The sequence below is a fragment of the Colletotrichum fructicola genome (assembly GCF_000319635.2).
Source record: "Colletotrichum fructicola Nara gc5 chromosome Unknown KSG_Nara_v1_contig07, whole genome shotgun sequence".
NCBI classification, from domain to species: domain Eukaryota; kingdom Fungi; phylum Ascomycota; class Sordariomycetes; order Glomerellales; family Glomerellaceae; genus Colletotrichum; species Colletotrichum fructicola.
The window spans coordinates 79,826-526,098 of NW_027094057.1; the positions used below are offsets into that span (position 1 = coordinate 79,826).

Genomic DNA, 446,273 nt, shown 5'->3' on the forward strand with positions numbered 1-446,273 from the left:
GGCTGTCTTTCTATCCCGCTTTGGGGTTTGAAATCTTTTCGTCTGCTGCTCTGATATCGCGGAAGCTTTGGTTTTGCCACGCTCGTTTGGTTGTGCGAATGACATCCGGCTTCTGGAAAGCGAGAGATAGATAATTGCACACACTGGGCCGAGAGTTCCCTGTCGTCCGCAAGCAACGTGCATCGTAGCGATGTGCTGCAACTTGCGATCTGGGTTAACCAGGCCATCCAGATGTATAGAATGCAGACCGACAGTGGGGAGAAGCAGAAGCAATGAAAGTACATCCGTTTGGTGAGAAAGCTCGATACTGTATTGTTTGCTTATGGGAGACGCATTGAGAGTTCGTTGAAGAACGGAAATCTTTACAGTAGTGAGGATGAAGTTGAAAACTTGATCCTGGATGTCCACAGTGTCTCCAAACATACAGTCTCAAAATCGAACGCTGGCCTCCACCGCAGAATCAGCTGCAGATTGGGCTTGACATGGGAAGTCCAGGCAGATTAGCGGATTCCAGCATTTTCGCAAACGCTGTGTCGGTTTAAATATAGTTACTTGGTATTTTGAGCCTTCCGCCTGGATGCACAACTTCGCGAATTTCTCTTACTCTTCATTAAGTTTGGATAGCTTCTCTGGATCGTAATCGGGCGTCAGGGGTTGCGGCACCAAACAAATTTTCCAACGCTGCTGGACCCAGGTAGTTCTTAGAGGTATCACCGGCGCTGTGACTCAATCCCATGCCCCTTTCGCCGGCGGGTCCGCCGTCGATGACGCTTCCATCTCTGGAGCGATACTATACCTCCATAGTTATAAGTGAAAGTGACAGAGAATCGTCCGCCCCTGGCTACTGTCCTGAGTCTGCTCAAGCTTTTCGAACTTCTCCTCCACCCAGTGGTCTTCTGAGAGTACCCGGAACCAAACAAGTGATTACGGTAATAGAAACTTGCGTTGCGCTACCACGGGCTCAAAGCCGCGAGGCACGAAGCAGCTGAAGACTCTTTCGAAATATTCCTTCCACATTCCGGATACGCTCTCAACTGTCGAAGATTTCCCCGTGGGAGTCATACAGCAGTCAAAACGGTGCGCCTCCAGGCGGCAGACTGCGAAAGAAAAGCTAGAATGGAAGAAGGATTGCGTGGTACTAAGAAGGCAGTGACAATCACGCGGCTCTCCTCCACGTCAGGGGTCACGGCCGGAGTGACGTGTCGAATATGAGGAGTCGTGACGTGGCGCTCGCTGACGAAGAGGAGGCATTGTCCAAGGCCATCTCTATCATCGCTGAGCTGGACTGAAAATAAACTTATGAGTCGTCAATGCCTTCTGCAGGGCCCCGCAGGAAGCCTGCGGAGGCAGGAGAAGACTGGAAGTTCTTCAAGGCTTCCGTGTTGGTCCAGCCCGTTCAATGTCACGATACAATCGGTAGATTATAGATGCCATGTATTCCCTACATAGATGGAAATCGCTGATAATGCACGCAGCCTGTTCAGGGTTGTCGACCATTCCTCCCATCGATGCCATCAAGCACTGTTGAGCGGGTCATAACAGCCACCAGCGTGGTCTGCGGACCACATCGGCCACTCTGGCTCCCGCGGCAGACGAAACCGTTTTGGCTTGTCTTAGCCATTGTGCGAGGACATTGGAGAGGCAAGTATGGCGAACCCTAGGCTAACGATGGCTTCGACTAGTGTACATGTCTGGAGGGCAGGTGTCTGTGGTCCAGGAGGTGGCTGGCTGGTTACATTCACACCGGAGAGTGAGGCGTGCAGAGCCGTTGGCTAGCGGTGTTCCATGTGGCATTGTAGCCATTCCCCCGGGACGAAGGCAAGTGTTCTGGAGAGGTAGACCATCTGCGTAGTACCTCTTCATCGTCTGTAAAAGTATCAAAGCCAGCCACTGACGGACCAGAGGTATTCTGGACCAGGTTACACCAGCGCTGCCCAATGCGATTGTGCCTCCGATCGCTCAGACAGGTTCTCGGGGCGTCAAAGTTGTTTAATTTTGTTCTCAACCGGCGGCATCTCTCCATCCGGACAAAGCACCTTTTTGTCTCAATTTGGAATGGCGGAAGGACTTGCCGTTGAATCGATACTTGATGCTGGCCCCGACAAAGTTTTGCTCATTTACCCTTCTAGCCTTCTAGAACATACCCGGAGGGCAGCCCCGCAGTGCGGTCTCGGGTGGAGCCCACGCAAGACCCTGGCGATCCTGCGAAAACAACCTTGCCTCTTTGGGGCAACGGATTTGATGATACATATACTCTGGCCTTGGGCTACGGTCAACTTTACTCAATGACTGCATTGCACTGCGTAAGTCGTCTTTGTAAAATTATCGGAGGTTTGATTACGGCCATGACACATGTGAACTTGTCACGCAAGCTTGGAGCATCAGAGGCAGTCATTCCAGCCGCCGTGACTCTTCGTGAGAAACTGCCACAAAGTGTTTTCTCCACGGCGAATACGATGCAGAACGTTATCGAATGTCTCTGAATAACCTATTCTTCAAAGACAAACCAGCGATTTGATCACGATAGGAGTCCTTCGGCATGGGGATGCTTCAAGGCCATTTCAAAGTGAGACTGGCGCGTACAAGGCATCCAGAATATCTTATTTTCTAGCTAACAATGTTACTTTCTCCATCGAAAGCTGTCAAAACGCATACTTCTTAGATCCTGTCGTACATTTTGACGATGCATGGACCCGCGCCCCTGAGTTCTCCAGCCGAGTTTCTGGAATCGATTCAGCCTCTCATTCTCAGATGCCGAATACATGTTGGCCTCGTGTGCTACCACTGATACTATTGATACGACAGAACCCGACCCAATCATTTGGATTAGAGTAATCAGAGCGTTGTTCAGGACCTCTTGACGAGGGCCTGGCGCGATGTTCTTCAAGATGCCTTCGATCTCGCTCCTTTGTTGTATCATCTGCGCTTGGCAAAACTCTGAACCCGGGGCAACAGGTTGTTGGCGAAAAACTGGTATTTTTGGGTCGTTCTGCTTCACTTCGGCCGCGGGAACTGCTTGGGTTGGGATTTCACTCGGCCTTTCCTCGACTCTTGAAGACTTTCCTTGCGTCTCGTCTACAGAGTCATCCAGCCGTGTGCGCTTCCGAGATTCGGGCAGAGGACTTCGGTCTGTTGAAAACATGGAACATTAGCTGGCGGGGATTTGAAAGGTCGGGTCTGGACAGGGTGTTTGAATGCTTATCTTCTGCGACAGCGAAGTTCAAGCCACGGACCTTCTGAAATTCTGGGAGACTGAATGCCGGGCGCCATTGTGCGTTTCTGCACTCAAAAGCGGAGGTGATATGGTCGATGTACGAGACGCTATGTGCCGAGGTCTTCTGAGGGCTCTCTATCAGTCCGGCTCGAAGCAAACTTGATGTCGGAAGATGTATGATAATTCACAAGGTTGAAGCAATAGTTTAAATACAAGGCCAATCCACCTTTTGAGATAAAGATTAAGCACACAAATCCTTTATTTTCGAGCCGCCTTGTCACCGCCGTCGAGAACCTGGAGAGCTATCCATAATCGATTGGTGGACCTCCCGCCAAATCCTAAAGGGTGGCCGATTTCCCTAGACAGTCGGCTGACACTATAGATGTAAGTAGGCAAGATATAACGAACGGTGTCACACTGAGTTCACTGGTGATGAAACGACAGGTTTGCAGGATCGGGTGGGCCTAAACGCTGTCCCTCGGCTGCCTCTGACCGCCCTGATCCTTCGAGACTGGGCGGTTCCAAGGCTTAAATAAGTACAGAATGAGCAGACCGTGTGTTCCTTTTTCTTTAGGTTATGTCATTGACCGTGAGCTCCAACCCAGTGGCGAGGGCTAGCGCCACGCGCTCCATGAAGATGAGTAATCATAAGTGTCAACGGCCCCCCAGCCAATGAGGTGTTCTTGAACGGGGACAAATTCTTTGAATCTGGTGAATCAATACAGGAGACCATTTCCGTCGAATACTTGTAATCGCGATAGTCCATCGTTCATCACAAGCGGACCATATGCCAGAGCCAGAGGTGGTGCTAATGCTGTCGCCATACACCCCTCAGCCATCATTTTGATTAATTAACACGCATAAACACGCTCAGTCACTCAACATACTGAGAAGCATGACCCTAACACATTATCTTTTCGTGTAACACCATAAATCTATGTTTGAATCGTAGACATCGATGGTGACAGTATCCCACCGGACTTTCTAAAACCAATATGACAGAAGTCACATGTCTCTACTGTACACTATTCCAGTCATTGTCACCAGACGAGCGATAGGTGCACTGTTTCGAACCCTAGCATCTGCTGGATTCGAACAGTCGCAACGAGCACTGAGGAAGCCTTCGGCGTCACATCCTCGAAATTTTAGTCATGGCGCTGTAAAAAAGATAACCGTACAGTTAAATATCGTCCTATCGTTCACTTCAGCTTTGTTTGGAAAGACTCGCTAGCTAGCTATTTACATTTCTTTGCTTTTATAACTTTATTTTGCGTTAGGTCTTGCCATAATAGCAGGTATTTATGAAGTATTACTTCTAAGAAGAATCTTCAAGCATCGGTTGCTCAAGGACGATGTTCTGTTTGTGAGCAAATCAACACTGCAGCGCCAAGCGGACCAGAGGGCTAAGCCTCTCCCAGCTTGTAGAGTCAGTCGTCCCGCTGATATAACAACCTTTATAGAACAGCATCTTGTCCGTGCGTCGCCGCGCCATCATGACACGCCGTAGAGGTTTGATCCACGCACTACTATGTGTGCCTCTGGAGAGAAAGTTCTCCAAAGACCCTTAGGAGATTATGAAGCTTCTACAAAGTTCCATCATTGGACGCTGGAATGAGAAGCTCTTCAGGATTCAAGCTGGTGCATCATGAGATGCAATTAAACAGTGAGTAGAAGGCTGGGCGCGAATAGTCGACGTTTCGTGTGGGTATGGAAAAGCATTTAATTATTGCCGTAGGTGCGGGCGCAGACGCATGCTTGCATGCACTGGTGGGCCATTCAAAGTAGCCACAACAGCGATGCCTCACAAGTGTGCTACCATAATGTATGCAGATTGATGAGATAGATGACATGTGACTGCGTTGAAAAACAGCAGAAGAAGTCGTCAATGAACGGGGGTTTTGCTTCCCTTATATACCTCAAGGCAAGCATTAGGCCTATGTGCTGACTGCTGCCGATTCAAGACGTTGATGTATTCATGCTCGGAGAAAGAGAACTTATGCATATCATCATTTGTGCACGAACAAACAATGCACATTATCTACCCAACTATCAATTTTTCAACAGTCATTCTTAGCCTAGATACCCAGTGACACAGCAAATACGAACAACCTAAGATTCCCATTATCATGCAGACTAAAGTGCCACGTAAACCGATTTCAGTTCCGTCCAGTAGTCGGTAGCATATTTGGAACCCTCCTTGCCTTCACCACTCTCCTTCCACCCCCCAAACGGCATGTCGGCCGTCATGGTCGGGCTGGTGCAGTTGATGCCGACGTTTCCGGCCTCGAACCTCTTCGCAATTCTAAGCGCGCGTGAAATATCCTTGGTGTATACTGAGGCGTAGAGACCGTAACTGGTATCGTTGGCTGTCCCCAGCACCGCCTCTTCATCATCAAAAGAATTGATGCACATCACCGGGCCAAATATCTCCTCCTTCATCACCCTGGAGTCGGCTGGTGCGTTTTTAATGATCGTCGGCTGAACAAAGTATCCACGGTCTCCGACTCGCCCTCCTCCCGTGACGAACTCCAAGCCCGTAGTTCTCGCCTCTTCCAAGAACCCCATGACTCTGTCGAACTGTAGCTTATCTGCCTGAGGACCGCGCTGGTTGCCACAGCCCAACGGGTCCCCAGCTGCGCCGACCCGATCCATCTCGATCTTGAGAGCATCTATGAATCTGTCGGCAATGGCTGTGTGGACAAAGACTCGCGAGCTTGCGACACAAGCCTGGCCTGAGTTCACAAGGATTGAGAAGGCTGTAGCAGGGACGGCCTTTTCAAGATCAGCGTCTTCAAATATGATTAGTGGGCTCTTTCCACCAAGCTCCAAGGTGACCTTCTTTAAGTTTGATTCAGCGGCAGCCTTCTTGATGGCGCGACCGGTGGATGTAGATCCCGTGAAGGAAACCTTCCGGATGTCCATGTGTCGCGCAATAGCCTCTCCGCATGGCCGTCCAAAGCCATTGAGAATATTCAAAACGCCTTTCGGCAACCCGATTTCTTGGCAGCATTTGGCTAAGACCAAGGGGCTCAGAGGGGCCTTCTCAGATGACTTGAGGACCAGCGTGTTGCCTGCAATCAGCGCAGGACCGAGCTTTTGAACAACCATGGTAATTGGGGCGTTCCATGGAGTAATAGCACCGCATACGCCGAACGGCTGCCGCAAAACAATGTTCAGCATGCCGGGTGTGTTCAGAGAGCTGTCTCCTTGAATGTCCGAAGCCTTTCCAGCGTAATATCGTAGTTGACTCATCGCGACCGCTGTCGCAACTGTGCTTATGCGTTAATACCAAGTCCTTGAGTGGTTATGGGATCTTGACCAACAATCAGAATCCACTGGCTTTCCCATGCTGATAGCGTCAAGGTAGGACATTTCTGCAAAGTGCTTCTCCATGGAATCTGCCAGCTTGAACAGAAATGCTCCTCGCTCGGTCGCTGCAAGGTCGGACCATGCAGGAAACGCTGCTTTGGCAGCCGCTACAGCGTCATTAACATCTTCGACGTCCGCCTCGAAAACAGATGCTGTCTTCTGCTCAGTAGCAGGGTTGTAGACGTCAAATGTCTTCCCACTGCGAGAGGGGACGAACTCCCCGTTGATGAACAGACGGGTCTCGACTGGCATCTCTTTGAGTGCCTCAACCGCGCCAGAGATGACAGGTATCTTTGGGAGTGACATTGTCGGGGAGTGTCGTGACAGTGATGTCGTAGTAACCAACTAAACTCTCAATTGAGTCGAGCAGCTTGGGAAGACTTCTTGCGTCAAGTAACTAAATACTCTGCCGGCCTTGAAACGACAAGGCATTTGTTTTCTACAGTGATTGTGCTCAATATATTACCAGCATTAGTCAACATCATCAGAATATGGGCAACCTTTGTCTGCTTTGCTTTCGCAGAAGACGCTTGCTATCTCCGAAGTCCGTCTCGGCATGCATGAAGCGTTTCACTGAATTTCGCCAAGTCTTGGCCAAGGTGGAATAATCCTACCGTGGTTGACGTGCATTGCTGATGCAGTGATGCTTCGATACGTTACGGACCACATTAAGCAGTGATTTCACCCCACGCAAAGGCCATATGGCATGGTCATCGTACGATTCTTCTACATCCGTTGTTGTAATTGTTGTTGTTGTAAATATATTAGACACAACGATTTGGTAATCGGCAGCATCCAATAGCGGGTATTAAACGTTGGAGAAAATTGTCACCAAGTCTTAGGAATCAAGAGAAAGTTAAGCTTTGCTGTAGCGCATAATTCATAATTCAACTTAGGTTCGAGGTCATCACAAATGAACACTCCATTCAATCTGACCTGCTGGTGTTGATTGCATTCTACCTTTGTGGAGTATTCGTACCCTGTTTTGAACCCGTTCAAGTTCTGCAACCAACTCCTTGTGTGGCGCTAAGGCAGGTGGCCGTTAGTTCGTTGTTGATCCTGTCGTAAACAGAAAGTTCTCTTGTCGATCACCAAGTCAGAACGTGCGGGGTCCGCCTTGATGCCGGTTCACGGTGCGGACCTTGCCCGGACGCCTAACGCCGAGATGCGGAGACAAAGGCTGCGGTTTCCAACCATGTTGTATTCGCTTATGGGACCAGTAGCAATATTGGGTCATGAAGCCAGCGCCTGCTAACATTTCGCAGCCCTCGTCCTGGGTGACCGAACCGACCGAAAATTTCATCCTGTCAGTTAAGTTTTAATCTGACCGACGTCACTAAGAAGACCACTACGCCAACGACCTCAAAACGTGACGCTGGTAGGATTCGAACCGAACTGACAGTATGAAGTTCTGATTTGCTACACAACCATGACCATGACTCCCGTCTGCTAAATCAGCCCCACCTGCCGGCTCCACCTCGCGCTTGTGCCTACTGTAACCGAGCGATGCAATCTGGCTTCAGAAAGATTTTCCCCACTCCTAGATGAACGAGTTGAAGACTCTGGAACAATCTTCACATGTCGCTCGCTCTCAACCATGGCGAAATGCCAAAACAGCAGGAAGTATTAGAGAATAATCGACACGTACGAACAAGTATTTGTCTGCATGACGAAGATGGCCACTGGGGAGCGCTTGCATACATTTAATTTGTCCATAGACGATTTCACGACGAGATTGAAGGTACAAACAATGGGCGTTAGGTACAAAGTCCTCGTATTCTCACTGCGGCAAAGTAGCCAGTCACTGTAAGTAACTCAATACCCCTGGAGTTTGCGCAACCAAGCAAGGTTTCTTATTCAATTGGGAGCCTGATAATTCAGGGCTGCAATCGAGACACGAATTCTCCAAGCAACCTGGAATGTAACCTATGGCTCAGAGAAGTTCCAGTTCATCTGAAAAGCTGCGCACCGTAGTGCTTGGATGTCCATACCCCGCATTTTCCAACATGCGAGGTTTGAAGAAGAGGCACCGGGTGCGGGGTATTAGGCCTGGTCTATGCCTCCCCACGAAACCACCGACCTTGTAACCATTCTCTTAGTCAATTATTGCATCATTTTAGCAGCCTGAGGTGCCTCCTGTGCGAGCAAGCCGCGGCAGCAGTTAACCGAGCTTCACTGGCTATATTTTGCCGAATGGCTGCTTGCATCATTCACTGCATCTGGCGGGATGATGCGTTTCAGCCACATTGTTTATGAGAACGAGCAAAACTCATCTGCAAAAAATCAACTGATCATCCAATTCATAGTAGTGAATCGGTCAAAAGCATTCGCCATGTCCACCCTCGAGATCAACAGCAAAGATTTTGTCAAGCTCAAGGACAAAGTCATACTGATCACAGGTATTGTGACCTCTTTCAAGCCGCTTCCCAGTTTGCGTTTGCGTTGGTCAGTCTTGTTCTGGCTTCAACACATCACATAAACTCCTTATCCTCGGTTTTGACGTAGGACCCTTTGCAGTCACATCACATCAATAGCCGGGTAATGATTATGTATGTCGACAAAATACTGACTGTTTTCGGCAGGAGGCTCCTCCGGCATCGGACTAGGGGTCGTCAAGCTTCTGCTATCCATCGGTGCTCGTGTGACAAATGTCGATCTGACTGCCCCACCGGCCTCTGAAGATTTTACTTCACAATCGCCTACATTCACGTTCGAAAAATGCAATGTCTGTGACTGGAAAGCCCTTCGAAGTGTGTTTTCACGAGTAGTGGAGCGGGAAGGGCGGCTTGATGCAGTTTTTGCAAATGCCGGTAATAATCCAAACATATCCCGGGGAGCTGTTCGTTCGCGGCTAATGATGAGGCTGCGAATCTTGGAGCTTGCAGGCGTAAATCCTCGCACGCGATTCATAGATGATGAGATCGATCCTACCGACGGCCAATTGAAAGAACCGGATTTGTCATGTCTCGAGACAAATCTTTATGGCGTAATTTCTACGGTTAAGCTCGCCGTGCATCACATGCGGGCTCGTGAGATTCAGGGCAGCATTGTCATCACAGCATCTGTGTCGTCTTGGACGAGATTCGGAGCAGTGGATTACAGTATGTTGAAACCATTCTCCATGCATTCTTTGAAAGCTTTGCCCCTTTTCGAATGATTGTTTCCGGGATGAGAGCCTTTGCCGATACGAACCAGCTTTGCTCAAACTTTCCAATGATTTGACACAGTTCTAACCGCATAACTTAGCGACATCAAAGCACGCTGTGTTAGGCTTCATGCGAGGATTGCTTCCGCATACCTCCAGGTTGCCCGTCCCCATTAGGATCAACTGCATTGCTCCAAACTGGACAAAGTCCGGTCTGGTCACTGAAGAAATAGTTGCTCCCACAGGCTTTGACCTGAGCACTCCTGAAGAGGTCGCGCGGTCAGTTGGGCTTCTGATGACAGACAAAGCCCGAAACGGGGAAGTAATCTTCGTCGATGGCGGAAGGTATTGGGAGATCGGGAAAACACTTGAGGGGGATGGAGTTGGGAGATTTGTTGGCCCGACAATGCCGCCCGGGACTTCCGACTGCACACACTGGGAACAGTATGCCGAGTTTTGTCGCAGGATGAACATGGCACTTGGAATAATGTAGCAGTGCTGTTGTGCTCGAACAGAACTGTTTTGGGGGTGTTGCGGCTGAGGTTGGTCTTGCTTGTAAAAGGTTGTACCATTGTATGTCAATCTTGACAGGTCTTTGCAATACTTTTCTAGGGATCAATAGTTCCACTGTTCTCCCTAGACACGTTGACGACTTTGGGGCATCAAGCCACATGAACTGTTGAACATCAAAATACATGATTATTGGCGAATGCGCCACTCGACGGCAACGATCGCGCCTCATTATGCTTCTGTCAGATGGAATAGAAATACTTCGGTTTGACTAGGGGAAGGTGTGATGAATGTGCTCAAGACTCCCCCCCCATTGGCTTCCATAATATTCGACTGAGAGTGGCCTGTCAAAAGATTCTTGTCCCTCGCAACACTTTATAAAAGCCTTGCGATACAGATCCCGCAACGCAGAGCTGGGACCGTCAAACCGGGAATACTTTTCTCTTACCATCTCATAAAATGAAAGAATCCAGTTTGGTTGAGGCTGGAGGTCTAGATGTCCAGGAGACTTTCCCGTTGTTCGGGGGGTTGATTGGCCGGAAAGCCATTCGTTGCGCGCTCAACCGACTGGAGACTTTCTATAGCTCCCTGGAAGAAGGTATAATGTAAGAGGTTTCACTAGGCGATTCCCAACCAGGTCTTTGGGACTACGAAAGTCTCTAAGCTTATAATAGGTAGTCAACTTTAAGCCCCATTCCGTTCGGATTCCGCCCCTGTCGCAAAAATGGAACCATGATTTCGGGAGCGTAATCATAGCTTTTATTACTACATACCCCCCTAGACTGTAGAGTACGTCTATAGGGCTACCTATAAGCTGAAAATAACGCTACGCGCCCGCTTAGAGGGCACTACCCTATGAGAAAAGGAAAAATAGCTAACCTAAGTAGGAATTAAACCTGCGACTAATATGCGAACGTCCTACAATAGCGCCTACTTTTGCTATTACAGCATTGAAGTAGCTGGGTAAAATAGGCTCATAACTGTTGCAAAAGTGGAACCACAATTATGGGAGCGTAATCATAGCTTTTGTTACTACAGCCCCGTTCTATGTCAATTTTATAGTCGGTGAAGCAAAAAATGCAAGATCCAACTGCGTTGTCAGGGAAAATATCGAAGTCAGGCTCCGCAACGGATACTCTCAAGCCTAGCAGTTCAGGGTACAGGATTCGCCAGGTACCCAGAAACGCAAACTCGGCATTCTGCTCGAGCCGAGAATGTGTCGACACACGGGTAGCTCTAAGCTGTCGACAGTTTTGACGAAGTCAACTTGGGAGCAAGGTGGACCCCTAATGTGGTGATGACGGTAGATGAAGAGCTCGTCGTCGATTATTCTTGCGGATGTTTGATGCTTGAAAACCCACCGTGTGGCAGCTTGCGAACTCGCCGGGCACAACGGCAGCAAGTTGTACCCTGTACTGCGCCAACAATCTAGTGGGAAATGCGTTGTTGGTGTCTTTTCATCGTCCAGAGTGATGAATCTGTCAAATTCAAATGCATTCTCCAAGTACTGTAAGGGCAAGCCGAACATTGGCCCAAAGAAATGCCGGTTCATTATCAGGCGCCCTTCAGAAAAGCTGATCTCAGGAGTGCTGCGCCTCACTGCCAAAGTCCCTGGCCTCCAAGCCACAAGGCTTATGTCTTCTATCCAAAGCTGGAATGTTCCTGGTCTGCGGCGGCTACCGAGCTGACGCTTTGGTATGGGCGGATTGTTGAACTCCCGAACGATCCGGAACACAGGGTCACAGCCAGGATGAAGCTGTATTGCCGTGCGACTATCATGAGAACTCCCCAGGGGCCGAAGTCGTGTGCATCCGAAGCATAAGAACCAGTCCGGCGCGTCTCTTTCTAGTAGGACAAGAGTGGCGAGGCAACCGTCCTGCTTTTGTTTCAAATACCGACGGGTCGGACACAAAGCCGAGAAGAACCATCTTGAGACCAGGGCAAGGGCTATCCGTGATGATATGGGCAGCGCGTCGGCAATCATAAAGAGGACCTCGACTGGCACAGAAGGCAGTCTGAATGGATTCTTTTGCGTCTGAGTCGTTTCTGTACAGCGCTTCGCCATGCGTATTTATTCAAATGAAAAGGAAAATGGAAAAGAAATCGGGAGAGAAAATTTGAACGGTTAATGGGTACCAGCGAATTCGCATGCAAATCTTTCAAGAAAGCGAAGCTTAAATAGCCTTTTTGTCATAAAATCAATGTGAATCGTTTAGGTACATGGTTTTGTGGACCTCGTCTATTGACGAACGGTGGAAATGGAACCTTGATACGTATCTTCTGGCGCCTACTGGCAGGCCACAGGAGTGGCAGCCGGCTCAACGCCTGTCCATGTTCAACGGAATGGTTGGAAGATGCGATATGTGCTTTCCAGTCAAGTAATGGTGACATTATGACTCAAGACATATTGACATCTGAAATCAACTGACCGTTTCACCTCGCAAATCGCGGCCCACATATTCTCGCCAATTTGCAACCTCAACCTCAGATCATGCGCTGTGACCTTCAACTCAGCATCATCCATGTTTTTTCAATGTTTTAAATACTCTCTGCTATTGGGATTTAGTCTCAAGAGCAGAGTAGCTAGAGCGCCACGTCGGGTTCAGCTGGGCTCTACTATGTGCTAGCTCAAACCACGCCTGAATCTGAGTTGGGATAAACCAGCTAGAACGAGAATGGCTCATACCATGGTTGACTCATCTGCAGAAGAGTATCAGACTGTCGACGAAAAGGTACATGATACCTAATATGTAGTAGTGGGCAACCCTCAGCAGATCGATGTAGGGAAGCGCACAGATTTTGACAACTTGACCTCTGTGAATACCCACTCGTGACACGGATTGCAGCACACTCCGAGGGAAACCCTTTCGTACGAGTGGCTTCGATATTTGCGCCATCACGCAGAACATCGATAGTAATACTCGTTCAGAACTGGTGCAGAGCAGCAGCATCAGTGTCAACGAAACCGAAATTATGGGCCTCGATGGCAGTTCCGGAACACGCGAAAGTCTGGGGTGCATGTACGAGAGAATTTGGAGCTTCAAAGCTCTGCTTTGATGGGCGCGACACTTCATCCCAGTTGCCGCTCTCCTTGGCGTTACCGTTGCCCTTCTAGCCATCATCTACGCAGATAGTGGAGCAGCGGGGGTTCGGCTTCTGGGGCTCTCCGTCTGGCTCGAAGTCGTCTGGGGAAATCTGTGGATTTCCAAACTCATCGCAATTCTGATGGCAACTGCGCACGTCTTTCTCTGCGGCATTGTCAGCACCTGGAAATATCACACCGTCCTCCGAGGTACGGAGACTTCCATCTCGCTGGTGTTCTGGACAATCGATGCCTATGCCACCGTCGTACCTGTATGCATAGCATTTGACTCCGATAAACCTACTCCCAACTGGGTATCGATCTTACAGAAGGTCATGTTGGCTTCCATCGCTGTCGCCGCCATGGTCCTCGTCCAAAGCTTCGTCATTCAGCTCATCAACATCACATACTCGGCAAAACAATTCACCACGCGTACTTCAGAGTCCAAGCGCCAAATCGCCATGCTATACACTCTCTAAGGTACGCATCTTCAACGCGCATATATCCGCTTTTTGCGATCGTTTCGCCCAAGAGCACTACACCATCATCACCGGCGAAGTCAAATAGAAGGACAGCTCACCAAGCAAGCTTCTCGCCAATATGCGACTGGCAGGGCGAGAGGTTGCGCAGGCCTTTGGCCAGATGACAGCAGATATCTCCGGCAACAAGTCGCTGTTCAACACCCAAGCCGCTCACACCATAGTCACAGAAGCGCTTGAAGCCGATACATCGTCTGATTCTCTTGATCGACGTATCTGGAGGTCGTTGATCCCTTTGACTGGAGATGCTATGACACAAAAAGACCTCGAAAAGGCATTTACTGCTGATCGTATTCGTGACGTTCAAGAGCTGTTTGCTCCACTCGACCTGGACCAGAACGGCGATGTCAGCTCGGAGGAGATGATCTCGACAGTCATACGCATCGACCAAGAGCGCATCGCAATCTGGAAGAGTACCCACGACATACAGTCTGCCGTGCGAGTCCTAGACCATTTCTTCCAGGTTTTCATCCTCATAGGTACCGGTTTCACACACGCCGCCTTTTCAGCAACTCATTCGCGATACATCTTACCACCATCGGCACCTAGCTTGCCGCCGTTTCTTTCGCTATTTCAGGGACTGTACAGGAGTTTCTAGGCTCGTGCATTTTCATCATTTTTGTGAAGCACCCATTCGACGTGGGCGACCGTGTGATAATCGACGGCCACGAGCTGGCCGTGGAGAAGATTTCGCTGCTGTGTTTCGTTTTCCAGAAGGTAGGCTCAAACAAACAGACACAGGTTCCCAACATCAATCTCAACAGCATGTGAGTGGACAATGTGTCCCGAAGCAGGGGTCTACGAAAGCGCATTAGAGTGCAAATTGCAGACGACACCAGCTTAGATGACACTGAGAATTTGGGAAGACGGATACGGGACGAGATCGGTGCTCCTGAGAATCGTCGGGACTTTCGTGGGGATGTAGATGTTGAACTTGTCTCCATTGGTGGTACGAGCAAGCTTGAGGTCTGTGTCGAGGCTGAGCACAAGGTTAGTTCTACTCCCTTTGCTCATACATCTGTTTGCTGACTCAGAAACAAGTCGAATTGGAATAATGAGCAGACGCGTCGCATACGTCGCAATAAGCTCATGACTTCTGTGGTGGGGTTCCTTCGTGCGTGTTGTTTCCATTCATGGACCAGGCGAAGGTAGCGCTACTCTGGGCGATCCGGCCGGACCAACTTATCGGGTCGTTGTGAGTGAAGAGGTAGCCGCGGCGGCAGCTAGAGATTTCCAACATAAGAAGGGCGCGCTCAACCGTGTTTCTCCGGTATCATCTTCCAAAAATGATGATCAGGGGTCGTTCACAGGCATGAAACGGCGCAGGTAAAGGTTACTACTGAACTGAGTGAAGCTACCTAGTGAGCATGGTACTCCAATGGCTTCGTGTTCTATGGGAGTCTCAGCGCATTTGTAGTAAGGCCAAATGTTCTGCGTCGGAATATGCAATTAATCGGGAGCCGAGTCTGACGGAAAGGAGACAGAGGAAAGCGAAGTGTGCTTGATTGGCCGCCTCGAGGGTTGGCCCCTTGGCAAAGTATCTTTCTTCGATAGGAAGATATAGAATGTTGGATATCAATTTGTCATTATTACAAGTAGAAAAGTCGAAAGTGGAGAGCGGCAGTGATGCGTAGGCGGTAGAAATATAGCAAAGCTATGATGTGGAAGGCGCCTTCTCATTCAGCCACCTACATTTATAACTCTTCCCTTTGTTGCATTCCCTTTAGGTGACGTTCTAGTTTCTATTCTGTAGCTGTTATCGCAGCTTTCGTACCATCTTCTCCGTCTAACGCCAGCTGTCGTCGATGACTATATTATATATCCTTCTCCATCTCTCACCATCTGCTTTAGTTCCCCGTCAAACATATTGCTCATCCGTTCAACTCCCTCTCCATCGAACTACCTTCTATTTCGACCCAAGATCATCACCAACAAAGCTCTCGCTAGCTGATTTTAAGATCTAATTCTATACAATCTAAACTAATTGCAAGTTATCAGAGCCTCTTACGATTTACCTCCCAAAATGAACTCAGGCCGTTATACGAGTGAAAGTTGTCCGTGACGGAACGTCACCCGCATATTCACCGTCTACAATAGGACCGGATCTAAAATTATCCCTTCTCTAGATCGAAGTCTCTTTCGATAAACTTTCTCATGAGAACATCTTGAAGACCTTTTCCTGATTTGAAGACTAAAATGTTGTCCTCCTCATTTCCAGGGCGTTTTTCACTTTGGATTTCTTTCTAATACTACCATGCAGAAAGTCTATTGATGGAAGTTTGGGAGGAGCAACGAACTCATATGAAACGATGGATTGATGGTCTTGGTTTGTCTGCAACTCAGAGCCAAGGTTCCAGGGTATTTCGGCAACAAAAGCCCCTCAGAAACCTTGAAATTGATCGGCTGTGGATTTACCGGCTGTCGAGGACGTTTAGATCTTGAATTCAAGCTTCGTCCGCATGGATCGAGGAAGCATGAAAGCATCTAGTAAACAGAGTCTGAGCCATGATTATCATTCCGGCTTCACTCAAACATATGTATTTGAAGTACCATATCGATCTTCTCGGTATTAAAGTATAGTACACATTAGCGCTGTGCAGGTAAGAATCTTATGTGAGAATCTTATGGTTCAACCCCCTTGTTCCTGGCCGACTACGCGATGCCTGTTAGTTTCTTCAATTGACTTTGACCATGCGTTCCGTTGGCACTCGGACATGCTTCTTCCTCAGAACCCCGCCCCGAACCCAAGGGTGTCCAGTATTTCAGAAAGCTGTCGTTCAACCTTAACCCATTAGGGCGTTGGACGACTACTTCTGAACAACCCGACTCTGCTCTGGCAACCTTTATGTGCATCGAATTGTATACACAAAGACTGGAACCAAATCCATGATGATGTTCACATACTCAATTGTGCTCGGCTCAGCGATGAGTTTGCTGTCTGGCACGACTGCGAATTCTGTATCGCCGCCAGACGGTCGAGGCCAGCTCAGCCATCGAGTCGACGGTCCCCTCCTCGATCCAAAACGTACGACAGATGCAGTGCGCGCACCAAAAACGAACGTTTGGCGTGACCTTAGCGAAGAAGAAGTCCACAACGTGACTCAGTGGCTTCTCGGTCAGCGAGACCTCAATCTGACCGACCCTCAGTCAGCAGGACCGTGGTCTGATACAATGTAAGACACTAAGGGAAAACCACTCGAACATGGATTTGACGAAAGTAATGACAGTCTCTTTGCTGAGCTCAACATTCCCAACAAAACGGCTGTTCTTCCGTACTTGGACAGCAATTCCAAAGAAAGTCCTCCTCAGAGATACGCACGTGTTGTCACCACACGCCGAGCAACTGCAGAAGCCTACTGGCAAGAGCTTGTCGTTGGTCCTTTGCCTATAAGTGCCCAAACGACTGTACAGCCTCTCCAATACCTCTTAACCCGCAAAACAGATGGCATGATTCGTTGGCTTGACCCGGATGCTCACGGTGCCTTGGAAAAGGAGTTCCTGTACAAGGTGTCTGCTTCTGTTGCAGATATTACTCAGGATCTTTGCGGAGGCGTCGCGCTTGGTCAGGATAATGACTCGCTGGCCCTTGTTGGACTCACGACTCCTTACCAGGAAGATACCGACGGAGTTATAGTTCGATGGGACGAGTTCAAAAGAAAGCCATCGGATCAATTTGATGCCCAGACGCTCCTCCCTCTGGGCCTATTCCTCAAGACCGACGTGACTGGGCGTGATTCGAGCAAGTGGCGCGTCATGGGATGGTACTACAACGACATTTTCTATGCTGACACCAACGCATTTCGAGCTGCATACCAAAGCCCAAATTTTCAACGGTTGGAGCCAAATGTGGAAGGTGACTGGGCTCGAACGGATCGTCAAGGGCCACCATTACGGCACGACCTATTGCAACCGCCCAATATGCTGCATCCTAATGGGCAGACACGTTTCTCGGTGGACAATGAACAGCAGTATGTGGAGTGGATGGACTTCAGCTTTTACATCGGATTCTCGCATGATACTGGTATGTCGCTGTACGACATTCGGTACCGAGGTGAACGGGTGCTGTATGAGCTGGGCTTGCAGGAGATCCTAGTACACTACGCAGGTGAGTCAAACCAGAGTGAAATCATTCTGACATCAATTGTTCCCTTTCCCTTTCACTGCCTGATCATATTTTCAGGATCCGGCCCATACGAATCAGGCCATGTTTCTCATGACTCGCATGTTGGCATTGGTCGATATGCCCTTCGTCTGGTACCTGGCTATGACTGTCCTTCATACGCAACATTCATGGACACGCGAAGCCATTCCGGAGGTGGAACCAACGGCCGACGCAATTCCATCTGCATCTTTGAGTACATGGCGGACTCGCCAATCCAGCGACATACGGCCTTCACTTACTTGTCTATCACGAACAACGTTTATCTAACTGTTAGAACGGTCAGCACCATAGCCGATTATGACTATGTTATCAGTTACAAATTCTACATGGACGGATCCATTGGGGTGGAAACGGAGGCTTCAGGATATATCATCGCAGCCCATCGAGCTCACAACCAGGACTACGGATATAACATTCACGATCATCTGTCAGGTTCCATGCACGAACATGTCATCAACTTTAAAGCAGACTTTGATATCTTAGGGACTCGAAATACGGTTCGAATTGTGCGGAACGTCCCGGTCAAGCAAGTATATCCCTGGTCCAACGGGAAAATGCGGAGCACGATGCAGCTCCAGCGGTCATTCATCATCAATGAGGATGAAAGCCGCTTGAATTGGGATGACAGCACGGCTCAGAAGCAATTGGTGATTGTTAACCAAGACGCTGTTAACGAGTATGGTGAAATGCGCGGCTACCAGCTCGTCCCGGGGCAGCCAGCAGCGGCACTTCACTCCCGGCTTACGGCCGTGAACAGTACGTCACTTGGCCGAACAGCTGGCTGGAGCTCGCATGATGTGCATATCACAGCCCAGCATGACACGGAGCCAAGATCAGCGTACCCTTTCAACGCCCATGACCTCTTCAATCCCCCAATCGACTTCGACCGGTTCTTCGATGGTGAGGACCTCAATCAGACAGACCTCGTCGTATGGTTCAACTTGGGCATGTATCATCTACCGCACTCTGGCGATCTTCCCAACACTCTTACCACCACAGCCCATGCGGGTGTGAAGATTGTACCAGTCAACTTTTTCTCATTGGATCAGACCCGCCGCACGGTGAACCAGGTCCGGATGGATTTTGGAAAAGGGAAAGTGTCCCATGTGGAGACGTTCGGACGGTCGATGAACCTTACTGAATCAATGGGAGGGAATGGGTGCTGTTGGATGAACGACCAGGTTTCGTTGGCCGAACTGTACAACTATGACGGCCCGGTAGATAATTAGGTAGATCAGAGCGGATATTGTCGTGATGGGTGGTCCGACTATGAGGCTAGATGCAGGGTGCGAGACTTGGCTCAGGTTTCTTGACCGACGCTTTTGACAATCAACTACAACTACTTCAAGTCAAGCCCTTTCTCTCTTCCATTGATTTGCGTCTCATACAATTTTGCGGCACCAGTTTCGATTTGAAGAGGCTGACAATGTCGCTCTGTGATAAGAGAAAAAGGTTTAGCGGCCGCTGTCCCACTCTAGGTACAGAGACATATTCGGGCAAAAGGGGTGTGCTTCTTTAGCGAAGCTGAGAAGTTAGTTTAAACGCCGTGCGGCTCCGCTGGGCGACGCGCGTCTCTGTCTAGAAACAGCCACGGAACTCAGATGAGCGCGCGAGTTGCGAAACTGATGGGAACCAGTGGGGCTTCTATGTTCAAAGTTATCTCGTTTCAAAGTATACATCCCATAAATCCTCCAATCGCGCCGACTCGCGGATCACGGCATATATTTCGTTTGATGCCTTGGGTAGTGAATTAGCCGTTATCAGGTGCACAATGCTTGTGATCGGGTAATTTGATTGAGGCGGTATTTACTCGCTAGCTCATAATGGACCAGTCACTTGACACAGATTTACTTCATAGCTGCCACGTGTCCTTAATGGATGCCCTTTTAACATCGGTCTAAAACTTCTTGGACAGCTTCACAGGCGGGTCCTTCAGCCGTGACGTAGTCCTTGGTTCGCACTTGTTCTGCGTTCTGCGCAACCATGAGTCTAACATTCCATCATAATTGACCCCATTGGACGTCACGTCTGCTTTTAGCTTCCTGAATGAAGGTAAGCTGTAGACGCAGTTTGGCGAGCTGTGTCACCAGCAGCTGGCTTCTTGCCCCGCACTCAGCAGAGACCAGAGCTGGACCTTGCCATGCTTGTTCCTGGACCCTAGATACCCATTAACGACATTCGGATCAAAAGCTTTCTGCACACCCCCATAACCTCAATTAGGTGACTTTGCACTACCGTCTGAACTGTTCAGCCTTGGCTTAGATCACAACTTTGACGGCAACGAAGTGTCAAATTAAAAGCTGTTGTTGCGACCGAAACTACCGCGGTTTATGAATTCAATTGCTGCAATAGCCGCAAGCCCAGTCTGACCAGCGCGTAAGCGTTGAAGGCTATTGTCTCATCGACACCATTGCAAGGGTACTGTTTCGAGAAAAACGGATTAGACTCAATGGAATAAGCAGGAGTTACATTCTGCGTCAGCACGTGGCACTTGGAGCTGCCATGCCTTCGACCGGACTGCCTTGACTAATTGCTAGACCCCTAAATTTGCCAGAGCTTTCTCAGCGCTCTCGCCCCATGACTCATGTTCTTACGTAGCCTGCCAAGCCTATGGTTCTTGGATTCTCATGCCATCCACTTGCAGATCAGGGTCCGTCCAATCTCCGTCGTACGTCATCTGCGCAATGGCCCTCTTGACCGCCCATTCCCGAATCTTGTCAAAGTTTCGACAGCTGTGTGGCAAATTAGCCCGGTGTCGACTCTTTTGCAAGTTGTCATCCCATTGAAGAACCAATGGGGTGATGTCTGAATGACACATGATCGACTGCCGAATGGAGTCGATGCAATGGGCTAAATGGTCCTTCTCGAGGATGGCGGCATAGTACGAATCGGAATAGTACTCCGGCCATACTGACATGCGGAGAGCATTCTACGTAGCAAAGGGGTCGGAGGTTAGCCTTGTGAGCTTGCACCCTAGTGTGAGACGTTGGTAGACTTACAAGGCAGTGCAGCTGATGGAATACGTCCAACTTTATCCAGTAAAGACCTGGATGTCTGGGACCAAGAGTGGAGGTTGTGTTAGAAAGACGCTGCGCTTCATCCCGCGTAATGGCTTCTCCTACGCTGACTTTCGAGAGAATGAGCCAAATTCCTTTGAGAGTCGAAGAACACAATCCACTCACAGTGCCATAGCTCAGCCCAACGCTGGTCCATCTCTTTTGACGGGGCTCCCCAATATTCAGTGACACCGTCACCAAACCCTTGGGTAAAGGTCTGCAATTGATATTCAATTACGTCTTGTGCTGGACCTGAAATGACGTTAGGCAAAGGGAAAAGCCCCATTCATATCATCTCTCCCATCAAACAACAGCAAATGTAACTTACTATAGAGAAGCTGGCCACATAAATGCTTGGCTCGGGTGATCCGGTACTGGGCATAGGTGTAACTGACACCGACAGTCCCCAAGAACCACCAGCACACGATCAATACAATACTGAGCTGCTTACATGCCGTCCTATGGAAGTTGGGTCGACGTGGACAAGACTCGGTACCATTTTCGGAATCGCAAGGAACGAGCCACTCGGTCGAAGAACCTTTCAAAGTAGCCATTGGAATTCGGGTGTTCAAGAATCAAGATTCATAAGAAAGGTCCTACGTCGTGTAATCTACTATCTTCTGCACCATGTGGGCTTGAGAATAACGATTCTATAAGACTGCAGCCGTCTTTATTATGAATACATGCCGGGACGAACAACATGACAGGCAAATAACGTCGGCACATAAACATATCCAAAAATGGGTGTGCACATGAGGGGTTTTGCCACCGGCTTTGAAGGCTACTCCACCCGTCATTCCAGATGAAATTTAGCCAGGAGGGGCCAAATTGCCCAAAACCCTAAACCACCAGACTATACCGTTCTAGAAAACAGTTTATGATGATCACATTGACCAGACTACGAGTTAGTCACCGTCCACGGGTAGCTCCGGGAAGAAACGAAAAGCCAAGTTGCTATCTGGCGGCTGGCATCCTTTTCTCCAAGGCTCATTGTGTATTCCACCATGAACTCTAGGAACAACTTCATACCTATTGAGGAAAGGTTTTCCCGAGCTTCGTAGCTTAGTAATTCCGAGTGATTCCAAGTAAAGGATCATTCGTGTCCACAATAACATGGATGGCAAAAGAACACCCTCAAACGCATGAAGTCACTTCAATATTCCAGGGAACTCCTGCTCATGTGGGATGATAATCATGAAGCCCCTAGCAGACATATATATGAATCAGTTTCTTGACTTTACTGGGGCTGACTCTTGATCTAACTTTGTTCACGCGGAAATGGTAGCCTCGTAGGATATGTCTGAGTCTCGTTGCTTAGGTAGTTATGTGTATAATCTCGGCCGGTTAGGGATCGCTTGACATATGTCCAGAGTTCAGCTTTCTTCTGCATACTGAAGGTTATCGTGAAAACTTTCTTTAAGTGTGAAAGAACAAGTGCAGTACTCTGTCCCCTGCTGTAAACTCCTAGGCTCTGACAGCATTATTGAGTTAGGGTTATGTCAAGTATGTCCAGTATCTTCAAATAATATCGAAGGTCACTTTTTTCCGTCGAATCAGCCCACCTTCAGTTCGATGCCCCCTCACTATGAAACGATCTTACCTCCATGATATTGACCAAAACAGATGGGTTGAGGGGCGGAAATGGGCCACACCCCAGCAATGGCACCGTGTAATCAAAGGCAATTCCATCGATCATAGCAAAATTCCAACCCCCTCAGAAAATAGACTTGCTCTCTTTGCTCTCAAAGTACCCGCTGGTCTTGGCTCGAACAACTTTGAGACTCGTTTGTCGTTCGATAGACTTCTTCAAATTGCCGAAGCTAGCGAACGGCTACGCCTCATCGACATCACATGTTGTTCTCAATACCGAGGCCAGCAGTCATTTCGGCACATGAAAGGTTTAGGAGTCGTTATGAGAAGCTCTCACTCATTGTTCAAGAAGCACATAAAGTATATATCTTCACCATCAGCATCAGCATCAGCATCTTACTCCGATTTGTATCATCAGTCCGTCTCCGCACATTCTACACCACTTGAGCTTTACTATCAAATAAACCAGGATCAAGAGATCATATCCGTCATCATGCAGTCAGCCATTATCATTCTCAGCCTCGCTGTCTTGGCTGCTGGCGCTCCCAAATCTGTAAGCGAATCTTCAACTCTGTCTGCCTTAGTGGAGAGAGAGCCTTCTGGCATAGTTTCTTACTTTGCTTCCAAGGGTAATGGGGTTGTTGTCCGATCTCTTGATGACCTTGCTCATGTCGGCGACGGCGAAGTCGTGAGGGTAAGTCGTCCTATACACCGCAGAAAAAAGAGGTTCCCCTACTGATCGTTCAATTTACATATAGCTCAAGCGTGTCAAGCGTTGCGAGTTTGCTGCTGCTGCTCCTGAGAATGCAATTGTTAATAAGAGGGGTAACACTTCTACTGATTGTGAGGATGTCCCTACGTTTATTACCAACTGGTAATTCGTGGTACACAGTATTGAAGAAACATCAAATTTGGATTGGAATATGGTATTTAGTTCATAGTCTGTAAGATTCAACATCTTGCTGACTTTCTTGATCAAATAAACTTTCGGTTTCCTCTAACAACTGATACGACTTTCCCCTGGAGCAGGGGAAGAATCAAGTCTGAAGTGGGGCCGGTCACTGATCTCTGCCACAGAAGCTGTAAATTTCAGATCAAGTGGCATCTACTCTTCTTTAATTGCCTCGGCTTGTTTCTCAAAAGCATGGTGTGAATGTTTCTGACTCAAGTCAGCCTCACTAAGCGTCTGCCCAAGTCAAACAGATATTACCAAAGAGCTACATAATTCGTAGTGTATGGAAACACCCCAGTCACCACCAGCTATGGACTCCTTTTACCGCATTCGCGTCTCGTAAATATAGCTTCTTTCACAAGAAAAATAAAGCGATGAAGGAAATCAAGTGCGTAGTCTGGAGCAGGCTCCTGACGCGCAGGTGCTTGCTTTGATGCGAAAGGAGCAATCTTCTTCCGAATGGAATTCTCTGCTAGCGTGCAAATCCGTGGCCTGAAGTACCCTTTGAGCCACGGGATCGGTGGAGTAGAGGTTAAGAATATTATCCAGGTACCAGCTAAAATAACGCAGCAGCAGGAAGGCGCGAGCAGCAGCGGCTGCGACGACCCGGCCTTCGGGCTTTCGCCGCGGCAGTCTTCCGTACAACTCCAGTAACTTTATGAGAGTACCCGCAGATCAGAGAAGAGAATGAATGACGTGGAGGATGTGAATTGGTCTCATGGAGTCTCAAATTTGTCTTTAACTTGGCACTGTTGACTTAAGTTATTTCAGCTTGGGCTCGTTGGATGTGAAGCAATCGTAGTGTCTGACCTTACGGCAGGGTAAATTCAACCCCGCGGTAATGAGTCAAATGACAAGTACTGATGGTATAAAGCTACGGCATTCCATTCCGGGGGGAAGCTTTACATCGGGCGATGCCTTGCAATGCGAGACAGCTTGTTCTTTCTGTACTAGAGCGACTCTTTCTCATGTGGATGTATACTCTACCTTGCCCTCGTCGCTATCTTCGTCGCTATTATCGTCGTCGTCGTCGTCGCTACTATCGTCGTCTTCAATGGGAGTGGCCAAGTTCGTAGAAAATACGATCGTAGATACACATAGACTAGGTGGTCCCTTCGGAAGATATGTTTCCCTGGGCGCAAGTCCATGCTGCAGCAGGAGCCGTGATATTTATCTCCCCTCGCCGGTGTTGCTCGGCTGGCCCTCAACAAGCATTCTCCTAACATATTGCGGAGCCTGCCAAGCTGATGTCTCCGTGCCTGCAAGCCCAGTGTAGGAGGTCGTGATCTAACACAATGAGACCTTACTAGCGAAGAGGTGCCAATTGGTATTGGACGAAGAGGGACTTGACGCAAGTGAGGTCCATAGCATCCCAGCCGGCGAGATTGTCGCAAACAAGGTTGATCGTCTCCCCCGGGGTTCGAAGTAGGCTGGGCATGAAAATGTTCAAGTGCTGCCTACCGTCGCCATCACTGTCGTACTTGTTGTTGCCGGTATCACTGCCGCTTCCCTTTTTCTTAGAAACCAAGACTCGTTTCTGCTCTTGTTACCTCCGCCTCTTAGGTGTTGGTATCAGCCCATGAAATCCCGACATGCGTATCATTGGGTACTTACGTACTTCAGTGGGGAGCACAGACCATTGATCAGGAATTATGAGCTAATTGATAAGTTTAAACTATTGTCAGATTAGAGGTAGTAAAAGAATAGTGAGGTATTGTCTTGTTCTTGTGTGTGTTCAATAATAAAAGATCTTCTACTATTTATGTCCAGAGTGAGGGCTTTTACCCTTATCCATAGAGTTTGGCATAACCATAGAAAACTCTTCTCAGCTCCTCTCAAGGTCGCATAGTGGCGGACACCTTTCATAGTGACTGACACCTCTCAAGGTTATCATGGCCAATTTGACAACTATAGGCAAACCCCTTCTCCAAGCTTCTAGTACACTCCGTTGCGTTAACAGCATCCACCCCCCCTTTTTTTTCCCCGCTTATACAAAAACATAAAAAAAAGCTCATTTTACGCTATAACGCGCATCTCTCCGCATCGCACGCAAAACGTATAGAATTCATTACTAATACTTTAATTAACGTATATGCATAGCGAGTCGCCCATCATAGCGAGCCGCCCACCTTTCACTACCCTCCAGCCATTTGTGTAAGTCAATTAAGCCACATCGTACGAAATCAATTGAAACTACTCATCAGCCTCTTCTTCAGAGGTCTCCCAAACTACCTGACATGTTCGTACATTATGTCCAGTCTTTCCGCAGTTACCACATCGCCGCCCGCGCGATTCACCCCCCTCCGTACGAGCACCCTCTTGACGCATGTTTTCGCCTCCAGCATCAACAACCCCCTTTTCTACCCGTATTGCCTCAGCTTCAGCTGTATTAAGTGACCCTCCAAGACGTAGTTGGGTTTTCTTAGCTCTCCGGCGCTTACTTAGTATCTCATTTGCCGTACGAAGCCCGCGGCACTCGGCTTCAACAAGAGCTAGTTTGTGTGCTAACTTGCTAATACCTTTAGCTTGCAAATCAACAACCTCGTACAAATGAGTTGGTGAGCTATCTTGATGACTAGTGATTCTTTTCTTAAGTGAAGCAGAGCTTCGTACGGCGTCATGTGCTGTGGTTGGTGTCTTTGGGTCCCAGGAGCCCTGGCTGCTTGGGCATGAGTTGGATGGTGTTGGCGTCTTTGGCTTGAAATCCAGGCGGGAAAGAACTGCTTCTGGGTCGAATGGTACAAGGCCAGCCTGTCTAAAACCAGCTTGTACGTTTTCTTTGCTTATTGAAGTAAAAAAGGCTGCCTTGAAGGCAGGAAAGAAATCATCCTTAGTAATGTGCGTAATCTGCATCCGCATCATCTTCTCGATTTCCTTGCCATATGAAGCCTTCAGCGGACTAAAACAGCCAACATCAAGAGGCTGAAGCTCGTGCGATGAATGCGGAGGCATGCAAAGAGCAATAATGCCATGTTCCTTGCAGTAATCGTCAAACTTGGTGGATTTGTGGCTGTTGTGGCCATCAAGGATTAGGAGCCGTTTAACACCCTTCGTGCGAGACTTTGTGCACTTTTCAAAATGTTTTAGCCAATCTAGGCCAATCTCATTTGTAGTCCATCCATTTTCGCTAGGGTGGACGCGCCATTCGGGTGGGAATTGGCCATTGGTATACCATGAGAGTAGGTGATATTTGCCCTTAACAATGACGTATGGAGGCAGCGCCCAGCCATCTGCACATACGCCCTGAATGACAGAAACCCATTCGCGATTGCCAGGCTGCTTCGTACGAGGCCTTCCACGGCGGTCAGAGGTTGTAATAACCTTTGCGTGCGACAGCATTCCCATCAAGAAGCCCGTCTCATCAAAATTGTAGACATCGTCATCGTGTATTCCGTACTTCGCGATTGTGTTTCGTACGAGGGCAAACCAGGCCTGCACAATTGCAGGATCTTCAGCCAATGCCCTCTGATAGTCGATTCTACGTCGAAAACGCGTCTTTAGTTGTGGTTGGCGTCGTACGAAGTTCTCTGCCCATCGCGGTCCGACACGCGTCGCGTCACGTTCGTCAAGGAGACAATCGGCCATATCTCGTACGTCGTCAAGTCGCGGTGGAAATCCTCGATCGATCAGGTCAATAACTCGTTCAAGAATCACAGTTTCTTCCACCTGAGTCATCTTCATTGAATTCGTACGAGTTTCGCGTCGTGGTAGAAGTCCAGCGCGTCGGTCGCGAAGTGTAGTTCTCGGGACCTTATAGATAGAAGCTGCTTTTCGAACGGATAGTTTTGGGTCCTTTTTAATAGCTTCAATTGCAAGGATAATGCGACTTTCATTTGAAGAAGAACTCATGGTCGTACGTAGAGGAAGGTTGTTGTGAAGGTGAAGAGTGTAGAATTAAGGAAAAGTGGGCGGCTCGCTATGATGGGCGACTCGCTATGCATATACGTTACTATTAATTATTATAATCTTAAAAATATTTAAATATATCTCTATATAATAGAGATAAAAAGTATATACTTCATACCTCTATAGTATTTAATCTATTTATTAAGGTATTACTAATCTAAGTAGTTACTTTATTTTTATATTATTTAACTAGTAAAAAGTATATTTTTATTATAAGAGATTAAGATAATATATTTACTAAAGAATAAAAAAAGAGATTTACTATATAACTTTACATATTTATTTGGTGTATAGTTTATATAGCTTTAAGTAATATAAAAGTATATTAAGGAGCTGAATATAATTCTTTAGAGTAAATAAGGTTTAATAGTTAATAAAAGTAATAATTATTTAGAAAACTTAACTTATTTATAATAGTAATAAGAGTTTACTAGTTACTATATAAATAATATTTAGTTACTTATAGTTTACTACTAGTTAATATATATCTATAGTTTATTATATTAGGTATATTAAGAAGAATACTAAGTAATAATAATAATATAATAGTACTGAGGATTCTAAATGTATAACTATTAATAATTATAATAATACTACTATTTAAAAACTAAAAGACTTATAAGTTAATAAGTATTATTAGCTATACTAAATAAATAATTTAATAATATAGATTGAAATATAATATTACTGGGAGAGTATAAAGATACAAGAAGTACTATTAGAGTTAATAAAAAATAGAAATATAATATTATATAAAGCTTCTTAAACTAACGTGGTTGATAAGCGAGTCGATCAGACAAGCGAGTCGATCACCTTAGCAAAATTATAGTAGGCTGCACGCGAAAATTTGGTAAGAAATTGTTAGTACGTCCTAACAATTTCTTACCAAATTTTCGCGTGCAGCCTACTATAATTTTGCTAAGGTGATCGACTCGCTTGTCTGATCGACTCGCTTATCAACCACGTTACTATAAGATTATAATAATCTAATTCTTAAAGAGATATAAGATTTCCTATGTAAAGCTTTTAAGATTTAGATTAGTTATTCTATAATCAATTAATAGTAAAACTTAGCTAGCTAGATAAATAAGAAGTCTAAGAGTATTACTACCTAGTAAAGTAATAAACTATAATATAAGTATCTATACTATATATAATAATATTATTTTAACTAGCTAGTATTTATTAATAAATCTAATATTAATAAAGATATTAAGATATAGAAAACTAAATAAGTATTAAAAAAGCTTATTATATTTTAAACTATAAAGATTAATTAACTTTAGAACTTTCATAACTATTACTTTTAAGTATTAAACTATAAGTAACTTAGATTTATAATAAAGTTAGTTAATAGAAGAGCTATACATATATATCTTTTTTATAATATAAACTTAAGAGCTATTAAATTATTAGTCTTAAGTTTAGTATTAATAATAATAACTTTATTAGTAGCTATTTTAGTAGGTCTTTTAGTAATAATAGCTTAATAAGCCTTCTTCATAAGTATAATAATCCTAACTAATAGTAAAATAAAATATTAAAGAGGATCTCTAATAATATCTTATACTAACTATTATATATATTATTAATAATAAGTAATAAATAATACTCAAATAAGTTATTATCTACTTATTAAGGTATATAGTAACGTTTAAGAAGTATTATAATACCTTTAGATAGTGAGATTTAATAGAAATAGATTAATTAAAGCTATTAAAACAGGTTAATTACTATACTATAAATATCTATATAGCGTTAAGTAAATTTTTATATATATATAGGGATTATACGTGCGTAATTTCGGCAAAAAGGAGGGGCGGACGCTATCAACGCAACGGAGTGAATGTGCGTCTGTCACAGCTGCAACCCCCACAACCCCCTCAACCACGCACATCCATTGCAACGACAGTTCAGTCACAACAACAACAACAACAACACGTGGACGCATCATCACCACACCACAAATGGCCTACGTGACGACCCCTTCGCAGGCCGAGGAACGGCTAACTAGCTTTGCAGACACATGGCGCTTCCCCGAGTTCGAGAAGCTCGACTCGGACCAGGACGTTGCCGGCACTCCCTTCTACGATGAACCCGGCGACCGCTGGTGTCTGCTCGCGGAAATCACCGACGTCTCCCTATGCTTCGCGTCCGCCTCGTTGCCCGCGACCGCGAGGGTGAGAGTTTCGTCATCGCTTTCTACCCGGACAACGATGCCACTGAGGTCTTGGATACAAGCAAGCTCAAAATTGGCCACACCATTGCCCTACTCTATCCCCACCAGCATGACTTCCTCGACGGAACACAAGGCGTTCGCGTCGAGGACGTCATTACCTGTCGCGTGAGTCTACTCTGCAGTTTTTGATTTGGTCGATCTCATGAATTACCAATACCGTGCAGGTCTTCCCCGTCAAGCTGGCCGGGCTATTTCGCATCAATTCGGATCTTTGCGCATACACTGGACCCCTTGGCACACTCAAGAAGTGCCATTCCTGTGGAAAGGAAGATCCAAGTGTCGTCAAATGCGGCCGATGCGGACTGTACTACTATTGCAATAAGGTGAGCGTGCATGTCTTCTTCTTGCGTAAGTCGCCGGGATTGACACCATCGGACACAGGATTGCCAGACGCTTGAATGGAATCAAAAGGGGCACAAGGAGGCTTGTCGTGCGCTCAAGGACCCAAATTTGAGAGCTCTGTTCAAGATTACCGTTGGTGAAGGCGAGCACCGGTTCCAATTTCCGAGATGAACAAGTGATGAATCGTTCACGGCGGCGGAGGGGCAGTCACAGCCGGCATATTTTGTGAGGCGTCCTAGGGGCGGGAACGTAATGAAATCTGTGCCGAGGACCAGAAATTCACCACAGGTTCTGGGTTGGCTCCAAACATCGGATTCAGAAAGCGCGGCATATCTGCAAGACGATGAATGCGATGAAATCATCCAAACACTCTGATGCAGTAGACCCAGAATTGACAAGCCATTCATGATGCTCCCTGCCAACCGACATTAATCCTTTCTCGATAAACCTTGTCTTGAATACCCTGGCACAGACCCCTGATGGTACGCATAGGTGGCGGTTGAAAGCTCAGATCAGAGATCGATGATGAATTTGCAAGTGAAACTTCAAGTCCATATGGCGCATCAGCTTCTACGAACATATACAACGACTTTATTGGCTCTAATGTTCATTTTATCTTGACGCATGACACGTCGTATGAACCAGCTGCCGATGCGCACCTCTATGCCGGGCTCATCGTCAGTCCCAGGCTGTAATTTTCATCACACAACACCCAGCCGCGAAACCATGTACAGTTGATGCTCTCGTTTGTAACTTATTAACATTGTTTTGTCGCCGAACTAAATCTACTTCTCAAATATGCTAGAAACCTCTTCGATAGTTTGCCCCTTCGTCTCAGGGAACATGAAGTAAGTAAACCCGACTTCAAATACCAGAACCACAATGTAGACTAGATAGTACCTCCAACCCAGGTTTTGCAGGGCCACCGGGTTGGCATATTGCCCAGCGGCACTAAAGGCGTACATAAGAAAGTAATGCAGCGCCATGGCTTTCGCTCGCAGATGATAGGGGCATATCTCCGCAGTGTACATCGGAGTGAGAGGTGTGTATCCGACATCCGACCCAAATTGGAAAAAAAACACCATCGCTACGAGAGCTTTACTTGCCGCCGACTGCCCTTCTCTGGTAAACTGTTCCGTGGCCACGGTAAACCCGATCATGGCTAAAAGCATAATTACGCTCGAAGATATGAATAGGATACGGCGACCGAGTTTTTCAACTAGGCTTGCAGCGGCAAGTGCGACACAGAGATTGAAAATTTGTAATCCGCCATTGATTCCGGCCTGCTGTGCTGGTTCGGTGATGCCGACTTGTTCCAGCGCCACGGAGAGGTAGAATGTGATGATGCCGCCCCCGCTCCATGACCCAAAAATGGTGGAGAACACAACTAGAAGCAACCGTCGGCGATTTCCAGGCCCTCGAAACCATGAGATCCAAGTTGTCTCCTGGGTCTGTTGGTCTAGCTCAATGGCTTGACATATTTCTGCAAACTGAACGGTCAACACCTCGTCATTCATTCTGCCGTTCGCATGGAAGTGAGCGAGAATATCTTTGGCTTCAGTATGACGGCCACGAGAGACAAGCCATCTTGGAGACTCTGGGACAAGAAATAAAAGCGGTAATTGGAGGGCTGGTGGGAGAAGCTGTAGCATTGTTGGAATGCGCCAGCTCCATTGTGATGAGATGTGCAGGCTTCCGAAAGAGACCCAGGCTACAACTAAGTGGGATGAGCAAAGTGTCAAAGCGCTAACCCTTTCAACTTACCAACAGATCCAACGAAGAATAGGGATGCATACCCGCCTACCAGAAAGCTTCTTTGCCGCGGATGGGCCAGTTCTGTGAGCAGGACGGGGCAGCTGGCGATCACGAACATGGAGCCTATACCCAGCTTGGTACTTCGGTAAGCAGTTTTGCGATGACGTATCTTCATGAGATTACTTACTATGAACCGAGTAAGCACGTAAAGTCGAGCGTTGTAACAGAAGACTTGGCCAAGTACTGTGGCACTGATGTCAGTCGCTTGTGCCCCGTAGAATGAAGATATTACGGAAGATATCAAAGCCTTACCAGCTCCAATGATAATCACATCTCCAATCATGATCATCAACCTTCTACCCATGGTGTCTGCTATCCAGCTCGAGACAGGAAAGGCAATCATGGCTCCAAAAGAGTACCCAGCGCCCATCAGCCCGACGAGAGTGCTGTCTCTCGGGCTAAGGCCGAGATCTGGGTGCTTAATGTCAACGTCTGCCAGTTCCTCTGATCTCATTGTTCATCTGCCTGATTCCCCTACCTTTGAACCCTGAATATGATCAACACTGCGCATTTTGTGCAAGTAATTTGGGTATCGTAACTTACAGTGAGGCATTGTTAGAAGTGAGGCTATGAGGGTTCCATCGTACCCAATCATCAACGGGCTGATGAAAACAGCAAGAAGTCGCAAGTTTAGACTCCGAATTCCATGATCCCTCCACCAAACTGTATCTGATTTGCTGAGGAAATCATTCCCTTTCAGGCGTTGACCAGGCTCAGGGGAATCATGTTCTAGGCACTCGCCGATGCCATGGTGAGATGTTGCCTTTTCCATCTTGAGAGCTCCCTTCAAATCGGTGGCCTTCATTCTTGTAGAATTCTCCATCGCCGGCCATCTCTTCGTAGTAGCTATCCTGAGCATACGAAAGAATACTGACGGTCAAGCTGGTGACATATGTTTGAACACACTCGCCCTTTTGCAGATTTGTCTCTGTAGTCGAGCATTGTCGGTCCGGATATTGAAGTGATAGAGTTCGATTCGTCGGCGCCTTCCCTTCACGTTTTCGGGTACCGAAACCAGCCAGTGCACAAACCATTCCGAAGCCCGTCAGCTCCGCAATGCCGAGTTTGCAACGCTCAATCGAATAGACAGACTTGCGCGCCAATCGCTTGGAGTTGCGTGTAGCTCTCTAACCAAGATGGGGTTCGGTTAGTTAGCAATGTATTTTGCAGGCAGAATGATTGCTGAGGGTTTCGGGGACTATGTTTGTTCTAAGTTCTCGAAGATCGGGCTTTTCTAATTACAGTTTTATGGTCAAACAGCCGCGAACCTTCCTAGCGATTGGCGGCGCTTGATTTACAAATAAGAGGACTTTGGAAAAGTCAAATCTCCAATAAATTTAAGTTCAAGCAAGAAAGCGATACTGTGCTTTTGTGAGCTTTCTGCTGTGCATCATTGACTCGTCTACAAGGCGTGGGATTAGATTCTCAACGAATAGCACTGGGATAACAATACTGCTAGCATTTCAATCACCTGAGTGACTACCTACCGAGCTGGATTGCGGTAACGGGCTGGAAGGCTCAACTACATTGCATAGTGGAAGTATTTGATGATGGAGATCCTGGAGTATTCGTCCAATCCCGATATCATTCAACGAGAATCCCTGTTGCTTCGGTAATACTTACTCGCCATGTGCAAAGTATGGAATCAATGGAATTCGTCCCGTGCACAAAGTCGTTTGTCTCTGATGAAGGTCATCGCGATCAGGAAACTCGGGCCCGAACTCAACGCTGGTTAGCCTACTGTGGCAATTGGTTTTTTGACTGTAGACATGATGTTATGCAGCTCATGAGACCTTTGCAGGGCTTATTTTAGTGTTTTGGTGGATGACTTCGTAGTACCACTGACGTGTACGCGCAAAGCGACCATAAGATGCTGGCGTCAAGAAGCTTCAATTACTTATGTCGAAGAGACCAATTGTCACAGATAATAAGTCCGCAACATGGGATTGTGCATTTCAAATATCACTGCTGAGGGGATGAGATTCCGCATGGACGTCGGGGGTTTCAGGCATTTCGGGCATTTCGGGAGTTTTGCACGAGCCATGAGCGTGATCCCAACGTTAGATCATTGAAGGGAAAGCCTGTACTAGCAGGTTAGATGATCAAAGATGTCTTGCCAAGACGGACCTCTGTTTGACTGGATACGTGAAATTTGTGTTATGGCTGAATTACGCTTCCTCCTATTTGGCCTGTAGACTGTTTTGTTCTTTGGACCGACATCGAGGGGCTATACATACATTCAGATTGAATGATTCTAAATCTTGCCATCACTGTGAGCACCGGAAAGCAATCTTTGCCTTATTTTCCGGCAGAATACCTCTGCTGCAATGATTTTGAACACCTACCGAGGTTTTACCAAAAATACAGAAGCACACTATGCCCCGTTGGACAAAGAATGCGGCGAAGATGATGGCATAGAACTTGCGCCACTCGAGCGACATAGTCATACATGGACTACCAAACAAGTGATCAAAATATTCACAGTCACTCATCTTATCCTCTTTTCAACGGCCGCTGGTTTCTGGTTTTTGTGGCGCGAACAGCCAATCAACAAGTCATTGAAAGATATTTCATTTTACTGTAAGTACGTCTGTCACACGATGCTACGCACGTCTCTAACTTTTCCAATTATGCAGCTCCGCTCTTAGACCGCATCGATATTCCTTATGTTCTTCGATTTGATCAGCCACAGACGATCAAGGGTGGCGACGGCGACATGACCTGGGGCTCTCAGCCGAATCCTGACATTGACAAGATGTGGGAGGGAATTACGACGGAAGCTACCATCCCAGTGACCGCCGCAGAGATACTGTCCATGAGGAAGGATCCTTCAGTGGCCGTAATGCTGCCCGAAGAGTACCACCTCGATAACGAACAGACCTACCTTGCGCACGCACTTGTTTTCCATAGGCTTCATTGTCTTGACTACATCCGGAAAGCATTGTACAAAGATTATTACTACCCAAACGGCACAGAACAAGTTCCGATGCATGGACATCACATCGCGCACTGCTTGGCAATGATTTTGGACCATATCACCTGCGCAGGTGACCCTGGACTTTATGGTAAGTCACAGTTTCATCAAAGACGCGAGATACTGATAATTTGCTGCCAAGTATACCAGTGGTATGAGCACACGGAGATACCACTGCCTGATGCCAATACCTGGGGCAAATGCTGGGATTTTAGTGCATTCCGCAACAAATTCGACAAAATAGCATTGGAAAACTTCAGTCCTTTTGATCTACGAAAGCCGGATGGAGCGAAATTTGTCACGGAGCAGAATAATTTGCAAGAAATCATTTATCAGACGCGAGATCCGAAGCCCAATCCTCACTTATGAAGTTCTAGCAGCAATGCGACGTGTTTTTCTCAGGTTCTGTTTCATACAGGTCGTCGAATAGTCGTACATAGTATTTTTGCATTTGACAAATCGCACATGTCTTCGGCTTGAAGCAAGTGAGAGGCACTTGATGTAAGGCAGATTTGTGTGTCTGGGTCATAGAGCTTCTCTGAACTCTACTTCTTATCTTCTTGTTTCGAAGGAGGATTGACCAAATACCACGTCATAACCCCAAGTCCCACTGCCAGAGAAACTCCAGCTGCAAGCACTCCACCCCTGGCAGTTGTCAGGGAAGAATACCAACTCTGGGAATTCTCCGTCTGCTCTGGCAAAGCCTCGCAATCTTCGGCAAGACGAAGTTGTCGCTCCTCCGGCTCAGGCCGCCCCTTTGGCTGTGACACTGGCTCCGGGTCTGGGTCGGGAAACCAAACTTGGCCAGAGGCCACACAGGCTGCGCGCCTGGCACGGTAGTCCTTGAGGAGGCATTAGAAACCCATCTGAGAGATGGCAATAACATAAGGTACGGCGTCATACCTCTAAACATTCCATCACATCTCCGACGATATGGTGGGCGGTCTGCGGGGCAATCCCCTGGGAGATAAGAGATCCGAATATGTGGTTTGGATGCAGCGAGTGAAGCTCGGAGCCATTCCACAAACAGACGAATGCTTCCGGCCCATTGACCAGGTCGACATGGCGGTTCTCGAGGTGTTGGAAAAGCCACTGTCGGACCCTGCCTGAAGTGGCATACTCGCTTGGAACGTTGGTCTTCAGGGTCTTGAGGTGGAGACTGGACCCGTTTTCGACGTTCGTCATGATTGCGGTTTTTGGGTTATATGGTCGGATGGAGTTGACTCTCTGTTTTCGTGGCTGTTTGGCTTGGAGATGTTGACTTTCTGCCCTGTGGTGTTCTTGTTCTGCACCTGAAGCTTATGTTCTGGAGGTGTCATTTTCTTTGGGCGGGAAATGGCAGATGCCGGTGTGCCCAAATGCCAACAAACAAAGTGGATATTCCAGGCCGCTGACGAGATGGATTGTCGCGCAATTAGCGTGATGCAGATGCGTTCGGTGAGTACTTGTTCCTATTGGTACGTCAATGGCGAGAGTTGCCTCACCGCCACGCAATCAGAGCCTCTCAGAATCGTTCTCGCGGTGTCAACTCCACTCATCCGCATTCAACCCTAACAATACCCCGGCCCATGTCAACCCACTTTGCATCCGCTGGAGGCGACAGCCAAGAACTTAACTGAATCCGGATGATGGGCCTTTTGCGTCGCCCCATGGCCTCAATTCAATACCTATTGAAACACCAAAGACAGCATCGACCATGGGTCGTGTTTCAGCCATACTTTACCGACTCACCGTGGAATTCTCAAGTCGACAGCATTTAGCTCTGGGTTAAGTCACTCACTGCCTTGAACCGAAGCGAATTGATATGCGCGGCGTTCAGATCAGACCTCGCTGGAGGTTCCACACATTCATGGAGCAGCGATTATCCGCTCCCCGGCACAAGATTTTCTTTTAAAATGGATCGATGCGAACGGCGTGTCGGCGGAGATACTCGTCATGAGCAAGAAGTCGAGGGCTTCGCGTCAATATAGACAGTTAAACTAGTGTCCGCTGTCGCGTGCGCCAGAAGAAGTGGTGGCGACATCGACCGGGATGTAAACATCGTCTGCAGCATACCTTATGTGCAAGCAACATCAAGTCCTGTCCAAACCTCTACCCCTCCCCGAGCTTTCATCTTCGGGCTTCTTACTCGATGACGAGCAACATTGGAAAAGGAGTAGCAATCAAAAACCTCTCTGCCTTGGTCCCAAAGCGAGCTTTACAGGAGGCTCTAACCGAGCGGAAGGGGCAAATAGACATTTCGGGCATTGTGGGTTCAAGGTCGGGCATTTCAAGACGCTAAAAGTACGGGAAGACATTATCAAATTGCTGTTTACTATACAAGAGGATGCGTAATTAGTTGGTGGCCCCAACAAATAATCTTGCGCCAAGTGAGACAACGACTTGAACTAGGGGTAAAGAAGGCAATGCCTTAAGTTACAAACTACTTCCGTGGACCTTTGACCTGGGCGGGTGCGAATAGAGACAGGATGCATGATCCAATTGTTGAAGTTATTGCTAGCCATCTCCAATTGGTTTCATAGGCACTGGAAGAGCGTCAATCATCCGCGGTCCAAAGTTGTAGGCTGAGTCCGTAAAAAAGCGGGAATGCAGGTATAACAGAGAGGGCCAGCTTCGAAGGACGCTGCATTTAACGATATCCTGCAGGTCCACCAGCTCAGCCATTGTTCACTCCTGCGTTCCTCAAGCCATTGAACTTTATACATGCAATATTGACGCCATCGGTTGTTTGGACACCTTGATAGCCACGAGAATATTTACGTACATAAAGTCCCAGGAAATTGGCAGGCGACAGTCGGACCATCATGGGGCCCGAACTCTGGAATCCATCCTCACCCTTTAGGAGAAGCAATTCCCTTCATATCCATTGCTCTGCGTCGAACTTGATTCATGACACTGAGCACAATCGTTGGTCGCACGCAAGCTCAATTTGAGACCGTTGCCGATTTCACACGAGCATTTGAAGTGTCCAAAAATGGCTGGCCTGGGCAGAATCTCTGACGATGATGAACGATTCCAAATGTTAGCTTCTCCCCCGTCTCTCCCTGTTTCTGGGTGTCGTCACTAAGCTTTGGAGCGTTCTAGCCAAGATGACTCTACGTGTAGACTCGCAGATCTTGGCGAAAGCACAAGCGATACACTGGGCACCTTGTGCAGAGATCAAGCAGTGACTCTGAAAGGTTTTGCGAAGGTTAAGGTCGTCGACTACCATGAACCCTCCGACAACTTCATCACAATAGCTCCAAAATCCAATGAGAACATGGGTTTCCATTATAGTGCAACTTACTCCCCGATTGGCCAAGATGGAAACATTCAGATTCTGTTCAGCGCCCAAGCACTCGATCAGAGCATAAATATTCCTCTTCACGACGACGACGATGTGGATGAAAACGCTGTCTTCTCGTCGGCTTCTCAAAAGCCCTCATCACCATGCGATTACTATCTCGGAGATTGGGAGTCGGTGCAGCATTCGAATCAAATGCAGACATACCTTACCTGTGGACCACATCTAGAGCATCTGCTTGAGCCTAAACGCCATTACCCTGGAATTACGGCTCCCTACTTTTACTTCGCCAAAGATGGAGGTACCTGTACACCAATGCACATCGAAGATGCGGGGCTTCCCTCTGTCAACATGGTCCGCTGGGGCTCCCCAAAGACATGGTTGATCATTGAGCCTGGTTCATCAAGGAGGCTCGAAGAGTTTGCTGCTTCCGGGACGTTAGGCGGGAAAACGAGCGGTGGCCGACGACGTTCATATGGGCGCAAGACGTGTTCGCAGTTCATCCGGCATGCAAACATACTATTCTCACAGGAGACACTAGACGGCTGGGGCATCAAGTACAGCATTGTCGTCTGCAAACCTGGGGAGTTGATTGTCACCCTGCCGTACACCTATCATCAGGTGGTAAACCTCGGTATGAATTTAGCAGAGTCGACCAACGTATTGTGGCCGGGTACAGACCTTCGGTTGGGAAGCTACTCGTTCTGCAGTAAACGACGATGCGGCAACAGAGAATCATCAATAAAAGAGACGGATTTTGCGGTCCCGATTCAAGACGATCAGACCGATCTGTCAGGGACCGATGCACAAACAACTGCTAGAGCAAACCAAATCCAATAGAAGCATAGTAATAAGTGCGGAGACGGCAAAGACGAAGATGACAACAACGACGATGATGAAGACAACGGGAGTAGCATCAGCGGTAGTAATAATAGGGATAAGAGTATAGTAGAAAGAATCGTTTTTGATATTACCAATAGGGAGTGGTCCGCCCGGTTAGCTGAACATACTAAATCTCACCACCGACCTTTGCAATGCCTGTCATCTCCTGAAGCCTTTAGAATGAGGATACTAGCGGCACTTGACGATCCTGACAAGATTAATGCCGGCGGTTAAATCCATTGAATTTGGTGTTCATCTCCCTCCCAGACCAATTATGCGTGGTGTTCTTCACTGCAAAAAAGGCAAACCACAAGTCGTCTTTTCATTGGAAATTGTTCCCGTGACTCGCAGAAAGGGAAGAGACTATGTTTGTCAGACTTTAGCCGAAAGTCTTCTGAGAGCGAGTCTGCCTTGCACATGTTGCGTGATGAATGCCCCGTACGCCGCAGTGTGGGTACTCCCCAAGTATTCCCACCACTGAGAGGTGCGCGCATGTCCCCGTTATGGTGTACGCCCTAGGTACAAAATAACGAGACAGGGATCTCGCGCAAGTGACGTCTGTCAGGCCTATCAAGTCAAGCTTACATTCATCAGGCATCCAAAGTGTCCGTCGCACAGCATTAGAACGGTGGCTGGTAGCGCGTCGTGCCGCACCGCGTTGTGTTTGGAACTCTCGCAAACTTCTTTGAAGATTGCTGGCTCAAACTTGCGCGGGATTATTCTTTGGAAAATCCCGCACGCTAGTTAATATCATCATGGCGCAAACGCACTACCGTTACCGCCGAAGTGCGATCGGCTCAGACGCATTTCCTCGTCGCGGGGGCAAGCGAGAAGAATCGCCGCCCAAAAGGCGGGGTTCCGCCAAGATTGGCACCACAACAAAGCAGATCTCAAAGAAAAGACGTGTCAAAACCGCCACCATCAGCTCAAGCCCAACCGAGCCCAAGGACGAAGGTATGATCATCAACCCAAGCGCCAGTCCTTACAGGTTGTAACCGTGAATTCTCATAGAGTACGACGATGACGACAGGATAATCGGTCATACGTCAACCGGCAACGGCCATTCTGTGAGCCTCATCACAGAACGAGCTACCGATCAATCGCGCAGAAATGTGCCCGAAGTGATCGTTCAACAAGCGACACCCTCAAAAGTATATGCGTATTGGGGCGCTTTGGGGAAGTCCCGCGAGGAGACGATTGGGACTGATCACTTCAATGTGTTTGCAATTCTTGACCACGACTCTCAAAGCAAGCGCCTGAGAGTGCAATGGGTAGGATACTCGGACTCGGTTCAGGACACAAGTTGGGAAACAGTCCCTAAGATACGACGTCTTGATCCAGCTCTTTTCAAGGACTATCTCGTCGCTCGGGGACTGACAGGCAGTCTCCAGCAGAGACGCAAAACGATAGGGAGGCCTCAGGCCCCGAAGCCCAGGGCCCAAAAAGGAGGAGAGGAGCATCCGATCAACCGAACAGGTATCCGCGACGATGCAAGATATAAGGTGGCGTTGGAGCTAATTGGAATATCTGGCCGAGATTTGCGTCGTCTGACCAAGGTCATCCTCGATTTTGACATGGACGAGCGCATTACGCATCGATCCCTCATGCCCAAGGATGGCAGCCGAGGCAGAGGTTTACTTATCTAGCAAGAATAAAACGAGGAATTGAGCTGAAAACGTCAACGCAGCGATCAGGTTAAGGGCTAGGCTCCCATGATCGAAGTCAAACAGTTTGGAGTCCGCGCGTGAAAGAAGACTGTCGACGATTCATAGATCTTTGCCACAATGCCGAATAATGTTGCTCATAGAGCGGGTTTGGGAGAAAATGTATTTTCACTCAACACGTCTGTTGTCACCATCATGTGTTCAAATTTTCGCCTCTCGGTAGTGGAATGAATGTGGGAACATGGTTGTCATACCGAACACCTTGGTTTGCGAGATTGCAAAGTTCGAGGCAAGGAAGCATTTGCCTCGGCGTGAATTGCTTGCTTCAGGCCTCAAACATCGGTTCAGGTTCGTCAATGTCATCTTGTCAATCGGTGTTCAGACGAGCTTCTCATGTTTCCGCGTTATTTCCGCAACGAAAAATGCGAGCCTGATTGTGGTCCTGACCCTAGTGGTTGTTTGTTGTTTGTTGCATGTTTGTCGACTGGGGTTGAAATCAGACGACATGGGCAGTTTCCCGAGGCACTGCACCCCAGTCCTCCAAGCACGGTCGGCATATACACACTGTGACACTACGCTGCTTGGTTCATCTCTCGTGTCATCATCTGGTGCAATGATACCGATAGGTCTGAGTTCGTGTTGGTGCTCTAGTTATCCTTGTCCGATACGCCGCTAACCAACTCGTGTTGTTAGACTGGGGCGAGTCACCCGCAAGCGGAGGAGGCTCGACTTTCCACGTTAGTCTCCCCACACAATGCCCTTGTCTTGTCTGTCTGGCTCTGATCTACAATTGGCTGCCGTACGGTGTGGCCCAGAAGGAGGCCGTCTTGGCTCATCCCGGAGACCAGCCATCCCTTCTCAGTTCCGATCCAACGCCGACCGCTTGCTTTCATACAGCGTTGGTTACCCCTTGCGGCTGTCGTCTAAATCTGTTGGCGCCAAAAGACCCTGCACCCAAGCAAGGTTAGGAGGGCGGCAAATAAACACCTTGCCGGGGAGGCTTTGAGAGCCTCGGCAGCTTCATTACAAAACATTGGGAGCGACTCCAACGATAAGTGGGAGGACCTCCAACTTTTATTTGGCATTGCCTTCATTCCCGCTGTCGGGCTCATAAGCGCGCAAACATAGTCTTCGATGTTTCCTCTTACTCAAGTCTAGGTACGACATTCCAACGTATACATGCGACTCTTTCACTCACAGGAATCACACAGTCCTTTCGGGTGGCGGCACGGAGCCTGCGTTTGCACCGGCCAACAATTACTTGGGTTGACGATGGTTCCAAACTTATCGAGCAGCCCACGGCTTTCGGCAATTACACCTGAAGATGGTGTTCAAAGGGAGGAATTACAAACTCCACTGTCAGACGTGCCCGACAATGAGCCATCCAATAGCTCTCCTGCCCATCTCACAACGTGTTTTTCTCAAACACCAACCATACCCACTTGCTGGGAAGTTTCAACTGTTGTGATCAAAGGACCCCCACGAGACCCCCGACTAAGACGGAAGAAGCTGTCTGCGTTTGGAAGATCCGATTACCGATACGCCCGCACACTCGTGAAAGCCTTGGAACGTCGACGAGCAAAAGGGTTCGCATTCGAGGAAGACGATTTGAGATTTCCGAGAGAGGTCAGGTCCAGAATTGAGCGAGACTTGAAGTTTGAAAGGATGGTTCAACAGACCAAGAGAGAGATGAGGCAAGCAATGCGAAAGGCAAAGCTGGAGAAGGAAGCCTCGGCTCAGACAAATTCGACTGCGTTGACACGATAGCACGGAGTGTAGTACTTTGGACTTCAGTGACAGGGTCTCTGTAGGATTGTAGGGCTAGGCTTCCAAGGCAGGATGATAGTCCCGAGTGGGGAATGAGCATTATCGTGACAACCTCGTCTACCTTCAAGGAAGTCACAACACAGAAGAGGTTCGCCAAGCCAAGTCTATAGTTGCAATCGTCGGGTCTTGTTTCATCGTGAAATTCAACACTTCTATGACTGGTAGGCCTTTTCCATTCGGATTTACTGGAACATCTGGCTCGTGCCTCACGAAGGGTATCATTACGCCCCTTCCCAAACGTGCAGTCCCCCTTTGTATTGCCCGCCTGAGGGCACTTAAGTACTTGCGATTCCACACAAGGCAACCGCAGCCACAGCCTATCCCTCAAGATCCTCTCACTGTCTACCGTTTGCCAACAGCAGCAACTGGTCTGGTGGTGTAGTGGTTATCACGTCAGTCTCACACACTGAAGGTCCCCGGTTCAATCCCGGGTCAGATCAACTTTTTGTTTTGTGGGCTATCCTTCCGTTTGACTGTAATTGATTTCTGGGTCCTATCACTTACTAAGGCTTTGCAGTACTTTTGGATAGATTTTGAGAGGCCAAACAAACATCGCTTTTGAGACATTGGCTGCACTTTATTGCTGATGAATGCGCTCCCTGCTGCACCGCCATCTAGCCGTTGAATGTTCTTGCCGATGGATAGCAGTTTCTCCTTTCTTCCCGTCGCCATCACCGGCGCAGTCCCGGCAGACGGTCACGCTGAGTCCGAGAACATTGTTCTCGATGAACAGACAATTGGGGCGATCCTAGACTTGATTTCATTAAGTCAGCCGGACCGGTTGAGATTTTCTGTCCTTATCGAGAGCAAGTCTGGGTTAGAAGACATCGCCTGCGAATTTCGGCAAAGTCAGCTGCGAGAGGATTACGGAGTGGTTGGTATGCAAATGATTGCTTGTCTTTGTGATTCACTAACTATAGGGGGTTACCCCAAGGAAATGCAGCCCCGAGGGCTTTGGCCAGACAGCGATGAAACTGCATAATGGATCACGTCACATCGGGATCCTTGACTGGCACGTCATCTTCATCAGGTAAGGCATGCAGAGACCGTTGGGGAGGGGTGGAACAGATTACTTTCTTGTGATATATTCGACGTCTTGTACGGGTGGCTAAATCCCATCCGTGTTTCACGTCAATACTCTGAAAGCCGCTCGTCGCGCCCAGAAGCAATGCTTGTTAACCCATCCCTCATTATCCTTGTTGTATATCCTCGGTCTTGCCAAATTCCAGGCCCTTTATGCCCATGACGGTGCTTGCTTGTCTCCGTCGCCCTTCGCCCCGCACAATCTGATGGAAGCCAGCGGGAGCCGTCGCACCTTTACTCGACAAGAATTGGCAGCTCGGTGGTCGACGTAGAAATGGAGTAGCCCATGAAAAGGTCCTTCATGATCTCGAACGCCGTGGCATACTTGTCGCTGTCGATGAAACCGCCTTGAATGTCGATGACGGTATGTGCAGTGTCGCCGTGCCAGACAGTCTCAACGGTGACGGAAGAGTTGGGAAAGAGGTGCCGAAGGTCTTGGACAGCGATTCTGGATTGTCTCTTGACGTCGCCGTCGGTGTTGAGGACGTGGAAACCGGCGGTGTGGTAGATGATTCTTGGCTGCAGTCTGGCTGTCTGTCGTGTCAGTCGACTGCAAAGAATGGGAAATTTGTGGGGGGAGAGCATACTGTAAGGCATCATGATGGTGATGCTAATCCTACGATTGCTTGCAGTGACGTATTTTCCAGGGCCGAATGGCGAGATTTATTCGTGATGGACCGGGAGATTGGAGGTGTTGTTGGCGGGGAGCATGTTTCTGCGTCGCCCGCCGACTGCCACGGATGGAACGCAGGTGCACCTTCTAGGTGAGTGACTGTTTTGCATGCTCATCGATCGCGGTGCAGTCGCGTCCAAATTCACCAGGCAGGCACAGCTGAAATGCTGCACTCATGGCGCCTTCCTCCGATTTGTTGCCCCACCGCCGTGGCCGACCCGCACTGGCGTCCCGGCTCGGCCGCCGCAGATGTGGGCCCTGCATCGGGACGCCACCCGGAAGGCAGCCTAGGATTTCACGAAGGGTATGGACTCATCTGGGAATGCGATGCTTGTCAATGGCCAGGCACCGGAGGGCACAAGTCGGATTAATGGTCAAAGTGATGACTTCTACATTGCTTGAAGTGAGCAACTAAGGACTCCCCCCTCAAAAGTTGTCATCAGTTGTAGTGTTGTGTCCGGTCTGAGAATTCGGGGTTCTGCGGGACCACCGGTCGGCATGGAATTTTACATTTGACCAGGACTAGTGACTCTGGGTGCAACATTGCCAAATACGGCTGTGGAGCGAAAGAACAGCTTAATGTGAATCAAACACGATATCACGTGATGTCGAGCTCTAAAAAGGCAATGCACTTCCCTTGTTTTCAATCTGCGGTGGCTCATTCGGGAGGGATCCCCAACCAACAAACAAACAAATAGTCACCTCCACTCCATCCCGTCAACCGCTAATCTCGGAACAACCCCCGTAGATGAGTTAATCCGACGGCCTGTTCCCGGACGGGCTCCCGTCTTCCCCGGGGCACCGCTTGGGCACCTCCAGTGCTGTGCCTTAGACCACCACCACTGAACCGTCCCCACTGCAGTGTGATGGGCTCCAGTGTCCATCCCGCCCTTGCCTCGTCGCGGTGTGCCAGCTCAATCCACCCTCACTGAGCCACCCACTCACTCACTCACTCCACGTCACTCGCTCGCTCACCCGCCCACCCGTCCACCGCCCTCGACGTCGCATCTCATCAATCGCCGCCGCCGCACAACTCCATCGACAACCTTAATTGAGTTCGCGCGCGTGCGCGCACTATTGCGTCGCGATGAACCTCACCGAGGCGCAGGCCGAAAAAGTCCTATCAACGTGGCGCATCTCCCGCCTCGAGGACATCCTCGGCCCCGAGCTGTCGCCGCGCTCGTGGAGCAACAACCTGCGCAAACACCTGTGCATGCTCTGCCGCCTCGTCAACCTCGAGCAAGCCCGCATCCTGCTGTCAAACGAAGTCACAGCCCGTCTGGCCAATCGCACCCGCAATAGGGGCATCCGTCGCGATCACTTGAGTGATGTTGATGTCATGCGCGTTCTTGATAGACAGGTCCGTTCCGAAGACACGCCCAACTCTCACTGCTCCGCTTCAACTTCTCCCGTTTCCGAGTGAACTGTCCAACGACAACCGTCATTGACATGCTGCACAGGAAGCGCAAATACGAGGGCATTCCGACGTCTACAGCCAGTACTCACCCTCGCCGGCGGCGAACCAGGCAATGAGGCGTCTGGACAGGGTGTCGGAAACCCCCGACTACACCCGCCCCTATCCACCCGGACCGAGTCCGGACCTCTCCGCCGATGCCTCATCTTACCACCCAAGTACGGCATCATCCCCCGCCTCAACCTCCGCCTCGACCTCCATCACTACCGCCCCGTCTTCCAACCCACGCACAGGGCCTTCATTACAATGGTCCTCCACCGCCCTCCAACTCCTGGCGCGCAACGCCGCGGTCGGCAGCCGGAGTGACTACTATGACGCCGGCCCGTCAACATTCGACGATGGAGATCGTCGGATGAGTCTAGGGGTGCGTCGCCGGGACCAAACATCTCAGAATCACCGCTGACACTTTTCCAGCCAAGGGATGAAGATGGTACTCCCGCCCGCTCATCGCCAATACACGGCCTGCCATCACGAACGCCGGCCTGGGCCTTGCCCCAACACTCCCGTCAATCACAAAATCCACATCAACCGCAACCATCACGGCAGTCCCAGCTTTCACATCAACGGGAATACTCGCGTCAACCGCAATACTCACAGCAACCGTCATCATCTGCCGGTCAACGTCACGGCAGCCCGGCAAGCGAGATTGTAGTCCAGATTCCAGAAACGAAAACTGGCACACCGGTCAGAGCGACCAACCATCGAGAGACGAACCGTCGAGACACCAACCTCATGGCCGCGCCGCCGCCAAGAGCCCGGTCTCCCACGACAGCAAGGACCTCTGGCAACTCGGTCGCCCACGCCAGAGCAGAGGAATCGCCACGGTCTAGGCCCACCAGGACCACCGACGACCCAGAACCAAACACCAGGGCCGGGGCATCACCACGGCAAAGGCCACTCCCAACACCGTCACTCAAGACCGATACCTCGGGAATCCGCGCCATGACCGAACCGCCCCAAAGAACGCAGACCACCGCTACTACTACCACCACCACCACATCATCCTCATCATCCTGGAACAATTTCCGCCCCGAATCCCACGTTCCCGCGTCGGCCCCGCAAAGGCCATGGCCGGGGACTACATCAAGAACAAACAACCCACCAGAACACCGCACCAGGCCCCCGGACCCGCCGCGGAGGAGCGAGAGCAGCACGACCCCCATGACCGACGACACAGAAGGCATCACGGTAGTAGAGCGCCACAAGAGGAAACGGGAGAGCATGATGGCCGACCTCGAGGGCGACATCGAGAAGCTGGGCTATAGGGTCGACATACAGCGGACAACAGTCAAGCTCCGCCAGCACGAGTACGCTCAGGAGCAACGACACCTGGAGGCCGCCCGCGTCAAACTCGAGAGTCTTTCATCGGGGGACGCCGTCGCCGCCCAGGTGGAGCAGTTTCAGGGTTTCCTCGCAGGCCTTGACGATCTCGTTGCCAGATACCCCGCCGTACTTCACGCGCACGACGACCACAGCGCCAACGACATGGGTCGAACCCTGGCATCGCCGTCTCAGCCGCCGGAGGAGACAGACATGGGTCTTCAACCCGGCATGCTCTTCGACGCCCTGAAGAGGGCCGTCAGGGTCAAGATGGGCTCGGCAGCACATCAAACAGAACGACTACAGGATACGAGAAGGGTGGGTGAAAGAGAGCTCAGGGTGGCCCAGGCCGCCGTGGACGAGACGTTGGCAACACTGGAGCGTGCAAGGGAGGACCTTTCCAAGCTCGAAGATGACCTCCACTTCTTGTCGATTGAAAAGGAGCGCTTGAGTGACAGGTTTGGTTCTTAGCACACGAACCAACAGATGAAAATTTTTATGAGGCATCATGTCACAAGTAATGAAGTTCCGCAATGGATACCGTTTGTTCATCAGTTTTAGGTTAAGCGGTCACTTCCCGTGTTTAGGGACGGTCATATTGGGGGTGTAGCACGACAGGGCCAGATGCCAAAGTAAATGCTGCTTTTGAAGATCTCGTTTTTCAGGCAATCACCAGCGGCAGCAAGGACAAGAAGGCGTACGGACACCAAACGCTTCATTTGAAATATACCAATAGACAATGACGCAAGGAGTCGCTGAGACCAAACATTCATCCAACCCCGAGCATCGTTACCGTCGCTGTTTTTGATGCATTCAACGAGCACCAGCAGTAGCGCAGGATCAACACATCGCCGCAGAGATGAAGACTCTCATCTGTAGATGAACTCATAATCGTCCTGCAACTGGACTTATACTCATTCCTTCCGTCTTTTGAACAGCCTTCGCTGACTTTTCCCTCCTTTTGTGGCGCGTGTCTCATCCCTATCATCGTCCTGGGCTGATTGGGGATTGCTGCCGGTTTCTCTTGGCATTAGGAGGTTCTCGGTTGGGATCGGTTCTTTTGTTTTGCTGGATAGTTTGAGAAAGGTCTTGAGTTTGGATGGTTTGGGGTCAACGCTCGGTACTTTCGCAGAAATAAAGTTGGAAGGGATGGAAGCTTCTGCAGAAATATTGTCAGAAACGCTGGCTGTAAGTCAAAGGTGAGAAACAAACTGACCATCAGCCTCTTTCACGTGTCCTTTCAGGACCGCCAAGATTCTGCGCTACAGATTCTTGCGCTTCTCGACATCCGCGGGTTCGTTTGGGGGATGTACATCATTGGTAGTTTCCACCTTAGGCTGTGTGGCACCCGAAGTGTTGGTGTTGCCAGGCTTCTGCTTCTTTTCACTGTCGCTCGCATCTTTCGGTAAAGAAGACTCGGGAAGAGAAGGCTTCTTGCTTGCATTGGGGTCAGTAATCTTCGTCTCGCTGGATGATGCGTCTGAACCCTGGGAATGCGAAAGGGGTGAGGCTGGAGTAATGGCATCGACGTCATCACCCGCAAAAGGCAGACGGGGAGGAGCTGGGATGATGGCATCGACGTCGTCATCCATAGACGGTGGATGGGGAGTTATGGTCCTGATCCAGTTGTCAATCCGGGTGCCCCAGGCGTAAAGGTCGCGGAGTAGGGGGTCCTCTTGCACATTGAGACGGCGAATACATTGGGTGCCGGGAACGTTGGCTATTGTCGGCTCAAGAGAGCCTGACTGTGGGGGTCTGTTGGTGTCAGGTACAGACCTCATTGACCTTTGAGAGCCCGACCTAGAATGGATATCATTGAGAACTTTGGGCCTCGTCGACTTCCGAGAGCCCAATCTGGAAGCACTGTTGTCAGTAGGTGCGGATCTCGTCGACTTCTGAGAACCCGAGGTGGGATATTTGCTGTTGGACAGTTCGAGTGCTGTCGGCTCCCCAGAGCTCGAGCTGGGAGCTCCGTTGTCGGAAGAAACGCAGCGCATATTGGGAGAAATGGGGTGGTATGGATGGAGTGGTTGTGTCGAGGAAGTAATCCGACCGGAGTTCGGTCTCAGTGAAGTACGAATGGAGTTGCGAAAACGGCTTTGATACGTATGCAATGCGGAATGGGATGGATTATGTTTGCGTCCGATGTTGATATTGCAGTGATGATGTCGGAGGAAAAAGGCCGGAGGAGGGGGGGAGAGTCGAGACAGGGACGTGTCATGGGAAATGTGGCAGACTCGTCGGGTCAGTTGGTTGAGGTAGGCGCAGTTGTTTCGTGCTTGCTGTTGATGTGAAGGAGGCAAGTTTGAGGCTGGGCTGCTTCCAAACTGACTTGAGAAAGAACGACAGGCTGGAGCATGCAGTGGCAGTGACGCCTGCGCGTAAAGCTCGAGAGAGCGTTTAAATTTCCAATAAGGCAGGCAAGGTTAACTAAGGCAAGGAAGGTATCGTGGCCACCGCAAGTGCTCCTCGAGAGCCAAGGCCCCTTTAGCCCTTCCTGAAGCTGGCTTGGCACCACCCTTCTTCCTTTCCAATTCTAGCAAACAGGAAACCCCGGTTGGCAAACCTTCCAGCCGTCTGCGGAGTTCTGCGAACGTGACAACTCAAGAGCCATGCTCATTCAGGGCCATGATTTCGCGCTCGACCTTCGTCACTGGCTGTTTCGGAAGAAGCCTGAACACCCAAGGAGCCGCGATGGCAAGCAAGGCCCCCAGTCCGCAGGTGGCAGTCAAAGTCGAGAACCCGACCAAGTGCTGTGGCGGACCCGTGCTGGGCCACAGATAGCTCCCGTAGATGATGGCAAGGTGTCCAAACGAGTTGACCATCGCGATCGCCACCGACCTCTTCTGGTCCGGAAACGGAATCGACTCGCTCGTCCAGTTGAGCATCAGCGGCAGACCCGTGTACAGCCCCGCCACGAGTAGACACATCATGATGTACTTGGCGATTGCGGATTTGACGACTGCCGAAACGAGGCAAGCGACGGCCGCGAGTCCAAACAGGCCGACACTGTGCCATCGACGGTCCTGGGTTTTGTCTGAGGTCCACGACAACGCTAGCTGGCACACCGCACCCGTGACCCAGATCGGAACCGTCATCCACTGAGCCGTTACATTGGTGTAGCCCATCGCCTTGAGGATGGTCGGGACAAAGTACGAGATGGACATGCCGAGGATGATGATGCTGTATGACACGAGGAAGAACCACGTCTTGCCATCGCATACCACCGACTTGAACGCTTCCCATGAGGTCATCCGGCGAGTCGTGGCGTGGACGCTCAGTTGCCGGTCGACTAGAATCCGGACCCTGGCGAGGCGACGCTCTTCCGACGAGAAGTATCGCGCATTTTGAGGATAGTCGGGGAGAATAAAATAGAGCCCGAACCCGCAAGCGACGGTGAGAACTCCTTCGATGATGAGAAGCCAGCGCCATCCAGGGATTCCGCGCGTTCCTTCGAGACCTTTGATGATGGCGCCAGCCATGATACCACCAAGCGCTGGGGCAATGCAGCCAGACGTGTAGAAGATACAGAACCGTTTGCCTGTGGTCTTGTAAGCAATGGCTTCCAATTTGTCTCGGAGAACGCACCGATTTCTTTCTTTGTGTACCAGCAGGTCAGGAGGAAGATGGCACCTGGGAACAGACCAGCCTCAATGCAACCCAAGAAGAAACGACCGGCTAAAAAGCCGTTGTAACTCTTTGTCTGCGATAGACCAATAACGACACAACCCCAGACCCAGACAATGGTGGGAAGGTAGAGAGAAGGCCGACATTTGTTCATGATCATGTTTGAAGGGACCTCGCACAGAAAGTATCCTACAAAGAAAAGGTAGACCAGCAGGGAGTAGTCTGCAACGAAGCGTCAGTTTGCCGCAAGATTCTCAAGCATGCAAATAACCCACCATTATCGGCCATTTGAAGGTCATCGCTCATACCGGCAGCATTCGCATTGGCCTCAAAATCATGTCAGCATCTCTCCATGATGAACCATGACTGCACGGGATGCCTTCTTACAATGTTCCCCCGATCGAGGTAGGCTAGCACGTACATCCACCAAAGGCATGGAAGCAGCACGAAGTCTATCTTCCGGACGAGACGCTTCTCCTCTGCGGTATCAGGCACGTGATTCTGTAGCGCCACGGCCAGTTCCTCATCTTCGTCGAGTTCGTCATCGGGCTTGATTACATCTCCGGCCGTAAACCCTTTGGGCGGATCTGCCCGCGGAGATGGCGGCATCGTATCCTTGACATCGGGGGCCTTGGTGCTGTCGGTCATACTCAGGCTCAAAGATGACACGTAGAAGGCTTTTGTATCCTAATACCGAGCAAATGTTGTTGGGAAATTTCCAGCAGCTAGGAACTTGCCGGGCTACATTGGAGGGTTCGTTCATCTAAAGAGGTTCACAGCCGGCAACAACAACCTCAATTCACTCAAGTCATTCGGGTTTCCTTAACCGGCGATTTCATGAAGACCTGGTCGCTTGGCGACTTGGCAAGATAAGTCGATTGGGCTAGATGGTTTAGATTCCCTGGGATTGGGGACAAAAGTGGATTTGCCAAGGCGATGGATGAATGTCTTCCTTGGGGATGTCCAGAATGCGGGGATTTTGCTGCCCCGCGTGTGACCTCCACCAAGGGTTGTATGGTTCAGATAGTCTAGGCTGGGCAAAGATATCGGCGTTGGTTGCCGAAGGAAGAGCTGAAAATTTCCTCCTATGGCATTGCAATGGATATGGGAGCACAAACCATCTGCGGTTTTCTTAATTTGAAACGAGGCATTAACCCAACGTCACGCGAGATGAATCTTTGCCATAAACCTGTTCACATGGCCGTCATTGCTGTGCATTGAAGTCGCTGAGTCCGATCTCCCTTTCGATGCATATTACGCTAGTCTTTTCCTAAGACCGTCTCCTTGGTTGCGAAGCTGCATACCGTCCTGTAACCGCTGGTGTAGACCACCATTTCCCCAATCTTTTGGGCGTAAATTACACAGGCGAGAAGGTATGCCTACCGCCAGGGGTTTCCAAGTGTTTCCGTGATTCTCGAGATCAGACTCAGGCCTCTCGTGACCAAGCAGAGCCCTACAAATATCCGCCAGACAAGACCATCCTTCGTGTTTGCAAGCCTAAACCCAGAGCAGTCCACTGTCATGCTAGCTGTTGAAAATTGTAGTCAAAGGCTTCACCAGTGTTCTATGGAGCCTTCCGCCTCCACTTCGAAAACCTTGAGTGATGGGAACAAAGTCTTGACTGTTCGAGCAGCCACCTCCGTCGCCTCGTGGTCAGGAAGATATGTGTCGAACAGCGTATTTCGTACACGAAGGACCCGGAGACTTTTCTGAGTTTTCATCGTAACGTCTTTAAGCTCGAAAACATCAGGAATGTGCACGGCGAAACCGAGATAAGTCTTCTGCAAATTCGTCTGAAGGCGCGCAATCCCCTCGATAAGTCCATGGGTGTCGACAACACTTTCGAGATTCCAGCTGAAGTAATCCAGCTTGCCGAGGTGACGAATCAAGTCAAGAATATCAGATTGCTCAACTTCCCGGTCGAAAAGAGGGTGTAGGTTGGGTTGTCTCGTGCTGGTTAGAGAAAGACTCGCCAAGTCCCGAAGCTTCGCGAGTTGGGAGAAACTGGTGGGAGGGAAATTAACAGTGTCGCCTAAATCTATTTTCAGGCTAGTCAGGTCAGTGAGCCGTGAGATTTCCTGAATGACAGTGTGGTGGCTGATGCGAATGTCAAGGTGCCGAAGTGCTTCAAAACCGGCCGCGCCGCTAGCAACCGACGGCCCGAGAAGCATCAATCTAGGAAGCTGCTCCGTTTTGAGTTCGAATTTCTCAAGGGAGGGGCATCTTCGGAAATCCTGAACCAGGCTATCAGGAGGCCTGCCGCTGCCAAATCGCACCAAAGCGTGCTCCAAGTTTGGCCATGAGATGGCGTTTTTGGGCTTGAGGTCGAGAGAGGAACCCAAGGCGAAGTCGATATCAAGCCGTTTCAGATGGCTGAAGTTGCGAACCTGCCCGATGAAAGTTTCAGGGACCCGCTGGGAGGATAACATCTCCAAGTCGAGAATTCTGTAGAGCTGGGCGAAGTGGCGAAGGAGATCCAAAGCAGCTGCGTCGCACCGAGTGACATTAACATTTTTCAGGGATCGAAGCTTGGGGAAGCTAAGAGCCAACACTCTTGGCAAAGTCTCTGAGGATATCTGTCTAACGCGGAGAGTTCTAACGTGGTTGGCATACGTTTGTCTTCTGCCGTTGCTAGACGGCACCCGCATGAGTGCAGACAGCTCGGCTTCTTTCCATCTCACTTCAATAGCGAGATCGAAACATCTGTTGTTGAGCTGGGCTAAGAGAACCAGTCTCCTCTTTGGTAGGTGTTGCAGGATTGCAATTTGCATTTCGGTTGGCATGCCCGAGAAAGCATCCCATAAGTTGCGGTTGGGGGCTTGCGACGACATTGCGATTTCGGATAAATGGGATCGGTGAGGATGGATGGAGAGATACTTGGTGACCTGTTGTGATGGGTTGCGTCGAGAGAGATGTTTTGGGAGTGAAGTTCGAATGGCGAGAGAACATTGACGTGAGGTGAGGGTAGGTCAGTGGAGGTGAGGCTGGTGGTTGACTTCACATGCTGGCTGAGGCAGGACGAGTGCAAGAGGATGCCCCAAAGCTGAGCAGCTCCTTCCATACATATCGGGCTATCTCCCTGGGTAACGACACTTGTGGCTCCAGCTGCAGCAGCGACTTCGTGCTCCGTCATCTGAACTTTCCATTCCAAACAAAAGCTCGTTTGTTCGTTTGAGGTGTCGTCAGCAAAGTCAGGACTGCGGATCAGGCAGGAAGGGGGGTGATGGGCAGCCCATCCACACCAGCTTTTACGGAAGCCGCCCGCCTGCCCTTCTGGCGGACTGGCTAGTGATAACACCACGATTTGGAAGGTCAGACTCCCTGCCTTCGTCCTGACGCAGTGCTGGCCATCCCATTGATGGCTTCCATCTTCCGCGGCACTCATCAACCAGAACAAAGGGCGAATAGTTCAGTGGTAGAATGTCCGCTTCGCATGATACATCTACCTTGCTTGCGGAGGGTCCTGGGTTCAAACCCCAGTTCGTCCATTATTTTTATGCTTTTTGTTTCCAACCCCCGCCTTCTTTTTTCTTTTTGGCTCCTTTCGTTTTATGTAGCATACCAGACCTCACACCTGATTTTCTACCTTGGGATAATCGCCCTGTATCTGTATCTCAGCCCTACTAAGTTGAATGCAATGGGACCATCGTCTTCTGGGCTTGCTGCACAGCCTCAAATTCTCATTGCCTTCGATTACGAACTATCTTACAAACTCCGGCTCAGCTTCCACAGCCTGTCACGATAGTCATCCTAGCACCCTGGACAATGGCTTCTTGGTTCCAATTTTTTTTCGTGCAGTGTCATTTTCATTCCCATCCCAAAGTGTGCGATAACCAGATCAGGATGTACACGTGACGGAACATCTGTCGTCCTTCGTTGTACACTCATGCGTCTCGCTGAGCCTTTTCGAGTCGGTATCCAGCTCCTTCCAGATGCTGTTATCAGAAACAGACAGGTTCGACCCCGAAGAGAGTCCGCAATCCCCCGCCAACAACCCCGACTGCTTCCACATAGACCACCCCGAGTTAGGCCCACAGGCTCAGACTTGAACAAACCACTCTGGTTGTCGTAGACGTGGGTATAAAGTGGATTCTTCATTGAGCCCAGCCCTTTCTCCATGTCTGAAAACACGACATGAACTGAACTGATCATACCCGTCCTCGGTAAATCTGCTAGACTCAAAGTTCCTGGGTGTGTTATTTTGGCCTGCGGATAGGCGTGTACATCTAGCCTGACGTTCTGAAGGATTTCTCCTTTCAAGTTCCGTGAGTGACTCAAGGGTTTGGCTCGACTGGCAACGATCTCCGTTGCAAATTCGCTGGCCTGTTTGAAAAGTTCAGGGATGCAGCCCTCAGGAAACTAGAGATCGCGAAGCCGGCAAATGATTGGTGTGTCTTGGAGCTTCTGCTTTCCAGTGACTGAGTCCACGTACACGGGCGTTTGGCTGAATCGGAGCCGCCATAGATTCCCTAGTGGCCGGAGGACAGAGTCAGGAACACGTTGTAAGTTCCGTGCGGCTTCGTCGTAGACCATCAAATGCGACTTGGTTGAATAACAAAGTCGCGGGCCGGGATTATCGGCGGTAGAGCGACCATGGAGACCCCGCTGATTCGGAGCTTGAGATCCGCTGCGATTTCCTGGGCATGTTGACATAAATTTCATCCACTTTGAGAAACGGTCTGAAACTGGGTATCCGTCTAATCGGATTGACTCAGGAAAGTAAAACTTCATCTTGCCAAGAATCTCAATTCCTTCCAACAGTCCCTCATCAACCAATTAATTATGGAAGAATGTGAGCATCTTGGGCTCCGGGATGGATTCCCAGATGATCATGCCTGTACAAAACGCCATATTCAGACCTTCGATCAAGCTGTTACCGCAAAGCCAAGGTGAGTGCTGCAAAAGGCCTCTGCAATCAGTGGTGGAAACTTGCGAGGCGAGGTCACAGGCTTCTGTGAGCTTGTTGGGGTAAGCCACTGGGAGAGCTCTGATTCCAGATCTTTGATCATTTCATTCGTGAAATTGTAATCGTCGAACCCCTGGCTAGCTTGATGCTTTTTCCGAAGAAGCTGCTTCAGCGCACCTGCCCCTTGTAATTATGTATCTTGGACGATGGCTAGCTTTGTCGCCATACACAAACGCTCTGATTTCCTCGGTTCAATTGTAGAAGAACGCGGGGGCTCCAACACATGGCCTTTGAGATGGTGCATAGACCAACCACAAGAGACTGTGAAGGAGTCGACAATGCATTGCAGCTGGAACACATGGTGTGGAAGAATCTTCCTCTCATGCGGGGTCCCCGACTTATTCATGACGAGGCCAGTGAGAAAGCTTGCAAAGTTTAGTCTAATAAGACTTTTCTGCTTTCCATAAACACCGCTAGGAGACCAATCAAGATCTTCCAAAGCCAGCTGGCCGTCTATGGACACTCGAATCACCAAGGCTGGAAGCGCATAGAAGTTTACTAGATCATACAGCTACTCGATCGTGTGTTGACGGCGCCACGCTAATCTTTGGGCTTTTGTGGCTTGTTGTAGATCCAATCTCGGTTCCCAATCACGTATCCCCATTTGCATAGCCTTGGTGGGCTTCCCGTTCCGATTTTTGCGGTAGTCGGCGATGAAATCTAACAAGTCATAGAATGCATGAACCATAGACTGCTCGGCCATGTCCATCCAGCCTGACACTCTTCCCCAATACGCTTTGTCGGGACCATAGAGAGTGACCACCAGAAAGACTGCATACCAGTTGCATCCTCAAGAGCGGGTGTTCTCCTTCGGTTCAGCCCGGAAAGTGCGGAGTAAATTTGCTTACCCGTCACGGTTGGGGAACTCGGCGAAAATAGCCAGTTGGGCTTGCTGGATCATGGAAACCGCCATGTTCGATTGCGCTGCTGCGACGACGCTATTGAACCCCTCGTAGGCGACCTCTTGCCAGATGTCCTGTATGTACGTTCTCAGTGAAGACCACTCCTGAGCCAGAGCGTGTGTAGCCATGGAGCAGCTTCCGAAGGAATCAATATCGCAGTCAGTAAGGGACACGCGGTTGAAAGGGCCAGTCTTGAGGGCTCTCAAGACGTTGTGTTTCTTTCCCTTCTTTCCCTTCGCCGGCTTTCTCACCCTTTTGCATTTCTTCCGAGCCTGCCTCTGGGCAGGGACATGCATTGACGACCCCTCTTGTGGCTCATGGTCTGATGCCGAACCATTTGAATGAGACGATAGAGCTGAGAACATATTGCCGAACATGGTCTCGAGGTTTTGGACTCCTTCGAGAGGCTCGTCGTCCTCGAGGCTTTGACAGCGCTCCCATTTTTGGCCTCTCAGAACATTGCAAACTATGGAAAGGGCATAGATGAAAATCTTGTGGCACGCGTTGCTTCTCTCGAGGACAGGATCCAGCTGAGACGTCTGAAGAGAATGGTACTGTTCGTAGAATGAAGTCCTGATTCGGATGACGGACTTCAGTAACCCAAAGATGATGCTTGGAGTAGGCTGCCCGAAGTGCGCGATGCGACGCGCCATTGCCAACCTCGTTGAGATTGTGACGTGCCCGGTCGTCGTCGGCTGGAGCGGGTTTCGATCATTGTCTGCGACAGAGGGATCACGCCATTCGACGCGCTGATCACCCAGTACACAAGGAATCGAGTGTCTCATTGGTATCTGATATGCGCGTTCTCATTCATCATGGTCATGAACGGGCGCTAACTTGGTCATCGGAAGCGTTGAATGGCACCGAGTTCGCGTCGAGTAGATCCTGGGCACCAGAAGAAATCAGTCTCTAAGCGAAGACTGAATGTTGGCAGGATGGAAAACAACTCACTGGTAGCTGAGAATTGCTGTAGTAAACCGAGGTCAGCAAACAGTCAGCTGGCCAGTTTTCGAGAAGTTAAATGCTGCGATTTTGACTGTGTACAGGATATCCAAGACGTTTTCCGTGTGGAGTGGAGTGGGAGATTCCGAAACTCAACAAACGGTGACCAAGGCGTTTGTTCCGAGGCTGGAAGCTGACTGGGTATTGTGGCAAAAAGACAAAATGTCAGAGAACTGGCGACAATGACGGCAAGTTTGGGCGCAAACAGGACTGAAATGGCTAGGCTGGCGACTTTGATTTCTTTTCATTGTTGGCTGGGTGCAAAAGGATGTGCCTGGGGTCTCAGTTCAATGGTCAGCAAAACCATAGACATTTCGGTCTACCGCTGGCACCATGAAGAGCAAGAAGAACCGAGCAAGAAGAACCTCAAACCTCAATTTTGTTGTCCTTCAGATTCAATTCAGACTCTGAGCAAAACGGAATGTTGCAAGAACCATTGGTTGCAGCAATTAAATTTGTCTTTCATAATAACTCTTCGTTCCAATTTGCATTCGTCCAATTTATATTTACTAGGTGTTTAAATGCTGTAAATAACTACTATGTACATCTAGCTGTCTTTTTTACAGCTTCATTTGAAATAGAATAAGCACTACATCTCGGCAAGACCTCCAATATCATCCAGCTATTCCCAGGTCTCTGGTCTGGCCATTCTCGCCGTAGCGTGCATGGATGATCCACAAGTCCACAAGTGGACACTCACAATAGAGTTGATCATCTCATACGGTCGATTGGCCCAGTGGTTTAAGGCATCTGCTTTACAAGCGTATTCCGCAGAGGATCGCAGGTTCGATCCCTGCATCGATCACGTTTTGATTTTTGCACCTTTCCTTAACTTCAGAGAGCATAAGTCAAATGTCAATAACCTCACATTTTGCAGTGTGCATGGCCATTAGCTGTTTTACACGGGCGATTAAGTGGCAGTTGAGTAGCATGCTCTGCTATGTTAGGACTTTGAATTATGGATTGCATGGTCTTAGCTAGGCTGCCAGGCGACTCACGAAAAGTGCGGCCAACTGGAAGGCACCAGCAGCCTTTCACCAGTGAGAAGTTGGTCTGGAAACAGCAGGTACGGCCTAGGCTGCGCAAATCTCGTGCCTTCCCTTTCATTCACGTTTGCCCTCGAGCTGCCACACAGCCCACCAACCTCTCGACCGCCCATCAACAACCGAGTGAACCCACAACAAAATTCGTCTTCACCTCCACATCTCAACCGACACCAACGAGCTCTGCCAACTACAACACCACCAAATCCAAGTGTCGACGTCCGGTATTACCCAAAACCTCCGACAACTATCGAGATGGAACCCAAGCAGGAGAGCGCCCGTGATGGCAACGAGCAGCCGCCTCCTCCCGGCCCGTCTGGCGCCAACGGTCTGTCGGCCTCTTTTACCTCCTTTCTTCCAAGCACCCCACGACATAGACCTACCTTGATTGCCCTCTGTCAGTAACAGTTGCTAATTCAACTCCCGTCCCACAGACGTTCCTCCCCACGCTCCCGCTCCCCAGGCCCCTGCCCCCGAGGATGCGGCTCCTCATGGTGCTGCTGAGACTCCCAACAACGCGGCCATAAACGTAAAGATTGTCGACACTACTGGTCACACTATCGTGTTCAAGATTAAACGGGACACTCGGATGCAGAAAGTCATGGTAGCGTTCTGTGAGAGACAAGGAAAGGACCCCAAGTCCGTTAGATTCATCTTCGACGGCACTCGACTGGTGGAGGACGACACCCCCCGCAGCCTTGACCTTGAGGAGGACGATGTCATCGAGGCCCAGCAAGAGAAGATTGGAGGCGCCATGTACTGACCGAGCCTAAGAACACCTCCGGGATCGCGGTTGGATGCAGAGCCGGGACTGCCGGGAAAGTTTGAGATGGTATTCAACCGCGCCTTCCTAGCTTGGGGACTGGAGATGGATAGGGTCGACCTGATAGAGATGTTATGTTGAAGGGTCTTTTCTACCAGACTGCTTTACGTACTTGCACTTCTCGTAGCTGGAAGAAAATCAAGAACGGCATAATCTCATCAATGAAAACGAAAACGGTGCGTCCCTTCCTTTTCTACGTACAAAGCCTTGCTGCCTGTTTTCATTTACCTTTCACTGGCATGGTCCGTCATCGAAGTTTTGAATGCTTTGTCCCCGCATTTTGAATTCATGTCCTCCAAATTCTGTGATGTGCCCTCCGCTGTCTTGTCATTTTCGCCCGGCAACACCGCCCGAAGTCAATCATCGCCAGCACTTTCTTCGCGACGGTGAGTAGACACGCGTCAACGTCGGATACATATTCACTTTTGCAGTCCCTTTTCAATGCTCATGATACCCACAGGCGAGGACTACCGTCTCCTCGTCGAGCGAGGGTCTCAAGAAGACGCCTCGCTCTCCCATCATCCGCACCCAGCCATTAACCTCTCTTCGTCATGCTCTGCCTTCCACGCAACGATATCTGACTCTTCGATCATGACCTAACACAGATAAAAGATCCCAAAATAATAAGAAGACGACCGCAGGCCCCTCGATCACTCCAGTGTATTCAACAACAAGCGCAGGTTGTCACCGACAAAGTGACGGAGAGCCACTTGCCTCCCACACACTGCTATCATGCAGACCTTTTCCCCGATATCATGGCATGTCCGTGATCATTCCTTTCAGGACAGACACAATGAATGCGGCCGAAAGATATGGGGTTTATGGAAACCGAGCCGAAAATACAGAATCAACTTGGGCAACGACTACAACACGAGCCCGCCGGGGAGAATTGAACCCAGGAGACCATCAAAATGAACAAGTCAATATCAAGAAAGTGGCGCCCCCGGACAACGCCACTATGCGACAAGCATCATTGCAATATGCTTGTTCGTTGCACTATCCAAGCCAGCGATGACTGTGCATACTACGCCTCTAGTAATGGCCATTTTAGACTTAGCTGGGCGGCAATGGCAGAATGCCGACTGGCAAGCGAACCAATTCTGGGAACAGCCCTTTGAAGAGCCGCGCATGGATGTCACAGACATTGAAAGAAGGCGCGTCAACGTTCGCCCGTCGCCACTTTACATGCACCCCAAGTCTGGAAGGAACCGTTTTCAAGGCATACTGCGGCAGATCCCTGCGCGAAGGGCCATCACTCAACTTTCACCTCAGACGTTTGATGCCGATGATTTTGTGGATTTGAAAGATCCTTAAATCTACAGACGGACACGACTTCCCGCATATTTGCGCGTATGATGATGGTGCTTCACTCAGCTTTATCCGATTTGCAGTGAAGGGGTTTCCAACGTCGCTGACCGAGAGCTGGGCAGACGGAAAAGCGGCCAGATCGACAGTCACTCGAGAGTTCCCAGATTTTACAACGGCGCGAAGACAAAAAACAATCGTTGTCGGAGTAGACTTCAATTTCAATGACTACACTGAGTGACGAATACATGTGACAAAAACACCCGTTCAAGCTGACGAATCTTGAGGATTATCAATGCCCAAGGAATAAGTCCAAGTGCTTCGCGTACAGCTCTGGGACCTGGAACAGGTGACCATGACCAGCATCGGGGTAAATGATGAGCTGCGCGTTTGGAAGGTTCTGCTGGAGAGAAAAGCTGTTTGGCGTAGGTGACATAATGTCATTGTGGCCATTGGTGACTAGAGTAGGCGCTTTGATGTCCTTGAGACGGTCGAAGTTGCTCGAGTTGAGACTGAACGAGAAGATCGCCGTCAGCTGGGATCGAGCGCCAGGGCCAACAAGAAACCCTTTTCGCTCTTCTCCTGTTACTTGACGCTCGTGAATACGGTTCCACCACTGACGACCGATCGCCAAGCTGGAATCCGATGGGAAGAAGAAGAGGCGCAGCATGTCCTCCAACGTAGGAGGCTCGTCATTGTTTGCTCCCGCGCTTTCCAGTACCTCTTTGGGAGGCAGTACTACGCCCTCGCCAATGGCAGATTGGGTGCCGGCTAGAACCAACTTTCGCACCAGGTGAGGATAGTCCCAAGCCAGGATCTGGGCTACGCCGCCTCCCATCGAAAACCCAATTACGTCGGCCTTCTCGACGCCAATGGCAACCACGAAGCCGGCCGCAATCGCAGCCATGGCAGCTGTAGACTCGGGGACTTGTCCATCACTATGGCCGATACCGAAGCTGTCGTAGACGATGACCTCTCGGTTCTTCGCAATGGCGTTGAACAGTAGGGCGTCAAGTGTGTCCATCGACCCGCGAAGGTGGTTGATGTACAATAATGGAACCTGGGACTGCTTTCCGAAGCGTCTGAAAGCAACTCTTATTCCGTTGACGGTAACAAACTGTGTCTCGGCGATCTGAAGAGTGGACATTGCGGATGATGGAAAAAAGAATTGGAGTTTTGACTCAATGGGTTGATTGTTGGTGGGGGAAATATATTTCTGGCCTGTCAACTCGGGATGCAGATTAGGAGAATAATTTGCTGTTCAAGGAAATTCTGACCTTATTATATACGCAATTACGATGGGAGGCGCAACTTAATCTTGGCCCAGAAACAACATCTGGGCCTTTCAGTTGTCCCGACGGCATGACTTCAGCCCACTCCAGCTCCAGCTCAATTCGACCGAAGCCGTCCTGTATGCTACCAGATGTCAGACTGAACATCGTCGATGATTCGGGGTCTGATCTCTCAAGCCATGATGACAAAGCCTGATTATGATGCTTTTGGCTTCAGGGGTGGCCGCACCTCGGCAATGCGTGCGGCAGAGGTGTAATCAGTAATCATTTGGCAACCACCACGAATGAAAATAAACATTAGGTGCGCAATCTCTACCTCATTTAATTCAAATATCTCAACCTTCATGAAAGTTTAGGTTTGAGTCGAAAATTAGAGGCGGGACGATGATTTACCCGGTGGCGATCAAATGCCTTGGATTGACAAACTTCTTCTAACCCGGGCTTAGTCGATGAAATTCCCAATAGAAGTGAGTTCCGAAAGGTTGGTGTCTTTGCCTTGAGTGATTCCTATTTTTCTATTTAATTACGAGTGAATTCTCCTCAATTCTTAGTCTTGTTTCATCATACTTCCTTCATCGGTCACACTGAAATCGAAGACATTGACTGGGCCACGATAGCCTTTGCTCAAGAATTACCCATCTACAAAACCCCTAAAATCATGAAGGCTTACCATTTCTCAACCCCTTCAAAGGGTCTCGAACGTTGCGACGTTCCTGTGCCGACTCCACAGAACGACCAAGTCTTGGTCCAAGTGAAGGCATGCGGCATATGCCACACCGACTGCAATATCGTTTCCGGTATCGATACCACGTTTTTCTGGAAACGCCCCATCATTCTCGGACACGAGATCGCTGGAGTTGTCGTGTCTTGCGGAGCTGATATCACCAAGTTCAAAGTTGGTGACGCTGTCGTTTCAGTCATCACACCAAAACATCCTGTTGAACTTGGAGATGTAGTCGACAGCCCCGGAATAGGTCGGGACGGTGGGTTCGCCGAGTACGTGGTGCTCTCTGAAGACCGAACCTTGCCGATCCCGGATGGCGTATCGTTTGCCCAAGCAGCAGTGGCTACCGATGCTGTAGCGACGGCATACCATGCAGTCGTTGCTGAGGGCCAGATTTGCCCAGAATCCAAGGTTGCCGTCATAGGCTTGGGCGGTCTGGGCCTCTCGGCGGTCCAGATTGCGGCTGGCTTGGGAGCTCGTGTTTTCTGCGTCGACCTAGACCGCCGCAAGTTTCCAGCGGCAGCACTTGCGGGGGCTTATTCTTCGGGAACGACCTTTGACAGCTTCCCCGGAGTTCGATTTGATGTTGTGCTTGACTTCGCTGGTGCGGGGTCTTCCACTTCTGCGGCGGCCAAAGCAGTCAAACTTGGAGGGAAAGTGATCCTTGTTGGCCTTGCTTCGAAGCAAGCAGTGATCGACACGCACTTGTTCGTTGCCTTGGGCGTCAAGCTCATTGGATCTGCCGGGTCTTCGCTGAAAGAGGTGAAGAAATCTCTCGAACTTGTTGCTAATAATAAAGTTCAGCCAGCTCTCGAAGAGGTTCCATTTGAAAGGCTAGCGGAGGGGGTGGATCGGCTGCTGGAAGGCAACGTCGTCGGACGGCTTTATGCCGATCCCTCACAGAACTCTTGACATTGTAATATTGCTTCATCTTGGAACTCAGCTAGCACATAAACAAGATATTCAATCCCTGAAAGTAAACCTCAGACTATTGCCAGTCCGCTGAGCTTCACAACGAATGCATTTAGTCATATGGGGATAACATATTAGTCAACGAACAGTTACTTTAGAATCCTAAGATAAACATGCAATCAGGCTTAGCCTTCAAGGCCCAGAGCATATACCGATCCTTTCTGTCGCCGTTGGTGGTCGACGAAGTCGACGCCGTAGGTTTGGTAAATGCTCCCGTGCATCAGGTCGATGGCGCCACGCTTAGCTTTACCACAATATCTCAACGTCGCTTCCAGTGCCATCCATCTCGCCCAAGGTAGCGTCAATTGCAGATATGGCACGACCGAAGAATACGCAAGCCCCTGCTCTCTTGTTGATGAACTCCGAGCACCGCTCGATTGATGCATTCAGTCGTCGTATGAGGCATGGATCAAATTGTATGCAAACTTTCAAGGCTTCTCGCGCCGTTCTGTGGGCATAGAACTCGTTCGCCAATTGGTCGCTCCTGATGCCGGGCAGAGCGGTCGTCTGCTCGCATAGAGCTTTCAGAAGCGACTTCACCTGTATCAGCTCCATCTTGATAGTGTCAACGCTTGCATGGGATTGAATCCAATCGTCCATTGATATCCTCTTTGCAGTCGGATCCAGCACCGGGCATAGCACCTTTCGCTAAAGGGTGTAGTTCTTGTTGCTGTCGACTCCAAGACGACCGTTTCCAGTCATGATGTTCAACGCATTGACAATCACCGCTATTCCGCTGTCTTCTTCGGCGGCCTGCAGGGGGCAATGACAGCTGTGAATCGTGGGGACGGGATCGTGCATCGCCAGCGTAGTGATGAGCAGAAGGATGAAGGCTCGAACTTGGCCATCAATACCGGTCGGGGATAGGGAGTCGTAAACGTGGACAACGTCGTTGCTTCGATCGAACCTTGATAGCACCCAGTGCTGTTTGTCGGCAAGATGGATAGGAGCAATGATGGAGCATCTTCCAGAAGATGCCATCTGTTCTTGTACGTCTCTTGGAATCGGCTTGTGGTTCTGGATTCCGCTAGAGACTGCGGGATCTAAGATGACATACTGAAATAGTTGTAGGCCAGGCGGCTAAGAGCTATACGATATAGCAGCGCGCATACGCCTAAAGGCGTGTAAAGCTACTATAACTATATAACTTTATAGTTTTTAAGTTTATAGTCCTTAAAGAAAAGAGAAAAGACTCTTTATATTCTTTTTGGATCTAAAATAAAAAGAATAAGATTGTAAGGGTCTAGGACAAGGTCGATGCCATTGGTCTAGCCTACTACTACGAGTACAATAAATCTTCTTGAAGAACAGGAAACAGAACCGTATCCTCCCTATTTCCTGGGCATTCTTATAACCTTGGCATTGACCTTGTCGATATTCCTGGAACCTTCTAGCGAATGCGCCATTGGATTTGGTGGGTCCAATGAGTCGTGGCTGAGGGTCTTGCCGAAGGCCGAACACCGGTCCATAGACCGTGACAATTACCCCCTCTCTCCCTCTGTAGGGCTCGGAAGAGAGTTTTTGAGTTCTTCATGTTTTGATAAGTATGTTTGCAGGGCGTCCGTCTCCATCAGTTCCGTGACCGGTTCCCATGTTGGCTTTTCGTATCCCGACCATTTTACTAGCACAGAAACCTTTCCCGTAGACTTATTGTGCTTGTGGCGAAGAATTTTGTCGACATAGTAAACCTCTTGTCCATTATCATCGACAATGGCTGGTAACTGTGGCTCGTGAACGATTTGTGATGGCAAGGGATCATTCGCTGACCTCCGAATGTTCAACACATGGAATACGTTATGAGGACCAGGAGGTGTATTCAACCGTACAGCGTGTGATCCGATTAACTCGGTTACCGTGTATTTGGCATTTTTCCAATCCATCTTTTTCGACGGCCTGTCGGTTTTCATGTTTCGAAGACTGAGCCAGACTTTGTCTCCAACTTTGTATTGTTCTGCGGGTTGCCTCGATCGATTGGCATATCGTTCGTAGTGTTCTTGGGCGTCAGCTATTAGAGCTTGCGCTACTTCAGAGGCTTGTCGGATCTTGGCAATAAAAGCCTCCCCTTTTGCAATAGGCGAGTCGGAGGTGGTACGAAGAGGCTCGTGTACTTCGATTGGGTCGATGTGGTAACCATGTGTGGCGAAGAAGGGACTCATTCCCGTTGCTCGTGAAGTTCGATTGTTTATGGCAATCATTGCAATAGCTAACAATTCTGGCCAATTGTCTTGGAAGTAGGTTGTATAGCATCGTAAGTAGCCTTCAAGCTCTTGGTTCATCCGTTCTGTGGCTCCGTCGGTCTCAGGGTGGTAGGCAGTTGAAAGCCGTCTTTGGATCTTCATCAACGCACAAATTCGTTGCCACATAAGTGAGGTAAACTGCGGACCTCTATCAGAAACGATGGCTCTGGGGAAACCATGATGCCGTATGAAACAGTCTCGCATTGCCTTGGCAACCGCTTCAGTGGTGATCTCTTTCATCGGTTCGAATATCGTGCTTTTGAACAGCCTATCAGTGACTACCATTATAGATGAATAGCCGTTGACGGTAGGTAGGTCTGTAATAAAGTCGACGGAGATTTCGGTCCACTGACGGTCTGGAATCGGTAGGGGTTTGAGTAGCCCTTGTCGTCGTTCTCTCCAAACTGCTTTGCTTCCGCAAATGTCGCAATTTCTTGTAAATTGGCGGACATCGTTAGACATCCCTGGCCAAGTGAATCGTCGGCTAATAATGGCTTTGAGGAGATCTCGTCCCGGGTGACCGGTAGCAGTCGAATCGTGAGATTGTTGGATAATTCGAGTACGCAGGGGCTCAAAATATGGAATCCAGATACGGTCCCTCCAACAAAGCCGTTTTCCATTATCGATAGAACACTCGGAGATTGATATCGGGAGCCCCCATTTGCTCGGGAACTGCCTGTCTGATCGTAAAACTGCCTGGCGGATAAGCCAGTACCGATTGTTGTTCTGGAGTGCTTGATCCCAGAGGTTACGTAGTTCTTCATCCATGAAAGGGCTTTCGGGTGGCTCTGACATGTCCGCGTTTTCGTCGGTAGTATAGTCTTTGTCGCCGCCAGACACCCATCCACTTGATATTTGCGTCTGGGGTTGTAGCGAGGTAATTGTTCTTGGAATCTGTACGGATCCGTCTTCTGCTACTTCGAGGAGCTGTTGGTAGCGTGCCCGTAGCCTCTCATCGTCGGCATCCTTCGGAAGGTCCTGGTCTCTGCGGGATAACGCGTCCGGAACTACTGCCTCTTTACCAGGCCTGTGAACGATTCTGAAGTTGTATCGTGATAGCTCTAATGCCCATCTGACTTGTCGCTCGGATAGTTGTTGTTTTTTCATAAAGTATTCGAGGTTCTTGTGATCCGATAGTACGGTGAATTCCCCAACGCTTCGTAGCATTCCAGACCATTGCTTTAGACATTCCACCACTGCCAAGAGTTCTTTGTCATGGATGAGGTAGTTTGACTCGGCGGAGGTATATCGTCTCGAATGGTAGGCTACTGGATGCCACTCATTAGTCTCGTTCAGTTGTGATAACTCTCCGCCCATAGCGTATCCGGATGAGTCTGGCTGCACGCGAGTTGGGCGTTCAGGGTCAAACTTCGCCAGGACGGGGGCCATTATTAATGCTGTCTTGAGCTTTTCGAATGCTTGTTGGCAATTATCGGTCCAGTGGTAGGGGACATCCTTTTTAGTGAGGTATGTTAATGGCGCAGCTGTTGTGGAAAAATCCGGAATGAAGTCTCGATAGTAGTTGGCGAATCCAAGGAATCCTCGTACGCCTCGAATAGTTGTTGGTGTTTCCCAGTGCTCAATAGCTTCGATTTTGTCTGGATCAACACTGATACCCGAGTCCACATCGACAATGTAGCCAAGGTACTTGACTCGTTTTTGTTCAAACTCGCACTTGTCGACATCCAGTTGCAGTCCGGCTTCTTGGAGCTTTTGTAACACCTTCAGGACTTTTTGTCGGTGATCATGTAGTGTCCCGTCCGTAAAAATTAAAATGTCGTCGATATAGGCAGAAACAAAGTCGTCTAGGTATTCTCTCAGAACATGGTTGATGTACCTCTGGAAGGTCGCTGGGGCACCAGTGAGGCCGAACGGAGTAACCAGCCATTCAAAAAGGCCATACCTAGTGCGGAACGCCGTCTTCCATTCATCCCCTTCGCGCATCCTGATTTTCCAAAATGCAGATGAGACATCCAGCTTGGTGAACCATTTTGCCTTTGAAAGCTGACGGAGAGTGTCTGCGATAAGGGGTATTGGGTATCGGTCTTTGCGGGTAATGGAATTTAGCTTACGGTAGTCCACACAGAACCGTAAACCACCTCCTGGCTTTCGTACGAAGAGTATAGGGGCAGCAGCAGGGGAGTTGCTGGCTCTGATGAAACCTTTATCCAGCAGATCCGTCAGGGTTTTCCGGAGAACTAGTAGCTCCTCCTTGGACATGCTGTAAATGGGCCCCCATGGTGGTTGCTTCTCGTTTCCGTGGTCGTCTTTCTCGAGCTGAATAGCGTGGTCAACACCAGGTCGGTGTGGTGGCAACCGGTCGGCTACTTCCTTCTTGAATAGATCGATCATATGGCGATAATGCGCTGGTAGTTTGGTTGCTGGATCGGTCGATTTTTTTTGGAACCTAGCAAGCGCTTTTTCGATATCTTTCATGGTAACCGAGAAGATCTGGATCGGTTTGTGGGATCGCCGAGAAGAACGTATTATCGTCGTGAGTGTGCTTGCAGCGACTGATCGGATCGTAGGGTCTGAGTCCCAGGTGGGGGAGTGCCGGATTGTAATGTACGTTCCGGTCGTTCCAACGTAAAGCTCGTTGTATCGGGGCCTGACTTGAACGTCTTGCTGGCGGGCCCAAGGGATACCGAGAATGACGTCTTCCGTTTGGTCTGGGATGACATAAGCAAAAACTCTCTGCTGCTTGTGTCCGTCGATATCGATATCAAAGTAGGCCACCTGTGTGATGGCTCGTTTTTGAACATGTGAGACTTGCAGAAGGTCTCTAGGGGTGATGTCGATAGTTGGGAGTCGAAGCTTTCTGGCCAGTTTCAAAGAAATAGACATGTAGCAGTGGCAACCATCGTCGTATAGGGCTCTGGTAAAATATGTTGTGTTGATTCCGATGTTCACATATAACCCTTCTTGGTCCATGCCGCCTTGATTCTGAAACTGATTCCATTCAGCTGTGACTCCCGCGCGTCCCTATTGATCTTCTTCGTTGTCTTCTTCGACTGCGGCTTCGGTAACTCTGTCTCTGTCCTTGGCGATGCTTCTGTAGTCAGATGTCTTCTGACCAGATGGGGGTACTGCTGCTGCCAACGGACAATAATCTATCCTGCAACCGTCTCTTCCACAACGGAGACACCTCCTCTCGATCCTTCGTTTCTCAAGCTCCGATTTATCGACCCACTTTGCTCGTTTTCCGAGAAGGGATTGGTCCTCTGGCCGCTGAGAGGGGTATCCGGTAATGTTCCTCTTTGGGTTGAATGTTCTAACTTGAACAGTATTCGTGGGCTCCCACTCCATCATGTCTCTCGTGGGAGCGGCATTGGGTTGCGAACGAGGCCACGTGGGCTTTTGCGGGGCGTTCGTTTTCTTCTCATAAGTCCATTCTCCAAACAACTCCATTTGATTGCTGATCTCCTCGCATTTCGTTGCGAATGCTTCATATAAGTCAAGTTGCGACTGGGAGCAGCCGATGAGGTGGGCTTTTAGCTTTGGGTGAAGAGCGTTTCGAAGGTAAGATATCTTGGCTGAGTCTTCCCATCCTTCGGCCTCCGCGTTGGCAATCTCTTTTTCGAACCGGGGGTAGAATGTGGTGAACGATTCGGTGTCCTTCTGCCGGATTGTGTGGAGAGCTTGAATAGCCTTGTCCTTTCGGTTCCTCTCGCCGTACAAAAGATCTAGTCGTCGAATCAAAGCCTGAGGCCTGGGGTATTCTTTTCCGAGTTCGAGTTCGTAGAAGGTGGTGATATTCGTTTTGGCTGATCCTTCTAAACGGGTGTATATATATCGCAACTGTGACTTCATGTTCCCAATCGCATCTGCGTCCTCCTCGATCTTGCCCTCCATCTCTAGCTTCCAACCGCGCCATTGCGACTTCAACCCATTGAACATCGGTGGGTGGGGAAGGCTATGGCGAGGTTTGCTGCTTTGTGTCTTCAGAACGTTGACAGGTGTTGGGCTGATGCCTTCGTTGGTCGCCATCTTGTCGATTCGTTGATGTGTTGAGATCTTCCGTAATAGTGTAACTCGTTCTGATTCCTACTGATTGGATAGTCGACGAGGTGCCCTGCGAAGCAGTGACCTTCTACCTGACGACTGAATGACTGTTGAACTGTCGACGAGGTGCCCTGCAAAGCAGTGACCTTCTACCTGACGACTGAATGACTGCTGAACTGTCGACGAGGTGCCCTGCAAAGCAGTGACCTTCTACCTGACGACTGAATGACTGCTGAACTGTCGACGAGGTGCCCTGCGAAGCAGTGACCTTCTACCTGACGACTGAATGACTGCTGAACTGTCGACGAGGTGCCCTGCGAAGCAGTGACCTTCTACCTGACGACTGACTAATTGTTGTCTGCGTCGACTACGGTGTCGCGTGGGCGTTCCGAAGTCTAAAGAAAAAGAATGGAAGAAGATTTATTGTAATGTAAGGGTCTAGGACAAGGTCGATGCCATTGGTCTAGCCTACTACTACGAGTACAATAAATCTTCTTGAAGAACAGGAAACAGAACCGTATCCTCCCTATTTCCTGGGCATTCTTATAACCTTGGCATTGACCTTGTCGATATTCCTGGAACCTTCTAGCGAATGCGCCATTGGATTTGGTGGGTCCAATGAGTCGTGGCTGAGGGTCTTGCCGAAGGCCGAACACCGGTCCATAGACCGTGACAAAGATAAAAAGCTTAAAAATCTGCTAAGAAATAAGTAAATTATACTTTTAATTTATAAGGTCTAATAATAATATCTGAGCTAACTTCTCACTTTTAAGAGGGCCTAGTAATCTGACCTCTAAACGCTAAAAACGCTAAAAAAATCCAGAGGGCCCACTAAACCCCATTCTAATACTAGAAAGGGTTGAGATGCGCAGCGTGTCGGATGATGCTTGAGATGAGGTTGCCATGAAGTCTCTTTCCAGTTTTGAGCTGTCACTGTCACGGTCTATGGACCGATATGAAGCTTCGGCTAGACCCTCAGCTATGGAATACTTTGGAAGGTTACAGAATATCGTGGAAGGTTATGAGAACCTTGTCGGCCCTTACTCAATGGAAGCTTCTGGAAGAAGACTCACATGTATTTAAAGATGAGAAGGGCACCACTCTTTCCCAGAATGGTTCTTCTTTCCTCCAGCTTGGAATGCTCGTAGTAGTAGGCTAGACCAATGGCACCGACCTTGTCCTAGACCCTTACAGTCACGGTCTATGGACCGGTGTTCGGCCTTCGGCAAGACCCTCAGCCACGACTCATTGGACCCACCAAAATCCAATGGCGCATTTGCTAGAAGGTTCCAGGAATATCGACAAGGTCAATGGCAAGGTTATAAGAATGCCCAGGAAATAGGGAGGATACGGTTCTGTTTCCTGTTCTTCAAGAAGATTTATTGTACTCGTAGTAGTAGGCTAGACCAATGGCATCGACCTTGTCCTAGACCCTTACATGAGCAGTCCAGTGTCGTTAATATATGTAAAGACCACGCTGCGGCTACACTGAGATGTTTGCGCTTGGTCTGAAGGGCTGTCGACTGTGCATTGAGTCATGATGTTCTCAGTGTCGGACTTGGAGGGTTGCTGGTTATTGGCCTGCTCTTGATGTGAGCCAGGAGGAGCGATTGACGACTCAGTGATTGATGATGGGGACGGCATGGAAGACCGAGAACCCGTGTCGCCTGCGACGGACTGATTTCGCCGACTGTACCTTGCAGCTTTAGCTGACTGGGTACCTTGAACGTCTCTCGGTACAATATCGCGCATGGAGGTCGCGGGCGTAAGAGCGACGGCTGTCTGCTTTCGCGCTGAGGTCTCCCAGATAGATCTGATGACAGGCCGACGATAGTGGATGCCATGGAGAGGTCCTCCAACATCCCACAACGATTCCGGGGGTTTGTCATGCGCATTCTTGATTATTCTAACCAGGGTGTGGCAGACTTCACGCTGCAGGTTTTCGATGTCCTTGCCATCCGGCGTTGTGCTGCTGCCGAGGAGAGACTGCAGTTCGTCGCGCCAGCGTTGGGTTTCTCGCCGGTGGAGTTCCTGTGCCTCCTTTGTCATTCTTGCGGCACGTATTGAACGACCTGCAATGGCTAGTCGAAGGCTTTTCACAACAAGATACGACTGGCGTTTGGGGAAGGTGCGTTTTCTGGAGTGACTGCAGTTCGGACTTGTCAGTCAGTGAGATGGCTATCTTGAAATGACGTAAGATATGGGCAAAAGAGTTACCAGGAAGAAATCAGGTTGGTAGTGGTTGATTTTCGGTGCCGAATGATCGGAAATCTTCAGATTGTCGCTCGTCGCGAGAGACCGAAAGTGATGTTGAGGAAGGGTTCTGGCTCGCTTCGAGGTTGCCTCAGATGCGCTTGATCGGATGTGTGCGCAGGCTGCCGGTCTTGTTTCTCTCGTGGCGAGGTGAGTTTTCCAGGCAGCGAAGTCGCGTTCAGCAGGAGATGCGGAAGGAGCTGACAACAAAGAGCAAAGAAGGTTGCTCAGTTAGACTTCCAGTTCGTCGCGGTTGCGCCGGCGAAGTTGACTAGTCATTATTTTCCATCACTTGCTAACAGTCTCTTGGATCTCCAGACTTTCTCACGGCGGGTACTTTTGCGCGACGCTCTTGATTTCCTTTCTCCCAGCCATCTGGAAGACTTTGGCCATCTGATACCATTGGCATTTCAACGTCTCGTACAAGGGCTTCCATCGACAAAAAGCCGCCAAGAAGCTGCCCAATGTCTCCTATAGCGTGGCAAACGTCTATTTAAAATATTGACGGTCGTTGAGAACCGCGTGATACGCTAAATCATCAGACCGAGCAGTCGGCTAGCTGTGGCTGCAAGAGTCGTAAGTCAATCTGATGGTTCTTATTTCTGGTATTTATGAGGAATGGTCAATATGGATCGAACGCGTCCTCCTCCGCGACCTGCGGGAGCAGAGTCGAAATAAGGAGGTGGAAACCCCTTGCAGTAGTACCGTCACACTGCAAGAGGGGCAGGGATCCCTCCATGTCAGTTGTTCGTCCAAAGATGGCGAACATTAGGCTTTGTGGGGGTGATGCGAGCAAACATCCGAGCCGCAAGACGCTTAACCCCGTTGATGATCTGAACACGGGCCGCGTTGAAAGTGGCTCTCTTGCTGAGAATACTTGCATTGTACCTGCTTCCTAGGTTGCCGTCCAGATCTGTCCCTGCCTTCAGGCTTCTCTGGCTAGTATCTGCCGTCATTTAGTGCCCATCTCCACAGCGATACAGCCTGGGAGCAGGCATCAGGGGTGCCCGGTGAATCGCTAGACAAAGGTAACTCCGAGATGATTTCGACATGAACTCATCACAAAGTGACCAACAACGTCGGCAATCACGCAACCCGTCCAGCGAGACCCGAGGATCCACTCACCATCAGTCCATAAGGTATTAAAGCATAAGTGCAGTCGCAATTCGAACGATTGACCTTCGCTTGCAGACTCATCTAAGAAAGCCACCGCCATCATGTTACCTTCCGCCTTTCTGGGAGTTGTAGCCGCAGTTAGCTCTGCATCTGCCGCCTCGGTGGTGTCGCAATTATGGAACTTCACCGAGTATGCTGTGACTATCGAAAACAGCGCTCTCCGGTCTAACGGCCAGCTTCTTCTCACCACCTTCGACAACGGCAGCCTCTACACCTTGGACACTCTGACAAATGGATCCGGAGCCGAGCTCGTCACCAAGCTCCCGGGAGCCACGGCTATCGGTGGCATCGCAGCAACCAGCGCAGACAAGTTCGCTATCTTGGGCGGCGTTCGCGGCAACAACTACTCCTACACCAACGAAAGCGTCTATATAGTTGACTTCAGCGACGGAGAGAGCTCCAAGCCCACTGTCAACGTCGTCGCCAGACTTCCCAATGCCGTCATGCTCAACGGGCTCGCCTCTCTGCCGTCTAAGCCTTATGTTGTCTTGGCTACCGACTCGCGCCTTGGTAGCATCTTCCGCATCGATACCCAGACTGGAGCGACTGAGATGGCAATTACCGACGACCTCTTTGCTGCCCCCGCAAATGCCACCATTCCCATTGGTATCAACGGGATCAAGATTGCAGATGGGTATGCTTACTTCACGAACACCGCACGAACCAGTTTTGGCCGCGTTCCTATCACTGAAGACGGCTACAAAGCTGGCGATGTTGAGACATTGGCGGTTGCGTCCGGGGGCTATGCTTGGGATGACTTTGTTATTGATGCGTCGGGCAACATCTTTGCCGCCCAGACCCAGAACGCACTGGGCCAGATTTTCGTGAACGGAACGTATGTCACGGTCGCTGGCGGTGGCGATACCACCTTCATTCATCGTCCGACCTCTGTTGCCGTTTCCGAGGATAACAAGACGTTGTTCGTGACCACTGGTGGAAATACAGTAGACGGTGTGACATACAGTGGTCAGGTTCTGGCAGTGGAGCTGTGAAGCCAGCTGCCGGCCATGGGGACTGATGATGGAGGATATCTTTGCTGCTCAAGATCTTAACACATCGCATCAGCGTTAGGTCTGCATGAGCTCTAGGCTCTAAATAGGCTCTCTCGTTTCTCCAAAATAGGTTACTTCACCGGCCAGCTTCTTTCATCAAAGTACGAATTATGAACCGGGCATACTGAAAAGGCGATTCGGTACGTAGATGGGGCCGACAACAATAACATGAGATTGACGACGAAATATAAATATGTGATGTTCAAATATACAAATCAGAAATGAAGTGGTGTAAGCCTAAGGCAATGCCGAATCAAATCGGAGCCCAACGATGCATCGTCAGATGCAAAGACCAAACAATGAGTACGGCCTCCACAGATGACGGTTCCAATGCCAATTAGTAGTGGCCCTTCTTGTCGTCCTTCTTGTCATCCTTCTTGTCGTCCTTCTTGTCATTGTCGGAGTCATAGCAGTCGCCCTTCTTGTTACGCTTGCACTGCTTCTGCTTCTTGCCCTTCTTGTCGTCCTCCGAATCAGAGCAGTCGCCCTTCTTGTTGCGCTTGCACTGCTTCTTCTTCTTATCCTTCTTATCGTCGTCGGAGTCGGTGCAGTATCCCTTGTTGTTGGTACGCTTGCACTTCTTCTTGTTGCGCTGCTCAAGGTCGCCGCGGGCAGCGAGCTCAACGCCAGCGAAGGCCTAGTCGAAAGCCATTAGCGATTGTGGTCCACTGCTTGGAATAGTATTTCACATCGGTACTTACGGAGATACCATCACCGCGAGCCTAATGAAATGATAAGTCAGTCTATTTTTTCCCCCAAAGCGCAACGAAGACATATGAAAGAGGGGATTTCAGAAGCTTTCAGGTGGCAACACTCACGACAATCTCGGCAGAGCGCTGTAGGAGGTCAGTAAATTTCTCGTTGCCATTAGTTTTGGAACTCACCTCGACCACGTCAGCCTCAAGCGGCTGAGCAACAGGGGCAGCGATAGCTGCAGCGGCGAAAAGCGCCATGCCAATAGTGGCAACCTGACCGAAGGTGGGCATATGCATCTTGAATAAAGTTGGTGTTTTGGAGTTGAGATTGGGAACAGATTGAATGTGGGTGAGTTTCAAAGAATGTACTGTGATGAAGGCTGGAGTTGAGTGAGCGTGATGAGGAGAGATAGACTTGACAACACTGGGACATCTAGAGGGTTCTTATACAAATTCTCTCCAGTATCAAGCGTATTCTTTTATTATGATGATCAAAAGTATGTTCCATGATCATCGCGACAACATCCAAGACCTGAAGAACAATGGCCAGACTTCGCGAATGACGGGAGAGTCCGTGGTTGTGGCGTTTGTTCGCACCTCAACTGCTGCCAAGACGTGGACCCTGCGATGGTCGCTTGCACTAGAACCTTAACCAGATAAATGCTACCGTACTTTAAGATCAAAATAAGCATGTTTTAACAAGATCCAAAGTGTATGTCAACCTAAAAAGAGCACTCTTTTCACTGGGACCCGTACCACCGGAGCCAAGCGTCCTTCAGCTGAACCATGGCCCCATCTGTGCAACATGGTCTGAGTTACTGAGGCGAAGACTAGCCGGTACTATCGTGGCGTTGGCGGTTCCTTAGCTAGATCTCGCGCTGGGAAGCCAAATCAGCTAGTTTGTGTCCGGCGTCGCAAGAACATGGTAATCTCTGGCCGTGTCATGTTTAATTCCGCAACAGCTTGACCTCAACATTATCAAAGATCTTCTGATTAGGCTGCGCTTCTTCGTGATACCGCTTGGCACACGTCAAGAATACTACCGCAGCGAGCTTCGTGGCCAGATTCGACAACGCCCAGAAGTGCCACAGGCCTCGCCAAGAAGGAATGCAGTATTTAGCTGAGTCTGAGGTCAGTTGTGGAACAAACAACGACGTTTTCTTTTTCGTTGTTTTGAAAACAGTATTGGCTTGCCTACCTATGGAGCCAAGATTACTAGATTACAAGGATTTTGGACACCGGCATATCAAGTATTCGCCTTTCTGCGCGCACTTATTAGCGAATGTTTCGGCTGTTCACTGGGGATTTCTGATCTTGGTTTCTTCTAAAATGAATAAGATTGGTACTCTCCTTGTCGCCGCTGGCCTGTTGAAGCCAATGACATCGTGTTTACTCCGTTTGTTCACTGCAGTCTAATACATGGGTATATCATTCGTCACTTTTGCGTCAAGCGCAAGGTAAGGGAAAAGGGGGGAGAGAAGCAGCATCTTCAGCCACACAGCCCGTAGCTTAATGAGGTTTCCCGAGCACCCAAAACAGACCACCAGCGGTACGAAGTCGATGAGGCTGTTCTTTATCCGTCCGGGGAATCTCGAGCCTAGGCGGAAGCGCTTGCCCATTCCTGCTCCTATGCTTCTGTTTTGAATGACTCTTCATAGATGCTCATTAGATCTTCTTAGCGAATTGACGTTCATGCAACATTTGTACCATTTGCGCCTCCGGCTCTCCAAAAAAAAGCTTGTGTTGGCCACGCTTCGTGGAGCCAACCAAGTTGCCACCCGAACGAATGATAAGACGCAAATAGATTTTCGACTACGTACACGAAAAGACAAACAAGACTTCGGTCAACCTGTGCGAACGTTTCTCGGATTTCATTGACTTGTGGAGAATTGTGCAGTACAAGGACAACAACGACGTGATGTTTGAGATGAAGGATGAAGGAATCGATGATTTAATCTACACAAGTGCATTTAGAACGATGACGAGGTCGTGGCAGGAATCTTCGATGGGCCTTGCCGTTGGATGAAGGTATCTGCAACATAATCAGATGCAGGATTCGTGAGGAGGGGCAATACTTAGATGACTACCCTGGCTGCCAGCAGCCAACATCAGACATACCTGGTTCCCGGGTGCATCTGGTCCTGGAGCGTGCATTATGCACAATGTTCGCCATATATCGAGTTGCCCAGGACCCGTCAAGTGCTGTTGTGCTTGCTGGGGTCGATGCGTCGAGGTTCTTCTTAATCCAGCGCGGACCAGTCGCTGCAGCGCGATTTGTGCCTTGCCTTATGTAATTGTGCAGCACCTTGCGCGCGTGAGCTATGTGCATTAAGTCGCACGTGCCATGCATAAATCGTTATGAGGACCATTTTGTGCTTCTTGTCCCATGATGGCGCGCAGCGCCAGTGGACCCAGCAGCAATCTCAGAGCTGTTGCGACGCTGAGGACTTCCTTGGTGCACTACAGCTACGTAATCAGGCCCCTCTGTTCCAGCGCGTCGCGTCGCGGCGCATCGCATCGCATCGCATTCCTCCAACGACATCCTTTCAAGATGCTGTCCAGATTATTCGCAGGAATGAGTCCCCGCCCATCGGCCAGCAAGATGGCTCTCAACAAGAGTGGTTCCATCGGCGACAACAGAGCCGATGCTGAGTCGAGGTAATTGGATTCCGCGGCCTCTGGGAACTCGTATGCTGACATGCCGTCCTCGCAGTGCGCCGCACAAGCTAGATGCTTCCAATGGAATCCCTTCGAACTGGACCGACGCTTCTTCGAGGCTTTCAAGCCCCCTATCGAATCTAGACAGCCCGCTCTCAGATGGCTCGCGACCGGCGTCTCCTGACCTGTCTGCCAACCCTCTCGAATCCCTCGAAACCGCTGACGATGCGCCCGGCCCCGAGCCAACGGACCTCCCCAGCCCGGAGGAGCCAGCAGCGGCTGAGCAACCGTCGATCGACGTCCACCCATCAACAGAGCATGGCGAACCCGAAGATCCTGCCCCCGAGGTGACCGACGATGGGAATAGCAGGGGAGGACGAGGCAAGCGGAAGAGAGCGACGACGCAGTCGGGTCCCAAGGCCACGACCCCCCGGAAGAGGAAAGCCGTAAAATCTGACGACGCTTCCGAGCCCGCGGTCAAAGACGCTGGGGAGCCCTCAGTGTCCGGCCCAAACTCGGACAACAAGCAATACCCGGTCCACAAGATCCTGGACTTCCGACGCGAGGGCGACGACGTCGAACTGCTGGTTCAATGGGGAGGCAAATGGCTACATGACGAACCCACATGGGAACCCGAGGAAGAGCTGTGGCACAGCTGCCGGAAGGTGGTCTCCAAGTTTTGGAGCCCGAGCGGGTGGAACAGGAGAAACCGCGTGCTGGGGTTGGACCCCGTCACAGGGCCGTTTATCGTCAGCAGGATCCTCGGCGAGAGGAAGATGAACAAGGTCCAAGGTAGGGAACAGGGATGCGTTGCATATTTGGTGGAATTCGTGGGGTACGACAAGGCTGAGTGGACGCCGGAAAACTGCCTCCCCAGCGATGCTATCAAGGAATGGAAGGCCGAGGGTAAGAAGGGAAAAAGGTAGCGGGTGGGACCACACATCAACATTGGAGGTGTGGTATCTCCTCGGGTTTGTTTACGTATGGTGCTATTCTGGCGTTTGGTCTTCGGGAAATATGGCATGCTTCTGATACCCGATCTCGATGTCAGATCTTTGCGGCGGTATCAATGATAGTGTGCCGGGACTCCTCTGTCGATTGGGAGATATCTTTTTGTATCGCTCCGTGTCCTTCAGTTGCCTTCTGCAACGTTGCTGGCGTCTTTGAGGGAGCTGTTTCAATTGAGGACTCTGTTAAGGATCCCCTGTCAACCCTTTTCCGTTCGGACTGACTCGAAGGCTTTCGACAACGCTGCTGCCGTCGTTCAACCTCGTCGAAGGTCGAAGGAAAGACAACGAAAACACGAACAGGTCAGGATTCTCTTTGATTCGCGTCGTTTTGGTTGTCGATGCAGTAGTAACCAACCTGAAAAGGAACGCCAATCGCGCGGAGACCATCTGCACCGGCCATGGGTTTCGCAGGAACCAACAAGTAGCTTTGAAGCACCGTAATTACTTGCTCGCGAGATAATAAACGCGGAAAGATGCAATCATGCCCTTCAATTTCCCCATCTCTCAAATGTGCACTTGATCGTAAAGTGTCTGCTTCAACCTGGCCATCTGAGTCCTCAGTTCGTCCAAATTGGAAGCGAGCTCCTTTCCATTACTCTGTCCACCAAGATTTTGACGGCAGTCATTTCGAGAATCTTCTGCGTGGGATGCTGAATTATTTTGCTCCGTTTCTTTCACTCGAGTGAAAGAATTCCTGGCTGGGCGGGAGCCTCCCGGACTATTGCTTTGCAAAAAAAGGAAACCAAGGAGGCGCAGCTGGCGCAGCTTCTCTGGCAATGCATCCAAGCCTGATCTCATGGCATGACCGGACCATGTAGCCCTTGCTGCCTTGACCCCCGTACTGTCCCAGGCGTGCCTTGCGGAGGTTGGAAAGTGCATGCCGTAGATGTGCTCGCCCCAGTCCGCAGAACGTGTTAAGGAGGCATTCATGATGAGGTGGGCCCGATATGCAATGAAGGTACGCTGGATGAGTTGAGGAACATGCGAGGCTTGTGGCGCCTTCCGAGACCGGCTAATTTCCTGTGTCTGGGCGACTTCGTTTACCAGGTGGCTTTGATGAGGACGACGGCAATAAACGACGACAACAGACGACGGCAATGGACGACGACAGCGACAGATGACGACAGTGACAGATGACGACGACGGACGACGGTAGTAGCAACGACAGCAACAACAATAGCAGCAATGATAGAAGCGAGCACACAGGAAAAGTAGTTGCTTTAACACATGAAAATCAGGAGCCGTACCTTCCGACCTGAGCAGTCCCCATCCCCATCCGCCACTGTGTGCACTTTCGATAATTAAGGCACGAAGTGCTCGTTGCCCCCTTCCCGATGCTACTGGCGGGCGTGCCTCAGCCATCACTCAGCACGGCAAACAGCCACCAAGAGCAGGACCAATGTGCCCCGTCCTTCTGTGTCTCTACGTGACTCTGCACGGAGCTTCCTTGAGCGCACTGAAATATGGATTGACGCCTTCCCCGATTAACTCTTGGTGGTGGGCGAGGTAGGTAGGTAGGTACCCTGCCCTGGTGAGATGCTCTTGTTTTTGAAGCGGTCCCACGAAATACTTGCAATCCTCCACCATCCAACTTCACTCGTCAATCCAGCACAGCCTACCACTACCTTTCCATCTTCACGACTTTATTCAAAGCCAACTTTTTGGTAAACTTCCAATCGGGCTCACAGACAATACGCACTTCCGGAGAGCCTTGCATTTGTTCAAAGTCACTCTACATCTTTCAGCTTGCACAGGAAGTCGACCACGATGGTTCAACAAGACACTCAGTCGGAGAAGCTCGCAAGCAACACTTCGCCTGAGGACATTGAGCTAGTTGCCGCGGAAATTGGGCGGCAAGCAAACTTGAACGCCGTTCTTGCAAGGCGCATATGCCAAGAGCTCCAAAGTGACGAGCCACTGACCGAGGCGACCATGAACTTGAATTCATGGGCCGTCAGACGAGACTCAGCCAACGAAGCCCGACAAAGGTATATCATCGCAGACGCGGGATGGTTTGGCCCCAAATCTGATACCTCCGTGGGACGTTACCCCTCGAGGCTTCCTGAAGGATACTCGAAAGGCAGCGGACAAATCCTTCTGGTGCCGATCAATTTTGACGTCTCGAACAACGGTCATTGGTCGCTTGTGATCGTGCACGATGGTTTCACAGGGTTCGGAAAGTTACCCTCGATCAAACACCTCGATCCTTTCAGAAATACGAATACGGGTTCAGAACGCGGCAATACATTCAGTATCGATGCCCACCTGGCTTTGGAAAGTCTATTCATAGAAACGTTAAGACTCGGCCAATGGGTGAGCCAAAAGCTTTTCCAGTCTATGTTAGTAGTTGTGCAAGGCAGCAGGCTAACCTCATTCACAACGATCAGGATGTCCCTCAGAGTCCTAATGCTGCTAGTTGCGGAGTGTAGGTCGCACACGCAATCAGAAAGATTTGCCACAAAGGACTCGAAAACAGATATCCAAAGGAAAGATTCGACTCAAACATGTTTCGGGAGGAAATCTTCCGCGAGGCGGTTAGCAAGGTCTCTGATGTGAGCATTGGACCGCATGATCCAGAGGCTTCGCTTGCCATGGTTTCCACTGTCGAATACTGGAAGTCTGGAATCGGGGAGTTTGATCCCAATAGCCTAGCTTTTCCAAACGCTCCACAGCCCACACAGCTCACACAGCCCGGGGGTCATTGATGATATCTTACGCCTCTGGTATTTGGTCTGCATTGTGGTATCCTGGGGTGGCCTGCAAATATCACGTAGAAATGGGGTCGGCATGCAGTACATTCTTATCCGCTTATGCGTCGTCATGATCAATGGTAGCATCATGTAAAGGGTTAGTAGGAGCAATGTTGCAACTCGTACTTCCTTTCTCAAATGAGAATCCTCAGATGAGGAAGGAAGGTTTCTTGTTCATCTCAGCTGCATCTACATGTCCTTTTATCTTCGACCCTGATATCCTATCCCTTGATATCCTATCCCTTGATATCCTATCCCTTGATATCCTATCCCTTGATATCCTATCCCTTGATGTCTTACTCCAGTGCCGAACATAGCCGAGAGCATCCCATGTGACAGGCCTAGCCTGTTACACATCAGAATATAACCACGACTAGACCTCGTGCTATTCGCGTCACTACTCGTATTTCCTAACGCTGCCATTTCAGAATCTCCCCAAGATTACACAAACTCGGAACAGACCAATGACGAATCTTCCATCCCCCCTAAGAGATGCCTGGGTCGCACGCTTGCTGCCATCCTGAGTCGAGTCTCGTGGTCAATATGTCGAATGGCGCAGCGACTGGACTACACATTGTCGTACGCTCTCAGACGCTCGTAAATAGCACTCTCAGTGGTGCGTCATGGCAGGGAACCACTCTTGAAGATCATCCTCGTTCTCTTCGTGCTTCCCGCCAGTCCGCTTCTTGCGGTTCGGTCTGGCTGATCCCTTGTCTTCCAGCGACTTGCAGTTCTTCTCAAGCCCAAGAGAATCAACCGCACTTTTCGATAGCTTGCGGCCTTCTAGCCAATCTTCCTGAGAGCGGCCACTGTGCGCCTTGTACGACTTCCAAAACTCGGCAATCAACACTCTGCCCACTTTGGTGGCGGCAACCCAGGCTGCCTCGGTGCGTCCCACAAACCGCGTCTCGTACTGTACAACAAATGTGCCTCTCTTGTCGGTGCCCTTCCGCGCGGCAAGTATTTTCAGAGGCACCCAGCGGTCGGGATGAGCCATGTGACGCTGGCGGCCGCCGGCGCACTTTTCCTAAAAGTAGCAGACGGCTTCGGGGTCGATGAGCTGGGCTTTGGACTCGCTGATCCAGAAGGCGGGGCACGGCGGATTGGCGGGGAGGACACGGAGGTCGAAGGTGTCGACGTAGCTGGAGGGTTTGGTTGTCGATTTGTAGGAGAGGATGACGCCGAGCTTGGACGAGCGAGCCGCTGGGGGTAGGCGGTCAGATCTTGAGACAGCAACGCAGGGAACGGGTGCGAAGAGGTCTCTTGGGGAGGGCTTACCTGTCTCCGTCTTTCGTTTAGCCATCTCTCGATTGTCAAGGGTACTGCGCGTTGCCTTTGGTGAACGGTGAGCTGGGAGTTCTGGTCAAGAGCACCTCGCGATGCTGGGTGCAGGCTTCCCTCGAACCAGGCAGACGACGACCGAGAGCTCTGCGGTGGACAAAATGCAATGGAGGTAAACGACTTTCTGCCTGGGAGCCGACGAGTACGGGTGCCGGTTGAGACTGGCTTTCGGTGGTAGCTTGTGGGCGAAGAAGGCAACGTCGTGGTGAAGGCAGCTGCGCGGAAGTGTGGGTCCCTGGCCGCAACGCTGAGCTATGGCACACCTCGACGACCTCAACTTCGTCCATTGCCAGGCCTAGAGCGAGTTACCCTGGGTCTTTCAAAAGCGGACATGGACCAGTTGAAATATAAACCGAAATCCATCGAGTACACAGGATGTGCAGCCGCGCAAACGCAGGAAACGTGGGCGGTCTCGGTTGAAAACAATCCTTCCGTTAGAGACAAGGGACTCCAACAAAAGTCTCAAAGTATCTTCTTTCAATCCTAATACTGGAAACACTAGAAGCCACTCGCAAGATCTCAAGCCTTGAGGAGCTATCTGGATGTCGGCAGTGGAATGTCGGCGTAGTGGATTGGTTCCAGATCCGAAGGGGGGGGAGGGGGGCTGTTGACCGTGTTCTCCCGGAGAATGGCTGTCCAAGGCCAGCGTGTCTCTCTCGAGAGACCAAAGAATATTCAAAGATCATGCAGAATTCTATGTGAAGATTCATGAAAATGAAGACAACTATCAATGTGACGTGGATCAACGCTGCACAAGACTTGTTTGGTCTAGACTACTACACCTCAGCCCGAGCAAAGTGCCTGGAACCAAACGACTTACCCCCCCAAAGAGCGATTCCTGATTCTCGAACCTCCCACGGATCTCTCACAAATTCCTTCACCCTAGTCTCTGAATTTGTCTCTCGGCCGTTTGTTCCCTTGTATTGCGTTCTTCTCAGACCGCCTACGAATAGGTCTCGCCTCTTCCCATTCTCGCCCCGAGTCTCCTCCGACACCCAACCCTCGCCAAGAACCTTGCAGCAACTCGACCTAACGAAACATTCTCCCCATCGATTCCGCGAAGATATTCTGGTTGTTGAAACTTGGCAACCTGCCAGCTTTAGCTTTGAGCCGAGCGACTCGTCGGACCTGTCCTCCCTTCGTGGTTCCAACCCCTGCGTCCAAGTAAGTCTTGCAACCACAAGCTTTGAAACCTGCTGACAGGGCATCCCAAGTCAGACGCGTACAGATTCTCGAGGCATTCGATCGGCTCATTGACCAACTTTCCATCGCCTGCCAAGCGCCAGACCCGAAGATGCGCGGCGAAATCGGCCCATGTCGCATTCAACCCTCCTTGGTGGTTCAAGACGAGGAAAATCGCCCGCGCATGAACTCAGCCTCCCGTAATGGTGACTCAGAGACTGCCTCGACATTCCAAGAGGCAGAGCCATGTGTCGAAGTGCTTGATAAGATATCAAAGCATACCACCTCGCCCACTTCCAAGCCCTCGGCTCCGTCCACATCCCCAGTTATCCCAGCCCGTCATACGCACGCATCGATGGAATCGCCAAGACAGACGCCATACCCCGTTGAACAATCGTTCATTCTCTAGTGCTCAATGGCAGACGGTTCATACGAGGGCGACAGTGCGGTTTTCAACCCCAACTTCAGTCCGTATGCGACCGTCACGTTCGACTCGGATGACACGCAGCCCGATGCCGCGCCATGGCTGCCGGCCTCACATGAGGAGGCGAGCTATCTCTGCGACCTTTTTCCTAGTCTTGTTCGCGTCGCGAATGGCAAAATGAGCGTTGCCCAGACCTTTCTTGTCGCCTCGGCAGGAGTTCATCACTGCGGCTCGCAGAGATCTACCATTATGACCTGGGATCGTGTCGAGGAACATCTCCGCGCAAATGATCTTCACCGACATCTCAAACTCAGTCATCGCTGTCGTCTTGTGGTGATCCTGTTGGACACGGGCTTCCCATTTCGAGACATCATCCTGGGCCGCTACAACGACGTCGAAGGCTACATCAGCAGGAATCCAGATGCCGGGGTTTTGACGGTATATCCGACCCGCGAAGAAGCTCAGGCAGACGGGTACAAACTTCCAGACATTCGGATTCTCGACGCGGTCGCTGCGAAAAGACGAGACTGGCGCCCTGTGACTTGCTTCGGAAACGGTACATGTGCCCTATCAGGGGTTCGAACCTTCAACAAGCGCTCGTGGAGTGGCTGCTCATTGCATGCAGGAACGAACGTACGTCCGCGCTTGACTTGCTTCGATCCTGTGCGTGGTCCTGGGCCTGTCGATGAAGCGTCCAAGGAGTCATGGTTCCACCAAGAATTCGTCGACTTTCTTTCGCTTGAGGAGTTTCGCGTCTTCATCGTCACGAAACCTGACCCTGAGGGCGTTCGCGGCCTCAAAGGCGAGGTGCACAAAATCTGCCTCACGAAAACCTTTCCTGACAGCCAGATCGGTGCCAGCAGGCCGCCAGAGGCATCTTTCAAGCGGAGAGGATTCACGGGAAAACAAGTCATGGAATATGCGCTTGGCGTGTTTGAATCCCTCCGAGAGCTCAACAGTCCCCAGCTTGGCTCGTTGGATATCGGATGCCGTCTCGACGTCGCTGCAAGGCACCACGGAGGACCGCTGTTCATCAACGAGATTACTCGGTGGTACGGCGCCCATGATTTCACCGATTACTGCGACGTTCCAGGACGCATGACGTGCGAGCAGTACGCCATGGCATTCTCCGCGGCTGTCAAAAGGGGCGAGCGTGGACCGGACGGAGAAGGGAGGTTGCTAGGAGTCCAGCGGTCATAGGGTTACGGCGTGGGTGGTAGATTCGGTTCGCTGGCTTTTCTGTTTGCAGTAGAGCTCCGAGGCACCTATTCGATATAATTGAAAAAAGGACGTTGGGAAACTCCCTCGGTGGTCGATCATCAAACGATATCCATGTCAATCGAAAGGGACGCTACTGCAGCGACATCAACCAATTAAAACAGCCCCGCCCCTTCTGGTCGCTGTTGGTCGGGGGGAACAACGATGACCCCTGCCCCTTCTGGCCGGTGGAGGTCGGGTTTGCCAGGGACCTTTCCGCAAGCTGGAACAGCTGCTGCAAAGCTCGCAAACATCCTGGTTGCGGGGAGCAACCTACCTATCCGTACCTGTACGGCAAACACGCCCACCGAAGGTCTGCCTGCCTGCCTGGGTCTCGTCTTCGCATATCGCGACCGGGACCGAATCTTGTCTCGACACCATCATGGTCACGCAAAGCCCGCCAACGGTACCATGCCGTCTACTCGCCAGTCTCTAGGCACTGCGCAGCCTGGCGATACTGCCACCAAGCCGTCCCTCAAGGACATCCCCTCGGAGCGGAACCGCAGGGAGGTCGAATCGCTGTGCAAGAAGTGGGAGGTTTCCCTCGCCAACTTCCTCGCCTTCTTCGGCACCGAGACCCTCACTGCCAAATTCCTCTCCGCGCTACGCGATCTTCGCGCACGAGTGCCATGGAACACGGCAAAGCATTCCCTGGACGAGGCGATAACTAGCCGCCTGGAAAAAGCTGGCCTCGGGCCGTTGTCATCCCCACCTCCTTGGGTCGCGGACGATGTCAAAGCTGCAATTGCCCAGATAGATACATCGCGTCGCACATCCAACGGCACAGTAGGGACCAGATCATCTCGTTTTTCGGCTGTGATGGTATGTTCCTCGAAACGGCGAGCGACCCTCGTCAACTACATCCCCCTCCCGACCGGCATCATGCTAACGATTGGTTTTTTTTCATGCAGCCGCCAGCTAGCCCCAGCTCCAGCTCCAGCTCCAGCGATGTCGATTCAAACCTCGAACAGGCCAACGAAGCCAACCCAACCGCGACAACACCCGCACCCCCGCGGAAGACAGCTACCACCAGGGGAGCATTACGGGTATATGGATCCGCCTCGTCTCGTCGCGATGCAAAGGCAGTCCGGATTTTTGAGCACACGTCTCAGACAACCACGACTGAACTCTCCACGTCGGCCAGCAAATCCAGCAACCAACCGTCGCTGTCATCGACCCGGAAGCGGTCGTCTGGGACCGCCGACCTCGAGCTTCCTCCTGCGAAACGATCCGATCCCTCTGCTGGAAAGCCCACGAGATCCTCCCGCCGATCCCTCAACAAGGAAGCGAGCCCTGTCGCAAACTCCTCCCCTCTTTCTTCAGTCTCGTCCACGAACGTCGGCCTGGAAGGCACGCCAGATACAGGCCAAAATGGCCGCCCAACCCCATCCAAAGCGAGCGGTGCAACGGCAGAGGTAGAGAACGAGCCCACGAAAAGTTCCAACTGGCTTGCCGATGGCCTGGCACCCGATAAGCAGCAGGACGAGGATATAATGTATCGCCTCATCTCTGCGCTTGCGACGTGTTCCACCAGGCGAGACGGTCTCACTGTGGTCATCCACCCTCTGATCCTGGTCGCGTCGAACACGCCTACCGTTCGCGAGCTCAAGACCATGCTGTCTGAAAAGCACCCTGACATCCTGCTCCTACCAATGCATCTTCGTGGCCACTGGGTGCTTGTCAAGGTACATCCCGAGACACACCGTGTGGACCTTCTAGATTCCATGCCCTCCCTAGATAACCGGACGAAAGCTGGCGAGATCTTTTCCCGTTTTGCTCGCAACTATCTTGGCCGCTCTTCAAGCTCTTGGCAGATTGCAGAAGTTCCTTGCGCCGAACAAGACGACGAGCGTAACAGCAGCGTATTCGTCGCTGCCAACGCCATTTATATACTCGCGGGACAGACACCGCCCGGTACCCTCGCGGCCGACCCGTGGCGCAAGGCTTTCTTGCTCTTTGCTGATGAGCAGCCTGCCGAAAAGGGCGCGTTTGCCGAGTTTCTGAATCTCCCGGTTTTTGACGACGTGCCGACTACCCAGCCAATAGCCGGGGATGACATTGCCACGTTCCACGAACTGCGCAAGACATGGTCGACACATTTCGAAGGCAGAATCGCCACCCTGTCTGCCAGCATAGCCCAAATGAAGCAACTCGAAGAGATGGAGACTGTTTTTTCAGCACTCATGCACGAGCCCGACGATATGGTAGGCGATCCTGCGATCAAGGCCAATGCGGAGTTGGAGAGGTTGGAGCAAGACCTCAACAATCATGAACGGCAGCTAGAGCTCCGTCTCGAACTCAGCCAACTTCCTGGCTGCGAGTCGGAGACGCAAAATCTCTCCCCTCTGCGAGAAAAGGTTGCTGGCCTCAGGACTAGGTTAGAGGAAGGGAAAGCCCGCAAAGAGGCACGCCTCCGTCTAGGTTCCATCATCGAGATATTGCGGGAACAGAACGAGCATGTCAAGCTCGCTTTGACAAACCTTGGGGGGAAACTGGCGCAGTATAGAGATCTCTACATCGGCACGGCTGCTACGGACATCTGACTAGCCCGGTGAAGGACTTGCTTCTGGATATGCCATTATGCAAATAGGTCTTTTGTGTGCCTAATGAGAAAATATTCTATTCAAGATCCTGCCCCCGTTCTTTGCATGGAGGGACTCATTTTTGCTTCAATTCTGCATTGTTGATCGCGATGAAGATCTTTTTGACACAACGTCGCCAATTGTATTCCCGTGACCGAAAGACCTACAACTTTCAAACTTCCAAAGCCATCGAAGAAGGCGAATTGACCGCCCAAAAAACGCGACAGGCTCCCAGGCACCAATCACCCGACCGACTTCGTCAATCTAGCCAAACGAAAAAGACCGCGCCGCCGCCTGATTTCATGGGACTGTTCTCTGGTCATGGGCGTGATGACCGTAGCTGGGATGAGCCTGCAATCCGTCCATGTCCTCTCCATCTCGTGCCTGCTCTTGATGAGTGTTTTTCTCACGAAAATGAAAGGCGCCGAAGATTTTTACAACCCAGCTACACCATTTGAACCTGGCCCCTCTTTGCAAACCACAAAGCACGCCAAAGCACCGAGGAAAGGTCTGAATAGATCCCGTCATCCCACTTCTTGCACACCAACTTCGCACGACGCACCACCTTCCTGATCCTCATCACATCCTGTGGATTCTGCGCAACCTGCAGCCAAAAGGCGCGAAGCTCGTCAAATTTCACCTGCTCGACGTCGCTATACATGCGGCGTTGGTATTCGCGGTCCATGACCTCCAAACACACCGCAGGCGTGACGATCTGGGCCGAGTACCTGTGTGCGAGGTTCAATTCCGAATAAGGTGTACGCCTTGGCATTTTTACAAGAAGGAATACTTGCTCGCTGACGTCTTTGAGCGCCTCCTGAATTGCAGCGTGCAGTTTCTGCCGGTCCAAAACTGCAAGGGTATTGTCGTTGTTCCGAGCATCGAAGGAAGCTGGCAGGTTGTGGAAAATTGAGTGATAACATCGCTGGCAATGTTCAACGTCGAGTTTGAAGTCGTCAAGTTCAGCGTCGTCGGCAACCTTCTTTTCTTTCACGCGCCGCAAGATGAGCTTCCGGGCCTTCTCCATGACTCTGGCCAGGAACAATGCTTTCATGTTCTCATTCAGGCTCAAGTCAGGTTCCACCATCAACCCAGCCATTGAGGAAGCTAGATCGAAGGCTGGTGTCTGAGTGTCAGGCTGGAGACCCCATCCCAGTGATCCATCAGGCGGGCTCGGTGGCCTTGGCTCGATCGCCGGGCCGTATCGTAGGGTGAAATGATCCATGTATGCAGCTTTCGAAGACTGTTACGGAGATGGCTGACTTGGAAAGAGGGCGTGTAGAACTGAAGCTGTCTCAATGAATTACAGGTTTCTTCAAGAACGGCTATGTATGTCTGAGATGAGAAGACTTCAACTCTTTGTGGTCGCGTTGGAAGGGGACGAGGAAGCTGTATTTGACACAACTTGAATGCCAAGATGTGATGGGGCTCTCCATCGGAGGCGGCCCAGCAGCCCGGTTGCCGTCAGCTCAATCACATCTTGCCCCTGCATGAGTTGCAAATGCCTTCCAACCGCCCTCAGTTATCGGTATGTGCCCCGATGGCAGGCTGGCTTGATCTTGTTGGTACCCTGACCGAGAACCGCAAACAAATAAAGCGAGATTGCCATCTTCTGTTCCACCAACATATTGGGATGGTGCAGGTCTGTGCCGATCGATCGCGATTCAATGTCAACGAAGAACGCCAAGAGAGCTTCGCTGCATTTGCGACTATTTTTTTTTCTTTTTCTTTTTTCTTTTTTTTTTTTTTGTGATCGGGGAGAAACGGTCAACCGGCTTGTAAAACGATGGTCGCCAAACATGGGTTGGCGTGTTTGTCTTGGACATCCGATCTTCGATAAAGGGGATATGCGGTGGTGTCGGTCCAACCCCAGAGGATTCAAGCGGCACTGACTGAAATTCGAAGATCACCAACGGGTGATAAGACCAACAGGCGTGAACAACCCCGGTTCCAACAACTCCACAATCGTCATGCAGCCTCATCCACAAGTGGAAGCAGGCAAACAGCCCAGTCTTATTCGCCGTACGGCCTGGCGATTCATTCGGCTTCGACGGACGTTGTATGTGAGCGAGTGACGATTAATTTGGTGAAACTAATGGCTTACAGAAGCATCAGAACTCAACCAGTATGTCGTGTACATCCATCCTTAACAAGGGCCGCTTAGGGTGACAAGAGTATGCAGAAGCAGTCAGTCAGCGAACCAACAGATTCCACTATTAGCCCCTGTCATTGTGCCCCATGATGTTGGCGCCAACACTGCGGACAAGGCCCAACCCCTACAGCATGTTGGTGGTTCGGCAGGACATAACGCCGGAACTCAGGAGGTCCAACAGAACTAGCACCAGGAAAAAGCAATGATCGTTCCGCGAAGAGGAAATGCAAGGTTCGAGAGAGGCTGTGATGTAACCCCCCTCTACTAGCACCCCGGCCAAGGCCCCCGCTTTGGTAAGAGTCGTGAGTTGGAACTTCGCCCATCACCAACGAGTCCGATGAGCTGCCCAGAACGGGCATCGTCTCCGACGGGACCAAAGATCACAGAAGATAGGCACTGGAACAGCACAAGGACTCTTGGAGCCAGGACCGATTCCCGTCTCAGCCACGGTCCACGGAGCTGACAAAAGGTGGCACTCGGTGAATGGCGACCGCTTTTGAGACCCATGTGGCTTTGCCGTCGCGCACGCGCTGGTATTGGTCCATCCGAATCAAATAGGCGCATGCCAATACTGCGATTGAGATGCACATATTTTGACAAATGTCCCGCTTTGGTATCCAAGCGGGATTCACTCATTCAGGCACAGGTAAAACAACCTTGTGAATGGTCGTCGGGAGCATTCAATCATGTCAAATTCAAGACATCAATCGGTGGTAGTAAGTCTTTTAAAAGTGTTTAGTTTTCTCATCGAATGTATCGCGTGTGGTCAGGTATGAGACAGCGTCCTCGGAAGCTCACCTCAATGTTCAGTAATTCAAGATATGGCCGATCGGCCGGAGCTATCTTTCCTTCCAGCGATTGAAACAACCGTATCTAGGCACCGACGATGGACGACTTACGTCTTAACGGAGTCCGTGTTAGCCGCGCGCACACATCGGCGACCGGGACGTCGCAAAGCTGTCCAAGCGACTACCTATGCTTGAAGGATTTTCTATGAAAGGTACGCCGAATACATGCTGAATGGGTTTGAACTAACCAAATTTGGTGTTTTCGCCTCGGCTTACTAGTTCTCACGAAATGTCAATTAGCATTGAGGACCTCGGCACCGTTCAACGCCATGAAGTCTACATCAGACGTCTGCGGTATTTCGGATTACTAAAGTCTGAGATGCAGTGGATGCTCCATTGCTGCTCGAGATATCTGTTACACGGTTAGCCCTTAGATCCTTTGGCTAAGAGGCGCAGATGAAGCTATACGAAGGTTGCATGTCTACACGAAACGTGCATACTTGTCTACACGAAGCTTGCATATGGAGTCAGCCGCTAGCTGACAGTCATCATCGGTACTTCAGATGCTAATGAAGGTAATTGTATATGAATGGAACCATGATCTGGGTTATTCTGAGATTCGACTGCCCCTTTTCTTCAAACACAGGCTCTTGCAACTTGGTCTCTGAAATCTATTTCCTCCATACCTACTAAACATTCCAACAACGTAACTTCATCAAAATGTCCAAAAACGGCGAAGAGTACAAGGTTGTCTCCTCAAAGGGGATGATGGCGTACGCTGCTCCGTCTCTCTTCCAGCCTCACAAAGCTCGTCAAGCCATCCGAGATGCCCACGATAAGAAGATTCCACCCATTATCTGCTATTATGCAGGACTCAGTTCCGTCCCAATTACGCGTTATGTCGCGCCCATGGGATTCGACGCTTGCTGGATTGACTGGGAGCATACATCTTGTAACGTGGAGACCATGACTACTGTAAATCAAGTGTCTACATACCTACCGTAAGGAGTTCAACTGACATGGCTAGATGGTTCATGAGACCGTTTTTATGAGTGGCGGTCGGACAATTCCATTCGTTCGGTAAGTCCAACGCCCTAACATCGACGGTACTGCCTCTCATCCGTATTTTGTAGTGTCCCTGGTCATGATCACGGCGCCATTGGTCATGCACTTGATTGTGGTGCGAGTCTCGTAATCCCACAAGTCGAAAACGTCGAGCAGGCAAAACACGTCATTTCGGCTGCAAAGTTTGGAACGAACCAGAACGGGACTCGGTCCTTGCCTCCCTTTCGTCTTGTTCCTGGGTTCACTGATGCCCCGTATGACACTTCGCGCGACCTGCACAAGTGCCTCAACGACCAGGCTGCCATCATGATCCAAATTGAATCAGCTGAGGGGGTTCGCAATCTCGACGCGATTCTCACAGAATGTCCCGATATTGATATCGTATGGTTTGGGACACTTGATGCGCGGGTCAGCATGAATCTTGAAGCCAAGTGGGGTGGCATCGGTGCCACAGAGCCCGAATGGCTGGAGATATCCCAACTGTTCTTCAACACGATTGACAGGCATGACAAACCGTACGCCGGCTTTGCGTTTGGCTCTGCTCCTCTCGGCAGCTCCGAAAAGCTGAAGGCGGCTGGGGAGCGTATGAGCCTCATCATGGTTGCTGCCGACGTGGTCCATCTAGGTGGTCTTGCACAAGATCTCCAGCAGGCAAGGATCCTGGTTGGATATGAAGGCAAGATGGGAGAAAGCAAGAATGTCAATGGATGGAGGGACAGTAAACTTTAGGCGTCTGGTGCAAAGGTTGGCTGGGTGAGGTTCGCTGTCACGCCGGTGCGTTTACCACAATTTGAACATGTTTTCGAAAGGTGCTATCTGGCCAAGAAAGCTCAATCTCTTCCCAGCAGAAAACGTTGACATGACTTGTAAGGCACCCTGCAACTAGTCAAATTGCCCCGTTTCATTGCCACATATTTAATTTACGTGGAGCAGCTGAATATGCGGTCAAGACATAGTCTGCGGCGCATGAGGCACGACTGAGTCTCGGCTGGGGTAGTAATGTGAGGCTTTCTGCAACAACTCAAATTGTATCGCATAGTTCAATGTTATCAGGCACCGACCTTGAGTCTCGTGCTGATAAAAAATCGCGTGTGATGACGACCATTAGAAACGCAATACCGACTTCATTGCAGGTGAGCATCAACAAATGCGCCGTCGCTGAGTACCTCACTTACAGCGCCGCCGATCATCCGACCGTCCGCGACAAGATTCTGTAAGCCCTGCTAAGCCACGAAGGAATAGTGCCGCCAGGGGTTATCCAGGCTGCGCCCAATGGCGTTGTCGCTCGAGTCGGGTTCGGGCAGACTTATGGCAGTGAAAACCAACCAACACCTTTTTTGGGACTTTGGTAAACGCGACCGCGAGAAGCGAGGGCGGCGACCGGATGAACACTGATGAACACACTGGGGTCGGAAAGTGCTCAACACGCGCTTTCGAAGAGATATAAATGCGCAGTAATTCCTAGCCTTTGACTTCACTTTGGTTTCATTGCCTTCTTCATCTTGAGAACCCAGAAAAATATTTGATTTTCAGAACCACTTTAACCGCTACCAATACTTGAACGCCGCACAAACCACCACCATGGTTCGCCTCTTCACTGCCATCATCATCGGATCTCAGCTTCTCGGCCATGTCATCGGCCACGCTCTGCCTCAATTTCAAGCCCGATCGACAAACGGGACGATCCAATACCCTTATCCGGAACTCGGGACTGATGATCCCGCGGACTACGCTACGACTGGCTATTTCATCAACCACCTTTGCATCAACGTCAAAAACCTCACCGCCAGCGTCGACTTCTACTCAAACGTCTTCGGTCTTCGCAAGATCTTCACCTTGCACGTTACCGAGCATTACTCTATCACGTACATGGGACATAGCCACGGCGGAAAGAACGGAACCGGTTATCAGACTACTCTGGAGCTAAACCGCGAGAAGAACAACGCCGAAGGCTTGATTGAGTTGATCTATGTCGACGTCCCTGTCAACAACATCGAGGCCGGTATCGAGCGACCCAACACATTTGCGCATATCGGTATGGTCGTTCCAGACATTAAGGCTATGCAAAGCCGATTGGATGACCTCCCCGATGTGAATGTCATGAAGAAATACGGAGAATCGCTCCCTATGGGGGGCAAGGTGTCTGGTGCCACTGGTCTGCCTGCTGAAGTTCTTGACCAGCTGAGCTCCGCCGAGAAGAAGCAGATCGAGGCAGCTTTGGCTCCGAACACTGAGCCTCTGATTTTTGTGGCTGATCCCGATGGCAATCTCATTGAAATCCAGCCCCAAGAAGGTGCTTCTCTGGCTTGAGTAATATCTGTGCCTTTTCTTGCGTGGTTATTTGGCCTAACTATGAACGCAAGTTGGCACAGCGTGACAGAGGGAGGGGGATGTTTTCCCTTTTGCATTGGATGGACATAGGCTTAGAGATAGACATGTACTTACTTATACATGCCATTTCAAAGGATATGCTTCGTAGTCGCATTCGGTTATTTTCTCCAGAACGCGTTTGTGATCTCACGTGTTCTTCAGAATATTTGAATCACTGGGACGATTTAATTTGCCCGCTTCATAAGGTATCATGCAAACGTTTGCCAAGCAGGACTAAATTCTCTGGGCCTGACCTTCGTGACAGCATGACTGTGTACTTTTAAGCACGCGCGGGAGGCTTGCGGTAGCGCCTTCGGCAAATACATAGCCTGGTGTGGTGCAGGAACGAAACGTAATTAGTGAGGATGATGCGCGCTTCTGACACACCCCCACGCTTCACAGGTCATTGCAAAAGCCTACCCCGGCGACGTTTTGGCTATTACGCCTTTTCGACATTGATGAACCCTGAAATCTCATAAACACAGAGGCCTGCTTGTCATACTTCGACCCGACCGACATGTGTAATTACCGAATCTTTCTGTCGAGAGTCAGATAGACGGATGATATCTAGCCAATGCATGGATGATATCTACGATTCCTATCAGATTTTTCACTAAATAGCGCAATGTCCAGATTTAATTCTCGTGATTAGCCGTCGAGGCGCGGGGACGCACGCTTTTAGTTGTCAGCAACACGACACCCTCACGGAGTGCACGCGACATACCAGTCAGACACTATCTCAGCCGCCAATAGCACAACCCAATGCGGCCAACTTTTAATGTCCTGTGACTCAATTCAATTGGAATCAACCTGTCTTAGAACATAGATCTTACGATACCACATCGTTGTCATAAATTAGGCAGGTTGACGAACGTTCGTCAATTCGGTGCTGTTAATTGCGCTAGAAAACGCTCTCGCAAAGTTGTTATATAATTGTCGTGGGCAGCGCATCCCATGCTGCGTTTGTTTCCCCAAGACCTGGTATTTCGTTCAACCCTACGACGCATGCCAAGTGAGGGACCTCCTTCCTGTGGTCACTCAACGGAACTTAGTTCAGGCTGAAGTAAGACTTCACACACGCATCATCTTTTGTCTTTTTCTTACTTCGCGCATGAAATTACACAATTGGCTGACACAGAGAAACAGGAATCTGTATTGACGAGACGAACACTGCCTTACCTTCTCTCCAGGTGTAATCCAGGTGATACAAAACTGCGGCCTCCGTGGACCGGTTTACAAAGGTCTTTGTCAGTATACCCAAAGTGATCGATTTCTCATTCTTTTCATCTCCTGACCTGTGAAGGTCCGGTTTCATACCGTCTTGAGGATTCCTTCTATCCCTCATGGCGCCCCCAACCGCTTGGGACTGTACGGTCAACGATCGACTTCAGTTTATCGTCGACAGCTTAGACCAGTCCATCAAGTTCAGTGCCAAGGATGTACCTGGTCTGAAAGATCTGCTTGCTGATTACGTCAATCCGGATGTTGAGGTCGATCATGTGCACTTCATCCGAAGACTATTGAGAGTCTTCAAAGACTCGGAGACCGACGGTACCTACTCATCTATTTTACACAAGCATACTGATGATGAACAAAACCTCATCGAAAGGTTCTTAGAAGGCGGGGAGTCGGGTGACCCGAAGAACCTGGGCAAGCAATACAATATGGGCCCAAGCCTAGGATGTCGAGAAGAGCTAGAGCAATTCTACCAAGCGGCTTGCATTTTTCAAATTGGGGCACAAGGCATAACAAAGCTCAAAGAGCAGCATATAGAACACTTGGCCGACTTTCCTGTTGCCCAAATCCTACAATCTCTGCTTGCCGACATGAGAGCCTTCACCCAACTTCATCAGGATGAGCTTGAAGGAGCAGGCATTCTGGTGCGTAAATGGTTTGCCGGAGGCTAGGGAAGAGGTCAACTGGCTAACCAATAGGCAGGTGTACTATGACACAAAGTTTCAGAACTGGGGACTGACAGTAGAGAACACTCCGTACCTAACTTGTGTTCCCAAGTCTGTCAAGGAGGTTCAATTGATCGTTAAGTTCGCAAAAGAGCAGAACATGGGCGTGCGTTGTGCAGGATTTCGTCAGTTCCAATCTTATTGCAAAGGGTTGTATTTTGTACTAACTGGAAAATTTAGGTCATTCCTGGTCCCCTGTATTCGGCAGAGACGGGCCTGGAAAGAACATCCTGATTTCTCTCCTTGGCCTAAAGGAAGCTACGAAGCTCCCCAATACCACTGCTCTCCCGTTCTGGCCCTTCAGACAGGACGAGCCGACGGAATTGGAAGATATTGAGTTGATTTCCGCCAAGCCGAACGAGGAAGGGAACTACCTGGTCAAGGTCGGTGCAGCTTGCACCAATGAGAGGCTTCGCCAGTGGTGCATTGAGAACAGACGAGTCACCCTGCCGATGAACGTTATTATGGTAGAGATCACCATGGGCGGATCCAATGCCCCAATTTGCCACGGTGCCGGTCGACGACACAAAACATTGAGCGACATTGTCCGGCGCATCGACTATGTGGATGCCAACGGCGAGGCAAGGTCTGTCACTAAGCCTGAACATCTTCGTGCTGCCAGTGGTGCATTCGGGCTGATGGGGGTTGTCACGCACATCACATTCGAGATGCCCCCAATGACCTACGCCCAGTTGAATCCCAAGACAGTGCCTGTGACCCATGCCATCCCTCCTCCTCCCGACTTGGACGAGAGGTTCATCCCACCAGTGCTTTTGTTGCCTTGGAAGGCGTTGAGCACAAAGGAGAAACGAGAGCGCCAACTTGAGTTTGAACGCCAGGCTACGAATGATTACTATTCCGAATGGTTCTGGTTTCCATATTCTCAAAAAGTATGGGTCAACTGCTGGAATGACACCGCGGACAGCAGCGATGTCGTCGAGTTCCCAGACAACGGGCAGATATTTCTCTCTTTCGTACAATCTGTTACGATGAACATTCTACAGAATGCGGACTTCCTGAAGAAGTTGATTGATCTGACTGGCATTCGGGAGTCTGTCGTAACACTCATTTCTCTGGCGGGAACCAACGCTCTTCCGACCAAAAGGGTCACTACCTACGTCCCAGACGCCTTGCACTTCCAAAGAGCTATACAGAATGTCCGCGTCAGAGACATGGAGGTTGAGATCCCTCTCGTTTCAAAGAAGCACACTGGATCGACCAGAGAGGGTCGTGTTGAAATTGACTATGCTACGGTCCAGCGTGCTTGGTGGGACGCAATCCTCCTGGCATATGCCAATATCAAGGATTGCCCTATGAGCATGCCTCTGGAAATGAGAATCATGGGAGGCAGTGATATCATCATGGCTCCTCAGCGACACAATCAGCTGGGAACATGTGCCATCGAAATACTTACTTTGCAAGCGACACCCGTTGACAAGTGGGTTGGCTTCGCGCAACAAGTGCTCGACAAGTGGATGAGCTTGAAGGACCCACGAAGTCAAAAGCCGCTGCGTGTTCGTCCTCACTGGGCCAAAGAATGGGAAAAATTCCAAGTCAATGGCAAACCCTGGTTGGAGAAGCTAATGAAAGAAGACTACAAGGCAGAGATTGAAGAGTTCCGTAAAATTCTTGTCGAGATTGGGAGCGAGGCTGGTTGGGGTCTGAAAGATCTGCAAGGTCGATTTTCGAACGAACTCTTCGACACTCTCATTTTCGACAAGGTCCAAGCAAAGAGATCCAATCGACTTGCCAAGATCTTGGCGGGCTTACATCTCAACCGATACATTTCGTTGCTCCAGAGGTTGCTAGAAATATCATCTAAATAGAGCCTCGAGCTGACAATTTTGTCTGGGGAACTAACTGAGTGCTCATAGAAGCGGGAGCCTCCAAGATTACTTCGTACACACTGTTCGGTTCACCTCAATCATTACATAGTTTAGACTTCATCAATTACACTACATTCGCTTTTGGTCTCTTTAAGGCAGAATTTCTGGCTTTGGGCATTGGGATGGTTTCACTCTCAGTAACAAATATTTGGAGGCGGATGACGACATCGACGCTTAAACAAAGCCTTCTGAGACGGCCCATCCGTCATGGCCGGCACGATCAACTGAAAGATATCAATACTGCCGAGTTGTGATGATAGTTTATCCAGAGGGCGACAGGTGATGTCTTGCAGGTGGCATTTGCCATCATCCCCGCATTAAACAAGCTATAATGCAACCCCGCATTGGAGAATCCGGGGTCTGGGGGAAAAGTCGACGTTGATGACCATCTCGTAGACCCAATGTAGCTACGAATGCGGGGAACGTAATCAAAAGATGATTCTTGACATGGGTTTCTCTTAAATATTCTGCCGGTTTGGTTGCTTCTTGCCCAGATGGATTGGAAATCGTCCCAGTACCATTGCACAACCTAGTAATCCTCCTGTTGCCATCCCTCGGCCGGACCAGCATAAGTGGGCTTGTCTGGGTTGATAAATGGCACAAATGCTTCGCACTCAGATGGGACGGTCTCTTGCCCTTTTCCCTCTCAGGTTCCGCTTGTCAGACACGAGAACTCCTGTTTCCGGGAATTTTCTTCACCATGCAGTGTGTCGTTCTATTGGCCTACGGGGTCCTTTCTCTGGCCGTGGGCGCCAGGGGGGTCCCGAACCAATCTCAACAGCGAAAGCCGAGCTCCCTGACGATCCACACCACTGCTGGGAGCGTAACAGGGCTCATCAATGAAACAACTCCAGACGTTCGGCAGTGGCTCGGCGTTCCTTACGCTGAGCCGCCGGTTGGATCTCTTCGGTTCCTGCCGCCTCAACCCAAGACACCGTTTGGAAACTTGACAACAACTTCGTACCAGCCATCCTGCATGCAGCAGCTCAGCAACGCCAGCTCAGCTTACACCGACTATGTCCCGGAGTTTCTCATCAAGGGCGGACAATCCGAAGACTGCCTTTATATCAACATATACGCCCCGCTAAACCCGATAGCCGAAAGGCTCCCGGTATTTATCTACATTCCAGGTGGTGGCTTCACCGGCGGAGGGGCCGACTCGCTGTACAAGATCCCAGATCAATGGATCCAGAAAACCCAAGGCCATATCTTTGTCATCATGAACTATCGCGTCAACATTTTCGGCTTTCCGAACGCAAAATCTGCTCCTCAGAATGCTGGACTCCTTGACCAAAGACTCGTTGTCGAGTGGGCAAGGGATAACATCGCCGCTTTTGGCGGCGACCCAGACAAGATTACTCTGTGGGGCCAGTCAGCCGGCGGCATGTCAGTAGGCATGTATGGATATGCCTGGTTCGAAGACCCCATTGTCTCGGGATTGATTGCAGACTCCGGCGCCGCGTCAACTTTGACTGTTAGCGATCCTGAGCACACGACCTTCACGAAATTTGCTGGATCTTTCGGATGCTCGAACTTGACCGCAGACATGGAGCTTCAATGCATGCAGAATCTCGACGCGAAAGTGATCCAGGACACCCTCAGCTTTAGTGGCACAGGTCTAGGGTTTCGTCCAGTGATTGATAACATGACAGCCTTTGCCAACTCATCACAGCGCCTCTTCGAAGGAAGGTTCGCAGACGTGGTATGATATCCCCTTGCCATAACTAGTACTATGTGACTCATAATTCAAAGCCATACATGACCGGATCGAACGCCAACGAAGGGGCGTCCCTGGGATCGTACGACCCTAACGGCATGCTCCCGGGCCAGTATGAGAATGGCCTGAAGTCTATCAACTGTCCAGTATCCCAAGAAGTCGCGTATGGCTCTCCATAGACTGTACATGGGCATTTCGCTAATCCCAAGCTCAGCAACCGCGACCTAGCCGGTCTCACAACTTACTACTACGAATACGCTGGAAACTTTAGCAACATCTCCCCTGTACCTTGGCTGGGAGCAATGCACAGTGGTAAGCTCTCTTTCCAATCGACTATTCGCCCGGAAGCCAGCTAACTATATGCCCATCTAGCTGAATTGCCCATTATCTTTGGAACCCACTTCTTGTATCGCGGAAATTCGACGGAGTTTGAGTGGCAAGTCGCGGGGGCAATGCAAGGTTAGTCGATTAAATGCGGTGCTCAGAATTGGCCCACTAACCTGTCATCAAGATTTGTGGCTTTCCTTCGCAACGGATCCTTCGAAAGACCCAACGGATGGGAACGGCTTCAAGTGGCCAAAGTACATGGCAACAGAGGAAAGCATGGTGCTGTTTGCAGAAGACGATACGGTGGCTCAGCTGCAGTCCGGATCCATACTCGCGAACCAATGCTCAGCCCTCTCCTGAGAGAGGTCTGACCCTGCTTCCACGCTCCGTTCTTGACAAGGTTCCCAGCATGGCTCGATTGAAAGCGTAAATAGCTACTTGATCAATCAATATGAGATGTCTGCATGCATTACGATGAGTGTGAAATCATATTTGTAGGAAATCCCCTCCGTGAAGTTGCCTAGAAAGCCACCTCAAATCTGAAATCTTCTCGAATTCACGTTTTTTTCTCCCCCCAATGCTACATTGCCTCTGCAATCGCAATCACGGGTTTTCCGATTCTTAAACCAGTACGGCATGGTGAGGCCCATAACCAACACCATTGTCCCCGAGTACAGACCGATGATGCCTAAGAAACCACGTGTATACCTCGGTGCATCGTCGTCTCGAAAGAGTTGTTGTCCGGCGAGACCACCCAAATTAGCTGCCATAACAATGAGAGCTTGGCCAACTGCAAGATCCTTCGGGTTCTTGACATTAGAAGCTAGCCATGCACTATTTACTCCCTGGAATGTCGCGTTACCCGCCATGAACATGACGAAAACAGCATATTTGCCCCATTTGTCCGTGCTTAGAACCATGGAATATTGCACGCCGGCAAATACAAGTGCGTAAACCGTGCAGGCCCCACACACCGGACCTCGAAGCTGCGACCAATCTGATATTCGCGCTGCGAAGACCGAGAGTAAGATGAGAGCGTAGTTTGATACCGAAGCAAGCAAGTTAGCGGTGATCTTGTCGAAGCCGAGGTTCTTGATTATTGTAGGTGCATAGAGTAGGAGTCCACCTTTGGGAACAAGGGAGATCAAAGCCACGAGCGAGTGTAGCCATATGTAATAGTTGGTGCAGAGTGCTCGGAGAGCATCTCGCGGGTTGATGGGGGATAGTTCGGCTGATCGACTCGTGTCTTCGAGTGCGATGCGACGAGTCATGATGTCCCGTTCGCGTTGGGTGAAGATATCAAAGGCGGCAATGCCAACCACGGGCCGCGTCTATCTTGGGCTTTTCGGTAGGAGAAACATAAAAAGTAGAGCGACGATCATCGTAAAACCTCCGTCGATGATGAACAGCCACTTGTTAGGTTAGTTCGAATCCTGTCATCTCAAACGAACTGGTTGACCTTACCTGCCAATCGTGGAAGCCACCCAGACGGTCCATCTTAAACACGCCCGCCGCAATGAGAGTACTTGTTCCAGCAGCAAGATAATTGGCGGTGTATAGCACAGTCATTCTCATTGCCACCTCCGTCTTGGTATAAAACATACCGATGACGACTAGAGATCCGGCCAAATACCCAGCTTCGAAGGTTCCGAGCAGAAATCGGGTAGCGAAAAAGGATGCTTTGTTCGTTATGAAAGCTTGGAAGGTAGCGACTAGGCCCCACGCAAGACATTCGATAGTCAACCACAAAGGAGCACCAAGCCTGGACAATATCATGTTGGATGGAATTTCGAAAATAACGATGGCGGCAAGTGAAAGCTGGTTCCCGCTGTTGACGATGTTATTTGTGATTTCGATATCATGAATGAAGTCGGTCGTTATAGCGCTGCTGATGTTGGTTTTGTCGAGTTGAAGAGCAAAGAACCCGAGCATGAGTGTGGTGATGAGCACGATGTCCAACCTGTCAACCAAGATGTCAATGCGAGCCGTCAATAGAATCAGTGAATGTGCCGTACTTCAACTTCACCTTGCGTTCTTCTGCACTCGACCAATCCCTGGATATTTGTTCCTCTTCCATACCGTTGTGTCCCGTAGTGTCAATGTGTTGACTCAAAGTGACCAAATTTCCCCGAGAAAGTGACGGACTCGGGCGACGAGGTTCCATTAGGGGCAGGTGGAGTAATAAACAATCAAATAATGGCCAAAAGTCTTGGTTGAACTCTGAGTCCAACTATGTAAACATTATCTCACACTGCTCATCGCTCTCCTGGTGAGACGCCATGGCTTTACATACTCATGCATGTCGCTCACGCTGATCCTCCTGATTGGGAAGTGGCAGCCCATCCGGCCTGGCTCGCTTGACAACATCCGGGGGAGGTATTGCGTGCGTGTGAAGTATGGTTAAGAGACCAATCATATCAAGGGATGTGGTCATGCTGGGCCTAGGTAGAATAACTACGTAGACGGCAGGATTCGAGAGGGTCCTCTACAAGGTGGGCCAATTTGGGTCAACTCCATGAAGCATTTTGGCCACAGACCTTCCTCCAAAGCTTAGCCTGGACATGAACTTGACTTTGACAGTTTAGCGGCGATACAGATAGACACATCACTACAAAACTCAACGACATCAGGTTTCGGTGACATTGGATGCCTCAACTTGATCGCAACACCGCCAAAAACAAGATAATGGTACTATGCACGTGTTGAGTATCGATAAATGAAGGAGGTCCCACCGAGTCATATTAGGATGGCGATGTCCCACAGTCCGAGGCGGTTCAGCGTGCTTCTATGCCGAAGGAGGCAGATCCCGGCGCCGGCGGGCCGAGTACAGCCGGGTACAGCCGGACCCGCAAGAGATGGCCCCACAACGGCCCGTGACAGGATGCTCGTCCGGTGCAAGTATTATGGACTACCTTTGAACCTACATACATCTTTCTTGACACTTCAGAATTCATGTGGTATTCAGATTTTTCCCCTCATGATCTCTTCACTCCAGTAACAAGGCTCGACGTTTACGAGGCAAAATCGGGATGAGGTTAGCACAATGGCTGGCACTGGCCACTCTAGTGCAGGCCAAGCGGCCCAATATCCTCTTCATTTTGACCGATGACCAAGACCTGCACATGGAAAGTGTTCAGTACATGCGATACTTGAAGGTACGATTGAACACTGCTGCTGCTGCCAAGCGTGGAATCATGCAAGCTGACAAGGTATCGCCAGTCTGATATCGTGGAAAAGGGCATGGCATTTACTCAACACTACTGTACCGTTGCTCTCTGCTGTCCTTCTCGTGCCACTCTCTGGACGGGGAAAGCTGCGCACAACCACAACATCACAAACGTTTCCCCTCCGCATGGTGGCTACCCTAAGGTCGCGGAAACAGGTCTCAACGACAATTACTTGTTTCTGTGGATGCAGGAAGCAGGGTACAATACCTACTACTCAGGAAAGCTCTGGAACTTCCACGGCGTGTCGAATTATGACCGGCCATTCGCGAGAGGCTTCAATGCGTCCGACTTTCTACTCGACCCCTACACTTATCGATATTGGGATACGAAAATGACACATAATGGTGAACCGCCCGTCAGCTACGCCGGGAAGTACAATACGGATGTTGTAGCTGACAAAGCCTATGCTCTGTTGGAACAAGCACTCAACCGCGATGAGCCTTGGTTTCTTACAGTTGCGCCCATTGCACCACATTCCAATTGGGTGTTCGACGAGAGAACGAACACAACCTACTTGTCGACGCCGCAAAGCGCATATCGACATGAGCACTTATTCCATGATTACAAGATTCCCCGCGGAAAGTCCTTCAATCGGCAAATAAGCGGTGCGGCGAGCTGGCCCGGCCGTCTTGAAGCGCTCAATGAGAGCGTTCTCGCATACAACGACCATTACCAGCGCCAACGTCTGCGGGCCCTACAAGCTGTTGACGAGATGGTTCATGAGCTCGTCGAAAGACTCGAAGTTGCCGGCGAGATTGAGAATACCTACATTTTCTACTCAACGGATAATGGATATCACATTAGTCAACATCGAATGCATCCTGGAAAAGAATGCGGTTACGACACTGACATTCACATACCCATGTTCGTTCGTGGACCTGGCCTTGTGGCTGGTGGTGAAGTCGACTCTGCAACCTCGCACACCGACATCGCTCCAACAATTCTCAAGATCGCGGGAGCAGAACGACAGCTTGATGGAGAAGCTATGCCCTGGGCAGGTGAAGTGGCCCAAACCAGGAATGAACATGCCGCCATTGAGTTCTGGGGCTGGGGAGCTCCCGAAGGCCACTATGGATTGCGCAGTGATGAGCACTTTGAGTCTGGCAAGCTAGAAGGTTTGTACCTCAACAACACGTATAAAGGTCTCCGTCTGGTTGGGAAAAGCTTCAATCTTTACTATTCGGTGTGGTGTACGGGAGAGCGGGAACTTTTCAATCTGAAGGTAAGTCATCGTCCCACCAATCTTAGACATCCATTTGCTGAACAGGGACACAGGATGACCCCGAGCAAACCGTCAACCTGCTTTCCGACACATCTCAGGCTTTGATCCTGGTTGAAAACTTTGAATTTTCTGGCAGAGGAGCTTCCGAGGTCGTTCATCGCCTTGATGCTGTCATCATGGCTCTCAAAGATTGTGAGGGCCGGCGTTGTTCCCGGCCTTGGTCAGCTTTGCACCCCGACGGAGACATCGTATCTCTCGAGCAAGCTTTGGATACTAAGTACGACGGCTTTTACAAGGCGCAACCTAAAATGTATTTCGAAAGTTGCGAGGCAGCCTTCATCAAGGAGAGAGAAAGCAATGAGCCTGTCAACCAATACGGCGGCGACGCTCGGCCTGAGTATGATTATGGCGATGAGTGGATCCTAGCCATTTAAAATGAGGGTTACCCTATTTTGTACTGATATGAAATCGGTTACGATTTGATAATTCATATCAAGTACTACACTAGACGTCCTCAACGCCAGAATTCATACCAAAGTGCCACGAGGCTTTCGAAAACTCTGTTCATTCTTCATTGAGTGTCGTCTTGAAACCATGATGCTTCCAGATTTGTTGTCGCCGGTATCAAGGCGTCATCCATAGATAGTTGGGTATTCGCATCTTCAATCCATCCGAGGTTCAGGCATTGCCAGGGATTCAGGTCATTAAACTCGACCTGTCCAAATGCGTCTTTGGGCGAAAGTGGCGGGCCGAGTAATGTCCCATGATATGTTGACCCCATTGATGCTTCCGCGCCGTAGTCCGCGGAGAAGTCCCAGGTATCAAATTGTTCAAATTGGTTCATAGCATCTTCAAGGCCAGCAAAGCCTAGATCTGTGGCTTTCGACGTTACGCTTGTATCCCACGATTTCCCCGAGTGGCTTCCGAGAATCATTCGCATATCGCTTCGGTCTCGTTCGTTGAGCTGAAAGACCGCTCGTACCGAGATAGCTGACTCCATCTGTGCCTTCTGGAGAACTACATCCAGATATGCAAGGGTGACCTCTGTTGCAGGATAGAGATCCCTCAGCTTGTCTAGGACTCTCATACAGACCCGAAAGCCTGACACAGCGGCATGCCTCGAGCCTTGGTTTCGGTTCTTCATGTTGATGAGGTGCGTAGATATTGCGGGACATAGTATCGTGATTGCCCCAATAGGGAGATACGGATCCATTTGCCCTTGGTGAAGATCGGCTGCAAGCCGAGTGATGTTGTCTGCACATTCGGACACGATGCGCTTTGATGTCTCCAAAGACTCAACCGGTCTTTGGAAATGAGGTTCTTTCCGCTGCGCGTTGCGTTCATGGTGTAATGTATGTCGAGCAAAATTGTAAGCCATGTGCAAAAGATGCCGCCGCGATCGAATGGAGGTCTGAATGCTGGTGGTCCGCAACCTCATAGGTAGTGGCTGAATCTGACAAGAAACTGGTAATTCTCTGACCCAAGCTGAGAGGTCTGCCTCAATTGCCTCCACTGTGTCTTCCAGCGATGAATTCTGCCGACTCTCGGGGCTTTGTTGAAGCTGCAGCGTTCGATGCATGAGCATCGACAGTCTGGTCTTCTCGACACACAACTCAGCAGATTCCGTCATTTCGACATGATCGTACGGCCCTAATTGGATACGCCCGAATATTGTTCTTTCGGTCTTCAGAGCTTCCAAGTCCATGTCATGTATGCTGAGCATGGCGGTACTATGGTCCTCATCTTTGATTCTGCTTGGCTTGCTCATCCCAAGGGCCAGAATCTTGTCGCGGACATAGCAGCACCACCACAGTCGCCGTCGTAACCTGATTTCTGAAGTATCGAATGCTTTCAGAGAGGGTTCCTTGTTCAAGCCAATATCAAGCGCCAGCGTGACGGCGGTGTTCATCCAGTGCCATGAGTCTTTCCGGTCTAGTTGCGAATCTTGCGATATACCTCGGAAGGTCAGAAGCAGAGCCACCTGTACAAGGGCGAGATGGTCTTGTGGACCTCCCAAGTCGAATAGCAACTACTTAATTTTGTTATGTTGAATGCTGTTTAGTGGAAACTGGCGTCTTACCTCTGCACGCTGATATAGTGTCTTCCTCAGACTCAGCTTATCAGAAAATTCGGTACCAGCCAAGTCAGCCTGTTTGACATGTGCGGAACCGGCGAAGAGAATAGCTTGATACAGCAAGAGGCTGAAGTCTTTTGTGCCTCCATCATAGGATTCGATGGCTTCGCATAGCTTGGTCAAGTTGAGCAACGGCATGCGTGGGTAGACGAACTCGATGAAGGCTTTCAAGAGTGCGCTTTGTAAGGACAGACTGGGGAGGCGAAAAGCCCCCTGCTTCTCGAGAAACTCGACATATCCTTCCCTGCAAAACCTTAGAGGCTCAATGAACCCTGGGAATGGTCTAGACGTTGAGAAGCTTGTGGACGTATTGCTAGATGATGCCCGTGGGGTATTCTCCGCCGGCTGAAAGCTAGACCCAACAGCCACTGAGTCCAGATCGACAGCATCGCGGAAGATCTGAGTAGCCGTTTCATCGACCATACTCATGTCGGTAGAAGAACCTCCATGGCCCGAGAACTGGCTTGTCGGGACATCGGCAGCAGGTCTATGTGCCCCAACAAAGATTTTCCTCCCTGCGTTAACACTTTACTACCTTGGAGTCTCGATGACACGAACTTACCTACTTCGACGGCTTCGAGGGACCACGCATTCGACATTGTCCCACTCGCAATTGCTACAGGGACTACGCTCGACGGCGTCGCAACGAACCTTTCTGGCGCGACAACCGAGACAGGCACGTCCCGCTCGACGAAGCTTGCTGGCGCGTTGTTCCGAGCGGTGCCGTTCGGGCTCTCCCTCCATGCCGGGTGCAATCATCAAAGACTCATCATTTGGCATTTTGCCGGGCAATCTCGAACGTCCACTCGGGTTGTTCCGTGAGAAAAACGCGGGGCAACAGCGAGTCTCACCGAGAAGGTGTTTTCTCCAACATTGAGTGCTTCGACGATGTGGGGCAGCGGAAATCGTCTCCCATCACGTCATCTAGGTCTTCCCAGATTGGTTGCCGATGTCGCGTCATCCTAAGCACCAAGCAATTATGCGATTTCAACACCATGAGGTATGCCAGTTGTGAGTGAGTGTTCAAGACTTTTGATATGTTATCCCGAACAGCAAAGAGGGCGATCCATATGTGGTCAGCTCGTCGTCTGTTTGGGGAAAGGCCGAGGAGACTTGTGCCAAAAGGAGATCGATTTCTCTTTGAATTGTGATGCCGTGGCAAATTGCAACTTTCATGATGAACTGTTCTAGTGCCAGTCCCAGTGCAGCAGGAGACTCCGAGAACATTCATTATCGAAAAGTATGACGACTCTCGAAGATGCCAAGTACTGGCACGGTTGAGCAGCTTCAGATCTACGAGCTCGCGGGTGTCCATAGATTTGGCATAGAATTCCGTTGAGGAGTAAAGCTGTATGGGGTTTGCCATGATGCTCTAAGAATGGCATGAGCCTGGTTCAGATAGGATCTCAACAAGTGCGTTCCCTTTTCCACATTTAGGTAGAGCCAGGCTGAAGACCTCCATGTGACTGGTCATCAGATATTACGGGTGAATACCCAGCTGCGTGATGCTCAAACCCTGCACCTTCCTTGCCGTCCCTTTTCCGCTCCTTCCTACTTCTACGGCACAATCTCACCTCCACAGATTTAGCTCCTGTCAACTTCGCCTTGAATCGTTTATTTAATCCCACGTCACAACCCACCCATCTGTCAAACTTCAACCACTTCACAACCCCTTCACATGTCCGAATTCCCTTTCGCCATTCTACTTTTACATCGCCATCTTCAACTTCGATCATATCTCCAATAAAGTTCCATCGAGTGTCACCATTCATTCAGCAGGCCGCACATTGTGCGCTCTCGAGCCGGTTGCAGCATGTCAGGGGCCGCGACTGCTTTTACAGCAGCAAACTTCGACGGTTCCGCCTTCCACCACCGCGATTCGTCGTTCACACTTAGCCCGCGATTCTCATCCTCCGACGGGCTCTCTCCCACCGATCGCGACGTCTACCTGCTTGCAGCGCTCGACTCTGCTGACCTCGACGACCAGGAGACCCCAGACCCCCCTTTCGAAGTGGCTTGGGACCAAGATTCACAGCCTACTTCCACCCAGATCCGTCAGCTTAACGATCAGCCCTATTACGAGCAAAACAACAGCCCCGCCGTGGACGAAGACTCCGAAGGCATCCCAGAGCACGTGTTCGCCGAACTCTTTGAGGGAGGTGACGGCGAGCAGCAAACCTACGTCCAGCAGGCGAGTTCTGAGACTTTTCACAAGGTCGCTTTCCAGACTCGTCCCTCGAGCCCTGCGCGCGAAACCACCCAAGTTGTCGCATTCTCGACGGCTCAGGTCAACAACCAACCTCGCCACCAGGCTTCCCTCGCACAGCCAGCGGCCGATCGAGCTGCTACTCAAGTTATCGACGTTGACGAGAAAATGACTAACAACACCATCGCGCGGGCCCCCGGCAGAAAATCTACTGAGCCTTCCACCCAGAGCCCCCAGCAGACCTGGCAAGAGACACCCTCACCTCAAGGCACTTCTGCTTCATCACCCAAGAAAGCCAAGATGGGACCTTCCGCTGCCATGGTACAGCAGTTCAACGACAAGGACGAGGCCACCGGCCGTCCTCGGCTGCAACAGTCGTGGATTGACTACACCGCACGCGTTTTTGAAAAGGACTACGCGCACGAGATTTGGCATCCCGAGTTGCAAGGCAAGATCATGGCAGACCTCCAACGACCTGTCAGCATCAACAACTTCTACGTTGCTCGCCATACAGCTTACAGAAACTTCACCAGGTTCGTCATTCCTTCTTCCTCTCTAACCTTTTTCCACAGTTTGCCGCTTGTGGGTACACCTTTTTGGCTGCCGTATGATTAACGGTGAAATATTCAACAGGTTCGTGAAAGGTGAGAAGACGCTTTACAACGAGGTGGACATATGGGCCATCTTCTTCCGCAATGAGAACGGTCTTCCCGACATCTGGGCGAGTGGTATCAACTCTGATCAAGCCTACCTATTTTCGGACGTCATTAACGCTGCCGTCGGAAATGAGTCGTATGACTGCGTCAAGTCCGCCTACAACAAGACGCGAGGATTGAAGGGTATCACCTACTTCAAGCCTTCCGGATCGGCCGGTCAGCGCAAGGTCAACCCGACGACCCCAAAGAAGCGCAAGATGGAGGTGGAATTAGACCAATCTGATTCAGAGGTGGAGTGTCTGGAGGTCATCTCTACGAAGAAACCCAAACTCGACAAACGCGATGATGCTGACGGCGGAGGAGGAGCCAGAGGAGGAGTCATTCAGGGCAGCAAGACTACCAAGAGCACCAAGGACGCCGCTGGAGCCAAGAATACGGCGGTGGGAAATCAGGAGTTGAAGGAGAACAAGAAGGCTGTCGGCAACAGCCTCTCGCAGAAGAAGCTTCATGACGACTTCGATGCCGAGGCAGAGAGTGATACGGAAAGCGTCATGAGCGACAGCACCATCGTGAAGAAGCCGGAGTTTGACACCGACAATGACGAGGATGACGATGGCCTCGATGATGACGAGCCGGTTGACTCCTGGATTCTTGAGATGAAGGCGAAGATGGAAGAGCCTGAGGAGGAGACCGAAGAGAAGCCCAAGTTCACCGTTAAGGAGAAGGTCAACCAGCGCGATGCCTTCTTCAATACCCTTGGGACCGTGCCGCCGGAATTCCAAGACAAGGTCTTCCGAACCATCATGTTGGACGTTATTCAAGATATGGGGATCGATCCCAACGAGAAGCTTGCGAAGCAAGTGAAGCCGTTCAAGAAGTTGATCAAGATGGAGGGAAAGAAAAAATGATGGTGTGGCTGACAGACGTGGCTTGCTTTTTGCATGAGCACTTTGGAGGATCGCGATAATGCAGTGCGCTTTTGATTTGGACCGGAAAGTTGGTGGTTAGAGAAAGTTGGCATTGCGAAGTATCATTGGTTTTGCTTTACGGACTGGAGTCGTTCTTGCTTTACGGTATCTTGAGAGGAGAGCTTGATTTTCATGCAAGATGGCGCCAGCAGGGCGCGGTTGTATACTAGGCATGAAGCTCCCAAGAACATAGGTAGATGGACGATCTACTTGCGATATTCTCAGATCTTTTTGCGTCGAGGCTTGCGTGAACTTGGACTCCATGGTGTGATATTTGAGGCCATCGTTTTGACCAAGAAAATACCAAGTAAGGAGTTCCCCTTCTTTGGCTTCTGCATACGATGGTGAAGCCCCGGTCATACTCGGGCCGCTTCGGCCGTGGCTCCCATGAAAGACCGGTTCACGGAGGAACTGATCGACATCAGATTCCCAGATTGAGCAGGTCTGTGGTTCTTTGATAATAGATTCGGATGCCAGCGGGCCGGACGCCTTGGCACGACTGCAGCGGTGGATGGAAAAACCGATGTCTTCGAGGCCGCATGATCACCCAAGAACAGGGTCGAAATGAGAGTGCCTGCGGTCTCGCCCCAAGAACTAAATATCATCTAGCGCCGGGGCCAAATCATCCAAACAACGTGTGTCAATAACGTTAGCCGATAAGGTTAAACAGAAGCCGAGCCAATCTAGAGCAAACGACTGAGCGGAAGGCCGATCCAGGAACGGAAGTCGGATTTAGGGTGTGCGGGGGAGCGTTGCAAGTTAATCACTGCCTCTGCCGGCCACCAGGGGCTTCGGAACGGGCCAAGACGCTCTATTCAGAGGCCAGCGTCGCATCAATGGATCTCGAGTAGTTCGGGGGCCAAGCGAGACGCCACGGACAAATTAATCCGACCCTTTTATCTCGTCAAAAATGTCCCGATGGCACGCTCGGGGGCTCTGGCCGCCCCGTTTTGGTGAATATCGTCGGACGATTTGCCGGCCATGAGAAAACGCGTTCAACGACCATGTCCGGAAGAGGCAAGTATTGATGGGCTGGCCTGTCAGGAGATCACAGTTCGGACGAGATGCGATGCTTGGGTTGAAGCAAGGGATCCTGATCTGCCGAAGGTACAAAAGCGCCGACACATCTGCATCGTCCGAACTGTTCTCGTACAGCACGTCGACTACTCCTCTAATACCCAGCGTCTCCATTGCCTCTCTCGTTCTTGTTCTTCGCAGAGACTAGACTGCCCTTACGATCGTTCCACATCACCCAGCCCGCAATCTCCAGAGCAACATGAAGTTCTCCATCCTCACCGTCGTCGCGGCCTACGCCGCCGCCGCCCAGGGTGCCATCACTTGGACCCTCGAGAAGGCCGCAAACCCCACCGCCGACCAGACCGACGCATACACCAAGATCGAGGCCGCAATGCGTCTCGCCGTGGCTCGCCACTCCCGTCTCGGAACAGCCTCCAAGACCCTGCGCGTCTACTACGCCCCCGGCGTACCGACCGCCGAGGCCAACTACAACGGCGACGTCCGCTTCGGCTCGAACCGATCATACATGAACGAGCGCACCGCTCTGCACGAGATCTCCCACACGCTTGGTGTCGGCCAGACCGCCGCCTTCGACAGCAAGTGCGCTTCCGGCAACTGGGCCACCGCCCTCCCGCTTCTGCGCTCGTGGGATGGTGCCAGCGCGACCATCAGCTGTGGCGGCTCGCACTTCTGGCCGTACGGGTTGAACTACGACAACGAGTGGAGCGAGACGAATGCGAACCGTCATGTGCAGATTGTCAACGCCATGATCAAGGACGGCATGTGAAGCAGGAGATGAGAGAGTTTGGGATACCAGTTCTTGTAGATATTTACGCTGTCTAATATGACGCTCGTACATGGATATTTCTTCGATGATTGGAGCCTTGTGTATGGTGTTGCAAGTAATTCCGATGTTACCCATGTCTGAATTTCATGTTTGGTCATCAGAAGATGGTGATATGAGTCGAGTACCTTGAACGGTTATGTATCGCGCCTGTAATCTGCGATTCATGCCCGCAGAGTGAGTGAGTGACCGGCACAGGGTCGACGAAAGACATTTTGATACCTCCAGGTGTGCCATTGGGCGATGTTGCAAAGTAGTTGGTAACGGGAGGTTCGGATGCTGTGATAATACCACAGAATAAGTTGAAAAACCCGACAGGTGTCACCAGCTGCCAGCAGATGCAATGGCATCAAGTCTAATGCATCGGGGAAATGTAACGTGTGATGTAACGTGTGATTGAAAACGTATGAGAACCCACTTTTTAAGTAGTATTACTACTATTACTACTACTATTAGTAGTTATAATAGAAGTAAAAGCTAACTTAAAATAGCTAGAATAGTAGTACTACTAGCTAAAAGTAGTTAAATTTAATATAAACTAATTAAAAGTTATTATTATTATTATTATAAGTTATTATTAGTACTTATTAAGTATATAGGCTAAACTACTTAGAGAAGGTCTAAAACCTATATAAACCTACTTAATTTTCTAGTTTACTTTTTGTCTTTACTTATCACTTTATGTAAACTTATAGCCCTTTAAGTAGAATATCAAATCTTACGTCCTCTACCTTAGTCTTCGGTACGGCATCTAGGTAGCCTACCTTCTAAACCTTCTCACTATGGCCCAGCAGCAGTCCTCACCTATCGCTTCAATGTCGCAGATGATGTTGCAGGCAGACATTCGCCGCGGGACCCTTTTTCAATTGATTGCACTTTCTCATGTCCTACACTGCACCTCGCATTTTTTGTCATTTGGAATTCCCTAACTTATTCTTTCCGTAGAGCAAGCCGTACAGCAGCTGGTGAACGCATCCGTCCCGGATCCCCGACATGCCCGGACGACCCGCGCTACAGAGCATGCCCGCATCGCCGCTCACAATGCGCAGCTGAAAGAGCGCGAGCTGAGGTTTTGGAAGGGCATCGGGGCCCTGATTCAGCGCCTTTCGCCCGCCCAACTCCCTGAAGCTCTGCGCATCGTTGGCTCGAACTCCAAGCTCACAAACCAGCAGCGCCAGTCATTGAATAAAATCATCTTTGCCGCCCGTAAATTTGCAATTGACCAGCGAAAGGCGCGGCAGCCCCAAGCTGATGTTGCTCGTGCGGTCTTGCAAGCTCTCCGGCAGGTCATGCCACAGGTCCTCCAGGCCAGGGACGCAGCGCTGCGCCAGAGAATCTCTGAATGGCAACGCACATCTGGACAAATTCGTGTCGTCCGTCACGAATCTTCGTAGGAGTAGCCACTTGTGACGAAGTGATGTCGTAAAACAGATCTTACGATGCTATCCGGTAGCACAAAGTGTGCACCTGGCCACACCGCCATTTACCTACTGGAGCGCCCCAATTTAGTGACTGCATTGTCCCAGCGTCCACTGTTGGCTCGACATCTGAAATCTCACGTCAATCTTGGAAGGGAAGTGCACAAGATGCATTCGCGGGATTTGTTAACGGAAAAGGGGGGGGAAAACAAAAAAACAAACGGGAAAGAAAGTACAAAAAAAAAAAAATGGAAATAGCGATGAACATTGGAAATATCACCCTTTCGGAAAGACAGTTTGGTTTCGCTTGCGAGTGTCTGGTTTAGTGCTCAGTTATGGTTCCTATCACAGTAGTGGGTTTCCACCACCTCAGTGAGCGAACATGCTCAAATTCAGACCCTTCTTGAACTCACCTCCGACTCAGCTGTATGTGACTCGGCTGACGATTAATACGAGCGCAACATTTCTTTTAAAATTAAAATAAAATAGAATAAATCTTTCTTTCCCAAGTCTATTGAAGTGGCTCGTTTGTGAAGTGAATTGTGTCGCTTGAGTGACGGCCTGCGATGGGAGCCAGGCCTTAACAGGCCGTCCAGGAAATGCAACATGCTGCAAGAGGAAATCATGCCCTGTTATTGAAGAAGACTTTTCTCATCCTTCTGATTGATTTCCCAAAGTGTTCTATCATCTGCAAATAGTCGCTGCCTCATTGAAATTATCCACAAAAGACACGATGAGTCCCAAGCATCATCCTCCCAAACCTCGTGATGTGGCGGCGTAGGATTACCTCATCTGTATGGAGGATGCAGCAAGTCAGACACGAGTCGCTGGCGCATCGACTCCCTACATCCCTCACCAAAAATCGGCAGCATCTTCGCACTTGCTTCATTGACGAGCATCACTACTCCAGGTGTTGTGACCACGAGATGACTTCTGAGCAGGTCGCACCCCGTCACGTCCCAGATGAAACGCCGCATACGACCACAGCGGAGCGGTTGCCTTGGTTTCCCCCAGAAATAATCGACGCCATCATCGACCAGATCGATAATCATGTCGACCTCCTGTCCATGGCTCGTCTCGGTCGCCAGTACACTGAATACTCGCTGAGCGCATACTACCAGCGGCACTTCCAGTCTCACGGCTTGCCCTGGATATCTCGCCTTCTCTGGCCCGCGGTTCACTACGACGACCCCATGAAAGACGAGCCCAGCCCCGAGGGAGAGGCGCACGCCCTCCGAATGATGAAGCGGGCAGCACCTTTCTGCAAGCCGGACGAGATGAAATACCACCCACCACCGACTGCCTCCGATCTCAGCTACCTGTATTTCCACTGGAAAGGCGGCATCGGGACCGGCTACTTCTACGGCGAGTACCCCATCCTGCACCTGGCAGCATACTCGGGCCTCTACGACATTGTCGAGCACTTGGTCAAGAACGGGGCCGACATCAACGCGACTCCGCTACAGTATCCGAGCGAGGAAGATGTCCCCTTGGAACATCTGACGCCTCTTTTCATGGCTTCGCACAGCGGCTCGTTGGAATGCACACGACTTTTATTGGACCACGGCGCTCGGGTCGACATGAGCTGGGCGGCGGCCCTCGGAAGCGGGAATGCAGACCTGGTGCAGCTCATGATCGACAGGAACCCCGCGCTGGTCCACGAAGACGTTGAAGTTCATCGTCTCACGATGAATCCCTTTAGCGCTGCAGTGGATTTCCATAACGGTGACCCGCTCCCCGTCATCAAGATTCTGCTGCTAAACGGCGCGGACACGACGTACATGAATGCCTTCAACCGCAATGTGAGATGCCTCAAGCAACGAGAACATCTGCAAGGTGTTGCAAAGTGCTAACAAGAAGCTGCTTTAGGTGCATGAAGAATCTGGATACATCCATCGCCTGCAGAAATACATCGAGCAATTCCGTGCGGCGAGAGAGCAGGAGGGAAACGCCACACCCGCATCGTTGATCTTTTAAATGCCAGCGGAGATATCGTACAATATTAATTCGGAACCAACGGAGAACCACCATCGTCAGTGGCATGCCTTGCCAAACTTCCTCAGCCTGTGGTAATTATAGGGCAGAGGTGTGAGGAAACCAGCAGCCACAGAGACGGCCGCAGCACCCCAAAAAGCCGGGTCATCCAGCTGCACGATGCCCCCCGTGAGGTGGTAATCCACGGCGTTCTCGGCCAACTCCATCGTGATCATGGATATCATGCTCATGCCAGCTGCAGTCTTGGCCGCGATAGGCCACGACAACCTGTCTTTTCCAAATTTGAGGAGGACAGTCTCGAGGAGCAGCGACGTTGACAGACCGCTCGCCACTGCGCCAGATCAGTCGGTATGCCTTTGATGCCTCTCGGCGACGATGCGAGACCTACTCGAAATGCCCATGACGGCCTCCATCGCCATCTCCGGATGAAAGGCCTGGAGGTACCACATGGCGGAGAAATCACCGAGAGTGCAGCCCACGAGACACCGAAAGGTATTGACACCAGCGCGACGCCATGTTGGGCTGGCAGACCAGAAGTCTAGTGAGAGAACCGACGGGGGCGGAGACGCTTCCTTGGATTTGCTGCAGCAAGACGACGGTCGCGAATTGGCAAGCGGCGTGGATACCGACAAAGCTGACTGAAAAGCTGGCGTATTCGATCGTCTCAATGCGAATTTGGCGTCATATAGGTGCCGGCGCAAGAGCCGCCCGGCAAAGCTGAGCCTGGGTTGGATCATGTCGCCTGCGTCTCGCAGAATCGCGTGCGTTTGCAGGCGGATGGATCACGGGTGAAACCTTTTTTTCCCGCAGCAGTTCCCGATCACGTAAGATGGAAGGATGCGGCGCCGGTTCTTTGGGGCTCACAATTGTACCGTCCTTTGGTTGCCTCACGGCATCAAACGGAGAAGCGCTTCAACAACGGTTTTTTTTTTTCCGGCGCTTGCCGTCTCGTTTCGGAATTGCTGATTGTTGTGGTCACTTTAGATCTTTTCTAGCAGCGTCTCGCACCCGTGGAACCAATCGCTCAGCAGCCTGTTTCAGTCAGCGCCAGCACATTCAGACGGACATGCTGCCGTCACCAATTTGAGTCGTCGCGAGAGCGGTTTACTCCAACTTTCGTTTCTTCAAGCTCGGAAGTCTCTGAATAGAGTCCCGTTGTTGGGTCAATCTTGAAGCCATCGGCCAACATGGACAGGTAAGTTGTCATATTCTTTGCAGGCTCGTGTCCTCACGCCGTCGCAGTTACGTTCTTGTGCAAAATCAGCCAGCATCCGATGCCGACGACGAACCCCGAAGCGAGGAGGCCGATCTCAATACGGACGAATGGTTCTTGGAGCAGCCTGACGACGCGGACAACCGTCGCCGATATTCCAGCAGAGCGTATACGGGTGGAAGATCTTCAACCGGCACAGTGGCTTGCGGCATCGCCGGCCCCATCGTGGCCCTCTAGGAGGCGGTCATGTGGTGCTCGCGTGCCGAGCAATTCTACTACCTGACGGAGGACCCTCGGCCTACGGCACCCGAAGAACGCGAATCGATGCGCGTGGAGCGGGACGTTCGACGCCCGGGGGGGTTCTGGCAACGCCGGGATGCCATGATACGCCGGGATGATGTTCCTCTGCGCACCCAGCTCTACTTATTGCTTGCTGAGTATGTTATTGAGGTCACTCACACGCTGTTGCAGGATCACCACTCGCTCTAGGCCGGGGTGGTGGTAAGGGGGAGGCAAAAGTTGGTCTTTCATCGTATGACGCCCGATTTGTGATGTAGGTAGCTTTGTCAATCATTCACGACTACCTAGGTAGGTGGCGTAGGAAGTCCCACCCCGCCATCACGATTATCCCTCCTCGTTTCGTGATTATCCATGCTCCATTTCTTTTTTCTGCTCTTGTTTCTTCTTCCCGCCATCACGGTTATCCCTCCTCGTTTCGTGATTGATTATCCATGCTTCATTTCTTTTTTCTTCTCTTTTTTCTTCTTCCCGCCATGGAACGACTGGCGCCAATCGGATCCTGGCCGCCAAGTACGAAAGGTACGAACACGTCATAGTGGCATTCTTGTGCCTGGCCAGGCGCATGGATATCGCGTGCCATTAAACTTTATAGACCGCGTCGTGACACGGTCAAGTAATGAAGGGAAGCGCCCCGCGCCCCTTCTTCCGAGCATCACGCACTACCTTATCTACGAATATTCTCCCCGCCTCCGAATACCCCCCGCCAAATCCGCGAATAACGTTACTGAACGACCTCCGAATACCGATCAACTCCCACCGCTCCAAAACACGGCTCGATTACCGTCATGGACCCTGTAGGCGCATTGGACTAGTTGACGATAGAAGATCCGGATAACCCGGTCGGCAACTTTTTCAGCACCATCTGGTTTAACACCGAATGGCACAAGGTCAAAGGATACTGCGACCCTCACGCGGAATCCTACGACTCCTTCCACGACTATCCCGACGTGAGAATTCCCCAGTCTGTCCTGGGCGACCGCAGGTGGTCCCCCGAACAAATCGATGCACGCGCCGACGAGCTGTGCCGTCGCCCTCTCGAGCACCTCGACACGGCCGATCTCGCCACCCTCTACCAGAACCTACACGACATTGACGAAGCCTTGCGCCACATACAAGATGATTGGCCCGTCAAGGGTTTCTACGTCGGCTCGCAATTCATTGAGACCGTTGTCGTCCCTCCGCAAGAGCAGCATGCCTACTCCTACGAGGAGGGCCTCTCGGATTTTGAGGATGAAATGAGGGCTGCCCACGACTGGTACGATTCAGAAGACGACGACGATGACGACGACGACGACGACGATTTCAACGATGTTGACGGCCTGGGCCAGCCCATTTCCAGTGATGAGGACGACGACGTTGACGGCCTAGGTCAGCCCAACGTCGACACTGCGGTCGAGGCTGCGGATGGCCAGGAGTCGCATCACAACTCCAATGGCGCGTTTCAGCCTGAGCACGAACATGAAGCGCATCACGAGGCCGATTTTGACGAAGAGGAGGAACCCACCCGCCCCTTCGATCCCAAACCTTACTCTCTGAATGCCGAGGAGTACCAAGCCAGGTTCCACGTCGACCTCGCCAAACGGCTGCTCCACCGCTGTAAGCACATCCGGGGAATCGTTCGGACTCGGTCTCGGAAGCATATGCGACCTCTAAACCTCGGCGACATGCCGCACGACATTCTCGCACGTATTCTCGCTCCCGAGGAAAATCAGACCATCGTCCAGAAGGGATATCGCCCGCCAGAGTACCTCCGAAACAAGGAAGAGCTGAACCTGATGAAGTCTCTACGCCTTACTTGTCGATCTCTTGCGGGCATGATTGCCCCGCTACTTTTTTCCTTCCTCACTGTGCGTCTGACGGACGAATCTCTTACCAAACTTGTTTACATCTCTCGTCACCCGAGTCTAAGGAGGGGCATCAAGACCATTCGTATCGCCGCCCCTTACCAAGATGCCTTCATTGCAGAGAATCCCGCGCACTTCGTCGACCACGTTCTTTATATCATGGTACAACGTTTTATGATCACCGATGAGGCGACTGGGAGAAGTCAATGGTGCGGCGGCTTGCCAGCAGAAGAACAAGCTTATTACGAGTTCATGAACGGCGTCAGACATTTCCACAGCCTCGATCGCGATGAGGGTTTCAATGCTCGGGTGCCGGGAGGCGATTGGTATGCCAGGTTCTCACAACACACGTTTCTCTTTCACTGCTGGAACGCCTATCGCAACAAGGTAGCTGAGGAATTTCGCGTCCTGGATGGCATCTACAATGAGGGAGACAACTTTGTCCGATTAGTTGCAGACACCATCGCCCGGATGCCCAACGTCGAGACCCTGACCTTCTCGGATCACTCCCATGACCAGCCTTGGGTCCTCAAATACCGTGACACACGCAACAAATTCATTGACGAGCCGCTCTTTGATCTCTTCACGCGGGGGAGCAACTGGGATAATGCGAGGAACCTCCCCTCGGGCGGATCGCAGAATCGGTGTCTGTTGATGTTAGTAAGCCTCTTATCGACGATAGGAAGTCGCAACATCCAGCTCAAGCATCTCGAAATCAATGTCACCGCACCTAATACGCTCACCGGGTTCAGCGTCACACACGATGCCAGGGAGAGCTTCCAGCGGGCTATGCGAAACGTGGAGTTTCTCAAATTCCACATCTCACACGACCCATTTAACAGGACGCCCATGACAGGGAATTACCCCCCAAGAGAACCCGAAGAACTAGACAGCCTGGATGTGTTTCTCGACTGTCTCCTATCGTCGAATAACCTTCGCGAGCTCGACCTGAGCTTCGAGTCGTTGCGGGAAGAGAACGTGGACGACCCCGTGAGATATTATCTTCAATCCCTTTGGAAAGCTAGGCCCTGGCCGCACCTGCGCAAAACCACTTTGAACAGCGTTTGCATGGACTCCAGGAAGCTCAAGGGCTTCCTCGGCAACAGACCCCTGTGGATTACGGAGTTACACAAGCCACACATGTCCTTCGGCACCTGGACGGAAGCCCTTGATGTCATGCGCGAGAAGTACGACACCGAATGGTCGCGACCTAATAAATGGGGCAAAGTGGATGATAAAGTGAAAGGTTTGAACATTGGCGGACGTCTCTGGGAGGCCAGCGGCGCTGGGTGCTCGACGATGACTCGGATGGCCTATGCCAGGGCCTTTTCGATCCCGCCCGGCGGATGGCCAAAGATCAATGGCAAATACTCACATGAGGGGTTCTGGCAAGCACAACATTATATCTCCCATGAGCAGGACGTCAACCCTTGTCGAGACGTCTGAGTTCTCCATTCCTTTGGCTGTTGTATTCCTATTAGAAGTCCTTCGGGTCCATGAACGTACTCAATGCATGCCTTGTCGGAGCGCCGGGAAAGTGTGAGAGAGAGGGTTCTTCCAAGACATCAATGGGACATTCTACCATTGCTTCCAGTCATTCAGCAACATTCTAGCACATGCAATCCATCTCAAATGTTCCTGGTCCACGGTACATGCCGGGTACGCCGATGAAACCATCATTTGAACCAGTCACTCATGCGGCCCTTGATAGCAGCCTTGTACTTCTCCTCCCAGCCTTATTCCGTTCGGGGGAATATTCTCATCTCCCTGTGTAATGCAAGTCAGCCATGCGTTGAGCGTGCGAGGCGAACAAAGAGCGGACTAGCCTGCAAAACTTCCTCCAGTCCTCAGCGAAATGCGTAGGGTGATGCACGTCGCCGCTTTCGGCAGCCATCTTCACCATCGACTCGCGAAGGGCGTCGTTGTAGAATAAATCGATCTTGTCGAGGTCGTCGTATTTGTGAGGAATGTCATCCGTCACCTTGTAGTGGAGCGCGACGTGGGCGTCGAGGCAAGACCTGTTGAAGTCAAAGTAGTTGAAAAAGATGTTGGGAATCTCGCACCGGGCGACTGCCAGCAGGCCATCGAGGAACTGCGGGACCGATAGCTTCTGCTCCGCCGGCTTTCCGAGATCTTCGAGGCAGCTCTTGACGTGCTTTTCAACCTTGGGAGGGAGAATGCCGTCGTTGATCGTGAAGCGCTTGAGGGCGAGATCGTTGTTGACAAAGACGCCGAACAGGATAGGAGTCGGATGGAGCTCTCGTCGGTAGCCGAGTTTGTTCCTCCGGGCGAGGAATCGTATCATACGATCGTTCTCGATGGGATTGCCATCTCGGAGCTCCTTGCAACTGGCGATCGGACGAGGAAACGATAGAGCCTTCATCTCGTCATAAATGAATGCCTTCTGCTTCCTCAGCTGGGTGATGTGGCCAGGCTTCCCGCCCATCGCCAGCCAGTACCGGGTCTCGCACTGCGGGCCATCGGTAGGCCGCTGAGACGTGAAGATCTCCTGTCCCTGCATTGTAATGATGGTCTCCATGTCATCCCACTTCCCTACCTTGGTGCCCACCACGCGTCCGTAGTTGTAGGCGTGGGCCATCGGCATCAAAGCCCAGCCGTTGGTCACGGTCTGTACCAATGCGTTAAGTGTTCGTTCCCAGCAGAAGAAGACGGTGAGGCCGGCAAACATGGGGTTGATCTTGAAGTATTCCTTGCCCTCGAAGTTGTTATCCGGGTCCATCCAGGCCAAGAACTTGACGAGGTTGCGCTTGTTCCACATTTGGTACTCAGAGTCTCCCGTGTCGATGCCGTAGTAGTCTTGGGGGTACCTCTTTGCGAAGCGGTCGTAGTCCTCTTCGACCATCTTGAGCAGCCCGGGCATGCGCATCAGATCCAAGTAGACATTGACCATGGCTGCCACGTTCAGATGGATGCGCTTTTCGCGCTGTCCATGCCCCAGGGACCGCATCAAGCGATCCGCTCGCCACACGTGTCCGATTTGTTCATGGCACATCGAACCCGCCTCGAGCCGTCGGAGGCGTTGGTATTCGAGGTCACACGCAGGCCGTCGCTTACTACAGGGGTGGCTGGCGTCGTCTCTGGCCAATTCGAGCAGCATGTTGTACTCCGGAGCGAGCGTCAAGTCCATCACATCGTCGATGAATGGGGTGTTGTCGAGGCGAAGCATGTAGCGTCTGCCATTGGAGTCCTTGGCCTCAACGAAGAACCCCTCTCTCAGCAAGCGAATGTCGACAAGGTGTGGGGGCCATTTCGACTTCCAGCCACTGGTGATGCAACCGATCATCTGGCGCAGACCGTTGAGGTGGCTGTGCTGCTGGCAGAAATTCTCGTTCATGATCTCCATGGACTCGAAGGCTGCTTCCGTGACGAGGCTGGCGGTGACGAGATCGACCTTGCCAGCGACATATTCCGACCAGATGCTCTTGACGTAGCGCCGGATGTCGCGAATTTCAATCAGCAAGCACCAGAGTTCGATTCGGGGATCGTCGACTAGGTCGAGCAGCTGGTTGCTCACGCGAGCAGCAGGCCTCTGTGTCGGAGGAGGCGAGGGGCACTCATCGGCAGGCTCATTGACAAGTGATTCGGGATGAATGTCATCGTGTCCTTCGACATCGAGAACACTGAACTGGTTGATGAAGCTTTCGTCCATGTCAGGGATGGGCGCCGAGTCGGTAGCGGGACCAGCGACAGGCGTGGGTGCCGGAAAGAGGTCGAGAATGCGTTGAAGATAGTCAGTGAAGAATCGATGGCTGTCGTCGGCGTCAGAGGTAGCCGCCGAGCCACCCGCAACGTAGTGTGCTCCGACTTTGCGACGAAGGCTGACTGCTCGTTCGAGGAAAGAGCGCTGCATGGCAGGCATAATGATGGAAGCCTTCTTGCAGGCCTGGGCCATCGGGAGCAGATGCTGGGTGGATAGGTCTGCGGACTGGGAAGGAAGGGATCCGGCTTTCATGACCTTCTTGGCTTGTCCGAAAAGCCAGTTGACAAAGGAGGTGGTGTTCTCCTTGTAGCGGACATACTGACTATGGACAGAGGGTGGAAGCATGATGATGGATCATGGAAAAATGAGTTTGTAGTTGATTGAAGTGGTTGAAAACACGAAACACCACTTGGAAAAGTTTGGTTGGTGACAGAAACGGGCAATTGAGGTCGGAAGTGTATCTAAGAGAGGTTGAGAAGGCGTCCCAGAACGGAGGATCGCAGAGCTTTATCTCTGTCACCCGTTGCATCCAGTCTGCTGCATAGACAGTTGCATGACGGATTTTGCAGATTGTGCGTCAGTCTGGCCGTCGAATTTGTTGAGTCCGATCTCCAAGAACTGAATGAGGGAAAGATGCTCGTTCATCGGGTGCTTGCATACATCCATTGTTTGCAAACTTGCAGATAGGCGAGCGGCCACCAACCACAGCCAATAGCCAACTGTAGGATGGTAAGTCGAGAACACTTTCGAGTTGTGGACTTGAAAAGCCATCTCAGAAAAAAGGAAAAAAGAAAAGAAAAGAGATCACCACAAGTTCAGTTCAGTGTAACGTTTGGATCCAAGGCCCTGGGTTTGTTAGTCTCTCTAAGATATGAACAATGCTGTGCTGTGTTCACACGTGGGAGAGACAAGATGGCGATGGTTACATGACATGAGGGGCGTACCAACCCCCCCAATGCTGCATCACTTGCTCCTGGAGCACGACACCTACAGGTCCAGCCTTATTCCAAAATGTATGCAAGCGTTGCATAAAGTAATGCACATGTCTCATTATGTGCTGGCTCATGGAGTTTGGGAGCTGTCACCACTTGGCTTAACTGGGACATTATCAGGGCCTCGATCTGTTCTCGTTGCAGGTTTCCAGCCAAGGATTGGTCAAAACATCACGAGACTTCGGCCATACAAGGGATCATGACAGTAACCTCTCTGGCGATGCATAAGTGAAGTCTAATTGAGTATCTGATGGTGACAATGTTGACTCAACTTCCATAAGCGGCGTAGCCATCACGACCCTTGGAGTAAAATCGAACACAGGAGGCAGTTCCTCCGTTGCATTGACTCTTGGCAGGAGCACGACTCAAACACGGCTCTGGTACAATGGGATTAGTCTCCCAGACTTACCATGCATCACGAGGAGAAAGTCTGGGCTTAGTAGCTTCATCACACGCTGACGACGCTACTTCACCTCAGCCCTCAGTTCAACGAGCACGGCTTCGAAAAGGTATAAAGCCGGGACATTATTTTGTTCTGGAGTCTCAGTTGTCTCGCATTTCGCAAAGATTTCAAGGAATCCAGAACTTCTATTTGTCAGAACACTACGGGGTATTACGAAACATCAGTATCCCAACATGCATTCGCTCCAGCTTCGCAAGGCTTCATCAGCACTACTGGCTTCTCTGGCCGTGACCAGTTCGGTAACCACCCGACAGTCACCCTCACTCTCTTTAATTGGGCCGATCAACCTTGGAATACCGAGCATTGATATCAGCTCTATTTCCATATCACTTGTTACCTTCGCCGACGAAGTCATCGACATCTCCGGCATATCGATCTTTGGAAACGTCAACGATGGCACAGTCAACTGTACAGCAAACACAGACGAGACTGACACTGCAGTTGTAGGTCCAGTCTCTGTCCCAGCTGAAGGTGCAACCCAGATCAACCTGTCGTTGATTACGTTTGAAGATGAAGTTATAGACTTCTCAAACGTTGCGATTTTTGGAGATGTGAACGATGTGGGATGTGACTAGATTCTGGATCTGTTTCCAATGAATATTTGCGATGTGTAGCTACGAGAGGCGGGTTTCTTGCTGTAGATGATCACGTGTAGAGAATTGAAAATGAGTTGACCAATGTGCACTGCTTGATGCAACATCAACGGTGAACCATCGGCGGAGCAGTCCGTGACTAGACGGTGCCGAACCCACCTTCGGTGTCGGCCGGCAGGGGGCTGCGAGTTGGAAGCCGGAAGGGGACGTCTTGTGAACTCTGGCATGAATGTGAGAAGTGATGCAGGCGAGATACCAGCTCTTGGCAACTTGGGCATTGTGACTCAGACCAAAGACATCACTTGAATGACATTTCGAGCGGCCGGCTCCATAGCCCAAAGCCCAGCTTCGCAAACGGACGCAGCGCTACCCAACGGGTCCTCAGAGGAGTCGAATCGCACGATGGCGCTCAATCATCGCAAGATCTCATACTGTCAGTAGAGTCTCGATGCTGCGGGTTGCTGCGGTTTGCTGACGTGCCATGTGCATGGCATTCTCCCAATTCGGAGACCGGTGTGAAAGAGGACGATGAAGAGGCCGCAAAGTTGCCGGCATTTTCTTGGCGACGGCAGCCAAGCTGGCTACAGTGACAATAGCGCTGCAAGATGCCCAGCATAGTAATGCAAGACGCAGCCCCCAGCGCCGCTTGGATTTGGAACGCCAGTAGTATCCCGCGGGATGTGCGCCCGCGGACGTCTTGCAGAGGACCCCCAAAACTCTTGCGCCATGCCCAAAATGCGAGTGATGAAAGATGCATGATGGCGCAAGCAAACGGAGCGAATTGAGTTTCGGTGGGCAGTGCGCCGAGCTTACGCCTCCAATGCACCTTCAGCTCCTCATCTCACGGCTACTGCGGATGCAGGGCTAGACAGCCTGTAACGAATCAACTACTCACGCCGAGACCCAAGGGTTTGTTCGATTTTGATAGCGTGTCCAGGTTGTTCCTCACAAGCAATCACTGACGCAGGCTCGGGCCGTTGCCGGTGTCGCTGTGGAAGGTATCACGGCTAGCCTGAATAGGAACCGATGCACCGAGCCTGTCATCCGTCTTTACTTGCGCACAAAATAACTCGAATCATAGCCGATCTTGAATAATGTATTCGGTATAGACACTCATCGTAGGAAACGAGGAAAACCGTCTTCGATTTATTACGCCGACTCGGTCAGTCATGGTTAGGCTCAATGACGGTGTAAGATCTCCAACCCCCATTTTTGCGTGCATGCTCCACGGCATCCTCGTGGCCATCTAAACCGAAAGTCGTGATTTCTGTTCCACTTTCCTGGCCAATTCTCAACTGCTCCTGAGTGATCATATTGATGACCTGATCAAGCGTCTGACGCTCATACATCCATTTGCCGATCAGTTGGATGTTTTTCAAGATAAGAAGCCCGTATGGAAGGCGGCATTTGTCTCCCGCTCCTCCACTCAATACGATCCTTCCACTCTGCTTCATGGCCAAGACCGCAGCTGAGAGATATGTCGGCGTTGCCAGCTCCCCTGGAGTCCAATCGTTGAAGACATCGGCGCCCCTGTTGTTTGGCGTTGCCCTCAGTATGGCTGCAGCGTCAACTTGATCGTCTCCAGTCATGACGACGGTTTTCAGGCGAGGGTTTGCAAGCCTTTCCCGCATCGCTGCCAATTTGCCTTCACTCCGGCCCAACGCGATCACCTCAGCACCAACAGCGAGAGCAATCTCGACCGCTGAACCACCAAATGAACCACCAGAAGGTCCGACAACGACGACCTCAGCAGTCTTGACTCGAGCGGCTTCTAGTAAAGCGCCGGCCGGCACGGCATAGTGCGCAATGGTGTGGAGGACAGCTGCGTTGTAGCCCAAGTCGCCGCAGAGACGCTTCTCATCAAGTAGAAAGCAGACTTCCAGTGAAACCTTTTGGAACTGTTGCCAGGACCCGTCTCGCCAGACTCCTCTCATGAGCTTCTGGGCGTCTGGATGACCTCCTGTCATATGACCGGGCATGAGGGCGACATTCGCGTCGTCTCTAGCCCTATTCAAGCCGTCAATAAATACGAGATCGCCCTTCTTGAGACGAACGGCATCCGTTCCAACGTCGTGAATGCGTCCTATGCCGGATGGATTTGGGACGAGCGGTGGCGTCAGGTTGAGAGCAGGAAGTTTGCCTGAATGGATCAGGTGAGTATAGGGAGCAACGCCAGTGGCTAGAATCTTGACCACCGCGGTTCCTACGTCCGCATTTGGCACAGGAAGATCCACGACGGAGAGGGGTTTCGAGAAGGAAGAGAGCCAAACGGCACGATTGGTAAGATCAACAGCCGGCATTTTGTCTTATGGTACAAGTGAAGGACACAGCGAGAGAGGGGAGCTTCAAAATAATTTTGAGAGCTTCAATCTCAGGGGGAAACAGTTATGCTGCGCTTAAGTAAATATTCACTCTGAGCATTTCAATTGACCCGGAATCTCGGCCATGAGCTGGGTTCCTCTCGGGGAAGGTTTGGTGTGTCTCGGGCCGTATCAGAAACCCGATTTCCTGGCCGTGATCGGTCCAAGAGGCCGAGTTCATAACACAAGGTTCTACTGCGTAAACTTAAATTGACTTCAGGAACGCTGAGACAGTGGCAGACTCATTATTATCTGCAAAGCTTCACCTACAGAACTTATCTTCACCACACAAGGCGCGAGTTGATTGGGAATATTTGGCAGAAAGGGCACGAGGTAATTCATACATCCTTTCAAAGTCAGTAGACCTAGATCTGCGAATTCTCGCACAGTTGTGTATGCATGACAATTCTTCTCGGTCAATTGATTATCACTTCCAGTACCAAACTTTTGCACTTTGCTACGAGCTATGGTGCCCCCTGCTACTGCCACGGAGGCTACGCAACCAATCGACACGCAAAACGGAAACCTCAGATATCTCCTCCCTTGGCGGCGAAGAGACCACCTACTTGCCGCGCAACTTGGAGTAGATGCTCGTCACGAAACCTCGATGTGACAAGAGATAGCCCCACAGGCATGTCATCCTCACCTTTAAATCCGGGAACATTGATGACGGGCATATGAAGGGCCTGCACATGTCAATGAGTACGACGGCTTCGATGAGATAGAGGTAGACTTACTGTCCACATGGCGTTGAAGTCTGAGCTACCGGTCCCCGTCCCTTTAGGTGCCACGTCTATGGCACTGGGTGTGACAATCGCCGTGTACCGGTCAGCGATCTCGTCCATCTTTGGTCTCAGCGCCGCAATCTTGTCCAGAGCTCTCACGTATGCTTTCTTCGACCCCGTGTGAGCAGTCTGTGCAATACTTGCGAGATAGTCACTGATCTGGTCCCGCGAGGTGCTATATTCTCTGTGGAAAGCTACACCAATTTCGGCCTCCAGTATTTCGTTCTGCAGAGAGATTATATCGTCAAACTCATGAGGTAACGTGACTTCAACAACATGCGCGCCGGCCTTTATGAGGATCTTGGCGGCTCGTTGCAGAGCCGCAACGGTACCAGGCCCGGCACTTGGCCATATTGGCGACTTCACGAAAGCAAAAGTTGCCTTATTCAATGATATTTGCCGAGGTGGCTCATCATCACGAAGCCCAAGCACTTTGCCTACTTGTTGGAGGTCGGCAATACTGCGCGCCATGACGGCAAAAGTATCCAGCGTTAATGACGACATCTTTTGGCCTTCGGGTGAAATGGCGTTCCATGTTGGCTTGAAGGCGTAGACTCCTGTGAATGATGCTGGTCTGATAGTGCTTCCGACCGTCTGAGTGCAAAGAGCAATCGGGACTTGCATATCTGCAACCGCGGCGGCTGAGCCGGAGGAGGAGCCGCCGGGTGTCCTCGAAGTGTCGTGTGGGTTTCTTGTGCCTGGTCCCTCAAAGGTTGCTGTGAATTCCGTGGTGGTTGTTTTTCCTGTGGGCATCGTCAGCGCTTGCTCGGTTGAAGGGGCCCTTGTCACTTGGTCACTTGCCTAGAATCAGCGCCCCGTTCCGTCTCAATACAGCGACTGACGCTGCATCGCAGAGGGGGGCATCGTTGGCATGGATCGATGACCCATGGCGGGTGGGGAAATCTGCGTGCGGAGTAGTTAAACCCGGAGTTTCCTATCATGAGCAAGAATGGATGTTACCCTCTGTTAGAATGGCGTCTTTGACGCCAATGACGAATCCATGTAGTGGCCCTCTTTGTTCCCGTGGGATTCGGTCAAGCAGTCGAGCTTGTCGAAGGGCCCTGTCTGGCTCGATATGTGCCCAAGCTTTGATATCTCTATCGCGTTCTTGGTATCTCTCAAGAAGCGAGCTGACATATCTTTCTAATGTTTCTTCGTCTGCATCGATGAGACGCCGCACTTCGGTGGCCGTCATCCTGAGGTGAGCGGAGCGGTGTACCGGAGATGTCTCCATTGCAATAGCTGAAGAGCAGACCGCGAATGACTGTCTGAACTTCACTTTGTCAGAGATGGTCTGATATTGTTGAAGGTGTCTGTTTCGTAGATGGCGCTACTTATATATGTTGACTGCACTGCCCTTCATTCATCTACCGGATTACATGCCTTCAACCTACTGGCATAGAACACCCAATCCCGCCGGTCTATCAGCATTAATGCATCTCCGTGACTGCCATCCGATTTCTGGCCGATGAAAACGTGATAAGACTTGTTGGTGCCCACCATCCATGCATTTTCCAAAATGGGACAGATGTGACACGATTGTGCATGCGCATGCAGCAACCAACGTGGCAGTCCCACGTTGAATGTCAGCATCAAGCCGGGATCTTGCAATGCTTGCGGGGCTTTGGGGACCAAACATTGGCGACAACAAACTGTTGTGTCAATGCAGCAGCGGAAAACCGTTTGCGAGGATTATTTTCAGGGCAAGGGGTGATGGTTACCCGGAAGAAACATCTCTCTGGGTGTTGTCAAGATTGAGTCAACGGATGACATCGCATCCTCAGTATTCACTAGAAAAAACACCTTCCAAGATAGCATCCTGGACAACGCATTGCTTTTGACGCGCTTTCGCTTCGGTACAAACCATTCAATTGTGCAGACCGTCATCCGCGTGAAGGAGATTCACGCTTTAGTATTCGTGCCCGAAATTGCCCTGGCTTGCAAATCAATCTACCTATTACTCTACTATATGCTTTTTGCTCAGTCATTAGCATGGAAAATCATAGCAACTTTGACGATTTCTGCTCGTCATACATTTGTTTTGTAGCTTGGGCAACCGGCTACCAAACATTTGGAGACGAAGGGACTTCCTGCCCGGCATTACTATCAAGTAGTCTCAAAAGGAGCAACCCTGGAAGAGAGAATGACTCACATGCAATTTGAGATATATCCTTTTGGATCGATAAATCAATTACAAGATTGTGACTAAACGAAGTACTAGCACGATTCAGTGTAACCATTCATGTGGACGGCCATGGTGTTTCTAAGCTACTATCATTTGAAAACACTCGCCCGGGGTCAAAGAGCCTAATGCAATCTCTCTAGAGATATCTCCAACCTTGTTTGCAGAAAAGCATCGCTGCGTCTGTTCGTAACTGGATTTCTGTCGCCAAACTGAGGCAGCGTTGGACCGTGGTGATGAATCCCATAGACTAAATGAGGCACCACAAAGAATTCAGAGATGGGAATCAACAGGCTATAGAAGAGCCGCATTAGTGACTGATTCCCACCCACTCAACCTCTATGCATTCAATTCTGCGCTGGAATTCGAGACACTATATCCCGAAAGGCGTTCCTGCGAAGGACAAGATGACCACCCTTCACCGAAATCCGAACCAAGAGCTCCGCTTTCAGTAAAGTACTGTCAAATTCTAGGCAGTGACAGAGTGATGAAACCATGTCTTGCACTTTGGTCACTCATTCCTCAAACATGATTGGGCATGAAAGAGTAATCCGGCTGCCGCCGCATGGCACAGCCTGATGCGCCGTAAGCGACGAACGATTCTTCGCACTCTTGAATCCCAGGAAACCTTCGCCTCCACCAGATCCTAGGCTTCCTTTGACGGGTTCGCTGACGGCAGGCCAAGGCGGGATCTGACATGGGTCTCGCGCCCTGGATCGGTCTGGGTCAGCACAAAAGAGCCTTTTCCCGCACTCTTTTAGCATAAGGGAAGCAGGTCCCTCGGCACATCGACGATGCTGACATCAGCACGGAGAATCCTTCGCCTGGAGTGACCGGGGGTGATGACCCGACTGGACAGCGATCCACGACATGTCTTGCCTATTTCGGTGGCTGAGAGGTTGCGCTCGCCTTCCGACGAACTACTAAAACATGGGGGTTGACTGGGGTTGGGTAGTCATCTGATAGGGCTGTTCGGTTGGTAATCCTGAGCTGGGAGACATAAGTTCTTTCCATCAAGACAGCGTGTCGCAGTATGCAGAAATGATTTAAACCGGAGTGGTCCGTCTTGGTTTGGTCTCTCGTCGGTTCAAGACTTCGATAATTTTTCAATCTTGGCTCTCATGGCTCCAGACAAGTTAAACACAACTCAATCAGCTCCAGGACGAGTACCGACTTACCATAAACACTCGTTCAAAAGGCAGCCTCACGTCTTAATGCCGCAAACAAGAGGTCACCGCATAGTGTATCTAGGCCCTCCCATATACGTAAGAAAACTGCCGGTGATGGAGCCTCGGTATTATGGACCAAATTCGGACTTTAGAGGTATGCAGCGTTGGTTTCTGAAGTCCAGGCGACAGACTGACTGGCTCATAGCTTTGCAAAAGTTGAAACCAAGATTTCTGGCAGTACCAGAACAGCCTAATAATACACGGTACTCGGTCCAACTATCTGAACAACATTCTAGTGCCACTTCATCAGCTTCATCCGTCCGAAGCAGTTGCGAAGATGAATGCAGCACAAGTGACAATAGCGATTTGGACACGACGGCCGAAAACACGGCGAGCAACCACTTCAAAAATAAGGGCACAAGTCGGCGGAGTACACCACAAGTTAAAGATTGATAGTACGCATGGCGATATCGCCATCCAGATACTAATCCAAGGCCAATGGAGCCAATAAAATACGTATATCATCCCTTCCATCCTGCAAGTAGACCAACATCATACCACACCATCCAAACATGCGGGACAACTCAACCGTTGCCGCTGTTCCTCGCACAGCTTTCCCGAACCTGATGTCTGCAAAACAGATGTCTCCACCAATGCATCCATACATTTAGTGGCTGTGCGCTAGTCCCGGATATCCTCATTTCGTATCTTCGGAGCATACTCTCAAGCGTTGTCCCTCCTGTAGCAAGCAAGCTCATGCAGCGTATCAACCATGGCTCAAGCCTCGTATATGCGCTCTTTGCTTTAAGCTCATAATCATCCATCAATTCTGGCTCGCTTTGTACACTGCGAGCAACTGCAACCATTGTCGTCTCTATGCATGTCGTTGACGTCCGTCTCGTCGATGGCTCTCTTCAACGGCCGAGTCTGGGCATCCCATACCAGATCTAGAGATGCTCCCTGGTCTTCTCTGCCGTCATCATCGGAAAGTAATTCGACATAAGTGATCGAAACAGCTGGATCGTTCAACTGGTCTTCGTGAGAGTTAACTGTCTCGCCGGGGAAATCTTCATCGAAGGCTTCGGTAGCCAGCTGCAGCAGCTTCTGCCGGAGGTGCATCATATCGGCTTCTTCCGGGAGAGGGTTTTCTTCAATCAGGTAGCTCAAAGCATCAAGGACGTAGACACCGCAGCTGGTGGCATCAGGTTGACGGGGGCCGGTCTAGGAGGTGCAGGTGAGCCGAGAGCAACAATGCCAAAGGGCACGAGTTGGAGTGGGGACTTACCAGGTCCTCCATCATGAAAGCATCGCCGGTCAAACCCTCCAGCCAATTCAGGACACGTTGGCAAATTTTGTAGATCATCTCCGCATCGCCCATCGGGTCATAGTGTCTGAAAGTGTGCGCAGCGAGGTCGATCTCACCAAGGGTCCAGTGCAGGGGACTGTCGTGGTGCATGACAGCGAAGACGCGCCTCGCCTTGAAGGCGGCCCTGGGAAGTCTGGAAGGCAAGTCGCCATCAATCTTGAGCCATAGGGGGTGCATGAGTAGCGCGTTATTGGCAGCTTCAGAACGATCAAGAGCAGAATCCGCGATGAGCTCTTGCATCAGCTCAATAGTGTCACCCGTCAAGCGCTCTCTGGGTCCTTGCAGCTGAAATATGGCTTCTTCGAATTGCCAGTAGCGCTGTTGTACCAACTTGTCCTCTGCAGCTCCCAGATCGGAGCAGTCAGAACCTTCGAGGTCCAGGTGGAGGGGCTCGATTGCGTGCTGTCTGTCGTGGTCAACGTGGTCAAGGTTAACGTTCTCGTCCTGAAGGTAGAAGGGTTCATCTTCTCTCAAGCCATAAGTCTGCTCCTCAGCGAAAAATCCGGGGTTCTCAATTTCAGCAGTGCAGGCTTCGTCGTAATGAACGTTGTTCCTGTCCAGGATGCCTTGTATTTCGGCTGTGCCCAAGCCACCCTCTTCGCTCCATGAAATGGTATCACCTTCAGTGGGGATAAGATAATTATCAGATCTGCGCATGTTGCTCGTCAGCCGATGATTTCATTAACATGTTGTGTGGCACCTCACTCGTTGGAATCGTGATGTACGGATGAGTCGTCATGTTGGGCACGTCTCATCTCGGCAGAAGCAGCGATGCTGGTGTCCCCAAGAAGCTCCGAGGCATTCTCGAAAGAATTCACCTGGTACAGAGCGGAATCTTCTGCCATCTTTGCTGCAGTGCTGAATTTGGTGCTGGATTTGATGGTCCTAGTGATTCAGTCGCTGTTTTCACTGGGGAATATTCGGGCTGTAACGGCGGCGTGGAACGAGGCGGTCCCTGGCAAACGGGTCCCTGGCAAACGAAGGAAATCCGAGTCAAAAAGAAGCAGGTCCGACTGACGAGAAAGAAGGAGTTGGTAAACGAGCGAAAGATGAGCGTGGTGCGGAATCGAGGTCGAAGTCCCGACTTCCGGGCTCCCAGGCGATCCGTCGAAGTGAGGGGCCCGGGTTGGATGGGGTTAAGATGGAGAAGCAGCAGCCGATGGTGAGAAGAAACAGCTCCTTCCAAGAATCAAAACAAAACGAGCAAGAGACAGGATCTGTTAGCTTCATCACTGCTGCCATCGAGACGTCTCCCGTCCCGAAGGAAGATCTTTGTTTACTTGGCTCAATAAAGGGTGGGGGTTGGCGATGTTATTGAATACTGGTGAAAGGATGAACCCACTCGGATGCATCAGCCTGAAAATCGCAGATACACTCACGATGCCCTCAATTGACCCAAAGTCAAAGGTAACAGCTTCCACAGACCCGTGGCTTTAGCTTGCTGCACACTTGCGCGCACGTATCGGGTATGACTTTGACATCAAAGTTGGGATTCTCTGATTTGAGCCTGGGTGTTGTCAGATGGGGACATGGCACTGGCGGGTTGCAGTTCAGAGTCTATCTGACTAGAATTTATTGTGCAAAGGGACACCGTGAGAAACCGAGAGTACTGTACATTGACCAAACCGAGCCATTCCCGCAACCAAATCCTCCTCAAAATCTCTTCAAACGCTGCGATATTTCACCTTGTCTACCATCTTACAAACCCGAGTGAGCTGGAACGTATTCATCGGCCGTCTCCTCCAATCTCTCCAGGCCAGGAAGGCCTTGGTGCGGGACGAAGGCAGCAAATGCTTCCTCAATTCTTTGTCTCTTAGACTCGCGGCCAGTAATCTCCATCTCGATCAAGCGCTTCTGGCGGGTAATGTCCTTCAGCTTGGCTTCAATATCGGCAAAGCTGTCACTGCTGGCTGGAGTGGTTGTGCCGGAAGCGTTCGACGCCTCACGATCGCGAGGGTCGGATGCCTGGGACTGGATCTTCTCCCAAGATCGTTGCATGCCAGTGCGAAGCTCCTCGATGGCGAGGTCGGCTTCACTCATGCGATCGTAGGCATCCGACAGCTGGTCGTCAGAGTGACGCAGGAGTTCGATGACGGTGGCGATTCGATCAGCAATTCCAGTAAGCTGAGTAACTTGAGCTTGAGTGGCCTGGACGTGGGGTCTAGAGACGGGCTGGGCTGCATCAGACTGCGCAGCTTGTTCGGAAAGGTTGAAGTCCGTTCCCTGGAAAGGTCGACGGGGGTACGCGCCACCGGCATTGACAGCTTCCAACTGACTTCCTGTGTGATGAGCTTCTCCGATGTGACCGGTAGAGTCATCAGAGGCATGGCAGGGACGCTTCAGCAGCTTTTCCTCGTACTCGTCGAAAGCGGCAGAGCTGGGAGTTCGAGACATGAAATCGAACAGGACCCGCTTGCGGGGATCCTTCGCGGCAACGTCGCAGTTGGAGGCAGACGCTTCGTTCGGGTTGGGCTCGCGGGCCTTGATCTGCGCAATCTCGACGTCGGACTTCTCATCTCGGTGGACGCTCGAGTTGTGGAAGACATAGTCTGTCTCTGTGCTTAAAGTCAGCATCACAGTAACACCAACAAAAAGGACAGTCGTGGCGAGCCGGGGGAGTGCAAGAGGGATCCTACCAGGATCACCTTCGCGTCGGAAGGTGCGCTGAGCATGGTCATAGTGGATGATCTGCGGCTCGTGCTGGATAAGTCCTAAGCCCGGAATCTGCTGCTGGGAACAAGTGCCAAGGTGAGGAAGCTGCAAGTCGCTGGTTGGGCATTGTGCGATGCTCTCCCTGGAAGGATCGCCGGTGCTGGGAGGCGACGAGAAATCCATTTTTGTGAATGCGAGGAAGGATCTTGAGGGAAGGTTTTGTTGCTTTTTCGACACGAGACAGCCGCAGCAACTGCCAGAATGTTCTGGGCGAGTAAATTGCGCGTCAACTCTGGTAGTCAGGCTGCAGACACCGTGGCTGAAAGCAAGGCAAGAGACGTCGGAGTCGACGTCTTGGTGCTCGAATTTCCCCGATTCCCAGGAAAGTGGCTTCACAACCACGGATGTTGAAGGAAGGAAGAAAGTTTCAAACGGAAAATTCGAGGTCTGGAAAGAACTGGAACGCGTCGAGGGGCAGGAAAGGAAGGCCAGTGCCATCGACACCTGCCTTTGACATGAGCAGCACCTTCCCCGAGATTGCCATGGACCCGCATGGGCTGAGGCTCTCGTCACAGCCAGGCAGGTACTGTCTCGGCAGCATATGGAAGGCGAGGACACTGAGACGAGACCTCTCGAGCGAACCCTCCAAAATCATTTAGAAGTGCAGTTTGAAAGAATCGCTGCGTTGGTCATGATAGCATCTTTGTGCATGATGATTCTTTGACCTTGATGAGTGAATGAGAACCAAGAGAACAGAACTTATGGAAACAAATCGAGATTTCAAAGCAATAAATCTGGAAGAGCCTTAAGACTGATGCATTGAAGCGGAAAGACCCTTGCTTGAATAGAGGCTGGAAATATGGAAATAGGGTCAACGTGGCCATCCAAAATACTCATTGAAGAGTCGAAAAGGCAGAGTTTCATAACTCTGAAGTCTCGATGGGTGATATCAACCTGTCAGAAGCAATAGAGTTCGGGCCGAGCTTCGATGAGAGTGATGTTAAGGCCATAAGCCTTTCGCAATACGCGGGAGGTGATACATGTTATACTTGAGCCGAAGATTGCCATGTCCACTACTGATACCGGCCACAGCGATGGATGGTCGGCCAGCAAGTGTGGCGCCGACTGCCAAAAGGACCGAGTAGAATTGGCTACAGACACTCCAGGGTCGAAGATGCCCGCTACTTAGCCTCAGCAACACCTTCCTGAGAACTTGACACGTACTAAAGACTCGGTTGGCTTGACTTTCAGCGAAGGGGCAGTAAACTTTGGGTACCTCACATGCAATGGCGCCTCATATCATTTGATGAAGAAAGATTAGATAGCTTGCGTTGACTGTGAGGAAGACTTCCCCTCGTCAATGTTTCGAGCTCTAGAACTTAAAGACTGTTATCCTGATTCATCGTAATTTCAGAAATCAGGCTCGTGATCTGTTCATGATACTCATGAACTGCGAACTCATACTGAATGTTCTTTGAATGCTTGTTGCCTGTGAGTTCATTGCTTCCATTTCGACGAATCATTTTCATGCAAAGGTCTCCAGCAAAATAGCTTCTTAGGTCTTATCGTCCATCCAGGGCCGGGTAGTGGACCGATGCGGGGTAAATCTGCCGGCAGGTCACCCGGACGGCCGGTAAACCGGTGGTCTCATTTAACCTTTCGAATCTGGCATAGTGTCGATTATCTATCCACTCGGTGGCGGGGCACCGATCGCGGCGACACTAGTCACGTCGAAGATAACAGCCGTCAACAGAGCACATTTTGGTATCATTTAAGCTTCTATTCTCTGCCTGCTCGTCTCCAGTGCATCATGGTATTTTACACGGGGCGCTTTAGGCATTTACCTGCGAAATCATGCCCCGGAAGCCCCGTCCGTACCGGCCCAAGACAAGAGGTCCGATTGAACTCCACCCCCGGGTACACCCCTATCCCCAGATTTGAACTAATCCCAGGCTTTACTTCGACCACAGGCTGCTTTGAGTGCTCAAAACGTAGGATAAGCTGCGATCGTACGGAGCCGGAATGCGAGAAATGCCAATCCAGAGGCCTAAAGTGCAGTGGGCTCGGCATTCGACATCGCTTCAGCGATGGTATCGCTGCCCGGGGCTTCTGGGTAGGCAAGACAATCCAGGAAGTATTCGAGGGGTGCGTGATACCAGCATACTTCTTCCGGCAACCCGTTTCTACTTTCTAACAGCGGTTAGACGAGATGCCGAACGACAAGTAAAAGCGTCATCCCTGGAGCGGATATCAAAGCCATGCCCAAACAGCGCAAAGCTGTGTGAAGAACTTGGCAGTGAGGAACATTTCCCACAAGACAACGATCAAGTACTGGGTCATGCGGATATCCCGGCGTCTCCCAGCGAAGTTACTGTTGATGACAACGTTGAGTCTGTGGTAGATCCATCAAACAATCAACCTCTCCTCCAGTTGCAAAGACCGCAGGAATTCGCTCAGACGAGAAACATGGCAACAGCGGGGATAGCACGGAAGCATGGCTGCTTAAGGGTTCAGCCGCCACCTGCCAAAGTCGCATCATGGGCGCTACCTCTTATTCGTCATTGTACGTCTCGTCAAAATCTCTTCATGCCAGTGTTCCTCAAGTTGCTCAACCTGTTGACTGTCTTCTTAGTCTCCGATCATATCGCCGGGGAAATGGTGGCGATAGATGGCTTGCACAACGGGTGGAGGCATCTGGTCCTGCCAATTGCCCATCTAGATCAATTGGTACTAAACTCAGTGTTGACAGTCGCCTCTTTCCATCGATACGGGCAACGCTTATCTCAATCAAAGAGCCTGGATTTCCGTGAGGACTCCCTTCCAGCACCGCCGGGCCTGTCATCTCAGCTATCTGCAAACGCCAATCCTTCAGCATCTCAGCTGTACGCCTGCACAATTGCAGATCTGCAACGCCGAGATCTCGGACACAGCGACCAATCCTCTAGACTTTCCATCTTACTCGCCATCCTAGTGCTGTTGGTGGCAGTCATGGTCACAGGTTCAGATGACTTCCCGCTACTATTTCGCTTACTTGAGTCCGCACTCGAAGCCATTGGGGGAGAAGACAGCCTGGGCGAAGATGAGCTGTCACGTTTTATCGTCCGCCAAGTTCACAAGTAAGCGTTTTTGGATCTTCGCCACTGAAGAGATTCCGCCTTTTCCGCACCAACAGTTACCTTGCGCCGTCAGGGCTCCAGAGGTCTAAGCTCTGATCACAGCTAACTTTTCCACTTCCAGAATGCGGGTATACGCTGCACCGCTGATCAATGAGCAGTGGGGTATCACAACACTGAGCACTCGCCAGAACATCACGCAGGCGTTTGAATGCATCAAGCACTGCTCTCAGCATCAGCCAGAGCACTATCCGATTACGTCGTTGGTCATGAGTCTCATCCAGCAATCCTACGACATATATCTCGATCAGGCGCGTCGCGATATACTGTCGGTAGCTTCCGTTAGCGACAGCTTTCCACAGTTCGCCGAGTCTATCTGCCGGGTTCAACGATTCAAGGAGACGTTTGAATCTTTCCCTGCTGGCTCGCCCGGTAAACAAGTCCTCATCTGGGCAACCTTTATGGCGGCTTCTGACAGTGTTCTGGAAGAGCATAAATCATTCTTCCGGGAGGTATTCGCATCTTTCTACAAGCGCAGCGGCTTTGAGAATCTTCGCAAAGGCATGGATCAACTTGAACGAGTCTGGAAAAGAAGAACACTGGGCGATAGATGGATCTCATTACTACCACAAGCTAAGGTATTCATCATGTGATCAATGTGAGCCCGATTGCTCTATGACATAAAGCACCATATTCTCGGAGGGTTTTCCTGATTGATCGAGCCATAGGAAGGGAAACCTTTCTTGGGCTACTTGACATTCCTAATAGTGCAAGTAGAACTTTTTCAAAGAGCTGATAAACATGGCTTTTCCGGCCGCATATCGTCCATGACGGCCTTGGCAGCTCTGGTACCTTCCTCCATAGCGCCATCAATGAATCCCCTCCATCCTAAGGCCCAGTCCCCACTGGCAAATAGTACATTGCCTTGGATTTTTCGGAGATCTTCGAGATACTTGAAACTGTAGCCTGGTGGAAAATTGCACCATGTTCCTCGTGATAATGAGTTGGCAAGCCAATTGTGCCAAACCTGGATAAATATTAGTAAAAGCCCAGCTCAGTCCGCCATAGCGAATATCTACGCAATGGGGACATACCACTTGCTTGACATTCATTTCTTGAACTCCTTGAGCGTCGGACAAGAAGTCACAAACATCGTCTTTCGGGTTGGAAAAGTCTCTGTTAGACCCGAAGAACACTCAGGCAGTGATGATGACTTACGATTCTTAGTCTGCCCTGCATACCTTGGATAATCGATACCCTCAAGTACACAGCCGGGAGCATAGCCTTCATAACCGTGACAATCGTGTCACTCAAGTAAGTTATCATGTGCTGATGACATCATCAATATCTATGTGGCTGCTGACGGGAATTCTGTTTCACAGCTTCTTGATCATAATGGGCATCAACAACGCTCCGTCACGACTGGCTTAGGGACTAGCCAGGGACAATGCCCTGCCATTTTCTACCGCTTTGCTCCGGATCAAGTCCAGTTTCCGGGCACCGATCAACGCTATTTTCCTTCATTGTGGCGGCGGAAATGGCGATAGGTACACACAGTCCTCTTTACAACATGCGACAGTCTGGCTTGTCCGCAGGATTGGTAGTCTTTGGGAGTGACCACGCTTGAGCAATCGTTTGTCTCGGCGATGTAGCTTTCCAGATTGAATACTTCATTCCTGTGATAATGGCATGCAATCCAATACGAGGGATCTAGCTGGCTCTCCATGGTACTGACGCTAGGGTGACAGCTTCTGGTGAGTGGGCGCGATTGCTTGCCCGACAATCGTGCATTCAGCCTTGTTAGGTTTGGTAAGCCTATTAACATTGCGTCGGCTATTTGTTCGTCCTTGGTTATAATCATGTTGTGGTAAGATCTGCGCTTTTTCGGTCAAGAGCGTTGGTTATTAATATTGTCCTGCTGATGCAGCTTTCCTCTCTATGTCCCCATAACAGCCAGTAGCATTTGTGAGTGTCTACCTCTGAAGATAATTCCATCAACCTTTCGATTACATGTAACTAATAATACAAAGTGAACATGAATTGGGCTGTGTTAATCATCGGAGCGTTGGTGCTCATTAATTTGGTTGACTGGGTGGCTCGGGGCAGAATTTACTACTCCCTGTGAGCAACCTCTTTCCACACAGTCGGATCGTCTTCATTCCAAGAAATTCAGTTCTTAATGATACGACCTTTTCAACCAATGTTTGGCTATTTCAGATTCATTCGGTATGCGTTTGACCAGCTGAGGTACCTCAACTTAATCAAGATCACACCCTTGACATGGCTCAACTTCTGATTCGTCTATCGCCATGCCATGACGAAAGCAAGCAAATCAGCTATTTATCTACAATACCAAGACAATTTTAATGTCCACTTCATCCCAAAATTCATTCAAACTTCCAACTCGTGATCAAGCGGCGTCTCCTGAGCTCTTGCGGATCCAGGCCGATAAGATTCGGCATCGTGGTTGAACCCGACTGCCGGCGGAACTAACCCACCAGGTCAAAACCCTCGCATCACTCTCACGGGGGTTTCACAGAAGTTCTGAATGCCCTCTCAAAAATCATTCATGGAATGCAGGCTTGATGACAATCTTGACGCGCATCGCCTATTTCATGCAGATGTTCGCGTTCGGATTACACACGAAGCATCAAAAGGCTTAGAACCAGAATCTTTCTTCAGAACAAGGTGTAATCTCGGCTCTTGAAACATGTTGCTCACTTAGTAGGACTATTAGTGGCCGTGATGTCTTGCCTCTCGGTGTGCTATTTTGCGTCATGTCCAAATCGCGATCCATTAGCAAAAGTCACATGCGTCCGACACTACTCAACTCGATTCGGGTATCCCATAACCTATGCCAAATGACTCATGGTTCAACCCTAGTGTCCTCCAATTGACAGGGTATCTTTTTGTGTTGCTCCGAACTCCGGTCAGAAACTTCATGTTGTCTAGATAGAAAGTCTCTCGGTCTCGGACGGTAAGGCAAGCCGATACACGGAATCAACTCCACTATTATCCGCACCACTCGGCGAAGCGATGTCAGACGTCCGTCCGTATGGGTCGCTCAGCATGGACAATCTAATGTCGAGTCGCTTGGATCTATCGTGGGGCATCTTTCACGGTAGCGCCGGGCGTGACTTCTGGATGGGATTCCGCTTGTTTTCTCTCCAATAGCCTTATAAATAGGCTCTAGGAGTCCCCTCGTTTTTCAGATGCAGACTCTCATTTTTGGTTCAAGTCATTCAAGATACTCTTTTCTTTCGCCTCACAACAGCATAGTCCGTCACAATGTTCCTGGAGCCCTCGCTACCTCGGGTTGGGGTGCTTGTGGCACTCCCAGTCATCTACTGGATTGGTTGGGTCGTCTATGCACGCACATTACATCCCCTCAGCAAAATCCCCGGGCCTTTCCTTGCGACGGTATCACGGTTGTGGTACATGTTGAAGATTTGGACCGAGGACGTCGAAAAGGATGAAAGAGCCCTTCATGAGAAATATGGTCCACTAGTCAGACTGGCACCAGACGAGATCTCATGCTCAGAGTAGGTATATGGAGTCTTAACGGGTTCTTGGTTTACTCGTGGCTGATATACGTTGCAGTCCTGAGGCATTTGCGGACATTTATCGCTTTTCCAACGCGTTGGATAAAGCCCAATTCTACGAGCCCTACAATACAACCGGTTTCAGCCCTCACGGCGATGTCTTCTCTTGCAAGAGCGACAAGAAGCATGGCCAAAGGCGAAGGATCACGAGCAGTGTATACTCCATGAGCAATGTTTCCAAGTCCGAGCAATACATCGACACTTGCAGCGACCTCTTGACCGAACGCTTGGGACAGTACGCTGACTCAGGAAAGCCCTGTGATATCGGAGAATGGCTGCATTGGTGAGTGACCATCACCACGTTTTTAACAAAGTCTTCACACGGTCAAGAAATCCGGGTTAAGTAGTGCAACAGGTACACCTTTGACATCATTGGTGAACTCTTCTATGGCCGAGCTTTTGGATTCGTTGATGAGGGAAAGGACCAAAATGACTGGATCAAGTCTCTCGACAAGATGATTCCCTTCGTCTGCCTGATGGGTGTGGCGCCGCCGATCCTGCGCCCTTTCGTTGGCATTGGATGCATGCTCACATCTGCAGGCAAGGAGATTGCCAAGGGAGTGTGAGCTGATAGTCTGGAATTTCATGAAGCGTACTTCAGCTGACACCTGGTGCTAGAAAGAACATTGGCGAGTCTTCTGCACGCCTCATGAAGGATGCGTATGAGTCGCGCCTCGAGGCCCCCAGAACCGACATGGCACAGCAGGTCTTCTCCATCTACGAGAAGAGTGGTGAGAAGTTCGACTACCGCTGGGGAGATGTTGAGCAAGAGTCTTACGGTGCACTCTTTGCTGGCAGCGACACCACTGCCATCGCCTTTCGCTCCCTGTTCTATCACCTGATGCACAATCCGGAGGCGTACCGTAAGCTGGAGGCCGAGGTTGACCAAGCCGTCAATGCGGGTCGTCTCAGCATGCCTCCCACATACAAAGAGGCGAGCCAACTTCCCTACCTTTGCGCGTGCATAAAGGAGGCTCTTCGTATCCATCCTGGTGCCCAGCTATGTAAGTCGTCTTGCTTCATGATTCGGGTGTGCCTCTGACAAACCAAACACAGCTCTGCCTCGTATTGTGCCCTCTCAGGGCATGACGCTCTGTGGACAGTTCATCCCGGGTGGCTATGTTGTTGGCATCAACGCCGCCGTGCTGCACTTTGATAAGAAAGTATTTGGTGCAGACGCAGAAAGTTTCAACCCTGACCGCTGGATGGATCAGTCTCGCGCCAACTGCATGGACAAATTCATGATGGCCTTTGGCGGCGGCACACGTACGTGCTTGGGCAAGAACATTGCCTTGATTGAGCTGCACAAGCTTTCTCCTCAGTTGGTGTGGAATTATCGGTTTGAATTCTACGATCAAGCCAAGACTCAGTGGCACACCAGAAACACCTTCTTTGCCAGACAAGAAGGCGTGGTCGCGCGAGTCAAGCGTAGGAACCACTGAAACCACGAATTAGATTTAGGAAGACGGGGTTATTGCTAGCCTTTTGAATTTGTACATCTCTTGTCGCGTTAGGCGCTGCTGTTTAGAGATCCTTCGTCGGAGCATCACCTTCAGCTTTGCCAGTTCCATATTTCTTGACCTTATTCTTGCTTGCGTTCTTGTCGGCAATAAATACTTCGACCTCCTTGCTGTCCATGTACTTTGCAACGTTGTCCGCTTGCCACTTCTTGAACGAGAAGCCCACGCCCCTTCATAGGACATCGGCGGTTAGTGTTGTCATGTCTCCTAGCAAGTGTTAGGACTTACTCGTGACTGTAGTCTTTGTCATTTGCCTGATCCTTGTGATACTTGACCTGGATGAAGTCGCTGTCGACTGTTCCAGGGTCCAAGCTCAGGCTGACGAGCGCGTTGATGGTCGCAGTCTTTGGGATCAACTTGAATGTCCAGCTTTGTTCATTTTTGAACTGGATCAAGTCGCGGTCGTTCTTGACGATCTCGTATCCCTCGTTCTTGCTGGCATTAAAAAGCTTGGGCAAGGCGAACCACTGTCCCGCCATCTTGTAGCGATCATTGGCGTAGACAAATTGGTCATCGTAAACACAGTCAGCAGTGTAGCGCTTCACTCGGTCGACGGTCGGCTCCATGGAGTACAACGCAATGATATCATCGACCAATGCTTGTCGAGCTGGTGAAAGAGGCAATGACTTTGATGGATCAGGGTGCCAGTCCTCAGACGTGGATGTTTGGCGGACTTCGAATTCTTCGCCGGGCGTTGCGGAGGTCTTTCCGGGGAAATTGATGTGAGAAGGTTGCGAGGCCATCTTGCGTGTTAAGCTGAATGCTGGACTTATGGTTGGTGAACGTGGGAAATTTGAAGTGATAAAATGCGACCGTCGGAGGAGAATCATGTCTTCAAGAAGGTCAACAATTTGACGAAGAGCTGTCGCAGATATTTCATACATATATACACAACTCATCCACATCCGACGCAGCCGCAGAACGGAGTCATGACGCCGTCGACTTATTGACTGGCAGACCATGGCGTAACAGAGCGCATCCCTTTCACGGAAGCCACGTGGAACTGGTCCCAATGCGGTGGTTCTTGCTGCGTTGTGGCGCATCTGAAATTCCGTAGCACTGACGTCAGCCAAAATGAGATGATGCACGAGACATTTTGCTGATGAGCTTTGCTTCCGATCATCGATTTTATCCTTCATGTTCTTCTTTGCGATTTGTTGGACTCGATCAAGTTGTTTGACTACAAAGATTCGTCGGAGAAACGAGGATGCTCATGCTTGAAGTCGACAAGGTATGGCGCGCAACAAGAATCAAGCATGAAGAGACACTGCCGAGAGATCTTCAAGAAGTCGTACAACGGCAAGCGTTCTGCGTCCATATTTGGAGGGGTAAGTAAGTCAGACCATAGATCATTGTCAACTTTGACTCGATGCGTCTCACTATGTGAGGTTGGGACAAGCACTCTTCTTGATACGGAGTCGCGGTGCAGCATCCCACACAATTAGGCGAGTTGATTTGTGTAAGCGATACGACTCTTCTATCATCGTGCGACTCCCTCCTCGCATTTTGGGATATGGTAGAGACCTCGGACTCTCAATGTCTAATGAGATAAAAGAGTGGGCATCGCTGAGCCGCATTGGAACACAATGGGAGGTCTGGCTACTCGCCGGACGCTCCTAATAGTCTTTAATGTCGGGAAAGCGCCAGTGTTGACACGCAAAGACATTTCGACTCCTTCTGGATCAAAATGTCTAAATGTAATCAGCTTGAACCGGCATTTGCAACACTCAACTCGAGCATCACTGCGGGATACGACGAGAGTGGCTCCATGATTCAAGGGAATCTGCGTAATTTCCACACCTCTTACATCCCACCTGCCAGCGTCAAAGACGAAGACTCGGCAGCTACAGGAACGCTGAAGATGGCGTTGGTCAATTTCTCGACATGTGAGGCCGCGTCTGTGTGAAGCAACGACAATCAAGATCGTGAAAAACTGTCGTGTTGACGATCGGCCCGAGGTGACTACCTGTTCGAGCACGCAACCAAGCACCCCGTCGGTCGGCCAACCCTGTCACCCCATTCGACTATTCACGCGACTCGCCAGACACCGCGTGCTTCTCCACGGGGAAGAGGAAACGAGAGTCATGCAAAGCAGGATGCGAGGGACCAATCCCCGGACTGATTGGACTGAAACCCCACCTGTTCGGCCCTTCTCCATGCTCCAATTCGGCCGAGTTAACGTCATCCCCAGAAAATTACCAAAGAAGCCAATCGAGCCGACTCTTTCCCCTCAATAAACACAACGCTCCGAATACTACATTGCGAGCCGACGATCTTCAACGCTCTACCTTCGGCTCGGGATTGTTTACCCCGCAAATACGCGGAGCCAGGCACCGCACGCGGCAAATGTACCGGCTCCGCAAATCTACCCGGCAGCGAGTTCGGAATCGAGACTGATATAAATGCTCGAGAGCAGCAGCAGCGATGGAGGCGGCACTTCAGTTCTTGTGGAGCAACGCCTCCTCCATCATGCAGCTCCGGACCTCTCACGCCCTGACCGCCATCTCGGCGCTGGGTAATCTCGTCGTTCAGAATATCTATGCGTTGCCCAGCACCTCTATTGAGACGCAACACGGCATAGTGAATGGCTTCACGGATGCATGGGCACCATCAGTCGCGCAATTCTACGGCATCCCCTACGCCGAACCGCCGGTTGGAGACCGTCGATGGCTTCCTGCCCTGCCGAAGGAGTCCTTCGGGAGCCTGGACGCGTCGTTCCGGCGACCGTCTTGTCCGCAGACGGATCCTCCGGGAGGCGGAGGCGCATGGAAAGCGGAGTTCTTGATCCGGCCCAACAGCACCAGCGAAGACTGCCTGACTCTCAACGTATGGGCCCCAGTCGACTCTTCGGAAGCTCTTCCAGTCGTCGTATGGATTCACGGCGGTGGTTTTACTGAGGTCAGCAACCCCTTGAAACCTATTTACAATTGTTGTTGACTTTGAGATTTAGGGTAGCAATGACATTGCCTACCAAACCCCGACTCGATGGGTGCAGAAAAGCCAGAAGCATATCGTTGTCGCCATCAAGTAGGACTTTACTCTCAAAAGCCGTGTGTACCTTACTGACCTTGGTGTAGCTACCGTCTTGGGCTCTGGGGATTCCCCAATGCTGCAGGTCTTGACCTCAAGGAACAGAATCTGGGGCTTTTGGACCAGCGTCTGGCTGTTGAATGGGTCCGGGACAACATCGCCAAATTCGGCGGCGACCCTGAGCGCATCGTCCTCTGGGGTCAAAGTGCGGGCGCCGCGTCGGTCTCGTACTACCAATACGCATACCCCGAGGACCCCATCGCCATTGGTTTCATCAAGAACTCGGGATCACCGTTCATCCCCATCGGAAGCGCCGACACGACACACTCTAGCTTCACGTCGCTGGCGACCGCATTCGGGTGCCAAGATGATGAGCTGGCATGCTTGAGGAAGGTTCCTTTCCGGGACATCCAAAAGTATCTCGGCCAAGCCAGTAATCTGACGTTCAACGTTGTCGTTGACGAGAGAACCAAGTTTTCCGACTATGAAGAGCGCACCTTGAACGGAAAGGTCGCCCAAGGGCCCTCGATCGTCGGTTCGACCAGGGATGAATGGAACTTCAGCGGCAGCTCTGAAGCTCCACCAACCAACGGCTCCGATGTGGTGGCCGACAACTTGTTCGGGTGCCCGGCGCACTACGAGACTGGACTGAGGAACATTGCCGGTCTCCGGACGTATCGCTACATGTACTCGAGCAACTTCACCAACATCATGCCCGGAGGCCAGGGGGCGTTCCATTCGGCGGAGCTTCCTCTGATTTTCGGGACTCACGACATTGCGCGTGAGAACTCTACCGCGTTTGAGTATGAAGTCAGCGACGAGATGCAGGACTTGTGGCTTTCCTTCATTGTGGATCCCGAAAACGGACCGACGAGTGAAGGCTGGGATGCCACGCCTTTGGGAGGCCTTGAGACGACCCAAACGGGTATCGATATTGGTTACCAAGGAAATCTTGTGCAGCCATTTTCCTGGGCTGCTTGGGAGACGGCATGCACCAACGCCATTGTTGCCTGATTGCCGATTTCCATGTAATTCTTAGCACTTGTGCAGTGTATCCGTATATATGTCAAACCCCCAATACAGGCACATATTTCATCAAGAAGACTGGATGAATGAGAGCATATGAGAAAGTCAAAGGTAGGCCTAGACCGGGTCATCTAATTTTAACGACCTGGACACCCCAGAGAACCATACGCCCGTATTCGGTACTCAATGCCTCGGTATCGCAGTCAATGCGTCATCGCGATTGGAAGCTGAATGAGGGCAATCCCAATACTTGAGAGGCCAATATTATTCAGCGTCATGATGTTCATTAGTCTGCGACATCAAACGTTTCTCTGCCAACGACAGAAGGAGAGAAGGCAGAAGCAACTGCATGGGATGAGACTCATGATTCGAGGGCTGAGTGAGAAGGCGGTGAGGTGAGACAAAGAGGTTCCTGGATGAGGGGAATAATTGACGCGAATTGATTGGCGGGCGGGTGTTGGTTGGCTGGAACCAACAATTTGGTGTGACCAACGCGTCCACGTGCAGGACAGAATGGCGCGATGGAGCCAATCAAAGGTGGGCGCTTTTGAGTAGCGGGTCGTCGGGAGACGGGCCAATGGTCGGGCGGCAGGTGGAACGGTGCTCGCTTACATAGTACTATGTAGTGTGGTCGTCCACCTGTTTCCTGGCGCATAGCGCTGGATGTGGTACGTGCGCTGTCGTTTTTATTTTTGTCTGACAAATGAAACGGCGAGAAAGGAAGGTGCAGTCCTTCCTTGGGTACGGAATGGATACGTACTATCGGTGAGCGAAGCGTGGAAGGTGGTGGTGGTCCAGTTGGAGTGCGTGGTTCCAGGTTCTGATGGGAGGCAGGCGTGGCGTGGCAGGACAGACAGGGCAGGTGGCAGGTGGGTTTCCCTCCACTTTCTCCCACCTGAAATGGTCCCTGAAGAGTGAGGTGTGCACCTGGTTCGCCTATTTGTTGATGGAAAGATGGCCTCAGGTCATTCCCGTCCCATTTTCTGTTTTCTGCCAGAGAACCGAGAGAGAGAGAAGGAGCAGCCAACCTTGGAACAGGCGGGACGGGAAGCGAGTGGCAGCAGCCGAGCAGCCTGAGGTCCAGATCCATCATCCAGATCCAGTCCATGCCTTCCCTTTCCCTTCTTTCCGTCCGTCCCTCCGTGTCTCCCGCGTCCTCCTTCTTCCTGATCTCCATTCTCCAAGCAAAGCATCCATTGGATCCGCAAGGTCACGGCAAGGTCACGGTAGCAGCGGGCAAGGAGGGGAATCCACGTCTCTTTTTATTTGTTCCTGCTCGTCGCTCGTCCCCCCTTTTTTTCCCTTCCCCCTTCCCTGTGTCGTCCCTCTTCCCCCCTCCCCCCTCCAGTGTCCCGTCCCCCCTTTGCTGCTCTGCTGCTGCTGCTGCCTCGCCCGTACGTACCGACCGCGTCAAAGTCAGGTCAGCAGTCAGGTCAGTCAAGTCAGGCCAAGTCAGTTCAGGTCTCGCTCGTCCCTCCTCATCCCTCCCTCCAGCTCCTCGTCCTGTCCTCCATCCATCCTTCCACCCCCGCCCATCCCTGCTTCTGCTGTTGGTCCCGTCTGTTGGTTCTGTTTGCAGTTGATTCTTTTTTGCATTTCAGCCGCTCCGTTTTACACTTTCTTTGACAAAGAGGATCGAACCAACACGCCTGAACCCGGGCTGGACTCGACTACCAACAACGGATACAAACCAACAGCCAACGGCCAACGCTCTCCACGTGTCATCCCATCGGATCCTCCCATCATTCCAATCCCATCTCATCCCAACCCTTCCCGTCCCTATCATCCCGTCATATCCCTTCCGTCGCCATCCCTTCCCTTCCTTATCCCCCCCCCTTTCTCCGCTCCGCCTTGTCTGTGTCGCCGCCGCCGCTGCCGTTGCCGTCGCCGTCGCCGTCGCCGCCCCTTACCTTACTCGTGCCGAGTTGCTTTTCTTCAGCGCGCAGGGCGGGAATAAAGGCAACCTGACCGAGGCTGCGCTGCTGCGCGCTGCATTGTATTGCACTGCACCGCACCACCGGCACCCGGCGCACGCGCGTGTTTTGGACGTGGAAGGGTGCGAAAAGCGAAAAGCGCGGAGCGTGAGGCGTGAAGAAAAAAAAAAAAGAGGGAGCGTCGGTCGTGTCTCGCGCACCGTCTGCCGTCCGACGAGTCTGAGGGCCGCACCTGCATCTGCGACTGCGTCCTCCAAACCAACACAAATATCTGCGGAGACTGTTCCGCAGAGTGAGACATGATGCGGATGCCCGCTGCTCCCGTCATCGTCGCCGCTGCATCGCCCGACGCCGCCGTTGCAACATCCGCCGCTGCGGATTCCCGACCGACTGCTGCTTCTTCTGCCACGGCGTCGCCTGTCAATGTGCTTCACGACGCCGCGTCCGACGGATCCGAACCTTATTCGTCTTACTCATCATCACCCTTCATGTCTGTGAGGAGAGCAACCAACAACACGGGAACCAACAACGCTGCTGCTGCAACCAACACCAACAGCACCAACAGCAGCACCAGCATCGGCACCAACAGCGCCAACGCCAACGCCAACACCAGCACCAGCACCAGCACCAGCGTCGAGCCGCGCCATCCTACTCACCGCCGTCTGGCCCCGGCTCCACCGCCACCTCCACCGCCAACTGCCGCCAACAGCCGCCATCCCGACGCCCTCAGATTCCCGCCGTCGCCATCACCAACACCATCGCATCCAACCCTCACAAGCAGCAGCAGCAACTACAGCAACGCAAGTCACACTGCGTCCGAGAGGCCGTCATGTCGTCCCGCCGCCCCCAAGCCCGGCCAGTGTCCCGTCATGGCATTGCAGAACGTCCTGTGCGATGACGACGTCGATGCAGCTACAGATGCCGCACGCCGAACTGCATCACGCCCGAGTCAGCCCCCGACGCCGCCCATGATGCACGATGCTTCCGTCTCCATCTTGCCCGTCCCGGTCCCGCATCCCGCTGCGAGTCATGTTCTGCCTCCGGGCCCGATGCCCTCGTCATTAACTCTCAATCCCATCCTGTCCGGACATGATGGCCCTGACCCCATGATTGTCGCCCGGCCAAACCCTTCTCATGTTGTCATGACTGCCCGTCCCCAACTACAGCCCCGTGTTCAGCCGACCGATCCCGGCTGCAAGACGTGCCAAGTCCGCAAGATGCCGTGCGACGAGAGTCGCCCAACGTGTAGGTCCCATGTTTTGCAGTTCCCTCGACGTGGTGTGCTTGTCAAATATTGTGGCGTACATACTAACGCGCTCGGACAGGTCTAAATTGCTCGCGCATGGGCATCAACTGTTTGGGCTACCACGACTCGCCGCCGAGTCATGTCCAAATGACACAGCCGTCGGACCGTCCCGTGCCGGGGCCGTCCGTGGTCTCCAATACAAGTACCTCTAATGGCAACGCCAGTGCCAGCCGCCAGGAACAAGAGGAGTATCTTTACTACCTTCTGGACCACTACCGCCATACTAAGCGCCACTGCATGTGGGATCTCATCACTCTCGACTTCAACGAGCACTTCCAGGCCAAGATGCGCAAGGAGGCCTTGCAGATGATCAAGCGGAGGCGTTTCAAGGACAGGGAGTGAGCAGCAACGCCATGGCTTGACTCTGATGAAGCTGACTGACTCTGTAGAACAAGGGAACCTTCACCAAACGAACCCACCACCGCAGGTGTGCAGCTTCCCCCTCGACCAAGACAAAAGAAGCGAGGCCGACGCCCAAAGTTCAGCCCGACAATCCCGCCGAACATGAGAGAATCGGGCACCGAATCAGGCACGGGGTGAACACGAAAAGCACCTTTTGGATCAGTCCGTTTACGAAAGCTTGCTTCTGACAACGGCGGAGCCCTTCTGTCTCCGGGCCGGCGATAGTTTCAACGAGCATGTTTACTCAGCCTGGCGTCTTTGCACTGTAAAATGGTCAGCAATAGCAGCCGAACCCCATAGTCAGCAGAAGCGACAAAGCGTTCGGAATCTGCCAGCGGCGGTGTATCAACATGACTGGAAGGCAGTCTCGATGAAGGAAGTCAAGGTCAGCAGCCGAACTTTATCGACCATATTGTCCGTCGCATAGGCCGCTCTGCAGACCTAGTGGACATGCGATGGACAATCCGAACGCCCAGCAGGAGGCGTTGTTCGACTCGAGCAGTTGCGAGAGTGTTATTTTGGGACACGGAGTTGATTGTAGGAAGGCTTTCTTGGGATGAGAACCGAAGCTGCATTTATGCGCAGACGCGGGTGAGCAAACGTGTTGCTATTCGCGGACTGAGGCGATGTCGTTCAGGGTCGGGGTCGGGCTTACATGACGATCGCGGCTCCGTGGCTGTGGGGTCGTGGGGGCCGCAGGATTCGGATTCCGCCCTGCCATCACCATTGACCTCTTCTCCAGCGGCCCGACAAATAGACCCGACAGATGTTTGTCACAGGCGTGTCCTTACGTCGGTGGACCACGGCACGCTTTGGTCGGACTCTTGCTTCGCAGACAATCGGGTCCGGAACTTTCGCCCCGCACATCTACCCAACTGCACAATCAGCCTTATTCAGCCGTCCCACCGCCACATTCTATTTGCAGTCGCTGGCAAGCCCAATTTGCCATGTTTGAGCAAACTTCGGGTAATGCCAGGATCGGCATTCAAGAGCGGTCGATGACATCGGTAACTGCAAGGACGCGAATGGTTTGTTGGAAGCATTCATACATACTTGCCGCATGGCGCGCGGATGGCCTCGCTTGTTTGAACCGCATTCGAGTGCACGCCATGCTTATCAGCCAATTTCCAGATAGGCTGGTGGATACGACCACATCACCCTTTTGCCATGCAATGTCATGAGATGGCAAAGGGTAGCATTGAGGGGGTTCAATGGAAGTGGAAGATAGCATCTGGGGAAATACAATTGGATAACTTCAGAAATGTCCACGCCGCATTTTGTGACTGTCACCTCATAACCACACCTCGGCGCTCGTGATCCAAAAGATGGAAGTCATAGCCAAGAGGTACTTTTGTGTGCAACCACGGCCAACAACGAGCGTTGCTGCTGACAGCGGGTAAGGGGCGCAGACAGGTGGCGAAAGACTGGCCGAAAGGCCTCAACGTCTAATGGTTGGCAATCCAGCAGACGCAGCAGCACAGAGCGAGAGCCTATTGCATTGTCACACACGCACAAAACGCGGGTAAGCGGCTGTTGGTTGTGCCGCGGTCATCACAAGCGGCGGCGCATGGCGCGGGCGGCGATTGGTGGAAGACGGAGTCGCGACCCGCGCGAAGACCGGGCGGCCGCGGCGCAGCGCTGGGCGAAGCGGGGGGTGGTGGGAAGAGGAGGACACGAAAGTCACGCTGGAGCCTACTCTCAGAAAAGAAGGTCGATAAAACTGAGAAAAATACTGGTGGTGCAGAGGGACTCAAAGTAGAAGCTCGTCATCTCGGTTGCGGTGGTTAGCGTGCTTTTGGAGGGCACGGGTCGTGATTGGGTGGGTGCGTTGCGGGAGAGGCTTTTCGGGCCGGGAACGGTGTGTTTGCTGTGATAAAGTTGGGCGTGTCTGGTCACTGCAATGGCACAATGGCAGTACGTCAGGGGAAATTAGATGGGAGAATCGGGCCACCAAGCTCCCTTTTGGGTGTTTGCTTGTTGGTTGTTGGGGCGTGTGTGATTGGTTTGAGCATCACCGCCGCAGGTGAGTGGAAGAGGATTTGTGGGGTTTGGGACTATTCAACGTCCCCCGGTTCCAACGACGGGTTTTGATAGGGGAACCGACGACATGGGTTTGGGGGCTGTTGCTTGGCGGTGTTGGTCCTGCTCTTGAAAGGCGTTCCAACATCCAGGAGTCGGGTTGCTGGGCGAGGCTGGGGTCTGTGAGAGATTGGCAAACATGCCAGGAGCTGGTTCCCACGAGGCCGTTTGCTTCTCAGGCGGTTTTGGTTGCTTTTTCGAACCCGAGAGTCTGGTAACGGAATCCTCCTTTTTTTCTATTTGGGATGTGGCGAGGTCAGAGGTTGTGACAACTCCGCCATGGATGCAGCTTTTCTAAATGAAAGGGCCTCGACCTGGACAACGACAAATTGCATTGTTTCCAACGTAGGGAGACAATATGTCAAGGCCTTTTTCTCAACTCTTTGTCTTGATCTCGCAAGGGGCGAAGCAGGTTCCGGCCCGTTGCTGCGCCGGTTATGACGGTTTCTCTGGACACCACTGGCGTCATTGGGCTTTCCACTTTGCAAAAGCTGCTGCAGTGACCAACCAACAATGCGGCCAGTTTCAGAGACCAACCCCCGTTGGTGCCGGCTTTGTTCGAGAAACCAACAGCCCGGCTCCAAACTCTGATTCGCCAAACAAGCAGTTGTTCTCCATTGTTCAATAGAACCCGGAACCCTGGACCTGACTCCATGAGTCCTCAGCTTTCCGCTTGTGGTGTTCGCCAAGTTGCCCAACGCCCGCGCCACCAACCTGGACACACACACACACACATTTTGTCCCTCTGTGCCCCCGTGACCCCGTGTTGCTGTGCCCGTTGGGAGGCTCGCAAACTGTTGGAAGTGAAATGAACGTCACCGGGTATGTTACCCACAGCCCATTTGCAAATCCTGCTGTCGTCAGTGGTGGCCCGGCGATTTGGAATGAAGGTGCCGGCCCCCCCTCCCATCTGCTTCCAACGATTGGGACAAACCACACCCTCCCTTGCTTCCACGAGGCAGCGAATGAAGTCCACGCCCCTTCTCGAAATCTCCCGTCTCTCCTCCCCCCAACTGGATTTGCACTGCCAATCGTGCTCTACTTTGGAATTGGCTCATCTGCCTCGCCGCACGCTGGGGGTCCCTGAGATGCCTTGTCGTAGCCTTACCCGTTGGAGGACAACACCAGGCCCAAAGCTAGGAGTCACAAAGATTTTCTTCTTCTCGACGTTGGGTTTGCTGTTGGATCTGTTCTGCGCCTCAGTTGATGGATTCGATTACAAGATGTGTCTGTTCGTCGTGGTTGAGATGTAGGATTTCCGAAAGACAAATCAAGCTCTCAACTCCTTCAGAATCATTAAGACTCACTCCTGCCTTTGAATCGACTACCAGACACACACGACATCCCAGTCTAGCTTGAAATCCTACCGCCACAACTGCCCCTTTTCCTGCTTCTGCCTACCACCTCTGACACGGGTTTCAACCACTGTACCTGCAAGTAAGATAGACAACTGGATTCTTCAAGCCCTTTGAGAAGTTACGAACGCTGACATTTAGCCTACACAGTATCAAATAACCACTACCACACACTCTTCCAAACCGTTCAAAATGGCCGACGCTCCTCAGTGCAACTGCCCCAAGTACGAGACCCAGGACTCGGACGGCAAGCCCGTCATCATCTACCGACACGGAGACGCCTGCCCCAACAGCGGCAAGACCCCTCAGCCTCGCATGTACAAGCCTGCAAAGATGAGGGGCAGCCGATAAATCGCGACTGAAGAGGTGGAAGTTTGAAGAATAGGGGTGGTGGTTGAACACAAGATGATGCCTTGACTGTTGCGCAGACCTTTGGCAGAGATGTTGCGAAGAGAGACGAATGTTACGCATTTATGGCGGGGGCTCTGAGAACTGAGACGATGCTGGGTTCTTTTAGGGACCAGAAAGGGGTAGAGATTTCGCGGAGGCTGTTATGATGCACATACCCAAAGAGGGATTGGCAGCTGCATCAGTTGTCTGATTCCCATTTCACCTTCTTGTACATAGGGCGACTTTTTTGAGACTTTCCAATTACACAACACCAATCATTCACAACATTAAAAATCAGTCTTACATGTGGGGGTCAGGTTCGAGCTCCGGAATAGAGGAATGTCTGTCGAAACGGACGTAGATATCAAGCCCCTTTCCCATCCCGAGATCCGAAGTAACCATCAGAAGTACACCGATGAGGGACAGATATCCGTCAATTGCTCTTTCCAACGGCTTCTCAAGCAGCTAGAAAACAAAATAAGTGAGCCCTCGTAGTGCGATGCAGGACATTCTATTCTACATCATGCTCTTGGCGAGTCAAAGACTCTCAACGATTACCGGCGACAATAGTCCCGCAGGTACCTGCCTGTGGTACTAATACCCAGAAGTAAAGCTTTTACGGTAGTGACCACCGTGAAAGCTGCTAGTTGAAGTAAATGCTAATCACGAGTTTGTGATAGGGCGGGGAGGAAGTTTGGAGGCACATTCTGTGCGGGTTGACGAACATCCATTCAACCATGCCCTTGAAGGTTCTCCAGACAAAGTTAACTTTAAATACTTGGACGTAGCCCATCAGTATTACAGAAACCCTGTGGCTTACCTTGATTCTGCGCCACAGCCGAGTTGTGTCCGAAATAGCACCAACTCCTGCGGATCCGGGGGTTCCGGAAAAGGTACCTATTTCGGATGTGATTCCTCAGTGGTCAAGTCTCCGGACTATCCACCGAGCGCTGTGTTATGGAGCTCCGCGAAAAGGCTTGGCTGACGATTTCCGAGGACTACTCCGGGTGGGCCCCGGAGATCTCCCACAGCGGCCGTCAAGGGCTACTCCGCATGCGACCACTGTGACTAACAAGGCCTTCGACAACCTTGATCAGGCGGCAAGCATGATGCTGCATGGCCAGGAGTGCCCATTTGACTCTTTTGGTCTCTGCTTAGAAACCAAGAGCTACCCTTGGTGACGCTGGGTGCTGAAGCGGAGTTTCGGTCTTGGTATGTACTTCTATGTTCATTAACACCATCAACAACACCCAAAGTTGGACGACTCAGCTAGTAATACGGATCCAGACTGCTTCCGCCGCCGGTCAATTGACAAGGGGTCCCACACTGATTGATAGTCCATCAATCAATTGCCATTTGCCTTCTTTGCTCGACTGGGTCATGATCCGATGCCGTCCGATCATCGCTCCAGCTGATCTCCACGAACATCCCGGGACAAGGCTGGGCAATTCTTTTAAGGTTGAAAGGCCCGAAGTGTATGTGGGTTGCATCGCAGCTGGTATAGTATCCCTAACGGCGCATCAGCCGAAAACAGCATAATATGCCGTTAAATCCTGGTGTATTGGCCGATGTGATCAATCCGGGTCATCAAGGATTTCCAGACTCACACTTGTATGAAGCCCCATCATTCAGTAGCAGGGATATTGAGCTGCGGAGGAGGTATGAGCTCCAGACAACGAACATCTTGGCACTAAATGTAACGAATCTCAGCTGTGGAACGACATGACACGCATGTGTGCCTCCGGCGACAACCGTCTGTGGTGGCGTGGAAGCGCTCTTGTAGATATCATAATAAGTATTTAAACACCACCTATCCCCTTTCTTGATCTCTAGGTTCTTCGTTCTTCAATCCGCGCAAATCAGTCACTACCCTCTCATTCATTTCTGGTCCAAAAGCACAAATCCTTCAAAATCTGCCTGCATCAGTACATTCGACAATGAAGTTCTCGATCACCGTCATTCTCAGCGCCATTGCAACCATGGCTGCTGCGCAAAACTGACTGCTGGGAGACCGGCTTTGGCTGGAGCCCTGATTGTGGCCGTGGCCACTGTGCCATTGAGGCCAACGCCTGTGTGTGCGAGGGTTGCAACTACGAGCGGTTCACTAGCTCCAACATCGCTTGCTGCGGTTGATTGATTGGTAGCGTACAGGCAACCACACTCAAGGTGTGTGTGAGCATCACATTCAACAACAAATTCAGCCAAAGTGTTCACAAAGTCCTGCAGGCCGCTTGAAATAACTTCATCAACGATATCTTGGAGTAATATTGTCTATCTGTGGGCCTGACACTGTGAATAGTGGTTAGAACTTAGTCGACCGTATGTACACCATCATGCTGGGCTTTACTTTTGTCGCCTTGCAATGCATGCCCCAATTCACAACCGATAATGAGCATTGGTTTGATCTTTTCCAAATATCGTGACATCGGTCAAAATGAACTAATACACATAACAATGATCGATCATCTAAATCTTAAGGAAACCAATCGCAAGAATCCGCCACTTCCCACCATCAATGGATCAGGGTCTGTAGCAGAAAATCCCTCAACAATTCAGTCTCCCTCAATCATCCAGCGAGTGTCTCAACATAACGCTTCCATGCAGTGGCGTAAGTGCTGCATATCAGAGCATGAGGATCGCCAGTACAGTAATTAGAGAAGTAATGAGACCCGTTCCATCTGGTAATCTCGTTCACAAATAATGGACCACCAACATGCTTAGCCGAGATATCAAGTCGACAGCCCACTTCAAGTGTCTCGAAGCGACTTTTCCATCCGTATTCTGGATTTCTGAGAGCTTCGAAGACATCGAGGGCGAGCTCGTGAACCGCATATTTCGTTGTGCCAAGCCTCTCGTACGTGTTGTCTATGGCCTCAGTGGCATGCATGCCGCCCTCCTTGGGGTCGGGCCTGGTGCAGCACACGCGCACCACTTCTCCTCGCAGTCCTCTGGTGCCATGGGGATCAGGTCGTGTGGCGATGAATACACGGAGTTCTCTTTCGGCCAACATCTCCACATACTCCTGGTGAAACCAAACACCCTCGCCATCTTCTTCGGCGTTGATTGCGGCTTTCTTGTCGACCTTTCGGCGCTTAGATCGGGTACAAGTGAGCTTTGAAGCGTGTCCTCCGTCAGTTGTTGCATGGAGAGAAGAGGAACTCCAAGAGCGCTTCAAGATGTCTTTCTCATTGGCCATAGCACAGTCTCCAAAACCATAGCATGTGGTGGGCCTCCACATGCCCCGGGCCTCGGCAATCTCATCCAGGGCGCGGATGTCCTGCAGCTTGTACTCTGCTGCGTTCCTCTCCTCCCTGCTCGGATATGCGATCGTGTGCGAGTTGTAAGCGGAACCGATGACTTGAAGATAGTCCTCGATGCAGTCGTATTGTGATTGGATGGTTGACTTGACGGGAAATCCAGTTTCCATAAGAGCCAACACCAGACGATCTCTGTGGGGGTCGAGGTCAAAGTGTGAGTGAAGATCTCTGGCCTGCAGATGAGATTCGACCTGCTCCCAAGTTCGTATGGCACCTTTCACTTCATTCCCATCGGAAGCTGTTGCAATCACGCTAGTCAAGAGTGACTGATGGACCTGCACAAGCCCGCTTGATGACTTGAGGAATCCCGGGAATCTCTTCTGCAACTGTTTCCACTTACTCGCAGCCGGAACCCAGGGTTCGTGCTGAACCGAGGCAGGCTCTAGATAGAGGCTGACATCACAGAACGAAACGTTCTCCGGCTTGTATTTGTGAACCACGTCGCCCGCATCGTCAGTGTCTCCGATCAGAACCCAAAGAGTGAACAAACGAGGGCGGCTTGGATGATCATGATTCTCCGTATTTTGAGCTTGTTGCAAACGTTGCAAGCGGGTTACTGGTCGACCACTGACCTTACCTCCGATGTCCTCTGAAACATGCGGGGATGCAAGGTTGTTGTCCAGTGGAGGACGGCGTTTGTCGGCAGGAGGAAATTCCTCGTATGTTCCAACGCGATGGGTTGGGTTGGCCCTTGTGTGAGTACTCTTGACGAAGACGCCTTTGCAGTCGTAACAATAGCAATGCACAACTCCATAATGTCGTCGGACTTTATTTGGTGCTACGTTGATAGACTGACCACAGAGGCAGGTTGACCCGGATTGTCGTTTGGGCTCAGGTTCGGGCTGAAGAGGCTTTGGTCTTGATCTCAGCTCCATCTCTTCTTGAAAGATTTGCGTTTGAGTAATGTTGAATGGGAATGGGAAGACAACAGCGAGCGCTGCAACACAAAATACAGGTAATCAGCACAGATTTGATCTTATTACGACAGCTTTGAAATGAAGGCCTCCTCGAGGGTGGATGGGAACTTATGTACAGAAACAGATGCATCGTAAACGAAGCCATGGTCTTTCTCTGGTGCTCTGAATGAAGTATGATAGCATGTCTTGAACACAAGGTATGAGTAGAAAGGATTCCAAGTCAGAAATGGAACTTTGTCTGATACCCTTAAGCACATTGTGGTCTGGTCACAAAAAGAAAATCAACAAAGACTTTAGCATGTATGCAAAGAAAGACTAAACGAAAGCGCGTTTTTATTTTCATCCATCCTAGACAACGAAGGGTTGCCTTCTAATCCAATGTAAGGAAAAGACTGCTCGTGGCTTCTCACAGTTGAATTCTCTACGACCTCTAGTAATGTCATACTGGTTAGGCTCATCAGGCCCAAATCATAAGAACGCCCATAATTCATCAACTGTCTACTTTGAAGCGTTGACGTTCCGAGACATGGTATTAACTTGTTTTCAGCTATTCACAGAAGACAGATTCGAGTGCCAGGCATGTTTGTGCCAGGTCCTTCATAGGTGCTAGCAGACCGTCAGTTCTCTCCTTGTATGAGGCCCTTTACTTCTCAGGTTCTCTATTCACTCACAACAATGGATTGTCTCAGAGCCTTTGTGTTTATTCTGCCTCAGCCCGTACCTTTTGCGTTTCTAAGCATTAAAATGGGGCCTTGATGAGACCTCCATGTTTTGTCCTGAAGTCGGTTGAAACACCAATACATGGAACCTTTCACCATAACAAGCATGGAGAAACAGAGTGTATGTTTGGTAAGTCAGCGAACCATTTCCTTCCGAATCCACGGCGCGTTTCACCCGGAATCTGCCTGCTGAAATTGAGTAGCGCTCTTGAAAAGGTCATGAGTTTCCTAGTTTCGAATATCGAAATGCGGGAGTACGCTTGCCATGTGTATTAAAGCCTTTGCGCTGGCCATTGAGTGGGGCAGATCAGGAAATGCGACAATACGGTTTACTGAAATGTACTTCAACCCAGCTTCGGGCTTATATCCAAGCTGCGTTTCATCAACCAGAGAAAATTCAACATTCAAAATAGCTTCAGGGCAATGCCACTGACTTCATGATTTGAACGCCTGATACCACACGGCTAATAATGAGGACTGTAGTCATACCAGCCAGTCGTGATTGTCTCCTGTCTTTGATTCAATTGATGGAGTACAATTCAATGCCTGCAGACAATGGAACGAAGGTTCTGCTCATGAAAGGACTGTGCATCAGTATTGTTGACTCGTCGTCGGATTAAAGCCGAGTTGTTGAACTGCCTCGAAAATTTACCGGTGGGTGGCCATCGGCTTTCGCCCGATCAAATAGGAACCTAGACGAGTGTCTAGTCAATTGGATCCATTCAACGGCTCTCTTACACCATGACTACGAAAAACAAGCGGGAGACGTTTTATCTCTAATCAATGAGAATACCTAAGTATGCAATGGGACGAGACTGAAGTTCGAAGGAAGATGTGGGTGGTTCAGTAATGGACTATGGGAGAGCCTTATGGCCATATCGATACAGCAGCTGCAGGAGCGCATTATCTATTGTACATGTATGATCTTATCAGGCTGTTTATGATCATTAATCCTTTCGTGTCTGCTTCACGCTGTGCTCATGCTCGTGTGCATCTTCCGCCGTTACAACCATTACCTTCTCTTCATCCGACCCGCCGGACTGGGCATTCTGAGAGTTGACAATGGCAAGACTCGACTTTCCGACCTTGTACCAGGGCATCTGGAAAAGTTGATCCATTTTCTCCATGGACATTCCCTTCGTCTCTGGGTATGCAAAATAGCAGTATGTCGTGGAAATGGTGGTGAATAAGGTGAACAGAAGGAACGGGCCCCATGAGTGCATGGCAATCACCATGTTAGGCTGCGCGCGTGAGAGCGCGAAGTTGACAAGATATTGCCAGGTAATGCAGATTGCCATGCAACTACCACGGACCTTCGTGGGAAAGACTTCGGCGTTGATGATCCACGGAATAGTTCCCCAGCTGATCGCATACCCAAGGGCAAAGATGTAGATGCATACGACTGCTACCCATCCAGCCGGACCAGTACCATTGGCTCCTGATGGGTTGGCAACAGCCAGATAGACGGTGATGTACGTCAGAGACCCAATGATAAGACCGGAACCAATGAAAAGTCCCATACGTCGTCCGAAACGGTCGATGAAGAACAGGCAGTAAAGAAGCACTGCGATGAACTTGACGAGTCCGTAGATTCCCGAGAAGAGATAGTTGACAGAAGGCGCCGTAAGCCCGATAGATGACAGAATCGATGTGTTGTAGTAGGTAATAATGTTTCTAGTGGGTTTTAGATGCTTGTTTCACAAAGGCTCCCTCGACTAAGGGGACTTACCCGCCACTGAATTGAAAGCCAACTTGGATAAACATGACCATGAAGAGGCGTTTTCGGATATTTTCGGAACATATTCCCTGAAACAAACCCTTGAGGCCCGGCGCAACTGGTTGATCTTCCAGTCCCCGTTGGATCTGATCAAATTCTTGGCGCACAAAGGGGTGGTCGCGGGGAAGAGATCTGAGAGTTTCGAGTACGCTTTGCGCCTTTTCGACCTTTCCATGATTCAGGAGCCACCTTGGAGACTCAGGCATGAAAAGGAGGCCAATCAGAAGGATGACTCCGGGAAGGGCTTGAACAGCCATAGGCATCTGCCACTGAGCATTTTGCGTACTGCTGATGTGTTGCAAGGAGCCAAAGTTGATCCAATATGCAAGACCAACCGAAAGCATGGTGTTGGCGTTATATAATGCAGTCAAGCCACCACGAATGCTCTGAGGAGCGATCTCTGCAATGTACCCGGGGCCGACGACACTGGCGGCACCGGACCCATAGCCTGACAGAGCCCTCCCGACAATGAACTCAATCCGTCCGCCGGATCCACCAGGATTCGCAGTCATGAGAACTGCTGAGGCCACGAACAGGATTGTAAAGATAACCAGGGAGAATCGACGTCCGAGTCTCTCGATGAATGGGGCGCAGGTCAACGACCCGAGACACGATCCGAGAATTAGCACAGAGGTTATCCATCCATTCCAGTTGGCGAGATCTGCGGTGTTCATATCTTGGAAGTCGAAGTGTGATTTGAACGGCTTCATGGCGAGCGCACCGGAAATATTCGCAGTATTGAATCCTAGAACGAAGATTATGTCAGTAAGTTCTCCGACGAGACGACGAGATCCATCGTACGGACCATGGAGAGCCCCGGTGAAGGAAAGTATTGTGCAATATGCCACAATCTTCCAAGAGATCACCTCTTTGGGGGTTTGTTCGTAGACCTTCCTGTCGATTATAGGCATCTTCGCAGAACTGTTGGTGACCTGAACGTCGACTTGGCCAGAAAGTAGTACCGGTAGCAAGACAGAACAAAAAGGATGTGAGGAGAGACCAATTGGAGGAACAGAGGGCGGTATTAATGCTTTTCGCTCTGGTGCTGTCAGTCCGATCTCCAGTTTCCAGTGAAATCAATCCTCAGCAACTCCACTTGCAGACTATGAAGTGTGCTAGGTACACACGTGGCGACTTGACAATATGGGTATCGGTTGAGAAAACTTATCCATGTTCTTTTCGGCATACAGGAGCCACACTTTGGACACTGAACGCATTGGCGAAGGGCGCTATTCGTAATGGCATCATTCCATGACTCGTCTCAGAGACGCTGATGATGAGAGATTCCTCCAGGGAACACGTCCTTAAGGCATGGTACCAAGAAAATACAATCGCTGTGGCCTCAATGAAGTAGACTTTGCCGCGAGTCCGCCTGTCGTGTGACTGGATGCATCTGCCATACGTTCGCAACTAATGTCTATGAGCGGATGGGGCCTCGTCCGATGTATGGGACATATCCACAAAGTCCTAGTAAATTTCTGGGGACCCCGGGACCAGTGAGCTTCCCCAGAGGTGCTTGAGTCCCCATTACTTCTCCGCGAACGCATGGATTGGACGGCGGAAGCTCGCAATCTTGGCAAAGTGCATATCTGGGTCACCCCCCTATCTTGTTTCGATCCTTGGTCACGGAAGACCATCAGTCGGCTTTGGCCCGGTACCAGGGAGCCCGTTGTCGGCTTTCAACCGAGGCAAGTGGGAAGACATGGAGTCACAAATGCGGCAACCTGCTTACACTTTCAAAATGGAGACATCTATGCCACAGTTACCAAGACCGACGAAAAGTATAAAGAGATGGCTCCAGTCATCAACTGTTACCCTGCCGAGCGGCACTCTTGCCTAAGAGTGAACTGATAGCTCTTGGCCAGCTAATGATGGGGGTACTCCCATATGACCTTTCGCGATGGGTCTACGAATTGAAGAAGTTTTTGATTCGCTGCTTTCGTCGACAGACTGCTCCGTATTCTGATTTATCTATGGCAGACTCCGTAAGACAACACGTTATTTGCTGTTTGAGGAGACTTGGAAGTTCCCATGATCTACCGAAGGCCTGCCTTTAAAATTACCCGCACTGGTTGAGGCAATGACTTTTATTCAGATTACAAGTTGTTCATTCCAAAGCTCATTGACATGCTACAGGTCGACCATGCGAAAGAGATCCGTCTAGCACGTATGCTGCACTATCTTTATCACCATGGGAACGTCATTTGTTCGGACAACGTCTGACGAACTCGTTCGTCAAGGTTCAAAGAGTGGAATCATCAAATCTAGCAATATGCTGTTCGCACGTTAGGATTTCTGAACATTGCACCTACTGTTTCTTCTTTCAGGGAATTGGATGGCTGGTCAACAACCCAGAAGGCTGACCAGCAATGCAGTGTTCCTAGAATCTTTGACCCTGGTGGATCGGAATTGATACTTGTGCAGCTGAAATTTGTCGCGCTTCGTGCTGCCTAATCGATCCGTCGATAGTGGAGCTGTGGGTGGCCTCCCAACCTCCTCCTACTGTCCGAGACATCCGCCTAACCTGATTCGTACAACAGTAAGCAAAGGAGCATTGGAAATAAATCAGACCAATTGTCGATTTTTCTATGCACATACTCAACTTTATTGGAAGGTTGTAACTGCGGGCCAATCGACAGGTTCGACATGATGGAGGTTGACGGAGTGTTCCTGAGATATGCGAGTAAGTACTCTCTGCAGTTTCGCATCACAGCAAGGAATCAAAGATCATATCAGCTCACGTGCCAATGAAAGGTCCAAACGAACAGCGGACGATCAGCAGAGAGGACCTTGGGTTCTACCATGCAGTCATTATAGGCGCCATCTACGAGCGTGGCAACGGGCCTGCTATCAGGTCATCCCAATCGCTATTCGGGCCCCTGGCACGGTGTATCGAACAGCATCCATTTCTGGGCGTCACTGTGGGAGACAGGCACACCGATAAATCCTTTTACCAGCGAGTACACATGGTCAACCTGAATGACCACATCGAATTCAAAGAACTGCCCGTCTCAACGAAGCTCGAACGGTGGAACGCAATAGAGGAATTGCAGCGCTCCAACCTAGACCGTCCTTTCAATCACGCCATCCCTCCTTGGAGAATCATCATATTGCCTCTCTCCAACTTGGAGACTTTCATCGCGTTTGCTTGGTCACACATGATTGGCGATGGACTTTCAGGAATTTCTCTACATCGATCTCTACTCGAAGCGATCAGGTCTCCAGACTTAGCCTCCGATGCCCCGTCAACTGTCAAGCCACCACAAGTTGCTCTAGGGCTCCCTTTTGACACGCCTCAACGCCTTCCGATATCTTGGTCATTTCTCTTGGGCCCTTTGGTTGCTGTGTTCTTCCCTAAGTTCATATCAGACTTGTTGGGCCTCCAAGCGCAGGCCTCTACTCTAGATGAAGGCACCTGGACTGGGTCTCCAGCGGCTTTCAACGGCGACAAGTCTAGGACCAAGATTGCTTTGAGGCTCGTTGAATCCTCTCTGGTAGACAGAGCACTCTGCCAGGCGAAAACACATGATGCCAAATTGATGGGACTACTACACCAGTTCATTGGCCGAGGGATGAGCAAAGCTTTCGGCGAAGTCAATGTCACCAACTTTGTGTCTCAGACGGCCGTCAACATGCGCAAGTCTGTAGGAGTCCCCAGCGACGAGATGGGAGAATTTGTTTCGGCCACATACTTGGTTCACCCGAAACTGACCTCGGCTGGTCCACTTTCCGATGCGGAATGGTTGGCAGCCAGTTCGAGCACCAAGGCTTTCGCCGAGACCGCCGCCACCTTACAAGACCAACCTATCGGTCTTCTCAGGTATCTGCCCAGTGTCAGGAAGTGGCTTCTGTCTAAACTCGGCCAGCGCCGCGATTGCTCCCACGAAGTGAGCAATGTCGGCGCCTTCGAAGGTGCGACTCGCGACGGTGAGAAGAAAGCTACAATCACGCACGTTGTCTTTTCTCAGCCGGGTCATGTGTCGAGTGCCCCGATATGCTTCAACATATCTAGCGTAAAGCAAGGGCCTTTGGTGTACACAGTGACCTGGCCAACTGGTGCATTGGGTGTTCCCGAGGTCGAAGAGGACGCCGTGGTAGACACGATCTGCACGTCCATTCAAGCCGACTTCGAAGCAATCGAGCACATGCAGTGCTGATTAACACTCAAAAAACTTCTTCTCAGCGAAGAAGCACTCCTCAGTTGGCCGTGACGATGACTCTCCTGACGAGATGCTTGGCCCAACCTCCATCCAATGTTGAGGACCCACCAAACACTGTCAATTGCGCCCAGATCCGAAACCGGGGTCCATCTTCAAAACTCGCAAGAGAGCAATTGGCGCAGGCTGAGAGTCCGGAGTTTGAAAAGACCTCATGCGTCCGGTATCTCCTTAATTTCATTCGTTTAGTATGATGAGTTCCTATATTTTGTAGCTAAAGATTGAAGAATACTTCAAGTTTTTTGGCCGACATAATTCCAACCCGGCGAGACTGAGCCAATCAGAAACTGTCCTGGCGTGTACATGTCGCCAAAAAGGCGCGATTGACGAGTTCATGCATTGCCTTAGTCACAGGTCACTAGACTGGCGCAAGCGTCGAACAAGCTTTCGACTCCGTCCTTCTCCGGACATGACTTTGTTATCATACTACAGCGTATCAATTTCTCAGTTGGGACCCCGTATTCGCGAGGGAGATATCTGAACCAATTTTACCCTTAGGCCACACAATGGCAGCCAACGAGAATGAGCCACCAACACCACGCGAGGAGCAACCCTGGTCACAGTCTCAGTGTCCTACGCAGGCCGATACTCGCGATGCGACAAGCGACAATCAACACCGTCCTGCTTGCCCAGTCTTACCGGTTGCCGACGAGCCCGGTTTTTCGTATGCCTCATCTGATTCGCCGAATTTAATGTTTCCTATCGAAAGTTTCGACGTCCTCGAAGTGGATCTCGGCCAGCAACAAACACCTAGTCATCCGGTCCAAGTAAGTCCTCCACTTCTTGCGCATCTCCACTGACTCATACTGTGTAGCCAGAGGCCGCTCAAGTCTCTCGAAACTTTGATGACCAAGTTGCCATCACACTATCCTCACAACAATCAGTTTCTTTGACACGGCGCGCAACAATACCAGGATCTGGTAGAAGCACAAGCTCCATTTCGGATATGGCTGCGCCATCCAACAGTGCCGTTCCACCCAAGATAGGAACGCGATTTTCCAGAGACACCGCTCGTCTTCTAAAACAGTGGCTTAATACCCACAGTCACTACCCGTATCCTAGTCAAGCTGATAGGCAGAGTCTTCAGTTGTCGACTGGACTTTCCAAAACTCAGATATCAAACTGGCTTGCCAATGCCCGAAGACGCCAGAAGTCACTCGCAAATACTACTCCTGCACGTTCTCCTTGGTCAGATGAGTCAGGCGCCCATGTACCAAGGCGCCCAGGAACTCCAATTCCGAATCGGACACGCATGGAGAGCCATTATCTTGACATGGATCCTATGGAGAGATGGGTTGACTCGCCTCCCGAGGATGAGCCCGCAGCAGTTGATGACATCGCTCGCGCAATAGCCTCTGGTAATCCGTCAGCCTCAGGTGAGCTCCGTTACAACCGCCCTACGTAGAGTAGGGCATTCATCCTACGCAGTACACATGGCTGAAACGTTTTTAGGTGACCCAATCAATGCAATCTTTCCAAAGGCTAGATCAGATCCATCATATTTCATGGACGAAAGTTCAGCAAGTAGTGTCGTATCTTCCAGAGAGGGCTCCAAGGCATCTGCAAGTTCTCGTGGTTCACTTAAATCTGTAAGTTTGCCGCCCTCTTTCAAGAAACGAGGACGACCCAGAACGCGTAAAGGAGGGCACAGCACGCCTCTTGTGCAAAACCGAGGCCCTTTCCAGTGCACATTTTGTACAGAAACGTTTCGCGCCAAGTACGAATGGAAGAGACACGAGAAGTCGCTCCACATACCACTGGATAGATGGGCTTGTGCTCCCAATGGCCCGACAAGCGTCAATCCCAGCACTGGTGCTCAGGCTTGCGTTTTCTGCGAGAGAGCCAATCCAGATCAGGCACATCTCAACCTTCACAACTACACGGCCTGTCACGGAAGAGTCTTTAACCGTAAGGACCATCTGAAACAGCATTTACGCCTTGTTCATGATGCACCAGGCGTTGTTTGGGTCATAGAAGGTTGGAAGACTGCTACCCCGGAGATTCGCTCGCGTTGCGGCTTTTGCGAGCAGTTGCTTCCGACCTGGGAAGATCGCGTTGATCATCTAGCGGACCACTTCAAGTCGGGGAAAACAATGGCATCCTGGACTGGTGATTGGGGGTTTGAACCATCGGTGATGGAGACTGTTGAACACTTTATGCCCCCGTGTGAGTCTCGGGATCTCATAGTAACCTGGTACATGTCTAACCGAGCCAAAAGATATCATTGATCACGAGCGTCACACGCCATTCCCATTCAATGCCACCTTAGTCCCTCCTAATTCACCACGCAGTGCGTACGAATTGTTGACCTTGGAGCTGGAGTACTTCATGCAAAGACATATGGATGAATACGGACAGGTACCGAAGAATTCCGAAATTCAACTGGAAGCTTGCCGTGTCATATTTGCATCGGAGGTTCTGTGCACCTCGCCTAACGTTCAAGGGACAGACACCTCATCCTGGCTACGAGATCTCATTGAATCAAATGAAGACATCACAACAAAGGCGAAATTTGGATCCATAAGATCACAGGCGGAAAGTAGACTTTCAGTCCTCCGGATCAATGGAAAAAGGACACTGTTCGATTCGTGTCCGCTGGAGCTTCAGCTGCGAGATTACGTCCACACGCTTTGGGCATCTCAGTCTATAGTCCCAATGGACAATGATCTTCAAGCAGAGGCCTGTAGAATTGTTTCACGCATGGAGGAGGCACTCACAGCTGGGTCTCCCGACTTTGTCGCCAATTGGCTGACCAAGCTGATTACCAGCTCTACAACATGGCTCTATGGATTCAAGAAGCGCACCCGCCTCCTGTCCAACACCGAGCAGAAATTACAAGGCAGGGCAGATTCCAGCAAATCCCCAGATGATCTTTTGGGGCCACTGGATCTGAGCATGATTCACGCTTCCAGGTCTAACTTTCCCATGAACGAGAATGACACGCTGGGTCTGCAACCAGACACTCATGATGAAGGGTTGTTTTTGCGCCCCAAATCTAGATCTGATGCGTTTCTCTTTGAGATGGACGACATTCAGTACCCTCATGTGCTAGAAATGGAGAATTCGGAAAAGGGAACGGCATCCGAGCTCCAACTAGCAGATGCCTCTTCTCGCCAATACCAAAAGTTGCCTGAAACTGCTCCTAAAACATCAGGAAGTCTCCGCAGACCCGGTTGGCTTAAGTCGGGAGCCTTCGTACTAAACGACTGCAACTCACACCGATGGTTATCTATGGAGCTCAAGCGATGGGCGGCATCGACGATGTCCCCAAACAACCCCACCCATCATGTCCCATCAGACGAAGAAATTCGTCATCAGGCTCGTTTTCTGCTGTTTGACGAGTAAGTTCCCCCTTCATTTGACACAGAAAGCCTATTAAGCTGCGCCAGTGACGACCCTTGGAACCAAACTGCAGCCGATAACATGGAGTGGCTTGAAGACTTCAAACGCCAGGTTGGAATACCACGATGAGGTTTACCACTTCATCTCCCTTATCTTCAATATCCATTTTTGGCCCATGGAGATTTGTGACTAAGCATAAGAGAGAGTTCGAGGCCTGTGAGAATGAGTTCGCTGGATGCAGATGCATTTGCAGTTCAAGGCCAGCATCAATCACGACATACCATCGTCGTTCCTCCAAGTCTTCCTGGCACCCATACAGCTGCTGGGAAAGTCGAATCACAAGTGAACACTCAATCATTGATATGCGGGGTTGGTATTACCAGTCCAAACGATACATAGCTCTTACTAACCGGATGAAACCTAGGTGGGCATTTTTCAGGAACGCCTCCCTTTGATTAGCGCTTGTCTGCAGGCAGCAGGCCGCCAGACATTGCCTGGGGTGCTGAATAAGACAGATTGTCTCATGAAGCCGCCCTTTTTTAGATTGGCCAGGCCTACGTCGATCCTTTGTGACGTAACACTCAGGCACTGAACTCTCATCCAACGGCATCACGGCCCACTAGCTCTGAATCCTTCCAAAGTCAAAACCATCTGAACCGCTCGCGCTGCCAAGATATATAAGACCATTAGCCACCTCCGATTACGACGCCCTCTCCTCGTATCGTCCATCCCAGCATCATTCTATTTCCAAGTTCAACCATGGTTTATATCTCGCCGCCAACGAACGTCCCCAAGCTCAATGCTTACGTCACGACCAGCCTGCCCGAAGATGCACTGGCAAAGCTCAAGAAGGCATTCGAGTTAGGTGCATGCTCAAGATTCAGCCCCATCCTCGAGATGGTGATCAAAGATGATCCTTCATACCACAACAAGTCACATGCCGAGATACGGTGTGCTGAAGATGCGGCTGGTCGAACAGATGGATTCGTCATCATAGACAGTCATGTCGCCTCGGATGTTGCAGTTTGGTATGTTGACTCATTTGCGACGCAAGACCAAGTCGACTCCGACGAGGCCGAAAGCGTCAACGTCCTCGTCAAGATACTCGTTAAAGCAGAATGCCTGCCACTTACTTGGGTCAACTACGAAATTGCCAACATAGACATCATGGAGGACTTGAATAATTGTGGAGTGGAGATGCCACTCACAGGAGACTACGAGCAAAGTACCATCAGCAACTGTGGCGGGATGGACATGGAAGAACAGCAAAGTCATCAGCAGCTATGGTTTACTGCAGAACCTGGTGAATTCGAAGAGTCTACGGATCCCAATCACCTCGACAATTTCAGACCACGCCCTGAGAAGGTTGCAAAATTGTATGAAAATCTGGCGAAGGAAAACGGGATTGTTGCACACTGGACCATACCCTCCCCTGCCCGCTCGGTCAAATTACCAGACGGCAGCAAGAAGACCTTTCCTGAGGGTAGCATCATTCTTCAGCACACATGGAATCCTCAATTCCCCTGGCCCGAGTACAAGTGGCCTGAGGGGTCACTGTAGCGTAATGCTGATCATGGATTTTACTACCTCTGCAACGATTTTCTTTGAAACGCAATTCATCTTCCTTATCCATTCAATGAAGAAGCCGCACAGTAGATTGGAAGAGTTTCTAAGAAGTGTGGCAAGCATTGTCTCCTTTGGCAATCAGGCTCTGAGAATGGATCATTTACTATCTCATCTCCTTTCAGTTTCGTTTGATTTCCTTACTCTTACTGTCACAAAGGCCACTATATAATTAAGTTCTGGTCTTCTTTACCAGAGTTGCTGCCGCTTGTGCGTTGCGATTGGCCAGACCCATCCTCGTGACACTCTGCTTCACTCAAGACGTTGTCACTATACACTCGCACAATAAACCCCATAAAAATGCTAGTGGAGTGAAGAACTTCTACGCGTGATCGATTGTTGAGCGCTGAGCCTTTTCAATATCGAGCCAGCAGTCCGATTTAGAAGGTACTGCTTTCCTAATGAAGCGGTCAAGTAGGCAGGCACACGGGAGGCGCCATTGCTGACCTCATCTCTTGCCTCGTTCTCATCCTCCGAAATGTTTTCCCACGCAATCCAAGACAGCCGCGATGGAACCCGCTGGCTCCCAGCCTTCGAGCTATTCGTTGCTTGAGGATGACGATGATGAGTTCAAAATGCTCCCGCCCATGCCTGGAATACGGCTCGCGCCTCACCTGAAGTATTTGCCACTCTCAACCCTCACTGCCATCGAAATCTTCTCATTCCTCTTGCTAATAAACGGGTGTGCGCAGGATTGTACACCTTCCACCCGACAATGATGCTCATACCGTCGCGGACTCGGACCATCCCAATACCGGCTGTGGGGGAACTATCATTGTCGCCATAACGCAACTCACCACCTGGGCTACCATGCCTCTGTCCGCCATTTAGAAGGTGATGGACTCGTTCAAGCATGCCGTTGTCAATAGAAACGGATGCATGGTCAAAGACGAGCGCCACGGATTCGACATTCTCAACTCTAGGTATGGACGTCGATGGGCGACTGACTCCGGAGGTCGCCGTCCTTTTGACTACCTCGAGGAGGAGGACGACGATGATGATTATATCCTGCTGTCTCCTTCCACGTACACTGTACCCGAGACCGAGACGAATGGTCTTGGTAAGCGCATCCGCAAAGTTGTTGGTTGTTGATTGGCCAACATCTCTTTCTGCAAAGTGTTGCACAATAGGTTTGGCGATCGTACCCGTCCCGAAAAGCCAACTTGACTGACAAGATCGTAGCACAAAATTTGGCTGTCGATTGGCTGCTGATTGGGCAAACTTCATCGACGTCAACGGTTATCATACAGACAGCTTGAGAGAGAGGAATTGGCACAGGTGGTAAATACGGACCCCTACCTGGGGAAGAATGATGGAAGGGACAAAAACCAAGTCGCCAACTCTTCCACCAATTAAGTGCGTTCGTGTCCGGTACCATAGTCGATAGATGTGCACAGTTCAACACAGTTCTCTTTTCAGTGACGCACATGTGATGACCACTCTGGAAGCAAAATTCAGGCGCTATCGGCTTTTGTGGATAGGTTTATTGCGGTTATCCTCGATTTCGACTATCAACAGCATGGTGATAATTGCTGACTGAGTTGGTTGGACCCATGTTCGGCATTCCGATTTTTGCATGCCGGGAAACTCGGCTTGCCGAGATCTCAATCCGAACGCAGCAAATGTTCTTCACTGCCACCAGGTTCCGCCCTGAGTTGTTGGCTGTAGAAAGACTTGGCTAACTGAAGTAGGCTTAGCGCATCTCGTGCTTCTCCGACTCGCCAACGATTCTTTCTTCTGCTTCTGCTCAAGTATTCTTAAAGGCCAGTGCGAGCCAGCAAGAATGAGGTTCGCATTGATGTTCGCGGTTTCTCCCTCTATCTTCTGCATCGATACGAGAGTTTTCTCGGTGTTTTGACCGAGAAAACTCTGCGGAGAACGAGAAGTCCTACGACCGCGCAACCACCAGTCAAAACAGGGGATCGGATGCAATATTGCCCTTCAGCCATGAGAGTATCTGCGTCGGCAGCTTGTTGGGGTTTTCAAAGTCAAAGGCCACCCCTTCACCCTGTATCTTGGCAAACAACCACCCATAACCTATAGATCGAAAATTGGTGGACTTCCTCGAGAACAAAGTCAAGCTCAGCCATGCTCGCTCCTCAGTGGCATGGACCAACCTGGTGATAAGATTGGAGGCTTATCTTACCTTAGTAATGAGTCGGTGGGGGCCAACACCACCGGATCTGTTTGTTACCCCTCACGACCGGACTCTTGAACCACTCCGTCGGTTTCGTTCCTCACCGACTCCTGACTTAGCGCAGGTTGTCGGTGAGTATCTCAAAGACTCTCCGGCTCCTGACTGAGAGTCCCGCATCTTCAACTCTAACACCCGCCAAGCACCACACCGAAAGATGGTGGGCCCGTTGCGAATACGGTCCAGCATAGCTTGCGCAAGATGCAGACGCTCCAAGATCAAGTGCGAGAACACTGGCCGCCTAGATGCGCCATGCGAGAACTGCATCAAAGGTCGGAAAGAATGTGTGTGGCCGATGCCCGCCCCGTCGCCACTGAAGAGACCCGATCCACCTTCCGCACCTCGGGATTCACGGGAGACTGCGACACCTCATTCCGGGCAGAAAAGGCCGAGACGGGCGACCCACACGCGGATGGATGGGGCTCTCCGTTCCGATGACATTGACATCGTTCGTCGTATTGACAGAACGCTGTGGGATAAGGCTCTGGTCACATTTCAGCGTCATTTCGCCACAGAGCTCTCATTCTTACACGTTCCGACTCTCAAGAACAGGATATACGACTTGACTACCGGCCACGCGTCGGTAGCATTCGATACCCAACTAGTCCTTCTCGGTCTTCTGGCCTTAACCGGGAGGTATCATGGAGAGCTCGCCGATTACTTCGACAACGGCTCTGAAGAAGTCTCATACGATCCCAGTCTTGGGGATCAAGGTATTTCCGAAGCTTTTGCAAGAACGTTGGATAAGTCTCTGGGCTCGTTCGTATCGGCGTGTTCCATCGGATCAGTTGAGCGTGTGCAAGCCTTACTCATGCTCGGTCTCTACGAATGGATCTCGCCAAATCACGAGGGTCTCCGGGCTTGGATGTTAGTCGGTTCGGCAGGACGGATGGCGCAGGCACTCAAGCTGGGGTACGAGGCCAATTACAGTACAGCAAACCACTCCGACTCAACACTTGAAGACGCTATCGTGGATCGCGAGATCAGACGCAGGACTATGTTCAGCTGCTTCATCTTCGATCGACTTATCTCTTGTGGCAAAGAACGGCCATCATTCATCCGATCAGATGACCTCCACGTGCGATTACCCTGCGCCAAAGAGGACTTCGACTTGAGCCGTCAGACTAGCACGGAGTGGTTCCCGGGTGACATGGACTCGTCACTGCACGATGAAACCAGCATCCTGGGTCGATTTTTCCAGCTAGTCGACCTATGGGGTCGCATATCTCAGTATTCTAGTGCTGGCGGTCGGTTCTTGGACAAGCAACGTCCTCCTTGGAACCCCGAGTCCCTTTTTTTTCAGCTACGTCGAGAAGCAGACGCCTTTAGTAAGACTCTAGAAGCTCCAGGTGCATTTCTGAGCCTCAGTCCTTCAAACTACTTCCGCCATGAGAGCACGTCCAGCACATTCATCATACTTCATCTTCTAATGTCTCTTTGCAAGATAATGCTTCATCGGCAATATCTACCCTTCATTCCAATCAAATGTACCAGACCATCTGGTCCTTTGGATGAGCCTACATTCCCACCGGAGGAGGTTCCTCCGGGATTTTGGGAAGAAAGCGCTCGAGAGCTTTTCGGAGCCAGCAAGACGGTCGCCAACGTGATTGAACTGTGCGAGGATCGCCTTCCACATTCTCCTCTTGTGGCCTTCGTCATCTACACTGCTTCTTTCACCGGAGTCTACGCACAACATTTCCCTCGCATGGACACAGAAGCCTATCTATGTAGCCGATCCAGCGAGCAAGACGAAATGGCCGAGAATCAACCCATCAGTGCTTCGTTCGGCCCAACAAAAGTAATGTTCGACACGCTTTCAGAACTTGCCAGATATTCAGGGGTTGCAGCAGCGTTCGTCGCGAGGTTTTACGAAGTAGATCAGTACTTCTCTTCCATGGTTCAGGATTACCACCGCAACCTCCGACATCGCACCACGTCTCAACAATCTGGTGAGAGGCTAAGCATTCGGATGGGAGGCGACACAGGCGGGCTGGAGGAGTGGGTGGTGAAATCCGACAGAATTGTCAGTAACAGCTCCATTATCAGAGACACCGAGTCGACGGGCCATCCCACGCAAACCGATGTCCGAGGGGTCGAATCGCTTGTTCCGGGCCATCATCGGAACAACAGTCGCAATGCCACAAGCACAACATTCCGAACGCCTCCGAGAGAGCAAACTTCTGTTGGTGGCCGCGCAAACATTCAGATTATTCCACCACCAAACGATGAAAGGACAGTTGGGACAAGTGGGCAAATGCAGTCTCCTCCTTTATCTTCGGCGCCATCACATATCGCCGGTGTTGACCCTTTGCTCCTGGAAGGTGGAGACGATTGGAGTTGGGCATTTCTTAATGATATGTACTTGGGCAGTGTTTCCCTTGACCCTGTTGATGGCGGTCCTAGCTATTCATTCTAACACAAGGACAGTGGCAATGTCCATTAATGTCCATTGTCTCTGGTCTTGCCTAATTACTCAAGTTTTTCATATGTAATTGAGTACCGGCAGTGGTCTCCATTTATCATCAATAAAGGTGCACCGTGCTTGAGATTTATGCTCAGCACGAAAGGCAAATTGATGAACACGCGGTATGCTTGGAGCTGCATATTGCAACACGAGGATTTCGCGGGCCTAAGCTTGCACATGTTCTCAGACCATCATGTTGGCATGCTCTCCTTAAAATACCAAAGTCATGCCACGTCTGCACACCCATTTTCACCGCTAAATCCGCTGATCTTGAAACTTTACCCATGCCTCTGGAAGCTCAATTACATGTGAGTCTCCGGTAATGCAACATGCACGTACGGAAGCCCGCCCGGGAACGCCGCGAGTGCCGAAGCGGATACCCCGTGTTTACTCCTGTCGATCGGTGGGGTGTCTCACCGAGCACAGGCCCGCAAACCCCGCTGGCTGGAGAACATACATAGATGATCAACCGCGGAGACAGCCCTTCGGGGCGCCGGAAACAGGGTCGCGTTCATCAGATCGTATTCCGTTACTCCTGACTCAATCCGTCTTGACGTCTGAAGTTTGTCATTTGCTAGCCTTACCTCCTGACAGCACATCGAGATTTTGAGTGTCGACAGCTGCAGAGGTTTAGCCGCACTGAAGTCTAATCATGCGTCACCTATGACCAAAGTTTTCGGATGCAGAGTATTCAATATTGGCCCTGAAAAACTGGAGCAATGCTGCGTGTGCAAAGGATGTCCAGCATTCCCCAACGCCCACCGAATTGAGGCCGGAGTGTCCATCCCAATACCTTACAGCCTCCACTTCCACATCCCCTTGTTGAGGGCTGACCGCCTGAATGATCATCGAGATTTCCTCCACCTCGTATTCAGGGAAACCTGGAAAGTTCCCATCATATAAATAGCAATGGTTCCTTTCTTCTATTGTGAATTCCTCCATCACGCCATCACAACACAGCATCTTCTCATCTCCACTACTCTGCCATCTCAATCGCCATCATGCAGTTCTTCCAGATTGCCTCCATCCTCGCCGTCATGGCCTCCTCCGTCTCCGCCGCGGTCACCGTCGGTTCCGCTTGCGAGGGTGCCGGCTACGAGTGTGTTTCCGGAAACGCGGCCATTGCCTCTTGCGACGGCGCTAAGTGGCAGCTCGCTGCCAACTGCGGAGGCTGCTCCGACGCCTGTGTCAAGCCTGATGTCGGCACCCCTTACTGCAAGTGCTAAACGAACACGACTTCACAAGTAAGTTAGATCTCAAGAGCACATTGATATTGTAGTTGACTAACTGGGGTAGCAGGTCTACTGAGCGAATGAAGATGAGGTGTTGTGTGGACGGTTCACGAAGCGAACGTTGCCGATGCAGCTTACGCTAGATATCCCAAAAGCTCTCAATTTCGACACCCAAATTCTCACCCGCTATGAACCCTTTCATGAGTGATGCTGTAGTGCATATCACCCTCCGCCTTCTGACTTCATGTACAACTTTGTATTGCCTAGCTTTTTCGGTGCGCTTATTTCAGATCAGTTCCGGTCCCGAGTGTGTGTCAAAACCAGTCCGACTTCCAAGTCTTCAGTTCTCAAGCTTCGTCGTCAGGAGTTGCTGGATTTGCCGGAGAGTGTCAACGGTCATAGTGATGTTCACCATCTTTGAACCCTCCAGGCCATTGGAAGTGGCCATATCAGGGTTCGGATAATACCAGCATGCAATCGCGATAATCACGTAGACGACCTGCAAAAGTTAGAATACAAGGAAACATGCAGCTAGGATGGCATGTGGGCGACTAGAGCTTACCACGAGCAAAGCTCCTTCCAGCCAGTTTGATTCTCCGTCCCGCAAAAAGTTTCCCACGACCAGAATGGAAAGAACAAGCAAGCCGATCATGAATATTTCGAAATTCAGGTCCATCGGCTTGCCCAATGCCCAGCCAACAAGGACAACCAAGGGGCCGTTGAAAAGAGCTGTTTGGATTGATGGCGCGAGACAATGATAGAGCGCTACGTTGATAACCCCATCTGTACGTGTATAAGTTAGAAAGGTTCTGATACACAATTCTCCCTGAAGATGGCGAGGGCATGTCAGACTTACCCCAAGCTTCATCGATGGCAGTCAAGTGCTCGGCAGCCTTCTCAACCAACGGGAGGAGGATCAAGCCTAAGAATTGGTCGGGCATCCCACTTTCTACGACCTCTTCAATGCCTTCAACGAGGAAAATGAGGAGCAGTGTCACTAACACAAGTGAGATTGTGAGAGCCAGTGCCGTTTCCGTCATGGTGAACTTGGGCTTTTCCATGTCCTCCTCACGGTCGGCATCTCGGTGCTCATCCATCTCAATTACCTCGTCGAATATGCTGTGCTGGCTGCTGGCTTGATACCAGATGTAGAGAAAGAAGGCCACGATCAAAGCAATTGACGTGGCTTGGCTTATGCGCAAGACATCAGCTTGAAGTGTGCCTTCTGTGAACTTTTCATGGAACGTAACCCGGAGACCTGGGAGTTCCGGCCATGTCTCAGCCTTAAGAGCTGAGTAAAACGCGCTTGGAATCAAAAGTCCAAACGCGGCAACCAAGAGGAGCCCAGTCCCTACTTCAGAGACGATGGCATGGAACTTTTGGCTTGAGTTGTGAACTCCACCAAAAAAGAAGCAAAGCCCAAGGCAGAGCAGAAGATTTGTCAAGATACTTCCGAGGATGGCAGCCTGGATGATGGGTATCAAGTTTCCCTCATCTCCGTTGCCTTCGTGAGTATTGTGCTTGACAATAAGAACCACAAAGAGAATTATCTCAACGATGGACCCGAATGTAGTCTCGATCAAAATACCAGCTACTTTGGGCATCTTTCGGGCGAATTCCTGTCCAGCAAAGCCCAACAGATTTGCCGAGGGCACCACGGCCACGTATGCTGTTGCAAATTTCCACAGATGAAGTCCAGGGAGGCTGTTGAGAACGATGGCGACTGGTACGATGGGCCACAGGAAGTTGACCAGCATAGAAGCGGTGCACGAGCTCCGCCACAACACAACCAGGAAGTGTCGGAGATGAAAACCGCTTCTTCCGCTTTCGCCTTCGTGGGCAATGCGGCTTGAAATGGTCTGATGGACAGTTCGGAACGCGGTGGTAGGGAGAAGCGGGGTCGACTCGTGGCTGTGTTCCGTGACACCGTTGCCGGCCGGCTCCGATGGGCGGGGCTCGTGGATGTCCGTCATGTTGCGGGGGACAGATCCTGCAGTCGGATCTGTGGCAAAGAAAATCTCACGATGAAGATGGGTTAATGGCAAGGTTAACGTTGGATGCAAATGAGATGAAAACGGTTGGAATTTTCAGCATCAACCGAGAGCGAAGGAGGCTTATTGTGGGCGCGAGATGAGCGCGACGTTAAAAGTCTTGGCATGCGTGGAAACTTGGCACCACTGCGCGGTGTCTCACACAGCCCATGTCAGGCACTAAGATAAGCGATTCCCTTTCGAGAGTGGCACGACGTATCATCGGCACAGAGTGCGTGACCCAATATGTTTGCAATAATATCATCTTTATGCTGCGTGTTGCGACCGAATGGTCTGGATCGATCATGTTGCTGCGGGGCTGTTTGGGGTTGAGGCGCGTTCCTTGAGCAGTTCACGAGACCCTGGAGAACCGTTGATTAGACGTGTGCCATTAATCGCGGAGGCAACCAACTCATTGTTTAAGGTGGTCTATGAGACAGAGCCGCACTTCAGAGGAATTGACTTCGTAGCACCTTCTTGTCTTCCGCCGGCCATTAAAGAAACAGAGAACAGGCTATCCCAGCGCATGTCAACGCGCTTCGGTCAATCGGAAGCCGTTCAGCTTCCCCAGATGCCAAGTACCTTGATCTTCCAGAACAGACATGAGACATGAGATGCTTACGTACTCCGGGCGTCATTCCTTGCGGTTCCCCGAGAGACTGGTGTTCTGTCAATGAAGAAACAAGGGCCGAGCGCCGTTGTCTAACTCCACCTGACGCCGGCAGCACTGGGCCCCCGTCTGCCGGGATGGGTCCATGTTCGCTGCCTTCCCCGCAGTCCGTCCGCGCGAAGGCTGAACACCCCTCCCGAGCAACACACTCGTAATCAAGGAGGCTTGGCTTGCCACGCGCCGGCAGTGTCGGTGCCAAGAGCTCCAGCCACATGAACTGTGTCGGCTATGGTGTCCACACGATATCAAAAGTAAGATGTTTAGTAGTCATTGACGAATGACTGGTGATTTGACTGGCGAAACCGAGTCGGCCGAGTTGCTGACACGTATGTCACGCCATATAGTTCGATGCTGCGTTTTTCAGTTTCTGATCACGGGCATATAATTGACTGCTAAACGCTAAAAACCTTAAACGGAGGGTAACGGCCGTTCGCTATGGCGCCTACGGGCGGAAAGAGCTCTCGAGATCAGATGATGTTTGATGAGGAGACAGACGCGAAACTCAGAAAGGCGCATGATCTCGTGACCAGGTACCCCGCCGCCTTCTGTTTATGTGTTCATACCTTTGCTCCGAACTCGAGTACATTAAAGGAACCTGTCACCTCCCCTCTTTTCTCTTGGCTGCATTCTACCTAGCATATCAAAGCATCTATCTATCCACTTCCACGTTCTGAGAGCTCCATTCACAACCACTCAGCAACCGACTTATCGCCAAGGTATATATCTCCTCCCTCTGATAAACTCGCACTTAGCTAAGCCCTCATAGTTTGCGTTACCAACTTTCACAGTGGCGTCCACTTCCACCGAGTGTCTTCTCCCACCCGTCAAAATGTCCGAGAGCCCAACAACCCCCGGACGCCCCAGGGATCCCCAAAGCCCTACAGTGACGGGTATCCCTTCCATCCTTACGGTCTTGAGAGAGCCAGAGTCTTTCTCTACCGATGATGACCGTCGTGTCTACCGCCAATCGTCCCCCGAAACAGCTTCAAGGCTGGCACGAGAGACCTTAATCAGCATGTGCAAGACCATAGGTCTCGTTGGTGCGCAGCTCAACAACGGCACGAACGACTCCGACTTCCAGCTACGGCAGCTAATCCATCTGGCCCGCAATATCACCAAACGGTTGGACAGTCCCGATACGAATGGTAATCCTTCTCGATTCGAGTAGTCGAAGCACGAATAAGGCAGGGCATGAATGAATTCGAGTAACTCAATACCACCGTTGCGAAGGGATCATGGAGTTCAATATTGCTACTTGGGCGGCGGTATTCTAGCATCGGACATGTAGGCTCGGAGTTTTCTCGTGGACAAATTGAGACTGTACTACTACGGTACGCTTCACTTTATTTGACCATCAGTCTGTGCTGTGATATGGCTATAATGTGGTGTTGTTGATCCATGTGATAGAGGAAAAATGATCCTTTGCGATTGGGCTCATCTAGAAGAACACCAGCATTTGAACACAAACTTCGACGGTTCGTCAACTGTTAATGTGCTGTTTATCCACAGTGACGCCTTATGTGGTTACCTTGATAAGGCAGCGTGGCTCTGATATGTGAGGTTCATCATAGCGAGCGCTTCACGCAAATCGAGCGGTTTAAAGACCATCGAATGCAGTTTTCAGAGACTGCTTTTTTTTTTTCCATGGTCGCAGCCTCGGTGGTGCATCAGTCAGGCTCAAAGTCGGTTGTTCTTCTAGACGCATGGTGGCTCGTTCCGAAAGCGGCACATGTCTGCCAAAGCTTAATTGATGCACAGTCATCGCATGAAGATGCTCTTTATTTAGCAAGGCAAAATGCGCTGATGGTCATTAGAAAGAGGGACCCGTTGTCTTACTCGCATCTCGTCTGAAGGGGGCCACCCATTCTGACTATTGTCACCACTATTACCGCATCATGCCTGCATCACATTCACCGTAAACCGGACTTCGGCTTAATATAATTAAGAGTTAATCCGAAAAGGCGGAGCAGTCTGATCAATTGGCATGATAGCCGCATGGAGGTAATTCTGGGTGACTTGGGTATTCAAAGGGCATGGGGCAAATATGCACTGCTATCGTCATTCACCGCAAACTCGAACCTACTACCTCTCGTTCAAAGAGCAATCAAAGCATCGTCCTCAGAAGCGTCGAGACAAGAATGTACAGCCTCAAACTGAGGGCCCAGGGCTTCTATGTAGGTACTGTCGTCCCTTTCATGTAGAACTCTCACGGCTGTAGACTGCAGAAAATGCACCCATCTGGTCAGTCATTCATCGCAAGATTTCAACACCAGGATCAGGAGAGTCGCTCGAGGATAAATCATCGCTAGTACAGGCTGAAGTGAAGTATGAGATGCGCATCCGGTGGCTTTGGCGGATCTTCCCCCGATGCATGGGCTGATATTCTCAGGCAGCAGGCTCAATTCGGATCCGATGCTTGGACTCCTGTCGGACTTGTTACCAAGGACCAGGCGAATCATCACTGGCATTATACATGCTGAAGAATCCACGGGTTGAAGTTAGAGACGAAGCTACTTTCATGGAAGGTATTCGTCCATCATGTTTTTCTTGATGTGTGTCTGCGATAGGGCTGGGTCATTCGCCCGAGCTGGATACTGTTGCGCCATTGCTTTTAGCTTGACGGGAAATACCAGATCCCCAGACTCACCAGCTCCATCGGAATGAGATGGTTGAGCTTGGCATCAAGGATTTGCTAGTCGAAGATGCCCATGGTAGCTCCCGATATCTCGTGACCCTGAGCAGTTGTGTAAGGTACAATGTATAATTAAGCCAATTCATCCCTCATTCTGTTAAGTGACATCAAAACTAGACAATCTTCAGCCAGGACCCAGAATAGTATTCAAGCTCGTCAACTCGCGTATTCGGATATTTTTCATAACGGTGAAGCCTCGAGCCCGTCAAAGAACATTCTTGGCGTGAGAGAAACCGTTTTACAAAGTAAAGTCGGTCATGCAATCCTGTACCCTGCAATTGCTTCACGGGTGGGTAATGAGGGCACCATCTTAGTCACTGCATATTGTAGAGAAACATCAACCCAATCATTTCGTAGGTCTGGAATTGTTTGATAATGCATTAGAAGTTGAGGCTGGATCATCCTGCCAACAGCGGTATGCTAGACTGGATCGAATGGCTCCAATGTTTCCGCTGCTGTTTGAAAGTCTTATGCTCATGGGAAACAAGCGGGTCTTGTCTGAATCCTTTACCATGCGTAATCACTGTCCATGGAGTCGTCAAAGCACAGTATCGGCCAACTGAAACTTGAGGACTTGAAATAAACCGCTTTTAGCATTAAGCTGAAGATGAAGAAAGGGAGCCGAAGAGTCAAAGCGGATATGCAGGTTTTCTCCGAATGTCATCTGGACTCTGGACTTTCAACGTGCGTTGGTTGGTTTTCCAATAGGATCTGGTGGATTCCAAAGCTTAATATCAGGACGAAACGAAACCAAACATTTTCGCTGGGGCGATTTCAGAAAGGTTCACGCTGAATCGGATTAAACGAGCATTGTGCTAGCAGCACGGAACCTCTGGAGGCGCATTAATTGGAAGTTGAATGGATCTTGCTGTCGCTGGACGTTGTTGTTGGTCTGGGCTTCATGGAGCGTTGTTTTGTTTGGTCTGGCGAAGTTGACTGCATCTGAACATGCAAAGCTTGTATTCAATTGAAGGCAAGGGTCACCTTCAATAGCGACCAGCTTCATAGTAGATACCGTGCCGTCCAGGCCAAGTCATGACCTGGAACATGAAATTCGCTCCACCATCTCCGCAAAATAGGGTAAAAGAGACATGCCCCAAGCCTGTTGGAAGATGCACTTGTCGTAGAAGTGGAACCACTTTGTTTACCCATGAACCCTTCGGAGTGCACCTCTCGGGACTAGTTTGATCCTCGTGATATTGTTTCATCCGCCGGCTTCTTCGGACTTGCCCATGGTGGCTCTTTTCCATTAGAGGAACATAATACATGATTATTGATGAGCTGAATGCTTTGTTTCTCTACGAGACAATTCAGAACTTGTCGATATCCAAACTCGTCAACGCTGTCAAGACGATGACGGGTCCCGGCTCGAGACTGCCGGGGACAACCCTCCGAACATACTTTGCTTTTGGAAAGGGCCTACACCATCTTCCATTACTAGGCAAGCCGTTCGGACGTTTGGAGGTTTTCACCCCCTGTAATTCTGATACCTCAACCTAGATAACAGTTGCAACTGACAACGATAATCGCATGAATCAGCGGGAGGCGTAAAGATCCACAGCTTTTGTTTAGCAGATGTGTACGTGTCGTAATGGCTTGGATCAAGCTTGGGGTCATGCAACCCCCCTCCCCCTTTCAAGATTGATTTACTTTATTTTCTCGTTGTCTTCGGGTTGACGTCTGGCGTGGTGGTTGCCCCTTCAGCAACGTAAAGAGCGAGAGACGAACATGGTCAAGTGCAGAAAGGTGGTTGTGTTACCACGTCACAACATGGGCGCAGCTTCATGTAAGAATAAGCCGAAAGATTATACACACTGCACGCTGTCGTCAAATTAAGCGTCTTAGTAAATCCAATATTCTACAAATGAGGCAAGACAGCTTAGTGATACCACAATCTCGATCACCGAACCCAGTGACTCAGCGCCAATGTGACGATATACTACCCTAAACCCGATGAGCAATATCGCCGCTGCCAAGAAATTGATATGCGTAGCAACGAAATCGTGCTCGAGATCACGCAGCAATTCCTCCGGCGACCGGTGATGCCACCAAGTTGCTTGCCAAGCTGGCCAGAGCTCGCTTTTGGCATGAACGACCGGTCAATCCTCGTGAATTTTCACAGTAGTTTGAAGCCAGGAGGCGTTGGGAGCTTTTTTCAGAAAAAGGAATGGGTCCCCTGGCCCGGGTAGCAGCGGAGGTGCGAATCGACCAGGCCAAGCTGGGCAGCACGTTCATAATTCTCCGAAGAGAGAATATCAGACGGAGTTCGCTTTCAAACTCTACGACAGCCTGATTTCGCTCTTACGCGGACATCCTTCACATCAATTGCAGCCTCAAAAATGGGTGGGCGGCGGTGCCTCCCGATGGTCAGTGGAAGTCGTCCGCGCACACCACGCAGATCTCATTGGCTCCGGTCACTGCCAACATTGCCCTTTCTGGGGTGCCGACCGCATAATAGACTTTAAGAGAAATTTTCCTGCTTATGCTTGACTGTGGCACTTGGGGAAACGAACTGTTGGAGATGGAGGTACGGAAGCGATGTGAGGGTGCAGTCATCACTGGAGACATGGATAGCAAAACTCACGAGGGTCAAGGAGGGGTGCTTCGGAAACTACTCAACTTGCAGAACACCGAAGAGATATATAAGGTGCACAAATCCGCTGGCTAATTGCTTTTAGAATCTCCTCATCACACTCAACAGTCTTCATCACATCTTCTATTCAACCTACAATCAAAACATTAAGCGCCTTTCAAGGTCAGCTTTCAGCTCCTCAAAATATCAAAGATACCCCTAGTTTCTTATTGCTCAATCACCGAGTCCAACATTCAAAATGCACTTCAGCAAGTCTCTCATCATCATGGTGGCTGCCACCCTCGGCGCTAATGGTGCTCCCTTTGGCGAGCAAAAGTGAGTATCCCAAGCTGAAAGCTTACAAGAGACCTCTAACACCATACTAACTCTTGCTCCAAGTGGCCTGACCCAGCCCAACGCCCTGGCGGCCAGACAGGCTCCCGTTGCTCCTGCTGTCGCTCCTCCCATGCCCATGGCTGAGAACAAGGACAAGGGTGACAAGAAGGACGGCGAGAAGAAGGAGGGCAAGGACCGTGATGGTGACCGCGATGGCGACCGCAACGGTGACCGCAACGGAGATCGCGATGGTGACCGAGGCCGCGGAGGACGTGACGGCGATCGCGACGGCGACCGTGACCGCGACTGCCGTGACGGCATCGAGGGCCGCACCCGCAACGGCGAACGTTGCTGTGTCCGCACCGACGACCGCGGTAACAGCAACAACGGCGACCGCAACGGAGACAGGGAGTGCATTCTTGATGGTGGCCGTGGCGGCGGTCGTGGCGGCAACGGTGATCGTGATGGCGACCGAGGCCGTGGAGGCCGTGGCGGTGACCGTGACGGCGACAGGCGCCCTCCCCCTCCCGCCGGCCCGGCATTCCCTGCTCCCTTCCCCGTTCCCGGCCAGGGTGGCGCTCCCGGCTTTGGTGCCCCTCCCCCTCCCGGCTTCGGCGACCGTGATGGTACTCAGAAGACTGCTTAAGCTGTCTGCTCAAGTAGCAGCATCTCAGCAAATCGCCGAGTTGGATTTGATGGCCTCTGGTAATGGAAAGATTGGAATTTGAGACACCCCAGTTCGTTATGTTTTGTGGAGGATATGAGTAGTAGTAATTTGAGGTAGCTGAGTATACGAGTAATGCAGTATTGTTCAACTTTCTTTGAAATCAGTTGTGCTCTTGAATCGGTTGGAGTCTTTTTCTGTTTTTCAAGAAGGGATGGCCTGGTCTCGTTGACAACGCCTCTCTGACTTTAAGCCACTAGTCGCACAACGCGGGGCATTTCCTAGGCACGCGACCGGCTTGACTGCTCTAAGCAAGTGCTACGCCTGGATATCTGGATGTGGAATTGAAAGACGCTTAAAAAAGGCCTTGCAACCTTTGGTACGTGCTAAACTCAAATCCTCAACAAAGATCTTGTATATCATAGTGTACATGATTGTCAGGGAAGCTTAACATGGAGCGGGCATCTCATAGATGAGCGTTGGACGAGATCTTAAGAGTAGGGCTTACTTGGGAGATGTTTTGACGTTGGTAATGTATGACTGGTGTCCCTTCACAGCGGCGTAAACTTTTTGGGCCACATTGAGATACCCGCCGTCGGCTCTTGGCTCAGCATGGCCCGATTCAGCGTTGCAGTCTGCTGCTCTAGGTCCACGGGCATTATCATCTGAGAACGAGTCGTCGAAATTCTTGTGGATGCTTGATCGCCGCGGATCCCGCGCCGCGGACTCCGCGGCCAGAGGGAAAGGGGCTTCACTGAAAGACTGCCCAGGATCGCCGAAGGATTCTTGTGATGGCCTTGAAAGCACGCTCTGGGTCAAAGTCGGAAACGAGTCTCTGGATTGAGTACGTCATCTCCTGGGAGGATTTCCTTCGACCATGCGGCAGCTCTGTCTACATCTGGGCTCGGCGGAGGCTTTTGTATCATGCTGGTGCTAGAGTCCACGAGCGGTTCTGAGTGCTGAAATTTGAGCTGAGTCAGTTTTGAGGGTCGATTCAATCTCACCAAGCTTTTGTCTTCTCCTGTGACATGGAATTGGGGAGACAGACTGAGGGGCAGACATCGGCAATACCGATACCTATGCCACCCATCTCAACATTTGGCTCTCCAAACGACAGAACGCCACTTATAAATACGCTGATTATTCTCGAGCCAGACTCAATTCTCAGTCCTTCTAGGTTCATCCGATCTCCAAACTAGATTTCCAGCCAAATACTGCATCAGAGCTCCATATCACGGTTTCTTGCTGGTATGTCGGTTAGTTCATACTCGCGTAAATAGTAGCAAACTAATACTTCAAAGTGTCTTTAAACGTCATTAGCTTCTCAACATGAAAGTTTCATTCGTTATTTCAATGCTCTCAGTCGGTTTGACCGTCCAAGCCTGCGACCACTACAAGATTTGCACCTGCACAAACGAAGACGGTAGTAGAAACGATGACTTGACTGGTAAAATTTGCGACGCCGGCCAATACAATCGCATTTACGAAAAGGGTTATCTAGAATGCAAGCACTATAAGAGTGAATTCTTGGGTTATGAAGCTTTTGATAACTGTAAATTTCGGAAGGCTTGTGAGGCTGTGGGTGGCACGGGTGATTCGAGCTGCAGAGCCAAGGTCGGCATCTTCAAGGCTTAAGCGATCGGGTACTCAAAATCTATAACATTTCAGGCGGTCATGTTGTCAGTATACCACAGAGAAGTTCTTGATTCATGTAGGCATATATTTGGTTATGAGACAGGCAGGTGTTCTGAGCATGGTTCTGAACAGGAGATGATTTCAGGTGCATGAAGACAATTTTACATATAGTCTCTTACATAGTCAACGGGAGACGAACTACAACGAAGACTGAATTCAGATCGAACAAGTTTTTGCGCTGCTTGTGATGGGCACGCCGGGGTTTAAAACGAAAGACAACAAAAAGCAAAACATATAACACCGGGCATTCGCCGGTCGTCACCGATCCGACTACTACTCCAGCCCTCATTGGCTTGTCTATGGGAGAGCGGACGGGATCCCGAGTTTTCCAATGGGTATGGTCGTATGTGACATTCGGCGGCAGTAGAGCTCTCTATATACCGCGAAAATGCGCTTGCGAAGCGTACTTCGCGTGGGGATGGCTGCGGAAACGGGCCTCTCAACTACCCTCAAAGCAGGCTGGGCTTCAGCCTATGACTAGAATTCAGAACTTCAGCGCTCTAAGAACTGGAACGCGCAACGTTTTTAGGGCCAAGTCCCATAGTCTAGAAAGTTCAGTTGCAATTCAGTCAGGAAACAAAGGGACTTTGGGAGTTAACTATAAAGAGGCTCACATGTTAGGGACAAAACTTGTGAGGAGAGCTTTGAATTGTGCATTCCATGTTTAGAGCCAGCTAACCACGCACAAGCTGTTCCTGGCGAGAATTGACTTTCAGAATCCGCCTAACCAAGTCTCATCTCTTTTTTTCCGTTTTCCTCTAGGCGATTACAGCACAGGTGGGTTCAATCGGACGATCATGGTACTAGGCAACGACGATGCAGTCAGCTGGGTAGCACAAGAACCGCTTGGCATATAGGGAACACAAGGCTGAGACTACTAGTAGTGATGGAAACTCAGCATCACATTGGTCTCATTGGTCAGCGAATAAATACATGGGTTCCGACGCTTCTTGGCAGGTTGACGATCTCGGTGTGTTCTGGGTCCAGCCTCACGACTTTAGCGGATGCGACTGGCCCATTTGGCAGTCAGTGAGGGGGCTGACCTTGGCGATAATGAGTGCACCTCTTTCCTACTGAGAAAGTAATCGAAATGCAAACCTCTCGAGTGCGCGGCACTTTGCTGCCAAAATAAGAGGTAAGTATAGGGTGGGATATCCAGGCATCTCTGCGGTAGAATCCACCGCCTATATAAACCATCGAGGCCTCTCAACTTAAGACTGTTTTCCTTCTCATCTTCAGAGCTCAGAGTCCACAAGCACCAGATCTCTCTCCTCTCCTCAAGACTCAATCTTTGTCAAACCTCTCTCCTTCTTTTTTGTTTCACCAAACACCAAACACCAAATACCAGATACCAAATACTACCTCAGCCACTATGCGTGTCTCGTCCATCATCATCTCCGGTCTTCTGGGCCTTGGTGCTACAGCTACCAGCTTCACCTCCACCGGCACTCTCGACGGCGGCTTCAGCATCCCTGATGACATTCCTGACGGTGTCTACTCGGTCTCCTACGACGATTCCGGTCTGGCCGTGCACACGGCCATCGAGGATCTAGAGGTTCGCGACATCGGCGCCGTTCCCTCCATCGAGACGCGCGATCGTGCCGGTGGTGCTACGCTTGGCAAGCGTGACTGGTACTACGACGTGAGTGACATTTCAAGGGCCCTCCAGAACAAAACCAAACCCCCCTCTTCCCGAAATTCATCCTAGATCTGGAGCACACTATGAGAAGGGTGCTCCGTAGAATTTGCGCACCTTGGTGTCGAGGAAGAATAAACGCTGACTTGACGTGGCCGTGAAGTGCGGCGGCCACCAGAACATGGACCACGGCGCCACCGACAGGGCGGTAGACTCACTCAAGTGGGAGTGCGGCGGCGGCAAGGAAATCGGGGTCGGCGAGCGCCTGTACGGCATCTCGAGCGGAGGCGGCCAGCGTGTCGTCGCCTTCTTCTGCCTGTTCTCCCACGGTGGCAACCGACGCAGCTGCTATAGCGACGAGGCCGCTCAGCGTTTCGCCTCCATCACCAACGTCTGCGGCTGGTACGTCTCAGGCTGGACTGACTGGTGGTCTGGCAGCACTAAGGAGTACACCTACGGCTACCACGTGCTTGGCGACAACAACAATTTTTGCGGCAGGGCATAAGGCCATTCGGTCTCTCCAAGTTTCTCTCTTAGCGAAAGAAAGGCGCTTACACAATGAGGGTACTTGGAAGTCTGCTCCCTGTGGCACTTCACGGGCTGCTGCTCTCGAGCACACCTTGACACATACGCATCACTACTCAATACTCAACCAGTCTGTCTGTGGTGATAAATGTTATATTCTTGGCGACGGCAGGGCTCTCAAGATGTCTTGCACTGAAGCCTGTTTTGGCGGGTGATAGGGGTTTACATTGAATAAATTAGTATTGAAAGCGATGTCTCCATGGTGCAGCTCTAAAACCTGGTTTTGGTCTGGTATAGTCGAGCTTCCCAAGACAAACCGTATTTTACCGGCGAACTGGGGCAAAGAGTGAACATAATGGAAATTAGTTGAACCGTTAAAGGAGCCAGGACGTGGAAATAATTTGCGGCTGGTCTGATGTTCTGAAGTTCGAGAGAAGATGTTACGGGATAAAGAATCTTCGACACTCTCTGGGTATGGAGGAGGAGAACGAACAGGTTTGGAAGTCGGTGAGTTCAACGCCCAGAAGACTTTGCATTCTTCGAACAAGCCAGGCCCAGCAGATGCTATCTACCACGAAAATTCGCCCACTCCCTGTTCCTGACAAACTACAAAATAAGATGAAGGTTGAAGCTTTGTCGCTGATTCGCCTCGCGGCCACCTCCTTCCTTCGCCCACGGAATTGGCGGCAAGGAGCCTAACAAGCCTGATGACCCTTTACCCCTTCACGAGCAGCTTGAGAGAGTGGCCGATTTTCTTGATGGGGCCACCTTTTCATCAGCATGGCCGATCTTCCAAAGGGAAACTTGGAATCGGGAGTCGTAGAGCCAGGCACATAACGAACAGAGCATGAAACTACGAGGTGCCAGGGCGTGGAACGATGCAGTTGGGACACAGTCAAAATACTCGGGTTACTATTTGTAAAAGGTCTCCGGTAGCTTGGGTTGGCGGCATTCCGCTGCCATGATAACTCGTCATGACGACTTGTCATGGCGCGTCCATGGCCAATTTGAGTGCTCGAATTTGAAAACACTTCGCAACAACATAATGACATTTGCCTCACACAAGAAAGTAGAGCATTGCAATAACTGCAAGAAAAAGTAGCGAGGACGATAGCTGGGGCAACCTGTGAAAACTGGATGAACCCTGGTGCGGCCAGCCAACCAACCAATCCAGAGGCCACCGTTTCGAATACACCGGGGCGGGTCCATGCACTGCAGTGGGTGGCACCTCGGTGACTCGGTGAGCTCACCGCGATTTTTCCAATTTGTACCCCGCCATCGCAACCCCGCCATCCATCATCCATCCTCTGTCACACCACCACCCCTCCAAACGAAAACTTTTCCCACGCCCCAGCCAGCGGCCATGGCAGACCTCGCAGCGCCGCCCGTCCTCTCGACGCCCGCCGAGCACACCTTCGAGGACCCGACGCCGGCCCCCGAGCCCCCGCCCTTCGCGTCCCGCAGCGACGATGACCTCTTCGCCATCTACGAGATCGAGCGCACCGCGCGCGAAATCACAGAAAAGGGCTGGACCCGCGTCGGCCTGCAGTTCCCCGATGCCATGCTCTGCGACGCGACGTGGGTCGCCGAGGCGCTGACCAAGGCCCTCGGCACGCCCGACACCCACAAGGTCTACGTCCTCGCCGACACGTCCTACAGCGCCTGCTGCGTCGACGAGATCGCGGCCGAGCACGTCGATGCGCAGGTCGTCGTGCACTACGGCCGCTCGTGCCTGTCGCCGACCTCGAGGCTGCCCGTCATCTACGTCTTCACGCGCCACGCCCTCGACATCGACCAGGCCGCCGCGGCCTTTGCGAAGGAGTTCCCCGACAAGGACAAGAAGATCATCATCGTCGCTGACGTCACGTACCAAGACCACGTCTCCCCGCTCTTCGCCAGGCTACAGGAGTCGGGCTACGCGAACCTCCTGCAAACCGAAGTCGTCCACAACCCGGCCGGCACGATCCCGAACCGCAAAATCGTCGGCGCCTCCGCCGACGAGACCCCCGAAGCCGACCTCGCGCAGTACTCCCTCTTCCACATCTCGACGCCGCCGCCGGCGCTCCTCCTCGCGCTGCAGACCCGCATGGCCTCCCTCCACGTCCTCTCCACCGCGAACCTCTCCACAGACGACCCGACGCGGGTGACGAACGCGCTGCTCCGCCGCCGCTTCGCGCGCGTGCTGACGCTGGCGACGGCCGGCGTGGTCGGCATCCTCGTCAACACGCTCTCCGTGTCCAACTACCTCCCCAGCATCGACCTTCTACGGCGGCGCATCGCGGAGGCCGGGAAGAAGAGCTACACCATCGTGGTGGGCAAGCTGAACGCCGCCAAGCTGGCCAACTTCGCCGAGGTGGACGGGTGGGTGGTCGTGGGGTGCTGGGAGAGCGGGCTGGTGGAGGAGGACGCGGGCTTCTTCAAGCCCGTTATCACGCCCTTCGAGCTCGAGGTCGCGCTCAAGCCCGAGAGCGAGCGGGTATGGGGCGTCGAGTGGTGGGGCGGCATCGAGAAGCTGGACCATGACGCGGCCAAGCCCGAGGAGGAGGACGACCGCTCCGAGGACGAGTCGGCGCCGCCGGAGTACGACCTGCGCACGGGCAAGCTGGTGAGCAGCCGGCCGATGCGGATGCCGGTGCGGTCTGCCAACGAGACGGCCAAGACGAACGGGGAGAGCCTCGCGAAGCCGGGGACGCAGTCGGCGCTGGTGAAGCGGGAGGTGGGCGAGGTGGCCACGATCAACGGCGTGCTGAGTCCTGGCGCCGAGTATCTGCGGTCGCAAAGGACGTGGCAGGGTCTGGGGACAGATTATGACGAGGAGGCCAGCACGCTCGTCGAGGAAGGCAGGAGTGGTGTTGCGCGTGGGTACACGGTTGGCGAGGACGCCGGCAGGTCGTAGATGTGTGTATACCTTTGACGGGTTTCTGTTTTTTTTTCAAAAGTTCAACAAAAATGGCGAGGGAACAAATGGGGTCGCATAGAAAGGGGGCGGCGGGATACCAATTAATTTCATGATCATGTCCATTCTTCTTCTTCATTGTCTGGTCGGGAAATTCATTCTGTGTACATGAGAGAGAAGACGCTCGATCGGTCCAGCCAGACCGATGCATCGTCATCGAGGATAGGGAAAATATTAAGACAATGGTGCAAAAATGAGACAGGAAGAGAAGGATTGACTCAAGGTCGTCGATTCGTCATCATGAATAGATCCATCCTCCAACAAATTAATACGCCAGGCTGTTGCTACTTTCAGCAATCAACTTTGAAATTCTTCACTCACACACAAGTTCCTCCCATACATCTTAATCGTGTCATTCCATGGTATAGTATATAGTCTCATCACACATTTTTCTCTCATTCTATAGCTTTGCGCATGTCGCATGCGCTTCGTCGGACCCGCGTTGTCATCTTAGACATAAACGCGGCGGGAGTGGGAGCTGCGACGGCTGTGGTGGCTGTGGCTGCGGTGACGGCGGTGGTGGCCGCGGTGGTAGTACTTGCGGTCGTAGCTCTTTGACAGGTGGTCGCCGTGCATCCAGGCGAGGGCGGCGGTGAAGAAGAAGAGGATGCAGTTGATGATGCCAAAGACCCAGGAGGCCTTGAGCATGGCACAGGGCTTGTTGGTGATGAAGCTGAGGCGGGGACCGGAGATGGAGAAGAGGCCGGGGAAGTTTGCGGTCCACTGGCCGTTGCGGGACAGGTCGGTGCAGTCGACCCAGTTGATGCCCCTCAGGTACCAGACGGCGGCGATGAAGGCGCCGACGAAGCCGAGGTCGATGACGGCGACGAAGAGGGCGTTTGCGCTGCTGCGGTGGTAGCTGAAGAGGGTGAAGATGGCCCAGGCGAGGGCGAGGACGGAGACGATGAAGAGGACGAGGATGGAGTTGGGGACGATGACGTTGGCCTTGACGAAGCCGTCGACGAACCAGGCGAGCATGCCCATGGTGGGGATCTGTTGGGCGGCATGTTAGATTTTTTTGTTTCTCATTCTCAATTCAATGTGGTCGCAGATTGTCGCGAGAATTGAGTTGGTGGTGAGGTGAGAGACCCGAGGTGGGTGAGAGGCTTACCAAGGTGATGATCTGCAGGAATCGCGTTCCCGCGAAGGCCATTGCGAACAACATGATGGGCGAATTGTGCCCCGAGGGCGCGCTAAACTGTCAAAAAGTTGCGACGCGTTGGCGAGGACGGAATGCGCTTCGAATGCGCTTGCGACGGTAGTGCGGCCGATGAGGGCGGACAATGCTTAGTTGGAGATTGGAAAAGTCCGGCGAGAGGGCGCGGGAGCTGTCGGGGATGGGCGCTACTGGTGCTGCTGTTGTCTGACACGGAGCAGAGTGAGTGAGACAGACGGTCGGGAGGAAGGGTGAGGGACGGGAAGGTAGAAGAAGAAGCAGAACCTCTAGAAGGGCTTCGGACGAAGGAGGGTGGTTGGGATGGGGGTGGTTAAGTAGTTTGGGCCAGGCACGGATTGGATGCCGGCGCCGCAGCAGCAGATTCGAGGTGCGTCAACGAGGCGGTGGTCTCTTTGGCGTGGGTCGGGTGTGAGAGAGCAAAGCCAATGTGTCAATGTTAGGGGATGCAGGTCAAGGTGGTGGAGGATTGGTTGGACTGGACGGGGGTCAGCAAGTCATGACAAGCAAGGACGGGCAGCAAATAGAAGAGAGTCGCAGTTGCGTAAGGTAAGGTAGTGGTGGACGAGGGCAGCAAAGCAGGGCATGGTGGAATTGGGGGTGGTTGGGCTGGATCACAGTGGTCAAGGTCATGGAAAGGTCATGGATGGTGAAGCGAAGCGAAAAAGATACAGAGTGGTATTGGAGGCTGTTCTGGCTGGCTACCTGCAAATGCACAATGCACCGGTCTGCAAGATGCGACCCTGGAGATGGTGGCATCGTCGAAAGAGACTGCAGAGGTGGGAAAAGGAAGCAGAAAAAAAAAGAGGTGGCAGGGATGGTTCCCAGTTTTTCTGCTCGCGGGCTGGGCTGGACAGGGCTGCCTGGCTTGCTGCTGCTGACTGACGAAGTCGACGACGAAGACGACGACGACCGATGAAGTTGCATGGGACGGGCAGCGAATAGCGGCAAGGCAAGGTAAGGCGGCCTGATGTGCGTCTGTTTTTGTTTCTGCCTGTGTTGGTGTTGACTTTTGATCGACTCTACTTGGTCCCAGTATCACAGCGGTGTTGCGGATTGCGAGAGACAGAGAATCAAGACACAGACACAGAGACAGAGAAGGGGAAACAGAGAGAAACATGGCGCAGCTCGGTGCAGCAGTTCCTTGGGCTGAGAAAGTAAAGGCGAGCACGGCCTTCCGATCAAGGATTGACGGCTGCCATCAATAGCACCCACGGAGCTTTTGCTCTTTCGCAAACCGCCGTCAAACAGTGACACAGACAGGTCCTTCCCTGCGTCGGTTGCTATGACGTCGAAGATCGGCAGTCGCTGCTTCCCTTTTCGGTCCCCCATCCAACGGCAACAGACAGCCACACTCAGAAAGAAGGAACACCACCACCACCACCACTTTCCGAAGATGCATCCCATTTCCCATTTCCCAGGGCAGCTTAGCTCAGCTCCAGGTGGTCAGGTCCGAGGCCAGCACCACCTCTTTTCTGCAGCCAAACTGCATCCATCTGTCTGTCTGTACGCCGTCGTCATCCAGCATGGCAATAGCAGATCAAGGCTTGCACCTGGCAGAGATGCGCTCATCATCTGTCCATCGGCCCTGTCAATCCGGGAGAGCAGCCCCCGTTTTACCCAACGGTATCTTGCCAATTCACACAACCCATGCCCACCCCGTCCATCGCAGATACGTACTCGACACCGTTGACGGTCTAGAATCATCTCGAGAACAAAGAAACACTGCGACCGACATTCATTCCTGTCTCTCTCGCTCCGTCTCCCGTTTCATTTCAGGGTCTTCCCAGATTGACCACCACCAAGGTACACTACTGCCATCAAGGCTACCAACCTAGGTAGGCTACCAAGTAGTCTACCGCCTTGGTTTCCCGGCCAGCAGTGACAACACACCATTTGACACCCGATGCTCACAGGACGAATCAGCCAATGACAGGCGCAACCCCCACTCCACCATTCGAGAAACCACCAGCAGACTCCCGCTCGAAACAAACACTCCCGTCCTGCTCCCTCACCGCCGGTGAAACCACAAAAAAAAAGAACAGCATGAAAAAGAATAGCGGGGACCCGATGAGGTGGCTGGGCTGGAACCGGACACCACTCCACTGACTCGTTCGACTCTGTCCACTGATTCTGCGTCTCACCCAAGCACCCAAGGCACCCTCTTACAGAAGAACCACCCGGCCGTCGACGGCTCTGGACCCGTCCGCGGCATCTCCACACCGCCGACCGCCGCCGTCTTCCAACTGGGCGTTCCCAATGTTACGGCCCAACGCGGTTCCACGTGGGGTCGATGCCATGCGATGCACCACCGCGATCCCGCTTCTAGCTCCGTTTCCTCCTTGTCCGCCGCCCATTGATGCCTCACCGACACACTACCGATACGGTACTGTGTACACCCCATGAAGAAGTCCCGTCCCGTCCCCTCGTTCATCACCAGCCCGTCGCCAGCCGTTCTATCCTTCCATCTTCAGACCCAGACTTGTCCACGTCAGCAACAAATGCACCCTCGGCTCCCAACGGCGCGCATCCCTAGCATCGACCATTGAAAGTCTGATATGGTGATCTGTCAATCAGCCCAGAGATGCACACGCATCATGTGGGATGGGAAAGTGATCCGTCACCTTGCTCCGTCTGCGGAGCACAATCAATCGCAGTACTCTCTCCTATCGGGTATTAATTAACTCTAACGAGCAACACTGCACTAATTACACAAAAACACCACCAGGGACCTGCAATCGCCGGGTATCACTCTAGTAAATACAGCTACATCCAACTTTTGGGTCTATCGTGACATGAGCCTCGTAAGTGAAATGGTAATAAATCGAGGAAGCTTGTATCCGTCGTTCGTCTCATATCCCGCTTGCCCAGGTTCCGTCCAAAACATCCTCCTTTTAGGTCCCCTTACACGTACATGGTTCTGTCATCCCGTCGTACCTGGCTGGCGGCTCATCCAACATGCCTCACTTCACTCGCCTCTTCACGGCTCATGGTCATCGATCACGTCCAGGTCAAAGTCCCGGATCCGCGGCGACATGCTGTCCGTCTCGACACTCTCCCGCTGCGCCTGTCGGCCATATCCGCCGCTCCTCGAGCTCCTCGAGTCCACCATGTCGTCGAGAACAAGGAACCCTCCCGACCCAGTAATGCTACCAGAGAGGGGCAGGTGAGCATGGCTCGAGGTGTTCGACCGCGCATATCCACCGTGAGAACTGTTCCCATCGTTCGCCGCGCTAAAGTCTCGTCGGCGAACCGGCAGCTCCATCCCCTCGCCACGATCCATGCCGAAGGTGCTGCCACTGCGCATGCTGCCCGGCCCGCCGCCGAGCGTCTTGGCGTTGTCCCGGGACTGCGCTCGGCGGAGGTTGGCCGCGGGGCGGTGGGAGGCCGGGGTGCGAATGCTGCTGTTCGTGTCGCTCTCACTGACCACGCTGTACGCAGAGCTAAAAGGCGGTGCAGACCCTGCCGAGTGGACGGACCGGGCCGCCGGGGTCTGGTATCCGGAGCCCCGCGACGTCGTAGACGGTGGAGCCCGCGTGTAGGCAAAGGGCCGACCGACACCTTGGATGGGGCTGGTATTGCCTGAGCCCCCTTCAGAGCTCTCTGCACCGCTGCTGTTCTGGTTATTCCACGTGTTCTGCACAACCCAGCAATGCGACAGCTCATGCGACGCCTCGTCCGGTGTGCTTGATCCCTTCCAAGGCGGCACTCTGGTCCCCTTTAGGCGCGGGGACAGGTGGTAAGGGACGTCGTCTCGGTACCGAACATTGGGGGCGTCCACCGAAACACTAGCCAGGGTCTGGAGGATGCCATAAATCAACACCCAACGGCCCCGTCTGGCTACTGCGGGGTCCACCTCGGTGATGCTGTCGCTCTTTTCAAACTTGACGAATGCGTCGATGAGGTCGGATTGTGTAAAGTCCGATCCCAGAATGTATATGTTGGTCGCCTCCGTGTATGCCAACTGCACTCGCCGTTCCAACGCACCGCCTCTGTTGTTGGTGGGGGCGTTCTTCTTCTTGAACATCGATGAGTCCTTGGGGCTGGGAGCCGGAGTGATTGACTCCGGGACAAGAGGATACGGGTGCGGGATGTGCGGGCAGCGCAGCTTGTTGTCGTATTCAACGAGCATGTCCGTCATGGGAATGTCAATATCGGCATCGAACCCTTTGTCCTTATCGCTCTGCATCATCCACTTTCGCCCCGAGCGAGCCTCGGACATGTCCCAAGTAATGTCACGGTTGACTAGGTAGTCGTATAGGGCACCGAAGTCCTTCTGAAGCAACTGTGCGACGTTCCTTGTGAGCCACATGTCTTCTCCCTCCGAGTCCGGTAGACCTGCTGTCGGTGCTGGCGGCCAGCATCCGTGGACTCGTGAGTAGTGGTTGAGGAAGAACTTTTGCAGGCGGTCTGCCGCTGCCTTGGACGGGCCATTGATACCCGCTGGCCACATGTCGCCGTATTGGAACTCTGCAAGACGCTCTTCGGCGGCTTGCACTCGAAGTTGTGTCTCGAGGCAGGCACGCTCGAGTAGCGCCCTAGTAATGGGCGTGAGCTCCTTAAAATCAGCGCACTGCTCCAGCTGGCTGTACATGCCAGCGCAGTGCAGGAAGCTCTCCCGCCAGCCTTCCTCCCACCTCACTGCCTGGCCTTCCGACCATGCCAGCAAGCTCACTGCCGTTTCTGGGTCATTGCGAACATCGTCGATGCCTCGAGCAGACAGGTAGTTGAGAATCATGCCGACGTTGTCTGAGTCCGGAGGCAAGTACGCGTCTAGTCGCATGTGAAGGTCCGACAGGGCCTGGTACAAGGACAACCCGACAAGTGATGCATGGTAGAGCAGAGCAAACACATTCCTTGTCGTGATCTGGCTCCGGACCTGCTCTACCTTCGTCATGTTCGCCGGCGTAGGGAAGTACATCTCGTAGGAGATCTGGCCGTCGGCCTCTCCAAGATCCTCAGAAATTGGCGGTGTCGGCTGACCGCGACCCATGTGTGGCCTCAGCATGGGCGGCGCCCCTTGCGGTGATGGCGGCATGTAAATATCCTCCTCCGTGGTGCCTTCGCGAAGTAGTGTAATGAGATACCTCGACTCAGTTGCCTCAATGATGTGGGATGACAGCCTGAAAGAAGGGTTCGGCCTCGGGTTTTGTCCCTTGTGCCCAAAGAAGACCAAAACATCTCCATTGGGATCCCAGAGCTCGGGGTCTTTGCGAAGCTTGTTCCATCTTTGGATCGGTCTCCCGGCACCAATCCATCGCTTGATGGCTGGCGTGGTCGGCACGGGTGGCAGTTTTGAGGCTGGCGGTGGTGACATGGGCAGGTCCATTTCCTGATATCGCATCTGTTGCTGCTGTTGTTGTTGCTGCTGCTGTTGATGTTGTTGTTGCATGTGCATTTGCAGTTGCATCTGTTGCATGGTATCCATGTTAAACTGCTCGTAAGTGTACTCGGGCTCGGTGGGTGAAAGGGGTGCAGAGCCATGGTGTTGGCCTGGCCTCACAGTGGCGACAGACTCGGGACGGAATTCAGGCTCCTTGTTCTTGCGCTTGAAGGTGAAGGTGTTGGCAAGCCCTCGCCTCACATCCTCACTCTTCTTGTCCAGCCTGCTCCTGAGGCCAGACTTCTCGATGCCGGAGACATCCTCCGTCTTGATGGTGGGTCTCCTTGCCCTCGCGTAGGCAAAGTCGTCCAAGGGGCCGGCAGCTCCGTCCCGGCGGCCACCTTCGCTGCTCCCACTGCCGCTGCCGATGCTGGGGGTGCCGACCTTGACATCGCGGGGCGGCTCCGAGAACTTGAGGAAGCGGGCGTTGGTGGTTCCGATGCCGGTGCCAACGGGCAGTGAAGCGCCGGTCTGGGGCAGAGGAAAGTCAGGGATGGCATAGTCGTTCGGGTCTACTCCTACTCCTCCAGGGCCGAGATTCGCGGCTGCTCTCGCCTTGTCCTTCTCGGTCTGGGTGATCTTCTTGCGCACATAGGCGCTCCGGCCGGACATATTGGCGGCGGCGGGGGAAAAGCAGGGCGATGAAGCTCACGGGGAGCAGTCAGGCAGAGTACCTTCCTTGGCCGACTGGGGCGGCGGGGGGCCCCGGTGTCTGGAGTTCAAGCAGTAAGAGCAGCCAGACACGTGTGAGATGACGAGGTGAAGTCTGACGGCCGACGACGGAAACGACAATGGCGACCTATGGCCTATCCTTTGGCCTATGACCTATGACCTAAGTAAGGCAGGTAAGGCACGGGAAGCGACGGCGCGACGGCGTGTCGGCGGCCGGGTCTTATGTGGGCGATAAGATAAGAGACCTGGACCTGAGGTGGGCTTCTTCAGAAAGGCAGGCGCACCTTTGCAAAGTGCAGCAGGTGCAGCAGGTGCAGAGGTACAGCAGGTGGTCCCCTGAAAGCTGAGATTAAGCGAGGGGTACGTACTCTCGAATCGGGCAATGAGAGAGCTCCGATAAGAAAGAGAAATGGACGAAAAGGCCAATGAGAGGCGCCGAGAAGGCCGAGGTGGGGATAGCGGGGGACGCGCGTGGGGCTGGAGGGCGCCGCCGGGGCCAATCGGCAGCAGCTGTGCCTCTGGAGGGTTGCCCGCTTCAGCGTCTTGTGCGTCTGTTGCGCCCGCTGGCGATGGCGGATGCGGAAGATGACTGGTGGCCGGAGGCGCTTTTTGCTTTTCTTTTGTTTTGTTCCTATGAAGGCAGCCTCATCAGCTCACGCCTCTTTTTTTTTTTTTTTTTTTTAAATGTGACCAACACGAACTGCCAATCTGGAGGTTTGTGTGTATCGGATATCGCAAGTATGTGTTGCGTGTGTTGCGTAGGTAGTATGCGCGTCGGGTGTGTAAAGGAGAGGAGGACTCGTGTGTCTGTCTCGTATGGCTGTGTGTGGTGTCGTGTGTCGAATGGGATACAGGCAAGGTAGGTATATGGGTGGAAGAAGAGACGGCCGAAGAGAATCACAAATGATTCCTTACCTTTCGACAAAGGTCCTCCCTTCAACGTGGCTGGTCGTGCTCGGTTGATATGTCTTCGATGATGCAGAATCGCAGATGTTTGCGGCCTGCGTTCGGGGCACCGATCAGGCCTCTCGTGCCTGGCAGGATTCCTTCGACTCCGTAGCGTCTTTGAGGTGTGCGTGTTGTACGTCGATTGCGCCCGCTGCGTGTCGCTATTGCGCTGCCGGCTCGGTAAGGGAGAGGAATGGTCTTGGGCCTCGGACGACCGAAATGAGTCCGCGCCCTCTCCTCTTCTCTCTTCCCTTCTCTCTCTCTCCTCTTCTCCGTGTCTCTGGAGAGTCGCAGAAACAACAATAGCAGAAAGCCAAGAAACCAGAAGGAAGGAAGGAAACGGAAAGAACCAAAGGACGCGGAGAACAGCACTTGAAGGAAGGCCGCGTGTGGTGGGAGGATATGTCCCCCAGATATCACATTTTGGCTCCCGTCATGGACCCAAGACTAAGCAACGCCGTCGGTGCCATACCATACCATACCCATACCATCCTGAACCGGGCATCCAACGCCGTCCATACCTTACCTGCCTTCGGTTATTCGTACTCTGAATACTAGCACATAATACCTGCTCCGGCTGCTGCATGCTATGCCTGGGGAAGACAACCACTTTCTTTTCGGTCAATCATGTCTTGGCCTGCGGAACCAACCCCCAGCCCGTTTCTGCCTGTCTGCAGTAGTTGAACTCTGATCCTACCATGGATGCTTGATCAATGCTGCCCTACCCATGGGTCCCCGCGACGGCGAGGAGGGGCTTTTACTGCATTGCATTGGTTCGACCGGTCTTACTGGAGACGCTGTGACGGGATGCCGTCGACCAGACGGATCGCTGCCTCCTCCTGCAGCAGCATCTCAGTCTCCCGTCGTCTCATCTGCAGTTCACCACTCATCAGTCGCTGGACTGGCAAAGCCTCTCTGACAGACGCTCACCTCGACTCAACGTCAGCCAGAATGCTATCAAAATCCGCTTCCGATAGGCACTTCCGGCAGCTCTGCGCCAGCAAGGGGTCCCGGTAGCCGGACAAGGATCAACCACTGCGAAAAAGGGCAGCCCAGCAGCACCAGCGAACCGCACACTGGGACAAAGGATCCAGGCCCTGGCTGGCTTTGGTGATTGATTACCGCTTTGCTGACCACACCTGATTGAATGATTGATTGATTGATTGAAATGACATTGGTAAATTGATGACGGGAGGGGGGAAACCGTCCGACAATACGCGGCCCGTCTTTGGCAGCCGTCCGTCTGTGGCCCAATTCGATTTGACTTTTCAGTTCTGCTGAACGGCAATTTACTGCATATTGTCGCCGTAAAACCTTGACATGGTTGTCGCCTCTTCTTTTGCCTCCCGTCTCGACGACGACGACAGCCATCACTCAATGTTACCAACAGCGACAAAACAACCCATGCAAAAAATGTCCCCGGTCTCCATGCTACTCCGTATCGGCCCCCAAACAGAGGAAATCGTCCTTCCACCCGAGGCTTCCCTCTGCGAACTGCCTGCCTTACACAGTTATGCTGTTGCCGATGTGTTTCAATAACCCGAACCTTTGGGTCGTATCCTCAGGGACCGTATCGCCGAGGGTCCAACGATGCAACTCAACTCCATCAATACAGCAAAACCCCCTGGTCGTCGTCTGCCCCAGGACTTGAGTGTAAGGTTGGCGAGAGAGGGGCCCAACAATTCGATTGCTGCTGCACATCGCAATGGACAATCCCTCCAGTCCCAAGACACAAACAGCAGCAGCTGTTGCACTCATCATCTCCATGTTCTTTGCCTCTCTCTGTGTGTCCTTGGCTCTTCCCTCCCCTTTTCTCCCTCTCCGCCATACTCGCCTCACAAACCAGCAGAGCAGGTTCATCAACACCAGACCAGTCCAGTCCAGTCCGTTGTTGAGCTCGCACATTCATCCTTATCAGCAAACCCGCATGCCCCTGGCAGCCGCACTAATGCAGGTGAAGTCGGCCGTCATCTTCCTGCTCCCAAAGTCCACCGGCGGCGTCCAACGGCCTGGACAACACTCACGGGCCTTGCAGCCCTGCCGTCCGTCCCGCCCAACCCCTATCCCCATGATACGGATCGTAGTGAACTTCCTGAACGGCCCAAGGCTGCTTTGCACGTAATGCCCGAACGGCCGGTCCTCATCTTCTGTCCAGAGTGTTCTCTGCCCTCCGTCGACCTCCACTGCATCGCTTCATTGCCCCCATCCAGAAGCTGCCCATTTCTTGCACCGGCCCATCGCCTCTGGTGGCCCGTTGCACCCAAGACTACCCTGCCGTGCCATGCGCAGTGCATGCATCAATCCACCAATCCTTGATATTGCACTCTCCGCTATATACCAGGGGCACCACAATTGCTACTACGGAGTACTGCGGCCGACCGACCTGTTGGCCCTTGAGATGGTGCTTGGATCCGCGGACATCGGCTTCAATCCTTCGATGCTGGGTTCCAGAGCAGGGCGAGGACGAGGGCGGATGGCACGCGCAGGACGCCACATCGCGTGAGCTCGGCGAGGACGGCCACCACCACCACCACCTTACCCTTCGCAAGGTCTTCCTCCCGGAGTGGCGGCCGGTGGTGACTTTATGGCGTCGGAAAGCAACACTACTAGAGCCGGATCAGCGGCCCAAAAGGGGAATCGTCGAGAAGCATGGTCTCCGCGTTGCGAGTGAGAGATGGGAGCATTCTGGGGCCGCCATGCTGCAGAGGACGCACCTCACCTCACCTCAGCTCGCCTCCTGATTGTCATTGCCATCCAGCATCTGCCCACCGGTGAAGGTATGTAGTTAGTTCCCCGTTGGCTAAAGGGATTTTTGGAAGTCCCAATATGTGCATCCCCCACCCGCCGCTCGTGTCAAGGGGTCCTGGACATGGCCCCGCGTCACCATCGCTGGCCCTCCCCTCTGTGCATGCTGTCTTCTTTGACTTGGGCTGAACGGATGGCCCGTGGAGGAGCTTGTTTGCAAGAACAGACATTTGAACGCCCGCTTCTCGTGGTCCGGGCTGTCATTCTTGGACCGGAGGATCAGTCATGTCAGTGAATGCTGGAAGATAGTGGCTTGCTAGGGACCCTCGACCCCCCTGGTGATCCAAGCATCTTGTTCTCCAGGCACGAATAGGCAGACTGCCCGTTGTTGAAGGATCACCGAAAGCCCAAGGGGGCGGTGCAGGAACACATACGCTTTCGCAGAGCACCACCACCACCACCGTCGTCAGTCTGATTGAGCGCGCTCCCCGGCAGACAGACCAAACAACAATGGGCATCACCGGACGAGGGAAAGAGAGCACGGCCGGAAGGGTTCAAGTCGCATCCCGTACGTGCGGACCAAGGCCTGGAGGTAGCATCGTCTCCCCCCCGCCGCGCCGCCGGTGAGAGGTGAGTAAGACTGAAGTTAATACTTACAACCAAGGTTACCGATGAGGTTGCTTTGCTTGGCAAGCCACCACCCACCGTCCCAAGATAAGCTACAGAACAAAGAACGCCAGGGCCAGTTTGACAACTTTTCGTAACGTAATGGATCCAGAGCGTCGGGCTCCGAGTCCCTCGACCCCTCGTCGCTCCCATCCGATCCCATGCTCTCCCATTCTCCTCCATCGACGCGGAAAGCCGCAGCAGAACGCCAGAGAGAAGCCGAGGGCATTCTGTTTATCTGTGCCTCTTGCACGCCGCCCCGCGCCCGCCCGCCCACGTTTTGCTGCCCATGTTCATTTCCAGACTTCTCCAGAGCATCCGCGCCGATCGTCTGCCAACCACATGGCGAAGCCGCCAAAAAGACGGCCCAACTTTAGGACGATCAACGGGGGTCTTGCAAGGAAAGCCATTGAAACTAGCAATTGGCAAGATGCCTTTCGCAATTTCTCTGTGATTCTTCCTTTCGGACTTTCAAACTCTGTTCCTGCAGCACTGCGGCGAATCGGCCGATTTGCGCCCGCAGACAGGACAGGACTGGCGAAAGGAAACCAACAGAGAAACATTAGAATGTCAGCAGCATTGCGCTGGGCGATCATTTCTGTCCCAGCCTCCGTGCCAATTTCTCATCTGTCACATTTTCGACTCCTGCTTGCCCCCCTCATGCACTCCGCATCACCATCCTGCGACGGCCCAAATCCCCCTCGCTTGCAAGTGTTTGGCATCCTAGCGGGCGTTTCTTCGTTTCACAACAAAGAAATCTTGTAAGCGATGATTGACATCTCGCAAACGTGGTTTGCTACGATGCCATCACCGGTTTTTCATGCCTGCGATGCGTCTGCTACGTTGCACGCTATACTCACCGCAATGAGGCAAGTTTCAGGCCGGTCGGTCTCTCAACGCATCGATGTTCTTGGGGGACAATGATCATGATGAATGTATCCGGGGAGATAGGGTGGTGGGTGGTGCCGGAGAACGCCCCGCCGATCACAGAGCCACTTTGCTCCGGATTGGGCCGAAGCATGCCGGCATCGTGTCCCCGCTCCCGCTCACAGACGATCCGGGTGGACACCGCACTCTCCTCCGCGCCCCGGGGTTCTCCGGGAAACCGGGCCCGATGATCACTTCCGGACTGGACACAGCGGGCCAGGATACGACGGACGAGGGGAATAGGGAATGGGGGCCGCCCGCGTGCACGGCACCGACGATGGCCTCCGCCCTCCTCTCGTTCCGCCCACGGGCTGTTGGCGCCAGGTGGAAAGGGCAGAATTCCGACCGAAAGGGGCTCTAGGAGTATTTCTCTCCTGCAAAACCCTCGCGGCGCCCACACTTTTTGCCCACATCTTCATCCACTTACCCCCGATTCTATTTCCCGATTCCCCGAGTGCCGCACCCAAAACCAACAAGTGACCGACGATAACTCCATCACTCAGACATGCACCAAGTGGCACTCAACTCCTGAACCTCCTGAACTCGGTCTCGGTAGTGGAAGCCCAGTTTGTCGAGTAGTCCGTCGTGAGAGCTTCATCTATCTTGACAAGTCAATGAACACAACCCAAACTTGAAGCGCACCAACCCCAGCAACGTAAACCCGAGTCAGGAGAGCAATTTATCGACCGGCTCACGCGGGAATACTTGCTGCCGTTCGGTCCGCGGCGTGGATGTGCCGTCACGTAATTCCCAATCTCCACTGAATAACGTGCGTGCAGCGATAAAACAGAGCAGAGCTTAATTTTCCCCCTCACCCACCCAAAGCTCCGAGCACCGCTGATCATCAGCGGTGATCGCGTTGATCCGGTCCTGTCAACCGAATATCAACAGCGAGAGCCACATATAACCAACCATTCGAGAATCAAGCTTAAGAAAAGACGAAAAAAAAAATGGGATGAAAGACTCTGAAGAAGATAATGAAGAAGAACCACTGTCTTTGCCACTAATTTGCCCCCTTTCCCTCGTGTTGGACCCTCCTCGGCTCCAGATACGATGCCACCGCGACCGGCCAAGTCCCAAAAACCGACCCCAGGATGCGGTGCTTTTCCGAGTCTATCGCGTTTGAGAATGGCCAACACCCCCTGCAAGTGGACTGACTGCACTGGGCAAAAAGCCCTCTCTTTGGAGGAGTTTCCCGCCCTCCTCCCAGCCAAGAGGGATTCGATGAAGAGTTTCAACGCAAACTGGCGTTGACTTTCAACCCGTGCAATTTCAATGTTCCGGAATCCTCCCCCGTCTGATTCGAGCGCTTGAGCTGCATCTGGCGAGCTGTCAGCGACCGTTGGTGTGCCACCTCATGTGCTTCCCGACGCAGACACGATCGCCAAGGCGGCACTCGAAATCGTCTCGTGATGTCTGCTGCAGCACAAGCGCCGGTAACGATTTGCCCGTCTGAACACAAACGGGAAAGTCAGCTCAAAATCCGGGGATGACGGCCTCGTTGATACGACTACAAGCTGCACATGGCCATGTAGAGTTGCATGCTGCAGGCCGGCACTCGGAAACCCCAACTTTCACAATCCCCAATTCCCGTCACTGAGGCCCAATATTTCCATATTTCCCCCCAAAATGCTCCAGTTCACGGCGAACATACAGCAAACGCACCGCGGCCACTGCTCTTGTTCATGCGGCTTGGCTCTCATGCGCACCACTGGGACGACGAGAGTTCGCATTCCCTGCCCTATCCGGGTCGTCTGTCCATTCAACCTCCCCTCCCCCCCTCCTGGGTCTGTCTCTCTATGGACCCCTAGCTGTTTCTTTCTCGGTCTCTCTCCACTGTCAGCGGCACGCACGGCAGTTCCTGGCTCTTCAATGTCGCCTTGAAAGCTTAGCCCAGACAGTTTGTCCGTCCTTCATTGCTTATTCGGCCCTGGTCCAGCACTTTTCGAGTCTAAACCGGGCCCACGGCAGGCTGAGCTTAGATATGCAAGATCGGACGACTGCAACATTCAAGCCCAACCCTTCATCTCATTGATGGAGTCTTCCCTGGCAGCTGCTCCATCTATATTGCCGTCTTCCCATCACCAGCCCAGGTGTCTCCCAGTCATCGAGGGCAATTTCCGCCAATAGGGATGGTCAGTGGATGTCTTCGACGAGAGTTGTCCCTCATGCTCCCTCCGACAACCTGGTTCTAACCTTCTCCCGAGCGATGGCGTTTGCTTGACGAGAGATCTCGGCCCCATCCACCGCTGTCAGGTTGATCTCGTCCCGGTGCTTGGCGGTATATGTATCGTGACATTCCCATCGTCGTTTCTTTCGGTTTTCCCCTACCTCCCACCGGCCTCTCTCTTCGCACCAATCCACCACCACCACCACCCTCGTTTCAGCCGCTTGCTTGTCTTCTTCGCCGACATGCGTTTCGGTTCCGTATTCTCCCTCGCAGCTGCGCTGCTGAGCGCCACCGTCCAGGCTTATGGCAACCCCGGCGCCTGCTCCGGCCAGTGCTGGTCTCACGACCCTTCCGTCGTCCGCCGCGACTCCGACGGCACCTACTTCCGCTTCGAGACCGGCAGCAAGATCGGCATCTGGAAGGCTCCCGACCTGGTTGGCCCGTGGACCTACCAGGGCGCTGCTCTCCCGTCGGGTAGCAAGATCAACCTCAAGGGTAACGACGATCTCTGGGTAAGTCGGAGTAGTGTTTCACAACCCCTCCTTTTATCACGAAATCGGATGAACTCGTCCCCTCGCACACAAATAAACATGTCACCCAGCCAAGATACCTTTCACAATAAAACTGGCCTATAGGAAGCTACACATACTTATACAAATCTACTCTCACATAGGCCCCTGATGTGAACAAAGTCGGAGACCAGTACATACTCTACTACACCGTCTCCTCCTTCGGCGTCCAAGACTCGGCCATCGGCTATGCCACCTCTCCCACCATGGAGTACGGCTCCTGGACCGACCACGGCGCCACCGGCGTCGCCTCTAAAGCCGGCAGCCGCTACAACGCCATCGACGCGAACCTCGTCCAGACCGGCGGCAACTACTACCTCAACTTCGGCTCCTTCTGGTCCGACATCTTCCAGGTGCCCATGACCAACGGCGGCGTCAAGGCCAACGGCAACCCCTACAACATCGTCCTCAACACCACCGCGCCCCAGCCCGTCGAGGGCGCCTTCGTCTACGAGCGCAGCGGCACCTTCTGGGCCTTCTTCAGCTCCGGCTCCTGCTGCGGCCTCGACAGCAACCGCCCCTCCCCCGGCAACGAGTACAAGATCTTCGTCTGCCACGCCACCTCCGTCGCCGGGCCCTACACCGACAAGAGCGGCAAGAGCTGCACTGCCGGCGGCGGCACCCTCCTCCTCCCTAGCCACGACAAGATCTACGCCCCCGGCGGCCAGGGCGTCTTGGTCGACCCCAAGCGCGGCGCCGTTCTCTACTACCACTACATGAACACCGACATTGGCTACGCCGATTCGCAGACCCAGTTTGGCTGGAACGTCATCTCTTGGTCTGGCGGCTGGCCTTCCGTCTAAACGTCTCGATGGCTACTTGTATGGCGAGAGTTTTCAGGGGTGATGGTTATTATCTTCTTGTCAATATTTCAGTCCGGTACATATACAAAATGGACTGATATACCTTTCACCGTTCAATATTCAACATTGGCTTCCTATTCTTGCTGTGCTTTTCTGCGCAAAAAAACACATTTCACACGTTTGTCCCACTCGTATTGCCTCACTTGTGTGGCTAAGTCCTCAAGTTGAGAGGCCCATGACTCTTGTCCCTCGGCCGTTGTTTCAAGGCAGTTCTCCAATTTTCCCGCCCTCGGAGTCCCCCGGGCGCCGGCGAACTGACGGATGCCACCCTCCCAAGGTCCGTGACTCCAATATCAGTTGTGGTATAGGTCATGTCTAACAGACGAGTTCCGTCAATCCATTGGGACGATTCATATTGTGAAAATCAGCGTGGTCTGGCCGGAAAGCATGAAGTAAACCTGATTTTGAATACTCAGTGTCGATCAAGAGCCTTGAGAAACAGTTTCCACCAAGCCTCTGTCAGGCATTCAATTATAACAGGAAACATGTTGCAAGTTGTGAAACAGGTATCACTGTCTCTGCCAGGTCTGCTGCCAAGGAACCAGCTTCGACACCACGATTTCCTCAGTACTGTGAAATTCTCAGCGTCAAGAAGAGGATTGGATTGTTCAAACTCAACAGTAGAGCAAGCAAATATCATGACGTGACAGCTCACATAGACAAACTCTCATTGTGGTTTTTAAGATGCACTGATATCATTATTAACTACACTATGCTCTACGCAATACCCTGACTACCAATATTCGTTATGGTCATCACCAAATTGGTCATTAGCCGATGCCTCTAGGCTCTCTCGCAATCATCTACAATCATGAATGGCTTCGTCTAAAACAGACCGAAGCAGTTGGCATAGTAGGTCACGGTCGCACTCCAGTCGGAGAAGACAGCGTCAACACCAACATCCTGAGCAAGAACGTGGAGCAGGTTGTAGACGTCGCCGTCATTGTTGGTGACGTTGGCGATGGAGGTGTAGTAGTAGCCGCCCTTGGATCCGTCACCCAAGAAACCGGAACGCTCCAGAGACCAGGAGACGAGCTTGAGACCCAGCTCCTTGGCCTTCTTGGCGTAGCTGCTGGGGACGATCTTGCCATCCTCGACGGTGACGAGGTAGTAAAGAGGGGGCGCCATGATCTTGACACCTGCGGCAGCGAACTCGGTGAGGTTTGCGACGGCTCCGGGGAAGGTCTCGGGGGTGTCGCCGCTCTCGTCGAGGAGGACAGCCTGCTTGCCGAACTCGGGCTCGGCCTTGAGCCAGTAGAGGACGTCAGGGTACCAGAAGGATTGAAGAAGAACGCGCTCGGGGGCGATGCCAGCCTCCTTGTACTCGTTGACGATCTGCTGAGCGTACATCTCCTGGGTGTAGTTGCCCTCGAAGGGCATCGGGACCTCGGGGAGTTTGAGCTCGGGGGTGAACTTCAGACCAAGGTCGTTGGTCAGGGCGATGTGCTCCTTGTGCGACATGACAGTGCCGCAGGTGGCGTACAAGTCGGTGCGGTAGTTCGGGGTGCCGTGGAGGAAGGCCTCGGGCGTGGTGGCAGAGGCGTTGAAACCATCCATCTTGCTGCAGAGCGACTTGAACTCGGCGAGAGTGATGTCTGAAGTGCAGCACTTGGCGGTAGCAGCTGTGCCGCTGGAAGCGGCCTTGAAGGGAGTGGTGCACTTGTCATTCAGCTCGGGAATGGCGACGATGTTGGTCGTGGTGTGGAGATCGCATTGGGAGTGGCGGCACACCAGCTCGCGGTCCTTGGTGAAGGCAACGTCGCATTCGAGGACACCAGCACCCATACGGGCACCTGCCAGGTTGGACTCGACGGACTCCTCGGGAATCATCATTGTGCCGCCGCCACGATGACCAATGCTCCAGCTCGAAGCCTTGATGGGCTGCTCGGTACACGACTGTAGCTTGTCCTTGAGGGGGCCTTCGTCCATGTCGTTGACCAGCCAGTAGGGTCTCGGGCCCAATTGGATGTTGGTGATGGGCTTGTAGACCGGTTCCGACTTGTTGTCCGACCTCGGGTACGGGACGGCACCGACCTGACGGGCGGCGGCGGCAACGAGGCCGGAGACGACGACGGAGGAGTAGTGCATGTCGACGGTCGAGGAGGGTCAGTTGACTGTGGCCTGGGAGACAACGAGCAGACACGAAACTTGGCGATCAGCTTGGGAATCCGCTGATGTGAGGCCGAGGAGTTGGAGAGCTGGAGCTGGAGCTGAAGGGAGAGGAAGCTGGCAGACGACAGCTAGCAACGAGGCTGGCGCGGCGATCTTTTTGTAGGAAAGATGGGATTTCCGCCAAGAAGGATAGCTGCGCAACCATCAGCGAGATCCCCGCTGTGGGATCCATAATCTGATCGCTGCTGCATGTTTTGGTCTGATAAAGTAGGTTGACGGGTTCGTACGGGGAAGCAATGGGTCGAGATTGGACGAGAATTCAAGGCACACCGTCGGGCGACATGCTTGTATTCGGCATGGCCGTCGCGGTGCTGCTCTGCGGAAGGGCGGAAGGGCTGGCAGGTGGGCCGTAGGATCAACTGGTCATCAGCACGTGGTGATGGTTCCGGGGTGCATCTGGCAGACCGAGCAGAGCAGGGTGAGCAAACGGAGGCTTGGCGGGAAGGGACAAGCAGCGTGTTGGTGAAGCGATGACGGCCTCTGTCGGGATTGAGCGCAGGTGCATTGAGAAAAGATGTGTGCAAGGGAAGGTTGGACGTGGGGTTCGCGGTGTTGGAGGGAAACGCCCGGGATCATTGTGAGGGGTTCCCGGGGTACGTATCCACTAGTGCCGCTGGACGGCCCCGCTGTAGCTGCGGGAGGCGCTGCGTGTCGCCGGGAAGCCTCCTCATTCGCCAATTGACCGACCGAAGCTCGATAAGGAAGCTGCTGGTCGAGATGCTCTTTTCGCCGAGGCACGAGCATGCGCTGCGGTTTCACTCATGGCTGACCTGGCTGATACACGAGTCTTGCTTTTGACGTGGACTGAGGTGGTAACTCTTCTTGTTGAGACCGAGTAGACAGACACCCACCAGCTTGGTACGGTTTGCAGCTGGAGAACCCTCAACCCGGCGGCTCCTTTAACCATGTCAAGGTTTGTAGGCTAATCTTACAGTCTCCAAAAGTATGTCAAATGCGGGTTCTGCCAAGAATCCCATATCAGCTCCGCGAGTCAGCGGAATCTGATAGGGCGACTGTCAGAATTCGGTCTTGTGCAACATTTCCCATATGGGTCGGCATGGCAGCTGTGAGACAACACTCGAATAACTTCAGATCTGACCTACTTTTGGGAGTAAGAAACAACTGAACATCACTAAAGTATAGAAGAATGAGCCAAGATAAAATCGCAATTGGATGTACAATGTTGTAGCACAGCTAATTGACGCAGGTGTTGAAAACCATCGGAGGCCGCATTCACGATGCTGAAACTGGAGAAATCACCCAAACAACAGTATGACCCAAGGTATGCCACAATATCACAAGCCTTATGTCACAGAAGAAGAAACCAAAAGTAGATGAAAGTGATTATTATTGGCAAAAGCAGACATATCTGCCGCCTGAAAGTTCAACCATCCTAACGCCTCGAACGACAGTTACTAAAAGCCCATAACTCCGTTTCATACTCGAGGGGGTATTTCCACGTCATTCGAAAGGCCGTTGCATAACAAAACATGAAATCAACCACGTCCTTCCCTCCTTCATCATCTCGTCGTCAACTCAACATTGATTGGGTTGATTTAAGCACCGGGGTAGGCGTGGTTGGCCTTGGTGCTGTGGCCGCGCGAGCGCATGGCCTCGAGGGTGTCGAGAACAGTAAGGAACATGAAGATGGCCCAGATGAAGAAGGCGAACGCAACACCAGCCTGGGAAGAGCCGCAGTAAGTGTTGTTACCGCAGTTGGGGCTGCCGACGAAGACGGCGTAAGCGATGGCACCGGCGAACCAGAAGATGGTGGTGATGACGAGGAGTGCCAGTGAGACCAGCTTGTGGAAGAGGCGGGTCATGTACAGAGGGGTAAGGCCGACATAGGCAAGGACGAGCAGAGACCAGACCGAGTTGAAGATGATGAAGTTGACGATGTCGGGTGAGCGGGACCAGTTGCTGAACCAGCTGTGGTAGGCACTGGCGACTGTGACAAAGTTAGCGGTAGATCTATTACACGGTAGAGATTTTGAGCGTACCATAGGCAGTAAGGCCGAGCTCAATGATGGAGAAGACGGCAGCCACAATGTGGGCGATGGGAACGAATCCGAGAGCCATGGCGACGTTTGCGATCCTTGTCTTGGTGTTTAATGGTACGTGAAAGGTGGTGTTTAGGTAAGCTTGAAAGCTGACGAGGATGTCTGGCGCAGTAGAGTGTGTTGGTTCTGTTGGTTGTGGAGTGAGTGAGTGATCAGGGAATGGGTGGAAGAGGCGGCGACGGTGAATAAGTAGTAGTCCAAGGACAAGGCGAGCAATGACCAAGCACCAAGCACCAGAGATTTTCTTGCCTGGGGCGTGTTGAAGGACTGGATGGCGTCAGATGAGGTCGGGTGGGCTACCTTACCTACCTTACAAAGGCGGGAATGCAAGAGCTGCAGCGGCGCATACGCAGTACGGTACGGTACGAGAAGATTCGGTATGCTGGGCAACCCTGCTGCAGGCATGCTAGCTTTGTCGTCACATTTTGTCCGTCACTGCCGTTGGGCAGGAGAGAGGAGGCACTTTGCCTTCCAATAGGTTTAGGTGGCACGCCCAGGCCCCCGTCCCAAGTCGCTGTTACTGCGGACGGAGGAGTTTGCTGCCAGTTGGTGATGTGCGCTGCGTAATGGGGTTGGGGCTGGAGGGCCGACAATGACGTGGTTCCAGCTTGACTGGCTACCATGACCTCATTCTTGATGCAGTCGACACGGTCCAGCCAATGAGAGGCGGCGCTAGGCCCTCAGCGACGCTAATTATCAGCCACTTCAGGCCACTCAGCGTGGCGGGTGACTCTAAGCCCGGTCCAGTGTCCAGTCTTTGCCTTAGTTAGGTAAGCGGTGGGGTGTGTGCCGTGTACGAATAGCGGTCGTGGTGTCTCCCTGCTCGCATCCTCCATCATCTGCGATCCCAGCGAAAATCGCCCTTTCCTCATTGCTGCTGCCTCTGTCCCTCTCGTCCCTCTGCATGCCAAAAACTGGAATTTAGGGGCCACTGCTCGGGAAGCTGTTGCCGTGTGGTGGTGTCTTTGCTCCGGCGCGCCTGACGCGAGGAAAAGAAACTTCAAGCTCCTACTAGCGTCCCAAGGCTTGGAGTACTTGAGTACCTAACGCAGTCTTGCCGTGTCGATGAAGTCAGCATTGATCCATCGTCAGTGCTCCCCGGTTGCCTCTCACCTCTTCGTTCTCAAGACCAAAACGCGGCCGAGGCAACGCGCTGCCAGATGTCTCCAGCCCATGTTCCAACCCAATCTGGATAACCCGTCTTGCTGTCAAGACAAGCAGCTGAAACCTCCAGTTCCCTCCCTACCTCACAAACACCATACCCTCCCAAGTCCATTGGCTTCTGTCATCCACAATGCAAGACAGCCACTGAAGGCCTCTCTCCTCTCACCTCACCCCCCTCCCCTCGCGACCCTGCATGCTTGGCCTGTGATGCACCGACATGGATCTCTCCTCGTTGGAACCACAGACCATCCATCCATCGTCCAACTACCGGTGCTAGCCAACCACCTACCAAGTCATGTAAAAGTAGATGTGTGCCCAAGAAGACCTCAACCACCTCACAATGACCTAACGCCGGCAAAGAGCGGGTCGCCGCCCGGTCTCGGCTCCGGCAGGGCGACAACAAGCCTAACTGCCCACTGCTCAGTACCAGCACTGAGGGAGGTGGACAACACCAGCGGCTCCACCGCCCATTTCTCCCCGACGGAACCCTTATGACGTGGGTCGGCCAGCCAGACCGCCAGCTTCCAATCGTCTGCCACCCAACCTCTCCTTCTCCAACGGCTTCAGAGTTTTACCTCCGTTTGCAGAGTTGCCCGGTGTCGGTGTGCTTATTCGTACAGCCGCTGCTCAGCCCAGAACCCAAAACCCCTGACGCGTCCCGCCTCTTGGCTCTCTGCAACCCTTCCGATTTCCCGTTCGCCAACACGAACCCTGTGAACCCTGAGATCTTGCAGTCGTCCCACCTCCAGACACCGTGGATGGTGATCCTACCTGTTCCACCCAGATTCCGACGGAACAGTCAAATCCGAGACCGTCTGACCAACTGGCTGGTTATCATGACGCAAAGACTCAAACACAACACATTTGGATGGTTCGTCTGTGTGAGACATATCTCACTTTAGTGAATCCTAGCGCTATGCTTTTCATGTTGGCGGAATGATTGCGGGGCAATGGTCTGTATGCAAAAATTTGGACATTATGTTGAACATGGACACCATCTTGGTGTACTAGCCGTCGTGTCACAGAATTCAGATCCATTCATCAACGACATATGTCCATGTTAACAACTAGCGCATATGCAAACCGTTGCAGGAATGCCCCATCGTGGATATGTGCAGACTTCCTCTATGTACGATGGCCACTCACAATGCACTCCTCGGCCTCACATGGCCAAGCTTCGTCCGTCATGAGCTCCAGCACAGACGTTGCCAGCAGCCATGGCGCAGAGACCGTTCCCAAACTATTCACTCAACAAAACACACAAGAAAGGTCCGCTAGCGGATTGATCCGGTTGGCATTAAGCTTGATCTTCGACTAATATCAACGTCCTGTCACGTCGTGACAAACGGGTAGCGTCCGTCTACCTCAGTCCACGTGCGGCGCCGCACGGTTGGCACTATGCGCAACCCGACAGTGAGTCGACAATTCACATTTCGCAAACGCGGGGATCAAGGAGCAAAGCTTTTCATCTCTACCCGGGGCTCACCTACAGCTCATCGGCGGCGTGCGGGCCCGGACCCCACGGGCCAGGACCCCAGATGCCACCGCTACCCCTGCGCTGCTCTAACCCCTTGTTGACAGCCTTGAGGTTGTTATAATCGGGGCCGTCCTCGCCCAACCCCCATGCGAACACACCGCCGAGCCGCATACGGTCAACGAGGTCGGGGAACTTGCGGAGGATTGCATCGCCGTTGTCGTACGTCCAGAATCGCTTCTCAGCCCTATCGAGATAGTAGTAGCCGCCGCCCTTCTCATCATACTTGCCGTCCTTCTGAGCCCGCTCAAAGGAGCCCTTCACATCGTCCGGAACTCCGTCATTCCAACTGAAGCCACCGGTCTGTCCGAGATCGCCGCCCGTAACGGGATCCTCCATCAACGGCGTCGGGCAGCCGACTTCCAGGCCATCGGGGCAGTCCGTGGTGTGGAACCACTTGGTGTAAAAGGCGAACCCGAGATTGATCTTGTGGGCGGGAACTCCACGGGCCATGTAGTTCTCGACGGCGATGCGGGACAGCTCCATACCGGTATGGTGCTTCGTGACGTTGTCTCGGCGGTTCATCATGTCGTAAGTCATGACGTTGACAAAATCAAGAGCGCGCTCGATCCGGGGAGTGTGCTCCTTGGTGAAGGCAATCATGTCGCGCTCAAGGCCGGGCGTGGCGGCCGAGATGAGCTTGCCTTTGGGGAGCTGTCTGCGGACCTCCTCGAGGAGCAACGGGTACGCATCGATCTCCCATTTCTTCTCCTCGTTGGTGATGTTCTTGTAGTCCTCGCCGTTGCCCCTGATACATATGTTAGAGGAGCAAAGCAGTTGATACAGACTTTCAACTTACCCAGGGTACTCCCAGTCCATGTCGATACCTACGATAGTTAGTACTCGATCATCATTCTCTGTCAGAGCGGAATAAGGCCATACCATCGGCACCGGTAGCCTTGACCATGTCGGCAACGTTCTTGGCCCATTTCTCGCGAGACTCGGCGGTACGAGCAGCCGTGTCAAAGCCCTTGGTGTCGCTCCAGCCGCCAATGGCGACCATGACCTTGGTGCCGGGGCGGAACTGGGTGCGGACCTTTTCGACGGTAGTGAACAGCGGCCACTCAGCGACGTCCTTGTTGAAGGTGTCGGAGTTCATAAACGCAAGCTCCACGTGGGTAATGTGAGACACGAGCTCCTTGGAGGGCACGTTGGGGTGTTGGCTGCGGCTAGTCGTTAGCAATTTCACCGGTCGATGAATGCGGTCAAGGGAGGAGAGCAACAAACCCGGTAAGGTACATGACGCAGCGCAGATTGCCATTGCCGGCGTACAGCTCTTCCTCGGCGGACGCCATGGCTGTGGACGCCTGTATGATCGTTAGGACACCGCCCAGGACCGTGGGGAGCAGCTTCATCGTGTAAGATGCTGCCAAAGACAGACGGGTTCTGGATATCTGTCTAGCTTCCGGTGGTGGTGTAGCGTGATCGGAATGCGTCGACGCGCTGTTCTTCCTTCACATAGGACGGAGGACTGTCTGTGAGTGGGTGTGTGTGTGAGAGCAAGAGGGAAAGAGCACAGAAATAAGAATTAAGAAAGAGAAAGGCAAAGTCGATGCGACAGCGGTGGTGTCTGTTCGTCCGTCCGTTCTTTCCGCCCTTCAATTCGATTCACTGGAGCTGCCTCCGACCGCCGCGGTGTGGGAGGAACACTTACCACAGCTGGGATCGACTTGGTGCAGGAACCCCGCTGTGGCGGATGCTCCCTTCAGTCCAGTGTGTTTCTGCGTTTCCTGCAGCTCGCTTTAGCACCTTCCCGGCCTGTAATTCGATGAGACGTTGGGGGAAAGACCCCGCATCAATTAACCTTAAGGCGACCCGGCATTCGACGACACTATCTTACCTTCTCAACTCTAGAAAGGTAGGAACTTACGTTCCGTCTTTTCTAATCATAAAGCTTTGGAAACATCTGAGAAACCGGTGGGAGGCTTTCCACGAGCTCATGAACAGCCACTGCTAGGTAATGCCCTGGTCAAGGGTCAGTCCGAATGATTCGAAATGTCAACAGCAGCAGTTGATTTGCTGCGGGATCACAGTTTGGATTGTGGCTCACATTGGCGGCTGTGTCTTGCATCGTATTCACCAGAGCAAACTAATAGTATGGACGAACATGGGACCGAAATGTAGCATCATCGGTCTCGGGAAACATGCGCCGTATCCGAACTGGCTCTCAAAACTTCCTTTCTCGCCTGTGCCGTGTCTCCGAACATGCGAGCCAGGACCCTCCCAGTTGATCTGCAACCTCCCCCTGCATCCTGATTCGGCATCTCGGTGAGAGCTCAGGTGGGGCCGTTTCACCCCGGTGAACGCTCTCACCTTAAAAATTTCGTCCTGATCTGAGCTTCGGTCAGCTTTTTCCACACCTTGTCTTGGACCATTCCACCACTCGCAGTCAATTGTTTGTGTGCCCAGCATACCCATTGAGGCCGCAAACATGTTCGAAAACCTTTGCACCCTCCCTCTGTCGGCCGATGTCTTCACGCAGGCGCTCCACCCCACCGAGCCGCTGCTGACCGTCGGCCTCTCATCAGGCCATGTCGAGACCTTCCGCCTTCCGGCCCCGGTTGACAATGGCTCCGATGCATCTGGCGATGCTGATACCAGTATCTCTTCCACCGGTCGGGGCATGATTGAGAGTGCTTGGCGCACGAGGCGACACAAGGGGAGCTGTAGAGCCCTGGCATATGCCCATGATGGATCTGGTCAGTAGCTAGCTACTGGAGAACTGCTCCTTTCGCGATTCCTCAACTAACACATGGTCTTGATAGCCGTTTACTCCGCTGGAACCGACGGCCTGATCAAGCACTTCTCTCCCGAGACCGGCAAGGTCATCTCCAAGATCGTCATCCCCTCCTCGAACAAGCAGATCGATGCCCCGACCCTCATGCACGTCCTGAACCCCCAGAGTCTCCTGATCGGCTGCGACTCCGGCGCGATGCACATTTTCGACCTTCGCGACGGTGCCCCCGCGTCCAAGCCTGCTCAGACCAACTTCCCTCACTCCGACTACGTCTCCGCCGTCGTTCCCCTTCCCCCTTCCGCCGAGAGCACATCTGGTTTCCCGAAGCAATGGGTCTCGACTGGTGGCACCACCCTCGCCGTGACGGATGTCCGCAAGGGCGTTCTCGTTCGCTCCGACGACCAAGAGGACGAGCTGCTGTCAGCATGCTACGTCCCTGGTCTCGGGCCCAAGAACAACCGCAACAACGGCGTGGTGGCTGTCGGATCCGCCTCTGGCGTGGTTACGGTCTGGGACAGAGGTGCGTGGGATGACCAGCAGGAGCGCATCATCGTCGATGGTGGCAAGTCCGGGGGCGAGAGTCTGGACGCTCTGGCGTTGGTGCCTCAGGAGCTCGGTTTGGGTAAGAAACTGGTCGTCGGTCTCGGCGACGGCAGCTTGAGGGTGGTAGACCTGGTCACCCGGGACGTCGACCAGGTCGTCAATCTCCGCCACGACGATGTCGAGGGTGTCATCTCCGTCGCCTTCGACTCCGAGAACCGGCTGATCACGGCCGGCGGCAAGACTGTCAAGGTGTGGGAGGAGCTGTCGGAGCTTCAGGGAGAGGGCGACGACGAGGACGAGGACAGCGATGACGATAGCGACGACGAGGACGGAGCGACGGGCAAGCGACGTGCTGGCAGCGACAGTGACGATAGCGACAGCGACAGCGACGGTGGAAAGAGGCAGAGCAAGCGCCAGAACACGGGAGCGGCCGCCGCGGCTGCTAAGTTTGGCCCCATGGGTGCGCACGGCATTTTGGGATTTGATGGCTTGGATTAAATCGATATAAAATAATGATACCCCTCCTCCAGGGCCATCTAAATAGAGATAGGCAACCAATGGAACTGATTCAACTCTCGTTGTACAATTGTGGCGTTGCATGGAAAGAGAGGACTTGTAGGTCACATTTTGAGTTCCAGCGCACATCCACATTCCGGCCGATGTCGACTGCCGATCTTCGACGCCGGCCCCGGGGCTTGAGAAACCTCCGCAGCGGTCGGACCCCGCTCCCCGCCGATGACGACTCACTGGCAACTTATTAATGTCGTCTCGGCCTCAACTTGCAGCTCTGCACGCCATTCGTGACATGCTCTGATCGTTGCTTACACCCTGACTCGAACAAAGACATGGATCCAATCTCACCATTCGTCTTCGGCATCACTACGCCAAAGGTTTTCTTCGGGCCCGGCACGTTGAACGAGCTACCCGGCGAGCTCAAGTCTCGAAACCTCGCGAAGCCGCTCATCATATGCTCACCCTCTCGGACATCGCTCGCGACCAAGATACAAGCGAAGTTGTCGGAAGCCGGCATCACGGACAGTGAGATCCTCGACACCGCCATCGTCCACAACCCGAGCGACATCATCGAGCCCGCCGTGGACCGCGCCAAGGGCCGAGATGTCCTCATCTCCGTCGGAGGCGGGAGCGCCGTTGGCCTCGGGAAAGCCATCGCTTACCGCACGGGGATGCCGCAGGTTGCCATCCCGACGACCTACTCGGGCTCGGAGATGACGCCAATCATCGGAGAGACCAAGGACGGCAAGAAGACGTCGTACACGGATCCTAAGATCCTGCCCAAGGTGGTCATATACGACGTGGACCTGACAATGGACCTGCCGGTCAAAGTCAGCGGACCGAGTGGTCTCAATGCCATGGCACACTCATGTGAGTATTCAGATCTTCGATGTAGGTACATCGCTGACGAGACGCAGTCGAGGCACTCTACTCCCGTCAAGCCAGCCCAATCACGGATCATTTTGCCCTCGAGTCCATCAAGGCGTTGTCTAGCGCTCTTCCTGTGATTGCCTCGAACCCGTCGTCGGTGGAAGCCCGCACGTCGGCGCTGTACGGTGCATTCCTGGCCGGGTTCCTGGCCACGGCGACCGGCATCGCGCTCCAGCACAAGCTCGCCCACGCCGCGGGTGGCACTCTCAACCTGCCCCACGCCGAGACGCATTCGATTTTCCTCCCGCACAGCATGGCGTACAACGCGAGCTGCTTCTCTGAGAGCATCATCGCCAAGCTATCGTCGGCCCTTGCTCAGAGCACGGAGAGTTCTGCCGCCGGCGTTGTGCAAGGTTTGAACGAGCTGCTCCGCCTTCTGGATATTCCGACAGGGCTCAAGGACGTGGGTATGCTGGAGAAGGACATTGGCCGCGTCACGGACGTTGCGTCGGACACGCCTTACTGGAACCCGCGCCCGCTCGAGAAGGAAAAGATCCGGGAAATCATCCGGAGGGCGTGGGCGGGCGAGCAAGCCAAGACGGATCTCTAGATGATGAAATTTAGCCAAGTAGATTCCGCTCCATAATTTGATCAGACATGTAGATTTGTTGTCTTCCTGGGTTATGTCTCATTCTTATTGCAATGGCTGACTGTCCTTATCTTCTCCATTTTGGCTCCGTTGTCGAGTGGCATAATCACGGCGTCTTCACTTCCGGATCATAACTCTGTCTGCTTAGTTGCCTCGGTAATGTTGTTCGGTATATTCTCTTGCATCATCTCTACGCTCCCATGACTCAATACGTCTCCGTCTCTTCGGAGCTCTCATCCTCCACGAAGCTACTGTCGCCTTTTCTTCTAAATCGAGCCAGTTGTCCGGTGCAGAAATCGCTTGATGGATTCTTCCAATATTGAACTCTAATGCAATTATGTATATTGAAGTCATGTCTAGTCTTTGTCTAGATGGTCGTCTTATGCACCGGGCCTCGAGTAGTCGAGCTGTCTAACTCTCTTCCATGTCTCCCTCACCACTCTCTCTTGTGCTTGTCGGGCGGTCTCGGTCTCAGTGGATGCTGCGGGACTGGTTTACATTAGCCTCAACCATTCTCCTGTTTGTTTAAGGCCGACTCACCGGATTGCTAGGTACGATCTGCCACCCAGTTTGGCATCTGGAACGACGGAGGTATCTTCTGGTGGGTTAGCGATGGTCACGAGACCACCAGCCTCTTCGAGAATTGCAATTCCTGCAGCAACGTCCCTGGGGCAAAACTGTTAGTGCCGGCATATAACGTCAACTTCCAAGGCCTTTGACATACCACTCCCAGCAACCGCCCTCCCACCAAATATCGAAAGATCCCATGGCGGTATACGCGAGATCCAAAGTGGCACTGTTCTCGTCAGCATAAGGTCCCCATGCCGAGGATGCTGCGGCTCTCACCTTCCCAAACTCCTCATGCCGTGAACCATGCCGCCCTTGCCACCTCTTCCGCCCCTCTCGGCCGCCATGTTGACGAAGCTCTCGACTTTGCGGTGCATGTTCCCATCCGGCTTGTCGCGGCGGTCCTTGCCCCATTCACACGAAAACACACAGCCGCTGGGTGCATTGGCTGGCAAGGGGCTCGGGACCAAGGGCAGCTTCTGGGTCTCGTTCATCCATGCGCCGTGGCCCTTGAGCGAGGAGAAAGTCTGGTTGAGAAAAGGGGCATTGATGACGCCGATGATGGGCTTCCCCTTTACGGCGAAGCCGATGGAGACGCAGAACATGGGGAACAGGTGGGTGAAGTTGACGGTGCCGTCGAGGGGGTCGACGATCCAGGTTGGGCTGTCGTCGACAAGGTAGTCGCGGGAGGAGCCGGCCGAATATGTCTCTTCGCCAATGAACCTGCCAGATGTGTGAGAATCGTGGCAAGAGGCTGGCTGGCTGGCCATCATCACAAGTTGACTCACTTGTGGTTGGGGTACTTGTTTGCGACCGATGTGTGGATGAAGGCTTCGACTTCTGCAGCGGCACCAATTCCGTCAGCAACTCATCGCGAGGACATGTTCATGAGCACTGGAGCATTAGCGCACCTGTGTCGGTCTTGGTGACCAGGTCGACCGAGTTCTCCTTCTCGGTGAAGACCTGCGCATCGCCGCCGTCGAACCTCGACCGCGCCGCCGTCATGAGCATGGCGCCCGCATCTTTGCCCAATTGCACGGCAAAGTCGTAGATTTCGCGAAGTTCGGCGTCGCTGATGTCCGCCATTGTGTCGTTTCCAAGTAAAGCCGCCCTGAAGAATTGTCACAGTATTTGGCAAGTTGGGAAGAAAGGACAACGAGTCGCAAAAGATGAGAGAGCAAGGTCAGTTGAAACCTCAAACCAGCAACCGTAAGCAGCACACCACTGGCAACCTAACGCGACAGCAGGCCATCAGTCAGAAATTGGGTGACTCGACGGCGTGCTGCAGGCTGGGCCGCCGCCAGCCGAGTGCTGGAGACAGCGGAAGCACAGCGGGATGACGTCCCGCGCTGTTATCAGGTCGCCGTGGTCCCTATCAGCGGGGCATCCCCGCATCTGCCGCGCCTCACACTGGACCACCCAGTGAGTGCTCTCCAACGGCTCCTTTTAGCGGGTAGCTTACCGAAGAGCCCCCAAAAGGCCCGGTAGCAGCGTGCTGTGGACCTCCGAGTCAGGAGCTGTGTCGGAGACTTGGTCCCTGTCGCCGTCACCCCTCCCTCCACCTCTGCCCCTCTTCTCTCACATACCTTACACCACACACCAAGACCTGGGGAAGAGGGAGGCCAAGCCATTCATTCACCTCAGTACTCCAGGACGAACTGCAACCCCGAAGGAGCCGTGTGGGAGAGGCTGTTGACTTATGCCCGTTACGTGAGAGGCTCGAAATCCGGGGCAGCGCTTGTTTCCCCGCGGTTCGGTCCCTCACCAACACCTCCAGCCAAGCCAACTGTCTGCGATGCCGGCAGAGCATTCTTGACGAAACACGGATCAAGACTTATCCACTGACACGAATCAACTCATTTATCAATCACAATAGCCTCGCCGTCTGAAGTCGTGAAGCTTGCTCAATCAATTGTATCAACATCCATCATTGAGAACAATCAAAGCCGTCCCCAGGTCCTACCTACATCTCCATCCTTCACAATGGCCAGCCGCATCCTCCTCATCAACGGTCCCAACCTGAACCTCCTGGGCACCCGTGAACCCGCCGTCTACGGCTCAACGACGCTCGCCGACGTCGTCTCCATGGCCGAGAAGCAGGCCTCTGATCTGGGCATCAAGGTCGAGAACTTCCAGTCCAACCACGAGGGCGCCATCGTCGACCGCATCCACGAGGCCAGGGGCAACATCGACGCCATCGTCATCAACCCGGGCGCCTACACACACACGAGCGTTGCCATCCGCGATGCCCTCCTCGGCGTCGACATCCCCTTCGTCGAGTGCCACATCTCCAACGTCCACACGAGGGAAGCCTTCAGACACCACAGCTACTTGAGCGACAAGGCGACCGCCGTCATCTGCGGGTTGGGCGTCTATGGGTACACAGCGGCCATCGAGTTTGCGGCGAAGCACATGAGGATTAAGCAGAAGGCTTGAATAGGATTAATTGATCCCCTCCTGTCCTCAAAAAGTAAAAGAATAAAACATGTAAATACTGTACAATCGCTGTTGCAATCTTATGCAAATGTGTGTCATGACCATCATGTAAGGGACTCCAACTCTAAAGCGACGCCGTCACGGCCGTCGAAGGCTCTTCCACTCTCAGCTTCATATCCCTTACCAGCTTGCTCCAGGCCACGGCTCCTCTCTTGGCCAGCTCCTCGGGTACGTCGTGGTCCTCCTCCGACATCCTCCTGTTGAACAGCTCGAAGCTGACCCAACCCTCGAAACCCAGGCCCTGGAAGATGGCCGCGCAGATCTCGCGGACGGGGAGATACGCTCCCCTTGAATACTCGCCGTAAAACAGACGGCAGTTTCTTGACCAGGACATGCGGGACGGCTGCTCGGCGTTATAATAAGGGTGCGTCGGGCATAGCGGCTCGGCGAGGCGCTCGGCGTCGACGACCTGCACGTAGATAATCTTGGAGACGTCCACGGTAGTGAGGAGCCTCTGGATGGAGTCCTTGACCGCCTGCTCGGCGTCTTCTGTCCTGCCCGAGGCGGCGCAGGGGTCGGCAAAGATGCGGCCGGCAATGTTAAAGGTGTCGAGGCACATTCCGAAGTTGGGCCTGTCGACCCGCTGGATGACCTCCCAGCACGTCTCCCATACGTCGACTCTGGTGCCCCACGACAGGCTCTCATATGAGAAGCGGATGGGCGGGTTGGAGGCGGCACCGATGTCGGCAACCTCAGCGAGGTCCGCGATGTGAAGCTCGAGATCCTCAGAGACCTGTTCGGCGGGAAGGACGTTGCTGGGGATCTGGATGAGGTCGGTGCCCAGGACGTGGGCGAGCTGGATCCACACGCGCAGCTCCTCGACCCTGCGGGCGTGTTGTTCGCGGTCGACGAGGCCCTCAAAGTGCTGGAAAGGCTGGAGGCAGATGACCTCGATGTTGCGAACGTCACACATCCTCTTGACAATCTTGGAGGCGGCGATCTGGTTCTCGAGGAGGGCGGCACCGCCGGGGAGCTGCTCGGCGACGTCCATGAGGTCCTCGTGCCAGAGCTCGATGCCTTGGTAGCCGTACTTTGCTGCCATGTCCATCTTGTGCTCAAAGGAGTGTCCAGCCCAGCATCGGCCGAGCGACATGGTGCTGATACCCAGGCGTGAAGGCATGGTGGGCGGAATATGTGATGTGTGGTGTGAATGGGTGTATGTGAGGTGACGGCAGAAGTCAAAGGGTATCAAACGCAGAGTAGCACAGAAGCAAAGGTGAAGGAAATAATAGTAGGATGCTTTCGAGAGGATGATGAAAGAGGTTGGCTTCTGCGAGTACCTAGGTAGGCGGACGAGATAAGAAGTAGTATGTATGTAAGTGGGAGTCGACGGGGTAGGCAGGAGAGGGGGATGGAGGGAAGTAGTCGAAGGGAAGCTCGCTCGTATGTGTTAGTCCTCGGCAGCAGGGGATCAGGGAAGATTATTTGCAGCTTGCAAATCGAATCATCGAGTAACGCACGACAGCAGCAGCCCGTGTGTTGCAGAACGACAGGAAGACTGTCCAATGGTCTCATACGGGCCCCTTCATCCCCGGATTGCACCGGGTATCCGAGTGGACTTGGGGCAGGAAAGTCATTCACCCGCCACCAGTACAAGGTACTTTGCGAATGCAGAGTACCCCATCTTATCAGCGCCATCGCATGCTTGCAGAGCACGGCGATCTGGAAACTCTGGGGGTGGCCGAAGGTAGCCGGTCCACTCTGGGGGTTGCTTTCCCATGTGCCAATGCACCCCGCGAGTGTGTGTGGTGTTGCAACTTGTAAGAGATGCGTGACGGCGCCCATCACCAAGACCGGTAGTTGGTGGTGTTGCGCTGCTTGGCAGCTGGTGACGACAGCTCGCCGAGTGCCGCCGGGCTGTCAGGCTAAACGCTTCCCCTGGCGGCCCGCCTCCACTTTTTCACTTCTTCACTCACTTTCTTGACTGAGAATGAAGGATAAACATTCTTCAGCTTCGCCACGGAAGGGTGGGCGGCCACCGAGCGAGCGAATGACCGCTTTCTCACTCACTCTCAATCGCTCCCTTTCTTCGTTGCCTCTGGCGTCGTTTTCCCACGCTTCCGAGGCCCAGATTCTTCGGCACTTCTCACTAGCTCTCACTCCCTCCCTCACTCTCTCGCTCATTCGGGGTTTCTCCTCAGCAAGGTACCTAACGTGGTCGGTCTCTGGAGAGTTCTTTGCCGGGAGCGTGGAGTGAGTGGAGGAACCACGCACACACAACAAGTCCCTCGTTGAAACTGCGAGTTTCCGATCCATGAATCCTTAGCCCTGATGGAGTTTTGAACCGCAGTCCGATCAACCCCATCCAGAGCCCCGGACTTTTCCCCGTGTCCCGCAAGAACAATTAATTATTATTGGACCTCATCACCTGGCCGGCAGAGAAAAGAGACGCAACCCAAGAACAAAAAGTGGCCTCCAGATCGTCTTCTCCAAATCTGAAGTTCTCATAATAGCCACTCAAAGAATATCCGTTTCCAATTCCTTGCTTGACACATATTTCACATACAACTATCGCCATTTTCCTCGTCTTACACGGCCTGTCACTCAGTCGCTCGGTCACTCAGACTTTCATCATCACAACACAACCAGAGATACCCCTTGTCTTTTTTCTTCTTTAGTTCTCATCCACAACACGCACACAGCCAAAATGGCCAGCCCCGCCGTCACAGAAAAATTGGTGGACGACACCATCGCTACCAAGATTGAGCAGCTTGACCGCCACGGCTACCTCTTCGGTCAGAAGATCACACATTCCCTGTCACCACTCCTGCACAGCACCATCTACGAGGGAATCGGCCTGAAATGGGAGCAGATGCGTCTGGACTCGGCAGACCTGCCGCTGTTCCTCGAGCTCATCAAGCACCCCAAGTTCTACGGCAGCTCCGTCACCATGCCCAATAAGGTCGCCATCATCCCTCACCTCGACGAGCTGACGGATGAGTGCCGCGACGTCGGCGCCTGCAACACCCTCTTCATCCGCGAGCGCGACGGCAAGCGGATATACTGCGGCACCAACACCGATGTCATTGGCGTTCGCGAGTCCTTCGTTCAGAACGTCGCCGACCCGGATGCCGTCTACCACAACAAGCCCGCCCTGGTCATCGGCGGCGGCGGTGCTGCCCGCAGTGCCGTCTACGCCTTGCGCAAGTGGATGAAGGCCACCGACATTTACCTCGTCAACCGTGACAAGGCTGAGGTCGACGCCGTTATCGCCGAGTGCACCACGCGGGGCTATGGAGACAACCTGTACCACGTCTCCACCGTCGAGGAGGCGAGGGAGCTCGACGCCCCCGGCGCTATCGTCTCCTGCATCCCCGACTTCCCTCCCAAGACCCCCGAGGAGATTGTCGCCCGTGAGGTTATCGTTGAGTTCTTCAACAAGCCTACCAAGGGCGCCATCCTTGAGATGTGCTACAACCCCACCCCCTTTACTGAGATTGGTGCCCTGGCCGAAGACGCCGGCTGGCAGGTCATTCTCGGCACTGAGGCCATGATCTACCAAGGTCTCGAGCAGGTTAGTTGTTCCCCATCTCTCATCTCTAGTGAAGCTTACTGACTGCGGACAGGACCGTTACTGGACCGGCAAGGAGGTTCAGGACCTTCCCGTACAAAAAGTCAAGGAAGTGATTGCCGCCAAGCTGGCGCAACACTCAAAACTGTAAAAAATAATGAAAAATTGAAACGACTTGCATAGATACATTCATAGCGACTGTTTTAACAAGACGAATTATGATATTTCATCATTTGGCAATGACTCTATGTTTCCATGTTCATCTGAGTGTGATGGTCATCTACATGCCTGAAGATCCTCGGGTTAGCCCAGTTGCCCAGCTTGTCAGGCCCTTCTATCCAGTCACCCAGTAATGAAAAAGTCTTGGAGTCTCCTTTGGGGTATCCGCTCGTGTCTCAAATGCTCATCTCATTCCTGCTGCTTGTAGATTTTATTCCATACATGCATTCACACGGGTGACGTCTACTTGGTGATTGCATTTATGCATGTTGACCGAGGCTTCCTAAGTGAGGATCACAGACAAGCCTTCTCATTCCATGTCAGTCATTGGAGTCGATGGAACCTTGCATATGTGAAAACATATTTATATAGCTGGAACTGAACAAACATCTCAACCTGCACACACGCATCAAAAGTGATGCACTTCCTTACCAGAACGGTCCAGTAACATCACCAGGAATTACTTTTAACTCTGCTACCATGAGCCTCATGAGACGCAGTTCTTGCGCTTGCATCAACAGCTTAACATGATGAAGACTTCTCCGGCCATGAGCCCACTTCAAGACATAGACAGACGAGATTGCGATGTGATAGCGGTCCAACTGCAACGTATGCGGCTCCAGAACCATCGATATCTTCAAATATTGGGGCGAGCTAGACGGTTTTGGAGTGCCGTCTTTCCGTGTTCTCACTGCAACCTGCAGATCAACGGAACATTCATCAGACGCGAGCAGTCCAAGAGAATGCAAAGTTGTGCATCAGATCAAAAACGGACAATTGAGCCTCATTTAATGCCGTGATGCGAGTTGTGCTGTGGTTGCGCGTGCGTTGCGCGCGTCTCATGCAAACTTCACACAAACCAAACGACGGAAATAAGACTCATTTCCAGCTCATGCATTGCACTTTTTCAAACAATCCTGCATAATCTTGAATAACTCGGACTCTGTCCGTCGATCGTTTGGGCCGGTCCCAGATTTCGTTTGGCTGGTGGTTGAGCGGGTGAATGTTTCCCACGCGCCCGGAAAAAGACTCAAGCGCCGCCTCACCTCGACGAAAATCGCACGGGAATCATACGGGATCGCACGACAAACTGTGGAAACTCTCCATCTCGCAGACGGGACGAAACTCGATAGATCTGTTATATAACGGCAGCAGGCTGGCATTTTCACATTTGCGGCTCTTAGATGCTGTTTTGCTTAAGATGCGCCATCTGTACGTTTTGTTTGCTCTGTTTCGACGTCATCCTACATCCGGAGGATTCTTGCCACACCACCAAGATCACATCGACGGCGCCAGTGCTTGAGTCGGGTTATTTACCAATCAGGCTAGAGGTTCATCGACTTGGCGTCTTGGCTTGACCTCCTCGCTCTTGGCTGGAAGGACTCTCTGTATGATACGGACGGTTCGATTTGCGGTTGCTGGTCTGTTGAACTTTGTTCCAGGTATGTGCACATGACAAGATTGCACTCAGTGGACGTGGGAGATGCTGAGTAACTCCGCGTATCTTCTGGGATGCCATGTCTTGGGATGCCTGCGGAACAGCGGCGGATGGTCACTTGCACCATGCAATACGGGGATATCTCTGTGGACACTTCATGTGTGCTTGCGGCGGCTGAGCCGCTGACAGTGTGCTATTGACATGTACTCGCAGAGCATGTAACCCTGAGGCTACATCTCGTCTTCCTCCAACACGGGTATGGGAGGGAAAAGACATAACCACAACGTACCTTGCCCCTGGTTGCGTTGAGCCCACTTCATGCATAGTGCCTCCCCCGGCCTTTGCCTCGCCACCACGCGTCGATAATCCTCCTCTACTTCGGGTATCACCTCCGTTCCGTTTACGCCTGTCGTTTACGTTCCTCGATTACGCCCATCGTCTACGTCTTTATCGTTTACGCCGTTTCCGTTACGCTTTACTTCTCGACCTGCCGGCTCGTGCGGACAGGGTGCAAGACGGTGCACATCACTCGGTTTTGCTCGATTTGGGTTAGAGAGGATTGTGAATTCCTTGAGATACTCGAAATCTTGGGAATATCCGCCTGCTACCCATTTAAACGCCCTTAATTCCGTATTAGTAAACCGTTGTCCCGAACCGTTAAACGCTGGCCTTTCGCTCTACCTGGCTGACTTCGCCCTCGTCCGACTTCTCGCCAAGAACAACGTCATCCGAGTCGTTCTGTCTAAAGCTCTGGTCCTCCGCCAACTCATCCATAATGGTCTTGTTTGCGCGCCACACGGGCTTGACCTTGAACAGACGGTCCATAGTCTCCAGAGGGACAGCCTTAGTCTCGGGCACGAGGAAGAACACAAAGACGGCGGACATGATCATGAGAGAGGCGAAGAAGAAGTACACTCCATAACCCCAGGCGTCGAACATCTGGGGGGTGAAGCGAGAAATGATGAAGTTCCAGAACCAGTTGTTGGCGGCAGCGCTAGCCTGGCCAAGAGATCTACAGGTATGGTTAGCTCACGTGTTCGTTTACTGACTCGTTTCTCTCCACACGTACCTAGTGTTCTGGTCGAACATCTCGGAGTTGATGACCCAGGGGGTACCGTTCCACGAAGGAGTGTAGAACACCGTCCACAGGTAGAAGAAGACCATGGCAGAAATGCCTCCGCCGGAAAGACCGCCGGTGCCACTGGCAGGGTTGAGAGCGAGGTAACCTCCAATGTACCACATGCAGAGCGATCCACCGATGGCACCAATCATGAGGAGGTTACGGCGACCAAGCTGGTCAATGAGCCAAAGAATCCACACGAAAGTCACAATAGTCTTGACGACGCCAAAGATACCAGTGGTGAGGAAACTGGTGTTGGTGCCGGTGATACCGATGCTCTTGAAAACGGTCGGGCTGTAGTAGTTGATGGCGTTGATGCCGGAACCGTTTTGCCAGAGGAAAAGCTTCTCGGGGTTAGCAACGAGTGTTGGTAATCTGAAAGGAGTGCGCTCACCATGCCACCAAGGAAGAAGCGCCACTGGACCTTGCTCTGCTTGAGAGCGGCAAAGGGCTTCCAGAATCCGGCGCCAACTTCGGTCCTGTATCTCTCGAGGTCGGCATCGATGTAGTTGACCTCCTCGATGATGTACTTGTCGCTGGCATCCAGGTTTCTGTGAAAATTTGATGATTAGCTCACATCCAATCCATCACCCAGAAAATGTTGTTCGCTCAAAACTCACCTCATCCAGCAAAGATGCTTCATTGCCTCCTCTCTCCTGTACTTGGAGAACAACCAACGAGGAGACTCAGGAAGCCAGAAGGCTCCGACAAGCAGCAGACCAGCAGGAATCAGCTGAACGGCAAAGGGAATGAGCCATTGGGAGTGGCTGGGGGCCATGGTAGAGTCGACACCGTAGTTGATCCAGAAACCAACAAGGCCACCAATTTGCCAGCCCAACTCGTAGATGCCGACGAGGCGACCGCGAACGGCAGGCGGGGAAAGCTCGGAAATGTAGATGGGGGTCATGTTGGAGCAGCCACCCACACCGATACCAGCGAGGACTCTGCCGGCGAGGATGAGACTGAGGCCGCGCTCCCTGTTGGCGCCGAGCATCATACCGGCACCGAGCATGAAGACGAGACTGAAAGCGATCAAACTCTTCTTGCGGCCGAGGAAGTAACTGCTGACGTAGGCGAACAAGGAGCCGAAGAAGGCACCGGCCTGGTAGACAGACACGATGTTGGACTTCAACAGAGCCAATCCGCTCTTGCTGTAGGACGCGAACTGGAACTCCTCGGTGAAGGACTGCAAGGCGAGAGTGGTTCCGATGAAGGCAGAGTCGTAGCCAATGGTGCAACTGGCGAACGACGCGATGATGGCGCACATGTAGACGCGCCAGTTGTAGACGGCCTTGGGCGTCGGCCGATCCTCAACGAGGGTGAGAAGAGCCATGGTGACTGATGGTCGTGCGTGCTGCTGCTTTACTCTGTCTTCAGATGATGTTGTCTGGTTGCTTGGGCCTTGAGACAGTCTGAACTCCAAAGCACGGTTGGGGTAGAGAAGTCTTAAGGGGATGAGGAGGCCAGAACCAGATGGTGGTCAAGGGTCGCCTTTGTTATATGTATGGTTCGTTCCTCTGCGTTGGTAAAGAGTGACAGGTGTGTGGCGTGTCGGTTCGTCTGGGGAAAAAGTCTGGGGCTGCTTCGATGCGGAGTTTGTTCATCCCACGGAACGCACAGCAAACACGGGGAGGCCAATGGGATCCGGGGTAATAGGCTCTGACGACGCCTTCGCGTATGAGATTCCAGATGGTTGACTCTGGGGTGAACGCTTCTCCCTGAGCTAAGGAGTCACGCTTCCTGTTTTTGCGTATGGCTCCGAACCGGAGCAGAATCTGCACCTGGGCGACTGACTCGTCTCCACGGCGCGTGGAGAACGGCAAAGGATTTGTTCTCCGCACTGATCCACGGCACTAATCTCTGTTTCCGTGCTAGATCCAACTTCGGGGCCCCCAAAATGCTGGAGAACCCCTGCCCAGACCGGGGCTAAGGGTTGAATGTTTATCCTGTCAGCGGCGACGCATTGCCATTCAACTGTCTCACATTGCACGTGGAACTTGGGGACCTCCCAACTTGTTGATTTCCAGCCGTCCGGATTGTCAGCAATGCGGGCAAAGGGGTAGCGACCCCAGACTGCTGCTACCTGCCAGACGTGCCTTGCCCATGGGGTCACGGAGTCAACAAGACAGGGGTTGTTGGCCGCTGGTGCGAGCTGAGGGGAGTTGAGTATATCCGGCCAACGCCTACAAACCAAGATGGCTGCGCCGCTCTCAACATTGGCAAAAGACCGGCGAGAATTCCGGACTCCATCACTCGATTGCTAACTCGTTAGCAATGTTCTGGCCAAGCCTCTTTGACGAGGCCATCGTGGAGTCCACTTTAGTCGGATCGAAAGGGGCTCTCCTGATACGGTGGTTGTAAGCGCACAAAGCGGCGAACAACATCACGCTGAAAGTTTGATCATGTACGAGAGGAGGTTTTATTCTCCTATCTTCATCCATGAATGTCTTTCTGTCTGAACCGTTCTGTCGGGACGTGACAGTCGCTAGAGTAGTAGTGACCACTGAGCCGGTGTCATCAGAATTGTCCCTGTTTGGTAGCGCACATTACTTGGTACATTACACTACTGTGCACAATCTATGACACGTGCTTCATCAGCAAGCCCAAATCTCGATAGATTGACTGCCGAGACATCAGACTCTTAAGCTCCTGGTGATTGTACTTCCGCCCATCCTGCGCATATCGCTCTTCCGCGGGCTTGGTTCGCAAACAGATCCCGAAGACACTAACATTGCAGCGGCCGCAGCTGGGCCAGAAAAATGCCAGAACAGAGATAAGCCTGCCGCAGATTCTCCAGAAAACAGTACGAAAAGGGCTAGCAAGTCCGTTCTTCTCAAATCACTGCCCTTGGACAGGGTGAACACATGTCAATCACCAGGGGCTTTTCACACCGATGGACGTGCATGACAGGGGACAGTCAAACAACAGCACAGGTTACGGCGAGGATAGTTCCAGACGTGTGTGATAAGTATTGGGTTCGTTTTCTACTAAAAAGTCATAATACATTACTCTTCTCACATCCCCCCAAATTCTCCCCGCAGCATGTCTGTCAAGTCTGAGCCTGGGGCGAAGCCGAGATTGGCCATGAACTGCGGGTCGGCCTCCATGCTATCTGTGCAGTCTATAGATGCCAACTCGTCCATAATGGCGTCGTAATCCACGCCGTGGGGTCCTTGTCCCATCAGATATGGTGTTTGAGCCGAAGGCAGATGCCCCATAAATCCTGGGGGAAATGCATCCAGCTGACTTCCTGGGGTAAATGGCATTGTTCGCGCCGTCGAAGGACTAGCTGACGAAGCAGTTGGTAGAAATCCGTTGCCATTTTGGTGGTATGAATCCGTGTTCATTGGAAATTGAGGATAGTGTGGATTTTGTCGGGCGGCGGGCTGTGAGAAATGAGGAGCCGACTGTTCGGCCTGGATAGGTGTTTTGCCGCCAGGCTCAGCGTCTAACACGGAGGAATCTGCGTTGGTCGTCCGGTCTTGCCAAACAGATATCAAATCTCCCATCAGAGTATTCCACCTGGCTTTGTCATCGTCTCGCAGAGCTTTCACGCAACTCTTGGTATTAGCGATGCTCATGTAAGTGACAAGAAGCGGCGACACGCCGGCTGCGCCAAACTGGGCAATGGAATTTTCCAAAACCTCCATCAGACTCCAAATAAGCGAGACCCGGGCGTCGGGCATCAGTGTCAGCGTGGCACCGAGGAAAGTGGCCTGTATCAAAAAGGCGGACGGCAGTTTGGGTATCGTTGACGCTCCAAAAACAACAGAGTTGCAAAATGAGAACCGGGGGTCAAGCACCTGCACCAGGTTCGCAGCACCTATCTGCGGTGCTGCAGTTCCTGACTCAACGCTCTGATTTAGGGTCCGGAAGAACTGATAAAGCTGGTTGAAAGAACTCAGCGACTGGGCAGCGTGCACAGCGCCGTCAACCTCCTCGGATCCGAATCCAGTCCGTGGCACCCAAGGAGCCCATTCTTCCGGCCCGTTTTCATCCGTTGGCTTGTCTTTCATATCGCTCGTCCTCATGTGTGGTGTTTGGCCGAGTCCCAGAGATACTATGGTGTCAAGCATGAGACATGCCATCATTACTCGATCCAGCGCCGTTGAGTTTGCTTCTGGTGTCAAAGGTGCCGTCTGACCAGATATAGAGTTGCGGCCCCTATTCCTTGACCTGCCGTCCGTGAGTGCCATAGCACCGCGAACAGCGAGACCAATAAGCAATGAGGCAGCACCTGCATTGTCTTGACCCAACTTTACCAGAGACAACACCAGTAGAGCTTTGACATGACCTAGTCCCATGTCTGTTTCCACAGGTATCAAGCCTCGTGCAGCTGCAAATATAAGGCTTGGACGGTCTGATGGCTCAGCCCGTCCGGAAGTATTGGATGATGTCGCATCCTGGAAGGCCCCAACAGCAAGGGCGCACCATAATTCGGCGTGAGCCGCGCTGGCGCCGGAGTCTTCTGGGTCGATATCAAAACCATCGGGTGGATAAGAGGCTGCAACATTATCGAGGACTTCTTTGGAGTTTAGTATTGGAAGCCAACTGTGGGTATAAGAATAGTAAACTTCTAGCAGCCTCGGAAAGTTTCTTGGAAGTTTGAATCTTCGCCGAGATATAGAACCGTGTCGATGTCTTGGGCCCGGTTCGCCCGGAGTCGCGTCCGATGCCCGTTCGGGTCCGTTTGTTTTTGGAGACACAGCAGTACCTTCTTGCGGAGTGGCGTCTTTCTGTTTGTTGCGGCCGTCTGCATCCGCATCCGATTCGTCTCCCGAGGTGTCTTGGCGCGGGCTTACACCGTCCTTGCCGGATAGGAGTCGGTCGATGTCTTTATGAACTCGACACCTTCTCCATCTCTTGTGAAGACGGTTACCGGCTTCGTTGTCTTTGTCTAATAGCAGAGCTTGCCCGCTATCGCCTTCGCGGGCGAGCAACTCTGAGAGCTTCTCTTCAGTGCCAGGAACCTGGTCGAACAGCCAGACAAGGGCGAGCTCTAATGTTCGAATAAGACCGGTCTGTACGCCGCGCTTCTTCGGAGCGACGTTGTACGTGCATTGCCTCGATAGCGTTACGCAGGAGAAGCATTGTGGTTGAACGCCGTCACACTTCTCTCGAGCACTGCAAGTCAGTTAGCATTGAAGCCAGCGCAAACCAAAGACCAAATCAGACAAAACTCGGAACTGTCGTTGAAGAAAACAAAGCTAGACAGTCCCCAGAAACGTCGCAACACCCTGGAAATGAAGCTGTTGACGACGCAAGGATTGACTCGGGCCAATGATGAGGCTCTTCGAGCCTGGATCACCAAACATCCTCAAGCATGCGAGGACGGCTCCCTTGCAGGAAGCTTCCGATGTTGAAGGCGAACAGATGATGGAAATCAGACGGAAAGAAGAAGAAACTGAAAACAAGGACGGATGCGAGATTGCTTGCCTTCTACACTGGTCGCACGCTCGAGAAACTCGCTGGCGCTTCGGGGCCGACGTCGAGGTAGCATTGGTCTCGGCATCGTGAACCTTTCTCTTGGAGGGCATCCTGCAATTGATGCCTCGGGCGGCAGAGCAGCTCCTGTGGCTCACGCCGTTGTGGACAGCATGAGGGCGTGTGCAACGAGAGCGAGAGCGTCGGCGAGAGCTGCGAGGAAGGGTAAGGGCGCGCTGCGGATGATGGTTGAAGCGAGAGTTGTGGCGGATGGATCGCGACGGGATGTTGCAGGGGGAGTGACGATGGGTAGCAGCGGCAAGCAACAGAGCAGCAGCAGCACAGCAATAGCGACAGCAACAGCAGCAGCAGCAGCAAGTAGTCAACAGGCAGAGGAGCGACAGCGGCGATGATTGACGTCTTTGCTTCTCCAAGATTTCCCGCGCAACTCGCTGGAGGTGGGGAAATCCTGGGGTAACCTCACGTCGGACAGTCGCGGCGCCGCCTCAAAGGTTGTTTGCTCGATCTGATCTTTGGGCGGCGAGGACATAGGTCAGCTGGAATCCCAGTGGCATTAATTGGCCGCAGAAGGCCGTGTACGGATGACTCGGTTTGCGGGGTGTTAGTGCGCTACTTTTGGTGTTGCGAACATGCACAGACTGCTCTCCAGACTCTTCACACAGACAGACCCTTGTCGATGGAGGCGTCTCTGGGGCACCAACCGCATACAGCTGGGGTTTGTCTGCCATGAACAAGGTTGTTTTGCCTGCATCGTGGGCTCTCAGTGGTCTAGACACTTCAACGTTGAACCGAGCAACAGTTAGGACTTCCCTGAGTTGAGTTGTCAAACCAAGGGGCGGAACAGCGACGGCGGATTCGGAACACGAGACATGCTCGGTGGAGAATGTATCTTGCTAACAGAAAAGCCAGGGGTAAGTGTTTATCAGAGTACCGACGCCAAGTTGCAGCTAAGGGAGAGGGGCATCAGCGCAGCACCGACCGTCGGAAATGGGGTGCGGATTCCATGTGTCCTCCCACCTGACAATTCTGTGCCCGCCTTAGTAGGCATTGGACGCGACTCGACGGGACCGACTTGACTGACTCCTCCTGACTGAGAGACGGACAGACAGAGAGAGAGCTTGACCTTGTTAGACCACCCGGTTAGGCGGCGCTGGACGAAACCTGTTGGCCCAGACAGACTCAATCACCTGCGCGCCCTCTCTCTCAACTTGACACTGCCTTTCCTTGCCTTATGCGCTTGCATCCTGGGCTCTCTCACCAACCCAGCTTGCGACTGCTGCAACGGCCAGGTCGAGGTCGAGGCTGAGGAGCTATGGCGACAGCAGGCGTGAAGCGGTCCTTCGTGGCCACGGCCATTGACGACGAGGACGCCGAACACCACCACCAACTGGAGAATCCCTCAAAGTTCATTCGCGTCGACACTCGCAATGGCTACAGTACAACACCGAGAGAGCCTCAGAGCCCGAGGACGAACAGCAGCAGGTACTCCATGGCTGCGTGCTCCAGACCCGAGACGCCAATAACGAGGCCTGCGACGCCAGTCACCCACCTGCCGAACGAGATACCCCCATTCCCTGCCGACGCCTCCATTGTCCTTGCTGGCATCCGAGGCGCCGGCAAGTCGACACTCGCCATCATCGCCTCGACGGCCATGGCGCGGAGGGCGCTCGACTGCGAGAAGGCCTTCCAACAGGTCACCGGCCTGACCAGCTTCGCATATAAACGGGCCCATGGCCCCGCAGAATGTCACCGTCGACAGACGGACGTTCTCCGCGACCTCCTCGACCAGAACTCAAAAGGCTGCTTGATTGTCTGCAGCTGGATGGAGCGCTCTGTGCAGACTCTGCTACGAGACTTTTGCCGTACACACCCTGTCGTCCACATCGTTCGCGATGTCAAGGCCATTCAAGAACACCTCAAGATCGAAGACGAAGACAAGGCAAGAAATCTTCTTGCCGCGAGCAGTACCATTTTCCGGACTTGCAGCAATCTCGAGTTCTTCAATGTCTCTGAGACGGCAGATCCTGCGGCCGAGACTGATGCGGCGAGGATAGAAGCTCACGCTGGCGGTCAGAAGCCACCCGCACCGTATCTTACCCTGAAGCGGGCGGAGAGGCACTTCCTCAAATTCCTCAGCTTGATCATGCCCAAAGGCTCTATCCCCTTCATTGAATCTGCCTTCCCCTTGGCGTCTATTCCGACTGAAGACCGTCGGTTCACCTATGCCATTTCAGTATCATTGTCGAGCCTTCTCAACAATGAGATCACCGTCGAGGAGCTGGAAACAGGTGCTGACGCCATCGAGATCGTCGTCGATGGCCTCGCGGGTGCAACGGCGTTGGATTCTGAACGAGCTGCAGATATTGCAAGGATCATTGGGTCGATCAGAAGGAGCACCGTCATTCCGCTCATCTACCATGTCGTTCTCCCGGACACAACAGAGTCGGTGTACATGGACTACATCTTACATGGTCTCCGACTTACACCTGAATACCTCACCGTCGACTTACGCTTGAACGATTACCAATTACTACACATCATCTCAATGAAGAGGCGGTCAAAGATCATTGGTCATCTAACTCCTGCCGTCGACTCTCCCTCATGGGCAGATCCGTTCTGGATGTCACATTACCACAGAGCTCGCCGAATAGGCTGCGATCTTGTCCGACTTATCAAGCCTGTCACCTCGATAAAGGACAACTTTGATGTGAATCATCTCAAGGCTCTGGTCGACGCCACGACTGGCCACAAGATCCCTCTCATTGCCTACAACTCCGGCCCTCGTGGCAGGCATTCGGCTGCCATGAACCATGTCCTCACGAGCGTCGTGCCAGAAGCAATGGCGTCAAAGTACAGCCCCGATCAGCCTTGTTTGACGGCTGTACAGGCAACGCAAGCGCTGTACAACTCATTCCTATTCGACCCCATGAAGATTTATGTCTTCGGTGCCCATGTCTCCTACAGTTTGTCGCCAGCTATGCATAATGCCGCCCTCAAGGCATGTGGCATCCCACATGTCTACCGCCCCTTCTCCACACCATCACTGAATGGCCTCAAAGACCTCATCGAAGATCCCTACTTCGCTGGCGCCAGTGTGGGCTTGCCGTTCAAAGTAGAAATCATCACTCTCACCCATTCGCTGAGTCGACACGCCCAGGCCATCGGTGCAGTAAACACTCTCGTGCCTGTTCGTCGACTGAACCCCGACGGCACCATTCCAGAAGATGAAAAACTCTTCAACTGCAGAAATCGAGCTGGGCCGGTACGCGCACTTTACGGAGAGAACACAGATTGGATCGGTATCCGGGCTTGCCTGAGGAGGGGACTTTCGCCTGCCAATGCGGTGCGTCCGACAAGTTGCGGTCTCATTATTGGCGCAGGCGGTATGGCTCGTGCTGCAACTTACAGCATGTTGCAACTTGGCGTGAAGAACATCGTGGTTTACAACCGCACGGTCTCGAACGCGGAAAAGATGGTCAATCACTTCACGAGACTACTAAAGAGACACGACCTACCGCTCTTGAGCGCGAACACGGACGCGGAAACAAGATTCCATATCATTAGGACCCTGGACGAGGCGTGGCCGGAAGACTTTCGGCCGCCGACCATGATCGTCTCCTGTATCCCAACGCACAGCATCGGCGACGTACCAGCTCCCAACTTCGTGGCGCCACAAGCCTGGCTAAGCAGTCCAACCGGTGGCTGTCTCGTTGAGCTGGGATACAAGACGCTTGATACCCCAATACTCAACCAAGCGCGCCAGGTCTCTCACCGGGGTTGGGTCACTATGGACGGTCTGGACCTACTTCCGGAGCAGGGCTTCGCCCAGTTCGAGCTCTTTACAGGGAGGCGAGCACCGCGCAGACTTATGCGTGGAGAGGTCTTCCGATCTTACGAGCCTGACGGACAAGATCGTTCAGCCCTTGCACAACTTGGGCCACGTCTCAACAACATTGTCGAGCAAGAGCCATGATCATTTAATGGGTGTTATGAGATAGGAAGGTCACGACGCGGGATAGGCTTTGCATTTAATGTCCGCCCAGATACCACTACGTACACGAGTAATAAAACAGTAAAATATTCATCATCATAATAGGCTACCCCGGGCAAGCCAAGCCACAGCCGTGCCCTACGAACGCCCTGATCGCCCAAAGTCGGTAAACAGCCGGGTAATGCACCAGTGCTTCTTTTAGTATCTCGAATATGTCCTTCCTGTCTCAGTACCCTGACTTGACATGTATGCGGCAAAGTCCGTGTTGACGTATGGAGACGCCGGCACCTCATTGACATGACCTTCAGCTTCTTTCGCGTCGTCAAAGACCGGCCGCCTTTGTCGAAGAGCCTCTTTTCCAACCCAGCTGAGGTAAACCGTTTCGTGGACTTGGATTAGATCGGCCCCTGTATGGCCAGCTTCGGAGCTCCGGCTGCTGCCATCAGCTGCCTCGAACTCCGGCTTCTTCTCTACCACAAAGACACGGTGATCTTTCTTCTCAATGTAACGGGCCACCAAGATGAAGCCGATGAACCAGGCAACGCCAAGACTGATGATTATCCACCCAACGGTGGGCACAAGCCACCATGGCGTCACGGTCAGGTCTGAGTACTGTGACGGCGGTACCCAGTTGGTGATCACGGGATAGAGACCTCCACACATGTATACAATGGCACAGAAGACTGATAAAAAGGGACGGAACTTCTTGCCAGTCATTTCAGCCCAAGTTGTCGGGGACTTAGATGGGTCATCGTCGGTGGCATCATCGTCAGTAGCTGTCGTAGGAGGGCCGCGGAAGCGTAGGATGAGAATGCCGAGACCCAGGAATGTTCCAATGAATGCGTTAACCACATAAGCACTTAGAGACGTGAGTGCTGTGTATGCCACTACAGGTGGCCTGCCGTAGGTTGCAAATATGAGGATGACGCAGCTGACGAGGTGAAGAACCAAAGCACCAACTGGTGTCTTTTCAGAATGATGCTCCGGCGACATCCAACGCAGTTTAAGGAGTGATTTGAACCATCCTTTCCTTTGAAACCAAAACAAGAGTCTCCCAAGGCTCATGTCCTTGTTTTGCGCGAAGAACTTCGGGAAAGGAAGGATTCCCTGTATGGACAGTCAGTGCCTTGTCCAGGTTTCGGATACAAAAAAAGGGGGTGAGCAGAGTGACCAAAAACAACCAAGGGGCAGAAAAGACTCCATGTGAAGAGCCTGAACTATTCAGATGATTGTGACAATGGAGAACACACACAGGCGTCATCTGTGTGGAGGAAATCTTCTCACCTCTTTCGCAATCTCTTGCTTCACTCTAGCTGCCGTATAGGTCTGGTATGATGTCAGTTCCCACAGTGGTGGTTTTCAGTTCTTTAGCCATGACATACCATGACGATGATATTGCCCATGGAAGAGATCGCCAGGAAAGCATTGAAGATCCGCGACCCAATATCGCTGTCTGGGTTCAATTGGCCGAAGGTGAGCCTGAAGAACTCTTGGGCAACATTGGCCTCATTCTTCTGAACATCGGCAGGCACAACGACCATCTGATTTTCTGTAAGTCACTCCAAGAAGCTACATTGTTTGGAGGCACTTACATAGCAGATGTTGACAGCCAGGTATAAAACAGCAACGAGTCCTACACCACTCGCCATCCCGATAGGAAACTTCTTTCGAGGACGGCTGATCTCTCCTAGGACATAGTTTGGCTGCTCGAATCCCGAAAATGTGAAAATGATGGCAAGAAATGCCTGAGCGTATCCGTTCGCGTCTTTAGTTGCGCCCGCGAACGAAGTCTTTGGCGACGTATTTTGCTCGATTACGTTTTGTGTTTTGGGAAGCCCGCCCGCACCCACCACGATGGCCGCGACGATGATCAGTAGCATGATCATGATCTTGATTACCGCCAGGAAGTTGTTCAGCATGATTCCGAATCTTCTGCTTGTGGCATGGATGAAGCAGGCGAAGACGGCAACGGCGAGAGCGATGCCCCGGACGGGGCCGTTCTCAGGATCTGAGTGACCAGCGGCCTCAAGGACTCGAAAGGCGAAGTGAAGACTGTTGCCGGCCATGTTTCCGAGTACGATGAACGTGATGCCAAAGATGCAAGTCGACAGTAGGATAGTGTTTTTGCGATAGGCGGGCTTCGAGAAGACATATTGCAGGTACACCATGTCTCCGCCTATGGAGATCGGTTAGCATTGATGCTAGGCCTGAAGCTGCAATTATTCTTACCACTTCGAGGGATGGACTGCTCAACTCCTTGAACTCTATAACGAGGGACGTTGAGGCCATACTCGATGTAGACGTGGGTACCGCAAAGGCAGTAGACTACACCAGCTAGCCAGAACAATAAGGTCGCGCCAACACTTCCAGTACCTTTCATGACTCTTTTCGGAGACATGAATATTCCCGTGCCTGTATTACGGCATTAACAGATGTCCCCTAAGCGACAGAGACAGTTTGACGCACCTATCATGCGGTTGATGACCAGACAGCATACATCAAGGTATCCAAGGCGAAATCCTTCCTTGGGTGCGTGGGTGACGATGCCTTGACCATCCCCGCCAGTGATACCCGTTATTACCCCAGCAGCATCATCTTCGCTCGAGTTGTCGTCGATGTGACGAGGCTCCTGGAAGATGCCCTCTGAGCTTTGGAAGTCATTCATCTTCGAGAGTCTGGCAAGCCAACAAGGCGACTCAGAGATATCGGAGACTCGCAGCAGCTCCAAGATGGGGGAGTCTCGAGGTCTGCGCCATAATGGTACATGGCAAAGCAGGCTACAAGGGGTGGCTCCGATGTTAAGTATGGCCTATCTCTATCTACGAAAGCCTGTGTGACGAGCTGGCATGCAGGTCAGGCGTGACCAGGGAGCAGCTCGATGGCTGGGTCGCGCACCAAGAGCAAGCAGAATGGCACTGAAGGCAGGGCAGACTCGGCCAAGGATGTGGCAGCCGCATGCATGCATGCCCAGGAAAGCCGCTACATCAGGAAGGGCGTTCAAAGAGTCACTCAGTCCCCGGCAGCCTCGTCTTGAAATCTGCCTCGCGGAGTGAAAATTGCCCGATTATGCTGCATGGGAAAAGGGCAGTCTAGGTGCGCTTGGTGCGGGAACATGTTTGCGCGCTTTTTTGGATTCAAACCGCGCTACCGAGGCTCTAGTTTCGGTAAGCAGATGCAGAGCTGAGCTCGATCTGTTGATGGTCTGGCAGGGTCTCAGTGAACGAGAAGTTGATAGGCCTGCCGAAGCGAGCGCGAATAGGAAGAAGCACCGGTAGACTGGTGGTGACACCCCGTCCGTATCCTACCCCAGGTTGGAGCGTGAGAGCGGAATTGAGGGGAGAGCTCTGGCAGCTCACTGCCACCGCCACCAGCTCTTTCGTGACCGAGTTGAGTGCAGATCGGCGAACCCTTGGCAATATGCAGATACAACCTTGTATGCGCTGCTTCTAAGAAGACATATGTATCAACACAGCTTACGAAGCGCTTGTCCCCGCTCTGTGCTCTGTTCATTGCCATCATGTTGCCGTCTACAATTCGTTCGGTTTACGCGATTGTTCATCTGTTTTGACATCTACCCATAATCACTTTTGCGGAAGTTGTCATTCGTCAACATTTGCATACAAGAAGACTTAGCCCGTGGAAGGCAAGTTTGCAACCCTTGTACATATTGAGTTAAAGCAAATAGCCCTGTATCGCGTCAATTCGTCCTGAATATTAGGTATGACACAAGCTCATCCTGTCTCTGTACCTTATCTCAAGCTAGCAATCTTACGCCGCACACTCGCATACCACGGGAAAGGAGGGTGACGAGCTATCAACGCAGGTCAGATTGGATTGGATGCCTTCGTAAGGGTGTCTCGGGTAACTGAGACCGCGTGACAATCTACTAGCTACCCTTCACTGATTGAGCGCTAAGAGAACGCTTGTCTTCATCCCTGGCTGCCTTATGAGCAGGCGCCCAAAGCTGCGCTGGCAACTTGGTTCGCTCAAGCTGGACTTTAAGCGCATTTACAGCTTCAACCAACTCAACATGTTCTCGGGCGAAACTCATGAAGTCCCCCAAACCACCCTCTTCGCAAAGGCAGAGAACCTCGGCTTGCCAAGCCAGGAAGACAACCTCTAAACCTGGCGCTCACTACCGGGGACCGCTCAGAATGGTGCCCTCTGCCGCTTGACCTCCCACCAAGTTTGCAATCAAGCAAGCCAAGCCGGGCGTGATAGGTCGCTGAAGGAGACGCAGCCAGCCAGCAGGAGATGTCTCGTTCCCCTGCTGCTGCCTGCATTGCTTTCCACACCATTCCGTCTCTCGGTATCAAATTCGAACTGTCCAGCCCGCCAGACACACTCGAGTTCCGTCCAAGTGGGCAAGCAAACAAGATGACCCAATCCTCCAGCCTCACTCTCATCTCGTTCCTTCCCCCCTCCCATCTCATTCGGTGACCCAGCCAGAGTTCTTAACCCCCTCGTCCAGTCCCGAGAACCAATTCCTGGTCGCAAACTGCCAACATTGTATCCCTCGTGGCGGCCACACCCACCGTTTTGTCGCATAGTCCCAGCGAACCGGTGGCGCCCCTCGAGGTCTGGTCGTGTGCTCCCGCCCTGGGGCCAGGCTGTCATTCAAAAATCCCACGTTGCCTCCCGATCTGCTTTGCGACCGTTGACGCGGAGTCCACTTTTGAGGTTTCTATTTGTCGTCGCTTTCAACTTTGCTCACGCCCTGTTGACAACATCGCACGTCAAATGCCAATCTCAATAAGGCGTGTTAAACAGACTGATTTCATCATCTCTTTCCTGACTCTCCCCCAATGGCAGGGCCTCTTCAGATCGGGGACATTGTTAATCTGAGTAAAGTTTGTTGGGACGTCTACAGATTTGGATGGGACAACGACTACAACGCAAGTATGTTCCTCGATCCATTTTCCGTCGATGCTCTTTCGCGCATGTCCTCCTCTTGTCCGTATCTGTATGTTCGCCATTCGTCAGGATTGTTTCGGGTACATCAACCTCAGAATAAGCCTACTAATGGATGATCGTCCTGTGCTTCATTTGATTGAGAGCGCCATCTCAGCCCTCCGCCCGGCAAGCGTGGCCGTAGGGCTGACTTGAGGCTCTAAGAATTCCAAAACTGCAGACGGCGACACAAGCTAACGGCATCTCAGCCAAGCAATATGAGGAGTTCGGCCGCGACGTCAGGGGATTGGGTGAGAGCCTCGATATTCTCACCCGAGTGGTGAGCCAGGCAGAGCAGTCTCTCCGCAGAGATGTGTCGTACAAGTCACTGCGATGGGACCCGTCGTCCCTGGGGGAAATTATCGGAGACTACCAGGGAACCCTCAGAGAATGCATCGAGTTGATCGACAACAATAATCGTTATCGCCTGAATAGTGGTCCTCTCCGAAATATCGAGTGGAATGTGTTGGTTGCGCCAGCCGCGGACCGCCTACGGGCAAGAATCGCCCTGCATAACTCCAAGGTTCTTCACGTCCTGAAGCCGTTCGAAATGTAAGCTTCGTCTGTTCCCCTCTGACAGTTGAAGACGCTAACGAGTCCAGCGATCTGCTGTGTCGTGTACGAGAAGACATACACAGGGTTCACCATGATCTTGTTGATCGCATCTCAGCTGTTCATGGGGATTTGCACCGCTTGATAGGGGTCCTAGTCCCAGACCTACAGGTGGCCCTAGATCAGCAAGCCCAACAACAGGAGCAAAGTCTTGACATCCCACTATTGGTAAAAGATGGGTTGCTCAAGGCTTGGGAGAGTCGATCCCCAGACGAGCCGGCCCCCGGTCTGAAAGAGATCACGGACGCCTTCGTCGTTCATTTCGACCATTCTACCGTTAACTTCACGCCGGCTGGTATTCTGGTTGAGAACAAGATCCCACGCCTGGAACAGTACCTGAGCCTTTTGAAGTGCGTATGGTTGAAGGAGCGGATTGACGAGTCGCCTGAGCTCAAACAGGCCGTCCCTGGGGTGTCGCATTGGCCATCATATGTCCAAGAACTCGAGGACGTGAGTTGAGAAACCCCAAGACTGTTGGTAGGAGGTACTAATAGACGCAGTGCCTTTCAACGCAATGCGGCCGGTTCAAGCACGATTTGGTCAAGCCAAGCCTTGCGGGACTGACGTCTGACATGCTCGATATCTGGCCTGAGAAGGAACTGCCTCAGCTTGTCGATGTGGTGACGAAGGATGCCCTGATGGAACAAGTCCTTGACATGTAAGGCCTGAACCATACGTGGCACCCATTCTGGAATGTAACTGACTTGATGGAAAGTCCACTCCAAGGTTCCGGTGCCAATGTCCAGAGACGACTTCAGCTTCTTCGCAGAATGGGCGCAGACGGGAGACGATTCAGGATCAATATCACTGGCGTGGAGCAGGGAGCAGTAAGGAGCGCACGCCGTCAAGGTATGTAAGCCTGGCTCAGTAGACCAGGATAATCGCTTACAGTTGCAGCCGAGACGATTGATTTCGATATCACATCCGTCATCCTCAACCCGCTGTATGCAAATCCATCTAGTTCTGGCGTACTGGAGATGATTCTTCGCAAAGACGAACGGATCGCGAGGCTATCCTTCATGGGACGCAAAGATATCATCAAGTTTCAGCAGGCAGTTACGGGATTCAAGGCCTTTGACAACTACTGCCAGTACAATACCATGGTCAGCTTTGTCGTCTCCGGTAGAGATGAACCGCTAGTCGAAGACGCCTGTGTCCAGTTTTGGATTCCAAAGCAGCTTGATGGCCAGCTGGTAACCAACAATGAGGCAACGGTGAAGGAAAACGCGAGGTCAGGTTCGATGTCGTCTACTGCCCATGATGCGACATCGAGACAGAGTACTATGCGAAGCATGTTCAGCTCCTCGAACGTATTTACCACGAGCCCTACGGAAACAGTTTCCATGTGGAATACGTCTGGGCTCGCAGCCCCATCTCTGTCAAGAAGCCCACCGAGACTTTCACCAGTCAACGGCATGAGCCCCTTTGGTGGTCGGCCACCTATATCTATCCCACGCCGCCCAGTTGGAGGCGGATCCAACTCGAGGAGACCGACTGCAAGCCCGACGGCACCGTCAGCAACATCGCCGTCGAGCCCGCCTTCCTCCAGCTTCTTTCCTAGATCATGGTCTTCCGCGATCGCACCGTCAGTTTCGACAGAGAATAGCCGGCAAGACCGAACTTTCAGCGTGTCTAGCAATGTTTCAACTACGACCTCGCCATCGAACAACAGCTCAGGCAATAGCGAGACGCATACCGTTACCGTAAGTATTGGCGGGCACACGACTGGAACTGTTCACAGGCGACCACCGAAGCCGATGATCGTCCTCTTTACCCAAAACCGTAAGACCAAGAGGCTTGCGCTGGTGACGGTCGACATTGACGAAGACACTGAAGTCAACCCCGACCGATGTAACTGTCGGAGGTCGGGAAAGGATGGAGCATCATGCACGATAGCCGCCATGGAACAAAAGAGGGGCACACTGAACCTCGTCGCCCGACGATTCGAGAGCCGTGACGGAGATGCCGACTGGAACCTGGCCAAGCTGGCACTTGGCCGTCAGGGGGAGAGAGAATATGCTGGTGCGATTTGGAAAGACGTTCGGCGTATCAGCATAATGTTTCCCACGCCGAAAGACCGAGAAACTTTTGGAGGAACTCCTAATCTGTGTCAATGCGTGTCGAGGACGGAAGCTGAGCTGGCCAACTGTCTGAAAGACCGGCGGCATAAGGGGCAGCTGGGTCTCGTTCGGGAATTTGGGCGGCAACAGCTGAACGAGTACCATCGAGAAAGGTTCGGATCGCAGCAGGACGTGGTCAGGGGGATGAGGGACGACATTCGGTAATTCGATAATGGCAACCGTGACTGCTGGTACTGGATGAGTCTAAGACATTGGCTGGATATACGGCTGTGTGTTCATGAATACAGACGCTAATGAAGGGGTTTAGAGGGGGTCGATCAAAGACATGGCCTCGGATGGGCTCTTCGACGAAAAGATAGATTATGGTGCAGATGTAGGAGGTGAGGAAACGGGCAGATGGCTCTTCGTTCGCGAGATGATCCAGGGATGGCGAATCCAATCCTTCGATGTTGCCTGCGATATGCGGTCGGAGGACCGTAATGATACAGAACCTACCTCTACTTCAGAGAACCTGAGATGAATTAGCTCTCGACAGCAACATGAACTTCTGTGACCGTGAGTGTGTTGTAAGCGGCGAACCCGCGGAATTCCCGCGGCATCGGAGATAAGAAGTAAGAAGATCATGGCCCGCCCACGCCGACAAACATCAATGACATCGTCCCGGTGAGTCCCTCGACGGTCAGAATTGCTTTCTGTCGGAGACCGCCGACAGCAGACAGAGCATGAGTGACGGGAAATGGACGAAACCCAACACTCCCGTCCGCCCTGCCGCGCCGAACAACTACATCTCCGAGTCTCGGCAAGCATATGGACCAATGGGACGGGGTCTTCGGCAGCGCCTCTATCTCCCAGGATCCCTTCTTGACTCGTTTGGGACGATTCCTTATCTCTACGCAGCGTTGACGTGCATCTTCTGGGTGGCTCAAGACCCTGGATTGTCTTATCTCTCTGATCGGATCGGCTAATGACGGCTGCTAAGGCTTGGGATTGCTTCCATCACCTGCCGCGATGGAAAACATCTACCCACGGTCTTTCGGCGTTCGCGATGGGAGTCGCAAGTAGTATCAGATGAGCCAAAGCCAGAACGCCTTGGAGAAATGGGGTGAGCTTGAACGCCAGCATTGGAGGCATTCTCTTTCTTGCTGGGTGGTCGAGGGTCTTATCAGCAACTATCGACTTGGAAATCTCCCTGTGGCATGATGGATCATTCCAAACCAACGTGCGCAGTTTTCTCAACGCTCACGCATACCTCACCTCACTCCAGGTGAAGGACGTCGCCGGCGGCCATCTCGGAGAAGCTGGTGCCGTTTCGAAGCAACAGAGTTTGGCTGGTGAGATGGACGCAGTTCTGAGCTGTCCAGGGGCATCCGAGACACTGCACTGACTTTCAGAGCCCCAGCAAGCCCCCGCCGGCCACTACAACTGCAGTCAGTTGCTCCAACAAGTGCCTCCCGCACTTCGCAGGTCGCCGCATCTTCAAGCACTCGGTCCGCGTAGCCAGGCAGGATGCGCCCGAGAGGGAGGACGATGAACATGGCGGCAGTCTCCTGGAGTGCCACGCGGGAGCGATGCCGGGGAGTTCCCCCACACTCTGCGAGCCTCTACTTTGCAGTAGTTCCTCAGCTGCGGCCAGGGATCAGTAGGGTTTTTTGGGGGGGGAGTCTTGGGGGATGTAGTTGGTTGATGACGGAGCTGACTTTTGTGCAACAATGAGAACCCAAGTACACACGGCCCAAACACATGCAACAAGCATGTACATTGGATGTTCCATCTCATCTACCATCAACTCGCCCGTGAATTACCATGAACATCATGTATCCCCAGAACTCCTGCTCTGTTCCTCGCCACCCCCAGCTGCAGAACCAAGAGCTCAGTCATTCACAACCCACGCTCTCTTCCGCATCTCACTCACATGGATCCGGATGGGGTCGACAAGGGAGAGCTGCCGACCGCGTCTTGTCTCCGGGGGGCTGCTCTCAGCTAACGCTAGAAACGGGCCCGCCCTTCTGGGTACACAATTCTTTTACTATCGCCAGCCATTCATATCGTCCCGCGCGGCTTATCCCACTGATAGCGGTTGAAGCTAATTGCTCGAAACCATCAACTAAAAGGATCGCCCCCATGCAGATTGCAGACTGCCTGACGGTACCGTACCACTCACTCAGAGCAACTGAGTCGGATTTTGATATACATATAAAGTGAGATCCACATCTTGCTCTGTGTCATTGCTCGTGGATATCGTCGAGGGTTTTTTTCCACACCAGCCTTTTTTCCGCAGTCCAAGCCAATCTCGAGGTTTTGGTTCATTGACACCACCTCAAGATCGTCCCGTCCTCGTTCTGCTTATCGACCTCCGGCGACAGGCTCCAAAAACGACGGCAAGATGGATGAAGATCAAGGTCCATCTCAAATCGTCCCCGAGGCGTCACCAAAGCGCACAGTGGGAGATCGTCTGCGCGGCGCCAAGAACAGATTCTTCACGAAGCAAGGCCTCATCGGCGACTACGACTATGCGTTCCTCTTCCGCCCGAACCTGCCCTTCATGAGGAAGTCGCGCCAGTCCGCACCCTTTTTCGGCCTGCACGACAAAATGCCCACGCTCTTGGCCATTCTCCTGGGCTTTCAGCATGCCCTGGCCATGTTGGCTGGTATCATCACGCCGCCCATTCTGCTCAGCGGTGCTTCTGGTGCCAACCTGTCGGGAGAGATGCAACAATATCTAGTTTCGACTGCCTTGATCGTCTCTGGAATCCTGTCCGCAATCCAGATCACCAGGTTCCGCATTTTGAAGACTCCGTAAGAGGACCGAGTTTCCCACTCAGTGACTGTACTGTCCACTTACACGATTCAGCTACTATATCGGCACCGGCCTTCTCTCCGTCATGGGAATCTCGTTTGCCATTATTCCTGTTGCGCAGGGTGCTCTTACCCAGATGTATGCCAACGGCTTCTGCCCTACCGACGCTGATGGCAACAAGCTTCCGTGCCCCGATGGATACGGAGGTGAGTCTTTCCGCCAGAGTGCTGCGTGCACTCAAACGCTGACTTTGTGTGTAAAGCCATTATCGGTTCCAGTGCCCTCTGTGCTCTCATCGAAATCTTGATTTCCTTCATGCCGTCCAAGGTGATGCTTCGCATCTTCCCTCCCATAGTCACTGGCCCCACTGGTAGGTCTAAGACTCCAAAAGCCGTTGAGATCCAGTCCTGAGTCTGTCTAGTCATGCTCATCGGTATTCACCTCGTCGAGAGCGGTTTCCAGAACTGGATGGGCGGCTCAGGGCCTTGCGCCAGTCCGTCGACTGCGTCTGCGTTCTTCGCAAAGTGCCCCAACATCTCGGCGCCGCATGCTCTGCCCTGGGGCTCCGCCGAGTACCTTGGGTTGGGCTTCTCTGTGTTCCTCACGATTATTCTCTGCGAGAGATTCGGTGCCCCTATCATGAAGTCCACTTCGGTCATTATTGGTCTCCTTGTTGGTGAGTTGCTGTACCCAAACCATGGCCCAAGCCGTTACTAAACCCCTACCAGGATGCATTATTGCAGCCGCGACAGGATACTTTGACCGATCTGGCATCGACAGCGCCCCTGCCGCCTCCTTCATCTGGGTTCACACCTTCAAGCTAAGCCTGTATGGGCCTCTAATACTGTGAGCGCCCATCTTCTCATTTGGCCCCTGGAGTCCCTAGCTTACCATCTTCCAGACCTCTCCTTGCGGTTTACATCATCTGCGCCTGTGAAGCCATCGGAGATATCACAGCCACTTGCGATGTCTCGAGACTAGAAGTCGAGGGCCGTCTCTTCGAGTCCCGGATCCAGGGTGGTGTTTTGGCCGACGGCATCAACGGAGTCCTCGCTGGTTTGATGACCATCACCCCTATGACCACCGTGAGCTTCCCCCCCTCCTCCACCTCTCCCTTAAATCAAAGGTAAATGACTTACCAAATGAGCCAGTTCGCCCAAAACAACGGTGTTATCGCCCTTACCCGCTGCGCCAACCGGAGCGCAGGATATTGCTGTTGTATAACGCTCATCATCATGGGTATCTTCGCCAAATTCGCCGCCTCTCTCGTCGCCATCCCCTCCTCCGTCCTGGGCGGCATGACGACCTTCCTCTTCACCGCCGTGGCCGTCTCCGGAATGGCAATCATCACAAAGGGTGTCCCCTTCAACCGCCGCAACCGCTTCATCCTGACCGCCGGCCTGACCCTCGGCTACGGCGCCACCCTCGTCCCGACCTACTTTGACAACGTCTTCACCTACGCCGGCGACAACCGCGGCCTGCGCGGCTTCCTCGATGCCATCGTGCTCATCATGGAGACCGGCTTCGCCATCACCGCCTTTGTCTGCATGTTCCTCAACTTCGTCCTTGAGGAGGAGATCGAGGACACCGAGGGCCGGGATGTGCCGCCTGCCGGCAGCGCTGTGGCTCCCAAGGATGTCAATGGAGGTGACAGCGCGCGGGGAGCTGATTCTGAGGACATCCAGCCTGTTGGACACAGCGCTGCGGGCAAGGGAGAAGAGAAGCTGGCATAATGTGGCTAAGCCTGTCACTGCTACGAGCTAGACGGTTGTGGCGGCTGAAGAAACAGTGTTGGAATTGTCTGGATTGTGTTATACAGATGAATACCCTTATGTTAATGAATTGGATTTGGAACACTGCAATACTTGGTCCTTGCGGGATTTGGTTCCAATAAATTGCACTCCTGAGATTGCGGCACAGATTGCGTGACCCAGTTTCGTCTTGTTCTGACCTGCGCCAGCTACGCTCTACTTTCTGTGTCCATGATTGCAGGTGTTCAGGTTCTAGAGGCCCAGATATACCCATCAGCATCTGATATCTCTGCCGCCACTTCCGCAAAACGCCATATTTCACATGCTGGACTCGTCAACGCCAGCAGACCCGGCCACATATGTACACCGATTAGAGAGACTTTCTTAGATCGCGGTAATCAATGCGATGATATTGACTCGGCCCGCGCGCCATAATTATGGATGAGCAGCATCTCTGGATCATCTCGAGAAATGCTGGCCCGAATATGAACCAACTAAGGCTGCAAATGCACCGCTGAATCCATGACGCCAAACGTAGCCATTTTTTTGGTATCAGACCACCCGATCCAGCTTGAAATCAAGAAACGTCTTGTAAAAGATTCTTCCATACAAATATTACACAAATTCACGACTTCGGCGAGCAAGAACGCGCACGTTGTCGATGAAACCCTCCACCAATTGCGGGTATGAATGAGGCTCGTTTTTCATAACACGGCGCTGTTGATCAATGACAATATCCGGGGACAGTTCGATTTCGAGTTCGTGTTCCCTATCGGTCTTTTGGGTGTTCTATGACAAGGTTAGCATCGCGTGCGGCATCGACTATTTTCTGAGCCACTTACCCCAGGACCGGGCGTCATCTGTGTCACTTGCGTCAGGTCGACCTGATAGTGATTTTGCTTATAGCTGAGGCGATCCTTGTTACGATCGGGGAACTTCTGCTCGTGGCTGACGGCTAGGCGTTCCAACTCCTCAGCCGGGCCATCCCAAGGCATTTCCAGGTTGATGCTGATGCGGCAGTCCAGAGGACACGTGGGCAGGTGTAGGTGAAGGTCAGCCACACGAGCCTTGACAATCTTGGCCAGCACTTCCTTCGTCTTCATATCGTATGTAATGCGAGCCTTGATCGGTCTTCTAGGCGGAAGTAGGGCGCGAATGCACGTAGGCAGACGGGAGTGCATCGAATTAGGTAGCTCGATGAACTTGTCCGTCTCCCGTCGATGTTTGTACTGGATTTGTACCCGGCCGCGAGCGCTGGGATCGGGGTTTCGCGGGTCGGTCTGGACGACAAGAGTATTGAGGAAATCGTTCAGTCCTTTGTGTTGGGCCTGAAGGGAGAAAAGTTAGTCTCAGTCATTTTTGCTGGCGCAATGGAACTTACCGCAGTCATGCTGCTTTTGAAGGCCAGACGGCCGGTGTCGTGGAGAATGCATTCAGAGCCAATGAATTTTTCAACGCGCTCGTTCGTGTCTCTGTCAATGAGCAGACCCATCTTGGCCTCAATCTCGAACTGTACGCCACGACCGATGATGTCGCCCGAGTCGGGGTGAAGCGAAATGTTCTTAAACAAAAAGTCTGCAACCTGCTTGGACAATTCCTCGTATGGGCGGGTTCCGAGAATGCTCTCCTCCCATGCGCCTAGATGGTGTTGAGGCTTGGGCTCCTGCACCGCCGGTGGCGGAACAGATCGTGCAGCCTCTGGCGAAGTATGGCGACTGGAGTTGCTGGCGGGTTTGGCCTCGTGCTTTCCATTGATGTGAGGTGGCCCTCGTTTGAGCAGCTCAAAATTTGCCTGCTTCAGTCTCTTGTTTTCTCGGGAATTCCAGGTTTGCGCCCAAACGGGAGTTGCTGTGTGTATTGTCTTTTTCCGCTGAACCACGGGCGAGCGAGCAATTGTTGGCCCTCCATTGACCTCGGCAGGTGGTGGCCGTGGTTCTTTCCTCTCGAGTTCTCGGGGGCTCAGATCTCGGTCGGCGAGCTTTCTTTTCGCAGGCGTCGCGGCGCGTTCGCGTTCGGGTTCCACCATGTTGACGACACTCGGTTGTGGTCGCGCTTCGGGTTCGGTGTGGCCACCAACGCTGCTCGGCAAACTCGGAACCCTGGTCTTGGGGCTAACGCTAACGCTTCTGTCGCGTTCGCTGTGCACGCTATGCGACAATGACCTTCGTTCTTGGGCGCCGTGGGAATTGGGCATGCGAGGTGGTGGAGGTGGTGGTGTGGCTTGGGATAGGTGCGAGGCGGACAGTCTTTGTTGATAGGGACTTTGTGGTTGCGCAAAGCTCGGTGCAGAGGAAGATTGTCGAGGCCCGGTCTGGGGCGGGCCCAGTGGGGTAGGAGGTTGCGAGTGCTGGCGGTTGTACTCGGGCGGCGGGTGCGCCGTCGCAACAGGACTGCCGTGAGGATACGCCTGACCGTGAAGTTGCGGGTGCTGCTGGCTGTGTGCAGAGGTAGGAGTTGGGGTGGAATGTGTTGATTGTGAGCGTTGGTGAATATACGGGTTGGCGCCACCGGGGGTGCCGATGGGCGGCGTCTGCGGCATGTGCTGTTGCGGATGCGGCTGTTGCTGTGCAAGTTGTTGTTGTTGCTGCTGCTGAAGCTGAAGCTGCTGAGGATGGGGTGGAAAAGAAGACGGTGTTGCACCAGCAGGATGGGAATAGCTGTCTCTCGGGGGATACGCGTTGGATGGCGGGTATTGGTGACGTTGTACAGGGCTGGCAACCTCTTGAGGCGGCCCGGTCGGAGGAAAGGGATAGCCACCAGCAGGCCCGCTCACCGAAGACGTCGGAGTGTGACGATACGGGGACGGGGCGGGCATGGAGGCGCTCTGAGGAGATCGCACATCGGTGTACGGGCCGGGAGTACCTGCCTGCAGCGGTGGCGGCGCCGGGCGGCCGGGATAGGGGCCCGGAGTCTGATAAGGCGACTGAGGAGGATAAGGCGGGTTCGAGGCCTGCGGATGGACAGCATACTCCTGAGGCGCGGGAGGCTTGCCTGGAGAAGAGTGCAAGGCATGGCTGTATGCAGACTCCCTAAACGCATACGCGGTGGCTGCCTGGGAAGGTGTCGTCGGAGTCTGCTGCTGGGGATGATGCTGTGGGTGCTGAGGATGCTGCTGCGGTTGCTGCTGCGGGTGTTGCTGAGGGTGTTGCTGAGAGTGCTGCTGAGGGTGTTGCTGCGGATGCTGCTGAGGGTGTTGAGGATGTTGCGGATGCTGCTGAGGATACTGCTGCTGCTTTGGCGCAAGCTGCTGAGGAGCAGGAGGAGGAGCAGCAGCAGGAGCCGCTCTGGAGCGGTCGGCGTCATCAGCCGTATTCATCAAGGCCCTGAGATCCATAGTGAAAGGCGTAGACGGGCAAATGGGGCCAGTATCCCTTGGTGTTGTGGTGTTTTGTCCAGTCCAACGCTCCGGCCTGCTTCGGCTGGGATGCGCAAAGTTTCAGCTTCGCCCTTTCAATGCCAACAGCTCATATGCGCGGCGTGCGAGATATGCGATGGGTTATCGGTCGTGAGCGATGGTCGCGACGCAGGTTTGAAGAGTCGACGCGATTTTATTGGTACAAGTTGGATCGGCAGCAGTTGAGCATCACGTCGGCATGATCAGTCGGCAAAGATGATTGCGGTCGGGGTCGCAAGCGTTGATGTCGGCGTCGGCGTCGCTGTTGGGGCTCGGGGTCGAGACGGGATCGACCAGATGGGACTAGATTGGATCGGATCGGATTGGACAGCACAGAAGCCAGGACCAAGCAGAATCGGATGCGCGGCGAGGCGAGGGCAAGTCGGATTGGAGCAAAGAGTTCGAGGGGCGATGCGAAATGGAGGGCGGCGGGCGACAAGCTAAAGAAAACGGCGAGGGACGAAACGACACGGTTCACAGGGTCGGAGAGGGAGGGGTCGGGATCGAGCTCGTTTGTTTCGTTTGTTCGTTGGGTGGACGGAACGGGATGAGATGGAGATGCGGGTGTGGATGCGGATGCGGATTGCGAGTTGCGGATTGGAGTCGTCGCGAGCTGGGCGTCGTAATCTCTCTGGTGCGCGATCTCCCCTCTCTTTCTTTCTCTCTCTCTCCTTCTCTACGTGGTGTACGTCCTCAATGCGGCATCCGTTCGGGGCTGGCGAGTTGAGCAGCGCGAGAGAAGCGTGCGATGATGCGATGCGGTCGGCGCGTGGGCTTTCGGAGCGGGGAGTGAGGTGGAGGGCGAAGAGCAATAGGCGTCGGTGGTGATGGCAGCAGGGAGATTTCTCTCGTGAGGTCCCTGTCGGCGTCGGGTTGGGTTGGGGCGAATGGTGGTTGGTGGTTGGTGGTTGGTGGTTGGTGGTTGGTGGTTGGTGGTGAGGTAGGTAGGTACCTTGGGGTTGGTTGGTTGGGTAAGGCAGGTAAGGTAAGGTAAGGTAAGGTCGCAGGTCGAGATATCTCGGGCGCTAGGAAGAAAACATCTTGTCCTCTGTTGCAGCTGCGTGGGAAATTTGGAGACAAAAAGAAAGGATGGAAATGGATTGGTCGCGCGCCGATCGCAGCAGGGTTTCCGTCTTTCGCGGCTTCTCAGTCATGAAAGTCCTCAATCTCACTCAGGTCACGTCGGCGCCCACCGTGCTCTCTTTCTCTACCTTAGGTCACTGCCCGTAGGTATCCGTAGGTAGTCACAGCGAGCTCAGTGAATGAGATGCTAATAAGGCTGCCCTGCCTACCTTACCTAAGGTAGGTAAGTATCTTACTTTTCAAGACCGGGCACACTAAAGGTACTTTGGGAGCGCCCTGGCAAGTAGGTACCTTGGCAAAGTACCTTCCTTAAGTAAGGTTAGGTACCTTACCTAGTAGCCAGGAACTTTGAAGCTCCAGGTCCCTTTGAGGACGCAGAGAGCACAAGGTGTTGCTCGTTGCAGATGACGGCTGGGTGATTTAGCTTTTCATGATGTTTAGGCAGATGCTATCTGCTTTAGGGGCTAGGTTTACATAGAGCTTCATCAAGCTTCTTCTAGGTAAGGTAGGCAAGTATCTTGGAGGCTGGCACAGAGCTCTTCCAGTGGGCTGCACAGCCTTGTCTCGTTTCGCAGCTTCATGAACACGTCCATGTCCTGTGCCACGGTGCGTTGCTCGAGCCCGGCCTGTCGGGGATTTTCATTTTTTTATTTTCTCTCTCCCCTGTCTCTCCTTCGGCCAGCTCCACGTTGTGGTGTTGGCAGAGTGGAGGGTTGTGAGATTGAGGCACGCGCTCTCGACGGGTGAAGGGCGCCTGTCTGTACTGAGCATGTATTGCCACTCACAATCTGCCGCCCACAGATACTTACATGTACTAATCGGGGCTGTGCTGGACGTGTGTGGGTCGCGTCGATGGCGCCAGACACTCACTCACGCTGGAACTGCAACTGGAACTGAGGGTCTGATCGTGTCTTCCACTTTTCTGCCCCCTTCCAGTGTCACACTCAAATCGCGTCGTCAGTCACCCAGGATTTTCTGACTTCTGACAGCCAGCTCCAGCCAGGGTTGGCGAACCTGTTTCCCTTCTGGACCGCCTCATCCTCAGGGGTAGCATTGGCCTTCCGTCTTCACTGCGAATGACTACCTGTTCATACGGACGACCACGAATACACGGATATTGAATCGCGATGCGAATGGCTTCCTCCTATCACCTTACTGATGCTCGTACAAAGTACAACCAACGTCAACCATCGCCCAGCCTCCTCGGACCTCACGAGCACCATATCCTTGCATCTCAACTGCCGTCCACCCCAATGCACCCTCACCCTATCTTATCTTGGCCCAGATACGACGCTGATCCTGATAGGATGGATGCGGCATGCCTTGAGTGCCAATGTTCATATCGAAAGCTGCACGTCCATTGCACTTCTGCGCGTCAGCCTCATCAATCTGACGCCTGGCGCGTCGACACTGAGCGGTCCTTCGTACGTACTGCCCTCTCCTTTCACGCGTTTTCAAAACCTCTGGTGTTATGTATCATTTGTCGTGACTTTCATTAAGCTTGCAGAGTTGGTCTCTGTTCCTCACAAGCTTGACTTTGCTGCCGCTGCCGCTGCCTCTGCCTTCTGTTGTCGAATAGCCGTACTGCTGATCTTACTGGTAAAGTCGTCCGTTTTGGCAGTCTCGTCGCCAAGATCCCGCGCGTCGAGCACGTCGACTTCGTATGTTTCCAATGGCTTCATCCCGAGACTAACCCGCTTGTCGTTGACTGCCTTGCCGCCCGAGCGCGTCTCTCCAGAGACCACGAGTGCTTCAATCTCCGCCATGGAGATCGTGGGGCCATAGACATCCTGAAATTCAACGCATTCGACGACAATAGTGCCGTTGCGGAACTTCGCCTCGAGATGGCCAGGCGCAGTTTCCACTGTCGGTACCGGACCAGACCTCTTTTTCCAACCGCTCTTGTCCAGCTCGAGAAGAGAGGCCAGGAAGTCAAGAGTATACCTGGCACGGTCATCCCACGTCTGCACCAGCTCGCCGTATTTTTTGTTCTTGAGCATTTCATCGCCCGTGATGCCCAGCACAAGCTTGCAACTGGATGCCGAGTCTTTGTCGGGAACCCTGAGCAGGAGAACTGCAGCCATGAGCATCAGCTTGTGACCTGGATGGAGATGGTCAAATGTGCCGCCTAGGCAGACCACTGGGTACAGAGGAGATGCTTCCGTGCTGCCGGCTCCCTCGCCTTCGACGTTCATGCTAAGACCAGCCTCAACAACAACTAGTTGAGATTGGAGGATGGTCTGTCTCCCTTCGGCAAATTTGAGATATGATGACAGCGTACGGTATCCGTGCTCGCTATTCACATGAAATATGTAGCTCCAGGGGTGGTAAGCAGATGCGAAGGTTGGAAGGTCGACGACAGTCGTGTTGTTGGGCTCGATGGCGGCCACAAAGTCTGATGCAAACCGCCTACTGGCGTCATGGTCGACCAAAACAACTCGCGCATCGATAGAGCCCGGTCCTCCATTAACGTCCGTGGCAACGGACTGCTCGGCACAAACGACAGCAATTTGGCTGTAGATACCGGCCACCAGAGACTGTGCGGCGGCCCATGACAACGATTTCGTTTTCGGTGATGCACCGCGCAAGACGGGACATACCACAGCCACAATAAGCGTAGCTGACCGGGCCGGATGCTTGATCTTGGAGAAAACGGCTTGTAATGAGGGCCGGTAGGCGGCATTGAGTGATGCGCGGGATGGCGGCCGGGGTGGGACTGGCAGGAGCAGGAGACTCGGATTCTGTTCTGAGCTCATACTGTAAAACTCTCGTAGCAGAAAGCGCAATCAGGTGTTGGCTGGAGGTGTATGACCAGAAACGCAAAGAAGCACTCTGAATTCGTGATCACTGTTGTCAAGGCTAAATGCGTGGAACTGAGGTGAGCTGGACTGGGTGTTCCTCGGTCCGTGGAAGCGGGGAGCTTGAGTCCCGGTCACATTGGCGGGGTGTGCCGCAGCAAGTGAGGTCACTCACTGCACCGCTGTGTGCCTGGTCTCTTGCAGAGCTCCAGGGTAGGTACACGTCCTTCATTACGATATAACCACTGAATGTTGTAAGCGTGATGCTCAGCACTTTAAGTGCATATACTAGCTGATATCGTAGATAACCGACTTTCGGGGCTCAAAGAGATCTGACTGCAGCTGCTTACCTCATCAGGGCCAGTCGAGAAGTCCGGGTGCAGCTTTCGCAGCTTTGGGAATGCTGACTCATCCGAAAACTGGTCCGTGCTTGTTGCTGTTTGCTGCTACTGGCGCTGCCGACTGGTGCTGCAAGGGTCAGAGAGACGGCTCTGGGGCAAGGCGAGGCAGGCAGACCTGCCTGACGTGGATGCTGGCTGGCTGCATTCGCGCATTGCTTTCGGCGTCCTTCTTTCCATCACCAAACCGTCTCCCCGGAGCTGCCATCACCACCACTCCAACAATCATCCAACCTACTCAATTCAGTCCGACTGACTGCGTATTGAAGACCCGACCGAACGTCTACGATAAACCCTATCGGTCGCACATCTTCCCGCCACAGCTTAGCTCGAGCTCCGTCCCCGAGGCCAACATCCAAAATGCCTGGCCTGGTCTCAGCTACCGGAGTGCTGGGCTTCCTGGCCGACGAGGAGCACGACCTCAAGGTCTTCGCCCTCCAGACTCTCAACGATGATATCGACACTGTCTGGACTGAGGTTGCCGGTGCTCTGAGCCAGATGTAAGCCCGCCTTCCATTGTTTCCCCGTGGGGCTGCTCTTCACCAAAATGCTAATCATCCCTCCAGCGAGGCTCTCTACGAAGACGACACCTTCCCCCAACGGCAGCTCGCCGCTCTTGTTCTCGCCAAGGTTTACTACCATCTCCAGGCTTACAATGAGAGCATGACTTTCGCCCTGGCTGCCGGCGACCTCTTCAAGCTCGATGCTCCCGGCGAGTTCGAGGAGACCATCATCTCCAAGTGTATTGATCAGTACATCGCCGCTTCTTCCGCGCAGCACACCGCCCCTAAGTCGCCCAAGAACGACAACTCCCTCCCCGCTCTTGCGACAACCTTTGCGAGCGGCGCCGCTGACGGCTCCGCCCTCATCTCTCCCACGACGCCCTTCTCTCAGACGACTCTCCCCTCCAAGTCGCTCCTTTCCAGAGTTTCGACCGATAACACCATCCTCGATCCCACATTCCAGCCCGTCAAGGAGGGTCGTTCCGGTTCCATCGCCCCCATCAACGACCAGGCTACACAGCTCGCTCTTCAGCGCATCATCGAGCGTCTCTTTGAGGCCTGCCTCAAGGATGGCCGATACCGCCAGGTCGTCGGCATTGCTGTTGAGGCCAAGAACCTGGAGGTCCTTCGCCGCGTCATTAAGCGGGCAAGCGAGGACGAGAAGAAGTCCAAGGGCAAGTCCACGGATGGCCAAGGTCCCGCAGAAGAGCTGATGGAGTACGCCCTGAGCATCTGCATGGACATTGTTCAGGAGCGTAGCTTCCGCACCGAGATCCTGCGTCTTATCCTCGATCTTCTCAACGAAATTCCCAACCCCGACTACTTCGCTATCGCCAAGTGCGTCGTTTACCTCAGCTCAGACGAAGAGGCTTCGCGCATGCTCAGGCAGCTCGTTACAGATGGTGGCCCCAACTCGATTGCCAATGCTTACCAGATCGCCTTTGACCTGTACGACAACGGCACTCAGGAATTCTTGGGCAAGATCATCAACTCTCTGCCCTCTGGAGAGCCTGCCAAGCCACCTGCCAGTGATGCTACCGAGGAGGAGCCTCTTCTCGAAAACCAGCAGTCATCTGAGGAGGAGGTCTCGGACGACCTTGCTAAGGTCTACAAGAACATTCGTTCTATTCTCGACGGCAGCAAGACCATCCAGCTGAACCTCGAGTTCCTCTACAGGAATAACCGAACCGACTTGAGCATCCTGAACAAGGTCCGCGACAGCTTGGAGGGCAGAAACTCTATTTTCCACACTGCGGTCACCTTCTGCAACGCCTTCATGAACCAGGGTACCACGAACGACAAGTTCTTCCGCGATAATCTCGAGTGGCTCGGTAAGGCAGTTAACTGGTCTAAGTTCACAGCCACCGCTGCTCTCGGAGTCATCCACCGTGGCAACCTCACCCAGTCTAGGAAGCTTCTGGAGCCGTATCTGCCTCGCCAAAGCGGCTTGAGCAGCGGCTCCATCTTTAGCCAGGGTGGTGCGCTGTACGCCTATGGTTTGATTCACGCCAACCACGGCGCCGATGCCCTAGAGTACCTCAAGACGCAATTCACATCTGCGGAGGAGGAAGTCATTCAACACGGTGGTGCCCTTGGTTTGGGCATTGCTGGCATGGCCACCGGCTCTGAGGAGATCTTCGATAACCTGCGAACTGTCCTCTTCACGGACTCTGCGTTGAACGGTGAGGCCGTTGGTCTTGCCATGGGTCTCATCATGCTGGGCACAGGCAACGTGCGTGCTCTGGAGGACATGATCACGTATGCCCATGAGACGACTCACGAGAAGATTGTTCGTGGCCTTGCCATCGGCATGGCTCTCATCATGTACGGCCGCCAAGAGGGCGCCGACGCCATGATTGAAGGTCTGCTCAACGACCCCGACCCGACCCTCAGATACGGAGGTATCATGACAGTTGCCCTCGCGTACTGCGGTACCGGCAGCAACAAGGCCATTCGCAAGCTGCTGCACATCGCTGTCAGCGACGTCAACGACGACGTCCGCCGTGTTGCTGTCATGAGCTTGGGATTCATCCTGTTCCGCAAGCCCGGCAGCGTGCCCCGCATGGTCGAGCTCCTCTCTGAGTCGTACAACCCCCACGTCCGTTACGGATCTGCCATGGCTCTGGGTATCTCCTGCGCGGGCACTGGTCTCGACGAGGCCATTGATCTGCTTGAGCCGATGATGAAGGATCCTACCGACTTCGTTCGCCAGGGTGCTCTCATCTCGCTTGCCATGATCATGATCCAGCAGAACGAGGTGATGAACCCCAAGGTCGCCTCCATTCGCAAGACTCTGAAGAAGGTTGTCGGTGACCGTCATGAAGACGCCATGACCAAGTTTGGTGCCTCGCTCGCCCTGGGCATCATTGATGCTGGTGGCCGCAACTGCACTATCGGCCTTCAGACTCAGACCGGTAACCTCAACATGGCCGGCATCGTGGGCATGGCGGTCTTCACCCAGTACTGGTACTGGTTTCCCTTCACTCACTTCCTCTCTTTGGCATTCTCTCCCACCTCCATCATCGGCCTGGACCACGAGCTCGAGATCCCAAGCTTCAAGTTCCACTGCGCTACTCGCCCCAGCTTGTTTGACTATCCCCCTGAGCAGGAGGTCAAGACCGAGGAGGGTCCCACGATGGTAGCCACCGCTGTCCTCTCCACCACCGCGCAAGCCAAGCGAAGAGCCCAGAAGAAGGAGCGTGCCCAGCGCCGGGAAAGCATGGACATTGACTCGTCTGCTAAGCCTACCGTTTCCGACAAGATGGAGGTGGATGAGAAGAAGGAAGAGGCCAAGGACAAGAAGGAGGGCGATGTGACTGACAAGGAGGCCTCTGCTCCTCCGGCAGACACCAAGAAGAAGGCAGAGAAGGAGAAGGTTGGCTACGACATGGAGAACATGTCGCGCGTGCTGCCCGGTCAGCTCAAGTTTATCAGCTTCCCTGCCGGCCGTTACAAGCCGGTCAAGAAGGTACAGTAATCCCAACTCCAACACAAGGAAGACAAGGCGCTAACTATCCGTAGCCAACTGGTGGACCTTTGCTGTTGCAGGATACCCAACCTGACGAGGAGAAGTCTCTGATGGAGGAGAAGCTGAAGAAGGTGACGACGGAGAAGGCCCCCGTTGCTGGCCAAAGTAACGCCGGTGGCTCATCGGCGGGCCTGACGCCTAGGCAGCAGCAGAACATCATCTCCCAGGCCCTTAGGGCTGGCGCTGGCGGTGATCTCCGCTCGCTCAACGAGCTTAGCGAGTTGCTGGGCCGCCAGAGGAGAGGTGACCTTGCTGGCGCGACGGAAGGAAGTGGTGCGGCGGCGGCTGCAGGAGTTCTTACCGCCGTTGATGAGGACGGTGAGGGCGACGAGGAGGCGACAGTGCCAGGCGAGTTCGAGTACTTCACCGACAACGAGGAGGAGGACGAGGACTAAGTATTCTGCTAAGCGGCGCATACAATGTACTCTTAAGTCGGGAAGGGTTTCTAGAGAATAGACGACGGCAGAGGCCTGTTTTGGGCACGATGCGAAGGGCATCTCAAGGCAAGAGCGCTTGCCATGCTGTACAACTTTAGCAATTGAATTAATGCTCCATTTGCGAATCGAACTTTTTGTTGAACGTTACGTCAATTAAGGTATGCGAGTTCGATCTTGCGTGCTTGTAATCTACGACTGGCTGTTCTGATGATGAATAAGAGAAGAAGAAACCACTGCAATCGTTAATGGCAGCAAATACCACATGGAGGAAACGAATAACAGCAACATGCCTCGCTGTTGGTACTCCGAAATACGCCAAAACCCTGGTACAAACAAAAGGTGCCGGCTCATATACAACAACGTCTCTTCTCTTTGTCGTTCTTCCTCCTCTTGCATAATCAAAGTCTCATCTCGTAGTAATCAAAGCTCCCTTGGCACAGTCTGAGCAAACTCTGAGACGATGCCAGGCGTTGGCCAAGTTGCCGCGCTGGTTATAAATGGCCGCATAACTCTCTGGCTGACAGTTGTACGACTCATCTGTAGCCTTGACCAGCATCGTTGTGCACTTCTTGCCGTTTTCGCCCAGTTCGCCCAGAGGAACAACGCCATCGTATCTCCAGCGCTTCCACGCCCAAGACTTGTGGCCGGCTTTGGGCGCAGTCTCAGGCTCGTCAAGGAGCTCCGCCTGGTCCCATGTCTTGCCGTTATCAAGGCTCACGTCGACGCGGACGATTCTGCGCCCGCCGCCAGAGTAGGCGTATCCCTTCAGCGAAGCCTCTCGGCCAGTGGTCTCGGCATCATTGGTGCCACTCTTCCAGTCACCCAGTCTAACGGTTGTTATGGCGCTGGTGATGGGCATTTCCTGGATGGGGGCTGCGCTGTCCCAGTCCGGCTTCGTCTCGTTGGGTCCGAAGCATTTATAATCCTTGCGCTGCCACTGGCTGTGGCTCTCCTCATCTGACACCGTGATATGGCTCAACCATTTGACAGAGCGAGCTGCGACATGGCCAGGCACGAGTGCACGGAGGGGGTAGCCATGGTCCCTTGGCAACGGCTTTCCATTCATCGAATAGGCAAGAAGAACATCGCCACGGGGGTCCAGAGCAGACTCAATGGGGATTGACGCGCCGTAGGCCTCGAGAGCCATGAATTGGACGTGCTTGGCTTCCGTATCGCCAGCCATTGTTTCCAGAATGGGGACGCCAGCGTCGGCGAGAACATCGGAGAGCTTCACACCCTGCCATTCAGCGCAAGAGATGGCACCGACATTCCATTGAAGACCGTTTGTCTTTTTGGCGTTGCGCGTCATGTCACTTCGGCGGTTGCCCGAGCACTGAAGAACCGCCACGATGGTTGAAGGCTTAAACTTGGTCTTGAGATCATCGAGGGTGTACTCCTTGATGGTTCCGTCGAGCAGCTCGATCTTAAGGGTGTAATCCGAGGTGTCGTCGACCTCGGGCACCCACATGTGGTTACGCACGTAGAAGAGCTCATTGGGGGTGAGATAGCTGTCAGCCAGGCCCTCCAAAGGCGTTTCGGCATTGCGAGGCTTGGGAGTAAGTGTGATGAGTCTTGGGTCACGGCTGGGATCGTGTTGGAAAGGGTCCTCAATCGATTGTGCGGCAGGCTTGCCGTCAATCAGGTCGGCATTATCGATAAAGCCAATCAGGTACTGGTTGAGGATTTCGTAGACGTGGGGCGACTTGTGAATAGTGAAAATGTCCCAGTAGGGGTCAATGCTGCCGCCGGCGGCACGGAGGATGACCTCGCCACCGGGATGGGCTCCGACCCATTCGGTAATATCATAGACCTTATCGCCTTGTGTAACCCACGGGCTGCCGGACTTTGCGTCGTGCTTCCGGACCTCGTTCAGCCGGAAGCGAGGGAGGGACGGATCGCGGTCATCGGTCGAGTCTGCCGGGCCGGAAGTATCGACATCATCTTCGTGGGGGACATGGAAGGGTTCCGAGAGGCCAATGAAGAAGGACAGCAGCCCACCGCTAGCGAGCAGAGTCCTAACCCTGATGAGGCGTGGGGGACGGTTCCCTGGGCCACCTGGGCCACCCGGGCCACTGTTATGCTGAGGCCGCTGCCTCTCTTGTGCCTGAGCAGCGGTACCACCTGTGAGAGGCGTCGAGGAGGAGACGGATGTCGGCTGGGTGTGTCTAGAGCAAGGAGAGGCGTGCAAGAGTCGAGGGTGGAGGGAACCCTGAGGACGAGGAGCGGCAAGAGGACCAGCCAGAGAGGTGGCCGGGGCGTGTAGCGGTCGAAAAGGGACGGGCCGCTTTGTCGAGAGCTGTAAAAGCTCGCTAAATAGACGCCGCGGCGCTTGCATTGGAAGAGATGGCGTTGTGAGTGGCCGAGATGGGCTTCTTCTGGGTCGACGACGTCGAGGGCGCGGCTCTGGTGTGGAGCTTGGACGATGAGGTGACTGACAAGGGCGATGGCGTGATTGCTCTTGGAGGGTGAGGGAAAAGTCTGAGGGTGGGGGGGAGGCGAGCTGTTCATAAATCAGGTCGTCTGCATAATGGGGATGGATTGTGCAGATGGACTGTGCGTTGAGTTGTGCAGTCGGCGTCCAGTGGGGCCGTGCACGTGTTGAGTGAGTACGTAAGGTACCTAGCACCGGTACACTGTGCCGGACGTGGAGTCTCCTTCAGAGTGTGTGTGCCCGGGTGTGGTCTCTTGTCTCTCCAGCGGGAACATGGAAAGCGATGAATTCGGGGTTCTGACATTGGCTCTTTCCCACTCTTAAACCGACCAAAGACTCGCATCTGAGCTGCCCGTGCATCATTACAAGACTCGGCTTCTGTAGCAAATGGTCCAAGACGCCGATGGTTGCCGCAAAATCACCCACGTGGTCGCCGAAGAAGACCGTCGCAGCCCGTCCCGACACGTCTCAACCCTCAATCCCGGGCCCTCGTGAGTCGGCGAACAACTGAGTCGGCGATAGCAACCGAAGCTGTCTGTGGCCACGTCCAACCACTGCGGCGCTAGGTCCATATAATACTCTCCCCGCAACTCTAATTGAAGTGCATTTTAACTGCCTTGGTTGCATTGACGGAATCTTCGGCGACCAGTCGATGTCGACAGCGTTGTTCTTCATACTAAGCTGCAGCTGGCTGCTGTAAAGTACAGCTTCTGGACAGAAGGGGTATTTGTCCGCTATATGACATTGCAGAAGCTTCCAACAAGGCTTCAAGTCGATTTCCTGCTCAGAGCACCTTGGAATCTGGAGTTTGCTGGCCATCCCGAGCTGCGGCTTGAACCTTTTCGGGAGTCTTGTCTTTCGGAGTCTCGACATCACTGCCCTGAGTGCCCTCGATATCCATGCCCTCCCGCACCCAAATCGTCTGCGATATGAGAGACTCCCTCGCCGGCACAAGCCAGCTGAGTGTCGTATATAAAAAGATTGACACAACGAATCCAAAAAGCCAGTCGAAACTGTACAGATGCTGCGCACCGTCTGAGATCTTGACTGCCGGGTAGCCGCTGATAGCCAGTGCCATGCCCGGCAACGAAGGCGCTACAGGAACGATAAAGGCAACAAGCGCTCTCCAATTAACGCCCGCATCGAAACGGTAGCGGCCGTGGGGATCGTACAGCCCTGCGCATCAAACGTGTCAGTCTCGTTGTCAGTAATGCCTCGAATCCGAATGTACTCACCAGGCAGGTCGTATCGCTGCTTCTTGACGAGCCAAAAGTCTGCCGCCATGATGCCGCTGATGGGCGCAAGGAAGACAGCATAGGCGCCCATGAAGTTCAGGAATGTCTGCGCCGAGCTGAGGATCTTCCACGGGACCAGAACCCAGCCGCCAATCACCGCTGCGACCATGCAACCCCTCTTGATGTTCAAGTAGCGGGGGAACATGACTGTCAGATCGTTCGCAGCACTGATGGAGTTCGCTGTGATGTTCGTTCCGACAGTGGCAATGAACCATGCCAACGCCGCAAAGAAGGCAGCAGCTCGGCCTCCGGATCCATTTGCAAGCCAGAGACTGACAATGTCAAGGGGATTCCAGAGGTACTCGCCCACAAACACCTTTGTTGCTGATGTCGTGATGATACCGAGAGTCCCGCAGAGTGTAAACACGAGAGGGACAAACGGTAGTTGCACGAGCTGGCCATTGGGGCTCTTGGAATAACGCAAAAAGTCGGGGATGTTGACGCCCATGGTGGCCCACTGCCCTGTCACGCTTGACATGCAGGACAGCCACAACCAAGCGTATTGAGGCGTACCCGAAGGCACTTCTGGCTCCAACTTGAAGATATCTCCGCCGCCACCTGCTTTCTTAACTGCCCATCCCATCGTACCAAGAACAACGGCAGGGGCTGCGATAAGCTTGACATAGAACAAGGGCCGGAGCTTCGTCGGATGAATGAGTAGGAGAGGGAGCTGGAGAACCCAAAAGAGGAAGAAACTTGAATGGAAGTCAGCTTTTAGTCAACGGCAAACTCGTCAACGCTTACGAGCACATTCCCATCGATGTAATACCGGCGGACTCTGGCAGTGTATTTGGGATCCTCGCATAGGAAGGTGCCATGGCGCTCAACATGATTGTGAGACAATAAGAGCCATTGGCACACTGAACGCCGAACCAGAACATGGCCAGAATAGCGCGACTGACGATGGCGAAGTAGCGAAAGTAGAACCCAAAGCTCCCCGTGGCTATTACTGAAAATGGGACATGAAGTCTACTTCCAATAGCACCGTTAAGAACCATGGCTATGGCAATGGCAAAGGTTCCGACCGCCATGGCAGGGATAGCTCTACACCGAGTAAGCACTCCCCTCAATATGTCGTCACGCCTGACTGCGACTTACTCTCTCCAGCTCAATCCGACTGCCAGAATACTTCCTGCTGTTTGCAATGTCGACAGATTCATCAGGTCTGAACTCCAATAAGCCAGAATCGTCCATATGCTCCATGTCTGCTGCTCCAACGGAACCGGGTCCATGTCTGAGTTGGACTGTCACAACGTAAGCTAGGGCTACATTTTTCTTTCTTCTCAATCTGAGTCCTTACCCAGACCCCATCAGGAGCAATGGTGCTAGGGTGCTTGGGAAGCTCCCATGCCCATAGCGAAGTACATCGCCGCTTCACTTCATCTTTTCCGTAACCCCGCATCGTGGCCGTCGGTTTTTTTGGTCGAAATATGATGGTGTGCCGAGCTTTTAGTCGTATGCACCTCATCCAATTCAGATGCAGCGGCACACAATCATGAGGTAAAACACGAAAGGCAAGGTCCGGGCGAAACGTCGAAGAGAGTATGTCCGAGAGAGAAACAGATCCGGAGCCGAGAAGCAATTAATCTTATCTTAACTACCTCCTAGCGGCCCTTCTTAACAGTGGCGTGGCAACGACTTTTTGCTGGAAAGTGAGACATGGCCGACTCTATGTAGTCCGCAAGCAGCTCGGTACGATGTAACCCCTCCGCAGCGAACCAATTCCTCCCGACAGACCTACCTATGCAGGCTTGGGGCCGGCCAGGTCCGCCTGCTGTCGATGGCAGCATGGTCACACAATCGACAGCTTTCAGCTCGGCAATGGGGGAGAGTCGATTATCTTACCGAGTGGTTGGGATAAGATATGAAGCCCAGGTCTAAGGATTCACTGATAACAGGGTGAGGGTTATCGGGGTATCTCTGGAAGGGCAGGGGTTGACGCACCCGAGTAGCGATGCAAGCCAATCGCAAGCGACTTCTTATCACAAGTCGTGTGTCCCTCTTCCGCTTGTGCGAATGCTGGAAGGTCGTGGCGTCTTTCGCCTGACAAGACCGCGTCGCACAAACCATTGTCCAACATGAAGCTTACTTGAGGTAAAATACTGGCGTATGAGCTAATCTCAAGTCTTCCCAGTCAAACTCGCTGTTACAGTTGCATCCAAGAGTCGGCGCAAATATGCTGATGCTGGGGAAGTGAGACATGTATCAATTGGGTTGAGAGTACGTCTAGCTAGCTCCTGCATAGCTAGTCGGATGCAGCCCGAGTCCAGTTCATCATTGATCCTGGAACTTACAAGTATCGACGGGCGAGCTCCTCGAGCTCATCTTGCTTGTCCGAGAAGATGTTGATCGCCTGTATAAGTTTCTCCTCGTACTTTCCATTTCCACTGCGCGTGAAGGCAAGGCGCCACGCGCTCTCGTCCTTCAAGGCCACCTCGAAGTCGGTAGTCCACTTCTTGTCCGGGCCTGCAGCAAAGTAGCCGCCGACCTTCCCGGTCGACGTCGAAGCCGACTGAGCCGCCAAACCCCGGAGCAAGGGCGGTGATACAGTCACGTGCTGGATGCCTGCGAGCTGCATGACTTCAGCTACTGAAGTCAGACTGGCGGCAAGCACTTGCGTCTTCGCCTTCTTCTCGATATAGTATGCCTGGGCGGTTCTGCAGAAGTCGAAGGCCTTGTTCTCATCAACATACCTGAAAATCAAGTCAATAACTCTGTTTATATGGAATGAGCACGAGACAATGGGGAAGACTCACCCGGGGACAAAGTGCACTTTGAGCTCATTGACGTAGGGAGCGATGTATGTGCAGCCGGCATCAGCGGCAAGCGCAGCTTGTTCCATACAGAACATGGTTGTTGCCAGGGTGGCGATGCCTTTTTGCTCGAGGATCTTGCATGCGGCAATGCCTTCCCAGGAAGAGGGAATCTTGATGCATACCCGCTTGACATCAAAGCTGGGGTCGATCTTATTGAACATTTCGACAATTCCTGCATGCTGTGTCAGATTTAGGCCCATCAGCCACCACTGAGGAAAAGACGTACTCTCGGCATTATAGCGAGTCTTCTCAACCGAGTAAGAGAAGTGTGTGTTGGTCTGAACATGGAAGTAGCCCGTCAAATAGGGGGCAAACTGCAGCGACAGTCTGACCATCTGAGCGTGTTAGTGAACCTGATGGGCTGTCCTCGTCTGGCTCCTGGTTAAATACCATGATCTCAACGGCGAGAAGAACCGGGTCAACGTCTGACCAGGTTTCTTTCGCCCAGCTCTGTGCGTCTTTGGCAGCATCTCGAATGAGCTGCTCGTGGTAGAGTTTACCGTCAGGGGTGAGCTTGGTCAGCTCATTGAACGCGATGGCCTGGTTGGAGGTGCAGTCCACGAAAGGGCCTAGCTCTTTGGCAACTGCAGAGAGGTCATTACTGTGATGCGCGAGAAGACGAGGATTCGTGCATGATCGTTACCTTCCACATCAAGAGTGTCGCAGTCGACCTGGCTTGCCGACCTCAAGCTACTCAACAGGGACTCAGAAGCCATCATAGAGGTATGTATGGACAGGGCAGAGATCAGACAGGAGACAGAAGAAATGGGTTTGGGCTTCACGCAAGGCGATACAATGCAAGAGCTGAAGAGAGGGTCTTGAACTAAATTCGAGTGTCTAGGTAGATTGCAACTTGTTGACAAGACGGCAAGCAGCAGGGCGTACGGCAGAAATAGTCTCCCACCGGCAGCAAGGATGGATACCAGCTCTGCGTCGACCGGAGGTCAGAACGTGAGCGACGATGGCTGCTTTGTTGGTTGGATGGCGAACCCCGCACTTCTCTCCGCTGTTGCCAGAGGGGAATGTTAAGAAGTACGACCCTGAGAACTGAGAGGAGCCAGTCGGACATGTATTCACGAACATAAAAGGTTGTCGACGCCCGCCGGTTCGGGGCTCTGGGCGCATCTCCTCTCGAGGAAAACGTAAGCGCAGCAACGCATGACCTCTGGAAACTTCTGCTACAACAAGCCAGTTGTAGACCGAACAGCTGTCAATGAAATCTGATCATTGACGAGTGGGCTGTGACAGAAACGTGGGGTCCCCATAAGGTTCGGCCTGGAGTCGCCCGCCCGAGGTGATGCGGAGATGTGGACAGCCAGCCCACTACGCTAACAATTACCTACCTTGATGTGTTGTGGTTGTTGGGGCAAGTTTTCCGAGTCGTTCAATAGGTAGTTGAACAGTTGAAAAGACATACCGCTCGGAAAAGTTACCCCATACTCTAACATGAAATGGCTAGCTACTGGTCGCGCATTCAATGTCGACGCCATCAAGAGGGAGGCAGTAAGAGAACGAGTCGGCAAAGAGTGGCCCGAACAGTCAGCTGATGAATGGATGTCTGTTGAGACGCACGAAGGGTCCGTATTCCTCTGGCAACTTTTTAGGGAAAGGGGAAGCGCCACGTGTGAAGTACGAAATGCACCCTGGCTAACACTGTCTTCTCCCATCTTCATGTCCGGCTTTCATTCAGGATCAACATTCCTGTTCTCGCTCTTGCTTGAGGAGGCTGATCCGTTTCCAACAGCATCCCGGAGTCTCGATCCTTCTCCCACCATAAATTCTTCATAATACGTCCTGTGTCTGGGGATTCAATTAGCAGATTGTTCGCGTCCGTTTCCGGTCGCTAGAAACAATGCCGCCCGACCGGCCCGGCTTTGTTCAACCCACCGAGAGGGTTGAGACACAGCCAAGAAAGCCCATGCTTCTTCGCGTCGTCGAATCTTGAATGTCATGGGACAATAGAATTATTTTGAAATGAAATGGAACCGGAAACGGGTCTTCTTTTTGAGAGCCATTATAGACTTCTCGGTGCCGTTTTCTGTGGCTGCCGTGTCAACGGCTGCTAGTTCCGGTATTTCATCATAGGACCCAAACCCTTCGACGTCTACGGATATCGTTTGTAGAGCTTTTGATAACGCGACATCCATCGTTGCGGGAAGCTCGACATCTGCCAACTCGGCTGTGGTTTTACCAGCGAATGACCAGTCATGAGAATCACTGAGTCGAGTGTTTTCGCTACCACTCGTCTCGAAACATCTTGAAATGATCGTTTCCCCTCCCTTTGAACGCGGTGGTAACACCAAGATTTCAACAACAATGCGTAAAGGATCAAAGTAAAGTCGATGCATGGACATCTTTGGATGTCCGAAGCTTCTTCCAATGCAATCCGTCTCCCTTGATTGCTTCAAGTCGACTTGGGCATATCTCTTTGTGGTAATTTCATTCATATGCTTCCATCTTTCTCGTCAACCCTCATCAGCGCTTGTTCTGCCAACACACATCTCTTCTGTTTTCACTTTCTGTTTTCACTCTCTTTCCCACCTTCTCTTGTTTGTCAACCTTGTTTCCCGGGCTACCTTCTCTTTTGTTCATCTCGTACTTCTCTCACCATGTCGGACCTAAACAAACTAGTGCCTGACCCAACCAAACGATACAATCCTCTCATCAAGCCGACTGACGCCGCTTGGAAGGAGGTCGAGTACACTTTCAGACGCATGCTCGATCGACCGACTCTCACCATTAAGCAGGTCTTGGATGATCACTTTACGCCTCACGAGAGGAAGCTATTTCTTCCTGCCGTGGAACCTCGCAGTTTGAGAGAATGCCAGGAGGACAGCACCAGGCGATATCGCGCCCTGCTTGCGGGACGTTTCAAGGGCCATTTCCCCTCTTTGGCCACCAAGTTCGCCATGTTGTACTTTGGTCTACCCGTCGAGCCTGCTTTGTCTCAATTTGCCCAGCTCAGCAAGCCCTCTTTCGAAGTTGACGACTGGGAACAACTGCACGAGGCCGAGGTTTCGCCTCCACTTCACTTCCTCACAGCGCATGACCGGAGGAACTTTGGCTATGATCACTTGAGAGGTTCGGGACTATACCCCAAGATTCTGCAGGTTTCTGACACATTCTCACAGGAACGGAGGCGCCGTACAGCACCATTCCTGTGCCGGCTGCTCGATTTCGCGGCCATTCTGGCGTCACTGGGGTCGCGCAGGATGACTCGGAGTCTCAAGGCCTGAACCTTCGTGGAGGAGGTAATGATGATGACGATGACGACGACGAAGAAATGCCAGACTTGTATCATCAGCCTCGAGCCTCCGTCCCGCCCATCCCAGAAACCCCCTACGTCGAGTCTTCGGGTTACCTGGGGAGGCGAACCCCTCCTGCTCAAGTTCTTCCACAATCCACCCCGTCGATCTCATCTACAAAGCACATCATTCGAAATGACGAACTACCAGACCTGCAGCATCACCCTCGAACCTCTATTCCGCCGATCCCAGAAACCCCCTACGTCGAGTCTTCAGGGTACCAGCCCAGACAAAGGCCTCCTCCAAAAGCCACCCCTACGATCTCGTCCGGCAAACCTCGCGTCAGTTCTGCTGCAACGCCAAGCAGACTGGAAGTCCCGACTCCTGCCGGTGTCCCCGGAGGTCGTTATCAAACGGCTGCGTCGACGATTCTGCCCGCGCGCGCCCCGGGTAGTTTAGCCTCGACACCAGCGACGACCAGACCGACCAGTGTTCCCCGCGGTTCATCGAACAATCCTACATTTGGCCCAGGCACGTCGACTTCAGCCATTGGGACGGGACTTGGTAGCACCCGGCTTCCCGGTGTTGGCAGTAGCTCTCACCAGGTTCCTCCAACCTCCAATCCTGTTAGCAATCCGGCTTCTTTTGCAATTGGAACAGGTCTAAACAACCAGCCGGTTAGAGCCAATTCCTCTCAGGGGTTACCGGGTTCTTCTAGCATCGTCCCCGCCACTGGTGGTTCGCAAGGACGTACTCCTGCTACGCAACACTTCAAGCCATCTTCCGTTGCAGGTACAGGCCGCGGGAAAGCGTCGAGAACACCAGGGTTCGCGCCTCCTAGTATGCCCAATGCTAGCAACAACCAGGAATCAGCTTCTGCATACAGCGGGTATGGCGACCCAACCCCTTGTTCTCCTGCCAAGAACTTGGCCGAGTTGTTTGGTTTTCAAGGTCGTGTCACGTTCGACGCCGCCAACCTCTCCACCCTTGAGCAGGCCAGCAGAAAGCTTCTTTCGCTGAAGCAGCGCGACCAAAGCGACATGGTACTTGACCATATGAATCGGAAAGACAAGAGCGTCGTGCGTTCTTTCAATACCAAGATACCACTTCCCTCCACCGGCGACTTGGTGAATTATGTCAACGAGCAGTCCAAGACGAACCAGGATTGTGTGTGGTTCGTACGCCGCCAGGGGGAAACGACACCAACACACTGGGCGCCAACCGACCGCGACTACACAAACCATATGGTCAGATTGAGCCGCACGAACGACTTTGGCGGTTCGGACTTCGCGTACTACACTGTGCCTCGACGCGGAGTATTCTTTGGGGCAGAGTCGCAGAGCCATGCCCTTCCGTCGACCTTCCCGTGGGGTGCTAACCAGTATATGCCTTTCCTGACCACCGCCCAGGAGGTCTTGATCGGACGCCCACAGATACCTGGTGGAAGCCACTGCGATATCGTCCTGTCCGGCGAACATGACTTTCAAAAGTCGCACCAAAATCACTGGTATGGTGGTCTTGAGATTGACTATTATTTCTGGTTGGCGATGCACCCTCATGTCATCAGGAGGACGCCAACGAACATCACATCCGAGGCCTTACCCGAGGACTCTGTCGTCTTCTATCTACCTGGAAGCCGGCTCAACGCCTCTACGCGGGAATTACGCAAGTGCTCCCACAAAGCTGGGGCCAAGGACCCATACGAAGACGCGCTCAGGACAATGGAGAACTTGATGCGAGTGTCTCACATGCCTGTGAAAGCTTCAAAGTATCGTATCTGGCGCGGGACAGATTTTTTCAGTCACATAATCTATCCCACCCGGACCGAGCGCAGACCGGCAGAATGGCATCACTTAGACCAGACAGCCAGGCAACAGGACCAGCAGAACCTCTCGAGGTTCATCACAGACTCAGTGAGCGACGAGCGTGAGCCTTGTCGGCTGTTTGTCATCCAGCCCGTCGACGGTGATGTCACCTGCAGAATGGTCAGCCAGGAGTGGAATAATGGGCATCAAGACTTCAACGTAGATTCCCATGCGATGGCGACGTTCAAGTCCAAGGTTCGGAAACTGTACGAAGGCTGTCCCAACATCGAGTATGATCCCGAAAAACATTCCATCCTGCTCCAGCCCTTGATCCCGAGGAAGTTCGTCAATGATTGGAATCCGGCACCTTTTATCCTTCGACCGAATGACCCCGACAACCAGCTGGCGATGATCAGACGTCGCATCATTGCAGAAGAGGTACAAATTTCAATCCTACAGGATGATAAGCTAGATTTTGGTAAGGACGTTCTCCATGTTAGACTTGTACAACACTGCTGACCACATAATCACAGTCAAACAGCTTGACAGGTCTGAATGGGGGCCTCGGTATGGCGACGTCACACGCTTCCGGGACGAACTTGGTCTCCCTCTCATCAGCCTGGCCAGAGAGGATTTCCCGCACCCACCTGATGAACGTCCAGAGCAGAGAGTACCCGAGGAGAACGCTCGTGAGAAGACTTGGTCCAAGCAGCCGAGCGTATTCGACAGAGGCATATACAACCCGTCCATCCCCATCAATGCACCGCCAATTGAAGCGATCATGAGGACGGGAGGAAGCGATACAAACTTGTACTTGTTCAACAAGAATGTTCTCACGGCGACTGAGCAGCGAGATTTGCAAGAACTGGGCTGGAAGTACCGCAACATGATCCTTGACCGCCAAAACGGATGCCCATTCGAGAAGTGCAAATACGACTATCGCCAGGGCAAGGACGTTGAGTTTGTGCAACATCTCAAGGAGAGTCATGTTGACAATAAGTGCCCATGGTGCGATGTGCAGCTCTTTACGCACTGGACTTTCCAGCAAAGAGAGGAGCACATGAAGGAGAAGCACGCGGCTCAGTTGCGCAAGATTCTGAACATGCCTGACCCTCGCCCAGCAACCAGAAAGCCGACAGTGGCTCAGTCTACATCTGAAGATCTCTATGCCATCCCATCCACCATCCTTGGGCGACTTCAGCCTCCAAAAGGACCTCTACCGAAACTGAGCCCACCTCCGAAGGCTAATGGCAAGGAAAGCGAATATCGGTACTGCGACAGATGTGGCCGGGACCACCACGTGCTCAATGACAGGGATGAGCGTGACCACCACGATCGCACTTGTGTACCTCACGCCGAAGCAGTCGGTCGTTGTACTTTCTGCGAAACGTGCGGCGACGCCGTCTGGAATAATAAAGAGGTCAGGGATGAGTTCGCCCCGTATGACGAATATCCGCACCGCTGCAGAGGAACGTCCCACTCCAAGAAACCTTTCTGCAACAAGTGTGGCTTCTCCATGAGAAAGCTCTCAGACGAAAAGATCGACCGGCATCGTCAGCATTGCGGCGGTTTCTTTGCCCATGTGGGTTGCTTTTGCCCTTATTGCCAAAAGAATTTCGTCGTGGACGGGAAGCAGGAAGAGATCGAGACCATCAAGAAGCACATCGTAGACTGTCCCGATAAGAAGCCGCCTAACATTACACCGTTTGAGATCTATCCGGAAGGCTACTGGAAGGATAGGGACCAGCCCACGGATCCGCTCTACATCGGTTCAAATGCTATTCGGGATCTTGTTCGCCGACAGCCACGGCGCCCTGCTCCCAACCGCTTTTTGAGCTACCCGTTGGCGTGGCACGACAAGCCTGGCCCGAGTCCCGTGCAAGATCCTCCGGCAGAGTGCATCATTCGTGGGTGCCTCGAACCTCTTTTTGGTCTCACGCCGTCTGAGGTTCTGGTTCACTACGAGACGAAGCACGGCGGCATGCCCCTGAAGCAATGCCCTCTCTGCCGCCTCGATTTCCGAGTCCCAGAGGATGAACGTAAAGCGAACGAGAACCTTCCAGAGATTCAAGCACGAATCTTCCAGGTCAGGCATATGGAATGCCACGTCTACGAGCTTTGGAAAATCTTGGAGGACAAGGACATCCCTCATATACCGCAGCGAGAGCCGTTCGGCCCCGGTCACAGCATGTGGGATCCCGACAACGAGAGGGCCGTAGATCGACGCGACAAGAGGTGTCCGTATTTTGAGAGGTGCGGAGCTATGGTGGGATTCATGAACCAGCGACAACTGAACCATCACATGGAGACGGCGCATGGTGCTGAAGACTTCGTCATCGGTAGGCAGCCGAACAGGGAAGCCGAACTGGCAAGATTGAGGGAAGAGCGCAAGAAGCAGAGAATACGAGAGGGCAAGCAGCCTATCCCAGGCACAAACACGGGTGCTCAATCAGGACCACCAGGGACTGCATCTACAGACACTGGACTATTTGAACAGCCTGACAACTCTCGCCCTGGAGGCCGCCGGGATGTAAACCGTCCTCAGGAGTCTCAGCCTGTGACGGATCCCATGCAAGGTGTTGAGATCGGAGAGTCACAAATTCCGCCTTCTGGCCAGCGCACACCGCCTATAACCCCATATGGTCCCAGAGAGGGCCAAGGAGCCAACACGGGCGGCCATTCGGGAGACATCAGTGGAGGCGGAGGTGACAACGACGGAGGTGGCAGTAGCAGCAACCCTCCCAAGGTTGTGGACCCTTCGACGACAAAGCCTGTGACCACGAAGCCTACTCCGTCGAAGCCTGTCCCGTCGAAGCCTACTCCATCGAAGCCTACTCCCTCGAAGCCTACTCCCTCGAAGCCTGTCCCGTCGAAGCTTACTCCCTCGAAGCCTACTCCCTCGAAGCCTACTCCCTCGAAGCCGACATCCAGTCAACCTACATCGGAGCCGACAGTTAAGCCCCCAGCCAAGCCCCGGCCTCCAACCAGACCTAAGCCTGTCGGACCCGTTCCTGTTCCGAGAAATGACGTTCCCACAAGCGGCTTTGTCCCTGATGATGACATGTACTGCTCACGATGCTTCCGCAAAGCCCCTAAGCGAGGCCCAAGAGGCATCAAGCGCGGTGACCCGGACAGACAAGCCCAAGTCGATGTAAGAGAACCCACTTCCTGCGCTGATACGTTCATGACTGACCTATTTTTCCTCACAGGCCCACTCGGACCCGAACCGAAGTTGTCGCATTCCTGCAAAGGAGGGGATGTTTGAAGTCGATGAAGAAGATTGGCCAGTCTTGCCGAGCAGAGTCGGTTGGATCAAACAGCCGAAGAATGTCCGGCTCTCCAAACTCAAGGCCGACTTCTTGGATGAACACCCTGAGCTGGCGAAGACCATGTGCCCTACAGATGGAAGCAAACGCACCAATCTGACCTGGCAGCACGACCCCAATCACAATGATAATAAGGACAACTGGCGTCTTCCCTTCCCTGGTGATGACGACGATGGCGAGGATGATGAGGATGAGGATGAAGACGGGGTTAATGCGGATGCAGACGGCAACTTCATAAACGATGAAGAGGATGATGACGAGGACGAGGAGTACTATGAAGAGGTTGAAGATGCAGATGGCAACAAGACGATACGGCGCAAGACACGCGGGGTTCGTTCGATGGGGCTTCCTCGCGACGAAACGTGGAAGGACACAGGTGAAGAGGATGACCTGAGCGTGGCAGACTCTAGCGAGTTGGTGCCGGAAACTGCGTCTGGGGATGAGGCACCAAGCAACACTGGCGATAAGCGCAAGCGCGACGAGACGGATACTCAGGGGCGTGCCGGGTCACCCAAGAAGACAAGGGTGGCTGAGGATGAAGACGAGTTGGGGGATGCTTGAGACTGCTGTGAGGGACTGTTGATCGTGGATTAGACGGATGGCGTTAGGGTCTCTATTGGGGGCAGATCAGTAATCATGAAGACTTGTCCCATTCATACTAATGATGATGTGTTCTTGAAGACTTCGGATGCCGCAAAGTGCCCGCCGATCGCCGAAGCGATGGACCCGACCCGACAGAGCCCGGGAAAAGTGGAACCACTTCACACCTCCATCAGCCACCACCTGATTGGCCAAATATTTTCTGAGCCCATCCATCCCGCCAGGCCGTGTCGTCCACATGATTCTTTCAATGTTCCCACGCTCTTGAACTTCTCGCCCGCCCAACCGACCGACGACGCCCCGATCACCTCGCCGGCTCACGACCTCCGTCCCCAGCCCCTCTCAACGGACCGATCGAAAGCTTCGCGCATGGCTCAGTGAGAAGCACCCGCTGTCGACCGCCGTCCTCGCCCTCACTCTCCCCTCCACAGGCAGAGACATGAGCGCAGACATTGAGCAGAGCAAGAACCATGCGGCCAGCTCCCAATACGCTCTTGCGCCCTCGTCTTCTCGATAATGTGTGTCGCCAATACCTCCACCAAGCCTCCAGCTCCCCTCGCGGCTTGGTCTTCTCGCCATTAATCCTCCGGCGCGCCGCTTCCACGACGGCACCCAAGGCCGCCCCCGCCGTGCGTCTTAGTGCGAGCTACTTCCTCCCCAACAGCGTCCTGGACCGTCCTCGACCCTCAGGAGCCCGAAGCTCTTCCGTCTCCGCCTCGGCCTCGATCGCCTCTTCCTCCTCCTCCTCCGACACACCATCCGAGCCGAACCACCTCGCCGCAACCCACGAACACCCCCACCGCCGTCGCCAGGCCGCGAAACGCAAAGCCGCCGCTGAAGCCGCCGCCGCCTCTTCACCCGACGTACCCCTCCCTCAAGATGCCTCCTCCGCCCTCACCAGCGTCGCCGAACGGCAACCCGCCCACTCCGCTCGTCGCATCTTCTCGACCCTCCTCTCCCTCTCGAAACCCCGCCTCTCCGCGCTCGTCGTGCTGACCGCAATGGCTTCCTACGCGCTGTACCCAGTCCCCGCCTTCCTCTCCCCCGCCATCACCGAGTCGCCCTCGCTCAGCCCGTTGACGCTGCTGTTCCTCACCACCGGCACCGCCCTATGCTCCGCCTCGGCCAACTCCTTGAACATGCTCTACGAGCCCTCGACCGACGCCAAGATGACCCGCACGAGAAATCGTCCTCTGGTCAGAGGCCTGCTCTCTACGCGCGCCGCCGTCATGTTCGCCGTCGCCACGGCCCTCACCGGCGTGGGCGCACTCTACTTCGGCGTCAACCCGACCGTCGCATGCCTCGGCGGCGCCAACATCTTCATCTACGCGGGCATGTACACCCCGATGAAGGCCATGAGCGCCGCTAACACTTGGCTGGGCGCCGTCATCGGCGGCATCCCCCCGCTGATGGGCTGGGCAGCGGCCGCAGGCGAGACCGCCTCAGGCGACGGCTCCTGGCGGGAACTCCTCCTCGCCAGCGACGGCAGCTCCATTGGCGGCTGGTTGATGGCCGGTCTGTTGTTCGCCTGGCAATTCCCGCACTTCATGGCCCTCTCGTGGCCCATCAGGGAAGAGTACAAGGCGGCGGGCCTGCGCATGCTTGCGTGGACCAACCCCGCCCGCAACGCCCGCGTTGCGCTGAGGTACAGCATTGCCTTCATCCCCCTCTGCGTGGCGCTTTGCGCTGCCGGCGTGACGGAGTGGAGCTTTGCCGTGACGAGTTTACCGGTCAACGGATGGCTTTCGTGGCAGGCCGTGCGGTTTTGGAAGTACGAGGGCCACAAGGGCTCGGCCAGGGGTCTGTTCTGGGCCAGTGTCTGGCATCTGCCCGTCGTCATGGTGCTGGCGCTGCTGCAGAAGAAGGGCATGTGGAGTCGTGTGTGGAATAGTGTCATGGGCAGCGACGAGGATGAATGGGAAGACGACGAGCTAGACGAGATGCCTGTTACTCCACCCGCCCCGCGCAGATAGTGGTAGAGGCGGCAAGCATAGAACTTGCCATGTATCATAGTGTGCTCTTTTGTCATGGAAAGAAGCGGTTCTATCGGGAGGGCCTCGGTCTAGGATCCCGGGTTCAAGATACCGACCTCACTCTGTAACTTTGTGTTTGTGTGTGTTGTTACGACTAGAAGACGCAGCTGACCGAATAGACGTTTCGATTGTGAACTTCAAATCATTTGGTTGCATTTCTCCGGTCCCTCCCCTTTTTCATACCAGCCACCATCATCTTGGTATCTATAGATGCTAATGTACACAACCATGACTCCTTGGGTGCTTCCCCGCCCGTTGTCATTACCAAGGCAAGTCATATTGCCTGTGTGCTGTTGTCCCCGTCTCTCAAGCCACCCTGTTAGAGGAGCACGCACTTTCCACCCATCTTTCTTGTCAACGGTATATCCGGTTGTATCGGCCATCCCAACGCCTGCAACGCCACCCTCATTGTCCATGAACGGTGCAACATGGGCCTAGGGCAAAAAAAGGAAATAAAAGCAAGATCCTGTGTAAAAACGAAAAAGCCTCCGAGTTCAAACTTGTTGTAAACGAGCGTTCAATCATTCTGATAGAAAGGAAACATAATGACACCCTCACATGGGATGTTGGCCGCCACCGCCGGGACGGTTGATGATGGCGTCGATGCCCATGTCCACGCTCGGCAACCTCTGGCCGTGTTGATACATTTGTGGGCCGGGTGAGACAGATGGTGACTGGCCTGGGTATCCGCCGTTGACCGAGGCATTCGAGGAAACAGAGCTGTTGTATCCGTGATGGGCGCCCGCGTGGCCGTAGCCATATTGTCCGGCATGGAGAGGTTGGAGATGTTGGGAGAAGGAGGTGACGTAACCGGCGGCCGAGGTGGTGCTGCCACCGCTGGAGTGGCCGGAGGACATCTCCGGGCTACTGTAGGACGCGTCTAGCTCGTCAACTGGGGTTAACCCGAGGCCGCTGATGCCGCTGTCATCGTCATACCCTGGTGGTAGTGGTTGCCCCGATTCCAGGCGCTCCCGTCTGGCCCCGGCGCGGGCCGCACTCTGAAGATTCTTGAGTCCGTTGGACATGCACTGCAGAGGCTTGGTTAGCAGATGTGTCGTACATCTCGTTGGTGTCATCATGGTTGAACATACCTTAGACTCAACAACGTTCCACTTCTCTCCGGTGCGTGCTGCGAGAGCAGACCAAATCTCCTTGCGCATGCTCATGTACTCCTTGGCCAAGCGTTCGAGCTTGCGGTTGTCCCAGTCGTCGGCACCCTTGCGCTCCATCAGACGCTCGTGGCGCTTTCTGCAGGCGTTGGGGGTCTTGTTTGGGAAGTAGGCCATCTGGATCTGACCCCAGTTCAGGCCCTGAGAACGGGCCGAGAGAAGTTGTTGGTCGTCCTGCGGCGTCCAGGCCCCGGAAGAGGCGCGGTGCTGCAGAGGAGGTACCGAGACCGGGGGTGCGGCCACCGGGGCGTAGCTTTCGTAGGTGGGCTGGGGCTGGGGCTGCATCGGGGCTGAAGAGGAGGGCACCGTGTAGTAGGTCTGCGGCATTGACATTCTCTGGTTGTACATGGCGATGGGGTTCGCCGCGGGAGCGAGAGAAACAGGCATGGAGTTGATGTAGCGGTGGTGGCTCGAACTGGATGCCCGCGTGTGCTTGGGCATGATACCGTGGGAAGATATGTTGTAAGAGGGGGCAACTAGAGAGTTGCCGTCAAGACGTAGGATAAGAACGAATGCAGATTAGAGGATTAAGCTGCGAAGAGAGAGTTGAAAGTGTCGAAAGTGAGAGTTTCGTTTCGTTGGTGTTCGTGCCTCGCCTGGAGGTAGACTCAGGAGAGAGGCCGATGATGGATATAGAGTAGTAATAGAGGAGCGAGATAGCGAATGGAGATGTGTAAGTCAGAAGAAATCTAGGAAATCTGGCTTAGGAAATGCTACGACGATGACGATGACGAAGACTTGGAAGGAAAAAAGGAAAAAGGAAAAGAGACGGAAAAGGAAATGTTGTGAGATGTTGTGAGGTTGCTTGGTAGACTGAGGAACAGAAGGGTCAGAATCAGGTCGAGGAGGCGGATATTGGGTCTGACTTTAAGCAACATCACGGCCTGCCGGGGGGACAAAGAGGCGAAGAAGCGCGGTCGAGATGAGACCGGGGTGGTGAAGATGTGAAACAAGACAGCATGGCTGCAAAAGAGCAGAATCGCAGCCATCGATGCCATGAAACCCGTCTCGTGTGTCCAAAAGAGCGGGCGTCCAGACAGAGGGCGGACGACATTGGCTGGAGGGATGGTGAAGATGGGCGTCTGTCTGGAGTTGGGCGCGTAGAACTGGCCGGGTCTGGAGGGCGGCTACGATGGAACTTGGCATGATCGGACGGCAGACCGGGGTGCCGAAGAAGGGAGCATACGGCTCAAACGGGAAGAGATTGGGGCCGGGAAAAGAGGGTCGAAATTAGCAAAAGTGTTGGGTATGAATGAGTAGGCGCCAGCCTTGCCGCGGTCGCGAGGCTCCATCTGGAGAGGTTCGTCTGGGTTTAGGGCTGGATCATGCCACGACATACGTGGGGTTTGGCCGTCGATCAGTCTGCGGGCAAGGGTAAGCTTGTTCTGGGGAGCTGTTGGTACTGCTGGATTGTCAGTCTGTGATATGATGGTGTAGCAGTGAGGTTGAAGGTGGACATGGGCTTGAGCATGAGCATGAGCATCGAGCCGCCGGGGTGCGTTGGAGCGGACTTGAGACCCCACGGCGGCGGCGAAGGAGCCAATTGGGGTCCGGGACGAGAAATGAGGCAGGGGAGGCGCATTGCATTGGAGGCGACTCTGCTCTCTCTGTCTCTCTGTATGTATGCGCGCGCGGCAGGGTACGTAGCCAAGATGCCTTGCCGTAGACTTGCATCAATGGATGGAACGAGGGCGAGGACAATGTTGTGGTTGTTGGCGGACGGTGGTAGCGGCAGCAAGCAAAACCCATGCCTGGAAGCGACGCGCATACCGATTGACGGACGAGGGGTACCTCCAACGACTCTCTTTCTCTCTGTCTCGCTGGCTTGCTCGCTCGCTCTCGACGGGTAGCTCGCAGAGCAGAGCGGGTCATTGCATGGAATCTTGCATGCGCAAAGCTGGATCAGATGAACCACTCAATGGTCCAATGGCACAGAGATGGGCGAGAGAGAGAGGCAGAGAGCGAAAGAGAGGGCGAAAGAGGGCCTGGTGTTGTTCGAGCGGTTGTGCGCTGTCAAAGGTGGAAACGACGAAATGAAGGTTGACTTAGACGCGCGCCTGGAAGGCTGAGTGGAGCTGTTCTTAGCTTTGTGGGCCCTGGTGGATGGCTGCCGGGCCTCTCAGTGGCCAGGGCTGGAAATAGGCCCGCGCTAACTGCTTTCTGATCGACGTCTTGGTTCCACCGCGGGCCGGTGTTTCTCCACAGCAGCTGTGGGTTCCCGTACCTTACCATTCAGTGAGTGTCCCTGCCAATGCAGTGTCCCTACCACGGGCCCCGCGACCCTTTTCCTTCACCTTCTGGCCTCGCCCTCAAACCTCTTTTTTTCCTTCCCTTGCATCGCCGTTTTCCTCAAGACGACCGAACCAACACAAGACAAGGGTTCAGCATGGGCACTTCATCTATCTCAGACAGCTACCGTGCAGCGTTTCTGCAGAGCAACCCTCGCTTCCCCCACACACAGCCGAGCGCTTGTTTCTGCAGGCGTCGGTCGAGGTGACGATGGCGGAGAAGAGACGAGCAGAGACCGCCAACCCGACCGCTATGCGCCGCCTCAAGCGCGTGTCGTTAATAGAATGTTTGTGTGCGCAGATCGCCAACGATGATTCTACTCGGATCGCTTGTGACGTCCATGGTCTGCCGCTGAACAGCCTCGACAATCTCCATGATACCCCGTGTCTCTCCCAGCCTGAGACCTTTTCTATTTATTCGCAAAGCAATGCCTCCGTCGTTCGAGGTGAGGCAGACAGGCCATCACCGCCACTTGCAAGACATGGTGATATGACGATCCCGCAGCCTCAACAGGCGGACGTTTTCCTCGAGTCTCACGACTGAAGATGGTCACAGATGTGCCGTAGATCAGAAGTCAAAGCTGGACGATCCTCGACATTCCAGACAGCACGGCACATAGATGGTAGCGGCGACGCTGCGGAGATTCCCATTGCACACCTGCGGTCATTAGCTAATCGTTGAAGAAAACCCGCGAGGACGGTTATCCATGGGTGGCCTACCTTCCGTCATTTGTGGCTGATATCAGCGCTCAGCTCCGGCCCTGCCAAGACACAAGCCGTTGACGGGGCTCTTTGCTAATTCCCGGCGATGCATTCCAGAGTCGATCGTTGACACTGGAATCCAGCCAGGGGTCGAGTCAGAAGGTCCAGCCACAGGTGCCTGACAATTGCCGGTGGCAAGCCCGACGGAGGAGTCGAGGCTAAGGCTGGTGCTAGCAGTTCTAGATGTCGACACGCACACCTGGCTCATCTCTTTGCCCCTTTTCGTACCTGTCAGAAGGCATTTAGGCCCAATTGATCCTCGGAGCCGGGACTCTTCACGAGATGGCGGCGGCCAATAGGGGAGGTGCGGGGTGCGCCTCCCGCTGCTAAGGTAAGCCGGCAATGTCGATGAGGGGTGCTTGCCTTAGCATCTTAAGCACAGGTAAGGTACCTCGCCTAGGTAGTCGGATGCTCTGGCCCCTCCAGCTTCTTCCTTGGTGCTTTGGGAATTTAGAGTGTGAGCATCCTACCTCAGGTATTGAGTTGTGCTTCACCACGTGCCCGGAGCATCCTCAGGTACCTGAGTACCTGACGCCGGGCGTTGGGCGTCTGGCGTTTGGCGTTTGGCATCGGGGACATTTCCGAGCATCTCAGACTTTGAGGGACATCAGGCAGATCTGCCATCTGTGCCCGAGATAGGCAATTACCACAGCTCCTTTGTCTAGGCCAAACCCGACTGACAGCGACGGTTCCACGAGGCTTACACACGTCCCCACCACCTGGCAGCCCAGTGGGTGATGTGGACGGCAATCAACAGTGGCTGCTAAAGAAACCAGCCGGATTTACAACGGGATGCTGGAGAATCCTCAAAGAAACCGTCGGCCGCCACCCACGGCATTTCCGCATGGTGGTTGGTGCGACCTCCAGCCTGAGGTGATGATTCCTCGCCAGCCTGCCTACCTAGCTCCCCCAGATGATCCTCCAGGCCCGACAAATGCGATAAGGCCCAGGGTCCCCCCTGCTACCTCCCCCATCTGGACCTCCTCATGTTCGTGTCAACAGGGGGGGTCAAAGGGACTTTTGGTGTTTGCTGCCCTTTTCCATCTGCTCTTCTTCAAATCTCGCCTCTCCCCTCACTTCCTTTGGTCAGCAGCAGCCTTGGCCTTGGCTCTGTCTATTCACTTTTCAATCCTGAGCATTCACTGTACTTTTTGACTCAGGTTTAAGTAAAACCTCCTAACAACACTACCCAAGGCAAACCAACATTCTTACACACAAAAAGACAGCTGTCTGAGACAAAGGTAAGCATCTCTGCTAAACACAGCTACCCCTCCTCCGCATCGTACTGGAAGAACGCTTTTTCAAACCATCATATGAATGTTTGTCAGATCTCCCAAGCTTATACACGCACGTCCAGCAGATCCCCTCCCCTCTGTTGTTCTTCCCAGCTGAGAGGACAGCCTTGAGATTGCCGCTCCTGCGTTTTCGCACTACCCAGGGGTCTTTGATCCATTCACCTTTACACCTAGATATTTCCCACAAAGCAGCCTCTGCTTACTTTCTCACCTTAACCTGACAAAAACACCAACACCCTCCCAAAAGTGCAGCCTTGTGCAGACCATCTACACTGCACCGCCAGCACCATGGATTCCGATACCAACTTCACCCACTCCGCCTCTGAGGGCTATACGACGCGCATCATGGACATCACCGTCGCCATGCCCGCGACCCTTCCCACCCTGTCCATGCTGCTGTCTCTCCTTGCAGGCTACCTCGTCCTGTGCCATTCTCTCCGCTTCAGACGCATCAATAACCTCCAGAAGCGAATGGGTTACACCGACCGCGCTTCCCTCGCGCGCATGACTAACAACGATGCCCAGCTCATCCTGAAGCACATGATTGAGTTTGAGTTCCCCAAGTTCTACACCTTGGCTCTCCAGTTCGCCATCTTCAAGGTATTTTTCCAATCGTTCCCATCCATGATCAAATTGGTCACTCAGTCAATCTGACAACACCACTCCAGACCTACGGCTTCGAGACCATCTCCAAGCTCATCGTAGCCACCAAGAACCTCGCCGACCCCAAGAATGCTCAGAAGCGCTACGAGGACACCGTCATCATCTTTGGCGAGTTCTCCATGAACCCCCCGACCTCGGACCGCTGCCTCAAGGCCATCTCCCGCATGAACTACCTCCACAGCGGCTACAAGGCCCGCGGCCAGATCTCCAACGCCGACTTCCTCTACACCCTCGCCGTCTGCGTCACCGAGCCCACCCGCTTCATGCAGCTCTACGAGTGGCGCTCCCTCACCGACATGGAGCTTTGCGCCATCGGTACCCACTGGAAGGCCCTCGGCGACTCCATGGACATCCAGTACAAGGGCTACCTCTCCCAGCACTCGTGGGCCGACGGCATTGAGTTCGCCCGGGACATCACCGATTGGGCCAAGCGCTACGAGATCGACGCCATGAAGCCTCACAAGAACAACATCCAGGCCAGCGCCCAGCTCATGGAGATGATGATCTGGCACGTCCCCAAGTTTGCAAAGTCTTTTGCCCAGGAGGTTCTGACCGTGCTCATGGGCGACCGCATCCGCGACACCTTTTGGTGAGTACAGTACTCGTGTGCCCGGCTTGGCTTGCTTGGCCTGCCTCCGCTCTCTCTTACACATGAGGCCTGCCGCTGACGTTGAGATATCAGCTTCGCCGAGCCAGGCATCTACGCCTCCTTCACCGCCTACGCAGCCCTCATCGCTCGTCGCCTCGTCGTCCGCCACCTCATGCTCCCTCGCTTCTCCCCCGTCGTCTTCTTCTCTGAGCCCGATCCCAAGACCGGACGCATCCAGCACCATGAGTACCTCGTCCACCCCTACTACATCCCCGCCACCTTCTGGAACCGTTTTGGCCCGATGAGCTGGATCACTCGCATCCTGGGCGGCACCGTTCCCGGCGCGGAGAAGATGATGCCCGAGGGCTACCTCTTTGAGGACCTTGGCCCCAAGGAGAAGATGGGCAAGGGCGTGGAGGAACTGGCTGAGGGTGTCGAGGACCTCAAGTCTCGCGGCCGCGGTGCTTGCCCTTTCTCTGGTGCTTGTCCCTACTCCGGCTAGCGGCTTTGCCCGGCGATCCTTTTCAGTTATCCTCTTTCTTTCTGTTCCCTTCTCTTCTATTCTTCGCTCGCAGGCCTGATGGCATTCGAGATGAAAAAGGTGGATTGGCATTATCACGAGCAACGGCTTCCCGTTAGATATACACATGGAGCATGGAAGCTTTACCATGGGGCGTTGGGGTAGCGATCACAAAGCAAGGAGGGCTCGGGCTTTTCTCTTTTGTATCATTGTAGATTCGCTCTTGGCATCGGTCGGCTGCGTACAAATCCAGCAGGCCGCTTATACATATTTCTCTCAAAACATCCGCTCTCCAATTTCCCCGTGCAATCGCTGCCACGGGCTTCAACTTGCGTCGCTCTCCTGGGGGAATAATGCTGCATCGGACATGCTATCATAACTTCATTACCTCCACACCCCATGGGGCTGAGATCTCCCCGAGTCTGTTGCAACAGCTCGAATCACGATCCAGCTATGCCGAGACCGACGCGGCCTTGACTGCCGTACGGCGCCATGCCCGCACTCATACTCGTACCCGAGTTGGTCCCGGTACGCTCGCGCATCCTCCGACCCTCCATGAGCCCACGCAACCCGCGCTTTTGCAGGCCAATGACGGAGCTCAGCTCGCCGCCCCAAATCTCGCGCATGCCTCCACGCTCGGAATCGCCAATTTCGGAACTCCATTCTGACCCACTGACGCTCGTCGTGGCACTGAGCTCGTCGCTAGATGGTCGACCTGAGGACATGGCCGTGTTGATGCGTAAACCTCCCGCGCGAGAAGAAAGACTCTGCAGATCTGCACTGCTGCCGTTTTGAAAACCGTCGGGATATAGCGGGGAGCCCATGGCGTCGACGGGAACGAAGAAATTGGGATTGAGGGAGCCGTCGATGCCGCGACCGCCACCGGCTGCCATGGCAGTTGCGTTGAATACGGCGGCCGCGTTTCTTGAGTCGAGTAGCGCGTGAAGACGTTCGACGACCGCCTCCAGCAGACCGTCGATTTTGTATGGTCGAGCAATCTGCAGAAGAGAGCAGAGGATAGGAGGCGTACACAGGGGAGACGACGGCGGCGGCAGCGACGACGTGTAGAGGAAGTGAAGCAGAGCCTGGACCGTCAGGTATGTGTGAGGAAGGTAGAGGCACCGAGGTCGCGAGTTGGGCGGCAGAGATCTCGGAGTCGGCGCCGAGTTGACGGTATTCGGGTCGGCACCACCTGAACCGGGAATGGAGAACGAGGCCGCGGAGGCGCTGGTCGGAGCTGTGCTGGGAGGCTTGGCCGATGATCCAGACGAGAGCACTGTGCTGGCCACAGAGTTCGTGCTCTCGTGGGTGTTACGAGATGGCGTGATGGTCAAGACGGAGTTTCTGACCGCACTGCCGAGACCGGACCGCAAAGTCATTGCATCGCTGCCGTCCTGAGTCGCCGTGCCCTCCCGCAGGAGCTGGACAAAGTATGGACCCCAACGCCGGGCGACGATCCTGGAATTAATAGGTATTCTTTCTCCATGCAAACACAGGATATCCATATCGGACAGCTCACGCAAGGCAAGTGCCTTCTCTCCGAGTTCTTCGGCAGCCTTCGAGTGGAAGCGTCCGCCTGCTGTAGAACCCGCCTTCCTCGCCAAGCTCAAGCCAGGGCCGGTGTAGGGGCTGCTTGCAGACACGAATCCGGACATCGGGCTCGTCTTTCTCGGGTTGTCGTAGAAACCAAACGCTTCCAGCTCGACCATGCAAACGTTGGAAAAGTTGATTCGCCGATGATTATAGTCGTCGACGAGGCTTCTTTTCCGGTTGCCCAGAATCACAAAGGTATTTCTCCGGTTCCATAGCACACCACGGTTCCAGCTGCCTTGGCTGAATACGGCACCGCCCGCATCGATTCGTGACCAGGTCAGCGTCTTCAGATCCAGAGCCCACAGGGCATATTCTTGCTTCGAAGATGTGAGATATGTGCCGCTAACAACAAAATATGTGTCGATCACGCCACCGTTGGGGAATCGCAGACCCGGGGGTGAATAGGAGCCTGACATGGGCTTTTCTGTCAAAGTGCCATCCGAAGATCTGATCTGAAGCTCGAGCTTGACGTCCAAGAAGTTATAGTTGGAGTAGATCAGCATCGAGGATCCGGCCTCTCGGGATTCTTGGCTCATGTTGCCGCCCTGCTGGAATCCATTCAAGCTTGACTTGCCAATACGCGTGCTGACTGAAGGAGGCAATGGCGCGACGACGCTCCGATAGGCGCCGCAGCTCTTATCCAATGGCTCAATCGAGGTCCACTTGAGACTGCGCAGGTTGAACACGCTAATCTGTTCGATGTAGTGGTTGGCGCCATCCTGCCCACCCACAACCACCATCTCAGCGCCGCCGGAACCATCAATGTTGATTCCTATCCTGCCTTCGTTGGGGTTTCCTGATGATGGGTTATGTTGAAGGGCCGACAGCGGCGCCTTGTGCGATGTAAAAGTTGCCGAAGTAGGTAGGATGCAGGCGCAATGCGCGTAGCGACCCTGAGGAGCATCCTGCGTAGGAATAAACGTCCACTTCCGCGTCGGCACATCGTAGATATAAATGTCGGACATGACCGTCACCTCGGGCTGCTGGTCAGGACCTGCGCCGGTTTGGTTAGGCGTCGGCGACATGCCTCCGTAGCAAACCATCTTGGTGTCGCCGAGGGGGCACATGGAGTGAAAGTAGCGCGGTGGTGGGATGTCGCCTGACGCTTCTAGCTTCGACCAGTGCCTGCGGATAAGGTCAAGTTCGTAGAGATCCGACGTCAGTGGGGCCGGCCGGCTTCTAGACAGTATTCTTCCTCCAAAGACGTATAGCTTGTCGCCCAATATGGTCGTCGTGGCTCCGACGAGCGGGTGCGGCTCTCTGCCGGTCGTACGGTGCACGTTGCACATGAGGCCGGACAGGTGCGCCGATGATGAGGGGGTAGGAGTGCCAGCGGCTGAAGGAGCTCTGTTGGGTTGGGACGAGGGTGAAGGGCCTGCAGACAACGGGCCATTACTCCGTGGCGTCAGGTTTTCACGCATCTCTTCGCCTCCATCTTGCCTGGACGAGCTTGCCAGGCTGCTCTGGCTGCTGGACATGTCTGCGTTGTATCCTGTTCCGCTGCTGTACATCTGTGCTCTGTCCACCGATATGCTCGAGTCCATCGTACTCGTGCGACTTTCCATATCATCGGCCGGAGCCTCTTCGATAGCAACAAGACTCGCGTAGTTGTAGTGTGTGGCAGCAGGGGTATCGGGGCCGACGGGCGAGGTTTCTGGTGGCGGTTCGGGGAGGGGTTTGGCGAGACTGCTCTGTAGGCTCAGACTCCTCGCATGCTGAAGAGCACGAATCTTGGAAGAGCTTGAGCCTGGAATGGGCGTCGGTGTCGCGGACGGGGGCGGAGAGGGGGAAGAAGTCAAACTCGGGGAGTTGCTGTTGAAACCGAGGCGGGACAGTGACGGCTGTCTGGATAGCTTGGAAGAGTCGTCTCTGCTCGGAGCGAATTTCTTGAAGCCCCGATAAACGCCCGAGAGGATATCGGCCGTGGTCTTTCCGGAGGGGGGCGACCGGTCCTGCTCCGTCTCCGAATCGGAAAAGCGGGAGAGGTCTGACTGATTCGAGGTTAGTCCCGAGCCAGACATTGCGGCGGTATCAACCCGCAGGCTGCATAAACAGCCGCAGCAAGTAGCGCAAGGTCAAATCGGGTTCGGAAATGTCGAGGGGGGAAACCTCAGAAGCTCGAAATGGAGGTTGGGAGGGTTTGCATGTGGTGTAAGAGGGGCGGGATCGTGGGTATGGGGTGATCAAGCGCCAGAGGTCAACAGGGACTGGTCCAAGACAAGATCGTCGAGGTCTGCCGTCGACACCAATGCCATAAACCAGCGAGTGCCCCCCCAAAAGAGAGCAGTAACAAACAAGGACGGGAAACGGGAGGACCGAAGCAAAAGAGGAGCGGTGGAGGCGGAGGAGCAAGCGACGGTCAAGTTATCGTTGCTGTTGTTGGTGGTGAAGTCTCAACAACGTAACGACAACAAGACCAGGCGAAGACACAAGAAGATGGAGAGAGAGCCGAGCCGCATAAAACCAGAAGCCAGGTTAAGATGAAAAGAAGAAAAGAAGCGAAAAACAGAGCTATCTTGGATCGAACGGGGACCCTGGATCAAGCGACTCAGCCAAGGATGATTCGTTCGCCTGACTCTGCTAGGGCCCCTGTCCGGATGACGGGTACAGCTCTGACAGTGGTTCCGGCGGCGGTTCCGGCTGGGATGCTGACCGAGGCTCCAGCTTCAGTCTACAGAAGACTGGCTAACGGTTGTTTGTGGTTCTCTCTCAAGAGGCAAGTATGGCATGCCTTGGTCTCCGTCTTTGTCTCTTTCTCCTGAGTGTGGTGAAGGTGTGTTGTGCGTGTGTATGTGTAAATGTGGGATACGTGTGGATATGTGTGTGTGTGCGAGTGTCTGTGAGGTGGACACGCCTGGCTGGCTGGGCTGGGCTGAGCTGAGCAGACAGGCCTTGCCCGTATCGTTTTGTGCGTGTTTCTGGGCTGGCTCTCCGTTTCTGCCTTTGCTCCCCACAGTTGACAGAAAGCGGCGCACAAGAGATAGAGTGGGATGTGGGCTGGGTAGTGGAGGGCTAAATGGGACAGGATCAGGATGGGGATGGGGGATGGGGATCAGGAGGGGATTAGGACCTGGCAATGGGCATGGGAGGAGGGGAGGGGACGGCACGAGGCAGAGCAACGCAACAGCACACAGGGCAGATGAAGGGCAGCGCGGAAATCAGAGTTGGATAGACAAAAGCGCAAGGTACGCACCTTGAACCGGGGAGGCGCAGGGTGTCGAATTCTATCGACGGGGTTCGAGGACAGATTTGGTCAAGACGGATCGCGGCGCGGGCGACTTTGGTCCCGTCGAGACGAGTCGATCGATTCCAGGAAGGTAGGTAGTGTAGTGTATTCGAACCAGGCCTGCTGCGAAGGAAGCGAGTTGTTTGCTGCTTGCCGATGCTTGCTGCAGAGACGGGCGAATAGCCGGTGAAGCTGATCAGGTCAATGGCGGAGACGACAACGATGTGACGACGACGACGCACGACGGAGACCGCGAAGGCGCGGCGGGCAGGCGAGCGACCTGGGCCACGGCGAAGCGACTCAGGGCGCAGGAGAAGGCTCAGGGAAGCGAGTCAACCAACTCAATCCCCAGTGGTCGGTCGGTACCTAGGCTCAAGGCGAGGCAAGGTAGTCCAGTCCAGACAGGCAGGCACGGGAGGGTACAAAATCAGAATAGAACGTCGTCAGGGAAGGGGTTGAAAGAGGAGCGCCTCAGCCAGCAAACAGTGCTGCGTGAGAATCGGCGGTGACAGCGCGGCGGTACGAATACTGGGTATGTGGTTCGTAGCGTGTCGTGGCAGGCGGGCAGAAGACAGCGGATTGAGTCTTGACGGACAGCGGCAATGGCCGGCGCTGGCAGCGAGACCACCAGCAGGGTTGCAATTGGTAATTTCCAGATGCCTGCCCTGCTCTTTTTGGGGCCTCGGGGATGTGTGTCGAGGAAAGCCAGTAGTTAGTTGGGGGTGAGGGGCTTCTTGGAAAGCGAAAAAAAAGATGGCGTCTTGGTTCTGGCCGAGGACTGCGAAGGGGTGTGTGTAAGGCAAGGAAGGTAAAAGGCAAAGAATGTACGAAGTGACTGCAGCGCGTGGGAGCCGCGGGCGAGCAAGGTAAGGCGACAGAGTACAGATAGAGATACGGATGGATAGATGTTGCTCGCTGCTCGTTCGTCCGGCCGGGCTGGGCTGGGCAGCGGGCTGGGTCGAGCGAATGGCGCACCACGCACAGACTAGAGGCCGGTCAAGAGTTGAAAAGCAGTTTGAAGTCCGACGCGGACGCGAGGGAAGAAGTGGATTATGCGGGTCGAATGCTGTGAACGAGAGGCTCCGGGGGCCTCTGAGCTGGAAGAAGACCCGTGTGAGTATTTGCATGTACCACTACTGCCGGGAGATTGTGCGAATGAACACATACATACGCAGCAGACGCGGACAACGGCGGCGGGGGTTTGACGGAGAACGGACAGCGGAGGTCGGGTTGGGGGCTAAGGTAAGGTAAGGTAGGTAGGTGGATGGATGGAATGGAGGGTGATGATGAAAGGGGGAGAGGGAGAGAAGGGCAGATGAAGAAGGTGATGAGCGTCAACTTGCAGTCGCTTCTGCACACTGCAACGCGAGGCACACCGTGCAGAGCCTTAGAGATCGCAGGCTAGGAGGTAATAGGACAAGCCAAGGGCAGAAGCAGAAATCGGAGCGCGGCAGGCGATGCGGATGCGATACGATAGGTAAGGTACTGCAAGGCAGCGTCTAATGGGAGGAGGTCGATACGCCGATACGGAGCATGGCGATATGCATTGCGACGGCGACGATGAATGTGTGCGATGTATCCGCACGGAGAGAGCTGTGAGAGACTCCAATGTCTCCTCCCAACATGGGAAAATGGGGCTCGGAGATGGGCTTTTGGGCACGGGATTGGATTGTAGGGCGGAGGGGAGAGGAAAAGGGGGCCATTTGTGCAGACATTAGGTAGGTAGTGTACTTACTACAGTGGAGGTCTCTGTGCACAAGACTGCGGCACAATTCAGTTGCTGTGTATAGCGATACTCCGCATATGCAAGTTGAATTGAAAATATCCAGTAGTACCTAGCAAGGCGCCGCGAATATGGTGAGGTACCGCGCGCACGCACATTGGAAAGGGGCGGTGGCAGTTACTTTGGTCCAACGTGCCCTCCAAAGTGGAAAAGGGGACGATGGGGCGGGGGAGCGAAGCGGTTAAGAAAAAAAAAAAACGAGGAAAGGAGGGGAAGGGAAGAGGTCAAAGTTGATGCAGGACACAAAGTCAACGGTCAGGTTGATCAGGTTGATGAGGTTGAAGGGAGTGCCTGGCCCCATGTTTGCTACTCAGTGCTGAGAAAGACTTGGGACTTTTGGCTGGTCAAAGCTGTCAGCCATCGCTTTCTCAGCCCAGCCACAGCGAGTAAGGCGGGCGGAGGCAGGCGTCTGAGGCATCCGAGTCGCGAGTCGTGAGGTAGGTATTCAATGTGGAAAACGGCTGCAGATCAAGCAAGACTGGATACACACACACTTGCCCTTGCTTTTCCGTTAGGATAGCGCGCTGCGAGGACCAAAAATCATATTGACAGCATGTGTTGCAGACCGTCGAGATATTCCAAAGAACCGAGACAAACACAAGAGAAAACACTACTAAAACATCCGATGCAACCAACCTCGCTGGAAAGTCAGGGAGGTGTGGAAGCTATTGCTGAAGCACTCGGCACCTCAGACTTCCATGTGTGTACCTAGCGAATGCTTGTGATAGAATATGCACTAAAGGAGGTGAATGTATCCGTACCTCTTCTCAGTGTTTGTTTTATGCATGCAGCATCAGGGAATGAGCGCATTGACCTCCTGGTCCGCGCTTTCCAGACCGGAAACATCCCAAACGGTCCATGAGGTACGTACTGGTTCCCGGCACCAGCTGTCGGGACCCCAGCATCCAGCATCCAGCATCCAACACCCAGCCCCCGGCCCCATCAGGCGTCGCTCGGCCCCTCTATCCGCGGGAGCAGACGAGAGAAAATGAAAAGAAGAAAAATCGAAGCACCGGTTAATTAGCATTATCGCAACCTGGCTGCTCCTTTTGCTGCCCGATGGCCATTCCGACTGCGAGATATACCTACCATGTGTGAAAACCGAAGGTACGGATAGGTACTCGTACTCTCTTCAAGTACGGATACTTTCTGAATCCTTACCGCATGCAGTATGGCACGGTACCTTACATGACAAGACCGACACCGTCTCTCTCTTTCTCTCTCCCGCCGGGCGGTCCATGCACACCTTCAATCGGAATCCTGCGGCTGCGGTAGGAGGAAAAAAAAAAAAACATCAGACGATCGAGCTGCAACACAGGACCCTTTTTTTCTCCGTTCCTTCTCTTGCAGAAACGTTGCGCTACGCCTCGCTATGTGTGCCACCAACCTAGCACCATCCCCAATCCGCTCAGCGAGACAGAGGGGAGGACACGACGGACGACGAGGAGAACCACCACCGCTGTGAACCTTTGAACCGCCATCCTGGTCTCCCATCCTTGCCAGACAGAGGTGGAATCGGCGCCACGTCCCAGTCTGAGTGTCTGGTCACTCTCTGCTGCTTGGCGATACGGAAACCAGCTCACAGGCAGTTGGCTGCACTGCTGCTCTAACAAACCAGCAGAGACCGCAAACCAGACGCGCCAGACCGAGAAGAGGAAAAGCTGGCAGAGTGACTTGGAGCGGGCCAGGCCAACAAGTCACCGAGCGAGGGAAAAAGGAGGCAGATGCCAGGCAGGCAGCAAATTCATGGCAACCTGGTCCCTGCCCCTGTCCTGGTCCTAGTCCCCGTCGACACCGCTCGTCTGGGCCTGTCACGCATTCACGCCGTCTGCCCGCCGCAGTTCCAGCCCTCAAGCCCTCTCTCTCCGTCCAGTGACCAGTCTGTCCACGTTGTTGGCATTTGCCCGTCTGTGGCCCGCTCTCCGTATATCACGGACAGGGCCTGCATGGCACCGTCGACGTCACGTTAATCTCAAAGAACCGCAACTCCTGATGCTATCATGCTATCACACTCCTCGCGATACTAGCTAGACCAAGCAAAGCACGACTGGCACGAAAATGACGCTGCCATACACCCAAGCTTCCCCTCACGCCAAACGCCCAGCTCGCCGTCGGAAACAAACAATGCCTGGCCTGTCAAGTCTCAGGCGAGCCATCCACCCCCGGGACAGGCATCCTGCCGACCCGGGCTTCTCCCATCCCCATCCACCTTCCTGGTCCTGCTGCCGCCATGTCTCGGGGCACTTGGGAACCGGAAACCTCTCTCCTGCGCGCGCGTCGCGTCAGCGGACAGTCGGGAACGCAGTACGCGGGAAAAACGTGGGAACCCGGCCAGTTGTCATTTGGTGGATGTCAATGTTTCAACCTTCCCCAGCTGTTCCTGGCCGTGGGTTACTGGAATCTGGAATCTGGAATTGTTCCTGCCTCGCTGCAAGCCCGGAGGACGGTGCTGCCTCGTGTCACGCCAGGATCGTGCTTGCTTCTGTTCCCTCCCTAGAAGGCACACCACCTGTGCCGCGCTTACTTCATCTGGTCGTGTGCTATATCTACTACGAGTCTACAATTGCCGCGGCGCGTCTAGGCCGTCCAGCTCGGCGCGGACCCCGAGAATGATACTATGCACGCCTAGATAGCGGCACCAAATTAAGGTGCCTCGTGGGTGGCCGGTCTAGCGGCGCCTTGGCCTCTCCGAAAGAGACGCCGACCGTTTCCTCCGGTCTCATCCATCACTATCGGCCGAGTCAAGGGTTGGAGAAGAAGCAGGCCTGTCAAGGAGATCAACAGCCATCAAAGGAGAGAGAGAGAGGGCCCAAGAGCACGAGGGCCGCTTGTCAACATGCAACAAGCCCCTGGGGCCGTTGACGGTTCAAGAGGCGGCCGAATGTAGATCAATTCGGTGGCCCCCCATGCGGCTGCTAAATTACGGACACATGGCTTTGCCGCCTTCCATAAGTCCAGAGCCATGTGCTCTTCAGGTCGGCCTTCGCTTGCGCAACGCCCTTGTCTGTGCAGGTCCTTGATGTGATACGCTTCACCCAGAGGTATAACGACGGGTGTATCCGACTTCATCTCCTCGTCTGCTCTCCGTGCGTCGGCCAAACGCCTCGTTTCGTCCATCAATCTCCATTCCGAATCATGACTGTAATATCCTATGTGGAAGCGTTCATTTGCGAAGCCCCTTGACGTCAACTCACCGCTTGTTGAAGTTGATGACACGGAGCAATGTCGCAGTTGACGAGTTTCGAGCTGTCTGTGGCCGAGATGCCTGTGGTCTTGGCTGGCGGAGTGATGAGCCGCCGCCGTGTTTCGTATGTGCCCACGGCAGAACCGGTGAAGTCATCGTTTCTCCAAAGTCTAAGATGGAGGAGCCTCTGCGGAGGACATGCTCTGTGAGACCATCACCGTCATCACGATAGACAGAGCAAGATGGGAACCCGTGTTTGTTCATGTCTCATTATTTCATACGTTCTACGGTTGTCTCGGCCAGTTGCCTGGCCTCTTAAGGGTATCAGGCGGGACGAAACGCGTCGCGCGTCGTGTCCTGCCGTCTGGGTATAATCCTCTCCAACACGTAGAGAAGACTGGCTTTTGATTTTTTTTACTTTTTCCGCTCGGGGCCTCGCATCCATCAGTTGTCGTCGGTGCTATGCTACGCAGGAAGCAAGCGGCCGGTCGTCACTCAATGAAGCGTCCCCAAACCAAGTTCCACTCCAGACCACCACTCGCGCTTAGGCGACGGTGGCCTTCTCCTTGGGCAAAGGGGTAAAGCGCAGGTAGGGCTTGACGATGCGGACCTCGGGGAAGATCTCCTTGGCCTGCTCGGTCTTGACGGAAGGGTGGACAATGACGTCGTCACCGGGGACCCAGTTGATGGGGGTGGTGATCTTGTGCTTGTCGCCGGTCTGGAGGGAGTCGACGATGCGCAGGACCTCGGCGGAGTTGCGGCCGGTGGAGGCGGGGTAGGAGAGGATGGTGCGGATGGTCTTCTTGGGGTCGATGATGAAGACGGAGCGGATGGTGAAGGCGATGCCCTTCTCGTCGACGTTGGTGGTGTCCTGGTAGTCGAGCATGTCGTAGGCGTATGCGACCTTGCGCTCCTTGTCGGCAATGATGGGGAAGGCGACGCGGGAGCCAGTGACCTCGTCAATGTCCTTGATCCAGCCCTCGTGGGAGCCGAGGGTGTTGGCGGAGAGACCGATCAGCTTGACGCCGCGCTTGGAGAACTCGGGCTCGAGCTTGGCGAAGGCGCCGAGCTCGGTGGTGCAGACGGGGGTGTAGTCCTCGGGGTGGGAGAAGAAAACAACCCAGTTGTCGCCGATGAACTCGTGGAAGTCAATGGGGCCGTTGGTGGTCTCGGCCTTGAAGTTGGGGGCAACGGTGCCGAGACGGAGGCTGCGGGCAAGCTATGTTAGCCATGGCTCTGTGATACTGGAGCGGCGTGTCGTTCTCCATCGTGGCGAGGACAGCCCACGATGGAGACGGCGCTGAGGACGGACGGTGGCGGGGTAGCCAGCGCGGGGCAGCGGCAGCAGTAGTTGGATGGGTTGAACTCACGGAGCGGGGCGCTGGTCAGCCATTGTGTCTGATTACAGGTGGGAGGTTGGATGAAGGGAGTTATACGTGAGAGATGGCGAGTCGGTTGAACAGAAGGAAGAGGGGAGGGATTCGCCAGGACAAGTGAGAGGGACACGGGTGAATAAATAGGTGCAGAGGCAATGGACAGTCTAAGGCGTCTGTCTACGGTGCTACACGTACTTTCCGATACTTTGCCTGAACTACGGAGACTTGGCTGATCTTGGGGCGGTAGGGGTCCAAGTACCTCCTCCTCCTCCTCCTCACCCTGTCAGTCCCTCTGTCAACGTCCTTCTTTTTCTCTGACAAGGCCTGTTGATTCATCATCCGTCAGCCGGGCTCAGCTCCGGTCTGGTCTTAGAGCAAAGCAAGCCCGTCGGGCTAGACGACGGTGCTTAGAAATGCATAGAAGGTCAGACATGGCCATTCACAGTTAGTGACTATGACCTGCTCATTAGCATCCGGGTACTTTCATACCTACCTACGCAGTAGAAAAGGTACGGACGACCTGGCTTTGGCTTTGTCATGGATGGCATTGGAGACGGAACAGGACCCCGCGTTGGAGTAGTCGACTCGCCGACCTCTTCTTGTCAGTCGTGTTATTGCTCCCCGAAACCTGCCCACGACACCCCCCCACTCGAACTGATGAGACTGCCGTGTCAACGGGTACTGAGCGTTCCATTCATTGGGATTGGCATCGAATGTCGCAGAATCTCCTGGTCAACACGACAGCAAGCAAGCAGCCAGCCAGGCCAGGCCAGCCTTGGCCTCGATAGACAAGGTGAGGGGGAGGGTGCGTTGGGTGCCCCGCGTTGGAGGGGCTTTTTTTTCTCAGGTGTCGGTACCCCTCCATGTCCCTCTTGGGGCTAGTCTCGATGGCGTGCTCGATTACATCATCCTTGGCCCAGGGCACATCATGGAGACTGCTCCCTAAAAGAGGCCGTCACAGCATCACAGTACACCTTGAGGGCGCTAACGGCCCAGCAGCGAGGCCTTATCGGAGCTTTAGCGCGGTCACTAAGCTGCTTTGAGGGGTCTGGAGAGCGCATCGCGGGTTCTGCAGCAGCAGTAGCTCCGAAAATATCTCCAAAATTCGACGTCGACTTACACGTCCATCCATCCCCCCAACGTAGAAGAATATTCATTTCAATTATGACAGTCGGATGAGGCAATTCACCCACGCCCTGTCCAATACCACCCACCTCAGCCTGGCTCGAGACAATCACATCTGCTACAACCCCCACACGACGAAGCTTCATGCGCATGTACCGTACCGGCGCCTATCCTATCGTTGGCCTCGAAGAATCCAACGAACCCACGCCAGCACGCCACGTCCCATCTCCCGCCCCGGTCTGTCCTAGCACGCCATCGCCGACAACCGACCTCCCGGATTCCCCCAGGTCGCCGAGCTCGTCCGTTCCGCACCGACTGCCGGCCGCCCGATCCCCGGCTGGCCTTCTAAGAGTGAGCTGCCGAAATACTTAATCCAAAAGAGTTCGGAAGGCCATGCAGCAATGTCTTGGCATCAGCCTTCTTCCATTCAATCCCAGAGGCAGCCCGAACACATAACCCCAGAGTTGAGAGAGACACTGTTACTCGATGATATGAACCAGCCGAAGTAAAAGTCTCTTTCCCGACATGATGTCTCGGTCCCAAAGCTCCAGGTCAACTGTGTGATCCGAGTCAACGCCCCTGCCACTTTCCCGGCGTCCACCGGACCGGCCTCTGGACCGGCAAGACTCGGAACATCCGTCATCAACCATTGTTTTACAACAGACGCCGTTCTCGTATCCTTAGAGTCCGGGCTCAGTTGATCACCTTCGTCACTGCAATATCAGTCCGTCTGGTCTCTTTCAAGTGGAAGAGAGCTGCTTCGCTGCTTTACACGCATCCTCATCTCGACTAATGCTGCGCCTCTTCGAAGGATCAGGACGCGCGCCATCAAATATTCAGCTTTACATGGCTTTATGGGATCACGCAGAGGCATTCATGCTCAAGCAATCTGGTGACTCCAAAAACGGCCAGGGTTCGGTATCGCTGGCGCTGCTGCCTTGACCACTTCGTTGTTCGGACATCGCCTCCGTACCAGCCATTTTAAGACCCGAAAGTGCTCACTGTGACTGCTTTTAGATGACTGGACTATACTGACAACTTGCTAATCGTCACCACAACATAGCACAGAACTGACCAGCATGAGTTCATTCTTCAAAGCCGATACCATGACTGTCACCTTACCGGATGATCGAGTCCTAACTTTCGGCCTATACGGCGCCGGATCCAAAGACCTTCCCCCAACCGCTTCGCCCAGCCCGAACCAGCCCACCATCTTCTACTTTCACGGTTTTCCCAGCAGCCACGACGAAGCCTTCATCTTTCACGAAGCAGCCTGTAAGCACGGCGTCCAGCTCATTGCCCTCGACCGCCCAGGCCACGCCGGCTCGACGTTCCAGCCAAACAGACGCATCATCGACTGGCCCGTCGACGTTCTTGCCGTCGCGGATCACTACCACATCCAAAGGTTTGGCGTTCTAGGTCTTTCGGGCGGCTCTCCCTATGTTTTGTCATGTTGGAACATCATACCCCGTGACCGCTTGGTGGCGGCGGGCATCTGCTCTGGACTGTACCCTCCGTCTCTGGGTTTCGCGGGAATGTTGCTTCAAGGCCGCGCGATGCTGACGCTCGCGCCGTGGATCGCACCAGTCGTGGCCTGGGGGATGGATTGGACGTTGTGCAGGGCCGCCCGTGACGAGGAACACCCCGAGAGGCTTGAGCAGACTGTCTTGGAGGATCTGAAATCTCGCCCTGCGGCTGACCTCGCTGTTTTGGACCCGGACTTGGGCGGCGTCCGGTCGGCCATGGTGGCTAGCGTTCGAGAGGCGATGAAGCCTGGCGGAAAAGGGCCGGCGGAAGATGTAAAACTGGCAGGGAGTCATTGGGGGTTTGAGCTGGAGGATTTGCACGTCCAGAAGAGCGAAATGACTTGGTGGCACGGCGCCGAGGATGCGAATGTGCCAGTAGCCATGGCGCAGAAGGCCTCAAAATGCGTCCCAGGCGCCGAGTTACGGATTTCTGATGACGAGGGCCACGTCAGTCTCGCCATCCACAAGGCCGAGGAAATAATATGCGACCTGGCACGCGCATTGCTGATGAAGAGTTAATGGCGTTTGAAAACACAATTGGGATGAGGTGAGGCCTTTTTTGCCTCTCATAGACGACGCCATGCCAGAAAGATATAGAAGCACGTGCAACATAGACATTTCTTTCTATGAAAATGAATGATGGGGCTGTATAATCCGAGGTCCTGTCCAGACAATGTCACCACATCCAAATGTCACGGTGTTTGTTTGTGGGTACGTAATTGAAGTCTATTGTCTAGTTTTCATTGACAACCGATCGTCTGCATCGGCCTTACTTGCACTGCACTATTTCTTGCTTTGACTAGTCGCGTCCATTAAGTTAACGGCGGTTGTTGTTGGGAGCAGGTTGAGGAGGAGGCGTGGCCGGAGGAGTCGGGGGGTCCGGTGTAAGGGGAAGGAGGGCCGTTGTTGCTCATGGCTGCGGTTGTGATGTCGATGAGGAGTAGAAGAAAGAAAAGTGATACACGCTGTATTGAATGGTGGTGTTTGTATGTTTAGACCCAGGGAAATGGATGTGCTTTTCATGCTGAGCGATTGAAGTTTGGAGGTCTTTATATTCAATCTTGATCAACAGTGAATCATCTTCAGGAAGTTGGGTTGATGGTGAATCGTGTTTCCTGACCCTGCAGCTGGGAGCGGTGATGAACTGTTGGAGGGAACGGCATCTTCACTGCAAACCTCTCCTTGACCAACGTGCAGCTTCAGACATTGTAATACCGAGACATAGATGTTGAATGCAGGCATCAAGGTCATTCGTGCTCGATACGTCCAGTCGAGCAAGCCTCCACCGCCCCTGGTGGCATCGTCTTTTTGCGTCTTTCTGGGCAACACAGCCGATGTCAAATACGCCAACGTGAGTAACTAGCAAACCCAAATGGATAATTCGCTGGAACAGCACGGCAGCGAAGTGCAAACTCTTGGTCTGTTAAACAGGATAGCTTAATTTGATAATATGTACGCACGTGCTTCATTGACAGCCAAGCCATGGTAAGCTATGTCCTAAGTGAAGAAGAATAGTAAGAATGGTATCTCGCTTGCGACGGATCAAATCCCAAAACATCTTCTACAACTTCACTCGCCCGCCGTTGAGCTCGTCCCAGTCCCGCTCGGAGAAGGGCACATAGGTGTCGTTCTTCAACCAATACATGCTGCCAATATTTGTGTTGTCTGGTTTCACTCCCTGTGCCCGAAGGCCGTGCTTCTGCTGCTTGTTGGTACCAGTAGTCTGCATGGCCTCGGGCGGCATGACTCGCAGGAACAGCGGGAGCGCGTACTTTGGTAGTGACAGCTTCACATGCTGCGCGATGCTGCGCAGCGTCTCCTCTGATGGCTGACCCTCCAGGACGACCGCAGCACATCCCGCTCGGCCGTCATGGTGGGGTAGCTCCACGCCGTAGACGTTCGCCTCTTGCACGGCAGGATGAGAGCCGACAGCTTCGCCAACCTCTTGCGTCGACACATTCTCGCTCTTCCATCGGAAGGTGTCTCCAATGCGGTCAGAGAAGTAAAGGCGCCCTTCGCTATCCCATCGCACCACGTCGCCCGTTCTGAACCACGCGTCTCCCTTGGAGAAGACGTTGCGCATAACCTTCGCCTTGGTAGCGTCTGGGTTACCGTGGTACCCTTGGAAACGGCGCTCCAGATCTGTGGGTGAGAGTCTGAACATCAGCTCTCCAGGCTCACCGGCCTTGGCAGGCTTGCACAACCCAGTCTTCTTGTCTCTCACAGGAAACTCGTTGTTCTCATCCATGATGGCGAGGGCAACGTCCATGCCCATGACGAGACTATAGAGAGTACCATTTCTGCCAACAGCACCCTTTGCGAAATCATTGCGACTGAGGTTCCATGTTCCGAATGAACCCTCGGTGGCAGCATAGAACTCAGCTACCGTGTCAATTCCAAATCTGTCCTTGAACCTGTTCCAGACATCCGGTCGCAGGCCGTTGCCGAAAGCTGCTCGCACGTGATGCTTTTTGTCGAGGTTCTCGCCTGTGGCCGGATCAATCTGAGGCGGCGCAGCGAGCAGGTACCGACAAGTTTCGCCAACATATTGGATGATGGTGGCCTTGGATGCACGAACATCTTCCCAAAACAGCTTGGTGGAAAACTTTCTTCCGATGCAGATCGTGCCATTGGCTTCGAGGGTATTGCCGAAACCCAACAGGGCAGCGGAACTGTGGTACAAGGGCATGGACTGTCGCGCATGTCACGTTAGTGCCGAAAGCTTCAAGTGCGACGAGATTGCATACCGTGTAGAAGACGTCATTTGGCCCATTGCTGGTGAATCTTGATGTGAAGACACCGCCAACGATGCACTTCGCCCACGAGACAATGGCCGGCTTGGGCATGCCCGTCGTGCCAGACGTGTAAATGAGAATAGCCAAGTTCTGGTATTGGTCTTCGGATCGATCGGAATCGGGGGCGCGTCGTGGTTTGGTAGCCGCAATCTCCTGCTGGAGCTCTGCGTCGACCACGACGAAGTTCACCGAAGGCAGCTCACTGCGGACGTCGTCTCCAACATTGTGAAGAACGTGAGGGTCAATGAGCATCAACGATGTCGTGGCAGCCTTGACACAATGCGCGAGCGGCTTGCCCGTTAGGTTGTAGTTGATAAATGCGGGCTTGGCGCCAATTGACCAAAGGCCCAGCCAGAGGAAGATGAAGGTGTCCGAATTTTGGAAGTTGATGGCGACGATGTCCTTGGGCTTCACGCCAAAGCGGTCTCTCAACCAGGTGCCATGCTTCAGAACTTGTTCATAAGTCTCGGCATAGGTATACGATTTGCCCTCGAATATGATAAAAGTGCGGTTCGCTGAGGACTTGCTCTGGGCGGCTCGCTCGAGAATGTAGAATTGGTTCAATCGGTCGGTTCGCTCGCGCCAGAGCGCAGAAAGGGTCGCGGGAAGGGCGCAGCTAAGCAGGTGTCTATCGTACCACAGCGATATCCGGGCGTTGATGTACGAATACGCCGCAGCCGCAACTGGTAAGGCGAGAGCCAGCGGCACTAATGATTGCGAAAAAACGTTTGAGTCAGCGCGCGATCGGACCAACAATGGGAAAGCGTTGTCGGCTGAGTTAATGGAGCTTCGGCGGCGTGGGTGAGGGTGCGATTGTAATTTTTTGGGGGCGAAGACGCCGGTGACCGGAGCAAAAGGTCTGTCTGCCATGGGGTTTGGTATGGAGAGGTCGCACTTACCAGGCATTGTGACTATAGGTACAGGGTGTATTGCAACGTCCCAGTCCAGAAGACAGAGTAAAGAAATTTGTTTCTACGGTTGCGACTCTGCGGACAGAGAGAGTAGGGGCGAGGTCGACAGAAGGCCGGAATTCAAATGGATAGCGTGGCAGTGGGCGGCGGGGAGTGGGCAGACGTCACGATATGTGGTGCTGGTACTGGCCGCCGACGGTTGCTGTTGCAAGCTTCCAAGTTTGTTCGTTTGGGTGAGTGGCTGAGGATACCGTTTACCGTTGTAACTGTTGTAGCTAAGAAGCCGTGGAAGGAATAAAAGGTGACGAGACAAAGTACCTTAGGCCAATGGCGTGCGGACGGGGGTTGGTATTTGTAACGGGATGTAGAGGCTGTCACAAGATTAAAAGGAAGCAAGTGAAGGGAAGGAGACAGAGTGTCGCAGTCGGCATTGGGTGTGTCGACCCTCGTTTGAAGGATCCATATGGGACAAGCAGCCCGTCGCTTTCTCTCATGCACGACACGACACGACACCAACACCGACCCGACCCAACACACGGCACAACACCACAGGTGCGCTGAGTGAAGCAAATCTTGTACCGGCCGGGCATTCATATGTTACCCGAAGCTGCGGTGGTGACCTCAACCATCGGCTGTTGGGCCGTGTGAGCCCACGTACCCCCATCGAACAAATAAAGCACCAGTGACCGGATGAAAGAACGACTGGGACGGGGCCCTGGACTTGGAGCTGGGATGGGTGGCGGAGAAGCTCCACGCTGGCGATGGTGGACAAGGTCATGGCCGTAGCATACGTCTCGACAGCCGAGGAACACCACCTCACCTCACCTGCTTTGTTTGGCGCTGGTGCTGTCGCTGTTGCTGGACGACTAAGAGCAAGCGAGTAGCTTGCCCGTGGTGCTGCAGCTGTAAGGAAGGCTTCGATTTGAATGCCTCGGTGTAAGCCAGTTGGGAGGGTGGCAGCTACTCCACAAACCCAAGCAGAGAGTGTGTGGTTCGAGTGAAGGAATGCCATGCCATGCAATGCCATGCGCTATGCGATGCGAAGGGGCAGCAACTCTGTCTCTCTCTCCTCTCCTCACCGTCACTCGTCGATAGAGTGAGTACAAGGTGCCCGCCAAGGTCCCTTGTGGCAGCAGTGGCAGCACTAGCAGCGGCAGTTCATAATCGATGCTCGCTCCGCGATGCTATGCGATGCGAGGCGTCGTGCTGCGTTGCGCTGCGCTGCTGGGCTTGGCATGCCAAACTGGGCTTAAGAGCGGGCGATTGGAGGCGGGAGCCTCGGCATCTGGCGAAGCTCGTGCGCTTTGCGAGTGCGCCAGCGCTGGGCTGGTTTTAGCTGCGTGTTCGATTCGGGATGGGTGGGTAACGAGTCGCAGGAGTTTCCCTTGCGATGGACGTGTTTGCGAGTTGCGATTCGCTGCTCGCCAGCGGGGTTGGACCTTGTTCCTGATCCTTCCCTGCCCCTGTCCCTGTCAAGAAGCCTTGCCCCATGTCTTGAACATCCAGACGACTGGTTCTGCTGGAAACGAACGTCCCGCTCGCTTTCTCTCTCTCTTTCTCTCTGTGCGGTGAAGGTACGGACCGCAACGCGTCACATAGTCCTGCGCCTTTGGTGTTTCCGATGAACTTTGGAAACCAGACGAGTTGCCGAGGTGTTTGGTTGGCCTTCTTTTCTTGGGTCGTTCTGGTCCTTCCATTGTTCACGGTCCACGGTGTGGCTGTTGTCCCACTATCCAACGCAGCTAGCTAGTCGTAGCTGTGGCACATCAACAGCCTGGCCAACGTCTCGCAACTACTGGAGGGATGTTGCTTATTTCAGCAACGGCGAGCGGCCCGATGCGACAGGGACCTCGTGTGTGTGTGTGTGCGTGTGTGTGAAAGTGTGTACTGCGGTATGTATGTGTGGTATGTGTGGTGTTGCGTCTGCTCATCCCTCGAAATGGCCCGAGGATGGATGAAGGACGAGCAGAAGAAAGGTGTTTAGGCATCCATCCCTAGCCCATTGTTGACGCGAAGTCTTGACTCGAACGATACAATGTGTAGCCGAGGACCATTCATCCATCTGTGTCGTGGGATTGACAAGCGCGGCGACAAAGATCGACACCGACGCTGGTGAGCATTGCATCAGACCTAAATTACACGCCCAGAATCTTGAAGATGCAACGCTTTCCCGATTGAGTAACCACCCTTCCGAACTTGCGCGATGCCGACCTTCCAGAAAATGGCAGCGATTACGGCAGATTGGAGGGACGGTTTGGGGCAGCGCTCCTCGGCTGACGGTCAGGTCACTCAAGTCGGGGGGATCGGCGACACAGAAGCGACGGCCGATTCCGCTTGCTCCTGCATATCAGGGTGGAGAGGAACCGGGTCACGGACTCCGGTGCGCCGACGGAGTTCGCGTAACTGTCCGCAGTGCGTATTTGTAGGACGAGATAAAGATGTGCTCTTTCGTTGCGTGCGTAACGCCCCGTATCCCCTTGCGCGCCAATTCTTCTGGTGGTTTGCAACCTCTCCTAGCTTGTAGAGATCAGATGCAACTGATGAGGAAGAGACAATGTATCGCGGTAAGTAATTTCCAATATGTACGGATACGGACCCTGCACTTCCATGTCGTTCGCATCGTGCCGCTTGTGGCAGGATATGCAGGGACAGCGTGCCCTTCTCGAAGGTTGTTTCGTCGTTGTCGGTTTATCCGCTGCCCAGGATGCCTCGTCTAAGACAACAAACCAAGGCAGCCGAAGTGAACCGACTTGTCAAGTTCCGGGTTTGCCTTGACGGTGCAGCAGTGACATTTGATGTGATGCAGTACCTAGGCGGGAGGCGACAACTTAACGTTGTGGCTGTGCTGCTGTTGATTGCTCCGTACTGCTCTTGCCTCTTCCAGCTTATCGTTATCCGATAATGCTTCGCCTTATCTGCATGTGATCAGGACCAACGGCTGCGGGGGAGTAACGTGTCTAGCGCCAACCTAATTATGTAAGGCACCATCAATGGGTGGGTGGGCAGCTCTCAATTCCATGTACGTACCTCCGTACCTGAATAACCACGTCTCATTGCGTCGCGTTGTGTCGCTGACGTCCGCACGCCGGCCACATCACCACTGCCTCTCTCGCGCAGCTGTTGAGCACCACGCAGCTTACCCTCGTCGTCGCCACAAGCGGCCAATGCTGCCAAAATGCCGGTTCGCGACGATGTAGGGAGCGCGGCTCCTGACGCTGCTGAGAAGACCACGGCCGTCCCGCCACCGTATCCCGATTCCCGTAAGGCTCCGCCCCCTGAGAAGCCCTCCGATGTCAGCCGCCGCTCTCTCGTCATTCTCTCCTTTTGGGCAATTGTGTTGTTTCTGGGACTGCCAATATGGTGGATGACTACGACCATTTATCGTGCAAATTTGCCCCTCTCTGGCATGGCCGACTGGGCAGATGGAAAGGTAGGGCACATACGAACGCTCCGAGGTCGCATCACGACGTTGAAACATGGCTGACAATCTTGATGTTAGGCCTGTCGCCCCGTCTTTCCCTTGCAAATCTCTGTGCAAGCAAACAAGCTTCAGGAGCAGGAAGCACAGAACCTGCTTCGTCTCACCCAGCATGCCCTCGACGATCTCAACGACTTCTCAGGCCACCATCTTCGCCTGCAACTTGCCCCTCGCGATAGCCATATCTCGGGTTCCGAATACGACTCTCAAGTCGCCCTGACAATACGTCTCAGTCCCGGCGAGTCGACCACGGCGTCTCTGAACCCACACTCTCCAATTCTCGATATTACATACCCCTCGAATTCCATACCATCCCCGACGTCGTCCTCGTCCGCCCTTGCTTCGTACATTGCAAGTGAATTACGATCCACATATGCCGAAGAGCAAGCTATCATTTCGTATCTTCTGCTGGCCGCATCAGGAGCTACCGATGCGAAGCCACAGGGCGTATCACCGGAGGCCGCAGAGTCACTCGCTAAGCGCACAACCCGCTCACTTCGATACTCTCCAACCTATCACCTCAGCTTCTCCCTATTCACGAGCGGATCTGTGCCGAACACATGGGATGTAGAGGCGGCAATCCGGGACTACATGAAGCCCATGCTAGACGTCCTCAGTCCCATTCACAATTTTACAATCGACACCCAGGTTCAATTGTATGCTACGCCGGGCGCGCAGTCCCAGGTTCTCAGCAAGGACGACCTTGCCTCCTTTATCAACGCCGCCGAATGGCCCCTATCACCATCCATCGGCGGTGCCCCGACGGTGAACTTTCTCTTGTTCGTCGGGAACCAGACCATTGGATTGGATTCAGGATCCGAAACATCCCAGTCCTGGCTGATCCCGCAGTGGGGAACAGTCTATCTGTTGTCACTGCCGTCAACGACGTCACATGTATCGGCAGCTATACTCAAGCAGCCGATGCTGACATTTGCGGGCCACTTGTTATCTCTCCTAGGAACGCCCCAGTCGGGTTCCCTTCCGCTGCGACTTTCAACGCTCACCCGCATCCGCTCGGCAGATCTGCTGCTGCGAGCGTCGTCGACACTGGGATCCTTGGCTCGGCTGTCGCTAGCTCTGCCATCCATTTCAATCCCACGGAATGTGGCTGACGGAGTGGCCAAGACAATGCATCATCTGGAGCGTGCCTGTGCCAGCTTGGGTGGCCCTGAAGGTCTTGAGCACGCCAGAATTGCCGAGGCTGAGGCGGAACGAGCCTTTTTTGAGAAAAGTATGGTCGGGCAGCTTTACTTCCCGGACGAGCACAAGATTGCCGTTTATCTGCCACTCCTCGGGCCGGTGGGCGTCCCGTTGGTCATGGGTCTCTTGAACGAGATTAAGGCGTGGAGAAAGAGGAGGCGAGAAAGAGCTGAGGCCGAGGCCAATAAGAAAAAGTTGTAACAGGATAAGTCGATACCACGAATGAACTTTTTATGTCAACTGGAGTTGAATCGCTATGCTATTTGATCATTTCTGCTGCTGCACTACAGCTGCTGTGTCAATCGCTTTGTCGCTTTATGAGCTTGTTAACATGCCGTTGTTGTTCAAAGATGGGCATCTGTTCTTAGCTTTTTGCAGAGGAGGAGATGACGTATGGGCAAGCTACCATAAACTTCTGGGTCCTCTGCGACCGCAACCTTGCCCGGGGTCACATCATGTTCCCGTTCAATCTCGAGGTGAGCTCCGATAGCTTGCTCTAGTGGGGCATTTTCGTCGGTCAATGTCGGTGAGCTGAACCGGGCCAAGGTGAGGTTACATGGAGGGGCGCAGAGTGCCAGGTACGTAATCGCTGTGAAGATCCTGGTGCTCCAGCCCCTGCGCTCATACGCCACCACGAAGCTTGCTTGCTCGCCTTGCATGCGAGGGGCTGCTGTGCCTGCCCAACGTCCCACGCTTCCCGCCATCCCGTCCCTCCCCGTCGGTGAATATTCGCAGGGCCCTCTCGTGCGTCAATCATTGGGCGCAGGGACCTGATCACAAGAACATTCCATCCCGTCTGGAGGACCTACCCACGTCTTTCGTCCCTCCCTCCACCATTTGACCACAATCCTTACGCTCCTCCGCCCGGCAGTCCCGATTGATCGAATTCTGACTGCGAACCCTCTGCCAAAACCCAGACTGTTGGAGCCTACTGTGCTACCCCCACCGCGTCGCCGACGATTCAAGCAATGTTTTCAGTATGAAGATCAGAAGATGCTTCCCGAACCAACATTGAGCTTCACGCTCCCCAGCCTCCATGACGACACTGTTCTCGACTGCCGAGTCTACCATTGCCAAGCTTTGAGCCCTTCCGCCTCGAATACGTCACCATGGAGACGGCACGCTGCGATCATGGCCCATCCGTACGCGCCTTTGGGAGGATGCTACGACGACCCGATTGTTGACATCGTCGCGGGCACTCTGCTACGCCACGGGTTTCTGGTTGGAACCTTCAATTTCAGGTCAGAGATGCCGCACTGGTTTTTGGGAGACCTTTGAGGAAAACAAAGTGTTGCTGACAGAATCTCGGAACAGAGGTGCCTCGGGCTCGGCAGGGCGCACTTCATGGACGGCGAAGCCGGAACGCAGCGACTACATGTCGTTTATCGGGTTTATGGTCTACTACATGCACTTCCTCGATCCGTTCGGTCCTCGCATATCACGGTCGCCGTCAACAGCCCGAGCCCCTTCGCCCCCGGATGCGCCGCCAGGGTCGTCTACATCGGATCAGCCGGTTCTCCTCCTCGGCGGTTACTCGTACGGCGCGATGATTACGACACAGATACCGCCAATTGCACACATTCTTGCACAGTTCAAGGCACCTGCTGTCGGTTCGGCGGCCGCCGATATACGACTACGAGCCCAGCATCTGGCTGAACAGCAGAATGTCATCTTGGCCAGCGCCAGGGCGGCCCAGTCTACGTCGCCACGTAAGAAATATCTAGGCATGCGGGTCGGCGGGGATGAGGATACGCAGCGCAAAAGCCACGATTCGAGGAGGTCGTTTTCCATGGATGCGGAGGACAAGATCCGACGAGGTGTGAACGAGCTGCTAGCCAAAACAAAACGACACCACCATCACCTCCACCACAGGGGCGGCGACGTTGTTCCCGAGGAAAAAGAGGACGCCGCCCCAGTTGCTGCCTCCGAGCAGCAGAATACCCCTCTCGTGTTAGATGAGGTTGGGGGTTTGACGCAGGTGCGACCGGCGTACCTGCTCGTGTCCCCACTGCAAGGAGTGATCACTCACCTGGCGACGATGTCGTTTCTTCCCACGTCTGCAGGACGAGGACTGTTTGCGAAAGCTTCGACAAGATCCCGGGAGCAGGGGGCGCCAACTTATACTTCTGACCACCGGCAGCTGAGCGAAACCAAGTTGGTAGAAAACCAGACGCTGGCATTGTTCGGCGACAAAGACGGTTTCGTGCCCGTGGCCAAGCTTAGAAACTGGGTAGAAAGGTTAGAGAGCGTTGAACGCTCACGATTTCATGGCGAAGAAGTCGCGACGGCGGGCCACTTTTGGACAGAGGGAAAGGTAGCGTCAGTCCTTCGTGGCAAGGTCGCCGAGTTCGCTGCTCTCCTCGTACAGCAGGAGAGCGTGGACACATCAACAGGCGTGCCTTGGGGGGGCGCTGTTGGCTCATAATGCACGATACGGTCCGAGTCACGCAAGATGAGTCTGAGAATCTGCTGATGTGCACGCTGCCGAAGACACCGGAGCTGCCACCGAAGACAAGATCGGCGTTAGAGAGCATTTAGGTCGGAAAAGGTTACGGATTAGAGTCGGGAAAGGATAATAATGACGTACAATATTGTAACGTGCTCCAGAGTCTAGTGAACACTCTGTTCGATGACACGGTACTTGGGCGTGCAACACTCGTCAAGCCGAGTCAGGCGCCGCTGGCACTGAGGAGAAGCAAGAGGAAACGGAGACGGGAGCACCATGGTTGGGGATAATTCCGGATCTAGATTTTTCGATGGGGCTTGGTGGCAGGGAAATAACGTGCGCCCGCAAGCAGGATTACACACTGTAGGTTAATCGGGGCCCAGGAAAAAAAGTCACCCAAGGATCAGTAGTTAGAGAATGAATTGCATGAGACACTCCAGTGGGCATTTTATGAGCGTCTGATTCATGAGGCAGGGAAGTCAAGCTTAAGTTGCAGCCATCCAGACGTAGTTGGTCGCGTTGGAGCTGGTCGAGACCTGAGCCTAGCGGATGGGCTTTGGAGACTTCAAACAACGGCGGGCAAAGGTTGAAAGGGGTGTGACAGGCAGGCCGTTGGAAGCGCGGTCTCCGCAACGACAAAGACGTCCAGTGGTAGCCAGACAGACCGACGCTCGCAACTTGCGCATAGTATGTGTAGGTATTGACCTCCAAAATGGGAGGAGGCAGGTGACCGACTGAGCTGATGCTCAAGATTAGGTAAAAAGTGGAAGATTGGATGGAGAGCGGAGAGTTCGCCGAACGGCCCTATCCTGGCTTGTGACATCCGAGACGGTGAGACGGTTGGTTGGCCGCCTGGCTGCCTGTTGGTGGTCGAGCTTTAGGACGAGCAGCATCAAGATGTAGTCTATTTTCAGAGAGTGCAGCAGTGGGGATGACAACTGAAGCTGTCTCAGCAAGTTCTCCAGCGGTTCATAACCGGCTGAGATATAGCACTTGTCCAAGACACGGCGTCATGTGGCTCCCCGGCGGGACGGTTGGGGCGGAGTGTGAGTGAATTCGTGTGGGTGGTGGGTGGTGGGTGAGAGAATGAATGTGAAGTCTTCCCCGTCTTCTCCAAAGTCGTTGGTGTGTCTGGGTGGGTGGGTGTGGTGCGGCAGACATTGATTGGACAACGGTTAATGGCAACGATGCATTGCGCTCGCTGTAAGATGGTCTCAGCCCCCCCTCTCGAAGCGGAGGACGCAGAGCTGCGGTGCTGCCCCAGGATTCCCAGAATCTGGGGGGGTCATCTGGCCTGGTTGGGGCTCCCCTTTCCCCCGCCTCCTATTCGCCCTTCGTCCTCTGGCAGGTTCGGTCCAGTGTCCAGACTGGTAGATCAGCGCGGTGCTTATGCTTGTGTATGTGTTGGGTGAGGTAAGGTAAGGTGCCTTAAGGTAGGTAATTGACGAGAAAAGGGCCAATCGGTTGCTGTCGAGTTGCCCATTACGTCTGCTGTGACACGGTGACACTGGCACGTGGGGTCCTGATCGCTACGTACCCCGCCTCTGGCCAACACACAGCGAACCTAAGTCTTTCCGTTGTGCCTCCGCGGAATGGAAAACAGGAATCGAAAAAGCCCATGTCTGCCCTGCACACGTTGTACGTACCCTGATGTCTGTTCCTCCTGATGCCTGCCTTTCTGCTGCTCCTGTGCCTTTACGTTAGATGCTCGCTTTCCAGGTCGCCTGCGTACTTTCCGCGACGGTCGCGTGTTCAATAAGGTACCTTAAAGTACCTAGGTAACTTACCAAGGGCAGAAACAGTTCACCCACGCTACCACATCCACCCGCATCGAGGGGGACTCAGCGCATTCGGGGTCCCTGTGGAGGATTTTGTGGAGTTTTCTGTGGGGGAAGACGCTTGGGGTGGACTAGACGGCCCCACTGTTGTATCTTGCATTGCACCGGATTCACATTCCATCCACCCACCCAACCACCAACCCTCTGGCGGTCACAGTCCCCGTCTGGGGGCCCCTGCAGGTGTCATCACCATACCCCATCGTCGCTGTCCTTCCTTGGCCTTCGCTCTCCACCAACATTTCCGTCTCTCGCTGACGATATTCTTCGAGCCTTTCTTCATCTTCTCCTCCTCTGGCCCTCCGCCGCTGAACAGAAGTACTACAGTATTTACAGAATTGACGACCTACGCAACATCTTTCTCCCTTCGAACCTCTGTCTTTCTCTCTCTCTCTCTCTCACACACATCTCTCGTTGTTCCCTCGTACCGCCGTCTCTCGTCCGCCGCACTGCGAATCCCGTCCGTCGAGTCCGTCGCTTCATCTCGTCCCCTCTGCTCCAACCGCCTCCGCTCCTCTGCCAACCATCGTCCGCCTTTTGCGCCCGCCTGTTCTTCCTTTCCCCTTCTCGGCCGACGCTCTCTCCCTCATAGGGCAGGCTGATTTGCTCCGCAATCCCGCCCCAACCTTCGCTCCAAGTACACCCCGTCGTACTCTGTACCCGTTTGTCCGGTCATCTGCTCCCCAGAGATCTGCGTCCTTCTCATGTCTAGTCTGTTCTGACATGATCTGACTGTCCCTTCGACTCGACACGCCAAAACACTCTCTTGTTCGCTACCTCCTTCCTAGAACTGCATCACCGACACGTCTTGGACGCCCTGACGACACCTCCTACCCGTCTGTCCTTCTTTACGCCAACCACACCGCAGACCGTCCCCATCTATTTGCGTCCCCTCCTCCACCGTCGGCTCTTCTTCCGTCACCTCCCCCAACTCCAAGGCACACCAAGCCGCACGCCGTCGCGACAATACACCGACGCGGGCATGCTCTGACCGCCCCGCTCCAAACAACCGCCCCAAAGCACATGTCAGAAGCTCGCTGCACCGATACGCTGCCAGGCTGTGATGCGATACGGACGGCAACAGGGCTGCCTTTCGTCCGCCAGCTTTTGTCTTTCTCGAAGCTCCTTCTAGCCCAACCGAATCCCTCTCCTCTCGTCGACTTGCTTTCCCCGTTACCATGAACGACGTTCTCATCAACCCCGTGCACCCTCTTCCGGCCATAAGGGTCAAATCCTCATCATCAGGCCCTACAGCCTCGCTCAAAACCGGCAGGTCCTCGTCGATTAAGAAACAGCCGCAGTCGCCGCCCCGAAATGCCGCCATCGATTCCATATCCCGCGCCATCAGAGGCGCCAACAACCTTGTTCTGTCCTTGCGGGATGGTCTGTCCGAGCTCGAGCGGGAGAACAAGAGGAAACAGGAAGAGAGGAAGCAGATATTGTCTCTCCGCATGAAGAATGCAAGTACTGCCGACGCGACCACTGCGGAAACACCAAGAGGCCCTGCCCTTACTAACCCTCTTGTCTAGGCCGAATCTCGCAAAGAATGGCAGGAAGCCGCCGAGGAACTTGATATACTCGAAGAGAACGACGTGTGGAAGGTGGACCCCTACGATGGCGACTACTACCCCGAGTTGATCGAGGCACGACTGAAAGAGCTCGACGATGCCCGAACAAATTGCGATACACGAGCCATGATGCACCTCGTTCGCACAGCATTGTGCAGAGACCTCGGTGGCATGGGGAATGTTGATCTATACAGACACTCCTACGTCGGCACCAAGAATCTCATCGAGCGCTATGTCGACTCGGCCATCCAGACCATTGACGCTCTCGTTGAAAAGAGCCAATACGCGTTACCCGAGGGCATGGGCCAGAGAGACATCTTGGAGAGCGTCCTGTTCGCTCGCCAAAGCTTTGGCCGAAGCGCGTTGCTGTTGAGCGGCGGAGGAACCCTGGGTATGTCCCATATAGGTGTTTTAAAGGCGCTCTTCGAGGTCAAGCTGCTGCCGCGCATCATATCGGGTGCCTCAGCTGGCTCCATCGTGTCTGCCGTCATCTGCACCCGAACCGACGAGGAGATTCCTCGTCTTGTTAGGGAATTCCCGTACGGTGACCTTGCCGTCTTCGATGCCGAGGAGAACCCTGATGGAGTCTTTGACCATATGCGACGATTGCTCACCGAGGGGAGTTGGTCCGACATCAAGCACTTGACTCGTGTGATGCGCGGTTTGGTGGGAGACCTCACGTTCCAAGAAGCTTACAACCGCACACGGCGAGTCCTCAATATTTGCGTATCCACCGAGTCCATGTACGAACTACCTCGCTTACTCAACTACATTACCGCTCCCAACGTCATGATTTGGTCGGCGGTGGCCGCTTCTTGCTCGGTGCCATTGGTCTTCAGCGCGGCTCCGTTGCTAGTCAAGAATCCTGATACCGGCGAGCATATGCCCTGGAATCCGACGCCACAGAGATGGATTGATGGCTCCGTCGACAACGACCTACCCATGACGAGGCTTGCGGAAATGTTCAATGTGAATCATTTCATCGTCTCGCAAGTCAACCCGCATGTCGTGCCCTTCTTGGCGCGTGATGACCAACTCGACCCTGATGATACCTCAGCGCGTAGAACCAGTCTCTCGCCCAGCAAACAGGAGCTTGATTGGGTATACACTCTGACGGCTCTGGCCAAGGATGAAGCGTTGCATCGCCTGCACTTTCTGGCCGAGATTGGCGTCTTTCCAACACTAGTCACGAAGCTTAAGAGTATTCTCAGCCAGAAATATTCTGGCGACATCAACATTCTACCGGAAATCAGTATCCACGACATACCAAAGATCCTTAGCAACCCAAGCCCCGATTTCATGTTACGGGCTTGCTTGATGGGCGAACGCGCAACGTGGCCGAAACTAAGTCGGATTCGTGACCGCTGCGCCATCGAACTCGCACTGGATCGAGCTGTTCATCGTCTACGCGCTCGTGTTGTGTTCTCTGACAGCCAAGTCGACTTGCGTCGACTCACCACTGGCATTGTCTTGCCGCCACCGTGGCCGAAGTCGACAGGGGGTGCGAAGATTGCACCATCCGGAACCCCAGCCCTTACTCTGGATACAGAGATCGTCAAGAACCGTCAGCGCCGATGCTCGGGCAGCAGTGTACAGCTCATGGCTCACCACCGACGCTTGATGGAGAACGTGCTCACTGATGAAGAGACAGAGGAAGAGGAGCGTCTAGAAATGCGGGCAAGACACGGTCACGGAAGCACGTCACCTGTCCTTGTTCGCAAGCCTCGTCTCAAGAGAGCAGCTAAGAGCCATTTCAATGTTTCTTTGGCACGGGGACCTCAGACTAGTCCCATAAACCCGGCTCATCTTGAGGCCGTCGAATTTGACTTTGGAAAACCCGTGACGCCTCCTTTGCACCGGTCACGACACTCAGAGGGGTCATTGGCACACAGCGCCAGCTTGGCCATGACACCAGCCAATGACGTAGACCCTCTCGCTCCGGGGTCGAGAGGCGAGGCGACATCCCACACCGAGCTAGAAACATCAGACTTGCATTCCTCCGACGGGGATGTCGAGTCTCATACCGACATGTCGGACCCAGAGCCATACAGCGATAGTCACTGGCTCCGCGAAGGGTCCGGTGAAATAGACCCAGCCCTCAAGGAAGGCAAAGACTTGCCCGAGATTAGCAGCCGTGAAGTCATCGCGGTGAACGATTCTGTGGGAGGACTTTGGGATTGACTCGTAGACGGGAGGGTGAGCTCCTCGGACGAGGAAAATAAGACGGAGAAGGGAAATGAACTTGCCAATCCAGCGGCCAATCATACGAAAGATGAAGACGATGTTTTGCGGTCCAATTGGATGAGCTGGGACTAGCCATCGTAGTCATTGAAGAGGCATTGCATGGGCGGTTGCATTATAAAGGGAGCTCGGTTTAGGCTTTGGTCTTTGAAGTCCACACATGATAACATTAGCATCGTTGGGAGTTTGGTGCAGCATCTGCGGTACACAGCATTGTAGAGGTAGGCGGCTGGAGACGTGTCAAACGAGCCATCCTGTCGCATAGATGATTATTTGGAATTCAAACCACTTCAAACCGTACGTATGCGTAGTTGTCTCTACCGGCAGCCATCATTGTTCTCATAACACAACGGGTGTGTCGCAAGCGAATGTTGTGTATTTACTTCAATCAGGAGCATCTTCATCCGACGCAGGGCGATACCTGCTGTTGTGTGTCGACCATGTCTCCGGATGATCTCCATTCAGATACGTGGCGGCGGCTAAACCATGGGATCCAGATTGAAGTCCAGAAAAAGCCAGTCAATCAAGGTCCAGAACACTGACTACGACCTCTGTAGATTAAAAGCTGGAAGGCAAATTTGGTTCGTCGCTGCCGGGGTAATTTGCTGGATATATCTGCCCAATTAACCGACACCACCTCGCCAGCTACCACCATATTAAACAGTCCAGACCCCCTTCCTTGCTGGAAGACCGCAGCCATAGCGACCCAGATTTGGCTGCCTCCCGAGACTATGATTCGTGCCATCATAAGCTCCGTGGATGTATAAGAGGAGCTGCCTTCCCCCCATCGACTTGCGTACATCGTAAGTTGCCTCTAGCGACACACCCGTCGACATCGAGCCTTCCAGCAACAATGCTAAAGATGATCCTACTTCCGCTACTCCTATCTTTGGCAGCTGCCGCTGCCTCCGCTGCCCGAATCAGATCCCTCACGCACAGCGGCCCTGGCTGTCCCCAAGATGCCCGAGTGACATGGTCCGGCGACCTCAGCGACCTGACGATCACGCTGCCCGACTTTAGCGAGTCTCTTGCGGCTGGCCAGATGACGAGCTGCCAGGTTCACTTGCTCGTCGACCAGGGTGAGTCCGGGGAGTCGCTGGTGCTGCAGGACGTTGTCGTCCGCGGCGGGCTCTACTTGAGCCCCAACTCCAAGGTTGACTTTTACACGACGGCATACTGGAGCGAGACAGCGTCTGATACGGTAAGTCGTGTTATCATCGCATGCTGGGATAATCTCTCTCAAGATTCTGATATATCGGTTTTCAAGGTAACGAAGCAGACGAGCACGTCCTCGGGGTCCAGCGCTGTTGTTCGGAATGTAGCTATCGCTCAGCGCCTAGGGTCATCGTCGCCTTGCGTTGGTAGCGATGGTTATGTGGGCATTCTGAATGTTATTTTCCGGATCATCGCGCAGGAAGGCGGTAGAGTGGTGTTTGGTAGGGAGCGCGTTTCCTCAACGTCGCCTGTGACAGAGGCGCTTTCCTTTGCCTGGCAGAGCTGCTAAATCAAGCTAGTATGGTATTGGTTTGACAACTTGGCGGGACTTTGGAAAGGAAACAAGCAACACCATCCGCGCTTTTTCATCCTATTGAAGACCAGGTGTCGTCCTATTGGTTGCGGTTCAGTAACAGGTTCATGTATGTCGTTGTGGCACTAGCCCTGTTCTCGATTCACGACATCGCGGCTGGAACTGTCGATGCTCTGCGACTGAAAGATATTGTCGTGCGGCTGTCCTGCGAAAGTCATAGACTTGATGGAGGCGAAGACGTGACAACCCAGCTTGGCATGCCTTGAGAAATCTCTCTATATACTGGAATCTCCAAATGCTACACTTATCATTATGAGATCTATTTGTATTCTTATCGTCTCATTTATCATCAAATATATCGTTAATAAACCTATCATCAGGGAGACCATCTTAGACTAACCATTCCCTGTCTAAACATTCCCAAAATGAGCTTCCTCTGGCCTAGCAGTTCCCGGCCGAAAATATCCCGTCCGAACATTTCCTAGCCAAACATCTCGTAGCTCAACATTCCCTCGTCGTCGTCGTCATCGCCGCCGCTGCCGTCGTCCTCGTTGTCGCTATTACTACATGTATCTTTGTTGCTGGTGTCATCGTTATTGCTGTTATTGTCGTCGCCGCTGCTGGTGTTATTATTATGACTTCTACTTCACAGCAAATATAGCCGCGCAGGCATAGGAAAATCAGCTGGTCTCTTGATTTGGGTACCCGAAGAGCTAACCAAAAGTCAGCTGCGGCTATTTGCAGCTCACTTTGAACAAGGCTAGTGCCTGGTATCACGATAGAACGTGGCTAAGAGAATTGTATCAAAGCAGTCTCTGTATTATGCCTCACGGTGTCTACGTTACCTATGCTCGCACACGAGGCGCTTGGTACATTTGAACTACGTCTGAGACCGCATTTACCTTCCTGTCCTTTGAAGCATGGTTCAGATAGGATACGTAATCTTTCTTATTCGAAAAGTCAGTTCTTCTGACGCCACCTCGCTGAGTAACGCATCGCACGAATGTAGAGGCTGAAGACCTGGCTGTCTGATGATGAACCACATAAAAAATACAGGCTGATCACCGCAGATCATTTCTAGTCAGCTGATCATCGAAACTGAGAGAACAAACATGTTTGGGCAAGTCTGATCCAAGGTGCTTCTCAATTCAATCATCTGTCGTGAACGCATATAGTGGTTCCATTCGAAGCAAGCATCCGAAAATTCAGTTCGGCGCCGTATTTCACACCCGCCATCTCAGTTTCCACCGGGTTTCTCGAAGGAGATCACAGCGTACTGGAAGGTCCCGTTCGCGTAACCTCGCCTCATCGCGCGGAATGATTGCAGAAAGGCGATGCCGTCGCGGCCCTGGCTAAAGGCGAAAGCCCACAGAGAGGGGTTCTGGATGAGAGACCACGTAATATCCCTGAAGCATATGTTAGCGACCACAAGCCAAAGTGTAACACGGGCGGGTCTTTACCAGGTTCTTGCGACGTCTTTGCTAATGTCTTTGGGCCCATCAAGTAGATTGAGTCCGCCTTTCTTCGCCAGGTCGACATATCCCTGCTGCGTGCACATGGGTGGGAGTAGCATGCCGTCTGTGAGAATTTGGTTAGCTTGAATCGGACCAAGAGCTGTGTGTGTAGGGCACGTCCTCACCCTCAATTGGCTTGATGTCATTGTTGAAATCTGTCTCGCTCAGGTTCTCGGCCTTGAACCAGTCCGCCAACGCCAGTTTGCCGCCAGGTCTCAGAACTTTAAAAGTGTTCTCGAAGAAAAGCGCCTTGTTGGGGAAATGGCTGAGAGCCTCACTGATCCAGACGGCGTCGAATGAGCCCCCCTGCCCAGCAAAAAAGTCACCCATCTTCTCTGCGTCAAGCTCGATGAAGCGCACCTTGCCTCGACCAAGCTTGATGAAGCCATCGACGTCGGACTCCACCTCGTTCTTTTCTTGGTCTTTTGCCGCCTCAGCCTTGGTGAGCCGGTTTGCGATCTCGACTTGCTTGGTCGAGATGGTGATGCCGGTCACGGTGCACCCCAACGTCGAGGCAAGGTATCGGGATGTGCCGCCGATTCCGCACCCGACATCCAGAACTGTGCTGTTGTCGCCTACTTTGGAGATTCTGAGGAGCAGCTGGATGAGGTTGACCTGAGCTTCCTCTTTGGTCTGAGAATCGTTCTCCCAGTAGCCGTGGTGGATGTGCTCGCCCCTGCAAACAGGCAATGTTAGATAGTGTTCAACTTGAAAGTCATGTGTTGCTTCCGAGAGTCGCTAAGGAAAGCTGCTATGCCACCCGGGTGTCGGGCTGTGGAGCGGACTTGTGTTCGGACGAGAGGATGAACTCTCCAATTGCCAGGTATTCTGCATCCCAGGCCAATACCAAGCACATCCTTCAGAATAGTTTCGCACGGAGGAAAGCGTACCAGAGGCTCAGATAATAATCACTCGCAAGATCATAGTGCAGCTTGATCCTGTCCTTCAAGGCCTGCATTGTGGAGTGAGCCAAGCCGAGCGGGGTGTCATATTGCTGGCTGAGCGGCGTGGTAGAGCTGTCTACCGCGGCGGCCATTGGAGACAGAGGCCGAATGGGTGTTAAATAGTAAAGGGTTTGGGTTATGTATGAGTTCAATGGCTCACTTGCGACGACGATTCAGAAATAAGTGATTCCAGCGACTGATCCAAATGACGGAGCGGATGAATAGCTGGGAGCTTCGGGAGCTTGGGTGCTGGGTGACGGGCCATTGGTCGTCCCGCGTCCCGCGGCCCGGCCTCGGTAAAGGTACTTGACTAGCCATACTACTTCGTCTCTTGAGGATGTACTCGGTTTAGGTAATTGAGGTGTGAGGACGTGACCTTACCTTACTCAACACGTTGGGTAAGGGGAGGAGCAGAGAGACGTCAGCTTTCCGTTGGGAAACTCTGGAAGCTAAAACGCCCAACTGCATGAGGCAGGTGCACGTCCCCTCGTCCGTTGCTGCGCACAGATCAAGACACTGGACTTATCTAATCATTGCTTATGTCATTGGCGTATGCATCGGGCAAGCCACAGCACCAGCCGTAGCACTAGCCACTTCCCAAAGCTTCGTCACGCTGGGCCAAGCCTTCCCTAAAAATAGCCGGCAAGTTCACCCGATCCCCAAGACCCAAGCCGGCCAACGCCGCCGCCTTGGGCAGCCCCAGCCACTCAGCACAGCGTCGGCTCATGTCGCATGGTGGCAGTGCAGGCCAGTGCCGGACGCCGGGGTGGGGCCGTTCATCTGCCAAACCTTTTCTTCGTAAGGCGACAGCAGCGTCAGTGCAGCGCACTCTGGTCGCCAGCAAGGAAAAAAAAGGGGCCCGGGGAGAAACAGGGGCTGATTACGGGGGGGAATGCAGCCCAGCCTCAGCCCAGCCCGCGTCCGCCGCGTAATGCTTGTTTTCGTATTTTTGCGTGTGCATTGCTTTGACGATCGCTTGTTTTAAAAGTCATTCGGTCCCTCCAGAAGAACTTGCTGACGACCTGTCTTTTTTCCTGTTTGCTCTCATTCAGCACTTGGCCTGCCAACCGCTGCTACTCGGTCGCTACAACACTCGTTCTCGCGCACACACCTACACTCGCTTTCTCACCAATCCGCCGAATCATGGCGCCAGCCAACCCAACGACGGCGCGACAAACGCTTGCTCGCGCCAGTAATGTCGCTAATATGGTATGGAAAAGGGCAGCCATATTAGCTGCGCCAGAAGTCGCGCGCGCGACCCATCATGCATTGGCTCGCCGTGACTTGAGTGTCAACTCAACTCAGGGTGTCACCCTTGGTGTTATCGCAGCATACGTCGTCGCCATCGCCATTCTTTGGAACGTTCCGTATCTTCGAAATATTCTTTGGCCTTTTAAGATGCTCACGGTAGCGTTTCACGAGTTTGGCCACGCCATCACCGCGTGTTGTACCGGCGGTCGTGTTGTATCAATCACACTGGATCCTAATGAGTAGGTATCATCAAAAGCTTCATCATGAAAACATTGTTTTACTGACAAAAATATCAGAGGGGGAGCCACATTGATGAAGGGGTTCGTTTTATTTCATTTCTCATGAATTTTGCGATGCTGGCGATGTAATTTATGCTGTTGTTGCTGAAACTACGATCAACCATGACCTGAATCGACGGCGGGGCCTGAACGGACACGCTGCTTTCTTCATTCGAACGGTTCGCTGACTATTTTCATTCAGAGGTGTTCAAGCTATTACTTTGCCGGCTGGTTATCTCGGTTCGTCGCTCATCGGAGGTCTGCTCATCTTTTGCGGCTTCAACATCAACGCATCCAAGATCGCGTCCATGGTCCTCGGAGTCTGTTTCCTACTCACACTTTGGTGGGGAAAACGAGACTGGCTCACTATTCTGACGGTTCTTCTCGCTGTCGGGCTGCTTGTTGCTGCATGGTTCATTTCTCATGCCCAAGCTTTAAGATTCGTTGTTGTGGGTAGTGCCCGACCCAGACCAAACTTCCCAAAAGCTAACGCGGCAGCAGCTCTTCCTCGGAGTAATGTCCGCTCTTTACTCTGCTTGGGATATCTGTGACGACCTCATCATGCGAAAAGTAAACAGCTCGGATGCAAGCGTTTTTGCCCAGCGATACGGCGGTTCATCTCGATGCTGGGGCCTTATCTGGGTCTTCATCAGTCTCTGCTTCATGGCAATCGCCATTGTAGCCGGCATTGCTGCCTTCCCTCAGAGCTTCTCTGAACAGGAGAGCGACTCGCAGAAGTTTTTGCCCACCTAAATCGGTTCGATGCGCAAAGGTACCATATCACAATGAAAAGGAGTAGAGGCTCATGGGGCTTCTACGAGCAAGCAATGATTTTCGCGACTCCGATCGGGTCTCAGAAATTACCGGTTCCGTCTGCAGAAGGCCTCCCACATTCCGGACTCCGAGACCTATCGCCGAGGTCCGGGCGGAGACAGATACTGACGACCCGCCAGGGCCACCGTGGACAACGAGCCACGGCCGGCGGAGACTCTAAATTACAGAGGAAGAACAACTCAGGCTGAGAGTCGACGACGGCGAGGAGGAGGAGGACGACGACGACGACGGTGACGATGACGATGAAGATGACGACAACAGCGAAGACCGCTCATGACTCGGCCAATGGAAACAGCGGAGCGCTGGGAAAAGACGGAAGACTCGAGAACCAGACTATGATGAGACAAACATCAACGATGAAGCTCTTTCAGGAAACGGTTTCGATACGTATTTCAACACAGCAAAGTGGTTTGTTGTTATCCAGCGGAAATCCAGAGATTTGCTGTCCAGGATTAATAGCAGTTGTAATGCACAGTTCAGCATAACGCCATTATACAAAGGAACTGCGCACCGCAATCGACCTATTGTCATCTCTTTCACAGTTTGATGTCGCGTGATAGTTTCACATGAAACTAAATAATAGTGTGGCCAAGTGAACAATGACAGATGAAGAATCGGAGACGGAATACAAGCGACTGGAGAATTAGACACTGGAGAAGGCAACCAAGAATGGCGGACGAAACCAGTCGCTGGCTGGATTAAAACGGATCTCAACGCCACTAGGAACACTCGGCCTCGTTCGAGAAAGAGCATTGTATCTTCATGTTGACACTTGGGTGGTTGCCTGGAACACGTGTGGCAGGGAACTCGGCACCAGAAGCACAAAGAAGGAGCGGCTGAGAACGTTGACGAAGAGAGCCCGCTCTTTCCCCCATTCTCGAAGGCAGGCACCTTCCCAGTCAGGTAACTCGTTCTTTCTCTCTCTATCGTTGCCCCCGTCTGGCAACTTCCCGACTTGTCGCTCAAACGCACAGAACTCGACTGGACGTCGGATATCACTACTACTTCTTCTGAACCTCAATTGGCTCAACGCTTTGCTCCTTCCCAAGGAAACCCACTCGCACCAGATTAGTCGCGCTTGGCTCACACGATGTCTCGCCAGAAGCAACATGCCAAAATCCAGCCCCACGACCCGGGCAAGAAGGTCAGGCTCCGGGCCAAGAAGGTTCCTAAACCTGGAAAGCCTCACCGATCGACACCCCATGCGCGTCCTGCGCCGGCTCCTCGAACTCCTGCTCGAGTGTCTCGTCCTGTGCGGAAGAGTAAGACAGCTGCTCGCTATCATTCTACTGACGGCGGTATGCCTGTTCACATCTTTTCTGGGCAACAACGGCTGACGTGATCTTCGAATTCAGATAGCTCTGACGGATCATACGCTTCCACCAACAATGACAACGACTTACCCAACTCCTCGTCAGACGACTCGGTAGTTGCGCTCGATGTCGATGATGACGAGGTTGCCAGTATCCAGTCCCAGACAGACCGTTACAATACTACATCTTCGCGTCAGACCACCGCCCAGCTCATACGCCCCCGATCCTCCGCATTCGATCGCCAAACAGCAACGACTAGTCCATTCAGACCTACTGCAGCAACCCAAGTCCGCCTGCAAATTCCAGCCATTCACCGAAACGAGAAGATCACGACTACCTCGAGCCGCGACTATGCCGCTGTGATATTCCTGGTTCGGAATGGCCCGGTAAACGACTTGCTCATTGAACGCGGCAAAAGGCTGCTGCAGGAGTTGTTTTCTGGCTGCGACGTTGATCCTACAACCACGAGCATGGTCAGCCTCGACGATTGATCAAGACCCGGCGAACCATTCGGACGGATAGTTTGGATCATGAATCGCCCAGATGTATGAAGGATATCTTTTGGGGAGACAGCGATGACACGAAGCATCAAACTTTTGGAACTTTTGTACTTGGTTTATTGGCAGCGAGCGTCTAATTTCAGGGATGGGTCGGGATCACTGCTTCGCTGTGCTATTCTATCGTATCGAAAGGTTCTCTGGGCAATAGAACGGAATCTTGATGGTTACCCATATTCTGGTCTCCCTGGAATATTGATCATTCGCGCTTCCCGTCAGCATATGACCAAGGTGCGTTGAATGACAATCTCGCTGTCAAAGAACGTAGCTGAAGACGAAATGTGAACATGGTGCTTACTATCCTTGTCTTTGCCGTCGTCGTCTCTATTGTGATGATTGCCTCTACTCGGGATTCCATGACCATACTCAGCAGAATGGGCAGGTGGCCACTTCCAGAAAGTACTCGGGTCTATGTGGGGCCTTCCTGCCTTAAACCTTGGCCGACAGTCAGCTTTATTTTCACCGTTCCTTCCCCAACACAGAACCTCCTCAACTTCAGGCTTGGTTCAACTTCTACCGAACTGAAGTCTCCTCTTTGGGCAATCATCTCCAAAAGGGCTTCCATCAATTTGGATCTCCCCATCGCAAGTGTCCTTCCTCACCACCGTCCTCCTTCTCGTCAACAGTCTGGATCTCTCATTGCAGCCTCTGACGCATATTCTTCCACGACTACGCTGACCAGCAAGCCTCGCCATGTCTGTGGTCATCATCGTTTTTGATCATCGCCGCCGCCTCATCGGACTTCCCAACTCGTATGAGTCGCTCATCCAGAAGGCGCGTACGGAGTTCAATCTAGGAGATGCCGACTTGCTTGTGCAGTTCATTCCCCCCTTCCTGGACGAAGAGGTCGAGCTTGATCCTACTGCCTACCACGCCATCCCCGACAAAAGCATCCTTTTCTTCTCCAAGTTGCACTCACAGAGTACTGCGGACCCCGAGCCAAAGAGAAAGCGGACGAAGACTGGGAAAGCCTCTCAGCCGACCTCAAGCTTCGTCGTTCACGTCAAAACATGTAACTATGTCTTCCTTCCCCACCCGATGTCTTGTTTCGTCGCAAGCTTACTATATTCTTTAGTCACTGGCAAGACCATCACGATAGACACCAAAGCCTCAGCTTCGGTTGCGGAGCTCAAAAATCTACTCTATGAAAGTGAGGGCGTGCCTCCCGGAGGCCAACGACTCATCTTTCAGGGAAAGCAAATGACGGATATTCGGACTTTGGCCTCCTACTCAGTCAAGAACAACGACTTGATTCATTTCGTTCTGGCATATCGGGGGGCCAAGCCTGCCATTTACCTCATGTCTCCGGCAAAGCTCTCCGCCGTCACCGTAGACGTCACCCTCACAAAGCACTGGGAATTCTCTATTCTCTATCCAATCGTCGAGCCCACCATCCTTTCTGGCAAATCCAGCGCCAAGTGGCAAGTCTCTGTAAGCCCGGATGGCACGCTCGAGACTTTGGAAGCTTCAGGGCCGAACTTGGAGTGCAGCTACCTCTTTTGGGAAGCCGAGGCCGTCGCAGGCGATAGCATCGCTCCGGAACTTTTATTCAACTTTCCTTTCAACCCTCAGCGCCCTCTCCTTTGCTTTAAGGGACCAACTGCGCTCATCTTGTCCTTCGACGACTTTCTGCCTTACCTCGAGAAGGTCCTGCAGACCCTGACATTGACACCAGCCATGCGCACCGAGTTCATTGTGTACTGGTTGCCCAAGTTCATGAAAATCCGCGACAGGGGTCAAGATATTGCGTTCGACTTCGTGCCCCAATCAGACTTCCAGAAGGTTGCTCATTTGGAGATCGAGCCCCGACCTGACACGGTTGCTCGCGTCTTTCTCATCTTCCGTGGAGCATTCAAACAAACTCACGGACAGAAAACTCTGGCGGAACTAGAGGCCATTGATTGGTCTGCTAGAATCGGTATTGATGTGGCATGAATGAAGGATACAAGCACTTTTCGGGCTCTGATGGGGTGGAATGGAAGTCATCACGGTTTAGATGGTTAAGCTCTGCTCTATCACGATGGATTTCCGGTCATGGGCCAGCATGTGCTTATCTTAACATATCACGAAGCAAATCTCTGATACTTCAAACGTACTTTGGACCGTGTCCTCTCGAACCATTTGTCGCCACTCAGCAACTCATGTCTATCCACGCTCTTCAATGCGCTTGGGCCTGTGACTAGCCAAGGACGACGGTTTGCTGTGGATGTTCGGCGGGCCTCCTTCCCCTTTACCTTCCGCTCGAATCTTTGTGGTCTCGTTAATGACGGATTCGAGTTCGGAAGGCCCGTGGCGTGTACGAAGGTATTGTCGCTTAGAAAGTAGGATGCAGACCAATGATCTTTCCATTTCGGAGAACATGCATGGCGGCATCCAACCCGGCCTTCGTGGCCTTTGGTTTCTTGCTGACGTCGGGCGACCGTGTAGATCTGTCGATAGTTGTTGAGAAGCCACGATGAGGCGCTTGTGGCATGGCGGTAGCAGCTTCTATGCGTTCCAGGGTGTGCTCGGAGCGCAAGACGCGGCTTGGGGTGGTATCGGACTTGGCGACAGCGATGTTCTTAGTTGGAGCTGCAGAGCTGGATCTCCTTGTTGGCTTTTCTCCCCGACTGACGATCCGTCCACCTTCGCAACCCGGACTCTTTCGATTGCCTCTCTCGTAGGTTGGAACTAATTCTTTCGTGCCTCAATTTCCTGCATGCCTGTCATTGCAAATTCTGCCGATATCTGCTGCCGATCAGGACATACGTTGATTGTGAACTCGCGTAGGTTCAACGAGTCGCAGAAATTGAGATAGATTCGGACGGGGGAATTATTCTTTTCGTAGCGGACTGCTAAATTCTCATTGTTTGGCCTTCGCGAGGATGATGGCAGAGAAGGTCACCTCGCCGGTTTAGGGAATCGTGTCGGCCATGTTGGAAATCGGAACAGAAAGGCGTATTTGCGCCGGAGCAAATGCGAGGATGCTCATTGAAAACAACACTTCGCATTAGTAAGATGTGAAACAGATGTCAAACAATTTTCAGCAGTGTTGCTAGCTTTTCCAAGACGTAGGAGGCCCCCTTGCGGACTTTTCAGAGCGTCAGGAAGGTGGTGGGGGAATCTGGTCCTGCCCAAAGGAAAAAGAGGGCCGGGTGCGGTGTTGCTGGACCTGCTTCCAAGCCCAGGCCGTGCTGCTCTCTGAACTGCGTCTTGTTAATACTAATCAATGAAAAATATCTGAAAAAAGCGAACAAGCGAGAAAATCAGTGGTATACTGGTTGGATGGGTGAAACTTGGAGGAGCCGGTAAGACTGCGTATTCTATCTCCGTTTATTCGGCGACGTTGAAAAGAACTAACCTGGATCATTCAACCAACGACAGGATGTGCCCATATCTGCCGAAGATATTGCAGAAAATTCACCTACAAAAGCATCCTCCGCTTAGAAAGGCCGAGCAAACTAAGAGTTGAAGCGATCGCCGGAAAGGTATTCCCGTCCGCCTGCATGAAACGATCCTCAAGAGCAACACATATCTAACAACGGCAGGTAACATGGACACAATTTCCCGCCAGTTCATCCAGAAATGGCGCTGCATTCCCACCAACCAACGCATCAGCGACGCCGCACTTGCTGCGCATATTGGAAAGCGCATCGGCAGGTCGTCATCTGTCGAATTATGCGAGGATCTTGAGAACGCCAGGTGGGCTCGACACATGCGACGCAAGTATGGCCCACGAGCTGAAGCCGCAGGTCTCACCGACGATCTCTACGCGGCTACCTCTTACAATGATTTCACCGCCCCCGAAAACTACCGTGGTTTTCTTGAAATCTTGAGATCCCAGCTGAACGGCCCTAGAATGAATGCGAACGACATGGTCAAATGGGGAAAGGTGGCCCGGGAATGGATCGAGAGAGTGATAAATTATCTTCTCAAGATCAAGGAAGGCAGATTCGTTGTGGAGGAACACGAACGGGATGTCTACCTGATGGAGGCGGGTGGAAAAGACGTTGCAGACTTGCTTTGAAACAGGGGCTTTGCTGTTACTGTTATCCAAAGGATGAGGTTCTGTTGACTAAAATCCATTATGCCGGCCCCTGTCATGCTCATCGTTCAGGTCATGGTCTCTTCTATCGTCATCTTCATCGCCCTATCCGCCTGGATCGAAAAGCTCTTGAAATTGGAGTCTAAATATCGAAGTTTGTCCACAACCTAAGATCAATCTTAAGGCGGCAAAAAGAAAAGGGATCAGAAGAACAGCAAAGTCCTCAGTTTAAAGACACACTAGAACAGAGCTCACTCTCAACTTGAGGACTTGGGAGATGTTATAAGTATTCCATTGCTGACCAAATAAAAGGTTACGATTCAGTTTCATCTCCTAGGTATTTGGGACCGTCTGCTCAGACTTGATCTGAACGAACAATGTCGCCACCGTGACCTTTTCCCACCAACCATCATCAATATGTATCACAGTTTTCTTGGCACCACATAGACTAGTCATACGTGCAGCCATCAGTGGCTGTACTTGCCATGGTATATGTGCGGCCGGAACCCTCCTGGTCCTCCAGGTGGCGTTTTTCAGATGGATTGATCTTCGTCTTGTGCCAAAACTGGGACCTCAAAAGCTGGACAGCACGTTTCGCATTGTCGGCTGTGAGCAGAGGAACCGTCCCAGGTTTGCGTTGATGGATGGCACGTACAAAAGCACCGCACAAATTCTGATCCGAATGTTCATACCAAAGCCAAGGCAATGGTATGAGCGGTAGGTGACGCAGCCATAGTTTGGTTGACAGTGCCAACTGAGCCAGAACTGTCCTGCATGTACTCGAGGAATCTTGCCATCGAATGGGTAGCCAATCATTTTGGCCCCAATGGGTAGTCAGAAACCATTCAAGTTGGGCTTTGGTAGCTTGTTTGATGTTGAGGTCTAGCGTTGGCTCCTGTGGGTGGCAGTGGATGATTTCGGTGTATGTAAAGTAATCGCCAAGACCGTTGCCACCGCTGGCATAGCTGGATGGACTACACGATGCCCCTTGTTCCTGACGATCTCCCTGGCCAGCTTCATTTGAATTCAAGACCGTATCCCACCATGAGGGACTCGAAAGGCTGCTTTTCTCATGGTAATCGTAGTAATCATGCGCCGAGCTCGACATATTTCGGGGTAATGAACGTTGACATTGACTAGTAAAATCTGGGGCTTTCTACTGAAGAGGGTCCGAAGGCTATATCGGTACGTTGGTGACGATGTGGGCTGAGTCTCGGGTGTGTTGGGGAGCGAGTGAAGGCGTAAAGAATAAAACGCTTGTTGAAAGCTACGGGTGAGAGGCGAGGTTTTATGAAGACCAAACGAGAACATTTGGAAATCCTCGTATTGACAAGATGCACCAATGCGAGCCCGAGTTATCGAGCGAAAATGGGCCACCTGCGATGTAAGATGAAAACGAGGCTCTGGCATTGACTTCATTGGTCGATTTGTTGTCTCTTCCTCCCTGTTCAAGCGGCAACGTAGCTGAACAGAAGAAGTCAACATGTCGTGCGTAACTGGACAGAACTCGAGACGAAAGAGTCTCTTTTCTCGCTTGGTTGAACGCGACTATTTCGGAGGCATCATGTCTTACAGCATTAGACCTATCGGATCCAGCTCCGCGAGCTAACTTTTCAACCAGTCAAATGGCGACTTAGTCACTCCTGCAGAACGAGGGACTATAGATGAGAATGTGTGTGTTTTAATATGACGAAGTGGGAAGGTTCGGCGATGGAGACCAAGTGAAGACGGCCTGCTCGCTACTTTCGGCGAGAACAAAAGATCGGCCAAAATAAGCAACTTTCCACTACCCTGCCAAAGGACTGGGAGGAACCCGCCGGAGGGAATGGATGAGGTTACACAACATGCCACACTCACACACAAACCACCCTTGCGGGTGGTGCTTGGCTGTCGCGCTGTCCGGTGATAATCGATGGCGAGGCTTGAGACACACCGCTGAGACCTCCAACTCCCTCTCCGCTATCCGGCACTGAGACACCTGATCCGCCAAAAGAACGCCAATGACCAGTGCGTGTTGCCTTGGTTCAAAGCATAAGTAGGTGCAGCAAACTACTACCAGCTATTTCCGGCTTATATACAGCCTGCCGTGGTAGTAATCTTATGCCTGCCGGACCTGCGAGCTGATTACCTTGTAATTCTCATCACCTTGGGATGTTTTGACGAGAGACAGCCAAGACTTCAAGTCTGGCTATTCATATGGTGACGCGTCATCAACACAATTTTACTCGTCCAAATTGGTAACAGCAGTGGTATTTCCAGCACCGATGGATATGCTTGACCAAAGACAAAGCAACGCCCCAACCCTTACTATATTGGCTGTTGCCTATACGAAGCCATTCTAGCTGGTCGCGGGTCTCGATAACCCCCATCATCGGGGCAGCCGTCACTTAAAAAGCTATGAGCTGAGGCTGGTAACAGGTAAATATGTTCGCCAGCTACTAGCTACACTTCTCTCCCCTGAGCTTCTTCCTGCCACTCTCTATGATGCTTTCATTACCCTTTCGCTAATCAACTCGAGTATCGCTCATATTCTAGCAGCTGAGAAGAAGGACGATATTTGAGGGGACAAGACGCAGCAGCGTCATGGGGCAATACTTGCTAAGGGTCAGTCAAAAGGCGATTACTTTAGTCCGATGTTTTGGGTCTTTGATTTCAGTTAAGGGGTATACTCAGTGCACTGCGTCTACTTAACATTCGTGTCCTCAAGCTGAACCAATCATTTCTTGGCAGGGCACCACAGATTCTACCCATCTGAATGGAAATTTGCGATGTTGTTGCTTCAAATGCGACTGTTTGACATAACCAATGCCTCCTATGTAATAATCTCCGTTCTGAACGAAATATTTGTAAGAGCACATTTGTGGATAGTTTTGCGGGCTTGAATGATCATCGCTCGAAGGGATCAACAGGTGCAAACAATACAGAATCGAATCTCAAACAGCCGCAAAAAGACAATACAAAGAGAGAAAAGAGAAAAGAGGAAGTCTGCACGGCTATAGCGGCGCTTCCTAGGTAATTTTGACCCTGGCTCTATCATAGACCCTTCAAGCAAAAAGCCCCTTTAATAAGAGGCTTGCCCGTATTTTCAGCTCCGCACTCTTTTCTGTGGTCAAAAGCAATAGTGCCCAGCACAGACATGTCGCAGAGCCCCGCTTCGTTGCCTGCGGGCTGGTTTGTGTCTCATCTAGTCCCTCATCAGTCTTATCTCAGCCATGAGAAGCCTGAGATTGGGGCCGCGCTCCCCACAGGAAATGAAATGTCGCTTCTCGCCCTTGTTTGGCTATTGTTCGTACTCTGATAGCCAAGATTACATATCTCAAGGGCTCAGCTACATACCACTCGGTATACATCAGTTAATCATCCGATCCCTGCAGTGCCAAGTTTTCACATGGATCGTTGACTCTTCTTGGGGTTCCCGATCGGTCTTGGTACTCTGTGTTGTCTTGGCCGGTCAAAGCGAGCAGATCCAAGGCATTCGATAACTGGATGGCCATTTCTGTCATCGTTTCATCACCAACGTTCACATCATTTTGCAACCCATTATCATTCATCTAGTCTGAAGGTAAGGTGGGTTGCAGTCTCTACCGAAAGCCCTCTTCCAGCAAATGCTCCTGCCTCCATGATTTGTTCATCTGAGTGAGAGACTTAGTTGGCCTTGCCCTTCTCAGCCCCGAATTGGATGCAGTACTCCTCCCACTCGTCACCGCCAATGTGCTTGGCAGCTGAGTTGCAGACCTGGACGTCCTTGTCCTTGACACCCTATTGGTTCACGTTAGCTGGAGTGTTATTCAACGTGTCTGGATGACAGTGCTCACGATCTCGCAGTCGGGGCAAATGTCCCATTGCTCATTTCCGGTGTGCCGTTGCTTGTACTGGGCGCAGGCAGCCTGCGTGGCGTCGGAGTTCTGTGATTGTTAGTTTCAACACAATCTCACTCAGAGGGTGCGTCCATACCTTGGGGTCGTTGTCCTGGAGACCGTTGGTGACGCACCAAGCTTGAGTGTGAAGGTTTGCAACGGCGCTTCATATTGAAGTTAGTCGCTATCTGTACTAGGTAACTTCGTGGCTTGTGGCTCCCAGTTCAGTGTGGTGACTCACCCAGTGGCACAGGCGACAGCAGCAAGGAAGATAGTAGAGAACTGCATTTTTGTGGTGTTGAAGGTGTTAATTAAGGAAAAGAGAGTGAAGACTTGGGGTGAAAAAAAGAGTTGGGACTATTGATTGATGAATGAATGTGGGTGAGTGAGTGAGGTGAAGAAGATGCCATTCAGTTGGCGGCAAGCCTCTCTATTTATACAAGCCCTCCTGGTGTCTTTTTGCGGGCTATGTGAAATCATTGTTCTATTGACTCGCGAACATCTGAAGAAATTGCTTCAGCCTCCGACGCACAGCTCTTTCTCTTTCTGAACCATGAATAATTCGACTCCTAGTCGTGAAGTTCCACTGACCCACCGGACTCTCTCCATTCTACCCCCATTGCATGGCTGGAGATCTCCGGGTCGAATGAGACCCTAAAAGGGAGTCAGAACAAGGTGCTGTTGACTGAGCCTCATGTACAACTCAGGGCTAACTCGCTCGATCTGTGATACTTATGGGGTGGGCAGGGGTCCGTCGCGAACTGAGGCTGGTCCACAAGTTCGAACCCAGCTGGACGATTCTTGACCCTGGCATTGACATCTCTCCACGAAGACGTAGGGGAGACGCACTCCCAGCATGCAGAGGCCCATACTGGCTGTTCATACGGCGGACATGCCTACGGTAAATCTCCTGAACCACTTCGTAACAACGATATCTAGAGACTGTGGTGGCACGTTGGTAACATAGCCGCAATTGGTGGTACCATGTCATGGAAAGGTGGGCGTGTTTGGGATGTTCGGGAATCGTGGGGTACACAGGGGTGAAGCAGTCTACTGCCCTTCCTTGGCTAGACAAGATCGAATGAGTTAGGTTTAATTCTTCTTCTTTCTCAGATCCATGACGTTCTGTCTGGATCATCGTGAGGGCACCATGTGGACGTGCGGGTAGACATCAGCACTATTCTTATATTATGCTCGACGGCGATGGATTTCCCTCTATTGGTTTTATCTCCGACTCTCGTTTGTTTGTTCCTAGGGCTACTGCGGGTCAAAACCGAGAAACATCTGACCCGACTATCTGATTAGACTATATTTAGTGTAGGGCCATGCGTAGAAAGGCGCCAGAATGTTCGAATGCCGGGCAACGGCAACGAGACCCGCGGCCCCCGTCTCCGCCATTGTGGGACCCGAAGACCGGAATCACCGCCTAAAGAAGTCACTCCCGCGTCCGTGAGCTACGGCATGTGGCGCGTCAAACGGTATGTGGGATGGCGGCCCTGAAACGACAAGGCCGACTCGGTGCTTGCCGATTGTGACCCGGGAATTGAGATTACGGGTCATGCGAGAAGTTGCCGATCCCGCGTTGGCATGCCCCACAGCGGAGCCGATGACGCTACTCAGGGACAAGAACACTTCGCGCCCTTCCGCGAGATCATCAGCTGACTTGGAGTCTTCGACCTTACTCGTGGACTGGTGATAGCTTAATTCGCGGCCGGCATCAGCAACATCTCAGGAACTAGAAGAGACGAGCTACGTGCGTCTCATCAGAGAATCATTGTATCGCCATGGGGGCTCGTACAAGCATTGCTGACTGTTGCTAACTGATGAGATTGTGGAAAGCTGATTGCAACTATTCACTGGTAAAAAACTGTTCAAAGCTGAAGTCTCTGACGAAGGCGGCCAATACCACCTCATAAATGCATTCCACAACAACCATGGACGGCCTTGTGCCTGACTGAGGGACATTATTCAGAGAAGTCTCAGGACGGTAGAGGTTTGTACACTTCAGTAAACGACCTCTCAAACCTCCACGACATCATGATCCGTTTATCCCAAGCCAAGAGGCCCTCATCCCACCATGATCAAATCCGCTGAAGCGCCGCGCACAGCTCGACCGTCTCCACTCGGGCGAGAACTGTCATATTCACTCCGTAAGACGCTCCCTCAGCATCCTGATATGCATTCTCAGCCTCTCGTCTCCTTCCTGCAGTTCGATATCTTCTAGATCTTGGATGATAGCAGAGATCTCTGCGGCCGTGAATACAACGCTGCCGAGTAGGCTCTGGGCAGCTGCTGTCGACGTCAAAGCAGGCGAGCTGGAGCTTTGGACGGCATCGCAAAGTTCGAAGTTTGCGGTGGGAGAGGAGAAAGACGGAATCTCCGGCTCCGCCATCACGTCATAGATGTCGTAGTCCCACGGGCGTGCATCTTTTGTGGGAGTACTCTGGGAAGGAGGTTTGTCATTGAGGGACTTCTTGACCGCGGTAATTTTGCGCGGGTTCTTTGCGGAGGCCTGGAAGAGTTTTAGTGACAAAAAAATACAAAAGCCAATTGAATAGTGTGCAAACCCTAGAGTTTCGCGCATGGCCAGAATGTCTTGCATAGCGGGTGGGGGTAGGCGATGCGGGCGGATCACGCAAGAAGATTGAAGAAGTTGACGTGGGCGCCGTGAGAAGGGTCGTGCGACGCCTCTTGCAACTAGAGGCACATTTCGAGGGACCGCCAAGCGTGACAGGGCTGGTGGCGATTTCATCCTCTGACGAGCACTCAATCAAGGCGTGATCCTTTTGCGGACTGGGCGCAGGGGTAAGTTTAGCGCTGCCGGGCGAAGTCGCATTCTCAAGAGACACCATTGGATGGATTTGAACTCGGTGAATGGTATGAAAAGGAACGGCAGTGGTTGAGGTATCGTAACGAGCAGAAGGGCTGATTTTCTGAGGGTGGGATAGGCCTTGTGTGTTGCGGGTAGAACGAATTATCCAACTCTTGGACAATAAAGCTGTTTTTATCTCGTTTCTTTTCTGCACTTGACCTTTCTTGTATACCCAGTTCACCAAAGTAATGGTGTGGGAGCAAGAGTTGGTTTCCGCATTGATGACTGAGTGTCTAGCACCAGCAGCACTTCAACTTCAGCTGGCCCAACTACCTACCGAATCAAATTAATACGAGCCTCCTTCATTAGGTATAGAATATAAGGAAAGACGCCCGCGTGATCCTGCCTAGCGCTGGTTTCTCTTATTTCAACAGCCCTTCTCATGCAAATGCTCAACAATAATTATAATGTCACACTGCGGGCGTAAAGTGATTTCGACTCAATCTTGCGATTCGGAAGATGAACAAATTCTCGAGCACAACGACATCCCTACGTAACAACGCCCAGATCACCAACCCTGCAGTCCAGCTGCCCATTAAAGACCTGCTACCATGTCCTCCTCTTACGTTTATCAAGAGTTCGCTGCCGCGCCGCCATCGTGGCCCTGAGCCACATTCTCTCTCTGAGTACGCTTCCTTCTGCTGACCAACAGAAGATCGATGTACTTACGGTTCTTGGCGATCAGCACCGTCCTTAGCAAGCTCTGAGGAGGTTTCTTGGCCCGTTTCGACCGGTGTCCGCGTGGCCTGGTGGTTCCGTGAAGAGTTAGCATTTGTCGTTCCTGCAGAAATAAGTCGATACCGACAGTGCTTTGATATCCCGATTGTCAGCTGGCACAAGCGAGGCAGCCTGCTTCTCGGGCCTCGCAGGCTTCTTTTCATGTTGTTTCTTAGGAGATATCTTCCTCTTGCGGCGGATGGCGATGATTCTTGCTTTGAGCTCACGTCTTCGACGTTGGAGAAAAGCTTCTGCTGCTTTGGCCTTTTCGACATCGTCCTCCCACTTCTCCGTCCACTTCCCGAAGACACTGCCGCTGGTCTCCTTCATAGCAACGTTGTTACTTGCTTGGATCGTTCGAAATTGGTAGGGTCGGATACATGTAGCGATAGTGCTAGATGTGGGGAACTTATGGGAAGGAACTTGGAAGTTCACGACTTTCGACGTATTTGGAAGGAACACAAAAGATGGGTTAAGGTATTTGTTATGCGGCGACTGCTCGTATGCATGGGTCGCAATGCTCAGGAAGAAGTCGAAAAAAATCGGAGAGGAAAACAGATGAGGTTTGAAATCTGAGAGGGGAAGATATTGAGATGGTCCGTTACGCGTCCCGCTGGTCGTTTGACGGGGAGATGGGAATAGCTTCAGCACAGTAAAAAATATACTGTGCACTGTGCAAATATCCCTGGGTCTAGTGACTTTGCTGCAGATCTTGAGACTGCCTGATGAGCGGCGGGGAGTGCCTGTGTAGGCACAGTGCTCTTTAGAATCCATCACCTTGACCCACAGTGCCAGAGGAGGCAAGTGACAATGCACGAAAGCGCAGATCAGGAGAGAGAAAGAAGCCTCCTTGGAGAGGAAGGAGCGACTTGTGTCGTGTCCTCGCTCCTGCCCCAATTGGCATTGCCTTCAGGTACTTCACTGAATCACGTCACTCACGTCACCCACTTCACTCCAGGTCGCTCGCAAAAGTCTCGCTCAGATTCCACTTCCATCATTTTACAAATCCGTCAACATCAGGAAGGCAAGCTGGAAAACAACCGGCGGCAGATATGCCAACGACAACATCATCCCTAAACAGCATCCTCACTCGAAAAACATCAACATGGTCCGTCTCATCACCGCTTGCGACTCCTGTGATGACGATTTCGTCTTGATCTCATATCAAGACCACGAGAATTCCTTCCGGCAGAAATTTCAATGCCCGGGAAGGTGAGAGAATATTCCAATCCATCCGTCTCTCCGAACTTTTCTGATGATAGTCAGGTCCAACTACGCATATCCATCTCTCGACCCAGATAAGAGCGACTTCAACAATCACCAATACAACAGCGCAGAAGGCAACACTGTCAGTCCCTTCGCAAGGGTAATTCAGCTATCCAAGGCTCTGAACCAGAACAGCATCACAGCACTCGCCCACCCTGCACTGACCGTCACTCAATTCCTCCAAGTTGTCTCGAGCATGGCTTGCAAAATGCGCTACGGCAACAAAGACGAGGACATCTTTGATGATGATGAAAAAGACTACGATAGTATCCTTGAGCCAGGTCCTTTAGTTCGAGGCCATTCTGGTCTCCGCGGCTTGTACTTGCGCCAGAGGAAGCCACTGGACCCCGCGTGCGACAACGGAGATGTCACTGGCCCAATGGTCATCCCACAAACCCCGACGCAAAGCAAGTTCAAGCAGACAATGAGGAGAATGAAGGACTTTGGTTCAAGAATATCTCAATGCTAAGTGCCGCAAAGCATTCAGTCGATTCTCGATTGAGATCTAGCAGGAGACGTCGGCTTGGTCAGAGGGTTAAGGGATCCTGCTAAGGACACCTAGATTGATAGTTTCACTGGTCATCGGGAGCTGGAGGCACTTTTTACATTCAACAGGGAGATTTGGACCGGATGAGTTGTCTCTCGGAGGCTGGTTGCATCACTGAAGATGCAGAAGTCGCTATAATTTAGTTTCTCCCAAGTTCTAGATGATTCATCAATGGTCACTGATTGACACTGAACCTCCCTTTTGAGCCCCATGCTGAAACCGCCAGTGACCTATTTTGCAAAGAAATTCACAGCTGAAGCATCCCCATTGCCGAGATAAAACACCAAACCGATTTCACCTTCATCACCTGGAGCTGCATCTGGAAGCTTCCATCCCACGGATCCAAGACTACTCCCACCACATCCTTGAGTATAGCTTATTAACACATTTCCAGAGCGTCTGTTGAAAGCAACGACTTCTTTGCGTTCTTTGGCCGCTCTTGTCCGCAGCAGGTCGCAAACCTCTCGGAGATGTCGCTCCACCCGAGTCGAGGTTCCAAACATGGTCTTGTGTAGACGTGTCAGTTACCAGCACATTCAGACTTTGAAACATGCGAGAGGAGGGTACAATCGTACCTCATCGGCTACGATAGCCATTCGTGTTGTTATGACGTGGTCAGTAAATGACTCCGAGTGCTCAATCTCACGCAGACATCTTCGCTTGTAATGCAGCGCTTGATGTGTGAATCCTGACTTCCAGCCCGGAGCGCGGTCAGCTAAATACCGACAGGTCAAGAGAAACAAGCTATCGAGCATGCCGCTGTCCCACAGCGCCGTTTGAACCCAGTACATAGTGACGCAATGCCAGAACCTATCGAGATCTGATATATACGACATCTTTGGATCCGGAAGGTATGACATGGCTTTCAGCACTCGGTGCTGAACGACTAGACCGTAAGGTTAGAGGAAATAAGCCCAGATCCATCCTGAAACTGCCACTTACAAACCCTGATCAGCTTATCCTCATTTGGAGCCAGTGATCTAAGAAACGAATCGAAAGGGTCGAATTCCTTCGGCCACAGTATGGATTGAAAATATTGTTGGGGTATGGGCCCTCGTTGCTTGACCAGGGTCATCGAATGTGGCTTTTTGTCATCCGAGCTGTCACTCTCGGGACGAGGATGGTGACGCTTGACGGACTTCTGCCGACGAGCATGGACGGTCCGAGCTGCGTGGGAACGGATCGTGGTAGCGCATGCTGTTATCTCTCCAGGATGAGAAAGAGATACAAAGACAAGGTTATTGGCTAGGTTCACTGACGCCGCATCCTCGCTTCCAAGGGCAGGCATGGTGGAGATCTGGCACAGCTCACAACTCGCTGCTCACTGTGTGAGTTGGTGTCAGCGTTTGGCGTTCTGGGCAGACGAGCGCAGGAAGGGATGTCAAGTGGTAGGTTGTTGTTCGTCGGACCGGGCAATCTTATCCACCCGTTCAGCTGACTTATTAGTTGGGGCTTAGCTTTCAATAACCAATGTGCAGGCCTTTGATTGTTCAGTTGTCAGGGAAAGCCAACCCGTTTCTATATCCGGACTCCAAGAAGGGGTGACTGTGCCGCTCTGCGACATCCTGGTCTTCTCAGATTTCTGTTGGTTGGCGGTTAAAGCGGACATATCCCTGCACTAGCTGCATACAAACCATAACAGGAAGTCGCTCTGAGCAATCAAAACGCCGTGTTACCCTCAATATAGCAGATGGACCTATCTGCGATCAGTGTCAAGGTTCTGGGTGGTCTCGCGACATGTCCAGGCGCCCAACGAAAATTTTCAGTCAGGCACTAGCGTCGGTCATTGGACACGCCACCTCTTTGTAGTTTTGTTCGGGGGTTTGAGGTAAAGAACATCGGCATCTTTGTGCCCGCTGGACTGCGTTCGTGACAAGAATAGGACAGATCCGGAACAGCGGAATGAGCAAAGTTACGAAGACGCCACGGTAAGCAATGTCGAAGTGGCAACAGAGCAAATGATCCACGAGAAATATCAAATGAATTGATTAGAGCAGTCGGCAGGTCTGCATAAAGAAGCGCGTTGCGTGATTTAGCGGCACTAAATGTGACCGTCGTCTAATTTCCTGAGCCTTGACATTCATCGATGATTGCGAATTCCATGGAAGCTCCACGACATTATAAACCACCGGCCAACCAGTTGCACATGATCCCCACTTCATTGAAAGAGGCCAATGGGAGTTCTGTATTGATCACTGATCAGCGACTAAACTCGAAGTCAATGATTGGGCATATACTTACGGTGAAAGGATGCATGAATCAGTCCATCTCAAAGAGATATCTTTCCTCGCAGTCTTCGCATAGCTCCAATGATGTAATGCGCCTGCTGGCGTTGCAATTGGCGTACTGATTGACAAGCGAGCACACCCGGCGCATGTTTATCTCGTCGTTGAGCGTGGGCTGTTCCCACGGTCGGCGAGCATGTTGTACTACGAGCTGGATGATGCTCTGTGTCCCCCCGGGGGCATGCCACAAGGAAGTATGTCTCCGTTGAAGCTGGTGAAGCGCGCACGTTGGACAGCCCTTGTGGTCGGGGATGAACGAAGTCACGGCGGGCGCCGATGTGGATGCCGGCAGCGGTGACGGAGCGAGACCACCTCCAGTCGCTGGCGAATCCGGCACCGGTACCGGAACCGGAACTACGAGCGACCGAGGGGCATCGGGGCTAGAGCCCGGGCCGTGGCGGGAGACGGGCCGGTTGGGTGAGCACTTGAGGTCGTGCAGCGGGGTCGCGGCGTTAGCTTCAGACGGTGTGAAACTGTCCCTTCTCTTGGTCTGTCCGCGAGTGGAAAGCTGCTCGTTCTCTAAGCGTCCCATTAGAGTCAATGGCCGGAACCTGCTGCAAAGGCAAAGCAAACGACTGCAGGAAAAAGTTCTGGAGGTTGAGAGCACATTGCCCCTGAGTGCAGTTGGGTCCACAAGTAATCTCGCTTGTAAGCATCCGTCTTCATTCTCGACCCACCCCGTTTCCCTCCGTGAGAGCCGAGTAGGGATTGTCCCTGGATTTTGGCCAACGATTCAAGTCTGATTGCCAACAGTGACTGACAAGTATGCATACTAGGAGGATGCCGCAATAGCTTTGAATTTGAATTGAAACTACCTATTGATATGCTCTTTCTTTCTTTATTTGGTTTTCGTATGTTGTTTTCTTTATTCAGCGAAAACACTCAATACTGGTTTTCAAGTTCAAGACTGTGAATAATGAACAACGATGGTCTGCCCGTGTTCCCTCGTCCTGGCAAATGCCGTTCATCCCGGTTCAACTCTCTGATTGAGAGGCACACAGTCTAGCGCAGGCTCGCGGGAAGAAGAGACTCTTTGGCGTGTCCTGGATTTATTCCTACTACACTTCAAGAAGAGTGGGGTGAACATGGACCGTGGATATCTCCAGGTACACGACCTATGCGAATTGAGTGAGCTTTCTAGAATGGCATAAGGCTTGTTGAGTACCAACTTACTTGGGAAAGTCCGGAAGGTACTCGCCAGACCCGACTCACTTTCATGTCGTCCAAGCGCATATCTCAACAACAGATCATGCATGCTGACCATCCAGTAATACCTTTGGCGACCTCAAAATTTCTTCGTATATTACGAGCTGCCTTTGGCAAGCATTCTCATAAAATTGTGGATGATTTCTCTCTGCACATGAACGAAACAACAATGGAAAGACCAGATTATGGACGGGTAGTTACGGGCTATGGAGTAACTCATTCCCGGAGTCGAACATCCGAAACAGCCTGCATCACAACGACAATACTATCTGAGAGAAGCCAGGTCACGACAGTGGAGCGCCTTGGCGAAGAAGTACGATTGCGAGATTTTAGGAATGAATAGACTTGCCTTTTTTGTTCCGAAGTCTAGGCCCCAAGATCTGGGACAGGGATGTGTCGGACGGTCCAGCGTACGTCCCGCGCTCTTCAAAGCCGGCCAGGATTCGGATCGGCTCAGTTATGGGGCAAGGCGCTTCAGAAAGCCCCCAATCTCGGGTGTCTCCTCCGACTTGACGGCCCGGAAGCCCGGTGGATCGATCGGCGGGCGATCGCGCACTAGCCTTGGTGCTGAAAGTGCTGCGAGGCAATTGACCACCAAGGGTGCGTGGGCGCAGTGCACGATAGTACCTTAATCTAGGCAAGCATTGCAAAAGACTGGACAGGAAAAAAGAATAAAACATTGTTTTCATCTTCACGTCTCCGAAGCGAGCAAACGACTGAGGTACTGTACCTAGGTCAGGTAATGAGAGTAAGGTACCTCCCTCCGTAAGTGTCCCGTCTGCAGCGACTGCGAGTCGGCCCCCACGCAGCCGAGCCAATCAGTGTGGCCTGGACTGTCGCGCTATGGCACCTTATCATGGCTCAACGTCACCTGCCCTTTTCGTCCATTGTTGCGCCCACGAGCTTCATCTCCGCCGGTGCCGGACAGCCGCCGTGTGTATCACGCCAACGCGACACCCTCATAAACCCCGCGCGTCCATGGTTCTCAATTGCGCCAAGAGTCGAGCCACTGTATTCCCGCATCATCTTCACCCTCGCTCACCATGTCATGCGCAGGGAGCCGTCTGCTGAGGGCCCTTGTGGTCGGACTCGCGACGGCGGCATCAGTCTACGGCACCGTTCTGCAGGCCCAGCCCGCATCGCAGCATGAAGCCAGATTCATCGGTTCCCGAACCCCCGCCAAAGAGAATCGTTTGGCCAGAATGGGGAGGCTTGCCTACGAGATGGATACCGCTGCCGCTGCCGCTCCCGCCCTTGCACCGGCCACGACGCCCCTGCTGGAGTGCTTCCAGGTTGCCCAACCTGTTCTTCATGCCGAAGGCGAATCTGTCACCATAACTCTGATGGATCACCAGTTCGCCAACAGCTACGGCTCCCCATTCGTGGGCGACTACACGCCCCCTGACATTGAGTTCGACCGCGTCGTCATCAACTTCACTGTCGAAGTCAAGGGTCGCCAATTCGACCGATGGGGCACCGTGTATCTAGACAATGTCAACATTTTTTCGACTTCCACCGCCGAGCCCACCCAAAACGGCATTACCTGGACTTGGCGAAAGGACGTCACCCCGTACCTCTCGCTGTGGAGGGAGCCCCAGACGCTGATTTTCCAGCTCGACAACGTCATCACCGACATCTACACTGGCTTATTGAACTCTACCCTTACCGCAACATTTTTCAAAGCCGACTTGGAAACCGAGCAACCACCCGCAGACTTAATTTTGCCGGTATCCGCCGCGAAGAGCCCTGTTACCGCAAGCTTTTGGACGTATCCCGAGGAGAATGCCAGCGTCGCCCTGAATTTTCCCAGAAATGTGAACAGAGCTGTGTTTTCGGCAAACGTGAAAGCTCAAGGCAATGACGAGTTTTGGTGGAGCAACGTACCACAATCTGCCGTTAACGCATTCGAGCCAGACGTTGGCACGTACCCGGGATACTCGCCGTTTCGAGAAGTGCAGATCCTGATTGACGGAATGCTAGCAGGTGTTTACTGGCCGTACCCAACCATTTTCACCGGTGGTGTCGTGCCGCAATTACACAGGCCCATTGTCGGTATCGATGCATTTGACTTACGGGATCACGAGATCGACATCAGTCCCTGGTTACCGCTGCTATGTGACGGAAAAGAGCACACTTTTGGCATACAGGTTGTGGGGCTCAATGATGACGGGAAAATGGCAACCTTGTCCAACACCACTGAAAGCAGCTGGTATCTCGTCGGCAAGGTCTTCTTGTGGCTCGATGACGAAGGAAGCATAACAACAGGCGTTCTGGGTAAAGCTATTACAGAACCAACGGTCGGCTTTCAGCAGAGCCTGAGCCAGAACGCAACCGGCTCCAATCAGACCTTGGATTACACGATTTCCGTCAAGAGAGATTTTGAAATCTCTTCCGCACTGAAAACTCAGAAAGGAAACAGCACAGCCACATGGTCTCAAAGCTTAGAATATTCTAATGCGGGTGGATTGTACTTGAATGGATACGGCGGTATCAATACCTTTTTAATCACCGGGAAAGAAGCGGCAAAGTTGACGGGTCGGCAATATGAGACGAGCTTCTCATACCCGCTATTTTGTAACACAACGACGCAGTATCTTCCGGCGGGCAACCTAACCTTATGGGCCCGGCTTGACCAAGGCCTCAAGATCGAGATGAGCGGAGATGGAGTCTTTCCCACTGGTGCCGAGGCCTTCAAAGGCGCTTGGGTCGGAAGTGTCCTGGAAACAGAGAGAAATGGAACTGCCAACTACTCCCGGTATGGTGACAATACTGTCACCACCGGGGTTGGGCAGACCAGGCAGCTTTTCGGCTTTAGTGGCTCGGATGGAAAGACAACGAAAGAACTGTACTTTAGAGATGTGAGCGCATTCAACAATACTGTGACAGCAAACCATGAAGTAGTTTACACGTAGCTCATAGAAGGCAATTGGGCTCCTCACTATCTACTTACGATTGCATCATTACGTACTCGTCGCTCACACCGTTCTTCGTGTTAATATGAGGGCCAAGGTGCCAGAGTCTGCGAAGACCAAACATGGTCTGAATCTCTCGTAAGAACCACAAGCGTCAACCCGCAGCTATCCCAACTGCGACCGGAGTATGGGAGCCTGATAGTTACCATCTCTTTGTCTCTTGGAGGGTTTCGAGCGCCAGGAAGCGTCGTTTTCATCGCCATCCTCGATCTCTTGGGTGCTGTTCCCGGGCCACTTTGCAGGGTTGTTGTTGTTCCTGTCGTAGACCTAGACGTCAGGTTGCGATATGTATTTGCGGCGACCGCCTGATCGGCGCTAACAGTAGAACACGGTTGTCGCAGTTACCTGCAGGGCGACTTCCCGCTCCCAAGTTGTCGCGTCATCGGGATGGAGGACTTCAAACTTGAATTGGTCGGATCTGGTGCTTGACTTGGTCTTGAGACGGCGATGGGACTTGGTCTTGATCACACCCGGTGTTGCGCTTCGCAGAGCACAGTCGGCGCCTTCTCGAGAGATCTGGTTAGCAATGTACGCAAACATTAAAAGAAAGCATGGAGAAAAGTAACCTTTGTTAGGTGAGTTGTTTGCCAATTGGGCTGTGCATGTTGGCGGCTCCTAAGGGGGAAAGACGTTGGGAGCAACAGAATGGTTGCAATCGAAAAGAGGCGCGCCGCATTCATCTCAGAACAGATGGACAGAGTTATTAGGGACTCGATGACTGACAGAAATATGAATACTTCGAGAAGGCAAAAACAAAGAGGGCGCAGAGGACGTGGCCACCGGCTCGGCCATGCAAGGCTCTTTTGTTTGCGGATGCAGGCTTTTCAAAGAACCTGCTAGACTGCCTGATGCTGCCACCTTGGCACTGTGGACGGCCACTTGCCGCTCTGCGGGATACACGAGGCATTCTGTAGGTGAGAGTCAAGGCTTGCTGTCGGCCGTGTCCAAAAGAAAGTCATGCAACTGGCACGAAGCTCCCCAATCTACTGGAACCAGATGCGTGTGGTACTGCGTAGGTCCACGGGCGGCCGCACCTGAATCCAAAATTGCTGGGCCACCATCCTACCTGTCTTCTTTCGGGACTTGTCGGCTGCGAGGCAAAGTACTGAAGATGGGAAAAACCGATATGTATTACTTGCTCTTAAAATGCACGCTACACAATATGTGTCCCTCGCAATCCTGGCTCCAAGCACAAAAAGCAATGGTCCTCCCAGCCCTGCCACTTCCATGGATGGTCAAACAGTCTCACTAATGGCTGTTCTCCGTCTTCTTGTCGTCACTCCCCGGGCCAGTCTCGGAGTTTGTCGTTGCTGTTGTTGTTGTCGTTGTCGTTTCTGTGGTCTCCTCGTGCTGAGAGCCTGTCAGCGAGTTTGTTGTAAACGTTGTATCGCGAGAACATACGGGTTGAATAGATATTTCGGTCGTGACAGTGATGCCGGATAATCCGGACAAGAATCCTCCTCCGCTGTGCTGGTGCTCCGATTCATCCGCAGCGTTCTCTTCGACGTTGGTGGTCCAGCAGCGCGACCGCTCCTCCGCGCGCGTGGCCTCGTTCTCGGGGGTGGTGGACATGATGGGCGGAACTCGCAGGTCGCTAGCTGATTCTGTTAATGCAGCTGCTCGTACGTTGTGGCGGAGTCTGGTCTCACGGATTCTGCTGATCAACTGATGAGTGCGATTCGGCAAGGACACGTCGGTCAAGTCCACAGTTTTCCCGTCCGTTCAATAATACGTAGGTCGGTAAGGTAAGGTAGGTAGTGTCGAGGATGATGTTGACAGGTTTTTCAACAATCGCGGCTTCTCCACGGGAGCTTGATCGGCAACGGTTTTTGGCCCCGGCCCGTCAATACCCTTGCAGATCGAGCACGCAGCGACCACGGCGAGGTTCGTGTCTGGCCGTTGGAAAGGGAGAATCCGCTTTCAGAAATTCCCATCCGGCTCCATTGCCAAGTTAGCGAAATGAGTTTCCAGTCTCAACCCCTGATCAGCAGCAGAGAACCCCCGCAAGTTGTCTCGTTACCATCCACTCAGACACACTGGAGCTGCGGGCGGATTTGATCCCAGCCAACATTTCCCAACGGTCGACGTGCGGCACCAGAATTTGCGGAGTTGAGGCTCCGCCGCAGCTGTTTGTGTGTTTGTGGTTGGCCGATGTCGAAATGGGGCTCTCACTTCCCACTTCCGGGCCCAGAGCCATGGAAGGGTGGGTGTCCAATGACAGCGGGGCGCCCTGTCTTCAAGTCTTGGAACCAACCGCCGGAGATGATTTTTTCTCACCGAACGAAGCCAGGCTCGAGACGGGAACAGTTCCGAATCTCCGGCCAGAGCCAGGGCATCCTGTGAGGTTCCGCAACCTCCCGACTAGCTTCGACATCCTTGCTGCTGAAAGCCGCCCGGGGTTTTCATCTTAATTACGTGTGCTCGCCACGAGAAACTGCCGCAGTGCATCCGTAGATTACATATATCTCACCTGAAACAAATTTATCCTCATTCCTATCTGAGAAGCCGAAGCAACCTGGCTTGGCGCCATCATCTCCAGCTACTTATTACAAAGGTTTGCTTCAAGTTTGCTTGCGTCGCATCCCGTCAGACATCACGCACTTTGATGCTTGAGTTTGCCGAGAGCGGCTAGCCCCCTTGGGTACTTGACAGTGGGAATGGGTAGGGGTCGTTGGATGAGAGTAAATGAGTTCTGACCAACAAGACACCGCCGACGGCAAAATAGACTTTACAATTACATGACCGAAAGCTTCACCGCTACATGGCATCAAGTCGTCCTCGTCGCCGCTTCCCCTGGCTGAGCCGCAGTTGCCATGTTTTCTTTGCGATTGACTGCCACCTTGTCATTGAAACGGGCCTTGAGTATATGGATACAGCGCAATGCCAACTGCTTGTTTCCTGAGGTCCATTTGCAGGCGAGCAACTGACTGAGGCAGCTCCTGTCAGCCCACTCCGTGGCGAGGACCATAGCTACTTCAACCCAGTGAAGATGGATCGCACGCATGAGTGACTGGTCAGCGTCGCAATCATCCCACTTCCACTTGAAGTACATGTCGGCACCACGCGTATCAGCTCGGACACCACGTCGGCTGGAGGCGCACTGTATACCCTGCCAGCCAGTGCCCATCCACGTCGATTGTTTAAAAATGTCCCAAAAGTTGGAGGACCGACATCAGACTCGATGGGTCTCTTGGCAGTGACGGGATGATGAGCTAAAATCAATCGAATCAGCTCCAACTCTCCCCCATCCAAAGCCAGTTCCCGTCCACGACCAATGGATGTGCCGGCTTTCAGAAGAAGAACTGCAGTATTTGTTCTTTGGGAGGCGATTGCCAACTCAAAGGGTGTGAAGTTAGGAAAGGAATCGTAGCCGTCTTGAGAGCTGCCCACTGCGGCGCCATTGTTCACATTCGCGCCATGGTCCAACAAAAACTGAACCACATCGTGGCGCCAGGCATGGCAGCGGCATGAAGTAGATTGATTCTGGCATTCCAAAATGCTCGATTAACATGGGTCCTCGCTCTTTGGCTTCGTTGCATATTGAAACATGATAGTGGTTCGAATTCCGCAGTATAGATTTCCGCAGCGACAAAGACCTCTAGACTTTCCGCCAGGTATCGGCTTCTCATTTTCAGCGTAGTAAGAACTACTTGTTGGATATGGGCGGTTGCGCCTTCCAACCCGGCGGTGCCACTGGAATCAATGAGGCAAAGGACAAGCCGTGGCAGCATGTAGGAGAAGAAGAACTTCCTCTGCAAGACGGATCCAGAGAGTGCTTGGAGGCTTCGGCATGTCCGCATGGTTGATATCAAGTTCGTAGGTTGAAGGCTATCCAGGACATTTTCGATCAGTTCAGGCGGCATTTGCTCAAGGGATGTTCTGATGCTATCAATAACTGTTTTAGAATGTCGCGAGCTCAAACGCAAGTGATAATGGTAGAAGATGGACCAGGCATTATGGCAACAACTCCTGGACTGTTGATGGCAACCTCCAGAACGGGGAGAGAAGAGGAATGGGAGCGGGGGAACTACGTTTATCTAGCCCAAATTACCAGCACATGACATACTTGCGTTACACAACGCCATGATGTAGAAAGCAACACATTTCTGCCGTAAGTTTTGAAGACTGGCCTCTGTATGTCTTGGCTGTCTCGGAACAAGGGCAAATCGGAAAGCCTCGTTGTTGGAACCAGACACTAGTTGTGCTGTGCAACAGTGCTAGGCGAATATCGAGAAACAGACATACAGCTTTATGCCACCTAAGGGATGATCAGATTGCCGACGAGCAGCAGTAAACAGCTGTCAAAGTGCTGACACCACCAGTAAGCGATTTGGTCTTGATCTGAAGAAGTAAGTAGCAGCAGCAGAGATCAACCTTTGAAAGTCCGCCGTCTCTCTTGGAACCTTCCAGGGCTGTTAACGCTTTTCTTTTCCTTTTCATTTTCTTTTCGGGCCTAGGGCTGTTTGCTTGCCAGCACGCCTGCCGTCTCTGAAAATTCGTCAGGGAGGTAGGCTTGGATATGGCCCCACAATTTCAAGATCATCTCCCGCTGCGGTGGTATCGATTCTTTCATCTGCGATCTAAAATACGCCAAAGTCGTCGTCAAAAAAGTGACTCATATCCAATTTCCAGGCGTTGGGACTGTACCGGCCGCGTTTTGGTACCGTCAATTGCCACCAAAAATTCCACAGCACGCGCCGTTCTGTCTATGGGTTCGAGCAGCGGCATTGACAACATTCTATTCGTAAAGCCCAGTCCTCGGCAAGCCAACAGCCTTTCTTCTACCTACACGACCTCGCCTATCAAGCCGAGTTCGAGCTTGCCCGCCAATTTCATTTTCGTCAGGCGACTTTGGAACGCCGTACCTCAAACCCCCACTTCCCAATCGGTTATCACCAAGGCACTTCGTACAATGTCATTCAGCCTGCCATTGCGCAACGAGAGAGCAAAACAAGACTCGGGAGTTTCGTCTTCCGGGGCTTGTAAGGAACCGGGAAATTTGACCACTCAGCGAAAATGAAGAAAGCATGGGTCACCCGAAGAAAGAATCAAGCAGCCAGAAAAGCCAACGCACAGGCTACTTTGACGACTTCTCAGTTACAGTGTAAGTTCTACCGTGCTAAATGAGTAGATTGCTAACTTTGGATAGCTGAACAAATTCGAAGCATGGGGGAAAACGACAAAGAGGCTGACAGCACGGCGTCCGATATTCAAGAACCGGCTCGCCTAATGGTCACATTCAATGTCCGGGAGATCATGTCAAGGATCCAAGCCCGATGCAATAGCAGCAGTGAAGCAGAGCAGCCTCCACAGATCTTTGAACAAGAATCAGAGATAGAAGTGCGTCTTCGTTTCATACTAGGTGCAACGCAATTGACACAGGCAGTTCCCAGCGGAAATAACCCAAGATCGAGTCGGTGAGCGCCGCAGAGGCTCTCAAACTTTGTGGGATATTCTCAATCGAGGGGTCGACGTCATCGACTCTATCGCCTCTCATCGCATCGTCTTTGCTGACGGAGCTCATAACATTCAGCTCTACGCCGTTATCAAAGGAAACCACATGTACGGAACCGGTTGGAAGACGGAGCTGGAACTGAGTTGGATCGCCCTGTCTGAGGTTACTGCGTACTGGGCTTCATTCCCGGGAGGACGCGATGGCGCTATCAATTCAATCAGCCCCATTCTCCTGAAGAAGCGAGCTCTCGTGGTCCTTGGCCATCGCAAGAGACGCTACGGCCGGCTTGAGCTCAAGGTGCTGTTGTTGTTGTTGTTGTTATATTTAACGCCGTGGCGGCAAGGGCGCAGCCGCCCTTGCGGCCGACCTCCCGAGGGGTATATGGCGTGGAGGGTCGCCGGCTCAAGCTATATACTCTACAGTACACGCCTCTTCCTAACGTCCTCCAAATCTTGCCCGTGGGCTACTATGTGTTCTATTTGTCCCTAGTTCCCGCTGGTTCCCTAGTTCCGTTGTGGTCTTCCGATCCTCTACGAGGAGGGGGTTGTTACTAAGGTCTAGGTCAAGACCTAGTCCCTAGTACCGCGGGCAGATCTTCTGGAAGAAGTCTGTCACGGAGAGAAAGGCCTGGAAGCCTTCATGATCAGTAATTAGCCCCTTATAGTACTGCTCAAGAGATCCTATAGGCCCTATAGGCTCCTGTGAACTAGAAGGGTGGAGGGTGGGCCACTGAAGCCGCCTCACTAAGGTCTTTCGGCAGTAGACTAGGTGGTCTACTGCCTTTGCCTCCCCGCAGGAGCAGGTAAGTAGTGCTTCTGTATGGTTGAAGCGTTGGTGATATTGCTCGAAGTCTCCATGCCCTGAACGGGCTGCCAGGAGATGGTGAAGGATCGCCCGTGGCAGGGTCAGTTCAGGAGGGCAGGCGAGGGAAGCCTTTAGCCCTAGTTGGGTGTGGCAGGACGTTGCCTCTTGCTTCCACCATCTTCTATGCTGGCGGTATATTCGCTCTCTAGCAAGCCGTTTGATCCCTGATAGGGTAGCTAGTTGGCCCCTAGGGACTGGCAGGGTTGTGCCCTCCTTAGCTAGGATGTCTGCTTCCTCGTTTCCTTTGATACCCTGGTGCCCTGGGGACCAGTGGGTTTGTATGTTGTATATCCTAGCTGCCTCTTGGATCTCAAGGAAGGCAGCTTGTGAGGAGTCTGGGGCCATGCCTCGGATCCCCTGGATAACGCTGGTATTGTCGATACAGATATGTATAGGCTGGCCCTGGGAGGTAAGGAGGGCCCGTCGGAGCCCTGCCCTCGCCCCTTCGGCCTCGCCATCAAATACTTCTGCTATGCCGAGGCGTCCGCAGCCCTGGGCTATGCGTTTATTCTTACGGTAGATGACAAAGCCAAATCCTGTAGCGCCATCAGGGGCTTTAGAGCCATCTGAGTAGACGATAGTATGCTCTTTTGGCACCGTCTTGAGCCAGGCCTGGAAGATCCTGGCTGCTACTTCCTTCGTCTGTGTAACTATAAGGTTATAGGACCCTGGGAGGTATTGCGGCTGTAGAAGTGCTGGCCTTGGGCACTTAGGTAAGAGGCCAGCTGTCCTTTGGAGCCTGGTCTGCTGCCGCCCTGGCTGTAGAAGCCTTGGGACCAAGGGATGTTGTTGGTCAACCTTCTGTAGGCGTGTAGCGAAGCGTAGTCGCGCTGCCTCGAGGGCTACCTCTGCTGTAGGTAGGCCAGCATCTCGGATGAGGGCACTGGTTGGTGTGGTCCTCCAGACAGGTAGGATAGCCCTTGCTGCTGCTGTAAGAACTCTTCCGACTCTACAGGCTAGACCCTTCTGCCCTGTGCCAACTGTAGCTATCTGTGAAGCAGTACTGCTACTAGTACTGTTGTTGCTGCTTAGAGCTGGCTTAGTCAGGCCTGCATACCAGGTTTCCGCTCCATATAAGGCTATCGGGAGGGCGCAAGCAATAGCTGCTTTTCGGACTGCAGCTGCTGGGAGCCCCCCTTTTGTGTTTGTAAGGTGCTGTAGGAAATAGGCTACCTTCTTTGCTGCTGCTACCTTTATTCCTACATGGTGTTGGAAGGTGAGTCTCTTGTCAAACCAGACCCCTAACCATCTTACAGGCTTTGTTGAGGCTTTAATAGTCAGCTCAAGGTGCTGTACCAAGGGGTGGCTCCAAATCCCATTTGGGTGGAGGATTGGAAGGTCCAAGCTGGTCAGGAAATGGACGCACGCACTATGGATGACTACTGGAAGGCCATCGCCGTACAGCCTGGACCGTACGGTTTTCAAGAAGTTGTGGAGGAAACAACGCTGGAGCTCAATATTCAACCAGAGTGGCCGATGACCATGGGGTCTTTATGAGGTGGAGGGTTTAAGGGCATCTGTGCGTCTTGTCTTCGCATATGCCGGGCAAGCAATTCAGAAGCACGATTTTGGCGGAGCTTGGAGAGCATCACACGACATCGGCTGCTCAAAGGTCGACTTTGCTCGCTCGCCTACCCATCAATAGCATTGCCTCTCCGTAGCAATGCAAAAAAACCTCTCAGGGCTCAGCTCAAGAGCATTCACACTTGGTCATCTTAGGAGTGCACCGTCTTATTGCGGAAAGAAAAATCGATTGCTCTGTTCGTAATGCGCACGCATCTGGCGTCATCGACCCCATTGACAGATCCTCCAGACCTTGTGCCGGCGTGGCACTCATTAAAAAGCTGTCACTATAATAATGCAGTTCGGGTGTCGAGGAAACTGGCCTTACAAGCAGGTGTGACTCACTCCCAACAAATTTCAAGCGCGTATCTTTGAAGCGACTCATTCCACTCGGCTGGATGGAGATTGGCAGACTCTGCACAACTGCCGACAGACGCTTGCTAGCCCGTGCCGCAGGTGCTCAGTTCAGTTTGCGATCGCCGGCCAGTATGGCGACCGTACGAGCGGCACTGGAGAAGACTTCCAAGGCGCTGGCGAAAGCCGGCTCGGTGTCCTGCAGGAAGTCGCTGTCGATGCTGGCTTTAGCGACCATGCACGCGAGGTTTACCAGCTTCTCGGTAGCTTGATCCATTGCCATCACTGTCAATATGTCAGAAGACTTGCTTGAGAAGGGGTGATTGCCTTACAAGAGCGCACCGTTGAGTTAGATGCTTGGGAGGAAGGGCTCGGAGGAGCGTCGTCGACAGCCGCGGTGGATGCGACAGACTCGTCCTTATCCTTGTTTTTGGACTGCTTGTTGGTACCGCGATCCATCGTCAGCTTTCAGGTTTGCCGCAGCTGTTGTTGAGAGATGTCTTCGAAGTGACTCTGGTGTTGAAAGCAGCAGAAAGCGTGATAGTCAGCTGTCGCAAAATGGCGGAAGGGAAGTCGTTGGATCCAGGTTGCTGGTAATACAGGAGTGGGTTCAAGGCATTGGTGAGAGCTGGGTTCCATAGCCTTGGGTCCCGTCTGCACAGTTACCACTTCAGCCCTCCAAGTCTGATCGGGAGGAGACACCCCGCTCCAATCAAATCTTGTACTGTGGAAGAAGTTAGCACCTCGATGCAGGGCGTCATGGTACCTCGTGCTTTCATGGTATGAAGTTCCAAAAGAAACCTACTTGGTTCTATTCTGAAAGAACTCCCTCCTGGTTTGATCACACAATGAGACAGAACTCACAGAAATATCACTCATTCGCATGACGCCTTCCTTGTCCTGATGTATTGATATTGAAATTAGCCATTTTATCTCCATACAAAACTTATTTCCTAATTATTCAAGCGGAATTTTGGGATTTGCTCTTAAGCTTACCATTTTGGGTCCTCTGGGAATAATCGGAATGGCCGTTTGACATGGGCGCTAAACACGACAGGCCCGCGGATTCCACGGTATAGTCACCTTGCCAATGCAAAGCCGGCGAGTCTAAGCCAATTCCAACACAAAAATAGCCGCGACATGTTAGGCGAGGATCGGCGACTGCTGCTACACTTTCACTCCTTGGCAGCAATACATCGCACTCCCCTTACATGGGGCAAACCCCCCAGACCTACTAAGTGTTCTGTTGTCAACAGCTAAACATGTTCTTCTGGCAGACGGATATACACTTGATGCCCGCGGAATGCCCGCCGAATACGATGTTACGTCAGACAATCCGTTTGTTTTTGTAGTCAGACTCACGGAGTTTCCACTCGGCGATTGTAACTGCTAGGTGGGGTTTGTGCTGCTATTATGAACTGTGTTGAGTAGAATTTCTTGGAACTCGAATCATTTTCTCTTTCATCTATTATCATCTGCTAGTCATCGAAGTCCGAAGCTCTGCCGTATCTTCGTAGATCATTCAAAGTCGTTGTGCCAAAGTCAAAGTCTTTAAATTGCTCCTCCAGTGTGCGGTGGGCGGGACGTGGTTTTCTCAGCTGGTCATCAAGTTCGTGGGCCTCGGCCATTTGCACCGTGAGAGTCCCTTCCGTACTTGGGTCAGAGTCCTTGACATTCTTGTCGGACTTTTGCCCGGAACGTTCTCTAGTTCGATGGAAGCTAAACAAAGGACGGAGTGTTGGTAGGCAGCAACATATCACCGCACTTGAATAACTGGTCAATAGGTTCCACCCACGTTGGCAATTGAGCTTGTACACATACCAGTATGCCTCCAGACCGGTCCAGATCATAAGATCGACTGTCCCCCAAGTCGGATCTTTGAAGTCGAATGTTGTGACTTTGACTAGACGGATAATGGTTATAAAACAATTGCTAACCCCTATGATTAGAAGCCGTGTAGAAGAGCCAACGTAAAGCTACGCGCTGAGCCAGACAGGACTTACAAGCCGCCAAACACAAAGGACATCAATAAAAGCATCTTCTTGTACCATGACATCCGCAATTGTGCCGCATAAGGCATCGGAAGAATGATAAGAATGAAATCGGTGATGATACTGCCGACCGCTATGCTGATGTAGAGTTTCGAAATATCGATACAGTTTTTGTGGTTTGTCCAGAAGTTCGAGACGGGATTGCAGGCCAGAATCAGCGGTAGTGTCTGACATAACCTTGTCAGCGGGCTTCCTACTCATCGCTAGCCAGCCACTCCAATTGAATTCGCTAAAGGGTGTGTCCTTGAGGGTTCGTGAGCAATGCAACATTGTTACTTACAGCGTAGATTGCCCAAGCCATGATGAAGGCCATCAAGCCGTATAAGTAGTATCGCGCGTTAAAGAGCCCAAATATTCGATGGTACAACACCACGAGAGATAGCCTCGCAGTCGCCAGTCCAAACGGATACAAGATCTCGTTGGCGAATATTGTTTGGTAGAAGTAGACAATGTTCATCGGATCCTCCTCCTGGACCACGACTTCGTGTCTGCCGAGACCGAACCGTAGCCAAAGCATCGTCCCGGTGAACACACCAGCGATGAATACCTGTGACTCTTTGGTTAGTTATGTTCCAGTTGAAACCATTCAAGTCATCCCATCACAGGAAAGCAGCGTGAAGTTTCGACCGCAGTGGACCGAGAGGTCTTCGTCGGGCAGAAGAACCTACCAGGCTTGCTATAGCCAGCCAATCATCCCACGTAAACCTCCTCCCCGACACCCTTGCCGCAGCTAATCTCGCCAACACGGAGATAATTGACAGAAGGAAGAACGTCAGATGTATCGCATAGACCTCATCCGCTCGACTCTCGGCTCTGAAGGCCGAATCCTCCTCCGGGGTCATGGAAGGCATGCCTCAGCCGCGTCCAGTGACCGATAGAGGCAATTGGATGGCTGGAAAATCCGGTCACCATGAGGGACGCTGTTGGATTTCAGTTTCGATGAACGAGCGAATGGACGATAGGTGGGGGAGCACTAGAAAACCTCTGGAAGAACTCCTCGTAGTTTTAACACATGGAAACGTCGGTCTGAAACGGCTTTCCGGTGGTCTTTGCTGGTTTACATGAGCAGAGTTTGGTCAAGGCATTACCTTCGAACAAAAATGGAACTTTCCATCCGAGTCTATCCCAGGAAGGTATGTCATAACAGTGCCCACGATTCATGAACCGACTTACCCCAAGAAATCATTTGACGGGGTTAGGATTATACATGCATTTCAGGGTATCCGGCAATGTTAAGGCAGACACACGCGTTCCAAGCCACGGTATTTTAACTCGCGAGCCACTCGGAATATTCGTTTTTCGTCATAGCTCTCTTCCCGGCGGGAAGGTTCCAACGGAGGACGACTAACAAAGGATTACCCCTGTCAATGCTGAGGGGTTGACTTGAAGGTTGCTGACTTCAGAATTTTGTTTTATCAATGATGCGCGCACCAGCCCTACTTCACGATTCATTCGAAGAACAATCCACTAGGATTGAGAGGATGCCGTGAGAAATCATGGCACGGAACGGAGAAACTATTCGATTTTACGCTTCTACGGTCAACCAGGGATGACCTTTGAGACTAATTCTGAGACTCGCTTCGGTGCGACCAACCAAATTGGTTGTCAAATTCGGCAAACATTTCGCTTCTGAGCGACAACCCAAGATAGGAAAGTGACCAGCGTAATTCACATAGCTGTAGCCTTGTGAAAGGACAGAACAAATGCAATGGTGTTTGCTAATACTTCATCACTCTCAGTTGTAGTGAGGATCCTAGGACTCGAAAACGCGCGAAAGATTGATTGCATTACGAGAGCTTATCATTGTTAAGGCCTCCACGGGTCAGCTCTGCATCGTCCAGTTTATTACCCCGCACCGGCATTGTCTCGTCTGACACGCAACAATAGGCCACGCTACAGGTATAAGATCTCAATACTCCGCAACACTCGCCTGCGTGAGGCAAACGTCAGTGTTCCGCAAGTGACCTTTTACTACATCATATACATATTCTGCAACGCAGACTTTGAATCGAAATAGCTACATGTAAGACAAGATTATGCGGTAGTCAGAGCCGCAGCCTTTTGCATTTTAATTACCTCATTGGCCATGGATTCCAAGCAGCTCCCATGCCTCAGCAATCACTCGAAGCAATGAGAAACTGCAATTGCCCGTCTTTGTCATTCTTACATGATGCCAAGAGGTGGTGCAGTCTACTTGCTGGGGGGTGATGATTCCTAGTGGCAGCAGCAGTAGCAACATGCAGAACTTAGTCCCTGGTTATATGAATTGATTCAATGGCCTTTAGAATTCGTCGATCGCAGCGAATCAATAACTGCATTGCCCTTTTTCTTCCTTTGGTAGACTCGGGAATTGCAATGGGTTGTTAAGTCACCAATCTTCCCCACAATTGAGAGATCCTCACCCCAGATGTGTAGCTGTGCGCCAAGTGCAAGTCCCAACAGCATATGGTGGTTCGAAACCCCGCACTCCAGGAACATCGGCTCGAGTTTCGGCAAACCCCCGGTCCAAACTCGGCTACAAAAAGGCGCTGGATTCTCATGTCTCTCATCCTACACACAGTCATAAAGATTGGAACGCGGAATACAGACGATCACGATAGCCACATGTCGGCAATTAAGTTTGAAGGATGGCTAGGCCTGGGTCCGGACTCTGCGAAGGGAAAGATGGAATGGGGTTCTTTTGAACCAAAGGCTTGGACCGAAAATGACATCGATATTCAAATATCCCACTGCGGAATTTGTGGATCTGACTTGCACACACTCCGTTCTGGCTGGGGCAAGACTGACTATCGTAAGTCTTCTGCGTCTTTGAAAAAGCAGAGAACATCCTCTTCTAACTTTCTTCCAGCATGCTGTGTCGGTCATGAAATTGTTGGGAAAGCCGTTCGTGTTGGCTCGAATGTGCGCCACATTCGTCTTGGTGATCGCGTTGGGGTTGGTGCCCAGGCCCGGAGTTGTCTCCGGACCGATTGCCCAGACTGTTCTCGCGGAGAGGAGAATGCCTGCGTTCGAGAACGTGTCGACACCTATGGGTCTATCTACCCAAATGGTGAAGGGAAGTCTATGGGTGGTTATGCGGACTATAACCGCACCAACGGCCGCTTCGTATTCAAGATTCCCGATGGCCTGCCATCTGAGGCGGCGGCACCAATGCTATGTGGCGGTATTACAGTCTACGCACCTTTGAAAAACCACGGATGCGGTCCCGGAAAGACGGTGGGTATTATCGGGCTTGGCGGATTAGGGCACTTTGGAGTCCTTTTTGCCAAAGCTATGGGCGCCGACCGAGTGGTAGCAATCTCAAGGCGACGATCGAAAAAAGGCGATGCACTCGCGCTCGGAGCGGACGAGTATATTGCGACTCTTGACGATGAGAAATGGGCCAGGAAAAACAGGAGAACTTTGGACCTTCTGATTTGCACAGTCTCAAATTCTGATATGCCTCTTCAGCAATATCTGAGCTTGTTGAAATGGGGAGGATCCTTCGTTCAAGTCGGGTGAGTCTACTTCGAATGCGCGCAATAGAATGAAAAAGCGACATTTGGCCACCTTTAACTAATACGTACTTTTCAGATCTCCTGATGGAGGGAAGCTGCCCGAAATCAGTGCCTTTACACTCATCATGAATAACATTCAGGTCGGCGGCAGCAACATTGGGTCTGTGAGTCAAATCCAAGAAATGCTAGAGTTTGCTGTGAGGCAAAACGTCAAGCCTTGGATCCAGACGAGATCCATGAACGATGCCAACCAAGCAATAGTGGACATGGAGGGTGGAAAAGCGCGATACAGATATGTGCTTGTCAACGAAAGGCATTTCGGAGTTTCAGTTGCCTGATGTTCCTGAGACTTGCCACGATGAAGATCTGCTTCTCAGTCCTCAAGCCTAAAGGTCAGGTCCGCTGCGAAAAGAGCTTCAGCCAACGCATGTTTGACAATATGATCAGCTTTCAACAACAACGTTAAGAAATGTATATAGACTCATCCGTAAGGGTAAGAAAGACAATTTCCGTCACCTTTTCAAAACGCTCCGCGCACAGAATCCGTGGTTCAACGTCGTTCATGCGTTCTCGTCGTCTGGCGCTGGCTACACAGTTGGTGTTTCGACGTTTCCTCTGTCATATTTCTTGGAACTAAACGAGCTTGTTTTGGTAGTGGGGAATCTACAACTGCGTACCGGAGAAGCATGGAAGGCTTATCGCCGTCTGCTTCAACACCATATGACTCCTAAGGTCCTATACGAAGTAGTCATCCGAACATTTATACAACCTTTACCCGACTGTTAGATCTATGGGCATTGAATTTGACGTTGCTCCCAGGAAGCTCTCAAGCGTTGGAAGTCACATCTTCTGTGCAGCCCTCAACGCTGTCTTTGATTTTGGGTCCATGAATTCCACGGTGGGAAGAGCACTTATTCCACCGATTGGAAAACTCTTCACAAGAAATGACGAGTACAAACAATAATTTAATGAAACTACTGTCAAGTAAGATTTCATCTTGTTTCTGCCAGCATCAACTGATCCAGCATTTGAGGCCACATTGGAAGCAGCAGAAAATGTCACAGGAGTGACCTTCAGCGGTTCTCCCGACATTGCCAGGTGGTTGATCGGCCTGAAGCCCAGCGTGCAGCAAATGAGAAGGGCAAGAGATACCTTTCACAGGACTCAAATACTGGAGGCTGCCAAACGATATCAGACACAAGAGATGAATGCCAGCAACGTGGCGAGAGAGCAAGAAAGACAGCAGGTGTATTAATGTCAGACTTTGAAAGACTTAGACGTCGATCTTCTAGTCACTTGAACAAACGTTGACAATATAGAAGGCTTTAGGTTTCGTCATTACTGGCCATGACACAACAAATACTACTCTCTGTTGGTGCGTCAATTTTCCCGCAGAAAATTCGGCAGGTCAAAGCAGACTTCGAGCTCATCTACGTCAATTTCATTCTTTGGCTATTGCTGAGACTTGTCTGCCCTCCCATGAGAAAATCACACGTCCAGACATTTGATATCTAGATGCTGTTATTGAGGAATTTTTGCGCCTTCGTACACCGCTATCGCGTAAGATCTGCAATGCAATGGAGTTAATAGTCCTGGGTCACTACATCCTAAAGGGCCCTAAAGTGTTCATTGCGAGCAGGGGCCCGAGCTTTATAGAACCTGGATTTGATGTTGAGGAGAAAATGCGAAGCTCATCATGCGGAACTGCCGCCAAAGAAAGCGAAATCAGAGTTTGAGAGACGGATGGTATGAAAAGTTTCTGTCTAGAGAGGTGGCTTGTAAAGGGCGATCTGGGAGACGAGCTATTGATGCACTTGCTAGACCTGAGACTTCATTAGATCTCGGTCTGAAAGACTGCTTTAGGCGTAAGATAAAGCATGCTCTACAGTTCTAGTACATATAACTATATATATTATGATGTAATTCTAAGTGCATAGAAGTTAGAGAGGCAATAAGGTTAAGCCTTTATATAAACAGCTTATTAATTAATATGCTACTTATAATTACTATAGTTATATTAATATCTTTTATTACTTATTCTATATAGATAAAGAGAAGAAATTAACTAGTTAAACTTCTTAATATATGTTAACTTTTAACAGCAAGGGCTTACTGGGGCGTCCTTCCACATGGCCTATTTCAATTATGCTTAGAATAAAACGTTAGAAAAATAGAAGGGCTAAGTAGCGTTGTAAACTCCTGTTCTGGTGCTCTGTTCTTCTCCCGCCCGCAAGGCTTTCCCACCCTCTTTCTTCCACAACTACATCTTTTGCTTTCAGTCAGGCAACGAGTGGCCAGCCTATCGTCACAACAAATACAACAGCTGAAGAGGGGAACTCAGGCACTTCACCTCCCCTCATCATCGGATGTCAAAGGATTAGCTCGTTGACTTTGATTTTCAGTCTTGAAGTCACTACGCTCAGGTTTCACGACCCCTTGCAAAGACACCACATTGGCGAAGTGGGTGCGCCTGGCGGCTAACCACCTTGCCTACCGGGTATTGCCATCGTCATCATAAGGAAACCTTTCCGACGCCAGTCGCCGCGACACCTGCGCACCTGAAATTTTTGTCTTCACACCATCGTCAAATACGCCAAGATGAGTGGCAGGAGGACGCCCGCCGGAAGCAATCGTCGTCGGACCGTGGAGCGTTTTCACCCATACCAATCACCTACTTCGGCTCAGACGAACCGTGAACCCTCGAGACCACCTTCTACGCCTCGCCGCCGCCTCTTCCAATCGACTTCATTAACATCATCATCAAGCTTGACGCCTCGACAGCGACGCGCGGCAGAAGCAGATGCGTACCTTGCTGATTTTCACGTTGGGAGTAAGTATCCATCCATCTTTCCCTTGGCTTTGCCGGAGGCCCAAGTTCCAATTTCTCTGCTGACACGCATAGCAGCTCCAGAAGAGGGCCATTGCGAGCTGGCGGGTTACGACCAGTTCTTCGCTATATCCGGCCCGTCAGCATCAGAAAGCTGTCATGAAACCTCGGCAGCCCACAGCCCTTCTTTTAGAGCCCCAGCATCGTCAGCCACGGTTCGCCGATATCACTCGGCTACCTGGTCTGTTCGTTCTCGTGAAGAGTACATCACCAAATTAATGGTAGACAGGATTCAAAGGTTTACGCGGTTCGTGTTCCATCCAGCCTCGGTGCGAATCACACGCATTCCCGGCGATGGCATCATAGAGCACGGCGTCCCTCAGGCGGAGACCAGTCTGTACAACGGCATTGATGTGGCTCTACAGGGACGATGGGTCATCACTGAGGACAAAGTGTTGAGAGTCACCAGGTTTTTGAGAACGTTGACAAATGGGTGCGATGTGGAATGTTTAACGAGGGACATGGGTGTTGGTGGGGAGGAACTTGGAGACGAGGTTTGAGTACCTTAGTTAGGTCATGCCCGTGGACTCGCTAAACACATGAGGTGCACCCATGATGCGACGTGCCTGGCTCAATGTGCATGCCATGCTGGGCGCGAGACATGTGAGGCACATCTGTGCCGAAGCAGAAGCTTCTTGACACGGGCTGGGACCTGTCGAAGCTGGAATCAAACGGACCGCTGAAGATTCCCGGCGGAAACCGCGTCAGCGAATGGTGCTTACCAGCCAGATATGTCAACCGGTGAGTGCGTTGCTGCATTGCCAAGGGTACATGCATGCAAGGCCCGGGCGTGGTGTCGGTGACTGCGGCAATCTCGGTATGCCGCCTTGACTGATTGAGGTGACAGACAGACAGGCCGGCTGGAGGTGAAGATGGCTGGTCGTGGAGGGCATTTATTCTTCGCGTCGCTGTATTCGCGTCGGTTTGCGCTGCTTTAATCACAATCCGAGCATTCCGCAGAACTGCACCGGCTATGATGGCAGGGAAATCGCACTTGGACACTGCGCGTCGCGGGTTGTGTGGTGGGCATTTACAGTGTGTACACTACCTTCCTTACCTTACCATCCCGTCATTGTCTCTGCATCGCAGCGTCTGCCAGTAAACCGGACTGACCCACGTGCACCTACATAGAACGCAACATGCCTGGGATCCGCGTCTGCCTCGGCGATACCAGCGACTCCGGACATCAAGGGCAATTTGGGCGGCGTGTACGTCTAAGCCGCGCTCAAAGAAGATGTTACAGCTGGTGGTGCGTCTCCGCCGGCGTTGGCCTGGGCTAGTCACTATCGAGGCTCGGAGAACCCGCCGCTTGATGAGGCGCCGGCTCTCCTGGAGGATCATGTACGGCTGGGCAATGAAGGTTGTCGGCGGCGGGTTGGGGGTCGAGTACGTCGGTGTCGGGGATTCTCTTCCATAGGTAGGTACCTAGTGAGGTAGGCAGGCAATTAGGTACCTACCTACCTACCTACGTGCCTAAGGTACATACCTACTTATTGCATGGTGCGTGGATCGGTCCCCTGAAGACGCCCGGCCTAAAGCGCATCGTCTTCCTCTACACCACCACCAAGTGTACCACCACCGCCGCTACCCTTTCGCTCTGCATCCCCACTCGGCCCAGCTTCCGTCACCACAAATGCATCGCCTCTCTGCTCCGTATCCGTACCATCTTCTCCTTCCGCTGCTGCATCTAGTCGTGTCTTGGGCGCAACCCCTTCCCGCTGAACATACGCATTGTTCGAAGCCGAACTAGCCTCGGCGTCAGAAACAACTGGGCTAGAGGGGCCACCAGAGCCAGTCGGGCTTGATGGGCTGCCAAATCCAGTCGTAAAACGAGCCCTCTTTGGCGGTCGGCGAGGTGGCGTCTCAAGGGGACGAAGAGGGCTCGGCTCCTGGGCCTCGAGCCCGGCAGCGGCTCTGGACCGGCGAGGCCGCCGTGGCGGAGTCTGGAAAAGGCGGCGCAGAGTTCCCGGCGTCTGCTCTTCAGTTGTCGGGATGGTCGGGGTTGCGGGCAGCGCGGGCAGCGGGGGCAGCGGGGTGGATGGTCCAGGTCCAGGTCCAGGTTCAGGTTCAGGTCCAGGTGCCGTTTCAGTCGAGCGCGCAGGCGTGAGACCGGTCTCGTCCTCGGCCCGAGTGCCGGAGGTGGGCTTGGTGGGTGTGTCTTGCCCATCGTCCATTGCGCAAATAGGGCAGATGGCACAATGTCTCTTTGCTTCGTGTTTGGTCTCTGCTCGTGCTCGGCCGACTCTGCAGAGTGATGCAACTTTCGTCGACCATTGGGCGGGCGGGATTAATCATTGCGAGGAGGGATGAGCTCCGCGAATGCCGATCCATATCCGATGCAACCTTGCCCCGCACGCGTTTCTCCCGCCGCGCTTTCCTGTGCGCCATCCGCGTCTGCGGAAATTAGTCGAGTGATTAAATAACCAGCAACTTCAACATGTGGCTTTGAGTGCACCGAGCATGAGGCGTTGGACTGCGTTGATGTCATGTTTGCGCGCGAAGCAAGATAGCAAAGGGGGCGGCGAAGCAAGACAGCAAAGGGGGCGGAGAGGCACAGATAACTAAGTTTCATTTATCGTCCCATTCATTGCCGTTTTCTTCCACCGCCAATTACAGTCATTCTAACACTGATCTTGTCCGTCAAAGCAAAGTAAATAAAGCCCGTCCACCACTTTTTGAATCCTTCTTACATAGTCGAAAGAACCGGCCAACCGAATGTAAACCCATCCTCATCGGTGAAGACGATGTCATCGACAGTAATCTCTTTACCATTTCTGGTGGGCAGGAAGACGTGTCCGTCGAAAACATCCTTCAAGCATGCTGTCTCTAGTTGCTGGCATTGCTGGAAAAGCTCCACAGCATTGATTATCAGATCCTCCTTGAGGGGATGCGTCTCGCGAAGATCATCAATCTCATCGAGGAGCTCGTCGTCGAAAAGACCTGGACGGGGATAGACCTTGGGAACAGTGGTCAGAGCAAGATATCGCAGATTGTTGAATTGCTTGAATATGGGGATGAGCGCCTGATTCTGTTAGTTTCGACTATTTCGGCGGAACTTCAGGACTCACTGAGACTCTGGTGTTCTTCAGCTCGCCGTCAACGAGAAGCTTCGAGACTTGTGGGAAGAGTTCGAAGATTTCCTCAACGTCTTCAGTCGTCCAATTGTCCTGCTTGAGCTCGAGGACCTCTAGCTGCAATTTCGTCGAGGCGGCTTGCAGTCCAGGCGTCTTCTTGGGAGATGTCTTGACGGTGACACTGAGCACACGTAAGTTGATGAAAGTGCTGGGGACGAAGTTCATGGTAGATGTGTTGCCAAAGGTCAAGATTCGGATGGATGCTAAGACGATGTTCTTATCGAGAAGTTCCTTGCGAAGAGGGCCTGATGGAGTCTTGTTGCCGTAGCGGAGTCTGAGAGCTCCTCGAGATTAATCATCTTTTGCAGAACGGTTGCCAACAGAGCAGGGGTTGCTGCAGGACAGGGACCACTGGCGGAGTCAAGAAATCCCAGCGGGATGCAGGTCTGTTGGGGCCGTCGGATGAAAGAGAGAAATGTCTGCAAATATCAGAATCGATGTATTAGGGTAGAAGGTGAGGGCAGCGACGCACTGGACGGCAGACAGGATGGTAGGGTTCTTCTCGATGACCTGAAGGCTGTCAAAAAGCTTGTCCTCGTTGATCCACTTTCTCATCCGCCGGAGGATGTAGGGAATCGTCAACGAGCGAAGCTGTTTATTGACACGTGAGAGAGCTTTGCGCGTCTGGCAGAGGTTGATGATTTCGAGGACAAGCTCATTGGGGAGTTTGATGAAGTGGTTGGTTGAAGATTGAGGATCCTTGCTGGCGCGATCGCACAGCGACGCCTGCAGCGACTCCATGTCGGTGCTCCGTGTTTCGATCAAGCTGGCAAGAGAGCGTAACGGATCGGGTAGACGGGCATACAGGCTATTGGCCATAAAAGCTTGGGGGTTGGGTGGCCACGTTGGGAATTCTTGGGAATTTGGACAATCTCGATGGAAGGGAGGAGGGAAAGGGCGAGTTGTCCACCTGCAAAGGTGGATGGATATTGTACTTCTGAAATTTGAATGGGAGATGACGGACCTGGGACGGGCAACAAAAAAAGGAAGGAGCAATGCATCCTGGGTACCTCTCCTCACCTTCCTTGCCTTTGCCAGCTTCCCAAAGAGAAGGCGCACGATCAGAAGCCATTAAAGCAGGTAGCACTTGCCAGACCCGTATTGATGAAAACCATTCATGTGAATTAGCTAGAAACTAGGTAATTTCTCGTTGGCTGTTGTTTCCCAGTCCTTGTAATGCAGAAAACTGTTGTGATTCAGGCTTTGAATGAAGTAACTAAGGCAAACAAGAAAGTTCTGCAGTCTCGCCCTAGTATTCTGATACATACTCCAACCGCATGGTGCCCCTTTGGAAAGCCTCCATATAAGTCCTGAGCCAACTGCAGAACTTTCACTTCCTGGGTCGCACTAGGATATGTTTCGTTGGGTTTGGTAGAATCTGCAGCGTTGAGAGTCAGTGGGATGTCTTTGAGCATTGCAGTTGAGTAATACATCATGACACATTGTTTTGTAGAAAATGATTCACATACATATTGACCTGAGTGAAAATCTTGATATCTTTCACTCGCTCCGTCTTCTGGCCGAATTTCGTATTTAGCCAGGAGTTTGATGAGAAACATTTTGGCAATGGAGCATCCAGCCCATCGGCCAGGACACATGTGGGAGGCATAACCAAAGTTGACATCGTCTCTGGTTGCTGTGCCCCAGTCATACTTATTGGCGCCAATACTATTAGACATCTGTTGCCGCAGCTCGTGGTATCGCCGCCCGTTCCATTTGGCCGGGCTGTCAAAACCTGGGTTGGACAAATGTGCTGCCGTCATTACAACTTCGAAAATTGTCCCCGCAGGAAGAACGACTCCATTCGGAAGCGTTTGCGTCTTGTGAATCTTTTTCATCAGGTTGGCTATCCACATCAGTCAGCACGTCCCTGCGCAAATCCACCCCATGCTGTGCCTTACATGCAGCCGTCGGGTGGTGTTTGTGTGTCTCTTTGCAAAAGCTGTCCAGCAACGACAGCCTCCGGAGACTATCCCGTGTAAAGTGCCAGATATCCACCTGTTCTCCCAAAACTTGGTTTGCCTCCTCGAGCACAAGTTTAGTGTAGTCAGGACGGAACGCAAACTCATACACAATCTGCGTCGTCGACGGTCCCGGAGAAAACACGAAGGTGAAAGCAAAGCCAATTAAGACGTTGGTGAGGTACTTGTAGTCACGCCTTTTTTCTTCGGGTGCCATGCGAACCAACTCTTCTAGCCAATCGTTGTTGACCGAACTCATGTCCAAGCCTTGCTCCAAGGCTTGGGCACACTGCTCGAAGAGAGGGGTGAAAAAAGCTGTCACCCTCTCCAGCTGAGCATTGACCTTACGAACGTCACTTGAAAACGCCGCGGTAATTCGAGCTATGATGGGTCGCTGAGCCTTGAGAGCTTTCATGACGGGAATGAGTGTTGCTGAATAGCTTTCAAATATATCCACCACCTCGGGACTGAAGTTGTTGCCAAGAATGACCCGCCATATTACATGAGAATAGACGTGTAAAATTTGCGGCTGCATGATAACAGGCCTGCTGTCTATATTAGTGGCATTATTAGCAAAACACCTTCCCTGTCATGTTGCACAAGGCACCACGGGCTAGCCGCCACACCTACCACCGTGTGAGTAGTCGAAACCCTCGCTGAGAACGCTCGCGATTCCCTCATCTAAAGCCTCGGAGATGACATCCAGGTGTTTATCTTTCGATTCAAAGCATACTGTCAGCTCATCATCTTGTCTCAAACCTGGACGCCTCCACCTACCAAAACCCGGCATGCGGGAAGCTAGATAACGATACAGATATGGCTCTTCGAAAGGGGCACCATGCAAATCGCAGAGAAAGAACTTAATTCGTTAGCTATCACCCATCCTGTATGATGATACTGATCATGTCATACCTCTTTGCGAGCGGGTGCAACTTCTTCATCCTTCTTCTTGCATATCGCCAACCAATGTTCGGGTGCCAAAAGCACCAAATCTGATCCTGCAGCTGGTGAGTCTAGGACAATTGACATTCAGTCATGGGTTAATTGAATACCATCCAAAGCTGTGACTCGAAAAACGCCGCTCTTTGCCTGCTTGAAACCTTTCTCGATGATCTCGACGCCATGCGCAGCGAAGTCCTGCCTGCTTGCAAACCAAGACTTTGAGCTTGTGATCTTTGGGATTCCGCGATCTGAAGCCATCCATCTGACCAATATCGGGCTTAAAATGGCTAGAATCAACACGGTTGCGAGTGCTGAGCTGTTTCTCAGCAAACTCACTAATTGAGGGGGGGATTGAATGGGGAGAGCGGTGGAGTTCATGACGGAGGAGTCGTTTGCCTATGGCAGAAGCGCACAATGCCTCAGACAAGTTGAAGTTGAAAATCGAAAATCGACGAATTTCCGGAGGCGAATTGTGCTAAAATCCGCGGATATTCTGGACTCTTTCACATGGGCTACATATACATAATCACCGGTACATGCGGCTCGTGGCACGGTTGAACGGCTGAAATGTAGCTTTGCCAGAGATTCGGTCTTAACTTCTGAAATAAGACACGGATCGCGAGTGCGGAGAAATGGCGGAGCAAAATTGGGATGTAACAGCCTTCAGATATCGAAATGTGACTATTTTCAGATGACGGTTGGCAGACTTGACTGTGGAAACGTGCTTCTCTTTGTTGCTTCGGTTGCTCCCCGGGTTCCGTTGTAAACCTTCGTGATCGTATCCGCTACTTCCGACCGGACAGCTCCAACGAAACCGACACTTTCGGCTCAAGCTCCCGGCTCCGGGCTTGAGGCTCACGAGTCGGGCTGAAAAGCTAAACATACGGCCATTGTTACTTACAACGATTCAAATATCTCCAACTAGACAATCTGGCTTTACAAACTAGGACCCAAAGGGGCAGATGCTGGGAAAGCCTAGATCGCCACGGCCGCCTCCGCTGTCTCGGATGTCTCAGAACCATTATATGCAAGACATCCTGAGGGTTGGTGTGACACGATGCCGACTGCCTTCTGGTACGGCAAAAATGAGCCTTGATGAGTGATACGCAACCGGGGCTCCGTGATGTCTCGTTGAACCTCGCCTGCTTCGTCCATGTTGGCGGGCTGAAGATGTTTCAAGTTCTTGTCCAGAGTGCCCTGTCCTGAGGGCTCCAGTATATAAGGCCAACGGTCTGCTATCGGGTGGGTGCCGTATCATGCACATCTGCCCTTTATCCCGAGTCCATTACTTTGTTCGTTTTGTGCGATAGCCTAATTTCACAAGTTTCATACCGACCCCAACCACTCTCCAAAATGGTTATGTCAACAAAAGACTTCTCTCCCAGGCAGGAGGACACGCAATTCTGGTGGGAAGAGCTCTCCCATCCTCTTCTGTCTCTCATGCAGAGTGCCGGATACTCTGCTGAGGCTCAGGAACAGTATGCCGAGTTCGTCCAACAACTTGTCATCCCGTCACTGGGACCTCGTCCAAACATCACGAAGTCTGGCGCTCGTCTGCCTCATTTCGACAGCTTTTGTTCTGACGACTTCTCTCCCGCAGAGCTCAGCTGGAATGTTGGGCTGAAGAGTTCCAAGATCCGAGTTGGCTCTGAGCCGATCGGGCCCTTGGCCGGTACGGCAAAGGACCCTTTCAATCAAGATGAGCCCGAGGTAGTCATGTCGCGCGTTCTGCGCCATGCTGCCGAGAACAGCCCTGTCGATGGAGAACTTTGGGAGTTCTTCAAGAAGCACCTGCATGTCGACGCGAAACATGCTCAAAACATAGTCTCCAAGATGGCTCCTAATGAGCATATGACAACAAACACCATCTCGTTTGACCTTGAAGGCGAACACCCTGTGCCCAAGGTTTACTTCTATCCCATCCCAATTTCCCTGCTTCAGGAGAATCACGCCGGCGAGATCATCACCGATGTCATTGGTCAGCTCCCGTTCAATCTCATGCCTGCTTTCGACTACATTCGCAACTTTGTCTACCACTATAAGCATGAACGCAACAACCAGAACATTCTGCGCTTGGAGTTAATTGCATTTGATGCGCTGCGTCCAATTGATGCGCGATTCAAGGTGTACCTGCGCACCAAAGAGACTTGTCTCGCCCGGGTGGAGGAAGTGTACACCCTTGGATATACTCTCAAGGGTTCCGAAATTGATGCCGGTGTGGATTTGGTCCGGCTATTCTACCTTCATGTACTCGGTTTATCTGCCCCCGAAGAAGATCTACCTCGCAGCATGCACCGCACGGCAGGCATTATCTTCAACATGGAATTGAAGCACAACTCAACTGCGCCAGTACCAAAAGTGTACATTCCCGTTCGACACTACGGGGGAACTGATCTTCGAATCGCGCAGTCATTAGGCAGTTTTTTCCGAGCAATTGGGCTGGAAACGTTGGCCGACACGTACGTCGACGCGGTGCAAAAGGCTTTGTAAGTACTTTTCTCCAACTCGGATTGTTTTGAGCTTCAAGCTAATATTCTTTGCAGCCCTAAGCAGGACTTCTCCAACACAATTGGAAGGCACTCTTACGTTGGCTTGTCATACACGAAAGATGGGCCGTACGTGACTTTGTACTATAACACAATGACGTTCTCGGCGGGCAATGAGCGGGATGACAGAGGCAGACTCGTTGGGCCCGCAGCGTGGAAGCAGCGGCACTTGCTAGACTGATAAGTCTATTTAAGCTTAAAAGCACTCTTTAGTGAATTCGCGAGCTGCATATCTGTATGGGCGAAGTTTAACCATCCGATGTCGTCGCGTGTAGGGTGAAAGTTTATCATCATGCACGATGTGAAAAATTAGAACCTCTATAACGTACGCTGGCCGTGACTAAAGACTCCAACTTCTCACATCTATGTTGTGATTGTTGTAGTATTCCAAACGCCGTGGACCGCTTAGTCACTGTTCACATCGAGACGCATATATGTAGTTTCCCATGCCACTGAAGCTCCAGCCCACTCCCGAACCCGCGAAACCATTTACAGAGTGTCACAAGCTGACATAGGTCAGACTTAACTTAAACTTGGTTAGTTTTAGCCGTTAATTCTGCCAAACCCCCGCAACTCACCGTGACTGTGCGACTGTCGAAGCGACAGGGACAGTTTCAGAACTCTGCCGACCGGACGATGAACATAAAGCCATCGGATCAATTAGTGAAGACCGAATTCCATATTTGGTGACCGTTGAGAACGAGCTCAAGCGAGCGAGCCCGAGAAACACTTACCGTTGAGGAGTAATATCAGCCGAGTTTTGAAATCTGTTCCGATCCGGGGGAAATGGGGAGGGGGGAGAGGGCGCTCGGACAGGGCAGAAGATGCGGAGAGTGCACTGAGACTAGCCAGGAGCTTATCACCTGGCTAGAACAGGTAAGCAGAGCGGATGACAAAGATATGAAATACAGTGGCCTTGCTTTCATTTCGCAATAAACGTGTCAACAATGCAAACTGGGGGCTACCATTCTCGAAGCTCCCCGTAGGTATGTATTCCGTGGATGTCCGTATTCTTGGAGTATATGATATGTTTAGCACCCAGGCCTCCATGTCCATGTGTGTTACTCCTCACCCCTCATCATTTTAGACGAACAACATATCGTTGGTCATTATGGAGAGGCTCGAAGCCGTTCTCGCGATTGCTCTCAGCAAGACCGCTCTGGCGTTTGCAGCCGCCGGTGTTCTCACGCTGTGTTTCCTCTACCGAACCCTGCTCCCTCGTCCGCTTCCTGGTATTCCTTACAACAAAACGGCAGCAACATCGCTCTGGGGTGATATGCCGGAAATGATAAGCCATGTAAAAAAGACTGGCGAAATGTATGACTGGCTTGGGGCTCAGAACATCAAACACCAATCCCCAATCATCCAAGTCTTCGGGCGACCATTCAGCAAGCCATGGGTCATCATTTCAGACTTCCATGAGACACAGGATATATTGATTCGCCGAGGCAAAGAGTTCGACAGATCAGAGTTTACTGCTGACGTCCTAGCCGGCGTCATTCCAGAACACCATAGTAGATGGAAGACAAATGACGAATGGAAGAGTCGTCGCCGACTTATAGGGGACATACTGATCCCGAGTTTTCTCAGCAAAGTCGCTGCCCCCCTCCTCCACGAGAGCACCTTGCGCATGACTGCTTTGTGGCAAGAAAAGTCCCGGCTAGCCAAAGGTCGCGCTTTTTGGGCTTTGAAGGATATCAGCCACTGTGCCCTAGATGCCGTTCTTGGGTTCACTTTCGGTCCCGGTTTGGAAGGGCTCAGCGCCACTCAGCCACAAGTTGACTACCTAGCGTCCATGGCCTCATTACCACACGAAACAATGAAGGATACCAATTATTCTCCGGTGGACTTTCCTGAAACCCCGCCGAATCCCGTTGTTGAAGCGTTACTCAAACTTTCGGACAGCCTCGAAACTTCCATGAAGTCGCTATTCCCTGTTCTTGCCCACTGGGTGCTTCGACAACGTGCATACATGAGAACCGCAATCTCACTGAAGGAAGACCTGTTAAGACGCCAGATAGATCTTTCTGTTGCTCGAGTTCGGGCTGGGGAGAATGTGGTGCGGTGTGCAGTAGATGAGATGGTTCGCAGGGAAGCCAGCCAAGCAGCGAAGGAGCGCCGACTGCCAAAGTACCACACACGCTTTTTCTACGACGAGGTGAGACTATGGCCGTCCATAATCGATCACAAGGCCCAATGAGCTGAGATTCTCAAAACAGTTGTATGGATTCACCCTTGGAGGTCACGAATCAACATCCAACTCAAATCAATGGGCCGTCAAAACGCTAGCGCGCCATCAGCAACAACAGAACAAACTGCGGGCCAGTCTACGTGCTGCTCTTCCCGAGGCAGTATCAGAGAGGCGTGTTCCAACAGCCCAAGAGATCATGCAGATACGCTGCCCATACTTGGAGGCCAGCATCGAGGAACTTTTCCGCACATCACTGACAGCGCCAATGTGCGTCCGAAGTTCGACTCAAGACACGCAGATTCTTGGTAACCACATTCCAAAGGGAACTGTGGTGTTTCAGGTCTGGAATCAGGCAAGCTATACGCATCCTGGCTTCTTTATTGACGATAGGCTGCGGACTCCAGCGGTTCAGGCGTCAGCGAAAGGGTCTGGAAACGGCGGCGAAGACTTTGGGTTTAGGACAGCGGATTATGCGCCTGAACGTTGGCTAGCGAAGTCCGGGGACGGCGGTAGAGATGTTTTCGATGCGACGCGAGGGAGGAACATGATTTTTAGCATGGGACCAAGGGGCTGCTATGGGCGCAAGCTGGCATATGTACAGATGAGGATGCTCGTAGTGTTGATTTTGTGGGGTTTTCAGCTTGAAGAGTTGCCAGATGAACTTAACACGACGGGCGCGTACGACAAGCTTACTAGGGAGCCCCACGACTGCTATGTTCGACTGACCGCCCTAACTATATAGCCCTTCAACTTTTCGATTTCTTGATATTAGATTGGATAGATTGAAAGTCCCCTTTCGTTGAATTTAGTTACATGCGATGCTTGCCTCTGAGCTTGGAACGCATTCAAATCCTTATCAGAGAGTGATTGCCTCCGCGCCAAGAGACGCCCGTTTCTTTGATATTTTCACAGCTTTGTATTATTCCACAACCCAAGGAGGCAATGGGTACCAGCTACTTTGGGACATCATGGATCGGCAGCAAACGACTCTGGTGAGCTCCCATCGACCATCGCCGGCAACGCCCCATCTCCGGTTTCACCCAGCTGGCATCGCTTTTTCGTCGAGGTATTTCCTACCGACGGATCTTCACGAAGGCGAACTTCGGAGTTGGAGATTCTCCTTCAGAGTTTAAGTACGACAGCGAACCCTGAACCCTACCATTCAGGGCCTTATTCTTCAGTAGATGGGATGAACTCAAGCGGACATCCGCTGGGCAACTAGCGCTGAACTCTACATAGAACTCAATTCCCCGCAACGAACGTCTGAGCACAGCTGGAACGAAGACCCGAGGACACGAGTCCATCGGAATAGCATACCCCAAGGCAGACAACCTTTTAGCCGGAACTCTCCACTTCGGGACCCGGCCCGGACGACCGCACAAATTCGGGGTTCTCTATGAACAGACTCCAGCCTGACTTTCGCATCTTGCTGTCGCATTTTCAGTGAGTTGATAAAGAAATCGAACTATATGCTTCTGATTAATTGGGTTGTTGAAGGGAGTCGCATTGACCACCCATGAATGCTTCTTACACCACATCAGTGAAACCAAGTTTCCTATCAAGCTGCGGGTATGATTGGTTTCCTTCTACTTCTACATATGTAAACTGTGCCCACTATTTTCCCTGGATCTAAATCTCACCTCTTCAGTCTCAGTGGATTGATTGAAATTCCGCGGAAGAGGCCCGTTGTCGAGGATCCTGTCAACACGCCCCCCCTCCCCCCCCAAGGTAACCTCTACAAAGCTGCGTCTCAATGGCTAACACACCAGACAACAATCTTTTGACGTTCAAAGAAGTGATTTGCTTTGAACCCCTCTGCTAGGCAGTGCGCACTTGGTATCCATCCTCATCTTATACTCAGGGGCTGGGCTCGGCCCTCCCCTGTACCACAGACCCCGAGGCATCTCGCCTAGAGAGCCAGCCTTCTTGTCTCCCGCAGATCTATTTGTAAAATATTCTTTGTCCTTCATCTCGTCACTTTCAACCCACTGGCACCTTGTGAATGAAAGAATCAGTTCACTGATACTGAAGTTACCTCTGTTATACTGCTGCCCAAGGACAGGGACGATGGCATTGGTCGCTTCCCGGGCGTGGTAGTGGGGGATCTTGGAGAAGAGATGGTGAACGGCATGGTCCGTGGAGATATTGTGGAAGAAGTGCACCCCTATAAAACCCCATGGCCATGAAAAGTACCGATCCATGGTGGCGGTTGCGCCCAAGACGAATGTCCACTCTTCAGAGGTGTATTTTGGGATATCAGGATGGGTGTGGTGGAGGTAAGTGATCATGACTATCAAATATTGCAGATGAGCTAGTGAAGGTCGTCTGTTTGCTCAACTTTACTTACCAATCCAGTGATTAACCCACATCCATGGCGCAATCCACAGCCAGAAGACATCTGAAAATGTGCCGGTGTACTTGTACAACAGCCAAAGGCCGACGAGCGTGCTGAAGCATCCAATATCGGAAATAATGACGGCGGTGACTTCGGAACTCCTAAACAAGGATCCCCAAGGATCCAGGTGACTATGTCGCCAGAATGGCATTCCTGGTTTAATTACGGCAGACGGCGCGCACGCGATGTTGGTCAGGACATACCAGACCCAGCCGACAGTTTGTTGCAGTACGATTCTGAAGAAAAGCCAGGCAGGTGCATCTTCGCCAAGCTCGTCTAGCTTTCCAGGCTCCAAGCTGAGCTTGGCTGCGTACTCATTTCGAAGAGGCGGCACGTAGTTGTGATCTTTCCCTATGTTTCCAGCGTAGATATGGTGACGGCGATGAGTCGACTTCCAGGAGAAGTACGGGGCAAGGAGAAAGGCGTGAAGAATGAAGCCAATGATGTCGTTCACGGCGCTTATCGTGGAAAAGGCGCTGTGGCCGCACTCGTGGGCAATTATCCATAGGCCGGTCCAAACTAGGCCCTGGACAAAGCTGTGAGTCAGAAGCACGATATACTTGATGTACAAGTACGGCGCTTCCCAGCCGAATTCCGAAATCTTTGCATAGAGATAACAGAGCAGTGTTGCGTAGGAAAGATCGCGGAGGAGGTAGAAAAATGACCAGAAATGGTTAGGCTTGAAGCAATGAGCTGGTATGGCCTGTCGAAGCTCCTTGATCCCAACGTGGGCTTTCACCAATGGTTTCTGAAGTGAATGTCAGTGAAGGACGCACAGATAGCGTTCATTTATTTCACCTCCGCTCTATCGGACAGAAACTCTGTGGGATGGAGTTCTTCGGCGGTGTCAAAGCCGGTCCTCTGCGGCTCTTCGGAAGGGAACATAATAATTGTTGAAAACAAAAACGTTGCAACAGGCTGAAGATATTCACAGCAGCAATGAAGCCGGCTTCCCAAAAGTTGGTTCGCGAGATACGAGAGACAGCAATGCTGAAAACTAATTGCATTGGAGGCATTGAGAATTATGTCAACGTTGGCGATGATTCAATACTTATAGTATGTTCACCGCCCAAGGATATCTGTGGAGCAAGTGCCTGATTGATCGTCTGATGGCCCGGTCAAAAGGGGTTAATACACGAACGTCAGCTAACTAGGAATACACGCAAGGCAAAACCCGGATATGGGACTACACAGTGGGAAAAGCGGAGATCACATTTGTCAAGTTTGCTTCCAGAGTGGGTTCAGGTTGAAGCAGGAAGTAACCGACACAAATATTTGGTTGGGCCGTCTTTGCTGAGTCTGGTGTCTATTGGCTTGAGATGTTTGTTTGCTTTGCCCAATGACGGCTGATTGTAGGACCTTTGCCGCTTTCCAGCTTTCAACTAAATAGCGCAACCCAGGTTGAAAAGCGGCAAATCTTGATCATATTCCCTGCGATCGCAATTTTGTTTGCAGCGCTGGTAACCAAAGAGACCTGGCAGTAGTTCTTTTCAGCCGATCCAGTTCAGCCGATGGATCTGTTAAGCGGCACATAGTCATCACGGCACCTACCGTGTGTTGTGGAGCTCGTTGTTACGACCCGTTATGCATGGATAACAGTCGACCGACCCACTTGGGCGTCGGGCGGCTAGGACAGGACATTTGTACTCTGCAGGATCACGGGAACAACAGGGACTCACTCGGAAACGGAAGAACTATGGTACAGGTCACGTTATGATAAGATAAGGACACGATCAGTGGAGCGCATAAGGAAGCGCTCAGTGATCAGTTGGTCAGACCAACTGATCGCGATCACCTCATGTACCTAGGTGATCACCCCGGGTAGACAAAGGGTACTGTTCAGGACTTGTATATAGTATGACCTGAGCCTGGCTCAAGGTCAGACTTCCATAGCTCTTCAGCAATCAACTTAGTATTCATCCTCATGGATACTCTCAGCTTACCTTCACTGCGAATTACTTGTTGAGTCTAAGACTGATCACCTTAGTCTCTGAAGACCGATCTACTATCAGCCTACGACCTACGACCTAGACCACGACCTCAGTGTACTGTTATAACGTGTCAGTCCCCAGCTTCTGTTAGCAGACCCTACTGTCGGATAGCTGACCGTAACACTCGTTATGGAACACTTGGTGCGGCACAGGCAGTCCAAATGGGCTTCACTGTCCCGAAAGCGACATGCTGCTTGAAGCCGCCATACCATGACTAATATGCGCTATAAACACCTTCTTACCAATCATCAAAATCTCAGGAAGTAACATACAGTACGGAGATCATACGCAGTCGTTTTTTTCACCTACTTCATGGTTGTTGATGCGGCTGTTTCGGTGTCATTGCCCTGTTGGTTTCTTCCGTTGGTGACTCCATGTAGTCGCAGGGAAAGTGTACCAGGGGTGCGACGGGTGCTTCTGGGCCGACAATCACTCACTCTCACTCATCTTGCTACTTGGCTCGGTTTACTCAGGAACCAAACATCAACGTGGAAGAGCAGGGTTCACTTTTGAACCGATTGAGAAACCGCATGTCATTGCGTGCAGGGAATCCCAAATCAATCTACCTATCTACTGAGTACCCGGCCCTTCTCCCTGACAAGATCGTCCGTCCCTTTCTACCGGTCGCTGGAACCAACGAGTTTACCTCCAAATATCCCTCGCATCTAGAGCTTGTGTCATCTTATCAAGATTGTGATCCAGCCTTCTCGCATTGTTGTGGCAGAAAGATGATGTTCCTTGGGGGAAACAACCGCATCCATCTATTTGCCCTCAGTGCCGATTTCGTCCTTCACATCACTGATCTCGTCCTTCTTGGGATAAGTCATAGCCACCTGGTAGCATCCATACTTCTTAGCCCTGCGTTCAATTTCCTCCTGCAGGTCGAATTCCGGTTCACCAGGCTTCAGGTTGTGGAAAGAGTCTACCAGCTCCTGCATCTCTTGGTTGATCTTGGCATGTTCCTCGGGCTTTACCGGCTTGACGAAGCGCTGGAAAACAACCTTGACGCCAGAGTGGCGAACTAACGCATTGGTTTGGCCGGAGTAGGCAATGCTGCCGCGGGCCCAGATATACTGGTTCGCATCCAACCAGGGGATGAGACCGGCCGGAATGGTGTCTTGCTTCTTCTCCAGCTCAGCCTTGATGTTTTGACCAAGCGTCTGCTTGCCCGAGATCATCCACTCGTTGAGCGTGTCTCGGTCGACGCCACAGGTAGTTATGAAATGAACATAGATGTCGAAGAGCTTGGCGACGTCGTCTCGGTGACAAGTGACCTCGAAGCCGTAGCCGCGGAAAGCCTTGGTCACCTCAAAACTAGGACAGGATCCCTTCTTGACTGCGGCGATAAGCCCATCAGTGACCGACTCGTCCTTTTCAAAGACTTCCTCTGCAACTTCCTTGGCACGAGCCCTCATGAGCTTGGCTGTCACTTCGGTGTTCATACCGGACGGCACGGACTGAGCCGTCATCTGCTGCATCAAGAGGCTCTCGAAGCTTTGGCAGTCAGACAGACCCTCTTGAGCTGGTCAAGCAGCTCCTTGGGCAGACGGCCAGGCTCAGCTTGGGTGTCTCCATCTCCTAGGGAAGAGTCCCAAATGTATTGGTGGTTGCTGAAGAAGTCGATGAGGTGGTCGGGGACAACACCAGGCTCAGAGTCGAGACGAGCCTTTATCTTTGCAGCGAACGCCTTGCCCCCCTGGGAGCGCATGGTGCGACAGTGATCTAGCGGTGATGCGGTAACCTCCAATGAAGGCCTCGTAGAACTCCCAAAGCTTGCGAAAGTCGACAAAAGAGTTGGTTCGGTCCATGAAGAAGTCCTGGAGGGCAGCACGGTCCATGGGGGCGTCGCCATTCTCGACGATTGCATCGATGATGATCTCGGCAGAGGTCTTGCGCGGCATCGTGATTGTTGATGTACGTTATCTACCATTCAATCTTTCAGTTTATACACAAGACCTAGCTTGATCAGTGGCACATACCGAGAGGATTTCTCTAAGATCTGAGGTGGGTTATGAGTGGGCGTGGTGGCTAAGATTGACTGGAGGTGGAAAGTCAGGGAGTGGGCTTGTGTTGTAATTAAAAGCTCGAAGAATTCGTGGACGGAACGCAGGTGGGATGGAAAGAGCAGGGAGGTAAATTCTTTCGTGGTAGAAAAGAGGGTAAGAGCAGAGAGCGGTGGATGGAAGTCGAAAGGCGGTAATGGGAAATTTTTCACGCGGATGGAAGTGCAAGCAGGCCAAGAATGGTCTGTTTGATGCATACTAAGAAAGAAGGCAGGCGCTGGCTCAATTGCACACCTGATTCTGTGATCTACCTGCATCTTCCCGATGCCGTCCAGGAAGGGCCCGCCTTGGTGTTGCTTCCCCCCTTCATTCCTCTACCATGAATAGGTACTGTGACACATTTGCTCAAGGCTCCAGCCCTTCATCCAATCATCTACTTTGTCATTTGGACATGTGAATTGAAGGTTTGGCGAGGTACTCTGCCTGTCGAAGCCGACTGCTTTTCTTTGTCTTCTGCTTGGCATTTCTTTTTTCCTCTTCGTTCTCATGAGACCGCCTATTTTTCCTGTGTTTGCGCAGCTATATTTCCTGTGTACTTCATTACTCCTATCTAAGACGATAGTAGTAGCGACGACGACGACGACGACGAAGACGACGAAGACGACGAAGACGACGAAGACGACGAAGACGACGAAGACGACGAAGACGACGAAGACGACGAAGACGACGAAGACGACGAAGACGACGAAGACGACGAAGACGACGAAGACGACGAAGACGACGAAGACGACGAAGACGACGAAGATGATAACGATAATAATAGAAGTAATAACGACTATTAAAGCGACGACGAATATTGAAGTATGAGGATAAAGTAGAATAGCTACAGGAAAAGTAGTCGACATAGCACAGGAAAAATAGGCGGTCTCGTTCTCATATTTGCCTGAGTCGCTGCCAATCGAAAGACTTGTTGTCCACTTGGTATGTCCTGGTTGTCTACTTTTTTCGTTCATGGATGAATATCGTCACTAGTGCTTCTGCTACTAATGTCTCATTTTGCTGGCGATTAGTATACAATCAACTAAGTTTGCACCACCATGCCTGAAATCCCTAAGAATGTAGGTGTTACGGTCAGCTATCCGACAGTAGGGTCTGCTAACAGAAGCTGGGGATTGAGACGTAATAACAGTACACTTCGTCGTGGTCTGGGTCGTAGGTGGTAGGCTGTAGTAGATCGGTCTTCAGAGGCTAAGGTGATCAGTCTTAGGCTCAACAAGTAAGTCGCAGTGAAGGTAAGCTGAGAGTATCCGTGAGGATGAATACTAAGTTGATTGCTGAAGAGCTATGGAAGTCTGACCTTGAGCCAGGCTCAGGTCATACTATATACAAGTCCTGAATAGTTCCTTGTCCTGCTGCTGATCGCTGATCAGGTACTATTGAGCGCTCAGTGATCGTTGGTGATCGCTCAGTAGGTCCTACTGAGCGCTCAGTGATCCACACTGTCTGCTCAGTCTTATCTTATCGTCACGTGACTTGTGCCATAGTTCTTCCGTTCCGAGTGAGTCCCTGTTGTTCCCGTGATCCTGCAGTACAAATGTCCTGTCCTAGCCGCCCGACGCCCAAGTGGGTCGGTCAACTATTATCCATGCATAACGGGTCGTAACATTTTCTCTCTTTACTTTTCTCTCTTTACTTTTCTCTCTTTACTTTTCTCTCTTTACTTTTCTCTCTTTACTTTTCTCTCTTTACTTTTCTCTCTTTACTTTTCTCTTCAATATTTTTCTTTTACTTTTCGCTCTTTATATTATATTTCTATATTTTTCTATTTATCTTATAAATATTATGTTAACAAAAATCTAAGGAGGATTTATAGAAAACTTGAAAAAGATTTAAAAAAGACTTAAAGAAGATTTTTAAAAGACTTAATAAAGATTTAAAAATATTTTAAAAAGATTTAATAAAATCTTTAATATTATTTTTAAAATATATTATTTCTTAGAATATAAAGCTAAGGAATACTTAACTAGTAAATATATAGCTAAAAATAAATAGGAAATGTTTAGCTAGGAAATGTCTGACTGGGAATAGATCTAATGATAATGCTGAACATGATGATGATGTTCATTTGACGTATGCTAAATGATGATGTTATAGAAGACGTAGAGAACGCATACAAAACTAGCAAGAGAGAAGAAAAGAACAAGAGGCTTGCCTCATTAGAACTAGAGAGAGCAAACTGCCAGAGGCACTTAGAAAGAGGGAGCTTAATTCGAATTACAAAGTCAGCCAACATTTATAGGCAGGAGGTCTATGCAAACTTTTCGCACTGCATGACAGAATGCGTAGTGATAACCGCGTCGACGTAGGTTTAAGGGGCACGTATCGTTCATCATGCCGGCTACGGATTCATCAGGATCAACAAGAAAACGTCCAAGTCTAAGTCATGGATGCAGTGAATAATAACTAGGAAATCTATTTGACCGCTCGCGCAGAGAAAGCTGCCTTGCAGGTTGCAAAGGTGCCAAAGTAGCCAAGGCGCAGCATTCATCAAATAATAAATATCAGTCAAGCAATTCGAATGTCAAGCGCAAGGCCAACAGACTCTCACTTAGTATACAGGAATGAAGACATCCTTTTGGGAGAGTGACGCTGTTTGAATGAGTGTCTCTCCTTGAATGTGGTCGCGTCAAATCACGCCCTTCAGGTCAGTGAAGGGATGTTCGCAGAGATGCGACTCCTCCGTGTTACGGTCAGCTATCCGACAGTAGGGTCTGCTAACAGAAGCTGGGGATTGAGACGTAATAACAGTACACTTGGTCGTGGTCTGGGTCGCAGGTGGTAGGCTGTAGTAGATCGGTCTTCAGAGGCTAAGGTGATCAGTCTTAGGCTCAACAAGTAAGTCGCAGTGAAGGTAAGCTGAGAGTATCCGTGAGGATGAATACTAAGTTGATTGCTGAAGAGCTATGGAAGTCTGACCATGAGCCAGGCTCAGGGTCATACTATATACAAGTCTAATTCCGAACATGTTCCTTTGTACCTTGGGTCGATCTGGATCATTCTGATCCAGAATGATCGTTCGGCCCCCAAGTCGTGTTGGATCATATTGATCCAATATGATCGTTATCTTATCGTCACGTGACTTGGACCATAGTTCTTCCGTTTACCGAGTGAGTCCCTGTTGTTCCCGTGATCCTGCAGTACAAATGTCCTGTCCTAGCCGCCCGCTGCCTAAGTGGGTTGGTTATCTGTTATTCCTGCATATCGGGTCGTAACATCAGGTCCCCTCTCCAAAGGTCTTGTCCTCAAGACCCAACATAAGTAGGTCGTTGGTCCCAGGTTGGGGTCCCGTCAATCGTGCTTCCTGATTTATCCATGATGCTGACACCATGTCAGGTCGCGTTCAGAAGTCGGATTCTCGTGAGACTCGTCGTTCTCAGATTCAGCGCAATCGCAAGGCTCTTGGTGCTCTGGTCGATCACCGTGGTTACGACGCAATGCCTTGTTCCCCTTGTTTTCAGTACAATCGAGTGTGCAGAATGGACCTCACCAACTCGAAGCGTTGTGGTGAGTGTGTGAAGCGGGGTTTTTCGAATTGTGACGGTGGTGACGTGGCAAATGCTCGTGAGTTCCTTGGCATCTTAGTGTTTCCTGGTGTCGCTGATCTTGTCTTGATAGTGAATCGTTGTTTTAATGAGCAAAAGAAAGTGGAGCGGGAGGAGGAAGAGGCTGAGGAGGCGTTGGAGGTGCTGCAGACTCAGCTTGCTGCTGCTCTGAGTCGTTTGTCCCGTCTTCGGAAACAGAAGAGGTTTTTGAAGGAGCGTGGGTCGGATTTGATTCGTCGGGGAATGCAATCCGTTGATGAATGGGAGGCCGAGGAGCGTGCTCTGGAAGCTCAGGAGTCCCGAGTGATGGAGGATTTGTCGTTGTGGGGGGCCCAGACTGAGTCGGACTGGTCTTCCCTGGGTACGGGTTTTGTGGACTTGGGTATTCCTCCGAACGCGGGGTCTTCCGAGGTTTCCTAGTTGTTCTCCGGTGTTCCTAGGCGGATGAATGGTTTTCCTTGTCGCGGTCGATCTGCTTCTGTTGGTGGTTTGGTGAAGCGATGTGGGTGCTTGATTCGCTTATATCCAGCGTTCTTCTGGACTAGTATGACAGGTGCTGGTGTGACTTCTCGTTCTTGGTGTTGTTGCCAGTAGATCGTGAGTTCTTCTGCTGCGTTGGTGATGTTTTTGGCTGGTTCCCATGTGTTGTCTTCGTGTCCGTATCCTTTCCATTTGACGAGGTATCGATACCCTTCTGGCTCTTTGAGGTGGTCTATGATTCGTTCTACTTCGTATTCTGGTTCATTGTCTTCCACGATGATGAGGTCGTTCGTCCGTGATCCTTGTGGAGCTGGTTCGAGTAATGAGACATGGAATACTGGGTGACACTTCATGGTTTCCGGGAGTTCGAGTTCATAATTGACTGGTGAGATTACTCGTGAGATTTTGAAAGGTCCGAGTTTTTTGTAGTCGAGTTTGTCGTTTGGTCGTTTTGTTTTGATGTTTCGCCGTACGAGATAGGCGCTATCTCCCTCTTTCAAGGTTGGTCCCTCAATCCTTCGTTTGTTGCTGAATTTTGTCATTCTTTGTCGTACAAATTCAAGTTCTTTGCGTGTGTTTTCCTGGATATCCTTGATTTGCCGTACTGAGGCGACAGCCTTGATTGCAGTTGGCCCTGCTCGGGGTTCTCCATAGGCGGTAGGTTCAAATCCATAGTTGAGGTAGAAGGGGGATTCCTTGGTACTTTCTCCTACTGCGCTGTTGTAGGCGAACTGGGCTATTGGTAGCAGTACAACCCAATTGTCTTGGTTGTAGTTGACATAGGCGCGGAGGTAGGTTTCGAGGATCTGGTTGATTCGTTCTGTTTGTCCGTCGGTCTGCGGGTGGAATGCAGTGGACATTGATTGTTTGATGCCAAGGTGTGACATGATTGACTTCCAAAAGTTGGAGGTGAAGATCTTGTCTCTGTCTGACACAATTTCCTTGGGTGTTCCATGGTTGGCGATGATGTACTTAAGAAATGTGTAGGCACATTCTTCGGCGTTGCTTGCTTCTTTGTACGGGATGAAGTAGGCGTACTTCGTGAGTCGGTCCACAATGACAAGAACGCTGTCAAAGTGTGTTCCCGTAAGGGGTTCTCGAGACTTCGGTAGCTTGACGATAAAGTCGAGGGATATGGATTGCCAGGCGGTTTGCGGCACAGGCAAAGGTTGTAGCATACCATAAGGTTGATGTCTAGCGGGTTTGCTTTTGAGGCAGACCTCACAATCCTTAATTGCTTTTGCCACACGTTCTCTAGTGACCTTTTCTCCATATTGTTGTCGTAGTCGTTTCCAGGTTTTGGTGATTCCTTGGTGACCGTGTGCGGGGCGAGCATGAAATTCCATGATAGCTTCGTCGTCTAGCTCGCTAGTCAGGCTAGTACTAGATCGCCCAGCCATCATCAAGAGTTTGGTTGCTGGCACGAGGTCTCCGTCGTTGTTTCCTTTGAGAATCACCTGGGTTTCTTCAGGTACCGGGACGTTGTAGTCCGGCCTTCGGCTAAGAGCGTCGGCTTTGCCATTGTCTGATCCTTTGCGGTGGATGATTCGGAAGTTGAATTCTGATAAGAATTCCGACCATCTAATCTGTCTTTTATTCAACACTTTCGAAGTCGTGAAGTGTGAAAGGTTCTTGTGATCTGAATACACAAGTACTTCGTGGGTGGTTCCCGAGAGCTCGGGTCTCCATTCCTTAAAGGCTTCAATGATTGCCATGAGTTCCTTATCGTGGATCTGATAGTTGAGTTCGGGTCCGTGGAGCTTGCGAGAGAAGAAGGCGCACGGATGTAGTCGTCCTTCTGAGTCCCGTTGAGATAGTTGCGCTCCGATCGCATAGTCGGATGCGTCGGGTTCTACTTCGAACTGTTTTGTCGGATCTGGGATGACTAAGACGGGTTCGCTGGCGATGAGGTCTTTGATCTTCTGGAATGCTGTTCGTTGTGGTTCTTCCCATGTAAAGGGCGTGTCTTTGCGGCTGAGGTTTGTGAGAGCCGCGTTGATCTTGCCATAGTCTTTGATGAATTTGCGGTAGAAGTTGACGAAACCTAGGAATCCTTGGACTTCCTTGAGGTTGTTGGGTACCGGCCATTCCTTGATGGCTCTGACTTTGTTTTCTGACATGCAGACTTTGCCAGGGGTGATGGTAAATCCGAGGTATTCCACTTTTTGTGCGTGAAATTCGCTTTTCTCAGGTTCGACCAACAGCTTGGCTTTTTGGAGAGCTTGTAAGACATGGTGCACGTCTTCTTTGTGTTTTTCAAGTGTTGGTGAGAAGATGAGAATGTCGTCGAGATAGACTACTACACAAATATCGACGTACTTGCGTAGGACTTGGTTGATCATGTTCTGAAAAGTCGCAGGGGCGTTGGTAAGACCGAAGGGCATGACGAGGTACTCGAAATGTCCTTTTCGTGTCCTGAAGGCGGTCTTCCATTCTTCGCCTTGCTTCATTCTGATCAGGTTGTAGGCTCCTTTGAGGTCGAGAGCTGTAAACCAGTTGGCTCCGTGGAGGAGTCGTCTCATTTCGTCGATGAGGGGTAACGGGTATCGGTTTTTGATCGTCATCTCGTTGAGCATGCGATAATCGACGCATAATCGTAATTTTCCGTTCTTTTTGGGTACGAACAGGATTGGGCTTCCTGCTGGTGACGTTGAGGGTCTGATGTATCCCTTCTTGAGGTTTTCTTCGAGGTATTTGTCTAGGGCTTCCATCTCTGTCTGGTTGAGTCCGTAGATTTTGTTGAAGCGTGGTTCCTTTCCTTTCTGGAGGGGTATTTCGTGGTCGAAGCTGGTGTGTTCGGGCAGTCCGGTTTCTAATTCGGCTGCAAAGAGTTTCTCGTAAACTCTGTATTCTTCTGGGATAGACAGAAGTGGATCATTCTCTTGTTCAAGATCCGTTGTTGTCAATGGTTGTGACGTGGCTTCTTTTGCCTTGAGGTAGCAGATGTATCGTTTTGCTGTTTCCTGCTGTATCGGCTCGTTTGAGGCCTGGTTTTGACAGGGCTGCTCAGGGACTGAGTCGTCGTGGTCCCAATGGAGTTGGCCTTTGCTCCAATCTATCCGTGGGTTACTTGTTCGTAGCCAGGGTAATCCTAGCACTATGTCGTATGTTCCTAGATCGGCAATGTCGAATTGGATTCTTTCTTTTCGATTCAGGTAGCTCATCTCGAGGGGCGCAGTCTCATTGTAGATGGTACCTCCTTCGTACTTGAATTCTTCTCCTTCTGCCGTGTGTAACTGATAGGGTCGCTCTTTTCCTCCCCATTGTACTTCTAGCCTATTGATGGCTCGAGGGGCGATGTAATTAGCTTCAGCTCCGCTGTCAATCAGCGCGAGTGTTGTTTGTTCGTTGATGGTGACTTCGAGTTCTATGTTGTTCTTGTGTCCTTGTGACATTTGGTGGATGAACCTTTTCCTTGTTGCCTGTCGTGGTTCTTCGTCGGTAGGCGAGTCTAGTTTTTTGACTGCCCTGAGTGTCCTGGGTAGGTAATTTGCTTTCCTTCTCGTCGTGCCTTCGTGAGGCTGTTCTCGCGGATCTTGATCTGCGGGGGTCTTGGTCCGTTCTTCATGACTCTCCATGCGCGTGCTTTTTCTTGGTAGTGTACTTGGCACTCGTCTTGTTGGCGTTCGTCCCACTTCATGTCGTTGTCATGTTGACGTCTCATAGGAAACTGAGGGCTGGGTCTGAAGACTGCGAGGTTATCTTCAAACAGTACCATGGTCCATCCGATCATGGCGGATGTCGAGTAAATCTCGCGGATGGGCTCGTCGTTGTGTCTTCTGGGGTAGAATTGGTAGTCGTGCTTTTCTCCCATGTGTTCTTTGCATCTGTCGTGGAAACACTGGGGCCAGAAGAGGGTTTGGTGAAGTCGGTGGTTGCTTCTCAGCGCGGGGTGGTCTTTCGTGTGTAGCTGAGGGGTGTAGTCCCGATCTCGCTGATTTGCCGAGGTGCCGTAAAAGTGGCGTTGTTGCTTGTCTTGAAGCATGTCGATTTCCTGGTGCTTCAGGAGTTGCTTGATTCTGTTTTCCTGGTCGTCAGGTTCCTCTTCAGAGCTAGAGTCGTCCACACTGGGGGTGAACCCATAGGTGATCTCTGTCTGAGTACGTTGTTGGGCAACATCGCGAGGTTCGTCCGAGTCATAGGGTGAACTTTCGCCTTCTCCAAAAGTCCAGTTGCTGGTCATACTGAGAAGTTGTTGTTCTGTCAGAGGATCATGCTGATGTTCTGGTTCTTCCTCTGATTCTTGTTGGCGTAGACGCGTTTGTCGGGTATCTTCATGTGAGGTGATTGGTTCTAGTCGCTGGATTCGTAGCATCTCGTTGAGTTGTTCAACTGGCTTTCTGGCGACTCTGCTGTTGCTGGAATGCATCATTGCCAGGGTTCTGGGGCGAGTATCCGGGGCACTCATGTCGTATCCGGATCGTCCAGGGTTGCTGTCCCTTGGGTAGTGTCCTGACATTTCTTTGTCTTCGAGGTGGATTCGGCAGTCATCGTCGTAGCATCCGGTCCAAGATTGGGATGCATGTGAGGCTTTTGCAATCGTGTTGACTTGTCGAGGTCGTTCGGCTACTGGTTTCCAGGGAAGTTTCTTGGGTTGTCTGCAGTCTTTGGCGATGTGGCCTTGCTTGTTGCAGTTGTAGCACTTGGGGTTCCAAGGCTTCCTGTCGTTGGGTTTAGTCATCATGCTGAGATCCATGGGTCCGCTGTGTTGTCCGTAAGCGGTGCTTTGTCGATTGTTGTTCCAGTTGCTGCGGGGTCTGTTGTCGTTCCGCTGGTTGTTGAACTTGTGCTGGGGTTGCCACTGGTACTTGCGTCCCGTGTTGGGTCCTTGTCGTTTTTCGCCCTTTTCTTTGCGTCGTTCGAATAGCCTGTTGTCGATCTTGATTGCGAGGTCGGCATACTGAAGGAAGTCTTCGGGGCGATCGATCTTGACGATTTCGTCCTTGACTTCGTCTTTAAGTCCCTGATAGAACATGAAGATCTTGGTTTCCTCGGTGAGGTCGAGCTGAATGCTGAGCTGTCTGAACATGGCGGCGTACTCCTTGGTTGACTTAGTCTGTCGCAGTTGTGCGAGATCTCTTTCAGCTTGTCGCTTTTCATCGGGGTCCTGGAAGAGAGATCGTAGGGCATCTTCGAATCCCTGAAAACTGCTGTAGATGTCTCGGGTCTCAGTGGAGCACTCGTCCAGGGTTTCGTACTTGAGGAATTCTTCCTGGATGGGTTCAAACCATTTGAGGGCTCGTCCTCGTAGGTAAGTGGCGGCATGGACGACTTTCTCGGTTTGACTGGTGAAGTCTCCATGGTGGAAGTTTTGGTAGTTCTTGACTTGGATCAGGAATGACTTGAGTTGTCCAGGGGTGCCGTCATAGGTGATCGGGGCGCTGAGCTTGAGTTTCTGTCGTCCTCCAGTGGGGGTAGTGACGATGTTGGCAGCGGCCCGAAGGGTGTTGACTTCGTTCTGTAGTTCCTGTATGAGAGGGTTGCTGCCTTGTCCTCCTAGGCGAGCGATTCCGTTTTCGAGGTCCGTAAGTCTCTGGGGTCCGTTGCCGAGCTCCTGGATCATCTGTTTGAGGCCCTGGAGTTCGTTGGCGGTTTCGTTGTACATGGCCTGGACCTTAGCAATGTCGTCGTCTCCTTTCTTGACTCGGGCTCGAAGCTTGTCGTAGGTTTCCTTTTTGAGGGTGACTTCGTCGTCCGAGTCCACTGCCATCGGAGCTCCCTCGAGTTCCTCAGCCAGGCTCTTGACAGGCTGTTTGGAGGAAGAAGAGCTTCCCGGAGTGGGTGACTTGGCGGAGGCGCGTGAAGACATTCTTGTCTGTACTGTTAGTAGGTTTCAATGGTCAACTTACTGAACAGGAGCAATCAAAGTGTTACGGTCAGCTATCCGACAGTAGGGTCTGCTAACAGAAGCTGGGGATTGAGACGTAATAACAGTACACTTGGTCGTGGTCTGGGTCGCAGGTGGTAGGCTGTAGTAGATCGGTCTTCAGAGGCTAAGGTGATCAGTCTTAGGCTCAACAAGTAAGTCGCAGTGAAGGTAAGCTGAGAGTATCCGTGAGGATGAATACTAAGTTGATTGCTGAAGAGCTATGGAAGTCTGACCATGAGCCAGGCTCAGGGTCATACTATATACAAGTCTAATTCCGAACATGTTCCTTTGTACCTTGGGTCGATCTGGATCATTCTGATCCAGAATGATCGTTCGGCCCCCAAGTCGTGTTGGATCATATTGATCCAATATGATCGTTATCTTATCGTCACGTGACTTGGACCATAGTTCTTCCGTTTACCGAGTGAGTCCCTGTTGTTCCCGTGATCCTGCAGTACAAATGTCCTGTCCTAGCCGCCCGCTGCCTAAGTGGGTTGGTTATCTGTTATTCCTGCATATCGGGTCGTAACACTCCGGCAAGGTTAGTAATCATAGCATTAAGCAATAAGCTAGGGTAAATGCCAATTGCTTCGGCGACGTTTGCCATAGTTGATGCAGATAGGACTCAATAAGCGAATCATTATGAAGATGCACGTCAGTTGTCTAGTTCATAGTCAGGTCTTATACCACTCACAGTCTCAGAGAGGCAATTGCGGAACAAGAAGTAGTCTCGAATGCTATTTCGGAATCATGCATTCATATGTTGCCTCCATCATCCAATTTGCAGCCTAGATCGAGGGGTATGTGGACTACGTAGAGACGAGTACTTCAAGTGCGAGGAGACGTAGGCACACAAATTCCATTCAAGACATCTAGCACATGAAATACAAGCTCATATTCGTCAAGCGTTTCGCACTCATCAACAAGTCAGTCCAACCCTTCTCATCTTCCAATCGAAAAACCAGTCCAACTCTTCTCATATTCTACCTCAACCAACTAAACAATAATCGCCAATCTTCTGTTGCATTTTAAGGTAAATATTTAAGCTTTTCACCTCTCTAGGTAGGCATAACAGCCCTATATAGGAGTAGTAAAAATATTTATTAAACAAAAACAAAAGAAAATATCACTATTATAAATATAAGGTTGTATTATTATTAAGTATATATTAGTAAATTTATCTATATAGATACTTAGTAAAAATAGATTAAGTAAGTATTAGAAGTATATAGTTGTAAGGGTCTAGGACAAGGTCGATGCCATTGGTCTAGCCTACTACTACGAGTACAATAAATCTTCTTGAAGAACAGGAAACAGAACCGTATCCTCCCTATTTCCTGGGCATTCTTATAACCTTGGCATTGACCTTGTCGATATTCCTGGAACCTTCTAGCGAATGCGCCATTGGATTTGGTGGGTCCAATGAGTCGTGGCTGAGGGTCTTGCCGAAGGCCGAACACCGGTCCATAGACCGTGACAATTACCCCCTCTCTCCCTCTGTAGGGCTCGGAAGAGAGTTTTTGAGTTCTTCATGTTTTGATAAGTATGTTTGCAGGGCGTCCGTCTCCATCAGTTCCGTGACCGGTTCCCATGTTGGCTTTTCGTATCCCGACCATTTTACTAGCACAGAAACCTTTCCCGTAGACTTATTGTGCTTGTGGCGAAGAATTTTGTCGACATAGTAAACCTCTTGTCCATTATCATCGACAATGGCTGGTAACTGTGGCTCGTGAACGATTTGTGATGGCAAGGGATCATTCGCTGACCTCCGAATGTTCAACACATGGAATACGTTATGAGGACCAGGAGGTGTATTCAACCGTACAGCGTGTGATCCGATTAACTCGGTTACCGTGTATTTGGCATTTTTCCAATCCATCTTTTTCGACGGCCTGTCGGTTTTCATGTTTCGAAGACTGAGCCAGACTTTGTCTCCAACTTTGTATTGTTCTGCGGGTTGCCTCGATCGATTGGCATATCGTTCGTAGTGTTCTTGGGCGTCAGCTATTAGAGCTTGCGCTACTTCAGAGGCTTGTCGGATCTTGGCAATAAAAGCCTCCCCTTTTGCAATAGGCGAGTCGGAGGTGGTACGAAGAGGCTCGTGTACTTCGATTGGGTCGATGTGGTAACCATGTGTGGCGAAGAAGGGACTCATTCCCGTTGCTCGTGAAGTTCGATTGTTTATGGCAATCATTGCAATAGCTAACAATTCTGGCCAATTGTCTTGGAAGTAGGTTGTATAGCATCGTAAGTAGCCTTCAAGCTCTTGGTTCATCCGTTCTGTGGCTCCGTCGGTCTCAGGGTGGTAGGCAGTTGAAAGCCGTCTTTGGATCTTCATCAACGCACAAATTCGTTGCCACATAAGTGAGGTAAACTGCGGACCTCTATCAGAAACGATGGCTCTGGGGAAACCATGATGCCGTATGAAACAGTCTCGCATTGCCTTGGCAACCGCTTCAGTGGTGATCTCTTTCATCGGTTCGAATATCGTGCTTTTGAACAGCCTATCAGTGACTACCATTATAGATGAATAGCCGTTGACGGTAGGTAGGTCTGTAATAAAGTCGACGGAGATTTCGGTCCACTGACGGTCTGGAATCGGTAGGGGTTTGAGTAGCCCTTGTCGTCGTTCTCTCCAAACTGCTTTGCTTCCGCAAATGTCGCAATTTCTTGTAAATTGGCGGACATCGTTAGACATCCCTGGCCAAGTGAATCGTCGGCTAATAATGGCTTTGAGGAGATCTCGTCCCGGGTGACCGGTAGCAGTCGAATCGTGAGATTGTTGGATAATTCGAGTACGCAGGGGCTCAAAATATGGAATCCAGATACGGTCCCTCCAACAAAGCCGTTTTCCATTATCGATAGAACACTCGGAGATTGATATCGGGAGCCCCCATTTGCTCGGGAACTGCCTGTCTGATCGTAAAACTGCCTGGCGGATAAGCCAGTACCGATTGTTGTTCTGGAGTGCTTGATCCCAGAGGTTACGTAGTTCTTCATCCATGAAAGGGCTTTCGGGTGGCTCTGACATGTCCGCGTTTTCGTCGGTAGTATAGTCTTTGTCGCCGCCAGACACCCATCCACTTGATATTTGCGTCTGGGGTTGTAGCGAGGTAATTGTTCTTGGAATCTGTACGGATCCGTCTTCTGCTACTTCGAGGAGCTGTTGGTAGCGTGCCCGTAGCCTCTCATCGTCGGCATCCTTCGGAAGGTCCTGGTCTCTGCGGGATAACGCGTCCGGAACTACTGCCTCTTTACCAGGCCTGTGAACGATTCTGAAGTTGTATCGTGATAGCTCTAATGCCCATCTGACTTGTCGCTCGGATAGTTGTTGTTTTTTCATAAAGTATTCGAGGTTCTTGTGATCCGATAGTACGGTGAATTCCCCAACGCTTCGTAGCATTCCAGACCATTGCTTTAGACATTCCACCACTGCCAAGAGTTCTTTGTCATGGATGAGGTAGTTTGACTCGGCGGAGGTATATCGTCTCGAATGGTAGGCTACTGGATGCCACTCATTAGTCTCGTTCAGTTGTGATAACTCTCCGCCCATAGCGTATCCGGATGAGTCTGGCTGCACGCGAGTTGGGCGTTCAGGGTCAAACTTCGCCAGGACGGGGGCCATTATTAATGCTGTCTTGAGCTTTTCGAATGCTTGTTGGCAATTATCGGTCCAGTGGTAGGGGACATCCTTTTTAGTGAGGTATGTTAATGGCGCAGCTGTTGTGGAAAAATCCGGAATGAAGTCTCGATAGTAGTTGGCGAATCCAAGGAATCCTCGTACGCCTCGAATAGTTGTTGGTGTTTCCCAGTGCTCAATAGCTTCGATTTTGTCTGGATCAACACTGATACCCGAGTCCACATCGACAATGTAGCCAAGGTACTTGACTCGTTTTTGTTCAAACTCGCACTTGTCGACATCCAGTTGCAGTCCGGCTTCTTGGAGCTTTTGTAACACCTTCAGGACTTTTTGTCGGTGATCATGTAGTGTCCCGTCCGTAAAAATTAAAATGTCGTCGATATAGGCAGAAACAAAGTCGTCTAGGTATTCTCTCAGAACATGGTTGATGTACCTCTGGAAGGTCGCTGGGGCACCAGTGAGGCCGAACGGAGTAACCAGCCATTCAAAAAGGCCATACCTAGTGCGGAACGCCGTCTTCCATTCATCCCCTTCGCGCATCCTGATTTTCCAAAATGCAGATGAGACATCCAGCTTGGTGAACCATTTTGCCTTTGAAAGCTGACGGAGAGTGTCTGCGATAAGGGGTATTGGGTATCGGTCTTTGCGGGTAATGGAATTTAGCTTACGGTAGTCCACACAGAACCGTAAACCACCTCCTGGCTTTCGTACGAAGAGTATAGGGGCAGCAGCAGGGGAGTTGCTGGCTCTGATGAAACCTTTATCCAGCAGATCCGTCAGGGTTTTCCGGAGAACTAGTAGCTCCTCCTTGGACATGCTGTAAATGGGCCCCCATGGTGGTTGCTTCTCGTTTCCGTGGTCGTCTTTCTCGAGCTGAATAGCGTGGTCAACACCAGGTCGGTGTGGTGGCAACCGGTCGGCTACTTCCTTCTTGAATAGATCGATCATATGGCGATAATGCGCTGGTAGTTTGGTTGCTGGATCGGTCGATTTTTTTTGGAACCTAGCAAGCGCTTTTTCGATATCTTTCATGGTAACCGAGAAGATCTGGATCGGTTTGTGGGATCGCCGAGAAGAACGTATTATCGTCGTGAGTGTGCTTGCAGCGACTGATCGGATCGTAGGGTCTGAGTCCCAGGTGGGGGAGTGCCGGATTGTAATGTACGTTCCGGTCGTTCCAACGTAAAGCTCGTTGTATCGGGGCCTGACTTGAACGTCTTGCTGGCGGGCCCAAGGGATACCGAGAATGACGTCTTCCGTTTGGTCTGGGATGACATAAGCAAAAACTCTCTGCTGCTTGTGTCCGTCGATATCGATATCAAAGTAGGCCACCTGTGTGATGGCTCGTTTTTGAACATGTGAGACTTGCAGAAGGTCTCTAGGGGTGATGTCGATAGTTGGGAGTCGAAGCTTTCTGGCCAGTTTCAAAGAAATAGACATGTAGCAGTGGCAACCATCGTCGTATAGGGCTCTGGTAAAATATGTTGTGTTGATTCCGATGTTCACATATAACCCTTCTTGGTCCATGCCGCCTTGATTCTGAAACTGATTCCATTCAGCTGTGACTCCCGCGCGTCCCTATTGATCTTCTTCGTTGTCTTCTTCGACTGCGGCTTCGGTAACTCTGTCTCTGTCCTTGGCGATGCTTCTGTAGTCAGATGTCTTCTGACCAGATGGGGGTACTGCTGCTGCCAACGGACAATAATCTATCCTGCAACCGTCTCTTCCACAACGGAGACACCTCCTCTCGATCCTTCGTTTCTCAAGCTCCGATTTATCGACCCACTTTGCTCGTTTTCCGAGAAGGGATTGGTCCTCTGGCCGCTGAGAGGGGTATCCGGTAATGTTCCTCTTTGGGTTGAATGTTCTAACTTGAACAGTATTCGTGGGCTCCCACTCCATCATGTCTCTCGTGGGAGCGGCATTGGGTTGCGAACGAGGCCACGTGGGCTTTTGCGGGGCGTTCGTTTTCTTCTCATAAGTCCATTCTCCAAACAACTCCATTTGATTGCTGATCTCCTCGCATTTCGTTGCGAATGCTTCATATAAGTCAAGTTGCGACTGGGAGCAGCCGATGAGGTGGGCTTTTAGCTTTGGGTGAAGAGCGTTTCGAAGGTAAGATATCTTGGCTGAGTCTTCCCATCCTTCGGCCTCCGCGTTGGCAATCTCTTTTTCGAACCGGGGGTAGAATGTGGTGAACGATTCGGTGTCCTTCTGCCGGATTGTGTGGAGAGCTTGAATAGCCTTGTCCTTTCGGTTCCTCTCGCCGTACAAAAGATCTAGTCGTCGAATCAAAGCCTGAGGCCTGGGGTATTCTTTTCCGAGTTCGAGTTCGTAGAAGGTGGTGATATTCGTTTTGGCTGATCCTTCTAAACGGGTGTATATATATCGCAACTGTGACTTCATGTTCCCAATCGCATCTGCGTCCTCCTCGATCTTGCCCTCCATCTCTAGCTTCCAACCGCGCCATTGCGACTTCAACCCATTGAACATCGGTGGGTGGGGAAGGCTATGGCGAGGTTTGCTGCTTTGTGTCTTCAGAACGTTGACAGGTGTTGGGCTGATGCCTTCGTTGGTCGCCATCTTGTCGATTCGTTGATGTGTTGAGATCTTCCGTAATAGTGTAACTCGTTCTGATTCCTACTGATTGGATAGTCGACGAGGTGCCCTGCGAAGCAGTGACCTTCTACCTGACGACTGAATGACTGTTGAACTGTCGACGAGGTGCCCTGCAAAGCAGTGACCTTCTACCTGACGACTGAATGACTGCTGAACTGTCGACGAGGTGCCCTGCAAAGCAGTGACCTTCTACCTGACGACTGAATGACTGCTGAACTGTCGACGAGGTGCCCTGCGAAGCAGTGACCTTCTACCTGACGACTGAATGACTGCTGAACTGTCGACGAGGTGCCCTGCGAAGCAGTGACCTTCTACCTGACGACTGACTAATTGTTGTCTGCGTCGACTACGGTGTCGCGTGGGCGTTCCGAAGTCTAAAGAAAAAGAATGGAAGAAGATTTATTGTAATGTAAGGGTCTAGGACAAGGTCGATGCCATTGGTCTAGCCTACTACTACGAGTACAATAAATCTTCTTGAAGAACAGGAAACAGAACCGTATCCTCCCTATTTCCTGGGCATTCTTATAACCTTGGCATTGACCTTGTCGATATTCCTGGAACCTTCTAGCGAATGCGCCATTGGATTTGGTGGGTCCAATGAGTCGTGGCTGAGGGTCTTGCCGAAGGCCGAACACCGGTCCATAGACCGTGACAATAGTAATCTATGAACTAAAAGTAAAAGGGGGAGATAGTAATATAATATATAAAGGTATATAAGGAAGTATTCTATATTATCTTCTTCTTTATAATTATTATTACCTTCTTATTACAACCTATAAATAAGGATAATAGATAACTAACCTACTTAGATATTAAGCAGCTAGGATAAGATATTTATACTACAGGATTATAGGAATAGTAAGAATTTATTTAGAATAGAAGAACTATAATATAAGTTATATAGTAATAAGAAATAAGTATAAACAAAAAGCCTATAATAAGTACTTAGTAGATATTAAAATAAATACTTATCTTACTTTGGAATAAATACTTATAATAATAAAGGGAATAGTACTTATAAATAATAAGACTACTTAAGTAGGAGGACTTATATATAGTATAACTTAAGCTTTACTTAAGGTTAAACTTCTATAGCTTTTTAGTAATTAACTTAGTATTTATCTTTATAGATACTTTTAACTTATCTTTATTATAAATTACTTATTAAATTTAAGACTAATTACTTTAGTTTCTAAAGACCTAATTTACTATAGTTTATAACTTATAATTTAAACTATAACTTGATATACTATTATAGTATATTAATCTTTAGCTTCTATTAGTAAATCCTATTATTAAATAGCTAAATATAATACTTTAATTACTCTTATTTAATAAGTTAACTATTAATACTTACTAAATAGTATAAATAAGATATCTTCTTACGCTTTAGCTAAGTTCTTTACTTGAAGATCTTTATCTTCTTTATATAACTGGCCTTAAAACCTAGTATAAGAACCTACTAATATTAAGGATTATAATATATTAAACTTTAAGTATAACTTTAATAGAAAAAGATCCTTTACTAAAGAAGGATATAAAAAGCTCTAATATATTATTTAGAAATAAGAGGCTAAATTTAAAGAAATATAGATATTTATCAATAAAATTAAATAAGTTATTAAAAACCTTAATAGATAACTTTAGAATACTATAGTAGCTTTTAAAAACCAGAGAAGGATATTAAAAAAGATACTAACTTTAAAAGAGTTTAAGAACTTTAGAAAGAACTAAATACTTTTTAAACTACTATTAATATTATTACTACTTCTAAAAGGAAAATAATAGAAACTTAAGCTTAATACTTTTATTACTTACAATAATACTTTTAGATAACTTAAATTATCTTCAATCTAAATAAAAAATTACTAGAATTTCTATTATAATAACTTTACTAATTAGACTAAAAAAGTAGATTATATTACTACTTATTTCTATAAATAAGCTTTTAAATAGTTTAAACCTATCTAAGAAGAATTCCTTAAGTATAAAACTTTAAATAAATACTCTACTAAAACCTATAATATCTATAGTAACTTTTAAAGATTTAAAAATACTCGTTTCTGGGGGGGTGATTGATCCGCTGAACTGTGGCTCCTAGCTCGGCGTAGTGGATTACGCCTAGGCTGAGATAGTAAATCGGGAACAGGAATAGGGGACGACATTGTTGGATCTAGTATGGATAGGATTGACTCGTCGGATTACTAGGTCTCGTTGTGATGCGTCAATTACCACAACAGAAAAAATTGCAAAGTGGGCTGAGATTTGATGGGTGGTACTTTGGTGGCTGGTGGCAGAATTCAAGTGCACTAACAATACTTTTTGGGCCAATGGGAGTACGTAAAAGTCATGCCGCTGTAAGAGTCATGCCTCTGTATCAATTCGTCATGCCTCTCTATCAATTCCCTAATAATAACCCCTTACTATAATTAATAACTAAACTTTTAGAGAAAGTAAAAACTTATTTTATGACTTAGATAAACTTTATAATATTATATATTAATATACTTAAGTAGAGATTACTTATAGGTTTACTCTTAATATAGATAACTTTAGCTCCAAAGAGAAATCTAATAATGAAGAAAATAAAGATAAGTAGCTTCTAAAGTACTAAGAAGTTAATATAGTTTAAGATAAATAATAATAATACTTTTATAATACCTTAATAGCTTAATAAGATTAAAATTATACCTCTTAGCTTTATATAAAAGATTACTTTATACTAAAAAGTAACTACTAACTTTATAGAACTTTCTTTTAGTTTTAATACTTTTATAATAAATATAAAGAATATATAAGAGAAACATATAACTATTAATTCTACTCTAAGAGATATAATAATAAACCTATTTATAAGATCTATTTAACCTCTAACGTGGTTCATCAGTGAGTGGGCCACCATCAGTGACCGGGCCACTTTTCCCACCTTCATCACTCACAACTTCTATATCTCAACTAAAATCAATTGAATCAATTGCAACTACTCAGAATCACTTGAACTATTTATTTCCACAGCCTCTGGACAGGTTCTTGCGTTGTGGCCGGTCTTGCGACAGATACCACAATGTCGTAAACCTGTCCGACGACGCTTTGACGACCCCTCGTTTTCCTCCTGTTCACACCCTTCCTCCTCAACAACACCCTTTTCGGCCATGACTTCCCTTGCCTGAGACCCATCTAGTGCCCCTCCGTCTTGTAGTCTAGTTCTTTTGGCTATCCGACGCTTACTAAGGGCCGTATTTGCTTCTCGAAGATGGCGTAGCTCTTCCTCCATAAGGGCAGCTGCATGGGAAATATACTGCAGACCTTTTTCAAGCTTATCAGCAGCTTCACAAATTGGAGTTGGCGAGCTTCCCTGATGTCTAGAGATTCTTTCCTTTACAAGTGAAGACTGAGAAATAGCCTCATTAGTGGTTTGAGGCGTCTTAGAAACCCAAGGGTCGGGTAGCCTGTCAGGAGTGTTCGGGGCTGTTGGTGTCCGTAACTGCACATCCAGCTTAGAAAGAACAGTCTGAGGGCTATAGGGAATAAGCCCAGCCCCTCTGAAACCCCCATGGACGTTTTCATGGGTAAAGGTTTGAAGGAATGCGGCCTTGAATGCGAGGAAGAACTCGGGTTTAGTGATGTGGGTAATCCGGGCCTTGATGAAGTGCTCAATCTGTGAGCCATATCTCAACTTCAAGACACTATAGCAGCCAACGTCGAGAGGCTGGGTTAGATGTGATGAATGAGCTGGTAGACAGATAGTTATAATTTTGTTCTCCTTGCAATAGTCCTCGAAATCGCTGCTAACGTGGCTTTCATGGCCATCGACGACTAGCATCCGATATGTGCCTCTCAGTCGTGGTTTTGAGTATTTATCGAAATGACAAAGCCATTCCAGGGCAGTCTCGTTATCGGTCCATCCATTAGAAGTTGCTTTGACTGCCCAGCTGTCCGGAATCTGGGCCTCAGAGTACCAACTCGCGAGGTGGAAGCGGCCCTGAACCACCAAAAAAGGCGGCATCGCGTAACCATTACCAGCAACACAACAAATCGCGGTAGCCCATTCTCGATTACCAGGCTGAACCTTTTTTGGCTTCCCAATCCGATCGGAACGTGTAACAACCATTGCAGGCCGAATCATACCCATCATAAAGCCGGTCTCATCAAAGTTGTAAAAATCATCGTCCGTAACACCGTATTTCGATCGCATATTGGCCACAAGTCGGAACCAAGGCTCGATAATTGTACGATCTTCGCAGAGGCCCCTCTGATAGTCATAGACGCGAGAAAATCGCGTCTTGAGCTCTGGGCGACGCTGGACGAAGCGTTCCGTCCAGCGCTTCCCGACCGGTCGGCCATCACGCTTCCGGAGCAGTGTATTGGCCATATCTCCCACATCCACGCGTCTGGGCGAGAATCCTCGAGAATCCAGGTCAATAATGTATCGAACAATTGCCTCTTCTTCGGTCTCTGTCAAATTCAGCTGGGCATTCCTGCTATCGACCTTCGCACTTTGACCCTTCATTCTGGACTGGAGGGTAGTTCTCGGAACGTTGTAGATGGTCGCTGCACGTCGGATACTTAATCCCGGTGTCAATCGGATCGCATCAATTGCTAGAATGATCCTGTGTTCGGGCGAGGTTTTAGACATTGTTTTGTGGAAGAAAGGACGTATTAAAGCTAGAAGGTGATGAAGGTGGGAAAAGTGGCCCGGTCACTGATGGTGGCCCACTCACTGATTAACCACGTTATTATAATTAGATAAACTATAATATTATTTAAAAATAACCTTATAGTCTTTAAACCTAGCTTATAGTTTTCTATAAAGTACTAATATAACAATCATATAAAGTAGAATAAATATTAGTATAATAAATATTAGATTTATTACTAAAATAAAGTTTATATAGTTCTAGAGAGTAATAAAGAATAAATTAAGACCTCTTTAAACTAAAATCTATAAGAATAGCCTTATAAAAGCTATTAAAAAAGGGAAAAGGGAAAAGGGTTACTTATTTTAAATAACTAAAATAATTAAAAAACTAAACTTTCCTTATTGTCACGGGCTAGAGCCCGGCCGGAATCTCCGGCTCTGCCGGAGCAGTTACCGAGATCCGGCTCCGCCGAATCCACTATTCTACCGTGGCACACCGCCTAGCCCGACCACGTATCTCTGTAGCTAGGCGCCCACTCTTGTAAAGTCCTTCTCCTCTTCAGCTTAGAATAGTCAATCGACGGCACCTCTACGTTGAACAAGCCTAGGGGCCAGCCCCTTACACTTATTAACAATAGATTATAATAAATAATAAGGAAAAGATCTATCTACTAGATATTTTAAGGATATAAGAATAATATAAAACTTAAAGTTACTATTAACTAATAAATAAAACTTATACTAATTAATAATAAGACTAAAATAGATTTTATGACCTTTTAAACTATTAATAAGCTAGAAATATAATAAAGAGAAAAAAAATAACCATATCTTTTATACATAATAGAAAAAGAAGAATTTAAGTATAAAGGAGGTATTATCTATAATAAGATTATACCTCTTAAAATAAGCTATTTGGATTAAAAAAAGAATTTAATTTAATATTACTAATATAAGAATATATAATATAGTACTAAAACTACTTTAGCTATAAGTAAATAACCTATAAATAGATTAAAATATAAGCTAACTCTATTAAGATTATAATAATTTAGTCTTTAAGTAACTTTATTAGAATTAAACTTTAAATAAATTAATATTATACTAAAGAATAGTAAAATAATATTTCTACTACTTTAAAATAAAAAAACAAATATGTTATAACTACTAATCATAATAAATCTCCACTAAAAGAATAGTTAGTAGATTAATATATAATAAAAATAATAAATATATACTTATGATTTATATTCTCTTTTTAATAAGTTAATAATATCCTTTTTAATAATAGGATAATAGTACAAAAGCTTATTATTTATCAAATAGTAAACTTTAAATCTAGGATCTAGTATTATACTTATAATATGAGGTTTATAAGTATTTAGATCAAAGAAATCCAGTTTTTAAGGGAAATATTTAGCTAATTTAGTTATTCCCTTTTTTATACTATTAATTAAAATATTATAATAAGTAGCTTATAAATTAATTTAGTTTGTTTATATAATTTAATAATAATACTTATAATAATAATTACTTATTGTTTCTATTAATCTCTCTTTTAAAGTAGTAAACTTAGAGATTAAATTTTCTAGCCTTTTATATATAGTATATTTATATATAATAACCCTATATTAAGGTTAATATAAAGCTTAGATTATAAATAAGTATTAAGCTTTAAAAAGACTAAAAATATAGATTCTAAGTTCTTTAAAGCTTTATATTTATTATTAGTAATATAAAGTCCTTTAAATTCTAAATTACTAGTATTTCTATAGATATAATCTAAAATAGGTTTAAACTCTATAGTAGTAGAAATCATTCTATGTAGAGTTCTACTTAATTTTATAGTCTAATATTAATTAGTATATAATTTAATAATTTAAGTATATATTATAATAATTACTTACCTATAAGGATAACTAATTCTTTTATTAAAATTAGAAAGTAGAGTATTCTTATTTTTAGCTCTATTAATACTTTGTAATAAAAAGTATTTTGTTTTGCTTATATATTTAACTAATATAGTTATATATTAAACTTACTTTATAAGGTCTATTTAATTTAGTTAGTAAATTATGTATATTAATATTATATACGTTATAATATAATAAAATACTTACTACTTAATAAATTTTCTTCTAATTCTTCGTTTTCTTCTATAGCTAAGCTATTATTAATTATACTATTATTATAATTAGTATAATCTAATAATTCCTCTTCCATAGTAGAATATATATAGAAGTCTATGGTATATCTTATACTACTAAGTTAATTATATATAGAATATATCCAATATTATTCTTAAAAAGCTTATTATAAGTTTCCTTATAATTAGCTTTAAAAAACTAAATAAAAGTAGTATTATTATATGTATTATCTCTAGTAAAACTATATATAATTAGTTTATATTAGTTATATATAATTGATAATATAATTAACTTACCTAAAGAAATTATTTATAATTAAGTTAGGGTAAGTACTTAGACTATCTATTACTTCGTTATAAGAACAAAGACTAATATAAGCTTTAATAAAGTCTTAAAAAACTAAATATAGTGTTAGTGTAATACTATTAATAATAATAAGAATATTTATAGTTAATACTAACCTATAAGTTTATATATAAGCTTAAAATCGCTATTAATATAGCTTATAATAATACCTAAAACGGTATCTTAGGCTTTAGAAGTCTAAATATCTAAAACTAAAGAAAATCTTCTTAAAGTTTTGATATTTCTCATAATTTGAAAATTAATAAGGGATAGAAGTCTACTATAAGTAAAATCTAATAAAACCTTTATTTTCTTTTAATTAATTATAAAAGTAAAGCTATTATAGGTAAGTATTATAAATATTAAATATAAACATTGACTATAAACATAGTTATATATTATGATAATTTAACAGCTCTTGAAAAGAATTAGATTCTATAATATTAAATAATAAGTTATTTTTTATTATAAAATCTAATATCTTTATATAAGTATCTTCTTCTTTAAAATCAGAAATAGTATTACTATAAGGTCTTTTATTACTATTAGTAAAAAAGACTCTCTAATAGGTAATTTATCTTTTTCTCTTTAAATATTAATATTAGTATATATATTATTAAATTAAAAGGTATCATTATATATAAAATAATACTTACTTTTAGATTAAGTTAATTTAGACTTTTCGTTATAAGCTATAGTTAGACAAGATTACTCATAATATCTTATAAAGTTTAAAGTTAAAAAGCCTTTAACTTTAACAACCGAATCTTTATTATATCTAATAATTTGATAATTAGTATAAGTATAATTAATATAACTAATTGTATATAACTAATTGTATATAACTAATTGTATATAACTAATTATATATAACTAATTATATATAATTATAAAAAAGATGAAATACTTATATAGTGTATTTAATTCATATTTCTCTCTCTTTTTCCTAATTAATAGGTAAAAAAGTCCATATATAAAGGTTATTTTTGACTATATAAGCTAAAGACTTACTATGAAGCTCTAATTTATAGTCCTCTTTATTATATAAAGAGTCTATAATATTACTACTAGCTATACTACTAATAGGAATATTACTAGTAGTAGTAGTAGAAGTAAGGCTAGAAAGTTAGAAAGAAATAATAAATAAATCCATTTTAATATTCTTATAAAAGAATAAATAGGTATTTTTAAAGATTTAAATAGTAGTTATAACTTATAGTATAATAGTGGTTATAGTATTTTACTATAACTATATCTAATTAGTAACTAAGCTTAATAAGATAATCTTTATAAACTTATTTATTTAGATCTATAATTAATACTTAGAAGGGGTTATTATAAGAGTTATTAAGCTATTCTATAGTATTACTAAAGCTAGTACCTATTAGTAAGCTATATATAGCTATAACTATACAGAAGTTTTCTAAATAGTTACTTTAAGCTATAATTCCTACTTTTTAGTCCTTTTAATAGTTAACTCTAATTTTATAGCTATTATCTAAAACTACTAGGTCCTAAGTAAGCACCCCCTAAAGGAGAATTTAAGTAAAACTAAGTATAGCTAGCGCTATAAAGAAGATATAAGACTAAGATTACTAATACTAGTATAACTAGTAAAACTATAATTAAAAATTAAATAATTATTCTTATAACTATTAATTACATAGTAATATAACTAAAAGGAATAAAGTAACTATAACTTTATCTAATTAGAATAAAAAATGCAATTATATAAATTACCTATTATAGTAATTCCTATAATTAGCTAAAATAAATAAAAACTATATATTAGGTTAGTTACTATAAAAAGTATATATTAATTGAACAATAATTCCCTAAAGTTAATAGTTAATATAATTATTATTAACTGAAGTTAATATTAAGTTAAGATTTAAAACTAAAATAATAAAAACTAATAATTTATAATAAATCTATAAATTATAACTATAATAATACTATAGATCTAAAATATTCATATTAGATTAAATAAAGCTATAATAATTAACTTTATAGTAAGGTTTTTATAGTTAATTACCTATTATAGTATTTACCTAACTAAGTAAAGGCTTATAAGGAAAAAATATATTATATATATAATAGATTTTTTTACTTAGAATAGATTTTAAAGACGTAAGTAACTTAATAATTTTATCATTTAACTACTACTACTTATCACTATTATTGATTATTATAACTTACTACTTATTATTACCATTATTAGTATTATTTCTCCTATATTAATAATAACTATTTATACTAATTATAAATAGTTATTATTAAATATAAGGAATTTTTATTATAATAATTAATAAAACGAAAAGTTTCCCTCCTTTATTATATTAAATACTATCCCTACTCTTAATAATATTACCTCTATTATGTACGCTTTTATAATTACTAATTGATAAAAAAATACTTATTAAATTCAAAAGTCTTATTAAGTATGGAGGTATTATTTTATACAATGATACTTTTAACTATTTATCTATAAAAAAGTATATTTTATAAGGGATTAATATTTTTATGTAGTCATCTCTTATAGTATAGATATTATAAAGAACTTATTATAAATTAGAAAAGAAAAAGAAAAGAGGTAAGTAAGTATAAAGCTTTATATATAGTACAGTTCTTATATTAATAACTATAAAAACCTCTTTTAATAACCTTTTTAATTAATGAGTTATCTCTAATATAATAATATTTATAGAACTTTATTAAGAAGTTTAATAAAGCTATTATTAAATTATAAAAGCTTTAGTAACTTATTTAGCCTTAATATAATTAACCTTACTATATATAATACTACTAGCTTTATACTACTAGCTTTATACTACCACTTTTATGTTATATAGCTAGTATTATTATTATTCTATTAGTTTATTTAGTTAAAACATATATCTAACTTTATAATATTTAGAGAGGTTTATTCACTAATAAGAATATATAAAGTTTCTATACTATTTTCTTAAATTAATAGAAGGTATAAGTTAAAGTATTCATATAGTATTTTTAGAATTATACTTATATATAAGGTAAATTTAACTATAGTTTTTTTATAAGGGGGCTGCGTTATAACTATAAACTTAATAACTTAATTAAAGTAGATATCTATTAATTAAAGTATAAAAAGTATAGAAAGTAATCTAAGTACCTTATATAGACTACTATTAAGTTTTAATACTTTACTTATTTAAATATTCTATATAAAGTAAACTTATAAACTTTAAAATATAATATTTTATATAAAAAGACTCTATTTATTATAAATTATATTCTAGTCTTTTTATAATAATATTATATTATAACTTTAGTTAGTTAAACTTAATATATATATAACCTTTACTATATCATACTTTATTTATCATTTTTATTATGTTTATTTCTTAAGTTATATAGTTTTTTAATAAAAAGTAAATTATTAGAAAGAAGTTTAGTAATACTATTTTTATTATATTGTTTTCTTCTTTTGTATTAAATAAAATAATAAATACATAAAAAAACTATTTCTTATTTATTAACTTAATTTTATTATTATTTAGTAATTAATTTTATATTTATTTATATAAGCTATTTCCTTTTATAATATTACTTATTATTTATTAAACTACTTATTTATCTCTTTATATTTAAGTCAAAATTATTAATAGTTTTAAGAGATCTACCTCTTAAGATTACTTTATCTATTAGTAGAATATAAACCTGCAAAGGGTTGGTAGGAGCAATGTTGCAACTCGTACTTCCTTTCTCAAATGAGAATCCTCAGATGAGGAAGGAAGGTTTCTTGTTCATCTCAGCTACATCTACATGCCCTTTTATCTTCGACCCTGATATCCTATCCCTTGATATCCTATCCCTTGATATCCTATCCCTTGATATCCTATCCCTTGATGTCTTACTCAGTGCCGAACATAGCCGAGAGCATCCCATGTGACAGACCTAGCCTGTTACATCACTTCCCCCCTTTCTCAGCCGCTAGAACCATCGTCAGAGTCAGCCTGTTACAAAACCTAAAAGAATTATATTAAAAATATTCTAATTAAAAGATAAACTTCTTAATAAATAGTATAAGTAATTTTAGTTTTTCAAACTTTAACCCTGTTTATTAGCTTAAAAATTACTTTAAGTATTTCTAATAAATATTAATTAAATAATAAATTTAAAAACTAAATATTAAATCTTTAAAAAAAGATTATATTATATTTAAAGGTAAAAGAATTAAAAGAGTATTAAAAGAGTATTTATAAATTAAATTATAGTTATCTTTAATAGAGATTTAAAAGCTTTCTATATAATTTATACTAAAGTAGGTTTAAATAAACATTATAACCTATACTAAAGAGGTAATTACTAACTTTAGTACTCTACATATAACGTAGCTTAACAATTAGTAGCCTGAATCCCTATTATTAGAAGTATAGACTCTTAAGAGAATGCTGTTAGATTGCGTTTTGCATAGATATCAAAGCTCGTTAACTCAATTAAAGTTTTCATACTCTAAACATACAAACTCAAAACCATAATTAGGCACCCTTTGAGACGAGAATGCCATAGCTGTGTCAGCGAAAGATCTAGTCGCAGCGATCTACCATGTACGCATACTTAACCGAAGGCCAATCTGTGGCATGTTCTGACAACATCTGCGGATCTTCTAGTATGAACTTGTCTAACAGACCCCGAACAAGATATAGTGAGGTAGGAACCGTGGAAAAGGACCGTGAACGCTGAGATAGACCCTACTGGCTGAATTCGGCACCATTCAAGCTTCCGGCCCGATCTGACTCAAGTCGCAGCTGAACCAAGTCCTCCTTCCTTGATGTAGCTTGCTGATGCCCACGGCCAAACCTCCTCAATGGTTACATGGGTGGCCGGAAGATATGCGTTCTGAGCCAGTGCTTGGCCGGGAGGCTCAACAGCAGCGGCGCGCCAGTAGCCTTCGATGGTGCCAGGTTTGCAGACCGACCCGATTCCCGACTCGGATTGCCACGAGACCCTCTCCAGTGAGAGTCCTTGCCAAATAACCTTGAACTGCAGAGAAAGACCTGAGACCTTCCGATGGCCAATGATGGCCATGACTCGGGGACAATGGATCCATCCACCATTGAAAGCGAGGACTGCTTCGTTCCGACCGCCAGGGAAGCGTTTCCAAAAGTCAAGCACCTTAGAGTGGGCCAACCAAGAGATGTCGTACTCAGACTTCCAGGCTGTGGATTTATCAGCGTATCTGACGTTCAGCTCAACGCCATCGACGATGTCTACCCTATATCCGAGGATAGAAACGATGACATCAGCGAAGGTGTTCAGGCAATCTGTGGTAGCCTTTTTTATACGGTTGCATCGAAGGTCAGCAAAATGTGTAGCGGTCAGGTGACAAGAATGGATGAACATACCTCGGGGGGAACCGCATGGTCTGCAACTTCTTGTGCGGGCCGGGCGGCGTCATCCTCCTAGGACTGGATCCGGACTGGCTTTTGCACACGGCGAGATCGGGCCATGGGAGACTGGAATCCTGGTGAGAAAGGGATATACCGGCTTGGAGGTTGAAACAGCTTACATCATCGAATGAAGCAGCGGCAGCAGGGGAAGCGTTTGGCGAGGTGCGTCTCTGAGCCTCTAGAGCGAGGCGTTCCGCTTTGTTGCGTCGTCTCGTCTCCCATCCTCGCCTCATGGCTTCGCTACGACTGATGGAAGTCATGGTTTGGATGTGGTGCGACGACTTTGAGAGTGAGATGGCGTAGGTAGGGGAGGGAAAAGGATAGGTCTTCCGGATCTTGAGATGACGGAAGGTAGGTAGTGCTCGCTCAAGCCAGACAAACCCCCATCCCACACCCCTCACCTTGGCTTGGGGACACTACTGCCCGTGCGCCGACACATAGTGGGTCATTGCCAGATCAGGCAGGATGCAGGGATTCGCGCTAATGGCGGGGAACCTTGCCCTGCGGCCAGCACCAGGTCTAGGGGGTGGGGGGAGGGCCTGATACGACGTCGCTTTCAAAGCTTCGAGATTTTGGCCTGTGACATGTTCGCCAGGAGCGTAGTATGATGTGGACTCTAAAATATTTGTTACTTATTGACGAGTGTGTGACTGGGAGGTAACGTGGGATAAGTAGTGCCTGCCTGCTTTCTATTTTGACGTAGGATGTATGACTGGGGAAAAATCTATGCAAATTCCTCGCTATGGTTTCGAAAATTCCCAGGGAGCAACTGCTTGTGTGATGTTTTTTTTCAATTGTCGTTGCTCTTCCTGTTGTTGCTTTCCCAGTATTATGGGGGTAAACACGGCTGGAGGATGGTTACTTTTTCGTGTATTCACCCTGCGGCCGCTCTCATCCCCCAAGCGAACCAGAAGGCTGATGCCAAGTGTGGGTGGTGTAAAAACAACCCTTCACTTGCAGTTATCCTGCTTCTTGTCGACCAATCATCCAATCAGCCAACCAACAACTCGGCTGAACCTCATTTAAGTTGCAGCACTATTTCCCGATGAAACTGCCACCCACATCGCCACGGAGGAAACAGGGCCGCCGTCGTCCTCGAGATGAACATTCAGCCAGAGACCTCCATAATAAGACCATTTTGGAAGCCATGGAGACCCAACATCATGCTCTCTCACAAGAGGTCGGCAAACATGGTGCTAGGATAAATACTCGCTGGCGCTCATTCACCAGCAAAGAACGGGCTCAATGCTTATCGACAATCAATGGCACCAAGAGCCCCCAAAACCGGAAAGAGACTTCTTGTGAAGACATCTTCTTCGACATACCAGGCGTCAGCCTCCGGCTGCAAGACATCACTTCAGACCCGGAAGTGCTTCTGAGATGGCTCGAATGTCACGTAGCAGGGGCTGCTGGGGGACAAGTCAGGTAGGTTCATACCGCAGGCAATCGAATCTCATGCCCGACTTCCAGCGAAGTTGGCAAGACGACGATCCTCGACAACCCCGATGAAGTCCATGGCACTGACGAGGAAAATCTTGATGGCAGCCGCAGCGTCACTCTGCCAGAATCCGAACTTGCCCCAGGAGAAAGCATCCACTCACCATGCGCCGCCCAATTAATCTCCCCCCAAGATCAACTGCACATGCTCAAATTCCTGAATGAAATACTCGCCCGAGTGCTCAAGTTCCGCCCTCGAACTGGACAGAGAGAGGAGCGACAAGCAACAGAAGAATTTTTACCCGAAATTTCACGACTACAGGTCAGAGACGCATCAGCACCACGCAAGCTAGAATGTAAAGAAACGCTCAGCACTCCGGCCCCGCCGAAGACAGTCAACTTGGTCACCGCTGAGGCATTCTGGACCATCATGGGAAAAACCAGAGCGAGAACAAGAGTAAGCTGGAACGCCTTTGAGAGAGCAATGGGATGTCTAGGGTTTTCAATAGCACGGTGCTCCGGTTCGGCAGTGACTTTCGCTCCGGAAGCTGGAGCGATGGAGAAAAGATCGATTACACTGCACCGTCCTCACAACGGACAGATCGAGGGATATCGCAGCCTGATACTAGCAAGACAACTGGGGAAGGTCTACGGATGGGAAAAGAACCCCTTGTTTGAAGACGATGGCGAAACATTCATTGTTCGCCAACACAGTTGTCCGTCCTGCCGAGGCCGAGAAAAGTTGAATTATACTCCTAGGAGGGTCTTTTTCCCAGTTGACGATCAAATAAAGTGGAAGCGTGGTAAGACGGCCTACTACAGGTATGAGGCAAAAAAGAGAAATGCAGGTGGGCCGTTATGAAAACGCAAACAGCCTCATTCAACTTCTTCTGCTTAACTCCTATTGAGAAAGCGAGCAATATTGTTACGGTCAGCTATCCGACAGTAGGGTCTGCTAACAGAAGCTGGGGATTGAGACGTAATAACAGTACACTTGGTCGTGGTCTGGGTCGCAGGTGGTAGGCTGTAGTAGATCGGTCTTCAGAGGCTAAGGTGATCAGTCTTAGGCTCAACAAGTAAGTCGCAGTGAAGGTAAGCTGAGAGTATCCGTGAGGATGAATACTAAGTTGATTGCTGAAGAGCTATGGAAGTCTGACCATGAGCCAGGCTCAGGGTCATACTATATATATAAGTCTTATATGAACAGTTCTGCTTGTTCATGAGCGCTGTGCCCCTTGTCACTATGAGCGCTCATTCTAGAGTGGGATGAGCGCTCATTCTAGTCTCCACTGAGCGCTCATTGTGGGTCCCTTATCTATGCTCATTCCTTATCATCACGTGACCTGTACCATAGTTCTTCCGTTCCTGAGTGAGTCCCTGTTGTTCCCGTGATCCTGCATAGTACAAATGTCCTGTCCTAGCCGCCCGACGCCCGAGTGGGTCCTTTAACTGTTATCCATGCATAACGGGTCGTAACATCAGGTCCCCTCTCCAAAGGTCTTGTCCTCAAGACCCAACATAAGTAGGTCGTTGGTCCCAGGTTGGGGATCCGTCAATCGTGTTTCCTGATTTACTCATGATGCTGACACCATGTCAGGTCGCGTTCAAAAACCAAAGTCTTCTGGTGCCTCGACTCGTCGCCGTTTGTTCCGAATTCTTCGATTTATTAACGAGGGTATTGAAAACGAAATGCCTTGCTCGAATTGTCGCTCGCGTGGTGTGCGCTGTTTGCTTCTTCCGGATTCCGACATCTGCGGGACTTGTCATCGTCTTGGTATTCCTTGCGATGCTTCTGAAGATGCGATCTGTACTCGTGGGTTCTCTTGGCCGTGTCGCATAGTTCCTTACTGATTGTGGTGGGCAGTAAATCGTTTGGTGGCGGAGTCGGATCGTCTGGATCAGGCGGAAGTGGCGGAGGAGGCGAGGTTTCGTGAAAGGGCTGCTGCTTTGCAGCAAAAGGCGGAGGCTTATCAAAAAGCTCAGTCGGAACTGAACGAATCGCTAGCGAAGTTGGAGCGATTGCGGGAAGAGAAGCGAATGGTGTTTAGGAAAGGTAAAGCAGCTGTTGCTGAATCTTCGGAGGACGTGTCGGCTGCTACCTTGGAGGCACAGTCAACGGGAGCTTGGAGTGCTTCGAATGTGGATGCTTTGTTCGACTGGAATCCTGCTACTCCGAATTTTTTGTCGGGAGAGTCCTAGTTATTTTCTGGTGTTCCTAGGCGAATAAATGGTTTTCCTTGTCGTGGTCGATCTGCTTCTGTTGGTGGTTCGGTGAAGCGATGTGGGTGCTTGATTCGCTTATATCCAGCGTTCTTCTGGACTAGTATAACAGGTGCCGGTGTGACTTCTCGTTCTTGGTGTTGTTGCCAGTAGATCGTGAGTTCTTCTGCTGCGTTGGTGATGTTTTTGGCTGGTTCCCATGTGTTGTCTTCGTGTCCGTATCCTTTCCATTTGACGAGGTATCGATACCCTTCTGGCTCTTTGAGGTGGTCTATGATTCGTTCTACTTCGTATTCTGGTTCATTGTCTTCCACGATGATGAGGTCGTTCGTCCGTGATCCTTGTGGAGCTGGTTCGAGTAATGAGACATGGAATACTGGGTGACACTTCATGGTTTCCGGGAGTTCGAGTTCATAATTGACTGGTGAGATTACTCGTGAGATTTTGAAAGGTCCGAGTTTTTTGTAGTCGAGTTTGTCGTTTGGTCGTTTTGTTTTGATGTTTCGCCGTACGAGATAGGCGCTATCTCCCTCTTTCAAGGTTGGTCCCTCAATCCTTCGTTTGTTGCTGAATTTTGTCATTCTTTGTCGTACAAATTCGAGTTCTTTGCGTGTGTTTTCCTGGATATCCTTGATTTGCCGTACTGAGGCGACAGCCTTGATTGCAGTTGGCCCTGCTCGGGGTTCTCCATAGGCGGTAGGTTCAAATCCATAGTTGAGGTAGAAGGGGGATTCCTTGGTACTTTCTCCTACTGCGCTGTTGTAGGCGAACTGGGCTATTGGTAGCAGTACAACCCAATTGTCTTGGTTGTAGTTGACATAGGCGCGGAGGTAGGTTTCGAGGATCTGGTTGATTCGTTCTGTTTGTCCGTCGGTCTGCGGGTGGAATGCAGTGGACATTGATTGTTTGATGCCAAGGTGTGACATGATTGACTTCCAAAAGTTGGAGGTGAAGATCTTGTCTCTGTCTGACACAATTTCCTTGGGTGTTCCGTGGTTGGAGATGATGTACTTGAGGAATGTGTAGGCGCATTCTTCAGCATTGCTTGCTTCCTTGTACGGGATGAAGTAGGCGTACTTCGTGAGTCGGTCCACGATGACGAGAACGCTGTCAAAGTGTACTCCCGTAAGGGGCTCTCGTGACTTCGGTAGTTTGACGATGAAGTCGAGTGATAGGGATTGCCAGGCGGTTTGCGGCACAGGCAAAGGTTGTAGCATACCATAAGGTTGGTGTCGAGCGGGTTTGCTTTTGAGGCAGACCTCACAATCCTTAATCGCTTTTGCCACACGTTCTCTAGTGACCTTTTCTCCATATTGTTGTCGTAGTCGTTTCCAGGTTTTCGTGATTCCTTGGTGACCGTGTGCGGGGCGAGCATGAAATTCCATGATAGCTTCGTCGTCTAGTTCGCTAGTCAGGCTAGTACTAGACCGCCCAGCCATCATCAAGAGTTTGGTTGCTGGCACGAGGTCTCCGTCGTTGTTTCCTTTGAGAATCACCTGGGTTTCTTCAGGTACCGGGACGTTGTAGTCCGGCCTTCGGCTAAGAGCGTCGGCTCTGCCATTGTCTGATCCTTTGCGGTGGATGATTCGGAAGTTGAATTCTGATAAGAATTCCGACCATCTAATCTGTCTTTTATTCAACACTTTCGAAGTCGTGAAGTGTGAAAGGTTCTTGTGATCTGAATACACAAGTACTTCGTGGGTGGTTCCTGAGAGCTCAGGTCTCCATTCCTTAAAGGCTTCAATGATTGCCATGAGTTCCTTATCGTGGATCTGATAGTTGAGTTCGGGTCCGTGGAGCTTGCGAGAGAAGAAGGCGCACGGATGTAGTCGTCCTTCTGAGTCTCGTTGAGATAGTTGCGCTCCGATCGCATAGTCGGATGCGTCGGGTTCTACTTCGAACTGCTTTGTCGGATCTGGAATGATCAAGACGGGCTCACTGGCGATGAGGTCCTTGATCTTCTGGAATGCTGTTTGTTGTGGTTCTTCCCGTGTAAAGGGCGTGTCTTTGCGGCTGAGGCTTGTGAGAGCCGTGTTGATCTTGCCATAATCTTTGATGAACTTGCGGTAGAAGTTGACGAAACCTAGGAATCCTTGGACTTCCTTGAGGTTGTTGGGTACCGGCCATTCCTTGATGGCTTTGACTTTGTTTTCTGACATGCAGACTTTGCCAGGGGTGATGGTGAATCCGAGGTATTCCACTTTTTGTGTGTGAAATTCGCTTTTCTCAGGCTCGACCAACAGCTTAGCTTCTTGGAGGGCTTGTAAGACGTGGTGCACGTCTCCTTTGTGTTTTTCAAGTGTTGGTGAGAAGATGAGAATGTCGTCGAGATAGACTACTACACAAATATCGACGTACTTGCGTAGGACTTGGTTGATCATGTTCTGAAAAGTCGCAGGGGCGTTGGTAAGGCCGAAGGGCATGACGAGATATTCGAAATGTCCTTTTCGTGTCCTGAAGGCGGTCTTCCATTCTTCGCCTTGCTTCATTCTGATCAGGTTGTAGGCTCCCTTGAGGTCGAGAGCTGTAAACCAGTTGGCTCCGTGGAGGAGTCGTCTCATTTCGTCGATGAGTGGCAGTGGGTAACGATTTTTAATCGTCATTTCGTTGAGCATGCGGTAGTCGACGCATAATCGTAGTTTTCCGTTCTTTTTGGGTACGAACAGGATTGGGCTTCCTGCTGGTGACGTTGAGGGTCTGATGTATCCCTTCTTGAGGTTTTCTTCAAGGTATTTGTCTAGAGCTTCCATCTCTGTCTGGTTGAGTCCGTAGATTTTGTTGAAGCGTGGTTCCTTCCCTTTTTTGAGGGGTATTTCGTGGTCGAAACTGGTGTGTTCGGGCAGTCCGGTTTCTAATTCGGCTGCAAAGAGTTTCTCGTAAACTCTGTATTCTTCTGGGATAGACAGAAGTGGATCATTCTTTTGTTCGAGATCCGTCGTTGTCAATGGTTGTGACGTGGCTTCTTTTGCCTTGAGGTAGCAGATGTATCGTTTTGCTGTTTCTTGCTGTATCGGCTCGTTTGAGGCCTGGTTTTGACAGGGCTGCTCAGGGACTGAGTCGCCGTGGTCCCAATGGAGTTGGCCTTTGCTCCAATCTATCCGTGGGTTGCTTGTTCGTAGCCAGGGTAATCCTAGCACTATATCGTATGTTCCTAGATCGGCAATGTCGAATTGGATTCTTTCTTTTCGATTCAGGTAGCTCATCTCGAGGGGCGCAGTCTCATTGTAGATGGTACCTCCTTCGTACTTGAATTCTTCTCCTTCTGCCGTGTGTAACTGATAGGGTCGCTCTTTTCCTCCCCATTGGACTTCTAGCCTGTTGATAGCTCGGGGGGCGATGAAATTTGCTTCGGCTCCGCTGTCAATCAGCGCGAGTGTTGTCTGTTCGTTGATGGTGACTTCGAGTTCTATGTTGTTCTTGTGTCCTTGTGACATCTGGTGGATGAACCTTTTCCTTGTTGCCTGTCGTGGTTCTTCGTCGGTAGGCGAGTCTAGTTTTTTGACTGCCCTGAGTGTCCTGGGTAGGTAATTTGCTTTCCTTCTCGTCGTGCCTTCGTGAGGCTGTTCTCGCGGATCTTGATCTGCGGGGGTCTTGGTCCGTTCTTCATGACTCTCCATGCGCGTGCTTTTTCTTGGTAGTGTACTTGGCACTCGTCTTGTTGGCGTTCGTCCCACTTCATGTCGTTGTTATGTTGACGTCTCATAGGAAACTGAGGGCTGGGTCTGAAGACTGCGAGGTTATCTTCAAACAGTACCATGGTGCATCCGATCATGGCGGATGTCGAGTAAAACTCGCGGATGGGCTCGTCGTTGTGTCTTCTGGGGTAGAATTGGTAGTCGTGCTTTTCTCCCATGTGTTCTTTGCATCTGTCGTGGAAACACTGGGGCCAGAAGAGGGTTTGGTGAAGTCGGTGGTTGCTTCTCAGCGCGGGGTGGTCTTCCGTGTGTAGCTGAGGGGTGTAGTCCCGATCTCGTTGGGTTGCCGCGGTGCCGTAAAAGTGGCGTTGTTGCTTGTCTTGAAGCATGTCGATTTCCTGGTACTTCAGGAGTTGCTTAATTCTGTCTTCCTGGTCGTCCGGTTCTTCTTCAGAGCTAGAGTCGTCCACACTGGGGGTGAACCCATAGGTGATCTCTGTCTGAGCACGTTGTTGGGCAACATCGCGAGGTTCGTCCGAGTCATAGGGTGAACTTTCGCCTTCTCCAAAAGTCCAGTTGCTGGTCATACTGAGAAGTTGTTGTTCTGTCAGAGGATCATGCTGATGTTCTGGTTCTTCCTCTGATTCTTGTTGGCGTAGACGCGTTTGTCGGGTATCTTCATGTGAGGTGATTGGTTCTAGTCGCTGGATTCGTAGCATCTCGTTGAGTTGTTCAACTGGCTTTCTGGCGACTCTGCTGTTGCTGGAATGCATCATTGCCAGGGTTCTGGGGCGAGTATCCGGGGCACTCATGTCGTATCCGGATCGTCCAGGGTTGCTGTCCCTTGGGTAGTGTCCTGACATTTCTTTGTCTTCGAGGTGGATTCGGCAGTCATCGTCGTAGCACCCGGTCCAAGATTGGGATGCATGTGAGGCTTTTGCAATCGTGTTGACTTGTCGAGGTCGTTCGGCTACTGGTTTCCAGGGAAGTTTCTTGGGTTGTCTGCAGTCTTTGGCGATGTGGCCTTGCTTGTTGCAGTTGTAGCACTTGGGGTTCCAAGGCTTCCTGTCGTTGGGTTTAGTCATCATGCTGAGATCCATGGGTCCGCTGTGTTGTCCGTAAGCGGTGCTTTGTCGATTGTTGTTCCAGTTGCTGCGGGGTCTGTTGTCGTTCCGCTGGTTGTTGAACTTGTGCTGGGGTTGCCACTGGTACTTGCGTCCCGTGTTGGGTCCTTGTCGTTTTTCGCCCTTTTCTTTGCGTCGTTCGAATAGCCTGTTGTCGATCTTGATTGCGAGGTCGGCATACTGAAGGAAGTCTTCGGGGCGATCGATCTTGACGATTTCGTCCTTGACTTCGTCTTTAAGTCCCTGATAGAACATGAAGATCTTGGTTTCCTCGGTGAGGTCGAGCTGAATGCTGAGCTGTCTGAACATGGCGGCGTACTCCTTGGTTGACTTAGTCTGTCGCAGTTGTGCGAGATCTCTTTCAGCTTGTCGCTTTTCATCGGGGTCCTGGAAGAGAGATCGTAGGGCATCTTCGAATCCCTGAAAACTGCTGTAGATGTCTCGGGTCTCGGTGGAGCACTCGTCCAGGGTTTCGTACTTGAGGAATTCTTCCTGGATGGGTTCAAACCATTTGAGGGCTCGTCCTCGTAGGTAAGTGGCGGCATGGACGACTTTCTCGGTTTGACTGGTGAAGTCTCCATGGTGGAAGTTTTGGTAGTTCTTGACTTGGATCAGGAATGACTTGAGTTGTCCAGGGGTGCCGTCATAGGTGATCGGGGCGCTGAGCTTGAGTTTCTGTCGTCCTCCAGTGGGGGTAGTCACGATGTTGGCAGCGGCCCGAAGGGTGTTGACTTCGTTCTGTAGTTCCTGTATGAGAGGGTTGCTGCCTTGTCCTCCTAGGCGAGCGATTCCGTTTTCGAGGTCCGTAAGTCTCTGGGGTCCGTTGCCGAGCTCCTGGATCATCTGTTTGAGGCCCTGGAGTTCGTTGGCGGTTTCGTTGTACATGGCCTGGACCTTAGCAATGTCGTCGTCTCCTTTCTTGACTCGGGCTCGAAGCTTGTCGTAGGTTTCCTTTTTGAGGGTGACTTCGTCGTCCGAGTCCACTGCCATCGGAGCTCCCTCGAGTTCCTCAGCCAGGCTCTTGACAGGCTGTTTGGAGGAAGAAGAGCTTCCCGGAGTGGGTGACTTGGCGGAGGCGCGTGAAGACATTCTTGTCTGTACTGTTAGTAGGTTTCAATGGTCAACTTACTGAACAGGAGCAATCAAAGTGTTACGGTCAGCTATCCGACAGTAGGGTCTGCTAACAGAAGCTGGGGATTGAGACGTAATAACAGTACACTTGGTCGTGGTCTGGGTCGCAGGTGGTAGGCTGTAGTAGATCGGTCTTCAGAGGCTAAGGTGATCAGTCTTAGGCTCAACAAGTAAGTCGCAGTGAAGGTAAGCTGAGAGTATCCGTGAGGATGAATACTAAGTTGATTGCTGAAGAGCTATGGAAGTCTGACCATGAGCCAGGCTCAGGGTCATACTATATATATAAGTCTTATATGAACAGTTCTGCTTGTTCATGAGCGCTGTGCCCCTTGTCACTATGAGCGCTCATTCTAGAGTGGGATGAGCGCTCATTCTAGTCTCCACTGAGCGCTCATTGTGGGTCCCTTATCTATGCTCATTCCTTATCATCACGTGACCTGTACCATAGTTCTTCCGTTCCTGAGTGAGTCCCTGTTGTTCCCGTGATCCTGCATAGTACAAATGTCCTGTCCTAGCCGCCCGACGCCCGAGTGGGTCCTTTAACTGTTATCCATGCATAACGGGTCGTAACAAATATCTAGTTCTAAGTTAAACATAAGGGCTAAAAGGCTAAGAATTATTCTAGATGAATAAGAAGAAGAAGAAGAAAAAGAAAATCATAATAATAATACTACTTCTTATTAAGAAGTGTTATAGTTAGCTATCTAATAGTAAGGTCTACTAATAGAAGCTGGGGATTAATATACTATAATAATATACTAGGTTATAGTTTAAGTTATAGGTTATAAGCTATAGTAGATTAGGTTTTTAGAAGCTAAAGTAATTAGTTTTAAACTTAATAAGTAATTTATAGTAAAAGTCAGCTAAGAGTATTTATAAGGATAAATACTAAGTTAATTACTAAAAAACTATGGAAGTCTAACCTTAAGTGAGATTTAGACTATACTATATATAAGTTTTCCTACCTAAGTAGTTCTACTATTTATAAGTACTATTCTCTTTATTACTATAAACGTTTATTCTAGAGTAAAATAAGTATTTATTCTAATATTTACTAAGTACTTATTATAGGTCCTTTATCTATACTTATTCTTTATTATTATATAACTTATACTATAGCTCTTCTATTCTAAATAAGTCTCTACTATTTTTATAATCTTATAGTATAAATATCTTATTCTAGCTACTTAATATCTAAATAGGTTAGTTATTTATTATTCTTATGTATAGGTTATAATATTAAGTCCTCTCTCTAAAAGTCTTATCCTTAAAACTTAATATAAGTAAGTTATTAGTCTTAAGTTAGAGATCTATTAATTATACTTCTTAATTTATCTATAATACTAATTTTATATTAAGTTATATTTAAAAATTAAAATTTTCTAGTACTTTAACTTATTATTATTTATTTTAGATTCTTTATTTTATCAATAACGGTATTAAAAATAAAATATTTTAGTTAAATTATTATTTATATAGTATATACTACTTATTTCTTTCCGATTCTAATATCTATAAAACTTATTATTACTTAAGTAGTTTTTATAATACTTCTAAAGATATAATTTATACTTATAAGTTTCTTAGTTATACTATATAGTTTTTTACTAATCTTAATAGGTAGTAAATTATTTAGTAGTAAAGTTAGATTATTTAGACTAAGTAGAAGTGGTAAAAGAAGTAAAGTTTTATAATAAAACTACTATCTTATAGTAAAAAACTAAAACTTATTAGAAAGCTTAGTTAGAGCTAAATAAATTATTAGTAAAATTAGAGTAATTATAAGAGTAAAAATAAATAGTATTTAGGAAAAGTAAGGTAGTTATTACTAAGTTTTTAGAAAATATATTAGCTTCTATACTAGAAGCTTAGTTAATAAGTACTTAAAGTACTTTTAATATAGATATTTTATTAAACTAAAATCCTATTACTTTAAATTTCTTATTAGAGGTGTTTTAGTTATATTCTAGTATATCTAATTAAATAAGTAGTTTCTTTTACTTTAGTTAATCTACTTCTATTAGTAGTTTAATATATTTATATAAGTATTTAATTTATAAGTAGCTTAAGGTATTTATTAAAAACATTAGCTTAACTAATATAAGTATTATTTCCTATTCTTAGTGTTATTATTAGTAGATTATAAGTTCTTTTATTATATTAATAATATTTTTAGTAAGTTCTTATATATTATCTTTATATTTATACTCTTTTTATTTAATAAAGTATTAATAACCTTTTAGGTTTTAAAGTAATTAATAATTTACTTAACTTTATATTTTAGTTTATTATTTTTATAATAATAATATTACTTATTTAAGATCTTAATAACTAGTACTAGTTTAAGAAATAAAATATAAAATACTGAGTAGTATTTTATAATTTCTAGGAGTTTAAGTTTATAGTTAAGTAATAAAATAACTTATAAAACCTTAAATAGTCTAAGTTTTTTATAATTAAGTTTATTACTTAGTTATTTTACTTTAATATTTTACTAAGTTATATAAAATAAGTACTATCTCCCTCTTTTAAAGTTAGTCCTTAATTCTTTATTTATTACTAAATTTTAATATTTATTATTAAATAAATTTGAGCTTCTTATATATATTATATCAGATATCCTTAAGTTATTATATTAAAGTAATAGCTTTTATTATAGCTAAGCTTAGTTATAATTCTCTATAAGTAGTTAGCTTAAATTTATAGTTAAAGTAAAGAGGAGATTCTTTAATACTTTCTCTAATTATATTATTAGTTATAAATAAACTAGGTAATTAATAGTAATATAACTTAATTATTTTAGTTATAATTAATGTAAGTATAGAGGTATATTTTAAAAATTTAGATAATTTATTCTATTTATTTCTTAATTTATAAATAAAATATAGTAATTATTAATTGTTTAATACCAAATTATCATATGATTAATTTCTAAAATTTAGAATCAAAAATCTTATCTTTATTTAATATAATTTCTTTTAAGGTTTTATAATTTATAATAATATTTTCAAAGAATACATAAGTATATTTTTTAGTATTTTTATCTCTTTATATAAAATAAAATAAATATACTCCATAAATTAGTTTATAATAATAAGAATATTATTAAAACATATTTTATAAGAAGTTTTTATAACCTTAGTAGTTTAATAATAAAGTTAAAAAAATATAAACTATTAAATAGTTTATAATATTAATAGAAGTTATAATATATTATAAAGTTAATATTAAATAGGTTTACTTTTAAAATAGACCTTATAATTTTTAATTACTTTTATTATATATTCTCTAATAACCTTTTCCTAATATTATTATTATAATTATTTCTAAATTTTATAATTCTTTAGTAATTCTATATAACGTGGTTCACCACTCCGCGGGCCACCCCACTCCGCGGGCCACTTTTCACCACCCTTCATCCTGTCGGCCCAGTATCTCTATGAAAACACATTTAAATTTACTCGGTCAACTCGGATTCTGAACAAGTAGACATGTCCTCTGCTTCCGGACAGGTTCTCGCATTATGTCCACTTTTGCGACAGATACTACATAACCGCAAAGTCCTTCTGCGACGTTTTGATGACCCCTCCTCCGGACCTTTATCACAGGCTTCCTCCTCAACAACACCCTTTTCCACCAAAAGCTGAGAAGCCTCTTGTCCAGTAAGAGGTCTTGAATCCTGTAATCGGGTTCTTTTGGCTCTCCGACGTTTCGAAAGTATCTCATTGGCCTCCCGAAGTGCTTTAACCTCTCCAGTCAAAAGTATCAACTGGTGATTAATAGCCACTGTTGCTTTTGCAAGTTGATCAACAGAGGTTAAAATCGGTGTCGGTGAGCTTCCATGATGTCTAACAATTCGATTCTTAATAAGAGTGGACTGTTCTATGGCTTCAGTGGCGGTCCTTGGTGTTTGAGATGTCCAAAGGCGAGGTAGCTGATTGGGGGTCTCTGGGGGTGATGGTGTCCGTAACCTGATATCCAGCTTGGAAATCACTGCTTCTGGATCAAGAGGAACTAGACCAGACCCTCGGAAACCACGCTTGACATTTTGTTCCGTGAAAACAGCTTGGTATGCCAATTTAAAAGCAGGAAAGAAATCATCCTTCGTGATGTGTGTAATGTTGGCTCGCGCAAGAAACGAAATCTCGGCACCATATGCCTTTTTCAACGGACTAAAAACTCCGACATCGAGTGGCTGGGTAAGATGTGAAGAATGAGCAGGTAGACAGAGTGGAATAATGTTGTTTGCCTTGCAGTATTCGTCAAATTCGGCGTTGATGTGACTTTCGTGACCATCAAGCACCAACATCCGAAATAGGCCCTTTTGACGCGTTTTTGTGCAGCGATTGAAATGCTGAAGCCATTCGAGACCAGTATCATGGTCGGTCCAGCCATTTGGAGTTGTCTTGACCACCCAGTTGGACGGGACGTGGCCACCAGAGTACCAAGCAGCAAGGTGAAATCGTCCTGCAACACACAGAAAAGGCGGCACCACGTAACCATCTGCTGCGATGCTGCAAATCGCTGTCGCCCATTCTCGATTGCCAGGCTGAATAGCCTTTGCTTTTCCAACACGTTCTGATCGTGTAACTACCATTTGGGCGCGAATCATACCCATCATAAAGCCAGTTTCGTCAAAGTTATAAAAGTCGCCGTCTTGGATACTGTATTTGGCACGCATGTTGATAATAAGTTGGAACCACGCGTTCAACACGTTTGGATCTTCTTGTAAGGCCCTTTGATAATCATAGACGCGAGTAAAACGCGTCTGGAGCTCTGATCGTCGTTTAATAAACCGATCTGTCCAATTCTTCCCGACGCGTCGCGAGTTGCGCTTCGCGGTTAGAAGATTGGCCATATCTTCCACATCGCATCTCCGGGGCGAGAATCCTCTGGAATCCAGATCAAGTATGTACTGGACAATGGCTTCCTCTTCGTCTAATGTCAAAGTTGGTGATCCGTTGGTCTTGTCGCTTCTAGTAGTCCGACCGGTCATTCTGTACTGCAGTGTCGATCGAGGCACGTCAAACTGCGAGGCAAGGCGTCTGATACTCAATTGAGGGTTCGTTCGCTTCGCCTCCATCGCAAGAATGATTCGGGACTCGAGAACGTGCACCGGCATGATCGTTGCGTGGAAAATGCAGTCGCAAAGTCGATGTCATGGTTTTGGTGAAAAGTGGCCCGCGGAGTGGGGTGGCCCGCGGAGTGGTGAACCACGTTATAGTCTTTTTATAAGGGGGCTATATTATAACTATAAACTTAAGCTTTAGTATAGCTTATCTAAAGGTAGTTTTAAGTATTCTTCTAGCTAGCTAGATTAACATAATAATAGTAGTATTAATACTAATAATTCTTTTTAGTTTCTTTTATTTGTATTACTAATACTTTAAAGCTATTTAGTAGAGAGTTAATATTAGTAATGTCTTTATCTAAATTATTATAAAAAGGCTTAATATAACTAGGTTAATTAAAATATTTTTAGCTTATAAAGTAGGTTAAATATATAATTCTCTTTATTAATCGAGAGAAGCATATATAACCTAGCTTATCTCTTATTCTTATATTATATAAGAATATCCAATTATAATAAAAAGGTAAGTATTAATAACATATTAAAACTATTATAGAAAGTAAAAGTATTAAAAACTTAATACTTTATATATATATAATAAAGTTTATTAGTAGCTTTTTATATAGCTTTTTAACGCTTAGTAATACTTAAAGATAGTACTAAATCTTTAGTTACTTGAAAGTAAGCGTTAAAAATAAATTTGGTTAAAACTAAACTATTAGGTCTAATAGTATTGTTAATAGTCTTAATAGTTATCTATAAAGCTTATTTAAAAAGAATAAAAAGGGTTTTAACATATATGATATTATAAGTATAATATAAAGTAGTAAGAAAGCTTTTATTAACTTTATATTTAGCTTTAGTAAGGATATATTAATGTCGAATAACTAATAAGTAGCTAAAATAGTAATAAAGTTATTAAAGTTTAATCTTATTAAAGTAGTAATTATTAACATATAACATTTTTTTATAATAATAATAATAATATAAGAATAATAATAACGCTTAACTTACTTCAATATTCTATATAAAATAAACTAATAAAGTTTAAGGTAAAAAACTTTATATAAAAACACTCTATTTATTATAAATTATAACTATAATATTAATTTTATAATATATATATTTATATAAGCACCTTATATAACTAGCAGTTTAGTAGGTTTCATCTTAGGTTATCTTTTCCCTCAATTTTCCCTACTAGAGGATATAACCTACTAACTATAATAATAGGAATTATTATAATACATCACTTCCCTTATTATTATCTATATAATTAAATACCTATAAATACTTAGGATTATCACTTTTTATTATAATATAAGCCTATCTATAACCTTATACCTATATAGGCGTATATACTACGCCTCTAAATACGCTTATATCTATACTAATAGTAATAAGTAACTGATTATTCCTATCAAAGAAGTATCTAAAAGTATCTTTATTTATAAATAACTAGAACTCTAAGGCCTCTTTACTTTATAATGTTTTCAAAGTTATTAAATATAAACTCTATCTTATTTATATTATAGAAGTAGTATAAGAAAGGTATATTTATTAGTATAATATAAAACATAATAAGATTAAGTAATACAAAGACTTTAATAGATTTTAGGAAATAAATAAAGTTATTAAAGTTGAATCTAATAGTAGCGATTCTTATGATATTGAATTTAAAGTTTAATATTAATTATTGAAGTATAAGAACTTAAGCTAGCTTATTATTAAATATTTAAAAATATTGGTATTAAGTAGAATATTTTAGAAAATTATTAATTTATACCTTCCTTTTAGATAGAACTATAAAGTATATTCCTTAGATTTAGTTATAATATGTAGGTTTTACTTAATAATAATATAAAAAGTAGTATTACTACTTAATATATTAGTAACTTTAAAGCTATTAAAAGTAATATTAATAAAATAAAGAGTAAAATATTATTAATTTTTATTACTTAAACTATTTAAATTATATTAGCTATCCTTAGTATTAGAGTTATTAATATTAAAGTTACTAAAGTAGTTTAATATATCTTTGTTATAGCTATTAATAAAGAAGTTATTAATGCTTTTAATGCCTTTATATTATGCTAAAAAGTAAATAAAAGTATAAGTAAAAATATCTTTATCAATATATATTTACTTAAAGTAGTTATAAGCTTTATAGTGATCCTTTATGAAGTACTTTATTAACTAATAGCTTATTTTACTATAAATATAAAACTTCGTCTTAAGTTTAAGAAGTGTAAATTAAGGATAATATTAATTATGAAATATATATAAGTAATAACTAAGTTAAAAGCTATAGCCATGGCTATTATATTAATAATTAGTATTAGACTAATTATTAATAAGAGCTAAAGTTAATATAAAATACTTATAAGCTTAAGTTTATCTTATAATATTATTAGATAGTTAAAATTAGTTAGTAATACTTTTATAGTCTTCAGTAAAGCTTATAGAAGTATAGTTATATTTAGGTATATTTTAGTAAGAGTACTTTATTCTTAGTGTTATTAAAGTTCTCTAGGATTATACAGTTAAAACTAGTACTATACTACTTAGAAAGATATACTTAATAAGGTTCTTTAGTTTTAAAATAAGCTTTAATATTAATAATTAAGCTAGTAAGGTTAATAAGTATATCATTACTATAAAACTTATCATAATAGTAGTTAAGTATTTTACTTTTAAGTATAATATAGAAAGCACTTAAAGTTTAAAACTAGTTAATATTAACTTTAATATAATAATCTTTAAAAATAAAAAGCTTAAAGCTCAAGATATACTAAGCGCTCGTAGTTAGAGGAGACTAAAGAGTTTATAAAAAGGTATATATTACTTACGAAGAAGTTACCCTCCTAAGTATCTTTAAATCATAAACTTATAAGGTTTATACTAGTTATATAACTTACTCTTTTAGTAAAGTTTACTAAAAAAGCTATATAAAATAAGAGATATATTATAAAATAAACTATTATATACCTCTTTAGCTATAAAATAGCTAAAAGTGATTTATATATATAAGAAAGAATATTTATAACTAAACTAAGAATATTATATAAAAACTAATTATATATATAAAATTAAAAGTACTTTCTTAAGAAAAACTAGCTCAAAAGCTTACTCTTTATAATATAATTAAAAGGATTTTAATAAGTTTTTTTAATTTATAATATATTTAGTTAGTTTTATAAGTATATAAAAATATATTAATTGATATACTTTATATTTATAAATAAAAGTAGTTAGCTAAATAAATATAAATAAAGAGGAAAATTTCTCTAGAAATATATAAAACTATTTTCTTTACTTTATATATCTTTTTTTTTATTCTTTGTAAATATCTATTTTACTTATTTTTTTCTTCTCTCTTTATAATGATATCTAAAATATATTTTATAAAGTTTTATATTACTTTTTAAAAATATCCTCTTTATATATTTTTCTTTTTTATTTACTTTTTATATTATTCTTTATTAATATACTTAAAATACCTCTTAAAATCTTTAGTAATAAGGGTTTTAGTGATATTTAAAGAGTATACTCCTTAAGAGTAATATAAAACTTTTTTATATATTTAAAAAGTTATTTAATAGAGTATTATTAAGTTTAGAAAAAAACTATAGATAATATAAATATTTAAATTATCATTTTATAAGAACTTTAGTAACTATTTATTACTCTTTAAAAACTAAAAATTGTTAAAAGTTATTTTATAAATTTCCTTTTGTAACAAAAAGAGTAGAAAATATTTATTAAAAACTTTAATAATACTATTTTACTAATACTTCTAACTAAATATTAATTTAATTTAAAAAATATTACTTTAAGAAGTTTTATTACAGATTAAAATCTCTATAAATTATCTCTTACTATTTAATTATATTTCTGTTTTTATAAAAATGTTATTACTATCAAGTTTACTAAAATGTTTTTCTTTATTTATAAGAATTAACTCTTAAGAGATTAGTTCACTTAAGAGTTTATTACTATTTATATTAATAGTTATTATAAACTTAATATTTAGTTTATTAAGTCTAATATTAGTAATAAAGAGAATATTAATGGTAGTTTTTTTTCACTTTTGTAGTAATACTTTTAAGTTTTTTTTATTTCTCTTAAAAAAGAGAATTAGATTTAAGAAGTCCTTTTTTATTAAAATATAAGAGTTTTTTTCTTATTTATAAGAGATACAAAGCTAAGTTTTAATATTTTAGGAGTTAGTATTTTTATTCTTCTTATTTATTACTAATAGTAAAAATATAAAATTAAGTATAAATTTATTATTTCCCTCTTATAAATAAAACTAATCTCTCTTTAGAGATTATTATATAACATACTCCTTCAGTGAGGCTTACTAAAGGAGCTATATAAAGTAGGAGATGTATTACAAAATAAACTATTAGAGACTATTATATATATTACTTTTAAATTATATATTAGTATTATATAATTTTATAAGATCTATAAGTTAATAAGGGGATAGTTAATTAAGTATAGTAGAGTTAAGTATTTTACTTTTATTAAAACTAATATTAAAGCTTTATAAAAAAGTGAAAATAGTTAATTAATAAGTTTTAAAGAGGCTTAATTTATATTAAATTAGCTTAAAAGATAGAGCTATATATCAAGGATTATAGCTAGAAGAAGCTAGTAGCTCCAGCTTAATACTTTTAATATGATTAAAGAAGTTAATATCTTTAATACCTTTTTTTTCAAAAAAGAACTTAGCTTCTTTATTATTAGTATCTTCATTAGTCTACTAATAGAAGTCTTAATCAAAAGTAATATAAATATTAGAAGTAATAGAGATATCATTTTAGATAATATAGATTTTATTAGCAATAACAAAGTCTTAAAATTCTTTTATAATAGCTATATTATAATAGTTAAGAGTAGACTTTAGTATATTTTTAAAGCTAACAGAGACTTAACTTTAGAAAGTAAAGCTAATAAAAGTATTAAGTTAATAGTACTTTATATTGAAAAAGAAGTATAAAATAATTCATTCTTTAGCGATAATACTTAATCTTATATTGATATTACTAAACTTATATTAAATATTATAGTTAATTATATCATAAATTTTAATAAGGATAAAAACAACATAGTTATTAATTAGACGTATTAGAAGTACTAGAGGAGCTAAAACATTACTTAGAAGGTTACTTAGAAAATTAGTTACTATATAAAAAAGAATACTAAGAGTAAGTATTAGTAAGAAAGTAAGTAGGCTTAATAAGTAATATTATTAATAAAGTAGTAAAGTCTAAAAATGCTAAGTTCTAATGAAGAACCCCCTAAGGGAGAATTTAAGTAGAACTAAATAAAATTACCGCTATAAAAAGGATATAGAGCTAAGATTACTAATATTCATATAACTAGTAAAATAATACTTAATAATTAAATATACTACTTTATATTTATTAATTATATATTAATTATGTATTAATATAATAAAAAGAAATAAAGTAACTATAACTTTATCTGATTAGAATAAAAAGTATAATTATATAAATTACTTATTATAGTAGTTCTTATAATTAACTAAAATAAATAAAAACTATATATTAGGTTAGTTACTATAAAAAGTATATATTAATAGAATAATATTTCCTTGAAGTTAATAATGTAGTTATTATAAACTAAAGTTGATATTAATATAAGATTTAAAACTAAAATCATAGAAACTAATAATCTATAATTAACTAATAAACTATAACTATAAGAATACTATAGATCTAGAATATCTAAATTAGATTAAACAAAGCTGTAATAATTAACTTTATAGTAAGGTTTTTATAGTAAATTACACATTATAGTAATTACTTAATTAAGTAAGTACCTAATTGAGTAAAGATTTATAACGAAAAAATACATTATATATATAACAGACTTTTCTACTTAGAATAAATCTTAAAAAAATAAGCAGTTTAATAGTTTTATCTATTTAACTACTACTACTTATTATTAATATTATTTCTCTTATATTAATAACACCTATTTATTATTAGTTATAAATGGTTATTCTTAAATATAAGGAATTTTATTATAATAACTAATAAAATAAAAACTTTCCCCCTTTTATTATATTAAATACTACCCCTACTCTTAATAGTATTACCTCTATTATATATACTTTTATAATTAGCAATAGAGGTACTTAATATCTCTAAAGGATATATTATAGTTAATAACTTTAAGTAAACTAAAGTAATACTTAGTAGCTTTATTACCAGTAGTATTATCAGTTGTTTTAATAACTTTATTAGTATTGATATCTTAAGTAGAGTTACTACTATTAAAGTTCATAGTAGTAATTTCTTAGCTAAGCTAAGAATACTAAACTTTAAGAGAAAAGTTAAACATAATAATAATATATCTATTAATAGGAAAAAATGAACTTATTATTAACTTAAGATTATAATTATTCCTATCAAGTAATTATAAAAGTTATTATAAAGGTATAAGTTAGTAGTAGTAAAGAAAACAAATAAGCTTATATTAATTTGAGATTTTTAAAATAAGTAGTTAAAAGTAAGTTTTTTAATAAATTTTAAGAAAAGTATAACTTAAAGAGTTTATAACCTCTTATTTCTTTTTATTAACTTTAAAGTCTCTCTTAAAGTATTAAAATTCAATAAAAAATAATAATAATAAATCATATTAACTATATATTTTAATAGTCTAGTTAACCTACATAAATAGGTATTATAATTCACTTAATACTTTTTTCTTAATACTTTAAATCTAATAGCAGCACTTGAACTTATATTTGATCTTAATAAAGTAAATAAATAAATCTTAATATAACTGGTTATTAATGCTTGGGTTAATTTATCCTTAGTAGAAGAGATTAAGTAGTTAAATAGTCAAGTAGTAAAATATATTAGTAAGAGTGTTATTTATAACGTTATAAGAGTATTATTTATAATATAAAATATCAAAAGTACTTAGCTAAAGCTTAGTAGTAACTTAAACTTTTACTTAATAGCATAAACTTAATAGTACAACTCTTTATTACTATAGCTAAAAAGGGTTTATAGCTATAGTATAAAAACTTAACTACTACTTTAAATAAAGCTTTAAGCTTATCCCTTATATCTTCCTATATATAATAACTATAATATCCTTCCCACTTATTATACTTAACGTATATGCATAGCGAGTCGCCCATCATAGCGAGCCGCCCACCTTTCACTACCCTCCAGCCATTTGTGTAAGTCAATTAAGCCACATCGTACGAAATCAATTGAAACTACTCATCAGCCTCTTCTTCAGAGGTCTCCCAAACTACCTGACATGTTCGTACATTATGTCCAGTCTTTCCGCAGTTACCACATCGCCGCCCGCGCGATTCACCCCCCTCCGTACGAGCACCCTCTTGACGCATGTTTTCGCCTCCAGCATCAACAACCCCCTTTTCTACCCGTATTGCCTCAGCTTCAGCTGTATTAAGTGACCCTCCAAGACGTAGTTGGGTTTTCTTAGCTCTCCGGCGCTTACTTAGTATCTCATTTGCCGTACGAAGCCCGCGGCACTCGGCTTCAACAAGAGCTAGTTTGTGTGCTAACTTGCTAATACCTTTAGCTTGCAAATCAACAACCTCGTACAAATGAGTTGGTGAGCTATCTTGATGACTAGTGATTCTTTTCTTAAGTGAAGCAGAGCTTCGTACGGCGTCATGTGCTGTGGTTGGTGTCTTTGGGTCCCAGGAGCCCTGGCTGCTTGGGCATGAGTTGGATGGTGTTGGCGTCTTTGGCTTGAAATCCAGGCGGGAAAGAACTGCTTCTGGGTCGAATGGTACAAGGCCAGCCTGTCTAAAACCAGCTTGTACGTTTTCTTTGCTTATTGAAGTAAAAAAGGCTGCCTTGAAGGCAGGAAAGAAATCATCCTTAGTAATGTGCGTAATCTGCATCCGCATCATCTTCTCGATTTCCTTGCCATATGAAGCCTTCAGCGGACTAAAACAGCCAACATCAAGAGGCTGAAGCTCGTGCGATGAATGCGGAGGCATGCAAAGAGCAATAATGCCGTGTTCCTTGCAGTAATCGTCAAACTTGGTGGATTTGTGGCTGTTGTGGCCATCAAGGATTAGGAGCCGTTTAACACCCTTCGTGCGAGACTTTGTGCACTTTTCAAAATGTTTTAGCCAATCTAGGCCAATCTCATTTGTAGTCCATCCATTTTCGCTAGGGTGGACGCGCCATTCGGGTGGGAATTGGCCATTGGTATACCATGAGAGTAGGTGATATTTGCCCTTAACAATGACGTATGGAGGCAGCGCCCAGCCATCTGCACATACGCCCTGAATGACAGAAACCCATTCGCGATTGCCAGGCTGCTTCGTACGAGGCCTTCCACGGCGGTCAGAGGTTGTAATAACCTTTGCGTGCGACAGCATTCCCACCAAGAAGCCCGTCTCATCAAAATTGTAGACATCGTCATCGTGTATTCCGTACTTCGCGATTGTGTTTCGTACGAGGGCAAACCAGGCCTGCACAATTGCAGGATCTTCAGCCAATGCCCTCTGATAGTCGATTCTACGTCGAAAACGCGTCTTTAGTTGTGGTTGGCGTCGTACGAAGTTCTCTGCCCATCGCGGTCCGACACGCGTCGCGTCACGTTCGTCAAGGAGACAATCGGCCATATCTCGTACGTCGTCAAGTCGCGGTGGAAATCCTCGATCGATCAGGTCAATAACTCGTTCAAGAATCACAGTTTCTTCCACCTGAGTCATCTTCATTGAATTCGTACGAGTTTCGCGTCGTGGTAGAAGTCCAGCGCGTCGGTCGCGAAGTGTAGTTCTCGGGACCTTATAGATAGAAGCTGCTTTTCGAACGGATAGTTTTGGGTCCTTTTTAATAGCTTCAATTGCAAGGATAATGCGACTTTCATTTGAAGAAGAACTCATGGTCGTACGTAGAGGAAGGTTGTTGTGAAGGTGAAGAGTGTAGAATTAAGGAAAAGTGGGCGGCTCGCTATGATGGGCGACTCGCTATGCATATACGTTATATTTAAGCTAAATAAAGCTATACTAAATAACTTAATCTATGAAACTAAAATCAATAAAATTAAAAACTTTAAGTATAGTAACTTTCCTTATACTAATAAAAACACTATATTTAAATTTACTTGAAATTACTTACTTAAGACGATTAATAAGGATAATATACTAGAGTTATATAGTTTTAAAGTTAATATAGAGATAGTAAAAGCTACTAATAGTAATTCTAATATATATAAATACTTTATAAACTTCCTTAAGATAGCTAAACTAGCTTAAAGGCTTCTTAGTAAGTTAGAAAGGGCAAATATATATATTAAAAGTATAGCTAATAGTAATAAGGCTATTAAGACTATATAGTAGAGTAGAAGATATTATAAAAGCGTAATAGTATATAGGCTTTAGGGTTTCTATACTTAGTAGAGTAGTATAGACGTCTAAATAGTAGAGGAGACTTAGAAGATAGGTGTAGATTAAATATAGTATAGAGATAGAGGTAGCTAGAGGAAAGTAGTCAAGGGTTATTATAAGGTTTAAAGTTAGAAGAGTATAGAGGTGAAGATAATATCTAAGTAGTTATATAACCTGAAGGTTATTAGTAGAAAGTGAGGGGATAAGTTTAGCTTTTATAGTTAATACTAGTTATGTTTTATAGTATAAGGCTAGTAGCCTATTATATTAACTATATACCTATAAAATAAAGCTTCTTTAATTAAAGTTAGTAATAGTTTACTTTCTTTTTAATTAATAACATTATTTAAAATTATAACAATAAAATAAATCTTTCTAAAGTAGTCGCTATAAAACTTTAGTAGAGTTACTTACTTAGCTAAAAGTAGTTAGGTTATTATATTACTTTTAATAAATAATATTAGCTATACTATATCGCTATTAGGGAAGCATCTTTATATATACTTATTAATCTACCTTATAATATAGGATTTATTAGCTATCTAAATTACATAAAGCTTACTATATTATATATTAATTAAGACTTTATAACGCTTTTATTAAAATTAATAATTATACTATAATGTTTATAAAAAGAAGTTCTTAAGAGTAAATTAGCTCCTAAAGTTCTTATAACTTTAGTAGTAATAATAATATAAATATTAATACTTATATTATTAATTATTCTAAAGATATAGTAAATTAAATATTACTTACTTTATAACTTAGAAGATTAAGTTAACTATATTCATTCTTTATAGCTTTATTACTTAAAACTTTAAGTTATAGATAGATTATATTACTTAAGTTTTATTAATAAAGATAGTAGATATATTAATGTTAATATATACTTCTTCTTTTATATTATTATTATTAAATTTAACGCTAAATTAGAGATATATATCTTACTGATATTATCATCTTTATAAGCTTAATTTATATATCTATAATTTATTTCATTTTAAATAAGGCTAAAAATAAGCTATTAAAACTTATAGTTCTGATAAAGTTATCTATATAATTAATACTGTCTTAAATTATATAAGTAATTACAATGTAATTTCTCTTATAATACTTAGAAAACTAAATCTATTATTTAGTTTATACTTTCTATTTATTAAGAGTTTAATAGTAAGTTTTATAATGAATTAAAACAGATTTTAATAATATCTATAAAGATATAGCTACTATTAAATAAAGTATTAATCTTATTATTTATGTTAAAACTTTCTAAAAAATAATATGCTTTTAAGTTTAGCTATTTTAAGTAGTTATATTTATAAAGTAAATCTTTAGGTCTTTATATTATTTTATAAGCTATTCTAAAGCTATTTATCCTTTTAGTTATAGCTATTATATCTTAATTAAGGTTATAATTATAACGCAGCCCCGCTATAAAAAAACTATAATTAAATTCACTATATATATAGATATAGTTTTAGAAACACTCTATAAGTATTTTCACTTATACTGTCTATTAATTAAAGAAATTAGTATAGAAACCTTATATATTCCTACTAGCAAATAAACCTTATAAATATTACTATATAAAGTTAGATACATACTTTAGCTAAATAAACTAGTAGGATAGTAATAGCGCTAGCTATATAATATAAAGCTAATAGTACTATACATAGTAAGACTAATTATATTAAAGTTAAATAGGTTACTAAAGCTTTTATAGTTTAATAATACTACTATATAAAAGATAACTCCTTAACTAAAGAGGTTATTAGAAGAGGTTTTTATAATTAGAAATATAAAAACTCTATTGGTATAAAGCTTTATATATCTCCCTCTTCTTCTTTATTTTCTTTATTTACCTATAATAAATCATTTATAATATTTATACTATATAATCAATATGAAAATACTAAGTTTATACTAAATATACCTTTTTCTAAAGAAATACCTAAAGCTATTACTATAAAGTATAAGTTAACATCTATATGCTAAATAAAACCTTTGAATTTAATATATACTTTATCTTTAATTATAAATATCTTATTAAGGTCATATTGAATATAGTTTTTAATAATATCTCTCTAAAGGATTTTATTTATTAAGTAATTATAGTAATAATAAGACTTCATAGCTTTAGTATAGAGACTATATATATCTCTAGCTATTCTAAAGAGTAGCCCTTCTTTATATAAACCTTCTATAATACTAAAATAGATATAGTTTAAGCCTAAGTATAAGCTTAATACAGCTTATTAGTAAGTACGCCTTATGCTAAATAAAAAGAGTATTACTAATAACAATATAGCTATAATAGTATTAGCTAGCCTAATTAAATAAGAAAACAATAATAGTAATAACTTAATAATAGATAGTAAAGCAGTAATAAAGATAGCATGCTAATTTATTATCAATAGTATGCTTAGTGAGCTATATGCTAGAAGTAGGCTTACTAATAGTAGTATAAGTAATATATAAGAGAGAGGATAAGTTAATAGTATACTAGTTAGTAATTAAGTAATTATAAACTATATTATTACTAACGTAAAGTTAAAGATAGTAAAGTTATTAGTATATATATATATATATAGCTGAAGTTAAGAGATATAGTTAGAGACTTAAGAGGTTATTAAGGATCATATAACTAAAAGCTATATATTATAAAGAAGCGTAAAGTTAGGAGATCTATTGCTCTAAATAGGTAAAAGTTATCGTAAATAGCTAGAAGCTATTATATCTTAGTTAAATAATATAGTTATATAAAGCTTAGTTTTAATACTATTAATAAAGTTATTTCTATTCTTATTATTAAAAGTTATATAAGAATTCCAAACTTTCTCTTTACCTAAAGTTACTTTAAAATAAATTATCTTTAGATTTTAAATCTAAAATAGAATTAATTATAATTAGTGTTTTTAACTAATCCTAGATAGCTTTATACTTCTTTTCTATAAGTGTAAGATATTGAAGTTTAACTTATTAAGAAATCTCTAAAATTCTAAATTAAAAGTATTATGAAAGATTATCAATAGCTAAATAGTAGTTAATATAAAGCTTATTTGAAATTATTTATATTTAAAGTAGTTCTAAGTAAATATATAGAGGTTTATATTACTAATAAAATTGTCTATAGTAAGTTTGCTCTTTTAAATCTAATTAATGAATTCTTTTTGGAATAGAATAAAGTATATATAAATAGTATCTTTAAAACTATCATATCCTTTATTAATATATTATTACTATTTCTTTTACCTTAAGTAATATTCTTATTAACTTAAAATACTATTATAAAGTAATTAGTTCTAATAACTTATGATCTCTATATTTATACTTAAAGTATATAGTTTTATATCTAAACTAAAGATCTAAATATATAATTCTCTATAATAAAGAATACTTTATTGATAAAATACTAGTTTTATACTTTACTTCTTAATAATATTTAGCTAAAATATATTATATCTCTATAAAGTTTAGCTTAATTATAATAGATTTACTAGTTAAAACTATTATTAAACTAAACTAAAAGTCTTATTAAGTTTTATTAATACTTAAAATAATATTAATTTTAAATCAAATAGCTACCTAAAAACCTTCTATAAAACTTATTATAGTAATAAGACTAATATTTATGGAAAATATAAATATTCTGTTAGTAACTAATAGCTTAAAGTAATAAGAACTAAATTAAAGTTAATATTAAGTTTAATAGTTTTTTATAATATTATAAGTAATCTAAATACAATATATAATAAGGTTTACTTTTAAGAAGTTATTAAATAATAAGTTTATAAAATGTTATAGTTTTATTATTATTTTTTACTATTCTTTTATTAATCTCTTACTATTAAGAGAATTCTATAATAAGAATTAATAAAAAGTTAACTTATAGTTCAAAGTTTTTCTTCTTCTCTTTTTTAGATCTTTTCCTTAAGTTATAAGATTTAATTAATACTAGAAGTAATTTATCCTCTAAAGCTATAACGTGGTTGATAAGCATGTACTAACAATTTCTTACCAAATTTTCGCGTGCAGCCTACTATAATTTTGCTAAGGTGATCGACTCGCTTGTCTGATCGACTCGCTTATCAACCACGTTAGATTGATATAATATTTATACTTTATTAATAACTACTTAGAAAGTAGTTTCATTATTATATATAATATTATTATAATAAAGTAAGAGAGAAAACTTATTAATTATACTAAGTACTCTACCTCAAGTGAAGAACCCCTCTGAAATTACCTAAATACTTATATAAAGTAAATGTATAAATACAAGCTTAATTAACTTATATTTTATATATTTCTTCTACTCTTCTTATATCTTAAGTTATATAATCTTTAAGAGAAAATAAACTACTAAGAAAAAGTTTAATAATATTATCCCTATAGTATTCTATTTTATTCCAACTTTAATAACTAAAAAGGTATAATAAATATTAAAACAGAAAATAAAAAATAAAACTAACTAAAACTAGAAAAACTTAAAAATACTTACTTTTATTTAGTTTTTTAAAAAAATAAAGATTAATAAACTTTTACTATAAGTTAAACTGAAAAATCCTAAAATCTTTTTAAATAATTAGTTATTGAAGTTATTAAAAAGATTTAAAAAAGTATAGAAGTAAATATATTTCTTATTTATCTACTTAGTTTTTTTTATTATAAGTTAATTAAATTTCTACTTACTTATATAAGCTATTTCCTCTTATAATAATACTTAATATTTATAGAAATACCCCTTTAGTTTTTAATTTTAAAATTAAAACTACTAAAAATTCTAAAAACTCTACCCCTTTCTGTATATCTTCTAAGTTTCTTATATACTAAAGTAAAGAAAACTGAATTAACTTTACTTTATATACTTAAAGTTATATTATATATTTAAAGCTTTTAAACTATTAATCTTACTATAAGCTAAGTTTTTTAGCAATTTCTTACTTCATATAAGTAATATCTTAAAAGGTTGATCTAAAGAATAATTACTTAGTTTAATAATATTCTTAAGTAAATTACGTCTCTATTTTTATCTATCTATCTTTACTTATTATATAAATCTCTAGAAGTTTTCTATTTTAACTTATTAATTTAGTTTATTTCTTATACTTTTAAAAAAGTATTTTTTCTTTTTAAGTTTATCTATATGAATTAAAAAGTTTAAGTCTCTATTTTTTATAAGTTTATTTAAGTTATGAATACTTAAGAAGGTAATTAAAAAATTTTTAATAAGTAGTATTTATTTTTAAATAAATAAAAACTATTTAGAAGAAACTAAATATAATCTTTTCATTCTTTCTTTAACTAGGTTGATATTAATAGATCTCTAATCTTTATTATTTCTAGCTACAATATCCATAATATTTACTTACTTATGAAAGGTTTAATTAAGTTTAAATTAAACCTTTTTTAATATTGTTACTTTTTATAAAAGCATGTATAATAGAGGTAATATTATTAGGAGTAAGAGCAGTATTTAATATAATAAAAAGGGGAAACTTTTCATTTTATTAGTTATTATAATAAAACTCCTTATATTTAATAATAACTATTTATAACTAGTATAAATAGTTATTATAGGCCGCTGGCCTTATATTGTGAAATTTAACTAGTATTAACTGCGAAAGCTAGACTAGTCCCCTCGCTCCCTACTAATAGCCTTAAGGTTATATAACTACTTAGATATTATCTTTATTTCTACACTCCTCTAACTTTAAATATCATAATAAGCTAAGTTAACTATCTTCCTCTAACTACTTCTATCTCTATACTATATTTAACCTACGCCTATCTTCCTCTCCTCTACTGTTTAGATATCTATACTATAAGCTCTACTAAGCGTAAGGGCCCTAAGGCTTCTATGCTATCACGCTATTATAACATCTTCAACTTTGCTATATAGTCTTAATATAGGAAAAGCTTTGCTACTATTAGCTATACTTTTGCTATTGGATTCACCCTTCTTAACTTACTAATATTTAAGCGCTTAGGCTACTTTAGCTATCTTAAGGAAGCCTATAAAGTAATTATAGGTATTAAGATTATTGTTAATAGCTTTAACTATCTCTATATTAATCTTAAGGCTATATAACTTTATTATATTACTCTTAATAGCTATTTTAAACAAGTATTTCTAAGTAAATTTAAAGAGAGTTTTCTTTTTAGTAAAAAGAAAGTTACTATATTTAGAGCTTTTAACTTTATTAATATTAGTCTTATAGACTAAGTTATTTAGTATAGCTTTATTTAGCCTATAGTTATACTATTAAGTTTATACCTTTAAGTGTAGGTTTAAGCTATTACTAAGCTTTAGCTATATTAGCTATAAGTATAGTTAGCGTTCTATATTATAGATAACACTTTTATAATATTACGAATAATATATTTATAAACGATAGTGTTATAAATAACGCTCTTACTAATATATTTTGCTACTCTACTACTTACCTACCTACCCTCTTCTACTAGGGATAAGTTAAGCTAAGCGTTAATAACTAGTTATACTAAGATTTATTTATTTACTTTATTAACATTAGGTATAGGTTAAAGTACTACTATTAGGTTTTAGTACTATAAAAAAAGTATAGAGTGAACTATAATACCTACTTATACAGGTTAACTAAACTACTAATATAAATAGTTGTTATTGATATAAAAGAAATAATATTAATAATAGTAATAGTAAGTAGTAGGTAGTAATAATTAGTAATAGAAATAAGTAGTAATAATTAAATAGAAAAAACTATTAAATTACTTACTTCTTTAGAATCTTTTTTAAGTAGAAAAATTTACTATATAAATAATATAGTTTTTCCTTATAAACCTTTACTTAGTTAAGTAACTACTTAATTAAGTAATTACTATAATGTGTAATTTACTATAAAAACCTTACTATAAAGTTAATTATTACAGCTTTGTTTAATCTAATTTAGATATTCTAGATCTATAATATTATTATAGTTATAGTTTATAGATTTATTATAGATTATTAGTTTCTATTATTTTACTTTCAAATCTTAACTTAATATTAACTTTAATTAACAATAACTATATTAATAATATAGTTATTATTAATTTTAAGGAATTATTATTCTAATAATATATACCTCTTATAGTAACTAACTTAATATATAGTTTTTATTTGTTTTAGCTAGTTGTAGGAGTTACTATAATAGGTAATTTATATAATTATACTTTTTATTCTAATTAGATTAAGTTATAGTTACTTCATTCCTTTTAGTTATATTAATATATAATTAATAGTTATAAAGATAATTATTTAATTATTAGGTATAGTCTTACTAGTGATACTAATATTATTAACCTTAGCCCTACATCTTTTTTATAGCGCTAGTTATATTTAGTTTTACTTAAATTCTCCTATAGGGGGTACTTAGTTAGGACTTAGTAGTTTTAGACTTACTACCTATTATTACTATTATTGGTATTATTTCTCTTATATTAATAATAACCATTCATAACTAGTATAAATGGTTATTATTAAATATGAGGAATTTTATTATAATAACTAATAAAACGAAAAGTTTCCCCCTTCTATTATATTAAATACTGCCTCTACTCTTAATAATATTACCTGTATCATACACGCTTTTATAATGATAACGTTAGCTATATAGTAATATTAATAAAGGAAAACCTCTCTATATATATTACATAAGAAGTTTATAACTAGTAGCTTTTAGTATACTTAAAATAAAATAAAACTACTAAGATTATTAAAAGCTAATACTACTAATAAGGTTTAACTAGAGATATCAAGTAATATATTTATAACCATTATACTTACTATAAAGCTTGAAAGTTATAAAATATAACTTTGAGAAAGCTAAAGCTACTACTAATCTTTGTATAGTTTTAGTAGTTTATTATAATAAACTTTATAGCTTTATTAAGGAATTACAATAGTTTTAATACTATTTAGGTTATAATTTACTATCTTTCTAAGTATTTAGTTTTAATTCCCTATTATAGAATAGTTACTATAAAGAATATAGTTTAAATATTCTCCTACTATATATTTTTATACTTCAGTTTCCCTAATAAAATTATATTAAATTATAAAGCTTAGTTATCTTAAGCTTTTAGAATAAATTTTATATAATTATTAGTATATAAATTAGCTTCTCCATAAAAACTTACTTATAGATAGATAGATAAATAAAAGTTATAAACTAGTACTTTTAATAATATTTTTAGGTTTTAGTTAATAAATATATAGATAATTAGAGCAATTTACTATCTATAACTAACTTTACTTAAGCCTACTTTCTTAGTAAAACTATAAACTTATTACTATTTAAGATTCAATAAAGCTATAAACTAAGAATAAACTATAGCTAGGATAAGTATATAACAGAGTTTAATAATATTTATAGTAAACTAAACTATAAGGGTACTTGAGCTATAATTAGCTAAATATATAATACTTAGTATATTACTTTAAGTTAGATAGCTATTATTTAGTGCTAGTATATATATATACTAGACTACAGCTACTACCTTAATAACCTTACTATAGGTAACTTAGTTTAAGTATTAATAGAGGGTAGCCTCTAGCTGTTCACTATAAGTTTTACCTATTTAGAGCGATAGACCTCCTAACTCTACGCCTCTTAATAATTTATATAGCCTTTAATTATATAATCTTTAATAACCTCTTAAGTTTCTAACTATATCCCTCTCTTAGCCTTAACTATACTTATATATATATTATTAGATAACTTCACTATTTTTAACTTTACTTTAGTAATAATATAGTTTATAGTTACTTAATTACTTGATTACTAACTACTAAACTATTAACCTATCCTCTCTCTTATATATTACTTATACTACTATTAAATACTATTTCTATTACTACTTTACTATTTACTATTAAGTTATTAATATTATTATCTTCTTATTTAATTAGGCTAGCTAATACTTTTATAGTAGCTATACTATTATCAATAACACTCTCTTTATTAGTAAGTATAAAGTATACTGATTAATGAACCTTATTAAGCTTAAACTTAGGCTACTTCTACTTTAGTATTATAGAAAGCTTATATAAAGAAAAGCTACTCCTTAAAATAGCTCAAAATAAATATAGCTTTTATATAGAAGTATATAAAACTATTATTCATTACTTTAATTATAGTATAAAGAGGGTTCCCTCTAGGGGTATTTATAGAAACTTTAGTTATAGCTACTTTAATAATATACTACTAATTAGTAAAAAGGTATTTACTAAATTTAAAGGCTTTATTTATTATATAGATATTATTTTATATAATAATACCTTTAGCTGTTTACTTATAAAAAGGTATACTCTATAAGGGATTAATATTCTGATATATCTCTTATAGTATATATATTATAAAGGATTTATTAAAAGTTATAAGATAAAGAAGAAGAAGAGGAAGAGGGATAGGTATAAAGCCTTGTGTTAGTAGAGTTTTTATACTTCTAGCTATAAGAACTTCTTCTAATAACCTCTTTAGTTAAGGAGTCATCTTTTATATAGTAGTATTATTAAACTATAAAAGCTTTAGTAACCTGTTTAACTTTAATATAATTAGTCTTACTATATATAGTACTATTAGCCTCACGCTATATAGCTAGCGCTATTACTATTCTACTACTATATTTAGCTAAAGTATATATTTAACTTCATATAGTAATATTTAGAGGGTTTACTTACTAATAGGAATAACTATATAGAGTTTCTATACTAATTTCTTTGATTAATAGAGGGTATAGGTTAAAATACCTATATAGTGTTTCTAGAATTATACCTATATTTAGGGTGAATTTTACTGTAGTCTTTTTATAGGGAGGCTGTATTATAACTATTAACTTAATTAATAGAGGGTTAATACTCTCTAAATTAGTTAAAGCTATTAATACTTTAGGATAGATTATATAAGATTAAAGTAATAAGCTTTAAAAGTACTTAGGTTATATATTTCCTACTTAGCTATTAAGTATATAATACTTTTAACTTAAGTTAGCTATAAAAAGCTAATAATACCCTACTATTAAGGTAGTATATTATACTACTATCTCTTATTAAATATACTCATAGCTTTGAGTTTAAAGTTAACAAGGTTATTTAGTTATAAATTTACTAGTAGAAATTATAGTATTATATCAATTAGTTAAGGCATAATAAGGACTCTAAATAATACAATATAGAAGCTTTTAAGTATATTTTAGTAGTATTATAGGCTTTTTATAATATATATCTAACTATTAAAAGCTTACTAAAGAACTTATAGTTATAGCTAGATATTATTATAGTAGATAAAGAGCTTCTTATATAAAATAATAATAATATAGCTATAGAGGCTTAATATATATAGAGGGATGCTAGTAATAATAGTATATAATCTATATAGAGTTAGAATATAAGGATTCTATATATACATATAATAAGCTATATATTACTACCTAGAAGAGAGATTAATATTAGCTTAGAAAAATTATTTAGTAGAAAAAAGAAGTAGCTAATAAAGCGTTTAATATACCATTATACCTACTATAAGGCCTAAAAGCTACAAGTATTATATAGCCTTATATATATAAATTAATAATAATAATAGTAAAAATATAATGCTTGTAAGGTTTGAGTATATAGATCCTATATACTATATATATATTTATATCTACTAACTTAAGTTATTATATAATATATATACTCTTTTTATTATACATATATAAGAAAGAAGAGGGCTATAAAGTAGGGATTTTTGCTTTTATATATAAAATAAGTAGTTTCTATAGATAGAAACTTATAGAGAAGGGGGGGGGTCTTATTACAATACTAATGCTATACCTACTTTAAAATATATTATATGCTTAGGTATATAACCTATAATAAGCGCGCTAAATATACTTATAAAGCCCTTATATACTTACGCTCTTACTTCTAACCTTTTCCATTTACAACTTAATATTAATCAATCTAAGTTAGCACTTATTATATATTAGGTACTACTTATAACTAAGCCTACTATTATATTAGTTAAAAGTAATATTTTAAAAGAAAAATAGCTTTAAAATATATTTCAAAAGAGGAATTTTAATAACTTTATTAAGTATTACTTTTCTTTCTATTTTATTAGTTTTTTTTTAATTTCAAAGTATTAATTAAAATGAAAACTTATTAAAAAAAAACTCCCTTTTCTTATTTTAATATTTAAGTTTTATTATTATTTTTTATAATTTAAAAAAAATCCTTCCCTATAATTACTTTTTCTAATAAGTTTAAATAGGTTTTAAAATAAGTTTATAAAAGAGAAAGCTTTTTTAAAATAGTTAGAATATTTTTAATATTTTGTATTATAAAATAAAGTTTTTTAAAAGAGACCTTTAATATTTTATTCTTAACTTTTCTAAAATTTAATAGTTTTAGCTTTTTTTTATAACATTAAGTTAGCTTTATATATTTTAAATTGAGTAATTATAAACTTAAATATTTTAAAATCAAGTAAATTATTCTTAGTTATATTATTAAGTTAACTTAAATTATATAGCTAAAATATTTAAATTTATTTTTAATAGGTTTATTTATTAATAATTAAAACTTAAAAAATGAATATGTAACTAAATATATTATTATTTAATATAACATATTTTTATATAGATTTATAATAGATCTTAATTAAGTTAAAGTTATTATCATTTTATAAAACGCTAATAGATATAAGCTAAAATTAGCTAATATTCTATTTTAAGATCTTGATAGTTCAAACTTCCATAGCTTTATAACTATTTTGATTTCCAAAATAAATAATATTAGTTTTTTAGTTAAACTTAAGGTTAGGAAACTAGTTACTTAGTATTTAGTCAGACTAATTAGTTAACTAGCTAAGTTAGACTTAAGTCACTCAATTTAGCTAACTTAACTTAACTAGCTTAGTTCTAGTTATCCTAGTAACTTAACTTAACTTAACTAAATCCTAACCTTAGTTAAACTTATTATTTTATCATAAAAAATAATGATTATTTAGAAAGTAGAAAACTTTTTATATTATAGTTTTAAATATAATATTTTTAGAAATGCTAAATAATCACTTTTTTTATTAGCTATTTTTTAAAAAATAGTATCTTTTTTAAAAATTATAATTTATATAACTTATATCTTAATATTATTTTTATTATTTATAAGAAAAAAGCTTAAAATACTTTTAATTAATTTTTATTTCATAAATTAAAACTGAATAATAGTTATTTATAACTAAAGCAGAAT

General features: G+C 49.9%; 138 protein-coding genes across 138 annotated transcripts; 74 read left to right on the forward strand and 64 right to left on the reverse strand.

Moving 5' to 3' along the window:
- Positions 1 to 5,347: 5,347 nt before the first annotated feature.
- CGGC5_v011663 (Aldehyde dehydrogenase) lies at positions 5,348 to 6,889 on the reverse strand (the record flags this gene model as incomplete). The annotated part of the gene is made up of 2 exons (XM_032023720.1): positions 5,348 to 6,483; positions 6,538 to 6,889. 2 exons carry the CDS (start codon positions 6,887 to 6,889, stop codon positions 5,348 to 5,350), a joined length of 1,488 nt encoding a protein of 495 aa, XP_031879590.1.
- Positions 6,890 to 8,915: 2,026 nt separating this feature from the next.
- On the forward strand, positions 8,916 to 10,221 carry ATR7-0 (Short-chain dehydrogenase/reductase ATR7; the record flags this gene model as incomplete). Its single annotated transcript, XM_032023719.1, has 4 exons — positions 8,916 to 8,982; positions 9,166 to 9,393; positions 9,469 to 9,684; positions 9,830 to 10,221. The coding sequence occupies 4 exons, from the start codon at positions 8,916 to 8,918 to the stop codon at positions 10,219 to 10,221; spliced, it is 903 nt and encodes a 300-aa protein (XP_031879589.1).
- Positions 10,222 to 13,221: 3,000 nt separating this feature from the next.
- On the forward strand, positions 13,222 to 13,799 carry msy2-1 (Mechanosensitive ion channel protein Msy2; the record flags this gene model as incomplete). Its single annotated transcript, XM_032023716.1, has 2 exons — positions 13,222 to 13,258; positions 13,318 to 13,799. 2 exons carry the CDS (start codon positions 13,222 to 13,224, stop codon positions 13,797 to 13,799), a joined length of 519 nt encoding a protein of 172 aa, XP_031879559.1.
- Positions 13,800 to 13,920: 121 nt separating this feature from the next.
- On the forward strand, positions 13,921 to 14,630 carry msy2-0 (Mechanosensitive ion channel protein Msy2; the record flags this gene model as incomplete). Its single annotated transcript, XM_066152562.1, has 2 exons — positions 13,921 to 14,338; positions 14,437 to 14,630. 2 exons carry the CDS (start codon positions 13,921 to 13,923, stop codon positions 14,628 to 14,630), a joined length of 612 nt encoding a protein of 203 aa, XP_066007890.1.
- A 2,118-nt stretch (positions 14,631 to 16,748) lies between these two features.
- On the forward strand, positions 16,749 to 19,250 carry AOC3 (Membrane primary amine oxidase; the record flags this gene model as incomplete). The annotated part of the gene is made up of 4 exons (XM_032023714.1): positions 16,749 to 17,032; positions 17,087 to 17,964; positions 18,040 to 18,777; positions 18,832 to 19,250. The coding sequence occupies 4 exons, from the start codon at positions 16,749 to 16,751 to the stop codon at positions 19,248 to 19,250; spliced, it is 2,319 nt and encodes a 772-aa protein (XP_031879596.1).
- A 6,606-nt stretch (positions 19,251 to 25,856) lies between these two features.
- CGGC5_v011668 (uncharacterized protein) lies at positions 25,857 to 26,321 on the forward strand (the record flags this gene model as incomplete). The annotated part of the gene is made up of 4 exons (XM_066152563.1): positions 25,857 to 25,924; positions 26,065 to 26,077; positions 26,145 to 26,177; positions 26,223 to 26,321. 4 exons carry the CDS (start codon positions 25,857 to 25,859, stop codon positions 26,319 to 26,321), a joined length of 213 nt encoding a protein of 70 aa, XP_066007891.1.
- Positions 26,322 to 29,668: 3,347 nt separating this feature from the next.
- CGGC5_v011669 (uncharacterized protein) lies at positions 29,669 to 30,277 on the forward strand (the record flags this gene model as incomplete). The annotated part of the gene is made up of 3 exons (XM_032023712.1): positions 29,669 to 29,869; positions 29,929 to 30,087; positions 30,146 to 30,277. The coding sequence occupies 3 exons, from the start codon at positions 29,669 to 29,671 to the stop codon at positions 30,275 to 30,277; spliced, it is 492 nt and encodes a 163-aa protein (XP_031879529.1).
- Positions 30,278 to 30,891: 614 nt separating this feature from the next.
- Positions 30,892 to 32,375, reverse strand: CGGC5_v011670 (Lactose permease; the record flags this gene model as incomplete). The annotated part of the gene is made up of 4 exons (XM_066152564.1): positions 30,892 to 31,823; positions 31,871 to 31,994; positions 32,049 to 32,104; positions 32,174 to 32,375. 4 exons carry the CDS (start codon positions 32,373 to 32,375, stop codon positions 30,892 to 30,894), a joined length of 1,314 nt encoding a protein of 437 aa, XP_066007996.1.
- Positions 32,376 to 34,248: 1,873 nt separating this feature from the next.
- On the forward strand, positions 34,249 to 35,264 carry CGGC5_v011671 (uncharacterized protein; the record flags this gene model as incomplete). Its single annotated transcript, XM_066152565.1, has 3 exons — positions 34,249 to 34,501; positions 34,558 to 34,986; positions 35,038 to 35,264. 3 exons carry the CDS (start codon positions 34,249 to 34,251, stop codon positions 35,262 to 35,264), a joined length of 909 nt encoding a protein of 302 aa, XP_066007998.1.
- Positions 35,265 to 35,440: 176 nt separating this feature from the next.
- Positions 35,441 to 36,080, reverse strand: CGGC5_v011672 (uncharacterized protein; the record flags this gene model as incomplete). The annotated part of the gene is made up of 2 exons (XM_032023711.1): positions 35,441 to 35,737; positions 35,799 to 36,080. 2 exons carry the CDS (start codon positions 36,078 to 36,080, stop codon positions 35,441 to 35,443), a joined length of 579 nt encoding a protein of 192 aa, XP_031879644.1.
- A 1,789-nt stretch (positions 36,081 to 37,869) lies between these two features.
- On the forward strand, positions 37,870 to 39,018 carry Kdm4b (Lysine-specific demethylase 4B; the record flags this gene model as incomplete). The annotated part of the gene is made up of 2 exons (XM_066152566.1): positions 37,870 to 37,916; positions 37,980 to 39,018. 2 exons carry the CDS (start codon positions 37,870 to 37,872, stop codon positions 39,016 to 39,018), a joined length of 1,086 nt encoding a protein of 361 aa, XP_066007995.1.
- Positions 39,019 to 39,815: 797 nt separating this feature from the next.
- CGGC5_v011674 (uncharacterized protein) lies at positions 39,816 to 40,706 on the forward strand (the record flags this gene model as incomplete). The annotated part of the gene is made up of 2 exons (XM_032023710.1): positions 39,816 to 40,014; positions 40,072 to 40,706. The coding sequence occupies 2 exons, from the start codon at positions 39,816 to 39,818 to the stop codon at positions 40,704 to 40,706; spliced, it is 834 nt and encodes a 277-aa protein (XP_031879597.1).
- A 772-nt stretch (positions 40,707 to 41,478) lies between these two features.
- CGGC5_v011675 (uncharacterized protein) lies at positions 41,479 to 41,994 on the forward strand (the record flags this gene model as incomplete). Its single annotated transcript, XM_066152567.1, has 3 exons — positions 41,479 to 41,626; positions 41,853 to 41,882; positions 41,936 to 41,994. 3 exons carry the CDS (start codon positions 41,479 to 41,481, stop codon positions 41,992 to 41,994), a joined length of 237 nt encoding a protein of 78 aa, XP_066007947.1.
- Positions 41,995 to 43,868: 1,874 nt separating this feature from the next.
- On the reverse strand, positions 43,869 to 44,234 carry CGGC5_v011676 (uncharacterized protein; the record flags this gene model as incomplete). Its single annotated transcript, XM_032023709.1, has 2 exons — positions 43,869 to 44,164; positions 44,222 to 44,234. 2 exons carry the CDS (start codon positions 44,232 to 44,234, stop codon positions 43,869 to 43,871), a joined length of 309 nt encoding a protein of 102 aa, XP_031879532.1.
- Positions 44,235 to 45,394: 1,160 nt separating this feature from the next.
- CGGC5_v011677 (uncharacterized protein) lies at positions 45,395 to 47,572 on the forward strand (the record flags this gene model as incomplete). Its single annotated transcript, XM_032023708.1, has 3 exons — positions 45,395 to 45,667; positions 45,768 to 46,145; positions 46,196 to 47,572. The coding sequence occupies 3 exons, from the start codon at positions 45,395 to 45,397 to the stop codon at positions 47,570 to 47,572; spliced, it is 2,028 nt and encodes a 675-aa protein (XP_031879531.1).
- Positions 47,573 to 48,363: 791 nt separating this feature from the next.
- On the reverse strand, positions 48,364 to 49,098 carry CGGC5_v011678 (uncharacterized protein; the record flags this gene model as incomplete). The annotated part of the gene is made up of 1 exon (XM_032023707.2): positions 48,364 to 49,098. One exon carries the CDS (start codon positions 49,096 to 49,098, stop codon positions 48,364 to 48,366), a length of 735 nt encoding a protein of 244 aa, XP_031879530.2.
- Positions 49,099 to 49,704: 606 nt separating this feature from the next.
- Positions 49,705 to 51,376, reverse strand: prlL-6 (MFS transporter prlL; the record flags this gene model as incomplete). Its single annotated transcript, XM_032023705.1, has 4 exons — positions 49,705 to 50,642; positions 50,690 to 50,950; positions 51,004 to 51,055; positions 51,116 to 51,376. 4 exons carry the CDS (start codon positions 51,374 to 51,376, stop codon positions 49,705 to 49,707), a joined length of 1,512 nt encoding a protein of 503 aa, XP_031879606.1.
- Positions 51,377 to 52,281: 905 nt separating this feature from the next.
- CGGC5_v011680 (uncharacterized protein) lies at positions 52,282 to 53,559 on the reverse strand (the record flags this gene model as incomplete). The annotated part of the gene is made up of 1 exon (XM_032023704.1): positions 52,282 to 53,559. The coding sequence occupies one exon, from the start codon at positions 53,557 to 53,559 to the stop codon at positions 52,282 to 52,284; it is 1,278 nt and encodes a 425-aa protein (XP_031879609.1).
- A 2,979-nt stretch (positions 53,560 to 56,538) lies between these two features.
- CGGC5_v011681 (uncharacterized protein) lies at positions 56,539 to 57,249 on the reverse strand (the record flags this gene model as incomplete). Its single annotated transcript, XM_032023703.1, has 1 exon — positions 56,539 to 57,249. One exon carries the CDS (start codon positions 57,247 to 57,249, stop codon positions 56,539 to 56,541), a length of 711 nt encoding a protein of 236 aa, XP_031879604.1.
- Positions 57,250 to 58,896: 1,647 nt separating this feature from the next.
- Positions 58,897 to 59,404, forward strand: SMT3-0 (Ubiquitin-like protein SMT3; the record flags this gene model as incomplete). Its single annotated transcript, XM_066152568.1, has 2 exons — positions 58,897 to 59,038; positions 59,076 to 59,404. The coding sequence occupies 2 exons, from the start codon at positions 58,897 to 58,899 to the stop codon at positions 59,402 to 59,404; spliced, it is 471 nt and encodes a 156-aa protein (XP_066007874.1).
- Positions 59,405 to 61,061: 1,657 nt separating this feature from the next.
- Positions 61,062 to 61,916, reverse strand: rutD-0 (putative aminoacrylate hydrolase RutD; the record flags this gene model as incomplete). The annotated part of the gene is made up of 1 exon (XM_032023701.1): positions 61,062 to 61,916. One exon carries the CDS (start codon positions 61,914 to 61,916, stop codon positions 61,062 to 61,064), a length of 855 nt encoding a protein of 284 aa, XP_031879605.1.
- An 803-nt stretch (positions 61,917 to 62,719) lies between these two features.
- Positions 62,720 to 63,697, forward strand: adhT-1 (alcohol dehydrogenase; the record flags this gene model as incomplete). The annotated part of the gene is made up of 1 exon (XM_032023700.1): positions 62,720 to 63,697. The coding sequence occupies one exon, from the start codon at positions 62,720 to 62,722 to the stop codon at positions 63,695 to 63,697; it is 978 nt and encodes a 325-aa protein (XP_031879608.1).
- A 708-nt stretch (positions 63,698 to 64,405) lies between these two features.
- On the reverse strand, positions 64,406 to 64,738 carry CGGC5_v011685 (uncharacterized protein; the record flags this gene model as incomplete). Its single annotated transcript, XM_032023699.1, has 1 exon — positions 64,406 to 64,738. The coding sequence occupies one exon, from the start codon at positions 64,736 to 64,738 to the stop codon at positions 64,406 to 64,408; it is 333 nt and encodes a 110-aa protein (XP_031879600.1).
- Positions 64,739 to 66,029: 1,291 nt separating this feature from the next.
- Tf2-8-0 (Transposon Tf2-8 polyprotein) lies at positions 66,030 to 69,981 on the reverse strand (the record flags this gene model as incomplete). Its single annotated transcript, XM_066152569.1, has 7 exons — positions 66,030 to 66,082; positions 66,141 to 66,250; positions 66,710 to 67,704; positions 67,832 to 67,844; positions 67,898 to 68,012; positions 68,067 to 68,869; positions 69,185 to 69,981. 7 exons carry the CDS (start codon positions 69,979 to 69,981, stop codon positions 66,030 to 66,032), a joined length of 2,886 nt encoding a protein of 961 aa, XP_066007926.1.
- A 3,485-nt stretch (positions 69,982 to 73,466) lies between these two features.
- Positions 73,467 to 74,417, forward strand: CGGC5_v011687 (uncharacterized protein; the record flags this gene model as incomplete). Its single annotated transcript, XM_032023696.1, has 1 exon — positions 73,467 to 74,417. The coding sequence occupies one exon, from the start codon at positions 73,467 to 73,469 to the stop codon at positions 74,415 to 74,417; it is 951 nt and encodes a 316-aa protein (XP_031879603.1).
- Positions 74,418 to 74,814: 397 nt separating this feature from the next.
- CGGC5_v011688 (uncharacterized protein) lies at positions 74,815 to 75,469 on the reverse strand (the record flags this gene model as incomplete). Its single annotated transcript, XM_032023694.1, has 4 exons — positions 74,815 to 75,114; positions 75,179 to 75,199; positions 75,296 to 75,313; positions 75,362 to 75,469. 4 exons carry the CDS (start codon positions 75,467 to 75,469, stop codon positions 74,815 to 74,817), a joined length of 447 nt encoding a protein of 148 aa, XP_031879534.1.
- A 2,254-nt stretch (positions 75,470 to 77,723) lies between these two features.
- On the forward strand, positions 77,724 to 79,300 carry CGGC5_v011689 (uncharacterized protein; the record flags this gene model as incomplete). The annotated part of the gene is made up of 4 exons (XM_032023693.1): positions 77,724 to 77,830; positions 77,886 to 78,752; positions 79,069 to 79,140; positions 79,204 to 79,300. 4 exons carry the CDS (start codon positions 77,724 to 77,726, stop codon positions 79,298 to 79,300), a joined length of 1,143 nt encoding a protein of 380 aa, XP_031879533.1.
- A 1,307-nt stretch (positions 79,301 to 80,607) lies between these two features.
- CGGC5_v011690 (uncharacterized protein) lies at positions 80,608 to 81,269 on the forward strand (the record flags this gene model as incomplete). The annotated part of the gene is made up of 2 exons (XM_066152570.1): positions 80,608 to 81,153; positions 81,228 to 81,269. 2 exons carry the CDS (start codon positions 80,608 to 80,610, stop codon positions 81,267 to 81,269), a joined length of 588 nt encoding a protein of 195 aa, XP_066008047.1.
- Positions 81,270 to 82,200: 931 nt separating this feature from the next.
- Positions 82,201 to 82,587, reverse strand: CGGC5_v011691 (uncharacterized protein; the record flags this gene model as incomplete). The annotated part of the gene is made up of 1 exon (XM_032023692.1): positions 82,201 to 82,587. The coding sequence occupies one exon, from the start codon at positions 82,585 to 82,587 to the stop codon at positions 82,201 to 82,203; it is 387 nt and encodes a 128-aa protein (XP_031879536.1).
- A 30-nt stretch (positions 82,588 to 82,617) lies between these two features.
- Positions 82,618 to 82,893, reverse strand: CGGC5_v011692 (uncharacterized protein; the record flags this gene model as incomplete). The annotated part of the gene is made up of 2 exons (XM_032023691.1): positions 82,618 to 82,793; positions 82,869 to 82,893. The coding sequence occupies 2 exons, from the start codon at positions 82,891 to 82,893 to the stop codon at positions 82,618 to 82,620; spliced, it is 201 nt and encodes a 66-aa protein (XP_031879535.1).
- A 1,635-nt stretch (positions 82,894 to 84,528) lies between these two features.
- CGGC5_v011693 (uncharacterized protein) lies at positions 84,529 to 85,737 on the forward strand (the record flags this gene model as incomplete). Its single annotated transcript, XM_032023690.1, has 1 exon — positions 84,529 to 85,737. The coding sequence occupies one exon, from the start codon at positions 84,529 to 84,531 to the stop codon at positions 85,735 to 85,737; it is 1,209 nt and encodes a 402-aa protein (XP_031879538.1).
- A 468-nt stretch (positions 85,738 to 86,205) lies between these two features.
- On the forward strand, positions 86,206 to 88,337 carry CGGC5_v011694 (uncharacterized protein; the record flags this gene model as incomplete). The annotated part of the gene is made up of 2 exons (XM_032023689.1): positions 86,206 to 86,616; positions 86,706 to 88,337. 2 exons carry the CDS (start codon positions 86,206 to 86,208, stop codon positions 88,335 to 88,337), a joined length of 2,043 nt encoding a protein of 680 aa, XP_031879537.1.
- Positions 88,338 to 88,821: 484 nt separating this feature from the next.
- CGGC5_v011695 (uncharacterized protein) lies at positions 88,822 to 89,601 on the reverse strand (the record flags this gene model as incomplete). The annotated part of the gene is made up of 1 exon (XM_032023688.1): positions 88,822 to 89,601. The coding sequence occupies one exon, from the start codon at positions 89,599 to 89,601 to the stop codon at positions 88,822 to 88,824; it is 780 nt and encodes a 259-aa protein (XP_031879540.1).
- Positions 89,602 to 92,036: 2,435 nt separating this feature from the next.
- garL (5-keto-4-deoxy-D-glucarate aldolase) lies at positions 92,037 to 93,337 on the forward strand (the record flags this gene model as incomplete). The annotated part of the gene is made up of 6 exons (XM_032023687.2): positions 92,037 to 92,291; positions 92,344 to 92,396; positions 92,450 to 93,080; positions 93,140 to 93,155; positions 93,227 to 93,247; positions 93,315 to 93,337. 6 exons carry the CDS (start codon positions 92,037 to 92,039, stop codon positions 93,335 to 93,337), a joined length of 999 nt encoding a protein of 332 aa, XP_031879539.2.
- Positions 93,338 to 93,962: 625 nt separating this feature from the next.
- Positions 93,963 to 94,691, forward strand: GLX1 (Lactoylglutathione lyase; the record flags this gene model as incomplete). Its single annotated transcript, XM_032023686.1, has 1 exon — positions 93,963 to 94,691. One exon carries the CDS (start codon positions 93,963 to 93,965, stop codon positions 94,689 to 94,691), a length of 729 nt encoding a protein of 242 aa, XP_031879541.1.
- A 1,403-nt stretch (positions 94,692 to 96,094) lies between these two features.
- Positions 96,095 to 98,538, forward strand: CGGC5_v011698 (L-gulono-1,4-lactone dehydrogenase; the record flags this gene model as incomplete). The annotated part of the gene is made up of 4 exons (XM_032023685.1): positions 96,095 to 96,302; positions 96,369 to 96,631; positions 96,690 to 96,837; positions 96,893 to 98,538. The coding sequence occupies 4 exons, from the start codon at positions 96,095 to 96,097 to the stop codon at positions 98,536 to 98,538; spliced, it is 2,265 nt and encodes a 754-aa protein (XP_031879635.1).
- A 760-nt stretch (positions 98,539 to 99,298) lies between these two features.
- On the forward strand, positions 99,299 to 101,002 carry Ache-0-0 (Acetylcholinesterase; the record flags this gene model as incomplete). The annotated part of the gene is made up of 5 exons (XM_032023683.1): positions 99,299 to 100,300; positions 100,351 to 100,478; positions 100,530 to 100,627; positions 100,688 to 100,774; positions 100,827 to 101,002. The coding sequence occupies 5 exons, from the start codon at positions 99,299 to 99,301 to the stop codon at positions 101,000 to 101,002; spliced, it is 1,491 nt and encodes a 496-aa protein (XP_031879643.1).
- A 2,669-nt stretch (positions 101,003 to 103,671) lies between these two features.
- On the forward strand, positions 103,672 to 105,525 carry ARS-0 (Arylsulfatase; the record flags this gene model as incomplete). Its single annotated transcript, XM_032023682.1, has 3 exons — positions 103,672 to 103,797; positions 103,862 to 105,091; positions 105,145 to 105,525. The coding sequence occupies 3 exons, from the start codon at positions 103,672 to 103,674 to the stop codon at positions 105,523 to 105,525; spliced, it is 1,737 nt and encodes a 578-aa protein (XP_031879610.1).
- Positions 105,526 to 105,662: 137 nt separating this feature from the next.
- On the reverse strand, positions 105,663 to 108,005 carry CGGC5_v011701 (Cutinase transcription factor 1 beta; the record flags this gene model as incomplete). The annotated part of the gene is made up of 3 exons (XM_032023681.1): positions 105,663 to 107,120; positions 107,172 to 107,736; positions 107,788 to 108,005. The coding sequence occupies 3 exons, from the start codon at positions 108,003 to 108,005 to the stop codon at positions 105,663 to 105,665; spliced, it is 2,241 nt and encodes a 746-aa protein (XP_031879613.1).
- A 1,033-nt stretch (positions 108,006 to 109,038) lies between these two features.
- On the forward strand, positions 109,039 to 110,995 carry CGGC5_v011702 (uncharacterized protein; the record flags this gene model as incomplete). The annotated part of the gene is made up of 2 exons (XM_032023680.1): positions 109,039 to 109,964; positions 110,065 to 110,995. The coding sequence occupies 2 exons, from the start codon at positions 109,039 to 109,041 to the stop codon at positions 110,993 to 110,995; spliced, it is 1,857 nt and encodes a 618-aa protein (XP_031879614.1).
- A 1,336-nt stretch (positions 110,996 to 112,331) lies between these two features.
- On the forward strand, positions 112,332 to 112,859 carry CGGC5_v011703 (uncharacterized protein; the record flags this gene model as incomplete). The annotated part of the gene is made up of 1 exon (XM_032023679.1): positions 112,332 to 112,859. The coding sequence occupies one exon, from the start codon at positions 112,332 to 112,334 to the stop codon at positions 112,857 to 112,859; it is 528 nt and encodes a 175-aa protein (XP_031879611.1).
- Positions 112,860 to 115,260: 2,401 nt separating this feature from the next.
- Positions 115,261 to 116,311, forward strand: ASB3 (Ankyrin repeat and SOCS box protein 3; the record flags this gene model as incomplete). Its single annotated transcript, XM_032023678.1, has 2 exons — positions 115,261 to 116,136; positions 116,204 to 116,311. The coding sequence occupies 2 exons, from the start codon at positions 115,261 to 115,263 to the stop codon at positions 116,309 to 116,311; spliced, it is 984 nt and encodes a 327-aa protein (XP_031879612.1).
- A 56-nt stretch (positions 116,312 to 116,367) lies between these two features.
- Positions 116,368 to 116,778, reverse strand: CGGC5_v011705 (uncharacterized protein; the record flags this gene model as incomplete). The annotated part of the gene is made up of 2 exons (XM_032023677.1): positions 116,368 to 116,660; positions 116,718 to 116,778. The coding sequence occupies 2 exons, from the start codon at positions 116,776 to 116,778 to the stop codon at positions 116,368 to 116,370; spliced, it is 354 nt and encodes a 117-aa protein (XP_031879617.1).
- Positions 116,779 to 117,516: 738 nt separating this feature from the next.
- Positions 117,517 to 117,779, forward strand: CGGC5_v011706 (uncharacterized protein; the record flags this gene model as incomplete). Its single annotated transcript, XM_032023676.1, has 2 exons — positions 117,517 to 117,524; positions 117,572 to 117,779. 2 exons carry the CDS (start codon positions 117,517 to 117,519, stop codon positions 117,777 to 117,779), a joined length of 216 nt encoding a protein of 71 aa, XP_031879618.1.
- A 536-nt stretch (positions 117,780 to 118,315) lies between these two features.
- On the forward strand, positions 118,316 to 121,132 carry CGGC5_v011707 (uncharacterized protein; the record flags this gene model as incomplete). The annotated part of the gene is made up of 2 exons (XM_032023675.1): positions 118,316 to 118,361; positions 118,665 to 121,132. The coding sequence occupies 2 exons, from the start codon at positions 118,316 to 118,318 to the stop codon at positions 121,130 to 121,132; spliced, it is 2,514 nt and encodes an 837-aa protein (XP_031879615.1).
- Positions 121,133 to 121,445: 313 nt separating this feature from the next.
- On the reverse strand, positions 121,446 to 123,752 carry CGGC5_v011708 (uncharacterized protein; the record flags this gene model as incomplete). Its single annotated transcript, XM_032023674.1, has 1 exon — positions 121,446 to 123,752. The coding sequence occupies one exon, from the start codon at positions 123,750 to 123,752 to the stop codon at positions 121,446 to 121,448; it is 2,307 nt and encodes a 768-aa protein (XP_031879616.1).
- Positions 123,753 to 126,618: 2,866 nt separating this feature from the next.
- Positions 126,619 to 127,755, reverse strand: adhA-1 (alcohol dehydrogenase; the record flags this gene model as incomplete). The annotated part of the gene is made up of 1 exon (XM_032023671.1): positions 126,619 to 127,755. The coding sequence occupies one exon, from the start codon at positions 127,753 to 127,755 to the stop codon at positions 126,619 to 126,621; it is 1,137 nt and encodes a 378-aa protein (XP_031879543.1).
- A 587-nt stretch (positions 127,756 to 128,342) lies between these two features.
- Positions 128,343 to 129,795, reverse strand: gatA-2 (Glutamyl-tRNA(Gln) amidotransferase subunit A; the record flags this gene model as incomplete). The annotated part of the gene is made up of 4 exons (XM_066152571.1): positions 128,343 to 128,501; positions 128,553 to 129,381; positions 129,443 to 129,503; positions 129,561 to 129,795. The coding sequence occupies 4 exons, from the start codon at positions 129,793 to 129,795 to the stop codon at positions 128,343 to 128,345; spliced, it is 1,284 nt and encodes a 427-aa protein (XP_066008061.1).
- Positions 129,796 to 132,767: 2,972 nt separating this feature from the next.
- CGGC5_v011711 (uncharacterized protein) lies at positions 132,768 to 134,162 on the reverse strand (the record flags this gene model as incomplete). Its single annotated transcript, XM_032023669.1, has 3 exons — positions 132,768 to 133,172; positions 133,237 to 133,966; positions 134,023 to 134,162. 3 exons carry the CDS (start codon positions 134,160 to 134,162, stop codon positions 132,768 to 132,770), a joined length of 1,275 nt encoding a protein of 424 aa, XP_031879551.1.
- Positions 134,163 to 135,015: 853 nt separating this feature from the next.
- Positions 135,016 to 136,152, reverse strand: CGGC5_v011712 (uncharacterized protein; the record flags this gene model as incomplete). Its single annotated transcript, XM_032023668.1, has 2 exons — positions 135,016 to 135,872; positions 135,954 to 136,152. 2 exons carry the CDS (start codon positions 136,150 to 136,152, stop codon positions 135,016 to 135,018), a joined length of 1,056 nt encoding a protein of 351 aa, XP_031879550.1.
- A 1,627-nt stretch (positions 136,153 to 137,779) lies between these two features.
- Positions 137,780 to 139,735, forward strand: CGGC5_v011713 (uncharacterized protein; the record flags this gene model as incomplete). Its single annotated transcript, XM_066152572.1, has 6 exons — positions 137,780 to 138,114; positions 138,174 to 138,532; positions 138,602 to 138,696; positions 138,763 to 139,085; positions 139,207 to 139,514; positions 139,572 to 139,735. The coding sequence occupies 6 exons, from the start codon at positions 137,780 to 137,782 to the stop codon at positions 139,733 to 139,735; spliced, it is 1,584 nt and encodes a 527-aa protein (XP_066008062.1).
- Positions 139,736 to 142,370: 2,635 nt separating this feature from the next.
- On the forward strand, positions 142,371 to 144,126 carry gsfF-1 (Cytochrome P450 monooxygenase gsfF; the record flags this gene model as incomplete). Its single annotated transcript, XM_032023666.1, has 5 exons — positions 142,371 to 142,624; positions 142,683 to 142,967; positions 143,040 to 143,246; positions 143,303 to 143,688; positions 143,741 to 144,126. The coding sequence occupies 5 exons, from the start codon at positions 142,371 to 142,373 to the stop codon at positions 144,124 to 144,126; spliced, it is 1,518 nt and encodes a 505-aa protein (XP_031879642.1).
- An 82-nt stretch (positions 144,127 to 144,208) lies between these two features.
- Positions 144,209 to 144,947, reverse strand: CGGC5_v011715 (uncharacterized protein; the record flags this gene model as incomplete). The annotated part of the gene is made up of 2 exons (XM_032023665.1): positions 144,209 to 144,374; positions 144,433 to 144,947. 2 exons carry the CDS (start codon positions 144,945 to 144,947, stop codon positions 144,209 to 144,211), a joined length of 681 nt encoding a protein of 226 aa, XP_031879548.1.
- A 1,681-nt stretch (positions 144,948 to 146,628) lies between these two features.
- Positions 146,629 to 148,248, forward strand: Ache-1 (Acetylcholinesterase; the record flags this gene model as incomplete). Its single annotated transcript, XM_032023664.1, has 3 exons — positions 146,629 to 147,102; positions 147,155 to 147,231; positions 147,282 to 148,248. The coding sequence occupies 3 exons, from the start codon at positions 146,629 to 146,631 to the stop codon at positions 148,246 to 148,248; spliced, it is 1,518 nt and encodes a 505-aa protein (XP_031879547.1).
- Positions 148,249 to 150,496: 2,248 nt separating this feature from the next.
- WOR2-0 (White-opaque regulator 2) lies at positions 150,497 to 152,040 on the forward strand (the record flags this gene model as incomplete). Its single annotated transcript, XM_032023662.1, has 3 exons — positions 150,497 to 151,439; positions 151,520 to 151,838; positions 151,890 to 152,040. The coding sequence occupies 3 exons, from the start codon at positions 150,497 to 150,499 to the stop codon at positions 152,038 to 152,040; spliced, it is 1,413 nt and encodes a 470-aa protein (XP_031879545.1).
- A 3,164-nt stretch (positions 152,041 to 155,204) lies between these two features.
- CGGC5_v011718 (uncharacterized protein) lies at positions 155,205 to 155,687 on the forward strand (the record flags this gene model as incomplete). Its single annotated transcript, XM_032023660.2, has 4 exons — positions 155,205 to 155,230; positions 155,336 to 155,418; positions 155,487 to 155,521; positions 155,574 to 155,687. 4 exons carry the CDS (start codon positions 155,205 to 155,207, stop codon positions 155,685 to 155,687), a joined length of 258 nt encoding a protein of 85 aa, XP_031879527.2.
- Positions 155,688 to 158,292: 2,605 nt separating this feature from the next.
- Positions 158,293 to 159,918, reverse strand: CGGC5_v011719 (uncharacterized protein; the record flags this gene model as incomplete). The annotated part of the gene is made up of 1 exon (XM_032023659.1): positions 158,293 to 159,918. One exon carries the CDS (start codon positions 159,916 to 159,918, stop codon positions 158,293 to 158,295), a length of 1,626 nt encoding a protein of 541 aa, XP_031879528.1.
- A 1,708-nt stretch (positions 159,919 to 161,626) lies between these two features.
- Positions 161,627 to 163,367, reverse strand: qa-y-2 (Quinate permease; the record flags this gene model as incomplete). The annotated part of the gene is made up of 2 exons (XM_066152573.1): positions 161,627 to 162,353; positions 162,409 to 163,367. 2 exons carry the CDS (start codon positions 163,365 to 163,367, stop codon positions 161,627 to 161,629), a joined length of 1,686 nt encoding a protein of 561 aa, XP_066008064.1.
- Positions 163,368 to 165,102: 1,735 nt separating this feature from the next.
- CGGC5_v011721 (uncharacterized protein) lies at positions 165,103 to 166,613 on the forward strand (the record flags this gene model as incomplete). Its single annotated transcript, XM_032023657.1, has 2 exons — positions 165,103 to 165,139; positions 165,211 to 166,613. The coding sequence occupies 2 exons, from the start codon at positions 165,103 to 165,105 to the stop codon at positions 166,611 to 166,613; spliced, it is 1,440 nt and encodes a 479-aa protein (XP_031879621.1).
- A 566-nt stretch (positions 166,614 to 167,179) lies between these two features.
- CGGC5_v011722 (uncharacterized protein) lies at positions 167,180 to 167,566 on the forward strand (the record flags this gene model as incomplete). The annotated part of the gene is made up of 2 exons (XM_066152574.1): positions 167,180 to 167,440; positions 167,492 to 167,566. 2 exons carry the CDS (start codon positions 167,180 to 167,182, stop codon positions 167,564 to 167,566), a joined length of 336 nt encoding a protein of 111 aa, XP_066008065.1.
- A 380-nt stretch (positions 167,567 to 167,946) lies between these two features.
- Positions 167,947 to 168,312, forward strand: CGGC5_v011723 (uncharacterized protein; the record flags this gene model as incomplete). The annotated part of the gene is made up of 3 exons (XM_066152575.1): positions 167,947 to 168,049; positions 168,126 to 168,262; positions 168,304 to 168,312. The coding sequence occupies 3 exons, from the start codon at positions 167,947 to 167,949 to the stop codon at positions 168,310 to 168,312; spliced, it is 249 nt and encodes an 82-aa protein (XP_066008066.1).
- A 1,016-nt stretch (positions 168,313 to 169,328) lies between these two features.
- Positions 169,329 to 170,144, forward strand: CGGC5_v011724 (uncharacterized protein; the record flags this gene model as incomplete). The annotated part of the gene is made up of 2 exons (XM_032023656.1): positions 169,329 to 170,014; positions 170,063 to 170,144. The coding sequence occupies 2 exons, from the start codon at positions 169,329 to 169,331 to the stop codon at positions 170,142 to 170,144; spliced, it is 768 nt and encodes a 255-aa protein (XP_031879576.1).
- Positions 170,145 to 170,774: 630 nt separating this feature from the next.
- On the forward strand, positions 170,775 to 171,575 carry CGGC5_v011725 (uncharacterized protein; the record flags this gene model as incomplete). The annotated part of the gene is made up of 1 exon (XM_032023655.1): positions 170,775 to 171,575. The coding sequence occupies one exon, from the start codon at positions 170,775 to 170,777 to the stop codon at positions 171,573 to 171,575; it is 801 nt and encodes a 266-aa protein (XP_031879577.1).
- A 2,669-nt stretch (positions 171,576 to 174,244) lies between these two features.
- Positions 174,245 to 176,248, forward strand: CGGC5_v011726 (putative transcriptional regulatory protein; the record flags this gene model as incomplete). The annotated part of the gene is made up of 1 exon (XM_032023652.1): positions 174,245 to 176,248. The coding sequence occupies one exon, from the start codon at positions 174,245 to 174,247 to the stop codon at positions 176,246 to 176,248; it is 2,004 nt and encodes a 667-aa protein (XP_031879624.1).
- Positions 176,249 to 177,297: 1,049 nt separating this feature from the next.
- Positions 177,298 to 177,612, forward strand: CGGC5_v011727 (uncharacterized protein; the record flags this gene model as incomplete). The annotated part of the gene is made up of 3 exons (XM_066152576.1): positions 177,298 to 177,481; positions 177,517 to 177,540; positions 177,596 to 177,612. 3 exons carry the CDS (start codon positions 177,298 to 177,300, stop codon positions 177,610 to 177,612), a joined length of 225 nt encoding a protein of 74 aa, XP_066007949.1.
- Positions 177,613 to 177,868: 256 nt separating this feature from the next.
- Positions 177,869 to 179,501, reverse strand: VCX1-1 (Vacuolar calcium ion transporter; the record flags this gene model as incomplete). Its single annotated transcript, XM_032023649.1, has 3 exons — positions 177,869 to 178,027; positions 178,091 to 178,311; positions 178,385 to 179,501. 3 exons carry the CDS (start codon positions 179,499 to 179,501, stop codon positions 177,869 to 177,871), a joined length of 1,497 nt encoding a protein of 498 aa, XP_031879641.1.
- A 1,162-nt stretch (positions 179,502 to 180,663) lies between these two features.
- CGGC5_v011729 (uncharacterized protein) lies at positions 180,664 to 181,396 on the forward strand (the record flags this gene model as incomplete). The annotated part of the gene is made up of 3 exons (XM_032023648.1): positions 180,664 to 180,758; positions 180,926 to 180,944; positions 180,995 to 181,396. 3 exons carry the CDS (start codon positions 180,664 to 180,666, stop codon positions 181,394 to 181,396), a joined length of 516 nt encoding a protein of 171 aa, XP_031879560.1.
- Positions 181,397 to 185,751: 4,355 nt separating this feature from the next.
- nipblb-1 (Nipped-B-like protein B) lies at positions 185,752 to 186,474 on the forward strand (the record flags this gene model as incomplete). The annotated part of the gene is made up of 2 exons (XM_032023647.1): positions 185,752 to 185,828; positions 185,892 to 186,474. 2 exons carry the CDS (start codon positions 185,752 to 185,754, stop codon positions 186,472 to 186,474), a joined length of 660 nt encoding a protein of 219 aa, XP_031879556.1.
- Positions 186,475 to 189,559: 3,085 nt separating this feature from the next.
- Positions 189,560 to 190,328, forward strand: CGGC5_v011731 (uncharacterized protein; the record flags this gene model as incomplete). The annotated part of the gene is made up of 2 exons (XM_032023645.1): positions 189,560 to 189,829; positions 189,987 to 190,328. 2 exons carry the CDS (start codon positions 189,560 to 189,562, stop codon positions 190,326 to 190,328), a joined length of 612 nt encoding a protein of 203 aa, XP_031879640.1.
- Positions 190,329 to 191,711: 1,383 nt separating this feature from the next.
- DPH2 (2-(3-amino-3-carboxypropyl)histidine synthase subunit 2) lies at positions 191,712 to 193,244 on the forward strand (the record flags this gene model as incomplete). Its single annotated transcript, XM_032023644.1, has 1 exon — positions 191,712 to 193,244. The coding sequence occupies one exon, from the start codon at positions 191,712 to 191,714 to the stop codon at positions 193,242 to 193,244; it is 1,533 nt and encodes a 510-aa protein (XP_031879557.1).
- A 510-nt stretch (positions 193,245 to 193,754) lies between these two features.
- Positions 193,755 to 194,469, reverse strand: CGGC5_v011733 (uncharacterized protein; the record flags this gene model as incomplete). Its single annotated transcript, XM_032023643.1, has 2 exons — positions 193,755 to 194,297; positions 194,416 to 194,469. The coding sequence occupies 2 exons, from the start codon at positions 194,467 to 194,469 to the stop codon at positions 193,755 to 193,757; spliced, it is 597 nt and encodes a 198-aa protein (XP_031879619.1).
- A 2,989-nt stretch (positions 194,470 to 197,458) lies between these two features.
- Positions 197,459 to 200,473, reverse strand: CGGC5_v011734 (uncharacterized protein; the record flags this gene model as incomplete). Its single annotated transcript, XM_032023642.1, has 1 exon — positions 197,459 to 200,473. The coding sequence occupies one exon, from the start codon at positions 200,471 to 200,473 to the stop codon at positions 197,459 to 197,461; it is 3,015 nt and encodes a 1,004-aa protein (XP_031879639.1).
- Positions 200,474 to 208,231: 7,758 nt separating this feature from the next.
- abnA-0 (putative arabinan endo-1,5-alpha-L-arabinosidase A) lies at positions 208,232 to 209,361 on the forward strand (the record flags this gene model as incomplete). Its single annotated transcript, XM_032023640.1, has 2 exons — positions 208,232 to 208,501; positions 208,663 to 209,361. The coding sequence occupies 2 exons, from the start codon at positions 208,232 to 208,234 to the stop codon at positions 209,359 to 209,361; spliced, it is 969 nt and encodes a 322-aa protein (XP_031879553.1).
- An 885-nt stretch (positions 209,362 to 210,246) lies between these two features.
- Positions 210,247 to 211,509, reverse strand: CGGC5_v011736 (Extracellular protein; the record flags this gene model as incomplete). The annotated part of the gene is made up of 1 exon (XM_032023638.1): positions 210,247 to 211,509. The coding sequence occupies one exon, from the start codon at positions 211,507 to 211,509 to the stop codon at positions 210,247 to 210,249; it is 1,263 nt and encodes a 420-aa protein (XP_031879631.1).
- Positions 211,510 to 213,149: 1,640 nt separating this feature from the next.
- CGGC5_v011737 (Non-classical export protein 2-like protein 1) lies at positions 213,150 to 213,672 on the reverse strand (the record flags this gene model as incomplete). Its single annotated transcript, XM_032023637.1, has 2 exons — positions 213,150 to 213,541; positions 213,594 to 213,672. 2 exons carry the CDS (start codon positions 213,670 to 213,672, stop codon positions 213,150 to 213,152), a joined length of 471 nt encoding a protein of 156 aa, XP_031879632.1.
- Positions 213,673 to 216,182: 2,510 nt separating this feature from the next.
- CGGC5_v011738 (Endochitinase 42) lies at positions 216,183 to 218,173 on the reverse strand (the record flags this gene model as incomplete). Its single annotated transcript, XM_032023636.2, has 8 exons — positions 216,183 to 216,213; positions 216,308 to 217,099; positions 217,151 to 217,178; positions 217,234 to 217,514; positions 217,579 to 217,658; positions 217,733 to 217,737; positions 218,006 to 218,081; positions 218,156 to 218,173. 8 exons carry the CDS (start codon positions 218,171 to 218,173, stop codon positions 216,183 to 216,185), a joined length of 1,311 nt encoding a protein of 436 aa, XP_031879570.2.
- A 609-nt stretch (positions 218,174 to 218,782) lies between these two features.
- JIP5 (WD repeat-containing protein JIP5) lies at positions 218,783 to 220,129 on the forward strand (the record flags this gene model as incomplete). Its single annotated transcript, XM_032023635.1, has 2 exons — positions 218,783 to 219,050; positions 219,117 to 220,129. The coding sequence occupies 2 exons, from the start codon at positions 218,783 to 218,785 to the stop codon at positions 220,127 to 220,129; spliced, it is 1,281 nt and encodes a 426-aa protein (XP_031879571.1).
- A 347-nt stretch (positions 220,130 to 220,476) lies between these two features.
- On the forward strand, positions 220,477 to 221,624 carry tfdF (Maleylacetate reductase; the record flags this gene model as incomplete). The annotated part of the gene is made up of 2 exons (XM_032023634.1): positions 220,477 to 221,014; positions 221,062 to 221,624. 2 exons carry the CDS (start codon positions 220,477 to 220,479, stop codon positions 221,622 to 221,624), a joined length of 1,101 nt encoding a protein of 366 aa, XP_031879575.1.
- Positions 221,625 to 222,043: 419 nt separating this feature from the next.
- qa-x lies at positions 222,044 to 223,316 on the reverse strand (the record flags this gene model as incomplete). Its single annotated transcript, XM_032023633.1, has 6 exons — positions 222,044 to 222,152; positions 222,204 to 222,329; positions 222,388 to 222,459; positions 222,510 to 222,953; positions 223,019 to 223,070; positions 223,142 to 223,316. 6 exons carry the CDS (start codon positions 223,314 to 223,316, stop codon positions 222,044 to 222,046), a joined length of 978 nt encoding a protein of 325 aa, XP_031879569.1.
- Positions 223,317 to 224,213: 897 nt separating this feature from the next.
- qutE (Catabolic 3-dehydroquinase) lies at positions 224,214 to 224,666 on the forward strand (the record flags this gene model as incomplete). Its single annotated transcript, XM_032023632.1, has 1 exon — positions 224,214 to 224,666. One exon carries the CDS (start codon positions 224,214 to 224,216, stop codon positions 224,664 to 224,666), a length of 453 nt encoding a protein of 150 aa, XP_031879568.1.
- A 124-nt stretch (positions 224,667 to 224,790) lies between these two features.
- Positions 224,791 to 225,846, reverse strand: qa-4-1 (3-dehydroshikimate dehydratase; the record flags this gene model as incomplete). Its single annotated transcript, XM_032023631.1, has 1 exon — positions 224,791 to 225,846. The coding sequence occupies one exon, from the start codon at positions 225,844 to 225,846 to the stop codon at positions 224,791 to 224,793; it is 1,056 nt and encodes a 351-aa protein (XP_031879574.1).
- A 1,527-nt stretch (positions 225,847 to 227,373) lies between these two features.
- qa-3-1 (Quinate dehydrogenase) lies at positions 227,374 to 228,388 on the forward strand (the record flags this gene model as incomplete). The annotated part of the gene is made up of 2 exons (XM_032023630.1): positions 227,374 to 228,240; positions 228,293 to 228,388. 2 exons carry the CDS (start codon positions 227,374 to 227,376, stop codon positions 228,386 to 228,388), a joined length of 963 nt encoding a protein of 320 aa, XP_031879572.1.
- A 2,118-nt stretch (positions 228,389 to 230,506) lies between these two features.
- qa-y-1 (Quinate permease) lies at positions 230,507 to 232,347 on the reverse strand (the record flags this gene model as incomplete). Its single annotated transcript, XM_032023629.1, has 5 exons — positions 230,507 to 230,515; positions 230,576 to 230,906; positions 230,964 to 231,358; positions 231,409 to 231,565; positions 231,635 to 232,347. 5 exons carry the CDS (start codon positions 232,345 to 232,347, stop codon positions 230,507 to 230,509), a joined length of 1,605 nt encoding a protein of 534 aa, XP_031879573.1.
- A 5,424-nt stretch (positions 232,348 to 237,771) lies between these two features.
- On the forward strand, positions 237,772 to 240,432 carry qa-1s (Quinate repressor protein; the record flags this gene model as incomplete). Its single annotated transcript, XM_032023626.1, has 1 exon — positions 237,772 to 240,432. The coding sequence occupies one exon, from the start codon at positions 237,772 to 237,774 to the stop codon at positions 240,430 to 240,432; it is 2,661 nt and encodes an 886-aa protein (XP_031879563.1).
- A 216-nt stretch (positions 240,433 to 240,648) lies between these two features.
- On the reverse strand, positions 240,649 to 243,115 carry MUP1-1 (High-affinity methionine permease; the record flags this gene model as incomplete). The annotated part of the gene is made up of 6 exons (XM_032023625.1): positions 240,649 to 241,557; positions 241,735 to 241,776; positions 241,833 to 241,991; positions 242,043 to 242,626; positions 242,680 to 242,862; positions 242,917 to 243,115. The coding sequence occupies 6 exons, from the start codon at positions 243,113 to 243,115 to the stop codon at positions 240,649 to 240,651; spliced, it is 2,076 nt and encodes a 691-aa protein (XP_031879580.1).
- A 2,140-nt stretch (positions 243,116 to 245,255) lies between these two features.
- CGGC5_v011748 (uncharacterized protein) lies at positions 245,256 to 247,573 on the forward strand (the record flags this gene model as incomplete). Its single annotated transcript, XM_032023624.1, has 7 exons — positions 245,256 to 245,349; positions 245,610 to 245,952; positions 246,003 to 246,462; positions 246,513 to 246,670; positions 246,728 to 246,861; positions 246,910 to 247,248; positions 247,290 to 247,573. The coding sequence occupies 7 exons, from the start codon at positions 245,256 to 245,258 to the stop codon at positions 247,571 to 247,573; spliced, it is 1,812 nt and encodes a 603-aa protein (XP_031879636.1).
- Positions 247,574 to 250,476: 2,903 nt separating this feature from the next.
- uapA (Uric acid-xanthine permease) lies at positions 250,477 to 252,623 on the forward strand (the record flags this gene model as incomplete). The annotated part of the gene is made up of 7 exons (XM_032023623.1): positions 250,477 to 250,889; positions 250,945 to 251,096; positions 251,153 to 251,260; positions 251,312 to 251,566; positions 251,619 to 251,736; positions 251,792 to 251,975; positions 252,042 to 252,623. 7 exons carry the CDS (start codon positions 250,477 to 250,479, stop codon positions 252,621 to 252,623), a joined length of 1,812 nt encoding a protein of 603 aa, XP_031879579.1.
- A 633-nt stretch (positions 252,624 to 253,256) lies between these two features.
- On the reverse strand, positions 253,257 to 255,975 carry pct1 (mRNA-capping enzyme subunit beta; the record flags this gene model as incomplete). Its single annotated transcript, XM_032023622.2, has 3 exons — positions 253,257 to 253,430; positions 253,484 to 253,969; positions 254,023 to 255,975. 3 exons carry the CDS (start codon positions 255,973 to 255,975, stop codon positions 253,257 to 253,259), a joined length of 2,613 nt encoding a protein of 870 aa, XP_031879646.2.
- Positions 255,976 to 258,455: 2,480 nt separating this feature from the next.
- CAB4 (Phosphopantetheine adenylyltransferase) lies at positions 258,456 to 259,874 on the reverse strand (the record flags this gene model as incomplete). Its single annotated transcript, XM_066152577.1, has 3 exons — positions 258,456 to 258,483; positions 258,551 to 258,581; positions 258,704 to 259,874. 3 exons carry the CDS (start codon positions 259,872 to 259,874, stop codon positions 258,456 to 258,458), a joined length of 1,230 nt encoding a protein of 409 aa, XP_066008042.1.
- Positions 259,875 to 260,674: 800 nt separating this feature from the next.
- On the forward strand, positions 260,675 to 264,240 carry rpn2 (26S proteasome regulatory subunit rpn2; the record flags this gene model as incomplete). The annotated part of the gene is made up of 3 exons (XM_032023620.1): positions 260,675 to 260,814; positions 260,881 to 263,785; positions 263,839 to 264,240. 3 exons carry the CDS (start codon positions 260,675 to 260,677, stop codon positions 264,238 to 264,240), a joined length of 3,447 nt encoding a protein of 1,148 aa, XP_031879581.1.
- Positions 264,241 to 264,688: 448 nt separating this feature from the next.
- On the reverse strand, positions 264,689 to 266,617 carry SUOX (Sulfite oxidase; the record flags this gene model as incomplete). Its single annotated transcript, XM_032023619.1, has 1 exon — positions 264,689 to 266,617. The coding sequence occupies one exon, from the start codon at positions 266,615 to 266,617 to the stop codon at positions 264,689 to 264,691; it is 1,929 nt and encodes a 642-aa protein (XP_031879599.1).
- An 880-nt stretch (positions 266,618 to 267,497) lies between these two features.
- On the reverse strand, positions 267,498 to 269,410 carry CGGC5_v011754 (putative permease; the record flags this gene model as incomplete). The annotated part of the gene is made up of 5 exons (XM_032023616.1): positions 267,498 to 267,889; positions 267,949 to 268,703; positions 268,753 to 269,052; positions 269,107 to 269,252; positions 269,309 to 269,410. The coding sequence occupies 5 exons, from the start codon at positions 269,408 to 269,410 to the stop codon at positions 267,498 to 267,500; spliced, it is 1,695 nt and encodes a 564-aa protein (XP_031879583.1).
- Positions 269,411 to 270,298: 888 nt separating this feature from the next.
- On the reverse strand, positions 270,299 to 271,543 carry tal-0 (Transaldolase; the record flags this gene model as incomplete). The annotated part of the gene is made up of 5 exons (XM_032023615.2): positions 270,299 to 270,701; positions 270,765 to 270,996; positions 271,051 to 271,159; positions 271,215 to 271,408; positions 271,468 to 271,543. 5 exons carry the CDS (start codon positions 271,541 to 271,543, stop codon positions 270,299 to 270,301), a joined length of 1,014 nt encoding a protein of 337 aa, XP_031879584.2.
- Positions 271,544 to 273,433: 1,890 nt separating this feature from the next.
- On the forward strand, positions 273,434 to 279,761 carry Pclo-0 (Protein piccolo; the record flags this gene model as incomplete). Its single annotated transcript, XM_032023614.1, has 4 exons — positions 273,434 to 273,905; positions 273,956 to 276,352; positions 276,408 to 279,025; positions 279,084 to 279,761. The coding sequence occupies 4 exons, from the start codon at positions 273,434 to 273,436 to the stop codon at positions 279,759 to 279,761; spliced, it is 6,165 nt and encodes a 2,054-aa protein (XP_031879585.1).
- Positions 279,762 to 280,270: 509 nt separating this feature from the next.
- Positions 280,271 to 281,773, forward strand: CGGC5_v011757 (Protoheme IX farnesyltransferase; the record flags this gene model as incomplete). Its single annotated transcript, XM_032023613.1, has 1 exon — positions 280,271 to 281,773. The coding sequence occupies one exon, from the start codon at positions 280,271 to 280,273 to the stop codon at positions 281,771 to 281,773; it is 1,503 nt and encodes a 500-aa protein (XP_031879518.1).
- Positions 281,774 to 282,387: 614 nt separating this feature from the next.
- CGGC5_v011758 (uncharacterized protein) lies at positions 282,388 to 283,443 on the reverse strand (the record flags this gene model as incomplete). Its single annotated transcript, XM_032023612.1, has 2 exons — positions 282,388 to 282,861; positions 282,925 to 283,443. 2 exons carry the CDS (start codon positions 283,441 to 283,443, stop codon positions 282,388 to 282,390), a joined length of 993 nt encoding a protein of 330 aa, XP_031879586.1.
- Positions 283,444 to 283,680: 237 nt separating this feature from the next.
- On the reverse strand, positions 283,681 to 284,770 carry CGGC5_v011759 (uncharacterized protein; the record flags this gene model as incomplete). Its single annotated transcript, XM_066152578.1, has 4 exons — positions 283,681 to 283,815; positions 283,869 to 284,118; positions 284,342 to 284,404; positions 284,460 to 284,770. 4 exons carry the CDS (start codon positions 284,768 to 284,770, stop codon positions 283,681 to 283,683), a joined length of 759 nt encoding a protein of 252 aa, XP_066008041.1.
- Positions 284,771 to 287,635: 2,865 nt separating this feature from the next.
- On the forward strand, positions 287,636 to 289,101 carry mpaB-0 (Mycophenolic acid synthesis protein B; the record flags this gene model as incomplete). The annotated part of the gene is made up of 3 exons (XM_032023610.1): positions 287,636 to 287,947; positions 288,016 to 288,599; positions 288,693 to 289,101. 3 exons carry the CDS (start codon positions 287,636 to 287,638, stop codon positions 289,099 to 289,101), a joined length of 1,305 nt encoding a protein of 434 aa, XP_031879515.1.
- Positions 289,102 to 289,559: 458 nt separating this feature from the next.
- CGGC5_v011761 (uncharacterized protein) lies at positions 289,560 to 292,733 on the reverse strand (the record flags this gene model as incomplete). The annotated part of the gene is made up of 1 exon (XM_032023609.2): positions 289,560 to 290,498. One exon carries the CDS (start codon positions 290,496 to 290,498, stop codon positions 289,560 to 289,562), a length of 939 nt encoding a protein of 312 aa, XP_031879516.2.
- Positions 292,734 to 299,449: 6,716 nt separating this feature from the next.
- Positions 299,450 to 300,298, reverse strand: CGGC5_v011762 (Peroxiredoxin PRX1; the record flags this gene model as incomplete). Its single annotated transcript, XM_032023608.1, has 2 exons — positions 299,450 to 300,113; positions 300,276 to 300,298. The coding sequence occupies 2 exons, from the start codon at positions 300,296 to 300,298 to the stop codon at positions 299,450 to 299,452; spliced, it is 687 nt and encodes a 228-aa protein (XP_031879517.1).
- A 2,214-nt stretch (positions 300,299 to 302,512) lies between these two features.
- Positions 302,513 to 303,451, forward strand: CGGC5_v011763 (uncharacterized protein; the record flags this gene model as incomplete). The annotated part of the gene is made up of 1 exon (XM_032023607.1): positions 302,513 to 303,451. One exon carries the CDS (start codon positions 302,513 to 302,515, stop codon positions 303,449 to 303,451), a length of 939 nt encoding a protein of 312 aa, XP_031879542.1.
- A 1,042-nt stretch (positions 303,452 to 304,493) lies between these two features.
- Positions 304,494 to 306,633, reverse strand: FAT1 (Fatty acid transporter protein; the record flags this gene model as incomplete). Its single annotated transcript, XM_032023603.1, has 3 exons — positions 304,494 to 305,624; positions 305,680 to 306,434; positions 306,627 to 306,633. The coding sequence occupies 3 exons, from the start codon at positions 306,631 to 306,633 to the stop codon at positions 304,494 to 304,496; spliced, it is 1,893 nt and encodes a 630-aa protein (XP_031879634.1).
- A 3,180-nt stretch (positions 306,634 to 309,813) lies between these two features.
- On the forward strand, positions 309,814 to 311,517 carry GPI17 (GPI transamidase component GPI17; the record flags this gene model as incomplete). Its single annotated transcript, XM_032023602.1, has 2 exons — positions 309,814 to 310,068; positions 310,138 to 311,517. The coding sequence occupies 2 exons, from the start codon at positions 309,814 to 309,816 to the stop codon at positions 311,515 to 311,517; spliced, it is 1,635 nt and encodes a 544-aa protein (XP_031879628.1).
- A 930-nt stretch (positions 311,518 to 312,447) lies between these two features.
- CGGC5_v011766 (uncharacterized protein) lies at positions 312,448 to 313,741 on the forward strand (the record flags this gene model as incomplete). Its single annotated transcript, XM_066152579.1, has 3 exons — positions 312,448 to 312,557; positions 312,631 to 313,294; positions 313,457 to 313,741. The coding sequence occupies 3 exons, from the start codon at positions 312,448 to 312,450 to the stop codon at positions 313,739 to 313,741; spliced, it is 1,059 nt and encodes a 352-aa protein (XP_066007937.1).
- A 3,034-nt stretch (positions 313,742 to 316,775) lies between these two features.
- Positions 316,776 to 319,346, forward strand: TGL4 (Lipase 4; the record flags this gene model as incomplete). The annotated part of the gene is made up of 2 exons (XM_066152580.1): positions 316,776 to 316,961; positions 317,127 to 319,346. The coding sequence occupies 2 exons, from the start codon at positions 316,776 to 316,778 to the stop codon at positions 319,344 to 319,346; spliced, it is 2,406 nt and encodes an 801-aa protein (XP_066007938.1).
- Positions 319,347 to 320,259: 913 nt separating this feature from the next.
- On the forward strand, positions 320,260 to 320,910 carry CGGC5_v011768 (uncharacterized protein; the record flags this gene model as incomplete). Its single annotated transcript, XM_032023599.2, has 2 exons — positions 320,260 to 320,607; positions 320,674 to 320,910. 2 exons carry the CDS (start codon positions 320,260 to 320,262, stop codon positions 320,908 to 320,910), a joined length of 585 nt encoding a protein of 194 aa, XP_031879558.2.
- Positions 320,911 to 322,171: 1,261 nt separating this feature from the next.
- On the reverse strand, positions 322,172 to 323,484 carry CGGC5_v011769 (Tocopherol O-methyltransferase; the record flags this gene model as incomplete). Its single annotated transcript, XM_066152581.1, has 4 exons — positions 322,172 to 322,340; positions 322,395 to 322,512; positions 322,574 to 323,124; positions 323,339 to 323,484. 4 exons carry the CDS (start codon positions 323,482 to 323,484, stop codon positions 322,172 to 322,174), a joined length of 984 nt encoding a protein of 327 aa, XP_066007939.1.
- A 1,051-nt stretch (positions 323,485 to 324,535) lies between these two features.
- CGGC5_v011770 (uncharacterized protein) lies at positions 324,536 to 325,674 on the forward strand (the record flags this gene model as incomplete). Its single annotated transcript, XM_066152582.1, has 5 exons — positions 324,536 to 324,882; positions 324,940 to 324,963; positions 325,124 to 325,370; positions 325,423 to 325,439; positions 325,500 to 325,674. 5 exons carry the CDS (start codon positions 324,536 to 324,538, stop codon positions 325,672 to 325,674), a joined length of 810 nt encoding a protein of 269 aa, XP_066008052.1.
- A 1,171-nt stretch (positions 325,675 to 326,845) lies between these two features.
- CGGC5_v011771 (uncharacterized protein) lies at positions 326,846 to 327,559 on the forward strand (the record flags this gene model as incomplete). Its single annotated transcript, XM_032027788.1, has 2 exons — positions 326,846 to 327,017; positions 327,111 to 327,559. The coding sequence occupies 2 exons, from the start codon at positions 326,846 to 326,848 to the stop codon at positions 327,557 to 327,559; spliced, it is 621 nt and encodes a 206-aa protein (XP_031875878.1).
- Positions 327,560 to 328,318: 759 nt separating this feature from the next.
- On the forward strand, positions 328,319 to 329,560 carry RPL40 (Ubiquitin-60S ribosomal protein L40; the record flags this gene model as incomplete). Its single annotated transcript, XM_032027787.1, has 2 exons — positions 328,319 to 328,637; positions 328,701 to 329,560. The coding sequence occupies 2 exons, from the start codon at positions 328,319 to 328,321 to the stop codon at positions 329,558 to 329,560; spliced, it is 1,179 nt and encodes a 392-aa protein (XP_031875875.1).
- A 1,597-nt stretch (positions 329,561 to 331,157) lies between these two features.
- On the forward strand, positions 331,158 to 331,631 carry CGGC5_v011773 (uncharacterized protein; the record flags this gene model as incomplete). The annotated part of the gene is made up of 1 exon (XM_032027786.1): positions 331,158 to 331,631. One exon carries the CDS (start codon positions 331,158 to 331,160, stop codon positions 331,629 to 331,631), a length of 474 nt encoding a protein of 157 aa, XP_031875876.1.
- A 3,663-nt stretch (positions 331,632 to 335,294) lies between these two features.
- Positions 335,295 to 335,794, reverse strand: CGGC5_v011774 (uncharacterized protein; the record flags this gene model as incomplete). Its single annotated transcript, XM_032027785.1, has 4 exons — positions 335,295 to 335,408; positions 335,465 to 335,554; positions 335,604 to 335,670; positions 335,748 to 335,794. The coding sequence occupies 4 exons, from the start codon at positions 335,792 to 335,794 to the stop codon at positions 335,295 to 335,297; spliced, it is 318 nt and encodes a 105-aa protein (XP_031875874.1).
- A 1,855-nt stretch (positions 335,795 to 337,649) lies between these two features.
- CGGC5_v011775 (uncharacterized protein) lies at positions 337,650 to 338,358 on the reverse strand (the record flags this gene model as incomplete). Its single annotated transcript, XM_032027784.2, has 2 exons — positions 337,650 to 338,018; positions 338,074 to 338,358. 2 exons carry the CDS (start codon positions 338,356 to 338,358, stop codon positions 337,650 to 337,652), a joined length of 654 nt encoding a protein of 217 aa, XP_031875881.2.
- A 1,842-nt stretch (positions 338,359 to 340,200) lies between these two features.
- Positions 340,201 to 340,830, forward strand: CGGC5_v011776 (uncharacterized protein; the record flags this gene model as incomplete). Its single annotated transcript, XM_032027782.1, has 2 exons — positions 340,201 to 340,307; positions 340,362 to 340,830. 2 exons carry the CDS (start codon positions 340,201 to 340,203, stop codon positions 340,828 to 340,830), a joined length of 576 nt encoding a protein of 191 aa, XP_031875873.1.
- Positions 340,831 to 341,138: 308 nt separating this feature from the next.
- Positions 341,139 to 342,174, reverse strand: CGGC5_v011777 (uncharacterized protein; the record flags this gene model as incomplete). Its single annotated transcript, XM_032027781.1, has 4 exons — positions 341,139 to 341,414; positions 341,484 to 341,794; positions 341,851 to 342,105; positions 342,168 to 342,174. 4 exons carry the CDS (start codon positions 342,172 to 342,174, stop codon positions 341,139 to 341,141), a joined length of 849 nt encoding a protein of 282 aa, XP_031875893.1.
- Positions 342,175 to 343,066: 892 nt separating this feature from the next.
- CGGC5_v011778 (uncharacterized protein) lies at positions 343,067 to 343,725 on the reverse strand (the record flags this gene model as incomplete). The annotated part of the gene is made up of 3 exons (XM_032027780.1): positions 343,067 to 343,091; positions 343,150 to 343,254; positions 343,421 to 343,725. The coding sequence occupies 3 exons, from the start codon at positions 343,723 to 343,725 to the stop codon at positions 343,067 to 343,069; spliced, it is 435 nt and encodes a 144-aa protein (XP_031875872.1).
- Positions 343,726 to 345,442: 1,717 nt separating this feature from the next.
- PNAA-0 (Peptide-N4-(N-acetyl-beta-glucosaminyl)asparagine amidase A) lies at positions 345,443 to 347,311 on the forward strand (the record flags this gene model as incomplete). The annotated part of the gene is made up of 1 exon (XM_066152583.1): positions 345,443 to 347,311. The coding sequence occupies one exon, from the start codon at positions 345,443 to 345,445 to the stop codon at positions 347,309 to 347,311; it is 1,869 nt and encodes a 622-aa protein (XP_066008051.1).
- A 1,308-nt stretch (positions 347,312 to 348,619) lies between these two features.
- Positions 348,620 to 349,707, reverse strand: CGGC5_v011780 (uncharacterized protein; the record flags this gene model as incomplete). Its single annotated transcript, XM_032027778.1, has 4 exons — positions 348,620 to 348,721; positions 348,773 to 348,969; positions 349,021 to 349,028; positions 349,649 to 349,707. The coding sequence occupies 4 exons, from the start codon at positions 349,705 to 349,707 to the stop codon at positions 348,620 to 348,622; spliced, it is 366 nt and encodes a 121-aa protein (XP_031875892.1).
- A 6,006-nt stretch (positions 349,708 to 355,713) lies between these two features.
- On the reverse strand, positions 355,714 to 356,066 carry CGGC5_v011781 (uncharacterized protein; the record flags this gene model as incomplete). Its single annotated transcript, XM_032027777.1, has 2 exons — positions 355,714 to 355,892; positions 355,940 to 356,066. The coding sequence occupies 2 exons, from the start codon at positions 356,064 to 356,066 to the stop codon at positions 355,714 to 355,716; spliced, it is 306 nt and encodes a 101-aa protein (XP_031875891.1).
- A 1,019-nt stretch (positions 356,067 to 357,085) lies between these two features.
- SAT4-9 (Satratoxin biosynthesis SC1 cluster protein 4) lies at positions 357,086 to 358,500 on the reverse strand (the record flags this gene model as incomplete). The annotated part of the gene is made up of 5 exons (XM_066152584.1): positions 357,086 to 357,371; positions 357,429 to 357,539; positions 357,611 to 357,825; positions 357,939 to 358,205; positions 358,327 to 358,500. The coding sequence occupies 5 exons, from the start codon at positions 358,498 to 358,500 to the stop codon at positions 357,086 to 357,088; spliced, it is 1,053 nt and encodes a 350-aa protein (XP_066007977.1).
- A 1,762-nt stretch (positions 358,501 to 360,262) lies between these two features.
- ADH7-0 (NADP-dependent alcohol dehydrogenase 7) lies at positions 360,263 to 361,493 on the forward strand (the record flags this gene model as incomplete). Its single annotated transcript, XM_032027776.2, has 3 exons — positions 360,263 to 360,449; positions 360,507 to 361,155; positions 361,232 to 361,493. The coding sequence occupies 3 exons, from the start codon at positions 360,263 to 360,265 to the stop codon at positions 361,491 to 361,493; spliced, it is 1,098 nt and encodes a 365-aa protein (XP_031875888.2).
- Positions 361,494 to 363,753: 2,260 nt separating this feature from the next.
- On the forward strand, positions 363,754 to 364,542 carry CGGC5_v011784 (uncharacterized protein; the record flags this gene model as incomplete). The annotated part of the gene is made up of 2 exons (XM_032027775.2): positions 363,754 to 363,985; positions 364,061 to 364,542. The coding sequence occupies 2 exons, from the start codon at positions 363,754 to 363,756 to the stop codon at positions 364,540 to 364,542; spliced, it is 714 nt and encodes a 237-aa protein (XP_031875871.2).
- Positions 364,543 to 365,574: 1,032 nt separating this feature from the next.
- Positions 365,575 to 366,216, reverse strand: CGGC5_v011785 (uncharacterized protein; the record flags this gene model as incomplete). The annotated part of the gene is made up of 1 exon (XM_032027773.1): positions 365,575 to 366,216. The coding sequence occupies one exon, from the start codon at positions 366,214 to 366,216 to the stop codon at positions 365,575 to 365,577; it is 642 nt and encodes a 213-aa protein (XP_031875889.1).
- Positions 366,217 to 366,728: 512 nt separating this feature from the next.
- On the reverse strand, positions 366,729 to 367,917 carry CGGC5_v011786 (uncharacterized protein; the record flags this gene model as incomplete). Its single annotated transcript, XM_032027770.1, has 3 exons — positions 366,729 to 367,064; positions 367,111 to 367,450; positions 367,649 to 367,917. 3 exons carry the CDS (start codon positions 367,915 to 367,917, stop codon positions 366,729 to 366,731), a joined length of 945 nt encoding a protein of 314 aa, XP_031875887.1.
- A 589-nt stretch (positions 367,918 to 368,506) lies between these two features.
- On the reverse strand, positions 368,507 to 370,337 carry ATR3 (Cytochrome P450 monooxygenase ATR3; the record flags this gene model as incomplete). Its single annotated transcript, XM_066152585.1, has 7 exons — positions 368,507 to 368,554; positions 368,646 to 369,022; positions 369,078 to 369,689; positions 369,768 to 369,851; positions 369,915 to 369,996; positions 370,050 to 370,135; positions 370,190 to 370,337. 7 exons carry the CDS (start codon positions 370,335 to 370,337, stop codon positions 368,507 to 368,509), a joined length of 1,437 nt encoding a protein of 478 aa, XP_066007978.1.
- A 1,095-nt stretch (positions 370,338 to 371,432) lies between these two features.
- On the forward strand, positions 371,433 to 372,806 carry etpPT (7-dimethylallyltryptophan synthase; the record flags this gene model as incomplete). The annotated part of the gene is made up of 2 exons (XM_032027768.1): positions 371,433 to 372,565; positions 372,623 to 372,806. 2 exons carry the CDS (start codon positions 371,433 to 371,435, stop codon positions 372,804 to 372,806), a joined length of 1,317 nt encoding a protein of 438 aa, XP_031875884.1.
- A 930-nt stretch (positions 372,807 to 373,736) lies between these two features.
- Positions 373,737 to 375,558, forward strand: CGGC5_v011789 (Cytochrome P450 monooxygenase TRI13; the record flags this gene model as incomplete). Its single annotated transcript, XM_032027767.1, has 2 exons — positions 373,737 to 374,783; positions 374,845 to 375,558. The coding sequence occupies 2 exons, from the start codon at positions 373,737 to 373,739 to the stop codon at positions 375,556 to 375,558; spliced, it is 1,761 nt and encodes a 586-aa protein (XP_031875894.1).
- Positions 375,559 to 376,603: 1,045 nt separating this feature from the next.
- On the reverse strand, positions 376,604 to 378,096 carry CGGC5_v011790 (Oleate hydroxylase FAH12; the record flags this gene model as incomplete). Its single annotated transcript, XM_032027766.1, has 3 exons — positions 376,604 to 377,106; positions 377,164 to 377,959; positions 378,010 to 378,096. 3 exons carry the CDS (start codon positions 378,094 to 378,096, stop codon positions 376,604 to 376,606), a joined length of 1,386 nt encoding a protein of 461 aa, XP_031875883.1.
- Positions 378,097 to 379,963: 1,867 nt separating this feature from the next.
- CGGC5_v011791 (uncharacterized protein) lies at positions 379,964 to 381,103 on the reverse strand (the record flags this gene model as incomplete). The annotated part of the gene is made up of 2 exons (XM_066152586.1): positions 379,964 to 380,724; positions 380,944 to 381,103. The coding sequence occupies 2 exons, from the start codon at positions 381,101 to 381,103 to the stop codon at positions 379,964 to 379,966; spliced, it is 921 nt and encodes a 306-aa protein (XP_066007952.1).
- Positions 381,104 to 381,584: 481 nt separating this feature from the next.
- On the forward strand, positions 381,585 to 382,428 carry CGGC5_v011792 (uncharacterized protein; the record flags this gene model as incomplete). Its single annotated transcript, XM_066152587.1, has 5 exons — positions 381,585 to 381,592; positions 381,834 to 382,030; positions 382,171 to 382,186; positions 382,276 to 382,323; positions 382,383 to 382,428. 5 exons carry the CDS (start codon positions 381,585 to 381,587, stop codon positions 382,426 to 382,428), a joined length of 315 nt encoding a protein of 104 aa, XP_066007954.1.
- Positions 382,429 to 384,318: 1,890 nt separating this feature from the next.
- On the forward strand, positions 384,319 to 385,227 carry CGGC5_v011793 (uncharacterized protein; the record flags this gene model as incomplete). Its single annotated transcript, XM_066152588.1, has 4 exons — positions 384,319 to 384,372; positions 384,484 to 384,541; positions 384,599 to 384,826; positions 384,881 to 385,227. 4 exons carry the CDS (start codon positions 384,319 to 384,321, stop codon positions 385,225 to 385,227), a joined length of 687 nt encoding a protein of 228 aa, XP_066007953.1.
- Positions 385,228 to 385,348: 121 nt separating this feature from the next.
- On the reverse strand, positions 385,349 to 388,682 carry Tf2-9-1 (Transposon Tf2-9 polyprotein; the record flags this gene model as incomplete). Its single annotated transcript, XM_066152589.1, has 2 exons — positions 385,349 to 385,519; positions 385,842 to 388,682. The coding sequence occupies 2 exons, from the start codon at positions 388,680 to 388,682 to the stop codon at positions 385,349 to 385,351; spliced, it is 3,012 nt and encodes a 1,003-aa protein (XP_066007956.1).
- Positions 388,683 to 388,738: 56 nt separating this feature from the next.
- On the reverse strand, positions 388,739 to 391,096 carry CGGC5_v011795 (Retrotransposon-derived protein PEG10; the record flags this gene model as incomplete). The annotated part of the gene is made up of 1 exon (XM_066152590.1): positions 388,739 to 391,096. The coding sequence occupies one exon, from the start codon at positions 391,094 to 391,096 to the stop codon at positions 388,739 to 388,741; it is 2,358 nt and encodes a 785-aa protein (XP_066007955.1).
- Positions 391,097 to 393,427: 2,331 nt separating this feature from the next.
- On the reverse strand, positions 393,428 to 397,379 carry CGGC5_v011796 (Transposon Tf2-11 polyprotein; the record flags this gene model as incomplete). Its single annotated transcript, XM_066152591.1, has 6 exons — positions 393,428 to 393,480; positions 393,539 to 395,102; positions 395,230 to 395,242; positions 395,296 to 395,410; positions 395,465 to 396,267; positions 396,583 to 397,379. 6 exons carry the CDS (start codon positions 397,377 to 397,379, stop codon positions 393,428 to 393,430), a joined length of 3,345 nt encoding a protein of 1,114 aa, XP_066007958.1.
- An 11,946-nt stretch (positions 397,380 to 409,325) lies between these two features.
- CGGC5_v011797 (uncharacterized protein) lies at positions 409,326 to 410,211 on the reverse strand (the record flags this gene model as incomplete). The annotated part of the gene is made up of 4 exons (XM_066152592.1): positions 409,326 to 409,862; positions 409,934 to 409,953; positions 410,023 to 410,044; positions 410,098 to 410,211. The coding sequence occupies 4 exons, from the start codon at positions 410,209 to 410,211 to the stop codon at positions 409,326 to 409,328; spliced, it is 693 nt and encodes a 230-aa protein (XP_066007957.1).
- A 914-nt stretch (positions 410,212 to 411,125) lies between these two features.
- On the forward strand, positions 411,126 to 413,614 carry CGGC5_v011798 (uncharacterized protein; the record flags this gene model as incomplete). The annotated part of the gene is made up of 5 exons (XM_066152593.1): positions 411,126 to 411,403; positions 411,449 to 411,872; positions 412,898 to 412,937; positions 413,013 to 413,228; positions 413,280 to 413,614. 5 exons carry the CDS (start codon positions 411,126 to 411,128, stop codon positions 413,612 to 413,614), a joined length of 1,293 nt encoding a protein of 430 aa, XP_066007853.1.
- A 121-nt stretch (positions 413,615 to 413,735) lies between these two features.
- CGGC5_v011799 (Transposon Tf2-11 polyprotein) lies at positions 413,736 to 417,069 on the reverse strand (the record flags this gene model as incomplete). Its single annotated transcript, XM_066152594.1, has 2 exons — positions 413,736 to 413,906; positions 414,229 to 417,069. The coding sequence occupies 2 exons, from the start codon at positions 417,067 to 417,069 to the stop codon at positions 413,736 to 413,738; spliced, it is 3,012 nt and encodes a 1,003-aa protein (XP_066007852.1).
- Positions 417,070 to 417,125: 56 nt separating this feature from the next.
- Positions 417,126 to 419,483, reverse strand: CGGC5_v011800 (Retrotransposon-derived protein PEG10; the record flags this gene model as incomplete). The annotated part of the gene is made up of 1 exon (XM_066152595.1): positions 417,126 to 419,483. The coding sequence occupies one exon, from the start codon at positions 419,481 to 419,483 to the stop codon at positions 417,126 to 417,128; it is 2,358 nt and encodes a 785-aa protein (XP_066008000.1).
- Between the last annotated feature and the right edge of the window lie 26,790 nt (positions 419,484 to 446,273).